The sequence below is a fragment of the Macrosteles quadrilineatus genome, unplaced genomic scaffold (assembly GCF_028750875.1).
Source record: "Macrosteles quadrilineatus isolate MER2022 unplaced genomic scaffold, UCM_ALF_1.0 Scaffold_9__3_contigs__length_116548681, whole genome shotgun sequence".
NCBI lineage: Eukaryota > Metazoa > Arthropoda > Insecta > Hemiptera > Cicadellidae > Macrosteles > Macrosteles quadrilineatus.
The window spans coordinates 83700622-84171629 of record NW_026542602.1 but is presented as its reverse complement, the minus strand read 5'-3'; the positions used below and the strand labels follow the sequence as shown (position 1 = coordinate 84171629).

Below are 471008 nucleotides of genomic sequence, written 5' to 3'. Positions count from 1 at the left end.
TTATTAACTTCAAGTAAAACTTAACTTCACATCACATCAAATACTATCATTGCCCAATTTGATGACATTAATGCTCATGCTTTTAACCCCTTATAACTAAGAATCACTATTGACTTTATTAACAAACACAAATATACCTAAACAACAAATAGGAAAGCAATGCTCAAGTACACTCTCACACACATACACATTCACAAGAAATTGACGATTCCCCTGTCTACAAGGCAGCGGAGAAGACATCGATGGTAAATGGTAAATAGTATTCACTAACATTTTTATTTGACCCTTCCTAAAGTCAATGTTACGAGTGTAGTTCTGTCAAGGATTTTTGTATGGTGATTATACTTAGTATCGACTTTTTTGAAAGTAATTACTTCGATAAAAGTTATGATCAGTCTTAAATGAAGCATGAGACGTGTTATGGGCTAAAAAATTTGGTGCTTTTTGAGTCCTTTGCGTAAATTGATAGTTTCTGAGCAATAAATTTAGCCATATTGTTTGGGGTTATTCATATTCATATATTCCAGAATTAAGGTGTCAAACCATCCACCGGCCCTGAAGAGCAGATAGGGATCAAATTGTGGTCGGAAACACAAGCTGTAAGATGAATTGGGGATTGAGCAACTATAGACCATCTAGTGATTCTGAATGTTCCCAAAAGTGTAAAATAAAAATTGGCAAGGTGCTTTTGGTATTCATACTTGTGATAGGAAACTCTGAATGTCTAAGGCCTCTTTGTTATCTGTGTAAAGCTAAGGTCCAATTCACACAGAACGGACATCGGGCACGGACGAGGCAAGGACATATGTCTCTTCCTTGCCTCTCCATGTAAATAAATTGGTCAATGCCAATTTACAAGTGACGTGGCCTGGGCGGCCGCCCTCCCGCCACCGCCACGTCGCTTCGCCATCCCTCGTGGTGTATCGGAATCAGCATGTCCGTAGCGTGCCCGATGTTCGGACTCCAAATATTGTACTTACTAACCTTGTTTGTTGTTTTATGTTTAGAGTAATTGTGAGTCGTTTCTTGTTATTCACGATGTGAGACAAAATTGAATTCAATAGCATATTTTGTGAGGAAGTTGAACAATTCCCTTGTTTCTACAATCACAGTCGTACAAACTAACTAGTCGACAGAAATAACTAATTCAGTTGACATAAATAACTAACAGAAAAAGCAAATAACCCCTCCGCAGCAAACCTGCAGTCCAAGCAAATTTCCATTTGCCTGAATTGATTTTCAATTACATTGTTTTTATTAATAAGATAAGGTTTAATGAGTAGGCCTACCTAGGTTTGATGCTACAAAGAAACTAATAAAGTGTGTTTTTTAGTAAAATATTTATAGCTTAGTATAAAATTAATAAATTTGTCAAGTGTGATCAAAATATATCCATAAACAAGCATACTTCAACATTTCACAATATTCTCTACAAGAATAACAAGGGAATTTAAAAATTGATATTTTTTTAATTTTCTCCATATCTAACAACTGTACAAAAACACTTTGACATACTGAATTATTTGTTTTTTTAAGCTCTTAAAAAAGGTCCAGAAAGAATAATTTGGGAAATTTTGCGTTTTGAGGGTCAAAAACAAGAAAAACCAACTTTCCCTATAGGGAAATTTGCTAAAAACCAAAGCGTCTAGTCTACAGACAAGTTTTCTTGCCACTTTACCGTCCCTTCGCCGCCCCTTCTGTGTGCATTGTACAAGCCACGTCCGTGCCTCGTCCCCGCCTGACGTCCGTTCTGTGTGAATAGTGAATTGGGCCTAAGAAACCACTGGGTGGGGACGTTACGGACAGAATTTTTCAAAAAAGAAACATTCGCACCTTCTGCTGTCCTAAAGGAAGTTCGGAAAAAGATTTCTAGAGGACATCCCGACGTGCCGTACCGATGAGTTATCCGTCGTTTTGGTCTGCAGTGCGTGCACATGTTTCGATTCGGAAGGCAGACGCACCTTCTGCCTTTTCAGATACTTGGAGTAGTACAAATGCTAGGAGTGTGGAGGTAATTGTCCGTATGTCTCGTACTTCAAATTCGCAGTCCATTAAAAAAGTGTGGATCGTCTATATCGTCTGTCCGTGCTATCTTGACCTACTGCACGTTTAACTTAACACAGATTTACAACATTTTTTTGCAGCATGAAACATTTACTGATTGAATCTTGTGACAGTAGATGAGATTATAAATTTAATTATTTGTTGCTGAAAACCAAGATGTATGAAGCATTTTCTTTAAATGAAATATTAAATACATCTTGGTTGAAACCAAGACTATGCTTCAAGAAGAACACATTCATTCAACATTTTGCTCAAGGAACCCCTCTGCTAATCATCACCATAGACTAACCAACACTAGTAGACTTCTCGTCCCATACTGTATATTTTGAAGCTTGTTTTTCGTGTCTAGTTCATGTCTGGGCTCCGGGGACACTGATCGCTAGTAACAAGAAAATTTTGTTTCTATTATTTTAGGGTTAATTTCATGATTTGTGCGTTACTGTGTGGTTTTGGAGACAAGTTATTATCTATGATATTATATTGTTTTATTTGGTTAAACAAGGTTTTAAATTCTAGATGATAAGCTTCCACGGTCACTGCAGATTGTCAAATCTTGGTCTTCGCGGGTGTTGACCGCGTTGTTGAATTAGTTAAACTAGAGGCCGACGTTTCGGATGCGTAGCAGCTATCCAGCTGCGTAGTTCGCTCGAAGATGGATAGCTGCTACGCATCCGAAACGTCGGCCTGAAGACCAAGATTTGACAAGGTTTTAAATTACTGAAATAACAAGAAACAAATTGTAAACAAAACACTACCTCTACAGTGCACCGGACAGAACGAACAATAAAATTGTCTTCAGCCGATCCTTTTATATGAGAAATCTACTAAAGGATTATGTTTTATCTATGTCATCACGTAAAACTTGCAATATTGCATACAATTTAGGGATCTAGGATCTTTGAAACACACAACAAGTTTTAGATCACAGTTTTATACAGATAACTCATAATCCCGTCAGGACACTAGCCTCAAGGTGACGGGATAAGAGAAAGACTATTATATAACATGTGTAAAACTTTTTAAGGACATATGTCGATATGTCAGTTCTCCAAGAAGTAACTGCGATCTACAAATAAATACTGAACTTTTTTAAAAATTATATAGTTATATTTTTAATATTTGTGGATTTTTAGCTAGACTCACAATCAACAATACCAAAAAAGTTTTCCATAAAAAAACTATAAATTTGGCGATGTTAAACCTAATCTGACAATTTTTTAGTTTGACCTGCGCCCTTGTTTCAAACGTTTTACACCAGTTTTGCGACGAAGCCGAGGTTTAGATTTCTCCTGCTCGGCCATATCCACAAATGGCTGTTTTTCCTCTTGTTTGAGTTTGTGCCATGCTTTAGCTGTCCTTCTTATCATCTCTTTTCCAGATATTGGAGCTCCTTGGTATGAAGATCGATATGCTTGGACAAAGTTCATAAACGGCATTCGTGTAGGCTTGGGCACCATGGCCTTTATCTGGTTTACGTTGTTTGTATCACTATCCATGGTAGTTTCTAGCTTTGTAAAAACTAAATTGTATAATTTTAAGAGTGACTTCAACGATGGCATCTAATTTTTCATCAATTGTTTGTTGAATATACCTAGTTACTAGGCAACCAACTAATAAGTTAGTTCCAGACAAACAGAATTGGGTAAAATCATCCAGGTTTTCTTACAAGAAACAAATATGTAGTGAATAATCTGTGGAAAAAGGGCAAAATAACAGAGTTAGGTAGAAAATGCCCTTGCCGCAGCAAACCTGCTGACTAAGCGAATTTCCATTTGCCTGATTGGATTTTCAATTAAATCTATTTAAATAACATTATCATTATGTTTACAAGTACCTATAGGTTTGCTGCTATAGGGAGGGTAATAAAGTGGGGTTCTTAGTAGAATATCAATAGCTTAGTATAAAATAGAATTTAATTTGCCAAGTTTGATCAAAATATATCTATGTAAACAAGCAAATTACAACAGTTTACTTATTCTCCATTAGAATTGAATAGTATCATTTTAAATTTACAATTTATTTTTTGTGACTAATAACCGTTAAAAACTCTTCAATAAACAAAATTATTTTTTTAAGCTCTATAAAATGGTACTAAGAGAATTTGGGATTTTTTGTTTTGTTTTGAGGGTCAAAGATGAGAAAACCCAATTTTACCCCATAAAACCCCCGTTAAACCCCGATCATGCTGGTTCATGAACTCCTTAAAATTTATCGCGCCCTATACACCTTCAAGCCAACTTTAATCAAAAAACGGAAAAAATTGCTCCATGGCAGTGCATTTTACAGTAGTACCAACATAGATAGCAACAAGACAGTGTTTTTTTGTTCCCACATTGGGACACTTGAGTGAAAACTTCATTAATTGTACCATAAGAACAAAAAGATCATGTCCTCACGTATACCTCAATGTCAAGAAACATGTATTGTCAATTTAAAAGAATAGCCTACCAGAAAATTTAAAGATTTTGTTTACATTTGAACAGTGCTGAACGCATGAATACTTTTGAATAGTACTTGCACCATTTCTTTGTGACAACCACCTGCGCGTTTGTACCACTTAGGCCTTTTTACACAACATTTTTTATAGAGACGGACCTCATTTCTTAAAAAAGAGGTTGTTTCAAAAATCAAAGACGAAAATTCAAAAGAGTAACTCTATAGAGGTTCCAGCATCCAAAAGACGAGCAAGACTATGCGCCGGAGGCATTCAGGCAGAGACGTTGAATAACAATGCAACTTTATAATGGTTACCTGGCCTATTATTTTACAAATGCATTCTTACTATCAACTAATTTTCTTGTATCTTATTCTACTGGAGCTGATTAATCTGAATTGCTTTGTTTACTAAGATAACAATAACCCGTAGCAAAAGTAACTTCTAAACGAAACCACAAGGTCGGCCAAGGATGCAGCTTTCTGTCTGTATACAAAAACTAACAAATATATTATGTTTTGGTATGGAATCCCCGCATGCATAAAAGGGTAAGACTATATGATTATGATGTGAAAGAAGTCCTAAATGGTAGAAATAAAATAAAGGCACAGTAAAATCAGCAAATCGCTAATAATTGAGCTAATAATTAGCTCAATATAGATCAATAATTAATAGCAATTCATTGACATGGTAGGCATATATACTACACATTGTCGAATGTAAATAACTTAGTGTTTTAACGAGGCCGGCCATGACTCTAGCATTAGCATTGATGAACCAAACACACCAAAACTTGAATGATACCAATCTGTACTCACTAGGGAGTAGGGTTTAATGTTTAATCTTTGATGAGACAATGGTGAGTATAATAATTGGTCTACGCTACATAAACGGCCCCTATATATTTTTTATTCCTTATAAGGGCAAAAAAGATACCTTCGTGGTTAGCAGTTTAAAGTAAAGTATAATCATTGATTCTATATCTCCTAGACATAATCAATGGTATTTATCAATGAAGGCACTCATAGTAATGAACCACTACATTTTCATAAAACAATGTACCAACGTTTGAAAAAAAATACAGCATAATGCAAAAAAACATGGCTAACGTTTAGAATGCTCCTAGCAGTGGATATGAGAAACACTACTTATTGATTATTCTTCAGCGCATTCTATGTACAACGCCATGAACTACAGTGGCGTCCACCAGTTTTGTGCTGCTCTCTGACCAACATCTCTATGGAGCCCATCTGTTTCTGTTGCAGCAATGGCGTCTGCTAGTGCTGTCGTCAGTCTCGCGTTCGGTTTGTTGTGATTGTGTATTGCTGTGAACCTTTAGTTATGTGTATATTAGTTCGGTGAGAATTGCTTAGATATCTAATAAGTGAGTGAATTTAAGTGACCATGTACTGCCAAGTGGATAAATCAATGAGTAATTCATCAACAAAGATCAAGGATGGTGAGTATTATCACTTTGCATGGGTCATTTCAAAACACCCACGCTTTTGCACTGATTTCAATGGGTTCTTGTAGACAGAGTAATATCTTATTGTTTTAATCATTCCATACAAATGTTGCTTAATAATCTTTTCTTTCCTTGTAGATCTAAATTTGACCATTGACTTGAAATATGGTTACATTTTGTTATTTTAAAGGTTATGAATGGTTTAAGCTAGGATAGGGTTCTGCTTTTTGTTGCTTAAAAATACTTTTAGAGGGCTAAAATATGCAATGGTTTTTACAGAGATATAATTAACAGTATTCCTACCTAATATAAAATTATGAAATAGGCCTATACCTACTTTATTTAAGGTGTATATAAGTACAACTTGGGCCAAACTTTAAACAATAACTTATAAGTCCCATCAACAAGCTTTTATGTTCAAGAATAGACCTAATTCAAACAAACTTACTTGAAATAATATAGGTAGAAGTTGGCCTATTTGAAGTCTTTATCCTTGCCTGTCGGATAGATGGTGTCAATGACTGACCAGACTAAGTTATGCCTATGGTTTTATACTGTCGAGTGTCAACCTTATTCAGCTGAGGTTGTTATTTGCAGATCATTACAGATCAAATAAAATCTTTTATATTTTGCACAGTAAAAAATCTGTCTAATAGTGTCAAAAAACTAGGTAGCCTGCCTGTAAAAACTCGAAATACTTGTACAACTAAGTTAAAATTTAACAGAACAGCAATCCTAATTTGATCGGCAACTTAAAAAAATCTTTTATAGTGTAGGGAACTCATTATAAAGGTAGGCTATGTGTTTCAAGGCTCACCCCAAGTGTGCGATTAAGTTTTAAGTTAGGATAATGAGTTCTTAGGGATATGAGGAAGAAAGGTCAGTCTTATACTGATTTAAGTCTGTATTTGGCTATTATTAAGTGATTTGAAATTAGCCTAGGTTGAATTAGTAACTAAAGGCATGGTTTAGGAAGTGAACCGAGCTAATAATTTATTAATTTACCTCTAGAGAATGTTTTTGCAGTTGAAATAGTGGATTATAAACACAATGACTAACTTAGTGTTGTAAATAAGGCTTGAATTACCGGTAGGGTAGGCCTACTATCAACTAATACCGTAATTTGAGATGTAGCAAAAATAAGGTAGTCTAGGCTAAATACAACCAGGATAATACACTTTTTGCTTATATTTCCAGTTTAACAAAAAACCACAACAATGAAAAAGCAAATTAATTAAATAGTTTCATGTTTCGTAAAAATGCACCTTGTGTAGGGCCTATGTAGGTACTAAAGCGAATAAAACCCCAGTTTCTTCAAATATTAACTTAGTCTAGTGTAAATCCTGGGAAAGTATTGGAAATTGCTTGCCTGCCAGATTGAAGCGTTAAACAAACTGTTTCCCGACCATAGCTCTTAGGGTCTACAGCTTGCCCCAAGACCTAAAAAACCTTGAAACAAGGAAATTTAGCACCCTGAAGTCATGGATAATAACCAAGCCTTTTGTTGTCTGTTCATCGTTGCCTGTTGAATAAAAAAATGAGGGTTGATCTACAGCCACAAGTGAATAAATCTAAATACAGTAGTAAGATACAAAAGTCTGTTCTATGTAAGTATGTTTTATTTTTTTAATGACACAACCTATCCGGAATAGCTGGTCTCGACGAAGAAGAAGGTAATCATCTGGAATCTATCTAAAACTGACATATGAGTTTAGGTCAAAGGTCGAAATCAAGCCAAAACTTTATGACTCAATCAGCTACCTATACTTTTGTTTTGTCTGATTATTATTGAGGTGTCCATTAAAACTTGGAATATTCAACTTTCTGTAGTTACATCAGCCCACTCTGGCGATGGCTCAACTTAACTACTGTAAGTCCATTTTGATTAAAAAACTGGCGACAGCTTGCACATAGGGATGGAATATCTAGTTGTAGGCCTAGCCTATAGTCAAAGATAGGAACTTAGGTTAGGTACCAATGATTGACTTTTATTTATATTTAAGTAATTTGGTTACAAATGGCGGTTGTTTGAAATACTTTCATAGTAGAAATACTGTACACAATATATAATTATGAGTGGTTATTATTTAATTACTAAATCTTAAAGCTAAGCTATGGTCAGATTTGGTTGAATTGACTAACGTGATAGTTGTTTTTTTATAAAATCTCAATCAGTCAGTTTAGCTTATACCTAGGGATTATCCTAGTAAAATCAATAGAAGGGTACCGGTACCTACTCTTCTCTTATTTATAAAACTACCGTTTAACTTCTTAATTTTCAAGATGAGCTCGTTCGCATGGCTCAATCACGTCCTGGTTAGGTTGGAGCTCGTTCGCTGCATTCACTTGCCTTCAGGTTAGCTCGTTCGCTACGCTAACTGGCCTCCAGGTTGAAGTTCGTTCGCTACGCTCACTCACCTTTTGGTTGCAAATTGGCTGTTGTCATAAATTTAAAAAAAATAATAGTGCTGCCCCCTGTTGGTAATCCTTGTAAATTTAATGCTATTGAACATCATAGAACAGAACCAACTTGTTTAATTGAAACAGCTGTTAAGATTCATTAATTCCTTTTAAATATGACAAATCATAAGGTTAACATGGGAAACTCTAGAGCCACTGGGGCGGAGCACGAATGCCCGATCAGAATAAAAACTACTTAGTTTTCTTATTTAATGCCCAAAGAATCGGTGTACCGAATTTCAGCCTCCTAGGTAAATGGGAAGTGGGAGAATGAGTGATGAGTGAGTGTGTGAGTGAGTGAGTGTGTCAGTGAGGGCTTTGCCTTTTATAAGTATAGATGTTAAACAGTACCTACTTCTAAAGCGATTTAAAGTCATGTGAGTGCCAGCATGTTTCATCTGCATAAAGTGAGCATTATACTTTTTTTCTTATTAACTAACTTAGATAGTTTTTATCATGGAAAAAGTATTTTTAAAGTCTGATTTTACTTTCTTGAATTCACCATCATACTTAGTTGGAGGGGGGGGGGGCAAGGGAATATATGAGTGAATAAATTTCCTATCTTGTGAAGGAATGAGGAGTTAGATATTGAAATTACTGGACAGTGGAGACAGCCACAACTATCTTCATGATTTTGATAATGTGACTTTCTGGCTGCAGTTGGTAAAATCTGCCTCTCAATCCCTATACCGAGTTCATTTAAACTCATAATTGGGTTCTTATAAGTGATTTCTGTTAGTAACTTAGTTCACAGGACAATGCCTTGATCCTCGAATTATTCTACAACTTTCAAACTTAAATTTTTTTGTTTAGTAAAAAGAAGATAGGCCTATCTACAGTTGACAATTTCAGCTATCATTTTCATGGGTTGGTTTTTGTAATCTACTTTAAACAGTCAATTCTAACACAAATGAACTAACTCTTTTTTAAATTGTCAATGGCGTTACAACTGCTACAAGTGTTTGTGAGACTAAAAAATTAGCTTAACAATACAACGGTTGTGACAATGTAACAGTTGATACAAACCTGTAACAGTTGTGTTTTATTACACAGTCATGTAACAAAGTTTTCCCCGGAATAACCCTTCCACCCCGATGTTATCTTAAGCTAAACATATTGGAGATTATTTGTTTAGATCAATGAATTTTTGATATTCGATTGAAGAATTGTGGGGTTTAATTTTCCAAATTGCTTCAGTAGGTGACCGTCTAGTAGCGAATGAGGTCTAAATAAACTAAATAACTAAAACATTACATTTCATGATTTTGGTACATAATAGGTTGATCAAACTTTACAGTAATACGAAGAGTTACATTTAAAAAAAGTATTAATATTCACCAGGTACGATTTCATTAAATCCTATTCAAAATTTGTATGTTTTGAATTTTCATTGTTTAATGGCTGTGACATATTTGAATTTTAACATCGTGATTGCATTTCAAACCACCTCACATACTCGTTTAGTTACTATTATTAATAGCATAGCCTATATTGTTTCATTGTTTAAAATACATCAATTACAATTAATTACATGTGGCTAGTTGTTGCTTTTTACTAAATTTTTCTCTCCCAAACAAAAAAAAAAAAAAAAAAAAAAAAAAAAGGGTAGCCGAGTGGTTATAGTGCTCGCATACCATTCAGAAGGTCACCGGGGTTTGATCCTGAGAAAAGTCAGTAGCGTTTTGATGGTTCGAAACTGGACCTAGCTGTCCCTGATTATTGCGCTATAAAAAGTCCTAGCTACTGAAACAGCTGATCTTAGTCTGTAACAAACCTACAAAGATCATTTCACTCCATTCTACAATCATCCTTCACTCATATTGGGTTAAAATACACACATAGGTAGCGTCTCTATTTCAATTAATTGATAAATAAAAAAGATTAGATTTGGGGAGTGTATTTTAATTTTGTGTCGTGATTAGCTACTCCCAAGTATCCCAAGCCATCGACAACTGACCATGTACGTAGTGCGGCTCTTGTCCAAGTCTAGACCAATAAGATAACTCTTAATATCCTGCTTGAGGTTATTGTCGAGGCTTCCGGTCTGCACTTCACTTGTAGTCCTTTGGTCACCTCTTACAAAACCTTGACTAATATTATAACTGTTCGAATTCCTCAATGATGTCCAAGCATTAACTTTGCACCAGTGTAGAAGTGATGATTAGATTGTATTACCGTATCACACATAATGAATAGTTGGAACTCTCTTTGCAATATTCTTCATCTTAAAAATAACTTTTTTATTCTGCAAACTAGTACTGTTGACGATTTAAATTTCACGACAGTATCATTGTGTAATCGAAAGGAAAAACAATGTTGAAATGAAATTAAAAATTATTTATTTAATCAGGCAAAGTTAGGGCCACATGGCCCTCTCTTACACTTAACTTGTTTATAAAAATCTAAACATATACTGTACATTACAAATACTATAATCTATTTACAATATTCAATGTAAAAAGAAACAATAAACTTTTAAAACAAACCACTTTACATAAACACCCACACACACACACACACACCAATGTAATGTTGTAATGTTGGTTGTAATGTGTAGTAATGTTGGCCATTACTATTTTGTATAGAGCTTTAGTAAGTTGGCCCACATAATAAATGACGAAAACTATACTTTCTCCATATACAGTAATATGGTATAGGGGGAAAAAGTAAAAGTGTCTCTGCCGTCATTATCAGTGCTTTTGATGACTGCTATTGCCAACATAATTTTGAGATTCAGAGTGTACGAAAACGTTGATTAATTTCAGGAAACAGTGAGAGCAGGTCGGTAAGACAGGTTTGAGTCTTTTACTCGATTAAAAAAACTTAAGCCCCGGTCTTCGTAAAAACTGTGTTACTTATCGGTACGAATGTCGTATGACCCAGGAAAGTTTCACAAATGAGGGCAAAATACGATCAAATTCAATAAGTTTTCCATTAGCTCATTAATCCTCCCATTTCGTCTACTCAACCAAACTTAACAAATCCCCTCCCTGACCCTCGGACCAATCTCATTTGCTCACAAAATACTTTCCGTGTTGCGGTGTTGCTCAACCATCAAGCGCCAACCGCAATTATCGTTCAGGATTTCCCAATGCACATTTCGAACTATAAATAAAATACTGTTAAAGTACAATCCCCACTACGGCTTGCATGATAATACTTTTTCCCATTGGTGGTCACAGGTCATCATCAGCTGTTTAGCGCCATTTTGACCCTTTATCAGCTGTTATCAGAGTTTCCCGCCAGAATGACCCCGGCTGACAGTCCGTGGTTTGATGCTTGTGCGGAAAGTCGTAGTCGCGACTGTACTACAGCTGTTGCCTTGGTTGTTGTGTTGTGTGAACATGTTGTTGAAGTTGTTGTTCCCGCTGAGAGTTGCTCAACAGAATGTTGTTCATGCAGGTTTGTGTTGTAGGCCTGTTCTAGTAAGTTAGTCCTAATTAGATGTGTAGGGATGGTACGCTGTTGCTTTGAAAAAGTTAAGTTGAGGGATGGACCTAAAAAAATAGCTTGCGGACGTTAAACCTTTGCCAGGTTAATACGCTTGAGTTTTAATGAAATCTCTTCATTTTTCATAATTTTTTAAAATAGTTTTTCATAGTTTGATGGAGTTTCGAGATGTATTTGGGTTTTATGTTTGGGTGACATTTATTTTATCTAAGCATGAAAATCTACAATGATAAACTATCCAGTGAAAGTGCATGCCAAATAAGTCCTATTATTCCACAAAGAATGTTTACTGAGGGTCTGTTCAAACTAAACTTTTTATAGTGACAATTTAACTTCAATACAATTATTTTGGCTACAGTCTAACGATGAAAGGAATGATGCATGGTGAAAACGTTAATGAAATAAGGAAAATGGTGTTACCTAAATAAATAAATAAACGGTCATATTAAAACGTAGACATTATTATGGCTGTTTATGTGATATGGTGAAACCTTAGGTCTAGAACTCGGGGCTGAAACTTATGACTCATTCATAATTTAGTTTGTATTGTTGACAATTCAACGCTATTATTTATTTCAAGTTTTTTTTACGTTTTATTTAATTTCATGTAAGATTGATACGGTACCTCCACGTAGGTTTAATTTTAAACAATAAATAAGTGTGAACACTTCTCCCAAATTTGTTATAAAAATTAATTCGTAGCCTAGTTATTTATTAATTCAATTTTAATAGTTTTTTTTTGCTTGTAGCTACTAGTTAAAAGCAAAGAGTGCATAGCTTACAAGTAAACATTTTATTTTAACCCCTTATCAACGATATACAACGATATAAAATCTGGTATAATAGTGTCAACCATCATTTTAAATTTAATTAATAATATAAGCGTTTCATCATAGTGGTCTTAGGCTGTTGTTACAATTATTAGAGCTGCAGCCAGACCAATTCCTTTTGTACATCAGTAGAACTAGCCAATGCTATGAACCTCTATTTGATCGCATAAAATTGTTCATTCAATTTAACGTTCAGTGGCTCCGTTTTGCGAATAAATTCCACGATGTATTTTCTATTCTTTCATTGTATTTTATTGCCGACGACATGATATTGTTTATAAGTGGAACGTTTGTATTTGGTTTATTAGTTTTAATGTTGGTGTTAAATGGAATAGGCTTAGACCTGGAAAGAGAACAGTGAAAATAATCGTTGGTGCGAGAATAATCGAGAATGCACTGGTACAAATGAACTTTTTAGTACGAGTATTTTCATTTTAGAGTAAAATGTAGGTAGGCAATATGCGAGAGGACGTATCTACCCACCGACCGTTATAGGATAAACTGAATCAATGAATCACAAGTCCATTAGTTCTGCTTGTATTAACATTGTGGTTTGAATACATTATTGGTTTTTGTTAAAATTTTCATCAATACAATACGAGTGATTCTCTTTGATAAAAATCTCATAAAAACGAATGTGAATGTGTATCTTCTCTACTTACACAGTTGTGAGTTCGTATATGGGATGTGAAATAAAAATTATTTAAAAATAATATTGGAGCCTAATAGAAATTATTTATAAAGAAGGTGGTAATCAGCCTCTTTATTTGGTAAGTGATTGGAGACTACACCAAAATACATTATTTACATAGTTTCTGTTAATAACCAAATTCAAATGTGATTCCATGGATTCAATTATTTGCTTTAACAGTTAGCTTATTGAAACGTGTAAGCGGTTGTAAATAAATCCTAGGATTATTTTTGGCATTTTTCCCCGTTTCACACACTAACATGACAGTTTCAACAGAGGCTGTTTCATTGAATCTGTTCCTCCTAGTCCATGTACACACTGCAGTGCAGTCGCCGACCTAGAACTATACTGTTGCTAGTGCATTATTGATCCTATTCTCCTACACTAGACTTTGTACTAATATTATTAACTTTGAATAACAATAAACTACATTATCTAGACGTTTAATACTGGTAAATATAACTGTGTACTCACTAAATGGCCATCAATGATACAATAGCCAGTTTGTTCAGCTATCGTGGCCATTCAATAATATTGTTCTATTAAGTAGAATTGAATCTGTTGTAACGTCTGGCATGTAAAGGTAGCTTGTAAAACTTTTAATTTGTACCTAAAAACTATGGAAAAATATGACACTGATTGTTACATTGTTACATAGGCTTAAGACTTCAAAAATGTGTTAGCCTACAGGTTTGAAGAGAGTTATTTCGAACTTAGTTCTATTTCAATTCATAAACTTAAATTACTTGTTTAGTTAATACATTCATATTAAACATATCTTCTAAAATTACAAAGATGGTTGTAAAATTATAAGGATCATTGGAAATGGGCCTTGCGACTTTTAACACCAAGGATAGTCTAAGTTACTAATCTAGCAAGAGCAAGGGTAATTCCATGAATTAATTTCACTTTAGGTTAAAACATAGCAAATTAGTTGTGGAAAGATCGGTTGCAATGGGTGAATACCGGGAATCGACATGTAAAGTATAATACTTTTAATAAAGTTTACGTTTGAATAAATTCAATCTCAATGTACCGTATGATTTTTTTACAGTAAACTAAATATTGTTGCATACTTCTAGACATGAAAATCAAGTGAATTGCGCAACTCAATTACGTGTTACAAGTTTGATTGTTTGTTCTGACTAATAAGATGTTCGTGGACGTTTTAGATACATCTCCATTGACCCATCTTATCTTCAATAACAAGAACCACTTAATGGTTACATAATCATCGTCAATTTGTTCAATGATAATTGTCTGTGGCTGATAAACGTTTTTGTGATTGCTTAGTGAATTTTATGTAAAAAGTTGTTGATTGATTGAAAGGAAATTTGTCTATGAAACTTATCCCATGAATTCCATGTTAAGAAATATGGTATACTCAAATGGGTGTATTGTCCTTATGCCTAAACATCATATTGGATTATTGAAGCGTAATAATTTCGTGCTTGGTAACCAAATTTTATTTAGGGGAAGTTATTAATTCACTCTTCTATGCATATACTCTCCTATGCACTAACAGTGGCTACTTACAATGTTATACACATTCCTGTTGTTATACACCTGTCTATATGAGTCTAATAAATTTGAATGTGCTAAGACCTGTCTCTATGAGTCTAATGAATTTGAATGTGTATAACATTGTAAGTAGCCACTGTTAGTGCATAGAGTATATGCATAGAAGAGTGAAGTAATAACTTCCCTTAAGTAAAGTTTAGTTACTAAGCACGAAATTATTACGGTAACATTATTCCAATATGATGTTTTTGTGGTTTTAGATACATCTTTTCAACGTGAGGAAAGGTTGGATTAAAACTCAATATATTACTAACTATTGTACAGGGTGAATAATTTTAAATGAGTTCCCCCCCTACTTTTTTCTGCATTTCTTAAGATATCATCTCCGGACCACGTCAGATCATTGTTGAGTAGTAAGTACTTCATTTTGACTGGGTATACATTTTTGGCCGCCATCTTGGATCCGCCATATTGGATACAAACTTTTTTTTCAAATGTAGGGTTGTGACCCATTATTTCAAACCAAAATTTTACGCTGATTACAATGCCGCAATTATTTTTGTAAAATCTTGATCCGTTCTAAAGTTATGAGGACTTTTTATAACTTTATTTTTAGCGCATTTTAACATTGTGCATTTACAAACTAAGACCATAATCTCAAAATAGTGCTAGATAAAGATAAGTATACACCACCATTCATTTCCGACATATTTTCACTTGGTTATGACGGATGTAGTTTTTTCAGCCGCCATCTTGGATCCGCCATTTTGAAATGTGATCAATTAATTTAAATATGAAGGTGGTGTTGTGACCCATCATTTTGAACTACTTTTTTATAATGGACTCAATGCTGCAATCCGTTTTTGGTTATCAAGCTATCTTGATGAAATATTAAAATAGTCTTATTTAAAATTTCAATATTTCAAAAACCAAAGATGCAAATGAAAAACGGATTGCGGCATTGAGTTCAGCATAAAAAGGTAGCTCAAAATGATGGGTCACAACACCACCTTCATATTTAAATTAATTGATCACATTTCAAAATGGCGGATCCAAGATGGCGGCTGAAAAAACTACATCCGTCATAACCAAGTGAAAATATGTCGGCAATGAATGGTGGTGCATACTTATCTTTATCTAGCACTATTTTGAGATTATGGTCTTAGTTTGTAAATGCACAATGTTAAAATGCGCTAAAAATAAAGTTATAAAAAGTCCTCATAACTTTAGAACGGATCAAGATTTTTAAAAACTAATTGCGGCATTGTAATCAGCGTAAAATTCTAGTTTGAAATAATGGGTCACAACCATACCTTTACATTTGAAAAAAAAACTTTGTATCTAATATGGCGGATCCAAGATGGCGGCCAAAAATGTATACCCAGTCAAAATGAAGTACTTACTACTCAACAATGATCTGACGTAGTCCGGAGATGATATCTTAAGAAATGTAGAAAAAAGTAGGGGGGGAACTCATTTAAAATTCACCCTGTATAATTGTGTGAGAAAACATCATGTGATTTTCGGTACGAGTCGTGATACCAACGTTTACATAGCATATTAATGATCATCGTAAAAAAAGTATATTAAATTGACAATTTTTCGGAATGAACTAAAGCATAACCAATTTTACTATCTTAAAATATTACGAGAGGTTTTTATCAATCACAGTAAAAACATAGCATAATGTATATCATCGTAAAACCTAACAACAATATCAGAAGGGTGAGTTGGGCAGTAGTGGGCCACTCTACGTATGCTACATAAGTCCTGAATAAGTTAGGTTCCCCCAGCATCGTACATTTTTGTCTGACCTTACCTTCTCCTGTATTTTACACGTACACTGCTCTTGCAACTTCAATATTTAATATTTACTCCCTTTTACAACATTCGAATTTGTGTAGAAAATTATTGGGAGTAACGTTACGAGTATGTTGTTAGATCCATGATAGTTGCGAGTTTAGGATTATAAACATTGTTGGACTTTTATAGATGGACGGTTAAAAGACCTTTTTTCAGTTTTTCTTGTCACATGGAAAGACTAATGTTATCAAATTTGTATTAAAGGTAACTCGATCAGATTTGGCCTTAGTCACTAAAAAGACTACAAGATCGCACCACTCATCATACACTCATCTCCATTCATACTTGGCATAGATACCTTTATTCATATGGTCGCCATTTCAGATTAAGTATTAAAGTATAATTTTTTAAAAGAAATTAAACGATGAAGTACTTAGGCCTACTGTATATTTTGTGCTGAATTTGTGGTATAAGCCGCAGTTTTGGGGTTTTACTAACATTTTTGTTTTTGCTTTGATTGATTTAGTAAATATTTGATTTGCATAATCAGTATAGTTAGATTTAGGGTATATTTGGCGGTTTTGGGGGTTATTTTGTTCTGTGGATGTCCATCTTTGTAACTGAAATTACTTGTTCATATATAGTATCTCATTAAATGTCTTACTCCGTAAATGGTCTCTTCTGGTTTAAAACTAAATCCGTTAGTTTAAGGTAATTGGGACGAAGACATAAGAGTATGTCTTAGTCTCAATTACCTTAAACTAACGTTAATCTTATATACTACAAAACTTTTGCAAAAGCTTTGTAACAGCTATGACTGCTAGCCTGATCATACTACTGAACCAAATTACATGCTGTTGGTACCAAATGAAAGATATTTTCCTGTAGATATGCAGAATCCGTTTATAAATTAAAACAGGCTTAAAAATAATTACAAAAAAAATAATTTAAAATTTAAAAACTAACATGGACCTAATGGGTTGCCATGTTGGTGACGAAATAACAACAAAATATAAAGAGAAAATCAAAACAAATTGAATAAATTCCAATAACATGTTTTATTTACTGTACAGCGTTGGTGAAAATAGAGAAGTTTGCACAATACGCACTTTTGGTCGAGTTTTCGACCATGGGGCGAGCTCTCGTGATTCTCAAATTTATCTTTGGATTGTAATTATCAATTATCAATTATTTAAGATGGGGACGCCACTATGTGCGTATTTTAACCCAAATATGAGTGAAGGATGAGTGTAGTATGAGTGGCGCGATCTTGTAGTCTTGTTAGTGACTAAGGCCGACATGTTCCTTAGTCACAGCTGTTAATTAATATTTATTTAATATTTAATTTATATATTAATATTAATATATAATATAAACAATTAATATTTAATCCTAGATTTATAGCAACATGTCTAGTGCTTGCCTGATTTTAATTTACAACGTTATACAATTAATAAAACACTACAGTATTCGGAGGTCATCAACCTTTATGAATTAACCCCACTCAACACAAAGAGTTCGCGTGCGCATTAATATTTAGGGTGGTGTTTGTAAAAATATCTCAGCGCGGGACCGAAAGCGTATACAACTTGGTACGGTATACACAAGGGAAGGGTTGCTTGCCCAACTGAGAATACCCGCGTCTCTCTGCACTGTGGCCTACTTCCGACTGGGTAGAAAACTTTACTGTTCACCCCGTGTTGCAAAATATTTCTCAATATTATATTTAGAAAAGAGATTTGTTTACTTGATAATCTTATAGGTTTTTAATGTGCACAATATAAAAGGATCTCTTCGATGTGATGGATTAGTCATACCAATAAGCATGTTAAAAACATTTTTTGGAAAATTAAGATTGATTTGAGGATTCACTTTTACTTGGGGACCGAGCTTTGCTCGAGGGAAAAATACTTTTTCGTACAACAACCTTTGTTCGATGATTTATCTAAATATTTACTGTTAGGTCTAAATAAACTACATTTTACTAAGTAACATCAGAATTATTGCTGTTTATGCGTGGTTGTGTACACCGGTAATGGATTAGTGAAGAAAACCTATTATCCAATATATTAATAGGCAAGCATGTTTCTTGGAAACCTTTTTTTCTCAGCTCGTGTGCATCGCAGGGAAAATCTACGCATGTTAGGAAGATATTTTCCTGTAGATGTGGATAATATCTTTATAATTTAAAATAGGCTCAAAAATAAGCACAACAAATGAATAAAAAATAATAAAAAAAATTAGGTAGGCCTTATGGTCTGCCCAGCCTGCTGGTGTGCCGAATTTACAACGAAATATAAACAGAAAATCTAAACAAATGTAAGAAATTCCAATCACATGTTTTATTTACAGCGTGGGGTGAAAATACAGAAGTCTGTGCATTACATATATTTGGTTGAGTTTTCGACCACTGACGACCTCTTGTATAGAGTAATTTAGTTAAAAGGTTATCATTATATTTTCACAAGCTAACTTTTAAGTGTTGGGTATAATTATTTTGTTGTAAAATGGTTTTTATTAAGACTTATTTACTATTTCATCACCAACTTCGTTTTATTTTTTACAGGTAAGGGAGAACATTTTGCAACCAGTTGCCGTGAGTGAATCTCTTTAAGTTACCTATAGTCCTATTATCATAACGAATTCCTGATTGAATAATGGAACGGATCTTTAAAGGAAATGGAATATCTCATACCTTTTACAATATTCTAAGTTGTTGTTTTAACAATTTACTTTAAAGAAAAAGAACGTTGGATTTGTATGATAATCCTCTATTTTTGCGACTAAATAATTAAACATACTTAGCAAAATTTACCCTAAAATATGAGAGAAAATTTAGTTTAACACCAGTAGCCTACTCTTAAACGTAAAAGATCTAATAGGAAACAGATTTTCTATTGTATAGTAGAGTGAAAGTGTGCCTACTTTATCCAAAGTAATATACGACGACAACAATGAAATAATACGTAAACAGCTGATCTGTCGTGAAAATCAATATTACCAAAGACCGCATGAGCTTTCACACAGCAGACTTTTTGTTTGGATAAAAATCATTAACGTTAAGATAAACTGTTAGTGCTTTGTCGATCCATATTTGATATATTTAAATTTATATTGCACTTATTTACCTTATGGTGCATACATTACACACATTATAGAAGTAAATAAATCTAGTAGTACTGTTAGACGGCATATATAATTTAGTTTAGAGTGTATTGACGTAATTGTAATTTTCTTTAAAATATTTCGCACGGTAACTGTCTATAGTCTAGTATTGTTACCGTCTAGTTTGATTTTTTTTACTAGAGGGCGTCCAGTGGTCGAAAACTCGACAAAAAATATGTAATGTACAGACTTCTCTATTTTCACCCTACGCTGTAAATAAAACATGTGATTGGAATTTCATCCATTTGTATCGACCACACATTTGCTGTTTATATTTCGTTGCTATTTCGTCACCAGCATGGCAACCTATATGACCCATGTTATTTTTTTATTTAAAAATTATTTTTTGTGTTTTTTTATTCTATTTTAATTTGTAAACGGGCAAATTGATATCTGGGTTCGAAATCTACAACTTCACCCGCTTAACATCAAATTTTGTATTGTACTAGGCTATAACACAACCAGGAAAATGCTAATCAAGATATTAATAAAAGTCTTACTTTATTTCGTATGATAATGTGCATTTACTTAATATTCAATAGGCCTAATTAATTATTATTTTTCTTGTAAGAAAACTAAGTTATTTTGCGTTATACGACTATTATTATGTAGGATAAATTTTCCCTAACAGTTCACCATTAAAATTTTATGTTATGTCTCGACTTTAACCTAACCCAACTTCAAATAATCCACCCCTAAAAGGATTTGTACATAATTATAAAATTTCAACCTGAAAAACATGGCCCTCAGGAAAAGGCCCATGATTAAAATAAAACTTAAAAAAATCTTTAAATCTGTTAGAAGAAAATGCAATACCATACTGAGTAAAAAATATAAACAATATATTCTCCCCAAATATCACGTAGTTTTAATAACTTACTTGTACACGGTTTTCTATTTACACTTAATGTATTAATGAATGTCCAAAGAGTCAAATTGTACAGTAAAAGTAAAGTTTTCAGTGTAGTGGTAGACGGTGATCGGATCGTTTAGCAGTTCTAGATAAAACTAAGTTTACGACGCTCCTAAGGGTCCTTATGTTGTACACAAGTCTTATCAGCTGGGGACACCCAGTAGTGGACATCGTTATTTGGAGGGAAAATAGTCCATCATCCCTAGACCAAACGATTTAATCGATGGTTTTTTGGTAGTGGAAAAAACTTTTGCGATTAAATTAGTGGTTGAAATACCTTAAGGATTGTTGACGTGTTCTTAAATCAAGCATAGCTAGGTGAACCCGTGCTAATTCGTACGAAATAAATTAGGATATTTTGAATGTGCATAATTCTTAAGGGAATGGTCTGAAAATAATGCACCACACTGCTCCAAAATAATTTACATGGCCAGGCACTGCTCCTAAAGGCATAACGTCGAAAGACACTGGTCTGAAAGGAGTTCTATGGTGAGACGCTGTTCCAAAAGAATTCGCATTGTCAGGCGCGGCTTCTTTGAAAATTGATTCAGATCAGTGCCTTGCTGAGTTATGATATAATATTACAACTTGTTTTAAATAGAATTTTAAAAATCTATACTTTTCTTAGAGATTTTTGTATAGAGGCTGCTTAATTTATAAGTCAGGGGGAAATAGATAGGATGTACCCAAATATTTCTTGTACTGTTTTACCTCAAAAATGTTGAATCCCTGTCAATCAACTAGAAATACTGTAGGCTAGTACCTTCAAATCAAATTATCAAACTATATTAAGCCAAAGTGATACCATAATTATTAATAATATTTATGCAGTAATACCACGAATACTATATCAGAAAATATGTGGATCACAAGCATAAAAAATATGTGACTGGCCCGAAAAAAATGTTTGTATTATTATTTAAATTAATTGAACTTCCAAAACCAGATGTTAGATGTTATTAGCATAAGATTCGGGCCAGTAACGCCATTATTTTAACAGTAATACTCATTATGGTATTTACTGATGTTACACCGGTGATAGGGTTGTAGCTACCCAAGTTGCCCCTGTATTGTGCCAGTAGTATCAGGTAGCCACAGCAATTCTCTGAACCACTGTCTGTGTTTGGTAGAACCATAACAGAACGGTTCACCAACTTAGAACAATGGAAGCAGTAACATGTGATTTATTATCGTCCGACATTGCTGTTTCTGCACACTGACACTTGGTGGTTATTGGCGGCACCGTGATTCTTGAAGCAATTGCACCATTGCTTATAAGCATTCTCCGTGTTAGGGGTCAAATTAAGCATTTAACTATGAATAAAAAATACCTTCCATTTCCATGTTGAAGTTTTAGCCAGTTTTGGGATGAAATGGACGTAGTTGAGTGGAGTTTCTCAGTATATGTCGCTGACAATTGCTGATTTCTGTTGAACGCGACCACGTTTTAATCAAGCCAATTAAAAGTACAACTTATTTTAAAGCTATAGAATCCTTTATCAGTCATACATCTCTGTAACAAAAACTTTGAAGAAAAACATATTGTCAGACTGTAACACTTGGGTAGCTCATTTGACTTTGTTCTATGAATACGAATTTGTCTACAGCTTGTCTAAAATGGGGAGCTTCCTGGTGATTATTTTTCTTGTTTCTATAAACATTGCATTTCAATTACCATCTTTAGCTCACCGTAAACCAACTTGCATTAAAAATGGTGAGGTAGCTAACTATTTTACCTATTCTACTTGATGACAGGTATGCTTGCAGGCTTTGGATTATAGACATGTTTTGTACAATAGTGTTTTAAGGTCGAAAATGTCTTGTGGGAGAATAACTAAAAAAATAATTTGTAGGAATATTAAACCGTTGATAAACAGCCATGTAACGTAACGATGTAATACTTTACTGTTAGATACTGTACTAGAGCAAGGCAGACATCCCATTCGTATGGATCAGTTGTAGACAATTTGTAATTTAACTCTTAGCAGCACAGTCTATCGGTGATATAATTTGTCTACGTCTACTTTATCTTAAACCCAGCAACAAATTTTACATGGAAATTGAATATCTGATACTCTTCGTAGTCGATGGTAACACAATAATAGATAGTGCGCAGAGAAAAAAGTAAACTCAATCAACCATGGTTTGTAACGTTTATTGTTTGGTCGTAGAATGAAGTTTGGCGGCGCATCAAACAGTTTATTGCGTCCAGTTTGCTTATAGCTATGTATTATGACAATCTTTCTCCTGCATTTATGAGCCACAATTTGTTTTACTGTCTATCTTCCTAGGTAATTCCTAATTGCAGTATTTAACCGCATATTGTCAATTATTTTCAATTTGTTTTCGCTAGAAAAAAGCGGACGAGAAATGTATTTTCATTTAGTTTCGTATTTAGTTTACGGCGTCATCTCAAACGATTTGGTATTTGTAAACACTTGTTGGATCAACTTTAAAATCCTATTGCACACTAAGTTCAAAGTTAATTTTTTGCTTCTAGTTATAATAAATGGTCGATGGTCAGTGAGTTAGAGTTGATATTCGACTCATTAAAAGATAACTAAAAATGTCCTAAAAATGTCAAACAGGCTTTTTATACTCCATATCTCCCTTAAATTGGTGGCCTTTCCAGTCCTTTCAACTCCGGAATTACAGTCTAAACTTAGCTGACCAGTTAATTTAGGAGGCGATTCAGTCATTAGCACACGTGAAATATAAAAATAGCAGACGTGCATCTGGAAGTCGTGTGAAGTCTAGAGTTTAGACACGGTTCACACCGAGTTTTCGCGTACGTCAGTTAGAGTCTAAATTGGACCAGCCTGAGACATTAATAATGTTCTGTAACTACTTCGAACTCCCGCGATCCCCTTCAGTTTTGGAACGGTTTCAAGCAGCTATTAACGCTGACACGGTTACAGTTTTCGCAGTGACCAGCGAGTTCCATTAGTTGCAACCGTTCCATAGAACTAGTTGCAAATGGTATGTTGAACTCCTGATGTCAGCTTTTCGTCCCTCGTCCATTTCGTTCTCCAGTCTGTGTTTTTAATTGAGCTTGGTCGAAAGAGAAACACCATAGTGACGAAATATAACTATTTAGTTACCCCACAGTTGTAACTGATGTTATAAAGTTTATTGTACAAAATGTATGTTTGTGGACGGGCAATATGGTTCCATAACTACATTTTAGAATCTAGCCATTTTTTCACTTTTGTTTTGTATTTTTAGGCCTTTGAGGTGAAATATAGATACTATTGAGCGTGAGTACATCACATAATTAAACATTTGCGTTTAGATATATCTATTTGGTTTATCTAATCGCTTGGTGTATTTGTAAACTTTACCCCTGTATAAGGCCACGACTGTAGCAGCGTCCGTAATACATTCATCAAGATAGGCTGATTCGCCCCCTGGGACTCATTCACCGGCCTTCGCCACGGTAAATCTTCATGTTGCTGCAGTGCGATAGTAGACAGTAAATCGTACAGATCTGCTGGACGTAGTAATCAGTTGTTGTTGTTGTCGAGTGGTTCTACCAAACTGTTGTTTTGTAGTCTTGAAAGATTGTGGGCCTAATGTATACTGGGTAATAGCTTTGTAGGTGGTTGATAATTTTTTGACTAAACAAAACGAGTAATTTATTATAAAATATAATGGAAAATGTCGAATCTGGCATTTTTAACGAATCAGAAAAAGAATCGGTGAACTCATCTACATTTTTTGTTAGCCTATAAGTTTTTTTTTCTGAAGAGGTTTTTTCGAATAAAATGCAAGAGGTAATGTTAATATGGTCTGGTGAAATTATAGTAAATTCTTTCGAAAATGGGGGGAATTAGGAGTTAAACTTAATAAATTGTATTTTAAAAAAAGGTTAAAAGCCTAGCATACAATCATGAATACGTGACTAGAGGTCAAAAGGTAAAAAACATGTTACTTAATTTTGTCGATCTAAGGCGAATTTCAAGTAGGCCTAGACCAAAGATTTGGAAGGAAAGTTTAAACTAGAACACCAGTGAGGTTTGACCTCAAATAGTTGACATTCAAACCTCTCAAACCAAAATATAAGTTTTTAGTTAGGTTAAAAACCTTTTAGCGAATTTCCCATATAGGGAATAAGCTATTACCGTAGGTCTCATGGTAAGACCTAGACCCGGGACCGATTTACTTTTTCGTTTTGAGGTCCCCAGAGGCCAAAAACACTATCCGTTCAAATTCATATATATATATATTTTTATATAAATGCATTATTAAAAACTAAGTACCCTTTTTTTAATTCATTTTATTTAATAACAACGCTATAAATAATAACGTTGTTAAATAAAATGAATTAAAAAAAGGGTACTTAGTTTTTAATAATGCATTTATATATCAAAATAGTAGCCCTAATCACTACAGTTTTCTTAATATATATTTATATATATATATATATTTATATATGTGTCCGTTAGCGCGATAACTCGAGCAAAATTGATCCGATTTTGATGAAATTTGTTGGTACAAACGTGTAAACCTACATTTATTCGAACGAGTTCGCGAACCAGAATAATCGGACCATGGGATCAGGGGTTTATGGGGGGTTTTACGGGGTAAAAATGGGGTTTTCTCACTTTTGACCCTAAAAACTTTAAATTTCTAAATATCTCTCTAGACCATTTTGAAGAGCTTAAAAAAACAAATAATTTAGTATATTGAAGTGTTTTTGAATGTTCATTGACTACGGAGAAAAATTAAAAAATTGTAAATTTAAAACTCCCATGTTATTCTTATGGAGAATAAATAATCTGTTCTAGTTTGCTTGTTTATGGATATATTTTAATCAAATTTGGCAATTTGGTTTATTTCATACTAAGCTATCAATATTTCAATTGATAAAACACACCTCAACATCTTCCCCGTAGCAGCAAACCTAACTACAGTACTCACTAAAATTAATGTTATTTAAATAGGAAACAAATCTGAAAATTTATAGGGAATATTTTAGTAGAAATCAAGCCGGGTAAATGGAAATTCGCTTAGTATGCAGGTTTGCTGCGACGGGGGTATTTTGTAACTTTGCAAACATTACAGTTGATGAATAACCCCCAAATATCGAGTTTTAGTTCCAAAGCAAAATTATCAGATTAAACCCTGCTCCGAAAATAAAACTTCTCTCGTTCAATTGGTTTTATACTCTCCAAACTAAACAACGTTTTTCCCAAATTGCCAGTAACAAAAGGTCGTTTTCATTAACAAATTTGTATTTTGCAGTACCCTATCAGCATTGTTGACCTCGGTAGGTAGAAGGGACCTCAGCGTAATTCTAACCGGACGATAATTTCTCTCTGGCACGGCCATCGCTCGGCCACATGTTAATTATCAGACCCACAGCCTATACAAAGCGGTGAATTAGACACCAGCCTTTCAATTAGCAGGACAAATTACTAGCAGGGATATAGTAGCTGAGTCAAGAGTTGTAAAATAAAGTTGAATTTAAAGGTTGTTAGTTAAATTAAGAATAATTGTTTGGAATTGAATCAATACATTCACGAATACTTACAGACACACAGAATTCACATACAAAGAGTAGGCTAAGTTGTCGACCTCAATTAGAAAATCATAGTTGAACCCAAAACGCAAATCATAAATATGTTTTGTTAAAATTGGTGTTCTTGTTTATTATTTTTGAAATTAATTCAATTCAAAATTTTTTTATTGAGGCAAGTTACAATAACGTGAATAATTTCTTTTAACGATTTCGCAGAACATTTTAAATGTAAATTAAGTACAATTTAATCTTTACATGTAATTAGGCGTAGTACTCCCTATGGCTAAACAATTTTGTTACAAAAAGTTACAATAGTATACAAAGTTCTACATAATAACTAGGAAATTATTTTCAATAAGCGTGTTAGTCTGTAACATTAATGTATAACGTCTCACTTAGTCTAAGTTAGACTATACATCGATGGTCTGTAATGAAATGAAGTAATTAGGCTCATATCAGAAAACGTTGCATTCATTGTATATTTTCCCAAATAGACGACTGAATAATTATTGACTCGTGCACAAACATATTTGACTATCTATCCCTATTGTTTGTGTATTTCAAATGTTATTTTATACATGAGAGTAAGTGCATGTATATATTATATATTGTTAAAGGAACCAAGCGTTGTTCTCATCCAAAATACATCGTGGTAAACCCATACTCGTAATTTACGATTATTTTTATAACAGTAGATTTTAGTAATTTGTTTATAAAATAATGGATTTCAATCCAACCTACTTATAATGTCATAAGTAGCATTAAAGCTCAATTTACCTGGTACTCTATCAAAGTGGCCTAGTTCGGAAAACACTATTGTTATTCACTTTAAACTTGTCCTGTTTTACGATAATGTCACTTCCCCAATACAGGGAGTTTCCTAACTGAACTCTTTTTGAAGCTCTTCATCTTTATGACTTCGAGATAAACTTGTCTATGGTACACTCGACCTTATCGTGTTATACTTAAGTTTCTGTTGCATTTTCCTTGCCTTGCTAATATAAACTCAAAAGTAATCCATGAATCAAAATTCGTTTTTTTAAAATTACATACAATGCTACAACTAATGTAGATTGTTGAAAGCCGATTATAAATGTAATTCAGAATTCCTCGAAAGTAGTGCTGTATTAGCGGTCCTATCGCCAACAGCTGTCGGGCAGATGTTACAAAGTTAATTAGTTTAAAGGGCATTCGGAGGAAATGACGTAAAAATCCGGAAATGGCGTTGGATTTGAGGTGACGTCACGATGGATGATCATATGATGTCCAAGGTCATTTGTTTGTGTTTTTAAAAAAGGAAGCTAGCCTACAGTTGTAGTGTAGGATAGCTTCCTTGTTCTGTTTATTGTTTATTTGTAATAAACATGAGGAATGACAATAACTTACATACTATTACAAATAATAAGGAAAACATGTGCGAACGTACGTATCTAGAGTGAGCGTCTGCTAAAGTGTAAAACGAATGAGTTTATTGGTGGCCTTTATAAAGGCCGTTTTGTGTAGCTCGGCGACGCTTGTGTATTTGGATGTTTACTTCTTCAACTCCTCTATTGTATTATGGAGCTCTTTCCATCTTGCCATGTCTGCATTGTGCTCGGCCCATTCGATGTTGTCTCGAGGCTGAGCGCACCAAACACGATCAAATTTGCGGCGAATCTCTTTCTCCTCCTCTAGCAGTTGAAGTAGTTTTTTTTCCTTTCGTTTTCGCTCTTGCTCTTCTGCTTCGATGCATGCTTGGTGTAGGTCAGAGTCTTCAATATCGCTTGTCCACTGTCGTTGTTGTTGTTGTAGGTTGGCCATCTTGTGCAAAGTAAAGGAGAAAGGTTGAGTTGACTGGTGAAGAGCTGGATGCGAAATGACTGTTGCGTGTAAAGAAGTGCAGGTCCCTGACGAAGTGGGCGGAGCTAAAGCAGTAGGGGTGGGGGAAAGTAGTAGAGGTGGGGGAGAGCATCATGAGGGTATCATTCCATCCGTTTTAAAAGTATTTTGATTCTACGTCCCTTGTCTTGTGAGTGATGTTTCCGTTTTTCTTGATACGTTTTACAATTACATTGACAATAGGAGAACGATTCACATTTTTTACAAGCCATTCCATCTACTTGACATTCAGGTGTTTTGAAACACTTTAGATTACAACAATAGTATTTTAAATCGTATTCCGATTTGGGATCAAAAGATGAATTTGAATTACACTGTGACATGTTGCTCGACTGAATTCTAAAACAAGAATGAAAAGCAATGTGTTGTGAGCTGCTATTTATAGTGCAAGAGTCAGCAGCTCTCATGCATCTGCCACAAGTTAGTCTACATTTTTCCATAGTAGGTTAACCATTTGTGTTAGATCGTGTATGTAATTTTGATGCTTGTCTTGATATGTTTTACACCTACATTTGCAATAGCCAACAGACTCACATTTTTTACAAGCTTTTCCATCAACTTTACTTTCAGGCTTTCTAAAACATTTTAAATTACAACAATAGTTATCCAAATCGTATTTGGATTTGTAAACAAAAGGTAAATTATATTTACGCTGTGACATGATGCTCGGTGAATTGTTGAAACAAGACTGAGAGCAACTGCGTGTAAGACCTGTTATTTATAGTAAAAAAGTTCAAGGTCATTTGTTTGAATTTTAAAAAAAGAAACAACATATCAGCATATAGAATTAATTATATGCTGATATGTTGTTTCCTCTTTTAATTTATTTATTAATTTATTTATTTTTTTAATGACATAAACATTTTACAAACATATGTACATAGGCGGTTATTTACAGAAAAAAACTTAAAACTAACATTGATGGGTGATGTGTAGAGATAGTTCAGTGGAATTGTTTCCGCAAACTCCGTGTGATACCAAATATAGGGATCCTGGTTGAATACCTCGCAGGTCTTCGTTTTGTAGCTGCTGCACAAATCGTCTTGGAAGATAAACTTGAAATTTTGGTTCATCGCCTGGTGAAAACGGTGCCTCGCTCAGTGATGCTAAAATTGCGTCTCCATGTGAAGTTTCTGTCTTCTTCAGCTCGTGAACGATGTAGTGTTTGTGTTCCTTCAATTCGTGACATTTCTTAGTACTTAGAATGCTGGATTTGGACTGGGTGTTGAACTGATCCACCAAAGACTGGAGAAACTGTTGTGAAGCCATTTTCTTGATTAGGACTACCCTGTGAGATGTTGCCTCTGCGATGTCTGGAGTAATACTGATGAGGATCCTGAGACTGTCCACTGTATTTATAGCACACGTTCCCCCCCTCCACTGCTATTTCCTTCGTAATACTTCCACTGTTGCTGTTTGAATTTATTTTTGTCCCAATAGTGAAGAACTAGAAAATTAGCTAATCGGTATGCGTTTTGTAGTGCACATTGTGTTACTGTGCGATAAGAGTGATCTGTTAAAGTACAAATAGGTCCATAATTAATTTGATGATCCTTGTCCATTCTTATGTCGAAAACATCGTGATATGTGTATTGTTGTATCCATTGTCTTTTTTCCGATCCTCTTGTATAAATATGGGAAAACTTGTTAGAAAAATGATACATGATATTGTTCAAGTGCTTATAGCTTATCAATCCTTCGTTCCACTGAATATGGTGAAAATGTTTGGTTATCCATTTGTTTGTTCTTCTTGCTTTGTCATTCAATTGGTTTACTGAAAATGGAGCTTCAAATATAAACGGGTATACGACATGTGTAATCAAATCTAAAATCACTAATTCTTTTATCACAAATTCATCTTTGTTATCACGAAATGCTTGAAATTCTATTACACAGGGTTTTATATCCATAATGTTTAACCCTATCTACACACCACCATGTATAGTGTTCAACTGAATTCACACCGCGCCTTGGTCACTCTTTTATACTGTTTTTCTTTAATTACACTTCTTGGGTTGCTGGTTCTTCTTGGTTTATAGTTTCATATTCTTCAACAGCTTCTATCGCTTCTTCAACAATTGATTCGAAGTTCCTTAACTGTCTCCACATACCAACTTCATGAGGCAATCTATTAAAAATAGATGTATCCACGTGTCCGTATAATATGGTGCTTTCCGGTTGTTTTTCCAGTGTATCAATTAAATACTCCTTGATGATTGAACTTGAGAATACAAGTTGTTTCATATATCTAGAGATAGGAGACGTTGCATGCATTAAAATGTAGAATTCTTCACGTGAGAGTAAAATTTTACTTTCATGTTGAGTTAAATCTCTAAATCGTACTTGTAGTGTTCCACGATTCTTTACTATGTCAATTTCATTGTCAGAATCCAAAAGTCGAATATTAGTTTTCCTTCCGCAAACATTAGTATTTAAGTAACATTCAATTAGATTTAAATGTTTTAGAAAAGATTCCCATGCCGTTTCAGAAAATAAAACCATTTTTGTACCATGCTGCAAGATTACTGTGGGTGTATATTCCGATGATTTCATTAGTCCAGCTGTTACACTTTTACCCAAACATAGTGAGATAGGATAGTAAATGCGTAGGAAAACTTCTTTCAAAATATTAATTGGTATTGTATCTTCATCTTTCCGCTTCCTCTTAGTGCCATTTTTTTTAGTTTTTTCTTCTTTTTCTTCCTTGTCTTCTTTGTCTTCTTGTTTTCGAAACTTTAAAAATTCTTCTATTTCATTTACGATTTCTTCATGGTTTTCTTCTTCCAATAATGCTGCTTCCTCTGCATCCTTTTGTACGACTGATGGAGAACTCATTTTACTCATGATGTAGTGTAGGATGTTACCCATTCAACGAACGAGCAAAGACTGATTGGTGGTGTGCGAAGCTCCTCCTTTTATAGCCGACTGGTGGTTGTGGTGAAACTCATTTACAACACTGTTTTGACTAATCCCGTCAATGGTGTGTACGTTACAATTTTATCATGCAAAATTAAACAATATGCAGATGTTGCATCAGGAACGTTCTCTTCAAACTCCATTTCTATTTTTATATCCACACTTGATGACTTTACAGATTCGTTTTGTTTTGAACAATCTATTACAATTATTGGAGCTTTTGATTTGTACTGCTCGGGAGACAGTATCGGGGTGTTTGTTTTCCCGTAGTATGAACTTTGGAATCTAGCGTACATATCATACAAAACGGTGTACCTCTTCTTAGTGAAAGAAATATTAAAGTTGTCGTAAGGGAAAAATTGTGAATTAAGAAACACTTTACAATTTGTTAGTTTGCAATGATCGAAATGACTGGCATTAGCTAGTATATTATTCCTTTTTTTTGTTTGTAGTGCAAATATTACATATCTTGCTTTTTCCAAATGAGTAGATGTTTTTACAGTCCATGTGTGTCTTTGTGTTTTAGGTAAAACTGGATATTCATGAAATTCCCAACTTCTGAATGGTATTACAATATCTCTATCTGATTTCAGTTGTCTCAACAGTGTTATTCTATGTTCATCATTTAATCGCACATGTGGTACTCTCCAAACGATTTTGTCCAAAGTTAAATTCCAGTCTAAATTTGCATCAGTGGTTCCAGCTGCTGCACAAATAGTATCCTTATCATTTGATGATCTTAATAATACTAATTCCTGTTTCACATTTATTATTACTCTTCTGTAATCTTCAGCAAAGCCTAGAAATAATTTCAATGGTATGTAGAAATCAAAGTTCCCTGCAGAATCAGGGGTGATTGTGTCTTCATCGGGTGCAACCCATCCTCCAATTCTTAACAAATTCTTCTCGTTTTGTGTCAAAGATGCTAATCCTTTTAATGTGCTTGTTAAACCTACTTTCTTTGTAGAATCCACAGTTACTCCCGATATTTCATATCTAATTTCATCAAATAAAAATGCCATTGGATTATTGATAAAAGGAACGGTGGTTCCAACTGTTCCATCTTTTTTTGTTACTCTTCCTTCAATATATAGATAACTTTCACACGGAAGAGTGTAAATATCCTGTTGTTGTATAGGAATTCTAATTTCATCATTATTATTCAATTTTGACGAAGCGTAGGGGTTGTGCGTGTGATACTCCTTTTCCCATAAAGTCTCGTCGAATGTCGGTCCTTGTGCTATATCCAGTATTTCCATTTTCAATGAGTTTTAATCCAATATCCTGTAAAAACCGAATGTTTTCAGTAGTTAATCCTTTTGCAGATGATGAGCTAGTTAGGTGTTTACCCGACAACTCTCTCTTCTTGAATGACAATCCCATGGTTTAGGTGGATGCTTTTATGTGAATCCTGATCGTAATACGTTCTTCTCTGAAGTCTATGAGGTTTCCGTCTTGATCTAGTATGTTCAACACGATGTCTGAAACAACACTGGTGTTTAAGGGAAGGTACACCAAGTTTTGTGGCTTTTCTACAATCTTAAAACCTGGGGCGACTGTCGGATAGAATGTGTGCAATATATGACTATTCTCTCCATCTCTGTATGATCCTTGTATAATGTTACATGTAATGTCTATCGTATTAACTTTCAGTATTGTTACAGTTTTATCACCAGAATAGGTCTTTTTAGGTTCTAGTATTGGAGTTGTTTCAGAAAATCCCAATAATCCTCCAATTGAATGTTTTTGAGTAAAATCAATATAATAGGAAGAAGTTATTTCAGCTTTCATGGTATTGTTATTTCCTCTTATTGTTATATATTCTTTTTCTGATTCCTTTTGAACAAGTTCGTTAAGTTCTTCGTTTTTCATTTGTTTTTGTATAAATTCGTTAATATGGTCTATTTCGTAAGATCCTGTCGGTAAACTAATTTCTTTCATTGGTGTTAATTCTCCTAAATTATTTTTGCTTTTGTAATAGTGTAATTTGTTATTGACTCCTTCAGAAATATTTGGAATAGAATTGTATGTTGTTAAATCCAATAATGCAGCTTCCCATAATCTTCCTTTTTGCAATCGTAGAGCTGGAAATAGAATACTGCGCAGAGTTGATGAAGTGCCGGTCAATGAGACCGTATAGGAAGACATCTTAAAGTTGACTAACGCTTCTAGCTAAAAAATCTAAACATAAGTGTCCGCAAATTGTTGTATCGTCAGGTTGTTCTCTGTTATAGTTGTAAAATACTTCTTTTGCTGTGCGAAAGTAACGTTGAAGCTCTTTAGGTGGTGGCATATTACCGTAACTATCGAAATAATAAATAATTTGATCAAGTTTTTTATAACATATCCAATGAGTGCCAGGACCTTCACTGTTTTCTAAATTAACTATTCCAGTCTCATTTTTCCATATTTTACCGGGCAATGCATCTTTCATAAACACTCCTCTAAAAAATGGTATTTTCATACAAGAAGCGTATATAATTAATTCTTTATTTGTCAACTCTTTGTTTGGAATTAGTATTTGTTTTTTCTTGTTTAATACACACGGTATGGTCTTAAGTATAATCCTCCTCCTTTTTTTATCATTGACCATATTGTTGGTTTCTTGTTTTTTTTATTTTGATTATTCCTTCTTTTCCTTTTAATACTACCTCCTTGCTTTTTAACCGTTCGTTTTAGGCCTTTCCTCCTCTTTCCTCCTCCAAACGTAGTTTTTGTCTTCATTGCTGCTGTTACTGCCAAAGCTGCTGCTTTTTCACCAAAACTTGCGTCACTAGATTTTACTCTTTGCCAAGCCTTTTCAGCAAGCGCTCTATCCGCTATGGATCTATTTTTTGTATCTGCAAACTTTGAATATGCTATATCGTGCTGTTTGCAAGCTTGATCTAGTTTATTTATTCCAGAATCTCCTCTTTCCAGACGTTTTTTCAATTTTGTTCCAGGTCCACAGTATTGATATCCTCCAGGCAAATGCAGTTCTACTGGTAGTAAATCTATTGTTTTGTTAACAATTGCTCCAATTGGTTTAGATAATAGAGAAACTGCTGATGATGTCAATCCTCTTCCTCTCTTCAAGCTCTCTATATCACGACTGATGTTCTTAACCTTTGACATCTCTATTTATAGGGGAATGTACCCACATCGGCTTCACTCCTCAAGTGTTTGACAATGAATGTTTCATTTACGAATTGATTTCTTATTATGTACCTTTATCAATCCATATTATATTTTTTGTATTTTCATCTTCTTTGTTATATTTTGAATATGTTGTATCATTACATGTGTGTACTTCTTCATTTTGTTCATCTTTTATTAACACTTGCTTTTTTATATTATCTTTCATCTAATCCAAAGTCACCGCTTCGTGAGGTAAAACTGCATTGTAAACATTTTTCTAATGGTGAAATCTTTCTACAGGTTTAGTTCTAAGCATCTTTGTTTTGCTAGACATAAAATATTGCTTCATAATGACCCTATCAATCCATTGATCTCTATTATCTGGATGCACTTTGTTATGTCCTGGATGTGCTGGTATCATATTGTGAAAATCAAACATTACAGTACCCAAAAGTCTTGCAAGATAGTTTACATTGACAGCATTATCCATTTGTTGCGGATCTTCAAGATTTGTAATTCTTTTATTATTACATGTGTATATTTCTTCATTTTGTTCATCTTTTATTATACACTGGCTTTTTATATGATCTTTCATCTGATCCAAAGTTACCGCTTCGTGAGGTAAAACTGCATTATGAACATTTGCTAATGGTAAGTTTTTACAATCAAAAGTGGTAGTCTTTATATTATTATGTTTATATTCATCGGTTATTACAGGAACTTGTTTAAAAACTACCACATCTTCAGGATTTACTCCACCTTTTACATTAGTTATCTTTTTGTTCTCAGCATGCCAATTTCCATTCTTTTGTAACATGATTTGACTTACAGTGGCAGCATCTGTTGGTTTTAACCCTTCTTTAACCTTATGTAATATTTTACCTTTGCAATCAATTTGTTCATTATCGTGAATAATACAATTATCTTTAACATATTTGAGGTTAACTGCATCCGAATCTTCTTTAGGGTATCCTATATCATTTATAACAAAGTTATAAAAAGAGAATCTATCTTCTTTTCTTTCAGGGATTATAGAATGTAAATATCCTTTATTGACTGAATCTTGACTATCGACAGGATCAGCTAAGTTTGTAACTCTTCTGTTTTTAACATCGTAAACTTCATTATTAACTTGTAAAGTATTTGACAGTTTTGAAAGTAAATAATCTTTGGTGACGGAATCGGAGTTTTCTATTGGTTCACCAACATTTGTTATTCTATGAGACTTAGCATTATAAGAGTCGTTTTGAAGTTGTAGGTTCAACAATTTTTCACTTTTTAAAGTTTTCAAATTTATTGCATCATTATCATCTTCTGGATTTTTTACAAACTTCAATCGTTTGCTGCTTATGTTATAATCTCCTTCAGCTGTTAATGGTAAACTATATCTTTTACCATTGGATTTTGGTTTTTCTCCAAAATTGGAATACCTTCCAAACTTGTCCACGCTCATGATTCAACTGAGTTCCCTCGATTCTTGTCCTCCTTTTATATGCGATGATTAAGCAATAATCCTTCGATTTCGTAGTTCATCGATTAAAGCTACCCATTCATTGTCCAATCCGGTATGACCGGCTTCCATGGCTTCATGTAATAATCTCATTCGATCAACCAGCTTATTGACATCATTATAATATATTATGTTGGTATTGTATAGACTTTTTAATAATCCTTTCCCTGAAGATGTAGGTTCGTTGGTTCTTGGTCTTTTGTGTAACACATTTAATTCAACTGTAGATATAGCTCTTCTTTTTAGTTGAGATTTTTTCACTTGTGTTGGAAAAAGATCAGCTATTACACTTGTGTATTTTATTGATCGATTTCGATAAATGGGCAAATCTTTGGAATACTGCTTTTTATGTGCATTTGTATCATTTAGTATATTTTTAAACACTAATAGGTCTTTTTTGGTATATTTACCAGGTTTGTTTTTAAATATAAGTTCAAACAGTCCTGTTGTACCTTTATATTTTTGGTTACCAATAAGGATGTTATCGTTTTCATCTATATCCAAATTACTGTCTCCAATCATAATACCATTGTCTTCTAGTCTAGCTCCATAAATGTGATATCTTCGATTAGCCTGTGTTGAATGTAACATGTTTAATAAATATTTTCTGCCCAAATTCCCTTTGAATGCTATGTTTGTGCTTAATGTACTTAAATTTGTAGGATTAGTAGATCCTTCTTCTTGACCTGCGGAAAATCCTTCCTTTTCTCTTGAATCTTCAGTTTCTTCTGTTTCTTCTGTTTCTTCACTTTCTTCGCTTTCACCACTTTCTTCAGTTGATTGAAATTGTTTGTATTGTTCATAATCTCTTGATTCTTTTTCATACTTAGAAATCGGTAGAATAGCATCTCCTTCGAAAGGTTTTTCAATATTCTTAACTAATCTGTTTAAAGGATCAGTAACGGGTTTAAACGTTGATTCTATAAACTTTTCTCTTTCGCTTATACCTAACTTCAGAGCTCTGTTTTTATGTCTAATAGAATCACTAAGTGATTTTATTTCTTTTAAGAGCTTTTCTTGACTTGCCATGTTTACAGTAAGAAGTGTTGATTTGAAATAGTGATATTTAGTGAAGCAGAACGTATTTATCAAACCCTATTCTATATCGTCCGTCTTTTATGGCTTGTTCTTTCATAATCACCAAAAATCCATACTTTTCTGCCCATGCTGTTCCACAAATTTGTTTAAACTTATCAAATGACATATCAGCATTTACATGATCGTTATATACGTGTTTCAGGTTGGTTTCATCTTGTTTGAACAAAATTATAACATTTGCATTATCTCTGATAAGTTGCTTTGGAATTTTACTGTATGTTTGTCCTATATATATGCTGTCGATATTATTATGTCTTCCCATGGCGAAATAGTTCCTAATAGTATCATGATTTTCACATGAAACGTCATCAAATAGAAATACTGAATATGGTTTAGCTTGGTTTGGTTGCAAAACTTTATCACTGGCGTTAAATTTATAAAAGTTAACACCTGACACCTGCGATATGATTTTCTCCAACAATTGATACTTTGGCTGATGTAGTGACTTCGAAAATATGTATAAGTTATTAAATCTCAATCCGTTAGGATTTGTAATCAAATTAAATACGACATTAGTTTTTCCACAGTTCGAAGGACCACTTATAATACATCTGACTGTGTTTGGAAGTAAACTACCATGTTTGCCAGTGTTGATTGTGTCGTTATCAACAGTGTAATCATCAATATTACTAATGTTGAATTGATCTTTATGATGAACAATCTCCATCTTATTCGAAATCCAATGGTACAATGAGCTGTTCCCGTTAAATTAGGTCTTTTATAGGTATCCAAGAATCTTCTGTTTTGTTAAAACCTAGCCATCGTACTTTAACTTGGTCTTTTTTCCTTCGTAACACTTTTTCAACAAGATATACATCACCTACTGTAGATTTTAATAGTTCATGTCCGTAGAACGCACCTTGTAACAAATTGCCTTTATTATCCTTTAATATGTATGTTTCTGGTATAGTTGGTTGCACTTTGTATATGGTAAATACTTCATTTGTCCAATTAGGTAGATATTTTTTAGTAAATATAGTTTTATACTTACTTATTCGAACTTTATCATTTACATTGAATTTTCTAGGCTTCTTTATTTCAACCTTAGGTTTTGTATTGTGCTTTATTCTTTTTAATACAAGTTTAGCATTTTTACTGTTTACTTCATTTGGTGTCATCCCAATAGTTCTGTGAAACCTGTTGTTGTAATCACTTATTAACTTTGGTAAAATATCAATCCATAAGTAGGATCCTCTGTTTGAAAACATTTTATACATCGCTCCTTTTAACGTTCTATTAAATCTTTCAATTATAGCCGCTTTTTTTTCAGATTTGGTTGAGTAGTGGTTAATGTTGTATTTTTCCATTAACTCTGAAAAACTTTTATTGAAGTATTCTTTGCCATCATCAGTTTGTAAATGTTTCATTTTGTTTTTATCTCTCTTTATAGCGATTTCCATGGCTTGTGTTACGCTTTTACCAGTTTTATCCTTTAATGGTAATGCATCTGCAACTTTGGTAAAACAGTTAATCACTGTAAGTATATAATGATGTCCTTTATTTATTTTACTATATGGCCGCATTTCAATCAAATCTGCTTGATACAAATCATTTATTCCTTTTACAGTTGTATTTCTTCTTGGAAAGTTTACTCTTGCAGGTTTGTGTAGCTCATTTACAATGTTTTCTTTAAAAGCCATTATGTTGTTTTCACTGTCAATGTTGGCAAAGTAATGATTTTCATTTTTTCTTGCATCTCCTTATATAGGTCAAGGTCATTCAAACCTTGTGTAAAAAAGGGGGAACACAGAGGACAATGCTGTGTTCCCCCAATTTTACGGAAAGGAAAAAGGATAAGTGGTGTAGGACGATGAAAAGGTAATTAGTCGATAGGGTTAAGGGAATAGTGACCAAATGGAAGTGTGTGGATCCGGTCTGGTAGGATGTGTCGTTTGTCATCGTTGCAGGAGAGCGCCTTCTTAACTTCTGTCACGCTGTACAGTTGATGGTTATAACTCCTGATTGTGTTGAAGTGTGCAGTTATAACTTTATCTTCATACAACACTTGCTTGTAGTCTTCAAAAAGTACATTTTTCTTCAAATACAAATTCTTTACACCTTTTGCCTTTTTTATAACGTTGTCATCATGTAGTTTCACAGCATACAATTTTGATATAAGTGCTACGATTTCTTCAAGTAACACTCCGTTAGCCTCATCTTTAAATTTCCCTAATACTTTCTTGTTTCTGTCTTGATCGTAGTTCGGATGATCTTTAGGATAGTCAGAAAAATCAAATTCATCTTTATATACAAATGTGCGAAGATCTTTATACATATCTTGAGTAATTATCTTGTAAATAAATGCATCTGTATCCATGTAAGTTATAACTATGTTCTCTCTTCCATAATGTGCAACCATCTTGTTGTAGTGAAAATCATACATGTGCGTTTTCGATATATCTAATATTGACATTCCTATATACATAGGTCGATCCATTTTTATACTGGTTTTCTTCATTGATACGGCAACAAGGTTTTCATTAATGATTACTGATGATCCAAAGTTAGGTTTCTGTACAAGTTTCTCCAATTTCCTAGCATCTGTTACAAGTTTTACATTTTTGTGTTTCCTTTTATTTTCCAGAGTTTTACCAAATATCGCATTGTTCATTAATTTAAAAAAGTCCTTCTGGAAGGCTGACGTTGCTGCTGCTCTTCTTGTAGTGTTGGAATCGATGTAGGGTTTCAGCCAGCAAGATTGAGAAAATTCCAAAACTCTGTGTACTTTGGTTAGACGAAGTCCTAATTCAAGTGCTTGTTGTACAGTCCAAAAGTGCGCTACATATCTTTGCTTGTTATTTAAATTCATCATTAATTTGGGATGTTTTCCAGTTGGTGAAATTTCTGTTTTTGGTAAAAGAGGAAGATCGTAGTGAAGGTCGTGTAGATGTTCTGGGTATTCGAAATCGCAGTCTAATATATATCCTGTGTCACCATGTTTTGGAATTTGAACTATATCTCCAATTGACTCTGGGTCGATCCATTTAAAGTTATCGTATGGAAGGGGGTTGGACATTGCCCATCCATACAAATTGTTTGCATCAAAATACCCAAGATAAACTGATGGCTCTTGCTGGTTGTAGTTTGGCAGATCTTTATTGTTGGCTTTTACATGTCTTACAACGCTTTGAGTCAATCCTCCTCTGACACCGGACTCAACCATCAGCACCATATCAATATCTGTTAAAAGTTGAAGTTTGCAATTGGTTTCTTTTAACATCGCCTGCCAAGCTAATCCTGGAGAGGTGTAAGAATGAAGAGGGTCTAATCCGTATGCTCCCAAACAGGTGTTTCTGAATTCCTCCATCACATCACAAAGCAGAGTTACATCGAGTTTAACATAAAAATCTGAATAATCCCCTAATGTTTCCATATCAAGTTCGTTCCAAACTCTGCATGCATGTTGGTAATCTTCTGGTGATATTTCTGAATTGTTCAGCTTGTTGCTAAAGGCTTCTGGTGGAGGAAGTGATGTCTCGTCAAATCTGTGCAATCCATCGATGTAATCATAAGGGAAGACTCCTTTTCGAAGAACTAAATCCAATTTGTTGCTGTCTACTATTTTACTTGTTTCTATTAAATTTTCTCTTGTCAAATTTTCTGATAGTTTCATAAGACTAGAAGGCATAAATCTGTAGGAGTCAAGAAATCTGAGTTTCATTTTACCAACCTTTTTTGAAAAACTAATAAACCGTTCCATCGTTACGGCTAATACATCAATTTTACCATTGTCCCTTCCTAATTCAGGTATTATAAAATGTCCATCATAGCCGCTTAAGTTGTGCATTACAATTGGAATATAGGTAGGAATTTTATAGTTTAAGTTACAAGCGTTACATGCAGCACCTCTGTAGCTTCCAGTCAGATGGTCGTGATCATGCACTTTATGATTATCCGCTGTAAATGTTTTCTTGCACAGATAACATGATGTTGATAAATGGTATTCTTGAACTTCAAGGGGTGACATAGGTGTCATAGGTTTAACCTGTGCATACATTGCCTCTACTTTTTCAGCTATATTGTACAGCTCGTCAACAAAGTGTTTAGCTGCATCTTCACCACGATACACTTTTGGTTCAGCTGTCAGTCCATAATCTTGTAAATATTCTTCGGAAAGCGTTGACTTGATGAGTAGACAAAAACTGTTGGGTGAATGTAGTTGGTACTTGTTTCTTCTTGATGTGTCCTCCTCTTGATGTTCCAACGGTAGTAGAGTAGATTCAAAATCAGCATACACGACAATAGGAATTCTATATTGATGAACTACATTATTAAACTGTACAAATGCTCTATCAGCTGGTGGTAGGTTAATCTTAACTTCTTCATTTCCATTGCATAACCTTTTATGTTCTAACAACCATTCAGACCCTCCATTTCTCATAGATTTGTTCACATGACAGAAACATCTTTTACAAATTGTTTTACATCCCTCATACTTTGAAATCTGGGAAGTAACGAGTTTGTTAAAGTTCTTAATATATACATAGTGCGATATTTCACCTTTGGTAATTAATAACAAGTCAGTGTGATTATTTAGTTCGTGTGCACTTATACGTAGAGGATATACATTGTTTGATGAATCTAAACCATATATATTTACAGAAGCAGTTGGGTTCTGTTTTTCAAACTTGGTGATATCTTTGATTTTTACAGGGTAGCTCATTCCTTGAAAATTATAATTGTGCTGTACTTCTTCATATTTTCTTCCTACCTTTTGCGGATCATTTTTTTTGACATATTTTACCAACATTGAATATTTAAAACATTCATTATCATTATTTTGTACATTTACACAAGATTGAGTTTTAGCAATTTTCTTGGGTAGAGGAATATAGCTACTACCTCTCATTCCATATCCGTGTTTATGCACTCTTACATCCAAGCCCGATATGTTCAATACAGTCCATCCTGATCCTCTGCCTTCATGTTCTTGCAATTTCGTCAAAAGTTCTTCAAAACATTCATCTACAATTGATTCAATATCTGAGGCAAACATAATGGTTCTGTTTTTTGTTAAAAATCCTCTAGGTGATGTTTCATTTTGCATGTTGGTAAACATAGCATCTAGCAATAGTCCAAACTTTATAAAATTTAATCTTTGTAATTCACTTTGCAACGTTTTAATAACTAGTCCTTTTGCACTGAACATAAATTCTTCCAGTTTTAATGTGGCATTGTCAATTTTGAAATGTGTTACCACTTTACCTGGTAGAGCATGAGCGTGTAGTTCCACATTTGTTGAAGATGTAGCAGTTGAAGGTGAAGTTGAAAGTTTAGGAGCGTAATGGATAACACTTGGTCTTGAAGTGGATGATTTCGGGTCTTTTTCTTCTTGGCCTCTTGAAGTCGATGGTCTTGGTTCTTCTTCTCCTGTATTTCTTGAAGTAGATGGTTTGGGTTCTTCTTCTTCTCCTTGTCCTATTTTATACAATTCTTCAATTAAGTCTTGATATCCTTCCAATTCCTCATAATTTGTAGGATGATCGACTATTTCATGAAGTAGAAGATCTATTTCATCCTCAAACGTGACTTGACAAATGGCACAGCGTAGCATGGAAGTAGATGGTTTTGGTTCTTCTTCTCCTCGATCTCTTGAAGTAGATGGTGTCGGTTCTTCTTCTTCTCCTTGTCCTATTTTATTCAATTCTTCAATCAAGTCTTGATATCCTTCCAATTCCTCTTCATTTGTAGGATGATCGACTATTTCATGAAGTAGAAGATCTATTTCATCCTCGAATGTGGCTTGACAAATGGCGCAGCGTAGCATGTTGTAGATGTTCTCTATTCAAGAAGCAGCAGCATACTGATGAAAGGTGTGAACATCCACCCCTATTTATACTATTCCCTCCCCTCTCTTCCCTCTCTCCCCTCTACTACTACTATTAAATTAATAACATCACCCCAATCCCCAATTTTTTTATAATCTAACGTAAATACAGGCTATTCTTCAATTTTCACGTTTTTATACCTTTATGTACTGATTGGGGGTGAGGGTTGGGTTCAAACCAACCACCTTACTTTTAGTAGTGGGGGAAATTGATATATTCATTATTTTAAAATATTGCAGAAATTTATAAGTTTAAGAAGTGGGTCAAGGTCATTGTAACGTAATAAAAAAAATGTGTGAACAATTCATTTAATTCTGCACCATGTTATTTTACACAATGATGTATCAGAATTAAACAAATTGCTCACACATTTTTTTTAAGAATTTGGAAAAATTGAATTTACTGTGTTAATCTTTGGTAATGTAAAATGTTAAAAGGAAAAAATTACCGTGTCTTTTTGATCTTGGAAATTGAAGATTTCCAAGACAATCTTCCTTTAGCATCCCGAATAAGGTAGTCAGTTCTTTTCGGATGTTCAGGGTTTACAACATCTCTTGGTAATCTAATAGAAAAATGCTCTCCTGTATCGTTACGTTTTATAATGATGTTATTAAACCATACACATCTGACAAAGAAATATTTCGTACACCTTTTCATTCTTCTTACCCGGATTGCTTTGGGAAGTTCTTTAATTTTATTGGAAGACTCTGTGCTTTTATTGTGTTTAGAATGAATGGAGCACATATCACTATTCAAAACACAAACCTTTTCACAGTGTTCCCCCTTACTAACACCCTTTTTAAAAACATATCGACACTTGGAGAGGGTGTGTGCAAATTTTCTCCTCCTGTCAGCAATTAATTGTTTACACTTATCTGAAGGAGAAGTGTGTAAGTGGCCAAAGGATTTGGAAGTGGCTGGTAGGGAGTCGTTTAGGGGGGATATGATGGGTGGTGGGATAGTGAATTGTAAAGGTGGAGTTGTTAAGGAAGAAATACATGGTGTAGAAGTTGGAGGTGGAGATGCAGTTCTAGTGGCAGTAGGTGTTAGTAGAAAATCAGCAACAGCGCAGTCAGAGGATGAGGAAGAGCTTCTAGATGCAGATGAATCAGACGAGGTTGACTCCGAAGTAGATGAACAAGACAAGCTTGATTGTGAAGATGAAGATGAAGACAATATTTCTATCAGCGGAGGAGATTGATCACCACTGGTCCGGAAGGTGTATTGTTCTTCTGCTCCAGGACTTGCACCTTCTGACTGTAGTATTTCTCGAAGAACCAATTTTGGATCTGACGCATGCGATGAAATTAAAATAGATCGAGGAAGAGACTTTGAAGATGAAGAAACTACTTTCGAGGGTCTAGTGGGAATTCTAAGGTAAGCCATGATAGCAAATGAAACAGTGAATAGTAACTAGAACTGACTCAGCTAGCTAGGACTACTTCAGACCATTGAATGATCGTTGCCTGCGAAGCAAACCTCCTTTTATAGCAAAGCTCAAGTGGAGGGGGGAAGCCTGTGGGTGGAGGGGGGAAGCTTGGGGTTGGAGGGGAAATGTTGTGTCCGTTGGTGTTAACTTAAAAGAACTGTTCTCGGTTCCCAATAATGTACTATAAGGAAGCTTTCTAAGTCCTGTAAGTAGGTCAAGGTCATTTAAAAATATTGCCAAAAGGAGAGATGGAGCAAAAATTAGCTCCATCTCTCCTTTTGTTGTAATAGGGGAACTTAGTGTTTGTTATGTATTTTAAGGGAAGCTTTCTAAGTCCTGTAAGTAGGTCAAGGTCATTTCAAAATAATGCCAAAAGGAGAGATGGAGCAAAAATTAGCTCCATCTCTCCTTTTGTTGTAGTGGGGGAACTTAGTGTTTGTTTTATTTTCATGTTTGTGTGTAAGTCTGAATTGGCTAAAGACCAATGTATCAGTCTTTTTGATCAGAGGCAGCGCAGCCAAAGGACTGTCCTCATGGTATTGATCAAAGACTCATTAGCAATAGCCGGAGCAGCGCAGTCAACGAACTGTCCCCATAAAAATGTGTGTATGTCAAAGAGAACTCTATGTCATGAATTTACTATTGGTTTCATGTTTTTGTTTTGTGTGAACGTTTTCAACTTACTAATGTCACTTAGAACTTTGTAACATACAATGATCAACTCAAATTGAAAATAAAATTACTAATAGGGACTTTATTATTTTGATACCTGAAATAGAACAACACATAATTAAGAAATACAACACCCTTACCAAAGATACAAATACGCAAAACACCCTCTAACTACAAGCCAACAAATACTACAATCAACATGCTTCTAAAATAACTACTAAGTGACAAGAACCTTAGGTTAGAGTGGTACCAACTCTAAACTAAGGGTCTCGTCTTTAGCCAGTTTGCCCATCCGGTCAGCTTCACCGGTTGTGCAAGACTGACAATCATCCGTCTGCTCGCAGCCCTTTTATACGCTCGGGTTGAGTGGTGGGGGTAGAACAACGCTGCACCTGCTTATGTAAATTAACTAGCGATAGTAGGTCCCTAGCTAGAATATATGCCCGGTCGGATTCAAACATATACAAGGCAGATCAATTACTACCGTTTTTATATTTTTTCCAAGATATTTTCAAAGTCCTGTAAGTAGGTCAAGGTCATTTAAAATAATACCAAAAGAAGAGATGGAGCAAACATGCTCTATCTCTCCTTCTGTTGTAGTGAGGAAAGAGTCTGTGTTTAGGTATAACAACAAAAGCTTAAAATTTAATTTAACCAAATGCAGAATAGTATGCAGGCCGTTGGACCTCTCAACTAATTACAAAATAGTCAACTTAAATTTTAAAATATAGAATATTTACAGTCACAAGAAAGTGTTCATTGTTAGCTGAGATAAGTTAACTACCAATGACAACGAAAAGTTTAAAATTTAATTTAACCAAATGCAGAATAGTATGCAGGCCGTTGGACCTCTCAACTAATTACAAAATGGTCAACTTAAATTTTAAAATATAGAATATTTACAGTCACAAGAAAGTGTTCATTGTTAGCTGACATAAGTTAACTACCAATGACAACGAAAAGTTTAAAATTTAATTTAACCAAATGCAGAATAGTATGCAGGCCGTTGGACCTCTCAACTAATTACAAAATGGTCAACTTAAATTTTAAAATATAGAATATTTACAGTCACAAGAAAGTGTTCATTGTTAGCTGACATAAGTTAACTACCAATGACAACGAAAAGTTTAAAATTTAATTTAACCAAATGCAGAATAGTATGCAGACCGTTGGACCTCTCAACTAATTACAAAATGGTCAACTTAAATTTTAAAATATAGAATATTTACAGTCACAAGAAAGTGTTCATTGTTAGCTGACATAAGTTAACTACCAATGACAACGAAAAGTTTAAAATTTAATTTAACCAAATGCAGAATAGTATGCAGGCCGTTGGACCTCTCAACTAATTACAAAGTGGTCAACTTAAATTTTAAATATAGAATATTTACTGTCACAAGAAAGTTTTCATTGTTAGCTGACATAAGTAAACTACCAATGACAACGAAAAGTTTAAAATTTAATTTAACCAAATGCAGAATAGTATGCAGGCCGTTGGACCTCTCAACTAATTACAAAGTGGTCAACTTAAATTTTAAATATAGAATATTTACAGTCACGAGAAAGTTTTCATTGTTAGCTGACATAAGTAAACTACCAATGACAACAAAAGTTTAAAATGTAATTTAACCAAATGCAGAATAGTATGCAGGCCGGTGGACCTCTCAACTAATTACAAAATGGTCAACTTAAATTTTAAATATAGAATACTTAAAGTCACAAGAAAGTGTTCATTGCTAGCTGACATAAGTAAACTACCAATGAGAACAAAATTTTAAAATTTAATTTAACCAAATGCAGAATAGTATGCAGGCCGTTGGACCTCTCAACTAATTACAAAGTGGTCAACTTAAATCTTAAATATAGAATATTTACAGTCACAAGAAAGTTTTCATTGTTAGCTGACATAAGTAAACTACCAATGACAACAAAAGTTTAAAATGTAATTTAACCAAATGCAGAATAGTATGCAGGCCGTTGGACCTCTCAACTAATTACAAAATGGTCAACTTAAATTTTAAATATAGAATACTTAAAGTCACAAGAAAGTGTTCATTGCTAGCTGACATAAGTAAACTACCAATGAGAACAAAATTTTAAAATTTAATTTAACCAAATGCAGAATAGTATGCAGGCCGTTGGACCTCTCAACTAATTACAAAGTGGTCAACTTAAATCTTAAATATAGAATATTTACAGTCACAAGAAAGTTTTCATTGTTAGCTGACATAAGTAAACTACCAATGACAACAAAAGTTTAAAATGTAATTTAACCAAATGCAGAATAGTATGCAGGCCGTTGGACCTCTCAACTAATTACAAAATGGTCAACTTAAATTTTAAATATAGAATACTTAAAGTCACAAGAAAGTGTTCATTGCTAGCTGACATAAGTAAACTACCAATGAGAACAAAATTTTAAAATTTAATTTAACCAAATGCAGAATAGTATGCAGGCCGTTGGACCTCTCAACTAATTACAAAGTGGTCAACTTAAATCTTAAATATAGAATATTTACAGTCACAAGAAAGTTTTCATTGTTAGCTGACATAAGTAAACTACCAATGACAACAAAAATTTAAAATGTAATTTAACCAAATGCAGAATAGTATGCAGGCCGTTGGACCTCTCAACTAATTACAAAATGGTCAACTTAAATTTTAAATATAGAATACTTAAAGTCACAAGAAAGTGTTCATTGCTAGCTGACATAAGTAAACTACCAATGACAACAAAAGTTTAAAAATTAATTTAACCAAATGCAGAATAGTATGCAGGCCGTTGGACCTCTCAACTAATTACAAAGTGGTCAACTTAAATTTTAAATATAGAATATTTACAGTCACAAGAAAGTTTTCATTGTTAGCTGACATAAGTAAACTACCAATGACAACAAAAGTTTAAAACTTAATTTAACCAAATGCAGAATAGTATGCAGGCCGTTGGACCTCTCAACTAATTACAAAATGGTCAACTTAAATTTTAAATATAGAATATTTACAGTCACAAAAGAGTGTTCATTTTAATGGGGGACTTCTTTATCCTTTGTTAGCTGAAATATCACATGATTAGAAAAAATACAACACTCTGCGCAATTCAAGTACCAAAGACACGATGCACTCCATAAAGTAAAACCATCTAAGATACAAGCTAAAAAAACAACATGCAGCACATGCTATTTGACTAAAACATTAAGTTAGATTGGCCAAATCTAACGAAAGGTTTTAATCAAAAGTCAGTCAGTCTACACTCAACCAGTCAGCTGTGCCAGTTGGGTGAGACTGACTACAGTCCGTTCGCTGCCACTACTTTTATCCGCGAGCCAGTTGGGAGGGGGCCGGTTGGGAGGTTTACCCTGCTTCGCGGGTAAATTTCCCTACTGTCGGGTAATTCTACCTACTAAGTAAGGAAGTCTCCAAACCTCCAACATCACATCATTCAGTGTCGAACCTTCAACGAAGACTGTTCACATATGCTAGCTCTGTTCTGATGTTAACTATGGATAAGCCAAGTACAATCACACAAGATAAACTAAAGAGAATAAAAGAAGATTTAAAGAAATCTACTACTTCTAAAACTAGCAATTTTCGCAAGTCAATGTCACTACGTCTAAAGTTTCAGAAGCAAATTAAATTACCACTACATTGGAATGCATCAGGATCAAATTATTCTAATCAATTATCACCCGAAGCCATATGTCAAGAAATGAAGCTTCCTCAACTAGTAAGTCCAATAGAAACAGAAAAAGTAACATTTAAATATCTGTTACAAAACAAACATTATCAATTAGTAGAACAAAGACAAAATGAAAATAGTAAAACATTTATTTTCTTTTATGACAACAAGTTTTTAGAGGTTTGCTTTCCGACACAATTAAACGTATCAAATCCTCCTGACGTTGAAGATGGAAAGCTAATTTATTTGATTCACACAAGTCAGGACACATGGAATTGGGTATAATTTACGTACAAAAGGTATCAGTCTTTCTAAAGACTCCATTATATAAACCACCATATTTTGACCACAAAGGTTAATCTGTCAAACTATTTAACAAAATATAAACATGGTCTCCAAAACCCGTAATATACTACTACTACTAATTTTTCTAAAGATATATAAACAATATTTAATTTTACGTTATTTTTTTAGGACCTCTAACATAAGATAAGAATTATATTTGGTTTTACATTAGGCCTACCTCATTTGTGGGTACAAGATGAAGCTGCTATATCACATAGTTCCAAAACACACGCGAGCACACGATACAGCTAACGATACAGCTAACGGTAGACACAGCACCGTACAGAGAACAACACTCCGCCAGTACGTCCAAACGCGAACTGTGTGGATACTATCCAAATCTGGGTACAGCTCCGCGAAGGTTGAGTAACAAGGCCGGGCGTGGCCGCGACCCTGACCAAACTTTCGGAGGTCCAACTAACCCAATTCCGCGGCGAGCAGTGAGTCACCCATGCTGCGCCGCGCCGCGCCCCGCTGACCTTACTAGAATACTATACACAGTACTGTTGACTATGAATTTAACTAAATCCATCATTTAATTGTATAAACTGTGTTTTACTCGTTAAACAATTAAAACAGTACCCACATACGTCACAAGTGACGTACCACACCGCAACCACCTGCTCTTACGTAATTTCCTCCGAATGCCCTTTAAACTAAAAACTAATTAACTTTGTAACATCTGCCCGACAGCTGTTGGCGATAGGACCGCTAATACAGCACTACTCTCGAACCTAATTCAAAATGATTATCGAAATTATTTGTCATTGAATTGATTAATGACAAATTAATGATTGTTATTAATATTGAGTACTGCTAGCTCTTATGTATTTTTATTGGGTAAAAATATAATCCTTGATGAAGTAATACCATAGATAAAAGGTGGTAATACTGGTAATGACAAGGTTAAACGGTCAAATATTTTATTTTATTTCGATAGTAATCCAACTTTTGTCGACTATGCATTTTGACTGTTCCTCGTGTCACACACAAAACCTTATTTTATTCGGTTAGTTTACATTAGAAAAAAAAAAAAAAATTGGTGTAGGCCTCATACAAGTATAGACCAAAATAATTCTTAAGGGGAGATCTTTCGTGGCAGAAACCACATAACCTAAAGAAACGGGGTGCTTGTCTAATAGATTAGCCTAAGTGTCTGGTCAAAAACTTTTAGGGTATACATTTTAGTAAGCATTTGGTTTACACATTTATAATTGTTCGAGTATATTAAGGCCTATACATACTTAGACTTGTGAAGTTTAGAGCTATGCTTTGCAATAGATGTCGGAATTCAGGAGTTAAATGCTGAGGTATTCACCCCTCCCACTGTCGTAGTGTCGGCAGTCGGAGTAGGAACCAATATTTGGCTCTGTTCCGGGATATTTGACAACACTGACAGACGTTGACGACGCTTTCATCTTTCATCTGATGTTTATCACAAACGCTCTAATACATAGGAATATTGTTCATTGTTTATCTCTAAATAAGCCTTTACGAAGGGATTCCTCTTCATTCAAAACTGTTTTAGTTTGCAGAATCCATAAATAAAACATTCAATCTTGTTATTACCGTATTACCGTAAAATCGATATCTAGGAATGAATTACCATGGTTGAATTGAGATTGGGGACTTTTGTGGAACGGTATCTCCAAATCCAAACACAGTCACGATTATTCTTTCCCAAGAGACGAATAATGTTTGGTTTACTCTGAAGATTTACCTTCAACCTATAGTTGGCTCAAAATCACTGGGGATGAAATTAATCATGACAAACTAAACCATAAGTGGTTGGCAGGATTTGAACCTGGTACTTAATGTCAGAAGACGTGCTCTAACCACTAGACAAGCAAACCCAAAATTGGTGTAAAAGAGGAGGAGTTGAAATAATAATTTACTCATAAAGTTTTAAAATTGTTCAACTACGATTGAATGTGTATGATGTAAAGTAAAAGCAATATATCGAACATCATTGATTTTGACAAAATAATTGTTTGCGTGCCATACTCATATTTGACATCTGACGTTGATATATTGCTGTAAAAGCAGACTCATACGATATAATATTTTAAATTGATAGTTAACTATCAATTTTCTATATAGGCGGATCAGATCTATCTATCCACACAGTTATTACTAACTCTGTTATACAGCATTGTAAACTGTATTTTCTCATTTTATCATCTTTTAAAATATTATCACCTAAAACCGGCATAAAGATTTTATGTTTAGTTCATCATGCCGAACCCCTCGGTATAGATCAGTTTGGTCCAAGTGACCACACCCCTAATGTAACAGACTTCCGGTAACCATCATCGTCGACCTACTTCTTCTCTTCCTTCCATTAGGGGTATTGATTTAGTCAGTTTGTGTGGTATCGCATGTTTAAGTGTGTTGGGAATCGCATGAAAAGTGTGGTATACAAAACTTAACTTGACATAAACACTTTCAGTGTGGGGTTTCTTTCTTAATTTTTTTAAGTACGCGTTACCAACGAATTCCAGCAGTTTTGCAGATGCATTTAAACCAAACAAAAGTTTGGTAATAAAGCATTGACAAAACTAAGTCATACTGCAAATATTAAAAGTTCAATTGACATACAGAACAGCAATTTGTTGTGAAGAATAAACATAAAAAATCACATTGTTGACTTTGTTGTGCACATGGTGATTGGATGTCACCTATGGGGGACGGCCAATGGGAAGTAAGTTAAAGTAAGTTAAAGGTAAACAGTACCTTGATATGTACATCAAATTAAAGGTTTAACATATAAACCTATGTTTCCTTTAAGATTTTAAACATACTTGCATGATCGGGCTATGGAACGGGGTTTAATGGGGTGAAAATTGGTTTTTCCACTTTTGACCCTTAAAATATAAAATTTATTTCCTAACCATTTTGTAGAGCTTAAAAAAATGTAATAGAGAAGCGTCGTACATGTCTAACGGTTACGGAGAAAATTAAAAAAGTTTAAATTAAAAATTAAATAAACTGTTGTACAGTAGTTTGCTTGTTTATGGAATATTTTTTACTCGCCTATTAGTATTTCAATAAAAAACACCCTTTATCTTCCCTGTAGCAGCAAACCTAAGTACTCATTAAAATAATGTTATTGAAATAGAAATTGAATCTGACAATTTTAAGAGAATATTTTAGTGGAAATCCAGCCAGTTAAATGGAAATTTGTTTAGTCTGCAGGTTTGCTGTGGTGGGGGTATTCTGAGAATTTTTACGTTCGTAAAACCTTTGTTCTGAAAACATCAGTCTATGTAACGCCAGTTTCAATTAATCAAGATTGGCGAGTGTTTATGTTTGAGAGTGTTGCGATTATTTGAAAAGTTGAAATTGTGTTTTCCATCGTTTCTAGCTACACCTGGAGGGAATTCTAAAGATAAAACTTCAATAAAAATATACAACGTGTTTTCCCATTCAATATAGAATAGATTTTTCACTATTTAATAAATATTACCTTGAAAATGTTAAGGGAATTCTTAAGATTTCCCTTATAACTTTCTACTTTAAGGATTGGTTTTGTTACAGAAACTCGTCATTTCGCGCTCAGTCGATTTTAATTAATTTATGTTATGTTAAAACATGACGATTCGATACAATTCGTTCATAATAATGTACATAATTATGTACAAGTCTCCTTGTGATTAACATTAGAATATTTGAATGGTTTAGATTTAGTTCTAAGATGGACGATAGTTTTTGTCTGCTAGTAAATTCAAGTAATTTTTACTTGACAGTGTGCCATAAGTGTTAAGTTCAATATAATTTATGGCAATTGACTTTGAAAGCCATAAAAAACCCTACTTTTCATTAAATTTTAATATAATTATTTTTTCTCTTTTGCTTTCAAAGACTATGCATCCACGCATTTTTCTTTTGTTTACTTTTATGTAAATTGTAATTTATAAATTAATAACTCACTTTGACCATTGAACATAGCAAATATTGTTTATTATTTGAATTCTCTTTAAAACTTCATGAATTATCTAAATGCTTTTAGATAAAGGACACATAAAGTCCTTTATCCACGATTATGACACTACAAATCTTTGCTAGACTCCTCTTCTGAGTTTTAAAGAGCTCATTTTTTGAAACTTGTTAATCCGTTGTACATTATTAGAAAAAACAATATTTTTTTCTATACGTGACCTAATTAGTAAATATACAGTGCTGAATAAAGTAATGCATAACCTATGAAGATCCAAGACTTACGCAACTGAAGCTGCCAACTCATATACATTTAATTTCCCTAGAGGCGATATTTTATAGCGAAGTTTCTTTATTGTACTCTGGGAGAGTTTTTATTTTCATCCATATTTTCGTGACTAATAATTTATCTACTTACACAAATTGTATTTTAATTTAGTTATATTATATATATTTTTTCCTAAGGGTTGATTTAAATTTCTCACGAATAGTCATCGTAATGGTATCCCGGCAAAAATAAAAAATCTCTAATCTCCAAAAATTCAATTCTATCATTTTTTTTAATTTATACATTTAAACATTACTAATATACTATTTACAACAAATATTCTGAAATATATAGTTTTTATTTACTGTATTTACTAGTTATAGGCCTATTATTTTAATACATTAGCTGATGAACAAAACGTTAACATTGTAAGGAGTTTTTGACAAAAAGCAGTCAAGTAGAAAGGAAAAAAACATGAAATCAGGCTATAACATGAAATCTTCAACTACTCAACAACAAAGCACATAGTTAGCGAACTTCAAATTGCTTTTCGCTTCCGGTATCCAATTGTCCTGTCTTTCTAATTACTTACTTCACTAACATCACTAAGTAAGTAAGTTTATTTAATTTTAATATTAAAATATAAATACACATAATGTAATTGCGTGCATATATTACTTTATATTGTACTTTTTAGTGAATATCCCATATAGACCTACTAGACATCAAGCTTTCACCGTAGGAGATGCTTGAAGACCTAGACTTGGGAACGATTTACTTTTTTATGTATATCTGTCAACATGATAACTCGAGTAATTTTTTGTCGGTTTTTGAAGCTGAAAACCAAGTATTTTTTGTATTGCAGTTTTTATGTACGATTAAATTAATACTGAGAAAATTCCCCAAAAGTCTTAATTTCAAATGTTATTCTCATGTAGAATGGGAAAAATGTGGTTTGTCTGTTTTTTTTTTTTTTTATCAAATTTGGTAAGAATATTTATTAATCATATTTGAAACCGCCTTTATAAAACCAAACTTTGTAGTTACCAAAATTTGTAGTTACTGTGTCAGAAATCCTTCATAGTGAAAATAGTGTACACAACAATTAAGGATATATTTAGTTACCGTAAAATATGTTTTAAATTATTCATAATAACTGATGGATTAAAATTTTCTTACAATATTAATGATAATTTTTTAAACTAAAAAAATAACTATTAGGTATCTAGTCTATAAACAGTGTTCTTCAAAAGTTACAAGACAATTTTGGCTCAGATCCTACTTTAAAGTTAAGGATGGCTCTTAATTGATGCAGATATCATCATTAGATTATTTAATTGCCTTTGGGTTCTTTTATTACGCCTATTTAACAGTGAACGAGTTACTGACACTATGGAGCAAATGGTCCTGAATAGGTCGTTATTTTTCACTAAGCCGTTTTACTGGCCAATTTTTCTACCAGTGACATTCTTTCTCCGCAGAAAAACAGGAGTCGATTTATCACCGATGCCAAACAAAGGAAATCATTTGTAACCGTTGATATTGTGGCGTTTAACGTAGTTATATCGGTTAGGGTGTCTTTGGTGTTAAAAAACTGTTATCGCGATTGTTTAATCTTTATTTTGATCTAGTTACTTTAACTGACAAAAATTATTTTAAGCTATCAGGTCTAAGGTTAGATATTGATTTTGCTAAAGGATTCGCTAATAATTTTACTATAATGTCCTTATAAATTGTGATTAATTGATGTATTTCATTTGGCGTTACGCTACATACTCGAACAGTTTTTTCCAATAAATACAAAAAAATAACACCATGAAATACTTATTAAACAATATTTTTTTATAAACGCATTTGTGTTGGAAGCACTAAAATCACTACAATTAACAGCATATAATTTTATAATTTTTGAAATTTTTAGTTATACATGAAACTATTAGAAATAATACTTTTTTGCTCTTATTAGTAAAATATCTATAATCTAATTAATAAAAAAATGTTTATTGTAATGTAGATTTGTTCTAGTAACAATCTCGTTTTTGATAAATGTTTGAATAGGGATAGTTGTCAGTCAAAATCCAAAACGAATTGAAAAAGAAAAGGAAAGAAAAAAAACTGTAAATTCTGAAGTAATAAAGCTACAAATTGCCTTAATGAGCTTAATTGTAGTTTAAGCGCCAAATTGTATTGTCATATTCAGGTCACATGTTTGTAAAGAGTTACCTGAGGGGAAGGTAGTAACAATGTAAGGGTTGTACATTGTACAATGTAAGCCGGGTCTCTCTGCCTACTGCCCTAGTGATGTACGTTTAGACACAGCGGTATAGTATACTTGCGTGGCTTTATGTAAAACATTTTTGAAAAAAAAATCTTTTTACCCACACTAGATTACGCCATTGGCTATATAGTTGATAATATAGTCAATGGTCATAGATGTGTGTCCGGTTACGATGTTATATATATGACTGTTATATATTCATTGACTACCAATTCGCCATGCTAAGGAAAACATTCGCTGTTAAGGTGAACACTTGTATAGATAATTACATCGTAATTTGTTATGAATTCCTGTCAGTACAATGACTTTAAGTTACGAGATTTCTATTATATTGAATTAGCATGTACACTGTGACCATAGTTGTACACATAATTTCTTCCTCTGTATTCAAACCAAATCGAATATTAGTTTAAACTATATCTGAAGAATTCAGACTTTCTTTCCATTTTTACTTGGTAGTAATTTAGCTAATATAGCTGTCTACCGGTTTGATTAACGAAAGTCTTCAAAGCCACTATTACTCTTCGATAGCCAATGTTTTGGAACTGCTGCCTTTTATTACAATCTTAATTCTAATTTTGTGACATCGATTGACCATTTGACATTGTTATTTATTTGTGAAGTTGAACTGGTGAACATTTAAATAAACTGAACATTTTTCTATTAACCGAATTGTAAAAGTTTATTTCAATGTTTTTACTATCGTAACTGTTTCGCGCAAGGTTTTACAAACTATAAACGTTTCACTGTAGGCCTCAACTAAAAAGTCTTATTAAAAATAGAAATTGCGTAAGATTTTTTTTAAATTTTAATTCTTATTAGCTTACATAAGTGTATCTTAGTTTAAGTGTATTTGGGTCTAGCTTATTTTGGGCTTAACATGGTAGAATCACGTTTGACTTAGTGTGTAACTTTCTATTGTCTTAGATCGACTGAATTTAAAGCTGCACCGTTTTATAAAATTAAGCCCAGTGTTCAACAAAAGCGGGGTTGAGTCGTTTGCGTTATAGGTCGGTATTAAATTTAGAACAATTCAAATTATTCCAATTCATTGTAGTAAATAATCCTTTATATTTAAACATTTTTACATAAAAAAAATATATATATATATATATAACAAGAGTAGCTGTAAATACTAAGAAATATTCTAGTTAGTTATCCTGAATACAAAATGAATTAGTGCTCTTAACTCAGTTACTACTAAGCTCTGTTTCATGGACCCGTGAAAAATGCTTGGTATTTTCGTCTAAAGGTTTACTTACTTGTATGACGAATTCTAGGACAGAAATACGCATTCGATCATCGAATTTTTTCACTTTAATTCAAATTAATTAATTTCACAGCTTTACACTTCGTAAAGACTTCTCATTTCTCTTATCCATTCACATTTACAAAATTTAATTCTCTAATGAGATGAAAAGTGCTTTAATGCTAGCAAATTTGTGACCGAGCCAAACATTCTTGTGCCAATGTTAAGATTGTTTAAAGTTCATCGCCATAGCCTTGTACATGGGTCAGAAGAGGTATTTGGCACTTGCTGATGTTTATGAAGACATGCTCTCGTTTTCATTTTAACAGTATACATTGCCTTGGATGTACTTGGTATTCAAAATTACATTTTTCTTGTAAGTTGCTAGACACTGCAACGGCACTGTAACCTTGTTTTACCGCAATAATGAGTTGGGTTATATAATGAGAAACCGAAAGGATTTAATTTTTTGGTACACCAGTATTTAAGGCACGAGAAGACTAATTTGTAGAGATTATTGTGCCTACCTTAACACTATCGTTATTTGGGAAACGTGAGTTAATAGTTAAGGTCTTGTTCTATATGATGTAAACTAATTGAAGAATAAACCTTTTTTCCTTTATACAACAAAAATAGTTTGATATTAAACCACCCTGATTCACTGATGTATTTACAATTTTTTCCCATGGTGTATTTGTTGAACACCCAATACGCGAATGTATTTCCGAATGTATTGTTAGGTAACTTAGCTGAACTTAAATTAAGTCCGTTACCAAATATTTCCTTTATATCTTAAAACCCTGTGCAAGGGGAAACAATCACTAATTAAAATAAATAAGCAATGGAGAAAAGAGTGCCCATATGTTGAGCGACAAACTGTTTACACCCAAGCGTGTATTGTTTTTGCCAATTAACTCTTCGTGGCTGTGTTTTAGAGTGTGAAACTTCATCTGTTTGGACATGAGTTTAAATCTGGCCTATAGCCAATCGGTTTTAGCATTGACTGTTTATATTTAATGTCAACCAGCTAATAGATACTGAATGGTTTTAGGTATAATAACGAGAGCTCGCCCCGTCGTCAAAAACTTGACCAAAAGTATGTATTGTGCAAACTTCTCTATTTTAACCCCACGCTGTAAATAAAACATGCGATTAGAATTTCTTCCATGACCTTCTTTTGGTACAACGCGCGGGTAAATCGGCCCATTAATATGGTCAGGCTAATTATCATAAGTTTTCCAAAAGCTTTTTAATATATAAGATACACTAAAGTAATAGTAAACTTTTCAGGCACATGGGAAACATTTAATTTAACACAGCCTACATATAAATCTGTCCAATAGAGCTCCAGATCTCACTCCTATTTGACTTAAAACTTTACCCCATGTTAAATTGTCAATAGATTTTTTAATTTCTGTTTTTATAAAACTTAGTCAAGTAATATCTGAAATCGAAGCAAAATGGACAAATATAGAGACAATTACATTTGGTACCAACCAAACGTGTAATTCGGTCCAGTAGTACGGTCAGGCTAGCTGTCGAAAGCTTTAAAATTTCGTCCCATGTTAAATCTCCATAAGAAAAGTCTCCATAAGTATTTTTATATAATATGTTCCTAGAGGTCGCCCCGTGGATGAAAACCCAACCAAAAATACCTATGTAATGTAAAGACTTCTCTATTTTCCCCACACACTGTAAATAAAACATGGGATTGGAATATCTTTCATTTGTTTTGATTTTCTGTTTATATTTTGTTGTTTTTTCGTCATCACCATGGCAACCCATAAGACCCATGTTTTTTTTAAGATTTCAAATTCATTTTTCGTGCTAATTTGTGAGCCTAATTCAATTTATAAAGGGATTTTGCACATCTACAGGTAAATATCTTTCATTTGGTACCAACCACGTGTAATTCGGTCCAGTGGATATAACTTATGGTCAGGCTAGCTGTCACAAGTTTTGAAAAAGGTTTTTTAGTATATAAGATGCTGTAGAGTCCACAATTCGGGGCTCACCCTTAAGCATAAGGTCCGAAAAATGAAATTTCCGTAAGCGAGAAAACACCGTCTTTATTGGAAAACCTCCACTAAAGCCTATGGTAATTGTTTGTCATTGCTAAGTGTCGAGAATTTCACTCCGAAGACCCGTTTACTGTTGACTAAACATAGGTTAACACAAGACAGTTGCGGCGGTTGGGTTTGTTCAGTTAATTGAATGTGGCGACCCTTGGAGCTCAATCGCGCCCTAATGTACTGCGGATGCAAATTTGTACCTCTCACCGGGCGTTGGTAAATAGAATGTAATGTAGGGCTCAACTCATGCTTTTGTAATGTTTGAATTGGTTAGTTTGATGGTTATAGTGTGTCAACATGATTTGTTTGTGATTTGTATAGTTGCGATCCCCCGGAGTTTGTTTCTAAAAAAAGTGCTTTGATAGTATCCTCGAATAAAGTGCAGGTAAGATGTTTGAAGACTGGTAAATTGTTGATTGAAATTCGGGTTTCAACATAAAATCCAAGTGAATTCTCAGCATATTTAATTGGTCTAATTTAATTGATTACTAGTATTTAATTTATGGATTATGTCAATTTTTTAAAATGTACATGAAAATAATATGCTCTACTAATGGCTGGATTACGAAAATGGGATTTAATACTTTTGGTTATTCTTTTTGATAAAGTAATCTGAGTAGCCCTGGTGGATACTTGATTCTGTAAATGTATTTGGCAGGAGTAGTTAGTGAATACATGTATGTACTATAAACGCAAGAAATAGTATGTTTCCCAACAAATCAAATTTATTTAAGTGGCTAAATTTTTGACAAATAAAACTTTTCTAATCCAATTTGAAACACAGCTTTCCATTCTATTTTAATTTGATACAAAAACTGTTTACAGTATGACTTGTGTAAGGGTAAACTCCAATGGAACAACCTTGTCTTTGAATCTTAACAATTCAATATGTTTCAGCTTCCTTAACATACCAATGTTAAATTAATATTGGAAAATAATTGTGCGTGAACACCACAATTTGTTAAGTTTGACGAATATCAACAATTCATTCCGTTCATACCTAATGTAGGCTACTTTTAGCAAAAGTTGAGTTTAAATTTTCAAATATCGCAGCGACGTAGGGTATAGTTGAGAACCCACATGTCAGCCAGTGATGCGATTTCAATGCGCTCTGGTTGACGTGTTGTTCAATATTGTACGAAACGTTTTGTCATTTGCCAACCGAATCTGCGAAGCCTTTTGTTTGCATTGATATTAGAAAAATGATTTTCGTTACTTATTTACCAGTTTTAACAGATGTATTAGTTTTATCTAATAGCTATAACAGTTTATCTATGTCTTTGATTTAACCATCACAATTTACCCGATTATGATGATCTACTGACATGTAATTCAATAAATAAATACCAAACATGGACGTACCGTGATGTAGACGGGGTAGAAACCCTTAATAACTAAATGATCTAATCAACCGTGGTCTTTACATATTGTATGTATGAATTAAACACTGTACATTCTATGTTAAATTGAAAAGAAATAAACTTTTACGAAAAAAATAACGAGTACTAAAGAGCTTTTGCACTTTGGGGGTCCCTAGTATTTATGCATTATGTTAAACACACAGATTACACCGTTCAATTTTGTAAATATTAACTTCGTAACAAAACTAGCCATAATTTGTCGGTGGGCTTTTGTATTTATTATATTCATAAAAAATGTCCTTTTATTTGAGAAGAACTTTTGTAGTATCATTCTTGACCCAAGCGAAAAGACAAATACATTTTTTATTTTAAGCCTTAAAGACGAGGTACCTATGTTTTGTTCTCTGTCGTGTAGGTAGAGGAAAAACTTATGTAATCATTTCCATATAGTGGCAGGAAAAATAACATGCAATTTTTTATAATTCGTAGTTCATTTTTATTTTTAGTTACCTTTAAGCGTGCAACAATTCTTTATTAATATTTGGGGTTTAAGTTCTTTAGTTTGGAAATAAATAGTTGAATTCTGTGTTTTCAGGGCAAAAGTTGTTAAACATTAATCTTAACCTCATAAACTCCTAAAAACACACACATATATACAAATAAATATTGATTTTTGCTTTTAGGAACATCAAAACTAAATTTTCGCTATATGAGAAATTCTCTAAAATAATCAACGAAAAGAGTGTGACCTCTTTGCAACACTATGTAAAACACCCCGACTAAGCTACTCCAGCTTCTACACTGCCCTTGCTGTCCCGATAAAACACATTTGTAGATTGGTCGCTCTTCCTGAAGGGTGTTTATGGGATTGCAACGGAATTCCGTCAATAACAGCTCGTGTAAACAACTTGGCGACTGATGAATTTCGATTGTATTCAATAAATAATCACATCTCTTAAAGAGTAAACCGTTTTGGATATCTATCTTGTGTAAATTATGTTTTCATCCGTTTGCATAAGGTTCGATGTGTTCATTAAATAATTGTTGAAGTGGTTTTTAAGTACTTCGTTATTATAGTCTATTGAATATGGTAGAATTGATTATTAATCGGTCAGTACGAAATCCAATTAATTAGTTTAAAAGTTTATTACAAATTTGGTTTACTTAAAATAAACTGCCAACTACTACTAGTAATAGTTTATACTTAATTCAACTAAACTACTTTATAGAGTTTAAACCTAAATATTATTTTTTTCCTATTATTCCCTCATTATTATAAAATGAATTAAATCAATTTGTTTCAATACTCTTATTATAATCTGAACCCGGGCCATTTAAATAGAGTTCCACATTCATGTATTTAAATTTTGATATCACCAGGTAGTCCTCAGTTTAAATTGAAAAGAATTTAACTGCCTCGACTCAGCAACATAACAGTTTTTGTGTTTTTAATAGAATTGGTTACAATTTCAAAAATAATTGAATCGAATGTATACAAACATTTGGATCGCAGTGGATGCAAAGTCAAATTAATGCAATTCTATTTTTAGTGCAATCGCAGTTCAATATCCACCCAAGAGTCCAATGTTTTTATTTCGAATCCACAACAATTTTGTACTTATGATAGGCCTAAATTATTTCGAAAAAAGAAATAGATTAAGCATAGCCTTTATTAGTAGTGTCTATTAAGAATAATGTTACCTCGGCCATTCTTGGACGCTTCATTAAAAGGTACATTTCTTGCAAAATCTTCGACACGAATTTCTCGATACTGATTCTTATTTTTATCTTAGGGACTTCTGTCAATCCTGGAGGTCGGAGTACAAAACCCGCCAATTATCAACGGATTTTATCTATGTACAATGACGTGGCCTGTGGTTTTCTTAACCCCCACCAGCTGTAGGTACGGCTATCTACGAAAGAAAGAAAATTGGCCTTTTAGACTAAAGCAGCTTTTTCTGTATTAAACATAATACCTCCAGTAAACCCCTTCGATAATAAACAATTTAATTAAAAATGTAAAGCAATTCTCTCTTTGTGTGACTTTAAGAAATTGCCTGGCCAAAGAACAAACCCAACTTATCTCAGCCAATAACAACGCTAGTATCTCATTAATTCCAACATTCGTCCTTCACTCAGGTTCGCTTACACACACGCAGGTAAAAATCGTAGAAGATAATGTCATCTAACCTATTTATCACTTTTGGAGATTTAAAAGAGCAGCATTGAGTAGGCCTACACATATTTTTGTTAAGGTATTTCACCTTTACGTCTAGGTAGAGGTAAGGTAGGGCAGTAGGTCGAGTAGTAACTGAATAACTCAGGACACCGAGGTCGTACATTGGGTCGAAACACACCCGGGGCTGGGCTGCGCTTTTGAAATACTCGAGCGTAAAGGATTATTTATCCCCTCAGGCGCTACGTAAAACTTACCTGGCGCTTTTATAGCACTGAGTTGTTGTTATTGATTATTGGAATTGAGCAGAAAGTGAAGAATATAAACTTTTAAACAGAAACATTTAAAACTTTTATTAATATAACATTAATATATTCTTTTGTTTGTTTTAGTGGTTTGAATACCAGAAAACAGGGAACTTTTTTTACTGATTTTACTGTTCAAGCTGAAACAAAAAAACACTTTTGCTTAATTCATGCCGACTTTCTATGTTTTAAATGTTAAAGACACCATGTTTTGTAGTCTTCAAACCACTAAAGCGTACATAAGCAGACATAAAGCTAAATGGTGTAGGATATGGTTGGAATGCTTATAAAATGGCGCAGTTTTTACCATATTCGGACACTTTCTTGTATACAGAGTGTGAACAAATGCAATAGACTAATGTTTTTTTTTATCAAACATTTTAATTTTTATTTTTGAATCTGTTTACAATGTAGTTTTTACAACTGATCCCCCGTCATTTTTAATTATTCTTATTCAAAAATTAATGTAGAATACGAAAATGATATTATCAATCGAATCCATCTACAGGTAATTGAGAAATTGCTGTATTAAGTTTAAAAAAAATAGTTATTTTTGAAAAACATAAAATAATTCGTTGGGAAGCAAATCTTTTGACTTGGAACATTTTATATGCATCATTACACTGCATTTACTTTGTACTTACACAAAAAAATTGTCACACTGAGTATCAATCACCCTGTATAGGATGCATACCCCACTAAAGTGTAAGTACATTTCACTGTATTCTCCCAAAGATTAAAATAGCCATAAATATTCACAGAATGTTTTTAAGCTCTCCCAAAACCCAACAAATAAACCAAATATTGGACAGCCTCCCCCAGATACAAGGGAAGGTTGATTTATCGTACGACGTTGTACAGTACAAAGAAACAGATGAATTTATCGCTTGTGCAACGAATGGGGGCAATCAGAAATGTAATTTAAGGTTTGCAAATCATCACACCCCCAACACCCCCCGACCCCTGGGGGGATGTTTCTCTCGATTAATTTTGACCCTTTTGAGCCGTAACAAACAACGCCTCGTGTTGTGTTGAAAGTTTAACGTTTCAATTTTTGTTTTGTTTCCCTTGGTTCTGATAAATATTACTATTGACTTTTTGGGTTCTAAAGTAGAAATAGTCCTTGTAGATAAGCATTCATTCTGAAAATAGCTGTAATACTACTCAGAGTGTAATAATATCAAAACACTATTTACCCTAGTCAAAGATAACGAGTAAGATAACACATGTAAGATAACCATGTTGGCCCTCTAGTCCAAAAATCTTGTGTAGTATTGTCGATATTTAATCATCTTCTTACTATCCTAGTGTTTCTGTATGACGTCCTGTATCGTGATGTAGGTTCTACTTTTTTCTATCTTCCAAGTTCTTCATCATACTGTATTGTGTTCACTAATGGTAAACGAATTCACAAAAAATTGTTACAATGCATTTTAGTTTATCTTGGTTTACATTTATGTTTTACTTTGTAAAGTAGGGGATTTGAGAGGCTTACAATCTATTCCTTACATTCCACTACTGGTAGGAAACTAATGCGTATGAGTTAAGTATATTTTGAATTTTCTTCTTATTGACCCTACGAAAATAATTAAATGTGCTTTCAGTTAGTTGTTTATAGTTTCTGACTTCACTGTACGTTGTCTCAGAAAACTTAGCTCGATTAAAAACCAATGTTTTTAGGATGGTACCAACACGCTTATATTTTACAAATATTTTTCACAATTGTGGAACCTGTTTTATGCGATTCTGTAAGCTCAATTAGTTTTCTACTTTAGCTATTTATTTATTTTAACATTCTGTATTAAGATCCTCATATTGCAACCTTGTGTATCGTCAAATTATAATAATTTCGCATAGATACATATTTTTACCCAAGAATATTGTAGTTGCGGGGTATTGTAGTATAAAAACTCGATCATGAATTTAAACAAAATAGATGCTTTAACTCACCAAACATATATTTTAGATCCAGTTAGACCGTCTTATCCACCTTAATGCTAGAAAAAATACTTGTTGGATTTCCATAAACATTAAATATAAATTGACCCTCTAAATCTACATACTCGTTATGCCTTTTGCTTTTTACTGTATACATTTACTTTCACCCCCTCTCTCCAGTTGCAAATCGCCCTCCTCGTCTCGCGATCGACGTAGGTCTGTTTTCAATATTTACGGCCGCTAACGGCGCGCTGATCCTATTTTATGGCGGATATAATCACTTGTGCCATCGTCCTGCGAAAATGCTCTTCGCCAGAACTGTTACTGACGTTTGTGTATTTGGGATTCGATCGGAGAGATTTTTGTAATTGATGAGCGTTTCAATCATTGTTAAATTGTACATTTACAGAATAGTCATACAGTAGTCGATATAGTGGACTGTTTTTCCCAGGATGTTATTCACGATCCCGGGATCGTTTTTCACATTGCTTCACTCTAGACCTAAGAGTCACTTCGACATTATCACTTGGATAAAATCCATTGGTTTGGTGGGGTTTGAACCCGGGAACCCCTTGGACTGAGGTCCCGCGCTCTACCACTACAGCTCGCTCCCCGATGGTGCTAATTGAAAAACATTTCAGTAGAACCTCTTCCGGACTAATTGCGACCAGGGGTAGTTCGGACTATTTAATAGTTCGGATTACTATACATGTTGTTGTTTTAACATAACATAGCTAAAACGTGACTAAAATGGGTCGTAATTGTTACGAGAAAAGTGAAAAATGCTTTATAAATTTAAATACAGTCTTTATTTAATACAGTAGTAAGCATAGTGAATAAACAGTACTGTACATGACAGTAGAAAAATTACAGGTATATCAATAACAACAGTATACAATAAAGAACTACAGTATATCGATTGAACACTAAAACCTAATAGGAACGTACAATAAAACTTATTTGGGACAATTGCTTCGGATTTCAGCCTTAAAAGGTTTGCCAAAAGATCAATGGCAGTATATAAGTCGATGTTCGCAATAATAAAGGTAATAAGTCCTTTTATTACATCTTGTGTGCCATTAGTACAGTCATTCTACCGATTCTCGGCCCAATAAAGAGTTACTGGCACGGTCTGTTATGTTTAATATTGGCTTCCTGTTATTTATGTTTATTGCTTTCATAATGGGTATTTATAAGATTTTAATGTGTAGCGTATAGTAAATTATCTCAGAATTAAATATCGGGGATATTAACTGTTACATATGTTTTATTTACATTTGATTTCTAACATGTGTTCAAATTATTATTTTGTTTACTTGTTGAATTGTTTATGTTTACTTACAGATTGTGATTTAATAAAAACTTACTACTTTCTATTTCTTATACAAAATGTGAACTTTTATTAGTAAAATTAGTGGAATCAACAATGGCGACGAGTAAAATGGTAAGTAGGAAAGAATTTGACCTAGGAAAGAAAAGGAAACTACTAGAACTACGCTTGAACAAACTCAAGGATGATTTACCTACATGTGAACATTCTCAAGATACATGCACTTACTATTTAGATAAACTTTTAGCAATATGGACTGAAATTGAAGTTACACAGTCAAACGTAGAAATATTGAACTTCACACAGATTCAGTAGAAAGTGAATTAGAAATTCGATGGCAGTTAGAAGAAATATATAGAGAGATACGAATATTCCTTGAAGCAGAAAAGAAAAAGTACATTACACATGCAGCAATGTCTGCTTCTGCAACATCTCAAAATGTATCTAATATTCCTTTCCAGCCGTATCCACCAGAGGAAAGTTTTCAAAACTTCACTCGACGCTTTGAAAACTACACAAAATTACGGGGAAACTTAAGTCCAAAAGTCAAAGTGGATTTATTTTTACAGGCAATCACCCCATAAATGCATGAACAGCTATACGATCTTTGCATACCAGATGACCCACATAACAAGCCATATGAGGAATTGATTCACATGTTAATGGCTCAACTAGAACCAAAACCCAGTATTTGGGCTCGTCAGCACAAATTTACAACACGTATCCAATTATGTAATGAATCTGTACAAGCTTACGCTAATGCTCTTAGAAAGCTCAGCGTAGAATGTCAGTTTACTTGTACAAGCTGTAATGAATCCGTGTCTGAAATTCTACTTCGAATGCAGTTTGTCAGGGGACTAAAAGACTCTGATATACGTCTTCAACTTCTTCAAGATAAACTATTGCAACCGTTTAAAGAAGTAGTCGAAAAGGCTGCTACATTGGAACTAGCTAAAAGTGAGAGCAGAATACTAAAGACAAATGAAAATCAAGAAGAAGTACACCAAGTATCAAGCAAGAACAAACAACCAGATAGTAAGTCAAGTAAACAACTCTCTGAGTATCATTCTCGTTCGGAGAAACTGAGGAACAAATGCTATAGATGTGGTGATGATTCACATAGAGCACATCAATGTAAGTTCAAAAATGTAGAATGCAACTCTTGTAAACGTTTTGGTCACTTAGCAAGAGTATGTCTAAGAAAGACAAACAAAGAAGTAAAACAATCAGATGAATTTGCAGAAAATACAAGCGATGACACTCATGAAATTTACCAGCTTAATTCAAAATCAAATGACAAGTTTATGCTCGAGGTAAAAGTGGAAGGACGACTCATGACAATGGAATTAGATACAGGAGCGGCTCTTAGCATTGTATCATATGATACATTTAGGCTTTTAAACACTACAAAAAGGATTTTCAAGACAAATGTTCAACTCAAGACATACACTGGGGAAATAATCAATCCAAGAGGAGTTGTTTTTGTAAATGTTCAGTATAAAGATCAAAGTTTTGTTGGAAAACTGTACATTGTTAACAAGTGTGTAGACTCTATATTCGGAAGAGAATGGATAAGAGAGATTCGACTTGATGCAGCTGACATACATTCATTGAATTCGAGTGAAGAAAACGAAAACATTCAAGAACTAGATGATTTGATGATTCGATACGAAGACATTTTCAAAAAAGGCATTGGGAAAATACCAAACGAAAAGGGTCATTTTAATGTAAAAGACGAAACCCAGCCAATTTACATCAAACCGAGACACATGCCATATGCATTACAAGAAAAGGTAGAGAAGGAACTTGAAAGACTGGAGACTTTAGGTATAATCACACGTGTCGAATCATCCGATTGGGGCACACCCATTGTGCCGGTTGTCAAACCCAATGGTTCAGTCAGAATATGTGCTGACTACAAGGTGACTTTGAACAAAGTTATTAAAGACGAACATTACCCTATACCTCGGATCGATGATATCATGTCAAAGATGCATTGTGGAAAGATATTCTGTACTCTTGATATCAGCAACGCATACTTGCACATGGAGATGGACGAAGACAGTGCCATCATGCAAACAATCAGTACTCATAAAGGGCTGTTTAAAGTGAACAGATTAATGTTTGGAATAAAAGTGGCACCCTTGTTATGGCAAAGATTCATGGACAAAACATTACATAACTTAGAAGGCGTACAATGTTTCTTTGACGACTTAATTGTCCAAGGATCTAACAGGGAACAGCTTCTTCGCCGACTGGAACAGGTGTTTGAACGACTTAAGTTAAATGATTTGAGGCTAAATAGAGAAAAGTGTAAGTTTTTCCAGACCAAAATTGAGTACTTAGGTCATGTGATCGATAGCAAAGGACTACACAAGTCAGATGCTAAAATACAGAGCATTTTAAAATGTAAAAGACCAGAGAACGAATTATTACAACAAATTCATAAAGAATTTGGCTACACTACTACATCCTTTGAATCAGCTGCTACGAAAAGGAAACCCTTTTAAATGGAGCTCTGCTTGTGAACAGAGTTTTCTGAAGATTAAGGAAATCATTACAAGTGACGACGTATTGGTGCACTTTGATCCTAGCTTGCCACTGGTCTTGGCTACTGATGCTTCGCCGGTAGGTGTGGGAGCCGTTCTTTCACACCGCTATAGGGATGGAACAGACAGGCCAATTGCCTTCGCCTCTCGATCGTTGTCAAAATCAGAACAAAAATACTCTCAAATCGATAAGGAAGCCTTGGGAATATATTGGGGCCTGAAAAAGTTTTTCCCATTTTGTTATGGCCGCAAATTTACTTTGATCACAGATCACAAACCCCTAGTGTCAATTTTTAATCCAGAAAAGATCTTGCCAACAATCTCGGCAACACGGATATTCAACTATGCTCACTTTCTCTCCGGGTTCGACTATGACATAGAGTACAGGCAAACCGCTCATCATTGCAATGCAGATTATCTTTCACGTTTCCCTATCGAAGTTGTTCAAGAACATTCTGTAGATGACCTCTCGAAGTACCACATAAATCAACTGGAAACACTCAATATCAACAGTACCGTGGTGGCTAAGGAAACTCTCAACGATGTTGTTTTGGGTCCAGTCCTACAGGCCTTAAAATCGGGACAATCTGTTGAACAATACGGATTTCACGATAACGAGCTGTCCATGATACCTCAATCTCTCAGACCTCATGTGCTTCGAGATCTACACGTAGCTCATTTAGGAGGAATGAAAATGAAGGCTTTAGCTCGCAGTTTTTGCTGGTGGAAAAGTATAGACAAGGATATTGAAGGGATGGTAGCTGAATGTCGACAATGTATTGAAAAATGCAACAATCCGAGAAAAACTATCCATCCATGGGAACAACCTTCTAATCCATGGGAGAGGGTGCACATTGATTTCTTAGGACCAACAGATGGCCAACAGTACCTGATATTAGTGGATGCCTTTAGTAAGTGGGTGGAGGTGATACAGACAAAAACAACTACAAGTACATGGACAGTCCAAGAATTACGGAAAATCTTCTCAACTTTTGGGTTTCCTCACATCTTAGTTTCAGATAATGGAAGACAGTTTGGTTCTCAAGAGTTCAAAAACTTCATGAATGAATGTGGGATTATTCACAGAACAACGGCACCATACCATCCAAACTCAAACGGCCAGGCTGAAAGATACGTACAGACTGTCAAGAAGGCATTAAAATCCATGGAGGGAGAAAAGGGTACACTGCAAAATAAAATCCAAAGACTCTTAATGCAACTCAGGCAAATCCCGAATTCAACTGGTACATCAGCATACCACCTAATGTTTGGAAGGAGTGTACGAACAAACCTTGCAATATTTGTTCCAACATTAGAACCGAACAAATATCAGAAGGAGGGAGTCCAAGTCGGTATAAAAAGGAATTTCAAAGTTGGAGATAAAGTGCAAGCGCGGGAATATGTCAATGGTTCGTCCAAGTGGTATTCCGGCTATATAACTAAAAAGCAAGGACGTGTAATGTACGTAGTTCAGCTAGAAGATGGACGAATAATAAGAAGACATGTTGACCAGCTGATTCTTCGTAAAGTGCAGCAGCACAGTAAATAGAGGAGGAGGTGTTACATATGTTTTATTTACATTTGATTTCTAACATGTGTTCAAATTATTATTTTGTTTACTTGTTGAATTGTTTATGTTTACTTACAGATTGTGATTTAATAAAAACTTACTACTTTCTATTTCTTATACAAAATGTGAACTTTTATTAGTAAAATTAGTGGAATCAACATTAACTTTGTAGGAGTAGTCTCAAAATCATTTGCAAAATTTAGATATCGAGAAATTACACTTGCCATTGGCTGACCAGTTTGTTCTACCATGCTTTGCAATTTCAATTATTTATAACCAAAATCTAAATAATATAACTTGATCTGCCATTGTGTGAAATGTAAAAAAGGCCCTTTGTTAGATTCTGTGTTAACTGCTTTTATTTAGGTTTGGGACACCTCCCATTTTTCATATACATTCTGGTATGTTTTATTGTTTTTAAAGTTATTAAAGTCATTTTTTAGCGATCATCAGTGTTTCGTTTACCTTAGTTTAGACAGGTATTCATTGATATTATTGAAAAAGCTACTTTTCAACTCCAAGGATTGTGATTTTTGTAGCGAACCACACAGTCAGTGTAGCAATCTAAAACCATCACAAATCTTTTTAAAACTCTAAATTATCAAAAATATTTCATACTATAACAAATACTACGCATTATTTAAAATGAGCTGGATTTTTCGTACTAGGCTTAAGCTAATTTTTGGTGGAATAAACTACATTTTGATTTGATTTCAACAATCCAAACTACTTATACAAAATCATGCAAATCTGACGATATATGTCGTGATAATGATATTCATTATAATTCATCTGTATGCTTGCACTCCCCCTCACCAATTATTACAACTTGAAGTATCAAAATATTAGGAATTTTAACGCCAGTAATATTAGATGTTCTGACTTCCAAGATGTGACTAAACTAAATCCAAGCCTTTGACATTTTAACTTTTTTTTAAGGAAATCGTCCATGGGCCTGTTACTATGTAAAGACCCTCTTTTTCATAGCATCATTAATTGATACCCTGAAGACAAATATTATCTGGGCCTGGAAACAATATAGCATAAAATCAAACCAACGACCTTCAGATTTGAAAGCGAGCATTAACCACTCGGCAACCCAATCATAATCTAGATGCTGGTAACAAATACTTTAACATAACTTATATTTAGCTATATACATACAGTTTGCTGTGTGTGCCATGTATCCTCTACTAAGCTGTGTTTGTTTTTTCGCAGGTAAGACCAAGACTATCAACGCGGGTCTGGTTTCCTCTGCCTCCGCCGACGCTCTTCAGCTCAAGAAGCAAGGTACAAGTGTCTTTGACGTTTGACAGTTTGTAGCATGCGCATGTCAATCTTCGTGTGCCGCTGTCAATGTCAGTGTCAATCTCGTTGTCAATGTTAATGCTTTAGTTACCGCGCAGACTCGATGTTAATTTAGTTGTCGTTGTCAAACTCCACGCCTGTCACATTCCTTGTTCTTTTTCAGTGATTTAGTCCCTTGAAATATTGCTGTCAAACTTCACTTAATGTCATCCTTACTGTCAAACTAACTGTTAATGTCGCTATCCCTGTGAAGCTCAATGCCATGTATCGTTTGATCAGTCGATAGTTTGCCATCTGCTGCAGACTGCATTTGTTTCACATCGATGCATTCTCTCCCGCCAACTGTAACATGTATGATGCCATGTATAATGCGATGCATTAAGGCTAAATTTTAAACTTTATGTATATTTGTAATGATACAGTGGATACAAAATGCTATCTGATAAGTAACCGTGAGCAAATATAGACTTTAAATCATAATTATAATATTACTGATTTGAACGTGAATAACAATATACAGCATGTGCATAAGTGCATGCCAATCTTCGTTTCTTACTGTCGTCCAAGTTTCAATTTCAATGTCGTTTAGTGCAATTTGTAAGTCTAATAAAGTAGTCGATGGCAAAATCAAAGGCGAAAGCATTGTGTAACTTGATGAATGAAATTTTTGTATTGTGCAAACTGAAAGTTCATTTTGTTTTCACTGGAAAATTAATTTTTCTCTTTGTCACTTTCAAATAAATTGTTAATCTCGTTTCAGTGACAAGGACATTTTATTTTAATTTAATTTGGTTACGTTGGTCAAACTCGGTGTTAATCTCGTTATAGCCGTCAAATATAAATCCACTCCAAATGTAGAAATCCTATATATATATATTTAGTTTTTTTTTTGAAAATCTAAATTTCATTTGTTAAATCGATGCTAATGCTCTTCCAACAGTGTATTTTGCTTAGCCAAGTAATTTAATATCAGTACATTTGTGCTCTACATGTGTTATATCCAGAAGATATGTAGTATACACTCATTTTTAGAGTAATTTTTAGAAATAAAATCTCACAGCATAGAAAAATCAAAAGTTTTTGATATTGCAGACGATTGAGAATTACTATTTGCGCATCATCGTTCGTTTTCCTCTGTCAAATCAGCAATCTCATACCCTTTAAGCACATTTAAACAACCGTACTAGCTTCTTTGTGTTGATACTATTTTGCTAGACTAGATGTGAGAGCTATTTATGACCGTATTAACATCAATTTAACAGTAACATTTACCATACGTAAATCAAGTCTTTTAACATATTTTAAATCAATGCGACGTAAAACAATTCATTTCGTTGCATAAGCAGGCGAAGTTTAAAAACTGAAAGTTTTACCCGGTGACACAAAGACACGGTAGTAATGGACGAGGTGAAAAGGAATGTCCCAAAATAAAGTACAAGTGAAATCATCAATTCACACGGACAAAGATCAATAGTGTGGCAACTGGCAACTGGAACTGACTATTCTGGAGACGACGAATTGTCGAGACGATGTTGCTTATGAACAAAAAGCAGAGGTTTGAGGCAGGTATGTTTAAAACTAAACTGTACCACGTCAATTGTGCACCTCATTATGTGCTTACTATGAAACTTCGTATCCAATTAGTGAGATTTAAGTATTAAATTTAAAGTGGTCATAAGTTTTACCGATAAGTCTCAATAATAAAGCTGCAAAAACAATTCCCAGAAATCTTTTATGTCAATCACATTTAGGTAAAAACTTGCAGAATTGTGTCAAAATCTTGATTTGATAATTATAATACTGAGAACTACTCTGTCGAAATGTTTTCAACGCATACAAATGTTAGGGTAGAGTTTAGTGTTGTTCTCTTTAAGATTATGTGCGTTTCTAGGCTTTAAAAAAATATATTTTCCCTTGAGACAAGCAATTTTAAATGTACGTTTAAGCTGCCTATTACTGAAAATAAAGTACACCACATCACGTTCATAAATAAGTTGAATCAAACACCATAAAGCATTGTTTTTTATTTGTTTCACCCTGCTCCTGCTCGATTAAAACTATGAGGATTAAACATAATGTTAATCCTCCTGGGATTCAAACTATTCTAATTAATAATTGCTTATTTAACCAGTCTACCTACGTAGCAATTGAAATATAGCCCACTACTCCATGTATTAATACAATGTATTATATATCAGTATGATGCAAATGGCAAAGACCAATAATAGATACCATTAAACCAATTAATCCATTTCATACCCACGGACGTAACATAGTCAGTGGGCAGTTGTGATATCTGATATATAGCAGTATTTCTGCCATCCAAGGTAATCATTCCCACTCAGGCGAATGTTGCGGTTATCAGACTGGAAACGAGTTAAATCATGGGATTTATCATGTTTGGCTTCAGTTGATTTGCAGTAGGTTTAACAATAAGTTCTGCTATTTTATTGTTTACGTATAATGTGTTACATCGTTGTATAACTTCGTTCTCACATAGTGTTCGTTTTGAAATAAAATTGTAATTTCGTAATATAATTCGTATAAGAAGCATAATAAGCTTGGAGAAGAGGGATGGCTATCATAATACATAAAAAAGCAAAAAATTAACCACTTTTAAGGATATAATCAAATACGTCGTTTAAAATTATTCCGATATATTTATACAATAAATATCTATGAAAATGTGTTTCATACATAGAATATAGTATTTTATTGTCCCCTAGAGGAATGCTACAGAAATTAATGTAATTGTGTTTTAAAGCCATTGGAATTGTATACCGTTTATGTAAGGGGTTGATGTTAATCCTGTGCTTTTTACAATCTATCGTCGACATATTGCTAGTTACCCATCGACATGAGTTACAATTCAATAAAAAATGTAGCTTCTGAGCCCAAAATCAGCGCAGACCTTTTTTTTTCTAGGAACCTCCACATTTGAAACCAAGAACTTTGCTAACCATACTACTATATATTTTGGTAAATAATCACTTTTCAATGAATTTTTCCATCAAATTTCGTACACTGCAACCGAAACAAAACTAAACAAACAAATACGCTATTGTATCAAATAGGCAAATATTATATCGAAACACAAAATCTCAACCATCATTTCGTAAATTTGTACAATTAGTTTGTTAAATCTAATATAAAAGTTTACAAGACATTCTCAAGATTGTACAGATCTGATATCAACGTAGAGGACATTGCCTGAAGCATTTTGGCGACGTTCCATACCATCTTGCTAGAATCTGTATATTGCCTACAGCTCCAAAGCTGTTGAAAATAAACATTGCTTTGCTGTTTCACAGAGATTCTATTTTGCTTTGATAATCTTAAGCTAGTCAAAACAATGTATGTTTTTCCATTGTTTAAAAGTTAAATTCTTTAACGAATGGAATGTTCTTTGCTTAGATCGGTCGGTGGTCCTAAATTATTAGCATATAAATCGGTCGGTTAGGAAAGGGCATTATTCCGAATTGGACCACTATTATTAAAATATGGCTATGCGAATTAAGGTAGTGTAAACTAACCCTAACCTATCCTAGCTTAGCCTTGTTTTTCATAACTTAACCTAACTTGTATTGCACACATTTTAATACCTCCTCTTCTTCGAAATACCCGTTGGCTCCGAACCCGAAACATCTTGATCACTTGTCATGGAGATATTTTCATTTTCCTAGGTGATTTGGGATTTGAACGAGGGTGCTCGGAACGATGCCACGCTGTAAATAAAACAGTCTAATAAAAAAATTTACCCAAATAAAGGCGTCCAAGGTCGTTTTTATGAAAACAATTTTTAACTTATCAAACTGATACTTTAAAAATATAAACTACCCAAGAGAGGCTATTCCTAAAGTTATCTTCCAAAATACCCTATTTATCATGGATTAGTGATAGAAAACTATTCAAATTAAATGCGTTTCGATTTATTGATTCATTGTTGTTGATCAGTAACAAGCAGAAACCGTAAAATGAAATAATTTCTGGGTTCTTTTCCCTAATATGTAAAATACACACGAAAACTATCAATGTATGATAAATGTCTTCTATACCATACGACACAACTATCGCACAAACGTCACTTTTACTTTTCACTTGAGCGATAAAATTTAAAATTGAAATAGCGACTTCACAACAGTTTCACCGGCGCTGTGTGTTTCTGTACTCGGCGCTTCAGTATTCAAATTCCTGAGGCACGTGAGTCTGTGAAAGCCGTTTATTTAACTTTGCTCCCTCTAAACGTCTATTTACATTATACATTCGCTTACAAAGAAAAAGGAAGAGATGCATACACCTTTGAGTTTCATGTTGACGTTTGCGTTGAAATGTTACGGCTTTTGGCGCATTTTATATTATATGTTATGTTCTCAGTGTGTGTGTATTTTTTACTTAAAATGTCTTAGGATTATCAAAAGAACAATTTAAATGATCAATAGTAGTCTATAAACAAAATTTGAAATTGATATAGTTTAGAAGCACTTATTGAGTTATACAAGTTGTATGTAAATGGAAATGGTAAATGTCTACAATATAGTAGACCTTTCAATCAGTGATTTCATGTTCATAATCAGTTTGATTTAACTATTGGAAATTTAATGTTTTATGTAAACAAGTGAAAATGAACGTAATACACGTATTTATTGGATAGTTTTTTTTGTTCAATTTATAATCAAAGAAAATGTTTAAATATGTATTTGTTGTGAAAAATTGCTACGAAGAGTTATTATATTCATCATTCAACTGGTTGTAATGAATATAAGCTACACCTGATGTAACTGTTTGTCATATTCGCGGTTATCTGCAGTTATCGGCAGTTTAGGCTTGCCGGTTATAGATTTGGCTGGATATATTAGGTTTACGTGCTCGGCAATGGTATGGGGTACACCAAGATATATTTACGCTCGATAGTGGGGTGTGGTAATCGTTCGAAAGGCAAGTTTGTTTTTATTTAAGTGGGCCTTTTATATTTAATGCATTGACCATAACATTTGTTTATTGTAATTTGTAATTGTGCTTTTCGATTAAATTGTGTTTTTACTTACTAATTACTTTTAGAACCCTGCTTTTTGGAATTTTATCTCTGGAAATTGCAATTTTGTATCCTACAATTATTTGGTTGATCCTTGCTTTGCTCTTTGTTTCCACACCGCTTGTTTACACTAAATTTAATGATTTTATTTTAAGGAAAGTTTAAAACATTTAGCATTAGAACCCAGACAGTTATGCATTATCATGCAGCTGTTTTATCAGGTGACCTGCCTTAATAATCAGCTGATTTAGTCGGCCTATTAAACCAATTCAGTAAGATGGTGACTTATTGTGGTTACGCGTATGAAAATTAGAGCATAGTGAGTTTAGCATTTAGTGAGATAACCAGTTTAGCTTTGCCCTTTTATTTTCTTCCAGTCCAGTATCAAACCATCAAAATCCACTGACTTTTCCTAGGATCTAATCTTCATCCACTAATCACTAGTCACATTAAACTTCGCACTCTGTTTCAGCGTTCATCAATCAATTATCTCAGACTTAAACAAGATTGTACACAACATTTTCACCCCCACCCCACCAAACTCCCCTTCGGTACCTTCGCCGCTACGTAAACTGAGCTGACAAATTATATTTGTAACGGAAGGGGAACGGGGCCCTTAGAAGGGTAATTAGGCGCTAATTTACCCCAAGACTTATTTAAGCTTTGCCTCCGTGGAATCTCGGTGAGAAACTCGGTTTTTATCTCTTTCAGCTATTTTGAGATGCTTCCACATTAAAAGTACTGTTTAGTTCATTCCCTGACGGCCTTTTTGCAGGTGATTTTGCGAAATTCGTTAACACTTGTAAGTTAAAATATGAAGTTTTTAAACGACAACTGTACCTTACCATAGACTGTTTAGTATATATATAACACCACACAATACTTAAATGTACTATCTGAGGCGCTGAAGTTCCTTTAGTCACCGTTGTAGGACAATCAATCCCAGAGTCTATTTTTCAAAGACTGGTAGTAAAATATTATCACGGTGTTAGACCGCACTTATCTTGAGACAGGTTGTTGTCCCCCTGTTGTCGATAATTGCAGGGAAACGTAAAATAACAGTGCAAAACTAATTGCCAAGTTATTTAAATTTCAAAATGAACTACGGTTTAAATAGTTCAACACTTCTACGGGACATTTTAGCGTTTTGGAAGGTCCGGATCTAGATCTTAACCTAACCAACACCAAGTTACAACATTAAAATCCGTTGTCGCTCTGGGTTTGCTTTTCAGGTACTGGACAACCAGTCCTAAGCCACGTGCTGCAAAAGTGTATATCTTGTGTACAGAACATTGCTAAAATAACACAGAGAGTTTTTGCATCAATTTTACAAGCTAATCAAACAGTCTTTTATCAGGATTTGAAATCGTCCTCGTTTGTTTTTTGTCGAGACTGTATATTTCTCCCATCTGCCTCGCGCGTATTGGCGTTACGGCTTATGGGTTATGGGAATGGGGATTATTGCTGAATGCGCTGGATTCCACTGGATTTACATAACCACCTTATCATCTTTATCCCGTTTACCTCCCCTTGAACGTTTCAAATCTGGCGTATCGGTTTGTGTACGCTACATGTTACAGAGAGTGGTTTAGTATGAAAAACGTTGTATGTTTTCATAATACTGCTTATAACTGTATAACTTGATGAATATTTTGCATCGAGAATTCAATAAATTTTCTTAATCAATTATTGAATCTCAGAGACATTAGTATCGTTCAGAATGTCTACCTATTGTGACAGAAAAGGATAGTGCCACTACATACTTATTTGTAAAAGAGGGAGCTAATTTAACAGTATGTAGTAACTAATGAAAATCAATTCGTTTCAGCTACATCCACCTCACTGATACTTAAAAAATCTTTAATTTAGAATCGTAAACTTACAAGAATATTTCATTTGCATGTCTCATTTTGAATGCAATTTCATTTAAATGAGATATTTCAATAAACTTCTGATTGCTTATCGGTTGTTCATTTATTCAAAGCAATTTAATTCTGCGTTCCTACAATTCTTGAAAGAGGTTTTCTTGAGAAGCGAGATATTTCAATATTGAATTAGAGTAATTTAATTTGCACAATGTCCGGTTTGTTCGTTTTTTTGTCTTCGTATTGGAATCGTCTTGTAATAAATTGAAATCGTAGCTTAGAAATAAACCCCGTTGCTATTATCTACTTTGAAGTATAATCAGCAACATGTTGATTCTGACATTATTAAATTAATTGTTTTGTGTGTAACTTGGTAGGTGAACTGTCATAGTGCTCGTCCAATTTCGTGAAAATTAGGATTTGTAGGTCCGAAAATGAATCCAGCAGTCCTATGCCATAGGCCTTAAGTAGGCCTAAATGGTTCCTAGCTGGTAAAGAAACAACCAGTTTTAATAAGTAGGAAATCCACTCAATGCATTCCACTCAAACAATATTTTGTCAACTCTTACCCTTATTTATTTTTTAGGTTTGTTATTCACAATCTTGATGGAAAATGTTCGCAATAACATCATATATTCTTGCATTTCCCCTTAGATACATAAATAGCTCATTATGTCTAAGCTGGCCCCATACACTATCCAACATGTTAGACGGACATGTCGGGATCCAACGTCTTGTCGAACATATTGGACAGTGTGTGGGTTCCAACCCGACATGCTCGACGGATATGTATTTAATGATAATAAACAGTTCTGGTCAGAATTTATTTAACTCTACAGAGACCAGAAGGCGTTGTGGGAGTAAACTCTATTGCAAGAAACATGCGCGTAAAGAGGGGTACGATATCCTGATAGAAAAGTGGAAGGAACTGTATTTAGAGTGTGATTTAAAGTTAGTTAAAAATATAATTCAAAATTTAAAAGCCTTGTTCCGCAAAATCCCTAAAAATTATCGCTCAAAATCCCCCAAAAACAGCTACAGTCGTCTCGAAATCCATCTCAGAACTAATATTTCACCTGACTTGTTGGGTATGCTCGACAGTGTGTGGGAAACACCCGACATAATGTCAGGTTGGATGATGGGTCCGTCGTCAGGTAGGATCATTAGGTCGGGTGGCATGCTATATAGTTAAATGTTAATGCTAATGTTAATAGTGTGTGGGGGGCTAGTGTAAGTAAACACTATTATCAGATTACTTGTGACAACAGTAGTGTGGGAGGGGGGTGACGCGGCCAGTTTAAAGGCTTCATACAATCCCTGCCCCGGGCTTCTGTGTGGAAACCTACTATCGTCAGTGACAGTGTATCAGTGTGAAAGTCAGTGTCAGTGTTCGGGAGATGATTTGTCATCTGTGTACTCCGTCGAGAGTTCTATCGTCCGTGTCAGGCTCCAGGACACCTTCCCCGGTTACCCCCTTGGGGCAAAACTCAGGTGTGTTAGAGATTCTTCGTTTACAGTTACATCTTATTCTGTTCAAAACTGTTAAGAATTCACGAGTAGTGACAGTGTTTTACCATGTTTTACTGAAATTCAAACAATGGTGTTTCATATACTTATTACTATCATAGTCAATTGGTTCACCCATATTTTGAAGTATGTAGCAAGCCCGTGTAACGTGCAGTTTTACCTAAACGTGGGAGGGTTTCATTGTGTTTGGAAAATTACAAAAATGCATTACTGTTAGGTCGACTAAAATCTACAAATCGTATCAAGTTAGGTTAAATAACTTCTTGATCAGCATCGTGCGTGTTATTAAATTACCTAAAAGTAAACAAAAATACGTCAAATAAAACTTGTAATAATATAATTACAGTACACTTATACTGTTGACTCACAAGACACTATATAAAATATGGTAAGTGACGATGATTAGAGCCAATCGAAATCGATTACCACTTACCATCTTTTACATATATTTAACGCCTTGTGAGTCAACAGTATAAGTGTAAGTATATTACAAGTGTTATTTGACGTATTTTTTATACTTTCATGCAAGTAAAATTGTCATTGAACCCCTAATTGCCGTAATTGGTATAATGAAATGGACTGTATGTGGTATAACTCATGTCTAAATATAAGCTGAGACGGCAAATGACATTAGCTAACGTGAGCGAAAACAGACCAAGATGTCTCATTAGTCTGTTAATTAACCCCAGGCCTTTGGGGAGGCTTTGTAGAGGTTTCTTACAGTTAACCTCTGTGTGTATTTAGGCTTTGCGGTCCCGTTTCTTAATTTAGGTATTATGCGATTTTGAATTGTTTTAGCGTTGATGTTTCAATAGTTTACAGGTACTTTCAAAACTTAGGATTCCACCTGATATAAAAAATATCTGTTGAAATAGAATGTGTAACTATATAGCCAGTTTTCTATAGGAAAGGGAAACGTGATTAAAAAGAGGGATGCAAAAAAATATTACCGTATGTTACAAATAATACAATAAATATAATGACATATACTTTTGTAAAATCTAATGTATTAATGGGGGTGTAATAAGTCTGGGTTCGCTAGAGTGCAGTTCATGGTACAAATATTTTTCTCTTTCCGTATTTAAAGTATACTTCTCTCTTCCTTATACACATTCATTACTTAGACAAGCATGAGATCATAACAAATAGTTTTATTTTCTTTAAATAGTGTTAAATTTAACGACGAATAGCAAGAAATAAATAGCTAACATCATATTAACCTAATGTACATAAAACTGACAGAAACATAACTCATAATGGTCCTTAGTTTATTTTTTAGATTTGATAAATCTGTAAGATTACTATCTGTAACATTTTTCTAAAATTATTTTCCAATTTGTATACTCGATTTGAAACATAAACGTCATCACCTTATTATTTTTTCTTTGAATAATTTGTTTTGTTTACGATCGCTACTAACTTAAAAAATGTTATATTTAAAAATAGACTATCAGTGTTTGCAACTTATTAATGGAGTTCTCTCGTAACTTTATCACTTTTATAAAAACTATACAATATTCTAGTTTGCAGTGTAATAACTTGTGCAATGTACTCTACGTGTTATTTTTCGTCATCAGATTAGCAGAGTAGATGCAACGTGAACATAATTTAATGGAAGCGCTGGTTAATATAGTTGCATTACCCATTCCATCATAACCTAATGCGACACTCCTACTAATATGATGGATGCAAGCGTTAAAATAAAACTTTGTTGAACATTACGAAATTTTTGATTGGAATAAGAGTAAGTTATTCTTATTCAAATATTTTTTTTAGATTTTACAAAAATCTTATTTTTTTAGATTTTACAAAAATCTTGGTCCCACGAAGTTTACAAAACTAGTCGGCGAGTTACAGTATCAATACACAAAAGTAACTAATTATATATGTTTTTCTAGTACAAACATGTATCAAAAACTACTGGTTCCAAGACACTTTTTTATGGTATCAGGCACTTAACTTGAAATAGCATTTGGTAGCAGAACAACAAAAATTCAAACGTAATATGAAGAAATGTATTTATAATCTTATTTGGATTGCTGAGTGCATAGTATTTTGTTGTCTTTGTTTTCCCTGGTTCTTTGATAAAAATTCTAGTCGTGATTTTATAAGCATAGATAAATACAAAACAAATAATCAACTACTAGATCAGATGTGTGCTTTAATTGCTGACTATTTTCCAAAATAGAGTGTTGTTAAGTATATGTTTTGTATTGTTTGAGATGTTTACTCATATTATGCATTAATTTTAATGCCACTTTTAACGGCGTATAGCTCGTTGAAGTGCCATAGTGTTTTGTTTGGTAGGGGTTATTTACACAACTTTTAATATTTGGTTCAGATCAAACAAATGAATCCCGTTATGACCATTTGACTCAACGCTTAAGGGCAAAGGCTTAATCCAAATATAATTCGGCTGAAACTTTCCATATTAAAAAAATCTTGAATTTAAACAGTTTTAAAAAAAACTGACGATTTACTATAGTACATTGATTGTCTTTTAAAAATTTGGCAAATTGCGTCTCAATTAAATTGTTTAACGAAAAAAAAACTCTTTTGTTACTCTTGAAATAACTCAAAGATTGTAGATTCAATTTTCTCTTTTTGTAAATAAATACAAAATAACATTTCTTTTTAATAGTGTACCAGGTTTAGTAAACATTTATTGTTATGCGAATTCGAGTTGTATATAGGTTTGCTGCGATGAGTAAATTTGTATATTTTAACTTGCAAACCATCTCGCTGGTGCATATTGAGCTCTACATTAACATTTTGTGAAGAGCTTTCCAGGGACAGCCCGTATCTCGTTTGCTGTTAATGTAGGCATACTCAGGACTGCCACGCTTTAGTTCTTATTCACCCTTCTTAAAACCTTATTTTGTAATTGTAATTCTAAGAACCAAAACCCAGTGTTGGTTAATACAGTACTGCCTTAGTATTTGAGTATTTTTGAAAGCATCATTTAAATTTTGTAATACTTTATATACATTATTTATTTATATTTTCTTTAGTTCTATGGACCCGTTGTTTGGGCTTATTTTAAATGTAGTTTCTGACATGATTCCACACAATGATTTGACGAATTATACGTGATTTTGTTGTTGTTCACAATGCTGTATAAAATCGATAAACAAAAAGTTAGGTTATAGTAAATCATTGAGGCTTGTATAAATATAAGACAACTTATAAAATATTTTAACATTTTCGATGAGGCCTACGTTCCTGTTGAGTCCAACAATGAAATTTGGAATCTTCTTTAAAAGTGAAAATAAATGGTTATGTGTGGAGCTAATTTTTCCCCCCTTGAATTGAATCAAGAAATAATAATTTATTAGCATTTTCTCGTGATTTAGGAGGAATTATCCTTGTTAGAATGTGTTTCAAACTTATACAGGGTGATTACCGAGAAACGCATGTTTTTCAAATAACGAGTACTCAGCTAATTCAGGGCAAAAAATCTATTTATGAGTGGAAAAACAGTGTACACAATATGCAATTTCAGAATAAAATTACTTGCAATTTAGCATTTAAAAATTGCATTTCTAACGTGGTGGTTAGAGAACATTGATAATTTTACGGGTCGCCTTCTGCTTTGATATAGCGTTGAAGGCGTTCCTTAAAACTTTCTACGGAATTTGCTAACATATCTCTAGGAATGGCGTTGATTTCCTGGCGAAAAGCTTCTTTAAGTTCCTGTATTGTTTTTGGTTTGTTTATGTAAACTCTAGATTTAAAAAATCCCCATAGAAAGAAATCTGGAATTTTAAGACCTGGTGAGTGCTCGGCCAAGTGACACCACCAAAACGTGGGATAACTCTTTTAGGTAATATTCGCCGAAGGAATTCCATTCTAATGCGAGCTGTATGGACTGTTGCCCCTTCTTGTTGGAACCATACGTCATTACGTATCTCGACACGTTGATGGCGCAGTTCCGGCAAGAAATGTTCTTCCAACATGTCTAGGTACCGTTATGGATTCACTGTCACTGCTCTGCCGTCGCGGCTAGGACTCTGAGCTGTTGCAAGGCGCACTCTTTAACTGTCTCAGGGGTACTAACTGTCCTTGCCAGTCCAGGAGGTTTTCTCTTAAGCAGAGATCTAATTGAGTTTTACATTATGTATCCAACGCAATATCGTGTTACGATCAGGGGTAGCGTCATGCCGTGCAATGTTAAAATGTGTATGAAAGTCTCGCTGAGTCTGAGTGACTGATTCACCATTTGCGTAATATCGTCGCATGACAAACATACGATGCTCAAGGTCCCACATCTTGGCAAAAATTGAAACTGCACACTTCCCCCTACACATCGCAACAACTTCTGGCCGTCGCCGAACGATATTCCTTGTGTACTACGAAAGTCAAAAACATGCGTTTCCCAGTAATCACCCTGTATATCGTAGAGAACTCTTTTGTTTCTCCTGCGTGCTTTGAATCTAGCCTTCTGCGAACTCAAAACAAGATATTGATACCATGTAGACCTAAGTACAGTACTTTTAAATTGCATTTTTAACTTTTGTATTTACGAATTATTGAAGTAATTTTGTTAAAAAATCGCAGAGAGAAGAAAACGGATTCGAAATGATTCCTAAGGTGGTTAAGTAAGAGTAGGCGAACTATACACACAAACACTATAAAATCACTCTTTAATACATTCTCCTAACTATTACTTAATATGTAAGCACCTAAACAAAATTTCAAAACTGAAATTGTGTCAGTGTATTGATAAAAATATTACATTTAAATTCTTATAGAAATCTACTTAGAACTGTGTCAAGTACTCAAGACTCCAGGTTGAATAGGCCTGGAAGGTGGTCTTATTACGATGGGGGTGTAAAATTAACATTTTGCCAAGCGGTAGCGGAACCCCAAGCACCTCATTTGCCTTTTAATTTATCCCAGGGGCAACCCCTTGCTGCTCTCATCGCCCTTTTTGCATCCAAATTGATTATTGTTGGCTCCTATCACATTTGCTGTATGTTTAAACAGTGTTTTGAGATTTTTTTATATTTAAGCGTATTGCTTCTGCGTTTTTGGTTGTTATGTTTTCGAAAAGGTTGTACTATGCACCTGTTGTAGGACAAGTTTGATGTCATAAATTGGACAGGCTTCCAATAGATGCTAAAGATTTCACTATAGTTAATAAATGTACAACTACACAGTATTTTTTATTTGAATTTGTTATCTTAAATGGTAGTACAAGACGAAATAACAGCAAAAAAGTAAATATTAGTACGTTTAATTCGCGTAACATCGTGCATTTACAAACAATAAAATTAGTTTATGTTTAAGTCAATTCCGAACAACAAAAACAGCAATAAGAGTGTTTTTTTTATATATATAAGTTATCTGTAAAAAGGTTTTATTGCTATATTTTATATGTTATCTCTTTTTCATCCAAAAATTGCTGATAAAGAGTTTTTTTTCTAAAATGGTGATTTGAATTATCATAAAATTTTTACTTACTTTAAGTCCGCAGTATCTTTAATAATGGTTTCAGTTACGGATCGTTTTAAGTTTTTTGTTATGGAACTAACGTTGTTATTTACAATAATTATTCTCTAAAGTGGCAAGACCTTCGCTTCCCACGAAGAACTGAGTGATATTCATACACATTTCAGTGAGAAACAGCTTCTGGAAGTATAACATTAGTGTCTTTAAATAAAAGTGTTGTTTTTTTCAGTTGTATTAATCTTGTGGATTTGAATTCATGGTTTAGTGCAAGGCCCTTATAATTACGTTTTATACTGGTATCAAACTAATATCATGTGGGGTGAATAGCTTTAGAAATGTAAAAGTAAACCATAAATTAAATTTATTATATATCCGCTCAACAAAGGAAGGAATGGAAATCGTGTCTTAGTTTATTTCACCCTCACCGCCGTTGGCCTATTTGGCCTACGCCCAGTATTGATTCAAATTTTCTCATGCACTTCTGTTTCCGATTTTGATCTTGTTTACTAATAATCTACTGTATCAAGAGGGCTATATAGTTTTTAAGGATTTTTGGAAAGCCCACGGTTGTAAATAAAACTTTTTTCTACTTCATTAGCACAAAAATATTACGTACCTTGATTGAAACCAAATTAAAACAATAATCCTTTAAATTGTTCTTATCATTGCTTTTATTCCAAGAATAAACCTTTATAGTTTTAAACGTGATGATGAATGGCATTTTTTCAAACTTTAAACTAATATCAAGAACTCTGTAAATAACAATAACTCATTTTTTGAAATTTTGCTGTAATGTAGTAGATATTTGTCTGAACAGTTTATCTACAAAGTTTCTCACTGATACTACTCCTTCACCGTATTAAATCTTACATTATTATTCCCAGTTGTGCATTATCTGTGTTTTGTAACGTTTGGTTATGTTTCAAGAATGCAGATGCTAAGTTTGGATCGTTTGATTAGAATTAGCTTATCGACGTTAAGAATGTAATTGCTTTCTGTTATTCAAAAATAAAACCACTTATTTCAACTTACTCAAACTCCTAGACTTACTTGCTGTACAAAAGCCATATGGATTTTAACAATTTGTCTTATTTTTCAGGTAAGCCTTTCCACTATAATGCGATTCTGACGTGAGTAATCAATCTTCACCTGTATTTACACTTTGTAAATAATACATTCGAATATTTACAATTATTATTTGTTTTAGGAACGTTTTTTATAAAAAAATATTACTAAAACTTGTTTAAAAGGTGTGATGAAGTTAAATTCTATTGTGCTGTTAGTGTTTAAATTATTCGTATTATTGCCCACGTCTCATCACATGAAGATTTTATTGCTATAAACTTCAGTTGCAAATACATTTTATGAAAGACTTTCCACATAGAAAATATTATTTACTACGTTACTATTATAGATAACAGGTTGTATACAACTAGAGAGACTTATGCATTTTAATATAGATCAACAATTGTATGATAAACTCTGGAAAGGGATTCCCGTAATACTAGTTGTTTTCATGTATTAATGACCTTCCTATTTTATTATTCTAGTCTATATAGTTACTACTTTATAGCTACTTTTATTATGCTTATTTTAATTATTGATTCTTATTATTTTGGATTGGTTGGAATATAGTATCCCACTTAATTTTAATGTAGGCCCTACCATTCATTGATTTTTTTATTTTTAAATAAAATTAGAAATGTTTAAATGCATAAGTATACTGCAAGATAGCTAATCATTCAGTTTTTCCACAAAAATGTGGACTCTTAAGGCACGGCACGATGGTTCCACCTGTGTATGACAAACTGAAATTGTTCACCGATTGTACCGATTGTACAGTACAATTCGTAGATGCCCTGGGTCCTGGCAAACTTGTCGAAAATTACAAAAGAGCAATGCAATGCAAACCTACACGTGAATCGAAGGATTTAAATATTTTCTAGCAGTTTTTCATCACCATTTGATTTTTGTTCACAATTATTTGGTATAAGTTCAATTGTAAGCCTATCTCGGTATAGCGCTGTACATAACTACTGTTGGTGGGGATGGATTTCGGTCTACGCTGTAAGTTCTAAATCTGTCCGTCCACACACAAATATAACTCTGCCCCGCGTGTGTTATGACGGCTACGTCTTCAATGCTACAACTACGTGATTCAATGCTATAACTACGTGATTCAAGGCTACAACTAGGGATTCAAGGCTACAACTAGTTGATTCAATGGTCCACGTTATTCAATGCTACAACTACGAGATTCAATGCCACAACTACGGGATTCATTGCCATAACTAAGTGATTCAATGGTCTAACCCCGTGATTTAACGCTATAACTACGTTATTCAATGCTATATCTACGTGATTCAATGGTCCAACCACGTGATTCAATGCTATAACTACGTGTTATTCAATGTTAAAACTACGAGATTCAAAGCTATGCCTTGTAATTATTGTAAAATAATTACAGTTATGAAAATTATAGTATGACATAAGTTTTATCTCATTAAAAAAAACATTCATATTGTTTATTCTTTCCAGGTTATTATTTTCAGTGTAGAAAAACCTATCTTCGCCTAAATTAAATTTGTATTTTACACGTAACCTAAAAAACGTAGTTAACTTAAATTCCTCACACAATTTACAGTTAATAAGATGGCCACAGTTCATGACAAAGTTGTTGCAGTTAAATTTGATGCGTTTCGTGAACACATTGTTTAATCAGAAAAATATTACATTCGGATTTCGAGTTCCGATTTTCGGTGGTAGGCAACGAACTAGAATGTAACAAACTTTGCACCAAACATGAAATGAAAATTGGATTGAACTATTAATGTTCATAAGTGATAGAGGAGAAACAAAGGGAATGTGATAATCTGTTGGAATCATCGAACATGAGAGAGAGATGTGAGATAGTAAGGGTGTTTTACAAGGGTGGAGAGGGGAATGTACGCTCCGGACACTGCAGTGACACTGGCAGATCTTCCGCTAGGGTGACTTTGCTCACCGCACGACCGAGTCTGCGAATTGTGATCTGGTTTTGATCGAGATTCAGTGTATAAATGTGAATCTCAATATAATTTGTATGTAGTTTGGCTATAATTATACAGTATTTGAGATTTAAGTGTATTTGAATTGCTATAGACCTATCTATAATTGATATAAAACCAAATGCGATCTAGTATTAGTTCATTTGATTGTTTCATCACGAATGCATTTTCTAAGGGGTTATGTATGTGATATTTACAATTGAGAAGACATAATCGACAAGTTTTGAAAAAGAGTCACAAATTTACGTATACCTCTGAAGAGCTTAAAAACACGAGCAAAGTTGATTAAACCGTCATTTAGTTGTGATTATTTTGTAGTATAGAAGCAGTTTTGCATGTTAACTGTTTAATGTTTAGTAATAATTAAAGTTGAGGGAAAGTTGGAAGAATAGAGATGATCGTATAATGAGTGGCGCGGTCTTGTAGTGTCTTGATTGCATTCTATGGTAATTGGCCGTTGTGATGAAAATATACAAAAAAAAAAAAAACAACAGCGTTTTGCATCTACTATTGATGGTACTAATGTAAATTTCATAAACAAACCCGATTGAACATCACTCTTTGTTTGAACGTCGTGCTAGTTATCACAAACTTGTACAAAATTGGCTGAAAATTCCTTGGATTATATTAATTACAATATATACCAAAATCAAACAACAAATAGAATTTTCCAACATAATCCCGCACATTGGTTGTAACCCTTCACAACCCCTTATGTCCTCACTAATGGCAGACACGCCTATCTATTACACCCCATTATCTAAGGGCTGGAGTGAGTGGGTCGTATCAATGGCCCCGACCCCTCGCCGGCTTTGTACACGGTTATAGAACGTGTGTGGGCCGTCAGTGTAAGGTCGGATGAGGACTGTCAATTAAACCCAGGCTTTGAGCCTTGGTGAGCAGGCTTATCGTGGAAACAATCTATCTATCTATATACTTAATTTAACATGGGTTTTATATGTAATGTCCCTTTTCCACCCGTCCTACGTAACCAATTTTTACGATTTAGGTGTCATTTTAGAGTCTGTTATCTAGGGAAGGGACGAATGTTAATGGTAAAAATGTCATTTAGGGCTTCGCCCCCTAAATTATTATTTATTTCTAATTGTCACTTTCAAAGATCCAGAGATGCTGACCAATTTTCTTTATTATGGGTTTATGTGAATTGTAATTGATAACAGTTGATACTTTGAATATTTAACCACGGAGAATATGACAGAACCGGTATATACGACCATAAACAAATTACGTCACTGGCCCGAAAAGTATAGTAACCGTAACAGTCGTAACGTTTTTGACAGTATCATGAAAATATTATTACAGGGCGTCTTTCTTGAGTTAGAATGAGAACTATTAGCTTCATACACTGTTAAACATTTCAGTTGCAGTAAAATTGGCGTAAACTGCGTACTTTACGCACCGCTCTAAGTACAGAAGGATTCACGACATAATTTCAAGTAGCAAAGCAATAACTTTCCTTCCTTTATGTCCTGCTGGGCTAAAAATTATATTTTATTCTTTTAGTCACGTCCTTTATGCTAGTACAAAAGATGAATTTCCTTTAGTGAATTTTCCTTTAGGGAAGTAGCTATTACTGTAGGTGACACGGTAAGACCTAGACCCGGGACCGATTTACTTTTTCATTTTGATACACTCTCTAAAACACCAAATATCAAATAGGCCAAACACACTTTTCGTTAAAATTTTTATATATGTATTTTTTATATATCCATGGACGCGATAACTCGAGTAATTTTGGTCCGATTTTATGAAGTTTGGCATAATTGTGTAGGGTTGTAGTATACACTTGGATAAGTTCGCAAACCAGACAGATTGGGTCATTGGAACGGGGTAGTATGGCATTTTTAAATGTTTAAACAATGTTTTTTTTTATTTTTTCCCTAAAAATATAAACATTACCGTTGTTCTTTTAAACCTGTGTGCAGCTTTAAAGCTGAAAGCTGTAAAAGTATAAATAATTTTGTATACTGAAGCGTTGTTAATAAAAGAAAGGTTACGTAAAAAATCCCCATGCTATTATTATAAAGAAAAATGTAACCTGTTATTTGCTTGTTTATATTTGTTACGTATAAGGAAATATTTTAGTCAAAATTCAATCAGACAAATGAATATTTTCTTAGGTGCAGTTTTGCTGCTGCTGGGGATATTTCTTTTTAAATAAGTTGTAGCTTGAATGAGTGTAAACCATTATATTCATGCAAACTCGTCTGTAAACACTTTCAGCCATTGAAGGGCTAAAATTAACCACGTTTTATTACGAACCATTCAAAACGCGCGAGGAAACACCAAGTGTTTTCAAGTAACAAAATATTTGCCTTCTTTTACGTCCCGCTCCCAAGTGGTTGCTTTTCGCAATAAAACTGTAAATCTTTTTTATGGGCGAGGGTAAATGAAAAAGTGGCGCGGGCTGTGATAAATGATTTATACCTACGTTGTATTTAAATGCGGTGCTTCTCCTGGGGTGGATTCATTTGTTCACTTTATTGTTGTGAAACAAGTGGGGCAAATGGTTTGAATGTGGTAATGTTTGGTCATTAGAAATGTTCAGGAATAATTTGGTGAAATATGTGGAATTGCATGTCATACAATTATGTGATAGTGTTCAACCTTTCGTCATGTTTTACATTAGTAGGCCTATTGAAATTGTTCAAATGCAGAGTTTGTTTTCTGTGAAGAATTTTGCCGAAATATGTGATCTAAACTGACAAAAATAACAATCATGTAAGGTATTGAAATGAAATAGTAGTTTACGCAACGATTGCGTTAAGTGAGTCTTTACGAAACGAGTAGAAAATTTAAGGCACGAGCCTTGGCGAGTGCCTTAAAAACTTCTACGAGTGTCGTAAAGACTATTAACGCGAGTTGCGTACACTACTTTACCTACGACCGTTTTTTAATTACTATCAATCTGGATTTAATTACTAACAATCACTAATGATAACTTTTTAGAGAGGTTATGTTTTCGTGTATTGTCATTGCCACTGAAAGTGATGCAACGACTTGTTGTATAATCAGCTGATTTCCTGTAATTACGTGTTTGTTAAACTTCGTTAAATATTACATTGCTAGCAGCATTCTTACCATAAATAATATTGTATCAGGTACAATTCGGCAAATATTTCATTTATTTTTGGACTTCCACCAACTTAATTAAGAATACGCGAGTATCAACATGAACAAGTCGGATCAACATTTAAATTGGTCAATTGATCAGCTGATCAGCTGATTAGTTGACGTTCGAAGCATTACAATTGTAATTCTTTTCTCTCAATACTTGAACCTCATTGGTCCGTTACCTGTGTGGATATGAGAAAACTATGCGGATATGAAATGAAACTATGCGGATATGAAAGTAAACAGCTGTAAAGTGAAACTTTTCAATTCTAAGAACTGGACTGAAATGGCTACTTTAAAAAACGGTCGTAGGTAAACATATTTTTTGTGAACTAAAAAAATACTATGCGACCTAACGAAAATCGGATGAATATTATTATTTTTCATATGTATAAGTTTTAAATAACCTCTTGTTAAGGACTACATGTGTTATTGAATTTACAGAAATAAATTTATTCGCTTTTTGGTTCTGAAGATAAATGAAGTGTCAAATCGTAATCGATCACCACTTGCCATCTTTCATATGTATTTACCGTATTGTTCGGTAACAGTGTAAGTGTAAATATGTGTTTCAAGAGTGTTATTAGATGTATTTTATTTTCTTTCTGTATACCGAGTTTCCGAAAGGATGACCCGGTTTTGAGCTCATATCAAGTTAACAATTATATTTAACAGGATGGATATATTATAACGTATATTTAAATACAGTAACTCTAAAATATTCTAACTTCCCGTGTCACACTCTTTTTACGAGAAAATGATTTATGCAATAGTTTACCATTGTGTCAAAATAGTTTAGTTGAAGGCCAAAACACGTTTTTGAATTAAAAAACAGAAGGAAATGGAGTTGAGAGTCGTGTAGTGAGAGAATTGTTTTCTCAGACCAGAATATCGAGAAATTGTTTCTCACCTCGCGGCTGTTTTTGTCTCGACAGACTTGTGATTCTGTTTGTTTGCGTTATAGGTGAACGAATAACGGATTTTTGGTGTTCAATATTAGAAATGTAAAGTGTTGGGTTTGCTATATACATGTGATTTTTTGTTTGTGTTAAATTTGAATGTTCTATCTGCATCCATAGGTTTCCACTTTAGTGTTTGTTTCATACAGTTTCTTACTGGCAAATTCTGATGGTTTTTTATCACAGCTATTATTACACATTTTGTCTTACACAAACACCAAAGTCTCGTAGATCTATATTTTCCCTGTACCGTCCCAAATATTTAAAAAAAAGTGTGAAATTACATTTCTTAAAACGGACCAATGTTTCACATGGCTTTGTTTTGACCGAAGATGTTGGCAGCCTCCTTTCCACTTGGGCCTTGAGCCCTTGAGCAAAACAATGGATGAGCCAGAAAGAGAATCAACCGTACTGATTGATATACACGGCTTTCCACGTGACGTAATTATGACTTTACGTGTTTTCCAAACCAATAGTTACCCTAGTGTCGTACAAAGGAAAATCCCCAACCCTGTGTTGTCCTTTATCTCCGAGTCAGTATTATTTTGAAATTACAATCTGCAACAGTATATGGTTACTCTACTGGAAAATTTGTAGTAGACTTCCAGGTACGTCGGACTATGCAACAAACCCTTCTCGTTTCGTTTACGTTGAATTTATTTCACCAATCTCTTGATCTTATATCTCATCAGTTTACCATATAGTATTTGTATAATTCGTCGTATTGTCAGATTGTTTACTAAGACGTTTTGATTAATTGTAATTTTGATATTTTACTACTCATTTCTCAAACCCTTCTTTACTTAAAATTTTCGACCGTTTCAAAGATTTAACAATCTCTTTCTGCTCAATTGTGTACCAGCGTTGGCTATTAAGACATTCCATCCCCATGTTAAATTTGTAGCCAGGTTTTTAAATCAAAATTGACTTGATGTGAGCCACCTACAGATTGCGCTGATCTGAATCACTAATTCTATCGAATACACAAACCTTTTTACGAAGTCGAGCTTAAAGGAATGACTTATGGTGAGCTATTGCAAATGCTATGACCCATCAACCTGGTCATCAACAAAAAATTAGGTATAAAATGCAATTTTTGACACTAGTGCATTCTATGATTGGCTCAGACAACTAAGTTCTGGTCCACATAGATGGGATGTGTACTTCAGTATCCAATAGTCAATGGTACCAGTTTTCAAACATTCTCTTTTAAGTTCCTGTGTTGGGCTCCACTAAGCATCTAGTCATTGCTTTACTATCATTGTTTACACTCCACCCACCTCGTCCCTCGTCCCCTATGATATTGAGTGATGTCTCTCGGTCCCCTTCTATTTGCTCTCTGTTTCCGCTACCCTGGGCTTCATTTCCGCGCTTCAGGTTCGTTTTTCCACCGGTCGTCGCTCCCTTATTTGATTTTCTGCTATATTGAAGTGCTTCTCGTCACATTGTCGGACGAGAAAAGCAAGTGCAATATAATTATGTAGTTGGTAATTCAAACATTGATCAAATACAACATCACGTAGAGTATATACAAAGAAATGTAAAAAAAAACTTTTTGGTCTTTTACATGTTGGTAATGTCTTTTTTTCTTTTCGTTTTGTTTAAACTAAATATTTTAAAATGTTCCAAAGCGTTAACGGGAAGTCAGAAGGTACTTTATTCGCTTTAGCTTTGCACAGAATTGCAGATTTGATTGATGAAATGTTGAAACTGTAAAAGCTGTCATTATAATTTGCTAAACAGTTCGCTGAACTGAGTCTAAACATTGACTATTTATGCTCACATCAGTATTTGAAAGTAAATACTTTTCCAACTTGGTGTTTCTATTACATTATTCGGAAATTGTATTAAATTTTTTTTTAATTTACCTTCAGCTTACGTCTACACATTTTTACAAAAACTAAATGAATGCACTAAAGCACAAATGCAAAGTATTGTGACCTGTCCGGTCCTGTGTGTCCTGTTAACAGTATTTCCTATAACATATTTTTTTTGTGTATTCATACACACGCAATGTTAAGTAGTGTATAGTTATGTTGACAATCATAACATTTTAGTAAAATTATTTAAATACAGTATAAGGAAATTATGTGCTATAAGGAGTATAAGGAGATAATAGCAGTAAGCGAATGCGAAATAAAAAAAAACACAATCTGAACTAAATCTAATAATCTTTTTGTGATTGTTTTCTAAAAACAGAGAAGACCTAGATTTTTTCGCAGACGGTTTATCAAGGTCAAGTGTTGTGTGTTCTGAGATAAGGGCGTTGACTGATAACAATGCATTTCCGTGATGTTTTCTTATCAGTGACAACATTACATCAGGTTATCATGTAACACTTCGCCCATCCCACAAGATGAATGAGTCTATTAGCCTAATTAAATGTTTCAAGTGGATAACTACAATTATTTTTTTACAATGGTATCATTTTCTGTTCGTTTATATTGTTATACATATTATATTCATCTATATTTATTATAGGGCTTTAAAATCAAAAGGTAGCTGGTTCGAATGCAAGTCAGATAGTTTCCAGACCAAGCTGTTATTTGTAACTGACTATTAATTAATAATGTAAACGAAAAGTCCGAGGTTAGATGACGAAAGTTGGGACTGTTCCCCGCAGAAACACAAATAAACAGCCTAGTTTTCCCATCTTTTTGTCAATTATCACGTATTAGAACGTAGTCTCTCGTCCTAATACAATACTCCAGTGTAGGTCTAGGGGGTTGTGGCGTTATCACTTAAATAAAATGGGTTGGTGATTGGTGGAAAACATACATCTTATTGTACTTGGATGTGCTATAACTCCATTTAGAACCGGTAATTGTAACATGAAACTCATTATTTTACTTTAGAAATTTCCTGCCAGTGAGAACACAAATTATTTGTAGAGGTTTGTTGCAAATCTGCTTACTTCAGTATAAGCTTGTCCTATGTGACGTAGTCTGAAAACTGTCATCACTCTTAATTGAAGATTTAATATCCTACCAGAGACAGTTTTAGTAGGGTCACGTAGTAATATTAGCGGATAACGTTATTTGTGGAGATCCGCTGTGGATATTAATCTGCTTACTTCAGTTCGAGGTTGTCCTATGTGATGTAGTCTTTACACTGACAGCTACACACTCCAAGTGAGGATTTAATATGCTACCAGTGACAGAATTAGTAGGGTCACGTAGTAGTAGGAGATAACGATATTTGTGGAGCTCCGCTGTGAATATTAATCCGTTTGAGCCGTTTAATTTTGCGAGGGGAAAAGTAATTTTTTTAAATAATTTTCAAACGTTTAGTCCAATTAACTCACATTATAGCTGAGGAAATTTCTTTGACGATGAGGATTATCGATGTGCAAGCTATCCTAGCTTATTTAATGTTGGTTTAGTAAAAGCTAAATATTTAAAATGATTTAATATTAGTGATTTTTTTAATTACAGGTGACGGTTAACAACATAGGTTCAGGGTGTCCACATTCTGGAAAGTCAGGGATAGTCAGGGAAAGTCATGGAAAAAAATTCTGGTCATTGAAAGTCATGGAAATAGGCAAAAAGTCATGGAAAGTCATGGAAATCCCCAATAATGGATGGATTTGACAGGACTTAATGCTCTAGTCGGCCACAACGCCGACTATTGTAGCATTTTTCTGAATTTTTCATAAATTCACAACAATTAAATTTATTACAGCTTACAACACAAATACTATTACAACTCAAACTTCAATACAAATATTGTTATAATGTTTTGATTTGTCTTAAGTTATGTCTATTTTGATAACCTAATTTTTTGAAACACTGTAAACTCAATAAAAAATTAATAATAAAAAGTATACAGTAAGGAAAAAAGAAAGAGTAGAGAGAACTAACCAGCTATGGGGACGGAGTAGACTGCGTTTTCTTTTTTCCTTCCATATTTTGAATACCATATTATTTTTACAAAATTTATTACTCTATTGTTATCTGTTAAATACATATTTAAGTATTTTCTGTGAAATAACTTGTCTAGGCAGTATTTTGTGTGTGTATGTTACATTATAATTTTTGAGTAAAGTTCGTGAGTCATGGAAATCGATAGTAAATGGTCATGGATAGTCATGGAAAGTCATGGAAATCAATGAAAAATTTTCTGTGGACACCCTGTAGGTTTGAACAGTGTTAACGTGAATGGTATAAATGGTGGTAAATTTTGTGCTAGAGTTCTATATCATAACAATACAAAAACATACGGGTTCGCGATACAGTTAATGATGAATTTATCTTCTAAAAGCGCGGCGTTTCAGAGAGTTTTACAGTTTAAAGTTTAACTGTCTTTACTCTCACACCCTCCAAAGGAACATAATTTATTTTGTTTTCAACCATATTAGTAATGTTGGTTAATTATTTTACACTCTGCTCAATTTTCTGTTATTAATGTATGTTTTTGCCAATTCGTAATTTCTTTCTCCTAGTTTAATTAACGTAAATATTAACTATTAATTGGCAATAAAAGTGCACATTTAATCGTTACTTCAAAAATAATATTTGAACTTTATTTGCATTTTTACTAATATTTTGAGATTATAAGAGTCCTCTATCATTACAAACGACACTGTAAAGAAGGCTTAATTTTAATTTTAGTTTTTAACTGTCGCTCTGAATCCATATATAAAAAAGTAAACATAAAATAAATTTTAATAGTTAACATTAAAATTATAGGCCTATGTGTTTTGTTTATGAACTAAGTTGACCATATATTTTTTCGTTTACTTGATTTTAAAACGTGACTTTTTAAGTTAAACAAGTGGATTTCCAAATGAAGTAATTCAACTATTTTTACAACACCATTTAGTCTCTAATCGCCAAATAATGTATACCCCTGCGGGTGAACTGTGAAATGTATGAATACTTACACTTATAATGTTAAATGTCGTATTCAAAAGCAATGAATTCCTTTAACAAAATATAAAACATATGAACCTGTTGATTGCTGACAAGCAAAATACCACTGGAAAGACAATCGTGCATCATGCAGTCAGTCGTCAGATTACATATTTTGTATGTCAAAATATCACATATGATACATAGGCTTTTCTGAATAACATTTAACTGTTGAAGCATGTTTAAGTGATAAGGTTTAGATTCATTTACACCAAACAATTCAACTCCAATTTGTAGTTGCATCAACAAGGTAATTTGTGAAGCCTAACGTTTAATTGTATCACTGATACTGAGTTTAGTTCTTAAATTACACATCTATGGAATAAAGACTTTATTACACTAAATATTTACAATTTCCTTAAGTAGTAAGAAGTAAAGAAAAGTTCGCCAAAAGAATTTTTTTTGTATTAATATAATACCTAATTAGATTGAGAAGAATGCCTAGGCATATCAATATATACTGGAAGTTCAGCGCCTGCATGTTGTTGCTGTTTCCCGCCAGACGGTTGTGTTTGGCGGGAAATATACGACGACTGTAGGCGCCAACCACGCCCAGCTCTCACATCAATTACACACACATACACATCTGTTTACTACTACACCAGTGTGGGTATTTACTTTATTTATACATTATCTTCAGTTAATACAATAATGATCGCAAGCTTTTTGTGATTTGTTTTGAAATAGTTTGGAAGTCTATATAATGTAGGCCTAATTAATATTTAAGGTTTTAATAGTATACGATATTATGTACCTACATCTATAAATGGAAAAACTAAAATAATTTTAACATTATTATATCTACACTGGTCAACCTTTAAATGACTCCCCGCATCTAAAAAAATACATTACAATGGCGTACTTATTCAACTAGTGTAATATGACGTCATCAGGCCCAATTTTTAATTGGCAGAAACTACTACAATACTATTTGTCTATCTATAACTAGTAGACCTGCATGTTATAGATTAAGAATCAATGTCTACAAAACAGTGCTAATGAATCGCTAATTTTACATACTTGCGAAGAAATATATTATTTCAATAATTCATCGATTTTTGAAAATTACTTTCGACCGTTTTAAATTTAACTATTCTTGCATTTTAAGATCAAATTGAAACTACCTCACCTAAAATAAGACTCCATTGGTTATTATAAAATTTGCCCATAGGTTACCTCCCGCTATCTCCGCGTCCCGCCACCTCCGTGTCCCGCCACCTCCGAATTTCAGAGTGACCCCTATAATCCTCGGTTACTACCTGCGTTAAGACTTTCCGTAATATAAAACAAGGGTAATATAAAACAGTTGTGGATGAAAATTTGTCACAGATAAGATAAGAATGATACTTAACATAAACGTAAGATATAGATAAGATAACTTAAGATACGTATGGCCTTGAAGACACATTTAACGTTTTCTTCACATCTCACCCGTATTCTGCTCAAATATATGGTAACTTTTACCGCCTTAAATTAAGCGAAAATATTATATATACATGTTAGTTAATAGAATCCACGTCAAAAGCTCACCGTGCGTCATGTTTTGTCGTTAATTCCGGATAACCAATATTTCACGTCAAAGGGCGGACGAGTTTGTCGAGAAGTAAAAGCGTTGTTTACATGCATATTGAATGAGTCTAATGGAGATCGACGTAAAACCGGGGAAATTTTACGTTGAAGTGTTGGCCAACCTGTCTCCTGTCAATGATGAAACAATATACCTCTTGAAATTTGTGGTTTTTGTGATAAACATAGTTTGTAGGGAAATACAAAGTCATTGTGGGAGGTCAATTGATTCTTTGGTTAGTTTCTGAAATGCATTGTTTACCTGTGTAAAAGCTCTTGCATAGCTTTCACAAACAGTTTTTACTATCACATTTTTGATACCATAGAGAAAGTACACTCAAAATATACATAATAACAATGTTCATTAAATTGATTGCACTTATGGAATATTCGTTGCTGGTGGATGTGGTACACCGTTTTTACATGAAAGTTAATAAGTAACTTGTTTACAATAGGAAATTTATGATTTGTTTAGTATTATTTCTTAATGTTGGTATTCTAATAATGTAAAAATCTAAAACTGTTGTTTACGATGATTTGTCGGGAGATATTTAAATACATAAATTAATTTAGAACATAATAGCAAATTTAACCAATCCAAAATAGGTAGGGCTAACTGCATACTGAATTTCCTTTTGCTATAGTCTCATCACATATATTTTTTTCATTGTCGTTATGTTGGTTTTGGTTGAGTTTGATACCTGACGTAAATGAAAGATATCATGTGTCATCGTTAAGCCATTGTTGTTCGTTTAGCACCTCCACGAAATTTTTACAAGTCATCTTATTTTTACATCCTATGTTTTTTATAGGGTCTGAAACGTTTTATAAATTACTTCAGACTTGGCATATTGGGTTGCAGCATTATAATATGGATAAAATGCATTGTTCTTTGATGGGATTTGAACCCACGACCTCGGGACCGAAGTTCTGTGCTCTATAACTATAACAGCTCGTTTGCCTCCAACTACACATACGTATTACGTATAGCTCGACTCTTTGTAATGTTCGCGAAAACAAAGATTCCCTTGAAATCTTTAACGAATGTATTTCGTGTTAATAACACTTTATGACGGTAAAATGCTTTCTCGTATAAAATACTTTTACTGCTACTTCAGTACAGTCTTTGTTCAACGAGATTAAAAACATTGCATTTATTATGCACTATTCCTTAAACTGAGATTTTTAAAATATGTATTTCTAGTAAGATTAGATTATTTTATTACGGAGAAATTTTACGCCAAATGTTTTACGAACAAAATGTAATTGACTTTAATAAATTGGAATGTTTTCGGAAATGTTTTTAGAGACATCATGTTTACTTCTCCGAATTCATCATACATACTGAATGAACATTTAATGTTGTCTCTATTATGAAAGGTTTTTATTAAGGGAGAAGCAGGAATGCTGTTTTACTTTCATTGCGTCTCCAGGTTCTGCTGTGATGTAAAATTCACAAAATTACGATGAAGCGTCTTCGCGTTTTGTTAAGGGTTGTAGTAAACATTTCCTCCCTCTCAGTAATTGTACAAAGTTTTAATTGTTTTTCTTGTAAAATCAAAAGAGTCGTCCTTATTTTCATCGAGGAAAGAAACGAATTAAAGAATATTATTAATGGAAATGGATAATCAATATTATCCATTTCTGTGGAATAAACATCAAATTATAAGCACTCACAAAAAACGAAATTTCTGTAAAAAAAAACGCTTTACTATTTATCATTAAATGTATATGTTTATACAGTTGGTAATGTAACATATATTGGCTCGCCATCTTCAGGCCAACCAAGATTTTCCATGTCTTATTAGGGAACAGGTTAAATGCTACTACAGTACAACCTTGCTTCGCATTATCAAGTGTTATTCAAATAGTTTATGGAATAGCAAATTGTGGCAACAAAAAATAAAAATAATATTGATTGCACCTTTGGAATCCATCAAAACCCAACACCCCAGTAGTTTTCCCGCCAGTTTCACGGCAATTTCCCGCCATCCTCGTCCGTTTTATCGGCGATGCGATGCGTTATTCAAGGACTAACATGTTTACACCAGCCCATCCTGTTGGGGCTCAATTTAAAAGCAATTCCTTGTTTCTACCCCTCTAACGCTCGAAGCGTTCTTTTAACTTTCGCCCAGACTTGTGTATCATCCAGTCTTACTAGGATTAGGTATCGATTTCTATTTGATATTTTCTAGTTTTGTGCTCTTGTTTGTGTATGTGTGTTTTAGCATGTCTCGCTATTGTTCACAATTGACGGATTTGTAAATAACTGTTTGGAAATTAATCGTTTTTATTTTATCAATAACCTTAAAAGTGCAATAATAGTTGAATAATTTGTGAAAGTATCGTCTTTGTTCCAAATTATTCACACTATATGTGACGTCTGATGCAACAGCGCCATGTTGCAGTTTTTAAAAGCCTCCGACTTTAGCCTCACAAAAGCTCATTGTGCGAAAGCACTTTAAATTGAAAGCTTCGCCCTTTAGGCAAATTGGTCCTGAATACGCCCACTTGTACATTTATGGGACTTGACGGGACCAGGTGATGTTTTATTTGCAAATTAATTGTAACATGTAAAATTCGTTTTCACTTTTAACAAATGTTTATGTGTTTACAGGTATGTACAGCGAACTTTGCGTTTCGAAGATTTGTAAGTAGAATTGTTCTTATTCTTATTTTCTTATTTTTTCTTATTTGAAGTGTTTTTGTGTTTACGATTTCAAATGATTAACAGAAGTTAAGTTTCTCAATAGTGGTACTACTGTGCAGATCAGTAGTCTATGGTGGCGGACAGTTAATATTTTTGGGAAAATCCGCTAATTTTTCCAAAAACTAAACGGTTTCACCTTTACAACCTAGGACGTAGGCTCTAACCCTGCGACATTATCACTTAGATGCCATCCATTGGTTGGTAGGATTTGAACCCGGAACTTCTAGGACCGAAGGCAATACAATTACCACGACCAAATGCTATATTGATTGACTTTGGTGATCGAATGCATGTACAAGCCTATCATATGTTGGTATTTGTCGACGGTGGAGTGTGTAACAGCTTGAGAATATCCAGCCAGGAAGTGAGCACTCGATGTTTGTGTAAGAAACACGCCTTGTGATAAGGCTGAGACGAGGAGGCACGACTGATAACAGCTGAGTGATAACGACGGGTGTGACTTTAGTGATATAGCGACGGAGTGACAGGTCGCAAACATATGTTGTAACATTGTAATACCGAGTCTGACTGACTCATTGATACTACTCAGTACTCCAAATGGCTCTTTAAAGAAGAAATAAGAAAAAAAATATATGCAATAACACTACTATTATGTTGTACAAAATTAATGCATTTGAAAATGACACTTGTTAAAAAGGTGACTTTTTATCAAAGGTCTTGTTTTCGAAATCGCACTATATAAGGAAACAGCACATATTTTATGTCACATAGAAATTGTGAAAATTCAGCATGTATAGAAACTTTATAGGAAAATTGTTGAAGAAATCGTACATATTTTATGCAACCATATAACATTTAGGAATCAAGTTATCTCATACTACATGATAGTGCTTATACAACATATACAACACCTTTTTTTACACAGGAATGTAACTTCAGTATTAGGAGAACCATTTGCTATTGAGGACAATATTACTCTTATGAGACTACCCATCTCGTAAGAATAAGCATACATATATTTTATATTTAAATAGCCTATTTCTAACTACGTACTCATATTTCAGTAAAAGCCTCATTTAGGAAACAACATAACTCTAGTAAAAATATATGACTATTAGAAAGAACATATCATTTAGGAAACAACATGCATATTAGGAAACAATTTAAATCTTAATAATTTTACTCTAAGCAAAATCCGGTTTGATGATTTTAATATTTTACCTATTCCATGCTCCTAGATTATATATAAAACTAGTTACTCTGCCCGTGCTTCGCTACGGGGTGAGAATGCAGAAAAGAATAATTTGGTTTTACGATAATATAATATACTATAAGGAACAGTTACAACACACTTACCAGGAAACATATAGGCAAAGACACAATCGTACTCATTGATTATTTAAATGAATATCTCTTAATGTATTACAGTACCATCATTTTATATAGTGTATATCATTTAAAATATATGCAAAAGTATAACTTATTGACCACATGACACTAAGAAACAATTCTCCTTGTAAACAAATTAAATTAAATATCAGAACAACATTTCTGACAACAGCTGGAGTTTCATAACAATGTTTGTTTCCCATGTTAATCTTATGGAGAAATACAAAACTTTAGAGGGCCCCGGGGCCTCACTCTCTAATTATTTCCCTATAAAGTTTCCTGCACAACTTCACGTTACGCTCTTTCCAATGACACCAAAAACATGTCAATATGTTCAGTAGTTTCAGAGGAGTAATTGTCACAAAAAATCTGCTTGCGTATTAAATAAGTAACTAGTGTCCTTGTTGCTCGAATTCGAGCAATTGCTAAGTATTACAGGCGTTATTTTACAACTACTGTATTTTCAACCAAGTCAGCAAATATTTGCAGCAAACTGTAAATTAGCAAACTTATTGACTGTTTACAATTAACATAATATATGCTCTTCTTCTCACTTTTGATTTCTCCAACAGCTGGATAGTTTCATAACAATTTTTGTTTCCAATGTTAATCTTATGTAGAAATACGAAACTGTAAAGGGCTCCAGGGCCTCACTCTCTCATTATTTCCCCAAAAAGAAAGTTTCCTGCACAACTTCACGTTACGCTCTTTCCAATGACACCAAAAACATGACAATCGGTTCAGTAGTTTCGGAGGAGTAATTGTCACAAAAAATCTGCTTGCGTATTAAATAAGTAATAGATAGATGAGAGAAGCAGGATATAACATGTCGAAAATAGATTGTAGCTAGTCGTTTTAACGTCTAAAATAAATTGAATGACGCTGATGATTGTGGTTTTGAATCGACGAATTATTGGGTCAAATCAATAACAATGCTTGAACCAATGTATTGTGTGGGGGCGGTCAATGGTATATCGATAACATACATTGTGTAATGTACATACTGTGTTGGCACAACGAGAGCACAAAACATGTCAATATTGATTTATTGTATGAATGCAGTAAAGTAGTACAGTTTAATAGTTCCTTTCCCAGGATTATAGGAGTATGTCATTATTAAATTAAATATTCTTTACTTAAACATTTCATTTAGGCTTGGGAGGATTATTTGTAAATAATGTCACGTTTGTTCTCACATCCATGATATTCGTTTCTGATAATGTCTTTGATGATTAGCTCCTACATTTATATATTTGTAGAGACATATTTCTGGAAACTAATTAAGTATCCAAACCCAATACCCAAGGGTGTTTGATTCTTTATCAAGGATCATTCAATCGCTAGCCAAAATTCAAAGATTATTTCAATATTGAAGGAGACTTGCCACGATGTATGTCAGATACAATTAACTATGTGAACATGTTACTAGTGACTATGTCACCATGTTTCCATATGACCTTTGAGTAGGCGTTGAGTGACTGTTGAACCACAGTCTTTCTTAAGGCACAATATCTTACCATTATATTGTGCTAGACCAGACATTGAAAGGCACTTAAAGACACGTCTCAAATGCCAATGTCACAACTTTCACTACTCAGTAACTGAGTGCCCAGTAATTAGTAGTTCATATTTGTCACAAAGCTAACGTGAACGATGCTTTACTAGTTTATGATAGCTTGCGTTTGGCCAATTGTTTAAACTAGACCAAAATTACACAATGAATAAGCGTTACAGCTAATATGTAAGATTTATTCCAAAACTATTTGACCTAATCTATTTTTTATTTAGAAAGTACAGTTAAGTATTGTATTAATTCCAACTCCAAACTGTGTACTACAACTAGTTTGTAGTCGCCAAAGTGACAATTGAAACTGGTTTCTAACTAGATCAGAGTTGCTTGTGATACTCACAACATGCAGTTGCAACGGCCACTTATTATCTAGTTATCACATTTAGTGAAGTCGTACTAAAACGGTTAGTTACCAACTGCTAAGTGACGAGAATCGATTTCAGTCAGTAGGTAATTCTTATAAAAAAATATAACAGTTCAAGTATTAGTATTTAGTAGTATTTAGTAATATTGCCCTAACATCTCCTGGGGAAGGTCGGTATAGTGGTCATGATAGTTAGAGGAGGGGGAATTTTGAGTTAAAAGAGGGTATTTTGAAGTGGAAGCGGGTTTTGTATGGAGGTTTTAAAGGTGGGTCAAGGGTATTGTTAAAGGATGGTAGGAATAGTTTGAGCAGGGTATTAAGGGGTGAGGAGGATTTTTTTCCTGTGAAGGAAGGTATTTTTAGTTAAAGGAGGGTATTCAGAGATTTAATAAGGTATTTTGAGTTAATGTAGGGTAGACTGTAGGGTATTTTGTAGGTTAGAATGTATGGATGAGGGTATTTTGAGTTGGAGGAGGGTATTTTGAGGTGGAAGAGGGTATTTTGAAGGGGTAGAGAGGGAATGTTTATGACGTCACTCGAGAGAAAAGCTTCAATTTTGAATCCAATCGGTCGGTAATTGTGTGTTAATTGGTCGCAGTCGAGCAGAATCCTCCCATTCACAGGGTTATTGTCGAGTTCGTCAATCAACGGGGCTTTTGTTATGCATTTACGGGAATGACTGTCAATTTACTCTTGGAGTGGGTGTCAACGTTTACATTGGGCGTGTGTTAGGGAGGTTTTACTACAATTTGTACCAATATACAGTTTATAAAGATCAGATTGATTCACACATTATTATTGTTGTAAAATGTCTATTAATACATACCTAATTTGTATAATAAACTGAAAAAAGTATTCAAAATACATTGTTATGGTTTTCAAGCTTTCATTGCTCAAAACCATTAATAATTATCGCCAAATCCGTGTTACATTTCGAAAAGTTTCCACAATTTACTCCTCCTTCTTACACCGTTAAATAAACGGTATAGGCTACTCATATTTGTTTTGACATCTTAACCGGATTATCTATTAAACGTTTGATCAAAGTTCATGACATTATAAAAAGTATTTGTATTACTAAAATGTTGGCAACATGAGTGAAACACTACCTACTTTTATTAATTTAATTTTTTTCATATTTTGTAAACAAACGAGTATTCCTAACAAAACTATTATTATTCAAAACTATAATTTACCAATAGTTGCAGTATTTCCAAATTCAGTAATTCACGTAAGTCAATTTACATTATTATACAAACTACTGAATCGCGGTAATATGAAAATTAAAACACAACCTAAATGTGCCGAACATTTCATACGTATTTAATCAATGCTATGTGGCCAGTAGGTGTGCGGTCGCGTCCATCCTCCAGCAGACTGTCTCTACGAGGTCACGTGACGGCGTCGTCTACAGTCCGCTCCGAACAGCTGATTGTCAGTGTTTCCGTGTCTGTCTGGTAGTGAACGTCGCGTCGCGGTCAACTTTCTTGTGTGTTTTGAAGTTGTTTCGCGTCGTTTCCTGGGGTTTCTATCGCCTTTGGTGTCTTGTGTTTGTGTCCTAACTTCATGTTGTGTCGGTTTTCAGTTCTGTGTTGTGTGGATAAGCCGTGACAATTTTTTCCAAAGGTAATTTTTGACTTGTTTAGTTTAATTGTTTAGTTATTGTAACGGATAAACTGTAAATTGATTTAGTTTAAGGTTGTGGTTGTTCAAATAATATGTTTGCATTATTTTATCGATCGTAGCTAATCAACGTGTATATCAGACTTTCCTAATTATTCTTGTTTTCTCTCCAGTTTTAACACGAAGTTTGGGTTGTTGCAATAAAAACACGTCTGCTGATGTTGGTATGATCACAGATTAAAGAATAGACAATTCTTTAATAATTTGTCTTATGTGGTAAAAAATCTATTAACACTACTATTTCCGGGACTGCCAGTAAAAATGTTTTTTTTAATACTAAACAGTCATTATAGGTAATCACTTCAATAAGGTGTAAATTAATACAAAATTGGCTGACAAGTATCTCTGGTTTTTTTTATCTCATAAGGGAATACTGCTTTTTAACTACACCAGTAGTAGTGTCGTTTAAGTAATTTTCCGTAGATTTATGATTTCTTAATGATTGGTAAGGCTGTTATAAAAATAACGACGGCACGTTTTATGTTTTGTTTCCAAACAGGCTTAGGTGAGAAGACGATTAATAATCGTTACTGAACTGATTATGAAGTAGGTTTAGTTTAGACTAGTCTTCTTCTTATTATGTGAAATCGGATTACAGGTTAAAGTCACTCTTTGTATTTGGAATTACAATCGACGATTGTGAAGGACGTAGGAAAATGAATGTTAACAAGATATTCCTTTGTTTATTTCTGTATGTTAAGACTATTAGAGCTTTGTAACGAGTATTTAAATGATACATGAGTCACTTATTTGAAGCAGCTTGCAACAATTACAGTTTTGCATATGGCAACAACAACCAAGGCCAATAAGTAACATAATGTGAATGGATAGAGCAATCAATATTGCATTTCAAAAGAATCTGTTATAAATAAGTTTACAAAACTATTGGGTAAAACAGACACTCTTCTCTGTGTGATGAGTTTCATGTTGAACCGTATAAAGCAACTCAACATGATTGTGTTACTTGTATACAATACTGCCTTTTAAAAACAAGCTTTGTTACAATAATTCCTTGTATAGTGGGAGATTTAAGTAAGATCAGAGATTTCAGAGGTAGGTCTACTCCTATAATCCGTGGTAACATTGTGGGATCGTCAAGTATCCGACGAATAGTATAGTTTATGTTTTTAGTAAGCCGCCCAGTCATTGTTTTTCTTCAACGATTATTACTAAGAACGATTGTTTTAGTTTGCCGGTATTTTATTCCTTATTGTTACACAATAAATAACGTCCTTGTAGTATAAACGTTCCAAGGTGAGTCGGTTCCGAGTTGTGTTGGTTGTTGCTCATTGGCATTTCAGTGACTCACTGACTCATTCATCGCGCACCTACAGGGAAAGTCGTTCCTGGAATGATCCGACAGCAAACACTGGAATGGGTTAGACTATTACTGTCGAGGATTAGAACTATTGTTCTTTCCTTCATGGGTTCCACTCTTGAAGATTTGTACTAGATAAGTGTGAGATTCCAATTACGTAAAACTGGTCTTTATGTTTCCAGAATAGAATAAATGTCTTTGGTAGGAATCGTGCTGGGGAATTCACATTGAATTTCAAATGAGAACGGCCAGGTACATGTAGTATTTCCCAATATTGAGGCAATGACCCTGCTTATTTGATAGGAAATATACACCCCAAGCTCTTCCTTTACAAATTAGGGTGTGATTGAAAATGCTCAAGAATTGAGAAATATTCAGGTTACCTTAACAGTGTTATAGGGTTTGGATGTCAGTTTAATGTCTAATTTGTACAGTTTGGAAATCTATATGTTTTAATGCAATACCATCAATTCCATGTTTTACTTAGTTCATGTATTTTCCACAAACAGAAATTTTCAAAGCTCAGATCCTATTAAATTGCATAAACACTGACATAATCAAGCCACATAGATCATGAAGCCACATACTTGAGGCGTGTGTCATAATTATGACCAGGAACTTGTTGGAAATACAATTAGGTTGTAAGATATAATGCCTAATTTATATCCCAAAGGTAAACGTGAACCACGGTATAGGAATGCCTTAAGACTCATTCGTTTCCATTAATACCGGACCTCACAACATTGTTGTTAGCTGACGCCGTACGTGGTCTATGTGTGTAGTAATTGATGAGGACGCATACCGACGTATACAGTGTACAATGTACATCTACGTCATGTTTCAACAAGAAAGAATGTCTTACGTTTTGGGTCTATTAAAAGCCATGCTACAAAACTACTGTGTCCATATGTTCTACATTGTTGAGAGAAATAAGCTCTGGATGTGATCCATGTGTTCTTTTTAGTCGGTATAGTGAATATCTTCATAGACTAACCATCGTTCTAATGGGCCAAATAGCTAAATCATTATTTTATTAATACACCCTACAAAACTAAAAATTCAACCGTCATTGTTTTTCATTAAAATACTGTCCCATCATTATGTGACGAATAAGTGATTAACTTATTACAAGTGGGTCGAAAACGTAAACCTGCTTGTACACCCGATGCATCCATGGAACATCCTCTACAAACAAATGTTTATTTCGAGATAGATGTGTTATTAATTATAATTCAGTATTTCAACAACCATTAGCTTCCAGTGGAATTCAATTTAGGAATATATTTGGTGTGATCTTTTGTGGTTGTAGCCATTAAACAAATGTAATTGCGAGAAAAAATCTTGTTTCAATTGCTAGCCAACATTGAAAATGTACAGGTTAAGTGTAAGAAAGGGCCATGTGGCCCTAACTTTGCCTGTATAAATAAATGATATTTCATTCATTTCAAAATGGCCCCATTTTAGCCATTAGCCATTTTTTACACTCTTATAACTTTTTCTTTGTGGTGTATTTTTTACAAAGTCTATTTATCGCCTAACACGACTAGACACTTCAACCACTGTCTGTGCTTCATTCAACACTCTTCCCTGAGGCCATTAGACGGTGGCAGACCTTGTCGCGATTGTAGTTAGGACTGAGGTGGCCGAATATATCACCTTGTCCTCAATAGCTTGCAGAGGTTGCAAAAAATCGGTCCAGTCTTCTTTGGAGGTCTGCGATTTTATTGTGTAATTATGATCGATCCTAGGGTGACCAATTAGTAGTAATTCGCCTTACTTTGGATAATCGAAGGGGTTTCAATAAAGAAAGGCAATCTTTGACCATGGTTTGTAATATTTTCTGTTTGTAAATTGTACGCCTGTATACTGTTTTTGTTGTGTTTTTCTCAATTCCAGAGAATCAACGAAGTGTAGCTAAACAATACATGTAAAGATCTGGGTACATGAGGATATAGTTCTGGCTTCAATAAGAAATTCTAAGGATCGATCCAGAGAAAAGTCGGTAGTTTTTTGCTGGTTCTGATCTGGGCCTGGACTGTCCTTCATTATTGTTTTTTTGTGCTGGTTCAACAATTTCTGCTCTTAGACAGTTACAAAGCTACATAAAGCATCTCACTCATATTTGATTCATCTTCAAGTTCATACACGCTATACTCCGTCTCAATATAACATTGTCATTAATAAAAAGTTAACTTACTTTTAAAAGATTATTTCGTAAAATACTTTAACTTTAGTTACCTATGAAATTCATGTATTAAACCCCAATGCTATTTCCCAACTTTATTTTACATATTAAAAATAGCATGGCTCATCTAGATTGACATCCCATCAATTAGAATGTTTTAAAGATTGGTTATTATACAATGTAAATTTCTATCGTGTATTGAATATTTGTGTAGATTGTTTCAATTACTATGTATTCTACTGGGCTGTGTGGATCGCAGAGTATTTCATTGTGAAATAATTGTAACTTCACCAGTCACCTTGAAACACAATCACTACCAAGTCCTTGGCTGAAGGTCTGACAAGTAACCGCTGAGAATCTTGCCTACCAAGTTACGCTTCTGTAAATGCAAATAAATTCAAATATATATTTATTTTACAGTGTCTGTCTGATCAGAATCTGTCTGAATAGAATAATGTTTAATTAGACACGATACTCAAGTTCAGGGCCATTCTTGCCAAACTGGCCACATGAAGCACACTAAACTTTGTCGAAACGGGTCTCCTTCGTTCTACGGTCTTTATTCCAGGTCGGGGAAACAATAATATCCATAATTATATGATAATTATATGATTTTTATTTGTTTTTTCTTCTTTCTAGGTATGACACTAGTAAAAAAATGTATTAAAAATGTTAAACCTTCCCAACAATTGGATTTGTATATTGTACACAATGATGAATGTCTTACACAATCATCCGCTATAATGGTAACAACTCAGTTTGTCAAAGATAGTAACTTTTTCGGATCCATACTAAGCAGGATGTAGCTTGGTTGAAGAACCAAGCTACATCAAAGATAACTAACACTGTAGCCAGCTGGGGCCTGTTCCCATGTATCGTCACGGTATGATGCCTCTTGTGTGAGGTTGAACGGCCGAGCGAAGCGAAACTAACTCTCTCTACACTTCACTTCGATCGGCTTCGTCTGGCCGCTGTATGTGGTACACCTACTTCTGAACATTGGAGGATGAGGTGTGTCGATGAAGATGGTGGCCCAGTGAACAATCGAGGGCAAATTTGATCAATTATGATTTCTGAATCTTGCATATAAGTTGGGGGTTTACCCCACCTTAACCACGCATTTTATTTTTAACTATAGCACCATTCTTATCCTTATGATCCTGGATTAAATAACCTCCTTCAGTGTGGATTTCAGCTCAGACATTGGTGGTATAGTAATCAGGAAGATTGTCTTCTTTCTATCTTGGAGAGCTGGGTTAACGTTCTTGTATATCACAATGGAATCCCACATCAAGCTGAAGGTTCCCCTGCGATTTAAAAAATCAACTTGCTTATTTTAATATGACGTCAAACAAAATGTTGGCCTATATTTCTGTGAACTACGAAGAGCACTAGTGGACTAGTGTTGACTAGTGGATCTTGTAACCATGAATTATACCCATTGTTGTTGTGAATTGATTGTACATTGTTGATATCCTAAAGTCAGCTGTTGCAATCATATTGTTTCGTATAATAATCGTTGGGAGCAGTGTCTGAGCAACGTGTTCTTTTCAGAGCAGCGACTTTCGGAGTGGTGTCTTTTGTAGCAGTGCATTTTGGAGTAATGCCTTTCGGAATAATGCCTTTTTAGAAGTGCATTTCGGAGTGGTGTCATTTGTAGCAGTGAATTGTGGAGTAATGCCTTTCGGAATAATACCTTTCGGAATAAGGATTTTCTTAGCCGTGCATTTCGGAGTGGTGTCATTTGTAGCAGCAAGTTTTGGAGTAATGCCTTTCGGAATAATGCCTTTTTTAGCAGTGCATTTCGGAGTAGTGTCATTTGTAGCAGTGAATTGTGGAGTAATGCCTTTCGGAATAATACCTTTCGGAATAATGTGTTTTGTAGCAGTGCATTTCGGAGTGGTGTCATTTGTAGCAGCAAGTTTTGGAGTAATGCTTTTCGGAATAATGCCTATTGAAAACTGTTGTTGGTAATTTGTATCGACTATAGAAGTGCCCAACTACATATTCCTTGGTTAGTAAACAGTGTTTTCAGACCCAAGCAACTGTATTTCCTTGTTCTGTTCCAATTTACAACGAATTACCTCCTGCGAGAGCAGGTGAATGTTCACGCTTGGACGCGCGTTATTGGTTCTGGAGGGTTGGGAGTTGCGAGAGCTGCGGAACTATTTGACTACTAATTGCTGCTAGTTAGCTGCAGATTAAATTAGTGACGTGTTCGGCTTAATTGCTCAGAGTGCACTCCGACTGCTGACGATTCATCACGATGCGAATTAGTAAACGCAATTTTAGTAGAGGTTGTATCAGTAGCGATATAAGTTAGGAAAGTATAGAAAGTTGCATATTATTCTTACTTAACAATCTTGTTTAGTGGTAATTATTTCCAACATTAGAAAAATTCAAATTAGACATTGAAACTGTAATAATCATACCACAACGCCATTCGGTGATAAGATGGCTCATTTTTGTCCACGAAGTAAAATAAAACATTGTAGACACTCGCTAACGATTACTATCCCGAAATCTGTTACGAAATAGGTTTTCCCGTAAAGATGAGTTTTTAAATGAACATAGCTTAATAAATGGTCACTGTTTGTGTTTGTTTTAGTTGTTTTTCTTATAAAAAAATGAATAACACATTATTTGGAATATAGATTATTTAAAAAAAAAATCACGTAATAATACTAGCAAGGTCAAGGTGTTTGCCTGAGTATTTGCTTGGTTGCAATTGTATAACATAAAGTGATTACTATATGAGCATAGATTAAAGGAGTAGACAATACTAGAGTGTCTACTCCTTTAATCTATGACTAGTGCACATGTTGCTCGAATTCGAGCAATTGCAAAGTATTACAGGAGTTATTTCAAAGCGAATAACAGTCATATTTACAATGAGTTTAAAAGAGTCAACTCAAAGATTACCAGTGTGTAACTCAGATCATCTTTGTTGTTGATAAACCTAAAGCATTCCGGCCGATTTTCTCCTTCTCAAAGTGCCTCGTTGTACAGGCAATACAGGTCATTGATAGAGGGCCAATTGAGAACGAAAAGTCGTTTTGGGGTAGTGTTAGGGCGCATTTGTAACTTAATAGTTGAGATTGTCCAGGGTCAGGTGCTGACTGTGATGAGTTAAGCCTACCATCGATGTATAATAACGCCCTTTACGCGCCACTGTTCTGTAGCTGCGGTCGTTATCACGATTACGCCTCTTGTCTATGTTTCGTTGTCGTCGCGTCGGAGGCATTTAAAAGGAAATACAACAAATAAACAAATCATAGCTATACAAAACAACGATAAATGCACAAATTTAAGTTACAATCATGCTAACTCGATCCGTCATAGCGACACAAAACAACGATAAATACACAAATTAAAGATATAACAACCATACTAATACGATCCGTCTTGGGGGTTATGTTTACACAAACTCAAATAGTAAATAAATGTACTCAATGCGTTTCATTGAATTGAAAAATAAATAACAGCAATTAAATTATACAGCTGATCAAAATGTAAACAATTATGTTCTTCATAAGGATAACATGGGATCTTTCAAAGCCACTGGGGCAGAGCCCAAGGGACTCATTCAAAAATGTAAGGCCAGTTTGCAAATCTACGCGAGACGCTCTTTCCAATGAGACGTCAATGGATAAAATCGGTTAAGAAATGGCGGAGGAGTTCAACCGACAAAGTTTCATGTAGCGTATTAATTATATAGATACTGTATTAGTGGCAAAGACTATGGACATTAGTTTTGTTAACTCTTTAAACTTGTGTTTCTTGTTAACATGTTTAGGATAGTTGATATAGTAGATTTTTCCCAGAAAGACTAATGCTGAAAATGAACCTGGAAATAATCTTCAGCTACTTAAACATATAGTTATCTTCTTCTGCTAGGTAGGTCTAGTTGGATTAACTTCAGTTACTGAACTATGGCACGTCAATCATACGAGTGGTGTACAGCTGAAGACTGTGCACGTATTGTACTAGAACGAGACAACCCAGAAACCACAAAACCAGGTTCTCGGTTCAACGTTCCCTGTACGTAGCATTCCACGTTCACTCTCCCCCCCAGTAACAGTACAGACGGAACGACGGAACCGGGCTACTGTTCGGTCTGGTTTACTTGCCACAATCGATCTCAATCAACTGCTCAACTTGAATTGTAATTGTGATATTGATTTACTAGGCCTATGTATTAAGACCTGTTAGTTTACAGACATTTTAAGTTAGCACCCAGTGAGATAGACATAAAACTGGAGGTAGCGCTGGCACAGCAATTCTGTAAGAAAATCGTTGTTATGCTGTTTCCATTATTTTTCATAGAAAAGAGCCAATGATCTCAATCAGCCTTATCATCTTACAATCATCATCACGAAAGCTGTGATTTTAATGTGTTCCTACCAATTCCATTCAACACAATGCACAAATGCAGACCTAATTTAATCCAGCCATCTAACAACACATCATTCAGATAGTGTAAACATTTTATTTCCACAAGGAGCACGGTGGACCTAGAACATCGTGTCGCAACCTTAGGATTAAATTTCCCATAAGAATTACTTTCTGATCCCCCTTATTCTGTGAGGGGTTGTTGTTCCAAATGTGTTATCCATCAACCCTTAGAATGTTTTTATCTCTAGAAACAACTTTGTTTTAGTGTTCACTATGTTTTATATAGTAGACAGTGATGTTCAGTAGTTTCTTTTCATAACAATTCAAAGGTATTCCAACGACACCAAAACAATCCTTGTTGCTTGTTATACAACTGTTGGGTAGCCACAAGGAGCTGCCCTGCACCCATGGGCGGGTGGGCGGCCGCAGGTGGGCGACTGGGCGGGTTGTGACGTCACACAGGAAGTGCAGCTCCACACCAGCTGCTCTACAGTTGCCGGATATGATCTGTATTAACTAACTGTTGACACTACCGACGACCTATAATTGGTTAACCGTCTATGTGCGTTCACCTGAGCAATTTCGGGTTTGAAACGTTTATAGACTAGGTACCTTGAATAACATGGTATTGTTGTGAATATTCAAAATGTTTATCATATTAGGAAGAGGTGTCGGTATTAGGTGGTTATTGCGGACATTTTAGATTTTGATTAGTGAGAGTTCTAGTATATACGTAGTTTCGAAATTTAGAATCTGATTCCGTCCTCAGGTGAAAAGGTATCCATTAATAGGTGAAATGTCTTGTAAACGGTTATTATTGCCAAGAACGAACTTCTCACAGTATCTAATTTATCTAATCTATTTTTTTTATTTGTCATTTGTGCTAGGATAGTTTACTATTGAGGGAGAAGCAGCTAAAAACTGCAAGTAAATTTGTTAGAGGGGAGTTCTCATTCATATATGGAACCTCGATTTACAGAATGGTAAGGTTTAAACACTCTGCCTACAGAGTCCATCATTCTACGAACGTTAGACTATTCAATCATGGTTAATTTACCAAATGCTTATTATAGGTGTCATTATCGCTCATTTAAAAGGTTTTCTTTGCAAAGCCACTAATGATAATGCATTAAAATATAATTAATTATCTTTCCGTTTATTAGTGTGCATACACATAAAAAAATAATGGAAATACCTATAAACATTCTACCATTTTTATCGTAAATATTTCTGTTGAAAACATAATAAAGTAAATACTTAACGTTCAAGACAGCTAATGGGACATCCAGCCATTGCCGTCAATGATATTGCGTCTGTTTGTTTATGTCTCACTTTGTACAGTATCTATTTGCGGCGGACTATTTGATGCCGCGTGGTTGGCACTGCTGGCTCCGCTCCCATCAGCTGATTGCATCTGGCGAATGGCGGATGTCTGCGTGTTTTTGATTGTCCATTGTTGATGTCTGGAGTGTAGTGAAATTTAAGGTTCTCCATGTAATGAATACATTGTTTTAAGTTTAACTATACAAATATGTGAAACCACAACGAATGCAGTAAAAAATGCAAAATTTTATATATTATGACCTGTATGATAAATTCGCTTGGATAATTTTTGTTTTAGTTACATCTTAATTTACACCCTTAATATCTACAAAGTTCTAAGAGAAATCCATTGTCTATTTCCTATGAAAGAAAACTGGATTTTGAAACATAGCATTTTGTTCACCTATGTTTCTAAATCTAAATTAAAAGAATAAACACAAAGGCCTTCTTAAGTGTACAGTCCTTGAAGGAGCTTTAGGCGTGAGGGACAGCTTCTGTTTCAAAATGTCCGAAAACATCTGTATCAGATAGTAAGTTCAGAAACAGCTTGAATGTGCAAATGAAGCACAGAGCTGCTGGTCCGGTTATGTAGGAAGCCTTTATAAGGATAAGACGGTCTGGGGGAAGTATCATGGTGGGGGAATGTTATGACTGTGTGAGGTACCTGAATGAACTGAATGTTACATAACATTGTAAATGTATCGAGTATAGTCTAATGTTTGTATTAGATCTTAATTGTCTGTCCATATTGCATTGAACGAGCTCAAGATGCCCTTGTGATTAAATATCAAGTAATATGCTCTATTTGGTAAGACAGGCTTTTAAGTCTTTTGGTCCAGTAGAATTTTCACCTTATAAACGCAGTACGATGCATGAAAACTGAACATGTTTCAACATATCCTTCTTTAAGCAAGCAATCCAGACATAGCAGTATCACTAATATTTTGTTAAGTATATGCTTAGGAAAGGGGATTGATTTACTTATCCATAAAAAGATATAAAAGGTATAATCTACACCAACATTATTTTGATTCAAAATTTATAACAATTACCTATACACTATTTTTTGCTGTTGGGTTTTAACCCTTAATTTGATAGCGTGCCATTATTGGCACATGAGGATTCAAAAAAATGGCACGTTCGCCTGATAACTTTTTAATTCCAACAAACGGCGTCCAAAGGTTCTTTGCCTATTGCTGTTATGGTTTAGTGCACTATAGTGGATGTTTTGGAAATTACTATCACTTTAGACCAACATATAGAAAAGGAAGTCTGGAGGCTTAGTGTAGAAGGTTAGTAAATTACTTCTTATTTCAATATTTTATGCTGTTTACTTATATATCTAAGTGATCTGCACAGATAAAAGATAAGAAACATAACCCAGGTCAGTAATTAGCTTAAATATGAATATTGATTTTTTTATAAACTAAACAATTTGAGTGTGACAAAAATGGCACATTGCCAAAGAACCAGGGAACAATGAAAATTTTTGGGCATGCCAAAAATGGCACATTACCAAAGATGCAGTTATTTTTTTTAGTTTATTGAGCGTGCCTAAAGTGGCACACTGTTTATAAAACAGTGAAAGGTATTTATATTGGTAAATGTATGTATTTTATTTCCACAAATTGTAAAATAAAAATGTTTTTGTGAGGAAAGACTTTTCACTAGGCTGTTTAGAAAAGACTTTGGCTTTACAAAAAATCCCGACCATCCATGGCAACAAATATCTACCAAAAAGAGTTTTATTTCCTGCTGAAAGTGAATCTTCTTATATGAAAGTTGATTGTGCATTCCGATAAAGACTTTGGTACTTACAAATATTTGCTCACCGTATTGACATATCGTGGAGTAACGCCATGCTGCCACGTTGAAAATAATTAAACTGAAAACCAGCAAGACAATATGTCACTAAAAAATTTTAGTTATGGGATTTTTGAAACGCTAACCAAAGAAAGGAGTAAAAGACAAGTTCTAAAAGACAAGGATTTACTTCTTCTCACACCAGCTGCTCTGATGTATGTTGAAGATGTATGCTTTGATGGTGTTGGACACTACCCTTTCTTTGTATACATCAAGAGGTCGATGCAGATTTTGCGAAAATAAAAAATCGTCGATAGAGTGTTCAAAGTGCAATGCGAGGCTGTAACTAAAAGAAAATAGCAATTGTTTTGTGGGGTTTCACCAAAAGTAGATTAAGTTTTTTGATGGACATACTCTAATGAAATTTCAAACGATTTTTTTGATGGGCATGACTAATGAAATATCAATAAATTATATAATGATGTATTTTCTATTGTAATCACATAGTTTTGTAGAGGTTTTACATGTGTATACATTTTAGTTCATTTTTTATAATGACGTTTATACCATTTTATATTGGATTGATAACTTTTGTGGAGAAATTGTTTTTTTTTATATCTTACATATAATTATAGTTATAAAATTTTGATATCCAATATGTGATTATGTCGACTTATTCAAACCCTAAAGTTTATTTTTAAGTGCTATACAGATACACTTGTTGTATTTAATTCAACATAAGATTCCTAGAGAAATCTCCGCATCTTTGGCAAAGTGCCAAAAATGGCACACATGAAAAAATTTTGAAAAATACTTATAAGAATTTTAAAATTATTTTTTTGAAGTTCCTTTGGACCCTTTTGGTTGAAATATTGCAAGGAAAAAGTAGTTTTCAAAAAAAGGTTTGTTTGCCAAATTAAGGGTTTTAATGTCTATTGGTAATTTCTAAAATCTGGAGCCTGTTTAGATTTGTATTTAAATCCTAAAACATTTTCAATGCGCTCTTTAGTTTCAATGCCAGAAAGAGAGTACCTAATAATTGAAAGAATATAGTTTTATTTATTTAAAATAGTTTCATATTTGTGAAATTAACAAGGAAACTCACCCTATATCGAACAGAAACATATTCCTGAACTTTGTTTTCAGCTAGTACAGTACTTAAAGATACCCTACAGGTAATTTCATAGTTACATTTGAAAAAATATATTCCTAAATAAACCCAGAATATATACGACCAATACGCATTTGGCTGTAACCAGATGAAATACACAAGCAGCGTTTAAAGGAGAAATTTCATCCTTGTAACTCAAATTTTATCAATCTTATCGAAAAGGAAACCAACCAACATCTCGCAAAGCAGTCTATATCACTGCGAGACGTAGAGATGTATTGACCAGGTGTATGGTAATAGAGTATGGTCAGTGAAAGCGAATAGTCAGCTGGGCTGGGCAAAACACGCTATTCGCCATTGCTCTGATTGCTGTGTCATTAGAACCATTAGGTCTTGTGAGTCATTCTGGGTTGCCACTCCTGCAGTGAATGTATGAAGGGCTCTTTGTAAAATGTCTCAACGTTCAGGATGAATGGAAATCAGCAATCCTATTACTGAATATCTGAATCCTGATAGTTGGATTGTGTTGCCAATTTAGATGGGATGCCATTGAGGTGCGGTTTGTAACACAAATTTGAGTGAATGTGTAAAATGAAGTGAGACGATCTGTAAACAGATGATTGAAAAAATTTACAAAAGAATAGCAGTTCGTACAGATTTGAGGGAACATAGAGATACAACAGAATACATTCAGTTGCGATCCAAAATAATAGGGGCTGGACCTTTTTGGGTAAACCAGTTTTGATTTAATCGATGGTTAGTTTAAAAATGAATTTGAGTGAAAATATTTTGTATTTTGCATTTTTAACTTCCCATCCTATGAGTCTGATGATGAATACCCCAAATAAAAGTGCAAGTTTGCCATTGTAACGAAATGTATTCACTATTATTTCGTGTCTTCCCAAGCCTTTGGTTAGCAACAGAGCCAGTTAAGGAAGTTGTACTGTTGTAATTCACTAGATTGTACAATTAAATTGATAAAACATACCACTTCTGTAACTACCGAGTTTTAACTGTATGAATACGGTGTAAATACTACATTGACTTGTGACTTTGAAAATGAAATATGTAACGGATATGTAAATGAGAATTTACCTATCACGTTAGCTCACTTTCACTCTCCTCGTGAACGGCCTTGTCAACTGATAAAGATTGCTTTAGTTAAACTAATTACAATTTGACTTCTAGCTTACTTAAAGTTCTGAGCCAGTAATTTTGTAAATTGACAATAATATGATAAAATAACACTTATTACAAAATCTGTTATGGCGACTATGACAGTAAAAACTCTGGTTCAACACTAACAAATGGTTTTTTGAACAAATAGTGAAAACTGTAATTTGAAACTAACCAATGGTTTTCGCACTAATAGCATAGTTGCGTGATACTGAATGGATTGCTATCAGACAGGTTAGTTAGAGAATTAATTATCATCCACGCAACTAACTGATGACCTTTATATACAACCGTGAAACCCTATTTAAAGCTTGTGTATAATGGGAAAGCATAATTGCAGCATTAGTATTTCATCAATAACATTTATTTACTGCCCCCCCCCAAACGACGATCAGGCTAGTAACAACAGTCCTTAATTCACAAACATTTAGTTCATATCAATAACTACTTATTGATACAAGGTTAAAAATACTTGTAATATCAAGTGATCCTGTCTCTCTCCGTATTCCGCTGACTTCAAACCTATGGTTTCATTATAAGCTGATTACGAAATTATTCAAAACAATACTCTTTATCCCTGGTAGTGTGAATACTGAATAGTCGTGTGAAACTCACAACGAACAAGCATACACGGTTTAATATGTTTTCAGGAAATCAGAAAAATATCAATTGCTAGGACAATAAGCTAATCTAATAGGTTGGCCCAGACCAAATTCTCTCAAAGAGATGCTCAAATAACGCTAACCAAATACTTAGCGTCGATAATCAAACAATAAAGGAATAAATTGTCTTTTCTTCGACTTTTCACCCCTTGTTTTCCCCATTTGAAAGTATTATTCTGAAATCACTCCCCATCCAAGTAGACTCTCCTTGTTGGAAAAGCAGCTCTGGAAGTTTAAACTGAACACTTCATAAGTCTGATAAGTCCCGTGGGATTTGGACTCGAATTAAATCAGCTTCTTACGGCGTTCTTTTGTTGAAACTTTTCCCTTTTCATTACTTCCACTACCCTGTGTTTCAACCACTTGTGAGAAGTCTCGGTATCAATTACCACATAATTATTGTTTTGTAGTTTCAAGCTAAGTTTTCGAGTACACTGGTTTCACTTTTGTTGAGTCAATTAATAAGGAAACTTTGTGGTTTTTATTGTGAGTATACAAAACAAGATTGTTTAAACTTTTCAATGTTGCATAACATTACTGTATTTGAAAACTTAAATCGACTATTCCATCATGTAAAGTTACTTCATGCATGGTTGTTTATAGATGGTACTGAATGGGAAATGAAGAAATTGGTTTAGAATTGTTTTTTAATCTTAGACTGTATGTAGAAACTACCGCATCGTGAACAATATGCAGGGTGTTTCCAAATTGTCTGGACATATTTTTTGGACTTGTTCCTTGGACTATTTAAAATGCCATATAAGTATGGGTCTAAAATGCCTAGATTTCTGTTTGCGATTTTTAAGAATTTGTTTATACCTTGGCTATTTTTTTAAGATAGACATTTCAAATTAGTTTGAATGTGTATTTTAGTATGTAAAAAGAGCTTACAAAGTTTTGTTCCAATATCTCAAGTAGTTTGAATATGACAGTCATTAAAATCTGTAATGGTTAATTTAATGAAAACCGTAAATATTACGAAAATTGTTTTTTTCAGATCATAAATATTAAGAAATTAAATCCAAATCAAATGATACCTTAATTGTTGAAATCTCATGATTAAAAACCGAGTTATCAGTTTTCTTCTACATTCGGTTGCGCAATTATTATTTTTGACTTCCATCGTTATATACGTGATGGTGATTTCTACGAAACACTACTCCTTTGTTAATAATGGACGAATTTTTAAACGATGTGTCAAAATTACGTTTTTGTTTTGTAGACGCCCCCTTTCACCAAATAAACGTCCTCGGGCTTTGCCCCACAGGCCATCAAAATACCAATGCATTTCTCATGAAGAAAAGATTGTGTTTACTTTAGACAAATAATTTGTATTAATTACATCTGTTCATAGGAAACACATAATACTCACAAGAGCGTTCGTTTTCAGAGCGAGTTCGTTTTCAGTTTCGATAACTGTAGTGGAGGGATTGATTACACATTATCTTTGAGTTGACTCTTTATAGTCATCGGAAATTATGATTGATATTCGTTTTGAAATAACGCCTGTAACACTTTGCAATTTTTCGATTTCGAGCGACAGTTGCACTAGTATATTAATTGGTTTTTTAAGCTCTACAAAATATTTTGGAAAGAAATAGCCAAACGTTATGTTTTAGGGGTCAAAAATGAGTAGACCCAATTTTTAATCCATAAATTCCCATTCCCACAGTCTGATCATGCTGGTTTGCGAAGAATAAATGTAGCTTTACACATATGTATTACATTTATCATAATCATAAAATCGGTCCCGGACCCTGTTCTTACCATGAGACCTACGGTAATGAATTATTCACTTTATGAGAAGTTTTCTAAAACTTAATTTTTTTTTATTTTCACATAAATACAAATAATTTAAAATCACTGCTAGTGAATCGCAATGAAAAAATATATTGTTTGGAATTCTACTCCCTCTACATGTACCATTGCTGTACTGCATTCATGGATTGTTACCTTTTGTAACATGTGTTGCAACACAATTAAAAATTGTATTTCAAATTGAACTTCAAAGTTATATTTGCAAATTGTATTAAAGATTTGAAACATAAATTAAATTTTATTAATGAATATTTTTTATCCTTATCAGAGAAAAAATGTAAACGTATAATGCTTAACATCACCAACACTTTACTGTAGACTTGTTAAAATTTTAAAGTTAGTGGTTTTAGATGCAATGTATTTGTATGTTGATTTTATAAATGTTTCCATAGAAACATTGAATCACTTCATTGAAAACTCTCAAACAATCAACAGCACCAACAATTATCTTAGTAAGTCTTCTTTTTTTGTCAATTACAGTAGTATACCATGAGTCGCGTTCGTAAGGTGGTGGTTGGTGTGGGCGTAGGGATCGCTGTAGGCTGGGTAGTGAGGAAAGTATTCGGGGGGCCGCCTCCGCCACCTCTTGGAGGTGTCGGGGTGTTGGTTCCGCGAGTACTTGAACCACTACCTTCCGACAGTTTCCCTACTCCTGCACCTCCACCATCTTGGGGGTGGGGCTCCTGGTAGGAAGTAAAGAAGGTGCTAGACGGGGACAAACCACAGAGCACAGAATAATAAGGACAAACACAAATGAAAAACATAAGGAGGCTGCAAACATCCAAAGCCAGGCCTAGGATACGACCCTGAACCCATCACAAGCTCTAAAAGATGGGGGTAAATTCTGAAACACCGTCTAGGAGTTGAAACAAAAAGGATAGCTAGCGGCAAACCAGATAGGCTAGCAGATAGGCTACCAACAAACCAGATGGGCTAGCAGCAAATCAGAGAGTCTAGCATCAAACCAGATAGTCTAGCATCAAACCAGAAAGGCTAGCTACAAACCAGATAGGCTAGCAGCAAACCAGATGGTCTAGCAGGATCAGACCGAGATAGGCTAGCAGCAAACCAGAAAGGCTAGCTACAAACCAGATAGGCTAGCAGCAAACCAGGTGGTCTAGCAGCATCAGACCAAGATAGGCTAGCAGCAAACCAGATAGGCTAGCAGCAAACTATACCATGGGAAAACCTTTATGAAGGACTGGTCAAGGCCAACTTGATGAGGGAAATCAAGTGCGGGGTGTTGAACAAACAGAGGAAACCAAAGACTTCGAGGTTGGAATTTTAATACTTAAAGTAATGTCTAGTGGAGATTCTTAGCTTTGCTGTAGGGTAACCAATAAATACTCCCTTCAATGAACTACATATTTTATTTTTATTTTTGAAGTAGACATAAGTTAAGGGCTTCTTTAAAAAAAGGCAATAGAAGTGTTTTGTGGATTATCTGAGCATCGTCAACACTTTTATGTGTTTTACAGGTTATGACAAGCTGTAAATATTGAACCATGACCATAATATTCTGTTCTTAAAGATTTTAATGGCTGCCATATTTGAAACGGCTTGAGATATTGGAACGAAATTTTGTAAGCTCGTTTTAGCTACTAAAATACACATTTGTACTAATTTTGAAATTTCTATCTTGAAAAATGCTCAAGTTAAAAACAATTCTTAAGGCACGTCGCACCCTGGGTCCGCTCAGTTCAGTCCGTTCCGCAAATTTCAAAAACCATGTATTCAAATGTAGAGCCGCACACTGGGTCCGCTCAGTTCAGTCCGCTCAGTCCGCTCCGTCCGTCTCAGCCAGTTTTCTTTTAATTAAATGTAGAGCCGCACACTCGCATATCGCCAGTGACTACAGTCTTCCTTACAGTATTTTAGGTAATCATTTAATTTAACTTATTGTGAACTAAAGTATCGTTTATGTCTCTGTCAACTGCCATCGTATGAAAAGCTAAATCTGGAAAACTAACCAAGAGAAGCGATCTCTATGATATGACTATTTAACCAGAATTTTCTATACCGGTTGGAGCTGGTCCAAATATTTGGTATGTCTACTCGAGTATTCAAAGCCAATGGTTTATTTTATTTTCAAGAAAGCGTAATGAAAACACGCATAAAATATGAAGTAAATATTAAAATTAAGTGAGGAAGAGCATTTTTTCTATCTTTCTCAAGTTTTATCCACCTGATATATTTCTTTAAAGCGGAACCCAATTAAAGTGAGTTGTGTTTAGTGGATAATGTTGATTAGGCCTAAGTGAAGTGGTAAGTAGTTGATTATACTTATCTGTAAAAAAGTCTATAGTAAAAATATGCATTTAAACTCAATCGACACAAATAACAAGTCGATATTCCATTGCAACTCCTATATCCACGGTAATACGTTTGGATGCCGAAGTCTGTTGCGAAACGGAAGCAAAAGCAATACCAGCGGCCCTCCCCTCTTATTAATTGGTAGATTAAAATCGTTCATCTTTATTAGAGGCTCAATCCTTCCCCTCCGCTGATCCAGTCTGATAGCAACAGATTACAAGTCGAGTAAATCCATTTGTATCCAATCACAATCCAGTTCGATCCAGTCTTCGGCGTTGATCCCCCCAGTCAGTAACCAAACTTTGCATAAGTTTACTGATGGAATTTTGATTTCGTGTTATTCAATGCTCAGTGGTGTTTGTTAATTTTTCCACAATATGCAGTGAGTTGCCGAATTGTTTTTGTCAGGCACTTATATTGTTGACAAAAATACATTTAGTTTGCTAAAAGTTTAAGTACACTAATGGTTTTTGCAATTTTGAAAAACCACTTTTAATCTAAGTGTTTACGTCATTCTATATTTGTTCAATCAAGAAATATTAGCGAATTTCCCATATAGGGAATGAGCTATTATACTGTACAATAGGTCTCATGGTAAGACCTGGGCCGGGATCGATTTACTTTTTCCGTTTTGAGGCGCCCAGAGGCCAAAAACATCATTCGTTCAAATTCATATTCATTTATATGTGTGTACGTTAGCGCGATCATTTCAACAAAAATGATCCGCTTTTGATGAAATTTGGTACAAACCTGTAAACCTACGTTTATTCGAACGAGTTCGCGAACCAGCATGATCAGACTATGGTAACAGGGGTCTATGGAGGGTTTTATAGGGTAAAAATGGTTTTTTCATCGCTCCTTAACGAAAGTAACTATTTTCGATAACATCTGACATCAATGAAAGTAGTCGTTTCCCAAGCTCTAATTTAGGGCGAGGGAAAATCGATCAGCTGATTTTCCCTCGCTCTAAATTTACTTTCCCTCGCTCTCAATTAGTTATCCATTTACTCACTACGTGCGCTAGTGTTTTGTTACGGTATAATTTAATGATTTGGATCAGCTGTATGTATAGTCAAAAGTTCTTTTATTGTTTTATTTTACGGTTTAATCCACATTTATTGAAAAAAAATACGTAAGTTTCCTTTAGAGTATTTTCTTTTATTTTTAGCGAATTTCCCTATAGGGAAGTAGCTATTACCGTAGGTCTCATGGTAACACTTAGGCCCGGGACCGATTTACTTTTTCATTTTGATGTCCCCAGAGGCCAAAAACACCATTCGTTCAAATTTTTATATATGTATATATATATATATATATATATATATATATATATATATATATATATATGTGTCCGTGAACACGATAACTTGAGTAATTTTTATCCGATTTTGATGAAATTTGGTTTAAAGGTGTAAGGCGGGATGAACTTGAATGAGTTCGCGATCCAGCATGATCGGACCATGGGAACAGGGTTTTATGGGGGGTTTTATGGGGTAAAAATTGGTTTTTCTCACTTTTGACCCTCAAAACACAAAATTTTCCAATTTTCCTCTAAACCTTCTTAAAGAGCTTAAAAAAACAAACAATTCAGTATATCAAAGTGTTTTTGTACGGTTATTGGTTACGGAGAAAAATAAAAAAATGGTCAATTTAAAATTCCCATGTTATTCTTATGGAGAATATTGTAAAATGTTGTAGTTTGCTTGTTTATGGATATCTTTAGATCAAACTTGGCATATATATTCATTTTATGCTAAGCAATAATTATTTTACTTAAAACACACACTTTATTAGTTTCCTTGTAGCAGCAAACCTAGGTACTCGTTAAACCTAATGTTATTTAAATAGATCAATTGAAAATCAATTCAGCCAAATGGAAATTCGCTAAGACGGCAGGTTTGCTGCGGAGGGGGTATTTTGTTCTAAAATTAATCGAAAATATACATACGTATCCTTTTAGAAGATTTTATTTTATTTTGATGCTAATAAAATTAATTGAGAAGTAAATTAGTTGTAATATTACTGAGGTCTGCTATTCTGTGTTTGTATATTTTTGCGTCGTGATGAAAAGTATCGTTCATAACTCGTACCGAAAGTTATTATCCGGCACTTGCTCCATTATTCCCGTCCTCGGCTTCGCCTCGTACGTGAAAAAAGCTCTCACATACTCGGCTTCGCCTCGCACGTGAAATTGGGGTTCCCTGTGTTCGGCTTCGCCTCACACAAAAACTTGAGCGCGCGCCGGAAAATGCCACTTTCGGTCCTAGTAATGAAATATACTACTCCCATTTTGACCCAAAAAACAAAGTTTTGATTTTTTTTTCTAAATATTTTGTAGAGCTTATAAAACAAATAATTTAGTATAAAGAAGTATTGTTGTATGCCTAATCGTTACGGAGAAAAAAAGTGTAATTTAAAATGTCCATGTTATTCTTAAGGAAGATAAAGATAACTGTTGTAGTTTGCTTTTTTATTGATATGTTTTAATTGAATTTTGCAAATTTGCTCATTTCATACTAAGCTATCAACATAAAAAAATACCTTATCACCTTCCCTGTAGCAGCAAACCTAAGTACTAATTCAAATTAATGTTATTTACATAGAAAACAAAAATATGACCATTTTAAGGAAATATTCCAGTAAAAATCTAACCAGACAAATGGAAATTCGCTCAGTCTGCAGGTTTGCTTCGGCTGTGGTATTATTTATTTTTTACATCACTTAACAAGTAATTTTTGTAAACCGAAGCCACCGTTGATTTCAGATTTGTAATGGTAAAATTCCGATATTTCATAATATTAAATAACATAATTCTGACTATAATTTTTTGTATCACGTATACTTATTTCCTGTATTGCTAGTGGGAATTTTCCTTCTACCTAGAGAGGTTTCTACAAAGCTGCATTCATTCCTTTCTCCCGTCACCGCAGATGACCTCTTAGACGATGCGTAACCTCAAATCAGCTGTTACGTTAGGAGAAAGGACTTCCCAGCTGATTACATGAATACAATCAGTCGAACATTCAGTCTTAGTTAAACCAGCTCAACAAACTATACGAGTAGTTGCACGAGTCCAAAATATGTTGTAACGTCGTGAGACAATCATGAACAATTTTCGGTTTGAGCACTTAACGTTGTTATAGTTAAACCATAGGATTTGTCTGGAATGTATGTGGCTGTATAGACTTCAGTAAAAAATCTTACCCATTTTAAAATAATTGTATACTCCATCGTGTTGGACAGTAGCCAGTTACTCAAAAATACGTAGTTTGATTTTGAACCACTTTCAAAGTGTTTAACTATAAACAAAGTATGAGAATTCACTTCGTTCATTCAATTATTATAATTTCTCTCCAATCATTTCATACTAAGATGGTCGTTTAGCTGGTTGGACATTACATAAAAAGTATAGTTTGAAATGTTTTGTTTATTGGTATGGCGTGATTAAAATTTTGATTAAAAGACAAAACGGTATCTGTTAGCAGTTTCTAACGAAGTTTTACTCAATTAAAATAGAGTTCGCTATTTACAACTACAGTACGAGTAATTAACTGAATAATGAGATTATTTTTCGAGTACCTACTTAAAGCGTAGCAGTTTAAATTTTTTAGAGGTAATTTCTATAATTTTTAGATGTGTGATAGATAAAATACCCCCGCCGCAGCAAACCTGCCGTCTTAGCGAATTTCCATTTGGCTGAATTGATTTTCAATTGATCTATTTAAATAACATTAGGTTTAAAGAGTACCTAGGTTTGCTGCTACAAGGAAACTAATAAAGTGTGTGTTTTAAGTAAAATAATTATTGCTTACTATAAAATGAATATATTTGCCAAGTTAGATCAAAAGATATCCATAAACAAGCAAACTACAACATTTTACAATATTCTCCATAAGAATAACATGGGAATTTTAAATTGACCATTTTTTTAGTTTTCTCCGTAACCAATAACCGTACAAAAACACTTTGATATACTGAATTGTTTGTTTTTTTAAGCTCTTTAAGAAGGTTTAGAGGAAAATTGGGAAATTTTTTGTTTTGAGGGTCAAAAGTGAGAAAAACCAATTTTTACCCCATAAAACCCTCCATAAAACCCTGTTCCCATGGTCCGATCATGCTGGATCGCGAACTCATTCAAGTTTATCCCGCCTTACACCTTTAAACCAAATTTCATCAAAATCGGATAAAAATTACTCAAGTTATCGTGTTCACGGACACATATATATATATATATATATATATATATATATATATATATATACATATATAAAAATTTGAACGAATGGTGTTTTTGGCCTCTGGGGACATCAAAATGAAAAAGTAAATCGGTCCCGGGCCTAAGTGTTTCCATGAGACCTACGGTAATAGCTACTTCCCTATAGGGAAATTCGCTAAAATAAGTAAATATATTTTAGTTTTATCTGGATTTCTAAGAATATAGAAAAGAAACACTAACTAAACTCCCAAAGACATATAAATAACAATTTGTAAATAACAGTGTATATTTTTGTTGACATCAATGAAACAAAAGAACTTTGAGAAATCTTTGAGAGAAACCGAGCGCTCTAACTGCGAGTTGGCCAACGTATTTCACAAAATGTGCACTAAGAGAGTTATAGTTGCAGTTGGCAGTTTGCAGCAGTTGAGTAGACTTTTAGTGGTTCTATTGTGGTATAGAAAGGTCTATACATCTGTATGCCTTTCAGCAAGTCTAGATCTCAAGCATGTTTACAACATAGGAGTAGATGATTTATTAAATGTATTTACAACATTGATTGCAGCGTATTGGAACCCTCTTTTTTCATCGTTCGATCTATGCTACATATCTTGCTTGGTTGTATGGTTTAAAAGGTCAATACAAACTTCTTTTATCAAATAAACAGTTTCAGACGTTTTTCGTTCGACTTTGTCATAGAACTATTCTTAAATTGTTCACTGTTTAGTTTTTTGAAAAAAAACCTTCCAAACGGGAAAATATACTAAAATCTTATGGTTTCTGTACTTAGTATTAAATAAAACAAATATTGATAGAATTAATGAATGACACGTAAAAAGTGCAAAAATTATCCAGAAATGTTATGGATTAGGAACGTTTCTAGAGTTTATCAAGTTGAAATCTGCAGTTAGAAAGTGATATTACGAGCACGTTTGACATTATCTGCCTCGACGTCGGTGATCTACCGTGCTTTAGAGAAAGTGACAGCTTCCTTGCTATAATGACTATGTAACTAGTAGTGTAACCACTCTAGCTATTTTACAATACTGTCCACATACTTTGGTCTACCTACAGTGTACTGAATAGCTTGCAGTAAATTACATAAAAATATTATGATCACGTTGTACATAAGTAACATGCTTATTGGCATAAATAGACAGGGTATATTTTTCTAACAAACAGATTGGATTTGTTTTTTATCATAAGTTTTAACGCATACAAATAATTTTTAGAGAAAAAATAACAAATTTGGAAAGTGCAATAGATTCCTAAAAACAAGTATCTGCAGTTAGTTTACTAAAATGTTGTAAGGATAACTATGTAATCTTCCAGATTCAAAAGGCTTCCAAGCGCTCTTAGAGGCGCTGTTCAGTGCAACGGTATAGGAACGAAAAATCCGAGCTGAGGTAGAGCACCAAATTCACACCAAATTTCGCTGAAACGTCTCGTCATAATTCAGACTTCTCTAATTTGGTGTTCACTATAAAATGTTGTTTAGGGCATATCGTTGAGACAACTACATAACATCCCTAGCGAAAAATATGCCCTTTGAGCCGGATATGTTTACTTTTGCGATTGCTTTTACGATACTGTTATAATATCCTTACACAAACATTCATTAAGTTGGACTCAGATTACGCTACAGTGTGTGACAAACTTAATAATTAAGAACATTTTACAACAATATGTATTACTTTAAAAAATTATACAGCGATACACGTTGTGGTAGAAGGTCTTGATCAAGGCTGTGCCCAACGGGTATTATTATTCGCGTTAACGTTAGAGCCATTATGTGATTCGCCGCGGGCTTGTATTGAGGTAGCGGTCAGCCCTGGATAGGCTGGAACGACTGGAATGACCACTTACAATGTGGTGAACTAGGCCATTACCTGTATCTTGAGTCAGGTCAGGCGAGATCCTGGGTTCTCAGAATAACTATCCGGTAACTGGGGAAGATGTGTGTAAATACTATGTAATTGTGTAAAATGTCTAAATATGCAGACAACTTGACAAGCTTTTCGCATTGTCATATTTGGTTTGTGTTTTGAGATCAAACATTTTTAGTTTTGTGAAAATTGGCTGTTAAAGACCACTAAAAGTGAGTTTAAACACTCTGGGGACTTATAGATCAACCTTAATGTTTTAATTAAACCATAGATAAAAGGAGTATAGACATGTCCACTCCTTTGATCTATGATTAAACCAACCAATTTAAAAACTAATGGATACAATTTTTACATCTCTCTGACTTTCCAAAAATCAATACACTCTGAAAGTAACTTTCAACTGTTAAAATAGAACAAATTCTCCATAGTTAAAGTTATAATTATCTTAGAACCTTTGAGAGCTCTAAACATTCAGATGTTTCAAATCAAATGTCTTCCACCTTTTTACGACGTGCATGTTAGTTCAATTAGTTGTCCTAAAGAAACTAGTTATTTTAGCCTGAGGTTTAATGGAGGAACATCTCCTTATTTTTCATGGGTAATGAAAACTAACTATTAGAATTTTTTAATACCTTAATTTTCCAATCTGGTGATTTATAAATGTTCAAGTCAAATTAATTGTATGGCAAACAGCTCTAATTTACAGTCTCTGACATATTGAAATGTAGGCCTATGATTATCGACGAACGCTGCAAACAATAATGACATTTTAATGGTAGTCAACTACAAAATTTAAAATGTTTTTTTGTAAACCTGTTAAGTGAACAATTTAATTGGTTTTTGGACGAGACAACACTTACACGAGATGGGACGACGCCCTGGGTTGTTGTCTCTGGTGTGTTTATATCCTTTAATCAATTTGGTGTGCGAATTTTACGTCACTTAGTATTATAAAATACTATTGTTAACTACAGAAAGCGTGAGTTGAAATATCGTTCCTCGCCTCCACAGTATTAGGAACTCGACAAGTCGCAGTGAAGGCCAAGCCACAGTCATTGTCATTGTCACGGTTGACGGCGATGGCTGACTGGTCGATCACTTGAACTTTGACCTTGGCTTTATAAGGTGGTCACGTGACTACTAGTTGCCGTTGCGAAGTAACTGCACGAGTCAATGTGTATGCATGGAAATTATGTGTTTACAAAAAATATTGTTTGGAAGGTAAAAACTTTTTGCTGCCCTCCAGTGGATGATTTTCTTCAGAATGGAGCAGTATGAAGCTAAAGAAGTACTTTTACTTCCTGGGGGAGGGGGGATCAGCTGAAGTCGAAATTTAATGTATTATTGTCTTGGCGGAGTTATATTGTGTTACAGTACTTCTATTGTTTTAAATTCATTGATTAAAATACCTACTTTGTATGGTCGCCATATCATGGAAAAGTATTAAAGTATAAAGTATTCCACGAATACTAGAAAAGACTATTTTTCTATTATTCGTGAGTACTTGGTACTTCGCGGTAAAATGAATGTAAGTATCTACATTCAGGTTAGGTACTCTGTGGTATTTAATTTCATTGATAATTACTGTAGACTTCTTATATATTGGCCTTATTCCTACAAAATGTCAGCTTAATTGGTCCAGAAGTCTTAACGTAAATGGCCATGTGACATAATCACGAACACAGAAAGATAAGTTGGTAGCAAAGGTAGATATTAATTCAAGGACTTGCCAGGTCCTTCAATAATGTTATTGATGGTTCTGTGGATCGATGGTTCTTATCGATGTTAGTAAGATAGTTAACACCTCGTTTGAAAGAAATTTTTAATTTACTGGGGTTTCACGAGGCCACCTGTACAAAATTATAAGTGAAGAAACCTAATTGGTTACTTAACGTTCATTGTAATCTGTTTATCTAACAACCCATTTTTGCAGTTGGCGACTTGTAGAATTGCACCCGTTATTAGACAACTAGATGTGCTCTAACGACTATTATATTTTATTAATTGCAGCTTTTCTGATCAACGGTGTTGTATAGCATTTGCACTGATTAAAAATGTTGTTAAGACAAATTAATTGCTCTGTTTGTTTACAAAATATTTTGCATGTTTCAGGAGTTACCATGCGAGAGAAGAAGAGCGGAGCGCTTAGCAGAGTGCAGAAAATTAAGAAAAGACTCAGCCACAGTTTCGGCAGACTATGTAAGTAACTTTACCTGTTCGTAGTTTATAACCAAGTAGTTGTTGTGTACATTGCAGTATTCATAACAAATTTCGTATTTTTACGTAAGATATTGTCACTACCGTTAAACCTCATAAGATTGTTCAGGACCAAGGTTTTCGTAATTTTGTTGGGAGTTAGTTTTTACCTGTTCGTAGTTCTTTGTTCGATGAACCGATACAATTCAACAACAAACACTTTTTAGATAATTGATTCCTTAACAGTACAACGTATTAAATCTCCTGATAGTTTTCATTGAGGATTCATATCGGAATTGAATTCTTGTAGATACTTAGCTCCTGAACTGGAAAAACTATTTACGAAGATTAACAGCAAACTAGTATCCCAGTTTTGGTTAAGAAGCTGGTATAGTGCTAGGCTTCAGTACCGAAGGTATCGGGTTAGAATCCTGACAATCACCAATTGATTTGTATCTATGTGATAATCCCAAGACTATAGAGCATATTTTGTTAATATTCGACAAAATATTATTCCAGTGCTGATTGCTCTCTAGGTTTTTTTAATAATAATTCAAGAACGTCGTAGCTACATGTCACCACTCTAAACCCTATGTTGACAGTGTCTGATGTGTTTTTACCAGCTGTGTTCAACACTCAACGCCTTTCTAGCTGTCGAGCATTTCAAATCGTATGTTTCAAACACCAAGTAAGAGCTGCACACCATGTGTTGCATTGTTTATTGTCGCCAGCTGTTCCTCGCTAGGGTCACTCGTTCACCAGTTGTGTTCAATAGTGTTCAAAGTTCAACGGTCAATGTCAGCTTCGGCTCGTGCCTCTGCTTCAGTCTGGTGATTCGCTTCACTCATCAGCCATCGCTGTTCTAGGAAACGATTTGTTTCAGTTGTTTCATCTGGCTTTGTTTTGTCGTTCTTACCCAACTTCCGGTCGTGTTTAATGCATTTTCTATTTTTAAACTTTTTTACAACGGGATTAAGTAGCAGTAACGAGTGTGCAAGGCGTAACATTCGTTCCATGTGTTTGAATTATTCTTGGCTTTATGAATTGTTTCTTTTATCGTTATTTGAGGTCGTAAGGAGATGTTTAGTGAGTGGAGGGCGGGCCTTTTGTTACTCAGGTTTTGGGCTCAAAGCCCGTCGATTACCAATAGTTTTAACCTATATCACAACCCGTGGTTAATGGGCAGGGTATGCTTAGACTGTTATACAATTAACTATTGGATATAAAAGGTTATTGGTATACTTACTCGCCTTATAGGAAATAAAGAAACAAATACACATCTCAAGCTGGGAGGACTTAATTAATACCATCGTATTTAAAGGAAATTGAAACATAGCTTAAGAGTGGATTTCAATAATTGTATTCGCATCTATCAGGTATTTCCATTCAACTAAATTGCTTTATTTCCTAGATCTTTAGATAAATCCACCAAAGTATACAATATGGGCCTAATTAACACCAGAAATAATTTAAATTGTTTTCCAGAATAGTTTTCGATTTATTTAACACTTCAAATATTTGTTAATATCACATGAAATTATTTGTCTGATTAATTAAGCGTATCCAAGAATTAAATTTTAAAAAAGTATTCCACTTTACAATTCGTGACCGAGCCGTTGATATTAGCGATTATGTAGGATGATGACCTCACAATATACCACCCACATCAACTCTCTTTACTGGTCACATCTCTCTTTCTTCTTTGGTCACATAACTTATTTGTTGTTAGGCTACTGCTTATTTTAATCTTGCAGCTATTGTACAGTATTATTGGTCCAATATATATTACGGTCGCAAAGATGAACATAGGTATGTTTGATCATGAACTTGTTAGTTAACTATGTTTTTTTCGTGAAAGATAATCAAATTATGGATTCCACTGAAAGTTTGATGAATTGAAAATTTTACGTCAGATTACGAACTACTCAATTTCAGGTTTATTACACATATTTGGGTTTATAACACATACACGTTTTGGTATATTCAAATCTCTCACGTTTCATACTCTTTGCAATAGGTCATATTACACCATAATGATGTAATCTGATTTTAGTTACCGACATTTTCTTTCATGTTAATATCGAGGTATAGTGGTAGTTTTCCCAGTTCAGTTTATTGAAATAACATCTTTGAAATGAGGTTAAATTTGAAGGATTGTTTACTTTGATTAAATTTTACTTTTTAAATGAATGAGCCGTTTGATTATGGTTTGAACATGGGCTTATGTGGACTGTTTGACATTTGTACTTCCACCTGAAAAAGCGTCTATCACTGACAATATTTCATCTTAAGTTGTCAAAGTAATGCTTTTACGTTTGTTTTCTAAATTTTGTGATGAATTCATCAACATCACAACTATGAACAGTTGAGGTTGTTTACCAACGTATTGAGTTAAGGACACAATCACTGGTTACACACAGAGACGTCCGCATTGGACAGTTAACAATGGACCACTGATTAGCTCTGACTGATACAACGTAGCAATACACCGCGTAGTTTACTGGGCGGTTTGAATTGTATTGCTTGGGATTTGAAATACATACTGCATATGGGAGCAGATCTTTGCTTGGAGGATCTTAACACAAAGGAATACATTGTTGATACAGTTTTCACGCTACAATATACTCAATACAATACAAATTTTGTGATATTCCAAAACCAATAGCCTTGATACAGTAAGAGTTTGGTTCTAGATTTGTCAGTTTTTAGAGCGGGGTTAAGCATGTAGGTTTATCATTTCCTGTTTTGAACTCGGGCTTAAGTTAATCCCATCGTTTTCTCGTCTCCTATTGTAACACAATTTTATTGGCCTTAAGTTCAAACAAAATTTATTCACATAAACTTTTCCATCGGAAATGACTACTGAAAAAATCCCCGAAATTACCAAGCTTAAAATACTGATATGTATTATATTCCTGTTAAACATGCTCTTACTATTTTGATTCTTTGAAAATCTTCTTTTCATATAAAGGACAAGGGAATAAACACAATGACCAAACTTAGGACACGTTTTAATAGAATGAAACAGTACTATTTCCCACATAAAACCAGACGTTAACAGTATAAAGAAAACCAAAATGAAATAATCCGCACGGATTAAAACGGGAAGTGCATATTGAGCCCTGTAGAAATAACAAAAACAACAACCAAGCTGCCTTTGATCTGTCCACAAAGTATTTCAGTAATTACTACTCCACTGTGGCATCGGTGGATTCAAGTAATATCCGTATAATTCTGTCTATAGAACAATAGAAGGATTAATGACTAAATAACTGTTCTTATTAATCCCAACTATTTATTCATTGAATTCTTTGATGGTTTTTGTATAGCTTATTTCAATGATTCAAATTTTAAATTGCTAATTTCACAAGTTGATGTCCTAAGGAAACCCTCTGTACATTTACAATCCATTTCAGGGTTCAGGAGACACTTAAATACAATGTATGCAGGAATTTGCCACAAAAATGGCCAAATCGTCGTTGGTCCTTTGGGGTCGGATAACATCTATATTCTGTGCTCTCTGAGCATAACACTGCGTTGTATGGACAACTCAATAAGCTGGGTGAGTCACCACTTGTGTTGCCTTATAAGCCACTGTGACGCACGTAACGAGTGACAGGCCCAAGTAGTGTAGCTGGCATATGTTGTACTGTATACTCCAGAGAGAATAGGAGAAGACATCTCTAACAGGCTTAGAAAGTAGCCTTGTTTCCAAAATGGCGTTTCAGTAAAAAAATACACACAATACATTGAACTTCAGTCGTTGTTGTTCATGTCCACGGCTATGTGTAGCCGGTCGTGCATTAATTGCACCAAAGAGTTCTTTATAATAATTTCGCCAAGCCCTCAAAGGGTCCCAAAAAATGTTCCTTCGTTGCGCCAAGCCCAAATAAAAACTTGGTTAAAATTAACTTGGTTAAATTTGGAGATATTAAATTACTTTGTTTGGGAAGGGGTGAGTTGCTGGCAGAAAAAATAACGTGTCATCCTAACATAACCTATCCTAATCTAACCTAACTTAACCTAACCGAACCCACTCAATAATGTACAGTCAAAGAGGGTCACCATTTGGTGTAGATAAGGAACGCACCGGGTGGCTCCCTGGAGTAGTTGGCGCAATTCAAGAATATCTGACTACCTGACTCAGGTCAGTTGGCGCGATTAATGCCCACCCGTGTAGTCAGTTTCAGAGTAGTTTAACCTAATCCGTTAGTATATTTGTCTTTTATGATTCCCCTGATGGCAATTAGGATGAGTTCCTTTCGGTGCCTCTAGAAGCGTGTATTTTGCTCTCGTTAGTTGAAATATTTCAACCTAGTTTAACCAAACTTTTGAACTATAAACAATAGCTCGTGCTTTGGTTTTATAACAGAAAAATTAAGCACAAATCATAAAACTAACCGAAAAATGAGTGAACTAACATTCTTTTACTCTAGTACTCAGTGGCACCAACATAATCCAGACATGAAAACACGCCTCAAGTTTAACAGTGAGATGGGAAGTCTACTTATGTTAGTCAATGGTAGAACCTAGCTCATTATAAACAATCGTTCATGTTTTTACACACCAACTTTTTAATCATGATAAACCCGCAGAAAACTTGCTGTAAACTAAGCATCGCCTATTTGGGCATTAACTTGCATATCATAATGGGAGAAAATAAAAAAGAGAAAACAGAACCTTGACATTTTGTATTATAGAGAGGCCCTTATTCGACCGTGATCTTCATGAAACTGGCTAAAAAGGGTCCTTTATGTATCAGATGTGCACTTCAGTTTCTCAAGATTTTGTGTTGTTCATTTTTCATTTAATGAACATCATTAAAATATTACTTTATTTGCAACCATTTTTCCTATATGGCGTCCTATAATTCGTTAAGGAGTAATAATTACTTAAGAAGTTTCGTGTTGATGTCCATCATTCCAGAAATATGATCTTTGTTTTGACTACAAGAACCCCTCCTAATAACACCGCACTTAAAAGTCAAAATTAAAAAAATCCTTTAGTCAAACTAAATACATCTAACGCTCTCAATAGCTCCTTGACTCATTAATTTGTTCCCAGATCTACATCTCAATCATATATAGATGGTTTTGATTTTATCGCTGTAGTATTATTGATAAAATCCAAGTTTAAAATCTGTTAATTCAAGCGGATTAGGCATTTAGATTTTTTTAAATTCCATATTGAATACTACATATTTTATTGTCTAGAAATAAAACGTACTGTCAGACAAATGATATGCAATGGATTAATGAGTTGCAATAAGTGTTTTCCATTGTTTTATATGACTTTGTTCCCATCTTGTGTAAGTCAATATGCTCAAACATCCCCTATACACCATTTGTATTATTCTCCTAAGAATATTTATTCAACTAATGTTTTCCAAATATGGTCTTTACGAATTCCGAAGTTACATTACCATACACCCACATAAAAGTAGACCCTTTACCCTGGTCACCGGCCACATAATGCAGCACGTGTGGACAACAACAACGCGTGTTATCTATGTGGACGCATAACACTTGACACCGGATGTGTGAGTCAAATGTTACTATGATTTATTTGTTGCACCGGTCGTGGTGTCGCAGTTAAACGTTCATTTAGCTTATTGTTTGCAGCTGTAGAACAATAGGAATCAATTAAAAGAAACAATGCATAGGAAACACTGTACGTGCTTGGATACAATATGATAATTTTTGTATTGTGACTTTGCAGATATTAAAACATGTGTGTTATGTTTGATATTTAGTATAACTTAGCACCTTGTCCATGGATCAGCTTTTAAATGGTGTATTGAGCTTCATGTAGCTTTCCTGGAAAAATAGTAGATTGGCAGCGTTAAGGACACATATCCCATAGACAAATAGATGTTTTATTATTTGATTCTAATGAATCAATTTGAAAACTGTAAATTGCATTTCCGTCCGATATTTAGGGTGATTTTTTAGGTTTGCAGTTCTTGAAACCCTTAAAATAAGAGTAACAAATTGTTCAACATCCACTGATAAACAAACAAACTTCGGATTAAAAAAAAGTAGTACAGTATCTAAAGGCAGCTATTGTTTGCTGAAGTACAAAAGTTAGGTTTTTTGAAAGACACCTTGGCTAAATACTATTGAAAACTAAATTAAATCATTTTTTGATTCTATTTGTACTACTGCAGCTACCTTGTGCAAGGTATTCATTATTTATTACTTTATAAAATATTCTTTCGCTTACTGAATGTGTTACAAAATGATCAGGTGACCATGGGAAAATTTAAGAATATTAAGTAGGAACACAGAGAACAAAAATAACCTGTTGGTAAGAGGCTTTTAAACTGGGCTCGGAGGGCTTTGGAACTTATTAATTATGCATTCGGATCAACTTATTAAATCAAACTTGACTTCGTTCAGTTCAGTCTTGCTCGAAATTCGTTTGTAAACAGTTTTAATTTTTATTCATCTCCATTAAAACCATTTTAACTCAATTTCTACAAATAAACCCATGGAATAAAAAAGCGTCAATGAAGTGTGAGCTACTCTATATTCTATGGTAAAACGTTAAAAGTATACGGTTAAACACAAATTCCCTCGTCGAAGAAACCTCCATACGTCGAATTTTAGTACCTTAATATAGTCCATGTGGTTTACAACGAAATAAAATGCACCCTAAATTTAGATTTTTTAAAGTTATAAAATCATGCTCAATCAGAAATCATGCCTTGTACATAATTCCTCTTGTACGACAAGAGTTTGCAGAACTTGTTAAACCATAATATTATCATCGTAATATAAAAAGATATATGGATGAACATGCAATGTACAGAAATTAATTAGGTTTTGCGTATTCATTTCGTAATGCTTTAACAAATTTAATATTTTTGGAACAAATTGAAGATGAATTTAAAATGCAATGCACTCAATAGTTTGTAATATTTTATTCTCTTAATGCACGGTTTGGCAATAACTATCACTTATGGTATAAATATAATACATTATATTGTAGATTTTGTAAAACTCTTCGTAGGAAAAATGGTTTTTAAGGAACCTGTGGGAAAAAGTTAAAAAATGTTTTAAATACTACCTACGATGCTGCTCATATTTTCTCCCGCGTTTCTTTGTGAGAATTTCCACTTGTATGGGTTTGGGAATGATTGTTTTCCATCGTTCAGCCTCGTCCTCGTCTAGCTGGTGGACAGCATTCTTATCCCAAGCCCCCTGGTGCATAACAAGAAGCTAGCTATAGACAGTATGGTAAGTAACGACCTACACTGAGTATTAACTACCGGATGACTATTTTTATAACTCCTTCCCCACGTGGGCCGAAGGCTAAATACCTGCATTAGAAACTTATAACTCAGAATTTTCCGGCCTTGGTCTTGCATTTGGTTAGAATGTAGAATTTACTAATGCATCGTTCGCTTTTTAATCAGGTTAAAAGACGTGTAAACGGGATTTTAACGTATAGTTCAAACTGTAAATGTTAAATATTGCAACCGCTTGTTTTGTTGTCTTTTTGCTAAGCCGTTATGTCCCTACATTTAAACACGATGGAGGGCTTGATGTCTCAAATCATAATAGAGAAGAAAGAGCAAAAATGTTATCGGGATCTTACTATTTACTAGTGTAATAGCAGTAGTCTAACATCAGTTATTGAATCAGCTGTTTCTATTATTTAATTGTTGGCATTTCACGAAATACCCATTCCAGTTTTCGGTAGAAATTTCAATAGTCATCTTCCTGTAAGACTACAACTAAAGTGTGTGTTGAAATCTGACTCTGTTATTAATTAATCAGCTGTTTCCAATGTTGAATTTTCAATTGTCATATGGCTAGGAACATTAGTTGAAATAAATTATAGTTTTGTTGTTAAAATACTCAGTTTTATCGATTAAATAAAAATAAAGCGCTTGGAAAATAAATGCTAAAAATAGGTGCTTCGGTTCTTTTAAATGTATACGATACTCTGCATATAAATGGATGAATAAGGAACGTAGTTTATCATGAATCACTGCCACCTATTGAATGCATGAAGAGGTGTTTTACTACTTATAAAGTTTTAAATTATTTTGTTTTTAAATGTTACATATTCATTTCTTGTATATAAATATTGCATATAAACGGAACACGATACTTTCATTTTTGTCCAATCAGTTGAAAAAGATACCCCTACATTCTTTAGAGATCACTATCGTACGTGTTTTCTGCTGTAACATTTTGATAAAGAGCAATAAGAAATAACTTTAAACTAATATTTTCAGTTTATACCCCGTCTTGAGTTCGTGCCATTAGGTAGCTGCACTTAAAGGATTTGTTGTAATCAAAAGCTCGCAGACTCCCTTGGGGCCACACAAACCAACCATTGTACTACTCCCATTTATGCAGCTCTGCCTTTTAAACCCGCATTTCGTTCAGTTTGCTTATTTTTTGCCATCGATTTTATTAGAACCATTTTTGCGTTTTAACAGAGGTACGGGTTGGAAATGGGACATGTAAAGTATAGTCGTTGATAGCTTTAGTAGTAAAGCTAAATAAAATGAGTATGTGTATAAAGAGGACTATTCAATATTTTTCTAATGTTAAAGGAGTTATAATACACGTTACCGCGTAAGCGTCAAATACCTGCTTCGAATATTCTGCTGCTATAATTTAACACCGTCAAGGCGTATCCATCATTCACATTCTGTCAGTTACATTAAACGAGGTAATGCAATGTACCTTAATAAAATGTCTTTATATAAAATTTATATTCCTTTAAGCTGTGCCATTCGTCAATATTAAGTTAAACTGGTAGTGGTGTTAGTTTGGCTATGCAAATATAGTAACTGGTAGGTACAGTTGTCGAATGTATTTTGAAATATTACCGTTGTTACTTTAGCGATATAAACTTCCTAGTTACACTTTGTGTATTTGATCTTTCATCCTTGTGTCAAAGAGCACACAGCCACCTTATGCGCAATATGTCACCCGTTTGAGGTTACTAAGCTTTTGTTTAAAATTAAATTCATATCTAAATCTACTGAAACTTCTATAACTGATAATCATTTGGGTGATGTTGAGTTAAAGCGCAATATCATACACCTCCTTCTTACACCTACTTAAGGTTGTCTCACCTAAAGTGAACCAATAGCTTATTTTATAATGAGAAAGACAGTTACCTTCTCATGGGACACTCCCCTTTATTTTTAAAACGTTTTTTAGATGGTTTGAATTTTTAAAATTTGACCGCCATTTTCTAAAATGGCCGATAACTTTTCATTCGATGCATGTTCTCATGTTTTATCTTTATCCAGTTGGTCTGATACATCTTCCTCCTGCCCTCATTCATACATCTTATTTGGTAAAAAAGTGCTGTCTAGATTCGTTGTAGAAAATATTACACAGTAAATTTCTCTGACAAAACGATTTTTTAATATATTAGTGTTTTAGTATAGTATCATAGAGTGAAATATTACTGTTTGTTGACTGGCAAGGCCAATTTACCACATTTTGAATTCAATAATACCATCAATTGGGCCAACATTTCTATAATGGCAGCACAATGCCGGCTTTTGCTAATCAATCAACTAGAAACAATACTTGGCGATGCTTGCAGTAAGCCGGTATATGACAGTTTCGTCGCCAATAGACTGTCCACATGGCAGTGTCGACATTTCCCACCTTCTCGTCATTGTTTTGGCACTAGTCCCTCCTTCCTCCCACCACACAGTGTATCTCAGTCTTCAGCTTCATTTTAGGAATGCTAAGTGTCAGTTTTGTACTTTCCCGACTCCTCTCGCGCATCGGTGAGTTTAAATGTGTGTCACTTACAAACATATGGTATCTACTTTAACGGTTTTACTGTGTGATGTGTTTGTAGTTTGCCTAAATGATATAGAAGATGAGGTACAGTCACCGATGTTTATACTGAGATTTTATATTAACTAAAAATCGTCAAGTGGTCGAAAACTTGACAAAAAATACGTAATGTGAGACCTCTCTATTTTCACCCCACTCTGTAAATAAAACATGTGATTTTCTTCCATTTGTTTAGATTTTCTGTTTATATTTCGTTGTTATTTCGTCACTCCATAAGGCGAATGTTATTTCTTTATTTTTAAATTAATTGTTGTGCTTATTTTTTGTCTATAGGAAATATCTTTCTTACAGTATGCATAGATTTTCCCTCCGATGCACACGAGCTGAGAAAAAAGGTTTTCAAGAAACATGCTTATGATGAAACACATATCGACATATGAAACACATATGAAACGCATCGTTTTCGTATTACAGTACTGTAAATTTGTGTTTTATATTGGGCAGTTTCATTTATTTTAGAAACAATATTAGTTGTATTTCTGTCCGAATTGTTTTTGCAAATCGAATTCCCTTCGGCGTTGGTTTTATGGGAAAATTCTTACGACCAGCATTCACTTTAAGGTAGCTCTGTTTGAAGTCGTGTGGGAACTATTGTTTTCACGCTTTGCTTCATTGCACCTTTAAATATTAATCAAAGAGATATACTAAAGTATATATGTACTCGAGTTAATTTCCCTATATCGACTAACTATTTAAGTGCAATTTTCTCGGTTCAAACTCGTAATAATATTCCTTCTATCATCTTCCAGCATAAACACTTAGACAGGTTAAGTATTATTAAGGCTTAAAACGAGGATTAGTATAAACAATATGCTGATCGTCAATATTCTTATCGAAAATGCATCAACACAGCTGATTTCCAATTGTTGTATCATCTATCCGTAATAGATTGACCTCAACGAAAATGTTAAACAGAAATTAAGTAAACGTGTATTTCCAATGCATCAGAAAGTTTTAACTAATTTAACCATTCTCATTCAATATTGCTGACAAATCCATCTGGTCGGTTTAATTAATTCCTTAGGATTGGTCTACAACCCCTTTCCTCCTCTACAATTTGAGTTGTGTCAATGTCAGAGCTCTGTTGATAGATGGGTTTCTTCGCCCAACCATATTTCATCACCTGAGCTATACGTTTAATCAGAAAACAAACTCCAGCTGTTACGAAAATTGCTGTTTTGTCAAGAGTACGAATTCGTTTTGTTTTAATCAATTCGATTGGTTGTAGGTTCAAAATTTGTCGCTAGGATATAGGTTGTGAAGTACCTGAAGGTGTTAAATATTCAGTTTTTATATACATTTAGTAGGCTACAGAGTTACCTCAGTTGGATAGTTATTTAGAAACGTTTTTAAGAAAATCATCAGCCTTTCATTGTTTCTTATCAAACCGCGAATTACGGGTTTTTACGTACAGTAATATTCAAGAAGTAGGTAATTAATTCACTATCTAGGGTCAATTGATCATCGTACGGCATTTATTTATGGGACATCTTTGTTAAACGTCAAATTTCGCCTTATATTTTATATTTTACTCAGAAATTGGACATACGGTGGGCTCAAAATGACATGGTAACGTCATTATCACAAGTCTTAATTCCATTGGTAAAACTACAAATGTTGAAACCGGGGCCTCTAGGAGTTCCGGCATAAACACATTGGACCTACATTCTTCGAACTAGGATTATAATTAAGTCTTATTCTAAGTTGATACTCGTTAAGTGTATTATAAGATTACGGAACTAAACCATTGTCTGCACTAAAAGAAACCAAATATAATTTGAATCTTGAAAAAATCACTCAAGTAATTAATCACAAATCACAATGTTGTAAGACCTTGTAAGAATATAACTCCTTAAGGGGAAATTAAGCGTTTCTCAAGCATGAATCAACAAGGTTCACACGTGTAACATGAAGCCTAACAACAACAGACTGTCGCGGTGACTCAGACAAAGCTTCATGACACAACACGTGCAACACGTTCGTATTCAACACGGTTCATTCAGATGCAACACACGACGCGGGGACAAATACTACCAATAAGCCTCAGTATAGCCTTGTGATAATGTGGCTTATACGGCGATATGCCTGTGAATCGTAACTAACTAACTGTTCTGGTCTGGTTGTTTAGGCTTGGTTTGGGTTGATTAACAACATTTTTAGATATTTTGTTGCTATTTTTCGTTAATTATAATTTGTATATCGGTTAAATATGGGGTATCAAATGCAGAGAGTTCACAGCTATATAAAGAGACTTTTTGATTTCTGAACTAATGAATCTAGGTACTTAAAGTGGACTCCGAATCAAAGAGTCATTAGATCGTCAATTTGACATTAAAGATTGGTAGGATTTGAACCTGGGACCTTAATGCAGGAGTTCAGTGCTAAAGCCACTTTAATTACCGCGCTACAATTCCTTTAAAAACATTTAAGGTGTAAAATGTGAAAAATTAAATATATATTGGCAATTTTGTTGTAATCAAATTGAATATGTTTAATCAAATAATTTTCAAAGGAACAATAACATCAATGCATGTCTCGTCTGATGCTAATTTCCAATGTTGATCTCCTTATATACATTTCTCTAAAACCCATTCCAGTTGTTTAAATTAAACCCCTAATGCACCATTTATGTGTATTATCTAATTAGGATTATATTCACAATGCCATGGTCTACAAAACTGTAGATCTAAGAGTGTAATTGAATTATCGTTCAAAATTTGCTCGTAAGTTGTTTCAATTTATTGAATAACAGCTGGTGATAATTAATTGTATCTGATTTGGAATTTATCGTTATTTAATTTTTGTTAGGTGAAATACAAAAGTGGTACTCATGGCCACAATTTCTTTTGTCGAATAATTTTTTTCCTGAGGTTCACAATATAAATGTATTCATAGCTTATTCATTAAAACATTGCATAAAAGTTTAATCTTAACGCACAGCTTTTGAAAGTAAAAAAAAAAATTAAAGAAATGCAATCTATAAAAATACGTTTTACTATTGTAGAACGTATAATCTACGTACGTGTATAATCTTTAATCCCGACTGGAAAGTTGCATCTAAAACAATATGCGTCTTCACTCAACAGTTTTTTCCACATAAACAATGTCATGAGCAGCACTACACTGTGGGAGCCACTAACAGCTGGTGTTCTCAAGAAATGACGTCACTTCATTAGTCTGCAACAAATAAACACTTTCTGGCGCTTTGGCGGGAGTTGTCTGCCTAATTGTGTACATGAGCGATGTACCGCCGCGAAAATAAACGTTACAGAATGTGGAAACTGTGATGAAATCAGTGTCATGTAAACTAAGCTATATTGGTAAAGTTAAGGAATGTTTTCTATTTTGATAGAAACGCCCTGTCATTGACCAAAATGCACGTCAAAACTGATCGAGAAGATATAAGCCCAGGGCTATGTGTGTATTTATATTTCATAACTCTGGTCTTTTTGTGATTGTTAAATTGTAAATTAGCAGATACACAATAGAATCTGCATTGACTGGTGATGTCAATGAAAATTAATTCCTTGAATATATTTTTTTTATTATTTGGTTTGATCAGTAGGCACGTTTAAACAATTCGATCGTATTTGATTTATACTATACGGTGTCTGTATTTTCGTTGTATTTTTCCTACAGTTACCTGACGCACTGATTATATCAAAGTAATAATTGCTGCATTTACTTACTTTTGCCGCACCCCAATATTCCAACCAAACAACACCAAACCGTGTGCTTTTGTGATACGTGTACGCTTGAAAATAAGTTGGCAACACCTTAAAGATAGTACTGTACGACTAAGATCAGCTGGTATAGCGTTTCTCATTTCGTTCAACGCTTGGATTTAATATAACCTAAAAACGTGTTGTATAGTGTTTAAAAGACCAATTATTTATATGCTTTATAGTGACTGTAGGAAAAATATAATGTGTAACGTGAGTGCAAAGTGCCTTTACTGTACTCGAGAAACTTTCCAAACTTTCGACTTCACACACTAGTTACACAAATAGCTATTCCCATTGAAAATATGTGACTGATACGCTATTTACGCTATAGTTTTCATTGATCAGGACATTGACTATTCTGAGTAAATTACAAATTAAATGCCAGTTAAATATAACAGTTTTGGTACTTTTTAATGTATTGGTGTACCAATTTCACATTTTAATTCGCATTCTCGTAGAGCAGTTTTTACTTACCAAAACACACTTAGTTCACTGATATACCGGGATAGCATGAAACGTGTAGAAGGATTTCTCCTCTCTCATAATATAAACCAATAAATAGCAGAATAAAAAATAACATGTAAAAGTTAAGTGTTGTACATTAATAACGCTTTCTTATAAAAATCTGGGTTACATAAAAGTAATTACTCCTTTAACCAATTTAGATCTAAATACTAAGTACTGTAATTCCCGTACTTAATTATAAGTACTGTAATTTTTTTAGTAAGTGTCGCGATGATTCGCCAACAGTAAAAACACGAAAACGCAAAATAACTGTAAAACGACTTAATGCCTAAATCAGTCAAAATAATTACACTAATCTCTTTACTCTGGCAACTTTACTCTACCAGCATACCTAATTAGACAAAGCAGCTAAATTTGCAAAAGCTAAAAATGCAGAAAAGTATATTCAAGATAAAGTGGTGGGCTTCGATTCAATAAGATGTTCAGAATGCATAATTAATCATTCAAAGCTCATCAGAAGTTCAGGGAGGTATCGACATCGATAACTAGATAGACTGATTCGCTCTTTCATCCTTGATATTTTTACTACAAATTCGTAACTACTTCGATTCGATGCATTTTAATTTCAGGGTACATTCACTTTGCATTTTCAATCTATTATTGATTAGGCACTTTAAACATGGTGTTTTCCATTTTTTTTTCAACTTAAGTTTTCATTATATTTTAAGGTGGAGATAATGTATTTAAGAGCAATCCTTATACAGGGTGTTCAAAAAAGGTAGGGAACATATTTTACGTGCTAAATTCCTTGGGCCAAAATAAAAAGAAAATCAAGAGTATTTTTTTATCGCTTCGTTAACCAGATATCCGCCATTTTGTATATTTATAAAAACATTTTTATCTTTGATCCTTGTCAACCGATCTTTATGCAACTTGGTATGTATGTTAAGATTGAAGAGATCGATCATAGAAAAAAGTTTAATCTGAATCAAGATTTTATTAGATATTATTATTTGATATTTTTAACTCTGTATCGTTTGATAAGGAATTACAAATTCTAAATGAAAATATTCTAGACATTTCTTCATAACATCAGAAATTGTTAGTTATTTAAGTTTACAAAATTCAAATGGCCGCCATTTTGAAATCTTAATTTTAAATCAAGATGAAATTATCTTCTATGATGGGTCTCTTCTATCTTGTTTATATAAAAAATACGAAATGGCAGATATCTGGTTAACAAAGCGATTTTGAAAAAAAAATTATTCTTGATTTTCTATTGATTTTGGCCCAAGGAATCAGTACGTAAAATATGTCCCCACCTTTTTTGGACACCCTGTATAGATAGTAAAAGTTTTGCAATGAGAAAATATACACTCCCGACCTAAACGGACATTGGTTTTACAATGAGAAAATCTACAATCCCGAACCAAATGGACATTGTTTCAATATTGACGTTGAAATAAGAAGAAGACATATATAATTTAATTAAGTTGAAAAGAAAATCGTAATTATAACAGTTTAAGCCGCGCCTCTCCTCATAATCCACCGCAATTAAAAAAAACACCCGCTCTAAGTCCTCCGCCCGCAGCTATAGGAAATAATAGGGCTTCCCCTAATCACACAACCCCACCCCTATCTCTCACCGATATAGGGGCACATAGAAAAATATAAAACGGAAAACGAGTAATATAAGTGTAATTCGCCTTTGTCATTTTTTTCATGCAAAGTATTTATTTAGCCGAATTAAAATATAAAAGAGGGAAAGAAAACGCTTTCGAGAAGTTGAGTAAAAGTGTATTTACCAGATAGTTAACCTATTTAAAGTTGATGACCTTATCATATTGTAATCTTAGAATACACCCTACTGCACCAAACCTGCAGACCAGTCAAACGTAATCCTTAGCCAAACGTAAAGCTTAGTCAAACATATCCCTTCCTTGAACTTAACCTTTGAAATGTTAAAGAAAAAACTTCAAAATTAAAGCGTGTATTTTTAGCAGTTTAGCTCAATAAATAAACTAAAATAACTGTAAACTAAATAAATAAAATTTGTCCAGTCACAACAAGGATGTAATAGTTGATTGATCTTACCTTGTTTATTTATTCCCAAACAAAAGAGGAAACAGCACGCAACAGTTTCTTTATAAATAGTGAGCAAACATGCTTTGTCTGTCTACTTTCACAACTCTGTTATCTATGTGGGATAGAAAAGGTAGATAATAGAATTGTATCATCTAGGTTAATAAACTTGTCTAGACAAAAATGCCAACAGAGTTCTACAAACAGATTGTTACGTTAAATGACTAAAGTAACGAATTTGAATTTGTAGCTTTAACGTATAGTTACATATTTTTATATACCTAACGTCACCAATGAGTTTTGATTGTGTATGCAATTCTTACGTTAGATTACCATTTCAAATTGAACTTAGTTTTCCTTTGACTATCGGCTATATTTAATAAATTATATATACTTGACGAGTATTACATGTTTTCACTTTTGAATTAGGGATTTTCAAATCCATGGATTGGATACAAGGGAATGACTATCCTGTTTGAACGGATAATGCTTTATTTATATACCTATTACGATACATAGCTAATATCTTTTCATAGACACATATTAAATAGATACAAATGTAATTAAAACTACGAGATTGTAATATTTCCAGTGATATAAAAAGTTAGCGAAACGTACATTCCGTACAGTAACGTACAAAATCTAAAATTAAAAAAAACAACGTCTATTAAAATAAAACAAGTATCATTCTAACACAAACTGCAGGCTATTTCATAACCAACCGAAGTACACGACCGAAACGTTTCAAATCAACGAATTAATTCCAGTAATTTCCACAAACTTGGTGATCAAAATTGCAAATGGTCTGTTTAAATTCAGTCGATGTCCCGAACATTGGGCCGAGACGCGGCGAGGGAGTTGGATTCAATAAAGGTGATTGGTTTGCCAATTAACCAATCAGCTTTCGTGTCGCGAATGCGCTGCAGCAGTGACCGTCCAGCAGTATTCCAGTAGAGTAGTAAACGCTGCAGTGAGGGGCTGCAGGGCTGCAGTGTGCAGTCTTTCATCACAGGGTCATAACTATGCAGAAATGCAGTATATAGTGGCATAGACAAAAAGAATTAAATATAGACTATCAGCCGTACTGTGGTTACCATGGGTTCTGACGCACACCGCTGGGAGTGCCGTATAGCTACGTAGCGCGTATGTCTTAACTACATTGCGCTCCCAGCGGTGTGCTTCATAGCCTAGGGTAACCAAATTATTTTGTCTATGATAGTGGGCATACAATCTGGAATAATGCACACAAGTGCATTCAGTATTATTTGTGCTAGTAAAGAGTGTGAACTATAGTGTGTGTTGTATACAGTAATACAGTGCAGTATACTCAGTTGTATCGTGGATGGTATACAATATTGCAGTATACGTGTACAATAGTGTAGTCTCTTTGCAGTACAGTATGTTGTTTAAGTTATGTGGTATAGAGTGAGTTTAGTAATCCTCCGTGAGGTTACAGTAAAGCAACTGCATTATGAAGGTGGCACAGTATACTTTATCCTGAAGAGTACTTGCTGCAAAACAGGGTATCTAATTAGAGTATAGTATATGGATAATGCACCGTTGTGCCAGCTTGTATTGTGGCAATCTTGGCAGTTTGCAGAGTAGGCAGCGCTACTGTATACATGCAGGGAATTATGTACAATTCATTTGTACAATATTTAAACGTTGCACATGAATTACGCCATTGAAGTAAAGCAGGAAGTATCTGAACATGGTTTTGAAAATTGTTCATCGATAAAACCTACACTAGACGCCAAAAGTAACTTGGTTACTACCTCTTAAAAATATAATATGCTGGTTTCATTGTATAGTCGAAGGTTTTTCTTTTGATTAATTTAACTAATGATTCTGAACAATACACAACAGAGTTCTCATTCATCTCTTAGTGAAGGTCACAAAACCTTGAATCAAGCTTGTGTAAGTGTGTACAGTCTGTTTGTCGCCTACACACCACCTCGGTACAGCTTTGTGTCGTGTTCCCAAAGTAAACTATTTACGTCAGTTGTGACGTCATTTAGGGCTGGGTCACACAGCTGATGTCGTTCACACACTAATTATCAATCAAATTGCATTGTGTGTGTGTGGAATAGTGGCCAACTACGTAAGTGCACGACGAAATCAAAGTCTTCTAGTTGCTTTGATTTGTTTTTCTTAACACTTATGTAAAGTCGTGTGTATGAGTGTTTCTGTAAAGGGTTATACACTAACTTATTAAAAAGTTTACAAATAATTTATTCAATTAGTCTTATGCCACGTAAATATCCCATCAATAATTTTTATGAACCCAAATATAGTTTGATACAGCTTAATATAGTTTATGTTTATATATAATTAAAAAATGCTATACCGTACTTACAGCATATCGCTTCCCCTCTTTATGTTACAAATGGATAGATTAAAAAGCCATTAATGTGTATTTTAATCATAATTCATATTACGAATACACGTATTTCAAATGTAATTACCTTTTCTTCGTTAATTTTTCACAACTAACATTAAAAATGACCATATATCTTTTGATAAACACTTTCTAATTATTTTGTTAGTGTAGTTTACATATTAGCCCTTTTCTGTGTGTACGTAAGTGAGGAAGTTTGCTTTGAAATCGCAGTTCATGTAAAATGGTGAGCTTTTTACATTTAGAGATTCAGCTGAGTTTCACTTTTACTTGACACAGAGTCTGTCAATGATGGATCGCTGTATATATCGAGTATCGTGCCATTCTGTGGGATTTATGTGTTTGGAGTCGTCCATATCTACGGAAAATGTGTAAAAATCGCCGGCTTTAAGCAGTGAAAATTATTGTATACATTTATGTAATGGCAGATTCAGTGTAGTTTTTAACAGAGGGGCGTATTTCGGGTATAGATGCCTTGCGTAATTTTGGAACTAACTGAGGAAATTACTTCAGTTAAGTTAAATAACTGTACATTAAAAGTATGAAAAATAAAATATAGGTCATTTTTTAATAATGCAATTACATATTTCAATTTGTATTTGGGTCAAACCCACTTTTATCACTTTATTTAAGCTTACTCTAGTCTCTAGGGGAGCGAGCTGGCGTAGTGGTTAGAGCGCAGGACTTGAGGTCCCGGGTTCGATCCCCGCCAAGTCACCAATGGATTTTATCTTAGTGATAATGCCGCAACCCCTAGGTCTAGCCTGAAGTAATGTGAAAAACAATCCCAGGCTCGTGCTAGCGTCCTAGGACAAAAAAGCTCTAGTCTCTAACTACTAATATTTTTTAAATTACTTACGATATTCATTTAACTGCCACTCCATTAAAGGCTATTTTTGAATGCATCGTGAACAAAGAGAAGTAATTCAGTTTTCTCGTACAATGGAGGAAATCAGAATATCGCCCGTGACACGTTTTAGGAAATATGCCAACTTCGGACAAAAACAATGGCGCGCTAAATCGTTCTGGACTTTGTTTTTGGGAGAAAAGATGTTCTGATAACTTCTCCTTTATTGTTAAGGTTTATTGCTCCGAAGTTTCTTCTAAATTGTTTTCGTAGGATAACATCGTGTTTTACAGTAGGTGGATGATATTAGGTTGGGCATATTTTGTACGACAAAAATCACTTTACCCTGTGCTCCTATAACAAAAAATATTTTTCAAAGATAATAGCTATGTGAGGTGAGCAAAGTGACACTTTTTTTAAACGAGAGAAAATAACCTCTTATAATTTTATCGAATTAAAAATGTTTAACACTTTGAACACGAAACGTAAATAATATGTTATATACTGTACAGGTTTTGTATATGAAAACTAAAAAAAAAAACTGTCGCGTATTTTCATAAACGTATATATACAAGATTGGGTTAGTATGTTTGCTGCATTGCTGAAAAACAAAAAATGACAACAATGTCATGCATTGTTGAAAAAACTATGCAAACTTCAAAACGCAGCAATTGAAAAACACTCTCAATTTACATAATATTGTTTATAATAATAGTAAATGATTACTTTTTAAACAAAAACGTTGTGTTTTTTGTTTACTTATACCATTGTATGTGTAAGAGTCTATATAATCTACTTGCGGAATATTTTCTGTACATTGTAATTCAGTCAAAATAAACTTGCCCTGAATTTGGTTTTGCACACAATGTCATCCATAGGGAGAAGAAATTAGTGAGCAAAGTAAATAGAAAAGTATAATATCGAGAAACCACCTGTTTACGAACAAAATGTCGCTTTTTATTACAACTGTAGACACAGTTTTTATTATAACCCCCAGTTCGTGTCGATAAATGCTTACAACGATGAGTGTTGTACACTAGCTAATAAATGTTTAGGCATGCTCTTTACCGAATTGCAACGCAAACAGAATATGAAAATTTCAAACGTGAAGGCAATTTGACCTGCGTCAGTGTCAATAAACTTCGTGTCCGTGTTGGTGCTTTGTGGCCGACGATAATTTAACCTTAACACCTATGCGATATGTATAATGCTTTGGATATTAATAATTCTCTTTCAAATCTGTTTGGTTTCATAAATAAATAACTTAGATAAAATGGTATTTTTTTTTGTATTCAACTAAATGTGTAAACTATTTATACGAATTTGAATTTTTTTCTATATAGTTGAATTTGCAAATTTCAACCTGGTACAGTACTACTTTGATAAAAAAAGCTGGGGATTATTAAAATCACTACTACTACGAAGAAGTTAACATGGCCTGGTGATGAACGTGATTGTAGTAACCCTCAAATTACAATTACTTTTGACTTTGTGATACAATGCCGTGAACTTGTAGCTTGTTAAGCCCACCTTTAAATGGTGTTCCGTAAGTAAACAGCCAAAAACCCGGAAATGGTTCTTAATGGCAATCTTTCCCAAGATACTTCGTTAGCGAGATATCCGTAATTTCTTTTGTTTTAGTATCTATTATACCTTGTATCTCTAAAACTATAAAATATATATTTCTGAAATTTGGTATACGTTTCAAAGTAGCAACAAACTATTTCCATAAAAAAATATTATTGAAAATGTTTTTTTGTTTAAAAATAGTTGTCATTTTAATATTCCAAACATATATTACGAAAAATTACTAATTTTATGAAAAATATCAAAACCACTTTTATTTGCAATGTTTATGCGACACTAAGTAAAAAAATGAATAGTAAATAGCTTAAATATCATGATTTCTAGCTTCACAATGAGGGAAAATAATGCTAAGCTAGTCAGGTTGCACCTCACTCTAAGCGTCCAAGCCTTGTTTGTCCCGCCGTCCGTTGTGGTTTACTTGCCCATGTCACACCTTATACGTTACTCCCTCGCGGTTTCTTGTCGTTATCAGTAAAATCTGCGGTAAACTCAAGGTTGCTGTAATATGTGTTGGCAAATTTGTGACGAGATTGGTGCAATAGGGTACTAGTGATTTTTGCTGATAGAATTGTGACAGTGTGTAGTGTATTGTTGTACTGTAATAAGTATTGGGATGAAAACTTCCAAAAATTATATATTCTATGTCCCTGCGTAAAGATAGTATTTGTATAGATGTGTTTTTAAACAAATACGGCTTTAGCGACATTTAATATAAACTCGAGGTCGTCCAGTGGTCGAAAGCATTACCAATAATATGTAATGTACAGACTTCTCCATTTTCACTCCACGCTGTAAATGAAATATGCGATTGGAGTTTGTTCCATTTGTTTTGATTTTCTGTTTATATTTTGTTGTTATTTCGTCACCAGCGTGGCATAAGACCCATGTTAATTTTTTGTGCAAATGTTTTAGCCTAATTTATAAAGGGATTCTGCATGTATACAGGAAAATATCTAACAGTATTCGTAGATTTTCCCTGCGATGCTTACGAGCTGAGAAAAAATATATTAAGGAAACATGCTTGCCTATTAATATTAATATATTTCAACTATATATTTTTAATTTTAACTATATATTAACAGTCTCGTTGTTACTTGAATAAGATAAATACATGGTATAAATCTCTTAAAAACAGAAATTGAGTACTGTATGTTAGAAACGGCAATACTTGCAATACTGTAACACCTATAAACTTGGTTGCCATATAATGTATTTAAAAAATTTCAATAACAATTATCTTTCATACTTCATCCGATGTTTACCCGAAACGATGATTTCCTTTTTTTTATAAGACTAATTAATATACCTCTTTCTTTTTTTTAATAAGACTAATCAATATACCTCCTTATCTCTTTATCCTCAGTTAAATATCCGAATTAAATTTAATTCGATAAATACTGTACTTATTATTTTAATTAGTACTCTGGTTGAGGGTGGAGTAATCTATCAATAACCACCTAATTTCTCGTGTATTACGTTTTCAATTATAGGGCAATTAAGGAAACTATGGTGAATTTTATTATGTCCGATAATAACTTTACTTGTGATTATATTATATTATATTATATTCAAATAACTATTGAAAATTTTCTTCGTAATTTTTTTTTAGATTATGCATATGAAAATAGTTGGCATATTCCTTATATCGATAAATACATCAACAATATGTAAAACACGTTCTGACGTTTGTTTGTAAGCCACAATCCCCTCGTTCCCTCCAATATAACACCTGTTACCCGCGCTGGCGGGTATGTCAACCATCAGCTGTTCCAGCACGGAATGTTTACATCTTCGCATCATTATTTCGTGAGACTTCCCCTCTTGTTAAAGTCTTATTTTTCCTTTCTCTTCGTGTCCCTGTTGTGTAGAATATTTCGCAAGGTTGCAATCATTTCCTTTTCTTTTGTAGTCATTATTATTCAAGATAGATGGATTTTTAAGACGTATATTTTTCGTTTGATTCAGTATGGTGTTCAATAAGGGCATTAATAAATATTCCTATTGAGTTTTATACAGTGAAATGGTGAAGCATCAATCTTTGACTATCATTTCTGCTAGTCAAGGCTCGCACAGTGAATGATTGTACTTTTCGAAAATACTAAATGGGCTAGTTTGTTTCCAAAGTCTATATTAAGCAGGTGTCAATCTAGATAGAGATTTGGGTTAGTCTTTTAAGGATAAGACCGATATTTCTGTACATTAATCTTAGTATTTCTCACATTTTGGATAATTTATTCATTAAATGATGTTTCAGACTTAATGTGATTTCGTATCTGATTTAAACCATATTCTACAGAAATAACGCACTTAACTAAGCTATTTCGGAGTTTCCATTGAGTAAAGTATTATTTACATATCCATTCTTTTTCAAGCAGAGTAGGTGTCATCCCAGATGACAATAAGCTGTTGTCTTCTAGACGCGCGATTGTTCAACTTTCTTTCTCTTTATTTACATTCTCATTTGATTGTCTTTTGTCTTTTGATTTCCCTTTTAATGTACTTCTCGCCTCGAATGGTCTCTGGGGATACGTCCATCACTATTGTTTCACATTGGGGCTTTAAATAGCTTCCCATTAGCTGAGGTGATATTAAAAAGATAAAATACAATTTGTCTTTTTACTGCTCGATGCCATACACTTACCTACGTACAATTTAAGATGTTTAATTGGCTATCGATTTTGTATCGTTAAGCTGGTCTTCATCAGATGGTGTTTTTACCTTTGGATAGCAACATCAATTAATGGATTGGTAAAATATGCTCTGGGATTTGGAACCGAGCCAACTCGGATCAAAACCTGCAGCCAGGTCAAACACATTTTAATTTACAGTAACAGATCAATAGAGTCTGATATAATTAAGCTGCTGCTTAATCACAGCATGAAAGAACTACTTAAATTGTTCCATTGTGAATAGCTGATGGCATATTTTACCATTGGATATCACAGTAGTGATCTTTTGAAAATATTCCCTATCACAGCAAATGTGTCACGGAAGGTGGATGACGCTCCTGGCGCTGTACGGGAGGAAATCTTATCCGATCTGACAGCCCGGGGGGACAACTCTGCGAGGGGTTGGGACGAAGGGGTTTTCTTTCCCTGTCGTATCTAGAGGCGGATTTTTTTAGTTGTTAAATCAGTTTTTTTGATACTTTTTGTTTTGTCCCTAAGTTAGAGTTTCGTTTGATTCATCACAATTATTCAGGAGTATTTGAAGGGTCACTTCAGTATTTGTTTCTAAATAACCAAGCTGAAAACTTAATTCTTTTGATTATTATTGAAGAAACTCACAATTGCTGTTAAAATATTAATATTGTATAAAGCTTAGGTTTTGTGTTTTTGTAAGTTTTTACTGCATTAAAGTGATGTATGAAACGAATCATCATAGCATTGATAACAATTATATTACAATTAATTATGTAATATATTTTCCACTTTAATTCTATTCACTGTACGAAATGTCAACTGAAAGAACTGACAACTCATTCGAAAAAAACATTTCAACGATTGCATTATCATGTATAAACACAATTATTTGACATATCAATAAAACCGTAGTACTTAAAACCCTTTAATTTTAAAACCCAAAACTAAGTTTTTTGACTAAATATAGAAAAACTACAAACTATTACTGTAATCACAAGAGAGATACCTTACATATAAAATGTGTATACAATAAAATCTTTAAAAAATTCTCCTAGCACACACTATGAGTTTAAAATAATATCAGTCTATTAAGAAAACCTCTCAAAATAGGTCAAGACGATATAGGAACGCTAAGAAACTATTTAGCAATCAGAGTTGTGTTTGTTTTTATTTAGTTGGCTGAATTTAGTAGGACAACCAAATATACTGACACTACTACAATACAGTTCAGTTTAAAAAGTAATTTTTTGATAGTTGTTACAATATATATTGTAAAAATAGTTATTAATGAAAAACACTGTTTATCTCCCATAGCCAGTTATGTTTTTAGTACAAAAACAGTGAAGAGTTTCGAGTTCAGCCGCCAGACGCTGACTCACCTTAGATTGTCAGTCTTGAGGTTTTACTGCAGCACCTTCTAGCAGTGACAGGTTACAACTTGTGTGTCACATTTATACGTTGCTTTGCTAGAAATAACGTTGTAACTTAGTTATTGTGGTCGCCTATGTGTTTAAAAAAAGTGTGCTGAAATGATGTTTTGTATTAAAGTCAATTGATTGGAAGAGGGTTTTGTGGAGAATTTTATTTCATTGGATTTTAAAAGGTTTCTTCTATTACTATGAAGTTTACTGAAACGTGCGTGAAGTGCTGAGCTCAGAGAAAGGAAAATATGTCACGAGTTCCAGTGTATAATTTATATTCTTGTATTAAAAAATTAAGTTTAAAGTACTGTCTCGGGTCCACCCTAACCAAATCCAACCTACAATAACCGAATCCTAGAGGGTTTGTAGATAATTGTATCATTGAAATTTATCGGGAAATGTCCGAGTTGTATTTATTGTGAGACATGTTTTACAGTTTTGAAAGTAAGTTTCATTATTCATCAATTGTGTTTTGTATAAAATAAACTTGCGACTGATAGAAAGGCATGAATTCCGACATCGAGCGTATGTTTTAAATATGTTACGTTTCATTCGATTTGATTAAATTACTTGACTCGTAGATTTTAATTAAATGTGTATAAATACCGACAAATATATTTAATTATTTCTATTATTTGTATGTGCTTAAAGTATTTAATTTTCATAATTAAATAGCTATACGGATTATTAATTTAGTTGATGGTCTGTATTAAGAATCACAATAAACTACGCTGCAGAGCCAAGCCCCACTTTTAATTATCGTAAATTCAGAGGATGTTTCCAATTAAGTAAAAATGCTCCTCCCCCAACTTCTCGACGTATTTTGCCAACACGGAAAAACACTCCTGGGCAGATATTTTTTTCGTGTTTGTTGTTTTACTCTATACATCTAATGGCATGCTTAAATACGTATTTAAGGTTGTATATTTAATGTATGACGCCTTTTTTCTCATAAACTGCTTTAACGAATTTTTCAGTGTTGGAAATATCTTAATTTGTTTTATAACCGATGCGCCGATGCTTCTATTTACCTTATGAGTTATCTTTATACTAGATTTTAGTTTTTATGAACAGTGTTATCAAAAATCCAGTCATAAACAAATTTATAAACAGTTCTTTTTGGGGATCGCTTTTTAAATTACATAAAAAAATAACCATTACAAACCCAAAACAGTCCAGTAAAGATATTATGTTTATCTTTTATCATAGGTGTGATATGGATAAAATAAAATCAAGAAGAAAAATCTGTATTAGAAATTATCCAAGGCTTTAGATTTATCTAATTTAAATTTTAATAATTTCCGTAATTGTTGGTTTATGAAATAAAGCTTCAAAAGAAGTATTTGTTAAAATGTTGAATAAACAAAGTAACGTAAAAGCAACATTTTTATCGCTTAATTATTTGGTTTGATGAATTGCTAGTAGCCAAAATTATCAACATTATAAAACTGATGAATTAAATCGATAAAAAAAAATTATCTTAGCAAAGCTTGGCCACCAAGTTTATTCTCAATGTACCCAACATTGTTTTCTACGTTTGATTGATCATGTCAAAGTAAATTTACTAGTCAACAACAATCCCTGATGTAGTTTGATGGTTGAAACTCAGCTAAGAAACCGGAAGTGACGTAGAACGAACCACTCCAATCTGAGGAAGTTTTTATCCAATTGTCTCCCGGTAGGAATCGCGGGGAATCACGGGAATCACGGGAATCGGTTCCTGCAGGAGAGGCGGGAGTTGGAACGCGGCCAGGACAATTGGATTGTTGGCTGCAACTTTGGGGGAGTTAATAAAAGAAATTGCTCCTGACTTTCTTAGGACACCGATTTTAGAGTTAAAATTATTTACAATGGCATCGATATATGTTTCATCTATTTTAAATGAAAGTAAAATATTCCATAGGTAAATCATTACTTTTATTTGAACTGTTTACTAATGTAGATACACAAGCTATACAGCCGAAATTGTCTCGGTAGCTGAATGATAGTGCTTACCTTCAAATCTGAAAGTTTCTGGTTCGATTCATAGCAAATTGTTTCTAGACCCAGATGCCTTTTGATTGTGATTGGACATAAATGATGATATCTAAAAAATGTCGACGTTATATGAGGTGAAACAAGACTAAGGTTAAAAAAAAAAACTTAAACAAATTCTACTGGTGTAGATAGACACAATAAAACAAATATTAGCCTAGTTAATCTATTATATTATTTGGTTAAACTTCCGTCTACACTCATTCATATCTGTTTTGTATATACGTGATTTCCGAGGCTCAAAAAGATTAAATTAAGGCTTTTATCTAAACTTTTAACTTACATATTACACGTCACCGTACAAGTTTAGTGTTAGTTTGATACAATGAATAGTACTTGTAAATGAATTGCATCACTATTTTCTACTCAGTTCTAGTGGATGACAGTCAATTAATTTATTTTTGGTAAAAATGAATGTTTTTCTTTTCCGATAAGTTATAAAAATAGTTGACTTCTTATGTAGAGATAAATATCACGATGTTACAGCACACCGCTTGTTATCTTCAAGGATCATTGACATTAATGTACCTCTCAGCCTCAATTTGACTGGTAAACACTTAGACAAAGTGTGTTATCACTTGTAGACAACCTACAACTCTACAATTCTAGGCCAAGGTTACGGCCGGTGAGTCATCCTTATCAACAGGTTTTCAAGGTTATACTCTACTTCCGTGTTATTTAAAAATTAAAGTTCCCTGTCAAGCGGTTTTTTTCCATGACGATGTCCAAAAACATAGATTTCAGGATTTGATGATTAATATTTAGTATTTAATTGCTAGTAACGTAACTTGGATTATCTATATAATAAAGTTTTGGAAAATGTTGATTTCTCAATTGTTTGGTAGCTAACTACTAAAAAGCTAATTAAATATGAATTAATATCATTTATAATTGAACGCTTAAAATATTAAATTTTCCTTAGACTGATAAAAAAAAACTTCGAATTGAGGGTTGAAATGTAGCTGATCAGCATTGTATTCATTGTTATGTTTAATTGTAAGTTATGTTAAAGAAGCTACCCTAAATAATTGCAAAACTAAGTATCAACCGAATAATCGCCTAATGAAATGTTTACATCAGTGGCTACAATGCACAATTGCACATTGTGAGATGGTGTGAATATACACATGACCTTTTCAATTCCCGACAATAGTGTATATAATGCCACAATTATAACTTGGACGAACATTAAGACAACGGAGTCTCGGTCGTCCCGACTGTAATCCCCAGGACGCAAGGATTAACCAGACATCACTGTTTGTGGTTTGTTTCTTCTATGATCACAAAAACGTCATCCAAGTTAATCTTATAACTAATTCTTTTCTGACTGAGAAATGTGTATTTTAGTTGTATTATTTTCACTAGGTTATATTTTTTTAACAGACGTGTATATAAAGAACTAGTAATTTTATACTACATTAGAACTGGGCTAGTACTTTAGATTTTTGCCTATGAAAATTATGTATTATGAACTATGCACTGTTGATAATCATTTTTGTTGTTGTTTGTGAAACTCACTTACAAATACTAATGTCAGTCCAGATACAGGATGCTCTCATCAATACCAGTTTTTTAACCAATAAGTATAAATTACATTTGTTTTTATCCTAAAAAGTAGCTAACTGATGGCACCTTTTCAAATGAATTAATTATACGGTGCGTCATTCAATCCACCCAATTTCCAAAGTGTTTTAGCATAGTTTTAAACATGGTTTACATTAGATTATCTAACGTGTCTAACACATAGCTTTTTTTCAATTTATTTTAATCCTAATATAACTGAAGTATGATTCGATGATACCGACCACTTTATTCTCTGTAATAACATAATTCCCAACCCAACGACCTGGTCAGAACTGTGATGTAAGATTGATTAATGTTTAGAGTTGGTCGGTCACCGGCTGCGAGAGGTTGCAAGAGATTGTAGGAAGTGCAGAGGTACAAACCAGTTTTCTCTGTGTCACAGTCGTACCTAGTTAGAGTAGTAGCAATGGTAGTTGTAGATTTACTGACCCCAGTTACAATATTGGTCAGTAGTATAGGCTACTCTATAATTTGCTGTAAGGTTTTACTACCAATAGTTTTTTATGAGTTTATAATAAAATGTTTTTTACCGTTAATACGTTAATAGTTTGTTAATTGTTAGTTAAGGTGTATAATTGCCTCCGTAACGTGTAGGACTGAAACGTTATCCTCAACTAAGAAATTGATACTTACAGTATTTCTTTACTAGATATACAGTACAGCACAAAAACGTTAGGTGGGATTCAAACCATCAGTAGACATTATCACACGGAATTAATCAAATTAATTGGTGATTGTCGGTATTTGAACCCGAATCCATAAGACAGAATTCCCGCGCTTTAACCTAAAATTCCTTGGAAACTACGGAAAAATGTTTTTTATTAGTAAAAGGCGATAAGTATTAGTGTAAGTATAAGTATAAGTATAAGTGACTCAGTAAAAACCAGATTATACTATTTCTAAAAATTTTAAATACATACACACCCCATTATCGCCGATTAGTTCGTCATCTAAGTGTATCTAATTTTTGAACCAGTCGAAAGTATGTAGTCGATGGGTAAAGTTCCTTACATCTTCTTGGGTAAGTAAAAAAAATAATAAATATGTTGGTAAACATGAGTTAACTAAACGTGTTTTTGCGAGTAAGATGGTCAAGAGTTTATTATAAAGTCTGAGTCATTGTTTCTTGCCTTACTCACTCACGTGACTTTGGTTAACCTTTTCGCGTGTTGGACTACCTCAGGCTGACTAACTTATTTAACTCTAGACAACTACAGAATTGTATTTAGTTAAACTGCTTTGTCACGCTAAATGCTGTTATGAATCTGAACGTCAGTTAATTTATGGAAGGTGAATATTATAATCAGAATGAGTCATAGGTTATGTAAATCATTTCTGGCTGAACGATGCACAACTTAATGAATCAGTTGAAATCGTGTGATTCATTTTAACGCGTACTTTTACATTCATTATTTACCTTTTACTACAAACACATTACTAACCAACAATATAATCACCACAGCCTTTTACATTGTTGCTATACAATATAACAATAAACTAGTTGAATTTTCATTTATTGTTGACACTTTATACATTGGAACCTCGATAAGAAGTCGTTTTCAACGATAAATGTCATTGATTCTATATTAGTCTGGTCCTTATTAAATGCTATGGCGAACCTCGATGTTAAGTCAACTTTCAAAAACAAGTTTTAACTTGTTATCAAGGTTGTAATGTTTTATTTAAGCAAAGATCCTTAGGCCTACAATCTCAGTAACTCTTCCTAGTGATTAAGCCACATGAAAGACTTGTTGTTGAATTCGTGTTGTGTGAGATAATTTGTGGTGGTATTTTCGTACCAATTTAATCCGATTATTTTAAAGTTTGGTTTAACCCAACAGTGTACGTATGCAAACTACAGTAATTCATGGCTACAGAAACTGTTAAATTCAGTCAATGGAACCATAATTTAATTCTCGAGTTGCTCTTCATTTGACCCAGCAACTTGATGGAAGTGGTTAAGCCCCAATTATTTAGAGTTATGCTGCAGAGAGGAAGGCTGGTTAGTTAGAGTTATGTAGTTATCAACTCTACAAGAGCATTCTCCCCTCTCTACCTCCCCTCCCAGACTTGATAAGGGTTGTCTAAGCCTCGCTGAATTATGAAAGCTTTTACTGACCTGCTAAGCCTTTAAACCCGTGTTATAGTTTAGGGGTGATTTGAATTTGCTAAATGGCGTGTGTTCCTCTCCATCATAAGGGGGTGTAAATTTTGTTTTATCCTTATACAAAATGTTGCGTTGTTATAAGACTTGCTGAACAGTTTTCACACTGTAGATGGACTGTTGTATTTATTCAGTAGAACACAGTGTATAATTACCATTGCTGCAGTGTAATGAAAGGCACAATGCAGGGCTAAGGTCATTGTCGCTCTATTGTTTTAACTGCACTGGGTGAATAAAGTTGTACTCCATTTTACCAACATAACATTTTAACGTTCTGAGTACCTCTGAGTAGTTTTACCAACATGAATTAGTTTTACCTTTACAAATTTTATAATTATGTTACAACATACATGGTTCAACGAATAAATTTTTTGACTTTTCCATACACAAATTTCGATTTAATTTCCATAGATTTAGATTAGCAATTGTTTGTCTTAGTAACTTCCAAATATACCTTAAAATTACACACGTGTGTATAGATTTTTCGACGAAACCTTAACCTGGAATCGAATCATGAATATTACGCAATGTATAGTCTATATAAGATGTAGTAATTGACATTTACGCCATTTATATCAGCCTTTGGACCTTATTATAGTTGTGAAAAAGGTTTGAATAACGTGCAATAGTAATTTCGCCCAAAATTGGAATACAAGAAATAAGATAAACCCTTTATAACGCTGAATTCAATTAGCTGGACCATTGAATTTTAGCTCTGCTCATACCACGAAGACTGGACTATCCACAAGGTAGAGCAAAGTGATGTCATTAACTATGAGACACTCTTTACAACAGCTTCATGAGGATCTTCTGCCATTCCTAATTTTGATCTTCAATATTTGCTTTTAGCCTCTCAGTGCCTAAGCATGAGATTGAGATCAAGATATCCAGAGACGACAGGTTACTTAAACATATCGTGATGCGTGTGGTTGCGTGCAATGCCTTCCCTAAATTGATTCACCTGTAGAACTACAGGGTTTACCCACTTCCTTCCCCTTTCCCCTAGGTGAGTAATTGTTTGTGGGCGGCACAATGTAATGCCTCTTAAACGCACCACTGTGTATGATTAGATTTGTGAATTACGTGGGGATCATGGGTCAATGAGGTTTTTGACTAGTGTGAAGTTCGTGAAGCTATAATACGCTTCACGTTCAAGTTCATCTAAACGTAGAAGGAGAGTAGACTATCCTCTTGTCTACAATGTGGGCTGAGCAAGGTCAAGGTCAGAGTATCTCTTGCATGAAGCCTCCGCCCTGATTAACATGATGCTTCTCTGTTCAGCGTTACTTGAATGAGTTTCCTTAATTTTATTCCATTCGTTCAATGTGTTCACTTACTTTTCTATTTCTCCCTGAAAATAATTTATGTCTTTGACTTTTTAGTGCAAATATATTGCTTATCCTGTTATGAAATACAAGATCGATTTCTTTTTTGTGATCTTTCAATGAGTTATTGTAATTTTATCGTTGAAGTTATGTTTTAGTAATTTTAATGCTTTTGTATTTTTGTACTCACAATTTTAAAAAGTGATATCAGTGAATTTTTACAGTGCAAGTAAATTTCCCCAGTTGTAAAATAATCCTGTTTTATGTGTGTTTATATTGATAGGTACTGTTTGAGTATGCGCTCATGTAGACTACGTTTCCTTATTACAGGGTAGATTTTAAGATTTTTTACCTCACTCGTTTACTATGTATCATACAGTATTACATAACATGGTGAATTTAATTTTAAAATATATTAAATATGAAAAATAAATGTTAAACAACAAAACGGAACCAGCCTAAAAAGTGTCTTGAGCTGTTCCATAAGGAAATATACTTCATGTATGGTAATGAAAATGATTTGCTATTCTCAAATAAAGTAAGCTATATTACAACAATGCATAAGGCCTAATTATTTATGGATTTCACACGTTTTATTTTTCCATTACAAACGTCAATTATGCGAGTTTCCATCGTAAAGCAAATCTAGTGAAAGTAACAATAAGTGCAATGTGAGAGCTTGCACCATTGTCCATTCGAACAACCAGTTCACTTGCTCTGTAACTGTAGGTGCACAATTATTGTTATACAATACACCCCTTCCCTAGTTTCTCATGTTGTAGTGAGTTGAGCAACTGTATGCGTCATTGTTAAATGTTAACCAGGAATATGCTCATTGTTGTAACTTTGTTTAAGTGGGGGAATTTTTGTCTTTGTCACGTCTGACAAATAATTTTACCTGTAGAAAAAGAATTATTTGTTATCTTATTTGCAATATGTTTTTTGTGTGGTGTAAACGTATATTTCTAAAGTATGTCATCTTATGATATCTTATGTTTTGAGAACTACGTTAAACAATGGAGTGACTATGTTGTTTGGACATTGATGTTAGTTATGCACAATAACGCAAGTTTATGTATATTTAAAATGATATCGGAATGAATGAAACTAAAAATAATACGGTTTTTAACGACCTGATCCACGGCTGTGTTGGGGTAGACACTTCAACAGTGAATCAGCTGAACTAGAATGGTCCATTCCCGCTCTAAAGCGTAAAGGAGCTGTTTTGTGTACTGTTTACAGCAGTGACAATATGATTATTCCCATGCAGAAGTAGGAAAAATTATTTGAGATTTTTGATGATTTGGCTATGGGGAACCCAATTTTGGCAATGTTCTCGTAAATATTTTTACATAGCCGAAAATAAATACTAGAAACCCTAAAAAAATAGAACGTTCTCAGTAGCTCTAGCCTGTACGATTTCACATTGCTTTACAGAAGTATACATGTCTTGTAGCTCGATGTAAATATATGATACGTTTTTAGTTTTTTTTTCCTTTTTTGTGATTCATCTCAATAATAAGCGAACAAACATAAACAATGCACGCAACTGTTCTTGTTTCCATGGTGATGACGAACTGTCAGTTATGCAATTTGCATGCAGATAGCGTACCGCATGCTTTATGAGAGCTCTGCACGCTGCTTTATGTAACCTCGGTTCTTATGGGATATGTTCATGGAAAACAGTGACTAACGGTCTAAAAAAATTCTCAACACAAACTAATTGCTCTCGCTATTACCCTATTACCTAGTAACATCTCCTAACCAAACCTACCTATAAATTTGCCTTATTCGATACAAAAGTGGCGGATATAAACCGTAGATATTATTATGTTAAACATATTAACACTTGTAATCTTATTTCTAAGTTCATTTATTTTTTACATGAACTAATGACTATGAATTTTCCCTTTCGAAACCTTAGAGAAATGTGTATAAGTCGCGTTCAAACTCAAGGTTCCCAACACCTCTTACGATTAACTTGTTTTTATGAAGAACTGAATCACATAGCTTTTAATACTAAAGGAAATCACAATATTCCTAAACACAGTTAAGCAAATAACAATCAAACAGTCAGTATGGAACTTTTTGGTCCTGTTTACAAGGAGAGAACTGCAGCATGGTTTGATTTCCCTATCACCAAACTAACTGTTGTTTTACCATCTTAAATTGTCTACAAATTGTCCTTGGTAGTACGATGATATACAGTAAATGGTAATACTCTACGTCTAACTTTATTTTTGTAGCATTTCACTAATATTGTCTCTCTTTTTCAGGTATGTATCCAGTCATATTTACTTTATCGTTGGGTGAGTTAGTTTTTGCATGATTTCTTTAATGATTTTTGCTGACATAATTTTGTACATAAAAAAAATACTTTTTCATATTTTCCTTAGATTTTAAATTTTACCATAAATTGTACAGTTTTTAACCTAAAGGTTTAAAATTTTTAATTGAAAGTTCAATTAGCCGAATCATTCGATTATGGCGTAGGTTTTCCCATGTATAATATAAAAAAAAAATAGTTTTCTCTGACAAAGATAACTGTTTCTACTTTTTAAAAGCTTTTTCTTAAAGCTGTCTAAACCTTTATGATTTAATTTGTGGACGTGCCGGGAACCGAACCCGTCACTCCTGCAACGAATTCTTAGACGCTAACCACTACCAGTAGGCTAGCAACACATCCAGTCTCTGTAATATGGATTATTCCACCGCTAGAAACTGAAAGAAAATTGGTATACCCATAGTTATTATTATGGCCAAAAATGGATCCCTTTCCTGTACATATAATTTTAGTTTCCTTCATCTGAATATAAATTTGTAACTGTACCTACGATAGATAGAGTACACTTACAATGTGATACAATGTGCGATAGAAGGTATAATAGACACGATATATTGTCGATCCATTGTAACTTTACAGTAACCAAGCTCTAGTTGGAGAGTTACGGACAGTTCTCAACCAATCTAACTTTCAACATTGGTTTTGTTGTCGGGGATTCATACCTGTTACTAACTATTGTTACTTAGCAAATTGAATGCCAATAAACAGTGGGTTTAAACGTTGTTTATGTTGCTTGTGCACTATTTGTACTTTAAAACATTGTCAACGTTGTAATTAATGTTTATACATTGGTGTTTGTTTTTCAATAGTTCCATTTTCACCTCCCTTCCCCCAAAATTGTTTTGATGACAGAGTTTTGGTGTTTAAAATGGAGTTCTTCATCTCACTGTTTTATGTAATAAATCTTTGAACTCAATAAACAGCATTGTTTACTTTTATACAACGTTTATAATAATAAATAACTCCCTAAGATTGTGTTGCACTTTTAAATTTTAAAATTATTGTTATCACTTTTAAATGCTTAGTTTTAAACAAACATTTTTTCATCATCCAAATTATAAATAGTTTTAAAACCCTAGGAAATAATTGTAACTCTCCGATAGCTAATATACTTTACCAATATTTACGTTAAAATATTACGTCAATATTTATTACATCTAAATTGATTCTATAATCGTATAGTGACGTCATAAATTGACAAGCTGCGAATAATATTAATTTCCTGGTGGTCCAACGATCGCATAAATCTGTCAGAAACAATGAGAGAAAGTTTAACAAAGGATGATATACAGCTATGATGTTGGGGACGGTGTCTGTACAGTGTACAGTCTGGTCGCATTACTACTGTACACGATTGTCAACTGGTACAGTCCGCGCTAATTACAATCGTCACGATATGACCCCTGAACCGCGGAAGTTGCAATTGGAGTGTTTGTAATAATGTGATTCGTCAAACGAATTGTGCAACACCTTGGGTTGTTAGGTAACTGTTTGTAAATTGGTAGGATTTTTTAAAGATAAATGTTTATATAGGCAAATACAGCATCCTTAAAGTACCTACACGAGTTAAGTCAAGAATTCAAGAATCAGTAAATTTTGTTCATTGTTAACAATGCACAATAAATGCAATAGATGAAAGTCAATTAGAGATATATGTACTGTGAAAGATTTGTTGCATCGTGTGTGGCATTATTTTAGGTTTTAAAGCAACTTAAGACCTTTAAGGCCGTAATAAGTGTTTACTAAAACCCATTTATTTTACAAAACAATTCATATAATTTTTCTGTAGTAAAAAATAAAAACTAGTTGCCAACTGTTGGCACCAGATTCATCAGACGTGGCCCCCGGGTGTAATACGTTAGCCGCCATTGTGGCTTTATTGTCTCTTTTGTCTGCGAAAACTCGCCACAATTCATTTATAGTAAAAATTTTATTTTTAACCCTTTATTTACGATTGTTTTAACGTAAAAAACAACCTTAAATTTCTTGAGATCGTCGTTTAAATGGTTTTGACACACATAAGCTATGTAGGAACCATTTCTGATCCATCGAATTATTAACTGTTTATGCAATTTCCTAAAACGCTATAAAGTTAGTTCCCCCTTTGTTGGGTGGTGTTGACTTTTATTTATGCCATTGTCATTGTTATTCCTTCTTTTGTAAGAGAACGGTCCAAAATTTGGTCTTGTTACTTAACGCCTACCTTTTGTTACATAGCTTCATTAATCGATAGACTAATTACAAATGGCATCTGGATCCAGGTACCGTTCTCGTTTGGAATCGAACCAGCACGATTGAAGGCGAGCACTATAACCACTCGGTTACTTTCACAATTAATTGTTGTGATTACAGTGCAATGGTAATTTTTTTTAGTTTTTCAGTTAAGGTTATATAGATACCTCTTTTATCATATTGGAATTAACAAATACCATTCCACAAAGCGCTTAATTGCCTAACATTGGTCGATATTAATAAAATGTCAACCTCTAAACTGAACATCTAAACACTTTATATTCGTAGTGAAATAAAACAGCACAACACAAATCCCGCCGCAAGCAATATGCGAGGGTACGAGTTCCATTTCGGAATCCTTTGACCTTATGAGGGATTTAATATTCCTTTGTAGTCAGCACGGATTGGTGCGACATCGCTGTAGGAGAATTCCTATAGGATAAGAAAGGCATTATTGGCTTTATTAAACGGTTCGTCAGATTGCCGTGTTGTCGTGCTTTAAAGAAAATGAGATTAAATTGTATAATAATAAACCAAATATGATGATAACGTGTTTTAAAGTGTAGCTCGTTTTTTTTTAATTTTATTTTTTATTTATTTATTTTTTGTACCTGAAATCCTGTTTTGACAATAAAGGTTTTTTGTTTCAAAAATCATATTGTAATCTGATGCATGATTGAATCAACTGTTGGAAATAACGTAAATTTATGTACGATTTATTATGTATAAGTGTAATTCTATAAAACCATAAGCAATAAACATGTAGATGAGAGGTTAAAGTGCTGGTCGCCTGTTGGGTCTGATAAAGTGATAAGGTCGCTGTTATCGAAAAAAAGTAGTTATTAAAATACCCCCGCCGCAGCAAACCTGCCGACTAAGCGAATTTCCATTTGTCTGAATTGATTTTCAATTAAATATATTTAAATAGCATTAGGTTTAACGAGTACTTAGGTTTGCTGCTACAAGGAAACTAATAAAGTGTGTTTTTAGTAAAATATTGATAGCTTAGTATAAAATAAATAAATTTGCCAAGTTTGATCAATATATATCCATAAACAAGCAAACGACAACATTTTACAATATTCTCCATAAGAATAACATGGAAATTTTAAATTTACAGCTTTTTTAATTTTCTCCGTAACCAAAAACCGAACTAGAATACTTTTATATACTAAATTATTTGTTTTTCTAAGCTCTTTAAAAAGGTCAAAGAAAAATTGAGAAATTTTGTGTTTTGAGGGTCAAAAGTGAGAAAAACCAATTTTTACCCCATAACTCATTCAAGTTTATCCCGCTTTACACCTTTAAACCAAATTTCATCAAAATCGGACAAAAAATACTCAAGTTATCGCGTTCACGGACGTATATATATATACATATATAAAAATTTGAACGAATGGTGTTTTTGGCCTCTGGGGACATCCAAATGAAAAAGTAAATCGGTCCCGGGTCTAGGTCTTACCGTGCCACCTACAGTAATAGCTACTTCCCTATAGGGAAATTCGCTAAAAATTAGTTAGTCAAGTAGTTATCAACGGTTCGAAAATTGGACCAGCTGTCCTTGATTTTTTTAAACACTATCCTGACTCAAGAAACAAGTGCTTGTGCTACAAAGATCGTGCAATTCCATATTAAACTTTACCTTACAGTCATACTCAAGTGTTTTACGCTGTCAAATACATATTTTCAGACTAGTCAGGTGATAGTTAGTTATTACTTGTACTGTATTCAAACCACAATTAATTACCCTAGTATGCACTAAAAATATCGTTAAGAAATTCTATTAGGATAAGTTAATAAATGCAAATAACTGAATGGTAAGTTAAAGTACAGGTTTTAATAAAGATATACTTTATTGTAAATATAGTTAAGTATTCTAGAATTTAATCAAATAAAAGTCTTAAAGTAATGAGTGATTTAAGTGAGCGCCTTCGAAACCGTAGGTTACAATTCACGCAGTACACGCTCGTATCCAAATCACGTTTCCGTTGTTGAAGGCGCTTTAAGTTTTATTATTGTACTTTATTACCTACATTTAGCCTATATTGTATCCAAAGATATTAAGAAAAAATTAAATGCCGACTATTGCTTTGTCATTGTGATATAATGACGACATTACAGCTGATATTAACGCTGGTATTGTGAGTTCTAGACAATGGAGAATATATTACCCGTGTTGATCCGTTATCAATCAATCAGCCGCCGCCATTATTCACAACACCGAGGACTTTGACAGCCATTTACACGTTAACATGTGGTACGCTTTATTATAATCGTAGTGTTATTAACACGTGTGGTGTAAAAGAATGTGTCGACCTGTTTTGGTGTGGTTGACTTCAGTAGGGTTTCTATTCACAATGTTTAGACATACAAACGCATACTGTTACCTAATATGTATGATAATACTGAATTGATACACGTCATGTTGCGAATGTATTGTATATGTTCAATTGAGGTCGATATACGGGAAGATCTATAGTTAATATTGGTCAAATATTTGCTACTTCCCTAGTTGAAAATGGATTTTCATTGTACAACTTGCTCCGTTATTATTTGCTCTGTCCGGTGTTTCTTAAACTGTTGTAGTCAATTGAGCAGTCTTCAAGTAAATCTATTTAGATCTGAATCTACTTTTAGGTTTGTGCAGTGACATTTAAACCCCAGCTTTTACGTTGATTTGGAATCTGTTATATTGATACCTAATCTCCCACTAAAAACTTCGTTGGTTTTATAGAACTGTTTTGCATTTTATTGAAAAAATCAGAGTTATAATTCTTTTTTTTTCTTCAATTACAATTTGCGAGGAATTTTAAGGTAATTCGACATGGTATGGGTACACAATCTTACATCAGTCAAGGCTTAGAAATGGTACGACTCAATTATCCAAGTACCCTTTTTGTAGCCTATAGTACTCAGTAATTATAGCGACATCATTTCTAATTGCACTTCCCTGGAGTAAATACAGTGCCACAATTGATAGTTAAACCTCGCAATAGTAAAGTCAACGTCACAATGTTCATTTGAACATCCCGGGAGTAAAGAACCAATTAACTAGAGTCTTTGTCGTGGAGAAATAGACTGTCTGGGCCTTTGTCTCATAGTCATTGTAGCACAACAGTGGCATGGTTCCTGAATGATAACTAGTTCATTTGTGGCATTCAAGACAACGATCGTGATTTTTGAAATTTTGTATCGAGTATCTGTGTGTGTTTTTAAAAATTGTACAAGTTGTCAAGTGTTGATTATTTAAGCTGCAATAATTTCTAGTATTGACATATTTATTTTGCAGTTAACTTTTGTTTGACTTTATCACAATATTCTTTAATTTCATTTTTTTATTGTCATGTAATTACGATTGTATAGTGATACCGGATCAATGGCTTTCACATATTGGCTGAAAATGTATATGATTCTAAATAATTGTCTTGCAATGATTGTATATAGTCAATCTTTGATATACATATTTTCAGTTTTTATTTACATTACATATAGTGGGTTCGATTAAAGTTTTTGAACTTGCATCGAAAATTCTCTAAAGTAAAATGTAAATCTTACCTACAAGTAAAGTATTGTAAATGTATCGACCTGAATAGGATTATTGCCTTTAGGATGAACATGAAAAAGCGATTTTTCAATAACACATGGTAGAATTAGTCACCCACCAAGCATGTTGCCACTTACAATAACCTTTGTTTTATTCTCACACTATTCTTGTAAAACATCATATCCGTGAGTTGTAAGTGTGTTTTCCGAACAATAAATCTCCATTTAACTGTGAATGAACATAAATCTCTTCAGCAATGAGGCCAACGTCAGACAAAGGATGATTTACAACTCTGATGACGTAGAACAAACGGGTGAAGGGATGAGAGGGGGGGGGGGTGTTTCATCCGGCGACTCACTGTTTGCATTGCAATTGTACATTAAAATCTAAGCGAGAACCCGGCTGAGTGCCTTTTTTATGTTACTGTACAATGTAAAAAAACAAGTAGGATGGTAGTCGTGTACTTCCATATGAATGATTGGATTATCACTAAAATGCATTCTGTACAATAACAGATTTTACAAGTTTCAATAACATAGATCTATATATTAATAGGCAAGCATGTTTCTTTAAAACCTTATTTCTCAGCTCATGTGTATCACAGGGGAAATCGATGCATACTGTTGGAAGGATAATTTCATGTAGATGTGCAGAATCCCTTTAGGCTTAAAAATAACAACAAAATTAAATTTAAAAAAGTAACATGGGCCCAAAAAAACATGCATTAAAAAAATGTAAACAGAAGATCAAAACTAATGGAATAGATTCCAATCACATGTTTTATTTACATCGTTGGGTGAAAATAGTCTGTACATGGTCGATTTTTCATTTTTTTTTAGTATTACAAAATGGTAATTAGAAAGAAATTGAATAGTTTTATGTTATGAGGGTCAAAACCAGAGAACATAAATTTTCCAATATACAAATAAAATGGCTTTGGTTATGATAGTGGCCTAGTTTGGACCCACCTCGATCTGACCATCTATTACAATCCATTAAAACATCTATTAAATCCATTTAAAAGAAATAGGCAACTCTAGTAGAATAACTTTTTCTGTAATAAGGAAATCCCACTAATCTGTACGGGTTTCCCAACAACTTTTCTCACCAATACATCCACAATACACTCCCCAGTTCAAAAATACACCCACATTGCAAAATGAATACAATCGAATGTTAGCAATTTCAATATCAGTATCAAGGGGGTTCAAAACAGTTGTCGAATGTGCTTGTTCAATCTATGGAATATTTAATGAAATACTGTATTAATATTGCAAAACTACATACGGATATCAATGTTATATTGGTTTCGATTTCACTCAGAATACAAACATTTTTATGTTTTTTTCTGTTATTAAAATCCTTATAACTTTATTTTAAAACTGAAAATTATCTATGTACTATTATAATACCCCCGCCGCAGCAAACCAATAAGTCTCCATGGAAGCATGAGGAAATTCACAATGTTAATCTTTGTGTTGACATTTAAATATAAAATCTGAGCTGCCAAATGCTCATTTTACAATTTCAGACATCTGATACAAACAAATTGAATATAATAGTTTACCTAACTCTTTGTGGTAGGATTATCTATTCTAAAACTTTGTCATAGATACTAAAGTCATAGATTCTAAAGCTAGGTCATTGATTATGACACTGATTTTTCTTCCCGTTGCCAAGCACGGGTACAGCAGCTAGTATATTATAACCACAAAGTAGTTAAGATCTATCCAAAAGTCTAAAAGATTGTCTTCAACTATAAGTTTTGTAATAAATGTTATTCATAATCCTTAATTCAAACTGATGTTTATAAATTGCTGTGTACTCTTGCTAGCAGCTTTTTTTCTAATTTATTTTTTATTTTATTTCTCCGCAATTCGTTACGATTAATCCGAATTAAATGAAACTGTGGCGATATCATTTAAACGTAGGCTAAGTATTCATTTTAACTATAGAGTTTTAAGTTTCCAACTTGTCCAACACGTCTAGTATATTATTTTGAAAGAAGTGACCTCTTTGAACACCCTGTATATCTAACCCTGTTGTGCTATACGTACAATAACAAGATCAGTGGTGTGACGTAGTGTAGAGATGAATGTGTATGGTTTACTACCCCAGCCCCATACAAGTGTTACCGCCCTGGCAGATGTGTCAGGTATACTGCTTGTTTTATCTCTTCACATGTAGTGTTGTAAGGGGAACATCTGATTGAATATTTATGTCACTGAGTCACCAATGTGGGCCACATTTATGCAATTCTTAATCCAAATAATCTATATTACTTATTTAATACGCAAGCACGATTTTTGTGACAATTACTCCTCCGAAACTACTGAACCGATTGGCAAGTTTTTGGTGTCATTGGAAAGAGCGTAACGTGAAGTTGTGCAGGAAACTTTCTTTTAAGGTAAATAATTAGAGAGTAAGGCCCTAGGGCCCTTTAAAGTTTCATATTCCTCCATAATATTAACATGGGAAACAAACATTGTTTTGAAACTTCAGCTGTTGTCAGAAAGTAAATATTAAATCATTCGTTTCCATGGAAGCATGAGAAAATTCACAATGTTTACATTTGCTTTAAAATTTTATTGTAAACAACCAGAACTGTCAAATTTCTATTTCACAAATTCCGAAAGCTGATCCAAAAAAATGTATTTTCCTTTGACCATGTAAAACAACTATGTGGTAGATTTATTTAATCTTAAACTTTATAATAGATTATTTATTATAAATCTATTTCAATGATTATGAAACAGATTTTTCCCGTTGCGAAGCAAAAATTAATAGTGAGAAGAAGAACATATGTAAAACAGTCAATGTGTAAATTATCTATGTTGTATTAAAAATGTGTTTAGTATTGGATGTTGGTTTGTGTTGAATTATATCGGTTATTAGTTATTGAATTTTTATTCTAAGGATTTGACATATTATTAAGCCTATGATAAATAACACCATTTCAGAGTTCTGTCAGTTTTTGCCTAACTCTATCCTGTAGAGTTTAAAGTAGCCTACACCTTATTGTCTACATATTGGCTAAACAACTTAGGTACGGTACTTTATAAAAGCTGACAGCCTTTTTACGTTGACTTAATGTAAGCTTACCTTTTCCCGTACATGGACATATTGATTGTTAAAAATTAACCCTTTAAACTGGAATAGGACTGTCATGTAAATAGTGAGTATTTCCTTTAGTTAATAATCTTATAGTTGACTCTTTTAAAATCATCAGAAATTATGACTGTTATTATTTTTAAACAAGTTATTTGTTTATAAATAACTCCTGTACTTCTTTGCAATTGCTCGATTTCGAGCAACATGTACACTAGTTTGAATTATGTGTCATTGTTTTATTGTGCAGTTGCATAGTTAGTTGTGTAATTGAATACAAGTTGTCCAATGTTTTGATATGTATACATTGTTCCGGTTGGAGTGTTTTCATTACGACTGTATCGATGGCAGTTTTGAAAACTGTTTGCATTAGACGAATTTCAAGGTAGGGCCAAGTTATTGTCATGATTATAGTACGCTATTTTGACACATGATTGCTCTAATCATATAAATACCTACTTATGTTTGTTCCAGAAAACGTTAAGCTTTTTAAGTTTTTTTTTACGACATTAAGTGAAATGTACTCGCAAATAGGAAATCCTAAATGAATCATGTATCTACCATATGAATCCTTTATGAAGAAGTGAGTCGTTATTATTTTGTGCTTGATCTTGTCCAAGTAACATGGAAAACTCTATACAAATATGTGGTCTGGTTGGTTTAGCGTATACATGTTATTAAAGTAGTTGTAGTATAGCTAAGTCGCTAGTTGGATCTCAGCTGTCGTTAATCGTTGGGCTCACTTGGTTCTGACCAAAGAAACAGCTGATCTTAGTAACAGAGCTACACGGATTATATCACTCACTTTATACTACAACCACTCTGAATTAATCCTTTTTTACAACATGTACGTACACAAAGAGTATAACCACGCCAAATTTATATTTAATTAAATATTCGAAGAAAGATTGCGTTAATAATGATTTCATATATTTAATAAATCGATCAAACATTGTTTTATTATGGCTGGTCACAGTAAGGTAATTAAAAGCTAGATCTAGAAATTATGTGATCTTGCTTATTACTTGTGATATATTTTCGACAAAATAAGTAATAGGTTCACGAGTCCAATTTCTAAGTAGGATGATTTTTAAATGCATTTCCTACATGATATTCCTCATCAGATACACCTACTGCAACTGCATTCGTGTGCTATACCAATACCGGTTTAACCTCATACCCTGACAAGCATTGATCTCTGCGGTTATTTCGCTTTGTGCAGTTTGCAACAATGATCGCCATAATTCCGGTAATTATGGCATCACTGATCCTTGCCCTGATCAATCATGACTGGTTTCTACTTTTGATATATTGACTGGATTAGTAAAACGAAGAGTTGTTTATTGAACTTGGTGTATCGTCTTATTTAGGTGCTTCCTTTATTCATTTGAGAGTGTTTGTATATTTAATATAACGTTAAACTTTCTTATTGATAGATAACTGACTTCTAACTTGTTTTGAATATCCTAATGCAAACAAGCAGTTGTAAGTTATGCAAATATATCCTCTTATAACGAATGTGTTAGTACGCAATATACTATCCACATTTCAAACTATTAACAAGAATGCAACACAATCGATACATACTTTGGTTACAATCGAAGGTAACAGTTGACTTTAGAACAGTTGATTTTACTCCACAGGGAGAAAATAACTACTTTGGACCCGCAACGCTTATTAAAACTGCTATTTTTGTTGCAGTATGACGAAGAATTGTATGTATTTTTTAATTAACTATTACAAAGTGTAGTTATGAAAATACTACTAGTAACCTATGTTTCTGCAATGGCTCATTCTGATTGTTGTAGTAATTAAACAAAATCGAGACTTTCCTTACGTTAGCTTTCGATAACAGTGTTTTAGCCCAAAGCCAAAAAATTATTGCACATACTCAATATTTTTCCACATGAAAATTAATTGGTCAATACATCTTGTTTAACGTTTTTAAAATAAAGTAGGCTAGTAATATAAGTTGAATTTCATGTTTAATTCCTGGATTTTTAAACTGAGTTGATGACAGTATTAACCTCTGTTTACTTTATTTAGAATATTACATTTAAGATACGAAAAACTCACATATAAAATATTAACGCTGTAAACAATATCAATGATTGTCACGGAGATAAGTAGTCGAAGTAATGTACAATGAAACATTGCATCCCCCTCCCCACCCCAGACACATCGACGTTATGTAAATAGTCACATGTAGCACCATATGTCGCAGGTGTAGTCTCTCTTGATATTTGTGTTTTATGTTTGCATCTCGTTCAGAGTTACCTAGCTGTTGATGAAAAATGTAAATCGTAACAGGCGTAATACTGTTTAAGGCTAATCCCGATGTAAAATGGATTTTGAAAAGAGTAGCTTTTGTATTTTTTGCAGCATGCCTACTTTTTGTTTCTACGTAGTCTAAGCTCAAGTGCCTCGCTCTAGCTGAAGAAAAGAATGAGTAGATCGCAAATGCCCAGGCGAGGTTTAACAACTTGATAATTTTTTATCAAACAGGTTCTTTTTTTACAGTTGTAAAAATTCTTCTAATGCACCTTTTCGTATTGAAAAATATGTCGCCGTTTTTTTTATATTCACGAATATTTACAGTATTACAGAGATTGAGGAGGGGTTCGCCTTATTATGTAAGTTTAATATTTTTTCTTTGCTGGTTTTATTATGACTTCATCTGAGAATATTGCCTCTTTTGACTTTTATCGTACTGTACGCCTATTCTCTAACTCTGTATTTTGACCGTAAATAAGCGTAGTCTCCCTAAAAAGAATATCTTAAACTACTGTACATTTTGTGTTTTAGGCTCTCAGAAAGTAAATAGACTGTTAGTATGTGTTAAGATTATATGATATTTTCAAATAATCAATTCAACTTCGTAAGTTAGGCTTCTAGACTCGTTAAATATCATTTGAACCTCTAAAATAAAACATTGGCTTGAAAACAGCATGTAATGAAATGTGTAACATTTATTTTGTCGTTTGGTTTTGTCACTATCTGTCATAGGCACATCCGCATTTCCAGTTGTGGAGATAAATTGATATTTCATATTAAATTATTTTGTTACTTGCACACGAGAATGTTTGTATGCTTAAACGATTTACACATGCCTATTCTTATATTTTAAATTATAGACGTTACAGATTCAAGGACCCACCCCGCAAAAGGGATATTATTTAGTGGAAAGATAAATAGCGAAGATAAGAATGATAAATTCACAACTGTCTGCAAACTGAGAAAGTTATAGCGGTTACTGAAGCCCGCACTTAATTTGCTTCATGCTTTTTCATAGACCTCATCAAGTTGAGTTCCATTTCAAACGTAAAAAATCATTTCCAATTGTGATTTTATAAATTTACTTCAGTGGTATATTTTTGTTCCTAATAACTGTTTAAGCGAGCTTCTATTTGTTTAGCTTTTAGTTCAAAGTAAGGAATGGAAATATCAATATTATAAAACAATGAACATTTACACTCTGTCCAGAGACTAATTCTTAATACAGTTTTAAAAATTACTAGAAGATCACCTTTTTCCTTTATTCTATAAAAAATCTTGATAATTTTTTTGCTCAGCGTGAAGTGTCGACGATCGCTCATTTGATAATAACTCTTAGCCTTAAATTAAATAAAACTAATCTAATAAAAAGTCAACATAACAATGTGATGTTAGTTCGGGGTAAACTTGTGATAGAAAGATTAAATAACTTAGCTACACCATCTATTTAGTTCACACCAAATGCATTGTTTCTTAATTACTTAATACAACATGCTTAGCTTAGTGTACTTATATCTGTCGGTTTTTGTAAACTTAAAAATCTAAATACCATAACAACTTATTTATGTTTAGCAAATGTATTTTAACCCGAACGCTAAAATTATTATTAATTTTTCTACATCAACATTTAAATGGTAGTAAAAGTATGAAACATCGCTGCTAGGATTCCCTAAAAACAAGCGTTTGAAATACAGCGACTGCAAACTGCGAAAATGAGTTATTCTGCCTACTTTAAAAGATAAATATCCCCTTACTTAGCATACTTGTTTTGTCCAAACTCTTACATCTTCTCTCTATTTTCTTGCTGCTGAAAGAGTATAATATAGTAGTGCTCATTATTTAATTTGTGTAGGCCTACTTATAGCAGTAAATATTTTTACGTACTTTGGATTATTTATTACTGTTTGCTATCTGTCCAAGGAGAAAAGTAAAATATTTTTTTCTTACAAGCTCTAATAAATTGCTTGCAGGCGATGTTTAGTGTTAAAATATATTTTTTCACCTGCAAGCTTTTTGTTAGAACTTAGTAAGAAAAAATAATTGTACTTTTTACCTAGATAGCAAATAAAAGTACAAAAACACTACCAATAAAAGTCTGTTTGGCTTAGTTTTTAACTTAGGTTAATTAACTGATCCTCTCATTGCTTACTTTTTAACCGCCTATTCGGAGGCAAGTCAACTTTATTTGTACATTGGTGGACAATATGTAAACCTTAGTTTAGTTCAATCCATTCACCACATACAATCCTATTGTCTTAGGAGTTAGCTAAGATTCTACAATCTCCCCTCACTGTAGCTTGCAGCGGTGAATTAATTAGCTGTAAATATGACGTAGTAATCCTGTTAATCCTAGGGAGGGGGGTGAAGACTTGAACCTATCCCTTGGGTGGAACACTGCTGAAACTGAGGTGTTAGATTGTTATAGGATTATTATGTTAACATTAAAGCATTACTGATTGTTTGTAAACTCATATTTGTAAATGTTTAGTTGCTATTTCTTTCCTAATGACCTTATTTTTGCAAGCACAGTTTATAATTTCCTTAAATTAATAGACATCAGTCGTATTTGTTTAAAGTCAACTAAAATATGGAAATGTATATTCTTTGATAACTCTCCAGCACAGATAAATATGGAATACCAGTTTAGAACCATAGAAACTAATTAACAATGGTAAAATTATTATTAAATTTATAATTATAAAAACTGCTTTCGTAAAAAAAACTTATTTTTACAAATGCACAAAAAAGTTGCTGACCAAGCGATTGGCTTAATATTGATGATGTACTAGAAGAGTACAAATATTTGTATAGGTTGTTCTACTTGTCAATGAACTCGTTAACATTACTTGAAAGGGAAAATAATAAGCTAGTTAACATCAGTTGACTGAGCGTTTTGCTTCTTGCATCATATTACTTAATAAAATAGTTTATCTTTAACATAATGGTAAATACTGAAGAAATTACTTAACTACGCAAAATTGCATAACATAAGATTAAATAATTTCGCGTTGTTAAGAGTTTTTTTTTCAGTGTTTACAATTATGTGTAAAATGAACTAATTTATAAGGTGATCTGATGGTTTAACTTGTTTTCGAGTTTTTCAATATATACCTACTGATGTGAGTGAATAAAATCAAAAGTAAATCATTTAAGAAGTAAAAGTAAATTGCATCCATTTCTAGAAAATAAATCGATTATGTATTACTCAGTTATCGAGTATTTTCCTGCAATATATCGTTTAGTCTGTTGTAACAATAGGCTCAATCAGCCAAGTGATCCGATTGTTCCTCTACATTAACTACATCAATAGACATTATATTCTAGGATAGACAATGTATTGATGTTTTGCTGATTAGTTACTATCAATTACTGTAAGCTATTGAAACCAAAACATCAATTTCTAAAAATACTGCTAAATTTAAACATAACAAATGTTCAAAGCACTAACTGTTTGCATGTTTTGTATAGGAGGTAGCAAATGTGATAATATTATTTATTGCTAAAATAAATAGAATAAATATTGAAAGTAACAACAAAGCAACAATTAAATCAGCTGACGCGACGTGGAATCAGCTGGTGCGATAAAACAATGTATTTAAAATTACTAAAGCAAGGCGATTCCCAATCATTAAAGTACATTTTAGTAGTATGTGCTAAATTCAGAGTTGTAGAAGAACTTTTTGCTTTACATAATGTCATAACCACTAAATTATAACAACTGGTTGTCCCGTATAAGAGGATCAACAATTTAGGTTGCTGTGTAATTATTGTCGGTACCAAGAAAAATAACTTTTTGTTTTTGTTGTTGTTGTTTACAATTTTATTTAATAATTTTCAAACCACAACATTTTATCTATGAAATAGGTTTATGTTTTCACCTACCTTTAATTTAAATGCCGTCATTCTTTTGAAACTTAAAAGAGGACATACGTAATCTAAAATTGTATTTATATAACAGCCATATTGTATCATAAAGAATCATTTTCGTATTCATTTAATTACTTTTTCATTATGATCGAATTAGTTGGTAATTAGTCCAATTGGTTCTCATATAGCTTGCATTAATATGTTCTCATAAACATTAATTGGATTATTTTATTGCAATTCGACAATTACTATATAGTAAATTGTTCTGGCATAATGTACCAGCATCACAAACGAACTTGCCTTTTAGTATTCGAAAAATTACAAAAATAAATTTTAAAGAATAAGAGTTGCACGTAAAGCGAGCAGACTTAGCTATTAGTAATAGCTTTTAAGTATTAATAAGAGCTATAGTTAAATTATAATCTTTTGTCTGGTTTTAAATTTAGTATTCTTTTGGCCGTTTTTTCATGTGTTAGGTTCACGAAAAATGAAAAAGCACGTTTCATGTTTTACATGAAAAACCGAAGTTTAATTCTATGCGTACGGATTCAATTCCGTCCGATTTTGGTCGGAGAGTGTAATTTGTCAGCACATTCCGGTAACATGAGCGATGGATCTGCCATGAGACAGATGTGACTTATTTACATAGATATTGTCACTAGACTGAGATTGAGATTGATTCTATAGGGGTTGAAGAGATAGGTCATTACAATGGTGACAATTGAAGCTAAACACCTAAAATAAATTTTTAGAGCGTATATATTTATCTGAAAATATTTGTAATTACAAGAGTTTTTAGCAAGAACCTTTTTCGACATAACGTTTTGAGTAGTGTTAGTAAAGATTTTTTTTTATTCTAACACGTGAAAATTGATTTGTGTTTAATCGAGTAAAAAAATGTATGAACCAATAGTTGGCGATTGTAACTAAATCTGTTTTCTAAACTTACTGTGTTTATAGCTGCTACGGACAGAAACGACTGTTCCAATGTTGGCACTTAGCAAGCCGATTTCGAATGAATGTCTATTTGCTAATTCATTGAACTGTTTCAACGTCGTGTTTTATCCACTCAACTATGTATCACGTGTTTTAACTATTACTATCATCCTTTTCTACTATAAATAATGGTGATATTTTATTGTATAAATAAGATTTATAGTATAAATGTAAGTGATTTCGGTAATATTTCAATCATAAGTATATTGTTTTGTATTGTAGTGTATTGGCATATATGTTGTAAGTACAGTAGTAGTTATCGTACTAATTTTACATTATAAGTGCTTCTGACACTTTAAAAACATAAATTAATGTATGGTTTTAATATGTATTTTTTATTCACAACTTTAAAAGTAGGCCTACATTTAGTTCGTGATTTTATCTTTTAGTTTACTCCAACAACATGGCAAACGTGTCAAACTTTGTGCATTCAGTGTATGTGTTTAGACTCACTCTTTATTTTCAAAGCTTAAAAATGAATGATAAAGAGTTCAAATAAGGTTCTCGCCAGCATTCGGTTTATTCTGCCAACAATTAATTACTGCTGATCGTGTTGCCAAATCAAATTACGTACAACAATGAGAATACATAGAAGGGAATTAGCAAGGGATGCAGGAAGCATAATTACGTTCCACCTTACCTCAGCAATTGTATGACGTCAGAGAGCAGCGTGTGATTTTCAGTTTGATTTAGATTTTTTTTTTATTTTAAGACAAAAATAGTTAATGATTTTGCATACGTTAAGGCGAATGAAATAGTATGTTTGCACCATTGCATTTGTTATTTAAAAACATATTTGAACTATTCATCGGCGTTTCTTTACTTGATATCTACATTGATTTGATTTTTTGTTATGACGTAGATATACCTATTTGTTTTGCCGTTTTTTTATTTTTTCTCACTACTGCAGACAAATACAATGGCATAAATCAGGTGGCAAAGGCATGCATCTATGGATAAACAAGGTTAGCTTCGCTATTTAGACATTTGAAAAACATAATGTTTTTAACATAAAAACACATAATGATCTACAATTAAAAAATACATACTGGGACCCATGTAATGCAGAAACTTTATTTTGAGGCTCGTTATTTTTCTCTATATAATTCATAAGAGTTAATTATTGTTTTATCTAAATCTTGAAACAGGAGCAACGATTATTCTTGTTTACCAAGGAAAATTATGATAATTTTTATTTACTTATATATTAAGTTATTTCTCCTAATCACATCCGTGTTTGAGTTAAGATTTATTGAATTTTACAGCATAATCCCTTGACGTTGTTGCGAGATTACATTTCAGTAATATTATAATAGAGGTACCCAAACAGGATTTCCTAAATTTCTTGTTAAACAACAACAATGCGTCAATTTAAACAGTGAATTCATAAAATTAACGAATTGACAGTTGAATCAGCTGTTAATGATTTTACAATGCGCTGTTTGAGGTACCTAAACTATAATTATTTCTAAACTTGTTAATAGACAACAAATAGGTCAATCAGGTGTTTATGATCTTTCATTGTTGTACACGTATATTTTAGACGTTTGCTAAATGGCCAGCCTTCTTACATTTTACTTACGAAAGTGTAGTGTATTATGTAAATGCCCCATCTTGCCTGTTTCTCTGCTCTTGACGGATGAAGTTCTCAGTTGACGTTCTGAGACTGATGAAGCAGAGATCTCAAACATAAGCCACATATCAAATGGAGCTGCAAGGGACAAGGGTGAGACTTGGTGCTATATCTCCGCTCCCACTTTCTATTAGATATTGCAGTTCTACTTTTTAATTCCTTAGCTTGTTGGTATATTGATTTTAAACTGTCCTTGCCTTATGTACTGTGTTTTACTTATTTAGTGTGAATTTTACACTGAATATATAATTTCTTATAAATTTCGTAAAACTAAACTCCAGAAAATACGTAGTGTATGAAATAATAAATTTTTATATACACACATATTTATTACTTATTTCAAATTTTGCAATTACGATATAAAAAATTTAATTTAAATTTTTTTTAAATTTATACTTTCAAAACTAAATTGAAACTGATTTGAGTTTTAGAGAGATTGAAAGAAAATAATCTTCAAGTCGATGTAATTCAATATGTGAAGCATTGATCCCGATTTATTAACATCGTCTTCACTTCGAATTTATGCACAATAGTCGTGTTCGAGGGATCTTATTCAGTTGAAACCTTACTAAACTTCTATATTTCTTACTCAATCAACAGTTCATTTATTTATTATAGTTTGCTAATAATGGCAATATTTTCAATGTATTTGTTACTTATTGATTCTTTCATGTTTCAGGTAAGCTTTGACCTGTTTGTTAGTAAGTACTCTACTGCTTTAGATTAAGGGTTTACACTACTACTTATCCTCAGCTTCAACACGCATATACTAGTTAACATTGTTGAAGTGTCGCCCGCTTGCTTTCATTCAGAATTTCCCCTGAGGAAATTCCCTCTCCGTCCGTAATGGGATTACATTGAATTACTTAACTGTGCGATTGCAGTTAACTCATTATTCGATCACCGTTCGTTAAGATTTCTATAAATTTACTATATTTTGATGTGTTTTTAATGTGATCACTCGAATTACTACTTCTTAGGATTTTCTCCATATGAAAACATACATATCGATCATGTACCTACAATACATTCGTTTAAATGCATTCAATAAAATATAATTACCGCCAAAGTTTTTCCGTACATAGCTTTTTTATTTCCATAACAATATTTTTATTAAATTACTGATTGCAGCCTCGTTGATTATTTATCACCTGGGATGTCCCAACTCACTCAGTTAAACAGGTTTAGGTACTCAGTAGTTAGAGCTAAAAAACTCAGCACAATATTGAATACCTTGGTATAAATAAGCGTTGCTAATTTAGTGACCTCAAGTTTCGAAGCCCACCAAAACCTGCTTTACCGCTAATCTAAAAAATACACAAAAGCCTCTCAGGTGCAGAGAAAATTCCTAAAATTTCAGAAGTTTCTCCACTGAAGTCCATTCAGTAATCTAAAAACCACCTAGACTCTGCACTAGGCCCCACTCAAGTCTGGTAAACAAGCTGGTCTATGTGTATAAAACATGGACTGTGGTCCGCAAGGTCCCGGGTTCAAATACCACCTATCACAAACGGATTTTATCAAAGTGATAATGCCGCAAGCTGTATGCCTAGCTCTAATGTGTGAAACGGTTCCGACCTAGAGCCTACGTCAGATTAAGTCACATCTTCACCCTCTCACCCCGAGGCTAGGATCGCGGAGGGTGTATACACCCTTGTACGTAATCAGCAAGTGTTACTGCGTCCGTCAGTCGTAACTCGGGAAATTAATAATCAACACTTCGGAGCGCCTTGAATCCTGCGATTTTATCTTCGGCGTTGCTCCCTCTGCAAGCTTTGTTTGCTATAGCATTTCGTATTATTATTTAGTTAAAAAAATATTTACTATACTGTTCATGCACAAATAGAACAAACTAGTTTTTAATATATTTCTAAAATTATAAATGAAATGGAAAATATTATTTTCTAGAATTTGGAAGTCGATTCTTCATTACGGTTGTATTGAACATTGAATTGATTTGAGTTTCGTTCTTGAGATGTCAATATTCATGCATTTTATTCACTCTGATATTAGAATTATGTTTTATTGGTTGTCGGATCAGGGATCTGAAATACGAGTCTATGACTTTAACATAATCAGCGTTAGTATTTATACATCGATTGGAAATTCATTAGGTTTAGCATACAAAATCTGTCTAAAATTTTGATACATCAGTTCTTTTGAGACACTTTGGTGTAAATTTACATATTATTGATTTTTATTTTTAATATTGGCTACACATTGGCTGTTGGATAGTGTAAGATGGAAGTTCAATCTTAATGGGCCAAATGTAGAAATGTTTTAAATACAAATTATACAAGTGAGGTGGCAAGATTGTGCTACTGTGATACTATTTTCTCTTTTTTGATCTTCGATACTTCGATAATTTATGTAACATAAAAGATAAAAGTTGAAGTTGTCCTTTCAGTTTGAGTGGGTATACGACAGAAATGAGTGATTGACAGCAACACACTGTCACTGTCTCAATCCACATTTATTTATTGGATACAGTTTTAATATAAAAATGAGGATGTCTATTACTTTGCGAGGTCAAAGAAGTTGCTATCTCTTACACTTCAAATCCTACAAGAACCTCGACTAGTCCATTCCACTCTTAGTTGATGGTGCGCCCTCAATGGTAACCTCTGTGTTATTTATCATGTGTTTCTGGAGGTTTACCCCCCCCCCACCCACCCCCTGGGACATGTGAAGCCCCCAAGACGGATCACTTTGCATTTTAAAGACTCTTTTGTCAAACGACCTGCCAGTCTTAGACCGCTTCTTCGGTCGACTTCTGTGATTTATGCATAAACTTCTGTCTTGCGGAGCTCTTTTTGATTTATAACATTCTGCTGTTCATCACTCAAAAGTTTTACTTTTGTCATACGCACCTTTACAAAGGCAGTGAAAGTTAAATGTATTCACTCAAATAATTTGTTTGCATTTTTTTACCCCAAAAGAAAACGCGAGCTTAACATACGTAAAATAATTTTTTTTTTTTCATTTATGTCGGATTTAAGTTGTGAAATTATAGGAAGGGACGATAAGGGAAAGCTTAAAATGAAGAAACACAATACATAAATACAAATAAACATCTATTTTATTTGCCAGGAACTCAAAATAAGATTTTTTAAAAACTTTCTGCAGAACATTTACAGTATAACTTTAGTTTAAATCGGCTTCCATTAAAAGGAAGATCTCACAAAAACTCAAGTCTTCTTAAAACCAATCACTTGGTAAACTTTTTAAAATAGATATATAAAAACCCTGTGTGATTATTCAACAATGTAATTGTTTGGATTAAAATAAATGTAGTGTAAGCTGTTCAACAAAATTAAATAGACCGAACTCTTCCCGCATCTTATTTCACTTTTAAATTTGTAGTATATAAACTTTAATAGTTGTAAATTATTTGTTATCTCCATGTATTTTTGTTCTACACCCATGAAAATTATCCACACACCACATGTTAAATGAACAAATACTTTCCGTTATTTATGATTTGAGTATCCTAATCTCGTCCTTACGACATATGAGGTATTAGTTTGTAAAATAATTGCTCCGGCCACAAATCATCGTTGGTTACGACCCCCACGATATTCTAATCCTCGCTCACTCAGCTGTAGTCTTCTCCCACCCCTTCTCCCCTACATCTGGGCTCGTGCCAATTCCTTTGATCCCCGGATCATCTTGGATCGGATTTATTCCCCCATTGTTCTTAATTTTCATTTCTCTCCGAGGGGAAATGATCCGGTTTATTTTATTCGTAGTTTTCCGTTTGATGTCACAATCCTCAAATCACTTGATTGGAGCAGTCGGGCGAGGCGAGTCTTTAGCGCCGAAGTGGCAAAGAGAGGGGTTGAGTTGGAGCTTTTATGGAATCCTTAAGTAACGATTTTCTTTTATAGTCAGCACTAGAAGTTTGATTGTTTTTTTATTGTCTTACTATCGTGATTGGAATTAAATTGGTCCTAGTGTTAACGTTTTTAAGGTTGAATGATTAGATATTCAAATTATTATGTAATATTTTACCTAAAATGTATTTTAGTGGATTTTTTTAATGAACATATAAAAATCTTAAACATTTTTAACTTGTCAAGAGTCTATTTCATTGAGTCCTCCTTAGCAACGATGTTTAACCATCTACCCGAGTAAACAATATCCAAATTCGAATCTCTCAAATTTCTGAAATATTAATCAGTATAGCTTGGTTAATCTTATATTTTATTGTATATATTTCATCAGTCACAAAGTCAATATTTTCATTTCCAAGTATAATTTTGAAACTTTGTATCACTGTTAAAAGAAAAACGTTTGTGGAATAAATAATCTATTACATGAAATATAGCAACATTCAACGTTACACTGTTACACAATGACCAAAGCGATAGCAGTTTCATATCAGGGTCATCATTAATACGTTGTTATTGTTTTACTTTATTTTCAAAGGTGTACGTATTTAAAATGTATTTAAAATGTAATTATTTGTTTTTTTGTCCAGAGATTTTCCCGACCAAAACTTCTTTAAAAAAAGTTAAAACTAAGTGTTGCCATTTTACTTCAATAAGCAACGACAATCAAATGACCTAAACACTAATTATTTCAACATACTATGTTATAGTCGTACAATTTATTTCTTTTAGTCGTTCTTGATTTACAATCTGCAGTACTAATATTGAACAGTTTTATGTTTTGTATCATCAAACCTAGTACAGGAGTCATATGTCTACTACTAAATTGTTCAACCAATAGGACTAATACTTCATCGTTAGACCCTCTTGATACAAATCTGCCCCAGTATTGCGATACATGATGTATCCAGCATATTCAAACAGTTTCCCACCCCTATGATCCACCCCGGGTGTTAAATCTCCTAAACATCCAGCGCTGGAGGGTGGCCGGGGACAGATCGGCACATTTATATTTATATCCAGAGGCTTAAAACCTCCTCACTACCGACTTAACTGTCGATTTTCTGACGTTTTCATGTTATTTTTCAAAGTTGAAAAGGTTTACGCGGGAAAATCGCACCGTCGCTTGCTCTTTAAGTAAATAAATGACTTTTTACTTGAAATGAAGAATTAAAACTTATTCATGACGTTGAATTGAAACCGGGCATAACAGTAATGGTCCATTGAAAACAACAAAGGTGGACCAAAGTTTTAGAACAATGCCGTTTAATTTCGAACAGTGACCCGTTATTTTGTATATAGGCCTATATTTTAGGAAGCATTTAGCATGCTCTCAAACGGTGTGTTTTCAAGGGTCCTAAAACTTTAGTCAACATTGTCCACTTCCCTACTCTTATTAGTGTTTTTTCGTACTACTACTAGTGTTATTGCCGTGCAGAATCGATTTTTTAATTTAAGGAAATAGTTAATTTAGATTAAAACAACAGCAAAATTACCCACCAGAATCAATTTTAGCGAATTTCCCTATAGGGAAGTAGCTATTACCGTAGGTCTCATGGTAAGACTTAGGCCCGGGACCGATTTACTTTTTCATTTTGATGTCCCCAGAGGCCAAAAACACCACTCGTTCAAATTTTTATATATGTATATATATACATATATATATATATGTGTCCGTGAACACGATAACTTGAGTAATTTTTATCCGAGTTTGATGAAATTTGGTTTGAAGGTGTAAGGCGGGATAAACTTGAATGAGTTCGCGAACCAGCATGATCGGACCATGGGAACAGGGTTTTATGGGGGGTTTTATGGGGTAAAAATTGGTTTTTCTCACTTTTGACCCTCAAAACACAAAATTTCCCAATTTTTCTCTAAACCTTCTTAAAGAGCTTAAAAAAACAAACAATTCAGTATATCAAAGTGTTTTTGTACGGTTATTGGTTATGGAGAAAACTAAAAAAATGGTAAATTTAAATTCCCATGTTATTCTTATGGAGAATATTGTAAAATGTTGTAGTTTGCTTGTTTATGGATATCTTTTGATCAAACTTGGCAAATATATTCATTTTATACTAAGCAATAATTATTTTACTTAAAACACACATTTTATTAGTTTCCTTGTAGCAGCAAACCTAGGTACTCGTTAAACCTAATGTTATTTAAATAGATCAATTGAAAATCAATTCAGCCAAATGGAAATTCGCTTAGGCGTCAGGTTTGCTGCGGCGGGGGTATTTTTATGTTTAATTGTTTTTATGTATTAAACTTTTTAAGACTAGGTAACATCCACAGTTTTTTTATGTTGTGTAGCAAATCGCTGTATTGACAATACCGTACAAATTAAAATCCCAAAGTTTCGTTATAAGTTTTCCAAAGATATTTTTGTTTGAAGTTTCAGAATTTCGGTATCAGGGGATATATTAACAGTCAAAAAAGTTTCACATCGTGTAGGAAAGTTACAATTGTATTTTATATTACAAACGGTGATTCGATGATCGTGGTTCAATAGACGTTTACAAAGGAACCCTGGATTGGTTGATAAACTCCCACGTCGACTCACCTGGATGCCTAGACACTGGAGATTGGCTAATGTTACAAATTAACAAATTGGATCCATCACGTTTTTATTGTTTTGAACTAGTTCTTGATGCAACGTTAAATTAGATCCTCAAGACACAGTCAATTAAGTGCGTATTCATACTCGGATATGAATAATTTATTTTGCTTTCCGTAAATTTATTTGGATGTTGTCTGGTTAGCCGAGTGATGATAGTACTCGCCTTCAAATCTAAAGGTTGCTTTTTCAAATCCTAGTGGGATCATTTCCTGGTCCAGATATAGGTAAATATTACTATGTAAAAATAAGTCGATGTTAAAGACCAGGGGTTGTGCAGTTTCCTTACAAGAAAACCTTAAAAATGCTATTGGCGTTGATAAACACCAAAATAAAAATTATTAATTGACAAGGGTTGATTGACCAACATAAGATAAGATGGCTATTTAGCTCGAATTAAAATGACCAACGCTTAATAAAAACTGGGTTAAATTTCGAACCATTTAAAGCTATTGACGATTCTCAAGAACGAACCCGTAATTATGAGGCTATCGCTAGAACTCTTTCCAGCTGTAACTTACTCAGAACCCAAGTATATTTTACCCAACTATTTCATAACCAAAACCCAAGTATTTCTTAAATATATATCCGGAATAAGTATATCGTACCTAGCCCATATCGTTATGATATTTTCATACATCCGACGTACGTCTTAAACTATAACCACCTATCGTTACTAGCAACGTTATAATATAACGTTATAATGTAGCGTCAATACTCATTAAAAAAATGTTAAAATTGTAATACACTTTGCATTACTACACCTCGCCGGACATTCGGTCCGCAGCGTTTCTTCGAAAGGGATAACTCCTAAACTTTCGGAGCTGTACCTTTCTATATTATACCTTTAGGAGCAATGCCTGAAACCCCCGGACAAATGGCTGGTACCCTCAGGATATTTGACCCGAGAAGCGTTTAAACTGATATTGACATAGGTTTTACCTTCTCGTAAAGTTCCCCTGGTGCTCCATCCCCCGTAATCCACCGTTTACACCGCAGTTCCCCCCTAACCCCCTTACAACCCCCCGTCCCCCCTTTGTGGCTAGATAACTAGGGAGTTAAACCACCCAGAACAACGTCTGGAACCTGACATATTTGTTATTGCTGTCACGTCGAACGCCAAACAAAATACTCTTCGCTCCATCGTTGCAGATTTGTGGCGTTTTATAGCTTTTCAAACAGAAATACTCGTGTTTTAAAGGAGATGTGTTGAAGTTTAAATATTTGTATAAGTAATTGTATACGTTTTAGGTTTGTGGATGAAAAAATCCACCAGTGTAGACGATTTTTTCCCTTTTTAATTTCGGTTCAATTAAAATGATAAATAAACTAAAAGTGGTTGACATTTTAATTGTAATAAATCTAAGACAAGTTAATCCTGAAACCAAAAGTGAGTTTAGTGGTCACCTGATAAAAGTTGCGGGTTTTATCCTGAGAAAACCTTGCAGCTTTTTATGGTTCGAAAGTGGCTGTCCATTGGTCTTTTTAATAAGTGGCCTGGCTAAAGAAACGGCTAGTTTTAGCCTGTAATGCACTCACTGCATCTTACCATTCTACACTCATCCTTCACTCATATTTAAGTTAAAATACGCACCTAGGTGGCATTTTCATCTAAATTTATAATAATAGTAAACAAATAATCCCTTACGTCTTTTAACATTTTTATGACAAACCCTATGCCCTACTGATATATTTAACAATGTTTAACGACTAGTTAAATATCTAAATTTTAAGTTTCTCATCCTCAACACAAACGGAACATCGGGTTCCCATTGAAGTAAAACACAATGGATTAGAACACCATTCCCCCAAGTCGGGGGTTTTGTAGTGTCAAGTGCCGCGAGTGTTTTCTTTCCCTTTTTCAGAAATCTTCGCCACTTTGTCACCCCTAACGCCGGAAATCAATCGCACTTTGTCTTATCTTTCATCCCCCTCGCCCCTCCAGCCAAGAAATAGTGGACGACTCAGTACTCTAACTTGTCTTTATCATCGCTTTGCACGTATTGCAGCATACTTAGACTAGTTCGTGCAGAATACCCAACAATATAAGGCTATAAACTTAGACTTTTCAACATAAAAGTAATGTAAGTGTAGGAAGCAGCTTATGAGATGGAAAATATAAATTATAGTATTGAAAATAAATCGAATTAGTTAAAATGTCCTCGTGCGACAATTTAAGTTTTCTTTTTTTACTGGTAAAGCATTTTACATGCTGTAATCCTTACTTTGCCATTCCCCTCAACTTTTACTCATTTAGAAATGGAGGTTTGACTCTTTTATCGCCTTAGGTAAGTGTTATATGTTTTTATTTTAATTTTAGGTAGACTTTACTACAGTATTGCAGTGGGTATCGAACCATAGGGTTGCACAGAATACGAATTGGCTGGACTACACTTTTTGGCTAACCAATATCAACCATAATATAACAATATAAAACATTTTTTACGTAAAGCATACAGTACATAGATTCAAAAATTTATGGTAAGCAATAATTTGATTTGAATATTGCATATTATACCGTTAACTACAGTGATATGATATTATAATATAATATAATGTTATAGTAACGCTGTTACGTTTAGATTCTGAAGCTTCTAACCAGCGTTGAACCAACTCATTAGCTCTTTGACGGAACAGTTAATCAGCGATATAGTTAAACTTGAACTAGTTAGACTGATCTAAGATCTTGTTGAAATAATTAATGAGCAGCCTTGCATAATTTAGGAGTATATTGGTTTATTAAGTAATTATATGTAATACTTTCATCGATTGTGTAATTTTGTCATCAATATTTATATTCTTCACGAATACAAGTTTGGCTATAAAAGCTATAAAGTAATTACCAATTATTATTTTTATGTGTAGCTCCATAAAATGTTAGATATCCTGCGAGGGGAACATGTTTTAATATTATTATTGTGAATATATTTTTAATCCACTAGGCCCAACAGTAATTCCTTAACCAATCGTAAAAAAAAACAATAATGTACATTATAATTACATTATTTATGAGTTAGATGAACGTTCATATAAAGAAACTACAATAAAATGTAGCCCGGCAGGAGTAAGTTGAATAGCGAGCGCCTTCAAGAGTTAAGACGTGATTTAGGTGCATTGAACGTGAAATGCGGGAATAGTAGACTTGAAGTTGTCTAGCCACAGCTTTATGTTTTTAATAGAAAAATTTTAGAAATGTCAATAATAAAAACATAGTCACTAAATATATGACCTTAGCTATTAATTTATTTACTTATTTATCCATGTAAATTTTATTTTATATATAAACACAAACACTGTATGGCACGAACAGCGAATATTATATTATCGTAAATACTTATTCGTGCATTCTACTGATGATATTATTCAGATGACGAATACTATACAAGACCCGGAATGTCAGTTAATGTTCATCAATTGATTGAACAGACAATAGAAATAGCAAGTATCGTAAACTCTAACAATAATAAAGGTTAACGGACATTCAATCAACTTATGCAGAAAATATCAAATACAAAATCAACAATAACAATGATCAATATGAACAACAATATTTATAATAAGCTAACAGTGGCTAAAAGTGAGACATAAAATATGGAATACATAATAATAAACTTCAGTAACAATAGTAATGTAATGTTTCAAATGTTTTTATGTATATGCTACCTTGATCTTAAACCTATAAACGTAAAATAATTTACTTTTGTTAGTCAGGTTTTGTATTTTTTACAAGTTAAATAATAGTGTATCATTTGAAAAGGCAATTAAGTAAGTCTCTTTTATTTATAACATCGTGTAGACTATATAAAATAGTTCAGAATGTAAAATACAAGTGTTTTTTCGTCTTCCATTTTAGCATTGCAGATAAATTACACTTATTTATATTTTATTCTGAAATGTAAATTAGTAAAACGTTAGAACGTTTTGCCTTTTCTTGCTTTTTCGCACTTTGCATTTATTAGCATAAATAAAGTCGCCCTGAGTGTACTTGACAACAATTATCCAACACTCATTGTTCTGGCCATTACCTACCGCCATGACTGTAAATTGCTCATTACCGACCTAATGGAATAGTTAAACCACCTACAGGATGCAGTGGTGCCACAACATCGCCACACAAGCGTTAAATATCCCTGCATTTCCCTCCTAGTTTGTACCGTTTATATTACTGCGTCGTTTGTTTAATTGTTTTCCAGGTCATTTAGCACGATTTGTTCAGTGGGTTAAGTAGTTGTACTGCAATTATCGGTTTAGTTTTTACCTCAGAGTGTATATGATAATTTATCTGGTATTTTTTGAAGGCTTATTTTATATCTTATCAGTATGATAGATCAGTGCATAATAGAAACGATTCCTTGTATATTTTTCATTCTTAAATAAGGTCTAGAGGGTTTAAGGTATATGCGCGGTATTTGTAGAATTTGTTTTGTTTTTTTTAGTTTATAGATTATTTGACATTAAAAAGAAAAAAGTACAGTTATTGCAATACTGTATTAAACTGCGAAAAGCAATGTACTAGTATTTATTTTGATGAACGAATAGTTATGAACATTGAAAAGAGTTAGTTTATTTAATAAATATTCTTACTTGGTTATTTATTGAAAGTAATTGAACTGCCAATATAAAAAATAAAAATTAAAAAAAAATTAAAAAAAATAAAAAAAAACAACTATTCTAGACTTTGTCTTAATTCATTGAAATATTTATTTTGTTGTGTCTTTACAGAGTTGTTTTTCAGAATCCAAAAAACACATTCGTATGGGTCTCATGATTTATGGTTGTAATTGTAATTTTTGGAAAATTTATACAACATCCACCTTTTTAGGTTAAAATAGTTTCTTTTTTTCTACAAATTACTCTCCGTTCACACCACGTCTCACCTTAATTAAAATGTAAGCGAGTCCTATGCTGGGTAGTCCTTCAAAATATTCAATAATAGTTATTATACGAACTGTATTAAGCTTCAGCTGTTATAACATGAAAAAAAAATTATATTGATACCAATTACACTTGTTGACGTCGATTGGTTAGAAATAATCACAAACCAAAGCCCTGCAGTACTTGGTAACCTACACCAAAATCGAACGTTCACAATTTTCCGATATTTCTCATCGAGGGGTCCCATGTTACAATCTGTACACGTATAGTGCGGAGTAACGAACCGACTTCGTGTTGAAATCGTTGTTGCTTTCTGTTGTTTGGTACTAACTAACTGTGAAAAAGCTAGTGTTACCATCAGAATATTGTACGAGGACGGAATACCCTTCTTGCATCAAGTGTGACGGGCATGTCAGCGATTGATAGGTTCGTCATTGATTTGGGAGATTTAGATAGTTCTGTCGCTGATAAGTGTGGCATAATTGATTTTCCGTTGTTTATATAAATGACATTACTGATTGTATAGTTCTTTAAACTGATAATAATATTGATAATCCCATTTTTATGTGGGTGACTAAAATAGTAGCAAGCGTTAATGCTTACAAATAATGCTAGCTTGGAAATCAAAATGTTGCCAGTTCGAAACTGGATCATTGTAAATGGTCCTGCCTAGAGACATAGCTGATCCTAAATGAGTGACAATGCTATCATCTAATTAAATAATGCTGCTTCAATCATTCATACATAACTTAGGCATTTATGGTTTAATTTTCAATTAAGGCTACATGTGCTTTATAAACTTACCCAATGTGAAGAAAAGGCTCCTTCAATTCTTTAAATAAATAATATCCTATGATACAACTTTCAAAAGATAAGTAGGCCTACACAATTAATTTGTAATGTAGTTTAGAAGTTGTCATTTCAATTAATGATCTAAATAAATTATCTAAGGAAGTACTCTATCTCAACTTTTATTTTTCGGTTCCAATTTCTACGGTGTATTTCTACAAAGACTACCGTCCGTTACGTAATCCCTCGCGAGACCCTTAGTTCTTCTTCCTCTCACTTCCTCCCCCAGGGAAAGCGTAAGTTCCTTTGATGTAGGATTATACTTACAATCGAATCGATTTCCTTTTAATTCTTAAATTTTCCTTATTCCAAAGGTGTTGGTGAACCTTTTTCTCATAGCAAGTTTCAATTGTCAAATAATATTGTGTCTACAACTAGAATGATTATATTTTTAATTTCTATGTCGGAACTACTACAAAATGTTACCTGAAAAATTATTTGTTCTTATTTTAAGACAATTTTTAGTCCATTTATATTGTTCCTTGTTTGCACATACGTATTTATTTATTTAATATAATTTTTCACCCATTTAACTCTACTTCCTATTTAAAACCTGGCCGGAATATAATATAACTTAGGTGTAGATAGTTTTTAGTTTATAAGATCTTTACAAGTTGTCAATTTAGTGTCTAATAGACTAATAAGCAATGAATTATTATGCGAGCGTGTGGTTTTAGCCCATGAAAAGTAAGAAGAACTTTAATTATGTTGCATGAATTTTAATATAAACGTGATAAAACGTATTAATTTTTATTGAAGGAATATTCATAATACTGTATGAATTGATTTGATTTGATTTGTATACAAATTGAATTATTATTAGCAAGAGCTTTGTTTTACGCAAATTTTGTTAAAGGGTTGTTAGCATTATTTTCATTATTTAATCATTGAGTCAGTAATTAAACGTTAAACGAACTTGTTTTTTGTTTTATTGGTCCTTATTCCGAGCTTTTTTAAAATTCAATTTGTTGCTGTTAACAAAATCATGTCTTCAACATTTATTAAAAAGTTCTTCTTTTTTACCCTAATAATTCCGTTCCTATATAAGTTTTAATTGTTGAAAGCAAAGAAAAATTTGGACAGCTTTGTTATTTAAAGAACGTATTGCCTTGATTTACTGTAAATTTGAATTCAACTGGAAATTTCATTATGTACCATGTATGTTATGTTTAAAGCTAATTGATTGTAATTCTAAGATAATTGTTTAATACACAGCGTTTGTTATTGCCTTTTTATTTTCTCTCCATAAAGATTTGTATAGCTTAAAATTAAAACCTATTAATTTATAAACTCTTTCTCTTTTAATACAAAAAACGGCGAAGTACTTGGAATACAACCATTTCATGTACTTTTATCATAGTATGAAACTTGTTTTTCAGTAACGATGTTAAGATATACTTATAAACTATCTAACAACACCATTAAAAACTTACTTTGTGCAATTAACCATGCAATACAGCTTTATGTTTACTTTATAATCTTGTGATCTACAATTAAAATCACTATTGCAAATACTTAACTAAACAAGCAGGATAAATAAGTCAATAAGAAATTTTAAGATTAAACGACGAAGCATTAAAGAAAAAAAAATAGTTAAAGCTGACATGCCAAGATTATTTCGTCTGTTTGCTATCACTAAACTAAATATGTTTTTTACTACTTCTCTTTAACCTAACGTAGTTCCTTACAAAAAAAAAAAAAAAAACTCCCGGAAACCCTTTTCTATTCGTGCAAAGATTTTTACCGCATATTCTAAGATAAATAATATTTCGTCAGGGAAATTTAACTTAGCTGACGGATAGTGACTTTTAGCTTTTCATTTACAGTTTCTCTTTTACAAACGCATTCCTAATACTAACACTTGTATGGATTACCCATTTCAACAAGTACTCTATACATTCGTGGCTTCATTGTATAATACCAAAACTAACGCAAACCACAAATAGTTTATATTTCAACCCTTAGCACCAAAAGAACCCTATTCTCCAAATGAAAACAAAAAGCTCTCTGAGAGGCGGCAGTTTTTGGCTTTCACGTCACTTGTCTCTTTGACACAGGATATCAATCGTGGTTTTCTGTCTGATTTTTCCATTCCTCCTACATTTGTTACTGGTTTCGTTCTTTTTAGCGAAACTTTAACACTAACATGTTTTGTCAATTAGAAAAGTATTAAAGGACAGTTTGGTCCAGTATAAAAGTGATTGTGACTTTGGTATGACTAAACTAATCAGAATGATTTGTTTTAATTCACTATGTAATATGACTTTATGTCACCATTGTACATGTAATACTATAGCCCCAATATGTATAATTCTTGTTTGACTCGATTTTTTACAATGATTGTGTATATTACATGGGATGAGTAGAATGATTTAAAGGAATAAATGGAATATAAAGAAACTATGTGGGATAATAGTATGGATCTATTGTGTTAACAGTTTTATAAATTCATTATCTCGGTTGACCTTATTATCCGTTGTGTGGAATGCATACGACTAAATTGTGAGGGATGAGTTGCAGGAATATGAAGAATGATTTTGTGTTCGTTTGTTTAGTATAATAATCATGTCATTAGGATATGGAATTGTAAAAATTTCTAAAATTTTATGATAATGCAACTTTGAAGGATCTAAAACCGTTATTTCATTACACATTTCAGTGGCAGTGTAAATAACACAGATGTAAAAGTTATTTATGAACTCGGTTCCGAGAAACTTTATTCCTGGCAATTCATTAAGAGCGTAATGGTGCTATTTATCTCATTTTTGTTATGCACAATATTATAATATATTTATGCAATGAAGGTGTTTTTTATTATGATCCACATAGGCGTAGTTTACATTTTGTTTTTATATAAATACGAGTACACGATTTCAAGTACGTAGTTATTCTAAAAATGTGAGTAGTGTTTTACAAAAACAGTGTTCTAGATTGTGTATGTTTCTCAACGAAAAATTATTTTATAACGTAAATAAGGTTACATAGCCAGCTTTTTCTATTAAAAATCAGTAGATAGCCTAGTTTGTAAAATCGATCCGATTAAATAGTTATTTGTGTAACTAGTGTGTAAAGTGTCTTTGCTGCACATGAGAGAAATGTTTACGAGTGTGGAAAGTTTCTCGAGCACACTAGTTAGACAAATAACTATTTAAATGGATAGATTTTACAAATTGAACTATCTATTGATTTTCAATATCAACTTATTTACTTACAATAATAGGGCTTCTGGTGCCTCAGTGCTCACTCCTATCGAACGATTCCAAAACATATAAAGAAACTTTTATGTTTCTTTACTGTCGAACTATCAACGGCATTCCCCAAAAAAAATTATTCTATTCAACGATCCGTATTTCAGATATGGAGTTTTTCACCTTGGTTCAATCCCCGATCACCATCTTACGTCATCGTATGTTACTAACGCTGTATCACATGGTTACACGTATAAGCTTTGATGTGCGCTTGTAACTTTCTTTCATCAACAGTTTAATGGTGGGGTCACATGGAGTTATGCCGGGAAATATGACCGCTTCTGTCAGACGTGTGGTAAAAACAGCTGTAAAGTTGTTATGTCCTCAGCTAAAGTGATGAGGTAGGAAGGGCTCAAAACATATTGCTGGACAAAGGGTGTTTCATACATAAACCCTTATTATTTTCACAGTTTTTAGGTATCTGAAAGGGAAAACTTTAAATTATGCAAAAAATCTTCGTTGCCGTTAAATTGGTATTCATTTATATTGTTTGTATTTATATTGTTATTGTTGTCATCAAAATTGTTTTCTATTGTGATTAGATTTGTGTAATTCCTGCAGGATTCTAAGAATATTTCAGAAGTATTTGATGACAGGTTGAACGCACAGTCCTTACGATTCAATCGAATATCAAGTCGTAGGTCCATATCATACGAGTTATAAGTTACCGTATTTATTTGGATTGTTATCTCTAAATTTGTTCGCCTGAGATTGCAACCAAAGGAAAACGATGATTCGACAGTAAGTTTTCTTGACTACTGATAAGTAGTTTGTTTACTAATAAAAATTTTTTACTGTTAGTTTTTTCTTTTTTAATCAGAATAATGATCATCTTTATTCTTCTTCTAAATTAGTTTTTAGGTTTATTTGTGACTTAGGAGAACTATAGGTATTTTATTTATCCTTGATATGAAAAATGTATCCTATTCCAGAAAAATATTAGCACCAATTATTAATTACTATTATTATTTGCATTCAATGTCGGATTTAATGGAGAAGTGTAAAATGTGTGGATATAAGCGCATTTTACTTGACAATAACCGTACGTAGTGGATTCTAAAACTAATCTAGACATTTGTAATTCACTAGCTAATTTCTTTAGCACAATAAAGCCGTAGAAAGTAAAAAATGCACACAAAACCGCGAGGCATGTTGTTTCCATTAGGTTTCGGTTCACATTACCATATGAATGCATCTACTTGCAACCCCTTGTTGAAGGAATCAGTCCCAAATTTGTGCTTTGCAAGTAACAGTGTTGTTTACTTTACGTTTGAACCTAAATATTATGATCCAGACAATACTGTATTATGTTAAGTAGGTGTAAATTGTTTCATGTTTTTAGGTTAAGCAGGTTTAAATTTCCATATGTTATACATGAAATACAACTACATAGACTGTATGAATCTCTTTCATTACTTACTACAGCTGTTACGATAATATTATGATACCTAAGAACAATATCGGTATTTGGCAACAATGGAAACAGCTGTTTAAATAAAGAATCAATTGTATTGGTGGTAATTTTATTGGAATACGTAAAATGACTGAATTTGTAGTGCATAAAATAGTTTAACCGAAGTAATTACAAAACTGAAATGACATAAGAATACCTTCTAAGTCCATTAAAATAATGTTTCTTAACATTTAATAGCTTAAATTCAATTATAATTTTACGAAAAAACCGCATATAAAATTTGCTGTAAATAAAAAATCCAACGACCAATTGGCTGAAATAGTTTTCAAAGTTTTACACGATATCTTAATGGCTTAGTTATAAGTTTTTTTTTTTTATAGATCATTGTTTTTAAAACCATCAACGTATGAATGCACTTATGGATGGAACAATAAATTTAGGAGAGCCTGAATTAGCTATAAAAATTGATTAAGGTAACTATTTCAAATGACATGCTATTTTAATTTCACATATATTTATTTTGGTATTTTTTTTATTATTTACTGTGGTTTTAATGACTTAGGATGACAAAATTGTAAATACAATGTTTCATAAATATCGCCAACACTTGAGTATGATGAAAAGTTTTAAAATCCGTTTACATATTCCGGCAGTATTTTATAATATTATTGATGTTAATGAAATCCAAAATCTGCTGAAAACTATAAGTTTGTGTATACTTTATATTGTTAACCTCCAAAACTTACTCACCACCGATCATGCTCGGTCCCCTGGTACAGGTAATAAATGTGGTGTTTTATTGAAACTTAATTCAAACTATAAATACTCCTCTGCCACGTGTTTCATATCAAGCGATCATATTGCATTTAGCTTTTGACCTTTCAACGTCCTTCAACTATTCCATGCAACACGATTATGGAGTTGATTAAGAATTCTCTGAACTTCAGGTGAGAAATCCTATCGAGCTTATACCTTTGAGATTTAAAGAATATAGTGAAATTAAATTATGTTGGATCTTAATCAAAAGGCATTTTAAGTGCAGTTACGCAAGTCCTAAAATATTATGACTCGTAATGAATGTTTAAGTTTAACATCTGCATCTTAAAGTATTTCTGAACTATCATCACGGTAGACTTGCCACCCTTGTTACAATGTTGTACTAAGCTACGTTTTGGCTACCGACCCTTGTTACAATGTTGTACTAAGCTACGTTTTGGCTACCGACCCTTGTTACAATGTTGTACTAAGCTACGTTTTGGCTACCGACCCTTGTTTAAGGCTAAATCTTGGCAACATTCCTGTAACCCTCACATAGTCACTGTCATGTGGAGAATTTACAGGGCTAACATTATACACTTCATTTTATATTTTAAAATTTTTCAATCATGTGCTACGAGTTTTAATTATTAGTTTTATTTATATCCTCTCTCCCTATTAAAGTAGGTTATTCACGAATGCTTAGCTATAAGTGAACATTTTTGCTCTTTTATTAAAATCTGGCTGTGATTTACCATATGTATGGAGGCTATAGAGGTCATTTCAGTAAACGAGAGAAACCAGTACACATGTTTTAACCAGCACAGTGTTATACGATGAAAGTATCCTACTTTAAAAGTTACATAAAGCCCTGTAATTTCTATCTCATAAACATTTCAAGTGTTAAACCACTGTCGTTTATACAAAAATTGCACTTCGAGAACAAACAATTTTACTTTTTTCTGTAACTTTTTATATTTATATTTACAAATGTTACCGTTTTTGGCCAATTCATAGTTTCTTTAGTATCTCATAACCAATAAGTGTTAAGAAAACTTTGAAAGTAAATAGTTTTTAAATACTTAAATTTCATTGAATGTTTTTGTATGCCATTGCCAAAGGTTTCTATTTAATCCTAAAACCCGATATAGTCTAAGTAAAACGCGTAAAACGTAAAATTACGTAAAAACCATGACAATTAAGATTGGGTATAATGGTTTGCAAACTTGTCCTACGTATTTGAGATACTAAGTTAACCATCAAATAAAAAGTACCTGTAGATTTGAAAAGAATGTATACGTTTCGAGTCGTAAGACAATTATTAAATTTAGTACACATTAACCTTAAACGAGCTTTTAAAACACTATCAAGATCTAAATTACTTGCTGTATCAAGTTTGTACGTCGACCTAATATCGTCGTCAACCATTGCAATTCAACTGTCAACTGAAATGTTTGTCCCAGCTTAAAATATTTCGTATATACACTAGTTATTGCACTTCCAGTTTCAAGCAATACCAAATTCACCAAAGTATCGTTTGAAAAATGTCATTTCCACAAGTGTAAAAATTCAAAATGAAAATTATTTACCGTGCCACAGGTAGGTGAATATTGAACACACAGAGCCGATGTTTCGATTAGCTTTGCTGACATTATCATATGAATGCGAGTCGACATCCACCGCAGCCAAAATATTTCTCCACTCAGACCGAATATTTTCTCTGTCATGTTTTCTATATTTTACATATCATTTAGATTCAATAACATTATGTTTGCTTGGATTCAATTGGGTGTTTAAGTTTGAGAACATGGCTGGGAGGGGATTTTACTCTGAGTTAACTATTAATGAGGTTTCAGCGTTGATAATTCTGTGGTAAGGAACCCAAATTTAGTTTTTAATTTGTCTTAAACAACGATTTAATTTTCAGTATGTGTATCCTTTTCTATAACATTAATTTAGCAAGATCCATCAAAACAAATGTTTAGAGTCTATAGATGAGAATGCACAGGTAAAATTGTACTAATTACGTACAATATTATATATTTAGAGAGAACCTTAAGAGTTTCTTTTAAGATTTTCAATTTTTTAAGAGTTTCTTAGGTCAACATTACGAATTCGTCGCTAGAGCAGCCAAAGCAACCAAAGTTGTACTTTTAAGGGTCCTCTGTAAAATTTCGTCGATTCTCTTTTGGTATTAAATTATAGCCCAATAGCGATTCTGCACAACTTAATAAAACATGAATTTATTCATCCACTATAAATATCAGTAACTTAACATCAACCTAGCGTGAATAATTTAGCCAAAACATATTTACTGAGCAGATTTATGTTTTAAAATTAAGAAATTTATTTTTCACTGCTGAACCTACGCTCATTAAAATACACCTCATAAATCGTTAAACTTTTCAACATCGAAGCCCGTCAACATCGGCGGATGAATCCAATGGTTTGTCCTTTGCGCGATCTCCCCCAATTCGAAGGTGAGAATTAAAATGATTTCCCCTATGTGAAGTTGTAATGACTTGCATGATGAGTTTATAATTGAGCGGCGTGGAGTGGTTCAAGTTGTCGGACGTTGTAGGGTTGTAGGGGAAGATGAACAAGGGAAGGCTGAAGGATCTGAAGAGGTGACGGAGTTCTCGCCGTTTATTATTTGCCAATGAGAGGTACGGAGTTTTCCTATAGAGTGTGCTTCATCGTAGAATTTCGGTACTGAAGTAGGCATCGCGAATAATACGGACCATATAGCTATAGTTAATTGATCCTCTTTGTCAAAGTTAAATTTTTTCCCTAGTTTTTAATACTTTAAAATAAAAGTATGTTTGACATGAAGATTCTACAGTTTACACAATATCTGTAAAAATATAACTTTTAAGTTGAAAAGACATCTTCATGTAACCTAAAGTTGTTTGGTTAGTAGTAAATGTACAACAGAATTTAGTAATTTCCATCAACAGACGCTGTCAGAAGGTCCCAATGCCACCAAGACCATTCTTCCAAAACCCTTAGACAATAATACAGCAAACATCTATATAATTAATACGCTACATGAAACTTTGTCGGTTGAACTCCTCCGCCATTTCTTAACCGATTTTATCCATTGACGTCTCATTGGAAAGAGCGTGTCGTGTAGATTTGCAAACTGGCCTTAGATTTTTGAAAAAGTCCCTCGGGCTCTGCCCCAGTGGCTTTGAAAGTTCCCATGTTATCCTTATGGAGAACATAATTGTTTACATTTTGATCAGCTGTATAATTTAATTGCTGTTATTTATTTTTCAATTCAATGAAACACCTGAGTACATTTATTTACTATTCGAGTTTGTGTAAACATAACCCCAAGACGGATCGTGTTAGTATGGTTGTATCTAAAATTGGTGTATTTATCGTTGTTTTGTGTCGCTATGACGGATCGTGTTAGCATGATTCTAACTTAAATTTGTGCATTTATTGTTGTTTTGTGTACCTATAATTTGTTTATTTGTTGTTCTTTCTTTTAAATGCCTCCAACGCGACGAAAACGAAACATAGAGAGGAGGCGTAATCGTGATAACGACCGCAGCAGAACAGTGGCGCGTAATAGGCTTATCTCATCACAGTCAGCACCTGACCCTGGACAATCGCAACTATTAGGTTACAAATGCGCCCTAACACTACCCCAAAACGACTTTTCGTTCTCAATTGGCCCTCTATCAATGACCTGTGTTGCCTGTACAGCGAGGCATTTAGAGAAGGAGAAAACCGGCCGGAATGCTTTAGGTTTATCAATAACGAATATAATCATGGTCTGAGTTACACACCGGTAATCTTGAGTTGACTCTTTTAAACTTATTTTAAATATGACTGTTATTCGTTTTGAAATAACTCCTAGAATACTTTGCAATTGTTCGAATTCGAGCAACATGTACACTAGTTAGTCATTAATACAGATTTATTACGAAAGGGTATACAGTACTTGAATCTCTTGACAACGGTTTTCTAAAAACAAATTTATTACAAGCGTATAAATGCGTTTATTTTACTCATTGTCAATACTCTTATTATCATGTTCTAACATAAATGTTAACAAACTGCAATACAATTTTAGAATTTGACGATTTTCAATCTAAAAACAATATAAAAGCAAAGCAAATGTTCAACTTTAGCTCTAAGAGTTTTAGCCAAAGTCATATTACCTTTACCATCCCTGTGTGGCTAACATCCAGTTATAACTTTAACCAACTTTTGACTCGCTTCCGACGCTTACGAAATAAACGCTGTTCAAGTTTTCAACTTATAATTCCGGATTAAAGTTCAAAGGTAACTTTTGTTCTTGAATTCAAGGCTCTACTTTCTTAAAATGTTTTAGGCTTTGTTAACTAGATTAAACTTACATTTTCCTAGATGATTTCTCGTGAGTAAATGTAAGCGATCAAGTGTATTTATTTCCCTTCAAGTTGTAATAATGTAACATAGTGATTGGATTTAAAATGTAATTAACTACTTGGCTGATGGCGTCATGCTAATCAAGTATTTACAAATGAATACCGCCCGATTGCATTACGAATATTCGATACCATGTTCTATATTGAAGTTTCAAAATAATTTAATTAGCCTTTGTCCCAATATAAAACACTCGATGTTGGTAGTAGATAGTTAAGTAATCGACTCTGTAACAGTTTACTACAATATAGCCCTGAAATTGTCGAGGATCTCGACTTAATAATAAAGACTTATTTATAGTGTTCACTTACCGTAGAGACCATAAAATTATAGATACCATAAAATTCGATATTAAGTTGAATAATTTATTGCCGTATTTATATTAAGTTCAATAATTTTGACTCCACCATTGGCATAAGTCAAATTGAACTATATAAATAGGGGCCAGATTTATATAGACGTACTTAAAATAGACTTATTTAGGTTATCATTTTTTATAGACGTAATTCTTGTTTCCACATAGTAATTTAAAAATGTACAGTATTCCTAAAGTTCCGAGTATAGCTTTTACAATGTTTACTAACCTATCTACAATGTTACGCACTATATTTGACTATTATTACAGTATCCAATAGTCTGGTACTATCGTTAACCATTGATAAATGCAGACATCCCCTTCTCATATCTTAAAGCTGTAACCATTTTTTAATAATGATGGTAGATTTTAATAGTCATAGTGTTCTAATATAAATCACATTTTATTTTAACTGTTACACTCCTAACCGTTCTTAATTTAGCCGAAGCCACATTGAATGGACAATTTATTCTCAACTATAGATATATAACTTGTAATATCAATCCAACCTCAGACCTAATTATCTTTGTCCAACAATAGCGGTTGTCCTACATGCAATACCGGATCTGCCTGTGTCTCTCTCTAGGTTATTACCCCGTACCCTCCTGTAATAAAGTCTTATACAACGTTCACTGTGGCCAATATAAGACGGCTCTAAGCCTTCGCCCCTTAATGAACACTTTGCCTAATCCCTTGTCTCAGAAATCGTGTGTAAGATTTGATGTTGGTGAAGTGAGTTTTAAAGTGACATTGTTTACGATTACACTAAATAACTATGCATTGTGGTATTTCATTGTTATGGAGTGAGTCCTGGTAGGCATATTAAGATTTTTTTGCATTGGAAAAATTATTTTTGGTTTTGAAGTTGGTTGGCCCTGAATCACCCAGCTAAATTGCACCGACTGACACGAGTCAGGTGGTCGGGTATTTCTAAATTGCGCCAATTACTCCAGAGAGCCACTAGAATTGATGAAATTATTGTAAATTTACTTAATTTCACGATATTTATGTTTTATATGATTAGTTACAAATATAGCCATAATTTATATCGATAGTTAAATTAATTTAAAGACGACCTATTTTGCAAATAACCCTCTATAAAACAAATTATTCTCTAACTATTATGTATTTGCCTAGTCAGTTCAGTACTTTGAGATGTAGAAATCGCATAAACAATCCGCACCAGACAGTTGAAAACAAATAAAGGGCATCCAAAATGTTAACAGATGCAGTTGAAGAGATTCCAAGTAAACTAATTTCAAGAACCAACATAAATTATCTTGTTACTAAAGTTAGCGAGTTTGCAGACCGAATCAAGTTGATCCAGTTGCTGTCTAAACCAAGAGAAGGTGGTTCGTCTAATTTGCATTTGATGTTATTGGGAAATGTGACAAACAATTAATTTGTTTTTTAATTGTAGTTTTTACTTATTGCATAATCTCTTAGTTTTGTCGTTCATGAAGACCCATCCGCGATTATTCTGTCTGTTCTGTTTACGGTTATTTTTCTGATGAGTATTTTTTTCGAATTTTCCTTTTAGAAAAGAGGCTACTGCCCGTAGGTGACAAGGTAAGACCTACTATTATTTTTATGTCTCCAGAGGCTAAAAACACTATTCGTTAGAATAGTCACCCATATATTTTGGTACAATTTTGATAAAATTTTGTATGAATGTGTAGACCAGGATAAACTTGAATGAGTTCGCAAACCAGCAGGATCGGGTGATGGGAACGAGTGTTGTGGATTTGCGGTTTTTCAAAATTGGGGTTTTCAATGTTTTAACCTTAAAACATAAAATTGCTTAGTTATTAGTTCAACCATTGTATAGAGCTTATAAATACAAAATGATTTTGTACAATGACGATTTTTTAAATAAAAGTTTATGAAAAGATTTAGACAAAATTGTACATTTAAAATTCCCATTGCATTCTTAAAGTGAAAAAGAACTGCACTGTTGTTGCAGTATATTTTACTATCTTCCTTGAAGCAGCAAACTTAAGTACTCGTTAAATTATAATTAATTAATGTTATTTAAATAAGAATCTGGAAATTTAAAGGGAATATTTTGCTGGAAATCTAGCCAGGTAAATTTAAATTCTCTTAGTCCACAGGTTTACTCCGTCAAGGGTATTTATACTATTTATAAACCAAATTTGTTTTGAAAGGTCGGTATAGATATTTTACGACTCGCGATATTCCCTTCACGATGTTTTTACACCTCATTCTCATAGGAATTGTCCACAGTGATTGCATACTGTTGGCCAGGGGTTTCCATTGCTTTGTGTGGCTTTTCAACGTCTGAGCCTAATCCAACAACCCCGTGTGTTTGACCAGCTATTGACCAGTTGCGGTTCACGTATCATAACCACTGTTTACTATTCATAACCAGGTACAGGCATGTTGGTTGAGGCTGGCTGTTTACCCAACTCTGGCCATGACGCAGATCATCAGTCTAAAATGATCACTGTTATATTAATTATTATTTGTGATTCTGGTTGTATAGGTTTTACAGTTAAACCATGTTTGTCTAAGTCTATCTGTGTTACACGTTTTATAATGATAAATTTTGCATCAAACATTTAATCTACAAGCAGCTAGTAATTGGAAATACCTTATTTTTTTTAGGTTTAAATGCTTTCATACTTTTACCCAATTAAATATTGTGTTACTAGATGCACTTTTTTTATCTTTTTTTGTCAGTTATTTCGCTTTAGTAGGAAGTAGGAAGATTAATTTACATCCCAATTTTTTATCTTTATGTGGAAGGAAGTAAAATTATCAATACAAAAAAAAAAAACTTTGAAATATACCCGTAGACATTATGTATAACCTCATTTATGTGATAACAGATATGCCCAAAAAATAACATCTACTTCAGTCAAAAACATTGCTGGAAACGATTATTAAAATTGAGGTTCCAGCCCAACTACTCAATATGCTAATATACATTTTATATTTCAAAGTGTATTAAGACAATTTGCTTCTATTGTCGTTGTTTTAGCTTGCTACTACATAATAATAATCTGGATTAATAATTGTTTTTTATAGAAAAAAACATTCTCCCTCAGTGTACTTAAGGATTATTGTAATCCGAGCTTAATTTAAAAACATCGCAATATTCCTGGGATTGTTTGCACATTCATTTTAATGGACTGTTTTCTCAAGAGAGATTGTTTTAGCTAACATTCAAAGGTTAAATTTATGCTGGAATCGTTTTGCATTATAACTTGCTGTAACTATAAACGTACTAGTAATGTTTAAGTGTAGCATTTACATTTTTGTACCTGTAGACATTTTTTAGTGATATAGGTATTTCAACGCAAGCAATATCTACCTAAATAATTTATTGTTTCATCCAAATATGTAATGATATTTCAATGGAGCTAGGACATTCTTCATTTCCTTCTGTCCTAGTACTTTTGTTTGTCTTGATACAAATGTGATGGAAACCATAATGAGTTTCTTAATTGTTAAAGTTAAGATACTTAAACTATAACCAATTGTTGTTACCAACACTACTAAGTAAATTTACTAATTATATTTTATTGTTTTCAGGTAAGTTTCAAGTATCTGGAGTTCGACAGTGAGTAGCTCAACCAACTATCCATGATTTATAACTTAATTAAATTTATTTCAATTCTTGACAGAGTTAAAAATTAATTCACAAGCTCAGCAATTCTCACCCCCGACGCCTGTATGGCATGAATCGGTTCGTTAATTGCTGTCGCTAATGGCTTTATGATTCAAGACGGAAGGTACAAAACAACTCATTCAGACAGATTTGTGCCGGCAAAACTTTAGCAGAAGTGGCAAAAACAACCAACCCCTTGTGTGGAGGGGTGAATAAGGGGAAGTATTCAGAGGGAAAACGTGGAGTGATGATATGCTACGGAATTAGTAGATTTGTTTGTTATGTAAATCCAATATTGTTTATGAACTTGAACAAATATTTTACACTTATATAGATATTTTGGAAAAGAGTAGCCTAAAATATAAAGTCGATGTACTAGTACTGTACATCACTAACGTTAATATATTAGTTTAGTTAGGTGTTACATTTATTCAACTAACCAACTCTTCCACGTTTCCCGTGAATAAATTTAATTGCATTTGTTTGAACGGGATTTCGGTGTGTATTAACATTGACAAATGGATTTTCAAAAGTTTGTACCTGTTGTGAAATTTACTAGGAATTAATTTACTTAAAGGGAAGAACATCTGGAGGCTGGATAGGCTACCACTACGTAAACCGGCAATCTACCCAGATCATCCTCATCCATTCTAAACTAACATTTCATTCAATTCATCCATTTTATTCAAGTTAATACGCAACCAAGTGTGCGTCGTTGTTTCAATTGATAATATGTCATTAGATGCAAAAATAAACCAGGCCATTTGTTCATTCTATCAGAGAAAAATTTCATTTTCCCATTGTTCATATCCTTGACTCACGTGTCAAAAACATACCGAAAGTATCCGAGGTCACGGGTTTTAAGAAAATACTCCTTCGCGTTAGTTTTGACTGATGTAATAGATTAAAATACGTACTATTCAAATAATTTTATGAAAAAAATCATCGCCATATCAAATCAAAAAGGTTTTAAAATTTCAACATTATTTTAGTATATATTTCAGATCGGATCATAACCATGAATGTAATAATGCTTTCTACGCTAGAATATTTATTCAACATGTTGCTTATGCATACTTATTTTCGAATCAGGTTAGGTATTTGTATCTTTGAAACTTCAATCCATTAACGTAGGTGTTAGTGCGAATATCTTATTCACAACTAGACTAAACTCTGTTTATTTATGCTAATGAATGAAACTTAACTCATTACAAGTAGGTGGCTTCCCACACTTGGAGCTTGAATTAAATTCCACCTAAGTCGACTCGGAGTAATTCCAACCATTTGGAACTAAAGCCTATATTGAGGTTATTTATTTTATTTGTAAATTAAATTTAATAGTGCAATCAAATATTAGAATAGAAGAATTGACAATTAGTGTAATTATCATATTTCGTTGCCAATTATCGGGTCTTTATTTAGTAATTATCTAATGTTTGATTGATTAAACTGTTTCTATAATATTTGTAAAGTTTGACACGGTATATTTGTATTTTCCATGAATTACTTCTGTTTTAAACAATAATATTTTAAACACTTCAAGTGTAGAAATCGGTCTAATAATGGAAGTGAGTAGACCAATCACGATTTACATTGTTATACAAGAACCACGATTCTTGTAAATTGTTCCTTGGCTGTTGTAAGTAGTTTATTTTCGGAACATTGTTTATTACGTTTCCCTAATTACAGAAATTATTTCCCTTGTAAAGTGCCGTCAATGACCCTTGCCTTACAAAGGTTGTTAACCACATTATAACCTGTGCAGAGGTTGAAATACCTTTGAGAACGTAATTGCATTTCATGCGCTCCGAGAATGCATTACTGTGATTGAAATAGTGATTTACTTGAATCAGAAATAACCTGGAAGATAATTTTACGCTTTTCATAGTCATTATTGTGTTTGGCACCACTTTACTTTCTGCCTTTGATATATGTAAGGTAAAGACATTTCTCACACAACCCTTTTATATTCCTTTTAGTTTTATGGCTTATTCGAGAGCATCTTATATTTAAAACGCATTGGTTTGGTCGTAAGTTATAAGGGCTCATTGCAATTGAGTAGTAAACAATTTTAGTATTTATTTATTATTGATTGTTTATTTTAGTCCAACGACACAATAAACCACAAAATCTAACTTCAAAATAGTTTTAATTCTTTTATTCATTTTAAACTCCCTCCAAAAAGATATTAATAAGATTTACATTTTCACATGTATATAATTGGTTGGATTTGAGTTGTGTTGAGTTGTGTTTTCTCTGTACCAATGTTTCGAGTTTCGAGAGAAAAACGTTTCTCCATTCAATCTGAGTTAACCCTCCTGAGATGGCAAGCTTTAGGCAATTGTGGATGTTTTGTTCCGTTGGGTACGAAAACAAACTGTTTTTCTGTAGTTTACCTGGAATTTAACCTAGACTGTTTAAACTCATGCTGCTTGTAGTTATTGGAAACCCCTATTTAGATGATTAAAAACTAAAGGATCCTGCAATTGTTTATCCTAAAGATGTTATACTGTTATATATTTTAAAACCAACAGGTTCTGTGATAAATGTATTTGTACCATCACAATCCTGTGATTTACCAATAAGGTGCATCTCTATACTCGTTTAATTAGTTCTCTATTATTATGGTACAAGTTTATACATCACTACTTATTTTAAAACGTATGTACATTTGAAATGTATATTAACTCTTAATATGCTCAGGCCCGGAACAGTTTTACACATTAACAAGGCATAGAGGGTTGAGGCATTATCACCTATATAAAACACATTGGTGATTGGCGGGATTTGAACCCGGGACGGGAACAGAAGTTCCGCACTCTACCTCTAGACGTTAAATCAGACAAAGGCTATCACTACAATTACAATGTACTGTGTTTTAATAAAATATAACCTATAAACCATGTGAAATATTAAACACCAAGATGTAAATAAGTCCTCAATTCTGTCACAAAACCTCACCATTGCATTTAAATTAATTTATAATCGGTTTAGCTAAAAATCCCTAAAAATGAGGTAATATACTTAAATTATATTACCTAATTATATAGCATGGCATATAACAAACTAAATCTGCTATCCATTGATTTCTCCCTGTAATACAGTGACTTGTTCATTGTTCAATTAATTTGGAATCAGTTGTAGAGTTGGAATTATATTGTGATTTTGTAGGGGTTTTTCCGTCGTTAGAATACTTCTCTAGCTCATCAACGATTCTAAGCACGGACACACCAGTATTTAGCTGTTGTACCAATCGTCTCCTTTGGTCACTTCGATCCGACAATTCCTTGATTGCTTCTCCTTGAGATGCTTTAGACCAATCAGAAGGTCTGGTTCTCTCTTTGCTTACTTTGCTACAATGAAACTCCCAATTTAATGGGGAAACGGTATTAGAAACTCTTACCTGGGCTTAACGCTAACACCGTCTTCGGCGACAGAGACAATAGATGAGACCCGCGATCCAAACTCCTTAGAATTTTGACTATTTTTTATTTTACTTATCCATTCTTGCACTCATTGCCAACTAAATGGTGACTATTAAAGTTACAAGACAATCGTGAAAAAAGATGATTGTTTATTGTGTAAAAGTGTATTGTAGTTATTTGACATATAAATTTAAGTTTAAAACAATTATACTTTTCAATTTGATGTTAGTATTTGAAGAAAAACACGAATATGTTCTGTTTTTCTTTTGTGCTACCTAGCTGATTATTACAAGGTTACAAGTTTTTTTTTAATTATTATTCTCTTGTACATATTGCTTCCATGTTTGCAAAGAATAACCAACAAATATCGATTATTAAATAGTTGGGCTATACAGCAACTACAATTTCCCACTATTAGGATTCAAAATCATATTATTTTAACTATGTTACTAACCAGAAATTATTTCTAATATACAAAGCAATGTTTATTATGTTTTAAATTTTAGGACAGTGAAAATTACATCAGTTTTAAGTATGATGCTAACCTAAATCTTTATTTTTACATCTTCCCCCACAATACTGTATATCAATCCTAATTTCGTACGATCACTCTGTGACGTATGTAATCGAAATCAAGAATATTTTTATACTTTTGTGTAAGCTACTGCACATTTCGTAGACTAAATAGTCCTATATTTTGCACACTACAAACACTACTACTTAAAAACCATTAATCTACGATTTTTTTAACTCCAAATTGAATTTTAACTTGTCTCAATATACGAAAGATAAAAGAAAAATCACTTCCTTTGAAATTATGCCCCAAGAGGGCGCCAGCATCAAGCTTCTTCAAACATTAAAATGGCGTCTTCTGTAAACACCCTTAATTACTATTAATTAGTGTAAGTGGCGAGTTCGGGGAGTTTAAATTAACGACAGACCCATCCCCTAGTGACGTCGGAGGAGGGTTCAATACTTACTTAAGGTAGATGTTTGACTTGGGATATTCAGGCTTATCTTTAGTCACTCAATTAAAAATATTGTACATATTTTTTTAACTATTAATACAAAAACTATTTAAGCTGGCACAAATTCTAATTTTTCACGTTGCTAATTCCATTAAAATTGTATCATTAATGTATAGTGTTACAAAAATATATGAATAAAATCCCTTCTGATAACGTTTTAACCCTGAAATCCATTTCCCCTGATTGACGAATGATATTTGCAAAAATTGTTGTACTCAACAATTATCGTCCAATTACATTTTTTTCATGGATGAAATCAGCTATTTTAACTGTGCAATTGAAACTATAAACAGGGAAATAGGTTTGTTATTTAGCTTAAGAGTTAGTTGCCAATTAAAATTTCTAGTACAATAGTTACTGAAACGACAATTTAGCGAAATTGCTCCTCTGATGTAATGTACGTAATGTTTCAAGCGTCACTATCGATAACTTATGTAAGTGTCTTGTTTGTTGGATACAAATTATATCAAGTCGTTCAACCCTTGTAGGCGGAATCGCCATGGATACAACCTCCCTTAAGGCACAACTTCCATTTTATATTAATGACAAGAAACTATTTTCGCACACATTTCTTGGGGTTTCTTTGTTGAAATCGTTTCTTTAAAACAGATATTCTTTGAAATGGTCATTTTTATTGAATTGATGTATAGGAAAAGCCCCATAGTTGATATTGAATGTAGTTATATTTCCGTTTTTAAAATATCAAAAACCTAAAGTATACTACTCTATGCCAGTAAGTATGTTATAAGTATTAGAGAAAGCATTGTACTTCATAATAACTATTATGTAATTATTTTAATTATCCCTTTCTACATTTCTTATAGATACAGGGTGAATAAAAAGTCAAGACCCCCCCATCTAATATTTTTCCAAGTAAATATACAGAGATATCCTTTTGGGGGTCGTGCAATCTTAGCAGGAAGTTTCATTTTATGATTTTGAAATCTTCGAGTGTCCCCCTAAAAGGGGGGATTTGGGGGGTAACTCAAATATTTTAAATGTAAACCCCCTTTAAGTGACTCCTCATTTTAAAGTGTTTACAAAAACTTAAAGAATGGTGAAAACTAGAGGTCGCTATCTCTTCTCTATCCAAAATGGTAGCCCGTCAAATGTTGTGGAAAATCAATGGTAAAATTAGTTCGTAATTGTAATATTGGCTACCATTTTGGATAGAGAAGAGATAGCGAACTCTGGTTTTCACCATTCTTTAAGTTTTTGTACACACTTCAAAATGAGGTGTCACTAAATGGGGGTTTACGTTTAAAATTTTTGATTGTCCCCCCAAAAGGGGGGATTGGGGGGGCAACTAAAAACTTTTCAATGTAAAACCCCATCAAGTCACACCTCATTTTGAAGTGTTTACAAAAACTTGGAGAATGGTGAAAACTAGAGGTCGCTATCTCTTCTCTATCCAAAATGGTAGCCAATATTACAATTACGAACCAATTTTACCATTGATTTTCCACAACTTTTGACAGGCTACCATTTTGGATAGGGAAGAGATAGCGACCTCTAGTTTTCACCATTCTTTAAGTTTTTGTAAACACTTTAAAATGAGGTGTCACTTAAAGGGGGTTTACATTTAAAATATTTGAGTTACCCCCCAAATCCCCCCTTTTAGGGGGACACTCGAAGATTTCAAAATCATAAAATGAAACTTCCTGCTAAGATTGCACGACCCCCAAAAGGATTTCTCTGTATATTTACTTGGAAAAATATTAGATGGGGGGGTCTTGACTTTTTATTCACCCTGTATATATCCACATTGTTTTTATAGAAAAAGAGCTTGTATTGTTGATTAAGTTGATTCATGGTTTTCATAGTATTTTAAGTTGGTTTGTACTTGGTAATATTCCTCTCAACTGCTTACATTGTTCTGTGTTCTGTAAAATCATCCGAAATCATTAGTTAAAATAGTAAAACACGTTCTTAAAGAATAACATGGTTAAAACTGTGACAGTTGTATGTTTAATCATGTCGCATTATTTTTATTTTGAAACTATACACAATGGCACATCGTAAACAGTATTCATTTTTATTTACATCGTTACCAATATTACATCATTTCTCGATGTCAAAAAGAAACTAAAAGGGAAACTGGAGAAAGAATAGGAAAGCAAGTGGGAAGTTCAGTTACGGGGATTGCAAAGTTGGAGTGTTACTGTTCGGAGCGGACAAGTTGAGTTGGTGATGTTAATTAACTTAATCCAGTTACCAGATCCAAACCAGAGGTTTATTTATCTGGAAATGTTATCCGTCAAGTACCATTACTTAGATGAGATCATTGATTATCTCGTTTGTGTTTATTTGTTATTATTATGGGAGATGCCATAGTAATTGGCATGACCATAGCACCTATTCTGTGATTTTTTTTGTAAACAGTTAAAATGGAATGGTATTTTTAATTCATTTGCTTCATTTCCATACTCAATCAATTGCCTTGCTGAAGCTTGGTCATAGAATTACCAATCAAAATCAAAAACTAAATAAAGAGTTAGTGAAAAATTTTGTTTGACCTTCAAATGTTGTTTCTTACATGTAATATGTACAGTACATACTAATTATCTTGGGTGTTTGCGTAGTCTATCTAGTTCCTTCTTGTAAAAAATTATTCTCGCAGTGACCTAATTGTATTCTACGTAGTATCATTGACTATTGGAATCTAGTGGTATATTCTGGGTTCGCATCAGTTTGCCGTGGTTGACTCAAAGCTGCCATGTTTGAAATGCATTTAGCTATTAAAATTTAGGACTTTAATTAAGTACTGGTTTATATTGAGTACATTAATGGACGTAAGGTTGAAACTAAACCTGCGAAAATTGATAAACTGGAATTGATTCTTACCTCTGTATTTTTCTTGGATGGGTTTTATCGTTAGACAGAAAGCATCGTCATTCTTAAACATTACTTTCTAAAGTGATGAATTTTTCAAATTCTATGATACTAATTGAACTCCCAAAGTGGAACAAGTATTTAAGGACGACTTGTGCTAAGGTATAAATGAACTCTCAGTGGGGAGACTGCCTCCCTCTTATATCGACCTTACTGAATATCTCTTGAAAGCCAACCTTATCCGGAACTGTCCTGCTTTTATCTCAATCTTGTCCCATATTCACATCCATCCCTTTGCATATTCATCTCTGGCTTTTCGTGATAAATCTACGGTCAAAAAATTAAAATTTGGGTTAAATTGTGATATTTCAAAAATGCAAACTTTTAAATATTATAAAAAAATATTAAATTGGAGACAGTGATTATCTGAGTGACTATCTGGTCTTTAGTATGTGTATATGTTTAACTAGATTTTTCTAAGTTAACCTAACCATTGGTTCTATCATTTTGGAGCTGTTTTTTTAATTCTCCTACTTAAAAAATAATGCCAGTTTTAGAAAAACATAATGAAACAGCTGTTCTTAGTCAGTAACAAAGCTACACAATGCATCTCACCCTTTTCTACACCAATCTTTAACTTATGTTTGATTTAAAATACATCCTTGTTTCTGTTGATAATGATAATGTTATAGAGCACCCTATAATAAAGCAAAATGCTATTTTTTTAAATTTTGGTAGCCTAAGGAGAGCCATGTTCAATAAAAATAGAAACTATGGCTTGATTCATTGCTTGGCCACAATTAATTATCTGTCTTTAGCCAATACAAGCACTTTAAGCCATCAATTCACCTTTGAATAGTGCAAAATCAGGGAGAGCCTTAAGGGCGCCATGCGTGATGCGTCGTTTGGATGAAAGGCGATCGTCTCTGCCGTGCGATGAATGCCTGGGCTACTCTCAATACTGCAGAGCTTAAGTTGGATTGAATCGGCCAGACTGCAGCCTTTAGAGTTGCCTTAGGCAGAAATGTCTTGGATTTTTAGTTAAGTTTTATAACTGCTACATAACGTTGGTTGAAGAGTTATTGAGAGTTTTTTCGTAGTTAATGAACAGCGAAACAGTGAATATCCACGTAATTTTTTGATTGAATAGCCTGAACCTATAAAGATAAGAACACATACCAAATATTCATTTCAAACGTAAAAACTGATTTAACAAAAACAAAAAATGTAGAAAACATATAAAGTGTCTACTACTTCAAACTAAACACACAATCACAACCACGTACCATAATAACCCGAACTCAAAACTATAACACTTCGTTCTAAAGGTCTGTAGGCCTACGCAAAATTTGTCTAACACTATAGCATTGACATTTTAAACTTGCATTTGTAATTCTCACGGTTCACTGGAATTGTGTTAATGGATTAAAATACACAAAGCAAAGTCCGTTTAAACCAACTTATATGTTATAAAATAGTTAACACAGTCAACAATCTAAAAAATAACAGTTGTGACAGCAAAATAAATATTGTCTCAGTTACGCTAACAACAACGATGATCGCGTTTAATTTTAGAAGCACTTACGAAAATTGCATTCAGGGAATGAAAAACGTTTTGCTTAATTCCTTAGTTAGTTTATTCAGATTAATGTGTTCAATCGTTGAAATCCCCATTAATAACTGAACGTACATAATTTATGATTACACTGTTATTTTTTTCGATTTTTTAAATCTCAAACAATACGCCCAGTGACATTTATACAGAAATTGTGGTGTACTAAAAAACTTTAACATTTGTTGTACAGTACGATTAAATTATTACTTTCCGTACGATTAAATGTTATGGAGAAAATTTGAAAACACCACCTTCAAAATTCCCATTTTATTCTAAGGAGGTTTTCCTATGATCTTTCATAAACTTAAACTCGTAAGTTTACTTTCGTAAACTGTTGCAGTTTGCTTGTTTGTGAATAGTTTGCGGATATTATTCAGAAAATTGTTTTATTCTATCCTGTACTAATTTAAAAAAAAAACTTTAACTTACCTGTACCAGCAAATCTAAGTACTGTACTTGGTAAACGTAATGTTTTCAATTAGGGAATAACTCTTACAAGTTTAAGGAAACATTTAAGTTAAAATCCAATCGGACGAATGGAAATTCGCTTAGTCTGCAGATTTGTTACGGCGGGTTTAAATATTTTAAACCATTCAACCAATTATTATCTTCGTGACTGGATATACTGTAGATTCTCCCAATCATTCAAATCTGTAGCCCAATGCAAGCTGTACAATGCAGTGACGTCATCGTAACTTTGCTTGGTTACTAAGCTTTCACCTTTGACCTTTCCCTGCTTCCCACTGCCTAACTATTGATCGAGTCAACCATCAGGTAATTGTCATCAACGTGATTGAGTTATTGGAATTCAGTGGTAATTAGGAATTACTTTTAGTTATAAGCCTTGTGTATATGCTAAACTATTGGTAATTGGTACTGTTACATAGTTAAAAAAAATGTTGTTAACCTACTATTCAAAAAATAATTTAGGTTATGTGTTATAACGTATGTGTCAATTAGTTTTACAAAATGAGTTATGCCAGTGATTGCATTTCAATTGCATAATAATTAGTTGTCCATCACCGTAATAGGCAGAGATATAATACTCTTTTGTCTAGTTTTCATGAAAATCCTATTCATTTTTGCATTGCTGCGCGGTTACGAAAATAACACACATAGTTTGCCAAAGAGCCTTTTCATTATCAATGTATATTTACCTAATCTGTATTAAATTTTTTTACGAAAAGGTTATATATGAATACAATAGTGGTGATATATAATATGAATGTTGTGTCTTGGTGTAATACTAGTGATCCTACTTAAAAATCAGCGTATTAAATATGTTGTTGTAAAGAAATAACACAATAAGACAGGTTAAAACTGCTGTACGTTTTTGTTTTATGATCCATAGCACCGTTCGATTTATGTTATAATAAACTGCTTACATACCGTACTAAGGTTTAGGATGTAAAGGTCATCAGTATTATAAGCTTTGAATCATCCTGAGTTTGGAGTACTACTTCGTTACTATCCGGTTTTAAAACTGCCATGTATAAAAATACAGATATGTAACTAGACCCCTGAGGGTCGCCAGATCGATCTTGACAAAAGTCTCAGATTGTTTTGAGACTGGACCTCTCTTTGATAATTTAGCTAAAAAAAAATATTGCGATTGCAACTGTAGATATTAGTTAGTAGCAAAGCTGCAAAAGTTATTACATTCATCCCGCATCATCTTCGACTTATATTCGTGTAAAACACACCTTAGTTTCGTTTCAATTTTATAATACTGATAGTTGTCAAACTATACCGATCTACTTAATGGAGAGCTAATTGAAGTGTCGTTTTGTCTAGTTCAGCAGTTAAGAGGAATTTAATTTGACTTTGAAAAGTTCCCCATATCAATCAATTATCAATTATTTAAGATGGGGACGCTACTATGTGCGTATTTTAACCAAAATATGAGTGAAGGATGAGTGTAGGATGAGTGGCGCGATCTTGTACTCTTGTTAGTGACTAAGGTCGACATATTCCTTAGACACAGCTGTTAATTAAATACAGCTAATGGCAACGAAGGGACCTACAGTTTAGAGTGGAATCCGAACCGCATTTTTTCCTTGGTATTTAACGAATTGGTCTAATTATCAGGATAGTACTGCGGATAGTCGAGTACTCACTCGTGCGGACGTTAATCCACACCATGGAGCATCGCATCCACAGTGTATGCCTATAAATATCCACAATTCGGGGCCTCCTAGTAGCTGGATTACTACATATGTCAGATAAAAATATTTTCAACAAGACTCTCTTTGGGATTGTTTAATACTTGTCATCAAGGTTAACGTCTTATCGAGGTTCGCAGTAAAATGTGATTTAAGGGTAAAATTATATTTAACAGGATTTGGAAATGGCACTTGTTATCGAGGGTGACTTTTTGACAAGGATCGTGCTATCGAAGTTCGGTGATGGGTACTGTAATGTAACAATTTTTGTGTACAGTCAAAGCTAAAAGTAATTCGACAACGTCGGTTAAGATTCATTAGTTGATCGTCAAGACAGTATTTCAAAATGCGTTATATTGTACGTTCTCCACCCCTGTAACAAAACTGTCAGCATACAACGACCTCTGACCGCGGAACAAAATGGATGCAGCCAATACAAGGCAGTGTGTAAAGAGGTCACCCCCCCCCCCCACGCGCAGTGCCACCCCCAAAACAGAATTATCTTTCTCAGTTCTTTTTCAGATCGCACCTCGCTTACCCTGAATCTCCATTTCAATATTTACAAACGGCTCGGCCGTCTTATTAGCAATTTTCTCTTTTGGGTTTTTAGGTTTATTTGAAGTCGAGATGGATCCGCATCTTAATATCTTCTTCTCTGTCGATTCCAGTCAGTTTCCTGTTCATATATTGGTTTTTATTTCATAGTTTTACTGCATACTTTTTTCTTTGTGAATTAGAGGACCGATAAAACTTTAGCTCCGCATAAATTGGTGCAGGTTTAATGAAAACCTTACGTTAGTACGAAAACATTGCAATTAAAATAATTATTCCGCAATTACTATGACAAATCATTAAACATCTTTCAAATGGGTTGTTTAATGTTATTGTGAAGTGCCAAGGAACACACTTCTTGTACTTCTATTTTCTACTGTTGTTTCTGTATTACTAAAAACTATAACGAAACTCTGATCTCTCATCAGCTGTTGTTTTATCTGCCGACCTAAAATCTCTACTCGACATTTCAGCTATGAGTTTCAGTCGTTTCGCATTTTCAGACGGCACCGATGTAATCATCGGTCGTTGGGTTTCATTGCGCTTACCTACTATGTGGGCTACTTGCACCATATCGCATGATGTTCTATTTGTGTTCTTTTGTGTTCTTTAAAGCTTTACTACTCAACTTCCTTATAACTATGTCTAATCAATCCCAATAAAGCCGTTATGGATTGTTTGTAGGTTTTTGGAATAACACAAAAGATGGATACAATATATTTAAGTAGCGAGAGCTTACAGCGTTATTCTACTAATAATAATTACGGACGAAACTTCATTGTGTGAACTTAAAAATAATTTCTTACCTAAGTCAATTGATCATTTTTAAGCGAAAACATTAAAATATTTCTTCAAATTTTGGTAATTTATCCAGAGAACACGAAATAGTTAAAACTAAAGGTTCCATTTGGATTAAATGTGTTTGAACAGTTATAACTAATAATAAAATACATTACGCTCGTTTGTAGTTTCTTAATTACATAATTATCAAAAAGCATCTGGAAATTAACGTGCGATTCGGGTAGATGTTTTACAGCCGCTAGGCGATGTGTAGTGAGTGTCAGTGAGCCTGGGCTAATAGCCGTAATAACCCATCCCAGGTCAGTATTTATGACCATATTAGCGCTGAACCAACAAAGCTCCTGTATTACCTGCCTCCTAGTTGGTCTGATTTACTGCTTCTTATCAACGATGGAGAAATTACTTTAGCGAATATTGATATCGCCACTATACTGTACGTGATTCAATTCCTTTGATATCACGGACGATTAATACCAAACATTAGAAATAACAAAATAAATTTTAACAAAAACTAGGTATCTTCTTTATTGTATTCAACAAAACAACATACTAAACTATTTTCTGTTTACAAAACAATTGAAAAACATATGACTGTTTATGTATTAATTATTAAACAGTCTTTTGACAAACTTATATGAAATATATTGAGGGGTTTTCTTTATCAATGATTAATCATCGTACGTCAATCATCCCCCCCAAAACCCTCAATATATATTTCAAATCTTCCTCTTTCTAGACCTTAAGTTGTAACCAGGTAAGGCATCGTTATGGTCTTCTGCTTCTAGTTCATTATCTTCGGCTTGAGTTGCTTCACGGAGAGTTTGTGGGAGTATTTTCAACTCCGACATGTGTACCTTAATTGGTGGATCAGACTTCAAGAGGTACACTCCCTTCCCTAGCTTGTGTTCCACCTCAAATGGTCCAAGCCATTTCCGTGTCATCCCTGCATGCACATTTTTAAGCTTATTACTCAAGGGATGGTTTCGCCTAAGAACCAACGTACCCGGTTTCAGGTCCTGCTCTTCAGGTACATCGTTTCTCTCTGCTTCCCTCTTCGAACTCTCTTCGGCTTGTCGATTCATACGTTTGATTTGTTTTGCGTTTTCTTCATGCCATGCAGTCAAATTCATAGTTTCAGGAGACTGTTCATGCATAAAGTTCCAATCACCAGTTCTTTTTATTTCCCGACCAAGAAAAAGTTCTGCTGGGGAGAACCCTGTGATGCGATTCACTCGCTGTCTGATGGCCAGGAGAGACTCATGCAAGTGTTGATCCCATTTGGTATGTTCTTTGTCGAACAAATGAATCCTGAACAGCTTCTTAAGCTCCTGATTTCTCCGTTCAGTAGGATTTGCCTGAGGATGGTATATTGGCGTTGTCCAGTGTTCAATAGCCCACTCAGTTAAAGTCCGCAACCATTGTTTTGACGTGAACGGACTGCCATTATCTGTGAGAAGACATCGTGGATAACCATACCGACTAAAGACCTCTGTTCGTAGGAGCTGTAGGATTCTTCCCGATGTAGCTTCAGGAATGGCAAATGCTTCGACCCACCTGGTAAAAAGGTCTGTCACCACCAAAATTCCAGTTTTCCCTCGAGATGTTCTGGGATATGGTCCCATAAGATCTAGAGCCACAACCTCCCACGGCTGGTGTGGCCGACGTCCTCTCATGCTTGTACTAGCTTTTTGGTTGTTGGCCTTGGTACAGGCACAGATAGTGCAGGATTGGACGTTGTAGAGTTCGAAGTTCTGGTTTTTGAGGAATAAAAGCTTACCTCTTCGTCTAGCTTTGCTACTATGCTCCTGAGTTCGTCAAATGATTTTGGTTGAGCTACCTTAACTAGAGACCTAATCTTATCATGTAAAAGTTCTATAATATAAGTAACACTCTCGTCAATACTCCCACCATCATTCATTCTCTTAAACAACTGTAACTTTTGAATAACAAATGCCCCAGCTCTCATGCCACTAGGTTGAACATCCGTCAAGAATTTCTTAGTGATTAATGCTTTGACAGCCTCTGAATTAAATCTCTGCATAAACTCATGTTTGAATGTGTCCCATTCTAGACTTAGACCCTTAATGTTTTGCCACCAAGTACCTGCCGAACCCCTCAACTGTTGGCTCACAATCTGCAGATATATTTCTGACGGTATACACGTCCGTTTTAACAAAGACTCGCACGTAGCTAGAAACGCTGTGGGACATTCCTCCAACCTCCCATGAAATTCCGGTAGGCTGTCTTTGATAATTTTGGGATCTACAGTAGGCATGAATGATAGTTGGGATTCTGGATTATTCAAAGTAATTGTCTTTTCCTGTGAGGATATCTGTGTTCCAATAGCTTGCATTTTATTGTTAAATTTAGTTTCAATGTAATTAATTTTAGTTTCCAATTCATTTAATTTATCAGAGTTACCAACAAAATTTGTTTCTAATTTCGTAATTTTATCAATGGTTACGACAACATCTGACTCCAATGATTCGATTCTATTGTCTAATTTTGAATAGTTGTGAGAAATTTGTTCCATAAATGATGACATTTTACTATTAATATCTGCCGACTGTGTGTCAAGTTTCTCAGTAATATCTGCCGACTGTGTGTCAAGTTTCTCAGATTGGATATCTAGTTTCTCCGAAATTTTGGACAGTAGAATACTCACCGGGTCAGGTTGTGGTATTTGTTCTGCCAACTGGGTATTCCGTCCTACCCGTGATCGAAGCTCGTAGGCTTTGCTTCCTGTCCCCTTCTGCTCACCTTCTTCCAGGCCTTTCTCTAGCATTTCATTTGTTAATTCTTCAACTCCTAATTTTGTCATTTCTAAATTAAAAGTCCTGTCACGGTCGCCAATTGATATCGCCACTATACTGTACGTGATTCAATTCCTTTGATATCACGGACGATTAATACCAAACATTAGAAATAACAAAATAAATTTTAACAAAAACTAGGTATCTTCTTTATTGTATTCAACAAAACAACATACTAAACTATTTTCTGTTTACAAAACAATTGAAAAACATATGACTGTTTATGTATTAATTATTAAACAGTCTTTTGACAAACTTATATGAAATATGTTGAGGGGTTTTCTTTATCAATGATTAATCATCGTACGTCAATATCACATGTAAAGAATAAGCTATTGCCGTAGGTCTTATGGTAAGGCCTAGACCCGAACGTCATCCTTTCGAATTCAAATACATACAAACATTTCATCGTTTCATGCGTACAAACGTTTAAACTTACGTAGTGTACCTGTGCTGGTGATTCTAACGAGTTTGCGAGCCAACTTAATCGGACCATGGGAAATGGGTTTTATTGGGGGTTATTATGGGATGGACATTAGGTTTTCCGATATTTGGTCGTAAAAACATAAAATATCTTAATTTCTTATAGAGCTAGAAAATCATATAATTCAGTATATAATATCATATAAAAGTGTTGTTGTGCGTTTGATGGCTGCAGAGAAATTAAAAAAACATGCAAATTTTAAATCTTTATCCTATTTTTATGGTCCAATTTTTGTCCAACTATTGTCGTTTTTATATGGAAATGTTATGATTAATTAAAGAAAGTTTATTTTTTCATAGTGAGCTATTAACATCAAGTGCTCATTAAATCTAATATATATATATATATATATATATATATATAGAAAATCTTACATTTTCTGAAAACATTTAGGTGAAACCAATTAGATAATATAATGCATTCCAACATTTTGACTACCCTTGGTGGATTAGTTTTACCATAAATAGACAGTAACTGTAATCACTTGATTATTTTGTTATTTACGTAATCCACTAAGATACTGTAACATATTTATTTTGGTAATCCTGGTTTTAAATTTAATTTTCCATAATTTTTAGTATATTTGTTTTATTAAAAAGAACAGTTTATTAATGCATTTTGATCCTACATTAATTGTTTGTGCGTTTATAATTATTATTATTGAAACATTTTAGCTTTTCATGAATGTTCAGACTTTAATATTTTTATCAGCCGTTACTGTTTAGGGGCTGACATATTATGCCTATATACAACCTCAGGGAGTATGTTTAATCTTTACTCTCACAGTTTATTCCAACAACTACTGTAGCGCCTCTTTACTTATGGTATGCAACACCCGCAGTACATCGGTGTACTTGAATTGACTACCCGCGCCTTGCTTCCTTACAAATTTAAATTGCCTTATTATTGCTTGGTTTTTAATTATTTATTAATTATTTGTTGTACTATATTAACTAAATTAATACAGTACTTAATGTATACATGTATTTCCAAAACTGGTTGAGATAATTAAACCATTTATTTTTCTAATAAGTGTTGATTTTCAGGATTTGGTTCAAATTTAAGTAAACAAATTAAAAGTTAAATTCAAAATGAACAAAAGCTTAATACGATTATTTATGTTTCGATCAATTAAATAATTTTCGCAGAGGATACACTTCTAGCACGAATTATAGGCTACGAAGAAGAAATTTATACCTGATTACTTATACCTTAAATACATACCTGATTATTAAATTTGCAAAATAGAAAAATGGAAGGTTTTATGCAAGGTTAAGTCTTGCCATTGAGTCAATGGTCTTGCATATAATACACTATAAAAATATCTTCTAAAGAAATTTATCTTTCAAAACTATGTCATGAAATTCCTTTAGGTGTCCAGTTTAGATTAAGCGAACTTAATTAATCATTTTCACCAATTAATTCTATTTCGACCATTATAATTTTGTCAAACAGGCTACCGTTGTTCCAATTTCCGGACATGTAGAGTAATGTAACAGTTAGATTTAAAATGAAGAAGCAAGAAGCAGCAGTCAGCTCAGAATGGAGTTATAAATTCACCAAAGTAATACCAACCACCGGCGGCGGCGGCTCGGTCGTTTCTTACAATTGTTATAGTCCTGTGTCCTCGGTGACTCTAGTGGTTATGGTGTTTTATATTAAACATTTGTATGCATGTTCCCCATAACAAACTATGGTGTTTGTTTTTTTCCCAATAAAGTGAATGCTACTTCTTAGTTTCATGTATTGTATGTGATGGTTGGTATACAATGCGAGTTTTAACCATAAAACTTATAATATAAGACACTATGGGGTCAATTTTTATTTTGGATTGTTCGTTTGTAGTTGGATATGTTGGAGGTTTTATCCCTGTGTGTTGCTTCTTAGTTTTCATGATTTTATGCTGTGGTTGTATTTAAAATTTCATGTGTCTATGTACAACGAGTGAGAACCCCATGGTCAACTAGGGGTCAAATATATACATTTTATTTGTGTATACATTTTTGTTTATTTCAAGCAGTATGTTTATCCCTGTGCGCTACTGCACTGGTTTTATTTATATTATTATGTGATGGTTGAAATTAAAAAATGATATATTTACAAAAATTATTCTCCATAACGAACTGTATTTAATTTTATTCGAATACGTTAATGTTTACGATGAACTTTTACTATACGTTTATCCTTGTGTTCTACTACAGTGTTAAATTAATATTTATAATGATTTAATCAGGTCATCAGAGATTAAATTACTTTGAAAATATTTTTTTGTAATCGGTTATAGAAGTTATTGTATGTTCATGGTTTTTATACTATTGAAAATCAACCCCTGTGCTCTATCTTACCATAATGGTTTATAAAATGCAATGTTTAATACAATATTAACCCACATATACATTTTTCTCTTACACAAATGAACGCTATGTTGACACTGTATAACTGAGATGATTAACCAATTTACTAAATCCGTTTGATCTTCTTACACAAATGATAGATGGCCCTAAATGTTCTCTCTCAATTGCTCGTTAACACGTTTCTTTCAAGTAGGCGATTAATCGTGTCCAGCCTCGTCAAAACTTATAATTGCTTTTCAATTAATCACAGCTAAATCACCTTCGATGTAATATTTTTGATTTTGTTCATTCAAAAACTTATCGCCCTACATAATTAACTGTTTTGTCAACAATACATTTTGGTTTTTATTGATTTTTTATTATTGTTCCCAATGATGAAGCTATGAACATTTTTTGTTAAATGTCTAAACCAATTAAATAGCATTTAAATGTTATAAATATTGGATCTTTCAACAACTTTATTGCCAAAAAATTTTCTACTGCTTGAAAAGTGCAATCAAATAATATAAAAATATAATCAAAGCTGTTATATGAACTATGTGTTTTGTTGAGTACACTGTATTTTTCTTAAGGACTACAATTTAATTCCTTCTCTCTCGATATAAAATTCCAAATCTATTGTTTTATTGTTATCCCGTGGTATTGTTGCCATTGACGGCGACAAAGGCGTTTCTATTGTCTCAAAATGAGGACATAAAGTCAGTTGTTACCACAAATGAGGCTAAGATTGTGGTGAAATAGAGTTATAATTCACGTTTTCTGTTCCACTCTGGGCCCCTCGACTACGACGTAGCCAGTTTGTTACACTTCAGTTACTTTCAGAAAGTTTCTAACTTATTTGAGTGGTTTTATTTTTTTACTTGATTAAGTTGTAGTTTTGTCAGTGATTTAATTTATTGGTGCCAGCTTTCTTTTAAAGAAAGTGATGATCGATGTGAGGACTATTATCAAGTGGTACAGTTGAATTTCGTTTCTAAATTAAATGGTGGATGTGAAATCATTTTTCAATAACCAACATTGTCTCTTCCGCACACTAGCCTCGTTGCAGGGGTATATCAGGTAGTTATTTTGAAGTTCATTTAACATTGGTTTCAACATATTGAACAAAATTATTTTACACTAAAACGTGTATTGCTAGATACATTGCTGTACTGCAGCTAATAATAATTAAATTTAATAACTTTGATTCAGTTTGTAATATTTCGGCTCGAATCTCGCATATGTATGTTCGTTCAAAAATCATTTGGGGTTTGCAACACTTATTTATGATTTCCATATTTTTTTATGAAATAAGTGATCAAAACATAGCTTGTAATTTAAATGGAAACACTTAATATTAATTTGTTATACATTGAAAGGGAAATGTATGAAAGCTATAAAACCTTCATCAAAGACCCCGTTATGTAGAGTAGTTAATGAAATATCTTATCTGTCTCTAAATACAAGATATTTATATAACAGTCGGCCCTTTATGCTAATATTTGAAATATAATGGATGCAAAGCAACTTTTTTTTACTATGCAACTTATAAACTCTAATGACTAATGAAAACTAACTATTGTTTAATAACTCCGTAATATAGTGTTCGTGTGTTTGAATTCTGAACCTAACTGACCGAATTTGACAGCATAAAAGTTTGAATGATTATTTGAGGTCCCAGGTGTATTGGTTATTGAGTTATTTTTTCTCATTCTAGCAACCAGGTTTGATTGTTACTTCAAAAAATTCAAATTTGGCATTCAAATATATTTTGTAAACTAAAAATACAGAATGTAAAAAAATACGTCTATTAACACTCACTGAAACATATATTTACACTAACTTATACTTTTAACTCGCAATATTATACAAAGGACTAACAAATTAAGCTAAATAAATCTGGTGCATGTTATATTTGATATATATCTAAATGTACCATTGAAGATATCTAAAACGCAACGTACCTATTGGGAACTCTAATTTATATCGCGTATAAACCCTACGTCGTCGCCAGTCCCGTAAAAGTCTCGGTTTGCTTAGTTTACGGTAACGGGACCGCAGCAGCAGTAAACTAAGACTACGTTCGGGCCACTTTTATCGCTTATTTGCCAATTTATAAGCGCTCCCCACACTCCGATGCTACGTCGAAAATGGTATACAAGAAATTCTGCTGTAACGTTTCATAATGTATGTTGTTTTCGTATACTTTAAATTTGATCAAATTGGCAGCAAAATATTCATACAACTATGAAAAAAGACTAAACGTGGAGTAAATTTAATTAGATTAGTATTATAAACGCAAAATGTAACTTCAATAATTTTTTAAATCATGTTGAGTTGCGATAAACTGTTTAACTAAATTACTTATAACAAATTGTATTTATGTTTACATTTTCAGATAAATGAATAGGGCTTGTACTACAAATACCACAGAAAACATTTGAACAGCGTGAACTATTATTCCTGAAATCGTATTTGCTATACTCTACGATTTACCCGATTTCAAGTAAAACATAAATGTTATCACAGTTCGTATGAATTTAGAGATGAATTAGTCTCAACCGAAAAAAGTGTATATACACATTGTAAAGTATAGATGTGTTCAGTGCTATTCACTAAACTGTTTTGCGGATTGGATTGGAAATCATTTGTTTAGTTCAGAATACGTTTGCTACTCTGTATAGTTTTCTGAGTAGTAACAAAAATGTTAGTTAAAACGAGTGTTCTGAAACAAAAGATGTGTATAATTAAGATTCAGGTCTCTTTTGAAAATAAAATATCAATTAGGACTAGTTGACATAAAAACGATTGATAGTTTCAAAATCTAATTCACGAATTCAATGATTTTGTTAATAAAAACGCACTGCAGTTTTAAACAACTTTACACTTTCCTATACCCCGATCTAAACAATTAATTAGTACATAGTATTTTTTTGCCTTCAATAAACCTTTATACCCAAACTTTTAATATACCTTTTAAGAGCATATAAACACACTCTCATTTTAAAATGAATTTTATCACAGGCTGATCCGCAGTGTTATGGTGTTTAACGACATATAAATCCCACCCTTTGCAGCGCCTATTATCCCCTATTATTTCTTTGCATCCTGAAGGCTTTGAGGGTCGTTGAAAGCTAATTAGGCTTTTTACTTGGTGAAACATTCTTTGTACCTAACCAACTGTGATAACCCTGTTAGTCTTTACACTCTTACTTTCATCGCGCATGTAATTAGTGTTTTGTGTTTACCGGTTTTTTTTCTGAATAAGTTGACGTGTTTAATATTTTGAAAGTTTAGCGTAGGTGAATGGCCACGTTGTTTCGGGTGAGGCGACCGTGAGTAGCTTATCGATTCTCATATTATTAGCAAGAATCCTTTTGGGGGTTTGTTCGCGTAAGACATTTGTTCGGTTCAAATGTTTATACATTATGTATTATTATTTGTTTTAGACTTGGCTAAAGTAATTTTAGAAGTTAGTGATTACAGAAGCAATGTATATAACCATTGACTATACAGGGTGACCGTTAAGTCTTAGGACGACTTTATAATTTTTAAACGACAAAAGATATCACAACCACATTTGGTATACCGTTACTGGAAATTGTAAGCTACTTTTCTGTACATGGTGGTCGGATATCACCTTTGGGGGACGGCCCGTCGGGGGTCAGAAGAAAATCTTTAACGACAGCCTATGTTGAGTTGTACATCATTTTAAAGGTCAACTTCAACTGAAAACAATGCCGCAAACCGCACTTCAAAAGGTCGATCCTGCGCAAAATGGCAGATGTTCAAAGATTTTCAAAATTAGCCAATTTATTTAAATTAATACACTTTCTTAAATCTTTAAACAACTGTCATTTTTTAGCGGATGGTCCTTTTGAAGTACGGTTTGTGGCATTCTTCTTTGCTTAAAATTCCCTTTAAAATGATCCGCATAACTTCACATTCAGTGATCCAAATTACTCTTCAGGGCGACGGCCCACAAGGAGTCGGAAGTAAATCTTGAATGGACGCATAGGTTGATATGCACATCAAATTAAAGGTATTTATTAGTAGAATACAATGCCGCAAACCGTACTTCAAAAAGACCATCCGTTAAAAAATGACAGTTGTTTAAAGATTTAAAATACCCCCGCCGCAGCAAACCTGCAGACTAAGCGAATTTCCATTTCCCTGAATGGATTTACACTAAAATGTCTCCTTAAAAATATCACATTCATTCCCTATTTAAATAGAATCAGTTTAAAACATACTTAGGTTTGCTGCAACAGGGAGGGTAAAAGTGTTTTTTATGTAAAATGTTAATAGTTGGTAAGAAATAAAAACATTTTCCAAATTTGGACAAAATATGTTAATAAACAAGCAAACTACAACAGTTTAATTATTCTCCATAAGAATAACATAGAAATTTTAAATTTACAGTTTTTTGGAATTTTCTTCGTAACCATTAGGTGCATTATATCGCTTCAATATACTAAATTATTTGTTTTTTTAAGCTCTACAAAATAGTTTAGAAAGAAATTGCAAAATTTTATGTTTTTTGGGTCAAAAATGGGAAAAACCCATTTTTACCCCATAAACCCCCGTTCCCATGGTCCGATCATGCTGGTTCGCGAACTCGTTCGAATAAACGTAGGTTTACACGTTTGTACCAAATTTCATCAAAATCGGATCATTTTTGCTCGAGTTATCTTGCTAACGGACACATATATATATATATGAATTTGAACGGATGGTGTTTTTGGCCTCTAGGGACCTCAAAACGAAAAAAATAAACGGTATCAGCATTCTGACACATACTTTCTCCCATAAGTTTGTCAACAACCTTTATCATGTGTAAGCGGTGTGAGTAAATATACGGTTATGGGATTTGTACAGTTTTCTACAGAATTTAAAGGACAATAACATACTAAATTTTTATCAAAATCGTTCGGGCCATTTTTGGGAAAATCCTATTTTTCCGTTATTTTATGGGGTTTTATTGGAAAATCCCCATTAAAAATCAAAATTAAAAAAAAATAAAAAAACTATCAAAATTGTAAGGACCATAACATACTATGTTAAATCAAAACCGGATTTTTGTCTAAAATCCTATTTTTCGTTAATTTATGGGGGTTTTATGGGAAAATAACATAGTTTACCATAACTTTTGAACCGTAATTTTTACAGAAATGGGATTTGTACCATTTTTTTTAGAATTTAAAGGGCTACAACATACTAAATTTTTATCAAAATCGTTCGGGCCATTTTTGAGAAAACCCGATTTTTCCGGTTTTTTATGGGTTTTTATGGGAAAATCCCCATTAAAAAACAAAATTTCAAAAAAATGAAAAAACGCCCGGAGATACCATGGATTAGAACCTACATACCAAATTTCATCGAAATCGGACCACTACACGTCTCTAGCTCTGTACACATCCAGACACACAGACACACACACACACAGACATCACTTCGAAAATCACTTTTTTGGGTCCAGGGGGACCCAAAACGAATATATCCACTAAAAACTCAAACTCGAAAATTTTGACGAAAACAATACTTTCTCCATATACTATGGTATAGGGGGAGAAAGTAAAAATCGGTCCCGGGTCCAGGTCTTACCATGAGTAGGCCTACTACGGTAATAGCTTATTCCCTATATGGGAAATTCGCTAAAAGTGTTTTAACTTAAAGAAATTGGCTAATTTTGAAAACCTTTGAACATCTGCCATTTTGCGTAGGATCAACCTTTTGAAGTGCGATTTGCGGCATTGTTTTCAGTTGAAGTTGACCTTTAAAATGATGTACAACTCAACATTGGCTGTCATTAAAGATTTTCTTCTGACCCCCGACGGGCCGTCCCCCAAAGGTGATATCGGACCACCATGTACACAGAAAAGTAGCTTACAATTTCCAGTAACGGTATAAAGTCGTCCTAAGACTTAACGGTCACCCTGTATATAAACCTAATTATATAGCTCAAGCTTTTTGCAGTAATCAACTTTAATTTTTGTTTATTTTTTCTATTTACAAAAGCTTTCGCTATTTCCTTTTTTTTTACTAACTAAGCCTTGGATATTTAAAATAGGCCTATGTGTTTTTTTGTTTTTTTTTTTTGTGTAAACGTGTAAGCCTGTAGCACAAAGACCTCTATTTGTCATATCTTTGTTTTTCAGCGCATTCAACTACGGCAAATAATCCCTTTTAATCATCGTAGGGGGGGATCAAAATGAAAATTAGCTTTTTTGCTTGAAACGAGCAAAGCAAACTAAAGAAAGCAGCTTACTCGCTAGACGTGTAATCAAGTGCAATTTGAAACGCGAGTAGGGGGGATGTCGGTTGAAGGGAACAGCCAAACGCTCTCTCATTAATCCCCCATAACTGTGACTAAAGGCGGAGGAACTACTTTGTACGTTGAGCTGCTTAGTGTTTACATTTCTTCGTGATTTTCCCTTGGGAGTAGTGGAATTACGTTACTGAAATTTTTCGCCTGTTTTGGTACTGTGTAGCCTTCTTTATTTACTTTTTCTTTTTGGAAATAATATAAATTCGCCCAAATATTGTAGCGGAAAGTATCGTGGTTTTACCCAAAGCTTCGTCTGTATCGTTTTGATGCTGTTCAACGTTACAGTGGTTTTGGTTTTTTTCGAACTGTTATTTAATTATTGTACCTATTTTTACAGTAACTAGTATTTCTGTTCCATCATATCCTGGCGAGAATCGCGGTACTATAATATAAAATTACCGTTACTATGAGTTTTCGATTATAAGTTACCATGCAATTGTTTAGTAACCTTTTCACATGTTGCAACTTTTACTTCAAATTGCGATACGTAGTATTACTACAATAATGACGTTTTTGTTTTAGCTACAGTATATCCAAAGATGAGCAAGAAGACTGCAACCTGGTTACCAAGCTACAATCCAACTCTTTAAAGACCTAGTCACTAGTTGCAACTGTTACTTTTTAGTACCTATTATTACAATAATGACATATTTGTTGAAGCTATGTCCAAAAACGAGCCAGAAGACCGCAGATTAGCTGCGAAGGTGTCAACCTACTATTTTAATTACCTAGTCACTAGTTGCAACTGTTACTTGTTGGTATCTGTTACAACAATACTATGTTTTATGTTCCAGCGATATCCAAAGACGAACCAGAAGACCGCAACCGTGTGACGAAGCTACCTTTCAATGGTTATAGTGACGAGTTCCTAGATAGACTGGAGCCTAATGGCAACATCCCCAACGACAAAGATCTCAGATATGGTGAGTCTAGAGACAATATTTTAATTGCAATCAATTAAGGGTTAATCTATCTGTGACTAATTGATCATACGCATTATTTCAAAAATGTTACCAAACTGTCTGCAACTGTTTTAAAAAACAAATTTCCAAGTTTAGGCAGACCCAAAACGAATATTCTGATATTTTCAAAACATTTGAAAAGGATAGAATGTCATGTTTTGAAATGGAAAAATAAAACGTCAAATGAAGCGAGTGTCATCAAATATTGGATCAGACGTATTTCAACAAACCTTTGTTTTATCTCTGTCAACACTTTTACTCTATTTCCAACCCATTCCCTGTTTTCATTCAATGTTTTCGGATCTTTAGATCAAGTAAACACAACTGTTACTTATGTTCATATACTTAAAATGATATTTTTATATGAAATTACTATAACATTAGTGCAATTAAATTGTAATCCTCATATATAGTTTTTTTATTGTTATATTAAAATACTTAACTTTTTGTACTATCTACCAATGTATTTCGGGTAGAAGACGATTTATATTTATAGACTTTTTCTAAACTTGCCTTTATACACCAATGGTATAATATTTGGACATACATCTATCTCTTTCACAGGGAAAGCGAATCAAACCAATTTATTTCTAATTATAATACTACAAATACTAAGCTAGCAAGATCTGCTACTTTTTATACCATTGGACTATTTAAACTCAAGGCAACATTACTCAATAAGATGTATAACACGTTCGAATTTTCACATTGTTTAATAACACCACTAGGCGAAGTATGACACTAAATTGCTTACATCTTTGCAGTACACTCAAGTTTTACATTACAAATTTTGACTGACTTTCGAATTGTTTTGTTATTAGACTAACTATACTCTCGAACCATACCATTCTAAAGTATAATCGTTACAACATGAATAAAAATGTTGTTCTCCTAGAGCTGGTAAACTGTATTTCTGTTTAACGAGAGATAGATAGAAGTGTGTGTGATGTGAGGTCAGGTGTGTAGTGATACATCGGGGATCTGGGATACATTGTCATCGGTAATTACATCATCTCTCCCAGGTGTGTCTTACATCATCCCAGCAGTGTGTAGTTACTGTCACAGTATCGTAGTTTAGTTGTTTTAAAACGATAATAAGTCACTAAATAATTTGTTTCTAATGAGAAATGTAATAAATATATTATCTTTACAATATTCTTTTAACCAATGTATTCTTGGTTGACTTTTCACGTTCTAAGATCTAATTGACCATTTTTACATTATTGTCGTGACAATTTCGGTCTACAGTGGTTTTAAATTTGATTAGTCTACAAACCCTGAATGTGTCCGAATACACGTTTTGTGGGATTGGAATTTCGCCTCTTTCCTTGCAAAATACGTCACGCATTTTCGTGATTTCTCATACCAACTGTATTTTAATCGTGTAACGAGTAGTTTAATACTTTTACTAGTGAACATGTGCGGCTCAATGCCCCGCAAAAAACATATTAATTTAGAAAACGAATTCATCGTGTTATATATTGACTCGACGTCGAAAATTAAATTCAATAATAATAAAGCCTTAGAAGGGAAGCAGCCCAGCAATTTTCTAGCTGTATGCGTATTATATTTATTAAATTAATAAGTGTTCAAGGTTAACTATGTTATAGTGTGTTTATTTTTTTTAAAGATTTTTAAAAACAAATTTTACAAAACATTTTATCATATCGAACCAATTGGCCTATGTAGCATATTTTGAGGGTCATAAAATGCTGCTTTAAGAAAACACTTTTAAAAATAAACACTAAAAAACAATATTTTTATCACAAAAGCACTTCTATGAATAGGCTACTACGATTTTAGTCTTAAAGTTACCTGCAGAAATATTACCCTGGTCAGAATTTTCCGTAATGAATATGCGTATCCTATTAAAATATGTAGCCTTAAAATATTACTTAAAACAACAAATATATATATATATATATATACCTATATATATATATTTGCTCATGACTGAAACTGGTCTGGCTAAGAACAGTGCTGCTCTTTAATTAAAGTGCTTGTGCTGTAAATAAAAAAAAAACAGAAATTAGCATTCTTTCCATTTTAACAGGTAGCCTAAGTTTGTTTCAGACGGGCAAATTTTTATCCTCGAAATCAAAATATGTCCCTTGTTCCAGTTAGGACTTTACATTGTTGTTAACCGTTCTAAACAAATGAAGCCTTGTGCCATTAATGAGGCCCTTTTTGATATATTAATATCATAAAACCTTTTATTAGTATAATCTGTGTCTTGGCAACCCACTGACCTCTATATTTAAAAACTCAGTTGGATTTTCTAGATGGGTGTCTCCGCCTTCGTCTGTTTTCGAGGACCCACTCTTCTTCCCCTTGGTATACTGACAATTAATTACCTAACTTGTCAAGTTCATGTAGTAATTCATTAATACTGTTAGTTTATAAAGAAAATTAGATAAAAGTTACTTGGCTTGGTGCTTTCAAAACTGCAAACACAAAATACATCACCCACAGGTAAAAAAGAATCAAGTTATTGGTTAAAAAAACTATGTTTGTGTAAAAACATTATTCACATGAAGTAGATGATTTTTTGATTTCTCGATCAGCTGTTTCGTTTCTGATGAATTAATAATGTCAAAGATTTGTGATTTTAAATACATCAACTATTATAGTAAGGTTTTCTAAATCATGGTAACTTATTCTCAACTAAGTTTTACTATTCCCAGCATAAAAATAAAGTAGTGAGATCCAATATGAGTAAAGTTTAAGGCACACAATCCTTAATGGAAATGTAGTATACATTAACAGTCATAATACACAGCAATTATTATGTAGTAGACTTTGACTATTTTCAAGTAATAAACATATGTTTCTGTAAAAAAATTATCTCCCTTGTTATCCTTATGGAGAAATACGAAACTTTAAAGGGCCCCAGGGCCTCACTCTCTAATTATTTCCTTAAAAAGAAGGTTTCCTGCACAACTTCACGTTACGCTCTTTCCAATGACACCAAAAACATGACAATCGGTTCAGTAGTTTCGGAGGAGTAATTGTCACAAAAAACCTGCTTGCGTATTAAATAAGTATAGATTCCTTAACTTGGCAATAAATCATTTATAAAGCGTTGATACCACAGACATCTCTTTGTGGTGTTTTACGAAGACTTTGTTTCTTTCACTATTAATTTACCCATGTGTAGACATTTGCCCTTACCAGCTTTTTCACCGGCCGCCCCTAAGGAGTTCAGCTCTGCCCACAAATGTTTCACTGACCATTGCACTTTTTACACCTCTTATCTCCCCCAGTGAGCTGCGACTTTCCTTTATGTTTCCTTTTGTGAGTAGATTCTGTTTCTGACCTTTATCAATAAACCTACCTTTGTCGATAATAGTAGAATTTTATTTCAGACGGTAGAATTGTATGTGTAGCTTACAACTAAACAACTATAATTTACAGTTTAATCGTCATCAACTATAATATAGGAGCTTTGGTAAATTTAGGTATAATTTGGTATATTGGTAAATTTTACCATACACAAGATAATCATGTGAGAAAGGTTGATAAAATTAGATAAGTACGTGAATTAAAGATTAGTATCGTTTCTCTTGTCTGCTAGTTTTATTCTTTCCAATTTTTCCGTTTTGTAAATACATGTTACATTTACACTTCAACTCGTCGTGTATATTGCTAGTTTAAAATCATTTCAACTGTAATCCTAGGTTTTAAAAGTTATATTATGTCAATAATGGACGTTAAACCATTGACTACACACAAAAAATAAACATATGATTTCAGTTGTTGCCATTTTGTTATTGCTTTAATTTTAAATAGTGTTGATCACTAATAGATTGATATTTTAGCAAGAAGAATTATTTGATTATATAATAAATAAAAACTCTAAAATATTAATTAATGGCCTTTGAACTATCAAGTTTGTTATTCCGAATGATCAAGTAAAATCTAAAATTTTACTATTTGATTATACAGCTATTTCTTTGCATTTTCATCTTAATTTTAAGTTAACCTTTAAACTATGATCTTTTTGTTATCTAATATAGACTATTGTTAGGAAGCGTCTTTAATTAATAGGTAAATGGCATAGTGGTTCAAAGTAGATATTGCTTGAATTAGAGTCTTCAGAATCATGAAGATTACTATTCGTAATTTTTGTTCTTCAGACGTAATGATAGATGGAATTCTTTATCATCTAGTACAGTATTTCGGTTTGGCCTTTAGACCTATCGAGTTGAATCTTCAGATCTGCTTGTATTATCAAAACAGTCAATTGAAATCTTGAAAAAATATAATTGCAGATTTTAAATCGTGAAATGCTCTCAATTGCCCTGTCGTTATCCTAAGTATACACTCATCTCTGGCCTCTAACCACGCCACTTCACCCCAGGGGCTCAGATGCCCCTATCTCATTTGTCCTCGGTCAAGCCATATTGAAGATGCCGACATGTCCATTCGTCCCTTTCTATTTCACGACGACCCTTACTTCAATAACTCAGTTGTCCTGTCTAACTCGCCAAATAACTGGCGTCCAGACAGTAGATTATTTGGGCTAAGGCAAACGCGATTCAGAAATGTGTGTGTGCAGTGTTGTTTTAGATAAATCAAGTTTACCATAATCTTAGCATTATGATAGTCTCCCTGCCATGTAAAATACAGGTTCAGGTACACCCTTATATTGCTAAGGGCATGGATACAAATTGTACTTTCTTTACAACTCCTCAATGTTCCATCATCAGATATGTATGGCGTACGCGGACTACCTTAAAACTTTACTTAACTTAAAGTTTGACAAATTGGTTCAGAAAATCGTTGTGAAAACAGTTCTATACGGTTGCCATAACGGGGTTGTATCTTTAATCAAAACTTTCCATTGTGCAATGTACCCTAGTCGTAGTTTAGTTACTACTTGAAAACTGTTCATTTCACTAGAATGGAAGCACTACTATGCATATTGCAACTGCATACGATTTGAATTCATTATAGGTAATTATGTACCTGCTTACCATAATTGACCAGTTGATCCGTTTACTCTTGAACTAACTCCCATTTACGATCTGAGTGATAAACAAACCATTTTATAACTATTAGTACAAACAAAGAGTAGAGATTTATGTAATTAAAATAAGTTACATGTTTATTAAGGCTGCATTTTAGCACTTAAAACTGTATTAAAATTATAATCTGCCGTACTTCATTCTTTTAAAACCAATGCTCTCCTAATAATTGGTCAAGCTTCTTTGAAGTATATTTTTGGTGATTGTAAGTTTTATTCAAGACATTAACAGAATCAACACCTAGAAAGCAAAAATGTCTACAATAATTTCTTAAATAATCTTTTTCAAGACTGTCACTAAGACCTACTGTTTAGATATTTTGTTTTCAAAGATGATACTTTTTATTTTATATCTTCTCCTTCCCATTACGTCCTCTAGGCTACATTCGCCCCAAATCCGACACTCTAATTGTCATTAGTGCATCACTAAGGACCTCTTTGGTTGGGGTTGGTAAATATCAATCAAGGGTGGATAACTTTGTCCCTCCTTCCCTACACTTGGCATCTTGACAATCCACCCCTCAAGGGACTGGCCTTGTATTTGTCACGATTAAATGATCCCTGCCTTTTGTGACGACAGGGATCAGTTTACGTCATGTTTCAGTCTGTGATAAAATAATCAAAACTCGTCTGGTCGCCAATTTCAGTTTTCGCTGTGGTATGAGTAGTTTTGGTGACGATTAGTGTTTAGTATGCAGACACGATGTTTGGTTTAGACTTCCCAACTTAGTTTCAGACAGTCTTTATCTTGCATTTAAGTTGTCTACCTGAACTGATTTTAAAGTAAAAGAATATTCCAATAGTTCAGCGGTTTTTATTGAGTGTTTAAATAACTCACACTAAAATTGCACAATAAAGAACAAATTGGTAGCCTATTCCAATTAAATTATATTGGCACTTATTGGATGTTGTTATAAGTAAAAGATTTAAATATTGTGTACATTTTAGTTTACTATGTTATCATTTTAAGTTGTATTGAAAATATATATAATTGTGGACACTATAATTGCTTTCAAGAAACTGTATTGTGTTGGGTTATTAAATTAAAGTAAGTTGTATTGAATCCTTTTATACACAGCGTTGAGAAAATATCCGAGTAAATTGAAAGTTAGATATTTTCCGTTAAGAAGTTATGTGAGTTTTTGTAAGTAAACTTCTGCCTAGTAAGTTCCTACTGAGACCGTACAAATATTTCTTCGCGAGAAGCCATATTATTACCAATCGACCAACAATTATTTGTAATTAATTTTTCTTATAATTTATATTTTCAGCTTATTTGATACTTTTTTCACCTCAGTTATTTACTGAATGTAAAAGATGATTGTAAACTGTTTAGTATAGTTAAAACCCCTAACATGTTATAGTAGTTTACCCAACGATTGCGTAAAGATAGTGTCAACGACACGAGTAGAAAATTTAAGGTTTGGCCAGTGTTTTAATTACTAAAAATCACTACTCATAACTCCTAAGAAAGGTTTTCGTTTATAACCTCTCATTGTCACTGACAGTGATGCAACGAAACATTGTACCAAACACTGATTGTACAACTTAACAACTAAATTGGTCTGAACAGCTGTGTAATTGAAGTACGAATCGTTACAATTTTACTTTTTCTCTCTCAATCTTTGTACCTCATTGGTCCGTAACTTGTGTTGTTATGAGTAAAACTATGCTGTTATGACAAACTTTTCGATTCTAAGAACTGGACTGAAACGGCTACTTTAAAAATATGGTCTTAGGTCAAAGTAATTTGCAAATCATTATAACAATAAATTATCTCATTACACAATTATTCTGTATATTATAAAGGACAACATGTCCTTTAGCCGCAGCAGATGAAGTTATTAAAACATTGTTAAAATTATGCGTTAACAACTTTTGAAAATCTTATTTATTTTTTCCCCACAGTCCTGTAAATAAATAAAAACAACATTAAACTGTATCTATTTTCCAATTATCAACTCCCCTTTGTTATACTACAAATAAGTGTAATAATAATACATATCTCGATATTTCTACTGATAGCTCTTAATGCACTTGTTTAATCCAGTCCAACATTAAGCATAGGTGGGGTTACTGATACTACCGACGGCGCCAAACCCATTACTGTTATTGTTTTCTGTTCCTATTAGTGGCACATGAAATACAATCTGGAAATATTACAAAAACAAAAGACTCCGAAGAATTTATAGGATTTCAGCAATCTATGAGTCGAAATAAGGCTGTTACCAAAAATAATCAACGTTCTAGAGTACATCATATAATTGCATCGTTTTTCTGATATCATAACCCAATAGTAAAGAATGCCCACTAAATTTCTTTATTAGGATTTTTTGTGATTTCAAGTTGTTTAAAGACTTATTGCAGACTTCTCCATCACTTGTAACCTATCTTTTAATGTTTTAATGATCAGTACTGAAAATCCTGCTAAAGAATGCTTCAAACAGCGCTGCAAAGTGTATCCTTAAAAAGAGAGACTTTTTGTCTATCTGTGCTATCAAGCGTGCGGATGTGAAACAAATAGAAACAAGCTCCACGTTTGACAACTGGGTGCAGTTTTTGGGCTCAAATTTTTGAAATTGAAAAACCCTTCATTGGAGATAGTGGCAATAAGATTATATTGGTCTGTTATTTTATCGTGTACTAGCTGTACCCGCGGGCTTTGCCCCGTTTATCTTCTTAATTTTCAAGATGAGCTCGTTCGCATGGCTCAATCACGTCCTGGTTGAAGTGCGTTTGCTATGCTCACTCACCTTTAGGTTGGAGCTCGTTCGCTGCGCTCACTTGCCTTCAGGTTAGCTCGTTCGCTACGCTAACTCGCCTCCAGGTTGAAGTTCGTTCGCTACGCTCACTCACCTTTTGGTTGCAAATTAGCTGTTGTCATAAATGAAAAAATAATAATAGTGCTGCACCCTGTTGGCAATCCTTGTAACTTTAAAGCTATTGAACATCATAGAACAGAACCAACTCGTTTAATTGAAACAGCTGTTAAAATTCATTAATTCCTTTTAAATATGAAAAATCATAAGGTTAACATGGGAAACTCCAGAGCCACTGGGGCGGAGCCCGAGAGTCCGATCAGAATAAAAACAACTTAGTTTTCCTATTCAATGCCTAAAGAATCGGTGTACCAAATTTCAGCCTCCTAGGTAAATGGGAAGTGGGAGAATTAGGTATGAGTGAGTGAGTGAGTGAGTGTGTCAGTGAGGGCTTTGCCTTTTATATATTTGGATGAAGAAGGAGGGAGTGAATTATACCCAGTATATTCGTTGCAATTCTCTTCTCTCTCGGGCGATAGCCATTCTTGTTTCATCCCCTAAGCATATGCTAGTTCTCATAGGATTCCCGCCAAAAGAGGGGAGATTCTGGTCACAGTGTAAGTGAAAAGTTTGGTACAAGATATTTGTTAGTAGGAAAACGTGTACTAGCAGTGTATGAAATTAAATACAAATACATATGCCGTGAATAATTATTTGAAACTAAGGAGTGCTGGTTTATATCACGGTTGTGCAACATACATTTTATTATTTACTACAAACCAAACGGTTTAGTTTTTTTTTGGTTTTTTTGACATTAGGGAAATTAAAGTATCATGCCGTTTCCTCATACTGTTTAAAAACATTTATTCTGCTGACTTTATTTAATAATTCGTTTCGCTTTACCAATTTACCACGTTACCAAACGCATTGAAATTGGATTTAAGAACCAGCGAGCACAGAATAAAAATTTTTATTCTGTGCTCGCTGTTAAGAACCCTTAAAAGTTAACGGCCATCTTGGATTTGCCGATATAGGATAAAAGCAACGTTAAGTTCTAACAGTCGCTGATGATTTACCCTCTCAAAATATTTTTCCAAATACCAAAGGGATTGTAACATAAATGTCTAGGGCGCTGTGAAATTAGACATTTTCTTTTTAGTTTTGCAATTAGTTTATGAGTTGAAACAGCTAGGCTCCAAGGACTCTTAATAATGATTTGCAACTACAGTTCACCTTTTTAGTTACGATAGTAGAGTTTTTTAAGTTCCGAACAAAAGATCTTTTTTAAACTCCACTGACGTTAAAGAAATAAAAAAAATTATTGACAAAGACTTAAGCAGCTATAAATTTTAATCTAGTTCTATGTTTATTCCAGTATGAAGTTAAACGTCGGACTTTTTGAATAGAAAGGACAGAGGTTATATATAAATTCCAAAATAATAATATAATAAATGTTAGGATCGTAATTACTACGTAGTTCAGGTAGCTCCCACACTTAGACCTTCCCATAACCGTCTAAGTGCACTCATGTTTCGACCATTAACACTACCCCGAGTGTGCATCAATTAACGCCCAATGTTACACTAATGGAGTTAAATTTAATATTTTTGCGTATATTGCCGTATTTTTCGGTTTAATAATACCTGTTTTATTAATGAATTGGAGATCCTTGCATGTTGTATTAACATTAAGTAATAACATTATATTTTTGTTCTATCTGTAATTAATCGTAAGCGTATTTTATTTCTTAGGGTAGTTACGAATTTATTTTCATTTGATATTTTTTACTTATGATTACAGTTATATTTGTATTGCTACAGGTGATTACGAACATATTTCTATCTACAGCTAATTAAGGTCGTATTTTGTATCTAGAAAGAGTTACAAACAGTTTATTATTCGTGTAGGTAATGAGAGCGATAATATTTATATTTTTAAGTCATTATTAGGAACTTATTTTAATTTTAATAGGATATTACGTTTATATTATCATTTGCAAGTAATTGTGACTGTATTTTCATTTTTAATTACATTTTTTATGTTCTATGTAATGAATATTAAATTTTATTTCTGCTAATAATTACTCATACAGTATATTTATTGTAGTATGTCGTTAGGATCCTCTTGCTAACTAACTTTAGTAAGCATGCTACTAATTTCAACATTACTGTAATGCATGTTAATTCATTTTTTAACGTCTTGGATATAGAAACCATTACATACAAGGACGCTTACCGATAATCTGAGTATATTGCTATTTCATGATGACATATTTACGCTAAACTTTAACCAATGACGCTGAACTCTTTTCAATCAGATGCACATTTTTACTGTTCATGTTTCAAAAATATCCCCAAATCTTTTTGTTAAGTATAAGATTGCTAAACTGGTAAGAAGGTTACCAAAGGTGAGAAGATTTTTTTCCAGAAGAACACTAGGTAATGTATATTATGTTAACCATTATAAGCTAAAGTTTCAGTTTATATTCACCCACTAGGCGACTACCCGGCAACCCGGATATGATATTTCCGCTCAGCTCGGGTAAAGCACATCCGGATCCAAATACACTTTCCATCCTGATGTTTTTTTGTGTTTTATACTTTTTCCAAACATCATTTATAAATTTTATATAAAAATATAAAAACAAGTCCACGGGGCGTAGCTCAAAAGAAATATGAAAATTAAATCATATAATATTGCATTGTCATCCATTTGTGAGCTATGTTTCAAGTTTCAAGTCTCTAGCTCATCGGGAAGTTAGTATAAAATTGATTGCAAAATTTGTACCGGACAAGAAAGCGAGCTAATAAAAACGTTTTAATAAATTTAATCTATGATAAAATTTCACCGCTTGATTTGGGAAAACAATATTAAATAGTATAGTATAGTAGTATTATAGTAAAACTATGTACATCGATGATAGAGTTGGGTATGAACCCTGTAACTTAAACCACAATTGTGATTATCAAACCTGAATTCGCCTTTTTTCAATAACCTGATATTTCCAAAATCGGAGCCATAAAATATGTATGATTAAGTTTCAAGGCGTTTGTGTTGGTAACTTCTATTGCCATGTTTATCAATAACACCTCAAAAAACCCTCGGATAAAAGTTGTATAAAATCGATATGCCATTATTAACAAATTACATTAGCCATAAACCTAACTTTGATCTCATTTATTTGGAAAAATAATTTTTATTCCTAAACCTACACTATTAACTTGCAATTTTCACTATCGGAATGTTTTACCATGATGACTACAAAAATAACTACTTTCCTCCAAGGAATGCTAAAAGTAAATTTAAAGCTAAAAGTCGGATAAATTTCGGTAAACAGAACGCTGTGTTCAAGATACCTTTGCACTTTCCCCAGGGAGTCCTGAAAAGGTTTCGTTTTCTCCATTTGTAGCTGGTAATTTTGGACCTGTATATTACATTCAACAAAAAATCCTTGTAAAATAATGAATTTCTAGAATTGATAAAACTTAGAATAAAATCACCTTTATATTTTACACATAACAACAGATATGGCCGTAGTGACGTCATCCTAGTGCCGGTAGATAACGTTAGATGGTTATTTCATCTCGTTTGAGGCGACTATAATAACCCAGACTGCGGAGGTGAATTCTATTATGCATTGTATCATTGATATTTAGTTCTGTCTACCGCCTAGCTATGGTTTCATCTGGTAATTGCTTTGCTGTTATGATAAAATATTTTATAGTTTATACTTAGGGTAACCATCTTTTTACTTGTACTTTACTTATGTTTTTATTGGGGTGGGTTTATTTTTTTTACAGGCTGAAACTATGATGGGTTCGTGTTTTATGATGGTGGAATATATATTTGACTTTGCTTATATGTACGTGTTGTGTGGATCAACGGCAATAATTATAATCTTTGTTTTTTATCATATGAAGTTTTAGAAAAATAATTGCCTCCAAAAGTACTACTGTGTTACCAAAGTGTTGTTTAAGTTTGCTTTTAGATTATATTTATTCAAATTTTTGATTCATAAAAATATCTGTAACGAATTTTAAGAACTGCATGGTAATTTTAAAATGTTGGATGAACAAATTTCGTTCTAAATTATTTTATTCCTCATTGTTAGTAAACGAATACCATAATTAATATATTAATCGTTGATATTTGTCTTCAACCTATCAACATTTAGTGTATCCAACCTATTGTACAGCTTTCGTCCAAAGATTTCAGCTTGTTATTTCACTTTGTTTTTTTCTAATCCAAGAAGAAAGTTTTAGCTGATTCAAATCATTTATTCTTTGCAGTGTTGGCAGCACCGAACTGTCACACCAACCAATAGACTTGGCAAACTTGACGTAAAATTATTAACACAAGTTTGCTCATTAAAGGACTTCGGCAAGTCAGAAAAGTTTCCACCGCCGCGATGTGTCAGTCTGGTTTACGGGGAGTTCACTGATTTGGCCCAAAACAGTACATAGCAATCTTAAAACATTGAATTACTATTTGTTTGAAAACCGGCTTAAAACTTGATTACCGACGAAAGTATCTTCGAATGAAAATGTCATCACTATAAAACGTTCCTTCTTTTAAATTTGTATGGACAGATATGAAGGAAATTCCTTAAATGTTTTTTTTTCTGATTCTAGTAACTTGAAACCAATTATACTTTGTCAGAGTCCTAATAATGTTTAGTTTAGTTATATTTTGATATTCGAGTGTAATGTTTGTGTATTTTTCCACCATCCGGAGTTCTGCTGTAGAAAAAGGTCAAGTAAATGGTTTCTATAATATTGAGACTAGTAGAGAGAAATATAAAAATCCACTTTGGAGAATAATTTTAAAACCACCGTTGTCCCACTGTAATGCAGAATTACTACGATGCGTTATTTGCCAATGAAATTATTTTTGTATATAACTGTAGTCTTAAAAAAAATAGGAATATTTTACATTTTTGTATCAAGGCCAGGTAAAAATAATTTGTAACAGTTTTACTTCCAAACGTCTTCTTGTTACAGTTGATTTACTATAGTTCGGCCGCTTAGAAAGCGACCTCCTCCAGCATTGGTTTAGCATTAGCGCGCAGGTCGTTTTCTAAGCGGCCGAACTATAATTCGAAATTAGTCTATTGGACATTTGATGTTTTATAATTAATCTTTTATGTGTAAAACTGTATTGAATTTTTGTAAGTAAATAAAGTGCTTTAGTATTAATTTTTAGATGATTTGAACAGGGCTAGGTTCGTTTCATAGGACTCAAGTGCCTGAACTTTAAATGTTATAACTGTTTAATTTCAAACATAAAATTTAAGAAAATATTTTTTCAATCCTTGATTTTTTCTAAAATGACTTTTCTTGTACTTCATTATATGCATTCAACCAATTATAATGTAGACGACACTTTGTGAAAAGATTGTTGGGTTTAATGTTAGCAAGTATTAAACTATTTCCCTACGCATTTCCATAAATTATCCCGGACCTTTGCCTTAGCTGGATACATAAACCAGATAGTTTCCAACAGTCTCTACCTCGTTTCCGGTTCCTGGGACATTATTTATGTAAATGGCTTTAGTTTGGACCTTGTATCCGCTAGACTGACTCGACTATGACTTTTGTAAACACATTACTTTTCGTTAATCTTTATTTAAAGTAATTTAAGAGGTTCGATTCACTTATACATTTATTTCGATTTTGCACAAGGTATTTCATTGATGGTTTTGTACGGGTTTGAGGAATACAGTTCCAAATTTTGTTGCATAAGGTATTCATTTTAAAATATTTGACTATAAAAATATTATTTGCAAATTTAAATTCGTTAACCATTTAGTATGTACCATTTGTTTGATTAAGACTACTAGCTCTCTGATATTTTTTGTCCTAGGACGCTAGTTACTAGCCCGGGATTGTTTTTCAATTAACTTCAGGCTAGGCCTAGGGGTTGTGGCATTATCACTTACATAAAATCCATTGGTTATTTGGTGGGATTTGAACCCGGGATCTCAGGGACTGGAGTCCCATGCTCTTACCACTAGACCAGCTCGCTCTCCATGGCTCTCTGATATGGCATACAAAGTAATTGTAACCGTTCTTACTACGTAGGAAAAACAAAATTTACTATAACATCTATTTATCTATCTATTAATCTACATCTATTTATCTACATCTATCTATTAATCGACACGAAACACATTTAATATAACACATTTTAGATTTTACAATGCAATTAGACCTACTTGAATTTATTGAAACTCAATAGTATAATTAATGTACTAATTTCGTATTTTTTACAATAACGTTTTAGCTTCATTTATTGCGTAGCTTTTCAAAAAATTGCTCATAATGAGGGTTTAAATCGAACAATGTGATATAAATAATTATAATATACGAGCAAATTGAAGTCAATAATAAACATAATGATCTCCTCTAAGCGTCGTGTAATTAATGTGTCGTGACGTATTGAAATCCTAATTATATTCCATACAAACCCAATTACTAGCTTATTATTCTCTTGTATGCTACGGCAATGTGATTAACGCTGAGCTAAAGGTAGCTGGAAATTGATTTTGTCACAAATTGGAAAAAGACCGATGATTTAATATTGTCTAACTAGTAAAATAAACAATTTTAATAATATTTATGTTATATTCTATTGTGTAACAATCAGTTGTCTAAATATCTTAGTTGCGCATTATGGTATACCGTGTTTATTTCGTTAATTTCTTTGTAAATATGACGGTTTTTCAAAAGTAGGAAACTCGACCACGTTGTCTTGGTCGTCTGGTTTTAATAAGTGGTCAATGATAAAAATAACACCTTATTTTAGTCAGTGACAATGCTACACAATGCATCGTTCTTATCTCGTCACAATTTCATCAAAGTTGTACACAAGTTCTTATGAGATATGAAGTACATAAGTGAAATATTAAGATGTTGATCAAATATACAATGAATCGTACAAAAATAACCAAAGACTTAGTAACCATATTTAGGCCACGCTTTTAGCTATATTACTAGAAATATGTTTTAGAATTACGACATTTTTAAGTAAGTTCTTTATGGATTTTTATTTAGTTTTCCGAATTGGCGTTCAAAGTGTATTACAACCATGTAATTTAATAAACACATGCTTAAGTTAACTAAACTAAATAATTATCTGTGTTATATTTTGTTCAAAATAATAATATTCCATCCTTAAAACGGATTGTTGTGAAATCAAAGTAATAAATTAATATGCACAGTATCTGATGAATACGCGGCGCAGACAGTCCCTTTGTAGTAGAAACTTTGTTAACAGTTAACGAGAAAAGTTTTGTTAATATCTTGTACAAATGTACTGGAATGCCAAGACGTGATGAGGAGACTTCTTTACATCCAACTTGTTCGCTTCTCGTCTTTCGAATTATGTGTTTGTATTTTAGATTTTTAGACTGTGTATTGAAATTTATTGCTGTCAAAGAAACTAAATAAATGTATTGTGTGAACAATACAAGAGATATTCTCACATATCATACATACAATATTGCTAAAGCAATAACGGTTGTTATAATGAACGGAAATCTCTCTTTGCTTTTCAGTAGTATTTCTCCAGTAGATTAAATGTTTAAAGGTTTATATCATCGGTATTTATATTATAAGGTTTGTGTATACATTTTAATAGTAACTTTAAATTTAAAAATATATATATATATATATATTGTGCAGTAAGCTTAATTGAAATATTTTGTAAACTCTTATTTTTCTCTTTCCTGACCATTAACTTTATTATTCATCATCTCTTTGACCTTTAAGTGATTCCAATAATCTATAGAGATACCAAACAATATAGTTTTAGAGGTTAAGTGGTAGAGAGTACTTGTTTGTATTAACCTTGCTTCTCAAATAAAGATATTTTCCTTTTTTCCATTTCATTTCATATTTTTAGATTTTATAAATTTGTATATATTCATTACTTTTTAACGTTGCGAACATTTTTTATATTTGCCACTAGACATTTTTCATTTAGTGAAGGATAATGCATGATACATAAAAATTAATTATACCAATCTTTCATAGCTGACGATAAACCATATTTTATTACGATAAAGTAAAACCCTTTCTACTTTATTACTGGTTTGAACTTGATCTAATAAATAGTTTATTTTATCACCAGGGCCTTTGGTGATAAAGTTTAGTTGTAACTAGCTGAAGCTTAACAAAACATGTGGGAGGGCCGAGAAGATATTTTGAACTGTGTGATAAACTATATTTTCGCTATACTGCTCTATTTTGTAAGCCAACTGGTTTTACAATTGGTCGGGTTTTTCATGGTTAAGATTCCTTTTAATAAGTAATTTTGCTTTATGAAGGTTTACGTACCTCGTTCCTAAAAGGAAAGAATGTTCAACAGTTCAAACAATCAAACAAAAATTTACATCGAAAAACTAAATATTAGGCTACATAAATATATTTTACATAGGTCCTTTAAACAGATTATTATATTTATGCACAGTTCCTTTGTGTGCGTGTCCAACTTCGCGTGTCTTATAAAGTCACAATCTGTCAAGCTAATGTTGAATGCTATTTACTCTAAATAAAGAATGATTTTATGCTTATTAACGTACACTGCAGTGCCCTATTATCATCGAATTAGAACTGGTGTCGTTAATTTTGAGTGATGTTTGATTGACTTTTGATACAAAACGTTTTTTGGTATGATAATTTTCTGAACTTTTACAAACTGTATGTACAAGTTCAATACAAAATTCAGCTTTGCCTATGTTTTATTGAATGAATCTCGAAAAAAATAATGAAAGGCGTAAAACCAGTGAAAAACACAACTCATTGGATATAGGTCGATTCATCGAAGAGGCAAGGCCGCAGTCGTTCGGTCCTTAAGTCCCTGGTTTAAATCCCACCAGACACCAATAAGTAATGTTAAATATTTGATTATGCTTTAACCCAGGAGTTCCTACAATTTAGAGCCACTTTTTAACTATTATTTCAATAAATAAAATAACCTGTGGGCAAGGATAACAGGCGATGAGAAATGGCTCTGTTTGTCGAACTTACTCTACTAGAAGCCATTCGCTGCATAAACGTAGTGTGACTCTTGGTAAACAATTTATATAGTCAATGTAATCATTAGGTAAAATCAGCACTACATTATTATTTAGCATCAATAAATAATTAAATATGTATACAATTCAGCACAATTAACCAATCAAGTATGAGTAAGTACACCTTATAAAACTGAGTAATTTATCTCTTACTCAGCAAAGCATGACAATTCTGAGAACGCACAAATCGTCACTCAAGTTTGATTAACGAGACTAAACTGTCATCCAACATTCATCGCGTTCTAATCTCGTTCATAACTGTTCCATGGTTCGTTACGTTGTTGTTACTTTGAATCGGCAATTAAAACGAATAATTGTAACTGTTACTTCTATACATCCTTAAGATGAGATTTCGTAAATAATAGTCAGGTGGTAGCGATTCAATCTGGTGTAATATTCATATACAAATACAGTTGTAAAAATATAATGTTTTAAACTGTTATTGATTTATAGGAGAATGTTTCGTTGAATAACTATTGAATTGTATAGTTATATGAATTGTACCTATTTCAAATTTCTGTTTAAGTTTTAACAAGTCTATACAGATTCACTTAAATATTAAGTAACGTAATTTCAAAGTCCACGTCACCGTTTCATACTTTGCAATATTTCTATCTTTAATGTTTTTATTAAATTTAGGCAAACCTTGTCTTGTAAATTTGTTTGCCAACATCCCTTTTAAAATGTCCTTTTAAACCTATTTGGTCAAACAAAATTAAAAATTAGTTTTTCCGTGTCTAGCTGTAACTCATTGCCCAAAACTCAAGTATGCGGTCATGAATTTTATTATTTGATAATGTATTACTCCAGACTATGGATAAAATGTTGTCAGTTGCATTGTCAATTTTGTTTCTTTAAGATTATAATCACTCTTTCCTCCGATATTCAGACGAGGATTAAAGTTCTTATCGGGTGCAAAACACGGCCCACATGAGTAATGGTGTTCCTTCTAATGATCCTCCGTCTGAACCAATCGTTAACTACTAAGCTATCTTTTACTACAACATCTTACTATGAAAACATTTACCATAGTGTGATTGTAAGATTAAACCAGTATCGCATGTATTTACTAAATTAATCATTTCTCTCATCTTCCAAGAAGTATACGTTATACGATATATTTGGCTATAGATAGAACTAGATATTCTATCCTAGTGTTAATTATGTTAATAGTCAGTTTTACAATATGAAAGTTATTTAAAAATACCTGACAGAATACGGTGGTTTAAATTAATAAATTGTATATCGAATGTCCTACTTTTTATCCTGGCCAAAGTTAAATGACAAATTATTGCAAGCTACAGTATCTTTTACGTGGCTTAAATTATCAAAGGAGAAGGAACAAAAAACAAGGGAGAAAATTAAATTTTGGACTATAACACTTTGTGACTGGCTTACTCAACTAAGATCTGTTTTAACGTTATGTTATATATACATCGATGGTTTTAACATAGTATTGGCTACAGCCGGTTCGTACAGAAGAGATCTTTACTTCAGGCATTAAAAAGGCAATAACAATGCAAAAAAATGTCAAAAACACATTCGTAGCAATTGATTTAAATTTTGCTAGAATAATTGTGAACTTCCATTATCTAACTCGTGTCTCGTATTGATATTTACAAACACATTTACCTATATAACAAGTAACCTTTGAAGTTACCTCGACAGTGCAAACATTCGTTTTCTTATCACCAAACCATTATCACAACGGTTTACCTGTTCTAATGTGTTGAGGCCACTAGTGAGTCGTGTACGTGTTTGTACATTCGTTTAACAATAAGTTATTTTCTGTGTATTTTGATTGCAAACAGTGCTTGTAATATATTTTTTTACTATGTATTCAACTGTTTCACGTTTGGTGATGTCATTCATCGATTTCATAAGCAGAGTTTTCTTTGTGTGTTTCCTCAATTATTCGAAATGTAAGTAGACGTTGGTTTGTAGCTTAGCTACTAAAATAGGTTTAAAAATACGCTCAATGTGTCCGTTTCCACCAACTATTTACAATCATACTAATCGAGTTTGTGGTATTGTTAGGCTGGACCTAAACTGTCGAAGGTTATCAGGATTACCTGTATAGGCCTACCTTGTGTGATGAGTTAGCCTATTAACTGTTGGCTAGCATATTATATCAAACCTATCAGCTGATCCAAACATGTTTTAAACACATCAATGCAACAATGTAAACAGCTGATCAACGAGTCAGTAATCAACAAAATTCAACAACCAACGTTTCAGTTCAAAATTACAGTAGGTATAGTACGTATCGTTTCAGTAAACATTTAGTTTTATGAAAAGGTTTGTTAAAAAGAGAAGTGATAAAATTTTGGTCCATTACAATTAATTTATTAATTTAGTTGAGTGTAGTTTCATTAATACTATAATTTTATTTTATTAAAGCAAAAAAGGGGTTTCTTACTAAGTATAACCAAGCCGTTTATAACCCTGGAAATTTTTTGACATTGGGATTATTTTAGATATTAGATACTTATCACTACAACTTTTGTAAATACTGTAGATTTTATTGGTGTTTCATAAGGAAGGAAAAAGGAAGGTTTTCATACAAAATCTAAAATTTCAAAATTGTAAATTTGGTTTTAAGGGTGCTTTTTCATATGTCCTCAACCATTTAAGGGTTTTAATGGCCACAAAAACAATTTGTTCGTCTTGTAAGTAAATGATCTCACGAAAGTGTAAGAAAGCCTGGTGATTATAAAACTGTTACAGATAAAAGGAGATAATTCAATAATTAATTTTAGTTATACAATGACTGAGGTTGATCGTATGCTACACACTAGGTTTATTCTCATTTCCAAAATAACAAATGTGTCAATGAAAATGGTAAATATTTTATTTTATTAATAAACAGCAAGGTTGTCGCAGCAAATAATTGAAATCATATAGAATCTGAAGACAATTGAGAACAGTAACATATATCTAAACCAGATCCGTAACATATCAAGTACAGTTAGGGAATAAGTAGGTCAAGTTACTGTAGACAATCACAAAATCGAGTGCACAGATCAAAACCAAGCTCCCACCCCCGCGACTGACCCATATAGGATTTCATCCCTTGCAAAACACTTCACTTCCTTATCCTGCTCCGGAGTCGTTTGCAATTATTTCCAATTCAATGTTTGGACTGTGCTCAATATTAAATTGGCACTGCTATTAAAGTGTAAAGGTATTTAAAATGCATTGTTATATTAAAATGTATCTTCAGAAATGATTCAAAAATATATAGAATTAACAATATGTTATTTTGCTTTATTGTGCTGTATATTGTGTGCTGATTATCAACTAAGCAACACTTTTAATATTTTACAGTTTATTTAGTACCATTCCACCATTATATTGTTTTTCGTCTCGTTTAAAAATGTATGTTAATGAAATGGAACAACGTTTACTTTGACATTGTAAATCCTAATTTTTCCTTCGTGTTTTATACGTTCCGGTAGTATAATTATTTGTATGGTGGTGGTAATCGCCGTTGCTAAACAAATATGCTCGCTGATTCCAATCTACGAAAACTTATGAATAAACGTGAACCTAAGAATTATAGCTGTGTTTGTAGACACATAAGATTAGCAAGTAACTTTTATATTGGCATTATAGTACACTTTAAGTATCTAATTTAAGATTAATGTTTCGTATGAACAATGCTGGTTAGTTTAATGATTTTGAAAGAAATGAGAGTGCCAGAATCATTTTTAGAACCATTTCAAACATTTAATTGCCAATAGAATGTTTATAACTAAAGATAATAGTGTGTAAATTAAGTATGGAAACAAATCTGTATTTTTAAAACCGAAATAGATAGAAATATTCTATTTGTGGCAATAATAGTTAACAAAGATTCCGCAATTTTTCACATGAAAAATATTTTTTTACCCCCCTAACAGGGTAGGTGGTAGGGGGTGACTTATTTTTTTCAAATAGCAACCCCTATTGAGTGACCCCTCATTTTGAAGAGTTTGTCAAAAGAAACACAATGACGCAAATCCGAGGTGAATATAAATGGCGGATATTCCAAAATTTGATTTATTGTACGTGAAAAGCACCAATTTCACAAATAATGGAAAGAAATCTGTATTTTTAAAACCGAAATAGATAGAAATATTCTGTTTGTGGAATTGATTGTTGACATAGGTTCCGCAATTTTTTTAATCAACAATATTTTTTCAACCCCTTTAACAGGGTAGGGGGTGGGAGTGACTTATTTTTTTCAACAACAACCCCTATTGAGTGACCCCTCATTTTGAAGGGTTTGTTAAAAGAAAAAGAATGACGCAAACCCGAGGTAGATATTTCACCCCTAGCCTAAATGGTGGGTAATGAAAAATTTAATTTTTGTAAAAAAAAAAGCCCATTTTGGAATATCCGCCATGTTAGCTAGGAGTGAGATATTCACCTCGGATTTGCGTCATTGTGTTTCTTTTGACAAACCCTTCAAAATGAGGGGTCACTCAATAGGGGTTGCTATTTGAAAAAAATAAGTCACCCCCTACCACCTACCCTGTTAGGGGGGTAAAAAAATATTTTTCATGTGAAAAATTGCGGAATCTTTGTTAACTATTATTGCCACAAATAGAATATTTCTATCTATTTCGGTTTTAAAAATACAGATTTTTTTCCATACTTAATTTACACACTGTATAATTTTCCTACTTTTTTCTACCACGTTGCACTATATCAAGTTCAAACTGGAGCAGGCCTGTTGAATTTAAACGTCCGTCCAATGTACATTCCTGGTCAAAGGACGAATGCGTCATCAAAGGGAGGAATTGTTTGGAAACCAAAACTCGCGTTGTTTTGGTCTGATGTCTGTGAAAGAAAACAATGCTCGGCGGTCTTTGTAATCCTGGAACTTAGCCTGATCTCCGTGTTTGTGGTAGTCTGTCGTTTTATTCCCAAATTTGTCTTTAAGTATTTCCTTCGGTTTTCTATACGTTTCATGTTTGTATAAATTGAAACTCTAATGAATAACAATATTAGTTGATAATTTATGTATCTTAACGTTTTACCTGTTTATCAATGTAAATATTTTCACTGTCCCTTGTTTTTGCTGATTATTGAAAGCGCATTCAAAATATTTAATGGTGTAAAAGTTTTATAAAATTTAACTCTCACTAAGGGGTTAAATTTATTACGTTCAATATTTAGCATTGCAATTGTAACAGAATCATTAGTGCAATATCTCCTTCAGCTTGCTGGAAAACGCTTTTTATTTCCATTTTTTTCTGTTTTTTGTTAGTAATTGATAAAACAAACTTAAAATGACATAGCTTAATTAATGTGATTAATTATAAGTAGTAGTGATTAATTAATTAATTATAGTATAACAAAACTTTATACCGTTGACACAAAGTACATTTTGAAAATCTCAACTGATTGCACAAACATATAAATTAAAAGCAAATAAATTGTTGATACACTAAATTGTCCAGAATACGTTAGTCAGATAGTAAACAGTGTAATTGAATTCGAGACGCTCCTGGTGGTGTGGAGAGGGGGGGTGACGATTAGTCATACAAACATTACCTCCCCTCCCTTAAACCTGGGATACCCGTGGTAGGGTTGAGGGAGACCAAATTGTTATTCAGCCAAGACTTCGACCTCGTAAATATGATTCGTGTACAACACTCGCATGGTAACTTCTATCCCGTGTTTTATCCCTTTTTGGATTTTCGCTACGTTACCTCGTGGTTGTTGGCTTAGCACGTTTAATGTTTGATTTGCATTTTTATTGCTTATAAATATTCGTTATACTTCGGAAGGTAATATAATTGTTCCCTGTAAACATTCGTGGTTGTGGCCTGGTTAAAATACACATTGATGAATGGGACGATGTCGTATCGTTAATTCATTTTACTTGGAGGATACATTAACTAATTGGCATTAGGCCATTGCGAAAATCTCAGGATAAAAAACCACTACTATTACTATTACATATAAAAATTAATGTTATAATTAGTAATAAACTCCATATTAAGCACATTATAAAGCGTATAAAATTGTACATATTATAAAAGGGGTTTTAAAATTAATTTGACATTAGCAGCAATCATCACTTATATTTTAACATTTAGTTTCAGTGTTTGGATACTTGTTCTATCTTATAAGTCTTAGTTTTTGAAATTTTGTTGTGACCAAATTTGACGAACAGTTTATTTTCTGAGTGTACGAGAATAATTGTACTTTTTTTCCTCCGTAGTACAACTTTCTACAAGATAGTCAAACGATCTTGTTATAGGTTTTCTTTCAACTAAATATATTTCATTTTTGGACATTTACCTTTGCCCACAGAGTGTTTCGGCTTGATAATACGAATGTGATATTTAATTAAACTGGTTTTCATTCAGTTTGAAAGTGGCTGGAACTCTTCTCAACTATCCGGAGGTTCAACTTCTATGACAAATCTTCCTCCAAGGCATTATGCATCTCCAATTTTAACCTTTGTCTTTCCTTCATGCTGTGACTGCCTGGGAAGACCAATGTTCCATGCTGAGCCTGGAACTTACCTGACTCTCCGGAGTCCAACTTCTATCTTAACAATTCTTTGTCCCCAGGAGTTGTGCACCTCCTATTAACCTCCTCTTGTTCACAGACTGGGATGGCCTAGGAGACCACGACCGAGTCAAGAGACAACTGTCAGTGTCCAGCGACTCCAAGCTCCTGGACGAGGTGATATGCGAGGAGACCCGAGTCATACTGAGGCCCAAGAAGCCGCCCAGGCCTAAATCAGAGGTCTTCCTCAATAAGGATCAGCAGAATTCCAACCGTCGCAGGACCAAGCGGTTTTCAGCGTTCGGGGTGAGTAGATTACATTTGACCCTTAATTCTTTGTAGATTTGTCATTTTTATATCTCTGCTGAAGATAATTTCAAAAGTGCATAGATGTGTACTATCTCTTTTGTAGTTTACTAATGGTGATGTTTAACTGAGATGTTCAGACAACCAATTATTATTGAATAATATTATTTTCCTCGGTTGTTGTAGTAAAGAGTTAATTGCAAGCTGTACAACTTATCCTTAAATAACAGAGAAAAATCTTCACACTCAGTAACCACTGAATAAATACCGAGACAATTCTGTTCGAAAAATGTTACACAACCAATTAAGTTGCAGCATCTAATGTGTTTCGTGGTGTTTCTATGCCATTGGCACTAGCTTAGTGTTTTTAGGGAATGGCCCAAACCATTGACCCAATGATTGGAACTGTTAATGGATATCTCCTTAGAGTAAAGATGGGATCTTTTTCTCTACAAGGTATAAAATAAACTAAACCACAGTAACTAACATTATTTAAATAAAACTTTGTTTTTTTTTAAGAAACTGCTTTGAAACGTCCGAATTGTATGATAATAAAGTGTACCACTGAATAAATCTCCCTTCAATCCGTAATACCATTCAGTATACATGTAATGTGTTACGTGTAAACTCAATGGTACAGTATTACTGTATTATGTAGAATCGTAACAATTGTGCGCCCATTAGGTTTGGTAGTGGTAGTGGTAATGGTGGCGGAAGCAGTTGTGCCAATTACTGCCACGGAACCAGTGCTGCCAATCCATCTTGCTGGCGCCACTGATATTTCCTGCCTATTACACGATACACTGGCGCTTGCTATGTATATACCGATTTATTTTGTTCTTTCCTGAAATTATTTGTCTTTAAATCAAATAAAATCAAAGTAATAATTATGTACACAATATATATGATTAGTGTAAATACAATAATCATTACAAATCCCATCTTCAATATGTTGTAATATAAATTATTGAAATAATTATACTGTATATGAATTATTGAATATTTTCTTACAATTTTAACTAAGGATACGTGGTTATCCTCCTTAAAAACTTAAATGAAGTAGAAACATTTAATAACACTGTTTAAAAATTGTTAGTAGTAGTCATTTAGCCCTTGCATGATAAATTAAGTGATTTTATATAAATTAAGGTATTAAACCTGAGGCTTTAAGTTGCCTAAGGTTTAGTCTTAAGTTAATATTCCAGACCTTATGTGTAGGCATCACAGAGAATTTATTATAGAATAATAATACTATTGTAATCATTAAGTATCTGGACTATGGAGGCGAATAGTAAACTTCCCATTCCAATTATTTAGGCCAAAATTGTCTGAATAACCCAAGATATAGTTTACCAAATAGTTTTACATTTCTGGCAGAGTATGTGCCCTACATATGGTTTCTTTTGCACATTTTACCATTAGGCCCTACCGTCACAAACCATGTTTTAAATAATTACCAGTTCCTCATTCGAGGACGCATCGTTTCCAAAATGGTGCATTGCATTAGAGAACAGCCAGAAGTAAATTTTTAATTTTTTTTTCATCTTTATTTGTTATTAATCTTAGTAAATATTAACTCAATTCTGGCTCGAAAAATCCTCACTTTCTTGTTGATAATATGGGAATTCATTTCGACGAGAGTGTACCTAGGCTTATGTTAGGTCCGCATTACAAAAAAGAAAGATATAGACCCTACTACATTTTATCCATTTGTTTTCACTTTAAATCAACCAACCGCAAATTCACCACCACAGAATGCAATCATCTGTGTTTGAAAGAATTGAGTAATAAATCATAAGAGTGTATAGTTTTACAGGTTAAGTGGGGTCGTTTCAAATGTGGCTATTTTCCAAACCAGCGACCTCTGAACACCGCGTTCGCTCCGTCGCATCTGCAAATCCCTCTCGCTCAGTGCTTCCAAATTCTAAATTATATTCTCATTTTCGTAAATTGTCTGTGTCTCGATTCGTACAAAACAAATTAAAAATTTCTATTTATTTAAATTTACCAGGGACTATAATCAGAATCGTTTGGGCAAAGGTCCCGCACTAACCAGACCAGCTGCGATCATAGTTTAAACGTTGAAATTAATATTTAAACAAAAAATGTATTAAACGTATGTAAATTGTTTGTGTAATTCTTAACGTAGGTTCTCATTGTGTAAGCTTTTAGTGAAGAAAATCTTAGACGACTTAAGGTAACAACAGTAGTGCCTTGTAAGTACCCATGCCAAATTGATCGCTCTTCTAAAAGTAAAATACTAAATTTTAATATGTCAATTAAATTCACTAAACTACCCAAACGAGTTGTTTTGCAAGAATTACTTAAACGTAAATGTCAACCGACAACAACAAAAGAAAACAACATTATGATCAAATTTCGCATCAATCATCATCAAACCAGAGGTTGCAACATAGCCAAATGTTATTAACTTAAAACATTGCAAGCAAACTCTTTCCACTGCAAACGTTTTTACCCTTTCGCAGCCCAACGTTAGAGTTGAGTAATGCCTTTCTTGTCAATAAAACTGAAATGTATCATTCCTTTCACTTCACCTACTCCGGTTGGACTTCCACCTCCATTATTTTCATCTCAAGAATGTTCTACGTTCTTACAAAAACACTATTTTCTACAAATTTGTTATTTGAATAATTATTTATGAAAATTGGTTGCAATACAACAGGATTGCAATTTAACATGATGCATTGCTGTCAATACTACCTATAGGCACAGGTTTATATCATCGATATATAACTACTACGTAGTATGTAGTTAGTCTTGTCAATAAAACTGAAATGTATCATTCCTTTCACTTCACCTACTCCGGTTGGACTTCCACCTCCATTATTTTCATCTCAAGAATGTTCTACGTTCTTACAAAAACACTATTTTCTACAAATTTGTTATTTGAATAATTATTTATGAAAATTGGTTGCAATACAACAGGATTGCAATTTAACATGATGCATTGCTGTCAATACTACCTATAGGCACAGGTTTATATCATCGATATATAACTACTACGTAGTATGTAGTTAGTTATATATCGATGGTTTATATCTTGCTAACGAAGAATGGGTTTTAATTGTGTGATAAAACCGTGATAAGGTAGTACAGAGTCCACCTACCCTCAGGTTATGAGAACTGTAGTATTCTACCGACAATTTAGTTTTACTGTTCTATTCACATCCTAGATCACTAGACTCTAATCCAGAACCGTTTTGCACTTTACTTCCAGCTAAGACACCATCACCTGAAACAAAATCCATTGGTGATTGCCAGGAATTGAACCCGAGACGTGAGACCTGCGTAGGGAGCTGTGCGGGCTATAAACCACACAATAATTTAAATTTATATTTGTAACCTACTTTTACTTAACATAAAAAAAACATTTTATTCCCCCGTTTTATTTTCGTTTGAATGTCTAGTTTTTAACCAGTGGGTCAGTAAAATATTTGTGAATTTTACATTGTATTACATTTAAATGAGTTTGAGTAAATTTAAACCTTTTTCAGCAGTTAAATTTTGTGAGGTTGCATTATTTCTAATAATGTATTACTATATTTTAAGGTCATAAGCTAAGACGAGAGTCATGTATTTCGTTAAAAGGTCGAGAGATAGAGCTACTGAGTGTTTGTGAATTATACATAGACTACAGCTTTCAGACATCAAACGTAAAATGCATTCATCTCACAACTAACGGGCACGGTACGGTGGATAATGTATGTAATTGGAAACCACTTTACAGCTTGAAAATGTTCACTCACAGTTTATTTAACTTATAATATTTTATTTTAAAAGAAAGATGCAAAGTGTAAAATATAGAAGTTTTGTGTAAACCAAAAGTTTAGCGTCCGTTTTTAATGATGTGTAAAGGAACGATAGTGATACAAGTGAAGTGATAGACAGTGATACAAAAGTTTAAACGTTAGTTTCCTCGATTAAACAACCACTTAGAAAAATAGCCAACCCCCACCTCCCACTCAAATCACTGTAATATCGATAGAATATTTTATTAATTTGCCTATTTGAGTAATTACCCATGTATATCTCATATTTTAAACAATCAATATGGTACTACCGTACTACAATATGGTAATGTTTAGCTTGTCATATTCAACATAGATGCTACAAAATGTAACAGAGAAAACTCGTCTCGCTGAAAACTGTTTAAATCTTTAAAACCATTGGGTGTATACCTGGTAAAGCGCGGGACTTCGGTTCCCCGAGGTCTTGGGTTCGAATCTCACCAATCACCAATGTATTTATCCAAGTGGTAATGCCCTAACCTCATTTCCACTTGGTCTAGCCTGAAGTTAATCGTCCTAAGATGTGAAGGTGGAAAAAACCACTAATAAAATAGGTTCTGTGAAATTCGACTATGATTCGATCAATATAGGAGGGAATTGAGGAGCGTATGTCAGATGGGTTGGCAACACTGATACTTTGACTGTAATTGGCTCTACTGCTTCCTCTCTATTGACATCCGTCATTATAGTTGTTCCAGGTGAATGATTCGGTATTGCATTATTTACTTCATCTCTAGTTTTTCAATTCATTGAACTAGATTTTTGCAACAAATCAGTTGGAAGTTTTAAAATATGTTTGTCAGTCATCGTGTGTATCTGGAGGTAGTACATTTTAACGGAAATCCATACCTTTGTCAATAAATGCAATACCATTCCAGACGATTGTAGTGTTGATAAGTAGGTAGCTCGAAATTGTATGTTGTGCTTCTTGCGAATCAGATGATAAAAACATTCAGATAAATGAATAATTGTGAAATCGTTTGGAAAATGTTTTGTTTATATATTAAAATACAATATGTTGTTTGTATTTGGATATGATTTATTGCTTAAAACTGCACAATACTGTCGATTTGTTAATTCATGACGATGCTGCCAACCTTGATGCAACAATATAAAAAAAATCTAAATTCTACACGACGATATTGCGTGATAAATTAATAAGCATTATTGTAAGTTTCATTAAAACAAATTGATCATTGTATGAAGCTATACCTCGTCTACCCTGTGTTTAGTAAAAAGTGATGGTTAAATTTCAATTCTAAAGAACTTTCAATGATAACTCACGGCGACTAGGACTGGAATCAGAGGACTTTCCTGAGAAACCATTTATAAGTGTAAAGCAAACATATACATTTTTCTATAATATTACAATTTTTGCAAATCTGGACATTTTTTAGCCCAAATAAAATTGAAAAATCTTAGACAAACCGGGTATTGAGATAAAAAAGTTAATTTGGTGGGTACTGTAATATTTCACCCGGTATATATCGTATTTATTACGACAATTGTACCAATAGCCTTTAAATTGACCTCTGTAAACTAGTCGTTGGAAACCCCCTTTAACCAATTTATTTCACAGTGGTGACCCCCACTCATCCTTTGTGTCTGACATCCTGTAAGGGACAGTCGAGTAGTTAGGGTTGCAAGGTTCACCGCCAAATACTTGTACCTCGTTATAACGCGCGGTCGAGTGGTAAATATGTGGAACTTTGATATCAAATACTTGTCCACTGCTTTATTGGGAAAATCTTTGATGCTGTGGTTTGAAAAGAACACGGATATGACGTTGGAGATTGAAACATAGAACAATACTTGTTAGCACAAAAATACTTGTTTACATACTAGTCTGTTTTATATATAGTCATGCAGTTATTTAAAGTGGCGTTGTTTTCACTTAAATTTGTTTGCAAAACAGCTGTGTTAATGGTTTGCTAAACAGCTGTTTTAATGGTTTGCAAAACAGCTGTTTCTCAATGGTTAGCAAACGGCTGATTTCATAACATTTTACTTTGCTTACTACTTTACTCTACATTTTCAGTGGCTTTAATAACTACTATACCCAACACTTTAATCACTACTTTGCTCACTGAACAATACTAAAATTTAGCCATACCAGTAAAGGAACAATCACTTTAAGACTTTCATCAATTATTCTTTTGTGAACAAGCAGACCTGATAAGTTTTAAAATATGGTTAAGATCAACCTGTTTCCGATTCGTTGATTGTTACACAATTTTATTTGAATTTGTGTTTTATTACTATTTTTTTAGGTTTGTTAGGTTAGCTTGGAAACCAAGAAATTTCTAATCAAATGATATCATAAGATATAGAATACTCTTTCTTTACGAGCAACAGTTGTAGTATATTTTTCATCCCAAATACATAAATATAAATTTTGAGAAAAATTTTAAAATTTCAAAAAACCTTAAATGAAAATGTAAATTTACACAGCTACTCTATGATGCAGAATATAATGTTTTGATATTTGGTGGCCGAGCTTTACAATAGGCACCAAGTTTCTGAGCCCTCACAATAACATCAGCAAGTGAGGTAGAACTGACAATTTCTATGGTAATCGTATCATCGCTGAGGGACGCACCGTGTGTACGTGAGTGTGGTGCGTTTGTGTGGCGAGATTTAATTATCTTCATGCATTAACTTACAGCGACAAAACGTTAATCTCACAGTTAAGTGTTCCATTACGATAATTACTTCGATTTAACAGATTAACGCGTTGTCAGAATATATAAACAAGTTCGGTGTCAATTTGTAATCAGTTAGCTGAAAAGTGGAAATGTTGTGCAGTGGTATAATATCATATAATGCTATAATCAATTTTGATGTTTATTAAGAGCACGTTTAAAATTATATTTTGCAGAGATATTTCCATTCTGTGATAAATGCAGCGTATGCAACGGATATGTAGAATTTTACACTTCATTTCGTAAGTGCATTGATCTAATTGAATATTCGTTAAACCAATGTCAAATTCGTAGTTCAATGTAATCCCTAATTAATGCATCAGACAATTTACATTATTTTTGTAAGGCTTATAAATCAAATTGAGGCTTGCCATATAACAAGTCTTGCGCACTTTACAATGCAGTACCTGGGGACCGAGCTTTGCTCGGGGAAAATCATTAGTCCACTCTGAAAGCAGTCTTAGTACTGTATTGGAGACACATAGATCCATTCCCAAACTCCACACGGCTCGCCTTTACTACGTCCTACACCATTTCTACGTCATGGACCTGTTTCCCTCCATTTCCTTAGCACTTTAGGATTGTAGATACCTTAATCTAATCGTTATTAACAGTTCCCACACTCGGGACAGCTCGTCTTTACTACGTCCTACACCATTCCCTACGTCATTGACCTGTTTCCCTCCCTTCCTATAGCATTTCAGAATTGCAGATACCTTAATCTAATCGTCATAAACAGTTCCCACACTCCGGACTACTCGCCTTGACTACTTCCTTCACCACTTCCTACGTCGCGGACCTGTTTTCCTCCCTTCCCATAGCATTTTAGGATTGCAGATACCCTGATCTTATCGTAATAAACAGTCCCCACACTCCGGACTGCTCGCCTTTACTACTCCCTTCATCACTTCCTACGTCACGGACCTGTTTCCCTCCCTTCCCATAGCATTTTAGGATTGCCCATACCCTTATCTAATCGTCATGAACAGTTCCCACGCTCCGGACTACTCGCCTTGACTACTTCCTTCACCACTTCCTACGTCACGGATCTGTTTCCCTCCCATAGCATTTTAGGATTGCCCATACCCTTATCTAATCGTCATAAACAGATCCCAGACTTCTCACTGCTACCCTTGACTACAATGCATCGAGTAATCTTCAGTATAATCTTTGCTAAATGATGTTTTTCCTTTTGTACTGTATTTGTAATTTGCTAGTATACTGTGGGTAGTTGGCTTATTATGAACACATGCTACAACTTCAAGTCTTTTGTTTACTTTTTCCTTGTTATTTAATTCAGCCAACAAGGTTACCTAGCAACCCATAAGACTAATGTTAAAAAAATGCGATTTTCAGTTTCATTTTTCTACGTAATTAGATTTTTGTTGGCAGTTCTAACTGCAGTAAACTTGTTTTTAGGCCAGAATTAAACTATTTACAACATTTGAAGAAAATCGTCGGAACCGTTTTCGAGATCTTTGTGCAAGCAAGCATACATACATACATACATACATACAAGCAAACATTGCTCGTATTAGAGTATAGGATAAACGACGAAACTGTGTTGTTAATGTTATTGCTATTTGCAAACACAGAGACTAACTTTCTCCTTGAGAACGAGTTTTTGTCCTTTAAAAATGGAGTAAAGTCTTAATTAAACTCAAGTATTACTTCCACCCGTTCTCTGTACGCAAATGCCACCATTCGCCAATAGCCTTCACTGATGTGGAACTATTGTTACCCTGAGTTTCAAAGCCAAAGGTCCAGAAAACATTACTGGTAGATCTTCCAGGCGAAACCTCTCCCATTGGAACCGCACGACAATTTTAAAAACCTTTCAACCCCTGGCTTACCAGGCCAGATTTTCATCCACTGTGGTGTGTTTTGTTATGACTCTTTAGCGTGTTTGACTTGTTGCTGGATCACGCGACTCAGGATCGATCCTAGCCTCAATGTCCTTATACTCCTCAGTGTTGCTTAGACCAGCGACCATTCCAGTGACGTCCAGGATCTACCGGGCAGATAAATATTTTGTACATCCTGGAGTGTTATGTGAAATCGCAAACCTTTTTAGATCAATCGGATGATACTTTCTTTCGGTGTAATGTTGCTATCCATTGATTGTGCTTTTCGCAAATGGGTCCTGTTTGCTTTAGTTTGATTTGCGAGTTATTGAAAAGTACTTAAGTGATTAGAAGTTTTGAAGTGCGATGGATCTGGTTACGGCAGTGCCTTCCTGTTTTCATCGCTGCATCACTCACTCCACCAACCGTCCAGTGCAGAATCAGGTTGAATATTTTATTTAGTTTTAAAAAAATATTTTGGATATTAAAATAATAGATTTGGGTTATTTAAGGTTCTGAAGGAAGATGTTAAATTGTTGGTTTATTTTGTAACGTCAGTGTGTTTTAAGAAACGCTCAGATGCTGCGAAAAAACTTAATTTAATCAGTAACTTTTCACTCAATTTACTTTACTATTATTTTTTTTTTTTTTTTTTTTTAGATAGTGAGTAAAATCATTTTCTGTGGTAACAGATGTATGAAAGTATTTGAAAACAAATTTAAACGGTACTATAACATTATCTGTCAATGTTTTTATGAATCTCCTGTATTTTCAGTCTCAATTTGACCTTATTGAAACATATTTAAGTTACCTTCTGAATCATAAGATATTAAAAAGGAATGAGCTAAAAAAAAGCATCGTTGTCTTATTTAATGATCAAAGCATCACTACTCAATCATGTGGATTAAACTATTAAGGGTAGTTTTAATGCTTATAAAAAATTATATTTTTGTACAATTCTTGATCAAATTTTTGTATTTCTTGAATCTAAGTTATATTACATTTTAAGTTGGTTCTCTTAGAGCTTTATTAAATGTTTAGCCTATTTTGGGTTCATTTATCATTCAGGGTACATTCATGGGAACATTAAACTCTGTACTTAACATTCGTATGGATCTTAGTAACAGTTTTTTTTACAACTGTATTTAAATAGGTACCTACATAATGTTACATAATCTGAGACTAAGATATCAAATGTAAGTCTACTTTATGGCATCTGCGTGTTGCAGAGTTCAAGGTTCGGCCAGCAAATATGCGTGCATACATCCAACACAAAATATGTACCAAATATGCGTGCATACATCCAACACAAGATATGTACCAAATATGCGTGCATACATCCAACACAAAATATGTACCAAATAATGCACTGAGTTTTTTTTACGAAGACTCATAAGTAATAACGTACAACAACAAATTAGACTACTCTATTAAAGGGATTATTGAATAATTTTTAAACACGAAACAATTAGTTTGTTCACGATCACCGAGCCCTTTAAATTTTAGATTTCTCTTGCACAAATATTGCCAGTATTTTTCAGTTATACCCAACCATGAATCCTTAGTGGTCTAAATTTCATGCTAGGGGAAAAACCGCAACTCTTAATTTGCTACTAAATTTAACAAAATTATTGTTGATACATATGAAAAAGGTGGTTTATAGGCTGCATAGTTACCACATGCTAAATACTACTGAATTGGATAAACCTTATTGTTACATAGAATAACGTGTAAATGAATCTCTTACTTTTGCAGTATTCCTATGCTAATATGTAGCCGTTCTTTTAAATCTCCAAACCTCAGTTTGGTTACCCTTACCAATTCCCAGCCACAATGTTGGATGTTCCCTGAGTGAAGTATCGGAGTCATCCCTGAGATGGAGGATTCTCATTGTTTTATCCCCTGGAGGAAGGGTTTCTTGGCGATTGTTTTTTGAATCATTTACTCCCAACTTAGGCTGTTACTGAGGAAATTGCGGTATCATTTTACAAGGGTTTTCCACCCTGCTTTGTATCAAGCTTTTCCAAGTGGAAAGAATAACATTGTATACTGGATGAGAATGAGTAATTTTATTTTTGCATTGTTAGTTGGGGTTTTGATATTGCCGAGCAACGTTTCGCTAAATTGAAAAATAATAAAATTTGAAAATCAAAATTTGTTTTCGTTTAAATGCATAACAACGTTTTTTTTTCAAAACTTTTCAGTTTCTATAACACTTCTATGGTCACAAATTTTAAATTTTCTTGAGCCTTAACAATTTCATAATACATAGGTGGAAATAAAAGATTCATATAGTATTCTAAGTAGTATATTCTCGCTAACAATACATTTAAAAGTTAAAACTTAAATTATATTAATTTTGATATAAAAAAGTTAGTTTCTGGGATACGAACACAGAACTTAGAATCAACATTACGAGTTTAATAAAACATGTTCAAACATATCAGTTATAAATTCCAGTCGTTATTTAAAATCCACAAACGTAACAAAATTCGCCCAGAAAAACCCCTTTTGGTAAGCAGTAAACTCAATAATTTCCGTGATATACATTCTTTATATTCCCAATTTAATTAACCTCGATTTTTTTATATTAACCTTGAAATATATATATATATTTTTAAGTTGCTCTGTGAGTCTGTGACATAGGCCTAGATCATTAATATTAATGAATATTTAATTAATATAATTAATGAATATAATTAATATAAATATTAATCCACACTATATTAAATTAACTGGCTGTTACATACTATGGTCGAAAAGTTTTGATTGTGGATTAGTGATTCTAAAGTATGTTTGCATAATAAGCAGGCCAGTGTGTACTTAGGGTGCTTAGCTTAATTGGACTAGTAGTTAGAGGGAGGACAAACATTGCACTTTACTGGGACAAAATTGATCTTAGATGTGTTTGTATTAAATTTACGACGAGAATATTTTATTTCTTAAGTTCGTTGCGACAAATTTTAAAATGTTCGGGTAAACTTTTTGTAAGCATTGTAGTTTTTGTAAGGGGATCGTGTTTACTCTTAAACATAGATTTTTTATGATTAATTTTACATTAGTGTTACACGGTTTTGTACACAATATTCTTTTAAAAGTAATTCAATTAAAGTTTGTGTCTTTGGTTTTTTTATATTTTCTTTAAATCTTTGCAAGAAAGTTTGTAAGATGCGTTTGTCATAAACTGTATTAAAATCCTTTGTAAATTTTAAAATGGTTTCTTAGGTTACAAGAACTATGATTATTTCTTATGCTTTTATTAAGGTCGAACTAATTTCGAACGACACGTATTCGTGTGTCATTCATCGCATGAAAAAAATACGATCAGTATCAATTAATGGTTGAAAATTTAACTATAACTGGATAAGCTAACAAAATCTTAAGTCGGATCGTGTTTAACCTTTGGGCATATTTTTACAGGACTTGGCTCTGGATAGGCCTGCATGAAGTGTGTTAATCAAAACAAATCAAATCATCTTCGAAATAGTTGATACTAAATATTTTTAAGTGTCAAGTTTTGTTTCATTTTAGTTTATGATTCCCAACTTATACGCGGATCTTCTCTTTTGATGTCACCCTTTAAAAGCTCGATCACCACCAACTTACCCCTTCAGCCCTTATATTGGCTGGTCAAGTACTCTTCATGTAACCACCCTCGTGGGCTGATTACATTGCATTAGAGTGGTGATGTTTAGTATTGTCATGAAATAGGTGACTGTGAATTTCCCTGTTGGTAAATAGTTATTCTTTAGTCCTCATGGTAAAACTTACTTCGGCGACCGCTCTACTTTTCCTTTCTAGGGTCCTTAGAAACAAAACACCAGTTTATTTTCAGATGCCCATATATGCTTAGTTAGATTGTTTTCGTTTCATTCACAAGTGTGTATTTAACACCGTTGATGTTTTTAGGGTTTTTTCAAAGGACCTGTTCAGATTGCATTAAGACATTAGATGATCGGTTATAACCTCTAAAAGTAACCATTGAGTGGTATTTTGTGCTTCTCATCATAGAGAGCTTATCGTTCAATTGAAAATTTAGATGCAGGTCTGAAATTTTATTCCAGACTTCAGGTTTGTTTAATTACAAAAGCATTTGGTGACCAACCCATTAGTGTATTTTCGCTCCAGATGAACAAATAAAATCTCGATTTACAGATACAGATAAACTCTAAAATATGTGTTACACAAAAACTTATATTACCTTGCTTTTGTTTGATAAATGTCCCACCAGCTTTTACTCTCAAAGCGGGGGCTTTTCTCACTTTATTGTTCACTTTTCACAGCCCTGACTTTGAAGTTTCAATTAAGATCGTTCACCCCCTCCCCCCTCTCACCCTTTTGTAGTTTAACCCTTGAACCTTCAATGACTATAGACCTGCACTATTTCTTAAATCTCACGTTTCTATAGTGATCAAAAGATTACTAAACGGCAGCGTTTTCCTCAATAGTTTTTAATACTTGTCATTTGAAAATTAGTTTCATCGCTTATCTACCAAATAAAATAAGTTTAAATATAGTGAGGTGTACTTTTAATGTCATTTATCGTTTGTTTATGATTGCACTAGCGCAGATTTTTTTAATAAAAAATGGGCGTTTAAAAAGTAAAATTAATTACTTTAGTGAATAGCTAAACTACATTCCAAATAATTGTAACCACCTTATGTTTAATGGACACTTTAATTTAACGAGTAATGATTATAACTAGAATTCATGAACCTTAAAAACTTAGATCTGATCGTAGATTTTACGTTATATTCGTTCGTTATAACGTAACTTGAAGCTATTGTCGTCAAACAGGTTTAATATGTTAAATAGTCATTAAAAAAACAATTTGTCTCTATCCTAATCAAATTGACCAAGACCATGATCAATATTAAAATAGTACAAATAAAGTTAAAAAAAGTTCTTTACGTCTAACCGATCTGAATGTATTTCATGTATGTTTTTATATTTTATTTCTTCAGTTAGATTTGACACAGCATATTGTAAGTTAATCGCAAAAAATTATAAAAATATGCCTTAAGACAAATTTGTAATGGTTGACGTTCCTTATTAAGCCCGCCAAGTCCCCCAGCGGTACACAGCTGCTGCAGTGTATATATACATGACGTGACAAAGTTGCTTTTTTACTCGTCTATAGCTCTGAAGAAACAAAAGCTATTAAAATAATTATTCATCTACTGGATAGGGGCACTCATTCTCAACAAAATAAAAAAAAATTTAAAAAACTGTTGTGTTTGAGCCAGAAAAACTAGTTTGAAAATTCACAAATTTTCCGTGTTCTCCTTCTTCTCCTTGAATGTTGACGGACCTACAGCCCAAACCAATGGCTCAATTTTAATGTTTTTTATGTTGTTTGAAAGCCCTTAACGTGTAGATGTGCTTTTTGAGGGTCTCAAGTCGGTGCGTTGACCCATAAACCCTTGGCAAGCCCTCAAAGTACGATTTTGGCCCATTTAAATAACATGGGATTAAAATAATACCCCCGCCGCAGCAAACCTGCAGACTAAGCGAATTTCCATTTGACTGATTGTATTTACACTGAAATGTCTACTTAAAAATATAACATTTATTCTTGATTTAAATAGAATTAGTTTAACAAGTACTTAGGTTTGCTGCATCAGGGAGGGTAAAACTGTTTTTTTTTTTTTGTAAAATGTGAATAGTTAGTAAGAAATAAAAACATTTTCCAAATTTGATCAAAATATGTTCACAAACAAGCAAACTACAACAGTTTACTTATTCTCCATAAGAATAACATGGGAATTTTAAATTTACAATTTTTTTGAATTTTCTCCGTAACCATTAGGCGCATAATAACGCTTCAATATACTAAATTATTTGTTTTTTTAAGCTCTACAAAATGGTTTGGAAAGAAATTGCTAAATTTTATGTTTTTTAGGTCAAAAATGGGAAAAACCTATTTTTACCCCATAAAACCCCCCGTAAACCCCCGTTCCCATGGTCCGATCATGCTGGATCGCGAACTCGTTCGAATAAACGTACGTTTACACGTTTGTACCAAATTTCATCAAAATCGGATCATTTTTGCTCGAGTTATCGTGCTGACGGACACATATATATATATATATATATATATATAAATATATATATATATATATATGAATTTGAACGGATGGTGTTTTTGGCCTCTAGGGACCTCAAAACGAAAAAAAAAATCGGTCCCGCGTCCAGGTCTTACCATGAGTACTACGGTAATAGCTTATTCCCTATATGGGAAATTCGCTAAAAACAAAAGAAGGACCAGCTGCGATTAAATCTCATTTAATTTAAATGTTAGAGAAATTCATAGGAACAGCTGAAAATTATTTTAAAACTTTTATAAAGTATTTTTTTCAGGTATACCGAATGATTTGAACTACTTACTATATAAAATTACTTAGAGCAATGATATTCCCCGATACTTTCCATTGAAAAATGCAGTGTACCGATGGTACACTGGTACAGCAGCTCGTCATTTTTAACAGTTTAATACTACTTATTAAAACATATGAAACCTAGGAACTTGAAACTTAGTACTACGGTAGTACTAAGGTTTGTTTTATGTTTTGATACACTAAAACAAATAAAACAATCGGGAAAATCACTCTACGTATGTTAAACAAGCAATTAAAAAGTGATATGTAAATTTAGGATAAATGAGTTTTTCAATATTTGTTTTGTTTATGCTATTTCTAACAAACTTAATCTGTTTGGTTACATTTTTACTTCTCTAATAAGGGCTCAATTTACACTAGTCTTTAGATGTACGGGTTAAAATATCAATGTAACCCCAACGCATTTCATGTTGTTTAAGATGACCATTGATGAAATTTGAAACTGAGTTTAAGCCCAGGGGGTTTGTTAAATAGTAATTTTGGTACGTGTGTCAAAAAGTTTTTAATCGGTTTAAAGCAGATAAGACCAAAAATGTAGAATTTAGTTATACACAAACAATATTATTGAAATTAAATGAGATGTAGTTGTGCCCTGGTCTATATATCAGAAAAAGGAGGATTTTTATTTTAACTGTTAATTTTCTACAAAAATAAATAAAATCTAACAAAAAATCACTAAGTGGTAACACTTTCCCCGCCAAGTCAGCAACCCAAAAAAGAAAATAAATCATTACTTTTTCCGCCAAGAAAAACAATGTAATGTATGTAAGTTTGGCAACTTGGCGGCAGACTTTTGCTCGATCACTTTAAAAATACCATAAAACTAGTTTCATTGAGCAAGTATCTCTCCCATTAGTACATTGCAAGGTGAGAGCTTATTTTACAAAACTTGACCTTATTTGTGCCACATTTCATAAAATCATAATAGTGATGGTTTTATATTTACTGATTACCTCGAAATTATTATACTTAGTTGGACTAATTAATTAGAGAAGTTGATTTGTGAAATTATCCACGAACGTAACTTAAATGAAAAAAAACAAGCAAAAGTCTGCCGCCAAGTTGCCAAACTTACATACATTACATTGTTTTTCTTGGCGGAAAAATTAATGATTTATTTTCTTTTTTGGGTTGCTGACTTGGCGGGGAAAGTGTTACCACTTAGTGGTTTTTTGTTAGATTACATTGTCTTACAGCAACTGAATTTTTTTTGTCTGCATAGCTCTTGTTTTGTAAGGCTGCAGTGGCTAAAGGCCCTCTGAAATGTTTATACACACTTAAGTTTTCCCACTTGACGCTATTAGTATTCCTGGTTTCTTTTTTCAACTCACACGATGACGACTGACTATGAAATAACATATGAAAGCCAAACAACTAACTTGGTACAACCCTCGTTAAATATCGTCAGTCTGCAATCCAACATGTCCACCAGTATTCTATTGAAAGCGGCGAGAGCTGATAAGAGATAAGACACCGGCCGCTCCTTATCTGTTATCAGTGGACGTCGTCTGCTAGGGACGAGCAGTAGCGTAGACATGATGTGGTTGTGCGTTTGTCTTGCCAAGAGCCCTCATCATCTGTTCAGGAGGAAAAAATGTACTCGCTGTCGAGCTAAAAGAGTAAGTTCTGTAAGAAAATTTAGTAAAAAACTTCAAGCAGTTTTACCAATTTTATTAAAGTAATGCAAGGGAGTTGTACAGATCTAATAATAAAAGGAAGATTTAATTTAACCAATAGCACTGGATATAATCACATCGTTATGTGTGAGGGGGGTCCACTCTAAATTGTAGTACCTATGTCAGTTAAGTTGTAGTTTGCTTAAACGGATGTTTACTTGGACTTTGTCAAGCTCTTGTTTGTTGTCTGTATCGGTTTTTATACGAGTTACTTAGGAAACATTTGGATGTAAACAATTTTTGTTCGGTAAAGTAATTTTCAATGTTTTAGGTTGTTCCAAAACATTTGATTAAATTTAACCGATTTACAGGGCATTACGTGTACTATTTTGATTCAGAAGTAAAGTAAAAGATTGCGGACCAACATTCTACATTTATTTGATGCGTATTTGTTTGCAGCCATGTTTTTCTTTTACCGATCCAAACATTTTTACGTGAGCCCAAGGGAATTTTAACTTTAAGGGGTGACCTTTTCTGCCTAATTCTCCTAAGGGATGACCGTATCTTTCCTATTGGAAAGTTACTGTTTTGTGATATCTTATAAGCATTGACTTTAATAGTCAATGCACCTCCGTTATTTGGGCCACCATTGATGTACGATTAAGTGTAAGCTTTGCAGTAAGTTGTATATGAATCTCATCTATAGTGATCCTACATTATAGTTTTCACAACAAGTGTAAGACATGTTTCAGTAAACTCGTTCGTCACTTATTAATACTAAAATGCCATAACTTAAAAGTTTTCTAAACAAATCCTAGCCTTTTATATTGTCTTTGGGCTTAGCAATCAATACATTACCGATTCAACTGTATCAGTTTTATGGAAGTTCAATGTTGCGTAGGTAAAAAATTGAACACTTTTGGCAGTCACATTTTGTAAACATATCCGCGGCCAACAATGTGGCAATTTCGCACTCGCTGGTCCACTGTATTGGTAATGACAGTGATAACATACGTGTAATCCATTAGCATTGCGCAGACGATTCATAAGAACAGCTGTTTCAGTAGGCCTGGACTGCTGTGTTGCCACTTTTATCTCGCAGTGGCCTTACAGAGAAGGCTTTAGAAATATTCATAGACATGAAATAGGCCTAACAGCTGTATTTTTCAACCCGTCGAACAAGATTTTTTTGTATTTAATCGTCAACTTAAGTTATATATTATTTCGAAAGTGAATTTCAATGAGGATTATTTGCTCTGCTTTTTCGACACTTCCCCTTACGCTTTTTCTGTCTATAGACATAATTACTACAATACAATACATATAGTGAAACCGGATATGTCGTGTAAACGTTCTGAAGACCAAAATGTAAACCTTGTTTATGTAAAGCACGACACAGGTCGGGTTTTGCGGTAAAACGCGACCGCCGTGTTATGTTTTACGACCGGAGTTGTAATCGGCCAAGTTGTCTCCGAAGCTTTGAATCATTTTTATGCTTCCCAACCATGGTACACCAAGAAACGCTTTTGAAAATACAAAAATGTTTTAATAAATTATGGGAAATTGTTACGGGTTTTTGTACTTTTATCGTTTACTTTATCGATTTTTTCCTGCTGATTATGAAATCGTTCTTCTTATGGAGTGGTTTCCAAAATCTAAAATTTTCAATTCTTTAACAGTTGGAGTTAAAAATACTCTCTTGTGCACTGCAATCGTTAATCTGATATAAAACCACTTATTTACTGAGGTAAAACGAGTAGGCCTAATCAACCATTGTGCAAGCTTAAACTTAGTGGTATCTTAGGAGTGAGGTGGTTTCAGTGCTAATAGTAGTTAAGTTTCACCATTGAATTTTTTAGGCTAAACTTATCGTCTAAATGAAAAATTTGAATCATGTCATGATGTGTGTTTTATGGTGGTAGCTTATGAGTGTGAATGGTTGAGGAAATAAATTATTTCCTTTTAGCGTACATTTTTCATTTAGGTGTGAATGCTAGAGGAGAAGCAATTGTTTATGAACATATTGTTTGATTGGTGAATAAAATGGCCAAACTATGTGAAATAAATTATAAAAAACAAAAGCAACCGTTCATAAGTATTACAAGTAGGATAGATCTAAAAAGCGGAACAATAAGTTGTTCAAAGTCAATTTCAACATGATCTAAAATTTACCCTACAAAATATTTAGACTTAATTTCAATTTTACCATCCCAACATCTCAGCCACTAACTTTCAAGGAGCCCCTTTATGTGATAACCTTTCTGCTATAATGATAATGATAAGATTTATTATCAGTTTTATCAATGAGTAGTGTCTTTGTCCAAAGCCAAGAATATAACTGGTAATGATGGGCATATATGATCCGTTTATGATTTAACATCACTGATGTATTCGTTAGATTTAAATTCCTTATTTTGTTTGTGTACAGCTAGCATGTATGTAATGATTAATACATACTATAATCTGATTTTGGTTAAATTTGGTGCAACGTGTAAACCAATATGTATTCGGAAAAGTTTGTTTTGTATACAAACTGAAGGTTTTAAGGTGGCTTTAAGGGTTAAAGTTAGATTTTGATTCATTTTTGGTCCTTAAAACATTATTTTTACAATTTGTGTTACGATGCTTGCCCAGTATGTTATGGAGTAAAAAAAAGACACTTGGCAAACAAATTGCACATTATATATTTTCTCAATTTATTACTATATGGCAACCAACAAGTCTTACCTACTTCCAAAGTAGAAAAAATCATTTATTTTAAATACAACGCCATTCAAAGAAATAATTAGAAACTGTTAAATATTTAAATAACTTTTTCCTAAGCATTTGGTTTACTTGTTCACAAAATACAATTAATTTGTGAAATTAGAGTTTTGAAGTCATAAATAACTGTTTGTGTACTGGTAGGTCTGAAAATTGTTTGTTCAATTAATTAATTGTCATTTGGAATGAGCAAAATAGTGTACTAACCATTGACATATCAGCTGTTTGAAAAAAAAATTGAAGTCATCAAAATGCCACTTTGTATAACACCATTGACTATTGAACACCCAGTGCTCAATTTGAGGGGGCGGGGGGAATGGTAAATAGGTACATAAATAGGTTCCAATCACATTAATTAAATAGGTTACGGTACATAAATAGGTTGTAATCACATTAAATAGGTTACAGTTCCAGCACCTCATGTTTTACAAATCAAACACTGATAACACCTGTGGATAAATATGGTACAGTAACTTTCAGTTCAATAATGGTGACATTTTCTTCCAGGGAGATTCTCCTTTTGGCAAGTCAGAGGCTTACATAAAACTAGAACAGTTGGGGGAAGGATCCTATGCAACTGTCTTCAAGGGATATAGCAAGTAAGTGTTACAATCTATACATAAATGATCAATATATTTGTAATATGGTTCCAATTTTGCTCTGCAAAATATGTAAAATAGAACTGACCATTCACTGAACTGATTTCATTTCACTTACCCCGAGTATTTTCATTCTAATTCTAGATACAAGGTACAAATAACGATTTGATTTAGGGAGACTTTAATTTAAATTGAAGCATATATTTTCAAATATACTTAAATATACTATTTGATGGGTTCATAACAGTGGTTTATTTGGTCGGATCGAATAAGATGGTAAGTCAAGTATACCTCATAATATTTGTAATTGACAATCATTTCAAGAAAATGAAAACATAAATCAATACAGGGAAATACCCTTATCAACTCACTTGGAGGTGTGAGGGGGCACATATTTAATCATAATAAAACAAAACAAGGAAAACTTGCATTTGTGCTATATTTTACGGAGTAGAGGCTTAACCAATTATTAACACTATATAACAGATCTTTTATTTTAAGTTATTTTTTAATTAATATAGGTCTCTTCAGTTTTGATGAATACATATTTTTTTAATACTCCCAAGTATCATTAGAATCTAATTAATCTTTATATGGTTAGTTAAAACTACAAAATGAGAGCATTATAATAAGCAATATAAAAACAAATCCAGAACTCAATTATAATAGGAACTTTGATAAAGAATAGTAACAATGCTGTTTGGCCATTCAAAATTGATCAGCTGAATTTATGAACCCATAACAAGTTGTGTTGTGTCTTGTGTAACAATGTATTTTAAAACTGAGGAAAAAGTTAAGAGTTTTTTCTGGGCTATTGTCTTTAAAAATAAATTTAAAGCAATATATTTGGCTAAATCAACCCAGTACTGGTACCTATAGTTCTAACTTCAAGAAAATCAATTAAACGGAATGCTATCCTACTAGAAATGAGGCCAATAAGAAAAATTCCAATCCATCTATTTTTGAAGATGTCATTCTGTTGTTCCTCCATAATTCTGATTCATCAGAAACAAATTAAACTCAGGGATGTGTTTTACATTTAAGTTTGTTAGTCATGGAGTTTATTAAATTAACGGCAATTCTTTTGAGATCACTGTTCAAAATAACAAGAGCAACGGTGGTGGGGAAGTGATCTTATTCGCATGTGCATCCCACTATCCTTCTAATTGACACAAATCTATTCTATAGAAGAGAGGTAGAATATCATAATTCATGAGGGTATACAAATCGTTTTGTTCATTACCTACAATATTTTATTATTGAATCCCAAATTACAAAATGGTACAACAATAGGTGCTAAATGTTTTGCCTGCGCATTGACTAAACTTTTTCTTAAATATTAATAGAAAAACATTTTAATTTAACACACTTATTTGACTTTTTCAGTCTGACAAACCAAGTTGTGGCCTTAAAAGAGATACGGCTTCAAGAAGAGGAAGGAGCTCCATTTACAGCGATACGAGAAGCTTCACTTCTGAAGGAACTGAAACACAACAACATCGTGACGTTACATGACATAGTACACACTCGTGAAACACTTACGTTCGTCTTCGAGTATGTGGTAAGTAGATAGTACTTACTTATGAAACACTTACTTACGTTCGTCTCTGAGTATGTGGTAAGTAGGGATGTTACACACTGTGTTTCTCGAGTTTAAGTGTTTGTTGTAAGTAGAGATAAACTGATCCATGAAATTTTGGGTAATTTCAGGTGATAAAACTAGAGTTGGAGTTGGTTAATGATTACTCTCTTATGGATCTTTCTAGTTTCTCAGTATGAATAGATCATCAACTACAACAGACAACCCCATTTTCATATGGATGTAAACAAAATTGCATCATGGTCATCTGTTTTGATGTAAACTTGAAAAAGTTCAGATGATTCACAACAGAATTCAGCACAAACTATGAAATTTTAAAAGCCTATAGGACGAAGTGTTTTCACAGGATATCATTCAAACCCGCTAAAGGCACATCTACAGGATAAGAGCTTTAAATTGATACCCTATATGCCCATAAAAATAGATATTCAGGGGTCGCGATTTGCTGCACACAAAAATCCATCAAATTCTTGTAATAATATAGATGAATATTTACATTAGCATTTGTGTCATTGTATCTTTTAAATAAAACTTGCTAAAAGTGAGCACCTGAGAAAAGTTAGTAGCATTTGATGGTTTAAAACTGGACCCAGCTGCCCAAGATCATTTGGCTTATAAATGGTCCTGGCTTATATGGAGTAGCTGATCTTATAGTCGGCAACAAAGCTACACAGATTTCCTCCCTCCATTCTACACTCATCTGGCATTATTATTCAACAGAAAATACAAACATAGGTGTACGTCACTGTTGTAAAGTAAAGATAATGCCTTAGTTGTTTGGTATTACATGATTACCCCTGTTGCAGCACACAGACCTGTCCCAATACATGGAGAGACATCCCGGAGGTTTGAATCACTCAAACATCAAATTGTTCCTGTTCCAACTGTTGAGAGGGTTAGCGTACTGTCACAAACGTCGGGTGTTGCATCGCGACGTCAAACCACAGAACCTTCTCATAAGCGAGATGGGCGAACTCAAACTGGCTGACTTTGGTACGAGGTTGATTTATTTGGGTTAAGTTCAAGAATTTGCAGTGGAAATTAACTTTGGACAATGTATGATTGTTGAAGAGAGAGTTTTATATGAAATCTTAGTTTAAAATGCTGTCAGTTAGTGAAATATTCTTTTTTTTTTACAGTGTAAGTTTTTTAGCGAATTTCCCTATAGGGAAGTAGCTATTACCGTAGGTGGCACGGTAAGACCTAGACCCGGGACCGATTTACTTTTTCATTTTGATGTCCCCAGAGGCCAAAAACACCATTCGTTCAAATTTTTATATATATATATATATATATATATATATATATATATAGACTTATATATATATACGTCCGTGAACGCGATAACTTGAGTAATTTTTGTCCGGTTTTGATGAAATTTGGTTTAAAAGTGTAAAGCGGGATAAACTTGAATGAGTTCGCGAACCAGCATGATCGGACCATGGGAACGGGGCTTTACGGGGGGTTTTATGGGGTAAAAATTGGTTTTTCTCACTTTTGACCCTCAAAACACAAAATTTCCCAATTTCTCTTTAGACCTTTTTAAAGAGCTTAAAAAAAAAATTAATTTAGTATATAAAAGTATTTTTGTTCGGTTAATAGTAACGGAGAAAATTTAAAAAATTTTTAATTTATAATTCCCATGTTATTCTTATGGAGATTATTGTAAAATATTGTAGTTTGCTTGTTTATGGATATATTTTGTATTTTGATCAAATTTATTTATTTTGTACTAAGCTATCAATATTTTACAAAAAAACACACTTTATTAGTTTCCTTGTAGCAGCAAACCTAGGTACTCGTTAAACTTAATGTTATTAAAATATATTTAATTGAAAATCAATTAAGACAAATGGAAATTCGCTTAGTCGGCAGGTTTGCTGCGGCGGGGGTATTTTTCTAGTCCTGGTTTGAACTCTTTATCATTCAGTTAAGCCTACTATCAGACCCACTAACTATAAGCCTACTAGTTATGCTATATCAGAGAGCTATGGGGAGCGAGCTGGCGTAGTGGTTAGAGCACAGGACTTCAGTCCCTGAGGTCCCGGGTTCGATCCTCGTCAAGTCACCAATGGATTTTATCTAAGTGATAATACCGCAACCCCTAGATCTAGCCTAGCGTCCTAGAAAAAAAAAACTATCCTCACAAAAATAATTAATATGACAACATTTCCAAATGTCTATAAGCTTTAACAATTTTCTGTGTAACACATTCCTGTCAACCCTTCTTCTGCGCTTTTTGGTCCAACAGGCACGGATTTGAATTTAAAAACCTAATAGAAAAACTTTGCCTTTAGAAAGACAATGTGTTTAAAGACTTCCCAAGTAATGCAACTTTTGTTCCACAGGTCTCGCCAGGGCCAAGTCTGTCCCGTCACACACATATTCTCACGAGGTGGTCACTCTATGGTACAGACCTCCAGATGTGCTGCTAGGCTCTACACACTACTCCACGTCACTAGATATGTGGGGAGTGGGCTGTATCTTTGTAGAGATGATCACTGGAGTTCCTACCTTCCCAGGAGTCAGGGAGACGTACGACCAGTTAGATAAGATATTTAAAGTAAGTTTTATTCAACAGATTGGTAAGTCTTAATCGACTGAATGGACTGTTGTTGGAAGAAAACTTAATAGTAAAGTTTTACAATTCATTGCAACCCTTGGTTGGAATATATTATTGATCAAATAAAATAATTACTTTATCCAACCAAGTACCTACTACATCGGCCAAACTGGAAGATCTTTCAAACAAAGATTTAAAGAACACACAAATGATCACGCAACATCAGAAATTCAGTTTTGTCGAACATTTAATTTTGGAATTGCACAACTACACATCTGTTGATAATAACATGGAATTAGTCGAAGTATTACCAAAAGGTTTTAAGTCAAAAAAGCATTCACCATCTACAAAGCTAAAAAACTCGACCCATGTAATATTTTAAATGATCAGACCTCTTTCCAGCCAAATATTATATTTGACACATATATTGAAAAGTTACAAGTCAAAAATAAGAAGAACAAAACAAACTGAAATCTAGGTGGCACTGGAGAGAAGAAGAAACATCATGATTCAGTCAGCTTTATTTATTCAATGGCAGTGCTGACCAGCCTGTACAGTTTTTATCAGTTTATCATTTTTATTCCATTTTTATTATTTTTTCAACATGGCGATAAGTTTTAATTATTGTGACTGACATCTTTTAAAGAATCTATTGACATACCACAATGTATTAATACATTGATGATGCGGTTGCATACTAATGACCTGACGAAGTTCTAAGGAACAAAACTAGTCGTCATACGAACAACAGTGGTTGGATAAGGTAATTATTTGATTTTATCTTTAAAGTTCTGTATATTCAGCAGTTAAGGGATGAAAAACTTGTTAAGTTTATTTAACAAATAAATAATAAAATGACTTATCACTTTGTGGTTTCTAGGCATGAACTTACTTGGATCCAAGGCTGTTAGCTCTGTTGTATCAAGTTTTTTACCTTCTGCCTGTAAATGATCAAATCATGGAAACTAAACTTGAGTTTATAAAGGGCCGGTTGAGATTACCCAGAACATTTGGTGATAACAGAAAAGTGACAGAGCTTTTACTAAACTTGTTTATTTTACAATTCAGATCATTGCAGGTTACTTTAGCTGCTGACACAAAACATAACTTTCCATTTCCTTTCCCGCTATTTTTGGTTTACGACACAGTGGCAACTTTAGTTTAGTTTTCAATGTTTCTATGGTGTTCAATTAAAACTTTTAACAATTTGTCAACTCACCCCAACATGTCAATACATCTTACCATTTCTCTGAAGTTTTTCTTTTAACATGTCAACTGAATATGTTTTCAACAGATTCTGGGAACACCCACAGAGGAAGACTGGGAAGAGGTGAGTCAACTACCGGGATACAAGCCACACAAGCTGGTGTTTTACAGAGGCCAGAAACTGGGGCTGTCGTTCCCTAGACTTTACGACATTGTGGAAGGAGAGAGCATGGCCTCGTCATTGCTTCAGGTAACTGATAATGTCTACAAATAGTAGAGCCCCTTATATCTACCTCGGTTTATTAGAAGACGCGTTCCATTACACAATTTGGCTGAATGTAAATTTCTTAGCAGCATCACTGGAGCTCTAGCCTTCAGGGTGAGCTCATAGGCAGGCAAACCGGGTGCTGATACTGAGTTGAGAAACTCTGCCGGTTAGTTTACAGCATCGTCTTCTCTCAGGACGGTGTTAACTGATTTATACGTACTTTCTTTAACGTGGAAGAGAGCCATTGCCTAAATGTTTATCTGCGTTGCCTGCTTGTTTTTAGGTGTCAGAATTGCACAATCACAGAGCAAGGCACTATCCATGTTAAGTAGTTCATGAACTACTGGAAAGAAGTTTTTTAATTACTGAAAGGTTATCAGTTTTTCCTGTAATCTGACAACACCAAGTGAAGGAGGGGCGGTTATTATCCTATTTATATTTTCTAATGTTCCGTATCCAACCTTCATCTCAGAATCTCTGAGAATTCCTCAGTTCCACGTTGATCAATGCAAACAGCTCTCATATTTAATGTGAGTGAGAGGCGTTCTATGGTTGGCCACAAAGTTGATCGCTTCAGAGAAGCATTGATCTCGTCAGCCCTCCTCCCAACACCACAACAGGCAGAATTTGTCTACAGTTACCTGAAAACATCACAGTTACTCCCCCAAGGGGTTTGGGCTGTTTCTAATATCTTTCAATGTCCCGTCCAATGCTTCAATGGGGACTTTGTGAACCGTGGTGTATTCGTCCCATACAATTAGGGAACAATCTTGAAGCACTCTAGCCATTGGGGAGTTCCTTGAAATAGAAGATTGTTACTACCTGTATCAAATAGCATCAATAAAAATTCAAAAGTATTGAAATAACAACACCAACAAAATGTTTTACCTTTCTCTTAAAAACATTATTCAGGCCTCTTACTTATGATGGTTTGTTATAATGTACATTTAATAGTATGAAAAATAAATACAAACTCTCACTACTTATGATTAGTTTAACATAAATAGCCTATAACGCGATTTTTAAAATACAACAGCAGTTTCATCAATGTTTGTATATAAAACATTCACAAACAGCCGAAACTCTATTTCATAATATTACGTAGCAAGTCACCCGTTCTATAGTCAATGGTATTATTTGCATTTTATTTAGCTTTAAATAGCTTTTTGCTTATTCTCTTCAAATTGTCAAATATCACAGTATATTTTAAATATGTGTTTTTAATTTTTTGTTCAAACTTTGGAGCACATACCGGATTAGAAGATAACAATCAACATTTTTAATAATTTTACCCTGTTTTGGTCTAACAATTTAGCAACTTTTCCAAGGTATTACAACTCAAAAAATAGTGATTTTTTTACCCACTCTAATATATACATATATACAACTTTTAATTAATAGTGTTTTTGGCCTCTAGGGACATCAAAATGAAAAAGTATATCGATCCCCGCTCCAGTTCTTACCGTGCCACCTACGGTAATAGCTACTTCCCTATAGGGAAATTCGCTAAAAACGGGCTACACTTGAGAAGTCTACATTCAAAGTCAATGTTTCAGCAGAAAATTACGGATTATTTTAAGGCCTAATTATCTTAAAAGGGAACGTCTTGTGAGTAAGTTTTACCTAATCATTATTTTACATTTAGGCCTATTTATGTTAACAAAGCTACTGTAAATAAGTTATTATTAACAATTCACATGGATAAGAATATTTTTGTCTGTTTCAGCTAAATCCGGATGACAGGATAGGTGCTGAAGAGGCTCTAAGACATCGATATTTCTTCAACCTTCCAGAGAAACTGTACGAGTTGCCTGATGGTCAGTATGGTTGTATTTTAACATTTCATTATAAATCCTACATTAGAAATAAGCCTCAGTCTTTCAACATGTGGCTTGTTATTATAGTCATAAACATTGGAGCCGTACCATGTTCAGATTATCAACAATTTGGATGGTTTGGAAATCACTCCCCCTCACACTCAGAGTTGCCCTTTGAAAATTCTACACAAAGGAAATTCATGTTTTAAAGAATGTACTTCATTTTGGTAGACAATAGTTTTTTAATAATAATAATATTAATGATGAATAAAAAGCATTTTTACAGATTATACTGCACACACTAAGTTCAAGTTCACTAGTTGAGGTCTGTGTGTGGTCTTGATTTTCAAGCCAAGTGATCAAAAGTAAATGAAATATTGGACTCGAGCCTATGGCAATCGCGTCTGTGAAGATATTGCAATTGAAAATTTCATACTTCTGCCACAATTACAGAGGATGATGAGACCATTGAAGACAATGATGATGTCTGCAAGACTGGGGAAGATGTTAAAGATTTTGCCGCAATCACAGATTATGATGAAAAGTGATATCGCTTATCGATATATGTTATCAATGTTATGTATCAATATTTTACTGTGATCATGAAAGACGATAATGATCCAATACCGATCATTATATCCAATACCGTGGGAGACGATGACAATACACGACCATCATTGTAAGCTGGTTTCTCATTTACAATCTCGTTTGTGTTTCAGAAACTTCAATCTTCAGTGTCCACGGTATCTACTTGCTGCCAGAAGGCAGAGCTCCAGGACTGAAAACCTGAATACACCTTGCATATCTCGCTAGCTCAAATTGTTATATAACTTCACATCGTCTTTTATATCTGTGTTTTTTTACTGTAAGTGTCAACTGAACTGAACAGGGTCGAACTTTACGAAGCGTACATGACATAGATCGGGCGATAAAATGACTAATGATTTTTTTACGTTGATAGGTAATCGCTGTTAAGTATTAAACGATCCTAATAGAGTTACTATGGCGATATATATTTTTTAACCGTTAGCTATTTGTCGGAGCGTCGCGGATTCATGTTCAATGTGATCGACAGCATTTCGGAAAATAGTCATTCCATGAGGAATGTGTTGCCAAACTCTTTTAACTTAGATTAGACTAGAGAGAAGGGTGGATTAGGTTAGGAGAATCATTCCTCTAATCGATTATGCTCAATCAAAGGACTGGTGTTGTTCATTGGTTTTGTTTTATACGGTTTTACAGTTCATTTTCACCTGTTTGAGTTACAAAAGTTTAAATGTTGCATTTTACTTTGTACGGCACCTTTTGACATGTGCCAAATCAGTCATTTCACTTTGTGTTGAATTGCTTGCATTTTATTGATTTGTTCATGTGTTGTTTGTTGAAATGTCAAGCTCCTTCAGTAAGCTAGTAAAAATAGATCTGATAGTACATCCTTCATATAGATTGGCACAAGTTAAAGTTGGCTTCCTTGAGCTTCTTGAACTGACAAAATGAACAATTTATATAATTATGTAATTTGTTTAATTGTGGCGTAATCGTAAGAATTCAATAATGTTTATATTAATTTATTTCTGTAACCAACCTTAACATGTCTACTATTTTAGGTAGTTGGAAAAATATGACTAATATATTATATTTTATATTTATATTACTCTTAATACCAGTCATTTGTTCAATTTTTCTTGGTGAATTTGTATTGTATTGATTATTAAAACTTATTTCCCTGAATTTGTCTTTTTTTAGGATTTGTTCAGTTTGTATTCAGTGTCAAGTGCTTACTTCAAGATTTTCACCCTTATCCCTCAGAATGTGTTGGGGGCATTTGATTGAAGTGTAATCTTCTAGTGTCTATTGATTGTTTTTTGTCTTGAAATCTTAATAAGTAATGATTTTGAAATTTTGTTAATGCCTTTTATTTAGCTTCAAATATCAACATATTGATTTTTATGCATTTTGGTAAAACATAGTACATCCTCCTCAAACCAATACGCCCAACCAATGAAAATTGATGATTGTCTGGGTATAATTTTTTGTGTGACTTGGTTCGTTTACATTTATTGACTTAATCTAAAATTAAATAGTCACTAGTCAAGTATGTTTGATTTGGATTTTATTTTTGTAAAAATCCTTGCACAAGAGATATTTTTAGATGACTGGCCAAAATAAAAAGATTCTACACCAGATTAGTTATTATTGTGGTAGGACAGAAAAACTTTCTGCTTATAAGAAGTAAAGGGTCATATCAAATATGATGACTTATTTCAGGTAAGGACTGATAAACGACTAGGTAAAGATAAATAAATAAAACTGTTTTTGAGTCTTTATCAAACCTAAATTTGTCTTCTGTATGGTCTTCCCAGTTTTCCTTTTTTACATTAATAAATAATATTGTTTCTTGTACGATCAGTCTTGCCAACAAAGGTGTAACATTTACTGTTTATATATTTCACAGTCACTTGCTATGTATCTCTGCAAAATTGGACCATGGTGGTCATAAGTTATTTGATGAAACTTATTTATTGATGTTTTTAAAAATGTAACCAAAAACCTTGATTTTTTAAATAAAAACAATGGCAAAATTGCAATGGCAAAGCTACACAAGTATTGGTAAATTTTAATTTTAAAACTTAGCACTAAATGGTCAAAATTTGGTTTCACTATAGATAGTTTGCTCTTCAAATCATGATTGTTTACAATTCAAGATGCTACTTGATCAAAATATTTTATCCGATCTTAAGTTTTCTTGTAAATTTTAATTTTTAACCCAGACCCCAAGTCAACTTTTTATAGCGGTTAAATGAACTGTTTTTAGACATTTACCGCTGTAATGATTTTTTTTTTCAATAGTGTTTACACACAATTTTATCTCATTTTTTGTCTGGAACACATCAAGAAATTGTATTAAATATATAGCCTAATATGAACAATATGTTTGTATTGTACAAATTTCTAAGCGGAAAACATGTATAAAGAATGTAGCCTGGTTAGTGAAGCCTTGGCTGAGGTATTTCCAAATTATAGAGCAAAAAAAAAACACATTCATAATGTAACTTTATTGATGGAGCTCTAATTTAGTTACAAATTTTAGACTCCTAATAATAGGCTACTGTATGAGATTGGAAGGAGTCCATTTTATTTCGCACCGTCCCTTGCTCTGCCATATAGTGTGCATTTTGAACCATCCTGTAAAATACAAGCTCTCTGTATATAGTTGTATAATGTGTAGATTATTTAGCCGCAGAATAGAATTTGTAATGACAAACCTATGAAGTAGTAACAGATAATTCAACTTTAACAATTAGTGTTAGCATCATAAATAACAATAATAGGAAACTATTTTAAAACTTTAACATCGAGGTAATTTTTGTTGTTTGAAAAAATAGGGGTGCCAAATTGTCCAAAATAACTGTTACTTTTGGACACAACAGTGTTTGTTCGGGATCCAACAACAAAAGCATGATTGTAGACTGTGCACTGCAGACTTCAGACATATAATACTGTACACTAATCCGACAAGCCAGGTTAAATACAGTAGCAATATTTTTAAATAATTCGTAGAATTGTTTAAAATGTTTGCAACTAAGTTTCGACCAAACTTTTCAACACTTTCACAGATTTCGGAACTGTATTTATCCACAATTGTAGAATCAGAAAGATATGCCATAGAATTGTTATAATTCAATATTGTTTTAGGTATCTTTTATAGGTTTGTAAAAGCTCTTAAACATACTGTTGATCTCTATTCGTAATTGTTTAATGTCTTGTAACATAATGTTCGGTTTAAAATGCACACTATTATAAATACATCTGTAATGTAATGCATCTGTAAATATCCTGTGGTTATTTATATTACTTGAAACCAGATTAGAAATTATATTAAATTTTAATGTGAATTTGTATCCCGATGTTTTATTTCTAACCCTAAATCTGCCTTACCTCGTTGGGTAAGATTGGATAACTGATTGGTAATAATCAAGGCCGACTAGAAAAACTTTTTCTAGTGGGGCCTTGTAATAGTGCTAGCCTGACAATCAGAATATTATTGGTTCTATCCTGAGAGTCAGTAATTTGATTAAACGTTCCCGATCGTAACCCCCCACCACCACCACGCCGTGCCGATGTCGCAAAGTTAGTCTCTTCTCTTGAGGAAACACCATTACCGCAACGATACGAATTAGAGCCATGAGCCTTGGTGGTGTAGTGGATATAGCTTGTCGGGCTGATAATCTGAAGGTGCCGGGTTCAAACCCCGCTGGTAGCACTAACTTTTTGTCAAAAATGTTTTTCATATCAGCAAGTTTGGTTGGTTTGGTTAGGTTATGACAGTTTAATTATATTTAATTTAAATTTAACCTACAAACAATACTTTTTAACAGTCACAGTGATAGAGATAACAATTTGCCGCAAATTGCTGATGGGCCGGTATGATTTGGAAGTGTACGGCATGGTGCGGTGGAGGGGGGTGTTACGATCGGGAGAGTCTCGTGTAATTTGGTTTGAAACTGGGCCCAGCTGTTATTGTATTAGGATTTTCATCGATTATTCATTCTGGAGAAACAGCTGGTCTTAGTTAACACTGATTATCTCACTCCATTCTATAGTCAGCATCTATAGGGGGTTGAGTGTATGCACTGAAAGTGTAAGGCTTTTTGACTTTTGATTGTTGTTAAGGGCATGGCATCTTGGAGATGACAAAAACCTATGTTGACGCCCTTCGCCCCTTCCAGCAGGACTGACGTCTAGAGCCTTAGTTAACCCTTTGCGGTCTAGAGGCCATTTATACTGCCCACTGTCCATTTCAAGCTAGATATGGCAATAAATCTTTGTTGTTCACACAGATACACTAGGCCACTTATAGTGCCCACTGTTGTTTGGCGTCAGGTGTGATGCCATATCCCAGATAGCAAAAACTGTTTGCAGCCAATAAAAAAAGGTTACAGAAAAGTTGGTTTTGCAAAAAAACTAATTTCCTAAAAACCTATGTAAGTTTGCTGCAAACTTGTAGTTGACGCATGCTGAACTTGCAGCAAGTTAACTGCAAATGTTATTTGCAAATAAATAACTATTGCAAACTCAAAGTTTTCAAGAGACATAAAAAAATATTTGCTGTAAACTTTATTGGCAAACTTTGAAAATTTACAAATAGTTAAATTTTGCAAACTGAAAGTTTACAAATAAATTATTTTGTGCAAACTAAATATTTACAAATACCAACTTTTGCAAACTTAAACTTTTCAAAAAGTGTTAAAATGTTTGCTGCAATTTATAAGCAAAATTGGAAAACTTACAAACTATTAACTTTTGCAAACTGATCTAAGTTTTCAAGAAACCTTAAGATGGTTGCTCCAAATTTATAAGCTTGACTACTGTCAGGCAATAGACTAATAGGAAATAAATAAAACTTACTCGCTCAAAAATGGTATCTTATTGCAGTATTATCAGTATTATATGTCTGAAACAACAATCTTCATAAAATGGATAGGCTAATTTTAAGTTCAGTCTGTTTTCAGATATGTTACGTTTAAAACATCCGCTAGACTAAAAGTTCTGTCTTTTTACCAAAAATTGCACGGGAATGCAGCGAGTGCCATAGTTAGGGTTTTATTTATTTACGGTATAACCATTTTACAATAATATAAATATACATTCATTTATTCAAGATAATAAATATAAATAAATAATAACAATAAGCAACAACAATAATAACAATAAATAATAATAATAATAAAATGATAAATATGACAACATAGTTGGTATGTACTTTTTTCCTTTTAGTTGGATAAACATAAATCTATATGGAATTACGACAACATAACAATTTGGACGTATTTAACAACAACAAGTGAACACAGAAATAACCCTCTTAAGAAAAATTACTCAAAGCAAGGCGACAACCAGGTGCTGAACACTCTGTTCACTGGAGGCAAATATATCCACTTGCGGCAATACAAGTTTGCCAAGCTGCTGGATGTGAGCCATGATGGTTGACTGATGGGCGTAGTTGGTGCCATGTTACCTTCGTGCAAACATGTCTCTGGATCTTGTGGCAGATGGAACATATGGAAGAAGATCCTCCCAAGCAGGTAAGGGCAGTCCACACGTCCATTAAACTTGTAGCTTTTAGAGGAAAACAACATCAAGTTCTACGCGTCTGGTTCTGGTTTGCAAGCTTGGAAGATTCAGTAAGTTGGATACCACACCCAATGGAACTTCAAGATAGCGATAGCCCAGCCGGAATCCCACACCACTCTCAAAAGTATATTTTGAATCCTCAAAGGGCGATAATCTCGTATTTGTGGGTTAATCAGTGTCAAAGGGTGACTTCATGAGGAGACAATACTACGGAGCAATACTCCAAAAAGGTCTCACAGTACAACAGTACAGGATTTTAAGTGGCCGCACAGTTGCAAAGTGTTTCCCAGTGGTAAGATGTTTTGAGCATTGAACAAGAAGTCCCGTCCCCAACAAGAACCGGAACAAGAAGTCCGGCTCTACTATCTTGCAGGCAAATCCTCTCAACATGGGCCTTACAGGATGGCAGTACCTCAACTCTAAGATCCCTGATGGATGCAGGCCTGGTGAGAATATCACCCTGTAGTCTATAGGCATAAGGAGTAGTTGTTATGTCGTTATGTGAAAGGTAAAAGTGATGCACTTTTTCAAATTCAGGCTAATTCTGTTATCCATGCACCGATGCACCACTTGTAAATGGCCTGAAGATTGTCCTGAAGAACACTATAGTCCTGTTCGGAACCGATAACACTGTATATCTTAATATCATCCACAGATAGAAGGCAATTGGTAGAAATACAGTTGAAAACGTCGTTGATGAAGATGATGAACAGCGTAGGTACCAGGATTGACCCCTGTGGTACCCCCGATGTACCGGTGAAGGCTTCAGATGTTGTAGAGGCATAATATAGTTGGAAAACCAACTAAAGTAGTGCACCAGTGATTTTATAGACGTGTAAAGCTTGTCAAGAAGGCGCTGATGACAGACCCGGTCAAAAGCTTTAGAGAAATCCAGATGGAGTGGGCTGACTTGCTCACCCCTCTCAAAGGCCTCCATCACATTTTTAGTTGTTCCACCCCACCCCCACCCACCCACCCCTTCCCGCCATCCCAATCCAATTTACAGCAACATCAGCAACCAATGGGGCCAACACCTACTCTCAATTGTTTGACAAAACAGTTCAACTTTTGGGATTCTCAGAATGTGATCATGATGACATGGAATAGTGCAACTATCGACCAATAAATCCCATTCTACACGAGCGTGAAAACCATGAGGGGGTTCAACATTTTGTGCAAACTACACGTGGCGGGATCCACGTCGCGTAGCCTGGCCCGTCGAACCATTCAACACGAGGCCTTCAGATGCAGGATGGACACGGTGGAGCTCAGTTTTATAGCCGTACCGGTAGTTCTCCAACTTTATAGCTATTAATTTAGACTTATTCTTATTTTTTGTTTATTCACATCAAATAGAAATATTACTTACTCAAACTTAGATACATACAAAATCGCTTATCTCTAACGAATAAATTGCAATACTAATTTTAACCAGAAGAATTTCTGGTTGTCAATCATGATTTTTTTAGCGAGTTGCCCTATGGGGAAGTAGCTATTACCGTAGGTGGCATGGTAAGACCTATGCCCAGGACCGATTTACTTTTTTTATGTCCCCTGAGGCAAAAAACACCATTCGTTCAACAAATTTATATATATATATATAAAGACTTGTGAACCGTCCGCTTAAAAAAAGTCAAAGCCTGGAGTCAACCGACCACTGTACTCCAGTTGAGAATATTTTGGCGCGCTGACAAAATGTGGCCTCCGTTTAATATTGAAGTACCATGCGTTGCACCGAATATAGGCTCAACACCATTGCCTAAAGTATTATAATTTTTAGTTTTATCCTTGAAACAGTCTATCCAGAAATTCTGGTCAACGATGTCGCAGGTACTAAAAGTATCACACCTCCCTGCCCTGTGGCAAAATGAGGTGTGACGAATGTTAACCTTTCAACACCGATGTTTTCGTTTTTAACATCGAATGTTGCCCATGTATCTTCAATAGACATTGGTCTAACCGCATTTCACATCCCCTTTCCGTTATGCACTATAGAAATCTTGACGATTAGGTACTGTAAAACAAAATCGGAACTATGCACTATAACTCCATGAGTTGATGCACTATGAGACACGTTCACTTTGAAACTTGTGCACAAAATCGGTATTATCATTGAGTATTATGCACTGTGAGACATTTTCATTACGAGATTATGCACTATAACACGTTTTCACTTTAGGCACATAGAACATTTTGAACTAGACACTGTGAGATTATGCACTATGACATACAACCCGTTAATGTATTTTGTTATAGTATTTAGTATTTTATTTATTTATTTCAATCCTCTTTGCAACCTCTCACGTCCTATTGGTCGACATTCCTGACCGTACGCACTCTAGACGTTCTTAAACCAAACCCGGACCAAGACCAGGTGCAGAAGCAGACGATTATGTCAGTTCAGTACTTGTTAACTGTAATGAGGAAATGTGATTATGGCAATGCTTGAATCGGTTTGTGTTTGTGAAAATTTTAAAGTTACAAGTGATAAACTGTGGAGAAGTGATAACCCAATGTCTCCAGAAAGAATAAGACATGTTCCACCAAATACTGATACGGTTCAAACCAAACCGTTTCCAATTAGAGGTAAGAACTTATATGATTGTCGTCTGCTAATAAGATGCATAATGCAATCGCTGAGTAACTTATTTAGTATTTAAGTTCTTTATAAATTAAATTGAAAATTGTTATAAACTGAGTGTAGTACTAGTAATATTGGGATCACGATACTGCTTGGATTTTAAACCACGATTAATCTTGACTGCTGGACAAAAGTGAGGTTAGGTGTTTAATATAGGTCAGTGTACATCTTGCAGTCCATGTTTTCTTTGAATGTTTAATGCTGTAGCTTTTTTTCAATTCAATATAATTCAAGTACACTATGGATTACAAATGAAATTACCATCCTTCCACTTCAAATCAAAATTATTCAGTCCTAAGATCTTTGGCCTAAGTTAGGCAAGAGATGAGCATAGATAGGTCATGTTACCATCCATTCCATGGTAACATGGATGTCAACCATCGATGTAGGCTACTGATAACAGTGTTGTGAAAACATAAATTTTTTGGGATTAAAACATCGACGTTTTCGATGTTTTTTTTAGTTTTTTGTCAGCTCTCTTTAGCCTACTCTCTAGTACCGGTAATGGAAAACATCGATATCTCAGTACTTGGCCAAAAACATCGGTAACCTACCATCGATGTATAAAACATCGAACATCGATGTTTCGACTATCGATGCTCATCCCTACTATGGGCCTAGCTAGCTACCTTTGTTTGATCTTTCACATCATAGCACTATAAGTTTAGGCTTTTCCTAAAAAATAGCATTGAATTGTTGATTTCTGGCAATCTAACTTATTGTAAATTTATAATGACAGAAACATTTTGTAGATAGGCATTATTATTTACTTAGGCTATAACTTAGTACCTACCTACGTTAATTGTGTTGTTTATACGATTTAATATTTGATAGATAAAACAATAATAAAAAAACTAATAACTTCTTGATCAGCATCGTAAGTGTTATTAAATTACCTACCTGAAAAAAGCAAATTATCTAATTACACTTGTAATAATATATTTACACTTATAGGCTACTGTTGACTTTCAAGACGGTAAATACATATAAAAGTTGGTAAGTGCTGATCGATTTTGATTGGACACTCCAATCACCATCAGACCCAATAGGCGAATGATCATGGGTAGTGATCACCCACATTCGCCTATTGAGTCTGATGATGATTGGAGTGTCCAATCGAAATCGATCACCACTTACGAACTTTTATATGTATTTAAGTCTTGTAAGTCAACATTATTTTAAGTGTAAATATATTATTACAAGTGTTATTAGACGTAGGATATTTTTGCTTTTTTTTTTTTAAATATAAAAATAGCAAACAGTACGGGGCTCGACATATGCTCAGAAGAAGAGTGCATTTTATTATAAATTCCTTGTCCCTAAGGCAACATTTTTGAGTTAGGCATATCGGTATCTCAGTAGTTTTTAATTTAAGTTAGTAAAAAAAAATTGGAAATATCTTCTAGTTAGGCGACTCCAGACTTCTTTAGTCACATAACTTAATCTTAGAGAATAACATCTAAGAGTCAGTATCAATGAATTTTAACTTAGGCCTAACTTATTTGTGTTTAATAATGTTTACAGTGTGGTTGTCTGTATTTGATATTGTAATTATTACTTTTTAGGTTATTTTCCTGCTAATTAAGGTAATTGAATAACCAGGCTGTAAGCTCCTTACTATTTGAGTAGTTGATTAGGTATCTTGTATGAGTTTAGAATGCGTTATGTGTGAGCAGAAAGGATTGAGGAACTAAACCTTGTAGCACTTCTTTGCCGAAGTAAACTTACTTAGAATGTATCTTGCATCCATTATTTTCTGCGTCTACTGTGTCTATAACTTACATTTTATTTTCTGTTCCTAAAATCGCTTCAGAACTACTTCGGTCGAGAAGACAGAAGTCAAGATAAAAAAACCGCGGACTAGGAGGTATTAAGTTTTTCTCCCAATAGCGCGATTTTGCGTTCTGTAAAGCTCTATTTGAGCGGGTGTTAAATGAGTCTCTCTTTTAGGAAATTGTGTTTACCGGGAAAGTACTCGTCTTTAAAAAGATGTGGGTCTTTTTGCTTTATAAAGGAGGTGCTTTTGGCTAGTACTGTTATAGGTAGTGTGCATTTTGTGTGTTGTTGTAAATGGAGAATAAAAAAACTTTTGTATTTTGCTTGTTTATTGATATATTATATATTTTTATCAAATTTGGCAATTTTGTTTATTTATATTCTAAGCTATCAACATTTCAATTTAAAAAAAATAAAAATAAAACACAATACCTTTCCTCTGGCGGCAAACCTAATTACTTATTAAAATTAATGTTATTTAAATAGGAAATAAATCTGACAGTTTTAAGGGAATATTTTATAGTATAAATCCAGCCCGGTTAAATGGAAATTCGCTTAGTCTGCAGGTTTGCTGCGGCAGGGGTATTTTTATTTTGTTTAAGTACTACAATGAATTTAAAGGGGTTTAATAGTAGGCTATATTTCATCACTAGGGCCTAAAGTGTCAAGTGCTCCGAGCTCAAGTTTTACGATCGAGGTGAAGCCAAGGTTGGAAAATGAGCGAGGGTTGAAAAGTCACCTTTTGCCCATATGAAGAACTAGCCCTATATTTTTGTTGTATTTCACCGATATTTGAACAAACTATGTTACAAAACGAAAATACTGTAGTCTTAATTTAAAGATTACCTCTTAAAACTACTTCCAACTTGTTTTCAATTTAATTTGCTAATAGAAACAAGCAACTGTTTAGTAAGTGATTCAATCACGTTTATTACCTACGGTTGTGTTAGTAAGTACATTATACTATCGATATGTCAAACTATTTACAATAAGGCAACAATGAACAACAATCTATTAAACAATCGATACATACGAAACATTCAAAATTTACAACTGGGTTGACAATAGCTGATTTTTACTCCCTAGGGCCTAGAGAGTAAAAATGCCACTTTAGACCCGTAGCACATGAATTATACTACCGGCTTTTTATGCTGCAGTATGACAGAAAATACTTTGTTGTCATTTAATTATCATTTAGCTTTATGTTTTTGTGTATGTATTACGTTTAATAATCTAAAAACCACCATAGAGACTGCTTGTATTAGGTGGTAGAACAAGCAGACGTGATTGTTGTCATAGTTGGATGTGTACAGTTGACTATGACATGTGCAAATCGACCAATTTACTTTTTTACTTTGTGAGCTGAATACATTTTGCATTTGAGAAAATTTCCATTCCTTGATGTTTGATTGGACTGTATCAAACTTTGATGGTGTTTGTTGACTTTTCACCTAGTTTAAAACAAATTTCATATAGGCTATATTCTACTCTTCTTAAATATACTTAAATGTTATTTTATTTTCCAGGTAAGATCCAGTCCTTTCATCACTCTTGTAAGTACATTCAGTTTCTTTAGTTTGAAGCAATATTATGATTTCACTTTTATTTTTAAAAACTATAAGTTTATTCTCCATTTTCCAAACATTTTTAACCATTTCCCAAAAAATGTAACAAAACTGAGTTATATTAAGTATAATAAAAAATTTAAGCAAGTGATGCTTATTAAGATTACCTAACTCTTGCCGGGTATTTGATCTAATATAATCACCGGGGGAACAAGCTGGTCTAGTGGTTAGAGCGCGGGACTCTGGTTCCTGGGGTCCCGGGTTCAAACCCCGCCAAATCACCAATGGATTTTATCTAAGTGATATTGCCGTAACCCCTAGGTCTAGCCTGAAGTAATGTGAAAATCAATTCCGGGCTCATGCCTAGCTTCCTAGGAAAAAAAACACAAAAAAAAAGAAAATAAAATCACCAAATGTTTAAGAATACTGGATGTAGTTCAATACCTTCAATAGGGATTTAAACATTTTTAAACCAACAAACAATTTTTTATTGTGTGTTATTTCCATTTACGCAGTTGGCAATTCTACTTTTTTGTTAGGGAATGGTTCAATCAAAACTAACTGGTTTGTGGTCTTAGCTGTGCAGCATCGACCTTGTATTTGACAGCATCATCAATTTATAGTTCAACGATAAATGGCAAATCGTTGCAATAAGGATCTTGCTTGGAATCGAATCAGTGACTTTCAAATTTGAATACGATAACCACTCAGCTACCCAGACAATTTTTGTGTTATACAGAGAATGCTTTGTAATCCTTTTGAACCAAATAATTTTTTGTGAGTACCGTAAACAATTTTATACTGTAAAAGTTAAAATCTTCCTTTCTCTGAAATCATGTGTAAACAAAATCAACACTGTATGTTCCACACTCCACAGTATTACAGTATTAATATGTCATCGATAATTAAGACAACATAGTGTAACAAAATCTATTCACTAAAATATACATCGCTCAATTGTATCCCGGTGTTTAAAATATTGCGATAATTACTATTACTGCAATGCATCATTACTTTGGCATCCAGGTTATCTCCGGGTGTTGTAAAAGATGAGTTTTTGTGACGGATGGTCCAATTGTTGACCCTGATAATATGTTGACATGGCAGTGGCTGGGTTATCTGTTTATCCGCTGGTTAGCTTTAGTCTGCCAACAACTATGAGTTCCAACAGGCCAGTGGATTTCTATGTTACAAGGGAGTTTTTCAAATTTGCAGACGTCATTCGAAGGAACACCCACTGTCCTAAGTTTCCAGGTTGGTAATTTTTCACAAATACAGATCTTGTTCATACGACAGCATTTATTCAGCAATGTTTGTGTTGTGACTTGAATTTTCTTTTAAAATGTGTACTTTGTACTTTATTGGAATAGTGTCTCAGACCCTGTGTGTTATTTTTAGCGTTGTTAAAACGTACCTACTATATTTCTTGAGAAATTATGTTTATTACGTCTTGGATCTAATGCTCCACTCGGTCACCTATATAACCTCGTCATCTACAGTGTGTTTATTTGGTACAATTTTCTATCTTCACTGACCATACTAGCAAAACACATTGTAATATAAGGTGCCTAATACTCGAGTCTTTTTTGTGAATTGATCAAACACCTCTAAAATTAACACTTTGCTATTGAGGTAGGCTGGTATGTTGTACCAAAATTATAGGATAAACTTACTTTGCTTCAAATATTTTAGGTAATAAGATATCTCATCCAGAGTTGTTCTAAACAAGTCTTTATTTTGAGTCGCCAAAGAAATGTATGGTGTGAATTAACTTTCTGTATTGTGTAAAAGAAAGATCAGTGGTGTAAAACATGAATTATTAGCTTTAGTGACAGCCTTGCTTACAATAGGTCCTCCAGCAGCTTATAGCATTTACTAATGAGTGGTATTTTCCTGAAAGTCTGGTATTCACTGTGACCTCTAAAAAGTTCTAGGCTTTTGGCCTCTCATTAATACATTATTATTTAAAGTCAAGATCCAGGCTTTTACTTTGGTATATGTGTATTAAAGACACTCAAGGATAATGCCATCCAATCCAACTACTTTGTCACTGGCAGGGCCGTTATACACCACTTTCATCTCCTTCATCAAATAACTCTAGACACTTATAATGACATCTACTAACTCATCTTTATTTTTTAATGTAGCCCTAGTTTGTTTTGGTTGACACATTGGTACAAAGGCTATAAATAAATATGTTATTCATGAGCAAAGGTCAGTTACAATTGTTGAAAATTGCGTCAGGGCAGGAATAAACAACACAACAATATTATTATAACTACAATACAAAGTGCAAAGATAAGTTTAGTGAAGACTTAAAATTGTTGTAAGATAGTGTTTTTAATGTGAAAGGAAGTACATTTTAATGAGCCGGCCCGAAGTAAGAGATACCCCTTCTACCTGCATCAAGTAAAACCTTTGGCATGTCAAGGGAAGACTCCTGCGTTCTCTCAATGCACAACAATGCTTTCAGATTACCTTTTAAATAGTTTGGTGCTAAGGGGAGCAGTGTTTTTTGGACACTACAGGCGGCCTGCTTATCACAGCTCTCTCGACTGAAATCGTATTCAACAACCTAGGGTGATTTTGCTCATATGTGGCACAATAACATACAGATCTGAGACTATTTGTTGTTGTGATGGCTCAATAGGAGAAAACAGTAATTCTGTAGTTCAAAGATTTGTATAGGCAGCTTCATTACCTTCCATATAGAAGAGAATTTAAGTGGTAGGTTTTTTAATATGAAATAAATTTTCTTTTTTTAATTTAAGTGGAAGATGGTTTGGTGCGGCGTGGGTATCGTCCCACATCACTGGCCTTCAAACCAAAGGTCCCGCATTGAAAGTTTAGGTTCGTTTGGGTGATTTTTTAACTCGGACAGAGGTTTAGGTCTGTCCATGCGAACCCGCACTGGTGTGGAATCTCGCATTTTTATGATCAATGGTTTACAGCTTCAACAGCTTTGTCCACGGTCCCGCACCCGCTGGTATGAATGAATTTTTTTTTGGCTTTAAGACAGATCTCTCTGAATTGACTTCCAAAGATTTTAGAATTTTTCTTTTCAATATAATTGCGGAAATGGTTCTACTTTGCTTGCCTGATAGCATAATTCAACCTATATCTAGCTCTTACAGTACAGCTGTCTAGACTCAGGGAAATTCAAGATTGGATGCTTATTCTTATATTTATTACTATAGGTCGGCCGCTTAGAAAACGACCTCCTCCAGCATTGGTTTAGCATTAGCGCGCAGGTCGTTTTCTAAGCGGCCGAACTATAGCTGAGTACCCGTCCTTCGTCCGGGGTTGGTATACAATGTTTATTGTAGTTAAATACTCGTGCTTTGCATTTGCAATTAGAGAGGACACGTTTTGAAAAAATTTTGTTTACTATAATCTACGGTATACTATAGTATACAGAACATCTACCATAGCCATAATATTCTACCACTTCCCTAAACAATAGAAAGAAGTAAAGTTCTCACACTCAGGTTTTTGTTGCTGCTTGGTTCAAATTAGCTGTTGTCATAAATGTATAAAGAACTAATGGTGCTGCACCCTGTTGGTAAACCGTGTAACCTTTTAATGCTATTGAACATCATAGAAACAAATTGTGTAGTTGAAACAGCTGGCAAAATTATTTAATTCCTTTTAATTATGAATACTCATAAGGTTACAAACAAATAAACAAACACACAAACTTTCACGTTTATAATATTAGTATGATTATTTCAAAATTTCTCCACAGTAGCTTTTTTTTTGTGACTCTTCTACTCCTCCCCCCCCCCCCCACTCATCTTTTGGGCACCCACTCATCAAGATGCTGAATTATGCCTATTGGGGATATTTAAGTTTTTAAAAACCCTCTCTATCCTACCAATCTTGGCTATTGCTGCTTAAGTATTTTTGAAGCTAGTGAAATAAAGTACAACGTTTCAAACTTCTTGTTTTTTGAAAAAAATGACATAGCATTAAATATTTAGTTAACATTTTTCAAAAACAAAAACCGAAACATCTTTGAGAGGTTTCAGGATGACATAATTTTCACTGTTTAGTTTCCTGAGGAGATGCTTGTTGATTGATTGGATTATGAAAATGATGCACAAATTTAGTCTACCTACCAACTTGGCTGCTGATTTCATAGCGTTATCAAAATGAACCTGTAAATACCAATGCCTATTGTAAAATGTTCTTCGCCTTGCATGTCAAGCTTTACACAGCTTTTATCCTTCTCAAAATTGGTGTGTAAAAATCTTTTTACCTTTAATATCTGCTGCGACGTCGTTGACCAGAATTTCTGGATAGACTGTGTCAAGGATAAACTAAAAATAATATTTACACTATTTACAATACTTTTGGCAAGATGGCGTTGAGCCTATACTCGGTGGAACGTATCAAAATACTCGTCAACTGAGTACAGTGGTCGGTCCACTAGCCAAGCTTTAACTTTCTTTTTAAAAGCGGACGGTTCACAAGACTTAAATCTTTGGGGGAGATTGTTGTACATCTTCAGAGCCCTAATGCGGAAAAAGCTTTGCGTTTTGGACAGCCTGCAGTAAGGTATGTGGAGCTGGTCTCTGTTACGAAGGTTGTGGGAGTGGTGGAATTCCCTTGTTATGAGCTGGTGTAAGTTATCCCTCACTTAACAGAGGCTAAACAGTACATACTGGCTGAAGATAGTAAGGATTTAGGCTTCTGAAGATAGGCCTACAGTGCTCACTGTCACTCTTCGATGTAATGATCCGAACCGCCTTCTTTTGAAGGAGAAGAATATCTTCACACCTTGCAGCGTGTCCCCAAAGCAGGAGTCCATAGGAGAGGTGTGAATGAAACAAGCCATGATAGACAGTGGTCAGGTATTGCCTTGTCAACAGGGGTTTAAGTCTGCGGAGTAGATGGATGACTCGAGAGAGCTTCGTACAGATACTGTCCACATGGCCACTCCAGCTAATCTTTGTATCTATGACGAATCCCAGCAGCTTCACCTCTGTTAAAATGTCAGCGTTTGTACGACTGAGACTGCACACAATCTCTTGGGTTTTTTTCTCGGTTGAGGCTCAATCCGTTTTGTTGGAACCAAGTCTTTGCCAACTCAAAAACTTCTGCGGCCTTTTCCCTGGCCAAAACTGGAGTAGATCCTCTGGCAACAATTGTTGTGTCGTCAGCAAACATTAGGACGCTTCCAATGGCACTAAGGTCATTTATTATGATTAAAAAGAGGACAGGGCCCAATACTGAGCCCTGCGGGACACCATGCTCAACTAATCCAGGTGAAGAGTTAGCTCCAGATATCGACAGCACTTGTCTTCATGTCTTCGGACACTGAGATACGACCTGAAGGCATCAAATACACTGCCACGGATCCCAACGTTTTCTAATTTTTGTAGTAGCATCTTATGGTTGACGGTGTCAAAGGCTTTGCTGAGATCTGCAAGGACCAAAGCAGCAGAGCCCTTATCATCAAATGTATCTAGGACCTCCCCTATCAGCTCAGAGACAGCTGAGATAGTCGAGCGACCACGCCTGAACCCATGCTGGGAACTCGCAAGCAGAGAGTTGCACTCCAAGTAGTCCGCTAGTTGCCTCTTCTTAACAGTCTCGAACACCTTTGCAATAACTGGAATTACTGAGATGGGCTGATAACTGCAGATAGATGCTGGATCACCCTTCTTAAAGACTGGGACTGTTCTGGACACCTTCAGTGAGTTTTGAAAGACTCCGCTCTGTAAACATGCATTAATAGTTTTTGCCAGAGGTATGGCTATTACTTCTGATACATATTTTAAGATGGTTACATATTAGATACGTTTTCCCTGAAAACGTTAGAAAATAGTTGTTAAATTAAAAGAATTATTGAGCTTATTTCTAGAATTTCAAAGATGTAAATGCTCGTTAAAACAGAGTAAATACGTGTGGAAATAATTTACACACAAATTATCGGCGTAATAATTCGATGAAATTTTAACTTTTGTACCGTGCTAATCATGTATCTAGTATTGCAAGTACACGCATTGCAGATATTTGCAGGGTAAAGGTATCATACCCTATATATGTTGACTTGTAGAACATGTTTGTGTCAATTCAGTTTAATTTCCTCTGAATCTAAATCAAATTCTTACCTGACGCTGTGTGACGCACAAAATGTATGCATCAGTCTTGGGATTCTCCATCAACAAGTCCAACGCTCGGAGATTGAGCTTTGAGATATCCAAGTGAAATAGCGACGGAAATAGCAGCGAGTCAAGGTTAAGGCAGTCGGCGCGATCCAAAACTGTATAAAAATCTATCTGAGATGAAAGTATTTTATAGCCCTTAAAAAGAATGTCATCTTTGTGGTCACTAAAAACACCCCCTCCGGAGATACAGTTCAAATGTTTAAAGTTCCTAAGAGTAGGAAAACACATTTATAAATTAGGCCTAATCATTGGTACTGCGTCAATTACTAAACAGTTCATGTTACAAACCATTTGTTTCTTTTGGTATTTTTCTGTTTCCCACCGGTTGCATTTGAAGAGCGTTAAAAGTAGGGGGTAATTGTGAATGAAACGTTATTTTTCCCACTCAATTGCGGCTTATTACACATATTGGACAGTGCCGCCTAGTTTCATTCCTAAAAAGATCTTTTGGTAGAAAAATACAGTTGAAAAAAATTTAATTTTAATGATTTGTTTGCAACGTTGTTGTATTTTAATTAGTCATTATGTTTTAATGTAAGCCCCGCTTGCAACTGTGAACACTGAGAAAACTTACGTTTGCATTTCACACTTGTTTTTACTTTATGTTTCGTAGATACCTAGATGGTACGATAAACAAATGATGTTAAACACTTTCAATTTTCATCATCCAACAGTAGTCTATAACCATGAACTGTGCATTGTTCTGTGGCCGAAAACAAACAGAGTAGCTAAATAGAACTCCTTGACACAGACCGCGGACTGAGGTTATTAAAAGAAATCCTTCCGTTGCTCTTTGGCAAAACAGTTTATGAGATTTACACGCAACTCATGAGCCTAGAAATAAAAAGGTGCCGGTTCGATCTTGAGAAGTCAGTAGCTTTTTGATGGTTCGAAATTGGATCCAACTGTCATTGATAATTTATTTGGCTATTTAAAATGGTCCTGGCTAATGAAACAGCTGGTTGGCTTAGTTGGCAACAAAGCTACACAGATTATCTCGCATGATTCTACTCATCCTTCACTCAAGGGTATAAATACGCACCTTGGAAATTTGCTTATTCTGTAGGTTTGCTGCGGCGGGGGTATTTTTTGTTTCATTAACAAACTCAGTGAAGCCCAACTCGTTGTTTACTACGTCCTCTGCTGGCAGTCCGCCCCGCGTTGAATAACTAATCTTGTTGCATAAGATTCATTATTGCAATCACTCCTGCACAGTTCATTCTGCGATTTTATAATTGTATGCAAAATACTTCATTATTATGCATTAAGATAGAAATGACTAGTTGTTGACTGTTGTGAATGTTTTTCTTTGTTGTTTATCGTGTGGTGAATCGTTTGATCTACTGTGTCGGGACTTCACCTATGAAATTAGTGATCGTTATAGAGTAAATTTTATATTGAGTGTGATTATCAATCGGCACGATTACACATTGTTACAATTACACATTGAAGGCACTTAAATCGTATTTTTATACACTAAGAATAGTTTCCAACGAAGAACATTAAAAAATTAATCAGTTTAAAACTTAGGAATCTGTGATACGATATATATATTTTAACAATAAAATAGCAACCTACTTAATCAACATTTTTCATATGTGCTATAATAGATTAAACATACTTCCTTGATACTACTGTACCACTTACTGTATCACTTAGATAAAATCCATTGGTGATTTGGCGGGATTTAAACCTAGGTAGGACCCCTGGGACTGGATTCCCGCCTAACCACTAGACCAGCTCGCCCCTCTATAAATAAACTATAGACTTTTTAAAGTTCAACTGGAATGAACTGTCGTGTTTTATTATAGTGCAGTATTTTGCGTCCCATAGAGTTTTTTTTTCATTTTTTAGTAGAACACTGATTAAATAATACTTATAATATCTTCAACTCTAAATCTGCATACAATTTAAGTGAAAATGCATACACATACGGCGCACCATTTCTCTTCTAAAGAACTCTGATGCGGTGAAACGTTTTAGTCCTTTTCATTGAATACACTATTCAACCCATATTCAAACTAATTAAAACACAACTAACAAATATATCCGAAAACATTCATATTTGTTAAAATTTCCATCCTCTTATAGTTTGCTAATTCAGATAGGCTGTGTTGTACTGTCGTGGCAGAGACTTGGGGAAGAGCCAATTAAATGTGGGGGATCATCACACGTGGCCAGTTGGCCTTTTGTCACTTACTTTCTTACTTGGCAATAAGATGCGATTTAACCTCTTTTGAATTGATTGGGACATCATTTATTAGTTTGATTCTGTGTTGCCCATTAATAAAATACTGTAGATATTCTCTGGATAAGTTCAATCTTTCTTTTTAATGTTAAACTCGTCGTTTTAGAATGGTACTGTCATTCTTTTATTTCGTTGCTTATGTACTTGTATTGTAGTAGGTTAACAATTGGATAGGTTGAGAATGGCTTGTACGTATTTGAGTTTGTTTAGTATCATAGTAAAAAGTGCCTAGTACGAGTGTTAATTAATGAGAAATTAACTTGTCAACACAATTTTATCAAGTGCTTCCTCATTGTTACTATTTTATCGAAATATTTGTGTGTGAGGAGGAAAACCACTGCATTATCTGTTTTAATAAACTGCCCAATGATTTATCGAAGAAGTAGTGTTTTGTATTTTATTTCCAACTGCAACGCATTGAATTAGAATGTCGTTTTCCTTATAACCTTGAAAGTAGCCCGCGTTCCTAAAAAGGTTTTTGTTTTGAGTGAATTAATTGTCTATGTGGTTTTGCCAAAGGGACGTGTGCATTTTGGGTTCTGCTATACTGCTGGCGTCGAGTTTGTACCCGAATATTAGACGTTAAAGATTAATAATCACGATTAGTTTTAAAAATAAACCGTCTAAATAGAAGTATATTAAACCAAACATGCAGAAAAAACTGAACTTTGAAAAGTAATATTAAACATTTAATTTGTGGACAAATGCCATATGCCAACAATTTTGTAACACAAATGAATATAGGTTTCATATCTTGTTCTTCTTCAGTCACTTGTTTCAGAAAAAATACATACGTGCTTGTTATATTCGTAAATTGATTATAAAAAATCTGAATTAGAGTCTGTGACGTATTCACGCTTTTCCTTACAAACAGTCACATTGTTGTAATCACAGATTACGTGTTTTATGTAATACTTTGACAATTACTTTAACCATTATCTTTGACTAAAGCCAGTATCGACTAGAGTTATGACTGTGTGCTGTCAACATTGCATATCTACATGAAGGGCTATGACTAACTACCATGATAAAAGCTTCGCTGTTATCCCCAAGTACCTAAGTACGCAGTTCATAACATGACAACATAAGCTTATTTACACCACCGTAGTTGTTTACCGCATGTTATGCTTTGTTTACCAGCGGCTCTCGGAGGTTACAACAGCTGTTAACTAGATCAGCTGTTCTTCAATTGAGCGGTCACGTGATATTGTCGTGCTGTGACGTCATCCCACACCTGATAACCATTGTTGACATAGAACATGTTTCAAGAACTTTTTACATTCACTGTTAGTACCTTGAGGCATGTATTGTCGTTTTCATAGTTTTGCAAAGAAGTGGTCGTTTCGACAATATTCAGTTATCATTGTTTTATATTTGGTTAAAGCTACGTTTTTAGGATGCAGAACATATTTGGAAGGAAATTTACAACAGAAAACGTCTACTTGTAATTTTGTCCACAATATATACTCTACTCTGTATTAGATCCCTTCGAATGCTTAAGTTAAACCAGATTTCGAATAAAAAGGAACTCAATTCAATTAAAAGTTAAGCCTCTGACAGAGTTGTTGTAAAATGTAACTATTTTTTGTAAATTTATTAATCGACCAATCTGAAAAGCTAACTTATTGTACACTCCAGCATATTTGGTTACCCTGTCTACTGTTTAAGTATACAAACTATTGGATAAAATACCATTTTAATATCAACACACATTTTGACAGACTCATTAAAATATATGCTATTTCAGTATAACTCTAATTCTGATTATAGGTGATACCTTTAGCTACAATTAATTGTTATGTTCAATTCCGTAGCCAAAGTTATACAATGATGATAATCCAGTGATAATCTACTGTCGTGTCACTGTTTCGCTAAAAATTTACACACATTGCCCTTAATTGAGCTCCCACATAACTGGCCACAACCAGTTAACGGGAGGTTTTGCGACAGAAAACATACTAGTGGTTTTGCTCAGTATCTATAGTCGATAATGTTGTACTAATCCGTACTAACTGAAATTAAAACATCCTACTTTCCACTGATTATTTTCTCAGCCGTTATCCTGTGATAGTTATAATTCTAACGACGGGTTTGTGATCTTCGTCGCTATATTTTTTGACCAAACTATCTTGTGAAGCATTTCTTAAAATCTGCTGGAATCTTTGTTCCGTGTGACTATGTGACTAACCACTATTCTTTCAAACACAATGCCAAGGTGTTGTAGCTATTTTCCTTCCAATTGAAATAGTTCTCGTAACCGATTACAATGAGAGTGTTTAATTCGTTGATAGTGTTTGTAATCTTCAAGTGCTTCAACACGAGGTGACGACATGCCAGTGCATTTTCAAGTGTGTAATGTAACAATAATTTTGCAATAATTGATTTTTAACTCAACTTGTTATTGCAGGAGATCAAAGGCTTATTCGAGACAATAACAGGATAATACTGTTGATTATTAGTTATCTGAACAAATTACATGTATTGACTTTGCCCTCTCAGTATATCTGAGACTTGCTTTAGCGTAATTGCATGTACTAAATTAAATAGTAAAGTAATATTGGGAATAGCTGGTGTTGATATGAAACTGCAAACATCAATGTGAATGTTAACAATCTTATCACCACATCCGTATGATAATTTAATTGCAAGTGACATTGATAATTGAGAGGAAATTCTAGTAATGTTCTAAACGGACGAATATATATGCGGAGAGACTAAAACTACTTTTACCACAAGAAAAGTCAGGAAATCTATATACTAATAGGCAAGCATGTTTCTTTAAAACCTTTTTTCTCAGCTCGTGTACAACGCAGGGAAATCTACGCATACTGTTAGAAGGACATTTTCCTCTAGATGTGCAGAAACCCTTTATACATAAAAAAGACTCAAAAATAAGCACAAAAAATTAATTTAAATTTTACAAAGAATTAACATGGGCCTAATGGGTTGCCATGCTGGTGACGAAATAATAACAAAATATAAACAGAAAATCTAAACAAATGGAAGAAATTCTAATCACATGTTTTATTTACAGCGTGGGGTGAAAATAGAGAGGTCTGTACATTACACATTTTTGGTCGAGTTTTCGACCACTGGCCGAACCTCTAGTTTATATTAATTAATTATTAACTAATAAAGTGTAGCAAGTTTCGAGTACTTTTATTTGTTTCTTTGAAACACCTAAAACTATCTATGATGAGGTTGGTGAACTCTATTTGCCTGGATACGAATGTGTGCAAGATGACTTTTGTGCTGACGTTTCTAATCTCTTGCACATGTCTTTATCAAGCCATCTCGCCTTCTGGGTAGTCTTCTGAATAAAACGTTAGTGTTCCAACACATATAAACATATAAAGCTAGTAAACTCGGTGGTAAAATGCCACTTTACGTATTTTTTTTCTTTACTACGTTATTTTAGTAAGTGATTCTCTTTGGTATCAAGTATACAGGATTTTTCTGCGACGTTTATGAATCCATTGTGTCCAAATAAGTTGTTTTGATAACACACATGGTATTGATAAATACCACTGCTTCACATTCCATATTCCATTTTTCAATAATCTTTGTGACTGTAAAGTAAAATGCGATTGAAAATGTGATCGAGGCGATGTAAACATTGTCAGTTTCATGTGGTTACCTTGGAGATCGATCTACAATAGTTTTCATAAGCTCAAGTTAACATGGTAACTTTGACATGCCTGGGACAGGGCTTTAGGTCGATATGGAAATGGGAACACTGTTAAAGCCCAATCGATTGCATTAGGTTTCATAGAGCATAAAATGAAGATCATAATAATGTATTCAAGACAAACATACATAATAGCATATACATTTTACAGACTATATCACATTTCCCTTTTGCGAGCTTTATATTGAATGATATTTCTTTGGAAATACTGTATTGGAGGAGTTTCTCTATAGTGAGACATGGACGCGTCGTATTTGAAAGCTCTTTTCGATGTTGCATCAGGTGAAATTTCTAGAACCAGCTCTACCCTCGCTTATAATCATGGTGATTCAGTTCTGAACTATGAAAATGACGCAACAACCTATAATCTTCATTGTAGACTGCATTTCGTAGTTGTGTCGAGCTTCTGTCTTTCATTGGGGTCATCATCGGGTTTAAAATAAAATACTAAATACTATATGTGTGAACGATTTATGCGATTCTTGATATTGTTCCGCTTTTATTACACTGGATGCAATGAGTGCTTGGATTTCACAATTATAGAGTGTGGTGGCGACTAGACTGTAAGATGGAACACGTTGGGGGCAACTATAATTTATTCAGCTTCCGAAAGACAAGTAAAATTCGCCCGTTTAAAAATGTCAGGCCATAAAATCAATGCAGCATAGGTGATTGTTTACAAATAATTCTACTGATGTTAATTCCGTTTTTAAACATAGATTTCTGACAATGAGGTGGTACTGTATACGTTACATCTTTGAAGCGTGAAATGAGATAAGGGTTGAAAAACGTAAGGGTTGAAGAGATCGCATTGCCTTTGATCATTCAATAAAAACTAAAAATAATATTACAGAAAACCAACTACCAAATATTTTTAAATTAGTTCAAATAGGGAACAGTGTTTTAAGTAACTGAATCGTGTATTTGTTTTGTAAAAAATGATGGAAGAAAATGTATACAATTGTTTACGAATCATTCATCGAAAATGTATCAAAAATATTGTTTTGAAGAACTCTGTATTATTATATAACTAGTTTAAAATTGCGTTTCAGAAAATCCTTCGTATACATTAGCGTAATGATGGCATGTTACTGTATTCCTAACACCATGATGGAGTCTAGACCTACACCCTGAACCCGCAGCCGCGCCGTGAGTTGTATGGCCATACTTTATTAGTTAAAAATGTGTGTTCGTGTTCGTTTTTGTTATTTGTTCGTCTCGTTATGTGTTTTTGAAGACTTTATGACGACCTCCTAGGAGCGAAAAACCACGTCTAGGCTTGACAATGACACCATAAGTGTGTCGAAACCGGTAGCCATTAAGTCTACCAAGGATTACGTTGGCAATAAGGTATTTAACCTCTAGATTAGTATTTGTTAAGTAATCCGGAAGGCAACACCTCAGAAATGAAATTGTTACGAATAAAAAAGGGTTTTGACTATTTTTAAGCAGGAGTATAAAACGAATGGAATTTGAGTCATCTTCAAAAATATATTTAAATGGTTCATAAATCGACTGCACCTCTGCACCCAAGTATACTTCCCCGAGTTTCTATTCATAGAGACCAGACGTCAATCGCTACTGGCCGATGACAGACGCCAGATGATGTACGCTGGTGTTGGCAATTGGGCAATGAATCAACACACAGCTACTCTACGATGTAACATAACCTACCGATGTAAAAAAATCTCACTGAGTAACAACTTCGATATCCACCATGTATGTAATTAAGATATTTCATAATAGTTAGAAATGAATCGCCAAATTTCGTGAGTGTAGATGAGTACATTTAGTGTGAAGATTCATATCTCGACCTTCCAAACTGTTTTTTTTAATTGTCAGAGCAGTTTTTTTTTATTTGCACTTGTTAGAATGTGATTTAATCAGGCTAAACATACTATTTAAAGTTAATATGAGCAGACTGTAAAAAAATTGATGACTAAGCATCCCATTGATAAAACTTTTCTGAACCTATCCCCTCAGACATGTTTTCAAAATACGTTAGAGTTAACTACTTTTAAAACCTCATTTAACTTTACTACTTGTTACTTGCAGTATTTGTAGGAGTATTTTTTTTTACCGACTTGGCAAATAGAATATCAATAATATCTTAAACGAAACATCAATGTACATTTTAGCGAAATTGTCGCAAAATGTCGACTGATGCATGTCCCGGACATGTTTCAGGTAAAAGTATAACATAGATATGATACAAATATCTTTGGATTAAAAATGTCGCGTGGATATAAAACCTCTAACAATTCGTATTGTTATTTTCTGGGACATGTGCTAAAAACCTATAGTTAAAATTAGTTTTTACTCGTGATTTAAATAGACTTGTATTCGTCAATGCATTGGTGTCAGTCAACATTTCCATTTAAAAAATTGTTTATGTAATGTTTAGATTACTACGCTTTACAATTTTTGAAAAGCGTCTCAACTGCTAGTATAAACAATCTCCTTGAACACATTTAAAATCAAACTGAAACTTAAAGAGACATTTAACAAGTGGTCGAGAGCATTTAAATCGATAAGAGGGCTATTTGTTTCAAATGACGTCGTTTAAGGCCTAATACGACGATATTATATCAAATGCGACATTATTGATAAGCCGTATGTCGTGTGCCTTTCTGTCACGCCGATCCTAGATGTATCCAATGAATATTGATAGCAACACTGACAACAGCTGACTTTGTGCTGCATCACTTACCAGCTTCATGTCAACATCGAATTGCTATAATAGGTTACATGGCAATACATTAGTTGTTTGTACAGTGAACTATGTGTTGTATAGCAGTGCAATTGTTAACATGTCTTATGGTAAAATTATTTAGTCTTTAGAATTGTACCATAGTTTCTAGTTTCTTGGAGTTTCCCATTAAGTCATTGTGTAGATTAAATAAGAAACTGTGAAATATTTGAATTTTCTTAACGGTATTGTATTTAAACCTTTCTTTGCCTACTTTTTGTTCTGCTTTGTGTTTTTGTTTTGTTGTGGAAAGTAAAATTTCTATCCTACTCGCTTGTTTCATGTTACCCTTGTAATATTATATGATCCGGGGAAATAGATGGCTATGCGTTACAACAACCAAAGAAATCAAACGTCTGGTCTAATAAGTAATAATTTAAGGACTTACGATGTAAATTCCTATTGAATATGCAATATTAGTAGAACCCTAATTGAAATGTTAACTTAAAAACTACGTCGGTGAAACCTGTAATGAAAATATAGTTGTTCACAAATAAGTTAAACGTACAAATGAATTGCACATCAACGACTCATTTATTAGTTTCAAATAGTATTTAATGACGTATAATACATGGTAAACAACTTAACTGTGTCACCATTTGTATCCCAGAAAGTATTGGATAAAGATAACATTTTATAAGAGGAACTTGATCTAGGTTTAATCATAAATATCCAATTAAATGTTCAAAAACTACAGCCATTTTCCAAAATTGTGGGTAACTTTAAAAAGTCTTATCATTGACTTAACACTTAGTGTTTATATAGTCAATGGTCTTATGCAAAAACCTGTATTTTATGGTATTTTCGAATTGAAATGCTATTTTAAAACGGTTTTACCTTTGTCATTTTCCCCTAAGCCTACTTGTTTTAAGAGATACAACTTGTTAAACACTGGAAAAGGTGATTTACAGTTATTGTATTCGCTGTGTCATTTCAAATTATATAGGTAACATACAAAATTTACAATAACAGCTATACAAATATAGTAAATGTGTTATCGTGGTAGTATGTGGCAAATAACTTGTGGAAGGCTTGTGGTCGCGTCGCAAATAAACCCGCTCTCCTACAAAGAGTTTTGCATATCGAGTTTCCTCTAGACAATTTACCTATATCTAAAGTACTTACTGCAAAAACGTTACTCGTCGTGGTTTCCTGTACCGACTGCAGTCAATGTTTTGATAACAATATAATGAAGCTAGTTCTTCCACTGACGGATAATCCATGTTTGTCCACACGAGTGATAATGATTATCATTGACTATTGGTATTATCCGGTGTATGGAATTTTACCGGTCACTCGCACTAACTGTGTATTTAATTTCACACTACTACATTATATTTTAACTATTTAAATCGTTGAAATTATTTTGTCTACTATGTCAGTGATATTTAGTTGTAAAATTAAAATGTAAAATGCTTGTAACCCTTTGGTAAATCAATGGTCCTCTAAAGTTTCTTGTAATGACTAAAATAATAATCCACATTTGATTTAAAACTTGAAAACGTGAAATTAAAAAAAAAATGCGACCCTTTTCCCTAAACACTAAACCCTGTTGCCGAAAACTGTACACGTTTACTTAGCCTATTGAAAAATAAAAACATAATTAGACAACTAAAATGCAATCTTATTTTAGATTAGGCTTAGTATAAATACAACTATTTTCTATTGCATTACGAATTGCTATTGTGACTATAAAATCTCCCTTTATGATGAGATTCCAGGTTTTAATGAACGCCTGCAATTCATGTGACGTGCTTTGCAATACCCTCGAGCTGTACAAGTGCGTTTGTTTCGTTACGGCGCGGCGCGCGGCGTACGTACGCGCCTTGTACATGTATTAAACGTGTTGGCGACAGTATGAATTGAATGTGACTATAATATGATTGTAACTGAATTCCTTGTTAGTTATATATTTATACATTTATTTACCCAAGACTGAATACGAGATGTATTTACCAACAATTTGGCCTGCAATTCATGTGACGTGCTTTGCAATACCCTCGAGCTGTACAAGTGCGTTTGTTTCGTTACGGCGCGGCGCGCGGCGTACGTACGCGCCTTGTACATGTATTAAACGTGTTGGCGACAGTATGAATTGAATGTGACTATAATATGAATGTAACTGAATTCCTTGTTATTCATATATTTATACATTTATTTACCCAAGACTGAATACGAGATGTATTTACCAACAATTTGGCCTGTCTATGCATTACATATGTAAAAATGATGAATAAATGTCTTATGCCTTATGGAAATCTAATTACTACACATTTTTCTAAGGATCTTTTTTATAGAATAAATCAGAGTCCCAACTGTAAATTTTGAAAGCATTAGGATTTTGAATTGATCAAATCTACAATTTTTTTAGTCATATTTTATGTATATTCTTGTCATTTGTTATCATAATATGTTATCACAATTTGATAGAGCAGGTTTCTTAAAATTTAGATTCCTCCATAGTTTTGTAAATTCTTGCTACCTTTGCAATATATTAAAATATTGGAACATAATAAATGAAGAGCACTTTGAAATAAAAAATAAAAAACTCTAGAAAACCATTTGGGTTGAAAATGTTAACTCTGTAATTACTATTACAAATAATTACCAGTTGAGATTCGAACGCCACATAGGTGCGGATTTTAGCCTGAATAAAATATGATTGACTGTATAATGAAGTGAGGTGTCTTGTGTTGTAAGAAGTCTCTCGCTGACTTAAAGATCAGCTGTTTCATTGGCCTGGACCATTTAAAGCCCAATGATCAAGTACAGCTGGGTCTAGTTTCGAAACAAAGCTGTTGGTTATTCTTAGGATCGATTATAAGAAAACTTTCATAAAAAATTCTATCTACAAACTCAACCCACAAGACCAAATCTGAACACCATTTGCATTACATCACACACTCTTAATTTAAAAGTATAAAGAACCTCTCGAAAGTATTAATGTAAAATAATGTAAAAATATTAACACTTCACCATACTATCATAGAATAAATAAACACCACTTCATCTATGATACTATGATCCTACCATTTGGCATTGAATTTTCTTGTTTTGGAACCAAACTTTAACTTCGTTCATTAAAAGCTTACCCTTCATTACTTAAGTCTTGAATTATAAACACATTGGTGTTTATGTATTGAGGTTTAGGTATTTAGATTTATCTTTGGGAGGGTAACCAAGGTTTGAATCCAAATCCAACCAATCATCAATAACAATTAGCTATGTTGTAATGCTGCAATAATCTAATTCTAGCCTGAAGTATTGTGAAATCGGTTCCACCTAGAGCGTGGCGAAGCATTACGTGAAGTTAGGGCATAGAATACTTATGTTTATAAGGGATGAAAAGTTATAGTCATAAGTTTTTTTTTATTTGGCTAGAAGTGACTTATAAATCGTATTGGCTTTAACAAGAATATACTTATAAATATAACTAAGAACTGTCCACTAACAGATACCAAAATAACAAAATTGCGCTATAAATGTCCGTCAACGATAAAAAATCACGAACATTGTAGTAAAGTGGTGGGCAGTTTTCTAATCGTTTTAGTGAATTTCCCATATAATGAAATTGTAACCTAATTTTGGCCAAGAGTCCAAAAACACCATCCGTCCAAATATAATATTATATTTAAATATAATTTTTATATTCCATGGAAGAGTGCTAGGTTGATACCGTTGTAATAATAAAGACGTTTCTAGAAGAAAGTTGACGAATGCATTGGAATTTGAAATGTTGATCCTTTCAGACTAAGGCTTTTGAAAGAATTGGATTTTTCAAAACAATATGGTTCCAAGAATGTAAATGGACGTAAGATATAAGATGTTGGATGACGGTAAAATTGTTTACAGGGTGTTCTGGAATTTATTTTAAAAATATTTCCGACTACTCGTCGTGGTAAAACTGTACTAGCACGTACTAAGCAATTTGAAAACAGTTTCCGCACCTCCAACGAATGCTTTCCCTTTCCGTAAACTTCCACGTCCTGTTTCTTTACCTTTCGTTTCCTGAGACTTCCACTTCCAGTTCCAATACGGCCCAGATATCGTTGATAAGGCGTTGACCTTCGCACAACCTTGGTACCTCAAGTTCGCGGCCTAGTTTACACTCGAGTGTCAAGTATTAGTGCAGCGTTTTTGCAACGAGCGATAGTGAAGTGTGTAGCTGTGTTTACTATATGTAAGAGTGAGGTTTTAGTCTGTTTAGTGTGTAAATGCAGGTGTTAATGTGTAGGGGTAGTGAGGGTGGTATTGCAATCTAAATGAGGGGATGTGGTTGAAATTTGAATCTTGCAGTAAAAATTTCACGCTAAAGTGTAGTGTTTTGTGTTTCTTCAATGTTCACTCACCTATATTTATGTACTTTCGTTTATTTGACTATTGTCTTTAAGTTGTAATGTGTGCTGTGTAGTAACATTTAAAATATTAAGCTATAGAATATCATATATTTTGGCGATTTTTACTCTTCCACGGAATATAAATTAAAGCGAGGTATAAAAAAAACTTTGTGGTTTTACTGATCAACAAATGTGTTGAAGGATTAGTTTAGACACAGAATAAATAATGATAATTATTATTCTGTGATTTAAGTGAGCAATATTATAAATTAGTGTAATTTGTTATTGACGTAAATTATTAATAAGTCAATAATTACATGTTTGTATTCTACATTAAATCAAATTGATCAAATACTGATTTGCCTAGTATTGATTTAATCGTTTGCATTAACCTGCACACTTAGCTAAAATTCCTACAATGTAACTTAACTGTTGAAAAACTGTACTTGGAGTGTTACAAAATTTAACATATTAGCGGAGCGGTGTTAGCATTGACTATACAGTCAATGGTGTTAGTAAAAAGTGAGCTGTGTTTATAAAGAGTGAAGTGTGAGTGTGTGGAAATGTCCAGAAAACTGATTAAGTTTGGCAGCAGACATCTTGACAAGGAATTGTGGGGAATAGGTAATTAAACGTATTATCTCAAATTAATTAAAAGGTATACATTTATAATGTATGTTTCTTTCTATTTTAAAGTTTTACCTTTAAGGATCACAGTCACGTTTGTCGAAAATAGAAAACAATATTCATAAATTTATATATACATAATTTTTAATAGCATTTACAACGGTCACATAACACTAACATAAAATATATGTAAGATAACTTACTACACACGCTACAAGATCCCTTTTCTAGATGAGTCTTTGTAAATTATTAATATTGTAGTTTTGAATTTGAATAGTTTAAATTTTATAACTTACTGCGATTAACTCTGGTATCCCTTTAAGAATTCTATAACAACTAAACATAAGAAGGTTTTGGGTTTGCATACCCTACACTTCTCCGCCCTCTTCCTCGGCCGTGTAATCTATTCCGTACAGATTTAGTTTTATTTTGTTATTTTTTACGCTATTAGCATTTTAAAGTTTTTTTGAAAGGGAACGGTCCAAAACCTGACCTTGATCTAACGTCGACCTTTGGTTGGTAATCATCATTAATTGAGATGACGAATTGGGATGATTAATGACGAATGACATCTACGTCCTGTTGATCTCGATTGAAATCGAACTAGCGACCTTCAGATTTGAAGTAGATCACCGACCACTTGGCTAGGTAGACAATTCACAAAATTATAATATCTTTTAGGTACCTGCCTTACATAATACTGGTAGACGAATCTACTTTACCTTTAACATAGAACAATCGTAACTAGTGTACATGTTGCTCGAATTCGAGCAATAATTGCAAAGTATTACAGGAGTCATTTAAAAACGAATAACAGTCATATTTATAATGAGTAAAAGAGTCAACTCAAAGATTACCGGTGTGTAACTCAGACCATGTTTATCTTTGTTATTGATAAACCATTCCGACCAGTTTTATTCTTCTCAAAATGCCTTGCTGTACAGGCAACACAGGTCATTGATAGAGGGTCAATTAGAGAACGAAAAGTCGTTTTGGGGTATAGCGTTAGGGCGCATTTGTAACCTATGCGCCACTGTTCTGTAGCTGCGGTCGTTATCACGATTACGCCTTCTGTCTATGTTTCGTTGTCGCGTCGGAGGCATTTAAAAGAAAAAACAACAAATAAACAAATTATAGCTACACGAAACAACGATAAATGCACAAATTTAAGTTACAATCATGCTAACACGATCCCTCATAGCGACACAAAACAACGATAAATACACAAATTTAAGATACGACCATACTAACACGATCCGTCTTGGGGGTTATGTTTACACAAACTCGTAGTAAATAAATGTACTCAATGCGTTTCATTAAATTGAATTTTAAATAACAGCAATTAAACTATACAGCTGATCAAAATGTAAACAATCATGTTCTTCATAAGGATAACATGGGAAATTTCAAAGCCACTGGGGCAGAGCCCAAGGGACTTTTAGAAAAATGTAAGGCCAGTTTGCAAATCTACGCAACACGCTCTTTCCAATGAGACGTCAATGGATAAAATCGGTTAAGAAATGGCGGAGGAGTTCAACCGACAAAGTTTCATGTAGCGTATTAATTATATAGATTGATAACAACCGTATTTCATTGTTAAAGGCGGCTTTGTTGTCTAGAATGCTAATATTCTTCCGGATCCGAGAGTCTAAGAAACGACGTCATTATTGCCTTCAGTTGTATCGCTGTGACCAAACTAATGTCCTGAAAAATATAATATTGTGAATTGTCAACATTTACCAGACAGTCCCAAGTTTCAATCTGGAGGATAATTGAAGCGATGAGTTGCGTAGTTCAATTCGCTTAAACGGCTTCAGCTCCACAGGGTCGCGCGGGTTTCCGAAGTAACAAGGGTCAATGGATGACCGAGTTTTGGACCAATCATTATTGGAACTCCAATAGTTTGAGTCTTTTACTCTTTCGGTCTGATAAAATCTGTTTAGTGTCCTACACTCTTCGTGTGCCTTAAGCGTAGCCTACTACTATTTAGTAGTATTTTGTTTTGAGGACTAAACATTCAACATTCAGTTGAATTTTGATTTTTACTTTACTTTTACGTACTAAAACAATGATTGCAATTCAGGACCCTCGTAATAGACTAACCGAGTTTTTTATTTGTCTTTTTTTCGGTTATCATCGAAAATTATTGTATATTGAATAAGCCTACCTATTTTACGCGGATTGCTCAAAGTTTTTATTAATTTCCTTTTGGGTGGATAGACCCTACATCTTATTTTAAAATTGTGCACGTGTTATATTTGCATGTAAGAGGGTAAAAAAGGTATTTTTTACAATGCCTGGTATTTTAACGAATTTCTATATCAGTTTTTAGCAACATTCAGCTGGTGTTATCACCAATCGCTGTGTGATATGTGAAGTGCTGCAACTCGTGGTTCCGAGCCCAGTTAGTTGTTGGTTCGCTAATGTAGGCAACAAGATATATCTCTCAGAGTGAACCACTTTCCTTTATAATAAAGATATCCTCCCCTAAAAGCCCAACTACAATACTGATAGGAAAAATACTTAACTACCGGTATGTGATTATTTAAACTTTAATACAATTTATATACATTCATACAAGAAACGAACAAGACACCAGAGTAGATCATCCAAGGTCGCGACACTTAGGAAAGTCAATGTTTATGAATATTTAACACTTAATGGTCCGCCTCAACTCCCAGCAGTTGAGATAGGCCATGGTGGAAGTGTTTTACACAACGTGTTCCATATGTTTTACACGTTGAAATGTTGACCGCTACATTTACATTTTATCGCTCTCCTACACCTGTGAGCGAAATGTATTATTTACAATAATTTAGTTTTACCTGAGATCTCGGGTGGCTAATTCCCTCAAATATTTTGTAAATTTCTTCAAGTACTTTTTTTAAACAACGTAAATTGTCATAATTTTTTATAACTAAGTTGGGTCCATTTACTCTTCATATCATATTACATCCGTTTCTGAAGATTAAACTGGACTTTATAAAAATCGTAATGGGTTTGAATGACTCCAGTCGTCAATTCTTAAAACAATAATTGGTATAGGTAAAATACTGCAATGATAATCAATAATATTGCTGTTGAATGCAGAACTATCTACAGTTCTTAGTTGGTCGCTTTCGAATTAAGATTTTTACATTTAAGTTCGTGAATTTACCTCGATTAAAATTAACTTCCATAGTTAAATAGGTACTTTAAAAAATCATGATTGGGAGAACTGAGTAAAACAGTATTAAGCTCCAGGCTATGACGAATCGTAACGTTAAACACTGTATTCTGTGGTTGGATGCAGACATTTACAAATTTGCAATGCTGACATTAATGATTTTCTTCTGACTTTGTAGAGGCACCCCCCCTCCCCCCCTTAGTATATCGTGCATTGCAATTTCAATGAATCTTCGATCGGATGCCATTTTTGACACGGTTCTCCGTTTAAGTTCGGTTTTACGGTTTATTTAAAATACCCCCGTTGCAGCAAACCTGCATACTAAGCGAATTTCCATTTACCCAGCTTGATTTCTACTAAAATATTCCCTATAAATTTTCAGATTTATTTCCTATTTAAATAACATTAATTTTAGTGAGTAGTTAGGTTTGCTGCTACGGGGAAGATGTTGAGGTGTGTTTTTTCAATTGAAATATTGATAGCTTAGTATGAAATAAACCAAATTGCCAAATTTGATTAAAATATATCCATAAACAAGCAAACTAGAACAGTTTATTTATTCTCCATAAGAATAACATGGGAATTTTAAATTTACAATTTTTTTAATTTTCTCCGTAGTCAATGAACATTCAAAAACACTTCAATATACTAAATTATTTGTTTTTTTAAGCTCTTCAAAATGGTCTAGAGAGAAATTTAGAAATTTAAAGTTTTTAGGGTCAAAAATGAGAAAAACCCATTTTTACCCCATAAAACCCCCCATAAACCCCTGATCCCATGGTCCGATTATGCTGGTTCGCGAACTCGTTCAAATAAACGTAGGTTTACACGTTTGTACCAAATTTCATCAAAATCGGATCAATTTTGCTCGAGTTATCGCGCTAACGGACACATATATAAATATATATATATATATATATATATGAATTTGAACAGATGGTGTTTTTGGCCTCTGGGGACCTCAAAACGAAAAAGTAAATCGGTCCCGGGTCTAGGTCTTACCATGAGACCTACGGTAATAGCTTATTCCCTATATGGGAAATTCGCTAAAACAAAGACCTTACATTTTACGTGCATATCACTCTATGTTTACATTAAGATTTTATTCTAAGTCCTTGCGGGCCGTTTCCCTGTGAAGGTAGCGTATCGCCGAATAATGCCTAGAATCTTTGTTCCAAGTTTTATAGCTCTATATTAATTTATTCTTTTTTTAGCGAATTTCCCATATAGGGAATAAGCTATTACCGTAGTACTCATGGTAAGACCTGGACGCGGGACCGATTTTTTTTCGTTTTGAGGTCCCTAGAGGCCAAAAACACCATCCGTTCAAATTCATATATATATATATATATATATATATATATATGTGTGTGTGTGTGTGTGTCCGTCAGCACGATAACTCGAGCAAAAATGATCCGATTTGGATGAAATTTGGTACAAACGTGTAAACGTACGTTTATTTGAACGAGTTCGCGATCCAGCATGATCGGACCATGGGAACGGGGGTTTACGGGGGGTTTTAAGGGGTAAAAATAGGTTTTTCCTATTTTTGACCCAAAAAACATAGAATTTTGCAAATTCTTTCTAAACTTTTTTGTAGAGCTTAAAAAAACAAATAATTTAGTATATTGAAGCGTTATAATGCGCCTAATGGTTACGGAGAAAATTCCAAAAAATTGTAAATTTAAAATTCCCATGTTATTCTTATGGAGAATAAGTAAACTGTTGTAGTTTGCTTGTTTATTAACATATTTTGCCCAAATTTGGAAAATGTTTTTATTTCTTACTAACTATTGACATTTTACATAAAAAAACACTTTTAACCCCCCTGTTGCAGCAAACCTAAGTATGTGTTAAACTGGTTCTATTTAAATAGGGAATAAATGCGATATTTTAAAGGAGACAATTTAGTGTAAATCCAATCAGGCAATTGGAAATTCGCTTAGTCTGCAGGTTTGCTGCGGCGGGGGTATTTTAAATACTCAACTGTCCCGGGACTTTTTCAACCCTGTAAACTGTAAACCAAATGTATAGGCCTAATGGTGGCTATACACATTTCCCAGACTGTAACAAACATTAAACTTGTTTAATATCTATCTCTTTAAACTAAACTAATCAATTAAAAGTTTCCACAAGAAGCTCATTCACGTGTGCACTATGCACACACTCACGTTTTGGACCTTGTTCGGATTGTTTTGTAGATTATCCGAATGTCCAAACCTCGGAAATGTTTAGTCTTGCGATTAAATTATGATATGTTATCGATGGAACTTTATCGCGCATGCGTCAGCGTAGACGAGACGACGATTTTTAGTTTCAGTTTTCAGTTGTCCTTCTACCCTAGCGGTTAGCAGATTGTGCTTTGTAGTGTTCAACAGTGTGAAGTGTTCAGTGTCGATTGCTTTCCGAGAGAAGGTTTTGATTTAAAGTGATTTATTAGTTTTTGAATGGATAGTAGTACTTTGAATTTTGTATACTTTATGATCCAATTTCGCTTAAATAACTAGGCTAACCCTCTGTTGTTTTTATACAAAATTTAAAACCGCTGCATATAAATTTGTTATTTTACATTTTATCGGCTTTGCTTTCTACCATTTCTTTTTCGTCAAGTAAAATATGAATTTTATTAAGACACACCCTTGTTTTTTACTCGATACTTTTGCTCTTACATACAGTGGGACGAGAATTAAATTAATATATACGGTACCAAATTAATTAAGTCATTATTGATAGGGTTGCCTGGTATGAGTTTCGATACATTAAAACCACAAATGGCCGTCAATGATAGCGTCAAAAATTATTTTATCGTTGTAAAATATTTAGCTTTAGTTTTCAAACGTTTAAAATGCATTATAAAAAGTATAACCTCTACCAACTGTAACTATTAAAGTATCTTAACAAATTCCCAAACACCGTAAACTTACTTTACAGAAAAATCTACTAAAAATTAAATCTTAACTACGAGCTGGTCCTTACTCAAATTATAGGAAAATTGATTGGTTCATTGTTGTCGAGTTTATTTCGTTCAAAGCTATTGCGAACATGTTCACAGTAATGTTGGTTTCATCGATTTAATTTCGCGATACACAAAATTAAATTATTCCACACTAAACAAAAACAACCTTATAAATATTACTTTATAACGCGTTTTACACTGTATTATTTCAGTATATGTTTTATAATTAAAACAAACTAGTTTCGTATACAAGTTGGTCTATACATCATTAAACACCGTGGATAATTAACGTCAATAGATATGTAGCAAGAAAAGAGATAACCCGCCTCAGCGTTGTCTCTAAATAACTTCAGGTCATGGTTTATGATTAATAGGAAGATATCTCAAGAGTTATCTGTTAATTGTTTTACTCCAAGCTGGAGTGTCATTAGAGTTATTAAAATAAATGGCTCTTAAGTCATTAGCAACTGCAAAAACGCTAACGTCGATTTACCCCTTCTATTTCATGCAGTCAATTTTTGTCTTGATTTTCTACTATCGGGGTTCTATTCACGTCAATTTAAATTTTTATAATTATTAAATATAATGGCATTTTTGTTGTACGGATTGTAATTTTTGGTAGAAAGGACAACATTTAGACTTGAGATTCATCTTCTGCAAAACAATTAACTGATTTGTTTAGACTTTCATGCTACTGATTTAATTACACATTAGTAAATTTCATGTATCGAACTTTGGTTGAAAATCATATTTTCAAACTTTCGTTGACAAATTTGTATCATTCAGCATCTTATTGGTCGGTTTTAAACATTTACCAAGCGTTGATCAAGTGAATATCGTAAAGTTAGATAAATTAAGGGAAATTTTAGTTTTCAAACCTAAAGCTGAAGTGTTGACGTTAATTTTCTGGAGAGTAGTATGACGAAGAAGTGGTTTTAATACTGATCTTCGCTTGAAGGAGTTGAATTGATGAACGAATTGGCTAAAACACCAGAAATTGAGAATCGCAGTTTGTTCACAGCCTTGTCAAGTTGATGTAAACCCACATTGGCCTGACACTGACTGATCGTTGTTGCGATGAAAAGGGTAAAAGGCTCAACTAGTTGACTGAGGCGATCAAATGCAGCATTGATCCTCGGGTGTTAATAGTTGATTGATTCAACCGAATTTACCATTTTAAATGTTAGACTAAAGTGACATCTTCTTAGTCTAAAACTTGTAAAGTTTTTTTAATTTTTAGTATGAAAATAACTGAACTGTTTCTTCATTCACCACAGACGATTGAAAGAATAGAATTGTTGATAGTAATTATGTTGATCAGCATTTTATTGATGATTAGCTGTTTTACGATAAACACTGATATAGTTCAAGTCTGTAGATAAATTTGCAGATATGAGTCCTTCTTTGTATTGATAAATTTTACAAATTACTTGAACTCGTTTCGATGAACTCCAGTAATGTTTGGTTCGAGATACCAAGTTATATCTACCCTAGAAAATCCCTCTTTAATCAATGTTTACATTGTATTTTCCTTTTAAAAGTCTTCTTAAAACTGCAAGTTTACCATTAGAATTAGTATTTACTTCCTGATAAGAGGGAGATAACGCCTTATCTATTTTAATATACCTGAGCTAAATGGCGTCACTTTCGGCCTGTAAACCTAGTTTGATGTAAACCTAGTTTGATAGTGATTTTATTTAATCCTGAGAAATTGAAATAACATTTCCTACAAGGCATGACTTGAGTTTTTCGTTTATCATTTAGTTAAAATTGCATATGTTACCCAAATTCTTTTATAGTTTATAGGTTAAAGAAAACACTCACCTTTTGTGGTGTGGTAGGCTATAATATCAGTATCAATTTTTTCTAGTAGGTGTGTTCAGTGAACACTTCACAAAACATCTTGCAATCGACTTGGATAGAAAGTGGAATTTATATTGTGTGATATTGGTTTACTTGTAAATTGAGGGAACCAATTTTTGAAATGAAAGAGATTGAATACATGCCAAAGAGAAATTTCCAAAGACAAGTATCCATACGCATTGGTAAGTAACTAGGGATGGCTTAATACTTTTATTGTTCCCAAAAATATTTGCGCTATAATTTTTTTAAACAAATTTCTGGCCTTGTTTTAAATGTAAGTTTATATTTTTTTAACAAATCCATCTATTTTTTTAGAGCCAAGAGGTTTCAGATCCAAAGTGCTCATTGAAATGTGTGAGTCTTTATTTGGCTTTCTTGTGTTGAAGTGATTACAAGTTTGTGAGGTGTGGTGTTTCTGCCTTGATTTCCCATCTGTGACATGCATTGGATGGTTTTTGAAACTTTTTTTTATTATTTAATCGTCCAAACTACTTAATTTAATTCATGAAATACTATAATAGCAACTTACGTAAAATGGTATTTCATCTGAAGTATTTTATTGTTTATTGCTGTGTATTCAATGAACAAAACAAGAATGTGTCTAGTACATAACCTTTACCTCATCATGGGTTCATTTACTTAACCTTAATTGGAAAACCTACACTGCAACATGGTTTGTATCCTGATGTGTTCAAACCTTAAAATGCTATTTGGAGTGCGGAACAATCAATACTGTACCTAATTTAAGTATTTAAACAGGGTTGGGCAAAAAGTATCAACCCCCCCCCCCCCCAATTAACTTCTTAATGGGTTGTATCAGGAAAACCAAACTCTGCACACCTCTATATGGCATAAAAATGTACTTTTTTGTTGGTATCCTAATTTTGTCAGAAAACCCAAATTGGGATATTATGGGGGCAACTCACAAATTTTAAATGTAAAACCCCCATCTCAAGTGATTTCGGGTATTCGGACAAATTGTGATGCCAACAAAAAAGTGTGCTTTTATGCAATTTAGAGTTGTGCATGAGTTTCTTTTTCCTGATACAAGCCATTAAGAAGTTAAATGGGGGGGGGGGGGGGGTTGATACTTTTGCCCAACCCTGTATACCTAATGGTTTTACTTTACTTACACTCCCTTTGGTGGGAATTAATTAAAATCATAATGAGGTTTTGCAGAGTTTATAGAAATTATCTCTTACCATAATTTAGTACCGCAATTTGGGTTTCATGCATTTACTTAAATATAATTTGTCACAAATCATAAAACCATCCTACAGTGCTACGAATAAATAGTAAATACATCTCTGGTTCAACAACCAGCTGATATTAGTCAGTTTAAAGCTGCCATATGATTTATTCAATTCGTCGGTCACTCATCTTTGCATTAAAATACACTTTGCATTAAAATATGCAAGGTGTGTTGGTGGCGTACAAATGTTATCTCTAATCCATATGCATAGTAGGCTACCACTGAAAAATTTTTATTCAAATCACTTTGCATTTTTAAATCAAACCACCAGCTTGATTGTTTAACTCAAATTATTTTCCTTGTAAACAGTGATAAAATTGATAATATCTGTAAGCCTTTAATTTTCACTCTTGGAAAACAACACAACCATATGCATTTTACAGCAGTAAACAACCATATGATGTAGATAAACTCGTCGTAAACTGTTACACTGCAGTAACTCTGTGATGAGGAAAGCGAACTAGTGTAGTAGTGGTAGGAGGTCCGGGTTCAAAACTAGCCAATCACCAATGGATTTCATATATGTGATAATGCCGCAACCCTCTAGGCTTATCCTGAATCTGTAAAACCTTGTAAAAGCCTATGTCCTAGGATGTGAAGATGGTCAGTAAAGTTATGTTGGTTTTTACAGGGGAGAGAGCTAACTACGTGAACAGTCCCCATGTGATATGTATGGTTGGTCTGCCTGCACGGGGCAAAACATACATCGCTACAAAGCTATCAAGATACCTAAACTGGATAGGGATCAACACTAAGGGTAAGTGGAGATGTGTGGCACCTCATATGGTAGATAGAAACATCGTGGCTGTCAGAGTGATTGGTTACGGCTTTGGCAGAACTAAACACTCCATTCCCATGTTGAAGTTGTTATGAAAATCGTAACAGACATAGTTGGATTAAGCCACTGACAGATTGTGCTGGTGTAAAATTATTAATTTCTGTCGAATATACAGACTTTTAAACTGTTCAACTCAAGATGATAGGACAACTTGTCAGCTCTAGCTTTTGTGTCAATTCCAGTATCTCAGTAACAAAAATTATGGTAGAAAATAGAATCTTAGACGCTAACTCACTCTGTAACTGGCTCATTCAAATATGTTCCATGTTCAAGTTGTATGGGTAAATATGCTGGTCATCTAGATGGCTTTTACTTCAGTATACAAAAGTCAATGGCAACAATCATTTACAGGAATCACATGTTGATGAATAGCAACACGTTGTCTTATAAGGTTTCTTAGTCACTTTTATATGAGTTTTTATTAGGAGTCAAAATAAATTATCAATTCATCAAAACCAAATTTTGTTCTATGAAAATTATCTAATTTTTATCAAGCAGTAATTTACAATTTAGTAACTTTTAGGGGTTTTCAAAATATTTTTTTTCTGTAGGCTACAAAGTAAATACAATCCAGTAATTAACAAATTGTTATTGAGCAAAGTAAATTATTATTAAAATTTAGGAAATTTAAATTCTTAGTAAACATTTATTTCTAAGACACATTTGAAAACCATTTATAACAGTTCTATACTTTTAAACTAAGGTTGCTCTTGGTTATTATTTGTGTATACAGAAAATCCAAACTACATAACATTCTCAATTTAATCATTTCATATTTTTTCAATTTATTAGGACTCCAAATGCAAAAGCCTGTTGACATTTGATATCCTAACCAAGGCTAAACAATATGCATGCAACACTGGTTTATTTATTTATGGTTTATTCTATAGCTTTTAAATGTGCTGCTACCTCTAATTTAATTTTGATTTCAGACTTTTAAACACTTAAAGTCTACTGAAAAGATTTAATCCTATAACGTTTATCAATGGTTTAAGTTTTCCATTAATTTTTAAGCGTTTTCAGATTAATTTACATGCCTGGCTTCTTTGTTCATTTCTGCTTCTTAACTTTATTTAAAACTGACCTGTGAGTATTTATGTGCAATTTACATGCTATTTTTATTTTATTAAATTGGTAGCTGCTATTAATTTTTAATTGTAGACATTTTAATATTGGGCTTACGCTTTTGGGTACATAGTGCATGAATTTAGCAACATAAAGAGTCCAGCAAAAATATTGGTGAGAGGGAATTTTAACAGTTCACCATCATAACAGTATGTTTAAAGACCATAAACTTGAATAATGACTTAACTTCTTGTTATTTGCTGTGAATAGTTATTTTTAGAATAATTACATTAAATTCTAAAAATAATAAACTGATTCCATGATGTACCACTTTTTAATATTTAGTTAGCAAATCAGTTTGTAAACTTATTACTTCAGGCTTTTCAATTTAAATAGGAATTAAACCATGTTATATAATTGTTTATAGCAGAGAAATTAAATAAGCGTATTAAATCTTTGTACCAATTATTAGTGACTGATTGACTTTTAAACACTCATAGTCAAATTTCATCTTTAAACCTCTAACTAGTGGATGGATACCTTTTAATAGAATGCATTATCTATTAATAGTTGAACTCAAAATAAATAACTTCTGGAATCTTCTAGATACGTTTATTCTTTCTTTCAACTGTTGAAATGAATACACGTATACTTTAGATTCTTATGTATTTTAAGTATTAAACATACTTTAGATACATTAAAACGATTTTTAATCTTTTAACAAACTCTGTAAGATGTGTCATTTAAATCTGAGTTATTTTAACCTCTGGTGTTTTTAAATTCCTCTCTACAAATATTTGAGTTATAAATTAACAAGGAATATTGGTTTTACAGTTTTACTTCAATGGTATTATTTGTTGTTAAACGTTAAAATGGAAGTTTACAGCTATCCAGTGATTAAAATTAAACGCTTTTGAATAAAATATTTCAAGTGTTGTAATAACCGAATAGTTAAAATTATTTCTCAAATTAAGAAGAGTAGTAGTAGTGTACAGTAGTTAGTTGTAACTTGACGTAGTCGTTTATAACATAGTTATCATGCTACATTTAGGCGAGTCTGGCAGCAATTTTTCCATGTAATATTTCAAGTTTAAATAAAACCAAGAATAATATATAGTACATAGAACATTTTTTTCAAATAATTGTCAGGACACTTATGAAAGTAGGATGAATCTTGACATTTCTTTTGGGGAGTTCTTAAGTTTATTTATTGTGTCAATTCATTTACTACATCCATTGCTCTGACAATCATATTTGCAGTATTGGTGTATCAGATTTTTCTGCTTAAGTTTACCAACCAAAGCCTTAGTTGTCATGTATATAAATTAGTGATCTCTATTCTTATTGAAGCAGTCAACAACTTTTTTTATATAGGTATTACTTTTGACCACAGGTCCTGAAGTAAATGTTCCTGAGCTTGATGTTTTCTTGCAAGTCTTGTCATAGACAGTTAATTGGTTATTTGTTGTGTTATATAAATTACCGGTGTATAAAATTCTGCAAGTAATAAGCTACGACACAAGTAAAGGAAAATTGTTATTTCTATGTATTATATACTTATTCGTTCCGACTAAAACATATGAAATTGAAGAAAAATTTTATGTAGCTTGCATAAATGTTTGATATTCTAATGAAATGGCGAAAACACATTTTATGAAGTTGAAGGCTGAGCGTTGATTGGATCATCAAACTTTGTTTTCTGTCTTAGACGATTGAAAACAGTTTAAATTTAATTTTTTACTGGGTTTGGCCACCTGAGGCTGCTGCAGCTTACAATGATTTATCCCTTTAATAATCGATTGCCGAGCCCAGATTCAAGCCAGGAAAATGTTATGTTCTAGAGTTAAAAACATCAGTTGACAACATTTTTTTACAAAACTAAAACTTCTCAACCAATCAGATAAGTTGTTTTAGATAGGTTGCTTACATTTCTTTTTAGAACATTACAATTTTTTGAGCTCGTAAGAGATTCTGCCTGAGGAAACGATGTGATTGAAGTTTGATTAATTACCTACTGTATTTGATTATTGGTAGAATGCTATTAATTTCTGGAAGTTTATACAGAACTACACCCTATAAACTGTAATAATACCTTTGACTATTAATTCAAATATATTCCGTTCACAGTATTTATGCGGTTTTAGGCGAAGAAATCTATCCCCTCCATTTTGATCCTATCTTTAAAACAATAGTTCAACAGCTGAGGTTTACAAAACGTCAATCAGCTGCAAGGAATACATTAAACAAATAAAGTGGTGGGGGAACATACCCTCAAACCGCCTAAATATTGTGAACAGAGTATAGACATTCCATTCTCATATAAAACATAGACAAAGTTGATGTGATCCACCGACAGATTGTGCTGATGTAAATATTACTAATTTTGAATACACAAACTAAACCACGATTAACTGATGGAACGGCCTGTAACAACTGTTATGACCCATCAACTATTTCAGCAACAAAAAATATAAAATAGAATTTTAGACATTCTTTGACTGGCTGACAACTATTTTCTTTATGAATAAACAAATTACAACTGGTCGTTATAGATGAGATGTCTGCTTCAGTATTCAATAATCAATGATAATACTATTTTGCCATATGATACAGTTTTTAATACATTTTCCACTTTGAAATCTTCCTTTGCTTTCATATCAAGCATGAAGTAGATTTTCTGCTCAATAAAATTATTTAAACTGATTCTAATTTAATTTACAATTTTGTAAATACGTTCTGAGTTGTATTGCCTTTTAAATTTCATTCCAAACCGATTTGAAATATTGTTGTAACATTCAAAACTGTGGACTAAATTGCTGCCAGACTCGGTTGTCTAACCACGTTGGTTGTCGCCAGTTTTCAACCTTGGAGAATACAGACGCCACTGGACCTCAAACGGGAGTCTAGATTCCTACCGAGAGGAAGTGATTAATTGCAGATCTGAAAATGGTAAAGTTATTTGTAAATAGTATAAAGAAAATTATAACATTGGTCATGCTAATACTTGATTGAAAACACAATGAAACATAGAGAGTGTTCTAATTCATTTATATTTCTCAAAATCATGTGTCACACTCGTTACACTTTCAATAGTCTGCAATGTGGGAAGTAGCTTTGTTGTTTACACTATTTTTGTGTGTAGTGTTCAACTTGGGAGAGTATCGAAGACATGCTACAACAGCCTACAAGAGCCATGAGTTTTTCCGTCAAGATAACGAGGAGGCAATGGCCATCAGAACACAGTGCGCCATCAACGCACTTAGTGACGTCTGCACCTGGCTGGAGAACGGCGGAGAAGTGGCCGTGAGTTGATCCTTGTATTTTTACTGTTCAATACTTACATAGGCTCGATTTACACGAGAAATATGAATGCTTACAACACTGCGTAATATGACAAGTAGCTAAATGGGAGCGTTCATACGTGCAGTCTATGTCGCTTAACCTTTCTTGGCCTTTTGTGCTAATTGTATAACTTGTGTTTCAACCGTTGTTAATTGTTTTTTTTTTTATTTATTTATCAAATTATTCCATTCTATAAACAATATACCTAGTGATTTTTGCAGTTAAGTTTTGTGTGTGAGTGAGCGAATCCTCCCTGTTTCAATAATGATGTTTTATCATAGCTGTAAGTATAGTGTTACAAACCTATCACAAAGTTTTATGTGGATGGGTCGAATATTTTATTTTTCTTCTAGTTAGAGTTTAGATCAAGTAGACAATGATAATGCTCTTGCCTCTCCATCTCATCATGGCTAGAAGTAAAGTACACCTAATATAATCTGAAGAAAAACTTCCTCTGAGGAGCACCTGTCTCAGCGCGGGTGTCGCTGTCACCATAAAAACCTCATGTAAACTGAGACTTACTCTAGTTTTTCATTTGTGATGCTTTACGTCACAGCGCTGCTGGGATTAGTTGATATGAGCAACAATGCCTCCCAATGTGGAGAAGAGGGGAAAAATAAATAACCAGGAAAAGCCAGCCAGTAGCTTGTGGTCAGTGGTCCATTGGCAGAGGAGGAGAAACTTCAAATAACTCTTCTCATATGTAGTAAAATATAGTTAAAGAGTTCAAGTTGATGGTACAATCAGGGGGGTTGGGGATTTTGTCCCACCTTCACATCCTAGGACATAGTCTCTAGTGCATAGAATTGTTTTACACATTACCTCAGACTCTCTTTACACATTCAACACTAACTAACTTAGCCAAAACATTTTGTTACTCAGATTACATAAAAAGAGATACAGCAAAATTGATCAATACCCTGTAGCAAAATTAATTGTGGCAAAGGAGTTAATTGTTCCAACTCTACTAAACCTACAAAATAATCTTAGAAGTCCTACCAAAAAAGGCTATTCAGCTATACCATTCATGGTGGTGATTAAATATATCTCTCTTATTTTGTAGTAAATTATAAAATGTTTAATACATTGTTTTTCTATGCAGGTTTTTGATGCAACAAACTCCACGATAGAAAGGAGACAAATGATTCACAACATTGTTGTCAAAAAGATGGGATACAAGCTGTTCTTTGTGGAATCCGTCTGTGATGATCCGTCTATCATTGAGACCAACATCATGGTAAGCAAGTTTGTGGTTTGTTTTCAATTTGTAATTCTTTTTGACCTAGACATTAAGTTCCTTCAATTTCCCTTATCACAACAAACTTCTCACAACAAAGAAGAGAAATCAAGCTGGGGATTACCAAAGTCAGCCAGGGTTGAAAATACACTTTACCTACGACTGTTTTTTTCAAGTATCCGTTTCAGTTCAGTTCTTAGGATTGAAAAGTTTCACATTACAGCATTGTTTACTTCCATAACAGCATAGTTTTACTGTATTCATAACAACACGTGTGAAACAGACCAATGAGGTTTCAGGATTGAGAGAGAAGAAGTAAAATTGTAATGATTCGAACTTCAACTAATCAGCTGTTCAGGCCAATTTATAGGTGCAATTAGTGTTGTACAAAATAAGTCGTTGATAAACAAAGTTTACAAGTGAAAAAATGTGCAAAAGATGTCCTTGATTCTTGCTTCTTTTTACTCTACGAATAGAAATTGTAGTTTTTTCACATCACTCTCACAAAATCCATTCACTCGCTGTGAAACATACACAAAGTATATTAGAATGGTTTGGTTAAAAATTAGCTACACTGAAGTGTTATGTTATAATGTAAAATTTGTTTGCAGGAAGTAAAAGTGAACAGTCCAGATTACAAGAATATGAACACTGACAAAGCGCTGCAAGACTTTCTGCAACGTATCGAGCATTATCAGGAGAGGTGAGTCTGTAGTGCCACGGACTTCAGGCCCAAGGCAGCGATATCATGGGTTCTGATCCTGGAACCTGCCCCTACTTTTTATCAGTACAGTTCACAGTGTACTATAGCGGCTCACCCCTTGCTTTTCTCAATATATTCCACGTACAGGCTAGAGGCCCATCTGACAAAAAGGATGAAAATTGAACAAAACCCGTTGCTTAGAACAATTTCTTCATGTTAAATCATACAAATTGATGTTGAATCGAATAAGCAGTCTCACTCCCCCAAAAGGTTATATAATTTCATTTTTTTGATTGGTTGTGGTTGTCGCAGGTATGAGCCTCTAGATGAACAGCTGGAAACGTCACAGAGCTTCATGAAGATCTACAACACAGGGGAGAAAGTGGTTGTACACAAACACGAAGGTCACATACAGAGTCGCATTGTCTACTATCTGATGAACATCCACATCGTACCTCGCACCATCTACCTAACTAGGGTAACTATCTACTTTTTCCCCGCCTTAACATACTAGGATTCTAGGCTCTATCCCGGAATCGCTTTACGTGTTATATCAGGCTGGAATGTTGCGGCATTACCACTTAGATAATATCGATTGGTGATTTGTGGGATTTTAACCCCAGACCTCGAGATCTGAAGTCCTGCCCAATACCGCTATACCAGCCTGCTCCTCCCCCCCTTACTACTATCATTGACTACGTATTAAAGTAGACGTTCCATCCCATCCATATTGTGCAAGTGTAGCCAATTTTTACGCTTACAATCAATATTGTATTCTATTCAACCCAAAATATGTGTTTCTGGTTAATAACGTTAACTTCGGACAATACTGTGGTAAAATTTCCACTTCTTTATCTGCCCAATTGTGTCTTGTAAAACAATTTTTAATCGCACAAAATTATTTTTTCATTCTTTTTTTATCTGTTCATAATCAATCAATCAAACACCCTTTTGAACCTTGGAGAATAAATTAATAGAGCTAATTAATTGGAGAGTTAATGTTAAATTATGGATGTTAAAGGTGTTAGTGAACTATATTACTTTGACCTTACCATTCCTCTAAAAAACAGCTATAATCATATTCTCAACTGGTTAAAGATCAACACTTAGCCTAAAACAAACACAAACAGTTAGTTACTAATATCCACCACTTTCTTTTCTGCAGCATGGAGAGAGCGAGCAAAACTTGGAAGGTCGTATTGGAGGAGACAGCAACCTATCACACCGTGGTCGCCAATACGCAGACTCCCTCTCTGCGTACATCGCGCAGCAGGACATTCCCGGTCTGCGTGTGTGGACATCATGGCTGAAACGTACCATACAGACTGTTGAGAAAGTGATAGCGCCACAGGAACGGTGGAAAGCTCTTAATGAGATTGATGCGGTAAACAACCATCTTACACTTCTAAAAAGAACCCTTTACCTTGCCGAACTCTACTAGAGTAATCTTATTCTCAAATAGCGCCAAACCCTCCCTCGGATTTTCCTTTTGCTGTTCAGCATAAGTGTGTTGTTGCTAGTCATGGCTAAATTAATAATTTCATCAACCAAATAGAATTTGATAATACTTAAAAGGGTGTCAACTATAATTCTAGGTCCATATTATCAAGTTAATGGTTTTTTATTAAAGGGTAGTGCCAACCTTCGTATTTTTTCAATTTTTGTAAACAATACACCTGTCTATCATACTTTTTAAGATTGGAAAAAGCTGTAAAAGATCAGGCAACAAATGGACAATGCCCTGTATACTGAAAGTGTCTAGTAAAATTTGAACTTTTATTTAAGACTTGACACTAAGGGTTTAGGTTTTGGACTATATTTTAAATTCATGGACTTTATCATTTCATTTCTAATGTCTGTAGTTATGGCAATGTACTACTGTAGAAAAAATGACCAAAAGATGGAATCCGAAACAGCCAACATACAATAGACTAGCAAGTTTTGAATTATTAACTTGAAGAGCCTTGAATTGTGTTTAAATAGGAAGCTGGACACCCTGGCACATCACTTATATTGTCTTGATCTGTGCAGGGTATCTGTGAGGAGATGACGTATGAGGAAATTGCAGAGAAGTACCCTGACGACTTTGCTGCTCGAGACCAAGCAAAGTTCACTTATCGCTACCCTCGTGGTGAGAGTTACGAGGACCTTGTTGCTAGGCTTGAACCTGTCATTATGGAGTTGGAGAGGCAAGGCAATGTGTTGGTGGTCAGTCACCAGGCTGTCATTCGCTGTCTGCTTGCTTACTTCCTGGACAAGTCTGCAGGTATGTGTTTTTTTATTTATGTTTTCTTGTTTTGTGTATTTTACTCCTGCAAGTTTGATTCTTATTGTACAAATGTTTGAGAAACAAACCACTGAGTTAATATACCCAACAAATTCCTCCTTTTCCACACAACCTTCCCTATCTACTACAGCCTTCCCATTCCCTACAACTATCTCCATCCCTACAAACATTTTTTTCATCACTCCGTAGTCCGTACAGAAAGTAGCTATTTTCGATGAAATTTTATATCAAAGAAAATAACTGTTTCACGAGCTTTAATTTAGAGCAAGGGAAAACTTATCAGCTTATTTTCCCTTGTGCTTATAATTGACTTTCCCTTGCTCTTAATCAGTTCTCCTTTTGCCTACTTATGTTTTTAACATACATTTTTAAAATTTAAATTAGCTGTTTTTACTGTTAACAATTTAATTGTAGACAATATATTCTTTTTGTGCATATTTTTGCGTCTTGATGGAAAGAATCACTAAAATAAACTGTGCCAAAATTGATTTTCTGGCATTTGCTCGGCTTGCTGCAATTATTCTCGTCTTCAACTTCGACGCACTCGTGAGATTGGGTGTTCGTGAACTCTGCTTTGTCTCACACATCTAACTTGAGCCCTCGCCAAAAAATGCTACTTTCTGTACTTTTTAAGACAGTAAAACCTTACTAGGTCGATTAATTTGTGGTCCTTGAGGTGGTCAAGTTATAATGGAAACACATCGGGCTGTATATTTAATTAGATTGTTATCAGCTTTTACTAATATTTACTTATAAATTTACTACTTACATGAGTATTTTATTTTTACATATTGAGTAGACAATCTTCAAAGAAATGTTGTGTATTCAACAATTAAAACTAAATTTTCTGAAAAAAATGTTTTTTTACATGTGCTCTGTCAGCTGTTGACTGTCAAGTTACTGGGTGTGGTTTTATTGCATTTCCATTTGCTGATCGACCCAGTCCTGGGAAATGTCTATGTCCCCATCATAGAACATATTTTTGCTTTAGGACATACCACACCGTGCTGTAACTTCTCCATGTATGTTTACAGATGAGTTGCCGTATCTACAAGTTCCACTCCACACAGTTATCAAGCTGACACCTGTCGCATACGGCTGCAGAGTGGAGCATATCAATCTGGGAGTCGAAGCTGTCGACACTCACCGAGCCAAACCTCCCGTAAGTAACCATCACATCTACCTGAGGGAATACTCTCTTAAAAAAATTGTATTTAATATTTTGAAAAGCAGTTTTTGGGAATACATTCAATCTTGCTTGTTATTAAATAACAATGTTATTTACAGTATTTTAAAACAATTTTTTTCTAAAATAAAAAGATTGATATCGTAGGTTTGCATTGTGTGTGCATGTTTGTAAACTATTTATTGGTAGTTAGTTAACTACAATAAATGAGCTAATAAAGGCATTAATAAATTAATTAATCAATTAATCGTTAATTAATCATTAATTAAATTCTATGCCAAAAGACGAGTTCACAGAAGTGTACCATTAGAACATTTTGTATTTCAAATCTTTACTCAGGCATGCCAGAGAGGCAAGTGTAATTTTATATTGTTGTAATGTAAAATGAATGCTTTGGGTATAAATAGTTTGAGTTAAAGAAGCCATTTTTTAATATAGTTTTAAGTTTTGTATGGAAATATATTAAACGTACAATTGAGTAAATGTTTAATTTAAGTCTTTAAGTATATCACAAACCTTAAAATTAAAATGATCCATAATATTTAACATGCAAAGCACAAATGGTTAGACTAGTGTTCAAAAATTGACAAAGACAAAAAAACTACAGTTGGTAATAAAGTGTCAGATAGTCAGTGCAAGATAAAAACTTGCTGCAATTACCTACAGCTCTCCATTCCTTTTAAGGCAGTGTTTAAGAACAATTATTAGTGTAGTCTTCAGCTGTGTTGCAGTAGTATAATATTCTCTTAACGGTTGGTTGATGTTGGTAACGATTTGGAGACAGCTAATTTAAAGTTGAAATTTTATCAAGTTATTACTGCTTCGGCTACAAAAGTGATACAACTGAAGAATTATCAAGTGAAGACTGTGACTGTGATTGTGTTGATTCTCCACTTTCGCCTCACCTAGTTTGGAAGAAGAAAATTCATATTTTTTATATTTTGTCTTTGTAATTTATTATTGAGACATTGAGAGGCGATCAGAGTCATCTTTAGATAAAAATATACTATTGGCTGAGTCTCAATGGAAAACGCAAAAAATTCAAACTTTTATTTTTAAATATGACGGTTGTTTGTAAACTAAGGTCCCAAGCAAGCTAGACAACATCGTTATCCTTACATCATCCACTAGCTGGTTCCCACCCTTGTGGGCTGATAAGTCTTGCCATAGTATTTGAAAACGTGTAAGAAAATTGAGGCTCCTACCAAGTATAAATTACTGTCTTAGATGAGGTTAGATTTCTATGGTCTCAGTTGTCAACCGTTATTGAAGTCTTATCGCCAGTTGAAGAACGTGATTGGACGTGTTTGGATGTAGAAAATTTGCGCAATAAGTAGAGGGAATTTGGAGTTGGCCCTAAAGATCTACATGTAGTGATTTCCATGGAGTAGGTCAACTGCTGCCATTCATCAGTTTGGTTTAAAGCAGTGGCTAGAGCTATGTGAATTTGTACGCGGATTGCAGTGTGACTGAACGTGAGACATTGTTGAACTAATTAACTAATAGGAGTCTGAAACACGCAGATCAGCGAGTTTCCTCAAACTCCATCACTGTCTCTGTGGAAATTGATAAATACCTGCCTTGTTTTGCAAATGTGTACAGCCTTCTGCAAAGTAATCATCTGGCATCAGTTATCGGTTACCTCCCGCTATCTCCGCGTCCCGCCACCTCCGTGTACCGCTACCTCCGAATTTCAGAGTGACCCCTATAATCCTCGGTTACTTCCTGCGTTAAGACTTTCCGTCCAAACCTAACCTAACTTAACCTAACCTAACCTAACCTAACCTGACCCAACCTAACCCCCCACGGGTTAAATTTTCATTAAATCTTCCATCCACGGGGCTTCGCAGCCGTGGATGCAATGACAGCTAACAACGCAGGCAGTGAGGGGATTATAAGGGTCACTCAAGAATTCGGAGGTGGCGGGACAGATTTGGGTTCGGGGATGGCGGAACGCGGAGATAGTGGGAGCACACGCAGTTATCAACCTGTATTGATCCCCTTTTATGAGATAACTAATCAAAGTAAGTGACTCATATTTGGCAGGGGGAGGGGGTGAATTTTCTTTTCTCAAAATTTTCTTATTGAATACTATGACAAATTTAATTGTCCCAAAAGGGTGGTAGCCGGCTAAAATAGTAGTGGATGAAATAAGGAGAGTGACGTTGGTCTTATATTTAATTTAGATTGCTTGGCTTTTGACAGGAGCCTAATTTATGGACAACCCTCATAATTTGTGTAACCAGTGGGGTAAACACATGAAAAAGTTGTTTGCAAAACAAAACATCTATGATATAAAACATAGGTTCCACGATTAGTCAATGGTCCCACTCAACAGTAATTTAATTTAACAATGGTGGTTGCCCTGAAAATTCATGTTTAAAGAAAACACATCTTTTGTCCTAGATTGTCAAAGGAAAACGTGTTAAAAACAGTTTCCTTGACAAAGCCCATGTCATAGATTGTTGGTTTTATTAGACGATTTGCGCTGACTCAGACCGCCTCTTGTAAATTATCTAAAACTGTTAGTTAGTCTGTGAAATGTTAGGAATATTTAAATTTCAGTTAACTTTTTTTAAACTTTGTAAGTAGATTTTTATTAACAATTTGACAGTTTCCTCTAAATAACATTGAGCATGATTTCTGTTGTGTAGGGCTACAAAGAAGACCCCTAGCGAAGAAGGCCCTAAAGAGGAAAATGGCCTCGTTTAGTGGCCGAAACAAACACACCTCCCGCATTAACGTTATAATTTTTCATTAGAAATCGTATGTTTTGTAAATATCAGTGCTGGATATGCAGGGATATTTGTTTTGTTAATTTAAGTCGGATGAAAAGGTTTGAAACCAAATGTTAATTTGAATGTTGTTACCTAATCCAATAAATATACTTTTTCAAATGTAATTTAAAATTATAAAACTCCTTAATGATAACTAGGGTTTTTAAATAAATCTTAAAATTGGGGAAACGCCGTGAATGGTGTGACTATATGATAAATTCTTGTGATTAATTGATAGTAACCGTTTGAATGAAAATCCTTAACATTATGTAAAATAGGTAATTTTGTATTTTGAATTTTAACACTCTCTTTGGTGCTACACAAACATACAATGATAACATTCAAACACATTAATTCAATTGCCTTGTATTCCTGAAATGTACTGATTAAAAGGCTATTGCTTCATTAATTAACTTCATTGTTAATTATATAGTTTTAGGTATTGGTAAAATATTTATTTGTCAGTCCAGTGTAAATCCGTGCAATATAAGCTAGATCAATGTACTTCATTTCAGTGTTGGCTCAAAGTGGATGTGTATACTATACATATTGGGCAAAATATCACAAAATTGTTTTGTATCACTGACTTAATGTAAATTGTTGTTATTGTACGAAAAATACATAACGGTTTGTATCCTACTCTATGCATAATGTTCTCAAGAAACATGTGTTGTGATAATTTTGGTGCTATTAAACACAAGTGACATTTATTTATTGTTTTATATGAAATTAAGCTAGTTACTCTTGACAATCAAAATTACTGTCAATGTATATTACATGTTTTATATTGACTAGTAAAAAAGAGTGCAATATTTTGAACATTTTACCAAAACAGTTTATAAGTAATTCTTTGTTTATCTTTAAGTATATTATTTCCATTTTTTTTTTAAATTTGATTTTAGTTAAACTTTAGAAGTTCTTTAATTTTAAAGCTGTGTGAACAAGGTTTATTTTCTGATATGTTTAGTATTTCCACCCAAAATTTTCATGTAAAGTCTGTTTGCTAAGCAGCTGGCAGAGAGTCGGTCCTACTCATGACACAAACAGCCCTCACACACAGACGCAAGGGACCATTGACGTGCCATGTGAGCCATCACTGGCTCATAGAGATTTAATATTCTTTTTTTATATTTTTAACTTTGTTATAATAGTATATTTCATCACTAGGGCCTAAAGTGACTCTTTTCAACCCAAGCTCGAGGTCGGAAAATGAGCGAAGATTGAAAAGAAACTTATTGCCCGTGTGATGAATTATATGTTTCATCATATTGCACCAAACAAACTATGTTACAAAACTAAAATAGTTTTCATTTAAAGTGAACCTCTCAAAACTACTTCATACTTGTTTTCTTTCAATTTAATTGGCTAATGGAATCAATCAGCTGTTTAGTAAGTGATTCATTTGTTTAGTCTATTACGATTGTGTTAGTGTACATTATACCATCAATATGTCAAAGTATTTACAATAAGCCAACAATTAACTACATTCGATTAAACAATCAATACATCATTCCGATACATACAATTTTTTTCATCAAAATTTACTAATGATTTGACTACAGCTGATTTTTACTCTCTAGGGGCTAAAACGCTTCTTACTTAGAGAGTAAAAATCCTACTTTAGACCCGCAACGCATGCGTTAAAAACGGCTCTTTTGCTGCAGTATGACAAAAAACAAATCGATACTTTTGACTAAAGCTCAAAATGATAAGTAAACTGATACCAAACAATATTTTGCTTAAATAATCTAGAGGTTATTAACATTTTCATCCCGATTCTAAAAACTACTTGTCATAGTCACTTCTTCGTGTTTGGGCTCACTTTTTATGGAATCAAACTAAAAATGCAGTAACTCACGGCATTTCATTGTTTACCTAACATGAAACTAATTGTGATTTTGAGGTATCATACAAAAGGTGTATTTTAGGTTATATTTCTAGGTAGTGAAGGCAATCGGGCCTTTCAGGTAATTAGGTAGGTAATCAACTCCCTTGCTGGTAGGGCCGAGCTCGCTGTACTCACTGAGCAAACAGACTATAATTTCTGAGCCCATTTTTGTTAAGGAGCTCAATTAATTTATGTTTATTAATTTATGTTTATCCTGATGTTAAGAAACTAATAAAATGAAACTATTCATTATTGATACTGATTATATAATAGATCACATGGTGGGGATATTGTCCCTTATGAGTTTATCTCTTCTTTTTATTGATTGGGTTTTTGTTTGTTAATTGTTTTGTTAACTCTTAGAGATAACCGGCTGTACTTAATTTACATGTTTTGCGCAATAGAAGTTTAATTTCTTTTTCAAGAGCTAAATCTTTTTCAAACAATGTTTAGGCTAATGTTTGGTCTTCTTTAGTGGTCCTAAATGATTTTTAGTCATAATATTATGTTCCTTACAAAATTTACCTAACTAAAAAATATGATCTCTTTTATTGAGTATTAGCTGCCTAATTTTAATTATTTTAGAAATCTTTGACTATAATTAATTAAATAATTGCTCAGATATGTTATAGTCTTGAATGTAATACAGTTGTGGTTATGGTAAGACAACTTATTTAATAATTTTATGTAATCATCAGAGTAGTTTAAGGTTTTTCTTTGTTTGAATTTATAATTAATGTTGAATTTTGGTTTTATATGGAATCAGTTCTGAACTGTAATGTTTTAAGAATAAATTTTTGTTTTGGGAATAATTGTTTTGTCAATTTGTGTCCTGTTTTGATCGTTATTTGAACTGTGTTATTTTATACAATAATAATCCATTTTTGTGTGATTATGTCATTGTTTTGTTTTTGGTGATTGTTGTAACGGTTATTTATACCTTATACAATTGAAAATATTTAGTTTTTTTTTTAGAGGAATTTAGCTTTTTATAAATAAGCTCACATCAACTAAATGCATGTTGGTTTTAGAGTCATATGTCAATTATTAGCATATAACATTTTTCATTATGACAATAATTATTTCATAGTTAAATTATATTTTAATCCAAGTGTATAGCAATATATCTTGAGATGAATACAATAAACTAATTAAGTAAATTCCAACCGAAAAGGTAATAGTTAGTTAACTGATGAAATACATTAGAAATAAAAAATAAAAACTGAAAACAACTAGAGTAAACCCTCAGAGATAAAATTTTCTTTTTACTTTCTCCCCTATACATAGTATGGAGAAAGTATTGTTTTCATCAACATTTTTCGATTTTGAGTTTTGGGTGGATGTATCTGTTTTAGGTCCCATAAACCCAAAAAAGTGGTTTTTAAGTCAAGTCTGTGTGTGTGTCTGTCTGTATATTTGGATGTCTACAGAGCTACAGACCACATCAATAGCGATTAATTGTTATTATTATTGACCCGAATTAGCTAAAAATACATTATATGAATCAGTTATTCCAATGCATCAGGTCCAAATCAATGCATCGTGAGACTAAATCTTTGCATCGTGAGTTGAGACTAAATCTTTGCATCGTGAGTTGAGACTAAATCTTTGCATCGCTATTTCGATGCATGCTGAATTGAAATCTCGATGTTTCGCACACCTTTAATTCTATTATTCTTAACTCCAACGTCATCCCTCAAGAGATTGTTATGTTCAAGAAGTGTTGGACTGGTCTACTATGAAGTGTTTTTCAAAAAATTTTGTTATGTTTCAAGTTTCTTTCAAGTAAAGATAATGGTCAAACATTTGAACATCTTGATTTCAACCTTTCTTATTGCTAAATTGAAAAAAAAAATAAGTCAAGATAGGAATAACTTGTATAGATATATAATAAATGAATAAATCAATAATAATTCCATCCTATCCACAAGGTTTTGTATTATTTAAGCCTGAAATAATCTTTGATACCTCTTCTACGTAGAAAGGAATATTCAGTCACATCTAGGAACGTCCATAACAAAAGATAAATTAGTTTTCGGAACATTCACATATTTTAGAATATTGATCATTAAATCACAATTTCTAAGTTTATATTTTCTCTAATTTAGTGGAATTCATTCCTAGTTCTTTATTGAAAACAAACTATGTAGGTTAGTACTCATTCCTAAACTCTGTCCTTTTATTTTCTATTATATACCTTTCATTTTTTTATGCAAATTTTGCTCCTATTACTACCTCATTAAGCGTCTTTTCATAGAATTTTACATACCTTTTGAGTTTAATTTTGTTGAATTTTCCAACCTTTATACAGAGATCCAATTTTTCTGTTATACATGGTTAAAATACACACGTTTGACGGGAAAGAATTCTTTCATAAAAGATAAAAATATATTAAAGAAGAAGAAACGGATTTCACTAAGCAAGAGGGCATGAAATCTTACCTGAAAAAATAAATGATATTTCTACTCACAGAATATAATTTTTCTCCGTAGTTTAACCATTTTAAAGTTACACCTCATGTCTCACTCAGCCATCACTCCATTCTTATTCCTCCTTTGCCGTAATCATAAATCTGGAATCTGGTGATAAATTTCAAATGGGGGGTGATTTTTGCCAACAATAATCTGATCACAAAGCACACTTCATCAGTGGCAGGATTTGTAATGACAGCACTCATTTTACATCCCATAAGAGACTAATTATAAGATGTCATGGGTGCGTACGGAAGTTAGTGGCAATAAGCCTGTCCCATGTGGCACCGATGCGAATTGTCTTACTTTGTGGACAGCTTTCTTAGTCACATTATGCATCCAAAACAACAAAAAAGTTTATAAAAGTATCCATCACCATCTATGAACGTTAATATACATCAAATTCTTGGAATATATATTAACGGTTCTTCAGTGAGTTGATGATTACTTTATTTTCAGATTCCTGGCTACCTGGATGACAAGTTCAAGAGAGTAAAGAATACCGACAATGTTGAGACGTCTTGATGATCTCTCTAGCCGCGTTCTCTCGTCTCCTTGTTTTTATTAGCTCGTATTGTGAGTGTACGCTTTACCGGTGATATTCTGGTACTATTTGTGATCGGTCCAAGGACACTAAATTAGTTCTCGGTTGTCAAAACAACCCAAAACATATTTTAATCTTGTGATCATATACCAGTTTAAGTTGTTGAACATTTGATCAAGTAAATATATTTAGGTTTTATAAAACAAATTTGTTATAGTTTTTTTATTGTTTTATATATTAGTTTTGTTGATTTTTTTAAATTTTTAAACTCTTACATGGTATTATAACTTTTGGAACATAGGAAACAACTGGTATGAACTGGTATTTAAAGACATTTCATATTAGTATGGTTAGTAATTGTCTATGTTTTATACAGTTTTGATGTGATGTTTGTGTTTTATTTTAAATATGTAATAGGTTGAAGCGGACTAAGTCTGGATCTAGTTTATCCTAGATTGTAGTTCTTGCTGTGAGAAGTTAGTTATTAATGTTATATCTTATTTTAAAATTGAATTAGAGTTTTTGTCAATTCTGGCTGTTGTTTGAAAGAGTTCCACACAAATTTTACCACCTTTTTTCATTCACAGATAGTTTTAAATGTACGTAACTATCCGGCGAAACTATCTGAATTAAGTCAGCAAAGTTATGTCTTAGCCTAAAGATTATCTTAATTTGAAAACTTCAGTTTCCAAGAATTTTGCTCTAGATTGTGTGTGGCAGACCACAACCTAGTTTTCTGTCCTCTCAGGAGTTCCGGGGAATGAAAATAAAACTTGAGTTAAAAACTGTTTTAAGTTAGTTGGTATGATCGTTAATGTATAGTCATTATTTTTATGCTTGTGAAAATTTCTCAACAAAAACCGTCCTTTGTCAGAGACAAAATATAAGAGACAGCCAAAAGTATGCTAAGGCGTGATAACTCTTTCTCTTTACACATGACTGTAGTGTTTACGATTAACTGCTTAATTCAGCATATTTTCTGATGCAGGATAATTATAAACCTCGGATCATACTAAGACCTTTTATCAAACATTTCCTATCCACTTGTTTAAGTCATTTTCAGATGTGGAGGAAGTAATAGTTCATCCTCTATTGATAACAAAACCTTCAAATATTACCTTAAGTCTTATAAATACATCACGCAAATACATTACGCAAGACAAAATACATCTCTTTTTTTAACATCTAGTTTTCTTTTTTCTTTTTTTATAACTTAAATACGTTTTTTTTCCATCTCCATCTGCCTTCGAAGTTTAAACAGACTTTTACGATTAACTGTAACTTAAGATTATATTCACACACACCATATAAGATTAGTTTTTATTACAATAATCGGTATCGGTATTGGTAAGAAACCTTGTTCCATTGTCTTATTTTAGTTTTTATTTTTTTAGCTATAGTTGACTGACGTTTTCCAGCAATGTAACCACATTTTATGGAAATAAAAATTCTTGATTCTTGATTCTTGATATACTCAATGTCAATGTAAAACATTTCATTTAGATATGAAACCTGTAGGTACCTATTGTAAGTATCATAAGTTCACTACCAACCCTGTTCTTTCAACCAAGCCTTTGTTTTGACACAAATCGTGCATAAAATGTGATAAGATTTACAAATATTTTATTACCACTCTTTATTCTTATTAACTCCATGTATGTACCCTTGTTCATCAAGTGTATCTTAATATAATATATATTTTGATAATGTATGTATTATGAACTTGATTAATTTATAATCAATGTAATAAAATATTAATGTTGTGTATATAAACAAATAAGTGTAATGTACTTTGGGTTAAGTAAAGTTAGTATTTACGTAATATCCAGTGTTTATTTTATACCTTATCTTAAATCTTTTTCGTGATTTATGTTACGCAAAGGGGTTTATGTGGATTACCTTTGGCATCAATTTAGCTAAACTTGACTGATCTAAAATATTACAAATCTAGAATTGAAAATGTTAGCAGGAAAATATAATAGAATAAATAACCAAGGTTTATGGTTGTAAAAGCAACGATCATAAAAGACCGATAGAGGAAGCAGACCTATCCAACTAATAGTGTAACAACCGAAGCATGGTCGGCCATCTTGGGGTAGGCTAGACGCGTTATTCTTGTTGATGGTGACCGAAAAACTCAAACGGTCCACTTTCAAACAATTCAGCATCTAGCTTACTTAGGTAAATGGTTGGAAACGTAAGAGTGAGGCAATACGACTTAGCACTATTATTCCAATTTAAAGCTTAAAAAGTAATTTTTTTTATTTTAAATGTTAAAATAAAGACTGTGCTTGTATAAGTTTTGAAATGTGACAAGAAAGATTTTGCCGCCTATTACTTTTTTTTATTTTTTGTCAGGCAAGTTAAAACAGTGGATATTTTTAAATGAAGAGTGAAATGTTCTGAATCTTTATTTTTTATTTTTAGCAGCTGTAGTTTGGGTTAAACGAGAGGGAGTTTCCGCCGTTCCGCGTCGTGCAGGTAGAATAGGCTAGATCCAAGTTTTGACACTGGTGTTTGGAGCTATACAGAAAAGTACTAAACTACTCAGAAAAACACAGATTAAATTTAGAATAATTTATAGTTTTATTCCTCATATTCCTATGAATATAAATATTTTTTAGCTTGTTTATAAAAATTAATATGACAGTCAAAATGTAGAAGAGCGTTGTTTTACTGTCAAAATCCATCTCATGAGTTTAAAAATGCACACAATATAAACCAAACATCAGAACTTCGTCAAACTTAAATACTATATAAATAGATTAGTTACATTATGAATTAATTTGTAGGTTTCAGAATTTTTGCTATCCTAAAAAGCTTTTTTTGTTAATTATGAAAATTAACCTTTTTCAAGAAAAATCGCCAAGGGTAGAAAAAATTTAAAAAGCTTGTTTTGAAGGTAACTGTGTTATTTATTAGAATATTTATTTATATGGACAAGGCATTTTGTTACTCATATTATTGATTTAGTTATCATTTTTTTTTACTAGCACTCATCGCGGCCAGCAGCCGCCATCTTGCTGTAGAAATTGTGAAATACGTCTTGTGCTCCATCTTTTGGCGGTATGTGATCGTTGAAGTAATGGAAGCATCAGAGAAGGTTATTGGGTTTTCAATCTTGTACATAGGATAATAAGATCTTTACCAACAATCATGCCAGTAATTAAGGTTTTTTTCCGCGTTTAGAATTCTCCTTTCTTTCCCTATACAATACCAAACGACTCATTCCCACGCAGGGGTTCTCCCATGTTTTCTATTTTAGCAATTGTAGTCTAAATTGCAAGAAATGTAAAATGGTATACAAATTGCAACATTTGTAAAATGGTAGTAAACTGTTTATTTGAAACAAAATAAGACATTTTATTTTGATTTGAAACTCTTAGTGTGGTTTTTGCAAAAACAAATAAATTTCAGAAAAATTTTTTAAAAAAGAGGTTTTATTTATTTACAAAAATATGTCACAATAATGTTATGAATAGCTGTACACTTATTTACAGAATTATAGCTATAAAATTAATATCAACCAAACGATCTTAACTCAAATTATCATTGCTTTAATCTTTAATCAATGTGAGCTAATGCATATAAAATTCACACAAGGAAAATATTAAAACTAGTACAGTATAAAGGTATACAAATTACATTGGTGTAAAGCAGAGTTTTGAATTAAAAATGGAACACTTAAATGGAATGTATTCTACCAATGAACAAGGATAATATAGTTATAAACAAACATGTATAAATCACACACAGAGAGGCCTATCTTACAACACTACATGACTAGAACTTTGTATCACAAAGAAACCAAAAATATGTTTATCAGTTCATCATCCAACCACAAGAATAGCAAACAGAAGAAGAATAGTTTAAACATGGCAAAATCAATCAAAATAGCTGTCAGGTATTACACAAAAGTAAAATCTAACAATTATTTAGGCCTCTGTGGACCTTAAAAAAAGGAAAGTAATCTCATGTATGATATTATCGTTTGTGGTTTAGCACACAAGAGCTAAAGTTTTCTTATCTTAATCCAATATAAAATGACAGTTTTTATTTAAATTTATATAAAATAATTACCTATTTCCTGCGTTCAGGTATTTATAGTTATACCAAGCGTAGTGCACTAAAGACATGCTATACTTTTTTTCCTGTCATTACAGTTATACATGTATACCAATTATCAATTATAACAATTATTTAAGACTAGCTGTACCCGCGGGCTTTGCCCCGTTTAACTTCAAAAGTATCCGCATGGCTCATTCACGTCCTGGTTGAAGTTCAATTATTTAAGATGGGGACACCACTAGGTGTGTATTTTAACCCAAATATGAGTGAAGGATGAGTGGCGCGATCTTGTAGCCTTGTTAGTGACTAAGCCCGACATGTTCCTTAGACACAGCTCTTAATTAATAGCCCATACAGCCAATGGCAACTAAGGGACCTACAGTTTATAGTGGAATCCAAACCACATTTTTGCCTTGTAATTAACAAATTGGTCTAATTATCAGGATAGCACTGCAGGTATTTGTAGTACTCATTAGTGCGGTCGTTAATCAACTCATTGGTTGTAATCAGTAACTCATACTGAAATGAGTTGGAGTTGTGTTGGTTCAGTAAACGATGGCAACTCTGCGATATCATGGACCTCCTCAGGTTAAACATCTTGGTCGCCGCTAATTAACGTACATTTAACTCGCATAATATATTCAAATAATAATAAATAATTAAAAAATATATTTTTTTTTACTTTGATTTTTAACGATTGTGGTCAATCCGAAGTGTGGTTAATCCACAAGTGAATAGATTGGAGTCTACTGTATAACGTCAAAACTAGAGTACAAACATTCATGGGCGAACAAATAACAGTGATTTTCCTTTCCATTCATTTCACATTGATTTTAAGTTACCAAATATCCTGTAACAACTTTGGACAATACATTATCCCCAGAGACAGTGTTGGCACTACTGACGAACAGAGGAAGGGAGGTCAGCAAAGTAAGAGTGAGCCATGGCGTCGTCTGCTGCCATCCGCTGAGACGGGTTGCAAACCAACAATCTCTGCAGTAGATCACGACCTTTACTGTTCAACTTTGGCACTACCTGAAACACATTTGGCACTACATTTGAAATTTGTTACTGTAATAAATTAAAACCTAGAGCCCTTTTTTAATGTAGTTCAACAAATACTCAGAGAATGATTTTTAATTTACTAAACTAAACACTGTTTAGTTACTGAACTTTTAACATGGACCTGCTGAAGGAATCGTTGAGTGCGGGAGCTCTCTTTTCGAAGAGGGCTTAAATTGTGCATATTGCAATTTTTTTTATGAAAATATTGTAACTCAGTAGTTTATTGATTAAGCTGTAAGTTCGCCTTTTCAGAAAAAAAAACACTTTAAATAAGGAGAGGTTTCTCCGATACAGCTCTCTATGTACAAAAAGCCAAACAAAAATTATTAATTTTGCCTATACAACTAAAATATAACCTAGGAAGCTAGGAGCCTAATGGCCAAACAAATATGATTCGAAGCATTCATAATCACAATCCTTGAATGATTAATGTGTATCATTAATGTATACACATGAATGAACTTACTATAATAATCAGAGCTTCCACACCAATTTCTTACTTGATTCCTCTGACCTATTGCTGTAAATCTTCCAGAAATAGGTTTCATTGTAAAAGTATTATAAATATCCTAAGTACTGTATTTTGGGTGATAAAACAATGTTAAACTTTACTACTAACTACTATTGACCATTGGATACTAGCTTTGACTAACTAGTCAAAGCTACTACCTCTTTACAGTTATGTATCTTTTTTCCATAAATAACAAAAAAACCAAGATAACTAAACAAACAGAAAAGGATGGATGTAACATGGAGCACAAGAGTATACTTTCGAGGAACAAAAAAAACATGGCAAAAAAAATTTTTTTGGCCAGAAAAATTATTAGCCTAATAATTAAAAGCCCCTAGTACAGGTTTTTAAAAAGTTCTGCACCAACATTGCAGTTTATTTGTAAAGAAACCAACCGTTCTAAAAGTTTTATGGCTTGAATATCTATATTGTAAACGTCATTCTATAATTTCAAAATGTTAATTGTTAAAGTATTTGTGCTGCTTTTAATTTATATAACGCATGCAAAAATTGTTGTTAAGATGAAACAAAATTTGTTCAAAATATCAACGAATTTGTCGTAACACAAGAAATGACAATGATAATGTGTTAGATCTATGACCGAATCAAAGTGCTTTTTAATTAATATTTTTTTACAAAAAATTCTCCCCTGACTGGCACTGGGGATATTTTCCTGTGTGTGTGTCAGGACGTGGCCAATGTCTACTTGGCTACCCGACAAACACTGCTACAGTACCCACTCAAGGCAAACAGCAAGAGTTCCTTACAACCACATTAGTCTCACCTGGACCATACTCATGGTGGGATGGTATAGAGGAAAAGGCTTGTAGTCGGGCAGTTGAGTAACACTAGGCCACGTCTCATCATTGGGAGTTCCCAATAACTTGAAGATCCTCTTCAGTTGATCGTCCACGTCTGAGCCCGGGAACAGCGGACGGCCAGCATTAGCAAGTTCTGCAAACAGCAGTACATTAAAAGACCCTCCTTCACTGTCACTACATTTTTGGGTCCAAATGTTTCTTCAACAACTTGGCTAGACCCCCTGGTTAGTATTTCAAAACACATAGCTTCATTTTTAAATTCTATTAACCTCAACAGGTAGTTTGGATTAGCTGGAAGTCCGTCATTCAGGTGATAGATTTTTACAAATTAGATAATACCGTATCAATTAATTACCCAAAATGTGAAATATTCTTACCTGCAAATATGCAGCCGGCCGACCACATGTCGATGGAGGTAGTGTAGAGTTTAGCACCAAACAGAACGTCTGGAGGGCGATACCACAGGGTTACAACCTCAGCTGAATAACACTTGACTGGTATACCAAACGCCCTGGCTAGGCCAAAGTCAGCTAGTTTCAGCTCGCCATTCTGTAATGTTGCATCAATCAGGTAAATACTGTACCCTGTTGATGTATAAACATACATGTAGAACTAAACATTGTAATAATGAATAAAGTATTTTGATCTGATCAAGCCGGTGTAGTCTTGCAAACTAAGACTTACCGGTATCTAGAAACATACCTTATTAATTAGAAGATTCTGAGGTTTGAGATCTCTGTGGAGAACGTTATGACAGTGGCAAAACGCAAGTCCTCTCAAGAGCTGATACCTGAAAATTTGTTAATCAATATAAGGCATCAGTAGCAAGAGTAACATTGTATGAGCGACCTGCAACAAGACTAAGATGAATCTGTCTTTCACTAAACAATTCATTTTGACAGTTAAAATTCAATTTTCCAAACAAGAAAGTGATAAAATCCTTTTTAAACAATAAAACCAATTTCAAAAGTTGGTAAATTTTTATCTACACCCAGTAAAAAGCTATATTCATAAGGGAAACTCACATGAAAGATTTGACAACGTCCAGATCAATCTCTCCATTGAGGCTGTCAAAGTATTTTTTGAGATCCTGGTCACAATGTTCAAACACCAAAGTCAACTTCTTGTCACTATGGAGCACATCGTACAGTCTGACAATATTCTTGTGTTTTAACTCTTTGAGAAGACAAATCTCTCTTAGGGCTGATGACGGGACACCCTACAAACAGACAATTCAATTACTATAACTGTTGAGTAGGCCTATATACTTTCCTATAACATGAGAAAGGTTAGGTAATAGTGTGACAAGAAAGGTTTAGGTAGACAAGGGGTAAATATATAAATGCAATGGTTGTGTTTGAAATTTTAAAATTCCAATTTATCTTTTGTGTGTTTTATTGTAAATATTGTTTAATTCACTGTAGGTTGTTTTATAGTGTCCTGTTGTGACTTATTGTTTGCTTCTTGGACTATATTTTACACTCATCTGATTTTAAAACCTTGTTAGTCTTCCCAGAGAGGTGAGAACGGATTGTCAAATATGAAGGGTTCCTTAACATGTTTATTTGATTAAATATGAATAAGTTATAGGCTACGATATTTTTTTAAGTAGGCCTATCCTATCATATAGAGAACTGTAGGCTTACTTAAAAATAAAAAAAACTTTTTAACACTTCACCCTGGGAGACCTAAAAGGGTCCCTACAGTCATTTTAGAGGGATCCAACATTTACTGAGATCCAGCCTGGGATTGTTTTTCACAAATACTTGAAGATAGACTTAGAGGTAGTGGCATTATTCCTTAAATAAAGTCATATTGGTGATTGGCGTGGTATGAATCCAAGACCTCGGGGACTGAGGTATCACGCTCTACCACTGGATCAACTCTTTCTCAGCCTATTTTTTTTTTAGTAGAATATGGTTTATTTTACCTTGCCTAAAATGATCCTGTGTAGTCGTCAAACACGACTCTGTTTCGTGCTACAATGAGCACATCTTCAAGGTGAAGAAACACAAAATTATATTTTTTTTTATTTAGCCTACTTACAGAAGTGCCTACACCATTTTTACAGGAAAATACGAAATGTCTTTCTGACAAATAACTGGTCTACATACGTGGAACGTTTTGAACTTTACATAAAGTGTAATGGAATTTCGGACGACAAGAAAGTAAGTGCTTTTCTAACAGTAATCGGAGTTAAATCGTACAATCTTCTGAAAGACTTAATTACGCCTGAAAAGCCATCGGAGAAGTCGTTTAAGGACATTGTGAAAGTGCTACAGGATCATCTTCATCCTAAACCCTCGTTTATCACGGAGAGGTATAAATTCAGCAAGCGCGACCAACTGGAACATGAGACTATTTCAGAATACATCGTTCATTTAAAGCAATTATCAAAGCATTGCCAGTTCGAGGACAAGTTACCGGACTATCTCAGGGACCGATTAGTGAGCGGTATTCGGAATAATTCGATTAAGAAGAGACTACTGGCGGAGGACAACCTGACGTTTACCAAGGCGGAGCAGCTGGCGACATCGCTAGAGACAGCAGAGAAGGACGCAGCATCCCTGACGTACCACGGCGACAATGGCGACGAGTGCGACAACCTACTGCGTGGATAAAGGAAGCGCGTTTTACAGTGCAGTGCCATTGTTTCGGTACGTTACATGCCACTAGACAGCAATTTTTACACCGCGTTCGGTAAATTAACGTTGACAGAAGAAGAAGTTACTACAATGAGTGTCATCGGAAATTTCGGACCGTTCGACAGTTCGGAGGAGACGTGGTCTACATACGTGGAACGTTTTGAACTTTACATAAAGTGTAATGGAATTTCGGACGACAAGAAAGTAAGTGCTTTTCTAACAGTAATCGGAGTTAAATCGTACAATCTTCTGAAAGACTTAATTACGCCTGAAAAGCCATCGGAGAAGTCGTTTAAGGACATTGTGAAAGTGCTACAGGATCATCTTCATCCTAAACCCTCGTTTATCACGGAGAGGTATAAATTCAGCAACGACCTCAACGCAGCAAACAATCAAGTGCATCAAGTGCCGTTCCAAGTGTTGTGCAATCTACAGAGTGCTATTGTTGTGGAAAAAAGGGTCATTTAACGCACCAGTGCTATTTTCGCGAATACGTGTGCAATTTTTGTAGAAAAAAGGGTCATTTGGAGAAGGCATGTAAATCAAAAAAGAGGGGTAAGTCCAATCATTCTTCCTCTAAAAATAGTTCAAATGCCAAGGTTAATTACTCCAAAAATACTCAGGGTAACAGATACCAACATAAACAATATTATGTGGAAGTAGATGAATCTAAAAATAACGATAAAGTTGTAAATGATGAGGTATATGACATTTCTAATATTTTTCAAACTGACAGTGAACTGACTGTAAATGTAAATCAGGGTATGGTCAACAAAATTGAACCTATTAAAATAGATTTGCAAGTACAAGGTAAACAAATGAGATTTGAAGTAGATTCAGGTGCTTGTGTTTCTGTTGTTTCGGAACAATTTTACAATAAGCACTTAAGTGATGTAAAACTAAACCCCACGGATCTAGTTCTGAGCTCCTACACTCATGAAAAAATCAAACCTGTAGGTAAAATCAATGTTAATGTTAAGTACAAATCAGTAGAAAAATGCCTATCATTGTATGTAATAAGCAATGGTGCTAATCCTCTAATTGGTCGGGATTGGATTAAAGATCTCCAAATCGTTGTTAGTATTCCCAACAATGTAAATAGTGTAATGTCGACTTCAGATGAAGTAAAAGTAGAATCAGGTAATGAGTCTAAAGTTGTGCGAGATTTATTAAACGAATTTCCAGAGGTATTTACCACTAAGCTAGGCTGTTACAATGGAGATCCTGTTAAGTTAAAGCTCAAATCAAATGTAGTACCTAAGTATTACAAACCAAGACCTATACCTTATTCTTTAAAAGACAAAGTAGAACAGGAATTACAATGTTTAGTTGACGATGGTATCATTTCCACTGTTTCAACTAGTGATTGGGGTACACCTATTGTTCCCGTACTAAAACGTAATGGCAAAATACGCATTTGCGGTGACTTCAAAGTTACCTTAAATCCATATCTAGAAGTAGATAGACATCCTATACCTCGCATTGAAGATCTTTTTGCAATCTTACAGAAAGGAAAACAATTTTCTAAAATAGATTTATCATCAGCCTATATGCAACTTAGGTTAGACGATGAAAGTAAGAAACTTTGTACCATAAGTACACACAAGGGGTTATTTGCATATAACCGACTTTGTTACGGAATATCTTCTGCTCCTGGTATTTTTCAACGGGTAATTGAGCAAACACTACAAGGTATCCCGGGTGTAGCTTCATTTCTTGATGATATTATTGTTACCGGAGCTGACACAGCTGAACACCTGTCGCGACTAAGAGAAGTGTGTAGTAGGCTAAAGACAACAGGGTTAACTGTTAGTAAAGATAAATGTCAATTTTTCAGTGATAGCTTAGAGTACTTAGGGTACGTAATTAGCCAAGAGGGTCTTGCCACATCCAAAGATAAAGTCAAAGCCATTGTAGAGGCACCAGTTCCAAAAGATGTTACACAGCTCAAGGGTTTTCTAGGTCTAGTTAATTACTATGCAAAGTTTGTACCAAATGTTGCTACCATTCTAACACCCTTGTATCAATTATTAAGGAAAGACGTAGTTTTTAAATGGTCTTTGTCATGTCAAAAGGCGTTTGAAGCTATAAAAGAAAGATTAGTTTCAGCTAATGTGCTAGCGCACTACAACCCAGACTTGCCAATTAAATTGTCATGTGATGCGTCACCCTACGGCATCGCAGGAGTGTTAAGCATTGTTGACAAAAATGGAATAGAAAGACCAATTTCATTCACAAGTAGAGTACTAAACTCAGCAGAAAGGAACTATTCTCAAATAGACAAAGAGGCACTAAGCATTGTTTTCTGTGTAAATAAATTCAATCAGTATTTATGGGGCAGGAAGTTCTCTCTTTGTACAGACCATAAACCACTATTAGCTATATTTGGTTCGAAAAAAGGGTTACCAGCATTTGCAGCTGGCAGACTACAACGCTACGCGTTATTTTTGTCAGGTTACGATTACGACATTAATTATGTTAAGTCACAAAATCATGGTAACGCGGACGGATTGTCTAGACTTCCGCTAAATTGTAATGACAGGGAAGAAAGTAATGTAAATATTGATTATTTAGGAACATATCTCCAATGTATATCAGAGTGCGATGTACCAATAGATTTTAATGATGTACGTAAGGAAACTCAAAAAGACAGTGAGTTAAACAGAATCCTTGGATTTGTTTTGTACGGCTGGCCAATCAATTCGGACGTTAATCTAAGTGACTATGTCAAAAGGCAAGCTGAGCTAACAGTTGAACACGGAATACTAATGTGGGGCTATAGAGTAGTCATTCCAAAATCATTAAGAGGGGCTTTATTAAAAGAATTACATAATGGACATCTAGGAGTTGTAAAAATGAAGTCGTTAGCCAGGTCGTATTTATGGTGGCCTTCTATTGATAAGGATATTGAGGCCGTGACTAACAGTTGCTCAGCGTGTCTTGTACAGCGGGAATCTCCTGTTAAAAGTAAACTTCATGTATGGGAATTTCCTCCCAATGTTTGGCAAAGAATTCATGTCGATTTCCTTGGACCATTAAAAGGACAAATATATTTAATTGTACTAGACGCCCATAGTAAATGGATTGAGGTAGAACTTGTTAGTTCCACTTCAGCCAAACAGACCATTGACAAACTCAGGCCTATGTTTTGTAGATTTGGCTTACCAGAAATAATAGTTAGTGATAATGGTCCACCTTTTTGTTCTGAGGAATTTTCTAAATTTTTGAAACAGAATGGAATAAGACAAATCTTGACTCCACCTTACCATCCAGCTTCTAATGGCCAAGCTGAGAACGCGGTAAAATCCGTAAAGAAAAGATTAAAATGTGCAATCTTTGAAAATGAGGATGTAAATATAGCTTTAAGTAGATTTCTTATCTCTTATCGTAACACAGTCCATAGTACCACTTGTGAATCTCCCGCCAAACTTATGTTTAATCGACCATTAAGAACTAGGTTAGATTTAATCAGACCAAACATTCAGTCAACTGTTGCTCAAAAACAAGAGAAACAGATCATAAATGCAAGGGGTACTCATACTAGACAATTAGCTATAGGACAATGTGTACTAGCAAGAGACTATAGAGGGAAGGATAAGTGGGTTGAATGTACGGTTGTTAGACGACTAGGGCCAGTAACATACATTGTACAACTAGAGACAGGCTCAACTTGGAAGCGACACATAGATCAGCTGGTAGGCTTGCAATCAGGCAGCAACATCAACACGGAACATAGCAGATACTACGATCCCGTGACGTCAACATCAGCTGTTACTACTTCCTGTGTATCGTCAGCACCGGTGTCGTCACCAGCCAGGCCGCCCCACCAGCACACCCAGCCTCAATTGCTGAGTTCTCCCACTACTACGCGTCACTCACCAACTACACGCCAGTCCGAGCGGCATAGTCCTATTGTTGCGAAACGCCATTCTTTACAACCCGATCAGCTGACTGCTACGTCACCTGTTACAACTAATACTAGGCGATATCCACAACGGGATAGGAATCCTCCAAAGAAAATGGATTTGTAATTGTTTGTTATGGTTTATTATTTACGCTTGTTTGCAATTCTATTGTGTTTATTTTCAGCACTGATGTTTCAATATTTTTGTGTTTATTTTCAGCACTTATGTTTCAATATTTTTGTGTTTATTTTCAGCACCGATGTTTACAATCTTTAATGTTGTTTTTAACTCTGATGTTTTCAAATTGTGTTTTTATTTTCATTACTGATGTTTTCAATTTGTGTGTATACATTTTTCCATAAAAAATTTTTACAAGCTATGTTCAAAAGTAAGGGCGGAGGAAATGTGGTGTATTAATTTAATTATAAAATGAATTATATATTTTTAATTCAGATTCAAATATTACAAGTAGGTATTAAATTTGCTAGCTCGATCCATGTACCGTTAGATATCGTACGATGTGACGTCATATGGCCTGATCGAATAAACTAACCCCATTGGTTGTTTCCATCACACCACCTTCCGTTCCCACTGCTACCTCGATCACCCGACACTCTCTGTACAACAGTCATCGTCCTACCTTACCGGCTCCCGCACACCAATGCGGTTTTTCTTAACATAAAATGTGTTAATTATTTTGAGTACCCGATCCTCCTTCGCTCGCATCCAGGCTCGGATGCGACAAGTACCTACATCAGTAGTGAGAAAAAAAAACTGGAGACAACATGATTTTAAGATCAAGACATATAAAGATAACCTCGAGATAATGATTCACTATAAAATTTATAGTGAATCATTATCTCGAGGTTATCTTTATATGTCTTAGAGAGAGTCTTAAATAGAGTAAATTGTTTTGTTCTGCTAGTTATTTAATAACTAGCAGAACAAAACAATTTACTCTAAGCAACAAGAAAAAAATAACAACAGATAACAGGAATGATAACAACACAATAAACCATGCAACATTAATATTAGGCTATTATTTAGGACAAAACTTAATACAGCATTGACTTACCTCATCATCATCATCAAGCCTAACCCTCTTCAGAGCCACTATCTCTAGTGTTTCTCTGTTTTTTGCCTTGAAGACTGTTCCATAGGTCCCTGCAAAAGAATTTAACAGTTAAACGTATTGATGTTTTTGTTTTTTTTGGCTTGCCACAAGAGCAAAGTCTAGTGTAAGAGAAACATATTGGTAAAAATGAAATTTTTAATCTCAAAAGTGCTAAGGAAAGTATATAGGGCATCGATCGTATGAGGAATCTAAAAAACCATCGCTGTTTCAAAAAACAACCAAGTCATCCGATATGCCCAATTAAACTCACATGATTGAAAGTCTCGTCGACCTGATATATCGCCGCTTAGCACTATTCGGATGGACGGTGAACAACGATATATATCGTTCCATAGCACTTTTCGGGAAATAGATGCACAAGGATATATTGTCCTATAGTCACTGAAAGGGTTAAAAACCTAACAACTGTAAAACTAGAAAAAATTGAAAAATTACTTTAGTCGGTATCAATTAACACACAATGAAGCCAATAAAATCCTACATAGCCTACTGGTTAACCGAAGAAACTAATAGGCCTACGTAACAGTGCTTGGAGATCAGATGTAGGCCTATGTAACCGCATGCTATGCTAAAGCTTAGTACCAGCACAGCACATGCTCACAGCTGATTTAAAGTATTGATACGTGGTGATACGTAGATATGTACCCACAGGCACAGGGCAATCTTGTTACTTACTTGTTACTTGTTACAAGTAATCTCAATCTACTAGTAATAGCAGCTAGTAATAGCAATCTCATTGTAAAAATAACGTTGCTTTAGTAATATAGGCCTAGTCAACATAAATATTGTACCTTAAACATTGAGTAACGGAGGTGAAATTGACCATTGACTCAGCAATTTGATAGTGGCATTGAGTATAGTAGTAAATAAGTAAAACTCTTACTTACCTTCACCAATTTTCTCCAGTTTCTCGTATTTTTGCATGGTTGCTATTTCAATAATAGGATAGGTTAGAAGGGGTCTTTGGCCAAATACTAGAATTAACGTAGTTTCAAAAGTTGTTAAACCAGTGATACTAAATTTAAAAAATAAAAATTAACATAATTTAAAGTCATACAGTATTAAGTTTTGGATTAGTAACATAAATAATTAGCAAAAAATATATTATTTCACAAGGAATACTCCTCAGGTGCAGACTGCACAATAAATGACAAGACAAGACAACCGACAGACAAAAACAATAAGAACTAGGATCAGACGAATGACGTTGCTGACAGACTGACTGACACACACAATGCAGACGACCTGCAGGCCGCATGGGGAATGGGCACACGGAAGGGACTAAGGCTAAATGTGTAATGACGTCATATCTCTAGTGGTTATTGTCTTCTCTTGAGGCGACACGATTACCGTAACGAAACTATGTGATTTCAGCGGCGTTCTTGGCATAGTTGGTAGCGTTTCGGATTGCTGTTCAGGAGGTCCGGGGTTCGAAACCCGCTAGCAGCATTAACTTTTTGTCAACAAATTTTTCATATCAGCAAGTTTGGTTGGTTAGGTTAGGTTATGACAGTTTAATTTTATAATACTAAATTTTAAAATTAATTTTATAATTAATTAAAAATTATAATTAATCATTAATTAGATTTTTATCTTATATAGTTTTTATATTATCAGCAAGTCTGGTTGGTTAGGTTATGTTATGACAGTTTAATTTTAAAAATTAGAAATTTATTTTATAACTTTAAAACAATATTTTATAATTAAAAAGTTAATTTTATAACAAAAAATTAAAAATTAATTTAAATTTTTTCAACTTAGCAGTCCTAGCGGCGAACGCTGACACTACAAGATATGTTAGCCTTAGTCCCTCCCGTGTGCCCCACCGGGCCGCATGGCAGACACTTCTTTTTTACGTGCAACTCCAGAGTAATAAGATTATGGTATATAGGAATGAGCAAGATGAGTGTTTTATCCTCTGGTCAGCAATGATTATATCTAACCTTAAAATAAATGGAAATGGAAGGGTCTCAACTCTCAAATATACCACTAGGATTGCTGATTGCTTTCATAGCAATGTAAGCCAGTTGAGCTGAGTTGATTTTTAATAAGGCAATGAATGAAAAAAATGTGTATAGATATAATACAAAAAACAAATGTTCCCACACTCTGCACTGCTAGCATTTACTTCTTCCTTCGCCACTTCCTACGCCGTGTCGTGGACCTGTTTCCCTGCCTTCCTAAAGCATTTTGAGATTTCAGATACTTTATGTATATATAGTCAATGCTTTAATCTAACTGCCACAGACGGTCCCCACACTCCGGACTGTTCACCTTTACTACTTCCTTCACCATTTCCTACGTCTAGACCTGTTTCCCTCCCTTCCCATAACATTTTAGTATTGCAGATAGATACATTAATGTAACTGCCACAAACGGTTCCCACGTTTCGCATTGCCAGCCTTTACTACTTCCTTCACAACGTCCTACGTTGTGGACTTGTTTCCCTCCTTCCCATAGCATTTTAGTATTTTAGATACAAAATTAACGATTAATTTTCTAACTGCCACGCCATAAACGTTTCCCACACTCCACACATCTCACTTTTACTACTTCCTTAACCACTTCCTACGTCGTGGACCTGTATAAATTTGCATTTATGAGATGGATCCATTAATGTGATTCACCGACGAATTGTTCAAGATAAAATGTTATTTGTTATCATAATTATTTGGCTACGTAAATCAAATCTGTTATAATGTACCTAAGAAAGTATGTTTTATGGGAGTATGTTTTATCTATGGTTTTATCTATGACTGTAGGACCTATTCGATTAGTGTTTGTTTCCAAATTGCTACTTACATGTAAATCTAAGACTTTCTCTGTGGTATTTGATCAGTTTTCATCATCCATTTTTTTCCCTTTGTAATGTGTTTAGGTTGTGGCTTGATTTTAACTAACGTGCTATGATTCTTTGTTTTGTTTACTGTTACATCGTTATTTTGTAACTATCATGGAAATTAACCCATAAGACCAATGTTAAAATTTAAAACTTTGAGTTACTTCAAAATTATATAGGCATTATCAAAAACTGAAATTGGTCACGTCTAAGCCATCCAAACATTTGACAAAACAACCTTGGTAAGTTTTCCCTAAAATATGTTCCGCCGTTATTGAGATTTAGTGTTATAAAGAGTGCATTGAAGTTGATCCCAAAAGAGCTTCGCTTCGCTCCGCTAAAAAATCACATAAAAATTACCCTTTTTCTAAAAGAATGCCCTCACAGCAGCAAACTTAAACTTGCATAGGCGTTGCAAATTTTAATTTAAGCAAATCCCTTGTCTGATTGGAATTTTCCTTAAATAATCCATAAACATATAATAATATATATATTCCCTATGTAGACAAAGATTTAACGAGCACAATTATTTATGTTTGCTGCTATGTGGAAGGTGAAAAGTGTTTTGGTGAAATTTTAGGAAGGTGCAGGATGAAATAAATAAATGTGCAAAATTTGTCTATGAATAAGCAAACGACAACAGTTGTTTCCTTCCTCTATAACGATATAACATAACATGGAAATGTATAATATATTATTTGGGGAATTCTATCTGTTACCTTAAGTTGTACAACAATGCACCAATTTACAAACTGTTAATTTTTGTAGCTCTACAGTCGACACAATGGTCGTTATAAAACTGAAAAATTAAATATTTCATTGTTTTAAGGCTAAAAATTTAAAATAATTTTTAGAAGCATATATATGAATTCCCTAACACTCTTTCCCATTATTCGATCTTGCTGGTGCACGGACTCAAAATCAGATCACAGAGAAGTACGGATACAGAGGATAAAAGGTTATGGGAAAACCGTGCATATTTATAGCTGTTAGCTCTGTTATGTTGGGGTGGAATAATGTACTTGAAACGAGCAAGGAAGAGCCGGAACGGCGATGCCACATAGCATTTTTGTACAGAGCTGTTGTAGCGCACAGGGTCTTCTCTTCATACAAAGTGAACGTCAGCGCTGTAGTCATCCTCTCTATAGAAGGTGATGGTGAGGGGGCAAAGGAGAGCGGGAGGGTACGACTGATGCTAAACACCACTTAAGTAGACAACACTTAAGTGTACCGTTGAAATGTACCCTCTGTTTCTCACTTACCTGTGATCAGACTAAAATTTACTCGAGTCATCGTTTTCCCTGACACACACGCACTTATATATATATATATACACATTTTAAGGAATAGTGTTTTTGGCTTCTGGTTGGTGACATCAAAATGAAAAAGAAATAGTAGGGTATTTCCGTGCCGTGCCAACTAAAGTAATACTGCAGTTTCTTCCCTATATAGGAGAATTTGCTTAGAAATTACCCAACCTCTGAATATTTTGAATCTATTATTATACTTCAATTAAAGTCAAAATTTACGAAGTTTTATTGCCAATGTGCTTTAAAGAACCTATATTTTATAACGATTTTAACTAAACATAGTATTTTGCTCAACTCTACTTATTATTTTTTTTATGTATGCAGCTTGCTTCTACCAGCTGATGGTTTTAACCTGGCTTCTGGGTCTGGCGGATTGGCGGCTGTCCGAGACCGATTCCGATTGTCAAAATAAACCAAGAAGTAGAAGAGCAAAATAATAATATTCTTTCAGCAGCCATTAATGTGTTCTGCCGAGATCTATGATGATGCTTGCATTGCTTGCTGTGTTTGTTGTGTTGAGTGGTGAAGTGATAATTTTGTAGTTAGTTTCTCGTGTTAATATTGAGTTAAACAAACATTTTTACGCAGATATTTATTCAAGGATTTAGCTAAGAGTTGCAAACACATTTATAATGGTTGATGTAAGGTTATCGATGATAGAAAACTCACTAAAAGAAGACACTGAGAGTTCTGAAATTACATTCATAGAACAGTATGTCCAAGATGTACTCGATTTTAGTTCGCAATATGGGAGTGACATAAGTATTTCATACACTGCGTATAATATCACGGGAAAGCCAAGTAAATTTCCAGACTATGGTGATTTTCCACAGGCATTTGTCATGGTAAGTTTAAGTGAACCTAGAATTTTAGGGTGGCACTTAGGTTTAATCCTTTTATTTATGCAACTAGCTACTTAATCGATAGGCTACTTTCATGTTTGATACACAAGTAGGCCTACCTATAAATCCAGCCTAAACTGAGGTCTGGCCCAACTTCATAGCAATAGTAAAGGCAATAGTAAAGCAGTGGGGGTCTCTAACTTACAGCCGCAGGCGCATCTAGCCTGTGGAAAGATTTTGTCCGGCCTGCAAAGGCCAACTCGGGTACACTTCCATACCTGTTGGCACTAACAACCGAATGAGTAATATCTATCAATAGCCTATATCGATTAGGTAGGCCTACCGGTATCGTTTGGTTAGTTAAAGAAAGGTTTTAAAACCTAACTAACCAAACGATATATCGAATTGGTAATTATTTGATATATCAACAACGCGATATCGTGTAATCTTTAGATGTCTACTTACAGTATTTTTCACGCTGAATCCAAAAATGCAATCAGTTTTTTCGGAGAGATTCCTAAGTAGCCTAAGTTAACTTACCTAAGTGGCCGTCAGTTAAATAATTAATATCGAGCTTTAGTTTTGTTGTGTTATTCACCTATTTGTGGTTTGGCTTAATCACATTTTTGATATCGTTATTTCATTGTGTTTCACCCACTATTTAATTGTGCAAAAACAGTCTGGAAGTTGCATAAATTCATTATAACCTAACCTTTACCTTCCTAATCTAACCTCACTTCAAAACACTTAATAGCCTACAATCACGAATCCGCATAAAACCCGACCTACCTTCCTCACATGCCTAAATAAGAACTGATTATTTGGTTTCAAAACAAATTGATTTAATTCTGCATTAAGTCGAGTATAAACAGCTGTTTGCTCTCCTCCTCACTCAGTCCTCAGTGCACATACTGACCCATCCAGACCATGCCATATTACCATCAGTAGGCCTATAGCTCAATGAACCTTAGATTCGTAATTTTAACCTTCGACAAAATTTTGTTTCTATTATTTTAGAGTTCATTTCTTGATATGTGCTTTAGCTTTACTGTTTGGTTAGGCCTATTAACTTGGGGACAAGTTATTGTTTATGATTCGATCGTATTCTTTGGTTAAATGAGGTTTTAAATTACCCACTGTAATAACGGGAAATAAATTGTAATCAAAACACGACCTCTACCTACAGAACTAACAATAAAATTGTCTTCAGCCGTTCCATAAGGATGAGAAATCTACTAAGGGAGTATGTTTTATGTATGGTTAAGTTTATACATTTTAAATAATAATAATAATTCATAGCCAATATTTCCCATATAAGTTGTTATGGTTGATATAAGTTAGGCAGACGTGGAATGTTTTTTAGTAATTGTGCACACTTTTAACTTGCATTGATCTTTGAGGTTAGCTTAGTTTAGTCCATCACTATGTCAGCACTAACCACATACCTTGGAGGCAAATATTTACTGTATTTACACACTGGGATATGATGTAATTGTTATATGTCTACTTACAGTATTTTTAACGCTGAATCCAAAAATGCAATACCTTGGAGGCAAATATTTACTGTATTTACACTGGGATATGATGTAATTTTTATATGTCTACCTACTTACAGTATTTTTAACGCTGAATCCAAAAATGCAATCAGTTTTTGTCGGGGAGATTCCTAAGTAGCCATAGTGGCCGTAAAACGAAGGTTAGGATTACGAATCTAAGGATAATTGAGCGGTACTACTGAAGGTCATTACATTCAGTAGTAGGCCTACCGCTCAATTATCCAACACACTGTTGCTCTTCACACTGCAACAAAAACAACCATTTTAAATACATGGGTTGCGGGTCTAAAGTAGGTCTTTTAATCCCTAGGGAATAAAAAGACTTTAGTTCCGGGAGAGTAATACCATTACCATTGTAATATGGCGTGGTCTGGACGGGTCCGTGTCCGTACTGAGTGAGAAGAGCAAACAACTGTTTAGGCTATACTTGATCTAATGCGGAATGAAATCAAATCAATTAGTTTTGAAACCAAATAATCAGTTCTTATTTAGGCATGTGAGGAAGGTAGGTCGGGTTTTATGCGGATTCGCGACTGTATTAAGTGTTTTGAAGTGAGGTTAGATCAGGAAGGTACCTAGGTTAGGTTATAATGAACCGACTCATTAATTTATGCAACTTCCAGACTGTTCTTGCACAATTAAATAGTGCAAAAACAGTCTGGAAGCTGCATAAATTAATGAGTCGGTTCATTATAACCTAACCTTTAACTTACCTAATCTAACCTCACTTCAAAGGATTTAATATAGTCACGAATCCGCATAAAGTCCGACCTATCTTCCTCACATGCCTATTCTGACATAAAATGCGATTTAAACATTAATATATATTAAGGTTGGGTTGGGTTAGGTTAGATTAGATTATGTATTATCATTTATTAGTTGCTGATACATTAAATTATGCACTGTGGCACGTTTTCACTTTTAGACACAATGGGATTATGCACTATGGGCACGTTCATTAACAAGTCAATAGTTGAGGATTGGAATGAGGACGATGATCATGTCGGCAGTGGCCTAGCTTCTATTACTGATATTTTACGTGAATAAATTCTATTTTGTTTTATCATTTATGTTCATGTGATTAATAGTTTATGTATCGTAGTTGATTTATTGTATTTTCTAAACAGCACCAAAGTCCATTTTCTTTTAAAAATCTAGTTATTGCATTAACTCTGATTTTGCTCTCATGGCATCGTGTGTGGTTTTGTCTGTTTAGTATCGAATGTAAACAACTGACAGTTGTTTCCACTCCACAAACCTTCCACCCCTTTTAGTGTTAGTCGCCACTAGAACTTGGACTCGTCCATACCACAAATATGTTAATAAATCAACAAAATTGAAGCTTAATATTAATTATTTAACTGTACGGCCACTTAGGAATCTCTCCGACCTAAACTGATTGCATTTTTGGATTCAGCGTTAAAAATACTGTAGGTAAGTAGACATACTATCTAAATTACATCATATCCCAGTGTAAGTACGGTAAATTTTAAATAATTACCACCTTGGAACCCATGCTCTTATGTTGTTGGAGTTATCCTCTATTCTGATAAGATTTGAACATTTTCTTCCACTCATTTAATTTAGCTTGCTTCTGCTTCTGGCTGCGACCAGAAAGGGATCCCCAATCAAAGGGATTTAAAGTAAATATGGTGAACAATTTAGGCCAATAGTGGTTAAAATAATATTTTCTTACTTATTCAGAATTAAAAAACGAGTTAGCCTACTTGTGTTGAGCGTGAGTTCTGCTCTTTGTAGTTAAACAATTTGTTGTATTGTACTTAGTCATATTGTTTTGAGCTAATATGTAGTTAGACCAAAGCTTAGGTACTAAAACTTAGAACACAAGGTTTTTAACAAGTTTTCATTAAAGGCTATTAATTTAATTTTTATTAAAACAGTAGACCTACAATGTCAATTAATAGGCCTAGTTCATGTAGCCCTGCTAACACATTCACAGACAATACTTAACTAGGCTACTCAAAAGTAAAATAGAATTTCCTGTTTGAGAGAGTTTTTGTGAGAATACCTATATAATCAAATCAATTTAAAACTGTTTGAAAATTATAAATTAATGTTTTACTCAGAAAAATAAATAGGTACAGTAGGCCTACGGTAATCTAAAAAATTTAAGTATGTTATTAGGTCAAAATCTTAACAGGAAACCAGAAACATAGGCCTTGTTCTTATCTCATAACATGACATGGTTAATTAATCTCAAAATGTCTAGATATGGAATATAAGCTTATCATAGTGTGATTTGTTAATAGTTTATAAGGCTGAACTTACAATTAATCTTTGATGTCAATAACATTAAAAGTCTTTTTCTTCACACTGCAACAAAAACAACCATTTTAAATACATGGGTTGCGGGTCTAAAGTAGGTCTTTTAATCCCTAGGGAATAAAAAGACTTTTTAGTTCCGGGAGAGTAAAAGTCAGTTGTTATAGTCTAAACTCAGTTAGTAAGTTTAAGCATCGATTGTAAGCAATCACATGTATCAAAATTAATTGATTGATCATGTATTGATTGATTTAACCGTTTGTAGCTTTATAGCATTCTTATCAATAGTTCTACATAAGGATAATAGCCTATAATGTTCTGTACACCAACACAATCGTAAATGACAAAATGATTTAGGTAATCACTTACTAAACAGCTGCTTGTTTTCATTAGCAACATTGAAAACAAGTTGGAAGTGTTTGTAGAGCTTTTTAATACTTGTAAAAGGCTACTTGTAACCTGCTTTGAAATAACAACCATATGTCTTAACATGAAAAGTATTTTTTTTTTTTACTAAACTAGTTTGTTAAACGTTGCAATACCCAGACGGAAAATATAGTTTATCACGCAAGCAAAATAGCATATTTGGTACCTCGGGCCGAAAATGAAGTTTTGCTGGCTTGAGATAATTTTTAAGTTTGAGACAATGACAATAGAGTGCTGCAAAACCCTTTCGACCCGTGGTAACAACACTATTTTTCACCACACAATACAAAATTGAGAAAATATATACCGGTACAATAAATGCCCACAACCATGAAGGCGATTTCTACGAAACACTACTCCACTGTTAATAATGGACGGATTTTTACAAAAGATGTGTCAAAATTAAGTATTTTTTGTGTAGACGCTCCCTTTCTTTAATTCCTGAAATAAAAGTCCTCGGGCTTTGCCCCACAGGCCATCAAAACCCCAATGTATTTCTTATTAAGATTCAAATATTTTGTTTACTTAAACAGACAAATAATTTGTATTAATTGCATAGTAAAACAGCTGTTCATAGTAAACACATGATACACACAAGAGCGAGTTTTCAGAGTGAGTTCGTTTTCAGTTTTGATAACTGGAGTGGAGTGACCGTTTGTTTTCAGTTTCGATAACTGGAGTGGAGTAATTGATTACAAAATGATCTTTGAGTTGACTCTTTTAAGTACGTAAGTCATTGGAAACTATGACTGTTATTCGTTTTTAAATACCGCCTGTAATACTTTGCAATTACTCAAATTCGAGCAACAGGTGCACTAGTAATAATAAATAGTTTTAGGCAGTGCAATAAAACTGCTTGTGTATTTAATATACTGTACCATACATAATTGTTTTAAGTAAATAAGCGAACAGCTGATTTTCGGCCCTAAGGATGTAAAAACCTGCTCGGTCCCCAAATGACAATGACAGCTGGCAAGGACAGCAAAAACGTATCTTTCAGCCTCCAATTAACGTTTGTAAAACAGCTAAAAACATCTTAGTGTGGTAAAAAGTATCTTTTCAACCCTCGCTCATTTGCCGAAGCCTTCGTTTAGAAACTTGACCTCAGGTTCAAAAGAGTTACTTGACGCCCTAGGAATGAAGTATAGGTACCTACTGTACTGTTCTTTCCACCTGAAAGGAAAGAAGTAAAACTGCATAAAGTCACATATGCAAGAAATTTTATGTTTAGGCCTAACACATTTTAATGCTATAAACAAAACTCTTCTTTCAATAAAAGTATGGAACCAAAACAGCCTAAAGATGGCCTGACTTTATTTTAATTAGAAAATGTCACTAGTTTGTTTATTTAGAAACCAAACACTCCATGTCACATAGCTCTAGTATGACCACTTGTTCTGTTACCAACAAAAAACTATTCTACTTGTACTAAAATACTATACAATGTAGTAGGTATAGTTCTTTGGTTTCTATACAATCTTGGCAGAGGGGGAGCGAGTGTAAGCTAAATGACTATTAGTTTAAATTTTTTCAGCGTACATATGGAAACTGGTGGAATGAAGCTCCGTCAAAAAGAAAGGAATTCATGGTTCAAAACTATGGAAAAATTATAAGTCATGATTTTATCGGTAAGTAAAGTTTCCTTTTTGAACACTTATCTTCTCGGTTGACTCTAACGAGGCAAAATCGTCAACACTCATTAGTAGTTTGATTATGTTTATGACGCTTTAGTTCTCAGAACTAGTTTGCAGTCTTATGGGCTGATTTAAGATATCGGTTGAGGTATTTTCCATGTTTACAATATTTTCCCAAACTCGTCATGTTTGATATTGTTTCATCACATCCAACCTCGAAGTTGCTAGTTTTGTAGGTCTTCCCTAGCTTTTGTAGGGGTTCACTGTCTAAACATTGGATCCTAAAATATGTTCGTGATGTAATCAAGCTTGCATGATGTGTTACATGTTTGTTTCTGAATGTGAACGATTTCCTGTGTTTTAACCCTTGAGGCCTACTTGTTTGCTAAATGTTGCATAATAGTAATAGTTAATTCTTCTTTTATCGGTTGAGTGATTTTTATTGGAGTTTTAAATAATGGATAATGTTTCAAACTGCTGGTTATCGTTTTAACTTTGGGTCTATTCTTTGGATGAAATAAAGCGATTTCAATCCATCTTATTTTACAATAGTTGCGCTTTGAGTCGTTAATCCTAAATAATGTCGAGTAACAAAAAATTATATCAACCATAACTGCCAAGGATGCTTGGAACTAGTAAATAATGTTGTGTAGCCTAATCAATTTAAAAGGGTTGATAAGGAAATTCTTTTAATGCTTACATAGCCAGGGCAGTGTTAAGGGTCAGTGGAGCCCTGGGCAAACCCAAAAGCAGTGCCCCCTTTTTTCCTAGTGCGGGCAGGCGGTGGTTGTAGGGCACCTAGTGGGCGCCCCAGAACCTCCGGCGCCCCTGGGCATAAAATGCCCAGTCTGCCCGTTTATAAAAGTGGGCCTGTACATAGCTCCTAAAAGCCATTACTCAAAAGTAACTAATTTAAAAGTGAAGTCTGTTTGAAGATAAGTGCCTGCCACAAACTGCCATGGAACCAGTAGTTTTAGATACACCTTTGTAATGAAAAAAGGGGGAAAAAATTAAAAATTTGTTTGTTACTTTTCATACATGAAATGGACTCGCCAAAAAGTTTTGTAAACTTGGCTAGGCCAAGCTTTTGTAATATAATTTATAAATATATTTGAAATTGGAATTTGAAGTAGTTGATCGCAAATTTTAATATGTAGGATAGGAATTGTTCATTATTTTTGGGTACTGTGATTGTGTTTTGCCTTTCTTAAACATTCGAAAGACGGTAGCATAAATTGGTTCTTATGCTAAATACAACAGAAATAAATCAATCAGTGGAGTTTTGTTCTATGGCAACTGTTATACAAGTTTTTTTAGTATCAAGCCATTATTTTTTAAATGAGGAAATAATATCTGAAGTTAGATTACACATTTTTTTATAAGAGCTATAGGTTTCGGAGGGGTCAGATTTAATGTGTTTTGTATGTTCTAGATGTGACGTTTGACGAGCCTGTGTTTCCATCCAGAGTGAGTGTGTATGAGACATACAACCCTGGCTCTGTGGTACGTATCTGGGCAGCTGGTGGAGGGGAGGGAAGAGGTCGGATACACTGGGTGCTACTGTGGGAGGGGGAGGCGAGAGTCGTCGGACACAAACCTCATATCTTCTCTCCACCAATCACCACCATCGACTTTCCCACCAGGTCTGTTTGAATGAATGGTTATAATAACCAGGTTTTATGGATTAATAAACTCTAGATCAGAGGTCTCCAAACCTTTTCACAAAAGGGCCAGATTTAAATATCTTAGGCCAGCCAGGTCACAATTGCCAAGGGGTTCGGGTGGTATGGAATACCCCCCCAATGTAGGAGGGCGGTCCGGTGCAAGTATAATTTTTGCAATATTATACTTGCAAAGTCAACATTTTAAGCATTCTAACGAATAAAAAGTTTAATCTCTAGTAATCTGAAAAGGGAAGTTTAAGTACGATAATTCCTTTTTTTGGGTTGGTGCAATTTCGAGTTGTTATTTTCCTGTTGGTTTATAAAAAAACCTGAAAGCTTAGTAAAATAATTGAGTAAATACCTAACAGATTATTCTTAAAATAAACTATCACATTTATTAGATCGCCCTTCCTTTAATATTGGCCAAACCTTGAGCTCCTTTTCAAAACACTTCAAAGAACATTTACCAATAAACATTCCACGACTGCCTATGTCAACGGTTTTGGTTTAATTGATTCAACGATTCAACCCAAAACTATACACATTTACCACTTATGCAATAAAGTTACATGAACACAATGAAAGAATACGGAATACGTACGACCTTTAGTGTGTAATTGTTGAGTAAAGAAAATCCTAAATTTGTATTCGATGACAAGTTATTTTTCGAGTAACATAATTTGCAATAAAGCTATGAAGCTATCAGCATCAGCAGACAGAGATAATCATTTAAAAAATTCAAAGTTGTAGAAGATGAGGAGAGGGATATTGTGTCATCCACCCGGCATTGACATGTAGTCATGACTCATCTTCTGCTGTACATGAGTAACTAATTTAATTTAATAGTGTTCAGTTTTTCAATTTTTAACGTATTTACATCATGTGGTTATTTGTGTTCTTCAACGAAATTGGTGGATCCAACCAAATTACATTGAATGTTTATTATGGACTCAAACAGTCCAGAGCTATAGTAGTGTACTGCTAACAAAGTATCACTTGTCAGAGCAATGTAACTTACACCATTTTAGATTACATATTTGCTATATAGACCAAGGAGTTTCCAAACAGCTTTACTCCATTCCACGCTCACCATGCTGAGGGTCCTGAAAGCCATGCAATTCAAAGGGTAGAAAGTCAGGACCTGCAAAACGCTCTTTAACTTTGTACATAATCTTATATCGCAAATCAGACGGACAGTTCTACTTGTTAAGGCATAAGCCAAAATAATAAAATAGTGTAAATACCTGCTTAAAATTCCAACTAAAATGCTTAAAATGAAGCAACCATTTTTGGCGTTAAAAATTGGTGCTATACAGGCCATCAAGAACCTATGTCCAATACAGGCATATGTAGTCGTCGTACTGTTGTTGTATATTCTTATGCAGCAAACGGGAAGAGGGATATAACCATAGATACTGAAGTCCCATCAATAAAACCGCTCTTGTACATAAAAAAAAGTAGTTAAATGAACTACTTACAGAATGTGCTACTGTCTAAAATTCTATTTTCTGCCTTAATTTTCTTACTGTGATAGTTGATCTGACTTAATTAAAAGATTCTACTAAGATGCTTACAATAAGTCATCTTATCAGTACAACTTGATTACAAATTAGGGATGGTCAAGTCTCGAAATTTCGGGAAATTTTAAATCTCGTTACACGAGACGAGATTTCTTTTTGGCCGAGATTTTTACCGAGACGGGAATTTAAAAAAAAAAAAAAAAATTAAAAACGCCTGCAGAAAGTCAATGCAATACCCGCAATACAGGAGCGTGTTGTAGTTGCGTTTACTTTGTGAAGGCGTTCTTATTTAATTAATTCTTTAAATGTAAATATTACTTTAATTATTTTAATAATATTACTTTAATAACATTTGAGAAGTTTTGTAAAGTGTAAGCAGTGTGAGAAATGTTTTATTACTATAAAAATTCAAAACAAGTAACTATTTTATAAAAATTAATATTGCTTTTATTTTATGATTTATTTTATTTTAGGATAAGTTGAACTCTATCCTAACTGATATCACTATGTTTCCTAATCGTAGGCATTTTTAATAAGTTAGGCGTGATTAATAAAAAAATGTTATGCTGATGTTTTTTAATAAAAGATTGTAAATATTCTTGCCTATTATCATTATTCTTGTATTTAAACAGTCATCTAACAATGTTACAAAATCAGGTAAAAATTTTGAACGTTCATTTCCCGTTGTGTATGAGAAGGGAAATCCCGTCTCGATCTCGTCTCGAAATTTTATGAGAAATAAAAAATCTCGTCTCGTCTCGTCTCGAACTAAAAATCCAATCTCGTCCATCCCTATTACAAATATTGCATATCCTACAGAAATCAATAATTTACATCAGTGCCAACAGTCAGTGGCTCGATTCAACTGTGTCCACATTGATAAAAAAAAACTGGCGATAAATTTAACATTGGGATGAAATATCTAATCCTAATAATAGTCAAATGCATAAACCTAGATAAACGTGAAAAGAGTTTTATTGAAATTCTTGAAATTACAATATCTAAAGGTTATTACATTTTTTAAATATTTTAAAGGTAATTAAAGTTGGATTGCTGAGAGGTTTAATTGTCTTGTATGTTTTGCCAGGATGCTGAGATTGGAGTTTGACCATTCCAAGTTGGACTATTACACAGAGATTGACGCTCTGCTATTGGTTGGCACCAAGAAACCGATCCCCCCCACCTCCGACACAGAAGAGAAAGTCGACAAGGAGACAGGAGACATAACAAAGAAAATTATGGATCTCAATATACATTCCATTCCGCCTCAGGTATTACTTTAAAGTTTAATTAATTTGTAGACTGCTAACCCTTTTTATTTGGAATATTCAAAAAAGCCAAATGTCTGGGAATCTTTTTAAGGGTCTTATCTGAGAAAGAGTTGAGGAGCTAATTGGAAACGATAAATACAAACGCAGATTGTTGATTGTCACAGAATGTAATATTGTTATGTAATATTTTAGCCCCTACACTTCAATTTTCTTAGGTAAGCTAGCTTAACTCTCACTCTTAACATTTATTTTTATTTTGAATAATAGACAATTTAGTTGTCATTTTTATTTATGATTTCTTAAAGATGATCAATGGAGTCACAAAAATATAGGCAGTTTTTTTTTTACAAAGATACAATTTATTATAATTGTACAATTGGTCAAAAAAACTATTTCATCGAGTAAACAGGTTGTTCTACCAGCCAATCCCGAAGTTGTTGTGTCAGTTTGTTTCCTGTTTGATTCTTTAGGTTGTTTGGCAGTTTATGACTTTTCATCTAATACAGGAGGGTTTTGGGCCAAATTGCGTTAAATGGTGACTCGGAAGACTGAAGTTAGTAGGTCTTTTAGTGTTATAGGAGTGGAAATATTTAATTCTGGGGAGGTCCATGTTGCGTGAGTACATGACGACTGTTGGTGGTTTGATGTCTTCTTTTTATCTAGAGTCAATGATACTTATCTATTATCTACCAAAACTTTAGTGCCCCACATCCAGATAAAAACTATGTATCTCGTCTTAACCATATTATAAGTTACATATTATTACATAAGGTACATATTATAAGTTATTTCTCTTTTTTGGCTATTGGGAAATGCTTTCACTCTCTGTCAACCTCAATTGAATCAGCCTCTTGATTATTGTCTATAGTACTATGTTATCTGTGTTTAGGTGGATTTAGGGAACACTCTGAACCAGTTCCTGGCCGAGGACTACAGACAACTACTGCGTGAGTTGGAAGACACTGCGGCTGTACTCACGGGAGCTGTGGAGGCCATCAACAAGGCCAACAGTGGACCTTTTGGCTGTCTACCGGTTTGTAGTTACTGATTATAACCTATTTCTTTAGTCTGGCATTTTATTGTATTGTAAATTGATTGTTAAAATATTTGTATCATATTTATGTACAGGTTAAGTGCAAGAAAGATGACCATGTGGCCCTAACTTTGCCCGTGTAAATAAATAATTTTTCATTTAATTTATTAAAAGTAGGAATGGGTCCTATTTTGCTGGTTGTTGGTTTTACCTTTTTTACCCAAACCTAGGAATTAATTGGTGGTTTTAATTAACCAGTTGCTATGCAATAATTTTTCCGTGACCATGGTAATGATCGATGTCTTCCCCATTGCGGGAGATGCCCTCAATTTCCCTGAGGTTGTGGGATACGTTTTGATAACGTCTCCACGATCGAGGGAGATGCTCTCCATTTTACTGCAATCGCAGAAGACAATAATAATTATTTCTTCACAATTGAAACAGTTGCTCTCAATGCTGCTGCAATCACAGTATACTACGATGATGTCCTTGCAATTTCTGGAGATGATCACGATATGATTATTCAGTGTGGCAGATTGCGTTTAATAAATATAAAAAGGCTACTTACAGTCTTCGCAATCCTGATTAATTCAGCACTATGGCAGTTACAGAGATAACTCCATCGTGCTTGTGCTTAGTCATCATACACTAAACTGAGTCACTATTTACACATTTAAATTTGTAATATTTATAATATGTACGTGGTTTCTTCATTACCATTGCGTCAAAAGTTTTATAAATAATACATACAACACAAGACACGGACACTACAGGAAAACATTACGTGTACGGCTAAAAACTGACGACCGACTAACAAGCCTTTTTACTGCATGGGCTGGATGGAGTCATCTGATAACACGTGTACCAACAAAGCTCAAATTATACCTTGTCCTGTTTGATTTGTATTATTTAGATTTCCCCAAAAACTGGGTTGGCTGCTGAATTAGTCTGGGAATTAATGATTAAGTTCTGTTCTTTAGCTGTACTAGTGTAGATGTGGAATTGTCAATACAATTAATTTGTGACCTTTGCTGCCAAGTGTCAATATGGAGTATTTCTAAACTATTGATTTCAGAATATTCGTGGCAATACTGTTGAATGTGTTCTGGATAATTTGAGACAGGATTTGGTTTCTTTATAGCGCGTTCTTTATACCTGGTCTTAAATAAATCATCTATCAGTCTGTCCAATGTAGTAGGTTATTTAGCTTTCTGTAATAGGTGAAACAATAATATTATTTTAATATTTTGACAATTGTTTTTTGTCACTTGTTCGTGCAAACAGTTCATAAAAAAAATAACAGTATTCTTACTTCAGTAATAGTATTATTTATTTATCCTATTCCATAACTCCCACCTCTACTGCTAACGTTTTAAAGATATTAACTGATTTTACAACTAATGATTTTTTTCAGGATGAAACCACCCTGCATGTGTTTGGCTACCTAGACTTGCCTTCACTCTGTCAATGTGCCAAAGTTAATCGTCACTTTCACTCATTAGCAACTGATTCACTGCTTTACACTCAAGTCAATCTCAGGGTGAGTTTGGTCATCGATAGTTTTTCATGTCACGTACCAATGAAAAAAATAAAATAAAGAGTTCAGCTTAAAAATCCACTTGGGAAAAATAGAGCTTATGAGGATGAATTCCTATAAAAGTTTTATAAACTAAAAGTTAGTCCTAGCTCAGCACTTTCAGAGAGTGAATTTATGAAAAATGTAATGTGGCCATGTGTATCTAAAAGTTCTGGGTTCTAAGTTTTCTCAGGAAAGGTAGGTAAATTCTGCCCTTACAACAAAAAAACTTTAACAATGTAAATTTTTTCAAAAGTCAACGTACTAAAGATGAACGGATCCTGAAATTTAAGAAATTTTTTGGGAAAAAATACCCTTAATCATCAGGATTGGATTACATTTTATTTGGGATATTTCCAGGATATGATTTGTTTTGACAGATGTTCACAATGGTACTACGAAAGCTGGACATGTTCACTATGACAAAAATGTAACTTCTCAGATAGATGAGTAGGCATAGTGATCGTTAAGCCCTTAAATCGCTAGGTCATTTTGACAGTTTTGTACGGCAGCTTAGTTATTATGGCAATACATATTGTACGTTACTTGTTCAAAATGTCTTTACGGTACTTGTTAGATAAACATCTATTTTCCAAACTAGTAATGTAATGTACTATATCACTATCGTTTGTTTGCAGCCATATTGGCACTGCGTCACGGACGACACGCTGGAAGTTCTGTCTCTCAGATGTCAACATTTGACTAAACTCGACCTATCATGGTGCGGCAGCTACGATCTCATAACCTCATCTAATGTTGTACAGTAAGTGTGTCAATTTATACTGTAAGTTAAATTGTAGCCTGATTAAATTGTACTTTGCTGCATTACTGTATATTGAGAGTATATTTGTTGTACAATGTATAAGTTTATGTGATTTGTATAATTTTGTATTATCAATGTACAGACGTTATAAAAAATTTAGGAAATGAATAATTTAATCATTTAAAAAAAATCAACTAGGCCTAGATATTACTTACAAGCTTGACCAACAAATAAAACTAACTACGTTTTAGATTCATCAAGACGAGCGGAAAGCAGTTAACTCACCTCAGGTTGGACTGCTGTAGGTTTGTGGATGATTCCATCATAAAAACAATCGCCTCCACCTGCAGGAAAATCAAAGGTAGGCCACGCTTTCATTGGGTATTTTGAGAAACCAATCGTTTATTACTGAGCTGAAGGAGATGTATTACCATAGATTAAACATACACTCTTTGTAGATTGATCATCCTTATGGATCAGTTGAAGACAATTTTAAAGTTAATTTCATCCTGTGCCTCTAGGGCTGTGTTATTTTACATTTTGTTTCTTGTTATTCCAGTTATTTAAAACCTTGTTAAGCCAAATAAAAAATCTTATCATAAAAAATAGCTTGTGAGTGTTGCCGCGATCACAAATGAGGAACACGTTATTACCGAGACAGCAACATTTACTTATGGATGTTGCCGCTACCAAGAGAGACGACCACGGCATTTCCGAGGCCGCAAAACATGCTCACGAGTGTTGCTGCAATCACGAATGACGAACACGTTATTACAAAGACAACAACATTTACTTACGAGTGTAGCCGCGATTGCGGATGACGATTTACGTTATTACCGAGACAGCAACATTTACTTACTAGTGTTGCCCCTCCTGTGAGTGACGACCACGATATTGCTGAGGCCGCAAAATATTTATAACAATTACATAAAAATAATTATTTCTCAGTAGGCCTTCGTGAGCCGGATGATATCTGTTCGCGAGCCGTAGGTTGGAGACCCCTGGTCTATGGTATTACTGAGCATAAGAAGAGGTTATAAGGTAAACATTGTCAGAAGTTGCTCTAATTATGTATAGGTGATATTATGTATACTTTTAATAGTGGTTTAAATACCTTTTACTGCTGGAGTGATTCTTGTAGTCTGTCTAGGCTACAGGTTTCAAATCTCAAAGAGAGAATGTTGTGAAATTTTTTTTTTTTTATCAATTGTGATGAAAAATATCTGCAATAATCTGTTAGATATGGTCAACTCTATTTAACTGCTGTGTGTCAAATTTTTAATGCTAACTGTTAAAGTATAACACATAGTTGGTTTCTCATTAATCACGTAGTCAATAGTAATGTTTACATGTTACAGAACTGACCCTTCGCAATTGTTCACACATAACTGGTGACGGTTTCAACAGTCTTGCTTCAACATCAACATTGGAAAGGTTGGACTTGTACAGGACAAGTATAGAAATGCAGCCGCTCATCAGTATACTCAAGGCATCACCTATGCTCAAACACATCAATCTAGGTAACATCTGTAGTCATGAATGATGAATCAAAACAAATTGCTTTCTTTTGACTTTTGATCCAGAAATGGGAGATGCAGACTTTTTAGGATATGGTAAAACCCTGACTAACCTAAATAAAGGTTTCAAAGCCGTGGTCAATCAATGTCTATTCAAAGAAATCTACAACAGTAGTTATTAAGTTACAGTACTTTAATTGCTGTCATCTTAAAATCTACAACTGTATAATTAAAGATAGGGTAATTCTTAAAATAATGAACAGTTAGTTGTTTGTGAACATTATCTATATTACAGTATTAGAACCATGTCGTTATCTCCATTACACCCTGTTACCACAGTGGACAGTTACCGTTGCCTCGCTCGCTTTCCGATTGATCCCTCCCATGGTAATTACAGTACACACTAACTTCAACTAATATTTTCTCTTTTTTATGTACTGTAGCATAGCCTAAAAAGTTTTTTGTATAAATTATCTTTATAATAGTAGGCTACAGATAAGCTAATCAATGTATGTCTTGATTTTCTGTAACTGATTTTTCATTTTGAAAGATCTTTGTTAAATAAAAAGATAAAATAAATTTATTATTTCAATTGAGACTGGACCCCTTCAGTTTAGCCAAAAATGCAATAGTATTTGCATCAACAAACTAAATATATTTTCAAGGATTTAAATAAAATGTGGGTTTTATATTGCTCGCGTGGTCTCAAAATTTTGATCTTTCCCACAATCCCAACAACGATTGTCTTCCGAGATTGCAGATTGTCTATACGAGTTAGTCTACACGACTACCTTAAAAGAAATCCGAAAACACTCCTTAAATGAATGGACTCTTGGCCATAGGCTTATGGTGATTACTCCAAATTTTCAGGTCCCATTCAAAAAACAAAGTACAGTTCAGAGCCTTTTTCCTGGATTTCAAAATTTATATAGTTTTGTTTCTATTTATAAAACAATAATTATTATTTAGTACAACATGTGTTTTGGATTAGTCAGACTACTGTTTAGTTACATAATTCTTATTTACGCTTTAACAACAGATCCATGTGATGACTTTAAACATGTCAAGAGGTACAAGAAATAGTTTTAGACGAATTTCTCTTTGGCCTATCTTAGGTGCTAGTAAGAGTTGAACTAACCTAATCTGTCCTAAGGTTCTGAGACGTTTGTGACGATGTTTGATTGGCAGGTTCGTGTGTCAGAGTGTCCAGTATGGATGAGGTCGCCCAGGCTCTAGGTACGTACAACCTGCAGCTAGTCACTGTAGACTTCTGGAAGACCTACAGTCTGACTCCAGTGGGTGTCAGAGCTATCAGTCGCTGCAGCATGCTGGAGGAAGTGGACTTTGGATGGTGGTGAGTCAACTGAGTGTTAGAGATAATATATCAAAACCAAATCACAAAACCATCAAAACTTTGAAAATGTTTCGGTTCCAAAATATGATTGAAAATTTCAAAGTTCATAACTTGTAACTTAACCAAAACTGTTGATATTTTTGACGTCATTATTATTGTTTAACGATAAATACCACCTCTCAAAATATTGTGCAATATCCACAATGTACTTGTAAGAAATCTAACTAAACTTGTTTGCTATTCTATTGCACAACTTATTCAATACACAAAAATATATTAATATTAGTTAAAGACATTTCGTTCCCATGTTAAATGTATTGCTAGTTTTGAATAAAAATTAACGTAGTTGAATCACCATCGATAGATTATAATGTATTATAATTATAATGTATGTATGTGATTTGACTTATTCCCGTCAAATATGCCGACTGTTAAACCAAGCATGTATGAATTTTAAAAACAACTTTTAATTCTATGCAACATATCTGTGTGTGTTTCAGAGCTGGGAACAATGAAACATTTCTTTTACACTGTTTGGAACGTGGAGAACCGAATATGAAGACTGCTCATGAACATACTCTCAAATCCAGAGGGTTCACTACGTTTCCAATGATATTTAAGTGATCAACTTTACGACTGTATATTATCAGATGCTAACACTTACTGGGTTGCATCAAGCATAAAACGTAGCAGTGTCTTTTTACCTGCTAAAGGGTTGATCAAGCTGGTTTTTAATAGCTAACTGATGGTGACGTGTTGTTTACAGTCTGGGAGTGAGTGTACCGGGTGACTGTCTAACGGCACTAGCTGTTGGATGTCCTCGACTACAAAAGCTGTTCATGGCGGCTCTACGAGGCATCATGGACCGAGACTTGGAGCCATTCCTCACTCATTGTAGACAGCTGAGGCAAGTAGATCTGTTGGGAGTCAGAAGCATCACTGCGGATATCTGTCTCAGGTAAGATCTATAGGCTTGTAATTTTATTTTTGTGTTGCCTACCCTTGAACATATAAGTAAGAGGTTATTGTACATTGATTTTCTCTAGTGATTCATTAACATCCTCTAAGGGGAGATTACAACTGTTTTGGCGACCATCTTTGAAGAAGATTAACAAGCTTCTTTCATGTTGAGCTCGTCAAAACATAACACGCTCACAATAACTTACGACAAAAATACATAAAATATACAACACAACAAAAAACATAACCTGAAGATTAAAATTTTACAACTACTGTGGCCACAGGTAAGTTATACTCGGTTGACATGTCAGGACTGTAGTTTGGTTTGAAGGAGACCCTCAGGGCCGATTTACCGAATAGGCAAGGTAGGCACGTGCCTAGGGCGCGAGGCAATTGGCTTTTTTTGGGGCGCCAAAAAATTGGAAAAAAGAAAAAAAATTGTGGCCGTTTTTGCATGCGATCGCGGTAAACTGATAATCCCTTGCGGCCGTGAAGACACCTTAACAGTCTCCCACAATTGCGGCAAGATGTTAATTATTTACCGCGGTTGTATATACGTCGTCATCGTCCGTCTCCCGCGATCGCGTCAAAGTTCTGACTATTTCCAGCGGATGTGTGGACATAATTATCGTCTTCCTTGATCGCGGCAATATATGAACACATCCCGCGGTCGTGATGAGATTATCACCGTCTACCGCGAATGAGGCAAAATTGTAATCTTTTCCCGTGGTTGAGTGGACATTATCATCATCTTACGCGATTGCGGTAAAATTCTGATCATCCCTCGCAGCCGTGTAGAGTAGACATCATTATTGTAACTCCCGCGATCCTGTAGACATCGCAATCGTCCCCCGCTGTCGTGAAGACATCATATAATCGTCTCCCTCGGTCGTGAAGACATCGTAATCATCTCCCGCGATCGTGAAGACATCGTAATCGTCTCCGCGCTGTCGTGATTCATCGTAATCGTCTCCCGCTGTCGTGAAGACATCGTAATTGTCTCCCGCGATTACGGTAAAATGTTAATAATATCCCGCAGTTATGTGGATATCATTATCGTCTTGGCAAATTTCTGACTGTTTTCCGTGGTTGTGTGGACCATGATCATATCCCGCGGTCATTTAGTCATTATCATAGTCTCGCGCGATCGCGGTAAAATCATGATCATATCCCATGGTCGTTTAGACATTATCATCGTATCATGCGATCGCGGCTATATTCTGATTATCCTCTGTGGATCTCATTATCGTATTGCGCGATCGCGGTAAAATCATGATCATATCCCGCGGTCGTTTAGATATTATTATCATCTCATGCGATCGCGGCAAAGTTCTGATCATCCCTCGAGGCCTTGTGGAGACATATTATTGCCTCCCGTCTCCCGTGGTCACGGAAACGTCACTGTTGTAAATTGACAATTCCAGGTAGAAAATTAACACATAATTCCTGGTTTAAAAAAATTCACGCTTAGTTTCCGGATTTCCCGGTTGGTGGTCACCCTGTTATATATTGCAAAGGGGCGCTACTATTAGTTGTGCCTAGGGCGCTGACATGGTCAAAAACGGGCCTGGAGACCCTCAAATCACTTTGTTTTCATTGTTGTAGTTTGAGCAGACTGTCGAATAATTTATTAGATTCAGAACTTATTTGGTCATTCAGAATGATATTTATAAAGCCTCAAAGAAAGACCCTGGAGATATTCTACACAACCAAATCAGTTTTTCTTGACAAGGATCTGATGAAGGTGGCACAGATGCCAAAACCATTGGCATTCACCCTTTCAGTTAAAAAAAAGACTTAATTTAGGGATTATTGTGGACATTTCCACTTAGGCTTACTGATAAACCAAAATGTTCATCATGGTTCAAAATCTGGAATCAGTTCCCATCCTCAAACGAATGACCTTCAAAATCAGTAAAACAACTGTTGGTTGGGCCTAAAATACTGTAATCAGATATTCTAGGATTTTACAATGGCATCACAGGATGTCTAACTGGCAAACCTGGAAAACAGGAAATCTTATGTGAATTTTGATGACCAGAAAGTCTGTGAATGATTGAATGGTAAGGGAATATTGTATGGGACGCCGGACGAAATTCGGAATCGCCAATAGCCTAATGCAGAGTGCTCATAAACTGTTGGTATAAACTGATAGACTATTGTTTTGTAAATTTTATGAAGGTTGTTATTACATGAAATAATCAGTCAAATTTTAAACTTAAAACCATGAATACCTGGAACTGTCGTAAGATTTCATTTTCATGTCTTGCTAGACATTCTGTGTCAATAGCAGCATCAAATGTAATCACTCTCTTGTCTATAGGTTCCTATGTATGTTTCCACAACTACAACTGTTAGACCTGAGTTTCTGTGACCAAATTCAAGAGTCGGTGATTGTTCAGTGGCGACAACAGTTTCCCCATGTCAGCATCAAACGCAGTTTCCAGTCCGAGGGAGCTGCTGGTTGTTATCTCCCAAATCACTACTGACACAGGCCAAACCTTCCCGGTGAGTGATATTCAAAGTCTCCACTGTTATCTTTGACTATTGATAGTACTAGACATTTCGTTCCCATGTTAAATTTATTGCTAGTTTTGAATAAAAATTAACGTAGTTGAATCACCATCGATAGATTATAATGTAAATGACTTATTTCCGTCAAATATGCCGACTGTTAAACCAAGCATGTATGAATTTTAAAAACAACTTTTAATTCTATGCAACATATCTGTGTGTGTTTCAGAGCTGGGAACAATGAAACATTTCTTTTACACTGTTTGGAACGTGGAGAACCGAATATGAAGACTGCTCATGAACATACTCTCAAATCCAGAGGGTTCACTACGTTTCCAATGATATTTCAGTGATCAACTTTACGACTGTATTCTGTTATATATTTTTCTAATATGGTTGATTTTAGTAGATAATAGCCTATGAAAGTGTTTTTCAATGATATGTGAATATTCTAGACTGTTATACCGGTGTGGTCTCATTAAGATATTTCTATTTTATTTTAAGTATTTCTAATCGAAGATATTGTTCCTATCCTAATTTTTGTATATAGATAAAGTTTCCTATTTATTTTAGAATATATACATTCCATTTTGTCAAAACAATTTATTAGTTGCCTAGTGTTATTGTAATTGATTTTGTTTCAAATTTTACTCTTAAGGTTGAATAATACAATATTTATGCTTGTTATTTGGTTTTAATTCAATTTCACAAATTTTCATTTGTAGTTAGATTATATTTTCCTCAGATCATCATTATTGGTCACATGTCAAGAAAAGGTGGTTGAGTGACTGATTATTGTGATTAGTTTTATAACCATTTGCCAAACTGTTGTACAATAGTGATGGTTTTCATTAACCCTTTTGGTGCTAGAAAAGTTTGATGTTAGGCCCCGTCGTAGCTGGACGGCAAGAGCGGTGCGACCGACACGACCGACAACAGCGACAGATACAAACACGTGTTAAGTAAAGGGAGTGTCCTAGCTGAGCAGCAACAGCGGCGTTGCTCTTGTCGGTCGCGCTACAAGCGCTTCAAGATACAAACATGTTTGTATTTGGTAGCGCTATATCGGCGACGTGGCAGATCAGCACCAAAAAAGCTGCCCCATTCCATGATGCGTCGCCTTGTCGTGCCGCACAGTGTGGACACACATTTTGACGCCGACAGCAGAGGCCAACGGTCGCGTCGCACGTCGCTCTTGCAGTCCAGCTAGGACAGGGCCTTATTTTCCGAAAAGTGCTAGAGCTATTTACTTATTCCTTCCGAAAAGTGTTAGGCTTACTGCAGGGGCAAAATCTAGTGCGTTAAAAAGATTTTAAACATAACATTTTTCATCTCAAAAGTGCTAAGAAACGATGTATTGAGCCTCGATCGTATGAGGAATCGAAAGGAATCATCACTTTTTCGAAAGAATAACCAAGTCAACCGAATATGAGCCTTTAAACTCTCTCAATCGAAAGTCGGGTGGGCACGATATAAAGATCATAACAGCTGATCAGATGCTTTGTTTACATTTTTGATCATGTCAAAACAAACTGCTTTATTTATTTATCTTTGCAATAATGTGTTACACCCTTTTCCTACAGTCTCTTCAAAAACGTAACAATCTGAATCTATACATTAATACACAAGCATGTTTCTTTAAACCCTTTTATCCCAGCTTGTGTGCATCGCAGGGGAAAATCTACGCATACTGTTAGAAAGATATTTGCCTCTAGATGTGCAAAATACCTTTTTATCATAGGTTCAAAAATAAGCACAAAAAAATGAATATAAAATTAAAAAAAAAATTAAAATTGGGCCTTGTGGGTTTGTATGCAGGTGAGGAAATAGAAACGAAATATGAACAGAAAATCAAAACAAATGGAAGAAATTCCAATCACATGTTTTATTTACAGCGTGGGGTGAAAATAGAGAAGTCTACTTTACATATTATTGTTCAAGCTTTCAACCACTGGACAACTTCTAGTATACATTAATGCAGCGAAGTCACTGCTTCAGCGAATCCATAATAGTAGTAGCTTAAAATAAATAAACACCAATTCTAAGGTAGTAGTAATAAAACACAATACCCCTGCCGCAGCAAACCTGCAGACTAAGAGAATTTAATTACTTGGTTGGATTTTCACAAAAATATTCCCCTAAAATAGTCAGGTTAATGTTTTTTTTTATTACATTCATTTTAATGAGTACTTAGGTTTCTGCTCCAGGGAGAGTAAAAAGGTGTGTTTTTTTTAAAGAAATATTGATAACTTACCTAGTATGAAGTAAACAAATGCCAAATTAAATCCTACTATTTCCACAATCAATCAATTATTTAAGCACCACTATGTGCATATTTAACCCAAATATGAGTGTAGGATTAGTGGCGCGATCTTGTAGTCTTGTTAGTGACTTGGCTTTGTGATAAAACGAAAGCCAATAACATTTACTACAAAAGCAGTGTTTAAGAATTCTACCATAATATGGGTATTACACAATTTTTGTGGGTCCAACCCAGAAAAAATTTAAATTATGGTAATTACTTTAAAAAAATTACATTACAATAATTGAAAAATCATTGCTCAAAAACTATTTGACACACAAAAATGAAACTATGCTTAAATTGTTGTAAATGTTGTAAATGATTTCCATGACTCACGAACTTTACTCAAAATCTATAATATAAAACACACACAAATAATACTGCCTAGACATGATATTTTGCAGAAAATACTAAATAGGTAAATGCTCATGGATAGTCATGGGAAGTCATGGAAATTAATGACAAATTGTTTGTGGACACCCTGTTGTTGAATACAACAGATATCAGTAACTATCAGAGTACCCGTCCTTCGTATGGCGTTTACTGTATTTGTAACATACTTATTGCTGTTATAACCTTGCTTTGCGTTTGCAATGGGAGATGGAGTGGAAGAGGAAAATTTGCTTCTTTAAATTTACTGAATGAAATTATGAAATACGAGGGTGGTTTTTCAAGCAAGAGCCGTTTTCGCGTATAAATCTTTAGTTCATTGTATGCCGTTTTCGCGTATAAATCTTTAGTTCATTGTATCAAGGCTCCTCGCCACTTACTGACATAATTTAATTTGTGAACAGAACAACACCATTTGTAGCTTTGTACTGACGTGTATGTTTCACTGTGTTTTTTAAATTTGCTAAACCTTTAAATCTCCCGCCGCAAGCAAGATGAGGTCATTATATGTTTTTTAGCCCAAGAAACATATTCAATGCTTATATTCATTACCAGATGACTGAGGTTTATGACCCAGATACAATAATAGTGGAAAAAGTGATGAAATCGGAAGAACTATAGTGATTTTGGTGGGTTAGACTTCTCACAGAAGACCGCAGAGGAGAAAGGATTTTATTGTAATTGTTATACTCCATAAGAATGTCATCGTTATATGCTATTTACCCCTGGTAATATCATAGACGATGTCAGTAATAAAATTCAATGAAAAATAGTTTTTACTCAACAAAATAAAATTAGCATGCGTTCTTCTCAAAACAAAAGAACAAACTAGACTTTATATTTTATACAATTCAAACAATTCAACATATGACTATACATTAAAAAAGGCAAAACAGTCTTTCAGAAATAGATAAGAACCAGTCCTTCAGCAAAAATGTTAATTTGAAAGATATATATTGAGGTTTTAAAACTAATAACCATGAATGAGGCATATCACGTCTCTCATCTATGCATATTTTGTCTCTCTTTGAATGTAAAAGGTTGAATAATACATAATTTATGCTTGCTATTTGGTGTTAATTCTATTTCACTATTTTCATTTGTAATTAGATCATATTGTCATCAAATCATCATTATTATTAAATTATGTATCATTTCAAGGAAATGTGATTGTGTGACTGATTAAAATGTTCAGCAAAATTGCATAAAAATTTACACTCAGGGGCTTACAGGCATAGAAACAAATTCTGTAAGCTAAAAGCCTTCAAGACTCTAATTCGATTACGATTAGTTATACTCGCTTATCTTTAAATAAAATCCATTATTACTATCAGTATTGGTTTTTGATGGGAAACATGAATGCTTAAATTTCTTTTGCTAACAAATATAAGATGGAATTGTAGAATTTTATTCCAATATCAATCATTTACACCTATATTTGATAATTAAAATAAAAGAATAGCAGCTATAGCTTACCTTAGAAGATGTACAGGTATGCCATAGCATTGAAGACAAAGAAGACAAACAAAACATTGTGTAATATTTTTTGTCCCGTGGGGGAGTTTTTTAGTTGTAGAAAAAAAATTGGTGAGTAGAATTCTCTTTTGTATACACTTACCTGAAAAAGTTTCCAGGGTACTGAAATATTGTGTGTTTAATGTGTATTCTATGGCCTACCTGTACTTCTTGTGAGGTAAGCTAGCTGCAATCTCCTTATTCTAAAAAATACAAAGCCTGGCCAAAATGTTTTCCTTGAACTAATAAATCTACCACAATCTTTTTGCACAGAGAAAGGAAAAAAATACAAATTCAATTCTTAAAAAAATGTATTACAATCATTCATATCACATAAATCAAAAGGAAAGTTGGAAAAATAAATACTTAACCTAAGGGAGGAATACCGGTTTCGTTTCAAATTACTCTTTGTCTTTACTTTGTTCTTGTTCTTTGCGTGCGTTTTCAAAAACTTCGTCAAAGACATTTGTTGTGTCCTCGTCCACCAAGACGACAGGCGTGGCGCCGTCGTACAGACTATTCCGCACGGATCGCTTGAACGTCGTCTGTGAGACGGTTCTTGTGAAGGAGAACTGCCTGCTAAGCTTACGACCTTCAGGTGTGGTGGGAATGCTGCACAGAATACGAGGTGATTCCGGTGTGAGAATTTCAGCGGCAAAATCGGTTATCACTTTCCATGCGTAATCTGAGGACAAATGTAATTCGTTTAGATAGAGGCAAATACAGGATGTTTTTATAAAACACAACCCAAATTATAAGTATAATGAGCCATTTTTTGTGACAAAACAGGGTCATAAGTTGGCAGTCCTGGGAAAACAAGGAAACTAGTATGTTGGCCAACCTCTTCCGTTGTATTTGTTAGTCAATAGTTTAAATTTTTTTTAGGTGCCAATATCTATTTAGATGAATAAAGTAAACGGCAATTATTATGAGCAAAACTTAACTTAGGATATGATACAATCAACACAGATACAAAACTGTACGTTATAAAGTAACTGCATGGCTAATGTATGATATTGTAGTACTAATCTTTTGAGAACTGTATAGTTAAGAACTATAAATTCACCTATATCAGCTTCACACGCGTTCTGCGCAACAACACAGAACCGGATGATGTACTTCTCCTTGCACCGGGCCGGGACCATGTGCAGCTTCCCGGATTGGTTGATATTTGCAAGTAAACTTGTTGTTAGGGCGTCTCCTTCGGAACGAAGTCGGAAACACACCAGTCCTAACTGTAAAAAAATGCTGCATCAATGTAATATTCTGAAGGTGCTAAACAATACCAACAGATGAGTGTGACCTTTCGGATGGAGCATGCTAAAATAGAAAATGCACATTTTCTTTTTGTATTTTTTGTGTAAATAAAAAAATAGTTAGTTTTGTATTGATTTACTGTTCTATGTTTCACTACTACATAGTGCGTACATGTCTGTCTATAGCAGAGAAGGTAAAGATTAGGATGAAGGTTAAAGTTATACCTGGTAGGCTTTCATTTCAGTACCTTACATCAATATTGAATTTAAGCTTGGTGTATAAAATAAATATATATATATATTTAGTTCAACGATTCTTGTAATCTGGTTGTAGTAGAAAACCTTTTATCAAAACCAAAAACAGGTTTAAATTTTCCTGTGAAATCTCTTTTGATGATATCAGTTGCATAGCTTTGTAAAAATTTGTTTTGAGGAAATATCAATTTATTGTATCGTATATTTTGACTCTTCTCTGGTCTTATTAATGAATATTTATTGATCAAGTTAAAAACTAGCAGCTTCAAAATGCATATTCTTACCCTTGGGTCATTGTTAACTTCAAATCTTTTGTCCTGCCGAACATGGTTCTCAAACCTTTTGGCTAGTTTGATGTGGTTGCGAATGTACTCTTGCATTCCTGAGATCCCATACGAGCGAAGCACAAACCACAACTTTAAGGAACGGAATCTTCTACTCAATGGGATCCCCCAGTGGCGATAGTCAAACACAACGTTTTCATGTTGGTGTTTCAGGTATAGTGGGTCAACCTGAAATTAGCAAATTTGGGAAAAAGTTAATATATCCAAGGCACGAGAGGTTAAATTACCTGGTTGCCATAGGTTATTCTTTGTCAATTGGCAAATTCTTTTGACATACAGTAATATAAGGTGTCATTTTCTAGCCCCAAGAACCTTGTTGCTCCCAGGAGGTCGTCAGTAAGTTTCCAAAACCTACAATAAAAGCATTTTTATGTAAAAACATCGCATGGCCATACAACTATCACGGCCGGCTGCGTGTTCAGAGTGTAGGTCTACACTTTAAACCAGAACATGCAGCCCAACATAATGATCAGTTATATTCATAAAATCGCTCTGGATATCTCTGGTTCCCAGCAATGGGTCAGGCCTCGATCGGGCAGCGGTGTAAATGGGAGGTTGGGGTTCCCCCCGTCAGCGTGCTGATGGTCCCCTTCCTCCTGGCTATTGATGGCGGGTTCTGCCTGTCAGGGATGAGATAGGTCCCGAGTGTTGCTTGCACTAAATGCGTCGGGGCGCTCTACTATGGACCTCTAGGTTCCGACCTAGTGGAACCCAGGTGGAGTGACGCTTAAACAAGCAGCCGGAATCCCTGGTTAGGATTGAGGGGCAACCCTCTTTCCGAAGGGTCTGCTTCGGCAGCCGGCGAGCCTGATGACCTTAAGTCATCCGCCCATGATGTGCCAAAGGTTGATGCGTAAGCTTCGGCCTACATCATGGGGCCCGGGTATGTCCTGTAGGATAGGTACCGGGTAAGCAGTCAGGGGGCTTCGGCTCTCATGACAACAAATAATAATAATAATAATAATAATAAATATTCATAAAAATAAAAATGTTTGTGTTTATTTGTTTTGAAGACTTTCTGACGACCTCCTTGGAGTGGCAGCTTCACATCTTTTATTCTGTATGATGACCTGCCCTCTACCTGGGAGTGGCACGGGCCTTAAGCCATTGGCCAGTCCCCAGGAAGAAGGAGGATCAAGAGACAGGTTCTATCATAGAGATTATAGAGCTTGACTATAACACCTTAAGCATGTTGGAACTCACCATTCAGACGACCAAGGATTACTTTGGCAACCAGGTATTAAACCTCTTGTATACAGTAAAATCATAATGTAATCCGGAACACGGCAACTAAAAAATGAAAGCATGCAAGGCAAATGAAATCAAAATGTTTACAGTAAAACAAAGCTTACATTGAAGCACGAGACGAGCTTCTGCCTATCCTTCACATACAGTAAGGAACAGTCAAAGTTTACGAGGAAGAACTTGTTTGTGTTGGTGTTGAAGCTTTGCGCCAGTTCAACGCCTTTCATGAGGTATCGCAGCTCAGGACAGATCATGGCGCAGCCAGCGTACGCAGCGTCGACATGCAGCCAAACTCCGGCTGCACGGCACACCTGACCCATCTCAGTGAGATTGTCAAACGTGCAGCTACCGGTTGATCCTGTGATTGCGAGTGCGAAAAACGGAACCAAACCATTCGCTATGTCTTCTTCCATTGCCTGAAAAATCACCAGGGATTATTAATTGTGAATCAAACATATACTAGCTACCTCATTCAGCATTCAACAACAATGTAAGGATATTATCATTATATTATTTACTTATCATTGCGATAATATCTTGTTATGTAATATAAAATCTGTGAATTTTGAACCTGCTTTTTATTTTGAAATTAATAAACTACAAATTCAATGTGCCAGATTAATTGACAAAACATTCATAACATTAGTTCTAGAAATAGTTCCAATATAGATGTCCCTAGGTGCAGGTCAAGTCTCTAAATCTCTTTCCACTAACTGGTTTAGATATGTAATAGCCTTCATGAAAGCCTGAAAACCCTTCCAGCAGAAATACAAGTCGCTTGTTTGGTGGAAGCTACTATTCTGTGACGAAGTATACCATTGTAAAAAGGTTTCATTGACATGTACGGTACTACTTTCTCTGACCTAAGCTTATTGACTGTTTGAGTCTAACGTCTAACAGATGATTTGATTTGTTCATTGCAGTTACCTTCTTGAAGCTAAGCTAAACTACCTAAGAGTAGAAGCACAGATGGGCCTGTCAGTAAATGCGAGAAAACCTAAGGAAATAAGGTTAAAAAACTGGAACAGTACCCCCCCCCCCCTGCTCCCGCACCAAGAACAGGCGAGGATGATATTGAACAGGTCAATGAAGTTTGTCATCTGGGCAGTATGGTAACAGAAGGAGGAGCTGATCAGGACATGTAAATGACTTGAACAAAGCATGAGAGTTTCATTTGCCCAGCTTAGGCCAGTTTGGAGAAGCTCTGAAATGAGAAGGAAAAGCTAAACTCAGAATGTTCAATTCAAACGTTAAGATGGTCCTCATTTATGGTTGGGAGACATGAAAGGTTAACATAAGAACACGCAAACTGCAGACTTACATTAATAAGTGTTTACGAACCATTCTCAGGGTGAGGTGGCCTGCTTGATGTCATCTCTAATGAAGATTCGTGGGCCAAAACCAACCAAGAGCCTATTTCTATTTAAATACCGGTAACCAGAGAAAATAGAGATGGATTGGGCATATTCTTCGGCAACCACATGATACAGTCACGAGACAGGCCTTGGAATGGAAACCAAAAGGAAACAGAAGAAAATGAAGACCAAGAATCACGTGGAGAGAGAGATAGAGAGTCAATGCATGACATGGGCTAGGGCAAAGGAGCTGGCCAACAAAAAGCTGGAGAGTGTTTGTCGAGGCCCTTGCCCCCCCCCCCCCCCCCCTAGGAGCGCAAGGATATAAGTAAGTGAGTAAGTTACCTTCTTGAGTATGTCTCCACGCAGGACATTCTCCTCGTCGGGTTCCAGTATCCTCAGTCTGACCAGGCAGATACTAGCAGCCTTCTCCACACATGAGTGGGCCTCTCTAGAACAGTAAGCCACTAGCTTGGGCAGCAGCGCAGCCTTCAGGTGGATGTCTTCGTTAATTAGAGAAGCGGAATTGTCTTTTTGTAGCTTCCGGAGTGCTTCAAGTCGCGCCGCCAACATGCATGTGAGAACACAATCACTTGCCGAACCCTGAAACCCATTCGAATATTGTTTGCTAAGTTTTGTATAATTAGCATAATGCCTGTGCGTATACTAATTCAAAATTTAATACATGCGATTTTCAAAATCAGGAAGGATTTATTTCGTCTTGTTATGGTCTGAGTCAGGAAGTTATAAACTCAACAAGTAGTTAAAACCTTATTCAAAAACATTTCACCATCTTAAACTTCATGATTTCGGAACCATTTATAAAATATAATATACTAGCTGTAACCCGCGGGCTTTGCCCCGTTTAACTTCTTAATTTTCAAGATTATCTCGTTCGCATGGCTCAATCACGTCCTGGTTGAAATTTGTTCGCTACGCTCACTCACCTTTAGGTTGGAGCTCGTTCGCTACGCTCACTCACCTTTAGGTTGGAGCTCGTTCGCTGCGCTCACTTGCCTTCAGGTTAGCTCGTTCGCTACGCTAACTCGCCTCCAGGTTGAAGTTCGTTCGCTACGCTCACTCACCTTTTGGTTGCAAATTAGCTGTTGTCATAAATGTAAAAGAAATAATAGTGCTGCACCCTGTTGGTAATTTTTGTAACTTTAATGCTATTGAACATCACAGAACAGAACCAACTTGTTTAATTGAAACAGCTGTTAAGATTCAATAATTTCATTTCTCATAAGGTTAACATGGGAAACTCCAGAGCCACTGGGGCGGAGCCCGAAAGGATTTTTGAAATAAGAATATGCCTATATGTTAATCGGGAATGTGAGCTATCATCATGCCAAATTTCAGCCCAATCCGACCAGTATTTTTCGCGTTCACTTGTCACAAACATACATCCATACATCCATACATCCATCCATCCAAACTTTCTCATTTATAATATTAGTAGGATGAAAACCTTGCACAACATGTATATCTTACACACATTTTTTCCTTTAGATTTACATTTTTTGTTGTATCCTGAGTTCTTGTAGGGTTGTAGGTAAGATGTTTGTGTCACCCTATACATTTTGACAACTTGAGTGACATCTTCAGGGTAACAAAGGCAAATCTATTATAATTCAAGTTTATTTTAAAATTTCATGTTTAAACCTTTTTAGTTTTTGACAAGAACATTCACTTTAAATTCAAGGGCTCTGAAAGTATTCACATTTTATTAGGTTCAGGGTACATCCTCTACTTCAGTTAATATTCTCCCATCAATCATACTCATAACAACTATAGCATATTTAAAAAATAAATGGAATTCTTACCTGTATTACTCCCCCGCCTTTACTGGTTGATAAAAACGTTGAGGGAAGACCAAGAGCATGTGCTGAAACATTTTTAATTCTATATCACTTTTTATGTCCATTACATATAAATGAATATATTGAAAATAACTGTTACTAAATTTTGTAATGGTAGACTACTTATGAAGACGTGATCCTGCTGATTAAAAAAATATTGTCTTAATTAAGTCTAAGTCTTATTAAACATTTTTAGTCAACCAGGAAACATCAGCTAGTCAATCAACCAGTGTGATGGATAAGTGGTAAATGAGCTGTAGCTCAATTTTCTTTCAATATTTTGCCTTTTGCCTCCATCTTGAAAATAGAGGTAACTTTCTTTACAACTTTATTATCTTTGATGACAGTGGCTTAGCTAAAACTTCCTCATAGATTAATCATCCTGGCAGATAAACTGAAGATAATTTTTAACCATTTATATTTACAGTTTACATAAAGTGAAGTTTGCATTAAAACAAAAAAGGAACATTCAGTTAACTGCAGAATCAAATCTGCACAATCGCTCGCCTGAGGCTTGAGACTTTACAATGGAGAAGTCTACTTGCACTTTTAGGAAGTTGGTATGTATGGGTTTTGTGAACACAACTTACCCATCCAGTCCATTACGATAGTTTCTAGCTCAGTACAGGCCGGACTTGCGGCCCAGGAGAAGCCTATACAACCTATGATGTCTGATAACATATCTCCTAGTATTGATGGATAGGAGTTGCCTGACGGGAAGTAGGCATGGAACCTGGGATGTTCCCAATGCGTGATCTGTAACATCCAACCGCCATCAATTAATATTAGTGTATAGTGTTGTCTTGGTCCCATGTGTAAACCACAGGTAGAGGTTTAGTGGGATGGGGGAACCGTAATCCCACTCTGTTGTGTTGTTACCCAATCATATATTTTGATAGAGGACCAGTATTTTTCCATGACTATTGGTGAGCGTTCTACTGGAATATTTACAACTAGACAACTGTGAACAGGTGTAAGACCATCTATAACAACCATTGCAAATAATTGACAAGACTGATCACAAGAAACTCATAAAGTTTACAGTTCAATTTTATATTCATGCTGTTAGTAACTTCTACCTTTGACTATTGATGGAACTAAAAATGTCATCCTTATGCTGAAATCTTTCTGCATTTTTTAATCAAAATGGACATAATTTGATTGAACCACAGACCAATTGTGCTGGTATACCTAAATTACTAATTTCTGTCAAATATCATAATATGTGAACTTTTAATTCAAGTCAAACTGAAGGGGCCTACCTATTATTGTAGGCTACGCTAAAATATAATCTTTTATGTAACATCAACTATCAGTACCTAACAAAAAATAAGGTTGAATATAGAATTTTAGACACTTAAATGAGAACAACCGTGACTGGCTCATTCAACAATTTTCTTTTTTTTATTATTAGTGACAGCTGATCCATCCCATATAGATGGGATGTCTACTTCCAATATCCAAAAGTCAATGCTTCTAAGCTGTAGAATCAATTTTACATTTTGTGAATTTCTGTTCACTCACTCCTGGCATGATGTGTGCGTCCACGTCCCTCATAATGTCATCCCAAGATTCAGGGTTCTCTGGGGGTTCTGTAGGTAGGAGCTCCTTGAGGTACCCAGGCTTGACCTTGCTGACCACACACTTTTCTGGCAATGTCTCATTGTACTTGCACATATAGTCCACCATCTCCTTGCCTCTAACTCTGAACTCTGCCGTGTCCATCCCTTTGCCTGACTGTGGAACCAAATTACAGTTAGGTACAAGCTAAACAGATCATCTCACTCCATCCTACAGTCACCTTGTATTCATATTCAGGTTAAAATAAGCATCCAAGTCTTTATATTTATATCAACCTAAAATTTCCTGTTTATATTTACGACTTTAAAGTGTAAACTTACATTACCAGACATTTCTTTTAAAAATCATCTGTGTTTTAATGGTTCTGACATAAAAAAAAATATTAGTGGTGTGTAACACATAGAAATAGTGTCAATAGAATTAGAGATAAAAATATGGAAAAATTGAACAAGCTTAGTTATGATCTTTAACTTAGACAGAATATGCATCAAACAATGAATGTTGAAAATTTGACTTAAAAATAGAGAAAAAATAATAAATATGACTGGATTTATTTACAACAAAATACATTTTTTTTACATAAATCACAATTAATTAATACAATTGTTGATGCAAAACATTGTATTATATAAATACATATAAAGTAGGTCTACTAGAACATACAAATGTTCATGCAATGATGCAATAGCATAAATTATACATGCAATTACTGACACTGTGAGCCTAAAGTATGTTCAAGTTGTCTATGTGCTTAAAGGCTATAGAAAACAAAACATGCACATAATGCATTGAAAGGAAATGAATAAAACAGTCAGCAAAACACTAGCAAACACACCAGCCTAATGCCACTCGTGCACAATAACTCAGATTTCAAACCATCAAACAACACAAAACACTGGCCAAATTAATTTATGCATCCAAAAATCCATCTTATATTGGGAGATTTTTTTCGTAGCTACGCTGTATGTGAAAGGATTGAAACAATACAAAAGAAAAGAAGAAGTATTATTTATCACCTTCTTCGACTCTGCCTTCAACTAAGTTAATCCCTTTTTAGCGAATTTCCCTATAGGGAAGTAGCTATTACCGTAGGTGGCACGGTAAGACCTAGACCCGGGACCGATTTACTTTTTCATTTTGATGTCCCCAGAGGCCAAAAACACCATTCGTACAAATTTTTATATATGTATATATATATATATATATAGACTTATATATATATATATATATATATATATATATATATATATATATATATATACGTCCGTGAACGCGATAACTTGAGTAATTTTTGTCCGATTCTGATGAAATTTGGTTTAAAGGTGTAAAGCGGGATAAACTTGAATGAGTTCGCGAACCAGCACGATCGGACCATGGGAACGGGGATTTACGGGGGGTTTTATGGAGTAAAAATTGGTTTTTCTCACTTTTGACCCTCAAAACACAAAATTTCCCGATTTCTCTTTAGACCTTTTTAAAGAGCTTAAAAAAACAAATAATTTAGTATATAAAAGTATTTTTGTTCGATTATTAGTAACGAAGAAAATTAAAAAATTGTAAATTTAAAATTCCCATGTTATTCTTATGGAGAATAATGTCAAATCTTGTAGTTTGCTTGTTTATGGATATATTTTGATCACACTTGGCAAATTTATTTATTTTGTACTAAGCTATCAATATTTTACTCAAAAACACACTTTATTAGTTTCCTTGTAGCAGCAAACCTAGGTACTCGTTAAACCTAATGTTATTAAAATATATTTAACTGAAAATCAATTCAGACAAATGGAAATTCGCTTAGTCGGCAGGTTTGCTGCGGCGGGGGTATTTAACCTTTTGTGGGTCTGATAGGCCCCAGTCAGAGCCTCAGGTGTTGATAGAGGTAGAGGTTTGAAAAAAATCAGGTGTGGTTTGCATGCGACGCCCGAATGGTAGGTAATTGCACGTCCTTAAGTTCTTATCCCTGTCCTTTTGAGGAATTTCCCTCTTCCTTGCGCCCCCTCCCCAAAAACCCTAAAACCTCTTTCGCCCCTGGACTCGAGCCCACGATAAAGGCGGCTGAGGAGTGTAAAGCCGTTTAAGTTATAAAACTACCCTATGTTGAATGGGATCTGTAGGTAGTAAGACTAATAAGTGACCAACTAATTTCGTGACTGTGCGCGCTCTTTCATAATAAATAATTTTTTAAATTGTTGAAAGACAGCAACCACGGCTTCCCTCGAACAAACAATCCAGTAATCCAAGGTCAACTCACGGGATATGGCTATTTAAGGAAAGTAAAATATCAATTATTTAAAATTGAAATGTCTATCTTGTGTGATTAAGCACGATATTTTTCAAGGATATAAGGCCTACATTGTTCTGGCAAATCCCTTCCTATATTGTCATTGAAGTAGTACATATTGTCAAATTATTAAAACCATAATAAAATAGCTACTCCCCTATATGGAAATTCGCTAAAATATAAACCAAAACCTTGTCACCCATATTAAATTCGAGAAATGCATATGAGTCATGGAAATATGTTTAAAGTAATGGACAAATCATATCCACGAGATATTGTGTCCAATGTTGGTCGTGTGCTGTACAGGGCTCTGTATTTCATAGTGCTCCCCTCCCAGATGGCTAATTTCATAGATTTAAATTAGCACTGAAATCTGTCGAACTGTTTATTGCAGGAAGAGGGGTTCAGCCATGGCCCTTCTTATTTCAAGAGGTACCAGTTCCAATTACATTAACTGTTGTATCAATAGTAAACGTAAAAATCTCAATATGGTACTCAATAATCTATTAATCCTGCTTTAGTTTTCTTCAGTCGATCATGTCCTATTAGAGGGATAGTCCAAAGTGAAGTGTACAAAATGCTCTTGGGTGCAAACTGAATAGGATACGAAAATCTTTACCAGTACAAGGTGGATAACTACGTACAGTAGAACCTTTAAACGCATCTTTCTATCAACGACGACTTCCTAAAATGAAACGAAGTTTTCTCCTTCGTGAAATTGACCGTGGCAGAATCATATATTAACATTTTCATTATTAAAAAAGAAGGGAAGGGAATGACAAATATCCAGTAGTCAATAGCTGAAAAAAATGCAAAGTTGCGGCTGCTACGATTGCTAGGAATTAAGCTTAGTTAGCTAGGCAAAACGTTGGCCAAGTTGAGTATTGTGCTTCATTTGGCGGATTAGCCTAGAAATGAAGCCTAACGCATTGATTTAACGTAAATAAGAGGTAAAAACTAGCACTAACTGATAATGTTGGGTTCTAATAATGTTGTTCATCCAATAATATATCGCAGGTTCTCTACGGAACTGTATCCTATTAGACAATGGTCAAATACCAGTGGCTCGCATAAGGTGGCAACTTCTTGTACGTCAATCACATTCAATTTAACGCTACAGTAGGGATGTTGCAATGAAACTACATGAAACCACAAAGCACTCGGCAAGGGTGACCCTCAATCTTGAAGGTATGAAGATTACATTGTTGTGGCTTGTCATAGTGTATTATGGGATTGTATTTATGTGATATTTTAGAAAACTATATAGGCCTACTTGCATTTACCTGGTAAGATTTAGACGATGACCCACCCATACTGAAATTTTGAACTGGAACAAAATTACTTTTTATATTTGTTGAAAACTTAAATTTAGTCTTGTTACCATCATATGGTCTGTGTTGATGTTTGTTGATTCAACTGAATATAATTAAATCAGATGAAATTAATGATTTAAACTAAACACAGACGAAAATAAGTGAGTACAAAATAATTTATTGGCAAAATAATGATTGATCAATAATTAGAACAAAGATTAAATAAGTATAGGTAAATATAATCGATTGTAGAGAAAATATTCCAGCTCTTTATTAATGACAAAAACATTGGCATTCAATAAAATTGAGTTTATAGGAACCGAGCTTACGAATATATGTTATTTAAATTTAAATCAAGTTAAAAAAAAACAGCAGTGTCAGTGGTTTAAGATCAAAAGAATGCGAATGCATTTCTCTATTTTCCTTTTGTTTTGTTTCCCCTGATTTGAGTGAAATGGCGATGATATTAGGTGTGGCTGATAATATGGCCAAGTTTAGGGCCTTTTTAAAACTATAAATTACTTTTTACTGTATATAATACAAAATTTGTGTGGTTGGTAAATAAAAATATAAAAAATAGATGAGGAATGATTTTTATGATATTACAAATAAGTTTGTAAAAAAGGCATATATTAAATAAGCACTATGTTTTATTTATTACAAACATACCACAGATCTTTATTGACAGATATTAAAAAATTGAATTTTAAGACGCATTTCGTAATATAAATTCAATCAAAACGTACAGAAAGATTAGGTAAATCCAGCAAGAAAAGATTAACAAATATTTAGAGCAAAATCATGAGAAAAAAATTTTCTTGTTAAGATTTTGAATAACTGTTCAACTTATTTTTTTTACAAATTTTAAGAAAACTGCAATATTTACAGTATTTTTTTTTTCTTTGGAAATGCCACATTGCTATTTCATTAGCATTATTTGTTGCCAATGAGGCCACACGACCATATAAACGAGGAGGTCCCTAACAGTCGATTTCGACGGGTTTCACCTATAGTAGTATACTGCAAAGTGGCTGAGTAATTATTTATTAGTAAACTAAGCGATTGCTTGGTTAGTAAATTGAGTACATGATACTTTATTAGTAAATTAGTTACAGTACATGATGCTTTTATCAATAAATAAGCCAATTATGCTTTTATCTGTGCATAATAATGTTAAATATATAATCAAGACGCATAATAATGTTAAATATAATCAAGATGCATAATCATTTTAATAATACATAATCAAGCTGTGGTGCAAATTCCCTTCTTTCAATTTTGAAAAGCAGATTATTTTTTGCATTTTTTTGCGTAACTAACCTTTTTCTCTTTTCTCTTGAAGAACCTTGGCGGTAGTACTAGGGCTATCCAATGCTGAACAACGGGTAAACACGATAATGAATAGAATCCCTAAAACACGGGAACGGCAAGGAATGATACAATGAACTCATATCACGGCACAACTACTTGCTAGAGCTGATGAGGTCGTGACGGTGTTAGGACTGGAGTGAACGGTGAACGGGAGTTGAGAGTCATTAGAATCAGTCTAGGAGCTGGTCATGGAACGAGTTGTTCATCGAGTGAGTCAGGGGATGGAAAAAGTGGTACAAATTACTTTGGACGTAAAACACAATCTCATGAATATAGGTCCAAGTGAAATATTATTTTTACGAGATTTTTACTGTTTCTTTGTTGGTAGATAAAATATTGTTTCCGAAACATTACATGGCATTCAGGTATATATTTGTGAAAATTTACCTATTTGTTAAATGCAGACGTTATCATACAATTGATAAGAGTTTGTCCTTTTAAAACTTTCCTTCGCAAACGCACCCTAAAAGAAGGAAAACGTATGCGTGTAATTGGGAAGCCGATCCAAACATTTCATGTAGATTTTTTGTTCGTACCTGTTAACCCATCTATGTGATTATCAAGTGTATTTTTTGATCTACATAGACGTTGAATAATACTGTTGAAAACGTACTCTCCAGAATATACGTTCTTTCAATTCTGGGTTGCTGGCTAGGGTTGGTTTTACCTCCACCCAAATGCAAGATATTTAGCATTTAGTCGTCCAGAACATATTTCCCCAACACTTTGAGAACTTTTTCTCTGTACACGGGTTATAAAAAGGTTTCGAGTAAATAAAAATATTAATATAGGACAGTGTGCCTACTAAAACTACGTTTTTTGAAACCTTAAGTATCAATCATTACCCACATTGGATACTGAAATCTCACCACAGATTTGGTAGAGAGCAATGTTTCCACAATTTCAGGACTAGAAAGACGAAAATACGATTTTCTATACAGTTTCTCGTATTTCATCCAGATCCGCTAAGTGTATGTTTTCAGACATGTATAAAGTAAAAGTTGCTACGGTAAACGTATAACACTTTTGGAATGTAACATGTAGGGACGCCTTGAAATGTCTTGGAATTTGTGTTAATAATGTCTTGTTCGGTCTTTAGACCCAAAACAGATCACCAAATTGAGTCGTTCTTCACAGTTTCATGTTGTCAAACTTGCATGACGCAACTCGACAAAGTGTGGCTTAATTCATAAATATTCAACGAGTAATTATTACATGACAAAGTAAATATCGATTATCTCGTCAAATTGAGGGTCTCAGCAGTGTTACCAGGCTTCGCTGGAATTGGAGCAAAATGCGTTATATTTATAACAACCTATGCTGTGAATAGGTTAAACATTAGGGTAATATTTTATTGTGATATTCAACGGCAAAACCTTACCCGGCCATTTATGTTGTATAGTTTTAAAACACGTAAGGAAGGATTGCGTAGTGCAGGGTTAAAGCCAGCCATTAATAAACTCAAATAATGGAAATTCGACGCAATCAAATAGCCGTGGATCGAGACTATATCGAGTAGTTCGGATTTCGGATGCCACTTGACCTGCTGGTGAACTTTTACATGTGTGTGTGCGTCATTGTCATGTACATACCGATCTGTGGTAAATGTTTGATTTATAGCGAATAATGCTATAAATGTATCCTTACTCCGTGTTATGTGGAATCTATGTAACTTTACCCAACCCACCATGTTTAATAATAGAGATCGATGGTAAAACCTCCCTATCCCAAGCGTGATGTAAACAACTTCACTTAAAGTTTCAAAAACTCACTCGGTGAAGTAATGAAACCCATATTAAACCCATTCAAATGACATTGAGTGATCAACTGAATAAAATATACCTTTAAGGAGCCAACGACGTTCAACGCTAAAAATCAGCTGTGTGCTTGAATGTTATTGTTGTGCTTTAATTTTCCTAACCTAACTTCTGTTTGTAAAAGAACGTTACTGTTAGAAGATGAGTGAAATGGATAATGAAAAATATTGTACGTATCTCCCTGTATATTGTCGGATCAGGTAAAATCTTGTACGGTACACGTTACGCAGAAGCGTGTTTACACCACTTAGGTGAATTATGCTCGCTTTCGCTCGTTGCACAACATCACCTGCGTGATGTAAAAACGCTCTTACTACTCTTGTAAGGTAAATAGCTCTTATATCAACGACGTCTTATGGTCTTACCACTTTTCACATTGGTGCCCAATGATAGCACAATGTGCTAAAACCTTTTTTTATGGAATTCCTTATGTGAATATTTCAGAACAAGTTTCTTCATCATGTTGGTAAGACTAGCTTGCTGATACAGCCACAAATTAAATCCTCTTAAACGACGCCAAAGATTTTTGACAGTTGAAAACAAAATTGAATTAATTCAGAGCAGGCCTAAATGCGTTTTCTCATTATATAGGCCTACACTTTTCTATAAAAATCTTGAATGTGTCTAAATGATTGATTTTTTTGTAAAGCTGTTAGACGTAAAAATACTTCAGCGTACACATTTTAAATTCACATGTAAAAGTTAAATCTTTACGCAACCTGAATTACGTTTTTTCAACGGAATGAAACTAAATTTATGAGAAATATTTCAATCAACAACAGTTTTATTTCCACATAACTATTATGTACCTATGTTTATACTGTAATTTGCTCTGGATTGCACACTTGGTTGGTTAACCGAATTTTTTAATGCAAAGCCAGTATTTTGAATAAAAGATTCAAGAACTATTTTAATTGGTAAAACCACCAAATCCTTCTAGTTAAGCTGTGGATCAGACCAGCCAACACCACAACCCACACTTGATAATCTTGTAAAAATATTACTAAGCAAAGAATTACGCAACCAAGCAAATCCGTTGGTACAAAATATTAATTCAACCTTAACAACTAGAACACAACACGAACCTGTGCATAAAATGACGGAATGCGAACACTGGAGTACGGTTAAACGGCAACTGATCGAGTACAGTTGAGCTGCCAATATCGTTGATGGCGATTACACAGGTGCTAAAATTAGTGGATAGTTGACTCACACACCTTTGTCTAGTGTTGTCAACGTGGGTTTGTTGCTCTACAAAGTGTCATCACTCTTATCCGGACATCGCTTAACCGGTCGTTGTCAAAACACTACAAACCGGCAACTTTAAAGAGACCAGTCATGAATAAAAGATGAGATTACTCTGCTGCACTCTATGACTCAGCCGCACCCGCACGGATATGGTATCGATGATTAGTATTACTTTACTGTGGGGATCTACTGGTCTGCTATTAGTGGTTGCGTGGGACTTCGTTCCCAAAGGTACCGGGTTCAAACCTCGATAGTGACTAATGTATTTTGTCTAAGGGGAAATGCCACATAATCTACGCCTTGCCTGAAATAATGTGTTATAATGTCCCCAGGTTAGTGCTTATGTTCTAGAATGTGGAGATGGGGAAAAGTTGGAGTTGCCGTAATGGATTTTATCACGTATTTACCCGGCTATATCGTTATCCGACCTTTAGTGCCAAGGTGTTCGGATAAGTGGGAGTCTGATGTAGCCATACACGGGTAGGATTTAATGTTTAATCCAAGGTGATATGAGAACACAGCAATTTACAAATGTAAACATTTAATTTTACTCACTATGTAGTGTATGTATTTATAAATGTGAGTATATTTAAACGTGTATTTGTAAATAGCACGCCTAAACAAAGCTTATCTCATTAAACTTTTTTAACTAGACGGCGTAACTTTGTTCATTTTTTGCCAACAACGTCCTTCGGTTCTTGAACTACTCGACATTCGCTTAAGTAAACAATCACTTGAAAATTGTATTGAATATTCGTTTTGGGAATTGTTAGAAATTCGCTTGAATTTCCTGGGGGATACCCAGCTATAGTTATAAGCAATTCTATGGCACGACTGAAAAAAACCTTGGAACTTTAACCAATTCTACAGAGAGAAACGAGAACCCCTAAAGAAAGAAAATAGCCAACAAACTTCCAACAACGAGTTTCCTGAAGTTAAGTTACTGTGACTCGTACCATTGACTTTATATCTCTACAGAGTAGAGTGTAGAGATATAAAGTCAATGCTCGTACTATATCTACATTAGCTGTTGTGGTTGTAACACTTTTGCGGCTTTCACTCATTCTTTTAGAGTATAAACTGTATTTTTAAATAATTTTACCCAATCCTCAATAGTCTTTTTCATTCTCAGCACCATACCGACCTAAGATGAAATGTTTTCATAACAATATTGAGGTTATAATTACAGCTGTTAATTCATTGTTGCATTATTTCATTGTGTGACAGCGAAAGAAAACTGTTGTGCTATCATAGCCTCATCCTGTATTATGAGACCGAAATGTATACCTAGTGCAAAAAGTTTATCGACACAAGTTGACAAGTTAAATATTCCTTCAACCTTGAATGCATTAATATTTTACTTTGAAATGGCGACCATACGACAGTAGGTATTTTAAGCCAAGTATGAATGGAAATGAGTGTAGGATGAGTGGCACTATCTTGTAGTCTTGTTAGTAACTATAGTAATACCAGAACCAAAAGAACCCTGGGCCATTTCGAGCCGCGCAGGTTTGAATGGTACGGCACACCTACCTGCGCGAACCACGTGATCTTTTCGTTTCTGCGCAGGTTGTTTTGTTCGTGGTATATCTATAGGCCGACATATTCCTTAGACACAGCTGTTAATTAATAGCACATACAGCCAATGGTAACTAAGGGACCTACAGTTTAAAGTGGAATCCGAACCACATTTTTTGCTCGTCACTACAGACTATTTCGCAGCTATCTGAAGACAATGAAGTAACATGGTTCAGCTATAAAATATTCCATAAAGTCAAACTCAATCCAGTATGTTTATCAAACTGCGCTACCGTCGTCCTTATCGTTATCATACACACACATCACTTCAAGTTGATTCACTGTAGTGAATAGTAGTGAACGTTCAATCAAGTCATCAGTCAACTATCTCATGGAGACAGACTGATGAATGGAAACGTTCTCTCTTGACCTTCCAACGCAGGGTTTGTTTTGTTACGGATTAAAGAATTCCGCGAAATCATCTGCTCTGATGAACTAGCAAAATGTCACGAATGTAGTGATTATTGTGTATTGATTAATCTAAAGCTGCTTACGGGATTTGGATATTTTATTCGAACGTTGTTTGTTAATTATTTATCAATACTATTAATTGAGATGGGGACGCCACCTATGTGCGTATATGATTGTAGAATGGAGTGAGATGATCTGTGTAGTTTTTTTACTGACTAAGATCAGCTGTTTCATTAGCCAGGATAATCTATTTAAAGCCCAATGATCAGGGACAGCTGGGTCCGGTTTCGAGTTGGTTTCGATACATCAAAAAGCTACTGACTTTTCTCAAGATCAGGTAAAATTTTGACTACTAGGCGAGCCCTACAACTACTAAGATACCCAAACTACTACACAATTTTTATTACAACAATACACAATAGAAGTTTAAAGTTGTGTCTTTGGTCTAACCTCCAACCTATAATAACCCCCAACTCAGGACTTATTCATAATAATGATTTCAACCAGAAAATTTGTCGTTGTAGTGAACTATCGAAAAAAGTCCTATTGTTTTATATAAGCTACGTATAATACACAATACTACCACCAGTATCTCTACCTGTGCTTTGCAACAGATTATGTACATTCAATTATAAATGCCATTACAGTTTTACAAAACAGTATTTACTGCCAATATCTATGCAATTTCATCCGTTTGTTATTTTTTTTTAAACTTTTATGCCGTTTACTATTTATTTCATTTTTTTATATTTTTCATTTACTTTTATTTCATTTGGTTGTCATCGTCATAGAATAAATTAATACGCTTACCGCGTAGTTAAACAAAATATTTAATCTGATTTGTCCCAATGTCTTTTGGGACGAAGCCAAGAGTAAAATTAAATTATATGAAGTAAAATTATCTTTTTGAACGAGGTTAATTGAACTGTACATTATTGAAATGTTGCTAATTGAATAACCTAACGTGTAAAATATTTAAGACTATAAAAACTGTTGATTTTACAATATAAACAGTTAGTTTTTTTATTACGCTTATTTGTGAGGAATACATTAAATAGGTACAACGACACTAAATAAAACTCAGGTGTTTAAGAATCAGATAAAAAAAGTGATTTTACTTTTTCTTTTAACGCAATCATCAGTGTATCGGAAAATGAATTATCAGTTTTAGTTAGGACCAGTGAACCACTCATATAACACTCAAGTATTTCTCTATTGAAATGAGAATGTTTTAATCAGCATTAGCTGCATTGGAACCCGTAAGAAGTGTTGTAAATACATATAACTAAGTATTGCTTAAACATTTTTCATGCTTGGGCATTGATGAATTTTTTACATGTTTACAAAAAATCATGACGTTAAAGAATCGAATACACATTGTATAAAATTAAATAATAAATAAACTTAGATTACAACACCAGATAAAACACAATTAAAACATGCAACCACGGCCACAACATAGTAAGAAGAACCACAAAAACACTGACACAAATAATTTACTTGTTACTGTATTACTTACCATTTCAAATAAATCACAGCCAATACCTCACTACACTCCGGTCTTACTCCGCGAACCTCGACCACCTCGACTCACTGAATGAATGGAGCGCGACGGATTTCGCGGGTGTTATCTGCAGATTTGGAGGGAATTCCCCTCTCCCCCACCAGGATCTTGAAGCGACACCGGTGCCGGCGTATCGGCATGCTGTAACTGTCTGTTATTCTCGGCCGGATATGTGACGTATGAGGTGTAATTGATAGAAGATTACTATTCTATTGACTAGTCTGTAAAAAATACTATACGGTTACAATCATGGGGGTTAAAAGAGAGAAAACAAACTCTTGATTACCTTAGACCCCTTTGGAGCCAAGAGGTTGATAAGGAATTCGAAGAAAAACTCAGACTTTCTCCAGAGGCTGGTTGCACTTCTAAATGGCTAATTAAAAAAGGTTGGAATACACGAGAGTTTAAAATACATGTAATCTTTGCCTCTTGGACCCATTATGGGAGTGAGGTTGGAGGAAACAGCGAAAGTCATGTTGGGGTTTTGATAAAATATAAATTTTTAAGTAATGAATGTATGTTTATATGTGTAATTTAAATAATTTCTAGTTAATTTGTACCATTATTTGATTCAAACTTGTGGCATAGATTTTAGTCGTTTTAGTAATCCTCTAATTCCAGACATTTCTACTATGAATTACAATGAGTATAATCAAAGAAAAAAAATGCAGTGCCCCTCTCATTGCATTATCGTATTCTGAGATCTATACATTTCTAGGTCTGTTTTCGTTGTTTTTGTTTTGACTCTCGCCGAATAATATGGTGGTTTTGAAATATTGGGATTTGAGGATGTGTAAAGATACCGTTGTGTCAGATAACAACGATATTCATAAGAAAGGATTTTGATCTTGAATCTTCCTAAGTACAGTAGTAACACATTTTTGTTAATTTTTTGAATTGTTAATTCATTGTTATCATGATCAATACAGAATGCAAAAATAAACGTCTGTATTCGCAGGCCATGCTGCAGGATCTATGAAGTCACTCTAGTGGATAGATTTCATTGATAAATTCATTGCCATCACCATTCCCATATGTTTTAGGTAAATAAACAAGCTGGCTGTTTGTAAGATTTTAATGGTAAGAGTTTAGTACAACTATCCACCACTGTGACGTAGTGTTGCGCTACCCGCGCTGCAGCATGGCCTATTTTTTTTAGTGGGGCCTTGATTCTACACAATGAAAACAGCGAACACTTCAGCTGTTACATTGTTGAATAGATGTGAAGAACCGATTCTTACAATTGCGGTTCCGGCGGAAGTCATGATTAAAAGATGATTCAAAAGTTCACGATACGCTCCTCAATGCATAGATTTGTTAGTTGATCTGATGACTAATTTTAATCATTATGACCACTGTGATACTCTAATAAACAGCTCATGCCATTTTTTCTTATCTCATAAACCATTTTATTGAACCTTAGGTGGCTCTAAATGGATTGCTTGATTTATTTGATTTTTCACACTATATATATTTAGAATTCACAAAGATATACATTCGGCTGTCCTCTTATGTTGTTATATGTTATATTCCGAAGCTAAAAGTATGAGTCATGAAGGAATAAAGTGCCCTGTACGAGCATAGGTGAGTCATATAGAATCCATTCAAATGAAGGGTAGTTAACCATTTGAGAGCTAGATTAATCTTATTGCTTTTGTAAACTACTTCTCTTTGAATAAAAATCTGGTTTAAACAAAAAATATACTTTCTTATATTTTCACTGACAAAACACACTAATAAAACAGTGAACATGTTACAAAAATAAACAAACATTTTGAAAACAATACACCATATTATGTTATAGTTTACATCTGACATTTTTGTTTATTTGCAGACTAAATAAAAAATTGTTTCAATAAGATTTGCTTTGTAACGACAGAGCCGCCGGTTCTGCAAATGTTTATTTAACTATTTTCTGGTTAATTGTTTTTTATTAGGTTTGAAGCTTAGACTTCAAATCTAGGCATATATGGCCAAATGTCCACCATTATGATACCCTAAAAACAGCCCATGCTATTTTTATTTCTTGTATCATAAATCTATGTTTAGGTTAATTGTTTTTTATTAGATTTGAAGCTTAGAGTTACAAGAAAAATGTCCATAGATACCATAAATAGATTGGTCAATAACCGGTAGTTCACGCTTAGCAATAATAATTTTTTTCGAACTTTAAATATTGCATCCCTCATCAATTACATACCAACATCCCTATAGTACAAAAAATCTGTAACAAAAACACATTATGGCGTTGCCGCACATAAAAACCAGCTTTACGTTGGAATTTCAACGAAATCCGTGTATCTAAGTGAAGGAAGTGGTTCAACTTATATTCTGTTTCCATTATTATATTCTGAAAAAGGAATATTCTGAATGGTACTCACATTGGCAATGTGAGTGTAAGTCTAACCTGTCTCAAAGATGAACTACTTCAGCCTTGAAGGTAAAATTACAGGTCTGAGAACACAAATTGTCTCTAAATTACCTCTCTCATTTTACATTTCATGTCCAGTCATGCAGGTGCTGTTGAACTCTTGACAACATTTGAAATACGATTTATCCAATCCAAACAATAGACAGAAACAATTATAACACCACACAGTTCGTCTAAATGAGTTCAATTTGTTATATGTTACGTTAGAATAACCATGGGTTATTAAAGTTGTTTACCTTTTTATAACGCGATCTTCAATATGTTCCCCTTCATAGAAAGTAATATCTCTTAGAGTATTTGTTTGTGCCTACGTCAGTGACATTCGTATAAAACGTCAAAAAATATTTAAAGGAAAACTATCCGAACCCACCAAACCTTTATGATACTGTTTAAGGATCAAAACAGTTTCTTTACACCGAATTCCGACACTAAAACCACAAGCTAGTGAATTTCAACGGATTTTAAAAGCTATCTAATAATTAAATAACAATTATACAGATCACAAGTTCTCTCTGCTATTTTTTAATGATCATTTAAATACGTGCAATTTTTGCATCTCATTCGGATGTAATTATTAACCAGCTATTTCATTAGAACTGTGTATTTCAAATATTGATTCACGGAAATTCCGATGGTAAATTTTAGTTAGTTTTTCAATCTTTCGTTAACAAAATGTGTTTTCACCACATTATGATGTTATTAGCTGTTTTACATACGTTAATTAGAGGCTGAAAGTTACGTTTTTCTGGCCATGCCAGCTGTCATCGTCATTTGGGTACCGAGCAGGTTTTTACACCCCTAGGGCCGCAAAATCAGCTGCCCGCTTGCATATTAAATACACAAACAGTATCCATAACATTGCAATAGGATTGTTTTATTTTCACCGTTGCCTAGCAACTGTTTATTATTATTTTTGCTGATTCCTGAAATTACTTCGTCACATAACCTTAAAGTTGCGTTGACTATCATCAGTGTGCATTAATTATTATTGTAAATAGTAGTAGTGTGGTGAAAAATAGTGTTCGTACCACGGACCGAAAATGGTTTTGCAGCTCGAGATAGTTTTGTGTTTCGGCCCTAGGTACGAAATATACTATTGAGTGGGTTTTGTTTGTTGTCCGGGTAATTATGCGATCTGTAGCTTGTTATACAAAGTGTTTACTTTTTGTTTATTCCTGATAATATTCTCCAAAACCCATCTCACATTGAATATCAACAATGTCCCCACCACTCAACCATTTCTGTTTCATAACTGAGGACAAACAGACACCTTTTCACACCTAGCCTTTACTCCGCAAGAACTCTGCTGGTTAGAGGACGAAGTGCTAATCGTGACTGGGAATAGAGACTATTCTTTGGTGTGATGTTTCTTTAGCATCCTGATTTGGTAATGGCTAGGTGATTTCTAAAAATAACACATACGCGTAATTGGTGTACAACGGAGGCATTCCAATGGCAATTGAGTGTCACAATGTGCATGAGATAACACAGGGGTTTATTTTGTAAACTCAACCCAAATTACAAGTACTATAAGACACTGTTTTGAAAAAAAACATGCTTACTTTTTGGTATTCCTGTATTCTTTATTTCATTGTCAATCAGCTGATATGCATTGTTGCACAGTTATCTATGAGTTTATTTATTAGTGCTTTTGGGAATAAATCCTACTAATATTATAAATGAGAAAGTTTGGATGTATAGATGTATGGATGTATGGATGTATGTTTGTGACAAGTGAACGCGAAAAATACTGGTCGGATTGGGCTGAAATTTGGCATGATGATAGCTCACATTCCCGATTAACATATAGGCATATTCTTATTTCAAAAATCCTTTCGGGCTCCGCCCCAGTGGCTCTGGAGTTTCCCATGTTAACCTTATGAGAAATGGAATTATTGAATCTTAACAGCTGTTTCAATTAAACATTGGTTCTGTTCCATGATGTTCAATAGCATTAAAGTTACAAGGATTACCAACAGGGTGCAGCACTATTATTTCTTTTACATTATGACAGCAGCTAATTTGCAACCAAAAGGTGAGTGAGCGTAGCGAACGAACTTCAACCTGGAGGCGAGTTAGCGTAGCGAACGAGCTAACCTGAAGGCAAGTGAGCGTAGCGAACGAGCTCCAACCTAAAGGTGAGTGAGCGTAGCGAACAAACTTCAACCAGGACGTGATTGAGCCATGCGAACGAGATAATCTTGAAAATTAAGAAGTTAAACGGGGCAAAGCCCGCGGGTTACAGCTAGTTGTGAATATATTACAATATTAATATTCCCAATAACAATTTATACACTTATAGATGTGGAACGATGCATATCAGCTGATTGGCAATGAAGTAAAGAAAACAGATACACCAGCTGGTTTGTTTGTTAAAAAGTGTCTCACTGTAGTTGTAATTATTTGGGTTGCGTTTAAGAATCCCCTGTTCTTGATAATACTACGTTATGTTTTGAAAATCACTGGTATGATACTTACCGATGAATATGTAGAAAAATGAAGTAAACAAAACAATGTAAGTAAACCTTAAGTTATATTTCACAATCGATAATATTATTTTTTAAACGCTAATATGTGAGACATTTAATTAAAGATGCCAATTACAAAACAATTTAGTTTCTGTGAAACTAAAACGAAAAAATTATCAGTGCGTTAAATGCTGGGCTATTGGAGAGGCGAGAGCAGAAATAGATTGAAAATCTGAAAATAACACTAATATTTTAAAAACTACAAACAAGCTGTGTGGATTCTCGTCGAGCCTGCTCCTTGTCAAAACACCAACTGTTTGGGGTTTGGTTACTGTCGATATAATTTAGAAGTTTCTTTAGGACTTGTGTTCATGAGTGTAGGGTTTATGAGCTAACTATGCTTTTACATAGTAATAAATAAATATGTACCACATTTTCAGAGTATTTTTGGTCAGGATTTATCTTGTAGGTACTGAATTTTTGATACTAGAAGGGGGACTAAAGTTTTGAGTAATTAGTGACCACTTCATCTACTCGATCGAGCATGTGAGGGTACAGATCTTATAGAAACTCAAATAATGTAGATCTCCCTCAAATTTGTGAAAAATCATTACTAAAATTTGAAAACACCTAAGTTTCAACCGATTGTTGTGTCGGTACAGTATGCTATATTTCAGAATTTTTTATATTTTGGCGTTCGTCTACGCTGTTGGCATTTTTTAACTTTTTTGCGAGGAAAATCCCAATTACTGGTCTCTTTACTAACATTGACCTTCTGTAAGTTGGTATTATTAATTGAATGTCCAATGAATGGCATCTTAGTCCAGTAACGATCTCGTTTGGATCCGAACCAGCGAACTTCAGAAGGCGAGCACTACAACACTATACACTACCCAGACAATCGGCAGTGAAATTTAAGTGTTTAGCGTTCAATGGCCACTAGTGGGGATACGAATCTAAAGTGAGATTCAACTATTGTATCAAAAAGCAAACAAAAAAACTTTTAAGGATAAGTTACGAGTTTTGGAAACATTGAAGGGAAAAGTGAAAAATGTATATGTTTTAGCTTTCAACATACTCCTGCTAAGTTAGTTATGAAGTCCAAAGATGAACGAAAAACAGTGGGCAATAGCTTAGTCCTAATTTATGTTTGAAGTAGAAAGTTAAAATGAAATTTTCAATGACTCATTTATGCAACTCTTTTGACAATGGGATGACAGCTCTCACAGATGTCTGCATACAAGGTGTTATGAATCAGCTGTTCCGACAGTTGAGTGAAGGAGGTCAGAGCAACGCTAGGACTAAGGTTGGGTTCTGGCTGTCGAACTTCAAACTGTAATGGTTTAGGTGAGGTGTTTACAGACTTCGATACTAGCTTGTGTCTAATGTGACTAAGACTAACAACTTTAAGGTCCAATGATCAGGAACGGCTGGGTCCAGTTTCGAACCATTAAAAAGCTACTGAATCTTTTTAGGATCGACCTTTAGTTTGTTAGGTCCCACCTACTCGGCAATACTAAACATGCCATAGCATGTTTAATTTAACAAGCTCTATTTAACAAGCTTGTTAAATTATACGTTTAATTTATTTCTCATCAAACTAGTGTTTCTCCGAACATAAGATGATTATAGCCTAAGTAAATAGATAAAATGTTCTTTTTATAGGATCAAACAAACGACATGCATAATGTTGTTGCAATATTTATTGTTATAATAGACGGCTATGGTAGGAAATGGTCTATGGTTGATTTTAGTTATAAATCAAGTACAATTTACGTAATTGATTTGCCACTATGAAATAAAAACTACAATACATAATTGATTCTGATGTATTAATAATAACAGCTTTATAAAAATATTATGAAATTGTATTACCGTTTACTGAATTATTTGCAAAAACATATTCCACTTAATAAATAACACAGGTAGTAAAAATTACTATTACTACAATTACTGCTATGAAGTAAAATTACTATTAAACTTATAATTTTTAAGATTAAATTAGATTTTGATTTGTTTACCATGCATATTGATAAAAGTCATACATGATGTCTTTAAAAATTAATGTTTGTTCAATAATTAACAAGTAACTTACCAGAGTAAATCGCATAACCATGTAACGTTTGTTTGGTATTAATTTGCAAATAACTATTGAAAGTCTAAAATATTGCTTCCATTGAAACCTTTTTTACTCAGTATAAAAAAAAACAAATTCATTGTAAGTACATTTTTAGTATTTTACTTTTTCAAATTGTTTTGTGATTGGCGTTTTCTATTTTATCGAATTTTACAGTAGGGCTATTGGTAAGAAGTAGGCCTGGGACCGATTTACTTTTTAGTTGTTTATTGCATTTGACCGTCCGTCCACGTAGACCTTGGGTCGGTGCGTTGAACGTACCAGCAAAGCAAGGAGTGAATCGATACAGTAAAAGAAGTATTTTTTTGTTAGAATATATTAGTAGACCTAATAAAATCGTAAGCTACAATATAAATTATAAAATCATAATATTTTAATAACAGATATTTACATTATAATTTTAACATTACAAATTAACAAATAAATGTCATCTTTAATAAAAACTCAATTTTTGTTGTTGCTTATATGAGACAAATTTAAAGCTGTCAAGTAATCATATTGTAAAAAAAATACATAGCATAAATATAATGTATATAGTAGCATTATGATACAACAATGTACAATAAAATACAACATTTCTTAGTCATTCATATCTTTTGTCTTAAAACATAAGTAGAGAGTGCATCTTTCATACATAGGTTCTTAAAATTAAACACAAAACAGCAAATGTTTTACTAATAATTGCTTATTTTCATAATTTTAACATGTGAACGTGTCTTTCAGTAAGTTTTTGTATGATTTTAATAATTAACATGTTTTGATACTGCATACATAAATAACAATGCCGGGCAAAAGCAGACACGGAACATTGGGGACACATCACTTTTCACAAGAGAACAAATACGACATCGGCGATTTTTCCCAACTATATAAACAATTTATGAAAAAATCGCCGATTTATTTGTATACATTTTATAACAGATTATTTTATATCAATCGCTATGACTGTACATTGACAACAAAATTTACAAGTTTTATTTCTGTATCAGGGCTAAAGATTCCTAGTATCTTCGAAAATTGCTCTGAAGAGCAGACATGCTATGGAAACTACTTTCATCCAACAATAATTAGAAAAATAGGTTTATAATTTCATCACCTAATTATTGTCGCATCATAGGAAACATAAGAGCTTTTCATGTTGTAATAAATTACTTAATTTTTATTTATCTCTTATAACTGAACTGTAAATATTTATTATTTAATAAAGTAGACGTCCATAGCCTCCTCTACTATATGCCCTAGGCTGTAGCTAGTGAATTGAGTCGGCGACAGAGTATATTGTTTTACTGATTTCTGTCCAACGCCCAAACTTTTAAGAACCAATCAAAATGTTAAAGGGCAACTTATAGTTTATGTCACATTGATAAAAATAGTATAAATAGTACCAACAACTAAAGGAAAATTTGAATTTCGACATTGGAAAAAAAATTGGCTGCAGCTGACTGAAATATACATGCCTTCTGTAAGGATCAGCTGCTGATCAATATAGAAGGCATGTCTATTTCAGTTGTAGCATTGACTATGACTATACACAGACTATACATCTGTGTATAGTCAATGGTTGTAGTCTACATAAGATAATACAGATATTATAGGAGGCTATGCTCTATATGAAAGTCTATGTTTTAGACATGTATTGGAATTAAAACACCGAAGGTGTTTTGTATTGTTCATCATTTATCCTTACAATCTTATAAAACGTTTACCAACATTTGATATTCGTTATCAAGCTTAAAAGAATGTAGCTACTTAAACCAAATCAAATATAAATGCAATTTATATTTTTAAAATGAAATACATTTTTAGGTAAATCAACACTTTTTGTTCAGTAAAAGTAACATAAATATTATTTTTTACAAAATCACTGAGTTTTCAATGTTTGAGATAATTCTTACATGACGGAAACATTAAGATAGAATAAACCATAAAACCCAATGTTTGTGCTTGTGATTGACACACTTAACTACATCAGGCTGCAGACATTTATTTATATCAGCTGGTATCATACCCGATGAATCAAACCGATGACGAGTCCCTGATTTGCAATTCCCGTGCACACCGAAGGACATAAAAGATTCAGTTACGTTCACTGAAGAAGAGTCCAACTTGTTTCTACATATCTTATGAATCAATCAATTCCTCGTGTAATACATTGGGATAGTCTTTTTTTATCTTGTTTGTATGGAAACAACGAGCCACAGCCACACTGTTGCTAAATGAATGGCTTGTTATGCATTTAAAAAACAATACCAAGGCATTTTAAGATGTTTGAACGTAATTCTTACAATTTCTTACAGGACATTGCTGAGGATTGTGACAATCTTGAGGATCGCTTCGATCCAGTATGTTGAAGAAATATGTTGTACGTTTAACCAACCTGGCGATCCTAAATTTAATGTAACAAAGCTAATAATAAGCTAGAACAAAAGACAACTGTTAAACAAGTTAACTTAATTGTTTAAAGTTTTAAAACTTGGTTAGACTTTTGATTGTTAGCCTAAAAACAACTAGTTTATGATAGCGTAAAAACACATTAAACTTAATTTATTTGTGGGGTCCTTTTCAGGTAATAATTAGGCCCAAACAAAATGATTTGAAATAGTTGGTCGAGGGGGAAGTGCGAGACTTTGGTCCCCGAGCCCGAGGTCCCGGGTTTAAATCCCACCAATAACCAGTGAATTTGATCTAAGTTACAATGTCGCAACGTTCAAGGACCACAGAGAACTAAATAAGAATTCTTATTCAGTGCTCCATGTCTAGACCTAACCTGAAGTATTGTGCACACGGTTCCGGGCTAGAGTCTGGCGTCCAAAGATATGATATGGGACAACAAGTTATTATAATAATCATATCGAAGGATCAACACAATGAGATTTCTGGTGGCTCTTGACGGATCAGAAGAGGCAAAGAAGGGTTCACTCCTTGGACGGAGAGGTTTCTCTTTTCCGGAAGATGTTTGGCGACCTCCTCGGAGACTCCTGGTGTTCCGGAGACAGGGAGTTCGGGGACACGCCCCCCTGGTGACTCTCCCGCCGGGTGTTGAGACGTACCATGGTGTCCAGATGACGGAACCTGCGGATAGTTAGATGTTTACTATAAGTCTATGTTACGTTACGTAACAGGTTGAGTCTTGCTGGAGGGTTGCCACACCTTCCAGACCTTGTATTGAGTTACTCCTAAATGTTGATGACGAAAACGGCCTCTACGTTTGGCTCGAGATCAACACACACTGTAGAAAATGATAATCAGATGCCAATTAAATGACTGCAACTACATCTACGTCACCGTTTAACACCTGTTTCGTCGAATACCTCCTTTTCTTAGTGGGCGAGGGCAAGTCCCTCGCTGCTAGATGTCACTAATGAATACAGAATCTTATAGGGTTCTACATTCATACATATTTTGAAGTATCTCCTAGGACACATGCCAAAATTTCAGCTATTAACAGCAAAAAAAGGGTTTAATCACTTTACGTACTTACACAATTATTTATACTTAGCTAGACACAATCGAATCAAGGCACTGAAATGTTGTTCAAGAAATTTTAGCGATGGGAGAAACAACTGCTCAAGCCCATATCAGGTGAACTAAAAAATATAATAGAACTCAAATGTTGTTGGAGATTAATAGAATAAATAGGCCCCTGAATATATGGTTTGACCTAGAAATAATTAAAACACAGATGAAACCATTGTTGTTCGATAGTGAAAAGTATTGTGAATAACATATCAAAAGTCTCCAAAAATATCTTTGGTGGAACACCACTATTTTTCCAAAATGGCGGCCAAATCCAGTAGTTTTTTGCTTTTTATTGAAATTCTGACTTTCTAGTCCATATTGGTAAAAAGTCGTCAATACATTTAATGTTCCTCCTGAAATTACCTTTAAAATGATACTAAATACATGTACATACAACAAATAATAAACCCCGTAGAAATAATAAAATATTTCAAATAAAAATATTTTTTATAAATTAATGTAATAGTCCAAGCAAACTAAAAAAAAAATACCCCCGTCGCAGCAAACCTGCATACTAAGCGAATTTCCATTTACCCGGCTTGATTTCTACTAAAATATTACCGTACCTATAAATTTTCAGATTTATTTCCTATTTAAATAACATTAATTTTAGTGAGTAGTTAGGTTTGCTGCTACGGGGAAGATGTTGAGATGTGTTTTTTCAATTGAAATATTGATAGCTTAGTATGAAATAAGCCATATTGCCAAATTTGATTAAAATATATCCATAAACAAGCAAACTAGAACAGTTTATTTATTCTCCATAAGAATAACATGGGAATTTTAAATTTACAATTTTTTTAAATTTTCTCCGTAGTCAATGAACATTCAAAAACACTTCAATATACTAAATTATTTGTTTTTTTAAGCTCTTCAAAATGGTCTAGAGAGAAATTTAGAAATTTTAAGTTTTTAGGGTCAAAAATTAGAAAAACCCAATTTTACCCCATAAAACCCCCCATAAACCCCTGATCCCATGGTCCGATTATGCTGGTTCGCGAACTCGTTCGAATAAATGTAGGTTTACACGTTTGTACCAAATTTCATCAAAATCGGACCAATTTTGCTCGAGTTATCGCGCTAACGGACACATATATAAATATATATCTCTAATATATAAAATTCTCGTGTCACAGTGTTTGTCTGCAAACTCCTCCGGAACGACTTCACCGATCGTTATGAAATTTGGTGTGTAAATTCTGTAGGTATGCGAATCGGACGTAAACTATTTCCCGTTTCGAAATTCTTAAAAGGGCTCCGCCCAGGGGCTCTGGAGTTTCCCATGTTAACCTTATGAGAAATGGAATTAATGAATCTTAACAGCTGTTTCAATTAAACAAGTTGGTTCTGTTCTATGATGTTCAATAGCATTAAAGTTACAAGGATTACCAACAGGGTGCAGCACTTTTTTTTTTTAATTTATGACAACAGCTAATTTCCAACCCAAAGGTGAGTGAGCGTAGCGAACGAACTTCAACCTGGAGGCGAGTTAGCGTAGCGAACGAGCTAACCTGAAGGCAAGTGAGCGCAGCGAACGAGCTCCAATCTAAAGGTGAGTGAGCGTAGCGAACGAGCTCCAACCCAAAGGTGAGTGAGCGTAGCGAACGAACTTCAACCAGGACGTGATTGAGCGATGCGAACGAGATCATCTTGAAAATTAAACGTAACGGTACTTTCTTTCCATCGGTCTGTCTTAGGGGAAACCTATAACTTAGGCGATACGAAGTTCGCCGGGTCAGCTAGTATATATATATATATATATATGAATTTGAACGGATGGTGTTTTTGGCCTCTGGGGACCTCAAAACGAAAAAGAAAATCGGTCCCGGGTCTAGGTCTTACCATGAGACCTACGGTAATAGCATATTCCCTATATGGGAAATTCGCTAAAAAAAAAAAAAAACAGACACAGGGATCGTATAAAAATTTGCAAGTAAACATTTTATGGTTTTATTTTTGTTGTTGTGGTCTGCAGAGTGTCATACCAAAAGTTGCAATAAATCATTCCACGGGAAACCCCAAAATTAAGGGAAAAATGGCGGCTTTTCCCAATATTGGACAAATTTTGCAACAAAAGATACCACATGTTTTTTTTTGCACATTTTTCGAGATATTGACTTGGAACCACGACCGATATTTATTGGATGGGCCGTACTTAATTTCAATAGGGGACGCTTTTTGGGCCGCCATCTTGGATCAGCCATATTGGATCTGCCATATTGGATATAAATATTTTTTAATGTAATTATAGTGTTGTGACACATCATTATGAACTAGATTTCCACGCTGATTTCAATGCTGAAATCGGTTTTTAAATAAGTTTTTTCGTTGCTTAAGATACATTAAAACGAAAACTCTCCCCTATACATCAGTTATGGACGTATCGTAAGTTACTTTGAAAATGTGTTTGGATTATTTTTCTCCAGGTATTATTAATGCTTGCAGTTCGTTCTAGCCTTAAAATATTAGGTGATAAAAGATCTTTCATTTTGTTTTATTTATAGTTAAAACAGACTAGTTATAGACGAGGTACAAACCCCAACACAAAATTAAATTAAACCTTTTTATCAGTTTTTGTTAAAAAATTTATATCTCGGGTTGTTAATATGTTAAAAAGTTCGTTCTGGTATCAAAGTACTCAGTAAATGTTTCGCTTTAATTTTATTGATTATTAAATGACACATGACAAATTTAAAACGAATAATGTAGGCCTACCTTCAATGAACTATTGAATGAATTATTGTTATTTTTAAATTTGTCTTTAGTTAAAGACATTTATCCCCAATTCTAAATAACTCCCAATAAGGAATCCATAGCTAAAATAAAAGTCAATACTTGAACGAATAGCTATGACGAGTTTTCCCCGTTTTCAATCTGCACAACACTACAAAATAAAACCATAAAACTTTTTGTTGAAATTTTTTAAAGGCCATATCCTTTATCTAAATACAATTTCCAAGTTACACAGTTACAGTTATTTATAAGTAAGTTAGTCATATGTACCATCAGTCAAACACCACTCCCAATCTGTTGGATCTGCTGGTGAACTATTTCCACGCCATACTTGAACCTGATAGTACAACCTTAGACTGTGGTAGTTTTCAATGTGTTTTTAAATTGTCAAAGTACGAAACGTCCATAAGAAATGTATGGGGGAGAGTTTTCGTTTTTATATATCTTAAAATCGTAAAACGCTATTTAAAAAACTGATTTCAGCATTGAAATCAGCGTGGAAATCTAGTTCATAATGATGTGTCACAACACTATAATTACATTAAAAAATATTTATATCCAATATGGCAGATCCAATATGGCTGATCCAAGATGGCGGCCCAAAAAGCGTCCCCTATTGAAATTAAGTACGGACCATCCAATAAATATCGGTCGTGGTTCCAAGTCAATATCTCGAAAAATGTGCAAAAAAACATGTGGTATCTTTTGTTGCAAAATTTGTCCAATATTGGGAAAAGCCGCCATTTTTTCCTTAATTTAGGGGTTTCCCATGGAATGATTTTTTGCAACTTTTGGTATGTCACTCTGCACACTACAACAATAAAAATAAAACCATAAAATGTTTACTTGCAAATTTTTATACGACCCCTGTGTACGTTATTTTTTGTTTGCTTGGACTATTACATTAATTTATAAAAAATATTTTTATTTGAAATATTTTATTATTTCTACGGGATTTATTTTTTGTTGTAGGTACATGTATTTGGTATCATTTTAAAGGTAATTTCAGGAGGAACATTAAATGTATTGACGACTTTTTACCAATATGGACTGGAAAGTCAGAATTTCAATAAAAAGAAGAAAAAAACTACTGGATTTGGCCGCCATTTTGGAAAAATAGTGGTGTTCCACCAAAGATATTTTTGGAGACTTTTGATATGTTATTCACAATACTTTTCACTATCGAACAACAATGGTTTCATCTGTGTTCTAATTATTTCTAGGTTTTGCTATTTATTTTCTTATTTTAAGGTGCCTAAAAGTAGAGACTTTGTATAGGTAGGCAAATAAAAAAAAAACGCTATTGTAAGGTGCTATATCACTAATATCTACCTCATTACGAATGGACATTGATTTATTCTCAATATGTATATTAAGAGTTTGTTAAGTAACTCCACAGGATTATGAATTTTGTAATTTCCTACACATTTCTAGAACATAAAAACGCCATACCTTGCAGTTATTTGCGTAGCCCATAAACCACGATAAGGCTGAAATAGTTTCTTTCATCACTTCAACCGTTTACGTTGAACTAATACTTAAGTTAACGTAAAAGCTTGTGTAATACTGTAACAAATGAATTGTTTACCAACATAACGTCGTCAAAACAAATCGATAACTACCGCTCTAGAGTGAAACATTGTAAAAGTAGTTCTTAATATTTAGAATATCCTTTGATAAAAAAATTATTGTTTTATATGTATTCTAATATGTACTACAACAAAGCCTCTACTTCATAATCGAGCTACCATTGGCTCCCCACAGAGTATTCAAGGGTGTATAGCGAATGATAAAATAATATCTATAATATTAAAACGAAAGTGGGTTTTTTTATTTCACGATTCTGAATCAACCACTAGACGGATTTTCATGATTTTTGTGTTGAAAGAAAGATAATTTTGAAAACTAGGGAATGTCGAAGCCATAATTTTAGTTTAGGGTCTCAGTTTTTTAGAAATTAAGGTTTAATTTTTAAAAAGTCTAGCAGCCGACGCTAAGATTCTAAACTAGCTTTTGGCATAAAATAATTTGCTTAACATAACAGCTGTAAACATTCAGCTTTTGCGTCACAAATTCAGCATTTGGATAAAAATGTAAAGACATACTTAGGGTTGACTTATTTATACTATGTGTAATGCTAATCATTGATACGTTTAATTCTTCTGTAAGAGGATGACAGATTAATTAAATATACATAGTAAAATACTAGGATGTTCAAATTATTTTTTAAAGCAATCTTTGTAATCTTCGATTTGTTTTAGAGCAATATAATTTGTTTTAACTAACAGCTGGTTAACTATAAACTATGGAACTATGAGGTTATTTTATTTACTCTTATTTTGTCATTGATTATAGGAAATAAGTAAGATTAGTAGATATACCACAGTTTAAACTACAGTTTTAACCAAAATTAATTAAACCACAGCACAAAACGAGGCTCTGTACACGAGTCTTAATAAAAAAAAATAAATGCAAATTATTTTACTATTCCACTTTTCGAGGAAAGAATAGAAAAATAACAATGTTTACATGATTTAATTCTTCATGGTAGCTTTTTGTTTGCAATTAATGTTTGTCTGCTTTAACTTTGTTTGGATTAGGCCCGGAAATATTGATGTCATAAAAGAAGATCAAGAATAATCAGGAATCACGATTTTAAATTACCACCACAACATCAGCCGAGTTTTATACAAAGATTGAACACAACGTCAACATTGACCTAGGATACTGCAATTAGACAAACCATCCTTTTATGAAATCGCGTCCAGTGTGGTTACGATTGGGGGTGCCTTTCAGCGCCCCTAAACGTGAAAATATCACTTTTATTTCAACTATGAATATATTGTAGTTTAAATTAACTAATATGGGAAATTACGATGTACACTTATTCAATGAGGGTGGGTAATTATTAAGGATAGAACTGATAACGGTATGGATAATAAACATTGACAATTACGTCATTAGCTTTACTAGCGTGTTTACTTTTTATATTCCTGCTAAATGTGACCAGTTCTTTTAGTAATCGTGAGTTCTTTTTTTTCAAATGAATGTTATTTGAACCAAACAGCTGTTTCAAAACAAACTGTTATTGTTTTTACTTTTCTTTGTTTACACTTATTTATTTAGCAATTAATGCAGTGAAATTGATATAAAGGATAGGTGTGACGATTTATGTGTACTGTGAATTTTATTGGATATTATCGTTTTATTTTAGGTCGTTTTTATTCAGACCTACTGGAAATTGTGTATAGTAGTTGTATTGTGGTGATAATAATTATGGAAGAGGCAAGTTTGCTATGGAAGGTGGTATCGTTGACTAGGTCTATACACTTCTCAATTGACTATTACTCTCTCTACTGTAGGCTACTTATAATCAGTGTGCGTCTGTGCGAATCGGCTGCAAATCTCACTTCAACGCTTTTCACATCGTAAAAATTGCAGAATTGCTGTTTTATTGTAAAATTATCGGATTTAAAATGCATATCGTATAGGCCTATGATGGAATAAAAACATATTTGGTCACACAACATTTGTTTACAAGATGATTTTTCAGAAACTTTGTCTTTATATGTGTAAACTAGCTGATCTGAATTGTACATGGGTTTAACTGACTACTGAATTCCCGTACGTAGGACGGGCTAACACCTCGTTCAATTTAAAATGGAACTCTTCTGTAATTTACTTTATTCAATTTCATTATGATCTTTAAAGTAACCAATACAATTTTTGCAACTAAATTTTTACGGAACGTACTTTAAATTATTCTAATAGCCTAACACTATTAAATGTTTTAGTGGATTACCTATACCTGTCTCTATAGAGAATAAACTATTACCGGTCTCATGGTAAGACATGGACCCATTTGCCTGTTTGGATTTTCACTTAAATCCATTTAAATAAAACAATAACATTATGTGTAACGAGTACCTAGGTTTGCTGTTACATCCCGTATGGCAAAATTGCTAAAAATAGAATATTGCAGTCTTGTTTGACTAACATTTCGAGACAGATGTTATGAATAAAAATGCTTAAACAGATTGTTTATGATAAAAAATTTATTTGTTAAAAATGTAATGCCCATAAGAATAATATTGGAACTTTAAGGGCTTGTGGGGCTTATCGCTTTAGTGAAATCAATATAAAACTATTTTCCTATTTTTTACCTGAATAATGAGTTTACCAAATTCCTGCCTTCTACCTAGTCTGCAAGTTGGAGAGTTGATGAATCGGAAAGTAAATGAGTCAACGAGGTCTTTTATTTTTATATGTTTAGATTATTCAAATTAAGTTTTACCACTATGTATCATTGTCACTGATACTATGTAATGTAATGTATCGTGAGAGTGAATCACTTACCATGTCCAGTATGTCTTGTGAGTAAACGGTGTTAGCTTAAGTCACGAAATAAATTATTTCTGGCTGAATCACATAAATGGAAAATACATCTAATTTATTTCATCGAACGAGAGCTTCATAGGTTCGAACATATACATAAATGTTATACACTGTAAATATTTCAAGATTTTTGTTAAGATAAGATAAAAGATAAGGATAGATTTTGCGAAATAAAAATTTTTTGTGTCTAGTTTTACTAAATAGCTGTCATTGTTGTAAAAATTTTACATAGCTTGTATTTTGTTGAATAAACCCCTTGCTAATGAGAGTACCCCTGCTGATAAGCAGTGTACTTGGGTTGTAGTTGTAGTTCATGGATTAGTATACCAAATTTCAGCAAGATCGAACCACAGGTGCGGTCTCTAGTTCTTTACACACTCACACGTACCAAGACATCACTTCGAAAACCACTATTTGGGTTCAGGGGGGAAACGGATGTATCCAGCCCAACTCAAACTCGAAAATTTTGACGAAAACAATACGTTCTCCGTAAATTAATCATGACGAGAAAGTCATAATTTGGGGGCTGATTATCGTTTATGATTTACTTAGCTTAACTAATGGTGCAATAATGAGCAATAATTCATCACTGTTATCAGAAAAGTGTCTTCCCGTTTATTTTCCAGCCTCTGTCGTTGAACTCAACATAGTGATGAATTTAGGCTACTATTATATATTTGGCGAAACCTTTTGGGAGGTACAAAAAGTGCATATTATACGCACATAAAATACTTGTACACAAATACAAATTCAATTTCACAATCACAATAATTAATCATAGTTCACACTATCGACAAACGTTTAAAAAACAAAACTGTAAAAACCTGTAATCTCGTCAATGGCATTCTTTATACATATAAATTTTCTGTTCTCACAAATGAAAGTAAACGGTTTCTTTAAGGGCACCGGAAACGCCAAATTTGTATATCCGCACGGCTCGGCCCTCAAGGTTCCGAGTATTTGACGTCACTAAGGTCGTGGGTGACGCCTATCTTACAGTACCTTTCTATCAGTGACGTGGGTTATTTCTGGGGGGGTTAGGTGGGGCACGAGAACCGCCCTCTATTGATATATATTATAGTTATGGCCGGTCGGTGTGTCCTGTTGCCATGAATTGTGATTGAAAATTCAGTTATGTTTTGAGTGAAATATTTGTTGATAATTATAGTTTTGGTAACCACTAATAAAAAATTTCAATTTTTAACAGTTAAACTACAGCCAGGTCCATACTAAATAAGTGAGGAATTGAGCTGTGTTAAAAAAGTGTTTTACGTTTCTTAATTGGCTTTGCCTATGTTGATACAGCAAAAACTCGATAATCAAATAAAACTTTCTTATAGAGGTTCACAATAACATTTGATTATGGGTAACATAAAATTATCGGTATTTGTAAACGATACTCAATCAAAAGGGTGACTTATGATCAAGAGTCTTGATGTTCATATATAATACATACATATTATAATTGAACAAACAGACGATAAAAAACATTTACCTTTGTGAATTAAGTATTTAATAATACACCAAATTGCTGTTGGTTCTTGAGAGGATCTTATGGTCTTGTCTTAAACAACTTTGTGAGACTGACTTATTACATCTCTACAAGTTCAAAAAACTTTGTAGATTTATGTTTTTTTTAAGACGAACACAGTTATGCAATGGTTTGAACCATGTTTTAGCAGACGTATCTGACAAATTCCCCAATCTCACATAACTAGTTAAGGATGCTATCTTAATGCATCTCAGACAGTTAAATATTTATAGAAGAACTATCATAATCAGAATGCAATACGGCAGTCGAATGTGTTATTCTTATTTTGCACGTATACTTTACGAATACTAGAACAGACATAGTATGGATCATAAACACAAACAAATAATGTTACTGGCTCGGAAGTAAACCTTGGCATTGCTTAAATGGAACTGTCTAAACCATGTGTTAAGATTTCGGGCCAGTTACGTCATTTGTTTGTGTTTATGATCCATACCGGTATTTTTCTAGTAATCGTGCGGGGTATGGTTACAGAATAACGTGATTACAGCTGATTAATTAGGCTGCATTCCCTCCTCACAAATATAATCTTGTTGAGGTTACTGGTCATAATGATACCACGAACTACCTCGAGTTGATATCGGTGATTAGTTACATGACGAATGATTGACGGATGATTGATCTGTCATCAAGAATTACTGAATTGACCATGAAGGACACTCGAAATTGATGTTTCGGAGAAACAGACAGTAAATTTGTATGGATATCTAATTGGCTCTTCATTCAAAACTAGTAAAAACATTAATAATCCGTGGAAAGGTATGCTGTGATGAACATGTTCAAAAACTAATTTTTTTTTTCAAATTAAGTTCATGTCTGTGTTTACTCTTCAGAATGTATCATCTTTGTAAAAAGAAATATAATGTTCTAGTAGGTATCAATTTACGTTTATCTGAGCGAGTGTGAATTTGTGGTTTGTCTACAACGGCAAATGTTGATAGGACACTAAAACTTCAGAAAACAGCCATCAAAATAATTTTGTAATTTCGTTGATTATAATGGAACGGTCAGTAACAAATTCTAAGACCTGAAAATGTAATAGTGTATAGACAGTATTTTTGACACGATTATTTTAGTACAAAATCGTTTAGGCACCACTGAAACAAATTATCACCCATACTTAACTTGACATAAAAATTCCTTATTTCAACAAATCAAAAATTAAAGTTATTTGAAAAAACATCCTAAGTAGGATCAAAATTGTTCAAGAAACTTCCTATTAATATTAGAGACGAACAAAACAGTTAAAATTCAACTAAAATGTTACTTGATAGAGAAATATGTACATTGCCTGACTTTTCCACCTCTCTGCTGCTTTAGTAAGAATTAATCATTTAATTTCGTAACAAATTATATTATTCTTGGGTTATTAATGTTAACCATATAAACATTATTTTTAAATAGGCTAGTTTAGTTACATCTGACGCTATTCAGTGTACAAAATTGTAATTTATGAAAAAAGAAAATTTGATTTGATCAACCCGTTAGATTATTTTGCTTGCTATTAGCTTAACTGCATTCTTGTTTTGCGCCTAGGTCTTATATGGGACCGGTTTCGATGTACTTGTCCATGTTTATGTAGCAATCCGAAGCTCTGTCTGCTCATTGGCTCAGTGTTGCCAACCCTCTTATCTGATTCATACTTATCCACAGGAAACTGAATATTCCACAAGCAGTTTTACCAACAAAGTGTTACTAGGGAAATTTACTGCTTGTGCGTCAAGAAATAATTACATGCATTTGAGTCTCCTTATTTGCTAGTAGTCATGACTTATGACTAAGATTTAATAGTTTTCTGGTAAATTGATTAAACTTGTAATAGCAATTGTAAGGTATAAGAAAGAAGGATCCTGAAGAACAGGAATACTAATATAATATTGGTAGAAAAAAAGAAACTTATATTTAGTATCTCCTTGATACAGATATGCGACTTGTTTTTTATGTTAAATGATGTTTCGAATTAATTGTTTACAATTATTAACAAAACATAAGTCCTCTCTAATAGACCAGATCTATAAAACAAGAAGACTTGGGATCTTGCCGTAGTTTTTCGAAAGGTTTAAAAAATATCTAAATGGAATTCAACGCTACTACTGTTTTCATTACTATCATTACTAACAGCAAGGCTATCTTTACCATAAACTAAGTAGATAATCACTGTATTGATTTATTTGGACGCGTTTCTCAGTGCGCTTTATTTGATGGCAGCTTACCGGTACGAATAAAATCCATATGATTTGATCATCTAATGATATTGTAGCAATGGTGCGAATTGTCGAGTGGCTGGTTCAACTATAGTACAATCAGCTGTTTAGCGTAGGTATCGTCTGCACAACGTAGATATCATCTGGGCGCGGTGTTTGTGAATTGATAACACACAATAAACTGCTTTGTGCGCATTTTCGCAGTGGGGGACTACTCATATTATGTTTACATGAATGTTATTATTGCTGATTCAGTTCGTAGTAGAAACGAATTCACCTTTAACTGCTGTGTATGATAGAGGCACGAATTCACGTAGAATTAAATATGTGTAAAACATATGGTCTCTTGGGTTCTTCCCATTAAATTACCTTTTATGGTTCATATTATTTTATCATTCGCTATATACACCCTTGAGTATTCTGTGGGTAGCCAAGGGTAGCTTGTTTCATATTAACACATGATTGTAAAGTAGAGACTTTGTTGGAGTATTAGAATACATATAGCACAATTATTTTTTTATCACAAGACTTGCTAAATATTAAAAGAACTACTTTTACACCGTTTCACTCTAGAGCGGTAATCGATTTGTTTTGATGACGTACCTAATGTTGGTAAACAATTCATTTGTTTCAGTATTACACAAGCTTTTACGTTAACTTAAGTATTAGTTCAACGTAAACGGTTGAAGTGATGAAAGAAACTATTTCAGCCTTATCATGGTTTACGGGCTACGCAAATAACTGCAATTATATGGTGTTTCAATATACTAGAAATGTGTAGGAAATTTCAAAATTCATAATCCAGTGGCATCGTTCAACTAACTCTTAATATACATATTGACAATAAATCAATGTTCATTCGTTATGAGGTGGATTTTAGTGATATAGCACCTTACAATACCGTTTTTAAATTTTATTTGCTTACCTATAACAAATTTCTACTTTATTCTATTAATCTCTATTAACAATTTTGAATTATATTATATTTTTGAGTTTAAGCTGATCTGGGCTTGAGCCAGCCATTGTACAACTACCTGAAAGCCCTCAGCCACCTGAAAGAAGCCCTCAGCCTAGTACTTCTGGTGTTTCAAAAAAACAATCTAAATGTAAAACTGGAGGAAATGTGCTACCGTCTAGTAGCACATTGCCAACTGAACACTTACAACTACCTGAAAGCCCTCAGCTACCTGAAAGAAGCCCTCAGCCTAGTACTTCTGGTGTTTCAAAAAAACAATCTAAATGTAAAACTGGAGGAAAAAAATATAAAACAGTTGGAAAAAAGACAAAACAAGTAAGAGCGAAAAAAACAGGAAAACCCAAGAGCAAGAAAAAAGGAAAACAAAAGACTAAGAATAAAAAGGACAAGCCTAAGATACCTTGGGTGCATGCTAGCATCTTAAGTAAGAAAATTCCTTTTGACAAGGAAAATGAAAAGTTGTCGGAAGACATCATGACACTAGATACCCCTTATGCTTTTTTTAAATACTTCTTCAATGATACTCTTATGAGAAATATTACGCAAGAATCAAACTTATATTTAGTACAACAAGATCCAAACACCAATAAGAGTGTGACTTTGCTAGAACTTCAAAAGTTTTTAGGAATATTAATAATGATGTCAATTGTTAGGTTACCGAATGTTCGTAACTACTGGAAAGATAGTATTGGAAACCAAACTATAATAGAAACAATGGGAGTCAACAAATTCGAGTTCATAAGGAGTATACTTCACTTCAGTGATAATCACAAAGCTATTCCAAGAGGTCAGCCAGGACACGATCGTCTTTATAAATTGAGACCTGTTGTGGAGGAGTTGAGATCGAAATTCAAATCGGTTGCACTGGAACAAAAGCTATGTGTTGATGAGCAAATGTGTGCAACCAAGGCAAAGAACTATCTTAGGCAGTACCTACCGAAAAAACCCCACAAATGGGGGTACAAGATTTACGTTTTGAGTGGAGTTAGTGGATTTGCTTATGATTTTGAAATATATACTGGTCAAGAAAATGACGAAACCCTTAGACTTCCAGGTGAGCCTGATCTTGGGTCATGTGCCAATGTGGTAGTACGTCTAACTCGATGTGTTTCACCACAAAATCATCAAATATATTTTGACAATTTTTATACCTCTCTGCCACTGATTGTGCATCTAGCGAAGAAGAATATACATGCATTGGGAACAGGCAGAAGGGACAGAATACCAGGAAACAAACTCCCATCGGAAACGGAACTAAAAGAAAAAGAACGGGGTTTCTCAGCTGAAAATTGTGTTCAAGTAGATGAGGTTGAAGTGTCTTGTGTTGTCTGGAAAGACAACAAGTCTGTAACTTTACTGTCCTCCTTTGTAGGTATTGGTAAACAAGAGCAAGTTGACAGGTTTTGCAAGAAGAAAAAAGTCATCCAGAAGGTAAACTGCCCTCAAGTTGTAAAATCCTACAACCAACACATGGGAGGAGTGGACAAAATTAACTCTATTATTGGAAGGTACAAAATTAGAATGAAAACTAGAAAATGGTACCTAAGACTTTTCTACCATTTGTTGGATGTAACAATGTGCAATAGCTGGTTGTTATATCAAAGAGTCTGTAGGGACAGGGGTGATATCAATATAATGCCTCTTGCAGAATTTAGAGAATCTGTCGCTATTACAATGTGCAGATTAGGGTCAAATATTACTCCAAAGCGAGGAAGACCAAGCACAGAGCTAGATGTCGCTCTCCTAACCAAGTCTAAGAAGCCTCATGTTTCTGCTCTTCCACCCAAAGAAGTGAGAAAAGACCAAACAGGGCATTGGCCAATCTGGAACAACAACAGACTAAGATGCAAGTTACCTGACTGTGAGAGCAGAAGTTATGTGAATTGTTCCAAGTGTAACCTTACCTTGTGCCTCAATAAAGACAAAAACTGCTTCTACAAGTTCCATAACCAGTAAATGTGACAAGGGACGAAACTCATTGTTTTAGAGAAGTATCAATGCGTTTTTTTACAAAACTGTATTATTGTCAAATTAGAGTAAACATGACTTTTTTTGCTTTTTGCCATTTATAATGCAAAGTTTACCATAGGTTAGGTTATTACTTGGTTTTCAATAAAAGAAAAATTCAAATCTGTGTTATTTTTCCAGATTTCCTTGTATCTAGATTTTTTAGTCATTGATAATTTAAATGCATCATGTGCCATATTTGGACCAACAATAAATTAGACATTTTTACCGCCAGTGCATAAAGCGCCTTAAATGAGCCAATTAAAAAAAATGTAAAAATAATGAATAATATTGAAGATACATTTTTTTGACTATTTTTCCTGTTATAACTGCCCTATGGGGATTACAAAAATAATTTTTTTAACTCATTTGAAAAAATTATGCAGTATAGGGTTAACTGCTGTGTATGATATGAGGCACGAATTCACGTAAAATTAAATATGTGTAAAACATATGGTCTCTTGGGTTCTTCCCTTTAAATTACCTTTTATGGTTCACGAGGTGTTAGCCCGTCCTACGTACGGGAATTCAGTAGTCAGTTAAACCCATGTACAATTCAGATCAGCTAGTTTACACATATAAAGACAAAGTTTCTGAAAAATCATCTTGTAAACAAATGTTGTGTGACCAAATATGTTTTTTTTCCATTATAGGCCTATACGATATGCATTTTAAATCCGATAATTTTACAATAAAACAGCAATTCTGCAATTTTTACGATGTGAAAAGCGTTGAAGTGAGATTTGCAGCCGATTCGCACAGCCCTCTTTTACTGTATAATTGAGTAGGTTAGGTTAGGTTAGGTTAGGATAGGTTAGGATGACACGTAAAAAAGGTTATTCCTTTTGCCGGCAACTTACCCCCATCTGGCTTGGGCTTGGTTCAACTAAGGAATATTTTTCTGACCCTTTGAGGGCTTTGCGCAATTAACCCTGTATCTGGAACTCTTTTGCGCAATTATTGCACGCCCGTTTTTTTCTTAGCTCTATGTTAACCCGAAATTGTCTAGATTCACCTAGATAAAAAATCAAACTTAAGTTTTTTCATAGGTTTCCAAATGCCCAAACAATCTCAAAGTATATAAGTTTTACAGGTATTTCGTGCGTGAGCGCTCTTCACGCGTTTTGCCTTTATTGTTTTACCCATGACGAAACCCGGCTCTGCAACGTTTTCCAATCAACCATTAAGATAAAGATTAGAATAACTGCAACAGCATCCGCCTCGGGGATTCCAGGTAATGGTCTTTGTTCTCCCGCTGAAATACATGACGTTCGGCGAAGTCTCTCTCCTGCAGTGAAGGACGTCTTGAAAGTACGCGGGGTCGAAGCACTGTACTCAGTATGAGTCACAAGGTCAACAAGCTCTAAGAACGCAGTCATTTGTAGAGCACTTTCCAAATAAAATAGTTAAAGTATAAAAAATCCCTAATTTGATTCTCAATGGTCAACTATTTTTATGGGATTCGTGTCTACAACCATAGATTAAAGAGTAGAGAGGAGCCATGGATTAAGGCTTTAGATTAAATAGCCAACCATAGGTTAAAGAGGAGTGTCTACTACTTTAATCCATGCTACAACGCATATCAAGGGATTTAAAAAGTATATCAACATGAGTAAATAATGACAGTTATGTAAGGAAAGGTAGGATAATTAGGTAGCTAGTTATTTGGTAACATCTAGAGGACTTTCCAAACCTTCTGAAGACATTAGATTTAGGAGATGATGTCAAAGTTTTGCAATTAAACCTTGTTGTGGCGTATGTTTAATATTACTGTAAAGTGTAAACTATTTTTTAATTGTTCTAATATTAGATACCCACCTAACGGGAACTTTGCTACTTCCCTCTTCCAGATTGTTGAAGAGGAATGCGAGAGGCCAACTGATCCATGAGGCACTGAAAAATAAAAGTAGTATAAAAAATACAATAATGTTTCAATTTTAAGTAAAATACATTTGTCTTAAAAGGGTATAAAGTGTATAAGTGTTTATCCTAAAAAGGTATAAAGTGTATGAGTGTTTTGACTACCCTTCGCTGCGGTAAGTAAGGACACTCCTTCGTCTCAAGTGACCTTAATATCTACATCTACTTCATCTAACCTAACCCATCTATTTTTTACGGGACTGACAAAATGCTAAAACTACAGTACTAATGTGCCTCAGTAGGCCGAAAATGACGACATATCAGTACATTGTTGCCACAATTGTTATCAACTATTCTAATTTGTCACATTGGCTGCGATTCTCATTGATCTTTGAGGCAAGGAAGCGCTCAATAAGCGCTTCCGTTGGCGGATGGAAGCATATTGTACAGGTCAAGATGGCCGCACATTGAAGCGTTTTGTGTAATACAATTGATAACGTCATTCATCAATTTGTGCTAGTTAAGTACACCGTGTTCCAAGAAGAATTGATTAAACCTTCAGCTTAAACTTGTTACCAAGGATCGTAGAAAAGTCAACTACGGCTAATTTTAAAGCCAACATCAAGTTTTGTTTAAACCCTTTAACAGAAATCAGCTGTTCCATTGTTGTTTTTCAAACGGAATTTCAAACACAGATTAAGTTCGAATTGGTAAAAATTGAGTAAGGCTTCTTGTCTTCCTTAGTTTATTAACTGAGCTGTTCTTTTATGGTGGACGAAGTCCTTCATTTACCCTATAGTAAGAAATAACTCATGATGATGTCGGGAAATTTAGGGAGTCAGTGTGTGTTGGCCATCCTCGACTATTGTTTAAGCTAGTCCAAAATTTCAATTTTAGTTTACACTTTACATTTAGATTAACAAACTTATTATAACTAAACTTTATTGTGTGGCCGATACAACCAAAATAGGTATGTTGAAAGGTAATTGAATGGCTTTAACAATTTGTCCTGGACGGACACTCTGTATTACACCCTCCCTACTGGCACGTTTCATCACCCTCCCCGACCCAGCCACAACTTGCACCTACAGTGGGGTGTTGACTTCCTCCACACCATTCTCAGGACAAGACTCCAGTTCGTCCTCCTCATCCTGCACATGACTGCCGTGACGTCGCGACCCTGGGACGGCCTTGGCGATCTTAGGGTTGTAGAGTTTGGGGTCAGACACCATCCGGACGAAGAATGATCTCTTGTAGGCCAAGTTCTCCCGCTTCTTGCGTTCGACCAGGTCAAACACCTCGTCCGCCTTCTCCTAAAGAAAACATAACACAAATAAATTAACAAATGCCATTTGACAAATCATATCTATTCATGGAACAGTAAAATCTTATACTACAGTATTTATTACCATTTTTGTTGCCTGTTTTCTAGAGCGGTAGATTGTATATTACCACAGCCACCTCTAATAGATAGGCCTATTTCCACATTCATCGTACTTACAATATGATAAATGCAACCAAAAACATTATGTTTGTATCCTTAGTATTAGACATATTGTGGTATGTTGCATTTTTTCGCTAAATAAACAACCTACATTCTAATTTGTCTATTTTACTATACCCTAAAATCCACTAAAATATGTAATTTAAATACTTTCATTCATTGATACAGAGCAGCAATACTCTCATTGGTGTTTATAGCCTAGCACGAGTGCCGGACCAGGCGGCGGGTGAGTGCGGCGTTGCCAGTTCGAACGTCGCGGCCTTAGAGGTGGCTATGATATGTAAATTTCACGAATGTGTGGTATTTTCATAGGGTTTCATTATGCTTTTGATATGAAGATAGCATAAGACCCATTGAAGCTGGTGAAATGTATTTAGACAAATGTATTAACTACTGCTCAAGAACACAGGGTAGGCCTACAAAAAATATAATCACTATCGTTATATAATTAAAGTTGTTGAACCATTTTAACCAAGCCAAACTGTAATGAGACCGTATGGTATTCTTCAGCATATTTTGTAAGTCATATAAACCTTCTATCACAATCTAAGGGAGATAATAGCATATTTAAAGGATATAATAATTCAACCATGTTCTATTTGGATTAAAAATTTGCGACAGCTGGTGGGATGACTCCATCAGTATCCAAAACTTTTAAAACAATATGAGTATTATCTTCTCCACCTAGGAAAACAATTAAGGTACAGTGTAAAAATGATTATGATGTAGTTGTTTAACATTATTTTAACGATACCTTTTCCAAATATGATATTAATCAAATGAAAAAAGATTGGATTGCCTTAGTTACACATTTTACATTTCAAATTAAGACATCAACAGTACACATGTAAAATAATGTTAGACGATATTTTACCTGTTCTTTCTCAACATTAGCCGTCTCAAGAAGCTCAGCAGAGAACTCAATAATTGTCTGCCAAGCTTTTTCTGTAACAATTGCATCATGTTTCATCACTAGTTATAAACAATTTATCTGAATAATCCGATGAAATTCGATGAATATATTTTCTATAGAAATAATCACGAGCTACAACCAGTTGTAAAGAATTTATTTTGCACCAATTTCATGATGTCCATCTATGTTTGTTTGTAGATTAAGTTTGTTACATATTATCATTTAATACAAAATACTACCTGTGAATAAGGCTTATTCCTACTTATTATTAACTTCTTAATATACTTCATCATGCTTCGTTCTTAATGTCTTTTCCTGTTTGAAATTCTTAAGTACTGATCTAAAGTTTGCCGAAATGGGTTATTTCTACAGTTTGTACAATCCAATATTTAGTGTAATAGGCCTACTGTAGTAAAATTTAAGGCCAGTCTGTATATTCGTTTTTAACAACGATCACATAAAATATGTGTTGGTTTTCATCCAGTTGAGGATAAATTGCAAATTTTTGCATTAAATGGAACTGCCCGTCTATTACATTAAAAAACCAAAGTTATATCGCCTGTTTAAAAATAACAAGTGATTCGAATTCCCCTATAAACTATAGGTCCCTTGGTTGCCATTAGCTGTATGGGCTCTGTGTCTAAGGAAATATGTCGGCCTTAATTCACCAACAGGACTACAAGATAGCGCCACTCATCCTACACTAATTTTTCACTCATATTTGGGTTAAAATACGCACATAGTGGCGTCTTCATCTTAAATAATTGTATTATTTAAGAATGGGAATAAAATTAAATAATTGATATTATTGATTGATAACTATTCATTTTACGGTCTGAAAGATTTGATCCCCATTCAGTTCCACGTGATTATGTAAGTTTGTTTATTATGTAAGTTGGTTTGTTATGTAAGTAGTCTCGTTATCCCTTCCGATACGATCTTTGAGATTCTTCGGTGTTTACTGCTAGTAAGAAGGACGAATCAGGAACAGTGATTCATAGAACAGTTTTCAACCGGAACTTTGTGTTGTTGTGTTGTCGGTGTTCAATGTGTGACGATTATAGTCTTCCAGCCAGGGAAGGGATTAATGCAGAGTTGAATGGTCCAGAGTTATTACTGCCCTCTAGTTCTCTTGTAAACCGCACTCGCGTGCGAACTAAATTTTGTATCTTGAAGTGTTTTTATACGGTTATTGGCTACGGAAAAAATTTAAAAAAAATTGCAAATTTAAAATTCCCATGTTATTCTTATGGAGAATATTGTAAAATTTTGTAGTTGCTTGTTTATTTAAATATTTTGATCAAACTTGGCAAATTTATTTATTTTATACAAAGCTACTAATATAAAAAAAAAAAAAAAAACACTCCTTATTACCGTCCCTGTTGCAGCAAACCTAGGTACTCGTTCAACCTAATGTTATTTAAATAGATTTAATTTAAAATCAATTCAGGCAATTAGAATTCATTTTCTACCATTGGAACGTCAGTTATTAATTAATTCAGGCAAATGGAAATTCGCTTGGTCTGCAGATTTGCTGCGGCGGTGGTATTTAAATCTTTCAATAGAAATGGTCATTTATTTGCAAATTATTTTTTACACAAGACGTATTGTAAATACGATACGTTTTAAAGACTGTAATGATTAATTCTCAGCACGGAAAAATGAGTTCCCCAACTATTCACCCTCAATTTTATATGGGTTTTTATTATGCAATATGAATTATTTGTCGATTTGGGTGGACATTTTTTGAAGGAATAAAGATATTTTAAATTGAAAATTGAAATAGATGTGGATTGTTGAACTTACCCACATCTTCTTCGGTGGCGTTCTGGGCGACGGCGCAGAACCTGATGACGTATTTGTCGTTGACACTGGCAGGTACCATATGCATCTTGCCGCTGGCGTTGATATTACTCAACAGCTTCTCATTCAACTTATCTGAGCCGATCAGTCGGAAACACACCAGACCCAGCTAAAACATAGCAAAACACCATCGTGGTTGAGACCATGGATAATTAGACCATTTCCAAGAAGTTGTTGGCAGTTATCTGCAGAGAAAAATAGTTGAGCCACCGTGCTGATGTAAATGACTAATGTATTTTGCATATAAATGTTTGACCAAGTCGAAATATTAAACTACAGGGTGACTACAAATGAAATAGACAGTTTGTATTTAATTTCATATACAGTTTGTCTGTTTCTTTTGAAATCACCATGTACTATTAAATGCCATCTTATATGTCACAGCAACTATAAATGTAACAAAATCTTAGGAAGAAAATAGAATCTTAGACTATTGCACAATTTTTGAGTTGATCTTTCAATTGTGTTTTTTTCTGAATAGAGAGAAATGGTTAGAGTAGGAAACAATTTATAATCAGGATTTCTACTTCATTATCCAATAGTCAATTCTAGTAGCTTTAACCATGCTTTTCAAGATTGCATCCATAGCATATGATATAAATATGTAATACAAAAATTCTTTATGATACTTTTAAAATGGCTATGTCTCTAAGAAAAGCAATAAATAGTTTACAGTGTCAATGATATCACAGTAAATGAAGATCATTGGTGCATGGTTTAATAAAAACGAATATGTAATAGCTATTTACCTTACAAGTGTACAGTAGTAAGAGCGTCTTTACATCACGCAGGTGAATGTTGTGCAACGAGCGGAAGCGAGTTGCATAATTTACCGAAGTGATGTAAACACGCTCTTGCGTAACGTGTAACGTACAAGATTTTACCTGACCCGACAATATACAGGAGGTTACGAACAATATTTTTCATTATCCATTTCACTCATCTTCTAACAGTAACGTTCATTTACAAACAAAAGCTAGGTTAGGAAAATTCTTCAAAACATAACAATAAAATTCAAGCGCACAGCTGATTTCTAGCGTTGAACGTTGTTGGCTCCATAGAGGTATATTTTTTAAATTATCCACTCAATGTTATTTAAATGGGTTTCATTACATCACCGAGTGAGTTTTTTTCAACTTTACATCACTCGAGAAGTAACGAAGTTATATACATCACGCTTGGGATAGGGAAGTTTAACATGGCGGGTTAGGTAAATAATCTTATATCACAACAGAGCCTGGACCGCAATAACAATAAGTAAACACACAACAATGTAAAACCGTTGCAACTTAACGAACTCCCATAATCCTAATACTGTACTTTTATATTAATCAATCCAGTAAATTATTTTCGAAATCTCTGGTAATCTAGATTGTTTTGAGTGTGTGTGTGGGGGGGGGGGGCGTGAGATCTGTATGAGATGATGGTGTGAAAGACCTACATTGGCAGAAGTCCAACCGGTCTGCTACAACCTCGGCCTTCATCGCAGAGTACGATTATAGTACTTCACAATCACATTCTAACGTTTTGCCTACGCCCACCTTCTGAAACTCTTTTATTCAGTTCTCTTGCTACTTATAAATAACTTCATTTTATGTTTTATGTGTAGGTACAAGTCTACTAATACAAATCGATTTTAACTGTTAAGCTATCTACAGTATTTTCAAACTATGGTAAATATGTATATGCTACATTGGCTATCGGCTATACCAGCAATTATCTAAGGGAATTTTAATTGCCATTGATTACATATAGTCCAGCCAATGATAACATTGCAGTGGAAGAAAATCATGATTAAGCCAAATTTGGTACAGTTGTAGGGGAAGGGTACCTAAACAACATACTAAAAGTGCCCACCGGTGGGGGTGGAGCTAAGGGGGCTAGGGCGCTATAAAGGTCCACTTTTTAGGGGTTTCGTAAATAACTCGAAAACTATCAACTTTTTTAATACAATAGTAAATTAGTAAATAAATTAATATTAATATTTTCTACAAGAAAAGTATATGATGTAAATATTTCGGTTCAAACATTTACAAGATATAATAAAATAATAAATATCTTATTCAAATACTCTTCTTATAAGAAATACATAACGGGCTCACAGAAACCGTAATATTTGTAATATTTTCTTAAAAAACAACTTTTTTGGGTGCTGACCCTCGCCTTAATTTTGGACCACTTTTTATTATTAAAGTGTCAAACTGCTGGAAATTATGTCAACATTTCAAGAATATCGGTTATATTGACCTTGGGTGGATAGGCTATGCCACGTTTGGTATTTATTTTTCATACAAATTTACATGTACATTCCTTATCTGAAGAGGATTTGAATAAGATATTTATTATTTTAATATATCTTGTAAATGATTGAACCGAAATAGTTACATCATATTCTTTTCTTGTAGAAAATTCAATTTTCTTTAATTTACTAGTTTAGTATTGTATACAAAAAGTTGATAGTTTTCGAGTTATTTACGAAAACCCAAAAAAAGGACCTTTAGAGCGCCCTTAGCTCCACCCCCACCGGTGGGTACCTTTAGTATGTTGTTTAGGGACCCTTTCCCTACAACTGTACCAAATTTGGCTTATACGTGGTTTTTTCCTTCTTTTTTTTGTAATTTTTTGTCTTCGTTGCCTGGTCTAATATGACATTGTACTCTATAAGTCATTAAGTTAAGCCAATAAGTGCCGGTAGAAGTTGTTTATAATTTTTAAGTAGAGATTTATAACGATACATTTTCATCACTATCGTTTTATTAAGAGTTAATAAAGTTTAGGATAAACCATTGACTATACACAGAATAGACTTCCCATGCAGTGTTAAAATTTGTAGCCAAGAAAATAGATGAAGTGCAGGACCATCTCACCGGTACTATTGTATTTGGTTAAATATTATCGAATTATCGCTTGACCCAGAATATTGTCATTAATTGGTAGACCATCTCAACAGATTGCATCACGTTTCTTTTTATTCAAATTTTACCATTTGGGAAGTATATTCTGTGTATAGTCAATGGATAAACCTACCCAGATATTAGTGAATCTAATGAACATATTTATCCGTTCATTTCTGGCTATCACGGGTGTCATTTTGACCTTGATAAGTGTGTGCAGTAATAAGTACTTCAAAAATATGTATAAAGACAAATGATTTCATGTAAAGTAATAGAGCTATAACAGAAATACACAACGTATTTACCTACGGCATCACTCATATAATGATACTAATCTCTAATCTCCCTCTAGTACAGGTCTTAATATAATTAACGCTTATAATTCCACCACAGTTAAAGGTTATAAAATATGAAAACCAATTCTTGAACTAGAACAGTAACCTCCCCCCCCCTTATTTGGGAGAAAACAGAAACTTAGACTGTAGCACAATTTGTGAGTTGCTCTTTCAACCGTGTTTCTTTATAAAAAAAATATTAGTGGTATAACCACTAATAACCTCTAACTAATAAGCATAACCTCATGCTACGAACGGTTCATATAAAAAGTCAATACAGCACAAAAATAGTACAGTATACCAAAAAACTAAAATTATGACAGTGCAATATTTGGAATGTCATTGTTGGAATTACGGAGCAACTAAACAATAATAATCTCTAGAGGAACTAATTACGTGCTGTTAGTTAACCTTTTATAAATAAACTTCTAAATGTTTGTAACAGTTAGAAAACAACATATTAGGGTGTTAGGCCTATAGGAATTATGGCATAATTGAACTTGAGAACTGATATTATTTATGTTTCACTATGAATAAAATACAGTTCCTGGGCTTGGCGTTAACTACTTGTAGGTGCAACTTAAGGGTTTAAAAGTTTCAAATGTCTCTAAGGTTTTACAATTTCCCCTCATCATTTAGACATACCATTTATCTAGATATATTTATGAGTTGACCAGACGTTTCTACTGATATTTACAAATATATTGTAGAGCCGGGGCGTGAGCGGACTGTTGAGCTCAATAACGGGGATGATGACGCGGCGTGTAGGAATGTCTGATGAAATCAACCACCACCAACCACTAGAGGCTGGGGAGCCTCATTATACTCCTACTACACACACCGTGCTTTAGTTATAAAACTATACCATTAACGTCATTTATAAAAGACAAATACCACTCATTCACTAACTCATAGTTCAATATCAAAAGGAACAACTGGTTGTAAATTGTAATTTGTGGAATCATTTGTTCTTAAATTATTGAATTACTAGGTGAAACCCGTCGAAATCGACGGTTACTTCAAGGCTTGCGCTAATTCATCAAACTACGCTAAATTTAGTGAAATTATACGTATTTTGAGCATATAGCATTGTTTAAAGATTAATAAGTGTAAAAAAAATAATAATATTAATTGCGTCAGTTTCCAAATATGGTTGATCATTCAATGAATAAAATATTTCCCATACTTTACCCCATCGGAGTTATTATTAGTACGTTATCTGGTATCTCTTCCTTTGGAAAAACCTTTAAATAGTATTAAACTCGTATTGGTGGATCTTTGTAGTTAAACCCTTCCGTGATTTCATCAGTGTAATGGAAATTAATCTATGATTTTATTTGAAAAAATATATCTGTTTGTTGGGAAGACACGTATACTAACTTCAAAGGGAGGTATATCCGTTACAGTGTAAGTTTGATTTTTCCTTCGTCACGTCGCGACAGTTCATATCGTAGACCTAGTTTAAAAGGATAAGACCTTTCTGTCATGACAGTAGCTGCTTAAATACTCATTGGGCCATTTTTTACAGCCAAAATGTCGTGTTATTTTCAATAATGTTACCAAACCAGTGTGCCATGGTCCGTAATATAGGCCACTGCAAATAATTTGTCAAGATGGGAACCATTTTATGCAAGGTTTCTGTGTTTGGATGTTATTAGACATGGTAAGAGCACAATAAAATTCTTCTGCAGATGAATTTTCTGTTGGAGAAATATAAGCCGAATTATAAATGTCACAATGCGAGTTTGAGCATTTTGTAACTATATGGGTAAGTTACATGTCTTTTTTTTAGGCTGCTGCTCAGTGCACTTTAAGAATATATATTTTAGAGATTAATTAAAAGGTTTTTGTTGCTGAGTAGCACTAGTAAACATGCACAACCCTTTCGTTAGTCTAATAACATTCAAAGGCTCTCTAAGAGTTCAAGTTCTTATTTGTATACATATCTATATAATGTTTTCTCTATGCTGAATGAATACATCAAAGTAACCTCCCTAAAAAGTCTGCAGTATATTGCAGTTTTCCAGCTTAATGACTTTCTAAATCATGCCCATATTTCTACTTAAATATTGTAAAATATTTTATCCAGTTGCTGTAAACTACTATTAGTTTAACAAAATTTGGACAAGGATCAATTGGGTGCCCTTTTGCACGTATGGCATCTGCCTTCTACGATGATAATTATTTATGACTAGCTGTGTACCCGTTCTACGCACGGGGATCTTATAATATTCAGTTGAAACCTTCTTATATAACGAACAGCAGTTGGTTTGCATATTTTAAGATATGCTGGCCAAACTATTATACATAGCTTCATTTTATGTTGTTTTTTGTTGTTCCGGATCGGTATGACAATCAATAAAAGGTTAAATTACCTCTGTGTCTGCCGGTCGATCCTATAACGGTAGGCTTACTTTTATTTTTACTATCTGATCTCGTTTGCATGGCTCAATCACGTCCTGGTTGAAGTTCGTTCGCTACGCTCACTCACCTGTATGTTGGAGCTCGTTCGCTGCGCTCACTTTCCTTCAGGTTAGCTCGTTCGCTACGCTCACTTGCCTTCAGGTTAGCTCGTTCGCTACGCTCACTCGCCTCCAGGTTGCAAATTAGCTGTTGTCATAAATGTAAAAGAAATAATAGTGCTAGTGCTGCACCCTGTTGGTAATCCTTGTAACTTTAATGCTATTGAACATCACAGAACAGAACCAACTTGTTTAATTGAAACAGCTGTTAAGATTCAATAATTTCATTTCTCATAAGGTTAACATGGGCTTCCAGAAATTCCACGTCAAAAATCGACAAAAACTTGATTTTCAAGGGTTTACTGTTAAATATCTAACTGTCTCATATTCGATGAAATACGTCTAAAACCATCTCATATATGTATAGTATTTGGAAAATAAGTTTCAGGCGGGACAGTGCTATAGTTATTGAGGAGTAGTTGTAATAAAGTGCGTATTTTAGCGTTACCAAGAGAATGACAGATAGACAGACAGACAGACAGACAGACAGACAGACAGAAATTGAGATAAGGTTTGATTCGGTTTCTCTGACCTATGAAATGTAAAAATAACCAAAAAGTTCATTATTCTAAGCAATGTACAGACAAAACTCTAATTTTATTTATATAGATAGGTGGATAAGAAAGATGATCAAAACTTCATGATAATAGTGTTGAAAATGTTTTCCGTCATAAAGAAGAATATTTGACAATGTCATATGGGTAGGGATGGACGGGTCATAATGTTTCGGGAAATTCCCCTTGAAAATATAATTTTAGCGAATTTCCCATATAGGGAATAAGCTATTACCGTAGTACTCGCTAAGACCTGGACGTGGGACCGATTTTTTTTTTCGTTTTGAGGTCCCTAGAGGCCAAAAACACCATCCGTTCAAATTCATATATATATATATACTAGCTGACCCGGCGAACTTCGTATCGCCTAAGTTATAGGTTTCCCCTAAGACAGACCGATGGAAAGAAAGTACCGTTACGTTTAATTTTCAAGATGATCTCGTTCGCATCGCTCAATCACGTCCTGGTTGAAGTTCGTTCGCTACGCTCACTCACCTTTGGGTTGGAGCTCGTTCGCTACGCTCACTCACCTTTAGGTTGGAGCTCGTTCGCTGCGCTCACTTGCCTTCAGGTTAGCTCGTTCGCTACGCTCACTCGCCTCCAGATTGAAGTTCGTTCGCTACGCTCACTCACCTTTTGGTTGCAAATTAGCTGTTGTCATAAATGTAAAAGAAATAATAGTGCTGCACCCTGTTGGTAATCCTTGTAACTTTAATGCTATTGAACATCATAGAACAGAACCAACTTGTTTAATTGAAACAGTTGTTAAGATTTAATAATTCCATTTCTCATAAGGTTAACATGGGAAACTCCAGAGCCACTGGGGCGGAGCCCTTTTAAGAATTTCGAAACGGGAAATAGTTTACGTCCGATTCGCATACCTACAGAATTTACACACCAAATTTCATAACGATCGGTGAAGTCGTTCCGGAGGAGTTTGCAGACAAACACTGTGACACGAGAATTTTATATATTAGAATGTGTGTGTCCGTCAGCACGATAACACGCAAAAATGATCCGATTTTGATGAAATTTGGTACAAACGTGTAAACCTACGTTTATTCGAACGAGTTCGCGATCCAGCATGATCGGACCATGGGAACAGGTGTTTACGGGGGGTTTTATGGGGTAAAAATAGGGTTTTCCCATTTTTGACCCCAAAAAACGTAAAATTTAGCAATTTATTTCCAAACCATTTTGTAGAGCTTAAAAAAACAAATAATTTAGTATATTGAAGCGTTATTACGCGCCTAATGGTTACGGAGAAAATTTAAAAAAATTGTAAATTTAAAATTCCCATGTTATTCTTATGGAGAATAAGTAAACTGTTGTAGTTTGCTTGTTTATGAACATATTTTGATCAAATTTGGAAAATGTTTTAATTTCTTACTAACTATTACCATTTTACAAAAAAAAAAACAGCTTTACCCTCCCTGATGCAGCAAACCTAAGTACTTGTTAAACTAATTCTATTTAATCAGGAATAAATGTTATATTTTTAAGTAGACATTTCAGTGTAAATCCAATCAGTCAAATGGAAATTCGCTTAGCCTGCAGGTTTGTTGCGGCGGGAGTATTTATCATTAAGACGGATTAGTTTTACATTTAATATGGTTTTTTTTTAGGGACGCGTCTTGTTGCGAAGGTCTGCCATTTCGCGGTCTCTGTGACTTTTGGGGCATCGGACTGCGGTAGATGTTCACAATATTGCCATGATCACAGGAGATTTTTAATAATACCTTCTACTGAAGATTTGAAGAAATGCAATTTTTGCCATGAGGCTCATCAAAACCAAAAGAAAACATCGTTCCAAGTTTGTCATTGCTATTCGACAGAAGCATTTACAATTGGTAAAATTGGTAGTACATTAATAAATTTGTGTTTCATGTTACTTAAATTAAAGAGCCATTGGAGGTTAGCGGCCATCTTGGATAATTTTAAACAGCTGCTGAATAGTTATTTATCGTACAAAGATATTCTAAGGGAGTCCATGGAAGCCAACGACCATCTTGGATTTGCCCACCTGAGCAATGTTAATTTCGTTAATTTCAAACGGCCGCTGAAGAGTTATTTACCATACCAAAATAGTTTTTCAAACACCAGAGTGATTGTAATTTAAATAAATATCTAGTAAACTGTGAGATTAGAAATTTTCTGTGTAGTTCTTAAATTGTTTTACAAGTTCGAACGTCTAGGCTCCAAGGAGAACTGGCAGTACTACTGGCAAATTAGGTTTAAGCTTAAGCGAGCAATTCTACCATTTGTTTTGGTTTTCTGTTTATATTTCGTTTTTATTTCGCCACCATCATGGCAACCCATAAGACTTATGTTATTTTTTTATATTTTAAAATTCATTATTTGTGCTTATTTGTTAGCATATTTTTATTTATAAATGGATTATTAAGCACATCTACAAGTGCACACGAGTTGAGAAAAAAGGTTTTCAAGAAAAATTCATTTAACATGAGCAAATCCACGACAGGTTGTGCTATTACTACCATAACACCAAAATACCACTAAACTACAATCATACAATTTGAACACTACACTATAAACTACTTCATTATATCACTACACTACCATGATACAATTAGACCATTAGGCCTACACTACCATTAAATCATCACAGCACTAATCAGACAACTACGCTCTCATAACACCACTTGACTACTGTACAATTAAGCCAATTATAATACTACTCTCCCACTACAAAATCAAATGTCAGTCGTCTAGTAATCAAATGGTCGCGGTTTCAATAATGAGAAAATAGAGTAGCTATTTCTTGTATCGAAACAAGATCCCAACAGTTACTGTCCTTGGTCATTGATTGAGCTGTAGAAACAGCTGATCTTAGTCAGTAACAATGTTGCATAAGGAATTTCGCTAACGCCACACATAACAATAAAAGTCTCCTAAAATAGTATGATTTCAATGGTTATAGAGCCAATCTATTACTACATAAGACATTCTTTGAGCGGTTTTTAGCTACCCTTATTCTTATAAATTTATTTAAATTAGCTTCATAACTCATAAAATCAAAAATCAAATGCTGTTTTGTATGGCGTATCCAATTTGTTATCACTAATTATTGGACAGGTGTTAAAAAAATCGACTATTTGAATCGAGAACAGGATGGGCGCCTGGTATCCTATTTGTAGAAAGAATTTCATATTTTGAGAGGCGCCGGGACCCACGCTGCGCTGCTGTTGGTGTAATTTTGGCGCCGTGGTCGACACACCCCCATCTGTTTACAAAACCAACCACTTTATTGCCTTGGAAATAGCGATATGACTATTTACCATTATAAGTCAAGCTTGAAATTCCAGTTTAGTCACGATTTATGAATGGCTTATTTATTTATCTTTCCGAGGCTGTTGTTGGATATTCAAACATATAAATAGCTGGTATCTCGTCGTTAAAGCTATTTTGACTACCTTAATTTTAACAATACAAGTTTGCTTTTGTTGAAAGTCAGTTAAATATTACGACGACTAGATTATGCCACAAAACTAGTATGGAGATCGTGGTCTAGTGTTAGAGCAAGAGGCTTTGGTCCCCGAAGACCATGGTTCAAATCTGTCATTCACCAATAAAGTTCACGTACAGGAATAATGCCTTGACTCTCTGGGCCTAGATTGAAGTGATGTGTAAAATCTTCCGGGGTAGAGCATAATGACCTATGTTGTGATTGTTGTGAAGGTAAGGTCTTAAAATAAAGAAAAAATGTATTGCTTTACCTTGACCTCATTGCAGACCTCAAACCTCGGGTCTTTCCTTACAAGCGCCTCGAACTGCTTGGCCAGCCTGATGTGTCTCCTTATGTAGCTCTGAAGTCCTGAGATGCCGTAGGTCCTCATGACGAACCACAGTTTGAGACTGCGGAACCTCCTGCTCAGAGGTACTCCCCAGTGGCGGTAGTCGATGGTGCTACAACAGATTACATTTCATTAGTGTCAAAGATTTTCACAAGTTTGGCTTTCAGTTAGTATTTAAAACGCATTCAAAACAGGACTGTCCTATGAAACCATTTTAACCACTTCCAAATAATCCTTAATGAATTCACCCGAATCAGTTTTTCACTTAAAAATTTATTTAACTTTAAAAGTAGATATTTCAGCTTGAGCTTCACTACTACACACGGAAATACATGGACAGAACAAGTAAAAGTAACAGATTCATTGCTTTCTATAATGGAAGCCCCTACACTATACAAGACACAACGACAAACCACGACACTCGCAGAATCTGGTGAATCCTCAAAAGAGCATTAAATCAACATATTCTTGTAATTAAGTTTCGTTTCACCGAATGTCGTGTTTTGTCCCTTGGGCTACGCTATACAGGAAAGGTAAAGGAAATATTATGTTGCAGAATCTGTCCGAATCGTTTCCTTTCCATGCCATGGCCATTTCCTTTCCTATATGATGTAGCAAAACCTTTGTAAAGTGATGTTTGGTAAAACAACAGCAACCGTAAGGGTCATCACCTGTTTGAGTATCCATGCTGAAGGTACAACGGGTCGACTACCAACGCAGAAGTCAATCTGATGCGGTCTCTCACCCATAGCGTGGAGCAATCGAAACATGTCAGCAGCCATTTGTTAGGGTTGGTGTTGAAAGAATCAGCATACTCGATACCTAGGTAGTTATAAGATTTTTACACATGACAAAGTTACATAAAGTGTGCATAACCTACAATGTGAAAAGTTCTAAATCTCTTAGATTCTCATAGATTCTCAGCTTAATTAGGAACCAGCCAACACATATTCTAAAACAACACTGCAAAACACTAAGAAGATAGCTGTTTTACAAAGAACTTTTTCACTAAGCACCCCCAAAGATGGTATAGACTGTGTAGGTGTAAGAGAAAATAGTACATACACCACTGAAACTCTCGAGCAGTTTGAACATTTATTGTACTATATTTTGATGCTGTAAACAGTCTCTGGATCTCTGAATTGAAGCAAAATGTTTTGAGTTACCATGCTTCGTCGAGGGATCATTTCTAGCAGTATACTTAAATAGTTTCTGAGTCCATCGTCAGGTAGGACAAAAACGTCAGGTTTCCATTCAATTTGGTTGGATCCAGTGATACCATTGAGGATTGGGTTTGTTGCTACCCTAGTGGTAAGCTTCTTAGATTTGAACGAGATGGCTGGGTTCGATTACCGGCACATATACAACACATACATCATGGACCGCTTGTCCTACTCCACGTTTGAGTACTTCCTTCTGTGATTCCACCTAAAAAAATTTCACCAGAAAAATAACAACAAGAAAAAATCTATCAGCAATCTGACAAATTCTTTCTCCCATTAGCATGTTAACAACCCTTACCATGGGTAAATGGTAGGAGTAACTATGATGAACTATGGGGATAATCACAAAAGGAGCAATCACTTTTGAACCGTAATTTGTACAACAATGGGAGTTGTGCAGTTTTGTTAAGAGTTAAAAAAGACTTTTCATCACTCCGTAACGAAAGTAACTATTTTCGATAACAGCTGACATCAATGAAAGTAGCCGTTTCCCAAGCTCTAATTTAGGGCGAGGAAAAATCGATCAGCTGATTTTCCCTCGCTCTAAATTTACTTTCGTCGCTCTCAATTAGTTCTCCATTTATTCACTACGCGCGCTAGTGTTTTGTTACAGTTTAATTTAATGATTTGAATCAGCTGTTTTTATTGTGTGACAATCTAAATGTAAACATAAATAACAGGCATAAGCTTGTTTTGCTGTGTTTTTAGCTTAGTGCGTATTTAAGAGCGGCCAAAATATGTCTATTATTTCGGACGATTTATCGAAGAAAGCTTTAGAGATAACCAAAAACCTCCTTCCAGAGAAATCGAGAGAGAGGTATAATGAGGAGTTCAGGAAGTTTATGGACTGGTGCCAAGGACACAATGTTTTACCAAAGAATGTAAGTGACGAAGTTTTATTAGTATATTTATCTGAGAAATCTAAAAGCATGAAACCAACAACGTTGTGGAGTAAATTTTCTATGATAAAGAGTGGTTTGAAATTAAAAGAAAATGTGGATGTATCAAAATTTAACAAATCTCTAGCATTTCTTAAACGTCAATCAGTGGGTTATCAACCTACAAAAGCTAAGGTTTTTACTGAAGACGAAATTCAAAGATTCATGGTTAACGCTCCTGACAATGAATGGCTATTGAGCAAAGTCATCCTAACGCTCGGTATTTATGGAGCTTGTCGAAACCACGATCTTATAAATTTAAAAGTAGAAGATATTACAGACAATGGCAGTTTTTTTGTCGTGTTTCTCAACGATGGCAAAACACACATTAAACGCAGTTTTACCATAACCAATGACAACTGTCCATATAGACCATGTGATTTGATTCGCAAATATTTGTTATTGCGCCCCAGACAAATGAAAAGTAACCGATTTTTAATTGGTTACAGGAAGGGTAAACGCGTGGGACAAAATGTAGGGGGTCACACAATCAGTTCAATCCCAAAAAAGGTAGCAGAATACCTTAAATTAGACGAACCGGAGCGCTATACTGGACACGCCCTCAGGCGTACCTCAGCCACCATGCTAGTTGAGGGAGGAGGGGATTTACTTGCCCTTAAATCACACGGAGGTTGGAAATCCTCTAATGTCGCAGAGAGTTATATAGAAAATTCCATTGGAAGAAAATTACAACTGTCAAGAAAACTGTTTAAAAATCCGCATGCAATGAGTTCAACAGCTGAGAATACAAACAGAAATGTTGTAGAAAAAACACATTCAGGAAGCCAAATAGATTTTTTTGACATTGATCATGTGTTTAACAACTCAGAAGATGAAGAATGTCCTCAGAGAAAAGTAAGAAAAGTTGATGAAACAAACACGACCACTACAAACGTTTCAACGATTCAAGAACTTCAGAAAAAACTTTTAAACGAAGGAGTGAATGTCTCCAACAATGAAAACTGTACAATAAACATAACCATAAACTTCTAATTTTTTGATTGTTAAGTAGGTTCCCTTTAGATTTTTTTATGTTTAAAAAAAGATTAATCGAGAAATATACAAAGGTTTCCTTTTAGAAGATTTTATTTTGATGTTTAAAATAAATAATTTAGAAATAAACTAGTTGTAATATTACTGAGGTCTGTTATTCTGTGTTTGTGTATTTTTGCGTCGTGATGAAAAGTATCGTTCATAACTCGTACCGAAAGTTATTTTCCGGCTCTTGCTCCATTATTCCCGTCCTCGGCTTCGCCTCGTACGTGAAAATAGCTCTCACATACTCGGCTTCGCCTCGCATGTGAAATTGGATTTTCCTGTGTTCGGCTTCGCCTCACACAAAAACTTGAGCGCGCTCCGGAAAATGCCACTTTCGGTCCTAGTAATGAAATATACTATTAAATTACAAAAGTTCAATCAACATTGTTCTAGCAGTTTTTTTCATCCAATTTTACCGTTATTTTATGGGTTTTTATGGAAAGATCACCATTAAAAATACAATTAAAAATGGGAAATACGTCTAAAAATGCCATGGATTAGAGTACGTACTAAATGTAATCAAAATCAGACCACAGGTTTAGTCTGTAACTCTCAAACTCTGTGCACGCCCACACACACACATACAGACACATACACACAGACATCACTTCGAAAACAATTCTTTTGCTAAGGGATATATCCAACCAAAACTCAAGTCAAAAGATTTGACGAAAACAATACTTTCTCCATATAGGCGTATTATGTATAGGAGGGAAAGTGAAAGAACGCTCATAAAATACACGGTAAAAATACGGTAGGCGAATAAAATATTAAGAAAAACCCGGAAAAAACTGGCCGGTATTATCGTGGGAGACAATCAATATATTATAACACATTGTGTTTCTATATCGATGCGGAAGACAAGTCACGCAAGGCCCCGTGTATGCACCAAGAACGGGAGCGGTAGTGGTAGCAGGAGCGATTTTCAACACCATTGGGTTAATTAAATGGGACTGTTTATGCACGAAGAGCGATAGCAGGAGCGGTTGACCTCCCGCTGCGGTTTCTAATTCGACCGCTGCGTTGTTAGAAATCGCAGCGGTTGTTTGGGAGAGCGGTTTTTAACTACATTGACTTAAAGGCAACGCCGGAAGACGATTCATGACCATCGACGTATGTAGCCAAATTGGATAATTGACTGCATGCTTTTGTCACACCTGGTGGAAGTCCGAAACTGTGGAAGTGGTTACCAACCCGTGCAGTGTGATGTAATGTAATACCTGATAGGAGGTACTTCAATTCTGGACAGATGAAGGCGTTTCCCGCGTAAGCTCCGTCCACATGCAACCACACGGACGGGAAACGTTCACAGACGGCGCCGATTTCCGGGAGGTTGTCAAAGGAGCAACAGGAGGTTGTACCTAGAGTGGTGGAAACGAAGAAGGGGATCTGCCCCATTGCCTCATCCTCTTCCATAGCCTGGAAATAGTATGGATTGTGTGTTAAGATGCGGCATGGACTGAGCTGGATCAATCTTAAAATCTAGATTAAACTCTTGGGGTCTCATCATCCTGGGAGTACCATCATTGTATTGTTGTGTTAAAAACACTGGAAAATTTACACATAGCATGAGCTTTATAATTACTTGTTTGTTTTCATTTGTGCAGGGGCAGACTGTAAATTTGTCTATACTTCCGTTAACCAGAGTTGTTTCACCTATTTCTGAGATCTCGTAGATAGGACCAACTCGCGGACATTGCAAAAAAAGAATTATCCATTAGAATGTTGCACAGTTAAACCGGCCATTGAATATGCAATAGAAAATATTATTCATATAGGTAATATGAATATTAATATATAGGGATATTATTGGGTTTTTCATATTATTACATTGAGAATATTGTTTAACATGCATTTAAAAATAAAACTCGTATTTGTTAAAATAAAACTGTCAGTTAACCTCAATTTATTAAACATTTTTAAAAATGTACACTATTTATTTATGTTAGCTTGCATAAAGTAAAACTGATTAATTATACAATATGCTATCATACATTTGTAATTTTCAGCATTTTTAGTAGATAAGTGTTGGTAAGTAACAAGTTTACTTTAAGTACACGATTTGAATCAACAATCTCTTGTTTAAGTCAAAGTTCTTAAAGAATAAATCAAATAAATGTACTGTCCATGTGAGCTATTTTAATAGATGTTAATCAAAAGGAAAACGTTGCAGTGATGATTTTGTTGAAAATGTAGCTTGGTATTAGAGTTCACCCATGTTCAACAGTCGGTACTTCAGTTGAACTGGCCAGTTGAGCTCCTTAGCAAACTTCTATAGGAAGTGCAATAGAGCTGGTTTATTATGCGTTTACTGCTGTAGGAATTACACACGGTAGTATTTTTCATACACAAAATATCTAATGATACAATTAATTGAATTTGTAAGTAAATGTAATTCTATTGAGGAGGTTTGTTGATGGTTTTGATTTTTTCAGTTTTTTATTATTTTTTTTTGTTTACTGAATACGGTTTTAAGGTTTGCTAATAAGCTTCGAGAAAGACGTTGGAACTTTTTTCAAACGAAATTTCTTTTCGTTTTTAACTTAATCTAATCAAACTGTCAATTATTTTAAACTATTGCTATTGGCAAAATAATTGTGCACAAAAATTACAACGCTGTCCACTCTTAAGTGCAACTATTAAAAACAAGTGAACAGAATATTTTTAGTTTTCCAAGATTTAAATTCAAGACTTACATTTGTTATCCCCTATCTACATTTGTTGAGCATATAATAACTCATGATTTTGTGTATTGACTTCCGGAGATTGTACACCCTGCACCCGCCGCCGTGTTGTAATAAGTTGTATGGCAATGCATTTGACCGTTTTTTATTCGTGTTCATTTTTGTTACGTGTTTTCAAGACTTTATGACTACCTCATAGGAGTGATTTTACGTCCAGCTTGACAATGACGCCATAGAAGTCGAAACCGGTCACCCTGTCGACTTTAGGACTTGGACAGAATAAAGGTAACTTAACCTATTGTATGTATTAACTTTTTGCTGTATAGACTTAATACAGTGCAATTCATGTTTAAAGTGTCTTTTTTAAACCTTATATTTTTTCTCGTGGTTATAAAAGTGTCACTATACTCCATTCACGAAATTTAGGCGATTTGAGGATAAGCGATCCGACCCCTCCACTTCACCCTAACAATGAAACAACAGCCGAAATCTGACCAGCTGATATATGAATGAATGAATGAATGAATGAATGAATGAATGAATGAATTATTTCTTTATTCCAACAACAAATTACGGTATTTACAAAATATGTACACAGATATTTAAAGGAAGAACAAAAACATAAGTGAATTTAAAAGAATAAAATTAAATAAACCTTTACATTACATCTATGGTAAAAAAAAACGTACATGTTAATATGGAATAAGCCGACATGGGCAGCGAGCCTGTGCGTCGACTGCAGTTGCTTCCAAACATACATTATTTATCAAATGCAATAAATAAATAAATGACAGGAGAAATGATGAGGTGAAAAAATGATGTGATGGAGTTACAAGAAAAAAAAATTAAAATTGTGAAATGAATGGCTACGTGAAAAAATATTAGGTGGCATAACTAAGTTTAAATAAAAATAAATAAAATGTAATAGTGACAGGAATTCTACGGCTTTGAAAGTGTGTCTAGAGGGGAGAAGTGGGCGGCGGATAGCGAGTCAGGGTACAATGGTCAGGTCGCATGTCGTGTCAGGAGCGTCTGTGTCTGTAATCAGCTGCGATGATAAGCTCAGCCTCGTCCCCGCCTAGACCAAGCAACCACTCATTGACACGGCGTTTGAATATGTTTAAAGTGGGGGAGTCAAAGAGATTAACACTTTGAAAAAAGTTTTGTAAGTTGCGAAATAGAACATGTGCAATATAAAATGAGTTGGTCGATGAAAAGGATTTGTACAGTTGTAGTGATGTAATTCCAATTCGGGTAGAATATCTAGTATTATGTGTATGGGAAATTATAGAGAAAATGTTGCTATAATTTTTAAAAATATGACTTAGAACATTTTTTATGAAAAGTTGTCTGATCGTTAAAACTGACACATCCTTAAAGAGAGTGTCAGATGGGTAACGCCTGCACTTCCCAAAACCAATTTTTAATATTAACTTTTGTGTTATGTTTAATGGCTCTAAAATACTTTTATAACAACCCCCCCCCAGCTTATTATTCCGAAAGATAAAAGTGATTGAACAAAAGCATAGTACATTAATTTCATTTCACTTTCATTTAGAATCTGATTCAGCTGACCGATAGCATAGATATATTTTCTAATTTTACTGTTTAAATATTGAATATGACTAGACCACTTAAGACGGTAATCAAAGACCACTCCTAAATATTTGAATGAATCTACTTTTTCAATAGATTCGCATGTACAGTTGGCGTCGAGGTAATAACCACAGGTGTGAATGACGAGATTTTCTAGATTATAATCAGATTTTAAACTTAAAGAAATTGGCATAAACTTAGTTTTTGTGAATTTAAAGAGAGTATATTCTGGTTTAACCATAACTTGGTTTCCATGAGGTCGTGCAAAGCTTTGTTGCGGGCCTCAAGCCAAGTTTTTCCGCTGTTCAAAATTAAAGTGTCATCCGCAAATAAGAAAAGCTTACCAAAAATATTAAGTTTTGAAATATTATTTATATATATTAAAAATAAAACAGGTCCAAGTGTACTGCCTTGAACTACACCATAGTTAACGTGTTCAATATTACTGTTGGTGTTAAGTATTGATACAAGTTGAGATCTTTGAGACAGATAACTTTTAAACCATTGAAGTGCGTTACCCCTTACGCCAGCTGCTTCTAATTTGGAAAAAAGCTTAGATCGATCAACTGAATCAAATGCCTTTTTAAGATCTAAAAATATTAATATTGGATGTTCATTATCTGAAATTGCCGAATTTAAGTCCCTATTAATGTCAAAAAGTGCATCTGAAATGTTTTTGTCCAAGCGAAACCCATACTGACAATCACTCAAAATGTTGTTTGTTTGAAGAAATATAACTAATTGATCTTTTACTATTCTCTCAATTAACTTAGCAAATACACTCAAGAGAGATATTGGTCTGTAATTATTCATATCGGCAAACTCATTGGATTTATAAAGAGGAAAAACTTTAGCAAGTTTCAAACATTCCGGAAATGTACCTGATGAAATGCTTAAAGTAAGAGTGGTTGTTTAATCAAATGGAAATTGGCTTTCAGGACTTCGGCTGAGATACCATCGCAGCCAGGTGCTGACCCACCGCGTAGGCTGTAAATGTATTGTTGCAGTTCGGGTTCAGTGATTGTGTGAAGTGTAAATGTACAATCATGGGCAAAGTCATTGTCATTAACAACTGGGTCCCCACCTGAATCGATGGAGATTGCTAAATTAGAGCCTACAGAGGAGAAAAAATTGTTGAAATCATTGGCAACTCTTAGACATTGTGCTGGAGATATCTGGTCCGCTGGAACAAACTTATCAATAGGAAAGGAATCTTTTTTACATTTTCTACCAGATATTTCATTGATTATGCCCCAAAACATTTTAGGGTTGTTGCCGGTCAAGTGTAGTTTATTTCTATAATAGTTTCTTTTTGTCAGCTTCAATGAAACACTTAAACTATTTTTAATTTCTCGGTATCGAGTAATAAGTTCGTTATTAAAAGGCTGCTTTTTGACTTGCTTACTTAATTTGTCTCTTACTCTTATTTGATGTATTAGGTCTGACGTTATCCACGGTTTTAACTTTTTGAAACGTGATTTCTTGTTATAAGCCAATTTACTAGCCGCAGAAACAGAATTAGAGATGATTCTGGTAAAATGTTCGGAACAGAAATTAACATTGTCATGACAGGAGGTTATGGGATCCCAGTTGGAATGCGTGAGGAAGTGTGTGAGTAGTGCGTGGTCCAGGTGTGTGCGTGGCGGTGGGTCATAGTGACAGTTCGCTGTCCCCAATGTGATAGTGATCCCGGTGCTGTAGTGGTCTGTAACATTAGTCTGGAACACAGCCGACCTTACACTCTCCAAGTCTTTGTATTTGATAAATATGTGGTCAAGGCAAGTTGCTGTGTTTTGAGTCACTCGTGTAGGTTTGTCAATGCATTGTGTAAATCCCGATCCAGTTAAAATGTTTAAGTACCTATGTGTGAGAACATTCATGTTTAGTATGTCAATGTTAGCGTCTCCAAGATAAATAACCATGTGATCTTTATTGATATTAAATAAGTAAACTTCTAGGTCATGTAAGAACATTTCGACATTACAATCAAAAGTTTTGTATATTGCTAATAGGTTGAAGTGTTTGTTGGAAAGAGAAAAGTGTAATGAAATGCCGTAAACGTCCCCAATGGTAATTTCAGTAGCCGTAGCAGATAAATGTTTGTTTACGTAAACAATAACCCCATCGTTCTGATTGCGATAAGTGGAAGTGTGAAAAAGGTCAAAGCCCTCCAAGGTAGCCAGCTTATATACAGCTAATAAATAGGGATGAAGGAACCCAGGTAATCTTCCCCTAACGGCTAAAATTTTGTGAACACTCTAGTAGTAAAAAATGACTATTTTGGTAGTCAAATCAGCAGAGGCACCTGTCTCAAAGTAGCTCCTCGAAGGCTGCATTTATCGTCTGGCTCCAAGATACGCAGCTTGACAAAGCTGATCATCGCCGCCTTCTCAACGCAGGAGTGAGCTTCTTTGCTGCAGTAAGCCATCAACTTGCTCAACAACACTCCCTCCTCGACGAACGGGTGTTGTTTCTTGAGCCGCTTGATGGCCTGAGCTCGCGCGGCCAGCATTGTCACCAACACACACTCAGAAGCTGATGTCTGTAACACAACAGTGCCAATTATGGATATACTTACGATAATTTCACTTCATTCTACATTAAGCCTTCACTCATATTTGGGTTAAAATACGCACCTAGATGGTGTCCCCGTCTCAGTTGATAATTGATATGTGTCAGGGATTCGAAGGTGTTTTTTTTTGTAGTCACGACTTTAATCCAAAATTTTGCGGGTTACGCTTTTCGACCTAAGAATGTCGTAAGCTCCTCGTCATACCCTTGTAGTTAGACTTGAATGATTGCTATACAGTCGGGACCACGTAAGTTTGCAGTTGAGGGAGGAGCCTATTTACCATATGGTTTTGAATGAACCAATGAGAACCGTGCGGTGTTGCCAAACCTAATAATACCAGCTGATTTGAAAATATTGCTTAGTATATTTTAATTAGTGTTGTCAACGGGTGATGTGGGAACGTCGCACTAGCCTTTTCTTCTGATTGGCTGCCACCAACTGCAAACTTACGTGGTCCCGACAGCAGCTGCCTTTAAATAAATGTATTTCCATACATTTTCTCACGAACATACAAACACAACACGGTTCAAAATAAATATGAAGAGCATTTACGTGTTCATGTATGAACAAGCTCCGGACTGCAGAAGCGAACATTTTACAACTAAATTAATACATTTAAGCTGTCAAATACACGTATACTTAATGTATGACGAGGAGCCTACTATAGCCTAGGCTGAAACGAGTTCCCCGCAACAATTTGTATTGAATACGTAACTAAATGCAACTTATAGCATTTCAATACATGCTACAAATATCACACCATCAAAGGCAATGTTGACTTGTAATATTCCATCTAGCTGAAATATTTTTTTTATCTTAGCTTATATTAATACTTTAGCAATAAATTCTTCTTCAGATTAACCTTACCGGTACCTAAAAACATTTAACCATTGCGCTGAGCTAGGATACTGATTAGGGTGCATACTGATTGGGGAAACAAAAGGGATAAGGTAATTCATCTTCCTCAAACCTTTATGTGTAAGAAATTCTGACTTGTAGGGATTAACTAGTAGCACATCTGACACTGTTTAAGAAACCACAAACCTGTATAACTCCTCCTCCTGTGCTGCCTTCAGCAAACGCCAGAAACTCGTTGGGAAGACCAATGGCCTTACCTGTAAAAAATACAGCTATTGAAACACTCCCGATCTATATAACTAACAAATACAAGGGTAATATGTACGTGTGCTCTTTGGGTTAGTTGAAGAGAAAGTGAAAAGATCACTTATAATAAAACATACTGTACTTCAAATGACCGTTTATCGTTGGTAAAATATTCAGACTAAAGAAGAAACACAAATTATCGTTTGTGTGTGGAATAATTAATATTTTATGTAGTAAATCAGGCACAGTAAATAGTAAAATCTCGTAGACAAATCTTAGGCACAATCCCAAGCACATGGTTATCATCGTAGGCTAAACGATTCTGGATATGTATTGCATTGTTATAACAATATCCTATACTCTAATACGAGCAATGATTGCTTGTATGTAGTATGCTTGCTTGCTTGTACCAAGATCTCGAAAACGGCTCCGACGATTTTCTTCAAATGTTGTAAATAGATTATTTTTGGCCTAAAAACGAGTTTACTACAGTTAGAACTGCCAACAAAAATCTAATAACGTAGAAAAATGAAACTGAAAGTCACATTTTTTTAACATTAGCCTTATTGGTTGCTATTGTTAAGTAACCATGTTGGTTGAATTAAATAACAAGGTGAAGGAAGTAGTAAAGGAGAGTTGCCCGGAGTGTGGGATCTGTTTATGACGATAAGATTAAGGTATTTGCAATCATAAAATGATATGGGAAGGGAGGGAAACTTTTCCGTGACTTAGCAAGGAAGGAAGTAGTAAAGGCGAGCAGTCCGGAGTGTGGGACTGTTTATGACAATAAGATTAGGGTATCTGCAATCCTAAAATGCTATGGGAAGGGAGGAAAACAGGTCCACGACGTAGGAAGTGGTGCAGGAAGTAGTCAAAGCGAGTAGTCCGGAGTGTGGGAACCGTTTATGACGATTAGATTAAGGTATTTCCAATCCTAAAATGCTATGGGAAGGGAGGGAAACAGGTCCGTGATGTAGGAAGTGGTGAAGGAAGTAGTCAAGGCGAGCTGTCCGGAGTGTGGGAACTGTTTATGACGATTAGAAAAATTAGATTAAGGTATTAGCATTCCTAAAATGCTATGGGAAGGGAGGGAAACAGGTCCGTGACGTAGGAAGTGGCGAAGGAAGTAGTCAAGGCGAGCTGTCCGGAGTGTGGGAACTGTTTATGACGATTAGATAAGGGTATTGACAATCCTAAAATGCTATGGGAAGGGAGGAAAACAGGTCCACGACGTAGGAAGTGGTGCAGGAAGTAGTCAAAGCGAATAGTCCGGAGTGTGGGAACTGTTTATGACGATTATATTAAGGTATTTCCAATCCAAAAATGCTATAGGAAGGGAGGGAAACAGGGCCACGACGTAGGAAGTGGTGATGGAAGTAGTCAAGGCGAGCTGTCCGGAGTGTGGGAACTGTTTATGACGATTAGGGATTAGATTAAGGTATCTGGAATCCTAAAATGTGATGGGAACGGAAGGAAGACCGGAAGGAAACGGTCCGCGACGTAGGAAGTAGTGAAGGAAGTAGTAAAGGCAAGCAGTGTGGAGTTTGGGAATGGATTTATGTATCTGCAATACTAAGACTGCTTTCAGAGTAAACTAATGATTTTCCCCGAGCAAAGCTCGGTCCCCAGGTACTGTAATACATAAAACAACAACTGAAATATTTTCCCCCAATGTTGCATTGCTAAGCCATAGAAACATGTTTTATTCCCGCCTTTTAGACATCCAAAACCCATGTTAAGGTTTACGCTAGTTTTTAACAAAATCTACTTAGTTACATTGAGCCAACGACTTCTGCAGGGGAAAAAGTTATAAATAACAATGAAGTATCTGTCCATAAGTCATCTTATGGACACTCTAGTTTGGGGCGCTACATAGAAAAGTAACCAAAATACTTCTAACACGGAGTATATCAAAATTTCACTTGTCTTATTCTACGTACTCCTGTGAAAACAAATATTTTTTAGCCCGGTTATAACATGTTATATGACAATCAAAAGCTAAATATTGTTTTGGCGTTTTGAACATTCATGATACTTAACCATATTTGCTCTATCCATATAATTTACACCAATTGACATAAAACTGGATAGTCTCGCGGCTTCAAGGTGTGCAGTGCAGATGCCATCGATTGCTAGCTGAGGAAGTAGTGCATCGTCAAGATGGACCCTGACCGAGGGCAAAGTGACTCATGCAGTGTGCGTCACTGAGGCACTGACGACTGACTCACAGGACGCCTCAAGTCAGGTTTTGAGTTCTTTAGGGTCCAAAGTATTACCACCAGAATTAAAAGCTACCATTAGTCCATCTCAGTTTGTCTAAAATTTTAGGTAAGAAATTGGTGCCAAATCTACACTGTCCGATTCGCTATGCTATAATAGTCAGTGCTATATGTTTATTTTAAATGTGAGGGAGAAAAATTAGGTTATAAGAGATATCTAGTATATCAAAAAGTGCACGTGTGTTTGGAATAATTGTCTATAGTGCAGAGATTTGCCACTTTGATGAAGGAGAATGAAGAGAACGAAGGACCTCGAAAGAAGCACCGTTTCAGAATATTCCACCGGACGAATTCACTCTTGGCTCAATCAGGTAAAGTAAACATAGTTTTTTTATTGCATCCATCAATATTCCCTTCCATCAAAAGTTGCCATCAGAATCATATAGATTTTCTGCCCCAGTTCCCTACAAAAAAAAGCATCGGAATAAAAACCCAGTTTTTAATGGAATCACTCGCGGTATCGGCATCCACACATACTTATTGAAAACATGTGCTCAGAAGGGCACAATATACGGACGAAATGTTGTGTAACCAACATTACAATTACAACAATTAATTAATCGGTAGTGAAGAAGTTTCTACCTGGTGCTGAACTTGGTTTCATTGGATAGAAAAAACACTGGTGACTATCATAATAAAACAGAACTTTTCACAATGAAGAATGGTTTGAAAAGATTCTTCTATTGTGACCAAAAATGTCAGCTGTTTACAACGACCCCCATACAACGATCCTGCAAGTAAAAATCCAAATATGTCATGGAGAAAAGATTGTGTAATTTCCTGGATTGTGATGAAAACATTCTTTTTCCAACTGACATTACAGACTTGAACACTATGTCCAAAGGAGAGCTCATTGTTCATGCTAAACTATACTTCGGAATTCCCGAAAAGAAGCTTGGCCAAATTATAAATCGTGTTCGTCCACATATTAAACTTGTATAGTTTAGCACACTGCGAGCTGAACCACATCGAGCTAGTAAGAATCTTTGTAAAAAACAAGATAGGTAAGATAAATATGTCAAACCAGACGGGATAACGGTGATCTAGGTAAGTGATGAACCTTCTATATATGTCTAGAGGCTTTCGGCTCTGTAACACTAATTATTGAAGGGATGTGTTCAGCATGCACTGTAGAATGCACTAGTGCATGATGTGACTGGCTCAGCTCTGTTATTTTTTAAGAACAATCGGCTACTACAACTACTTTACGAGTAGATGGATGACAACTTCAATACAATAGTCAACGGTTCCACACCCCTGTTACTTCACCTTTAACGCATTTTATCTTAAACGTTTCGCACTTTGTATTTTATCTTGCTGACGCAGGTATGTCACGGTGGCTTTTGCAACTTCTAGGAGCAATGCATGGAAAATATTTTCTTTGAAAAGGTTGTATTCACCCACATAATAAAGTCTTTATTCTGTGGTTCAACGGAGGTATATCTTTCTTTTTGTTCTCACCTACTACACCGACTATCGCTTTCAAAAGACACCGGATTGGTTCTCTGATATTGTACATAACTTTGTAAGTTTTACTAGTGTAAAGATGTGTGTGGTGCCTGGACAACAATAGAATCTTGCTTTATAGTTCTAGAAACCTTTTCCATATTTATTTTGCACATGGCTACTTAAACAATCAAATAGCACTGAAAATGTTTGTATTTATAACTCTACTGTACCTAACAAAAAGTGGGATTAATCCGTCAGTGGTTTTCAACTCTTCTGATTACCGCTTGGGTTAGGTTTGGCAATGTTGTGAAATGTGTGTCATGTTATACAATATTTTAAATAGAAAAAAATACATTTCCAAAAATAATACGAATATTCGTAGTTATCCTGATCCTAACGCAGTCCGACGAAATTTTAGCTATAATCAAAAACTCAAACGTAAGCTAAATTTAAACAAACCTGTCTACTTTGACATCGAGTAAGGCTTCATTCATCGTTTCAAGGATGGCATGAAGACGTATTAATCAGGCTAGTGCATTTGAAACGTAGGTTGGTTTAGCTTTATATTTTAACTAGCAGTGAAACCCGGCGTTGTCTGGGTCAAAATGCAATGCACAATAATGGCTATAAAAACTCATTTGAAATCAACAATTGCATTGAAGTGTCAGGTACTTAGTTAATGTTAGCAAAATTAATTTGACTTCCCCTTTCATACAGCACCTACCTGCATTTTAATCTTCAAAATGTACACGCCTTTCAAATTTACATTCTGTATTAATTATCTCGAAAGCAATACTTAGATTTTCATAGTATTTTTTATTTGCATAACAACGAACCGCTTGAAGCTCTGACCAGTGACCATTCGTTTGTAAAGCCTTGTGGGCCACATGTGGCCGAAATCTGGAAAACTGTGAAATACTGTAGAATAATTTTGAACATTTTCACACACACGGATATTCAGCAAAATCTCGAACAACCACAACCTTTCTTGAAACATTTCACGATTGTTATTTTTTGTAACACAAGTGTTGTCAAATCAAATGAAACATCAATAAACAACTCATACGACCAGCTGGTTCATAGTGTTATATTACATCTAACTAGTGGCTTGTAGGGGCAATAATAGCCCCTATATATAGTATACTATATATAGTATAGGTACATCTAGTAATTATTTTGCACAAATTATTAGTCTTATGGGTTACCCTACGTTGAATTATTGTTTAACAATTTTGTATCTTATAATATGTATAATTGTTATTACATACAAGCATAAAACATTTTGATGTCTGCTCTGTTTAAAATAAAAATTCCAAAAGACTGTTTATTAGGTGTGTTTATAATATAAACTTTCTAATCATAATACAACTAAGGAACATTTTCAATAATAATCTTAATTAAATATATATAAATTGCTTTGAATATTGACAAATACACTTAGATAAAACACACAGAGATAATGTCATTCTCCACAAAATTGTAAAATGCTAATTCTATAACGAAATTTCTCTGAAAACAACATTTCTTGTATAGCATCTATTTTGGTTGATTCCTTGGTCTTTATTTGGTTCTAGTACAATTTTAATATCATCTGGCCGCTTTACCCGGCTAAAAGCAACATAAAGTTGACCATGGGTGAACACTGGTTTTTTTCAAATAAATGCCAACTTTTGTGAAAGTTTGACCTTGCGCTTTAATAATAAATAATAGCAAAAGCTAATCGCAATGGGTATTGAATCCTTGTAAACTTAAACGGCATATTAGGATCTGTAGATTAGATGTTAAATGTTAGAATTTTATTAGGTTTATTTTTGGCATGAAAAATATGTTTCCTTTACCAACTCCAGAAGGTAATTACTTCTAACTTAACATTTTTCTTTCAGACATACCTAACACAACCAATCTCCATTAACTATTCCAGACCCTTAAAATTGGGAAAAAGTCGATTTCAGCTTTATAATAGTACAGGCCTATACATATTACATATTACCATATGCTTTAAATAAAGTGAAACCACATGTTTTAAATTAAACAAAGCAGACATAGCCTAGATTCCCATGCTATTTAAATGTAAATTATTTTATTCCGTAACAACCTTTTGCTTCATAATTAAGAAAAATGAATAATTTTCCCCAAAATTTCATGCCGAGACCTTTAAAATGAGACCTTTCCCAGCTTTCTACGGCCTCCCGTTCGCTCACAATTTCATTGTAAAATTTTGGGCTTACGGAATTAGATATATAGATATTAAACGTCATTACAACACTAAAACATTAAAACACTAAGAAAAACAAAACAACCACACTTATTATCGATCAAAGAAACACACATTTTAGAAATAAATTGATTTTCGATTGATTTTAGAAATAAATCCCAACTGTGTTCAACCATAGATAAAACAACTTTGTTTTACACTACTGTATTCCCTTTGGCTTAATTTGAGAGACCTATGTAGAAAAATAATACTACTTATTTTTTAAATAATATTCGACATTTAAAGAGGTTAAGTCAAGTGCATGTTATTTGAAATAGGAGTAAACATATTACCTAGACCAGGGAATTTAAACTGAACCATCAAACATAAAAAAACATATACGCTTTACAATAAATTAATTAAAAGTCTACTTATCTAAATCCAACGATAAAAGAAAAGACATGTAGTTACCTCTATGCACAAACACTCAGTTAATATTGTACTTCGATTTAAATTTAAAAAATAATAAATTTACTAACAAAGTAACTGGTTTGTAAATATTATCTCAAATTTGTAAAAATGCACATAGACACCTTGTTCTCATTGTAAAAAAACATCTTTATCTTTGGGCCAAACAAATTTGTAAACTATATAATTAAAATTAGTAAATCAGGCAAATATTGTTGTTATGACTCAGGTTCCATCAAAATCTATCGATAAAATAATGTAATGAGCCGAACTTTGCAAACTCAAGAGCGAAGCTTTGGTTGATACAGCCATGGGTTGTAGAATCTTACTTATTTCCAAAGTCAATAACCCCATCTCTTAATTTTAATGTGCAAACCAGCTGTGTGGAATTGTGAAATAAATGCATTATTTAGTTTGTCAACGTATATGTAAACATTGTGAGTATCGTCATTGTTACCATGAAACCCAGTCATAGTTTAATTTGAAAATCCTTACCTCAGATCTTTGAAAGCCCGTGGGGCAGAGCCCAAGGTAATTATCGAAGTGGAAATAGTCTTACTTTGGAGTGCATTCCAGCATTGACTATATAACACTACTTTGAGTAGCAGTCTACGACTACAACCATGAGTGAGTGGCAGTGCGTGGTCATGGAGAAAACGCGGTAAATACAAATACCCTATACCCACACGCACTCTCTATATATAGATATATACATAGATTCCGAACATGAAACAAATAGGTAGACTACAGATAGTATTATCAGCAAAGTTAGTTCTAATACAAATTCAGTTAGGTTGGTTTGAAAAGCGAGAAAAATGATCAAGACCTTGGTTTTAAGAATAAACTAAGTTAACATAAAATTTAACCATAGGTGTATCTTAATTTTTTGAGCATAAATGCAGTTGTATTTCAGTTATATGCAGTTTTACCCAACTGGATGTTACCACAACACCGCAAGTAACTATTTAGCGCCTTCCATTAAATCAGTGCATTCTTGTAACACATGTTGCGGCTGGTAAATGCAGGCACTTGACGGTTTCTTGGCTTTTCCAAACTGATAATTGTTTTGAGTATACACGTAAATATGGTGTATGAGTATTGATTATACATATAGTGTATAATCAACGGTTTTATCAACCAATTTCCCGTCAAAAGTGAACAAGTAAAATTGTTCTTAACTTACAAACAGCGACAGTAAGGCAAAGCCTAGTCAGAACCGCATTTCTTTCCTTCCTTCAGTGAAACTGAAAAATACGATTTTTAGCTGTACAGGCCAGGGGAAAAAGACCAAGCAAGCTCTCAGGGTGTGCCTCATTTTGCCTGGCCTGTAATTAAAAAATAAAATCATCAATATCCACATATCCAATATCACGTTTTTTTATAAAATTCAGCTTATAAAAAACAACGTTTTTCTTTAATCTACCTAAACTATACTATATTCAAACAATCTAATGGACAACAACAAAAAACGTGATTTTTTTAGCTATTTGTTATTTGATTTTTATGCCTTGAAGTAGTTTGATGTGAAATTTTAAATGTTAAATACGAAAAAAGCCAAATGGAGGATACCGAAGAAATAGAGCGTTTTTTTGTTTTTCTTTTTTCCTTTTACAGTATTTTTATTCATAACATTTTTTCATACTTACTGGTGGAGTACCCTGTACAGATTTATCGTATTTCTACAGATCACATACTTACCTAACCAATCTAACACGATGGTCTCCAGCTCAGTACATGCCGGACCGGCGGCCCACGAGAAGCCTATACAACCTATGATGTCGGACAACATGTCTCCTAAGATGGCTGGGTAAGAGTTGCCGGACGGGAAGTAAGCATGGAACCTGGGGTGTTGCCAGTGGGTCACCTGGGACAAAACCACAAATTATTGAGAAAAAACATTTTATCTGAGTAAATATTTAATTTGATACTATTGAGATATGGGGGATGTGGGAGGAATACTTTATTCGGACAAAAAATTTCAATTATCGCGTTCATATATAAAAGTTAGAACGAATGGTGTTTTTGGCCTCTAGGGACATCAAAATGAAAAATTAAATCGTTCCCGGCCCTAGGTATTACCGTGCCACCTACGGTAATAGCTACTTCCCTATAGGTAAATTTGCTAAAAAACTAATTTTCAATTTCAAAATAGACATTCTAACGCCTTTTACTATGAATAGAGAAAGAACATTGTTCCAATGTTAAATCGTGCCCAAACTTATTTAAGTCAACGTAATTGAATTTAGCCACCAACAAAAAAAAAATACTATTTTAATTACGGCTTTTGGTAAAAGCCAGACTTTTAAACAACGCCAAACCGAAAGGAATCTTATTGTCAACTTTATAATCTGTTGACACATCAGTAATAACAGTAACAGAAACCAAGGGAGAGAATAGGAGTCAAACAGTAGTTATTTTCATTGTAAATAAAATCATGTATTTATTGTTTAAAGACTAAACTTATTCAAATAAACTGTTTGAACTACCTGTCCCTGTTTTAAATCGTGATTTGCCATCTGCCGCCTACACTACATTTTTTTATAAAAAATTTACCTTTTCGTGACCGTGTGTACGCATTTATACATATATAGTTGACGATTCAACAAAAAAATGTTTTAGTTCTAAAAATTTGTTTCTGCTTGAAAATGAGCCACAAGTTAGTAATCTTGGCCACATAACTGAACAACAGGATACTCGACGGTTACAATAGGTATTTAACCTTTTATTATACACGTGATCTAGAGGCTAGACAAGTTTAAGCAGGTTTGGTCATGACCTACCCCAGGCATGATCTTAGAGTTGACGTCGTCTATGATGGACTCCCACGCTTCCGGTTGCTGAGGTGCCTCTTGAGGTAACAACTTCCTGAGGTACCCAGGCTCCACACTAGGAGTGACTCTTCGTTCTGCCAGAGTCTCCATATATTCGCACATGTAGTCCACCATAGCCTTGCCATGGACACGGAACTCTGATGTCTCCATGCTACAAAAGGCAAGTCATTATTATTCTCATAATCATGGAGATGTGGACGCCACCTATGTTCGTGTTTTAACGCATGAGTGAAAGATATGTGTACAATAATGTGAGATGATCCGTGTAGCTTTGTTACTGCCTAATCAGCTGTTTCATTAGCCAGGACAATGTATTGCCTTTAAAGCGTTTGATCGGGGACAGCTGAGTTCAGTCAGTGGAAAAACCAAGTTTCGAACGATGAAACTTCTACTGGCTTTTCTCATGATTGAACTGGTAACCTTTTGATGTTTAAGCGAGCTCTATATACAACCAGCTACCCAGCCTAGTTTAATAAT

At 34.0% G+C, this 471008-nt stretch overlaps 6 protein-coding genes across 19 annotated transcripts; 3 read left to right on the top strand and 3 right to left on the bottom strand.

The window, feature by feature from the left end:
• Positions 1–5769: 5769 nt before the first annotated feature.
• Positions 5770–290962, top strand: LOC129002190 (cyclin-dependent kinase 14). Of its 4 annotated transcripts, XM_054429819.1 has the most exons (12): positions 5770–5957; positions 71037–71108; positions 132614–132700; positions 236033–236161; positions 259669–259874; positions 279514–279605; positions 280992–281166; positions 282012–282198; positions 283554–283768; positions 285063–285224; positions 286969–287059; positions 287779–290962. In XM_054429819.1, exons 1-12 carry the CDS (start codon positions 5903–5905, stop codon positions 287847–287849), a joined length of 1542 nt encoding a protein of 513 aa, XP_054285794.1. In that variant the 5' UTR covers positions 5770–5902; the 3' UTR covers positions 287850–290962. The 4 variants fall into 4 exon arrangements, with proteins under 4 accessions (XP_054285794.1, XP_054285796.1, XP_054285795.1 ...); XM_054429821.1 differs by lacking the exon at positions 71037–71108; XM_054429820.1 differs by lacking the exons at positions 5770–5957; positions 71037–71108 and adding an exon at positions 11701–11825.
• A 4592-nt stretch (positions 290963–295554) lies between these two features.
• Positions 295555–348394, top strand: LOC129002123 (6-phosphofructo-2-kinase/fructose-2,6-bisphosphatase-like). 9 transcript variants are annotated; one of them, XM_054429702.1, is made up of 12 exons: positions 295555–295780; positions 327299–327337; positions 328867–328992; positions 332995–333087; positions 333281–333441; positions 334583–334717; positions 335329–335420; positions 335733–335898; positions 336586–336804; positions 337452–337686; positions 338742–338869; positions 346489–348394. In XM_054429702.1, exons 1-12 carry the CDS (start codon positions 295630–295632, stop codon positions 346552–346554), a joined length of 1611 nt encoding a protein of 536 aa, XP_054285677.1. In that variant the 5' UTR covers positions 295555–295629; the 3' UTR covers positions 346555–348394. The 9 variants fall into 9 exon arrangements, with proteins under 9 accessions (XP_054285677.1, XP_054285679.1, XP_054285678.1 ...); XM_054429704.1 differs by lacking the exon at positions 346489–348394 and adding an exon at positions 341548–344283; XM_054429707.1 differs by lacking the exons at positions 295555–295780; positions 327299–327337 and adding exons at positions 324507–324579; positions 326991–327165.
• Positions 348395–349993: 1599 nt separating this feature from the next.
• On the bottom strand, positions 349994–361849 carry LOC129002517 (cyclin-dependent-like kinase 5). The gene is made up of 7 exons (XM_054430386.1): positions 361611–361849; positions 360664–360752; positions 354064–354257; positions 353741–353828; positions 353416–353587; positions 353002–353171; positions 349994–351676 (listed from the first exon to the last, which is right to left on the bottom strand). The coding sequence occupies exons 1-7, from the start codon at positions 361645–361647 to the stop codon at positions 351539–351541; spliced, it is 888 nt and encodes a 295-aa protein (XP_054286361.1). The 5' UTR covers positions 361648–361849; the 3' UTR covers positions 349994–351538.
• A 3504-nt stretch (positions 361850–365353) lies between these two features.
• On the top strand, positions 365354–386472 carry LOC129004357 (F-box/LRR-repeat protein 4). Its single transcript, XM_054432923.1, has 13 exons — positions 365354–365717; positions 371514–371607; positions 373046–373256; positions 375885–376068; positions 376958–377101; positions 378516–378641; positions 379316–379440; positions 379692–379801; positions 380799–380960; positions 382146–382311; positions 383078–383269; positions 385595–385779; positions 386015–386472. Exons 1-12 carry the CDS (start codon positions 365505–365507, stop codon positions 385758–385760), a joined length of 1893 nt encoding a protein of 630 aa, XP_054288898.1. The 5' UTR covers positions 365354–365504; the 3' UTR covers positions 385761–385779; positions 386015–386472.
• Positions 386473–390285: 3813 nt separating this feature from the next.
• On the bottom strand, positions 390286–409499 carry LOC129001973 (aromatic-L-amino-acid decarboxylase-like). Of its 3 annotated transcripts, none has more exons than XM_054429440.1 (9): positions 409429–409499; positions 397831–398043; positions 396897–397062; positions 396271–396332; positions 394793–395050; positions 393200–393508; positions 391788–392015; positions 391059–391227; positions 390286–390677 (listed from the first exon to the last, which is right to left on the bottom strand). In XM_054429440.1, the coding sequence occupies exons 1-9, from the start codon at positions 409429–409431 to the stop codon at positions 390394–390396; spliced, it is 1692 nt and encodes a 563-aa protein (XP_054285415.1). In that variant the 5' UTR covers positions 409432–409499; the 3' UTR covers positions 390286–390393. The 3 variants fall into 3 exon arrangements, with proteins under 3 accessions (XP_054285415.1, XP_054285416.1, XP_054285414.1); XM_054429441.1 differs by lacking the exon at positions 409429–409499 and adding an exon at positions 402805–402850; XM_054429439.1 differs by lacking the exon at positions 409429–409499 and adding an exon at positions 401455–401572.
• Positions 409500–417144: 7645 nt separating this feature from the next.
• On the bottom strand, positions 417145–470681 carry LOC129002570 (tyrosine decarboxylase). Its single transcript, XM_054430477.1, has 12 exons — positions 470481–470681; positions 469399–469564; positions 461251–461321; positions 459940–460176; positions 454575–454773; positions 450827–450977; positions 450078–450267; positions 439979–440144; positions 438134–438204; positions 436845–437068; positions 435714–435788; positions 417145–419581 (listed from the first exon to the last, which is right to left on the bottom strand). Exons 1-12 carry the CDS (start codon positions 470679–470681, stop codon positions 419425–419427), a joined length of 1908 nt encoding a protein of 635 aa, XP_054286452.1. The 3' UTR covers positions 417145–419424.
• Between the last annotated feature and the right edge of the window lie 327 nt (positions 470682–471008).

What these genes read in the sequence shown, in the direction of transcription:
- LOC129002517 (XM_054430386.1), bottom strand. Translation starts at nt 361,647, where the DNA reads ATGCAAAAATACGAGAAACTGGAGAAAATTGGTGAAG. An exon ending in GACGTTGTCAAATCTTTCAT is followed by an intron (nt 353,829 to 354,063) that starts GTGAGTTTCCCT and finishes ACAAATTTTCAG; the next exon opens with GTATCAGCTCTTGAGAGGAC. An exon ending in CCACCATGAGTATGGTCCAG is followed by an intron (nt 351,677 to 353,001) that starts GTGAGACTAATG and finishes AATGTGTTTCAG; the next exon opens with GTAGTGCCAAAGTTGAACAG.
- LOC129001973 (XM_054429439.1), bottom strand. Translation starts at nt 401,484, where the DNA reads ATGGGTGGGTCATCGTCTAAATCTTACCAG. An exon ending in AAGGCGGGGGAGTAATACAG is followed by an intron (nt 395,051 to 396,270) that starts GTAAGAATTCCA and finishes AATGGGTTTCAG; the next exon opens with GGTTCGGCAAGTGATTGTGT. An exon ending in CGCGTGTGAAGCTGATATAG is followed by an intron (nt 390,678 to 391,058) that starts GTGAATTTATAG and finishes ATTTGTCCTCAG; the next exon opens with ATTACGCATGGAAAGTGATA.
- LOC129002190 (XM_054429819.1), top strand. Translation starts at nt 5,903, where the DNA reads ATGTACTGCCAAGTGGATAAATCAATGAGTAATTCATCAACAAAGATC. An exon ending in CGACAAAGATCTCAGATATG is followed by an intron (nt 236,162 to 259,668) that starts GTGAGTCTAGAG and finishes TCTTGTTCACAG; the next exon opens with ACTGGGATGGCCTAGGAGAC. An exon ending in AGTTAGATAAGATATTTAAA is followed by an intron (nt 283,769 to 285,062) that starts GTAAGTTTTATT and finishes TGTTTTCAACAG; the next exon opens with ATTCTGGGAACACCCACAGA.
- LOC129004357 (XM_054432923.1), top strand. Translation starts at nt 365,505, where the DNA reads ATGGTTGATGTAAGGTTATCGATGATAGAAAACTCACTAAAAGAAGAC. An exon ending in ACCATCGACTTTCCCACCAG is followed by an intron (nt 373,257 to 375,884) that starts GTCTGTTTGAAT and finishes ATGTTTTGCCAG; the next exon opens with GATGCTGAGATTGGAGTTTG. An exon ending in TACATTCCATTCCGCCTCAG is followed by an intron (nt 376,069 to 376,957) that starts GTATTACTTTAA and finishes ATCTGTGTTTAG; the next exon opens with GTGGATTTAGGGAACACTCT.
- LOC129002123 (XM_054429702.1), top strand. Translation starts at nt 295,630, where the DNA reads ATGGCAATGCTTGAATCGGTTTGTGTTTGTGAAAATTTTAAAGTTACA. An exon ending in AGAACGGCGGAGAAGTGGCC is followed by an intron (nt 333,442 to 334,582) that starts GTGAGTTGATCC and finishes TTTTCTATGCAG; the next exon opens with GTTTTTGATGCAACAAACTC. An exon ending in ATCGAGCATTATCAGGAGAG is followed by an intron (nt 335,421 to 335,732) that starts GTGAGTCTGTAG and finishes TGGTTGTCGCAG; the next exon opens with GTATGAGCCTCTAGATGAAC.
- LOC129002570 (XM_054430477.1), bottom strand. Translation starts at nt 470,681, where the DNA reads ATGGAGACATCAGAGTTCCGTGTCCATGGCAAGGCTATGGTGGACTAC. An exon ending in ATTGAAGTACCTCCTATCAG is followed by an intron (nt 450,978 to 454,574) that starts GTATTACATTAC and finishes ATAACTACCTAG; the next exon opens with GTATCGAGTATGCTGATTCT. An exon ending in CAGCATGGATACTCAAACAG is followed by an intron (nt 450,268 to 450,826) that starts GTGATGACCCTT and finishes AATCTGTTGTAG; the next exon opens with CACCATCGACTACCGCCACT.